The sequence below is a fragment of the Esox lucius genome, chromosome 14 (assembly GCF_011004845.1).
Source record: "Esox lucius isolate fEsoLuc1 chromosome 14, fEsoLuc1.pri, whole genome shotgun sequence".
NCBI lineage: Eukaryota > Metazoa > Chordata > Actinopteri > Esociformes > Esocidae > Esox > Esox lucius.
The window spans coordinates 32935557-33499958 of NC_047582.1; the positions used below are offsets into that span (position 1 = coordinate 32935557).

The following is a 564402-nucleotide window of genomic DNA, read 5'->3' on the forward strand; positions in this document are numbered from 1 at the left end:
AAATACTAGCCATGACCACTCAATCACGCCAGTGGAAGGACGGCACCGCACGAGACAGAATGACGTGAGCGCTGTGTGTGTACGCGCGCGTGTGCGTGTGCGTGTGTGTGTGTGTGTCACGCAGATACATCAGTTCAAAAGGGTGGAGGCTGAGGGCTTTAGGATGGATGGTCGATTCAGACTACATCAGCGCGGCTGATGGATTGTGCGGACACAGAAGTGCCTCCAAAGTTGTCTGCTCAGGGGTTTGGGAAGATGCAGATAGAAACGTGGACCTGCACACGCTGACATGTTTATGGATCGGCTGTGGTTTGAGCTATGCGCCTGTTTGTTCAGTGTGTCGGGTGTTAATATTTCAACACACAAAGCATCCAGGGGATGAGTTATAAAGGCTGCCTGGATCAACGGTCGTAGTAAAAAAGAAACAAATGAAGAAATCGGATTGTGCTCTGAGGATTTAGCAGGAGGTTCAGAAAGTGCGGCGGGCAGATCTTCATATTACCGTCTTGTTAATTAAATCCCAAGGTGTAATTGACGGAAGGCAATGTGCCGCACCTTTATTTTGCTTACGCTCAATTCCCCTCATTTCCTTGCAAATGAAGATCAGCATTAACATTAGGCGGTCCACTTTTATTTCATAGAACCTCATTGTTAAAACCCTGACTCGGCAACAGACAGCTAACAAGATACTCCAATCGGAGAATACATTCCAAACGGCACCCTATTCTCTACCTAAGTGTGAATTAGTGCACTAATACTATTCCCCACATAAGGGCAAAGTGGCCAATTGAAAAATGGAAAGGGGGAATTGGGGACACATACACACTCTCTAATCACTCAGTTTCCCAGTCAGGCTGAAGCGGGGCCTGGAATAGGCTGTACTTTTAGTAAGTGCATTTGGCGATGGCCACCGCCTCGTTTTAATCATCATCTCAGTCACACAACATGCCAAATGTGAGCGCTGTGCCTCTGGAGCTCAACTTTCTGTCGAGTCGGCACGGAGGGCAACATTTCAGAGACTCGCTGGCGCTGTTTTTATCAAATGGACAGAGGGCCCTATCTGTACAGTTGTTTGTGATAAGAGCCCAATGGATTTCCCTGGGCATTAGCAGTGACACCCAATTAAGCACCCAATTAAGCACCTGTCCCTCCAATGTCATTCAGTTGACAGCTGCAGGACACGTCTTTGTTATTTTTTATTTGTTTACATTTATGTAGTTCAGCAGATGCTAACCAGTGGCGACTTACCAATCAGGGTTAACTGTCTCGCTGAAGGACCAGAACAAGTGTTCCTCACTCGCCATCTAGGGGATTTGATCTAGCGACCTCTCGGTTTCCGGTCATACGGTGCTGGGCAATGTGCTTCCATTTAATATGTGCAACTTGATTTGTGTGTGTCTATAACTGTGTGTGTGTGTGTCTTGGTGTGCACACACACCTGTGTGCAACCTGGCAACATAACGTTTCACCGGAGACTCGGATCAGAGCAGAGGGACCTCTGAGACTGCAGTGCTTGGACATGAAGACGGGGTCACCTCCATCTACTCCGCCTCCATCTCTAATACCCGCTCCAGGATCAAGGCAGGGCAGGGCGTTATTGAGCCGGAGCTCCCATCAGGGTGACAGTCACGCTGCTGATGCCGACAGAAATGCTGACGGACCGCTTCAATTCCGCTAAGTGAAGCCATGTGCTGGAGTGCAGTAGCCCAGGAGCCTTGGGCTCTACCGCAGCACTGGTGTCGGCCAGAGATCCGAACACCGGTAGGAGCCCCTGGGGTGCGTTCCAGACAGTCGTTGAAGCAGTCGCGGCGCACAGATAAGCTAACGACTGAAGACCTCAACGTCGGCCACGCGCCGTGTTTGGACGTCTGATTGGAATGCCCCGATCAGTGCGGTCATTGTGCATTTGTCGTTCAGACAAGTAACGCTGGTGGCCTGGAACATGCATTTGACAGTGAGGCAAATGGGGTTTAGAAGCAGCCAATCTGAGTGGGGGGGGGGGGGGGGTGGAGTCACAGGTCATGGGGTCATTTGGGTAGATTGGGTCCTTGGTCCCCGAAGGTCAATGGCTACAGGTTTACGACTCCACGTTTGAATGAATTCCCTCAAATCATCATGAGTCAGCACATCAAGGACGGCTATACTGATGCATTGTGGGTCTCGTGTGTATCTTATTACCTTGATGATTTCAAACGAATCAAAAGTTTAATCAAAGCTACAGATACACACCATTTCTTCTGTTAAAGGTCACTAGTTGTTTTCTGATCTTAGATGTGTTTTCCTTTCGACACTCTCCCATGGTGAGAGCCACGGCCACGGCCATCTTTCAGAAAAAAGACATGAAAAAAAATCAAAACGTAAATTCTCACTAAAAGCTTGAGTGCCTGTGGGCACGCAATGACGATAGCACGTTTTCCCTTCAAGCAGACTAACCAAGACCCTGCTGCTGACAGGGCGATCGATCCAGCAATGTGTCTTCTAAGACACTGATCCTCTCCCGGGCCCCCCGTCTCCTCTCTCACCGCACCATAACCTCATCCATCTAGTCCCTCGCCCCTAACAGCATCCGTCACCCCAGTCTGGGGGTGCGTCTCAAATGGCAGCCTAGTCACTTCAGGGCACGCCGTTTCCTGGACTTCGCCGTGGTGCGCAGGTGAATGTTCTAGGGTGCCGTTTGGTACAAGGCCTGGGTAAGGCTGCTCATAAGGTGGTCTGACTAGCGGGGCGGTGGGGGTGCTCTGTGATGACACTTGATCCCCACTTAGCCGCAGCTGCCTTGGCAGCCACCCACCCCGTGGTGGGGAGGGCTGGGGGGTACGTCGGGAGGCACACTGGCTCCGGGGGAGGCGGGAGGGACTCGGAGGGGGACGGCTCAGGGCCGCGACACATCGTGGGTTCTCTCTCCGGTTAAACCGACACCTATCGGACGGTTTTGGGGACTGTTCACACACCTCGGGTAGAAGCTCCACCCACACAGGTAACCTTTTCAGAATGAGAAGTGCACATGAGCACAGGACGGGGAATGTGTAACTTAACGTCAGTGCGACAAAAAAAAAAAAAGAAAGGAACAAAACAACAATGGAGTCTGTAGGCCAGAGATACAGGACTACTGCAGGCGTTCCAGGGTTGAACCAGTGTAAACATCCGTCAGCTACAGTATTAAGAAAAGACTGGGTTTCCATGGCGTGGTCGAGCGGTGACGAAGAGCAGGACCAGAAGCCTCGGCGTAGTCAAAACAGTTGGCTTCAAAACAGCACAAGGGGACTCCTGTAGGGGAACGCAGGATATATAGGCAAAAGGGCACACAGACTGAGAGGAGGTACCGGCGCACTTGGCGGATTCCTCGACCGGCGTCGGAATTGGTTGATGCCGACGACAGAAACGGGAAGCGGTCGAGTCTCGGTGTTGAGCCACGAAAATGCTAATTTGTCATCTTAAGGCACCTGTCCCCTGAGCCGACCTGTAACACTAGTGGCCAGCGGCGTGGAAGAAAGGAGAGGCAGGAATCGTCGGGTTGGTAGTTAAATCCCTGGCCAACAGCCCTATATCACTCTCTCTGGGGCTGATGAAGCCGTCATGGCTGAGTTGTTCTCTCCCTCCCTCCCTCCCTCCCCCCTTGCCTTCAATCCAGCTAATTTCTGCAGCAAAGTAAAGATGTAAATTAGAGCTGGGATGGGGGGGGGTTGGGAGCGATGCGTTGGCAGTGACCGACACTTCAGACCAATGAAGCAATTCAAAGAAAAATATTAAATTGAGCGAGAGTGGCTTTCCAGGATGAGTGTGTGATGAAGACGAGAGGCCACTTTATTGTCCATCATCTCCAGACGTTCTGCCTAGGATCTCATCTCCTAAGTGCTGCTGGCTACGCCTGGCTCTGTGTGTGTGTGTGTGTGTTAGTGTGAGCTGTGAGTCCCAAACCAGCCTGTCGGTCCTCTGCATGGTCGCCGTGTCTGACCAAACTCTCAGGGTGTCTTTCCCTGAGCGCCCAAAGGGATCAATAAACACAGAAACCCCTGGACCCACTGGCAACGTCCGCGAAGTAACTAATGTTACACTTTTTATTAACTTAACAAGCATGTTATTTAAATGAAAAAAATCCCCGCTATCATTTAAGAACAAGTAAACCTCAGTAACGCTTTACCATTTAAGAGGCATTTTGTTCTGCAGGCGTCAGGTCTCAAAATCTGATATTTCAAACGAGTGCACGTGTCAGATGGTGATCCATTCTTCCGTCTCCAACTGCACACGCTCCAAGGTACACCACGATGCCTTACGGGATGGCGCTTAACTTCGGGAGGCTGCCTCGGGTCACACCTGGATGGCCGATTGGTGGGTCTAATTAGCCACTACAGCGATGATCATTTTCACTCCCTCAGCTTTGGGACACGTTTGTAAATGGCAGAGGCGCAGGTGAATGTGAGTTCAAGGGGAGGGGATTAACCCACCACCCCCCATGGGCCAAACACGCTCCCCTTGTTCTGCCAGCCATGTCGACAGACCGGAACCTCAGATAGTTTCCATTACAGCTAACTGTAGCAAAATATTTTGAAACACAAATTATTTGGTCTGGTTGTGTTTTCCATGAACAACAGTGTCCTATTCATGACATAGGAAGGGAAACCAAAGCAAAGTTCTTGGAAAAGTTGGATGATACTGAATCAGTATTTCCCTCTACTGGATGTTGAAACAAATTTTACAAGGCTTCAATGTATAAAACGACTTCAGCAAATGACATGAACCATTGTTTCAGGAACAGGAAGATTTTTAATAGACTTTTTTTTTTTTTAAACCCAACAGCAGTTGACATTATTGATTAGTTAAAGCTAGAATCCTCAATTGGAATAAAATCAATTTCCTTTTTCGCTACAAAACTCAGGCAGAATGAATGTGACTGGACTTTAATTCATAGAGCCCACAAATGTGGGGATTGGCAATCCAGGACATCCAACGTGTAGTTTTATGAAAAATGGTAGGTTTGCAAACACTAGTAAAACCAGGTCCTACTGAGGTTTATGATGGGTAATTAAAGCTGAACTACTCCCAGGGAAACATTGTTCTTCTATAGGTGTTTGAAGTAAATGGCCAAAAGAGATTAGCTTTAAAATGTTGGCAACATTCTTTTCAATGCAGCATTTTAAATATATGACTTTAAAAAACATTATACACAAGAAACATTCCATTTTAAAAGTCCCTTTGTAGTATAAATGTGCAATTGAACAGTAGAGTTTGATGACAATTCAAAATTTCTATTTCACAATAATTTTCCTTAAAAAAAGCTAAGAATTCATAAGGTGATATTTACATTTTCATTATTTAGCAGAAACTTGTATCCAAACGCAACAAGAAGCAAGAGTTAAAGGCCTTGCTCAAGGTCACAACAACAGATGTTCACATAATTGGATCTGGGATTTTTTCAGTTCCTGTTCCACATGATCGAGTATCTACAACATCCCCAATTTGAAAAAATATATAAAAGTGAACGGTAGCTTTTGATTTAATAAGGCCAAAGAGGCACCCACTAAGTAGAGCAAGTTTGTTTAAGTCTGCTTCAGTAAACTAATAATAGCCAACGATTGGCCTAAAAGTCAGAAAAAAGACCTAGAAAAACATAGATATTACAATATAGATATTCAATTAAATAAGTGATATAAAAGAACTGAAATCAGAAAAAGCAGTAGAATACAATGTATAAGTGCATTTGCTAAATATATTTCTTTTTACGAAAAGTAAACTGGCTGAGTATTTAAACTTTGGGTTGCACTGAACATGCCATAAACCAAATAGGGCACTGGAAACTAACTCCTTAGTATAACGCCTTGGTCCACTTGTTTCTTTCTACAAAAGAACACCTACCTAAACGGTTCTACGGTTGAATCCAAGCATCACTCCAGACTGTCGTTTATTCAGACCATCTCAGTTGGCTGTACTGGAGAGGCGACCATCCTGCCACAGAAACACCAGCAACCTGGACCACCACCATTCTTAATGTCATTGTCTTAAAAACCAAATCCATTTGCGGGTTATCGTTCTCCTTCGAACTCCCTCTACCTCCCGCCCCGCCTCAGTGCCAGTCCTTGTCGTTTTCATCCTCCACGTCGGAGGGCACATCGTCATCGCTGACCTCCTCCGGTTCTCCCGTCGCCCCCTCGCCCCCGTTTGCCACGGCCTTCTGCAACTCCCTGGCACGTGCCATGGCCGCCGCGGCCTCCCGCTCCTCCTCCTCCTTGAGCCGGAGCGCAGCGTCCTTCTTTTCCCGCTCGGCGTGGCTCTTCATGTGGGCGCTTCGGCTCTTCACCTTGTAGAACACCCTGGAGGTCAAAGGTCAGACATTAATATGGTCACAACATTTGTTTTTGCAGTCGGACTGCAACAGCGTATCAAAGTGGGTACCCAGAAACGTTACCCCAAATGCAAAAATACAACAGAAAAAAACGGACGCGAGATCTGACTATCCGTGTGGCACGACAGCAAACGACAGAAGCACAAAAAAAGAGGAATCAATGGAATCGTAACAACGGAAACGCCATGGTAACGGACCGACTTATTAACAACACAAAGCCGAGAACACTGGTCTCACCTAGAAATACCTGGTACAACCGTTCAGTCATCGCTCTCACCAGGTTCCCTGTCACTTGACTAAAAACTGGTGGGTAAAAGGGGTGCCGGAAAGACACCCACTCTGGACTATTGCAGTCTCAGGTTTGGGCTAACGCAAAGACCACTGGTCCGTACACACAGACACACACCTGGTACATTTCTTGCAGGGGAAAATCCCCTCTGGGTCCTGGGGGGGTTTCGGGGGGGGTCTGCTCTTCCTCCCCGCTGAATCGGGCCGAGGTTTCCGGGGGACGGTGGGAGGGTTCGGATGGGGAGGTTCGCCCCGATGTCCTGCGTCCTGGTCCGCTGCTACTGCCTGGCGGGCCAAAGGTGACATATCATGGTCTTAAGCCTTTCATACCGGGGCCGTCCACAGCCGGTGGGTGAATGAAGTATGACATTCTACGTGGACACGTACTGCGACACACGGGACGGATGTAAACCTGCCACAACGCCACTGACCTGTCTAACAATACAATTAACAGATGGGCACTTGCATTTTCGTGAGCCTGTAGTGTCTGAGTAACTCTTAAATGACCACCATCTTGACCCCGGTCACATGACCCTTCCCACTTCCTGTCGTTGTTGTCATCGTCTTCCTGAGTAGGTTTAGATCGCTGAGAGCTCTAAACAGACAAGCACACAATTAACAGAACTATTAATACATCATGTTTTTTCCCATTAATCAATAAAGTTTTACCCTAATCTCTTTAAATATTACATTTATAGTCATTCATTGTGACACTGATATAAGTTGGGAATATCAACATCAAGGGTCCATTTTGATACAGTATGATATCCATATAACTGAAGCAAATAATTTGATACTTATTTTTCTACATACTTTTAAAAATAACTCAAAACCATCTCACTTCACCCATTGGACCAGCTTTCTAGTAACTTAAACCAATTCATTTTATTCTACAATATCAGACTGTGCCACTATAAAAAAAAAATCAATGGACCACATTTTATTTATCGCTCTTCCATCTCTCCCAGAGGACTGAGGGTCTTTCACCAACCCTACCTTGAACTCCAGCAGCGCTTCATTCTGTGTCTCCACCGGGGACTCAGGAGGCCCGTAAGTGAGAGTCCCACTGCGACCGATCTTCACCTGTTTCTTATAGGTGTAATAGAACTCCACACACTGAGCCACGCTCTTTGTTTGCACCTGTACACACACACGCGCATTTATTAATTACACTTCACACATAGTTATTAAATTACAATCTTCCTCCACACACACACACACACACACACACACACACACACACACACACACACACACACACACACACACACACACACACACACACACACACACACACACACACACACACACACACACACACACACACACACACACACACACACACACACACACACTTCCTTGGGTGTTCCCATTTGGTGATCAGATGATTCACACGGCATTGGTGAAACCGTCAAGGCCTGGAGAGAAGTGGACCTACCAGTTTCTGCACCAAGAAAAAGTCCTTCCTGTAGGCAGAAATGCCTTTGTTGAAGTAGCGCTTCTCTGAGGGAGTCCAAATGTCTGATCCTGTGGGTGAAAACAAACCATTATAATGTTCAGTTCCTATTTCACCATCTTAGTGAGGACTGGACGTTAATTAACATGGACTGAAGGTCCTTAATTATAATGATAGTTCTGTGGACACAGATTAAGCCTAGACCTGAAAAAAAACTAAGCTTTTTTTTTTTGTCCAGGACAATGCTTTATCAGTGTCTGCAAAACGTGGATTAGGGGTTAGGAGTTATGGTTAGGAGTTATGGTTTGGTTAAACCATAATGGATATGTTATTGAGTTACTAAATAGCCGGTCCAGACTTTGATAGTAAAATTAACGTTTAGGTAAAGGGGCAGGTTAAGTTTAGGTAAAGGTGTAGGTTAGGTTTAGGTAAAGGGGTAGGGGAAGGTTTTGGGCTAGGAAAAATGGAACAAGGTTAGGTCTCAGATCCCCATGAGAATAGAGGGTGTGCGTGCATGCATCGGTGTGTGTGCGTGCATGCATCGGTGTGTGTGCGTGCGTGCATCGGTGTGTGTGCGTGCGTGCATCGGTGTGTGTGTGTGCGAGAGACTGTTTACACGGGTTAGGGGAGTGTGTTCCATAAAAAAAAAATATTAAGTGCACAAAGAGTAAACAAAATGGCAACCAAACCTGAGTAGTGATATTCAGCCAGGTGGTGGCCTTTAGAGAAAACGGGCTCTTTGAGCAGCAGGAACGCCAGGGCCTCCTGGACAGAGTGACACAGCTCATCAGTCCACTACGTACCAAACAGCACCCCTATTACCTTCAGAGTACACTACTTTCTATTAACAGGCCCTGTCACGCCAAATAGTGTCCCCCTGTCAAAATGAAAGGCAACCTCCACGTCACAACGGGATGTTTTTCACGTCTTACGTCCACGGTTACGGCCATAGCTACAGCCTGTCAAATTCTGACCGGCAAGTTCTGTCCGTCGCTACGCTGGTTGTTTGGTTCTGTTCGCCCAAGGAGAGATCACAGGGCTAAGCCGGCGGTGGGCTAGGTCGAGTTTACCTCATCAGTGCACATTTGTAGAAGCAAAACACAAGGAGAGTGTTATTTTCTGTTGCTAAATACCCATCGGCACTATGGAACTAGAAGCCCCTTGGTGCTTCGTAACTATGGTTAAGACCTCTCAAAAAAATAGAAGCTCATCGTGCCGCTGACATAGCAACGGACTCCAGAAGTACTTGAATTCCATCATGCCGCATACGGGGACATTTCTGAATGGGGGACATTATTTGGCGTGACCGGCCCGTTGGGCTTGATCCACATCACTGAAGGGAAATGGACAAATGAACACAGAATTGCCACAATGGGTTGCCATGGAAGCATACAGGAGACGTTGTGTTGTCGAAAAACACACGGGTGGGTCTTTTGTACTCACAAGTACGTTGCCGCCGCACTCATGCAGACTGTGAAGGGCCAGCTCCTGGTTGGTGCCTCCGCCATTCAGAGCACTGGAGCAGGCCAAGTTCATCAGGTCGTCCACTAGAGGGAGAGAGCGAGCTGGTTTAGAGAGGAAGACAGCATGGGAGAATAACCAGGAGACACCTCCAAACTGTTAACTAAACATCTGTCCCATAGAGACTAATAGGACTATGGTGACCACATCATGACGTCACCAAACATCTCCACTATACTGCATCCAAGTCTCTGCTCATCTCCCCACAGAGATTCCATGGGATATAGAAGCGCTCAAAAACATGAATTAAATCATATATGCCCGTCACCGGTTGCTATGGCAACAAACAAACCAAGCGCCATCGTGGAATAACAGTGATTCCGATTGTGACGCAGAGGCTGTCCAAACGCACTGTGCCGCTGTGCCGCTGTGACCCTTGGTTTGGCCAAAAGCATCGGACACGGAAAGACTGGTCGATTTAGATGGGGGAGATTGTCAAACGTGGGCCTTTCAAGCAGAGATTGTAAGGATGTGTTGGCTGGTTTAATGTCCTCAGTGATGGATCAGAACGCGTACAGGTTGATGGTCTGACAAGCTTCCTAGTGCTGCCAGAGGAGACTATGGGACAGTTATTGTAACTATTTACGAAACTTTTAGTGGAAACTAGGGCTGGGAACTGCCCAGAGCGTCGCAATATGATATGGTCATAATACTTTGGTGCAGGTTGAATATTTATTGCAGTTTTCACAATTTCCATTTAATGATAATTTGATACTAAAATGTTATTGCGATTCTTTGTTCCAAACATTAGTCACCACATGTCTGCCGTAGAGGAATCAGAGAGAAAGCCACGAGAAAAACAGCTGTTGCTCTAAGTGGCTCCGGATAACAGCGTCTGCTGAACAACAAAAATGGGGAAAAAAGTGTATATACACTGCAGTGTGTAACTGTATGGATAGGGTTCCACATCACTAATGAAAACCCTGCTGACGCCAAGGCACATTCTGACTTAAAGAAGTCACCTCCATGCCTCCACCCTCACAATGCAGAGCAGTGCCTGAGCTGAGCCGAGCTGCACAGACCTGGCATGACTATTAATACAAGTGTCTGAAACAGTGCAGACAATGTGAATAGAAAATAGTACAGCACGCGCTGTTTGGTTTGGGCTGACCCTTCAGCTTGAAAACAGATTTTAGATGACTAGAGAGACTCCGTGGAAGGGGGCAGGTCACCTGTTTCCTGCACCGTCGGACTCAGCTGGGACTCCTTCATGGGAAGCCAGACCAGCTCAGCCTTGTGCAGGTCTCGCTGGGCGAGCGTGCGATCTGGCAGCAGCTCCGGTACCTCCGCCTGGTACTGCTGGCCGATGTTAATACGCCTGGGGTGGGGCAAAAGGAGGGGGGGTGAGCCAGAACAGGGAGGGGTTGAGGAAGAGCCAGAACAGGGAGGGGTTGAGGAAGAGCCAGAGGAGGGAGGGGTTGAGGAAGAGCCAGAGGAGGGAGGGGGGCAGGAGCAAAGGAAATAGTGGGAATAAGAAGACATTGTGGTCCGATAAGTTTGACGCTCTGGTACCGGCTGGGGAACCTGCTTAGTGGTTGGAGTTAGTGGGGAACACAGGACAATTCAACTACATTAGACAGCATCGCTCTCCACACATCAACCCCAGACACTTTTTACATGGGATTAGTCTTCCAAAATCAGTATCAAAAACCTCTATTGAAAAGATATATAGAAAAACTCCGGAAGCTCCGGAAAAAACTAAGAGACCACTGCACCTTTTTCTTTCCTTTCCAAGGAATGTTTTGAGTGAGGAACAGAAGCGTTCAATTTGCAGTGGTCTCTTGATTTTAACCCTTCTGTTCCTCACTCAAAACCTTCCTTTTCGAAATTTTTGGAAAGGAAAGAAAAAGGTGCGGTGGTCTCTTAATTTTTTCCAGAGCTGTATATCTATCTCTCTCTCTATATAGCTATATGTTGCATGAAATGCGAATATTGAATCAGCATCTATGGGCAGATTCACTCATTCACAACCACTAAGCATTTCTGTTGATTTAGCCGGATGTTCACACAATGACGATGAAGTACTAGAATACAGTCACAATGCATTATAACAACCGAGTGTAGTGTTAAAGAGGTCTGCACTCACGGTTCAAAGCTGACAGGTGTGGCGTCGGTGACCAAAGGAGGTGCCGGGGGCGTGATGTCAGAACTGGCTGTGGAACACAAAGGATCATGGGGCCTTTTACAATCTGTGTAGCTGGAGCCAAGGACTCTTATCTCAGAACGCAAGCAGCCGTGCGGCCATTTCACCTCTGGAGGAAGTCGGGGGTGGGTCCCAAATCGTCCCCTGTCCCCTCTCCCTACATAGAGTACCAGTTCCCACCAGGCACTGGTCAAGACTAGTGCACTACATCAAGAATAGGGTGCCACCTTTTACACAAACCACAGTGAGAGGGAGGGACAGAGAGAGAAACAGAGTCAGGAAGTGAGAGTGACCCCTCAGGCATCCCTCGACCAGACTCACCGGAGTGCAGGAGGCTGCGCGGCGCAGACTTTGGTGTGACGGGTGGCGGCTGAAGTGGCTGGTTGCCGGCTGCGATGGAGGACAAGAAGGTGGAGAAGTAGAGGCCGGAGCCCTCGCGCGCGGGCGACAGGATAGGGGGCGGGGTGTAGGGGGGCAGGGTGAAGGGGTGGTCCGGAAGCCGGACGGGGGAACGCAGGTGGCTCTGGTAGGGAGTGATGGCTGAGTAGACCGAGGGGACGATGAACGTGGGCGCTTTGGGCAGCGGGATGAAAAGAGGCTCTGGACGAGGGCGCCGTCTGTGCTTGGCCGATTTCCCGTCGTCGTCCTGGCCCGCATCGCTCTCCCCGTCCTGCAGATAGTGAGAGCAGAATTCAGTGATCACGTATCGTTTTTCGTGCCCTCTTTGTCTCCCTCCCCCAATTCCACTGCATCTACAGCCCCGGTCTCTTCACAAAGGAGCAGAACGAGTTTGGGAGAGTTAAAGGTCACAGCGGGCCTTCCTCCCAGGCATCGCTCCTTCAAACACGGAGGTCAGGTGGGTCAACCCGCGTGACAGCACACTCACTCGCCTGACGACCCCAGTTAGCTTCGACGACGTAGCTTCCAGCGTGGGAAAACCACAGGGAATCCCCGCTGACAACGCCTCCATCCTACTCCGTCAACGCCGGCCAATTTGCATCGCTCGCCCGGGTTTTCAGGCGCTCTACGACTGCACTGGCAAGGCTCGCACCCCGGCTGGCGGTGGACGGACTGGCGCCACGACAGAACGCCTCAGACCGCTGCAACGCGTCTGGGGTCAATGTTGCCGTGATATCTTCAGAGAATGTGACAAGGCCAAACAGAACCAACAATCAAACTCCCAGCGTTGTGTCGGGAGGCGAGAATGAAGTCACACGATGTGCTTGTGCGTGTATGTGAAGAGTAGGATAACAGGTTCTCTGAATCACCGTATTGTGACGCCGCGCCGAAGGTTTTCGGTTTCCGTCTTAAGTCTCCACTGAATCGCAATGATCGACAGCACATGATAACAAAAGGAATCACAGGAATCTTCCTGAATGCCTCGCGCGTGTGAGCCCCGCGTGAATGTAGCTGTGCGCACGCATGTTCACCGTTTCACCGCAGCAACCTGGACAAATACCACCCGGAAGTGGATTATGAGGTCTATGGCTCGACCCAGTAACAGTCAGGGACACGTCCCACACGAAACACGGGAAAGGCAGCGGAAGGCAGCGCCCGGAGGCATACAGCTGGTGCCTGCGACAGGACCTACCTGGCTGAAGCTCTCTGAAAGGGAGGTTCTCAGAGAACGGCGGCGGGGCACGATGACGGAATGCTGGTGCTCATGCTGCGGAGGGACCAGGGTGTGCTGGCCCGCGGGGGCACGTGGCCAGACAGCCGGATGAGCGGTCTGACCCTGACGAACCGGCACAGACACTGGGATAACCAGGGGCCCCATGCCAGCCTGTCTGCCCCGAGGACCCTCTTCCTGTTGATTCACAATGGAGAAACGACAGATTATAGAGAGAGGCAGAGATAAACAGACAGGCAGAGCCACAGGCAGACAGGCACAGAAACAGGCAGGCAAGAGAATAGATGGAGAGTGAAAGAGCACAGTACATATGTACATGAGTAACCTGTTCAGGGAAAAGGCGTCTCTAACTGTAGTTCAAGCCAGGGGTCATTTGTCCAAGTCAGAACACAGACATGCATTTAGCACTGTATGGATTACTATGTTACAGTGAGCGGACGTGTCGAGAGGGCCTGTGCCATATAACGACCAAAAACAAAATAGTTTCAAGACCAATAAATGCTTTCACCTCAGCTCTGCACTTTGCTCCACTCAACTCCGCCCCACAAGGTCAAGTGGGCTTTGTGCCGGCTGGGCCTGAGAACGGCAAACCCAGCGCTCAACCTTGGAGTTGTGGAAAATGAATAGTGGGTTTGTTTTCTTAAGGCAGCTGCTGGGGAGAAAGTGCGGAGGAGGGTGGGGATGTTTGGAGGAGTGCGAGTACGGAGGCCTGTCTGCAACCAGGGCCCCTCCCTGGCTCTGCTGAATGATGAGGAAGGGAGAGCCCGGAGGAATGTGGAGGTGTACAGACATGCAGAACACTGCCTCTCTATCTGCACTCTGTATGTTTACACACACACACACACACACACACACACACACACACACACACACACACACACACACACACACACACACACACACACACACACACACACACACACACACACACACACACACACACACACACACACACACACACACACACACACACACACACACACACACACACACAGGTGTGTTCTGGGAGTAGCATGGATTCACCTCTCAAAATGAATTGTTTCACAACTGTTATATTATCATAAGTTAATGTAACAAATGCGTAATTATAATCAAAATACTACTCGTGTTACAGAGGAAGCAACAAAACTTGATATGAAGCCAATTTGTCCAATGCAGCTTTAAAAGTTGAAACATAATTGTGCAAGACTGCCATTTGAACCAGTGTAAAGGCTACCTTATACTAACTATGTCCAGAAGGGACAGTGGTTATCAAAACACTAACAAGCTAATACTTACAATATATTGGCTAGCTCAATGGTACAACCTACTGTTAGTAGGGCAAATATCATGCAAACATAAGCTACCTAGCCAATCTTTTTTTATTGTAATTTTTTTAACAATTAAAATAAAGCCCTACACGTGTGAAAAATCATGCATTCACATTTTTTAATATTGCTATTTTGGAGGCTCCACCTCCAAAGTATGAAGCAGGCTGCTTGAAATATTTGCAGATTGGGGGTGGTTGCGGTAATAGAGGTATTCCCATGTGTAGGAGAGAAATATAAACCAATTGGGCACTGCCATACACTGACAAAAATCTGAAGAAATTGTTAGCATGTTAATTCTAGCTAGCTAATGAACATTTTAAGCAGTGAGCACCATTTGAGAAAGACTATTCGCCTACCAGTTGAGAAACATGTCTCAACTGGGGCTGGGTTGCATTCAATTTGCTAATCAAAGTATTTAGTTGCAAAACAGTGGTTTTTGTCGAATTTCACAAAATCTTTTGTTTGACAAAAACAAACACACCTGTTGTAATTAAACCACTGCCAGAAGCCTCTAGGTAAACGTTTGGTGGAATATAAAATAAAAGGTCAACAAATATCAAACCCTTTAGCAACTAAATTCCTTATGCCACTGTACTATACTGAATTTAGATTATTTTTATTAACGTGACTCAAGCTCCAGAGCTCAGACTTCGGCCAGAGACTCTGGTGGGCAGGACTCAGATTGAACCATAGGCCCCTGTGACTCAACTGACTCGAGGTTTAGTGACTCAACTACATCGCTGCCCACCAGTAAAACCACAAGGGGCCATTCAAATTGATTTTCCCCAGTTCTATGTGACAAATTGTAACTTCCTATGCGGTTCTCATCAATAAACAATGTCATGCAGGTGGGTGGGAACACCTAAATAAAGCAGTCTGAAAGAAAACATAGGCTGAAAGCTATATATTGCGAAGTAGGCCATTTTACGGATTTGGTCTGATGGTGCCCTGTGATGTCCATCTCCTTTAATAACAGGCACAAAATGCAATGACATACCTGGCGGATTTGGCTTTTTGGTCGATCAGGCGATAGTTGAGAAAGAAAGGAGAGTGTAGGGTGACTAAGGAAGCCCTAGCTACTGCCAAAATGTCATAACTATGTCAACTTAACTGGATTCATTATACCTCAACATCGCTATAAGACACAAACGTCAAATACAAGTCAACAATACTTCCACCAAAGGACCTTGCTATAAATTATGAAATCCCCCCAAAATCATGCGTTTTTTCACTGGTCCTGGTTTCATGAGGAATAACTCCCACACCCACAGGCCCGAGCGCAACACTGAGACCAACACCAGCAATCATTGATTTGCAATGTGTCAGAGAAGCGAAATGTCTTCAGTAGTAACTTTTGCCTTCATAAAACAAGCTTGGGGGGAAAAAACACTTCAGCTTCTTAAGTTGACATGCCCTAGGGAAACATAAACATCCTAAATTCCACAAAGAGGGGCTAGAGATCGCCCCTTTTCTCACAGCTGAACAGCAAAACAAGGACTGGTAGACTTTTCAGTGATAGAGCTGAATTTTCTGGAAAAGCTACATTACATGTTGCACGAGTATCCTCTACATTAAAGGGATGTAGACGGGTCAATGAGACTTGCGCATGTACACTCACAGGTGAGTGTGCATTAGGCCAAAAGAGACAAATTGCTTTGTATGAACAGTGTAACAGTTTGCCAACAATGTTTCACAAAAAGGCTTTAAAAATCATGGGGAAGTTGTGCATAGAAACCGGTCGGAAGAGGAACAGAGCGCCGTACTGGTCACTGAGGCAGCGAAGCACGAGAATTACACAATCAGTCTTCCCATCATCCGAGAACCAACATAACTTCAACTGTCAGGGCCCTGGGTGTTGTTTTCAATACACTATGACTAGACCTGCTTTTAACAATTCGTAAACAAAATGTTTGTAAGATATAGCTTCAATGTTTTGTTGAGCATGTTTTGATTGAAGGAGTTAGAAAGGCTTGTGCTGTTACTCTGTTGGCAAACTTAAATTAAGGGTTTTTGTTTCCACAAATTTCACATGAATTCATTACGCAGTGTTGTACGATTTGCTTGACATTGGAGGGACTGGACCTTGTTGGAAATCTATTTTAAAGTAAGAACCCAGTCTTATTGTGACGGTTGCCAACTGCCCCTGGACAGATTCACACCCCACACGGAGCTATACAGTCCATCAGATTCACACAACAGATCAGCTTGCGAGACCACCCAGGACACTCTGAATTAATGAACTGTAACAGATGACTTTGACTGAATTCAACAAAAGAGAGTAAACTAACCTTAGTTGCCTTGGCAACCTTTGCGGGCGGGAGAGACTCCATCTCTGAGGCCTTTTGGGCCAGGGTCTCCAGATTGATCTCTTTCGACGGCCTCCGACGACGACGGGTACTCTGGATGACCCCCCCAGCGGGGCCCTGCCCCCCCTCCCCCCCGGTCACCACACCGTTCTGGGGCGTCTCCCTGGGGGTCTGGTTCCAGGGGGTCAGTGAGGGCGGGCCGATCACGGGGGACAGCCCGTCCCTGGAGAGGCGGCGGGAGCGGCGAGGGCCAGCCAGCGGCGCATCAGAGGAGGGCGACATTGGGTCCGGTGTGACCTTAGGGGGGCAGGGGTCGGAGGGCGTGCTTGCGGGGTCAGTGGATGGGGTGTCCACTTCTGGCGTCGGTCCTCGAGTCTCCTCAGAGCAAGGTCTGTCCTTCAGAGGGGGCGGGGGGCTGGCGCTTGGTGGACAGTCGTCAGGGGCCTGGTTGTAACTCAGGAAGTGTTGGTTTGGCTGCTGCTTGTGCAGAGACTGTGGCTGCAGTATTTCCTGCTGCTGCATCCTCTGCATTTGCTGCTGTTGCAGTTGCAGCTGGTGATGCTGCATCTGTTGCTGGCGTTGCTGGCGCAGCTGCTGGTGATGCTGCAGGTGCTGCTGCTGGTGGAGTTGCTGGTGCTGCTGCTGGTGGAGTTGCTGGTGCTGCTGTTGCTGCTGGAGTTGCTGCTGCATCTGAAGCTGTATCAGCTGGTACTGGGGGTGCGGGGCCTTGGGCCGCTCGTCGTAGCTCGGGTTGGACGCAGCCTCGGTCGCCCCCTGGAACACAGTGTGGTATGGAAACTGGAAAGGTTGCAACAAGGGCCCTGGTGGTGCAGAGGGGCGGGGGGGGGTGGCCCTGGCGCTGTGTGCCAGGAGTTCGACGCCCATGTGCCGCTGCTCCATGGCCTGGAGCATGGATGCGCTAAACGGCCCCCAACTCATGCCTGTGCCCTCCCTGTTCAGCTCCATGGTCCCAGGGCCCTGCTTCTCCGCCGGCCCCGCCTGCAGGGCAGCTCCTCCACCGTGGCCCCCCTTGGGGAAGGGCATCGGGGCCCTGGTGTTGTTCAAGCCGGCCCTGTACTGGCCAATGTTCTGTCCCCACTGGTTGGTAGGGGCAGGCCCGGGGGCTTCCTGAGACCAGCCAGGAGTCTGGTTGGGGTCCTGGTTCATCCAGTTCACAGGGGCTGTGTGCTGGTACTGTGTCCGACTTTGGGGCCCCTCCTCTGGATTGAAGAGCCCATGTCCTCCGGGCTCCCGGGCCCCATGAGCAGACTCCTGCGCAGGGGGCACCATACCGCCGTAAAAGACGTCCCCGCAATGCTGCAGTGTGGTCTCCTTCATGGTGGCTGCGGAACAAGGCCTGCCCCCACTCTTATCGGGGACCCCCTTCTGCTGGGGAGGAAGACTCATGCTAACAAAATACAAGCAACCACAGATCAAATCGCTTGAGCTCAAATCCGGGACGAGGCCTTGGGTGGCTTCCTAACACTGTCTCTGTCGGCCACGGGCGTAGCCCGCTTTGTTTAATTGTGTATACAGAAGGCCTCTGGAGGCAACGTATGTCCTACAGGAAAAGGTAAATTGTGGCGACTGAATACCCCATCCTCTCCAAAGTCGGATCTGAAGACGTTTTTCTGCCGTTAGGGCTCAAGCTGGCCCTGGACTTTACTGTGTGCCTCATTCACGTGTGGGAACCTGGAACATCAGAGGGTGTGAAAAAAAACAAATAGTTAAATAGATGAGAAGTACCTTTTAAAAAGTTGTGGGCAGGACAGGCCTGTGTGGTTTTCTAAAAAGGCAAGAGGCTACGGTGAATTCTACTGTAAGTGAAAGGCAGTGCTTGTGCAAGCAAATCATTCAGAATGCTCGGTATGCTGTTTCTACATCCAATTAATTTAATGACATATCATAGCAATGAAACTATCGCGGATCGGCCAATGCGCTATGAAAGTGACGCTTTCTACGTTTACTGGGAGATATGCGCGGATTTTGACTGATAAAGGCGGGCAGCGAAAGAGCGAGGCGTGGACTGTACAGAAGTGCCATTTGACACAACGAGAAATACAGGAAGCGACGGAAAACAAGCAGAGCCACTTTCCACCAACAAACAGAGCCACTTTCCACCCCCTTCGATGAGCCCCAAGTCGCCAAACATTTGCGTGCAAATTTCATGCATTCTTTTGTTCAATTAGTTTCAGTTTGTGGAATATTATCTCGCCACATGTCTGCGGTCGCAGATTGGATACAGTTACAGTAAATGCATACCAACGATTATAAACACGTCGTTGCTTCCTGACTTGCTGTTTTAGTTTTTTTTAGTAAGTTTAACAAAAAAAGACACATTGCACAGTGCATTTAGAATTTGTTTACGAATTTGAATTACCCATGTTCTGACTCGTCCGGACACGTGAATAGCCACAAATGTACGAATTAATAGACACTTACCGTTTCAATATCGCCTTGTAAGTTTGACGGTTGTGCGGAGCCAATTTGCTCTGGGCCAAAGTCGACTGCATGCAACTCGATGACGGGATTGTGCGCAACAGATGACATACTTCGACTTCGACTACTTTTCTTCAACCCAAAGAGTAAACAACTTAGAAACCATGCAGACACGTGTTCTTGGTCTCCCTGCGTTTGTCTTTTGATCCCAAATCAAAGTGACTACAGTGTCGACAATTTCGCAAACTGTTGCGGTGATTTAATAACATAATTTCAACAGAACATGTCCACAAACTTCCCCCCAGCATCGAGTGTGTACGTACATACATAGGGCACATCTCAATTCTGACTGGCGTCCTCTCTCTTCTTCTTCTCTCATTGGATGAGAAAGCCAAAGGTACCGCCCCTCTGACCTTCTCTTCCAATGGGTTTTAAGAAGGAGACCAACAGGGAGGACGCGAGGGGTACGCCCCAAAATACAAAATTGAGATCACCCCAGAAACTACTGATAACATCTATGCTCAAAATATCACTTATGTGCCTTATTTATGTGCCTTTATGTGCCTTATTTATATTCAAATGTACACCTTCCTAATGTATTCCCTGATTTTAACGGTTTGCAAAGACCGTTTACATATCTCTGAAGCTGCGCTAAAGCGCAGAAGTTTTGCTGCCACCCTTTCTCCAACAGCTCAACAACTGACGTGGGGATAATCTCAATGTATTTCTCCTAGCGTACTCTCTCGTTGTCCTCTTCTGAAATCCCATTGAATGAGAAAGCCGGAGGTCCCTCCCCATCTGGGTTCGTGGATAGAGGATCCAATGATAATTCAATTGAGATCTTCCCCTGTAATTCAATCCTATTGTCAGACCACGCCTGTCCTGTCCAGTAAATTGCAGCACACCCTGTCAGTGCCTACAGGAGCGGGTGGCACGGCGAAAACTTTAGTGATAGGTTTTGGGCAGCACACTGTTGTGTCAGTGTCATACTTGGATGTATGCATTTAAAAACAGCAATAATGTAAAGCATTTAATAGCGCCGTGTACCTTGTCAGTGCATATTCATTTTTCTGTCCTAACTGTAACGTTTTCAATGCCAATGTCAATGACCTGTGACTGTCACTATCAGTCTTGTCGCTGCTGTCTATGCAGTACTGCAGTGCATTGCAGTCTGGAGATGCCATTCTTGCGCATAAAACTTTCACAATCTGATCACAAGGGAACTGTCGTCCGTTGCATAAGTGCTGTAACAGTGACATCTACAGTATATTTAATATTCCAGTGATACACAGAGTAGCATCCTAATCTCATAGATAAAACCTAGGAATATAAAGTCTGCAAAGATTCCGAGGGATGCAGAATAATCAATCAATGGATACAAGGAGGAGTGCTGGCTTGTGACGTAACTGATGCTGCTGTTGTGTGTGTGAATAGGCAGAGGGGAAACCTTCTCCCTACCGGTCATGTCCACGGTAAAAACGTTTAAGGTAAACGTTTAAACCGAAAAGCAGTGGGTATGGAGAAATGTCAGGTTACTGTCTGGATTTTTTCATGCTTGCATATGGTGCAGTCACACAAGGTAGGTGAAGATGATACAGCGGCATGTGCGTCTACCCTCCAAGCTAAAATTAGCATGCAAGCTAGCCCAACGACATAGCAAATGTTAGCACTTGTGCTAATCAGCCAAATAAATTATTGTCTTGTACCCGAGACAAGGAAATACTTGCTTATTTAGTTATGTGTGGTCACCCATATTCATTGTTACCCCGCTACTCTCTAAATGGAAGATGGGTAGCAAGTTAACGTTAGCTAGCTATTTTGCTATACAGAAAGATACCTAGCTCTGCTAGCATTGGTTTGTTGATATTTATTAACGTTAGGTGGTTGGACCGTTGTCAGTGAATTCTGCAGAGGATGGCGTTTTGTTGCCAAGCAAGGTACGCTACGCTGTCTTGATGCAGGCTAGCTAGTTTGAGAAAAGCCCGTACCATTTCTCCCTCTACTGCAGTACCTTGGAGCTAGCCAGGTAGCCAACCATCTTGACAAAGCTATCATCAGATATTTTTGATGATGGAATGTTGGATCTGCCGGAATGGGATGGCTGTGTTGGGTTGTTTAATTGCTGTCTGCTGGCTACCTAAACAACAAAATAGATTGTGAACAAGCAGCTATATCTGTCAGTGTGTTCGTGCATTATATTTAACTATGTCAGTACAACAGTAACTCACAGTGAAGGACGTATGTGTGATTTGAAATAATGTCATGGAGTTTATAGATACTGCTTATGGAGTTTCTGATATGTTCAGTGACACAACGATCAAGTTATGACAGATTGTCTGTTGCTGCCAGGCATCCATTTGATAACCTAAGTATATTTGCAAACGAAACAAAAGGACAGCGAGCGCTTGCAAATGTCTTTGAGAGTCCAATACGTTTGCATGATTCGTCAGATGGGGGGGAGAAAACGCACTCAAGTCTCCTTCTATGCCTTTCTTTCCCACAGTGAAAAGCCAGCGAGGCTGATGCCAGGTGCCGGCCGTCGCTGGGCGCACTCCGAACAGCACTCGGGATGAGTGGGGCCGCGGAACCGGCTGCAGACATCCTGTCCGTGACAGACCTGGTCCGGGAGAGATGGAGAGTGGTAAGTGACTGCCCGCTGCGGAAATGGGCACGGCTAGCTTTGGTCAAATGTGTCTTTCGTCGCTGCATCCCTTCTCATAGCGAGACTGCTGCAGAGGTATTTCCAATTCGGCTGTCTGTGATGTGTTACCTCAAGTGCTCATTAGTTGAATGTGTGTCTGTTGAGTTAAGGGGATTTCGTATGGGTTTGTCGTGGACCCCGGTTTCGTCCCCGCCCTTATACATCGTCCCCCCGTTGCATTTTCAGTTGAAGAAAATTGGCGGTGGAGGCTTCGGGGAGATCTACGAGGTACTGGACCAGCTGAGTCAGGTCAGCGTGGCCCTGAAGGTGGAGTCAGCCCAGCAGCCTAAACAGGTGTTGAAGATGGAGGTGGCCGTGTTGAAGAAGCTCCAAGGTAAGAGCCCCTGGTTCTTAACTGTCTTATTAACACGTGTAACAAGGTAAAGGCCTGTATTTGTCCTTTTTTTTTTTTTGTTGCACTTCCTAAATCTCCCCGAGAAACCCTTGTGGAGTGGGGGGTCCCGACCTGTGTCGACCATTATTGACTGTGGTGTTCCTTTTGGAACACGCCCATAACATAGACATTCACACGTCCGCTCTTTATGGAAGCTTTTGGTTACACATTGTCATAGCTCTTTATGGAAGCTTTTGGTTACACATTGTCATAGCTCTTTAAGGAAGGGTAAATATCGGGTGTATTTTGGGACAACAAGTATGTTGCTTTGTCTTCCCCATTTCAGGTAAAGATCACGTATGTCGTTTCGTGGGCTGCGGCCGCAACGATCGCTTCAACTATGTGGTGATGGAACTTCAGGTCAGATTTCTGTGTGTGTGTGTGTGTGTGTGTGTGTGTGTGTGTGTGTGTGTGTGTGTGTGTGTGCGCGCGCGCGCGTGCGCACATGCACACGGGAGAATGATTGAGCAGCTCACCCTTTGGTGTAACCATGGCATTGTCCCGTTTTCCATCCCATCAGCAATGCTTTGTGTATAACAGGGGCGTAACCTGGCGGACCTGCGCCGAACGATGTCCCGCGGCACATTCTCCATCTCCACCACCCTCAGGCTGGGCCGCCAGATACTGGAGGCCATCGAGAGCATCCACTCAGTGGGCTTCCTGCACCGAGACATCAAACCGGTAAAGGGTCGGGGGGACGGGACGGGCTGGGGGTGACGCATCGGGTCCACGCCAGAATGGACGTGTGAAATGTTTAACTGCACTGACCCCCCCCCCCCCCATGCAGCTGTAGAACAATTGCATGCTGTGAGAAAATGTTTTCATATAATAACTTGTAAATGTTGATATAATAACTTATAAGCAGTATAAACCTTGTCGATTGAATCCAAATACTGATCAAAAGAGATTGTATACCATGGGTATAACATGGCAGAACATTTTTCTATTACCGGTTTTAAAGGCGGTTTGGGCTATATCGACAACACCGTGTGGCCAAGTGTTGTGCCCGTGAACAGCTCTTAGCCGTGGTATATTGGCCATGTGCCACAGCCCCTTGTTGCTTAGTGGTGCCAGGCTTTGCAGTAATGAGTCAAATGTTTTGCTGTGAGACAATTGACTGCATATCTGTGGGAACGATGCCGGGTAGCCCTGACGGAATGTTCCGGTGTTCTTCCCAGTCAAACTTCGCCATGGGCCGTCTGGCCAGCACCTGCCGATGCTGCTACATGCTGGACTTTGGTCTGGCCCGTCAGTTCACCAACTCCAGCCAGGAAGTGCGTCCTGTAAGTGTGCGTGCGTGCGTGCGAGGTTTTGTGCGCCTCCGTGTATGCACGTTTCTTCAATGTATTCTGTCTCAGTTAGATTCTCTGCCAGGTTCCATTCCGGTGTCCAATGAGAGCGAAGCAGCATAGTTTTCTAGTGTGAGTCTTAAAGTTTGATTTCAATTTCCCAACCGCGCCCCCTTTCCCCCCCCCCGTCTCTGCCAGCCTCGACCCGTGGCGGGGTTCAGAGGGACGGTGCGCTACGCCTCAGTCAATGCACACAAAAACAAGGTGAGTCTCTCCTGCTCCTTTACGACCAGGCTGTACGTGGCTAGACGTTGTCGCCCCGGCTAACGCGCGGTTTGTGTTTGTGCGCGTGTTCATGCCTGGGGTTTGCAGGAGATGGGTCGCCATGACGACCTCTGGTCTCTCTTCTACATGCTGGTGGAGTTCATGGTCGGGCAGCTACCTTGGAGGAAGGTCAAAGATAAAGTGAGTGTGTGCGTGTGTGCGTGCGTGCATGTTCATACGCTTTCGTGCGTGTTGACGTTCTTTTCCCCCCAACTCATAGGAACAAGTGGGGAACCTAAAGGACACCTATGACCACCGACTGATGCTCAAACATCTACCCTCGGAGTTCAGCGTCTTCCTGGATCACATCCTGATTCTGGACTACTTCACCAAACCAGACTATCAGGTAACATCTGCCCACAGGGTTCCAGGTGTGACCTTCAACAGTTAACATCCATTACATTTATTGAAAATGAAATTCCTATCTGTCAGCTCCAATTCCCATTCTACTGTAAGGCTAAATGTCATTTTTTTTATTTATTCTTTCCAGCTGCTAATATCAGTGTTTGACAACGCCATGAAGAGCCACAATGTGCTGGAGAACGATCCTTACGACTGGGAGAGATGTGACTCTGACGACCTGCTGGCCATCACCGCCTCGGCCAACACGGCTCAACAACTCACCCGCCTCACACCTGCTTACCTGGGGTAAGAACTGCAGCCACATGTCCAGGTGCTATCAGAAGTTGGATACATTTCCCAGATTCCCTAGATTTTCCAGAATTCTGGGAGCTTCCTGCAATACTAAATGTGCAATGAAGGCAAACAGGCGAGGGCAGAACATTTACAAGTGCTAAGTGTATGTATGTACAAGTGGGAAATGAATAGTTGTGCGATGTGGCAAATGCAAGTACAAATGGCAATTCTGACTGTACAGTCTTTTGGAAACCGTATTTGTGAAACTCTGAACAAAATGTATTACCGTTCACCCCTTAAGTTCCAGTAACGTGATGGGAATACAGACCTTTTCATTGTCTGACATAAGTTACGTGAGATGTGATTTTCTTGTAATCGATGTCCCATAGTAAACATTTGCTGGTTTGCCTGAATTAACTTTTGTCAGATCGACAAGGTTCTTTGTTCTCCATGAGTTATTGAAACCATCGCTCAGTGGGAAACCTCCCTTGGAAAGCAACATCCTAATTTGTGCTCGGGAAAGAAGCCGCTAAATAACCTTCCTCTTGTCTTCATCCCTCCCTCCACCCCCACCCTCTGTCTGCCCTTCTCTCCCTCAGCATGGCTAACGCCTCGGTGCTCCCTGGCGAGCTTCAGAGGGAGAACACCGAGGACGTCCTTCAGGGTGAGCGCCTCAGCGACGCCGACAACTGTCCCCCCATCCCGGCCCATCACCAACACGCCGCCCAGGGCGCTGACGTGTGGGAGGAGATGGATCGCAACCGCAAGCACGCCGCGGCCCAGCAGAAACAGCAGCCATTAATCAGGAAGGTTGGGATTTTTTTATTATATTTTAAAAAGCAGGTCTTTCCCACCTTCTAGGCCCTCTGTTTCTGTCACGTATTTTCTGACCACGCAATAAGTGAGGGGTTTGAAGTAGGAAGATATTGCAACTGTTCTCAAGGCTGCAGTTCAGCAACGAGACTAAGAACAGGTACATTTTATCTGGTCTGAGCTGTTTTTAACCCTGCTTTAAACAATATCAAGTATTACTATAAGGACCACAACACAAGACCCTTTGAAATGATATATTGGTCTTTTGAGACCCACTGAGATCCACATCTTTTGGTTGTAACACAGCTACATTACGGCCCCTTCTCCAGGTTTTGAGTGAGGACGAACACAGCCAGAACCAGGGGGGCAACCAGAGCCCCAACAATGGCTCCGTCCAGAGCTCCCCTAGACGGGTGCGTTCGGAGACCATGTTCATGGACCGGGCAGTTCCCCTGCTCCGGAGGATGAGACACAGCCAGAGTCTGGCCTTCGAGAAGAGGCTGGCCCCCGAACCCAAGCCCACCATCGAACGCTTCCTTGAGGCCTAGTCAGTTCCCTTTTGACATTTATTTACGGTAGTTTGTAGTGGTTTACAGTATATTTCTTATTTCTACAGTAGTTCATGGTGTATATTTAGTATATTTACAGTGATATATAGAAATGTAGTATACATAGTATTTTATGCTGATTTATAGTATATTCATTAGATTAGATTCAAATGTGTTATCATTGAACAGTACAAGTACAGTACAACGAAATGCAGTAAGCATCTAAACAGAAGTAATGTTTAGGTGTGCAATTAATGCAAACACATTACATGTGGCAATTCTAAATATGCAGTGGAAAATGTACAGGTAATAATTGTAATGTACACTCACCTAAAGGATTTTTAGGAACACCTGTTCAATTTCTCATTAATGCAATTATCTAATCAACCAATCACAGGGCAGTTGCTTCAATGCATTTAGGGGTGTGGTCCTGACAAGACAATCTCCTGAACTCCAAACTGAATGTCAGAATGGGAAAGAAAGGTGATTTAAGCAATTTTGAGCGTGGCATGGTTGTTGGTGCCAGACGGGCCGGTCTGAGTATTTCACAATCTGCTCAGTTACTGGGATTTTCACACACAACCATTTCTAGGGTTTACAAAGAGTGGTGTGAAAAGGGAAAAACATCCAGTATGCGGCAGTCCTGTGGGCGAAAATGCCTTGTTGATGCTAGAGGTCAGAGGAGAATGGGCCGACTGATTCAAGCTGATAGAAGAGCAACTTTGACTGAAATAACCACTCGTTACAACAGATCTCAACCCAATAGAGCATCTTTGGGATGTGGTGGAACGGGAGCTTCATGCCCTGGATGTGCATCCCACAAATCTCCATCAACTGCTATCCTATCAATATGGGCCAACATTTCTAAAGAATGCTTTCAGCACCTTGTTGAATCAATGCCACATATAATTAAGGCAGTTCTGAAGGCGAAAGGGGGTCAAACACAGCATTAGTGTGGTGTTCCTAATAATCCTTTAGGTGAGTGTATGTACAAGTGAGATAAATAGTTGTGGCAATTCTCAATGGCATTCTGAATTTGCAATCGAGGCAAATTGAAGGAGGAGGGTAGCATGTGCAACTGAAATGCAGGGAAGCCGCAATGACATGTGAACTGAAGAATCTTATCAGACTTGTAAGGCAGTGACAGAGTCCAGTAGTGCAGAGGGGGTGTATAGTTAGTGATGGGAAGTCACAGAGTTCAGCAGGGTTACAGCAGATGGAAAGAAACTGTTCCTGAGCCTGCTGGTGCGATAACGAAGAGACTTGCCTGATGCATAGATGTGAAGAGTCCCTGGCGATGCCACGCGCCCTAAGCAGACACTGCTTGCAGTGACGACAGTACAAGTGCTGGTCATAAAATTTGAATATCATCAAAATGTTGATTAATTTCAGTAATTCCATTCAAAAAGGGAAACTTGTATAATGTATACATTCATTCCACACAGACTGATATATTTCAAGTGTTTATTTCTTTTAATTTTGATGATTATAACTGACAACTAATGAAAACCCCAAATTCAGTATCTCAGAAAATTTGAATATTTTGAAAAGGTTCAATATTGAAGACACCTGGTGCCACGCTCTCATCAGCTAATTAACCCAAAACACCTACAAAGGCCTTTTAATGATCTCTCAGTCTAGTTCTGTAGGCAACACAATCATGGGGAAGTGGGGGAGATTCACAAAGAGTGGACTGCAGCTGGAGTCAGTGCTTCAAGAACCACCATGCACAGACGTATGCAAGATATGGGTTTCAGCTGTCGCATTCCTTGTGTCAAGCCACTCTTGAACAAGACACAGCGTCAGAAGCATCTCGCCTGGGCAAAAGACAAAAAGGACTGGACTGCTGCTGAGTTATGTTCTCTGATGAAAGTAAATTTTGCATTTCCTTTGGAAATCAAGGTCCCAGAGTCTGGAGGAAGAGAGGAGAGGCACAGAATCCACATTGCTTGAAGTCCAGTGTAAAGTTTCCATAGTCAGTGATGGTTTGGGGTGCCATGTCATTTGCTGGTGTTGGTCCACTGTGTTTTCTGAGGTCCAAGGTCAATGCAGTCTTCTACCAGGAAGTTTTAGAGCACTTCATGCTTCCTGCTGCTGACCCACTTTATGGAGATGCAGATTTCATTTTCCAACAGGACTTGGCACCTGCACACAGTGCCAAAGCTACCAGTACCTGGTTTAAGGACCATGGTATCCCTGTTCTTAATTGGCCAGTAAACTCGCCTGACCTTAACCCTAAAGAAAATCTATGGGGTATTGTGAAGAGGAAGATGCGATACGCCAGACCCAACAATGCAGAAGAGCTGAAGGCCACTATCAGAGCAACCTGGGCTCTCATAACACCTGAGCAGTGCCACAGACTGATCGACTCCATGCCATGCCGCATTGCTGCAGTAATTCAGGCAAAAGGAGCCCCAACTAAGTATTGAGTGCTGTACATGCTCATACTTTTCATGTTCATACTTTTCAGTTGGCCAACTTTTCAAAAAAAAAAAAGTTTTGTATTGGTCTTAAGTAATATTAAAATTTTCAGAGATACTGAATTTGGGATTTTCATTAGTTGTCAGTTGTAATCATCACAATTAAAATATATATTTTTTTAAATATATCAGTCTGTGTAATGAATTAATATAATATACAAGTTTCACTTTTTGAATGGAATTACTGAAATAAACTTTTTGATAATATTCAAATTTTATGATCAGCACCTGTATATTAATTTACAGTACATTATATTGAACTACTAAACAACCCACGCCATGCCTGATTCATTTAACCAGGGCATGATGAACAGAATAAATAGTGTTTCAAATAGACTAGCTTTCAAAAAGAGAATCTACATAGAACAGCTAGGGCTTTCTGAAGAGAAGTTGGAGAACCACTGCTCCAGGACTTGGTCTAATGGAATTAATAACGTACTCTAAGCTCACCCTCAGCTAGCTTGAAATGTAGCCAGTAGTGCTATCCAATTGGTACCTTTAGCTCAAACAGTGTGAACCTTGTCAAGGAGGGCATTCTCATGTTTTGCGAAGCAGAGAAGAGTTTGTGTGCAGTGTGGGGCCAGGTGAACTGTAGGTGAAGAAGGCTGAGGTTTTAGCAGCCGAAGTGGAATGTTTGACGCCAGTTTCACAAGTCAATAGTCATTATTCTCCCTTTCGTATGCACATTTTCATTTCACTCGGGCCCTTTTCTGTTTGACCTGTCGGTTGTGTCATTATGGATGTCTTCCGTGTATTCTGTCTGTGTTTTGTAAGATCTATCTTTTAGGATTTGTTCAAAGTGATGAAACTGTTTTCGCTACAACAACAGTGAGGAGAGATTTTAAGAAGCAGCTTAGTCCGCTGGACCCCCCCCACCACCAGGATCACCAGTTCTAATCAGATTCCCTTTATTGATGTTTAAAAGAGTCATCAAACGGTGACTCACATGTCAACTCCCGCTTTGTCCTCCGCGTTTCCAGCCTGGGGAAGCGCCCTCAGGAGTGGGAGAAAACAATCCCCGAGAGCGGCCGTGAGCTGGTTAACACCCCCGGCGACGAGGACCACGCCACAGAGACCCCGGAACCGGAGGAGGGGACGGGCGCCGGCAGCGGCGGCTTCGTGGCCCTCAACCTCAGCCCCGTGCCCCAGGAGGGAGACTCTCAGGAGTGGGTGATGCTGGAGTTGGAGCAGGGAGGCGGGGCCTCAGGCGCAGCCAGGCCTCCGGAAGACGACCGGCCAGCCGGGGATGGACCGGGGGGCCACGCCGAGGACGGGGATCCCCGGCCACCATCCGCCCCGAGCAGTCCGGTCTTGACTCACATGGGCCTGCCCTGCACCTGGCTACTGGGTGGGAGAAGGCTGCCCGGGCTGTTGGGAAACATGGGCCGGGCTCAGCTGGAGCAGGTGAGTGTGAGTGGAGGAACAGCAGCTCAGTGGTGTTTCTCGATGCCCACGGCTCCGTTCTGGGCACTGTCACATTTTTTGTTTTCAAGATGTGTGTCACCGGAGTGTTCACGTCCGAGGTTAAGGAAGTGGGTTTTGCTATTTTGCACCTCACCACCGTGACGGAAACTCTACAAACAACAGATACACACACCACTTCCTTTGTGTTTTAGCCATTCAGCTGTCCTATATGGAGTGAGTGCTTTTACTCCCCAGAGAAACACACACACACACAGTAATTGATATTTAAACTGTCTACCCATGTGTCTTCATACCCTCATAAATGGGTCTAATCCCTGGGGTCCGTCTCTGTTTCCAGTCGTCAAGCGCCCAGCCCCAGTCCCCGGTGACGGAGAAGACCGAAGCCATACCGCTGGAGGCGCCATCCACCGGACCGACCAAACCCCAGGAAGGACCTGCGGACGGGCCTGAGGCGTCGGCGGTCCAGTCAGCCCAGAGCCCTGTGCCAAACCTCATACCAGCTCACCTCGCCAACGACAAAGACCCAGAGAGTGACTCTGGCCTTCCGGACCGCTCCTCTGAACCCAACCAGCGCCCCCGGCTGGAGGAGCAGAGTGGCGGTGGCGCCGTCTCCACGTCCCCTGCTCCCGCCTCCACGGTCCTCCTGCGACGCGACTCGTGCTGCTCGTCCAAGCTGAGCCGCATCCCCGTACGAGACCCGACCGCCGGCCCGGATTCCCCCGCCGCCGACCGCCACCATCGCTGGAGCAGCCCGGTGCCGGGCTCCGCCTCCCACTCCCCCTCGCCGTCGCTTTCCTGCGACAACCTGCTGCCCTGCGGCGTCCGGGACCGCGGCTCGCGCTCCGACTGGCTGGGCGAGGACCGTGACCCGCTGTCACTGTCGCTCTCCTCCTCGGGCAGCAGGAGTAAGATTCCGCGGCCCGTCGGCAGCCCTCCGCCGGGACCGGAGAAGCAGCTGTTCTCCTCCAGCCGGTTCGTACCTCGCCCGCCTCCCGGGAAACCGCCCAGCCGGCAGGCTGTGGACCACAGGTATGAAGGAAATGACCGCCGACACGTGAAATGGGTGGCTTGGTGGGGCATAATGCTCCCAATGCCAGGGTCCCACAGTGAGTGAAAATATAGATGAGGAGATGGGCAATCAATTCACTCTGTACGTCCTCGTCCATGAGCCCAGAGATCATGTCATATCTTACTCCCTGAAACACTGACAATAAAAAGTTACATCCACAACACATGCTGATTGAATGGACTGAATCATGTCCTAGACACTGTAACTAAACCTTGCTTGCTAGGAACTAAGTATTAGCTTTGCCCAAGCAGGACTAAAGATGTGACACTGTATCTGACAACGTGTGTAGTCGTTGGAGTCTGTAAAATAGAATTACCGGGAAAGGTGCTTGTTTTCAGTCACATGGGCCAGTTTCTACAAAAAACTCCACATGTCCACATCTGAATGTATTCAGAGCAGCATAGGTTAGTCTAACTTGGTGAGAGCGCAAGATTTCAATCCAACCCACCTCTACAGTTAAAGTCGGAAGTTTACATTCACTCAGGATGAAGTCATTAAAAGTATTTTCTTTTTTTTTTTGCCACTCCACAGATTTCATGTTAACAAACTATAGTTTTGGCAAGTTAGCTAGGACATCAAGTTAAACAATTTAAAGGCAATGTTACCAAATACTAATTGAGTGTATGTAAACGTATGACCCACTGTGAATGGGATGAAAGAAATAAAAGCTGAAATAATTCTCTCTACTATTTTTCTAACATTTCACATACTTAAAATAAAGATGTGATCCTAACTGATGTGAGACAGGGAATTTTATACTAGAATTAAATGTCAGGAATTGTTAACAACTGAGTTTAAATGTGTTTGGCTAAGGTGTATGGAAACATTCGACTTCAACTGTATATCAGTGCAGTGTGTCATCAATGCAATGAATTCATACAAGCGTGAATGTGTATGTCGCTAGGCAGTTGAATAATGATCCTCATTTGTTCACCGGCAGAAATCCTAACCCATTGTGCTCTCCAAGTAGGCGCCGGCGGTTCCGAGTGCGTGCCAGCAGTACCAGTGACGCCGACTTCCTGGCCAGCCTGACCCAGCTGATGAAGGACCGCAGTGGGGCTCTGTTCAGTCCGCCGCCACGCCCCCGTAGCTCCTCCTCGCTGCAGCGCTCACTGAGCTCCTCCCCGTCGCGCCACGAGCTGCGCGAGGGGGGCGGGGTGTCCTTCGGGGGGAGCCGCTCTCCGTCCAGCTTCTCGGGGTCCCCTCCGCCACCGCGCTACCCCCAGGATCGGCTTGGCGGGCAGCAGGGGATCCCGTGGGGTGCGGGGCCCGGCGCCCGTGGGAGGGGCCCGAGCCACGAAGGCAAGGGCAGCGGAAAAGTGAGTCGCTAGGCGGACAGGAGGGGAAACGGGCTGTTATTCAGAGAGACATGCCGCGGTGAAACTTTATGCAACGGCGGTCAGAATTTAGCCTTTCTCAGCAGGTAACCTCACTGTTTCATTCTGCATTAAAGCGTTTCCATCCTTCTGAACACGACCCAGGAAGCGTGGTGACTCAGACTGTGATGACCTATGTACAGACCCTGTACAGTATCACGTCCAATCTTTAGCTTTGGCAACATGTGTAAATACCTATTGTGCAACAGGGAATGTACCGTATGTAATGTACAATAGAATGTATGATAGAATGTATCACAGACTGTAATGTATAATAGATTGTATCTATTTATTTATTCGTGTGATGTCTCTGAACCAAGTACTTGACAAATGTAGCTCAATTCTGCAAGTCGGAACAACTAGTGTTTCCTAGGAAAACCCTGAGATTGCCAACTCCTCCCCCTGGTCCTGTGCCCCCTCTATGTATGAATGCCATGAGACCAAAAAGATCTGTACTGTATCATATTTAAAGGAGGTCTTGTGTATATATGTACCATTGAAAACAAGTATATAGCGATAACTTCAGTACATCAGCAGTCACTGAAAAGGGCATTTAGACCCATTCAAACCTCATTGCTCTTTTTCCTCAGTATCTACCTATACATTTTAAAGAAAAGAATCAAGTGTATTCTAGGCTATTTTAAAGAAATAACATTCACTCTGGCATATCTATGTGTTTGTTCACGTTTTCCCCACCAGTAAAATGTCTTCTCTTTAGTCATTCGGAGGTGTCAAAATGTTGCAGTGTTTGAAAAATCCATTCAAACTGAATTAATGTACAAGGTGCATGAAAATCATTGCAAATGTTTTTTTTTTTTATCATTTGTACAGTGTCTGCTAAAGCGAGTCTGTATTTTTTAATAAACTGATCCCGATCAAGTATATTTATCATGCAAACCAGAAAAATTTATTTTTTTCTCCTCTGCAAAATAACTCCTATGGGTTAAGGTTCATGCTAATTCCAGGACTGAAGAAATGTTAACCAGTGTAAAGTAGGAGTCTACATGCACTGTATTTTATGATACAAGAAACAAATCTGTACACAGTGTGTGAAATATACACTTTTAATTCTACAACTTTTACTATTTATTTATATATAAAAGAATACTTATAACAGACATATCTGTAAACATGAAATTCAGGGCTGGTCAGTCCTGGACTGCCAAAATACATTTCGTTTTCAACCTCTCCTACTCAGGAACCTATTAAGATATTAAACACCCGTAGAGAGCAAATAACTACCAGGTACAAACAAAAGAACCTCCACAAGAGGAACTGAACAGCCCCAAAAGCATCTTCCATGTTCATCTGAAAAGTCCTGATGACTTTCCAGATGTTTATCGAGACCGTGGCAGAGTTCAGAAACAACCCCAAAACCTCCCCCAAAACTTTTACTCTACGTATTCTAGACCCGCAGTTCATTGGTAATGGCTCTTCCTCGTCTTCTGATAGGCCCAGATGAATCTCTGGTGGCAGTGAGCCTGGCCTTGGAGTTGAGTAAAACAGGCGCTACAGTCCCCTGTGTAAATAGTCATGTTCCAGAGCTTAGAACCGGCTGACACCTTACAGATCTCAAACTCATTTCAAGCATCAGCTAACCACATTGTGTCATATTATCTTTAAGTGGAATTACATAGTTGATGCCGTGGCGCAGGACTGTACGGCTGATGTGCGCAGCATCTGAGCAGGGGAACATGACCCATACATCTGGTAGCGTTCGAGGTCATCACAACTGCAGGTCACTTCTGACTGGCCAGTTCTAATCTTTAGATCGGTCAGTCACAATGATTCAGTGCGGTTTTGATCCCCTCGAACACAGCCAGAGTGCAGTTCTTTATTTGTGGTGAATTCAGTCAGTGTGTCATTGCAAAATACTTTAAATAAATTCCCTGCCCCCCACCCCCTAAAAAAATTAAAAGTGTTGGGGGTCTCCAGATTTCCTTTATATTCCCTACCCCAACAGGGATTGTTAAGGAAAACCCAGGAAATGAACAGAAAGTTTAGCCAACACTCGGTCTGGTGTTCTAGAAGAGAGGGGCGGTTTGCCTGGGGTCATCTGGCAGCACGCTGATGGAATCCTCTGCCTTCCCACACAGCATGCAGAGCATCGTGTACTCCTACAGGGGCAACAAGACCAGGACGTAACCGTCAGGAAAGAAATCACAGGCAATAGTCACTGTGGTTATTAATTACCAGTGTGAAAGCAACTCTGGACCGATTTCCATAGCTTTTGGAAGCATTTACGTTTTGTAACCACAAATCCCAGAATGTGTCTTTAAGAAGATGGATAACTGCCTTAGTTTTGGTACAGGCACTGTGAACTTGTGTGAAAAACAACATTTCGCTAATCAATTAGCTAATCCAGGCAGTTGTCATCTCATGTCGAGTCCTGCAAGTTGGTGTTGGTTTCTAAATCCTGCCACCACGCTTCTTCACACCCTCCACTTGCACCCAGTAAAAGACCAAGGTTCTTGCCTGTGGAGCAACCAAGGGAACTGATCCTTCCTCTCTCAGACTACCCACAACTACACCCAAGCCCTTTGTTCTGCCACGCTGGCCTCTTGGTCATCTCACCCCTCTGTCGGGCCAGCTCAAGACAGCCAGGGTTGATCCCCTTCTCAAGAAACACGTAACCGCTCTGACGTAAAAACTATAGACCAGTACCCCTTCTCTCTTTCCAAAACACTTGAGTGTGCTGTTGCTGAGAAACACTCTGGGTACCTCAGAACCGATTTCCTCCGCCCTAACCAGGCACACTCCATGCTGGGCCACTCGACAGAGGCTGCTGTCCTGTGTCATAGATGTGGTTCACACTGCCCAAGCTGGCTCTATCTTAATTCTCATATGCGCTGCCTTGGACCATGGGAACCATCAAAACCTCCAAACCACCTGCAAGGCCAGGAGTCTTAGGATCTGACATGTTGGACTCCATTCTAACTGGCAGTTCACATGGAGAGACACATTTGCTGTGTCAGGTACTATCCAACCCTGTGTTCTAATGCTGATTGTTGTTCCTTTTTTTTTTTTTTTTTTACCTTTGATAACCTGAAATATATTTCACTGTATCAACCCCCTCTCACATCATTGATTATTATGGCATTGATATCCATTGAGTGTTTTCCATAGAAAAAAAACGGTGTCCTTACCTGATAATCGTCCACCACAGAGAAGGTGTATTCATGCCTGGCTACAATGTGGTCACAGTTTTTACACACATCTGCCAGGTAGTTAAGAAACAAAGACCATTAAATTCCATAATAGATAAACCTCTCATGGCCATGTTAATTAGACATATAACAGAAGAAAACAGGGTGAGACAAATATGTTTGTTTTTGTTAGCTAATGCAAAACGTTTTGTTAAAGTGTGTCCTAATGAACACGACACAAGTCATCAATGGAACAAAATGTACATACGGTCATAAGTGACGAGCTCTTCCCCATCGTCATCTTCTGTTGCCTTGTTACTGATCAACACGAAGTCCCTCTGGTGACAGTTTGCACAGCCAATGTAGTTCATCAGGTAGGAGCCATTCTCCAAACACGTGTTCCCCTATCAACCGGAGATGAGAACATTATTTACATTAATATATAATGTCATTACCATACATACTGTATGTATTTTTTTCCTGCCAACAAAGCTATTTGAATTTGTATTATTTGACACAAAAAAAGTATTCAATTCCATGGGCTTTGACAGAGATAATGCTATGTAACGTCACATTGATTAACCACGATCTGAAAATATTTAATTGTGTTGCTACGCATGCACCTACTATGCAACTGTTATGATACACTGGATTCTTAGTTTTGGTCATATTTTTTAAACCATACTCACCCTGTCAGGGTACTCCTTCTGCACACAACCATTACACATTTTGCTACTCTTACAAAACGCCAACAGACAAAGTAAACACAGCTCCAATCTGCAACTTTAGACCGTGATTCGTACGTCTGGGACAGAATCGTTCAATCCCTGACAAAAGCTACTTCCGCAATGGAAGATTTGGCCAATTATGATGACGTGAAAGGTAGATGTTTGTGGACCGCAAGCATGGCAATAGAATTGGCTGTGTGAGAGTTGCTTAATTAAATAATGAACAAAAGACACCGAGGTACGTGTTGTTATTCATTTTAATGTATGTAACGTACACAATAAAATGGCGAATGTGTCCATAGTCCTTCTAGAATGTTCTTACCACTATTTTGCACACGTAGCCTGCTAACGTTAGCTAGTACATTACACTAACTACCTAAAACACTAAACAGCTAGCTGGCTAATCTCTAACAGACAGTTTGCAATGAGACAGCGTTAATTAACAACCGGCAAGATACGAATTGTATATATTTAACTTTCAGCCTACTTGTAAATTCATTTGTGAGTACAGCGTTGTGTTTAGTAGATAGCTATGATTCACGGTCATACAACAATACTGTACGAAAACGTTTTAAACGTACTGGTTACTGTACTGTAACTAAGTCGCTCTGAATAACACCTGCAAAATGACTTGGCTACAAGTTAAAATGGTAAATGCAATTAAACTAGCTAACAAGTAGATATCGCAAAACCCAATACAGCATGTTGCCTTCCCCCATGACCCAGGATATCAGCGTTTAGCGTTGCCAGCCGCATGGCGATGGGTCCTTATGAACTACAATCCCGACGCTGTTTATGAACGTCCGTAATCGTAACTTGCGAAATAGTTGTCGACATGTTTACTGTACATTTGTTTGCCAACTGTTTGTAATTGGACGAACTCATTTAGGTCTCTCCCTGTTTTGGTTTTATTTTTAAAAACAGTTTGGTGGAATGAATACAGACCATGTTATTTCTATGCCAAGCTGGGCTTCCTGCGTTTCTCATGAGGTCTAGTTAGTCCTAATGCTAATACTCAAATGAGCCTTCTCCAAAACCTACTGATTTAGAAAGCATAATGGACATAAGTCAGAGGAAGTACGTAACAAACCTCAACTCTCTCAAAAATAGTTCAAATGTGGTTAATAGGAAACCATTTAAAAACCAAAAAAGACATGGTTAGCTTGGGTGGAGTATACATTTTCTAAGTAGATTAGGTAACTAGCTATTGACAGTTTAAAACATCCTTTAAATGCAGCATATCCTTCCTACCCCCAGCAATGACACCGACTAAGAAGTCACCAACAACCGACTTAGATTTTTCTGGCTATTGCATATTATGCCGCAAGAGCTACAAGAAAAAGGTGAGATGCTTACCCTGGACAAGTTCAATTCCTACTGAAACCCTTCCAAATTGTTGCTTTGTAGTTAGCCAATATCTGAATTGTTTACATGGCGATGATATATTGTCAACACTTGGAGATTCCATGCTGAAGTGAATAAAATGCTCTTGATTTTCAAGTCTAGAGATATGCGGTTCAGCAATGCATGTTTTTATATATTTTTTTTCTATTTATCTGGCCCACAGGATGTGCACGAACATATGCAGGGTATTCTACACCACCAGGAACTTGAGAAAATAAAGGGCAGGTGAGCAACCCTTCTTGGCCGTACAGGTTGTGAAAGAAAACAGGGACCTTGTTACCATCGTAAGGACAAAGATTGAAGCAGGAGCCAGGCAGGTGGAAGACTAAACAGTGGTATAATTGTTTGCAGATTGCTAGTGTAGACAGCGTTCTGACTTTTAAAAAAGGGAGTGCGAGAGTCCAATTTAAGACAAATGTCTTTAAGGTAAATGTTTCAGACTACCATAATGGTTCCTCAAATGTTTTTACCTACAAAGCCCGTCCTCACAAATGTCTACAATATCTAACTTTATTAACGTACAGTGGAAGTGGTTTCTACCAGACACTGTCCTTGGATTTGCTACACCTAGCAGTCCCTACATTTTCCACAAATCTAGGAAAGTTTGAGCATGACTGAAATATCTTGGCAACATTTCTTATTGTCTCCTCCTTGATGAAATCTGAATTTGTTTTGTCTCCTCTGGGCAGAAGGCTGCGAGGGCGTTCTCTTCTGGCGTAATGTTAGCAGCTAACTACCAGGCCATGCAAGATGTGTGCTAAGAAAGAGCGTTTGGGCGAGTCATGTCACTGTAAACGCTATTAGTCTGTGGTGGTCGGCACCGTCTAAAAGAGCTTATTTTAAGTTTAATCCCGTTTATTATGAAGAATAGCTGCCCTGTGAAGTTTGGAGAAATATGCATTGTGAGGCCCGGAGGCTAGGGACGGATGGGTCTGTTGCGCTAACCACTTGGCTGACTGTCCCATCTCTCCGCTTTCCCAGCGACTGTCAGCACTGGTGCAGCTTGTGCAAAGTGTTCTCGAAGGGTCTGGTGGAGTACGGCGAGCACATATCCACCCAGTCGCACAGGGACCGGGTGCGGAACCCGCCGCGGAAGGCCAAGCCCTTGTGGCTGGACCGGGAACTCGGCGCCGAGCTCCTGTCTGTGGTCAAGCAGAGGAACAAAGAACTGCAGAAGACGGAGTGAGCGCTCCGTTTCCCCCGGGAGGGAGCATGCATTTTTCGTGTTTACTAGCATCCGTGGTCGAATCGAATTGTGTCGCATTCATTGGCCTTGCTTGCTGACCGTATAAGCCGGGCCTTATTTTGACCGTCACTTTGTTTATTTCCTGTTGTAGGAAAAAGATAAATTTGAAGGGGTCTAAACCAACCCAAAACAAGGCAGCACTGCTTAACCCGGAGAAGCAGATAGTTCAACAGCTGAACAATCCTGAAACTTCAAAGCAAAAGACATCGAAGCAGAAGAAACAAAAAGCTTGGAAGAAAGCCAAACAGAAAGCGAAGAAACAAAAGGCCAATGGCGAGGCAGAGAAGCGACCCCTGCTGGACGCATTTGGATCGCCATCCGTTGGTCATACGGCACAGAACAAAGAGAACAGGCGATCCGGGGGTCTCCGGTTCTGTCCCCCAGCTACACCGCAGATGCACCGCGGAGCTCCGGGCCGCCCACAGAGCCCTAAATCTGACCAGTTAAGTAACCCATTCTCACCCGGTAAGCCCACTCACGTGGAGACCCAGAATATTGACTTCACAAGTGCCCACATACCTCTAAACCGAGGCGTTTCAGTCGACCCGAGGGAGGTTCTTTCTGGCAGAACCTCCGGCTCAGATCCCTCTGGTCGGGGTGACGGAGAAACGTCGGGCCGCATAGGGAGTGTGGATGTTACCGTGATGCTTCGTCAGGTCCGTATGGCCCTGGGTATGAGGGACACCCCGGGAGCATCCCACGTCACCCAGACCACCAGCCTGCCTCCGGAGAACCCGTCCACAAAGACCCAGAGGACAAAACATGGAGAGGCGGCTACTCCTTTGCCCTGCTGCTCTGCAGACCGGCGATCCTCCAACCTTGCTTCCACGTCTCCACAGGTCAGCGCCACCAGATTCTCAGGTGAGAAGGGGTCTCCCAGAAGCCTAGCTCAACAACGATCAACCCAATTCCCCAAGGGAAGTAGTAACTCGTGGCTGACTGAGGGTGGTGAGGGATCGCCCTCCGACGGACCTGGTGGCAGGCCCATGGATCCCGGAGGAGGGTTGGCTGTGCCCAGAAACTTGACACGAGACACAAGCAAAACCGGCACCCTTGAGCCTAACCTGACTGCTGCTCGTTGGATAAGGAAAGGAGAGGCGGAGAAGGAGGCCGCGACTGGCACTAGTCTTAAACCCACAAAGGGATCACAAAGGAGTGAGCTCTATGAGGAGGCCAACCGGAAGAACCTGGAAAAGGTCAAAGGCAAGCCCAGGTAAGGAAGGACAGCATTTTGGACCGTTTTCCTAGACACAGGTTAAGCCTTGTGTATTTGGCAGGCATTGTTGGGGGCGACCAAACGTCAATAGTTGCGGACATTGATCTGGAGAGAGTGGAGAACAGGCCATTAATGTGCGAAGTTTGTCGCATGAGGGACCAGTGGAGGTGAAGTGCTGAGTGAAGGATGTGCAGATGTTAAGTTAACAATCATCTGCAGGGATGGAATCTGGTCGCCTCGCACAGCTGTCTGGTCCCGCAAGCTTACATTTAAAGTTAAACGGATGTCAGTCTGCTCGTGCTGAGTGTGCTTAAGTTTGGAGCCGGCTACCGTTCAACCGGGCCAATTGGTGCACTTTCATGAATTATGGGTGTGGTCTAGGTGATAACGAGTACTAACTGGAATAGTTTTTTTTTAATTTATTTTTTAATGTTAAACCTAATGCAATCAGTCTTTCGTTAACATTGTCTCATTGGCTGTTTTTGTTTTTCACAAGATGTCTTGGGTCTCGCTAAGGTGCCTTTGATGTGCAAATGTCTTTGACGAAGACGGCTATACTCGTTTTCAGACCTATTAATCAGCCACGCTTACTGATCTGCTTGTTTGATCTCTGACGATCGATGTACATTGCGATTCGTTGCCCTGGGCATCGTCGGTGGTGTCAGTTGGAGGGTCATCCAAATGCATTCCAGTTGACATTTTCTCAGCACTCGTTGGAAATGTCCTATGCCCAAACGATTTGAATCTCGGCCCGACCAGACTGATGAATGTAGAGGCGGGATCAGGTGGCTGCATGAGGCTAGGAATTATATTAATCTGGACTTTTTTTAAATTCTTAATTAGAGGGGTTGGGTCTTATTATTATTATTATTATTATTTTTTTTTTTTTCATTCTTATATTGTATTACTGTCTAAAACTAAATAAAAGCTATCTTCATATAAAGATACTTCCTTTTCCAGCTGTATCTATACATTCTCCACATTGAATTCCAAATGTTTAATTAACAAACAACAAAGATCCACACAAGTCAAATAAAAGCCACATAAGGAAGAGATTATATAAATCAGAAAAGAAACAGGAAGTAGATAAAGAAATCTCTCACTGTATCAGCAGATCCATGAGAGCTTGGTCTTTATACAGTTGTTTTCATGTTGCAGGTTTGGCATTGAGCTGGTGAACCCCTCCATCGACGCAGAGGGACCGGTCGAAGACGAGGACTGGCCCCTAACCGGTAGCTTCCAATGGTGCCCAGACCACGCCCCTGCAGCACCATCCACGCCCTCCGTTCCGCAAGCCACGCCTTCCCGGGAAGTTGCTAGAGGTCTACCACCAGGGGCTCAAACACTGGGATCGGAGTCACCCGGTTCTGCATCCTGGGATATCCGGTCACCCCAGGCCCCCGTGTTAGTGAAGGCTGAACGGGAGCCGGAGCAGTATGGTGAAGTAGTGGTCACTAAAGAGGGCAGGTTGAACACGAAGAAGAAAACGAAGCGGAAAATGGTGAGCGCGAGGAGCTAGTGGACAACCCGGATGCTTTGGTGGAGTCCGGTTGACTTTAACACGTGCCTCTGCTATAGCTCACACTGCCCTTCTGCTTTGTCTTGGTCTCAGGATAGCGAATTGTGTCCCAGTGGGAAAAAGCAGAAGGTTACGTCAAACAATGGTAAGTTGCTTGTTTTTTAAAACTTTTATATATGTATATGTATGGGATGCCCTCCTTCCTTTCGTTGTATGTCCATTTTAATACATACATTGTTGTCTCCAGTAGTTTTGTAGTGGCGCTGGGAGATATTAACTGAGAAATGTCCCCCTCGTTGTTTGACTATAGAGGCAAACCCTTTTCTCTGTCCGTACATCCCACGTATGTGAATAGATTTATAAATGACTATTTTATTCATATAACATGTTTGGATCCCTCCTGGTGACCCAGTTGGACTCGGGATCTTAACCTAGTTGACCGTTTATTCAAAGTGGCGACCGGCTGTGTCCATGCTAAAATGTGTTCCGTCCAGTTTGAGCCCTACTTCAATCTCTGCCCCCCCCCCCACCCATGTCTGATAGACAACGTCCAAGTGGACCAGTTGCTGGCCGTGTCTCTGAGGGAGGAGGAGCTGAGTGGCTCCTTGGAAACCCTGGACTCCTCCCTGATCCAGGCCCGGAATGCCCTGCAGGCCGCCTACGCGGAAGTGCAGCGCCTCCTGCTGCTCAAACAGCAGGTACTGCCCGGGGGCGTGTTCCGTGGGGTGTGGAGGACGTGTCTGGGGAGGGTTTTGAATGTGGCGGCAGATTGATTGATTGATTGCTGTCATCCATGTGTGTTTCAGGTCTCCGCTGAGATCAGCGTTCTGCGGGCCAAGCGTATCGAGATCCTTCAGGGGATGCAGGGCGCAGCTACGGTTACGGTGCCCATGACGACCACCCAGCAGCACCCACAGCTCCTCCTCACTCCCAGTCTCGGTGTCCCGCCCCCTCCCTCCTCCCCTTATCTCAGTCGGACCCCAATTTACCAGTCGTCCTCCTCCACCGGCCCCGCCTTGAACCCTGGCCCCGCCTTGAACCCTGGCCCCGCCTTGAACCCTGGCCCCGCCTTGAACCCTGGCCCCGCCTTGAACCCTGGCCCTGCCTTGAACCCTGGCCTCGCCTTGAATCCTGGCCCCCCTGGCCCCGTCTTGAACCCTGGCCCCGTCTTGAACCCTGGCCCCGTCTTGAACCCTGGCCCCGTCTTGAACCCTGGCCCCGTCTTGAACCCTGGCCCCGTCTTGAACCCTGGCCCCGTCTTGAGCCCTGCCCCTTATACGCCAGTCACCCTGCCCGTCAAGAACGAGCCTGTTTCCCACCCCGCCCCCTCATGCAGTCCTGTCATTCCACGCCAGCTTGTAAACCCTCCTTCCGTTTCTCCCGTACGCCTGCCCGCGCCCATCCAGCCTGCCACCGCGTCGCTCCAACCGGCACCTGCTCCACACGCCGTGGGGCCAGTCAGCCATCAGAGGGTGGCGGAGACCTCCGCCCCCTCCATGTTGACCGGTGCCAAACAGCGGGAGAGTCAGCTGAAGGGGAGGCTGACGGAGAGGCAGAAGACGCGGAGCAAGGAGGCTGCCAGGAAGACCGTGTCCACGCAGGAAGACCAAAGTTCCACCGCCAGTTCCAGCAGCAGCAGCAGCAGCAGCAGCGACTCCGAGGACAGTGAGGATGAGGATCAGCAGGGGCTCGCCCTCACCCCTTTCGAAAAGTTATGGGGGCGGGGCAATCCCTTTATGGAGGAGGATGTGAGCGAAGGCGGCAACGGACAAGACAGTGACTGCTATGTCGAGACCGTAACCGTGGAGTCCCAGACGAAATCGGAATTGGCTGTTGTCGCCATCGATGATTCGGATGTTGAGGAGAAAGCAACTGTCACTTCCTCCTCCCAGACAGCCAGGGTTCCTGAAGACAAATTCGGACAGAACTCCACCAGCCACAGGTTAGTCCCCTCCCTCTTCGGTCGCCACAGGTTAGTCCCCTCCCTCTTCGGTCGCCACAGGTTAGTCCCCTCCCTCTTCGGTCGCCACAGGTTAGTCCCCTCCCTCTTCGGTCGCCACAGGTTAGTCCCCTCCCTCTTCGGTCGCCACAGGTTAGTCCCCTCCCTCTTCGGTCACCACGAGTTAAACTACTAAAGAAATATATGACAACAGCATTGATTCCAAGGACCAAGGAACCGATAACAGTAATGGGATCAAACAAGTTTGGTAAATGCTGGGTGTGTTCACAATGTTCCAGCTTTTTCATTTTAGCCCTTCGTATTGTATGCACTCGCACCAGTTCATTTGAATCCTTGCCTCTCGACTGCATATTTTTATGTCTGGATTTCTGTTTTTTTTTTTTTCTCCAGCAAACAGAGTTCGCCCCCGGTTACCGTGAAGAAGCAGAGTACGCCCTCACGTAAGGGAACTGATTCTTTTGTTCACTTCCATTACATTTTAATTGAAATTTAAAGATTAAGCACAAGCTTTCTGTCTGTTGGCTAATCAGTGGTTGTGATGTGTATTGTGTGCCTGTTTTGACGCCCCCTCCCCCCACAGAGTCTGGAAACATGGTCAAGGAGCAGGAGCCGTCTCTGGGGAGCTTTGAGGGCCACACCGGCCCGGTCCATGACCTCCAGATCCACGGGGGCCTGCTGTATACATGTTCAGGGGACAACACGGCGCGAGCCTACTGCCTAGTGGTACGTCTTCTAACAGTTACCCATGGAGGACAGACAGAGTGGTAAAGGAAAAGTGATGAATGCTGAATTGGAATGGAACTGAGCCCTGAGTCTGGTCCGTGTTCCACCATAGGCCGCATTCTAACATGACAGGTCCTCAAACCTCTCCTTGAGGGCTGACCGGGTGATTCAGATCAGCCTACCGTTGGAAACAACTAATAGATGGAACGACAGGGGTTCACAGGAGACTTCTGGGATCCGCTGGCCTGACAGACTGAGCAGATATACCTGTGCTTTTTTTTATTAGCTAGCTTCAGTTAGCTTCATATTCCAGTTTAGGCTACATATCATATTCCCCCCCACTTATGACAAATTCAAAATGAAGAGTTATCTTGCTGAGTCATCAGGTGGTGATGTAAAATCGACAAAACTGTGTTTTATTTAAGTTTCCTTAATTTGCCTTACACCATTTTCCCTGCAGCTGGTGATTAAATAACAGTATAGTCATAAAGATGTTGTGTTCACCTTCCAATGCATCATGTCATTTAAAATGTGATGTGATGGCTGCTCTTTTTTGTATAAAAATAGTTCAGTATTGAAATATTTCAGGAGTCTTTTTAACATAAATAACCCATGCGGTCTTTGTGTGTGGGAGGAAAAGTGATTTTTGGTCCTCAGTCGGAGGGTGTAGTTGTCTGAATTACCCCGGGGCTGGATAGTTCTAGAAGAAGCCTTTCCATACAAAGGTATAAGGCTGAAAGATGAGCCGCATTCCTTTGAATCCTTTTGTTTATCCCCACTTGGCAAAAGCTGCCTGGAAAAGACCTGCCTTGTAGTACACCCGTTTGGCGTGGATGTGGTAATTCTTGGGGACTGTCGGATCAGTAGACAAACGTGTGGATGCAAGGATCCAACCCATCCATTAGGACTGTCATTCTCTAAAGGTGTGTGTGTGTGTGTGTGACTGTGTCCAGACCAAGGTGTGCCAGGCGGTGTTTGAGGGCCACATCAACAAGGTGAACTGCCTGCTGGTCTCCTCTCTGCCAGGCCTGCCGCCACGCCTCTACACCGGCTCCAGTGACCGCTCCATCCGCTGCTACAGCCTCAAGGTGCCGTGACCGCGCCTCCACCTCAGCCGAGACCGGAAAACGCAGGCCGTGTGAGCCACTTACAGATGCAGTCTGAGACTTTTGCGATTTAACAATGTTAGTGATCATTTAATAACATTATTAATCGTATTTATATAGGATAGTATAACTACCATACCTCAGTCAGCCACGTTTTGAAAGCGAGTGGTTTTGATGACACGAGGCACACTGTTTTCCAAAAATCGCAGACTGTGTCTTTAATGTTGGCATTCTGTCAATATCGTTCATTATAATGAATGAGCTGTTCTAGAGAATGTTTGTTTTTCCATGTCTGCAATTGTGTGTGTGTGATTGGGAATGGAACAGTTGATGGCTAAAACAAACTAGTACTGTAGTTCAATACATGTTTCTGTTTCTGTCTCTGTACCTGGACTGGGAAGGGTAAAGGCTGGGAACTGCTGTTCTAACAGCAAGTACCATCTCCTATCCCAGTGGTTCACAACTCTGGTCATTGAGGAACGCAACAGTACACATTTGTGTTGTAGGCCTGGACCAACATACTTGATTCAACAAACCGCTGTCTTTTTCCATTGCGTCCCTACACTATATAGTTGTGCTCATGAGTTTGCATACCCTGGCAGAAATTGACATTTTGGCATTCATTTAGAAAATGACTGATCATGCAAATAATGGCTCCTTTTTAAATCATAATGATAACAGAAATCACCCAAATGGCCTTGATCAAAAGTTTACATACTCTTGAATGTTTGGCCTTGTCACAGACACACAAGGTGACACACACAGGTGAAAATGACAATTAAAGATGAATTTCCCACACCTGTGGCTTTTTAAATTGCAATTAGTGTCTGTGTATAAATTGTCAGTGAGTTTGTTAGCTCTCACATGAGAGTACTGAGCAGGCTAGATATTGAGTCATGGGGAGCTGAATAGAACTGTCAAAAGACCTGCGTAACAAAATAACGGAACTATATTGGAAAAGGATATAAAAAGATATTGCAAATGCCAGTCAGTACTGTTCAATCAATTAAGAAGTGGAACATTCAGGGATCTCTTGATACCAAACCAAGGTCAGGTAGACCAAGAAACATTTCAGGCAAAACTGCCCAAAAAATCGTTAGGATACAACAAAACCACCGGTAACCTAAGAAGTAATACAGGCGGCTCTGGAAAAAGACAGTGTGGTTGTTTCAAGGAGTACAGTGTGACGATACTTGAACAAAAATGAGCTGCATGGTTGAGTTGCCAGAAAGAAGCCTTTACTGCGCCAATGCCACAAAAAAGCCTGGTTATACTAAGTCTGACAACGCCTTGACACGCCTCACAGCTTCTGGCAAACTGTAATTTGGAGTGACAAGACCAAAATAGAGCTTTATGGTCACAACCATAAGCGCTATGTTTGGAGAGGGGTCAACAAGGCCTATAGTGAACAGAATACCATCCCCACTGTGAAGCATGGTGGTGGCTCACTGATGTTTTGGGGGTGTGTGAGCTCTAAAGGCACAGGGAATCTTGTGAAAATTGATGGCAAGATGAATGCAGCATGTTATCAGAAAATACTGGCAGACAATTTGCATTCTTTTGCACGAAAGCTGCACATGGGATGCTATTGGACTTTACAGCAAGACAATGACCCGAAGCACAAGGCCAAGTTGACCCTCTAGTGGTTCTGGAAGGTTCTGGAGTGACCTTAATATCATCAAGCCACTCTGGGGAAATCTCAAACGTGCGGTTCATGCAAGACGACCAAAGACTTTCCATGACCTGGAGGCATTTTGCCAAGACGAATGGGCAACTATATCACCTGCAAGAATTCAGGGCCTCATTGACGACTATTACAAAAGACTGAATGCTGTCATTGATGCAAAAGTGGGCAATACACAGTATTAAGAACTAAGGGTATGCAGACATTTTTGTTCTTTGTTGCCATGTTTTGGTTTATTGTTGTGCCATTCTGTTATGACTTACAGTTGAATGTGAATCCCATAAGAAATAAGACATGTTTTGCCTCACTCATGTTTTCTTTTCAAATGGTATACATTACCAATTCTCCAAGGGTATGCAAACATTTAAACACAACTGTATATCTGTTATGCTCATGGATCTGTCCTCCGTCCTCAGTCAAAGAAGTGCCTTGAGCAGATCTCACTGCCGGACCGAGTCCTGTGTCTGCACATTCGCTGGAACATTCTGTACGTTGGCCTCGCGAACGGATCCGTGGTCAGCTTTGAGCTGAAGGTGGGTGTGTCCGGCTGCCTGAAAAAACATCCTAGAGTTGAGTGAGAGTGGGTCAGGATGCCTGTTTAACACAGTTCTTTTTCTGCCCCCTCTCTCGTGCCGCTGCAAGACCCTGAGGCAGCTGGATGTGTTCGCGTGCCATGGCCCGCGTGGGGTGAGCTGCATGGGCACCTCTAACGAGGGCGCTCGCCGCATCCTGCTGGTGGGCTCCTATGACACTACCATCAGCGTGCGTGACGCCAAGAGTGGCCTGCTGCTGCGCTCGCTTGAGGGCCACAGCAAGACTGTCCTCTGTTTGAAGGTGAGCCAGCCAATCACGTGTGGCCCAGGTCAGTTGGTGGAGCACGGCACTTCCCGGTAGTGGGTTTGATTCCCGGGACCACTCCAAAAAGATATGTATTTTTTTGCAGTTGTCAATGGAATTCCCCAGGGTTAAATTCTGGGTCCTTTACCATTCACCTTCTGTGTAAATTATATCTATAATCTGTTTGTTCCGATGATAACCTATCTTTTAAAACCTACGTAAAAAAAAATCACGATTGGATTCTTCTATAGAAATAAAACGTCTGTAATCACAGAATAGAATTTAAATTTAAATGCATGCGATTACATTTTCCAGAAGGGACAAACATTTGTTGTTTCTTTAAGTGTAACATGTACGTTATAAGTCATTCATTTGCAGATGTTTTTTTAATATCTGCCGTGACACATGGCTCGACTGAAAAAGAGACCCTGGTCTTGGTTTTATTCTCCTCGTACAAGTAAAATAAAACTTCTTTCGTTTCCCGTCGTCTGCTGTCAGGTGGTGAACGACTTGGTCTTCAGCGGCTCCAGTGACACATCGGTCCACACCCACAACATCCATGTGAGTACCACTGCCACAGTAACCCAACCAGCGGATGTTATTTGGCTCCTGTCTTTTCGTGTGTGTGTGTGTGTGTGTGTGTTTTAGGTCTTAATAAACTCATGGGGACCAAATGTCCCAATGAGTATAGTAAAACAAGAAAATATTTGACTCATTGGGACCTTTTGCCAGTCCCCATGAGGCAAAAGTCAATTTCCGGCTCAGGGTTTAGGGTCAAACTGAGAATTTATTTTATAGTTAGAATTGGGGTTTCTTTAAGATCCAGGCGTTGTTGGTTAAGGTTAGGGTTAAGGTTAGGCATTACATCTAGGTAAAGTTTAGGCATTAATGTTACTTTATTGAGGTTAGGGTTAGGTATAGGGTTAGATAAGTGTTGGATAAGGGTTAGGTTAGGGTTAGGGTTAGGTAGGTTTTAGGTTATGGTTAGGTTCAGGGTTTAGATTAAGTCAAAGGACCATGCAATTTCTATTTTCGGGTCCCCATGAGGGTAGCTGTACAAACTTTTGTGTGTGTGTGTGTGTGTGTGTGCACGCAGACAGGTCAGCTGATCCGGATCTACAAGGGTCACGGCCATGCGGTCACTGCGCTGGCCATTCTGGGGAAGGTCATGGTGACGGCCTGCCTGGACAAGCTGGTGCGCGTCTACGAGTTACAGGTGGGTTTGCAATCACTCCTTACACCATGTATACTTTTACCCATAACACACTTGTCTGTCTGTCTCTCTCTCGGTTTCTGTCTCTCTGTGTCTGTCTGTCTGTCTCTCTGTGTCTGTCTGTCTGTCTGTCTGTCTCTCTGTGTCTGTCTGTCTGTCTGTCTCTCTGTGTCTGTCTGTCTGTCTGTCTCTCTGTGTCTGTCTGTCTGTCTGTCTCTCTGTGTCTGTCTGTCTGTCTGTCTCTCTGTGTCTCTCTGTGTCTGTCTGTCTCTCTGTGTCTGTCTGTCTGTCTGTGTCTGTCTGTCTGTCTGTCTGTCTGTCTGTCTGTCTGTCTGTCTCTCTGTGTCTGTCTGTCTGTCTGTCTCTCTGTGTCTGTCTGTCTGTCTCTGTGTGTCTGTGTGTCTGTCTGTCTGTCTGTCTCTCTGTGTCTGTCTGTCTGTCTGTCTGTCTGTCTCTCTGTGTCTGTCTGTCTGTCTCTCTGTGTGTGTCTTGGTTTCTGTCTCTGTGTGGGTTTCTGTCTGTGTCTTGGTTTTCACCCTCACTCTGTCTGTATCTGTTGGTTTCTGTCTCTCGGTCAAATCAAACCTGATTTCAAGGGCAACACCCCCCCCCCGCCCTGTGTTTCTCTACAGTCCCACGACAGGCTGCAGGTGTATGGTGGCAACAATGACATGGTGATGTGCATGGTCATCCATAAGAGCGTGGTAAGGTCTCCTCAAACTGGTCGTTTAACTGTCTCACAATCAGTGACACAAAAGCTAGACGGGGAACGCCTGAAATTGAAGTAAAAACTGGATAGAAGTTTAAGAAACAATCTTCTCTTGGCCCTGTGGACCTCCATGAAGATCAAATGTGGGCGAAACAAGTGTTGCACCCCTGATTTGGAGCTGAATATGAAGTTTCTGATGTACTTGCTAACTAAGGGGGCTACATTAGAAAGGGGGCTACTGTGAAAGCATCGTACAGTTTCCTGTGAACAACAGGCAAACCCTGTTTCTGTCCTACTGTGTTGTAGATCTACACTGGCTGCTACGACGGAACTGTCAAGGCCGTGAAACTGAACTTAATGCAGAACTACCGCTGCTGGGTAAGAGACGCGCATGCGCACGCACACAAACACACACACACACACACACTTTAGGACTTTTATAGTGCGTCCTAAACTGTCTGAATATATTCTTCTCACCTTTGTCTGCAGTGGCACGGTTGCTCGCTGATCTTTGCCGTTGGGGAGCATCTCCTGCAACACCTGGTCTGTCACCACAGCCCCGCCCACGGGAGCAACTTCAAATGTCGCTGGAGGAACTGTGACACATTCTATGCAGCGTGGGACAACCGTAAGGTCAGTGCCTGATTGGTTTACCTCATACTTGTGACTTGCAGATAAAAATCAATAAATAATAATCAGAGATATGCATGGGGGCTGTAATGATAACTGTCTCAGTCAAGTCTTGTCCGTCTCCACAGGACCTGCCTGGACATATGAAGGCGCACATAGAGAAGGACGGCAAGCTGCAGACATAACAGGGTGGACTGGAGGTCTTACACTGGGGGGTGGGTTCGGCTGACGCTCGACTTGTGCTTCCTTGGTGTCGCCCTTCCAACCGCTACATTCCTTGATTTGAATTACAGCGTCTGATCTTCAGCTGGGAGTTGTAGGGTCAGTGAGAGACATAGTGAGGAGGGATGCAGAAATGTCCTGAACTGAGATGCTTCATTGTGCAGAGTCCTTGATCTACTTCCCAGCAATTTAATGAACTTGTAATTACTCTTGTCGTTGTGTCTGTTTTCAGTTTGGGGGAAGATAGTTCTGCAATTCAATGCTGACTAGTATTAACGCAGTGACTGGAAATCTGTGCGTACAGGTGTCATACAATCTGTTCCCAGATACTTTCAGTAATTGCTCAAAAGATAGTTAGTGGTTGCACAAACCAAACCTGAGGTAACCTCTACCTTTTAAACTGAAGGCAGAGATAACAATGCTATCCACAAGTTCATCTGTCCCTAGGAAAGTAAATGGAATCCCAAAGTACATCTATAGTCCCCTATTTTTCCCTATTTTAGTATTAATAATCATGTTAATGGGCGATCTGGAGTTAATAAATTTTAGCCCCAAAAAAGTAAATTTTCATGCCAAGCTTCTGAAAACAGATTTTTTTTAAGTCTGGCCATTTTGAGGCAGAATGTTTAATTTCAGCCAGTTCTACGTTTCACCAAAACTTGCGTTGTCTTAGGGAGATACTGCCCACCTTCACGTTCAGTATACTGTTGGTATTCCCAGGTATGTGTTGGTCGTACATGGCTCAAAGTTCCATAAACCAGTTCTAAATAATTTGGTTTGGACTTTATTTCATTTTTTTTAGGTAGATGTTTTTGACTGACTGGTTTTGTTGGGAAGGATCATTTCCATTTGCTTTGCAAGAAGTTTTGCTGGAGACTTTTTAACGTGTACATTTCAGTAATTTAGCTGTCATTCATGTTGACTTACTGTTCCCGTGTTAGACCAGAGCTTATTCTGGAGATGTGACCATGACAGACTGGGTTCTGGCTGACCAATGATTATCATTTCCATTTTCCAGTGAGTAGTCGAAAGAGCATCTCTCACATTTTTATCGATCACACATTTCTAAATGGTTTTCAATATGTACTTGGGCTGTGTGGCAGCTTTGAAAAAACAACTGTGTGAAGTTATGACAAATGTAAATGTTATATTCCTCGACCAAATAGACTGATTCCATACCTGTCTCGGTCTTGATCAGATACATAATGAGGAAATGGACACTGTGATACAGGCGGGCTTCACTTGTTAATGAGTTTTACAACACAGTTGTGTGGGAATCCATAGAGATGTGTTAAAGACTGGACAATCATAAAACCATGTTCCTTCTCACATACCCTGTAACTGTGTTCACCTGAACAGTCCTTAGTTACTAACCCTTTATTGGGTGCATGAAGTATTGGATCATTTGGGCCGTATATAAGCACAAGATCTGTTAATGATCTGTATGCTGTTATTCACAAGACAGAATCCTGTACTGTACATCTGTATATAAAGTACATGTTGAGAAACTTTTTTTTTTTTAATCCTCAATTGACATTTTAATTTCTTTTAGCTGGAGAAAAGGAACAAAATATATCTGTGAAATGCTTAATATACTTGGAAAAATCCATCTCTCACCTTGTTGAATGAAACAAAGTACTCAAATATGAAAATGTTTCATTGTTTTTATTGGTTACACAGGCATAGGCAAAAAAAGGACAAAACATTTAGCAAAATCAGAGTTTTAATTTGTAGTTTTTTTTAGGGGGGGGGGGGGGTTGACCAGAAGAAAAACGAGAAAAGACCCGTCTACAGGCGTTACATTTCATATTTATTTGAAGTCCACAACATCCATCACAGTTGACTCTGGGCCCACGTTCAGAAATTGAGGATCATCATTGATGACTCGATGCTTTTCCCATAACAGACCTGCTTGTCAAAGTGCCACAGGAATAAACTCCACTGCTGTCTGTGAACAGTATTATCTTATTGTGACTGTACAGGCACGAGCGCAACACAACTGACTTGGTAATGTACAGTAACCACCAATAATATAAGGACAGGAAATTACACCGTAATCTTTGCCAGCTTTACTGGGACAAGGGCTCCGCATCCTGTCAGTCACGGCTGGTTGTAAAACATTTCATATACGTTCTCTTGCTTAGCTTGAAATCCCGTCGGGAGTTTGGAAGCATGAACATCTCAGTATTTGCCCAAACCCCTAACTTCCTCTCTTCCCCTGGGTGCCGTTTGGATTTCAAGGTTTTCTTTTTCTCTGCAGCCGAGCAAAATGAGATGCAGTGGCGACATCCTCTGGTCAGGGAAGACTTGGGACACTGGCAGAGGTAGATGAGTGACACTGACCAAGGCAACGTTGCGAAAAGCCGGAGACATCTGACGGCTGGGTGAACTAAGCATACATGGTCAACTGGAGCCACTATGAGGACAGGAAAGGCGATAAGAGAGGAGCAGGGCCAGTTAATGGAGTGAACAGCCTGTGAGCGTGGATGTCACTGACATTTATGGTACAGCTGTCTACTGGTTCTTACCTCGAGGACATTGAGCTGGATTATTCCATCTCTATTTTTGTCAAAGGCATGGAAAGTCCCTGGAAGAAGGCCCAATACAGGTCAGGTGATGCCTACACATTTATACATTTATTTCACTAAAATCAATGCTTGTTTGTGAGTTCTGGTGGAATCGCAGAGGTAGAATCCAAATTATGTATTAAGGCAGGCCCCATTAATTGCTTCCACTAGAAGGGGTTGAAAAGGATTGCTCTATGTGAATTTGGAAACCGCCAGCCAATCCTTTCAGGGTCAACCAATCACAAAGATGTTTGGGTCCCCCTGCTCAGATGTTGCATATGACAACCAATGGTTTCATGCCACGTCATCGACTGTCACTGAAATTGACTGCTATAATATAGGAGCTGGTTAGTCTGTCCTTAAAAATATCTATCCAGGCTTTGTGAGATCGGTCAGCAACATCTGAGCACAGGAACACACCTGAAAATCTCCCCGTTCAAAAAGAAGACACTGTGAGGAGACGCCGGGATGACTGTGCCGTGTTCTCCGTGGCTGGAACGAATCAACACCAGGGCGTACTTACTGAACATGCCCTCGAGTCTGACGAAGCAGCAGATGAAGCTGTCGAAGTCGATGTTGAGGTGCTCGTCAGCGTAGCGCATGGTGATAATGTCATACAGCTGGTTGTTCAGACGGAACCCTGTGTGGAATTGTTGGGGGGAAAAAGGTTACACAAGATCGGTTCCGACTTGCTGATACCTTTACACAACTGACCGAGCCAAGCTGGTGTTCTTCACTGGCCTGGCAGATCCTACATTTTGACCGTGCTGAAGGGACCGCGTGAAATGAAAACATAAACGTCAGCACTTCATGTACAGGTGCTGGTCAAAAAATTTGAATATCCTCAAAAAGTTGATTTATTTCAGTTACTCCATTCAAAAAGTGAAACTTGTATAATGTTTACATTCATTCCACGTGTTTATTTCTTTTTATTTTGATGATTACAACTGACAACTAATGAAAACCCAAATTCAATATCTCAGAAAATTTAAGACACCTGGTGCCACACTCTTATCAGCTAATTAACCCAAAACACCTGCAAAGGCCTTTAAATGGTCTCTCAGTCTAGTTCTGTAGGCAACACAATCATGGGGAAGATTGCTGACTTGACAGCTGTCCAAAAGACGACCATTGACACCTTGCACAAGGAGGGCAAAACACAAAAGGTCATAGCTAAAGAGGCTGGCTGTTCATAGAGCTATGTGTCCAAGCACATTAATAGAGAGGCGAAGGGAAGGAAAAGATGTGGTAGAAAAAAAGTGTACAAGCAATAGGGATAACCGCACCCTGGAGAGGATTGTGAAACAAAACCCATTCAAAAATGTGGGGGAGATACACAAAGAGTGGACTGCAGTTGGAGTCAGTGCTTCAAGAACCACCACGCACAGACATATGCAAGACATGGGTTTCAGCTGTCGCATTCTTTGTGTCAAGCCACTCTTGAACAAGACACAGCGTCAGAAGCGTCTCACCTGGGCAAAAGACAAAAAGGACTGGACTGCTGCTGAGTTATGTTCTCTGATGAAAGTACATTTTGCATTTCCTTTGGAAATCAAGGTCCCAGAGTCTGGAGGAAGAGAGGAGAGGCACAGAATCCACGTTGCTTGAAGTCCAGTGTAAAGTTTCCACAGTCAGTGATGGTTTGGGTTGCCATGTCATCTGCTGGTGTTGGTCCACTGTGTTTTCTGAGATCCAAGGTCAACACAGCCATCTACCAGGAAGTTATAGAGCACTTCATGCTTCCTGCTGCTGACCAACTTTATGGAGATGCAGATTTCATTTTCCAACAGGATTTGGCACCTGCACACAGTGCCAAAGCTACCAGTAGCTTGTTTAAGGACAATGGTATCCCTGTTCTTAATTGGCCAGCAAACTCGCCTGACCTTTACCCTATAGAAAATCTATGGGGTATTGTGAAGAGGAAGATACGCCAGACCCAACAATGCAGAAGAGCTGAAGGCCACTATCAGAGCAACCTGGGCTCTCATAACACCTGAGCAGTGCCACAGACTGATCGACTCCATGCCACGCCGCATTGCTGCAGTAATTCAGGCAAAAGGAGCCCCAACTAAGTATTGAGTGCTGTACATGCTCATACTTATCAGTTGGCCAACATTTCTAAAAATATATTTTTTTTGTATTGGTCTTAAGTAATATTCAAATTTTCTGAGATAGTGAATTTGGGATTTTCATTTGTTGTCAGTTATAATCATCACAATTAAAATAATTAAACATTTGAAATATATCAGTCTGTGTAATGAATGAATATAATATACAAGTTTCACTTTTTGAATGGAATGACTGAAATAAACTTTTTGATGATATTCAAATTTTATGACCAGCACCTGTAAACCATTTGGGTCAGGGAGTCTTATCCTGTAATTGCAATCGCGGTCAAAGATGACTCGACGTCCATTTACCTGGGACACAACCTTTTTGAATGTTGAGGCGGTAAAGAAATATAGGTCAAACCAACCTGCCTGTCTGACGTGTAAAATAAGGACACCCGCCAGCGCTAAACCAGGGGAACATATCTGGCGACCTAACGGCCTTGCTGAGACTAAACTGGGAAACCATGGACCTCACCTGCATCATTGACAGCGTTCCTCATCTCAAAGCTGCTGATGGAGTTGGACTTGTCTTTGTCGTACTTCTTGAAGATTACCTGCATAGAGGACAGCAAAAATTCTGTTTTATTGTCTGTTGGCAGTGATGCATGCTGGTCACTATACCTCAGGTCCGTAGTGTTTGACCACACAGTCCCTAATGCTTGAGCCCCAGCTGAGTGCCAAGTCATCAGTGACCACAATAAAGAACGGTGTGTTACGGTATTTTACAAACCTAATGGCCTTAATACTTCAAGTTATAGGTTCTAGACCTCGTTTGTAACAGCTTTGACACTGTTTCAAAGAGACATTTGTACCGCTGGCAACTATGTCACTAAAGATTGAGGCGAAGTCAGTCAAGTACCGGGTCTTGAAAATCATCAGTGAAGTCGAGCCCTAGATGAGAGTACTCCAACTCAGTGTGTAGATGAGGACAATGGCGGGAATCCAAATGTCCACTTTAAGTCAGTTTGTTTTACAGTCATTGCAATATGAGACAGAAGGATATTCCTACCTGCCATGCTTTGATCTTGTTCCAAAGGTGTTTGAACTCCTGCAGGTTTAGTTTCCCTGAGCCGTCCGTCTGACGAGATGTTAGGGCACGAACACCAGGTAATATCTTTTTACCTTGCCAGGTAAGTTCACTCAGAGCACATCATTTACAGCAACAACCTAGTTGCAATTAGACTAACTTGGCTAGCTCAGGGACAGCACAACATATTTTTTCATTGTGGCAGGCCCAGACGTCTGATCTAGCAACCAATCTGTTAATCTAGCTGCCTTTCCAATTGAGGGTGTTAATGTGAGAAAAAATGTGTGTGTAATTATACAGTATAGAACCAGTACAAAGTGCTTCCAAATGTTGTTTCAACTTCTGCTTTAACTACTGTGACTAGATCTTAATCTGACTTGTGGGCTCTGTGTTTACAAATACACTGCTCCAAAAAATTCAGGTCTCGATGAACGAAATATATTAATGTTCAAGATCTTTACTGTACATTGTGTATTTTTTTTTAGAACAAAATGACAAAACGATCAGTGGAAACCAAAATCACCAACCAACTTTGGGCTGGGGGGGGGGGGGTCTCCTCCCAGACCAGGATCAGGGCATCAGTGAGCTCCTGGACAATCTGTGGCTACTTTGTGGCATTGGCTGCACTGATACATAACATCCGAGAAGATCTCAATTGGATTCAGGTCTGGGGAATGTGAGGGCCAGTCAGTGGCATCAATGCCTTCGTCATCCAGGAACAGCCTACACAGTCTGGGCACATGAGGCCCACTGCACCAGCGTAAGGTCTGACGATGGGTTGATGCCCTTCTACGGCCCTGTCCAGCTCTCCTCGTGTAACGGCCCGTCTCCTGGTATCTCCTTCATGCTCTTGAGACTGTATTAGGAGACAGCAAATCTTCTTGTCACAGCACATATGGATGTGCCATCCTGGAGGTGCTGGACTGCCTGTGCAACCTGAATGGGCTGTAGGTACTGCCTCATGCTTCCAGTAGTGAAAAGGACACAAGCAAAATGCAAAACTAGAGAAGAATCAGTCAGGAAGGATAAGGAGAGAACAATTGTCTGTGGCCACCACCTGCAAAACCATTCCCTTTTTCAGGGTTGTCTTGCTGTTGCCTCTCCAGTAAACCTGTTGCCTCTTTCATTTGCACCAAAACAGGTGACATTGATTCACAACAGCTAATGCTTCCAAACTGGACTGATCGATATCCCTGAAGTTTAATTGACTTGGTGTTATACTGTGATGATTACCTGTTCCCTTCATTTTTTTAAGCAGTGTATATGAAACCGAATTAGCAAACAGAAGTAGTCTCTGAAACATTCAAAAACAGTTTCCAGGGTTTAAACAAATGAAAGGATACGTCCATCAGAGCGATCATACTCCGACAACTCTCTAAGCTGAAGCCCTCCGTCTTCAGTTCACTATCTGCAGAGAATAATGTCATTAATCATCACCAACTGCCTCTTAGTGACCTGGGCACTGGAGGAACATGCCCCATGAACATGTAGGAATGACGACAGCACTGTGTCACTGTGCACTCACGTTTCTCCAGAACACGTTTCATAACCACCTTCAGCTCATTCGCACAGATCTCCAGATCCTGGAGAGATCGACAGGCAGATCACCTTTGAGCGGTGTGCTTGAACACCCCTTACAATTGTTTTGTCCTCATTGGCCAAAATCCCACCCGACCACAAAAGTATGACTGAGAGAATGTTTTTATTTTAAGCAATTTGGGTTAACTGCCTTTCTCAGGGAAATAACATGACATTTTTCAGCTTGGTGCTTGAAACCGTTACAGGCCCAACACTCTTGACCGCTAGACCATCTTGTCATCTCAAAATGTCTGCTACCCAACATTTCCACCTCTATTCATTCCAGCGCTTACCTCCCCAGAAATCTGTTGGAAAATGGCCCTGAACATTTTGTGTTCTTCGCTCTCCTCTGGTTCCGGGATCTTTGTCTAATAGGGAAAGAAAGACGGGAAACTTTTAGAAAGATGTGTGGGACTGAATGCCTGGTGTTAACAGGTTTTAGGCTGGTAAAAAAAAAAAAGAAGCCAATATACAGAGACCACCGCAACTTCTTTCCTTTCCAGAAAACTCAAAAAGGAAGGTTTTGAGTGAGGAACAGAAGGGTTAAAATTAAGAGACCACTGCAAATGGAACGTTTCTGTTCCCCCACTCTAAACATTCCTTTTCAACTTTTTTGGAAAGGAAAGAAAACAGAGCTGTATATCCCAGCATGCATTACGAAAAGCCATGCTCATTTTTATTGAATAGTGGACATCCATGGACCGATGGCAGGAGTCAAACAATGCCCAAGTGTCTCTAAATACTTTCCACTACAGATTGTTAGAGCATCCACAAGCAAGGACGCACAAATGGTATTGTACGTGGGTCTTCCTATAAATTTAGATAAATACAAGAACATTTATTTTTAAACATACCATACATTCCTGATGTACCCAATGTGATGCATTGGCCATTTTATATATAGACAAACCAATATCCACAGGAACCAAATAACTGGATAAAGTAAGACGGGAATTCGTAGCCCTGAGAACAGGTGCAGGCGGGCCGTCAGTGACCATGTGGAGCTGACTTTGGATCAGTCTCTGGTGTCAACCCTTGGTCAGGCTGAGGGATAGATCAGGTCTCAGCCCAGTCAATGGGTCTGTATAATGTTAGGGTCAGAGGTTATATCATGTGCGTGGTTAAATGGGTGTTGGCAAAATGGTGCAATATATCATAAGGGGAAATTGACACTTCACTTTGCTTGTATACTAACACACACACACACACACGTCTGTCTTGGCCAATTCTGACAGACACATGCTTTAGCAATAGGGTTCCCCGAAAACACCTTCTCCCCTTTGCCTTTCTTCTTGTCAACCTCAATGTCGTCTTGCTCAAGTTCCTTGTTGGCATTCGCTCTGTCTGAGACATACACAATGGGCTGGGGGGGGGGGGGGGGGGGGTTGAAGTTGACCAGGGTTAAAGGGCAGAGTTTGGTGGGAGTAGGGAAGTGTGACACAAAGAGGGGCACAGACGATTGGTGGTAATGTGAAAAACCGTTACAGATGAAGAATAGAAAAAGGAAATTACCTTAAGGTCATTGGATGAAGCCCCGACATCCCATTAGCCTGATTGCCTATCTGTTTGTATTGCATTGTCTATTTTTGTTATAGTGACAAACATATCAGGAACCAGGCTAACACCCAGATGGCTTTAAGCCAACCAATGACATGTAAAAGGACACTAGTGTCAAGTAGTAAAATAGGATGCTGTGTAAAACCAGTGTCTCCAGTGTCTCAAACTAAAGAAACTATGCATATTACCTTTGCTTTCTTTTTCTTGTTTTTGCCTTGCTGTTGGCAGGAGGCAGAAAGTGAAAAGACACATTGGAATACATGTTAACGGAAATGTAAAATGAAAGTTAATTCATTAAAACCTGTTAAAAAAATTGTGACAGAGAGAGACAGGGACAGACATAGACAGACAGGAGATGTGCACAGGTAAAGTGTGAAGAGTCCATTACTGACCTCTATTTGTTCCAACCTAATGTTGCTTTCTGTTTCCCTAAAGGAGAACAAACAGATGTTTCTCGCTATAAGATGGTATTGTCACTGCCTTGACTAGGATACATCACCACACAGACTCTCACTCACTCTCACGTACTCTCTCCCACCCTCTAAACACTCATACACACCCACTCACTCCTTAACCTCCATCATCTGGTCACTCACTCTGAGGTGTTGTTCTTCTCCGAGAACACCCTGAGGATGAACTCTCCCTCCTCGTGCGGTTCAAAGGTCGAAGGGATGATCACATATTCCCCGGGGGGCAGGCTGAAGCGCTCGCTGACCTCCCGCAGGTTGATGTAAGACTTGCATTTGACCTTGGAGGCATTGTAGAGGAAGAAGTCTTTCTGCAGGTGCTGCTCACTTCCAATCATCTGTGGAGGGATGTGGAGAATAAAGGATGTGAGGGATGTGGATGGTAGAGGATATGAGGGATGTGAAGCATGTGAGGGATGTGGAGGATAGAGGATGTGTAGCATGTGATGGATGTGGAGCATGTGATGGATGTGGAGGATAGAGGACATGTGGATGTGGAACATGAGACGTATGTGGAGCATGTGAGGGATGTGGACGATAGAGAACATGTGGATGTGGAACATGAGACGTATGCGGAGCATGTGAGGGATGTGGAGGATAGAGTATATGAGGAATGTGAAGAATAAAGGATATGTGGATGTGGAGCATGTGAGGGATGTGGAGGATAGAGCATGTGAGGGATGTGGAGGATAGAGGATGATGTTTAGGGATGAGGAGGATGTCGAGGGATACGGATGATGTCGAGGAATGTCAAGGATGTTGAGGGATGAGGATGATGTGGGGGGATGAGGAGAACGTTTAGGGATGTGGAGGGATAAGGAGGATGAAGAGGGATGTGGAGGGATAAGGAGGATGAAGAGGGATGTGGAGGGATAAGGAGGATGAGGAGGGATGAGGAGGATGTAGAGGATAGAAGATGAGGGGGACAGGAGCTGCGGAGAGGGGATGGAGGATGACGAAAACAGATTAAGGGGGATAAAGGTATGAATGTATTAAAGGTTCTGATAAAATGTGTTATCTGTCCTGTGTATTCTTGTGTTCTGTGAAGGCTGTTGCATAACTAAATTGACAAGTAACACTAAGACACACACAGCTTCAAAATTATGCCCTTTGACCCCAAGTGACTACTGGGACAACTCTGACATCAACACGCCAAGGATCTCATCTCTGGCCAGCACACGTACCTCCTTGGGCACCTGAGGACGAGAACACCAACAACCAATGAGAAATCAGGACCTGCACTGGTCGGCATGACAACTCGTATGTACAGAAAATGTAACCAATGACACTTCTGGCCAGCTTAAGACACTTTAGCCCAGCTTAACCCTTGTGCGCCCCTCAAATTTACTGCCCTCTGGACACCTTCGTGGACAAAAATGTACACGTACAATAAACTGATTTCAAATATTTATACATATTTTTTTTAAGCTTTTTGTTTCAAAATATCTCTTAAACAACTTGAAACCTGCTTAAAACAACCAAACAATCAATAATTTTCAGGATTTTAACCCTTTAAATGCCAGTGATTGTTTGAATTACCTCATTATTTATTACAACAAATCATCATAAATAGTAGGGGCATGGGGCTTTGGTGGTGATTAGAGTCTTGGATGTGTCAAAGATTAGCAACAAAATTTATTTGATTGCATTAGTATATTTTATGTAGTGCCAGATACTCCCTCTGGATACCTTGGTGGACAAAAATGTCCCATTGACTTCCATTCAAAAAAATTTTTTTTATCTCACTGCCATTAGAGTATAAAACTTAATGTAAGCATTTAATTTTGAAGAGATGTAGTGATATTTGAAATTTTGACTGTATTCCACCACACGCAAATGCACGCGCACACATGCGCGCACACACGCGCAAACACCAAATTCTTGTATTTTAAATATTTAAAGTTTTGGTGTGCACACGTGTGTGTGCGCACGCGCGCGTGCAGGTGTTTGCGCGCGCATGTGTGTGTGTGGTGGAATACAGTAAACATTTCAAATATCACTACTTTTCTTCTAAATGAAATGCTTACATTACAGAATGGATGGTTTTATACTGTAATGGCAGTGAGTTAAAAAATATTTTTTTTAATGGAAGTCAGTGGGACATTTTTGTCCACGAAGGTGTCAAAAAGGTGCAAAATTCATACAAAAATGTACTAAAAATAAGAGTTCTGCCAAAAAATCATGCCCCTAGCTGCAACACAGACAAAATGATCCCCAAATCAAAAAAAAAGAATGGAGAAAAATGTACAAAAATTCCAGAGGGGCGCACAAGGGTTAAGACACTTTAGCCCAGTTTAAAACCCTTCAGGCCAGCTTGGACAAATAGCAGGAATCAGGCACCTGACTGAGGTACCTGAAACCCACATAAAACATTCCCTAATCCAGGACAGTTCAACAAGTGACTGTCCCAAGAAAACAGGCTTCCATTTTCATGCTTACAAATTCCTATCCAAGAACGTAACCAAGCAACCACATTACACAGAATTTTTTGAGACTCAAATATGACCAATTTCTATTTCAAGTGACAGAGTAGCTCCTAAACATTATTTCCTGACCCGGGGGGTCATGTTCAGTCAGTCACACAGTAGTAACACATTTTCAAATGGTGCTGTACCAACACTGAACGGGTTGACCGGCGAGTGCAGCCCCACCTCGTAGATGGAAAAGCCAATGGTGTAGAGCTTGGCGCCCTTGATCCGGTCCCGCCTCCGCCCCTTCTGCATCAGTGCCACTACAAATGTACACGCCACATGTGCGGGGTCATGGGGGTCGTCATCCTCCTCGTAGAGACGCAGACGGTACTGTGGGTTGGTCCAGAAGGTGTCTGTAGGAAACACGCCACAGCGCTGGTCAGGCTCGTCTTTTCCAGGTTACTTCATTGACTTAATTGAAAGGGGACCTAACCCGACTCCCATGCCAGGTTTGGTTTCAGGGGGTAAAGAGGTCGAAGCCCGTATATATGATGGTCATAAATCTGCTTGTGAAGAGTACATCTACTTTGCGCACGCCAGCTCGAAACAAAGTGGGGGGGGGGTGATGTGAGCAGGTGTATTGGGCGCTACGACTTCGACATGCTAGGAATGTGACGGCATGTGTAGAGATTTCTCCCTTGATTAAACTCACAGCCAGAACAAGGAGTCACCAGAGCACAATGAGGCGAAGCAAACCAATTCCATTACAAACCCACCCCAAACGTGTTGGGTGCTGGCCAATTGCATCTTACCCCTGGGCCAAGTCGGATTCAAACCTTGTCCTCCCAATGACACAGCTAACTGAGGGGCAGTGGGTTTAGTGGGTTCATCGCAAAGTTTGTTTACCAACCACATGCCTTTGACACCTACAGTCTGCTACCTGGGAAATTCCTGCACCCCCCGGCGGAGCTGCCCCGAACCCAGCGGCCCTCGTGGACGGCCACAGTCCAGCTGTGAGGCACATCGTCCAAGAGTGTGTCCGGAGTCAGGTTACAGATCTCCAGCTTGGTGAAGTTCTTCTTGAAGTCCTCAAAGGACATCCTATCGAGAAAACGGTGTAGAATATAAACCTGTATGTCACACGTATATATATAAACATGTATATACAGCACAGGTATGACTTCACATTTTACTGTTCCATTTGCGTAGGTATACAGTTAGCAGTAAAGCAATACGAAATCTGGGGAGTTTGTGGTCTATTGGCCAAGTGCCACACTCCCTTGTGCCTTATTTGTTAAAATACTTTCACCCAACCCTTTGAGATAAAGACATGTGATATTGACAGGTTTAAGAGGGCTCCAGACACTCACCAAAACTCACTCTCCTCAATTGTCTGATTCTTCAGCCTGTTGTTGTCCGATGAAGAGATGGTAGACCAGTCCTTAGACCTGAGGGGAGGAAATGGTAAAAAGCTTTTTAGATACAGCTCCTACTCTTTGGATTGTTTAATGTGCAGCATCTGCCGCACAGCTGGTTACCACCAGGGACAAATTCATCCGATTGATTTGATCATACAGCTGATAGTTTAATGAGTCGATTCACCGAGTTGTTTGAACGGCTTCGGCTAAACTCACTTCGCACTCCACGGGCCTTTCCACAGCACTATACCCCAGGGGTTCCGCATTTGAACAAGCCGGATCTTGGTCTTCTTGGTAACCTTCACCTTGTCACACTAAGAAAGACGCCCCCCCCCCCCCGACCCCCGTTAGCTGTGCATAGCATGTCTTGCCCCTCACATGAACTTGTCCGTTATTTTGAGTGCAAAGAATGGATTAAATAGACAGTAAGATTAAATTGATTGAGGCGTTTTTGTGACAATAATCGCTGAAATTAATATATTGTAATGTTCACGTCGCGGCTCCGCGAAGAAACTTTGTACCTCCTCCAGTCCGGTGATGGAGTAGGCGTGGCCCCGGACCAGCCCGCTCGACGTTTCAGTCTCAAAGTGACTCGGCAGCAGGGCCTGCAAGACACACGACAGACAGCCTCAGAGGCCAGTGGCGGATCTGGGAGAGCCAGGGGTTCGAACCCCGGGTCAATCACAGCAGAGCACACGAGGGCCAGCCCCGGGGTTCCGAACCCTGCTCGGTCACACTGGCAAACGAAAAAGCCCATTGACTCACGTCTATGGAGCAGCCCATCAAGGAGCCTCTCTCCAGAGCTTTCTTCATGATGCTGTAGAGCTCCTTGGGAGCCTCAGACAGCTCGAAGAACTCTGTCACGCCCCCTGTGAAGTCCACCATGGCCTCCAGCGTGTTGCCGCCTTTCAGGGCCTCGTAGGAGCCGTGCAACCTGGACACAACGCAGAACACACCCAATTTGGTCTCACAATTACCATTTCAAATCTGAAACTCGTATTACAGGAGATGGTGGAAAACGCAGAATGTGTGTATTCACCTTGGCGACCTTTCACTGGCTAGGTTGTGTAGGGTTTTGTTTTTGTGGTTGTCATTATCGATGTGAATTGTTTGTGGTCCGTGCTGATGTTGTCGTTGTTACTTTGCCCCTTCCCCCTTTTCCATGGCTTTGCACGTGTGAAAACAATTTGCCTGGTGTTCGGCCACCATCCCTTACACTTACTTGGCGTAGGCCTTCTCCAGCAGGGCACTCCAGAACTCGTTCCTCCGGAAAGACTTGGTGAACACCAGCTGGTTGTTGAACGTGGGGATGCGGTCGTCCACCACCACGTCCTCCCATTCCCCGTACCTCCAGAACTGACGGCACGGCGGGTGACCAGATGGAGTGAGAGCAGGTTTGTGTTGGTTTTTGAGAAAACGATAAGGAAAACCTTTCTAACTGAATCAAACCCCCCCCCCCCCCACCCACCCCCCACACCACCACCACCACACACACATATACTTTTTTAAATAAAATAATTCGGATCCACTTAGAGGATAGAATGGATCCCATGGGATTCCGACCTTGCCCATACCTGGAAATGGAAAATACCAGCATAGTTCTCTGTAAAACTCTGGTCTTCAGGTATAACTCGGTACAGCAGCTTCTCATTCAGTGTCAGACAGGCAATAGCAGCCAGTAGCCAGCAATCACCTGCAGGAAACAACAAAATAAATGCAACCCTCAAAGCGCCACTGGGATCAATATTTACACGAAGGGGTCTCATCTTCAACCACAATCAGTCCATATGGCCGATGTACATATGTAGCAGCATGGCTAAAACGGGACCCCCATAGTCCCTTACAACATCTTAAGTAAGCCTATCCACTAGCGTGACACTTCTGTATTTATTTAGTTAACGATGGTAGCTTAATACGACTGCCCCTGTGCGTTTGCACTTTGTAGGCAGCCATTTAGCAGATGTCACGGAAGAAGTGTTTCCGTTCAACAGTTTGCGCGTGGACACAATCAACCAAGCCGATGTCAGTATGTAGTAGGCTAGTTGGGTTACCACTGTGGCGGCAGTTTGCTCCTCTGCACAGCTTTCAGTACCATGAAATATGAACGGGTATCATGATAGAGGGTTTTAGTAAAATATTAGTATGGAACCCATGCTGTTTTGATGCCAGACCACTCCGCTACTAAGTACTTTCTGATCTCGATCTAACTCTCTTCAAACATGAGAGCTTCTTGGTTGCATTCCCAGCTGTCTGAGCCTCTCAAAACGTTGTCTGCACTCTCCCCCATTCCTTACGGTGCCATGAACCCGATCTGTGCCGTCGACAATCACCTGTCTAACTGTCACTCTCTCGCGTGCCCGTGTGGTGCGACTCAGCAAACCTGACCGCAGACTTAACATCTGCACAGTAATCTAGACATTATCAGTAAGCGGCTACTAGCAGGTCTTTCCTATAGTTAAGGTACGTGGACCTACCCAGATCTCCTTGACAGATGTCTGTCCTTCGGGCTCCATCTATGATGAACTGGGGATTGTCACAGATTTCCTACCAGGTTGCAACAACAAACCAACAAAAAATAAAAACAGATGATAATATTGCAATTTGGTTTATATTGACATAGCACATTTCTGGCATAGATGTTTTGGCCCCGCTGAAATTATCTGGAAGCCTGCTTCAGTGGCACATAAAAAGGACTCAAAACTAAAGCCCGCTTCTAGTATTTTCATCCTAGGTCTTGCAGGACACATTTGAGCTATGGTGTTGTTGAACGTCAGACAGGGATGATCCGTGAGATAGGAGACACAAATATCTATAATGCATCATATTACCAACATTATGGAAACAAGTGAGCCACATGGTGGAATGGGTACAGTAATTAAGAGGTATATTCAATTGTACCAATATCCCATAGAGATAATCAGGACATCTTACCTAGCCATTAAACCCAAAATCTAAACAAAGTAATGTAGGTTTTCATTCAGGTGTTAGTTAATGCACAGTGGAGGGGGATAGGAGCGGATGCAAGAGGCCCACCACACTCACCTTTAACACAACGTACGTCATTCTGATTAGGGAAAGTATCACAGGGAAGAAACTGGTGACAGTTGACATTGAACCAAGTCACTTGCAGCTATTTTAAGGTCGAAAGCATGACGCAATGGCCGCGGTAAGAGTAACCAAACATTGAACTCGTCATGTAGAAAACATGTATAAACGCGCTACCGTTAGTCACTCTGGGTAAGAGTGTTGGCCAGTCTACTTAAAGATGTTTGCTTTTGTATTATGTTAAGTATTATGTTAAATGTTTTATTTCAAGTATCCAATGTAAAGCTCACAATTAACATGTGCTCATGTGCACAGTATGATTTTGGCTTGCTTGCTCAGTAATTTCATGCCGGGAATAACATTTGGAAAAGCCCTGCAGTTGTGTGGTCAATTATAATGGAGAATGTTCACAACAAACGAGTACATTGCACTTGCGGATGTCACGAACAAGCAATAACCGGGAAACGCTTTGTCTTTGTTTAGAAAATGGACATTCATATGGTGTAGTTTTCGATGTAGGCAGTAGGAAAGGAATATACTCTTTTGGGTTGTCAAAGTTTGGTCGGTTGCTTTTCTCTTCCTGGATTAAAGGAAATAATTTACAGCCATGAATGAGACATGCGACCTAGTGAACTATGCCATCAAAGCATGTCACATTTGTCAGTCCCGGGCTCAACCTTCTCCATTTCTGTGTCACATGAACTGTGTTGGGTCCAAACGGATGAAATACATGCATGGTCGGATCAGACATTTGTACTTTTGGGATAATTCCATTGGTTGCCTGGACACATTTGGACGTGACGTGTTTGCAGTTGGGGGTCACGTAGTCTTTCATGGAAGCAGGTGTTAAAGCGGTGCTGGAGGAGGTTGTTAAAGTGGTAGAGTTTCATGGCTCTGTCACAACTCAAAGGGGAAGAGTCAGCAAATTGACACATACTTGGATCCAATCCATGAGGATCAGTGTCATTTCTCCATACATGGATTTCCAGGAGGTTTATTGTATGCGACCGGGGCATTTGGTAGAAATATGTATTTTGTTTGGATGTAGGTTGGATATACAGTTTGAACAAACTTCCCTAAGCCATCAACTTTGTCTTAGGATCTTCATTCAACAAAACCCATTTGTAGTAAGGATAGGATAGTGGAAATAAAATATAGTTTTATAGTTTCACTTTTGTTTTATGAGTTAGATCGCAATAAAAGACAATTGTAAGGTTCAAAAATTCGACAACCTTTCCCCAAATCACGAAGTGGAAAAATCAGGAAATTAGGAATTCCTCCAACCATGATTTCTGGAAAACCAGGGCATCTGACAACAACTTAATTTAAGTTTGTGAACTAGGACTAGATGTGCATCAGGTTGGATTGTGTGTAAGATCAACCACTTCCCTTCACCACGCCTCTTTAGCTCCTCCCTCATACCATGTCATGCCCCCGGGATTTACAGGAAGGGAAACCTCACACCCCTGAATTAGACCTAGGACAAATGTTGACCCTTGGGCTTTAAAAATAACTTCACCACATTTGCGTCAGTTTTTCATGGCCAAGGTTATAAATCCACCAAAGTTCCCGCAATCTGTAATCATTTTCATTATTAACATGTGATGTCATGCTACAGATTATAGCTTATTAATTACAAGGTTCCATAGCTATATAAACATATTATACATTGTGTTTTATAGAGCTTGTTGGATGTTATGTATCACTATGCAGGACATTTTCAATTGAATGGCCGTTATTGTGGGATCATTACAAGATGACCATAAGACTGTGCAACAGGTCTTGAGCGTAACAACAGCATTGCATTAAAACACAGGTCCTGCCAGTCAGAGAGTCTTGTAACAGTACCCTGCCTCACAAGGTGACTGCGATATCCCAGACCTCCACCTGATCTCCGTGGCCGCAGGCTTGCCTGGCACTGAACTCCGGGTGTCAGACCCATGGCGTGCCTGGCAGTGTGGTTGGTGAGGCCCACCTGTTGCAGAGTCAAAGCTGCCTGCGATTCTAGAATGCAGAGATCTACAGATATGCGGCCACAGACGTGCAGCAGAATCTCTCTGGCATGTCATCAAGTCATACACTAGGAAGTGGTATGACGGCATGATTATTGAAGGTAAGAGGGAGAGATTTGAGGCATAATATCTTATGACAAATTGAGAGCTTTTTTTCATCCTTAATGTTTATTTACTTGTCTACAGCCTTCGGGCCTTTATCCTCTTAGTCTATTGCATTTCCCCTGGAGCTGGCGTGGTGAAATTGCATGGCAGGTTCCAGCCCCAGCCTAAATTGAGCTCAAATCAGATGCATTGCACAACAACATTTCTTAGAGAATGAACATTTGTGTTTTTAGCTGAATGTAACTGTCTAGTTTTTCAATTTGTTATACTGCATTTATTTATTTTTGTTAGTTTTTAGTCAGTTACTTTTAATCCACTAAACAATTTTATAACGTTTTGCCAGCTCTGAAAAGATCTTCTTTCTCAAAATACAGGTACAGTTCTAACCTTGAGCCAAGGCATGCTTTGCCCTTGCTAGTGGGAAAACAGATTGCACTCACTTTTGGGCGCTTCCATTCAAAATCAATAGGAAATTTGTTGCTGTACCAAAGAGAGGAATCGTTTGCAGGAAACAGAGGGTCTTCAAACAGGACATTCTTTGATACGTATTTGTCTCGCAATTCCAAGAAGTTCTTCAGGCGCTTGGCATCTTTGACAGCCTCATTTCTGCTCAAAATGGCTGAGTAGATATTGTTGGGTGTGTAAGGGGAGTCAGTCTCAGGTGATGCTTCAGTTTCCAAGGCCAGCTTCACGGGCGTGTCCTCAACAATGGCCATTTTGGCTGTCCCCGAATCAGTCTGGGCTGCCCCCTTTGGTAAAGCTGTTTCAGGCATTACTCAAAAGTTCAAACTGATGTAAATTAGAAATTCTTCAGACTTTCTGTGGCGGAACACGCACTTGCAAAACAGTCCTTATTAACTTCCCGTTTACTATCTTTCTCACTCTCTGTTCCTCCATGTGCTGAGGGAACGTGCAATATCAAACACTCCCAGCAACCCACACTGATAAACACACACAGACCCTTTTGCTTTTGCCTTTCTATAAATAGACCCCTTGAAGAGAGGGGAGGTGGCCCCCATAAAAAGGACTACATCTCTGATTATCGATGTAGGTCTACGATTCACTAGTTGGGAAATGGTTGCTTGGGGACTGCAGGCTGGGCTGGGACACATAATTTATTGACATATTCAATAACCATCATCCTATCGTTGGTGTTAAATATTTGGATTCAACGTTTTAACAGAGACGAGCACACACACAGTCTCCCTAAGCACAAATCCAGTCACCATCCCAAAAATATTTTTATTGGTATTCAAGTCACAACCCATTAGCTTCAATCGGCAATGCACAAAACTTGGAGGTTTTGATGCAGCAGGGAAGACTATTTTCAGCTTGCTCAAAAGGGGATGTTATAAGTGATCATTGCGATGTATTGTGTCTACCACACTGACAGCATTTACCCAGAATTAAGTGACAGACTCCCTCAACTCTTGTCCCCTATCAGCCCCTAACAGGAACCTGGGTTTGAACCAGGCCCCAACCCATTAATTCTAATTAGGGCCACCCATAAACCACACCCCTAACCTTACCCGCCCTGCATGTTTTAGATCTCTCTCTGCTCTATCACACCTGATTCAAATGATCAGCTCATTATCAAGTCCTTCATGAGCTACAACAGGTATGTTAGGGCAGGGAGAGATCTAAAACATGCAGGGCCGGGGGGGGCGTCCAGGATAAGGGTTGAGAAATACTGAACTAAAGTAGTATTTACAACCCTTCACTCGATACTCCCCAATCCTACCCATTTTGAATATCCTGTTTTGTTTTGTGTCTCGTATTTTATTTGTCAATTAATAATAGCGCTCTTGGATTGTATTTAGGAGTCAAGCATTTCGCAACCCCATCGGAAGGCAATATCTGCTAACGTGTGACCAACAAAACTATGACACTTGGAGCCTCGAACCCGCTTTAGCCGTATGGACTTCATCCACCATACTGACCTCTAGCGGCGTTGAAACATAAAGTACCAGTCTTTTTTCATCTCATGCTGTGGGGGTGGCTTGCTAGAACAACAACAGTATATCTGACCAATCAAAACTTATATTGTAACATTGTTTACAACGATTCATGCTTGGAGATGTCAATCCAGGCTCTCAACGAATAGGGAAAACTAGGTAGGCAGTCTACGCTTCACTGCGGTCTCCGGCTTTGATTACTCACTGTTGTGATCTGATTTGTCAGTCAGTGGCTGCGTAGCTGTTTTTGTGTCTGTCGCCTTTGTTTGACCAGTTTTAAATAGATCGGTATATAGTAATATGTTGCTTTATAGTTGTGCTTCTGAACACTATTTTGTGTGGATTATGCTCTCTTTTAACTTAGGACTTAATTTTGTTTTTGCGACAACTAGCCAGTGTCTTGCTAGCTAGCTATTGTAACAACAGCATTTTGTCGTTAGCCCTGCCAGCCCTAGCTAGCGAACGTTAGCGACAAAGCTCGCATTGTGTGCATTTTCTAGTTTTAGCTAGGAGTTCATGCTAATTCGGGTTGTTAACTGGTTGGTGGGTTTGACAACTAAGTATTTAGCCGTCAGTTGTCTTTGGCTTGCTGATATCATTGAGCCGGCGGCGTCCTACACTAGCTACTGTAGGATCTAACGACGTATTTACGGTATACTAACAGTTGGCTAGCTACTGTACAGTAGCAGTTATAGCTGAGAGCTACAGCGAATGTGATCTGGGAAAGTTAATCACAGTTGGTACATTGTTGTCAATTTGTATTTTCACAATAATATAACATAGGTTTAGAATTGGAGAGTACTCACACAGCTGGCAACATCACACAGGTTAGCACGGTAAGTTACTAGCTACTAGTTCTATGATAAAGCTAACTATCTAATGTGTCATTTTTAGCAATCTAGTCAAGGTGCTGAACTCAACCGTATATTGTGTCTTTCCGAATGACTGACTTTACTGTACACGGTAGTACTGGAAGAGCGTTACTGGTACAATTCAGCCTTAAATTAAAGGTACTATCAGGTTCGTGGGCCGTGTTCAGTTCAGCCATGTTGTGAAAGTTTGACTCAGTTCGAGAGTGTACCTCAGACCTTGACAAATATGTGTCCCATATTATTGCCACCTATTAACACACCCGTGTATTATTGACAACCTCTGACATGAACACTTTTGAGTGTGGCAATAATGTGTGGTTCGTGGAAGCCGTTTTGTCTTAAACCCCTTGAGACGACAGTTTGCTTGACTTTGCTGCAGGCAGCCTAGCCTGACAGGAAGATGTCAGAGGGAGAGGGGAAGCAGGCGTCGGAGAATGCCCCGGATGGGAAACCTGAATCTGTGGTCTCTGCCCCCGCTGGTCAGAGTGTGTCCTCCATCCCCTCTCCAGTGTCCAGTGTGACACAGCCCGCCGCCACAGAGGACGAGGAAGAGGAGAGCGAGGACGAGTCCGAGATTCTGGAGGAGAGCCCATGTGGACGATGGCAGAAACGCAGAGAGGAGGTGTGACAGTAGAAGGGCTGGGCTCCCTCTTTTCTTTTTGCTGTTTTTACCGTGTCTTACAGTGTCCTCGTTTTCAGGTGAACCAGCGCAATGTCCCCGGGATCGACAACGCCTACCTGGCTATGGACACGGAAGAAGGCGTGGAGGTGGTGTGGAACGAGGTCATGTTCTCAGAGCGGAAGAACTTCAAACTGCAGGAGGTGTGTTGGGTTTCTTAGGGCTCGGGTGAAACTGAGGCGTTAGGCTGTACATAATAACGATGTAAGACCCCCACATGGCACACTGGCAGCTCACAAGTGAACCACAGTAACTAATTCGGTGGAACATGACAATTTTAATACCAGGGTTGCATGTTCGAGTCCCAACAGGGACCTGTATGAAAAAGTGATTATTTAAGTCACTCTGGATGAGAGCGTCTGCTGAATGACGATTTGTGTTGACCGTTTTCTAGATCTGCATTGCAGGGAGGCTGCGACTGAGTCGTGTATAAAACGGACATTGGACGTTTTGGTGATGTCATGATGATCGGTATCATAGGTCACAGTTTGACAGCTCACAATATTGATGATGTGATGTCATAATTACAGGCTGTTATTACATCATTAGGGCGGGGTTGAGGCTGCCAATCCATGACAGCTGGCGTTCTTCCAAAAGTTTCATGTTTTATTTGTCCAAGATACACACACAGTATTGACAATTCTAGAAATCCCTCACAATGTTGAACTGCAACTGAAAAACACAATGAGAGGGGGTTACAACACTAATTAAGATTAAGTACAGATGAGTAGACTGAGTAATTACAGAGTAAAAGTCAGGGACTTCTAAATTGTGCGGAAGAAATAGTGACTGTTTGAACATTAATGAATGGTAGTTATAAACGATCAGGATCCCCCCCGAACAAAAAAACTAACAAAGCCATTGGGAGGACACAAGGAGGACACCTGGCTTGGAAATCATTCTGTGATGCCAATGTTGATCACTATTCATTTTCCTGTTGTTCTAAGCCCTTTAGGCCAAATTCATAGCTACATACGCTCTGCAAAATCTTAATAAACCTATTGACACTAGGGATTATTATGTAATCATTACTCATCCACCTGGTAGGTACTGTAACCCTTGAGCGCACAGCAGCAAACAAACGTTTTTCTCATTGGATGCGTCCCGGTGGTGGCGCCAACCAGTTTTGGTCCGTTCTCTTGTGTTTGTTGCCAAATGAACATGATTCTCTTCTTGGTTCTTTTCCACTCGGACTGTCTCTAAGCACTGGGCAGTCTGTTTGGACCGTGTGCGCTCAGTGTGGCAGTCAACCTTCTGTATAATCGTCTGTTGAGCATTGAGCAGAATGCTATTCCTTCTGTTAGAATAGTTGCCCGTAGTTTTTTTTCTCTGCTAGAGAATGCATGGCTTGCCGGGGTAACATGCTAATCTATAGTCAAGGATGTTTTTTTTTAAAGCACGACATGTATCCTAATGCTTTATCTTTTGAATGTCAGGGGCAAGGCTGGATCATATTTTGGGTGGTTGGAGCTTTGTCATCAGTTATTTAGAAAGTTCATCTATCTCTGCAAATTTCACACTCAACTCAGGTGCATATCAATGTTCAATGACAATGAATATGATCCTTACAAAATGGATTGCTTTACACAAACCAACTTTTCGTCTACCTTTTGCTTGGCAGTGGCAAGGATGGATCATACTGGAGACGTGAAGGTTTATCACCGTATGCCTGATTGATTGTAAATGTGTATTTGTGTTTCTTTATCCTTTCACTCTTGTCTGTCCATTAGGAGAAAGTGAAAGCTGTGTTTGACAACTTGATCCAGTTGGAGCACCTGAACATTGTCAAGTTTCACAAGTACTGGGCCGACGTGAAGGAAAACCGAGCCAGAGTAAGGGAGGATGTCAATGCCAAATAACCTAGAAACACCAAAACAGTTTCTGTATGACACCGTAGATCCCAGGACTCACATCTTTCCTTGTCAGTGATCTGTTAGATCTACTCGTCTAGTGCCCGATCTTAGCTGCACACACAAACTCAACTTTGCCCTTTTGTTAGAAACAAGACGTTGAACAGTCATCTTCCCACACCATAGGTCATTTTCATCACAGAATACATGTCTTCGGGGAGCCTGAAGCAGTTTCTGAAAAAGACAAAGAAAAACCACAAGACGATGAATGAAAAGGTATGGGTATGGGACGGGTATGGGACGGGTATGGGACGGGTATGGGACGGGTATGGGACGGGTATGGGTATGGGATGGATTTTTTCCCCTTTCGTAAAGAGGTAATTTGAAGTTCCTACATTCTTTTTGGTTTGTTTAAATAAATTTGTAAATGTTGTTCTTTTGATACCTTTTCTGATTTTCTGTCATGTTTTGTTATATTACGTAGAGACAGTGGTGTCCTACTGTTAATGAAGAACTCTCCTAGTGTTAATATATCAGTTAGGTTTGATTCCCATGGTAGTTATAGCTTCACTCAATCCGTGTGTTCTCTGTTGTCCTTTATGATTCTGTTAGGCCTGGAAACGCTGGTGTACTCAGATACTGTCTGCTCTCAGGTTAGAAACACACCACCCAAACACACCACCTGGGCTGTCCAATGTGATGTGCACCTCAATATTAAGGAATAAACAACGTCGTCAAATGGTTATTATTACTTCTACAGAACACATCATATGTGCTTCAAAAGAAGCCAGAATTTCTAATAGGATTTATCTCAGTCAAAATTAACAAAATGCTTTTCTGTGTGCTAATAAACCTCACCTATTTAGAGCCCTGAACACAGCATCACATATCCTGACATAATGGTGTTGAATTAAGCTCCCCTCTGAGAACCCTAGGACTCTTATTAAGAACCCAAACCTCAGAACACTGAAACTCTTCTAGGTCACCTTTCTCACCAGCGTCTTCTGACTGTTCTCTAGCTACCTGCACTCCTGTGACCCTCCTATCATCCATGGGAACCTGACCTGTGACACAATCTTCATCCAGCACAACGGCCTCATCAAGATCGGCTCAGGTGGGCCTCAGATCTGTCGATCAAAAGACCAGTTCCCCTTTTATTAGGGCTGGAGGCGTAAAGGGTCTTTCGAGTGTCTTCAGAACCAGAGCGATTTTCAGTAAAGAGTAAACTTTTTGCCCAGGGCCCCATCGCTCCCCATCCCACTGGCCCGGGCCCCATCGCTCCCCGTCCCACTGGCCCGGGCCCCATCGCTCCCTGTCCCACTGGCCCGGGCCCCATCGCCCCCTGGCCCCATCGCCCCACGTTCCCTTTGGGCTAATCTGTGTTATATCTGTTGCAGTGGCCCCTGACACCATTAACAACCATGTGAAGACCTGTCGGGAAGAACAGAAGAGCCTGCACTTCTTTGCTCCCGAGTACGGCGGTAGGTGACCTTGTGTGTATGTGTGGGTGGGTGTGTGTGTTTGTTTAGCTGACTAATTTAGACATACATTTGGTGGTTTTCTTCTGACAGCTGTTGCAGACGTCACTACTGCAGTGGACATCTATTCCTTTGGAATGTGCGCCTTAGAGGTATGTGACCCGAGATGACTTGTCTGTCCTGTGATAGTCAAACCTATAAAGGACAACTTAAACCCAGGACTCTGTGATAGTCAAACCTATAAAGGACAACTTAAACCCAGGACTCTGTGATAGTCAAACCTATAAAGGACAACTTAAACCCAGGACTCTGTGATAGTCAAACCTATAAAGGACAACTTAAACCCAGGACTCTGTGATAGTCAAACCTATAAAGGACAACTTAAACCCAGGACTCTGTGATAGTCAAACCTATAAAGGACAACTTAAACCCAGGACTCTGTGGGACCATGGGTAGATTATGACTGATCTTCAAATAATAATGAGTTGTTATTTATGATGCAAGGTGATTGGTAGATCAGTCAGTCAGCAGTTGTCCGCACTGTTGCTAGCGATGCCTTGCTACATGGCGGCTTAAGAAGCGCACACTGCTTCTGGTCCTGTTACCCACACCCCTCGGTCTCCGCAGATGGCGGTCCTGGAGATCCAGAGTAACGGAGAGTCGTCGTACGTCTCCCAAGAGGCCATCAACAGTGCTATTCAGTCCCTGGAGGACCCGCTACAGAGAGTGAGTTGAGGTCCAAGGACAAGCAGCGCACCGCACGCTGTGATTGGCCGGGGGAATAGAGAGACAACGTCATACAGAAGGCGTTTGGAGGTTTAGACAAAAGCCTTTCCACACTAAACGTTCACATATCTGGTGCCAACATCTAGTTTTTATTTGAATCATACGCAGGTGTTGTACTGTCTATTTGGGTTTTAGTCTGAAAGTCAGACTGAATACATTTTATCCGTCCTATTTTGAGTTTATTCCAACAACTTTTTTGGAGCATTTGCTATGAAACACTGCCAGATGCCCTCTGGTGATTGACGATCCAGCTGTCTAGGCCTGCCTGATCAAATGGCATTCAAGCTAATACTTTTAGGGGAAGAATAACTTGTCTAGCAGCGTGTGCTTCATTTATGAAAGTTTGACAGTGTGCTGATTTCATTTACACAAACACTAGATCTAGATGTACAATTTTGCAAATAGTGCCTCTGCAAGAACATTAAAATAATTACGTATTTCTTCATTAAATCAGAATGGTTTTTAAGAAGTGGCAGTGGACAAACCGTTGCAACGCCCAGGGTTTAATATGCGAACAACCCACATCCAATTGAAACCACACTACAAAGACCAAAATCGTGTTTGTCTTTAACGAGTAGCGCATTTGAAATCGGTGCATTCCCCCTCGTTCATGCATCGTTCTAGTCTTTTTAACACACATTTTTCTGACTGAACTCTCTTTAAAGCATGTTTTTCCAGAGAATGGACAGTCTCGAATGTGTGTTTTTTTTCTGGACTGAACAGTCTCTTTAATGCATGTTCCTCCGAGACTGGACCGTCTCTTTAATGCATGTTCCTCCGAGACTGGACCGTCTCTTTAATGCATGTTCCTCCGAGACTGGACCGTCTCTTTAATGCATGTTCCTCCGAGACTGGACCGTCTCTTTAATGCATGTTCCTCCGAGACTGGACCGTCTCTTTAATGCATGTTCCTCCGAGACTGGACCGTCTCTTTAATGCATGTTCCTCCGAGACTGGACCGTCTCTTTAATGCATGTTCCTCCAAGATTGGACCGCCTCTTTAATGCATGTTCCTCCGAGACTGGACCGTCTCTTTAATGCATGTTCCTCCGAGACTGGACCGTCTCTTTAATGCATGTTCCTCCGAGACTGGACCGTCTCTTTAATGCGTGTCATGTTCCTGTGGCAGGAGTTCATCCAGAAGTGTCTGGAGCAGGACCCCAGCCGACGTCCCACGGCCAAAGAGCTTCTGTTCCACCAGGCCCTGTTTGAGGTGCCTCTGTTGAAGCTGCTTGCAGCACACTCCATAGTCAGCCACCAACGTGAGTAACAACGCACACACACACACACACACACACACACAGAGAAATGAACGCAGTCACACACAAACTCTCACTGGGCTGCCTTTGTCACGTAGACATGATTCCAGAAAACGCCCTTGAGGAGATGACCAAAAACATGGACCTTAACTTGGTGATCGTCGAGTGCAGGAATGGAGTTCAGATGAAGTGAGTCCTGAATCAAACTGTCTATCTACCGCAATGCACAAGCTGGCCTACCGTTTAGCACAGTTGCTTGAGAGAGGGTTGTCGGTTCGATTCCCACGGGGGGGGCCTAGGACAAGGAAGTATGACATTGTAAAGCGTGCCCTGCTGTTAAGTGTTCCAGATAAGAGCCTCTGATAAATGACTTGACCTTAAATATAAATGGTTGACATTTGGTTTTAGCTGTCTCTACTAGCATTCAGCTCAGGAGGGAAGTGAGTCCCTGCCACCAATTGCCTTGTTGCCTCCTGTTGAGACATGGTTGATGTTGAAGTGACCCGACCGTGTGTGAACTGCAGACCAACTGGAATAACGGTGTTTATGTCCATAGGCTGTCCCAGTTCCCCGCTCTGGAGCTGGATAAGTTCCTGGAAGATGTCAGGTGAGTGGGTGTGTGAGTGGGTGTGTGAGTGGGTGTGTGAGTGGGTGTGTGAGTGGGTGTGTGAGTGGGTGGGTGAGTGGGTGGGTGAGTGGGTGGGTGAGTGGGTGGGTGAGTGGGTGGGTGAGTGGGTGGGTGAGTGGGTGGGTGGGTGAGTGGGTGGGTGGGTGTGTGAGTGGGTGGGTGTGTGGGTGGGTGTGTGGGTGTGTGAGTGGGTGTGTGAGTGGGTGTGTGAGTGGGTGGGTGTGTGAGTGGGTGGGTGTGTGTGTGAGTGGGTGGGTGGGTGGGTGTGTGTGTGTGTGTGTGTGTGTGTGTGTGTGTGTGTGTGTGTGTGTGTGTGTGTGTGTGTGTGGGTGGGTGGGTGGGTGGGTGGGTGGGGGTGGGTGGGGGTGGGTGGGGGTGGGTGGGGGTGGGTGGGGGTGGGTGTGTGGGGGGGTGGGGGGGTGTGTGGGTGGGTGGGTGGGTGGGTGGGTGGGTGGGGGTGGGTGGGGGTGGGTGTGTGGGGGGGTGGGGGGGTGTGTGAGTGGGTGGGTGGGTGGGTGGGTGGGTCTGATATACACCTAACTGATTGCTGCCCTCCCTCTATTGTGTCAGAAATGGGATCTACCCCCTCACAGCGTTTGGGGTGCCCGGCCCCAAGCAGCCTGAGCAGGAGGCAGTGAAGTCCCCTATCGCGCCCCCGTCAGTCAAATCCCCCACCCCGGAGCCTGCAGAGCTGGAGACCAGGAAGGTATGGGGGGGGGGTTTCCACTTAACAACCAAGTAAACATTTTGTGCATTATTAAGCTTAGATTAAGGTCCGGCATAAGGTTAGCAATGTGGTTTGCGTTAAGGTTAGTTTTTAAGTACTGCAAGGGTCTTTGAGGTCTGGATAGGTTGAAGTACAAACAGGATTAGCGGTGTGTGGTTATATAGCGGTATAGCGCCTTAGCCTTGCTAATATTGCTAACATTCGCTAGATGGCTAATGAACAACTGTATTCATGTATTCGTGAGACTACAAGCGCTCATTGTAGAAATGTATTTATGTTTTTAACATGAAGCAATATAGTGTCCGTGTCATCTCTGTCACAGCTGCGCATGACTTGTTTGGTGTTTTAAATTATTTTAACTACATTCAGATAGAAATCAGTGGTGAGTTATTTAAAACATGTATATCATCCAAGACAGTTGTCTAGTGTCTGAATTTGCTGGCTTTGGACTAAAAACCTCTCAATTCTGCCCAGGTCCTACAGATGCAGTGCAACATCGAGCCTGTTGACGAAGGTGCCAAACATCACGTAAGCCTCTTGACTCACAGGATTGCCTTGCCATACTTTCAGAAGTATGGCTGTCACGCCTTGTTTTGCTATCTGGCACCTTTGTGTTAGTCAAAGCGGTAAGAATGGTCTTGTGATTTCAGCGTTACTTTTGAAGTTACATTTCAGGAATCTGGAATGCCTTTCGAAGGATTTGGCCAGTTTGCGTCCTGGGTGGCTGTAGATTTGTTTTTAAGCCCGTTGGCGTATTCACCCATTGCTGCGTATTAAGCTTTGCAAGTCATTTGGGTGTTGCAAGGTGTCAGTGATTTGCTCCCGGTCTCCACCAACATTTAGCTACTTTTGTTCGTAGGCTTCAGCAAGGCCACTTGTCTCCGGGTTCCGCTGGCCCTTAAGAGTAGAGATACGGTTCCAGGATCAGACCAGCCATGTGTATGTTATCGCATTGTTACAACCCAACCCTGATCCAACATTCTTTTCTCCAGCTAACGCTTCTGCTGAAACTTGAGGACAAGTTGAACCGGCACCTGAGCTGCGATTTGTTACCAAGTAAGTATCCAGAAATGTGTGCTTGGTCCATGCCAGAGTTTAGTTGGTGGTGCACATACTGCTCAGGAAAAGATTAAGAGACCACTGCACCTTTTTCTTTCCTTTCCAAAAAGTCCAAAAGGAAGGTATTGAGAAGGTTTAAAAGTAACAGAAGGCTTAAAATTAAGAGACCACTGCAAATTGAACACATCTGTTCCTCACTCAAAACTTTCCAACTTTTTTGGAAAGGAAAGAGAGAGGTGCAGTGTCTCTTAATTTTCCTGAGCTATAGCTCCATGTAGCATGCTGTGGATAATGTAGACATGGAGAAGGTGGTGTTGCACCAACAGTCACGGAGGAAAGGCATAGGACTTGGGTGGAGTAGAATTGATCGCAGTGACAAAACAGCAACTTTATGTCCCAACAATATGAATGTTATTTCACTGTGAAGTTCTGATTCCATGTGAATATTAGCGGCTACTGAACACAAAGTTCACAGTAAAGCTTAGAGAAAAATATTGGAGTGTATATTTGTGATGTGTTTTCTGACAGAGCAGGAAGATAATGGAAAATGGCTGTAAGGTAAGATGGAGAGGTTTTGTCATGAGGCAGTCGGCCAGATTCAAACCGATTCCAAATTGCTAGCCTGGTACGAAGTGTTCAGCGTTATCACTTGACCAACCAGTTCACAGGGGTGTGGCTGTATAAATATTCTATTTATTCAGAAATGTATATTCCCTTCTAAATTTTGCAATGTGCCATTGACAAATACAGCCTCGCCTTGTCACAACCACTCCCTATCATACACATGCTGGAGGAGAGTGCATTCCCCGGCCAGCAACTCCCATTGAGCTCGCTGGCTGACACAACTATCACTTGAGTCGCCAGAGTGCGACAAGACAAGGCAACCCGGTCCCCAGACGCTATCGGTTTGCCGGGGCGCAGTTCCAAACTCCTGGCCGTAATGACACAGCTGTCAGGTAGTGACATAGACCTGTGCACGACTCTGTTTTCGCTGTGAATGACTGGTGTGTTCCGTCTACAGATGAGAATGTCCAGGAGCTAGCCGTGGAGCTTGTTCAGCTGGGATTCATCAGTGAGGTAAGACAAGGGGTCATGACCCCTGTGAACTCTTTAGACTTTAAATCGCAACCAGCAGGGCGATGAGGTCGAAGTAATTTTTTTGTAGACTGATGCCAGGTGTGCCCAGTTCACATGCACATTGGCCTGATAAGATGGGGTATGGATAGTGGCAGAGCATTTGGCATTCGGACAATTTCCTAATCACCGCCTTTTAAATGGGATTCTCCCTCCCAGGGAGACCAGCCACGACTCACTTCAGTTCTGGAAGAGGCCTTCTCCAAGTTCTACAACAGGAACGGCTTCCTGAATCCGGTCACTGTCTCTTCATAGCGAAGGACTCGCTTCTCCCTCAACCCAGCCTCGTCCTCATCTTCTCGTCACGGGACTCTGCTGTCGCTCACCCCAAAGGGTTGTGGGAAAGCTTTGCAGGGACAGAGAAGGGGAGCCGTGGCCTGACCCCAAACCCCCTCTTTAGACCTTATGCTGGAAATAGCTGCCACTAAATGTCTTTTGTCTTTGTAAAACGAAATATGAATACTGGGTATATTTTAGGTTATCCATCTGCTTCTGTTTTAAAAGAAGAAAAAGATGTCTGTCAGTAAAACCACAGCATTAGGTAGTATGCACGGTTCCGGCTGAGGCTCGGCTAGGACAGCCATGGCTGATCACTCCCTTTCATGTCTTACATTTATGGATATTTCATTGTTATTTTTGTATTGCCAGATTTACATCTTTTTTTTTTTATATGTCTTCCTTTAATGTCACCTTAGACCATATTTTATGACAGTTATTGCCAGCAAGATAATTTCCTATTATGGAGTAGATTTATACATATGAATGGGTGCTGTGGCCGTGGGCATATACCAGTTAAACTTAAATGTTCTGAGGGCAGAAAGAATTTGATTGGTGCAGGTGAACGCCCAATCATAATGGAGGGGAGGCGGTGCTCATGAGCATTTCAAGCTGGATTAAAAAGAGGAAGTGAGTGTTATCTAGACCAAATATTCCCTACTGAATGTTAGCGTAATCAAGTAATTTAGCACATAGTTCATTATAACATGACAGGCAAACATACTATTTCGCATACGTTAGCAGAATTGCACGCTTCTTTGTGTCATTTGAAGTGTTCATGAGCACGGCCTCCATTCCGATTGGGTGTTCGCCTGTACCAATCACGTTTCTTTCTGCCTTCAGAACCTGTTTGAGTAAGTAAGTGGGTATGTGCCCTCTGTGGGGGGGTGGGTTGTGTGGTCTTGTGGGGGGGGTGGGTTGTGTGGTCTTGTGGGGGGGCATGGTCTGTGGGGGTGTGAGAACAAGGCTTCTTACTCCACAATCGAATGAACGTGGCTCAGGCGGCAAACGATGCCTCAAGTGTTATTTTCGCTACGCTTTCTTATGTATCATCTACACAAGATGGAACTGTGAACTTTAGCTTGGTTTCTAATGACAAGAACAACACTTTATTCATCAGTATCTATTTTTTTTTTTTCTTTTCAGCGACTTCTTCGAGAATCCCCTTAGGTGTTGCATACGCTGGGGGATAATGTTCACCAATCATGTTTTGGTCCCATTTCAGACGGGCAAGCAAGGGCCTCCGGTTTGAAAATATGGATTTAGCAAAAATAATCAACGTTATTTTAGACATATGGATTAACAATATGTAGCAAATACATGTACACTGTGTAACTTAAAACTAAACGGGCTGTACATTTGACAGTTCAGTTAACTAATTGACGACAGGCCATTCCTATTCAATCGCCCGTTGTGAAGGGAAGTTAAGTCATTTTTAATTAGTAATTTATAAAGGAACTCAAAGAATGAAGGTGGTGCAGTTGAGAGGCCTTCCCTTACTGTAGATAACTTATTGTCCTAATGTAAATATCAGTGCGCTTTACTGGACTTTGTCTCATTCGTCTTCTCTGTTGTGGGCACGTTTTTAATGGTTGTGGGCATAGGGTGCCTCAGACAAAAGTTTTTTTTGATGACACTTGCTGCTAGACTGCACTAATGTCCTCTGTTTTATGTTTTAGCTTATCTTTCAAATTCTGTGGCTATTATGGCCTCGGTGAAGTTTAGCAAGGGGAAGAATTTGCATGTGTCGGCGGGGCGGGGCGGGGGTCTTGTGAGCGGTTACGGTATGTTCCAGTTGGTGAGATTCTCTGGAACGTCGATCAAAATCGGTCTTGTGCATGCTGGATATTATGCTGTATCCTGCGTCCGAGACGACTTTTTGTTTTTTGTTTCACTTGCTGAAATAAACTGCATCTTGCACTTCTCTGCTTGTCGGCCTGTTTTTTCTCTAATCTCTTTAAAAAAATATATATTATAGGACTTTTATTTTATTGCAGAAAATAAGTTTTGACAAAAGTATGACTTACACACTGGCCTGGGTTAATTACATACTGATTAATGTAATTACATTCAAAGGACTGACATTTCAGTTCTTATTGTTATTACGATTTGGTATTTTAATTGTATTTACTTCCTGAATTAGAAGTGAATTGTCCCCAACCATGATCACATATCTGTGCTGTTAACAGGAGAAGATTGTATGGGTAAATTAATTTAAACTCCACTTTGGGATCTTCTAACCAGTGTTTTGGTTTTAAAGCGCTATTCATTTCTAAGGAAAGCATATTCAGTGGTAAAACTGTTTTATTATCAACTGTTTCACCAGCATTGTAAGAAGAAAACTGGAGCCCTTGAATCAGTATATCAGTATATGCATAATCAGTATATGCACTTACAGCACAGTCTTAAGTCACAAAGGAGATTGTGCTGAGAGAAATAGTATTGTAATATTACACACACAATTCCATGCTGACAAATACATTGACTTACAAAATTCAAGCAGAAAACCTTCATGTGAAAAGTACATCAAGCCAAAAAAATATTGTTTTGATAAAAAACACCCTATAAACACAAAATGTAACAAAGAGACCTAATTTGAATTAACATTGTTAGTTCTCATCAACTAAAAAACCTTTTGTTCGTGTTTACAAACTCTTTACATTGTGTGTAAAAAAAAACTAAACAAAAAAAAACCCTGACGAAAACAACATAGCACTTGAACTCAAAACACCTCACATTGAATAGTTTTGCCTCCTACTTTGATAGTAAAATTCAGTGTATAAATCTTATTTACTTGTAATTTTGCACATCTGCCTTATTTTTGGTCCAGAATTGTCCACGTTATGCATGTGTCATTCACAAGTCTGCCCAACTTTCCAGTTACAGTCATTTATAAACAATATCAACTTTTACTCTGAAAAAAACACATTACTCAACATGACTGGTAAATGGTACTGTGGTTTCAACCAGAACTTGGCTCTAAATATTTTAGCTTTTGTTTTAGTTTTGTCTGCAATGCAAGATGCTCAGGGTTTAAACTGACCAGTTCCTTTGTGCCAGGTTGGGTTTGATCTAGTCATCCCATCTCTTGGAGAGATACTGCCCAAAAACTGATCATCATAGCCAAGGGTTTGTCCATTGGCAATACATTAAAAAAAGTTTATTAAATAAACACTGCCCGACATCATCGGGCAAATGTAATAGGTGAAATAATCCAAAAACAACCACATCAGGACAAAGCTGCAGAGTTAGCTCAGACAGCCCAATCTCAGGTCAACTGAATCTTGCTCAATCCCAAAACAAACCACCCAGTTTACCGTATCACGACTGCTTTGAAAAGCCAATGTGTTCTCAAGAAGTGATGTCATTTTAACTTTAGTCATGAGATCTCTTGTATTAAGTTAGCACATCATTGCAGGCATCGGTTACCTCACAAGCCCTTTGAACTCAAACACTTCAGAACAGAAGGACTGAGGACTCTTTTCATGTGAATCAAGCACCTGGAAAGCAGCCAAAGGTATTTCGTTTCTGATCTTGCCAATGCTTTACGCAATAGTCTCAGACAGCTCATGTCTTGTCAGAACTTCTGTACACGACTCCTCGAAGGCCGAGAATGTTGTTGAAACCTGTGACAACATCGCCACATCCAGGAAGTCTTTTGGATGCCTCCGTCCCTCTCGGAGACGGACGCTGTTACAAGTGTCCACAGAGAGCCCTGCCGAAGAAAAGGCCGAAGGCGGTGTACTGTACGTTTCTTCGACGGGCTGAGATGGAGTGTCATTTTTTAAGACACTGGTACATCAGTGCCCTTGGGTTGAGCACATAGCGCTCCGAGTTGAGGAACTTAGTGAGGTACTGAGGTACGGCGGGCCGCGGCGCCATGTACGACAGGCCGGGACTGACGGCCATGACCTCGGCGATCTTCTGTTTCATTTCGACTATCTCCTTATCCTGCTTGATCACTTTTCCTGTGGGACAGAGGTAGAAACAGAGGCGTGAGAAGTAACCAATGATTCAAGTGCTGATTTATAAATTCCCTGAATGATTGTAGCTAAACTCTTTATAGGTTTCCAATGTATGAAGCCTTAGCTTGACGTTCTAAAGATTCCCCTCGTCCAGATCCATGTAAATAAATCCACAGGACCACTCGGTGAACTTCAACTATTTACTTTGACATAAGCAGTAATTAATACAGACATATGGCCAATTTCTTAATCATTAATATTAGGGAGAATCACGAGAGAGGTCAAAAAACTGTGTGGCTCCACTCTCTTCTTGTCAGACTGCCCGCACATCACATCCCCAAAAACTCTCCTCGCGAGAGTATCAAAGAAAATTAAAGGTGAGTACTGGGACACAACAATAGCAATATCCTATTCCCAGAAGCAACAAATGTAAGATAAATGAGATTATAGGCATTCTAAATAATCCACATATTTTAGTGTGAGGAATAAAACAATTAAGTTAACCTGTAAATATTCCTTCCGATTCCGAATAAACAAATTAACAGTGTAGTTACCATCGTTTAACTTACATAATTGAATCACAATTAGTCACGTATTCACATTCTAGTTGGAGACTGCATTTAGGCCCCTACACTCTTCGTATGGCAAACAAGGTTTAAATCCTCGCGTAAGATCCGGGTGTGCAACTGGAATGCAAATCGTCTATCAACATCTATGTCAAGAGTTCAAGGTACATGCGCAAATCGCACTAAGTTGGCAATCAGCTATATCTATGCTACAAAACCCAGAATCTGAGCCTCAAGATCTGGAAGCGGCACAGGCGCATGAGGGCCTGGAAAGGAGGGGTCAGTGTGTAGAGGGGAGGCGGAACCTTGTGCCAGCTCCAGCTGCCGCCGGGCGTCCCCCAGAGCTGAGAACAGGTCCAGTTTTATGCGTGTCTCCGCGCTCAGGTTGTACTCCAGACGCTGAGCCTTGTCCTGCAGGGCAGACAGGGCAGACAGCAGCACGTCCTGCTCCTCTTGCTCCACACAGCGGTACTTTCCCAGGGCCTGGTGGGAGCAGGGAGAGAGGTCCTCAGAAAAGCCCAGTGGGAGAAGCCTGGCTCCCACCCCAACGGGTACGTTTCACTGGTGTTACGTCACACTGTGGTAAAATGTGGTGGACTGAGTTTGCATGGCAGGCTAACAGGAGCATGGAGTGACTGGGTATTGTTCAGTAGGCATGTAACAGTAGGAAACTGTTTGGAATTTACTGAAACAGGGTGGTTCCATCTGGAGTTGTCCAGTAAGAAACAAGTGTTTTCTGTTTAAAACATGCTTTTAACTGTGTGCAGTACTGAACAGGACCCCAGTGGTGCAGTCATTCTAAGGTGCTTTTAACAGAATGTGCTTTGGTTCTCTAAAATTAAAAACGGTTTCTGTTTTGTCTTAAAATTAATCTGGGTTCTAAAGAATTGGAAACCCCGCCCCCCTCCCCATTTAAACCCGAACTTCGCTAGATAGGGAACCAATGCACATAAATGGAATATTCATTTTCAACAACAATGGTGCGTAGGTGGACAGCCAGCCATTCAGAAAACAATGTGAGCTGATCATTTTTCAAAACACTAAGGAGAGGATTCTTTCTGTATTTTTTGGCAAGAGATTTGTCTTTTTGAATTCTTATGAAATGTTTCATGAGCGTGGCCACTCACGAACGAAGGGATTAACATTGGAATAGGGTTGTATTAATCATTATAATTAACTATCAACCTGTCTGGAATTAATTTGAGGATGTACAATGTTTTATGAAGGACGTGGCTTCTGCCTCTGTAATGTCCGCATGCTTCGTGGAGTATGTCACCATAAGAAAACATTATCGCAAAGAAGACAACATCAAACATTATCTATTAATACAATGACAAAAGTGCCTAAAAACTGTACACTTTTCAGGCAAACACAAATCCTCAATTCACGGGCCCAAACACCATTCCCTGCTATTGAAATCCACAAACATGAATAACCACACGTCGACAAGCTGGCATATCGCAGAGGCACAATACGACGCAGCACCACTTCAACTACAAGCACCGTACGTACACAAGCCCAAAACACGGAACCGCACAATACTCGACACTTTCATTCGTACCGAACTCACGCGAGGGAGCAGTAGTCGTTTTGTTTACCTCCAATTTGTTCTCTAGCGCTAGCACACGGCCCTCTCTCCCTTCACTCTGTAGCTGCAGCTGTCTGTACTCTGTTTCTAGGTCTTTCTCCTTTTTCCTTAACATTACCGTCTCAGAGTGTTCCTGCCTGCGTCACGATGGGAGATGGAGAGAATAGAGACATGCTGTCTTTCAGTGTTTCAGAGATGATTGTGGCGCACCTGACACCATCCACAGCTAAAGACGTCAGGACTTCTACGAGGTCTGGGATTTCACGAATCCATCTGTTTTTGTTGGGTTAAAATCATTTTACTTTTTTTTTCTAGGGTTGTTATTTACAGGCTGCAATGAAAAGCAAGTTAGTAATACTGCAAATTAAAATAAAGCAAGTGATGGTGGAATTAGGCATGATCTGGGGCAGAAATGAAATGAACAACTTTTTTATGTATATCATGTTAAGGTGCAATAAAAAACAGTGTAATATTCTTCTTCTACTCTTTACACATTGGCAACATCGTTTTAAGGGCTTATGGGGATATTGGTATCCACAGTACTTTAGAAATATATTTTTAACTCAAACTTTGCATTTCCCCACAAATTAAGAATTATAATGCACAAATGCAATGTACTCTGACTTGGGCCATTAACCTGTTCCTTTCCATGCACTCAACTGACAAGTCATATTGAAACTAGTCATGCGCTTTCCGTCTCTCCAGCTGGGTTTTCGTGTAAATAGGAAGGGAGTACTTGGCCCCAAAAATGTTGAGAACTTCAGAACTGACTCATGTAGTGCATTGCCAAGTCCTGCAGAACTGGGACCAGGAAAATAATTATATTTGCACAGCCTCAAAAAGCATTTCCTGGTAGCCAATGTTGATTAATGCACACATTTGAATATGAGCTGGCGAAAGGTGAGAAGGTGAGCGCGATACCTGTTTGGTAGACTGCTACGCGCCAAGATGGCCGCCTCCTCCAGTTTGAGAGCCTGTAGTTCTATCAGCTGTTTCTCTGCGGCGAGCCGGGCCTCGGTCTCCGCTCTGGTCTTCCTCTCCAGCATGGCGCTGGTCTGCTTGTCTTTCTGTTTGGCCTTGGCCAGACACAAGATCCTGAAACACAGTCCAACCTCGATATTTGGAGAGGGACTCCGGCCACCAAAAGCAATGGGTGCTTAAAACATCCATGCACAAGTGCAGAGCATTCAAATCTGCAGTCATCACCTTATGGTAAAATACCAACCATGTTGATTAATAAACCTGTCTTTCATGTTTCATGCATCCAATAGCCATTTCACTGGGGATGAAATGCTATCAATAACATACACTTAGGTAAGGACTTCACTTGTACGCTATTTCCTTTTTAGTACACACTACTTTATACCAGGCTCAGGGGTTAAGTACACACTACTTTAGACCAGGCTCAGGGGTTAAGTACACACTACTTTATACCAGGCTCATGGGTTAAGTACACACTACTTTAGACCAGGCTCATGGGTTAAGTACACACTACTTTAGACCAGGCTCATGCGTTGAGTACACACTACTTTATACCAGGCTCAGGGGTTAAGTACACACTACTTTATACCAGGCTCAGGGGTTAAGTACACACTACTTTATACCAGGCTCAGGGGTTAAGTCCACACTACTTTATACCAGGCTCAGGGTTTAAGTACACACTACTTTATACCAGGCTCAGGGGTTAAGTACACACTACTTTATACCAGGCTCATGGCTTAAGTACACACTACTTTATATCAGGCTCAGAGGTTAAGTACACACTACTTTATACCAGGCTCAGGGGTTAAGTACACACTACTTTATACCAGGCTCAGGGGTTAAGTACACACTACTTTATACCAGGCTCAGGGGTTAAGTACACACTACTTTATACCAGGCTCAGGGGTTAAGTACACACTACTTTATACCAGGCTCAGGGGTTAAGTCCACACTACTTTATACCCGGGTCATGGGTTAAGCTTTGACGCTGCAGGGATAAATGCAGCGTTCGAGTAACCAGCAGTGTATGCCATACAGGGTCAGTAGCGCCACTTCATGTTCGAGGCACATTTCCTCATCTCACTGACTTGCTCTGGAGCAGCTCGTTGCTCTGCCTGAGCAGGGACACCTCCGGCCTCAGCCCGCGCTCACTGTTGCCTAGGTTACAGATGTGGCTGCGCAGCTCCTGCTCACACTGCCTGCTGACCTGCAGCTCGCCCTTCAGCCTCTTCAGCTCTTGATCCAGCCTGGGGGACCGGGACGAAGCCCAGGGATGAGGGAGAGGGGGGATGAGAGAGAGAGAGGATGGAAGAGATGGAATGAGAGAGTGGATGACAGAGAAGGGGTTGGGTGCAAAGAGAGACGCTTATTAACACGCTAATCCTTTCATGCACTTGTCTTCATGGGTTTGAAAAGCCAGTGAAACCCAAGTGAGTCTCCCTACTTAGTAATCTGGTCTGCGTGGGGATTCAGATTTGTCAGGACGGGACCCTTGTCAGCACCATCCCGACTGGGGCTGACCGTCTTGGGGCCGTTCTTCTGCTTCCTGTCAGCTCTGCCCGGAGGTGGCAAAGGGACGCTGGAGGAGGCGGGGGACATCCTGCGTGCTTTCGGCGAGGAAGAGGAGGCTTTGACGGCTTGGGGGACTTTTCCACCTTGTTCCTCCTGGGGTAGGTTATCGGGGGGTGCCAAGGACTCCATCGACCCTTTACCTATAGCCAAATCGCTTGCGTTGTCTTTGAGCTTGGAGGATGAGGCCAGCTGGGTGTTTGACCTTCCCAGTGTCGTGTCCTCCTCGGTCCTCTCCACTCCTCCCTGCTCCCCGCCGCTGTGGATCTGGAGGCAGTCCACGGTGAGGCTCTCATCTGACGCCACAGCGCTGTTCTGACACCGGTACTGGCTGGATTCATGTTTGGGCTTCAACTTGGAGCCTGCAGGGGGACAAGGGCTTTACTCCAAAGACAACAGCCCTCATTTATGAAAACTTTTCAGAAATGATCTCACATTGAGGCGTGGGGAGAGACTTACGATCATTTCCAAGTGGGATTTATGAAGCTGTCGCACTTCCTCAAAATGAGCCTAGACGTATACAACTGTGGACATGAGAACACGCTGCACCTGTCCTGATTTACATGTGACACACCCGTAGTTTATGCAGGTGTGGCGATAATCAACCTTTAAATTGACAGCTTTCAGCATAAATTATAGCCTAAAACCGCTAATTAACCATTCGCCATTCTCTGTGAAAAAATCGGCGTGGTCATGGAATCGCCTACTCTTTCGTTACTCAGCCCAGAGCCAAGGACATTTACAAGAGCAAGCTCGGCCATTACTAGGGTAACCGCTCCACACAACCACTGGTTTATTTAATATTCTCACGAGTGAATTTATGACCTGTTAGCTAATCAAGATGCCAGACACCGAACCGAAATTGCATTGACCATTTATAATCACCAGGTATGTTGATAGCATAGGCATGAGTGACTTAAGCAAAGCAAGGCAAAGCAAGTACATTTGCTTATTCGTGATGATGGTCTTATTGTGAATCAGGCATGATCTTTTTGACGTCTTTTTGACGTTGATTTAGACAGTCTGCAACCAGACGTGACTTTTGTCATAAGGATACGACTAAGATGATATTGATAAATACCAGCTCTGTTTGGTGAAATGATCATATCATAATTTTAAGATCAAATTTGATCGTACGCACATTTCATAAATGAGGGCCAGTATCTAGAAATGACTGAACTCATGTCCCATGCAACTCCTTTGATAAGGGCACAGCACTTGACCGTTAGGGTTGTTGTGGGTTCGATTCCCACGATGGACCAGTACAAAAAACAGTACAAACAGTGATCCACTGGCTACGGAACAATGCCTCTGAATAAATATAAATGACTCACAGCGAGATCCAAAATGGCTGCCTCCTGCACACACACACACTGCTAGTAAAGAGGAGGATTAATCAATGATGTGATCCTCTGATGCGCTGCGTCCTAAATGGCATCCTATTCCCTAAGTGGTGCGCTACCTTGGAGACCCTTGAGGCACCTACACCTGAAGGACACATTATTAAACCAACTGCCGCTACCGTCCAGTCAATCCGACAGAGTGGTGCTGTCACCGGGAAACTCGTCTCACAGCAGTGAGGACTGCGGAGTACCCGAGTGATCGACGGATCACCCCCCCCCTCCCCCCCCACACACCCCCACCCCGTACTTACTGCCTCCGCCCTCCGTGAAGCCCCAAGGATAAAGCTGCAGACCCAGAGGCAGGGACTGTTGCAGGAGGTGCGTGTGGAAGTCGTTCTCGCTCTGCACATTCTTCTGCGCGCGCAGCTTGAAGATGCCAGTGAAGTAGCAGGTAGCGTCAAACCCCAGATAGACTACAGGGTAACCAATGCTGGGGGGTGGTGTTTGGTGGCGGGGGGGGGGGGGGGGACACAAGTCAGGTGTGAAAAGTATTAGATTGATAATAACAAAGCAAGTGCATGATTCCCAAATCCAATCGATGCGAAGTGAGTACCATAGCATCTATTTCGCAGTTTCCAGAGTAAATAAAGGCCTACATTTAGGTCTTTTCATGGTTCGCGAGTAGCGTGTCATGACAAACACAATACTCAATCACATCGCGCCACTAGTGACTCATTGAGCTTTTCAGACGTTGAGCTTAAACCCACTAAATTCAAGCCGTGTGAAAATCCGTGCAACGTGAGCAGGCATTTCAGTAGGAGGCACGGCGTACGAGGTGGCTGTGTTCGGAAGAATCTGCTTGAGGGGGGGTGTTCTGTGATAAATGCTTCGTATTCAGTCGACCTACCAGTGCGCGGCGAAGAGATGAGACAGGTTGGCGTGGGAGTTTTTCAGGTCTTTGAGCCTGAGTGAAGCTTCCGTGTACACCAATAGCACCCACAGGGAAACCGTCGACATACAGATGCCTTTCTCTGAAAGGAAGAAACATCAAGGTTTTTTATCACTATTCACCAAGAAGAAAAGTAAAATACAAAGCTCATGTGCGTTTGTGAAAAAAACCAGCAGGCCTAATGGGTAAATTAAAATGCCAACATTTCTGTTCACTCGATTTGACTAAACCAACTTCGAAGACTGGCTAAAACCTTTATTTTTTATTTTTTTGATGTATATAATATGGTGTCCTGCTGAATTTTTGACCCCTTGGTAAAGCAAAAAAGCTTATAAATAAATGTCATTGTTATTTCTTTTGCTTGATCTTCCACTCAAATTATGACAGAAATCAAATCTTGAATGAACATGAAATGGTTTAAAGAAAAACCCCTAGTAATTATTACAGATAAAATCTAAATAAAAGTATATATTCCCTTTGGTCTAGAGTATTCTTTTTAATCAAGTTAATCTCAGTCATTCAGAACTCTTAAGTGGTCATCCATGACTTCTTGTTTAACGTGGTGTAAATATGTAATAACACAAATGACAAACTAAAGTCTGGGGTCACTTAGAAATGTCCTTGTTTTCCATGAAAACATTTATGAAATTTGTTTGAATAGGAAATACAGCAAAATGAATGGGAAGTATTGTCATTGACAAGATTAGAAATAATGATGTTGAATTGAAATAATATTTGTGTCCTTCAAACCTTGCTTTCATCAAAAAATCCTCCAATTGCAGCAATTACAGCCTTGCAGACCTTTGACATTCTAGTTGTCAATTTGCTGAGGTAATCTGAAGAAATTTCACCCCATGCTTCCTGAAGCACCTCCAACAAGTTGGATTGGCTTGATGGGTACTTCTGACGTACCATACAGTCAAGCTGCTCCCACAACAACTCAAGGTTGAGATCTGGTGACAGTGCTGACCACTCCATTATAGACAGAATACCAGCTGACTGTGTCTACACTAAATAGTCTTTGGGTCATTGTCTTGTTGTTGGAAGAAACTGTCTCCAATCAAGCTGTGACAACTGCGACCTCTGCTGGTTCACCTCCCCCTGCAGTGGGCGGGCCCCAGCGGTCGACGTCACCGGCTTTCTGACACCACCGTCTCATCATACATTTCACCTGTGTCCCGTTTAGTGCACCTGTTCCTCATCATCGCTGTTTCCCCCCGGTATATATGTTCCCTCTGCTCCCCCTGTCTTTGTGTGTGATTGTCTCCGACAGTGTCAAAGAGCTGTGCGACGCTTCGTACCATATATATTGTATATCTCTCCTGGATACCATTAAATATCCTTCTACCACGCCTTCTCCTGCTCCTCCTTGTTCCCACACCCCGAAGCCGTGACAGAATCACACACCAATACTACAACAAGGATATGGAGCCTGAAGGAGCCACAGGCGAGGTCGGTGTTGCGGAGGCAGTTCAAGTACACTCAACAATGCTGGCCAGCCTAGGCGCTGCAATGGACAGCGTACTGAAAGCGGTGCAGCGCTTAGAGCTGAGCCAGCGGAACCCCGCAGCACCGGCCGTCTCTACGCCTCCCCAAGCCACGCCGCCCAACACGGGAGCGATGGCCATTCCGCTACCCAGGGCCTACGACGGGGCGGCGGACCGCTGCCAGGGTTTCCTGCTGCAACTGGACATCGCGCTCCAGGCATTGTATCCTGCGCCGACCGAAGCCCAGAAGATCTCTTCACTCGTCTCCTGCCTGTCCGGGAGAGCCCTGGAGTGGGCCACCGCCGTTTGGAACTTCGAGCAGCCCACCCAGGGCAGCTACGCTGAGTTCACCCGCCGCTTCCGAGTCGTGTTTGACCATCCGCACGAAGGGAGAGAGGCGGGTGAACGACTGTTCCACCTACGGCAGGAGACGAGATCGGCGCAGGAGTTCGCTCTGGAGTTCCGGACCCTGGCAGCGGGATCGGGGTGGAACGAGCGGGCTCTGATCGACCACTACCGGTGTAGCCTACGCGAGGACGTCCGGAGGGAGCTGGCTTGTCGAGACGTGTCCCTCTCCTTTGACCAACTGGCGGACATCTCCATCCGTCTCGACAACCTGCTAGCTGCCCGAGGACGTCCCGGTAGAGGCCCGCCCGTTCCACCCTGCCAACCCGTCACCGCCGTCCCCGTGGAATTGGGGGCGGCTGCACTGCCGGGCAGACGTCGGGGAGGGCAGGTGCGGAATGCCTCCAGGGGGCAACGAGGCCGTAATACTGCACCACGCCGCACCTCCCTCCCTGAGTCAAGAGGCGACAGGCAGGGCACTTCCGCATCACCCCAGGTAGCACATGCACATTCACCACTAACCTCTTCCCTCTCTATGTGCACTGTCCCTGTTAGGTTCCCCGGATTTCCGCTGCTTGCCCGGTGTAAGGCGCTGGTAGACTCAGGCGCAGCCGGGAATTTCATGGATAGGTCTTTTGCCCTACGGTCGCACATACCCCTCCAGGACCTCGACACCCCCCTGCCCGTGAGAGCTTTAGACAGCCGGCCACTAGGGTCCGGTCTGGTCACGAGTTGCACTGTTCCCCTCCTCCTGATTACCGACAGCCGACACAGCGAAACCATTACATTCCACATCATCGACTCTCCCACGTTCCCAGTCGTTTTAGGTTTCCCCTGGTTGTCCCTACACGACCCCTTCATCTCCTGGTCTAGTCGACGTCTGTCGGGGTGGTCGCGGAAGTGCCAGGGTAGGTGTTTGGGTGTTTCCGTTGGCTCGACCTCGGTGGAAAGTCCAGACAGTGCGCCCGCCGTGCCCATTCCCCCCGAATACAGGGACTTGGCTACGGTTTTCTCCAAAGCCAAGGCTGCTGTGTTGCCACCACACCGGCTGGGGGATTGTGCGATAGACCTCGTTGACGGAGCCGCACTCCCGAAGGGTCACGTGTATCCACTGTCCCGCACCGAAACGGAGACTATGAACGCCTACGTTGCGGAAGCGTTGGAACAGGGCTACATCAGGCCCTCCAAGTCACAGGTCTCCTCGAGTTTCTTTTTTGTGAAAAAGAAGGACGGTGGTTTGCGCCCGTGCATCGATTACCGGGCGCTGAACAAGATCACCATTCCGTTCCGCTACCCTCTCCCTTTGATCTCTGCGGAGGTGGAGAGGATGCACGGGGCCCGCTTTTTCACTAAATTAGACCTCAGGAGTGCCTATAACCTGGTGCGTATCCGGGAAGGAGACGAATGGAAAACCGCTTTTAGTACCACGTCTGGCCATTACGAGTATTTAGTGATGCCGTACGGGTTGATGAATGCTCCTTCAGTCTTCCAGTCCTTCGTCAACGACGTATTCCGAGACTTGTTGTGCGAAGGAGTGGTAGTGTATATTGATGACATCTTGATATTCACTGCCACCCGCGCCAAACATGTCTCGTTAGTGCGCAGAGTGCTGGCTCGACTGCTGGAGCATGACCTGTACGTGAAAGCCGAGAAGTGTCTGTTTTTCCAGTCGTCTGTGTCCTTCCTGGGTTATCGCTTTTCCAGCACAGGTGTGGCTATGGAGGAGCCTCACATTGACGCCGTGCGTAATTGGCCGACCCCAACCACGGTTAAGGACGTGCAACGTTTCTTAGGCTTCTCCAATTACTATAGGAGGTTTATCCGGGGCTTTAGCCAGGTAGCGGCTCCGATCACCTCCCTTCTGAAAGGGGGGGCGACCCGGTTGCGGTGGACCGTGGACGCGGAGCGGGCGTTTGTGGAACTGAAACATCGTTTCACCACCGCTCCGGTCCTGGCCCATCCCGACCCGTCGCTCCAGTTCATCGTGGAGGTGGACGCGTCCGATTGTGGGCTCGGTGCCATCCTCTCCCAACGGACGGGGTGTCGTAACACGCTCCGTCCCTGTGCCTTCTTCTCCCAGAAGCTCAGTGCGGCGGAGCGGAACTACGACATTGGTGATCGTGAGCTGCTGGCCGTGGTTCGAGCTCTGTCGGCGTGGAGGCACTGGTTAGAGGGGGCTAAACACCCTTTCCTCGTCTGGACTGACCACCGGAACCTGGAGTACATGCGGGCAGCGAGGAGGCTGACCCCTCGCCAGGCAAGGTGGGCTATGTTCTTCACCCGGTTTGTGTTTACTCTCACCTACAGGCCGGGGAGTAAGAACGTCGGGGCTGACGCGCTGTCCCGCCAGCATGACACGGAGGAGAGGCCAGTGGATGATGCTCCCGTGCTCCCGGAGTCATGCATTGTGGCACCGGTGGTATGGGAACTGGACGCGGACATCGCCGGAGCGCAGCGCGACGAGCCCTCTCCGCCCACATGCCCTGAGGGCCGTACGTATGTGCCGGCGTCTGTCCGCGACCGCCTCATCTACTGGGCGCATACATCTCCCTCCTCCGGTCATCCTGGCATCGGGCCAACAGTGCGCGCCCTGGCCGGTAAGTACTGGTGGCCCACTTTAGCTAAGGACGTCAGGGTATACGTCTCTTCCTGCTCGGTGTGTGCCCAGAGTAAGGCACCCCGGCACCTACCTGTGGGCAAGTTGCACCCCTTGCCCATTCCACAACGGCCATGGTCCCACATTTCTGTTGATTTCTTGACAGATCTCCCCCCTTCCCAGGGCCATACCACCATCCTGGTCGTTGTGGATCGGTTTTCGAAGTCCTGCCGCCTCTTGCCTCTGCCCGGCCTTCCTACTGCCCTACAGACCGCGGAGGCCCTGTTCACACACGTCTTCCGGCACTATGGGGTGCCCGAGGACATCGTGTCTGACCGGGGTCCCCAATTCACGTCTAGGGTGTGGAAGGCATTTATGCAGCACCTGGGGATCTCGGTCAGCCTGACCTCGGGCTACCATCCCCAGTCCAACGGGCAGGTGGAACGGGTCAATCAAGAAGTGGGTAGGTTCCTCCGGTCCTACTGCCAGGACCGGCCGGGGGAGTGGGCAGAGTTTCTGCCGTGGGCAGAATACGCACTGAATTCTCTGCACCACTCCTCCACGGGCGTGACGCCTTTCCAGTGTGTCCTGGGCTACCAGCCGGTCCTGGCGCCGTGGACGCCGAGCCAGACCGGTACCCCTGCGGTGGACGACTGGTTCCGGCGGGCAGCGGGCACATGGGAGGCAGTACAATCCCGCCTCCGGCTCGCTGTCCGCCGTCAAAAGACCAATGCAGACCGCCACCGCGGGGAGGCCCCGGTGTATCGGCCGGGCGACCGGGTCTGGCTCTCGTCCAGGGACCTGCCCCTCCGCCTGCCCTGCCGGAAGCTGGCCCCGCGGTTTGTGGGGCCTTTTAAAGTCCTGAGGAGAGTCAACGAGGTAACATATCGGTTACGCCTTCCCCCCGACTACCGTATTAACCCCTCGTTTCATGTGTCTCTCCTCAGGCCGGTGGTGGATGGTCCCCTCCAGGGGTGTGAGGTGCGGGAGGTGCCCCCTCCCCCTCTGGACATCGAGGGGGCCCCGGCGTACTCTGTCCGCTCCATCATTGACTCGAGGCGCCGGACGGGGGGCCTCCAGTACCTCGTGGAGTGGGAGGGGTACGGCCCGGAGGAGCGGAGCTGGGTTCCGGTGAAGGACGTCCTGGCTCCCGTCCTTGTCCGCGACTTCCATCGGCGTCGGCCGGACCGCCCTGCTCCGCGCCCCCCGGGTCGGCCCCGAGGCCGGCGTCGTCGCGCGGCTGGGGCCGCGCGTCAGGGGGGGGGTACTGTGACAACTGCGACCTCTGCTGGTTCACCTCCCCCTGCAGTGGGCGGGCCCCAGCGGTCGACGTCACCGGCTTTCTGACACCACCGTCTCATCATACATTTCACCTGTGTCCCGTTTAGTGCACCTGTTCCTCATCATCGCTGTTTCCCCCCGGTATATATGTTCCCTCTGCTCCCCCTGTCTTTGTGTGTGATTGTCTCCGACAGTGTCAAAGAGCTGTGCGACGCTTCGTACCATATATATTGTATATCTCTCCTGGATACCATTAAATATCCTTCTACCACGCCTTCTCCTGCTCCTCCTTGTTCCCACACCCCGAAGCCGTGACACAAGCACTGCCCACAGCAATTCAGAAAATAATTTAATCTCCACTGTGCAGTACGGTGGAGGCTGTGTGATGTTGTGGGGCTGTTTTGCTTCCAAAAGCCCTGGAAACCTGGTTTGAATTCATGGCACCATGGATTCAAGTCAAGTATAATTTTTTCTTAGCCTTTTTTTGCTAATCTTTATCATGGGGTCCAATAATTCTGGCGGTCACTGTAATATGATGACATATTTAACATAAGATATCACCTGTTTCAATCTGACTTATGGGAGACCTGCCTTGCTCAGGGACAGAACGACGGGTGAGGTTAAAATGAGAATGGAGTGCCAGTTTTATAACATTCCAAATTATCCTTATTTAAGGCCTTCTTGAATCCAAATGAACAAATACACAGTACTTTTTTTTTTTTTTTTACTTGTAGCACTTGATTGAAACAACCTACCTGTGTGCCAAATGTAATTAAATAAGACGTAGGTGCTGGCTGCAAAGAACAACCAGTGAAGTGGAACAAAAATCAAACAGAAAATGTCCAGGGTGAATGCCGCGCACACAAACACCAGACTAATCACCTGCCGCAGAGAGGGAAGAGAGAGACCGTGAATTAGGTTGGTATTACATTGGACCGCGACATTTCTATGTTCTGTCTTGCTTCACTGCTTTGGTTCTGTGGAAGAGCCGTGCCGTAGCTTTGGTGTATAACAGGATTATAACATTCACAACAGATTGCCAGGCCTACAACTATTTCAAGCAATCTCTCGAATTAATCCCTGACTGCTATTGTCTCCAGTCCTTTAAAGCCTTTAGGCTTGCATCGCAAATGGCACCCTATATAGCTACTATAATATGCTACTATTGACCAGAGACCTAAGGTTCAATGCTGGATGCTATTTGGGACGTGGATAGCTGATGATGTACTCACCAGCCCGTGGCAATGAAATGTGGTATAGACACTGCCCAGGAACAGCCAACAGGGCCACAGATACTCCAGTCGAAACTCCAGTATGAAATCAGCCAACAGTACCAGAGTCCACACTACCATGAACTTCAGAAAGGTGTAGGCGCTGCAAAAGCAAGGGCAAGAGGACAGAATCATGGGAAATGTGTGGATCTTATAATTGTGCTGCGACATTGGCAAACATTTCATGCTGATGATCTGTGGCTAAATGGGGGTGTCGGCAAGTGAGCCCAAAACAGTATATCTATTTGAACTAAGGCCCCCTGGTCAAAAGCATAGCCAAAAGAATCCACAACAAGGTCCTAGACACTCATTAACATCTGTCAAAAACAATTTTATATTAAAGGAGTCCCTTTGATTTGGCAGCCTGTAGTCCACGAAGTGCAGAGCAACTGGCTGGTTTCTGTGCACTCGCTGTTTGTCACCGAGACAATGTCGACCAGTGGGGTTGGGGATTTCTTCCGACGAAACTCATTAGGTGTAGCTTAATAAAAAAAATGTTGGTACTTAGTCCTCTTTTCAGCTGGGGGAAAAATAAACCACAGCAACGACCGAAAATGGCTGAACTCAATGCAGTACATTTTTAAGTCAGAATCAGGCCCTAACTTGTGAAGAAGCAATTTATTAACTTTATGATTCATAAAGGCCAGGCCTCCCCTCAGAGTCTGGCTCCTCTCTAGGTTACTTCCCAGGTTTTTACTGTACCTCATCTCTTCACAGCGCAGAACCCCCCCCCCCCCCCCAAGCAGAGTCTTCCAAACACAACCACCTTGTACGCCGTGCCTCCTAACTAAATGCTGGCTCACGTTGCACGGATTTTCACACGGCTTGAATTTAGTGGGTTTGAGTTCAACGTCTGAAAAACTCAATGAGTCACTAGTGGCTCGGTGTGATTGAGTATTGTGGAGTTTTTCCAAGCCACTGGGCATCAATATCTTCTAGTTGTGGTTTTAGTCTGGCACAAGACAACATTTTGAGTACACGCACTTTGTGCCAATTGTTGATGTAGAAAGGGCTTCATGAAATTAATGTGATTGATCAATTGAGGATTCCTTCATCAAACCCTTCGGAATGTCAGACTTCATCAGATTGGCTATGTTAAGAAGTGGCATAGAGATACAGGTAACTAACTCACTGAATGACAGGCTGTAAGTTTGGGAGCTGTCTTTAAATGAGAACTTTACTGGGCAGACTGTCAGACACACAGAGCTATCACTAATGTATTTACATATTCTGCTGTCAATAGGGTATTTATTTCACAGACTCTTTGTTATTTTGAGTAATTTGCAATTGTTCATTGTTGATTGTGTATCTGTTACTCAACGCATTATTAGCCTGAGCCAAAAGCATTTCTCTACACCAGCTATGACGTGGACTTATTGTCCGTATATAAGATAAACGTGACTTGGCTGGCGCTAAAATGTAGCACGTCGCGGAACTGCTTTCAAAAGGGAAAAACAAAAAAGATACTTTTGTGTGAATGGTGTGCAGGACTAATCAATCTTTTACTACATAAAAAGGCAGAAGGCTGATGCATTCTAAAATTCAATAATCATTATTAAATTAGTCATTCATTATCTCATATTAGAATTTTTCTCAATTAGGTAAACGTTTTAATAACTAAATAGTGACATAATTTAATATTTGGGAACGTAGCCTACTGGTCTTGGAGAAAAGACACACTTCGAAATCGATAAGATAATGGGTCCATTGTTGTGTTAATGGCTATACATGTCTTGTTTTCAATAACTCCTTTGTTCGTGCGCTCTCCAAGTCCATAGGCTGTCATTATTACGTCGCCCCCTTTTTGTTTGGTAACCATGACAACGTTTCATCCAATGTGCATCACCTCCCCAAATACAAAAGGAAAATAATTAACATTTACAGTAAATATTAGTAATTCACCAAACGCTCTTATTCAGAGCAGCATTCACTCATTAAATCTGCACCTTACACTTATTGCATTTATAAGATCAACAGGGATTGAAAGAAAACACATAGGCTACTCCGAGGATTACAAAAGGAAAAATCAGGATAAGCAACTAAATACACATTAATTTACATACTGACTGTTCATTTTTAATCATCGTTTTTGCTACAAATAAACCCTATTTGATACTAATAATGCAAAATTCCATAACACTTCTAAGCGCTTTGTCTGGCTATCACAGAGGACATCGACTATTGGTCTAGACGCCGTCTGTAACCGTACAAGTGTTTGAAATAGAAAATACGTTGGCCACATTTAAGTATATCTATTAATGAGTGCGCACATTATAATAATAGCTACACAATTGTCATTTTGATTCAGCCTCATTTAAGAAACAATATCCGTAATATAACCTCATAATAGCCTCATAATATCATATTGTTCGGCAAAACTGCAAAAATGTATAATGCCAACAATGGTAGGCTACGATAGAATTACCGATGCGATTAGCTCGATCGCTTGGACTAGCCTAACTACAAGACTGTAATGAAAAACACTATCCACATTCAAGTAACATCACACAGGTTTTTTTCCAAGTTAGTTGTAACGTTTGTAGGCCTATTTGCCTACAATAATACTGTTTACAATGTCCTAAAGTGAAAATGAACAAATTATTGTGATAAAAAAATAACAGCCGCCAGGTGAGAATGATGAAGACGTGCATTACACAAAGCCCAGAAACAACAAAAGCAACGGCATCCGGTAGATGCGTCACCTCAGTAGTGACTAACCTTTCAGATATCTTCTCCGTAATTTTGATCTTTTTCATTTTCCTTAGCCTGCTTGCGTCCACATAACGTTTCTTCATTTTATGGCTTCTATTGCTTGTGCCCTAAGTAATACACCGCATAAAGCGGCAACCGATGTGAGGAAAAACACAAATCTGGATGGCCTTAGACAACAACAAGCTGGTATTTTGACTGGGTCTTGGTGAAACTCCGCCGCGAATGGTACTGATGATACTGTGCGCATGCTCTGTACTTCAACGTCTCCAGTGCGCGACTGCACGGACACTTGCTGTGGTCACTAATCACCACCCACCGCGTCTTACCGAGGGGAATGACCATGGTGTGTCTTAGTGTATACTTGGATAAGATATGCAGAAACTTCATAAAGTATGATAGTAAAGGAAATGTATCTCAAAAATCGAGGAGCTTAGCTTGAAAACACATTTACCATAATGTCACTTTCCGGTTAGGTAGGCCTACAACCGATCTATTAGAAGCTCGCTAACATGGATCCGTCCAAACGAGACCAAGTTCAGGAAGTTCAGGAACAGAACTAACACTTCTTTAAGTGTTTTGGAAATACTAGTGTTGTAGTTTAGCAAACTAAATAGTATTAAAATACAATTAATAGTAATAATTAGGTACTATACTTCAGCGTGTTAAAATGGACCTACTCGTTTCCTACATTAGTTTACTTATATGTGATTGGAAATAACATTTTAGTAGGCTGCAGTTGAAAAATACTCCAAATCTATTTCCAACAAATGTGTATGCTCTTTACAAAATCCACAATTAAGATAAAGAATTAGAACAAGAAGGCAGAATAGTGTCTGTATGATGCTGTGTGCACGGTATATTCAAATAAACTTCAACTGGACAATTAAATAAAAAAGTATCCCGCTGAATACAAACAACTGTGAGTTTCACTGTCCTTGCAGTACGTTTGTCAGTGTTCCCAACGTTGTAATATGTTGAAATGGCGACATCTAGTGGTCAACTACCATGCACTTCACTGTAGAATTCAGAATTAAAACATTTAACTGGATCTCTCTGAATGTCTCGTAAAGTACCTTCGTGGATATCATGTTTTTTCCGATGTAAAAAAAATAAGCACACATTCAGACAATATTTGTAATTGTTTCTTTACGTCTGTTGATTCTCGTAAAACATATATAAAGACAGCTTATTGTGGCAAAATTCCCTGGAAGCAGCATGCCAGTTGCTCAAAACTGTAAGGCATCTGCAGCATTGTGCTGTGTGACAAAACTGCACAATCGTCAAGTGACCTTTTTTTGCGCCCAAGGTGTACCTGTTTAATGATCATGCCTAAATAGCTTCTTGATATGCTGCAGCTGTCAGGTGGAGGGGTTGTTTGGCACCGGGCAAATGCTGGTTCACAGGGATGTAACCACATTTTGTTCCCAGAATTAGAAATTAATTAACTTGTTATGTGTATGGAAAAGTCCTGGGATCTTTTCTTTAAGCTAAAAAACAACAACACTTAACATGAGGCATTTGAATTTTTCTTAGGTGTACTTTTGGTTTTGCCCACCAAGGGATGCTGTGGCCATGTCCAAAGATGTCACCAGGGCCAACCAAGTCTCCTCCCACCCTCTCATTCTCGACTCAAGCCCACCATCTACGGATAAAGAAGTTCTCCCCAGATCATTCTCTTCCTGGTTGTTCAGCAACTCCGGAACTCCCAATGAACACACTTCCTCTCTGAGATACAGTTGCTCCTCCCACTCTGATTGACAGTGGTAGATGTTGCCTACAGGAACAGATTTGGTTACCCTCCCCAAATGCTAACATAACATGATCTTTAGACATGTCAGCGGAAGAGAGAGTGAGCGAGAGGGAGGGAGGGAGAGAGAGAGGGAGGGAGGGAGAGAAGGTGAGAGAAGTAGAACAAAGTAGAGAGAGGGAGTGAGGGAGGGAGAACTGAGGACACGATAGATCCCGTGTCAACATCCACCTTACAAGCTTTGGCACCTGCAACCTGATTGGTTGAGTGCCCTTCCCTCCTGTAATGTAATGATTGTCCTCAGTGAGTGTCAGCGCGTGAAGATCAGCTGTGACGTTGTGGTGGTACAGAGGGGGCTCCATTTCATCCACTTCCACTGTTCTTCCTCTCCCACGTTTCTCACTCTTTTCTCTGTCTCCCAAGAGGAGTGGAAATATTCACGAAAAACTGTGATCCGTGGAGAACACGTTCATTTTGTTTCTGTGGACTGTGCCGAGTGGAACTTGTTTGAGTATGCAGGGGTCGTCTCCGTAGAGAAAGCTTTGAGAGTCGTGCACGGGAGTTCAGCTAAGAGCTCCAACCGTTTTTAGAAAAAAAGTTTGAATAAGTTGAACTTTTACTAATGGCCGACGGATATGTTAGCCAATCAGAGAAGAGGTTTTGGTCTGGCCTATATGCATGTAAAGTGTTCGGTCTATTTATTACCTATAGATCAGTTTGGCCATCATGAGACAAAGGGTAACAGAGGGTAAGAAACTGGGTATCAGTGCCAAGCTAGACCAGTGTATTGAAGGTGTGGGTTGCAGCGAAAGGGGAATGGGTTCAAAGCCCTGCCCTAATGGCAATGGACCCACTGAACCTTGTAAAGCTTCAGTAAGGCCTTCCCTGCTGAGAAACGCGCCATACTTCTGTGAGTTCAGACCGTAGTCATGGGGACAATGCAACTACAGTGGTGTGAGTCAGGATAATAATGCATTTTGTGTGTGCTTATATTTATCCTATTTCACAAATGTGAGTATGTGTATTAGATGTTGTTGTTTTTTTGGGCAAATCCTGACTCCCCTGAGTTATGAGGTATCCTCAGACTTCAAGGCTGGGGTCAGACATTATATCAGTGGTGACCCTTGAGAACTTTCATTGCTCAGGGAACAACTGACATGTTGCTCAACCTTGTTGGTTCTAGAATTCAAACTACAGTGGGGAGAACAAGTATTTGATACACTGCCGATTTTGCAGGTTTTCCTACTTACAAAGCATGTAGAGGTCTGTAATTTTTATCATAGGTACTCTTCAACAGTGAGAGACGGAATCTAAAACAAAAATCCAGAAAATCACATTGTAGGATTTCTTTATAATTAATTTGCATTTTATTGCATAACATAAGTATTTGACCAAGACCAGAGAGCTGTGTAAGGACATCAGGGATAAAATTGTAGACCTGCACCAGGCTGGGATGGGCTACAAGACAATGGGCAAGCAGCTTGGTGAGAAGGCAAAAACTGTTGGCGCAATTATTAGAAAATGGAAGAAGTTCAAGATGACGGTCAATCTCCCATGATCTGGGGCTCCATGCAAGATCTCACCTTGTGGGGCATCAGTGATCATGAGGAAGGTGAGGGATCAGCCCAGAATTATACGGCAGGACCTAGTCAATGACCTGAAGAGAGTTGGGACCACAGTCTCAAAGAAAACCATTAGTAACACACTACGTCGTCATGGATTAAAATCCTGCAGCGCACGCAAGGTCCCCCTGCATACAAATATAACTTATGGCCATTAAAATTGTTGTCACCATTCTGTTGTCACATACAGACCTTTTTTACTTTGTGTCATCCTCTGATGGTACATGTATCTAGATCTGTGGTTGAATTCTGTTTCGTTGAATTAATTAAATTAAAAACAAAGCTATTGCTACATCTTTTATGAACTGGGGTCAGATAAAATATTACTGTGCTTTGAACACCTAAGGACAAAAATGGAAATGCAACATGCAAAAATAAAATAGATTTTACGGAGTTACAATTCATGTAAAAAATCAGTCAGTTTAAATAATCTTGTGCAAATAACATGAAAGAAATAAGCTTTCTTGAGCGTTTGGAACATTTTTGGGAATTTCTATTTCTGGGACCAACACTGTGTTTATGTTTTTGTTTTCTGTATAATAACAAAATAATAACACAATATAAAAAATGTCCATACTTAATTCATAATCAGATTAACCTAATGCAGCAAAAAACAATTCCATTCCTGTCGAGCTATAAGATATAAAGAAGGAAGTTAGGTACCAAACAGATGACAAAAAAGTCAGTGTGAAAAAAGTCAGAGATTTGCTGACCTTCCCCTTTTTAGTTTCCCTCCGTGGATTACACCCCCCCCCCCCCCCCCCCCCCCTTTTATATTATAGGAAAGTAAGTTTGGTGCCAATCACATGACTAGCACAACTGCGAGAAAAAAATGGATTTGCTGACATGTCTTTTCTTTTGGCCTTTGACCAAGGCGCTGTTTCGGCAGGATGCGGCTGGTGGATTATCCCCTGAAAGTCTTGTTCAGTGTCTCCTGTCTGAACAGTCCCCATGGTAACGCTTTCAAGGCAACTCGCAAACTAGTAGAAGACATACCTGTGTTTAAACTGGCAGCCCAGATAGGATCTTTTCCCCACTCACTGGTCTTTTTGCCAGTGTGAGTTGTCTTTTTAGTAATCACATTATATATTTTTTGTAGCTGATCTCATTGATCAACAGAACAGTCAAGATGTGGGGGGGGGGGGGGGGGGGGGGGGGGGGGGTTAGTATTCAGGGGGCCTGTGCAAATGAGGTTTTGATCAGAAACCACTCACTTAACTTTTAATGAGGCTGATGGAAAATACGACAGTGCTAACATGCAATTGTACTCTCCAAGCAGCCAGATAAGATCCCCTGTAGTAAGCATGTGTAAAGCCACGGTGATTACTCCAAATGTCAGCGTTACAGAACAACAGCAAGGAAGACCTTTGTTTAAGTCATCTGCAGTTTATGATCTTTTTCTAAGAATTCAAAGACAAACAAACCCTACAGTAAGTGATCATAAGACTAGGGCATACAGCATGGGCTTGTGTTTTTCTCACTCAAATGTGTACTTTCTTGAAAAGGTATAGTTCACTTGTTTTAAAGTGAGAGTAGTGAAAAATCAAGCATATCTTAAAAACCAAGAAAACTACAGATTCGCTCTGTCAAATCTATGATATTCAAATATCTAAGGCTCAGTTTTATAATTGTGTGCTTGGCCAGCTTGCCCAAGTCAGATTTAATCAGTTTATGAGGGAGTTTCTGAGGTCCATATTGGAGCCTGTTACATGACTGAACACAGAACAACAGATGGCTGGAAATACTTAGACCCATCGTCAGACCTTACACTGGTGCAGGACGATGCCCGGCCTCATGTGGCCAGAGTGTGTAGGCAGTTCCTGGATGATGAAGGCATGGATGCCATTGACTGGCCCTCACGTTCCCCAGACATGAATCCATATGAGAACCTCTGGGACGTTATGTATCAGTGCATCCACCGCCGCCAAGTAGCGCCACACACTACCCTGGAGCTCACTGATTACCTGATCCTGGTCTGGGAGGAGATTCCCCTGGACACCATCCGCCGTCTCATCAGGAGCATGCCCAGAGGTTGTCGGGAGTGCGTATAGGCACATGAGGGCCATACACACTACAGAGTCACATTATCAGTTCATTATGGTTTCCAAATTTACAGTCACCTCCGATGTTGCTGTTATGGTGTCAGCAGTAGTATATCTAATTTAAATTTGTTCTAGGGTTAAGGCTGAGGCCCAATGATATGTTTCACTGAGCTGCGTAAGTCACATCAACTGTGTGTGCATGTGACGCACACAAGAGCAATACAGAGGGACACACACATACACTCGCACAGGCCTCTGAGCTATTTTGGTCCGTTTGGTCTTTTTGCACTCGGCCCTTTTGTTTCGCTTCCATCCCCGCGTCGTCTTACCGTCCGTGTTTTCCCTCCACAGGAGGCATGCTTCTGACCACACACATGGTGACTCAGTGCCGGGTCTCATGACCGACGATTAGCGGAAAAGTGATGCGAAATTGAGATGATAGGAAATATTTCAAATACACTGGAAATTCACTTGAATAAACTCCAGCTGCAATTATTTGGTGCTGGCCGAGAGACAAATGGAGAGAATATTAAACAAATGATTCCTGAGTTCTGAGAAATGTTTTCTGGCAAATTCGTCTTAACCTTAAGTGGTGGACATTATGTTTGTTTATTGCATCTCTTTCCTGGCCTTTCGCCTCGTCTGGCTTTCAGCTGTCGGAGTCAGATATTGACACAGGATGATGTCCCTCCCAACTGCCCACTGTTGATAAAGGAGGCTTAGTAACAACACTAGAGCTGGATTTCCGCAAATTCTCCTCCCCAGATGTTTTTATAAACAAAATTATGTTTATCCTAAACTGGCGCATCTGTAACAATTCAACTAATCATCCAACCACTGTCTGGTCGAAGTCAGTTTTGTTTTAACCCTAGGGATAAGGGTTAAAACAAAAATGTGAAACGCTACGGGGAGCAGTCAAGTCCTCTGGGAGCCTCTTTATTTAACAACAATCATAATGGTTAAGCGTATGTTAATATTTCTACATCACACAAGCTGTATTATACACGTGGGTTCTGCATATCCCCACTCCCCCTGAGAGACCCTCACCAATGAGGATCATTGCCAGGGGAATCGGCAACCAATTGGTCAACAGTAATGCCGGCAACCATGGAGCATTTCTGGTTAACCACTTTGCCAATAGGCCGAATTACAGCCTATTTCCCCACAAGGATTTAATCCAGGATATTGGGACCACGGGATATTGGGACCACAGGATGTTGGGACCATGGGTTGTTGGGACCACGGGATATTGGGACCCTGGGATGTTGGGACCCTGGGATGTTGGGACCCTGGGATGTTGGGACCACGGTAGGTTGGGACCATGGGATGTTGGGACCCTACCGTTACCCGAAAAACAGAACTTTAACCAACCCAGACATTAACACGACACGTTTCACTCTCACCGTTTGCCAGTACACATGTTTGATTAAGCATACAGTGAAGATGAATACCTTGCATGGCTGAAGTCCAGATTTAGGCTGCATCTGGCTGCAGAGCCCAGGATAGCCTTTGAGCACTGTCCTTTATGGACATTAAGATACATCCCAGAGAGCATATCCTGAAAGGGTTGTGTTCATCACAGTTTCCAGACTAATCCTCTAGACATGAGGAAACGGCATTTGGCTTCAGGTGGAACTCCATTAGAGCAGACGTAACTGTTTGATGATGTGTCTGACCTCAGTCACATTACATCCCTACTGACATTGACCCTGGGTTGACCAGTGCTGGGACCTTATATATTAGCATGTATATATATATATATATATATGCTAATATATATGCTAATAATATATATATGGCATATATATATTTATACAGTCTGATAATATTCCTCTAGTTCTTGTCTCTTTCCACAGGATCTTTACATATTTTTTTACTATTTCTGTGCTTGTAGTCCCTGAATAGTTTCATTTCCTCTTACATTTTTATTTTTTAACTCCAGGATATCCTATACGCAATGACAGCTAATCTCAGTGGACTCAAGGCAGTTGATGTTGAGATGCGTCTCCCAGAGGACAACCGATGTGGTTTCTGGTTCTCATCACACGATTTGCTCGACCTGGACTGAAACCCTCACACTCAGGACACGCTGGAGTGCGATGAGACATGAGAACCATATTAGAATAATGACCCCCCCCAAGCGTAGAGGCACCGCCCTGCACACGACCAATCGCCAAGCAGTATTTGGACACCAAGCCCACAATTATGCGACTAACTGAATGGCAACTAACCGTGAATGTTGACCAAAATGCTTATTAGAATATACAACCCCTTTTCCCAAAAAGGTTGGGACGCTGTGTAAAATGGAAATAAAAACAGAATGCAAAGATGTGCAAATCATTTAAGCCCCATATTCAATAGAAAATAGTACAAAGACTAACTAGGTTAACTAGGCAACAGGTCAGTAACATGATTGGGCATAAAACAAGCATCCCAGAGAGGATGAGTCTGTCAGAAGTAAAGATGGGGAGGGTTCACCACTCTGTGAAAGACTGCACAGGCAAATAGTGTAACAATAGTGCTAAGAATAAAGTTTCTCAATGTAAAATTGCAAAGAGTTTGGGGTTCTCATAATTTATTGTATATAATATCGTTAAAAGATTCAGAGAATCCAGAGGAATCTCTGTACACAAGGGACAAGGCCGAAAACCAATATTGGATGGCCGTGACCTTCGGGCCCTCAGACGGCACTGCATTAAAACCAGACACAATTCTGTAGTGGAAATCGCTGCATGGATTCTTCCGAAAACCATCGTCTGTGAACACAGTTTGTTGATGCATCCACAAACGCAAGTTAAAACTCTACCATGCAAAGAAGAAATCAGACATAAATGAGATCCAGAAACGCTTCTGCGTTCTATGGGCTCGAGTTTATTTAAGATGAACTGAGGTGAAGTGGATAACTGTCCTGTGGTTTTATTAATCAAAATTTGAAATCCTTTTTGGGAAACATGGAAGCTACGTTTTCTGGGCTAAAGGGACTAAAGGGACCATCCGACATCTTATCAGCGCACAGTTATCAAAGCCAGCATCCGTGATGGTATGAGGGTGCGTTAGTGTACTTGGCATGGGTTACTTTCATATCTGTGAAGGCACCATTAATTATTTCCTAACAATATATAAAGGTTTTGCTGCCATCCAATAGGACATCTTTTTCACGGAAGACCTTGCTTATTTCAGAAAGAAAATGCTAAACCACATTCTGCACCTATTATAAGAGCATGGCCCCGTAGTAAAATAGTCTGGGCGCTAAACTGGCCTGCCAGTAGTCCAAACCTTTTACCCATTGAGAACATTTGGTGCACTATGAAACAACAAATACAACAAAAGGAGACCCAGAATGTTGAGCAGCTGCAATCCTATATCAAGCAAGAATGGGAAAACATTTCACTTGAAAATATACCACAATTGGTCTCCTGAGTTCCCAAATGGTTACAGAGTATTGATAAAAGAAGAAGAGATGCAACACAGTAATAAACCTTTCTTGAATCGTGCTGATGGCATCAAATTCAAAATGGGCATGCATTGTTCCAAAAACAATAACATTTCTCTGGTTCAACATTTGTACTATTCTCAATTCACTATAGTGATTGGATGATTTGCACATAAATTGCATTCTCTGTTCATTTTTGTTTCACTGGATGGACCCAACTTTTTGGAAACGGGGTTGTAAATATGTACCAACAAGGGAAGGAAAGGAGGTGAGGAAGGGTGTGGGTGAGGAAGGGTGTGGGTGAGGAAGCGTGTGGGTTTTCGGTGCCGGAGGGCTGAGGAAGTGAAAGGACTGCTTGAGTAGCGGTATGTCACTGCACAGCAGTGTGCAAGGCTTGTGCGAGTTCACCAAGGCTTGTGCGAGTTCACCAAGGCTTGTGCGAGTTCACCAAGGCTTGTGCGAGTTCACCAAGGCTTGTGCGAGTTCACCAAGGCTTGTGCGAGTTCACGCTCTGGGTTAAAATAAAACAAAGGTTTGCCCACCTTGTGAAACTGTCAATTCTCGGTTGAAATATTTGTGTAATAAAAACATTGGTTACTGCAAATTTGTTTCTCTACAGTTGATCAATTTGCTTTCAGATGTCATATGACGCCACTGGCTCTTGGCCTCGGAAACGAATGGGCTCATCCACCTGATCGCATGTTTCTTTAACCCCTCGAGGCCTGGCTCACAGTAAACACAGCCTCCACTAGTTTCTTCACTGATCTGGCAAACTGCCTTTTGTTCAAAGACGTACATGCCTTGTCCTGGTCACGAAACGACTGTTTCACAAAGCCTTCTCACCAGCAACATTCATTTATATGGACGAAATGACAAACTTCATTTCATTTGAGAGAAATGTATGACTAGGGCACAGATTATCTGAAGCTAAATGAGTTAAACCACCAGAATGGTTGACTTTGGTTAAAAGTGCATTTAACTGTGGTAGCTTTGTTCCCTCAGCTGTTGAGCTGGGTGTGCGTTATAAATGCTTATCGGGCTATATCTCAACATTTAACGGTGGAAAATATTAGGAGAGCATTACCCAGATTAGTCACACTAGATCCTATGGCTTCAAAGCCATGAAGTTACATTTTACTGTACATTTTAATTTGTTCTCTGTCACATGAATGACTTATTTGATGCTGAGTTTCCATCGTGTTAGCTAATGGATCCCTTAGTCATAGCAGTTACATTAACTGAACAATCTGGTTACGTGTGTGTGTGTGTTGAAAATATGTACTTTGTGACTCAGTGGGAACTTTTTACAATTTTCCCAGATTTTCCTAGGAAGAGTATTTTTTGTTGTCTATGCTCCTCTCTCCTTAGTTTATCCCCTGTAACGTTCTTGTGAGTGTGTGTGTTGTGAGAGAGAGAGAGAATGTGTGCTTCTGTATCTTTAAGAGAGAGGGAGAGAGAGAGAGAGAGAGAGCGAGAGACAGAAAGTATGCATGTGCATGTGTGTGTCCGTGCATTTTTGTGTTCTGGAGTGGCTTTGACTTTGCTTTTCTCAAATAAAAGACCCTTTGAAAGTCTCCCAGAGGCTATGAGCACTAGGGAGAAGAGGACGAGAGAGTGTGATTATAAAATGCATCCCGCTAAAGGTGCATGGTTTAAAGCGTAATACAAATAACATTTTATTGTTGGTTATCATGTTTATGTTATTGTTACTGTTTATCTACTGTAGTAGTATAATGGTATAAGACCATATCAGGGGCTTTTTTCAGTTGACCTGTACCCAGGCAGGGTCTCCAGTGGGCGGGGTGTCCAGTGGGTGGAGTCTCCAGTGGGCGGGGTCGCCAGTGGGCGGGGTGTCCAGTGGGTGGAGTCTCCAGTGGGTGGCATGTCCAGTGGGCGGGGTCTCCCGTGGGTGGAATCTACAGTGGGCGGGGTCTCCAGTGGGGTCAGCGGCGATGAACCTAGCAGGCCAGTCTGCTGCTATCTCTGTTCAGCTTGGGCTTAGCAGCTCTAAAATGTGTAGAATTGCAGGAAATTATCTGTGGAACAGCAAGTATGTCACCATCATAACCACCACCTCACCTATTCCAGAAATATCTCAAACAATTGAAGAAATATTTTCTGGTGCTCCTGAAGTTTATGGTTCCTTACACCAATACCAGTGTTACCAATAAAAAACTTACATTACATGTTTATTGGTCTATTAATATTCTATGTTTTACTCATCAGTATGTATGGCTGCCAAATTAAAGGTCTACATTGATTACCCTTCAAAGCAGTGAGTTCTACGTGCAGTATTGTGTACTACAGGACCCATAATGCAATGGTATTCTGTCTGCCATAAAAGTTACCCTGTGCTTCCACGTACCTGGACAAATGAACAAGACTCTGAAAATGTAACTCCTCAAGGTCACCTCATAGCATAGCCTTCTCAGACGGAGACTGTCAATCAATCACTGTCAATCAATCACCTCTTAATGTTGTTATTTGTGCTGAATGAAACCATTTCCCTAATAAGGGTGAGATATATACATATTCTTGCATTTATTTGTTTACAACACACAAGGTTAAAGCAACATTTAGAAAATCTTGGGTTGGATGCTCTGATTAGTTAAGACATGATCCAATTGCTGATTGTTTTGTTCAAATCCCCTCAATTTCATAACTCCTTGGGACGTTTTGGACTGAAATCAGTTGTGAATGTATGGCATTGCTATATTTTCCATCACATAGTGCAGGGCAATATTTCAGTTTGCGGTGTCAGCCATGTCTCGGATATATTCCCAGACATAGCATAGCCTTCTGATCATGCTAACTGGAGGGAATTAACACACCAGAGTAAAATAACAGTACAAACAATGTGAAATACAAAGGTTTATGTTGTCAGTTCATTAAGCAGCCAGTTAGATGAAGTTGTGTGTCTTTCGCACAAGACCACTGATTGAGCCACACAATGTGGATTTTCAGATGTCCCAATCTGCATTATATCAATTGATTACACGGCAGAGAGGAAGAGTAACACGCCTGAGTCATGTTGATCTTTCATTCCCTTTCTCTTCCAGTCTGGTTGGAAGGTGGTTTATCAGTGAGGCGTTCACGTTATTGCAGGTTGACCCCACTCAACTCGACTGTGATCAAAGTCTGAGAGATTGCTGAGTGAGGCAGACAGTGATCCCCAGCAAAACATTAACCCATTCCTGTTCTTTTCCTCTGCTGTTTGGCTCTCTCTTTGTCTTCTGACTCTCCTGTCTTCCACCATCAAAATGGTGTCTGTTCTGTCTTAAAGATAATCTGGTAAGACTTTATATGACACTGTCATAACCATGTCCTGACATGATATAACCCCAAAAGATTTACATTCCAATGCAAACCATTCAATCAAACATTTTCCTTACCTTTTACATTTTAATTATTTAGCATATGCGCTTATGTAGAGGGCCTTACAGTTAGTAAAAAGCTTGCCTCAAATCAATTGTGTGGGTCTCTACACATCAGTCTGGTGAACCACTGAGTCAAAAATGGCCTTCCTTAGCAAACAGAAATGTCGGTAGAAACTCCCATAACATTTTCACTGGCCTAATGGACCTTGGAAAATCACATTTTACATTTAAGTCATTGAGCAGACATGCTTTTACAAGTCATTTACAAGCCATGCTTTACAAATGAAAACCCCCAGTGACAGAAAAGAAGAGTTGAGACGGGTGTCAACTCTGCATTGTGTTGATGTTGGCAAACCATGTGAGCCTTCATTCCAGACGAAGCATCATCATCATCGGACATGTGATACTCCCTAAGCTCCCAGTGATGGGCAGTTTTTTTCTCACGGTTGAGACCCAAGCACTGCCCTATTCCATATAGAGCCTTGCTAGGGCCTTGGTGTGAGGGAGGCAAGGGGACGGGTGCCGTTTGGGACAAAGCCTCCCCACTTATCATGTGATCTGAATTGGAGGCGGGGGCTGTGGGATGTGTGTTGGGGAGGGGTGTGGTTTACGTATAATCTGGTTTAATGACAACGTTTTCTTTCTCTAATCCTATATGAAGCAGAGATTACATTTTTGTTTTGTATTTTTTTGTAACATTTTATCGACCAATTGTTCTACTTAATTGCACAGGACAGTGGGAACAGTGGGGTGTTTTTGAGGCAGCACTGGATTCGAATCCATGCTGCCAGAGAACTGGTACACTGCAGGCAACAGCTTGGACCATGGGGCCATCCCAGGGCTAGGAAGTACAGATTCACACAGCCTTTAGATCTGTGGGCTTTTCCGCCAAAGGCAACAGTTGCAGAAAAGTGTTTCTGATACTGTTATTAGCAGATTTATGACTCACAGATAGAAGTGCCTGAACTTCTGCTTTAAGATGGTTTATGTTGAAATAATTAACTTTGAATGGGGGTCTCAGGGGACTTTTGATGTTGTTTGCGGGTCCCCAGAAGAGGTTGGTACCACCATACTAGGCCTTTAACCCTCTTTAAACAGGCTGAATCATCACTCTAAGTCTGACTGGCTGCAGACAATAATTTCTCCCAAATCCCTAACCCCTTTACCCAGGGTGAGGGGGAGCGTTCGCACAGTGGAAACGGTAATTACCAATGTAGGGAGTAATTAACCACACAGTAGCACATATAGTTCAATTTAGGTTATTTGGTCTGTTCTCGATTAAATTATGTGTTTATTCATTTATTCATTATATGCTGTTTTTCCTGTTACTTACTTGTCCTTGCTCCCCTAATGGTGATTTGATCAACCCTAAAGTTTTTTTTCCCCCCTGTTTTGTTTCTCTGTGGAGAAAATGTTTTGAAACTGGTTCTTCAGCAGTGTGAACCTAACCACAGCATTTCTGGGTAACTGAGGTACTCATACTCCAGAGCTCATCTGGTCTCTCCGGGAGTGGGGGGGTGGGGGTGGGGTTATGGCTTAGTGATGACAGCCAGCAGAAACAATAGAGGCCCGCTGCAGTGACTGACCGCTTGGGCTCCGCCTCAGAGAGCCTCACTGCAGCTCCGGGGTCATCCGCTCCAGCAGCCAGCGGCTGGAGGACGGGAGGGCTGGTCATTGTTTCCGTGGAGGCCTAGATCATCTGTCTCACTGGCTTTGTTCTCTGGATCACAGCCAGGTCCTGTGAGGGCTGGGTGGGGTGACGGGTGTTGGAAAGAGGGCTGAGGGTGTGGGGTTGGGGGTGTGCTGAATTGAATGCCTGCAAAAAAAAAAAAAAAAAAAAAAAAAAAAAGGCAGAGAAGGTGCACTGAAGTTCGCAGGGTTCAAAAGGTCAAGCTGTAGATAAATGAAATCGTCCCAGCCAGCACAACATTTGTAAGCCCAGGCTAAACTGTCAACGTATGCAACAAAAGCTAAACTACTAGATTGCTCAATGGGAAACCATCTCTATTGAACGTGTAACAGCAAACCCTCCTCTCAAAGGTGTCTGGAAGCTTAAAGCGGAGTCAGCAGTGCTAATGCTAGGTAGCGCTTTCACCTGCAACACTGCCAGCCAGAGAGAATCATAGAAACAGTCTCTAAATAACAGGCCTCCTCGGGCCTCCCGCTCAGAATTCCATCAACTGGTCGTTCTGCCATTGACAGGCTTTGTCCATTCTATTTTAAGGTATAGAATACCCCATTTTGAAAGGGTTCAGAAGGTGAAACGTGTGTGGGTGTGTGTTGGGGAGGGGGGGTGTTCAGGAGTAAAATGACCATTTAAGAACTTACAGACTCACTGTGTAAAATAATAGATATTCCCTATGAATGCAACAGCTGTAAGATCACATCAAAGAGACTTTTCGTGCCGTTTTTACAGAATTTAAATAACATTCATTTACACAGAGCCACACTTGCTATGTCTCCAATACACGCCGAGCGAGACAATGTCTTTACACGTCAGTAGCCCTAGGGAGTATATGTCAGGAGCGTCCCATGTGACCTCGGGAAGGCACGACTCCCTGTTTCCACCTGTTCACACAATAAAACAATCTCAAATGCAAATCTGGCCACAGACGCTGTTCACCTGGATAGAACGACTGCCGTCTAAATAGGCTCAACGCCGGAGTTGCTCAATCAAAGTTGCTCAACTGGTGTGAAAGGCTTTGAGATTTCCTTGGAAGTCCCCCTGACGAAAACCACTGCCAAAGGTGTTTTTACATCTGCTGACTCAGAGGGGTGAATATACATATCTAATTTTGAGTTTATATTTTACTTGACATTGGCAATTCAGCTCATGAATGTTGTTCAGGAGGCCACTCAGGGATAAATGAAGGTTTGATTGTCTGCCTTGAACTCATTTGTCAGAATTATCAACCGTAGACTGACGTCAGAGTCGCGACCTAAGATTTGGTCTCCCTATCAACTCAACAAATCACATAATTCCGTCCGTTGGAGAAGAAATTCCTCCATAACGACGGGTGAACCTGCTGCTGGAATGCCGCGTAGACGGTTGTGACTCTACAGGACGCTCGACCCCAGGGGGTCTCGGACATAAGATCTTTCAGCTCAGCGGTTGGTTCCGTGGGCTACCAAGCCAGTCCATTGGACAATAAGGCATAACGTTTGTATGGCTTTCCTCATGGGGACCAGAACATAGAAACTGCATGCTCCCTTGCCCTAATATTAACTCTAAACCTAACACTTACCCTAAACTTAACCTAACTCTAATCTAACACTAACCTCAATAAAATAACATTTATGCCTAAACTTTACCTAGATGTAATGCCTAACCCTAAACTTAACCAACACCTGGACCTCTAAAATGAAATGTAAGTTTGACCCTAAACCCTGAGCTGGAAATTGACTTTTGCCTCATGGGGACCGGCAAAAGGTCCCAATGAGTCCATTTATTTCTGGTTAAACCTAACACACACACACACACACAAGTTTATACAGCTACCCTCATGGGGACCAGAAAATATAAATTGCAAGCTCCCTTGCCCTAATCTTAACCCTAACCCTAGATGTAATGCCTAACCTTAACCAACAACACCTGGACCTTAAAGAAACCCCAATTCTAACTATAAAATAAATTCTAAGTTAAATCCTAAATCTAAACCCTGAGCCGGAAATTTACTTTTGCCTCACGGGGCCCGGCGAAAGGTCCCAATGACTCAAATTCTTTCTGGTTTTACTATACTCATGGGGACATTCGGTCTCCATGAGTTCAGTAGGACCTAACCCACACCCACACCATTGTTACTTCTGGCAATTCGTCTAGTCTCTTAGAATAACATGAATTCATATTTGCTATGATCCTTGCATTGCATTTACTACACGTGGGTAAAGCTAGATGTCAGGGACAGAACAAATTTCCACAGAAAACAAAACACACAGAACAACAGCTCAACAACTGTGTCAAACAGGTTTAATTTTCACAATGAGACATTGACAGGTACAGTATCAAAAACACATCAGAAGACATGTCATCTAAAATTCAAAAAAAACAACACGTACCTCAATTTGCACAGAGAGCTTGAGTCTAAAAAAGACAATAAAAGTAACCAGACATTTTCAAAACAAAGGTACGTGTTGAAATACATTTCCCAATATAATTGTTCTATGTTGCATACACATTTACTTTGAGTGGAAATCTGAAACGTATCCTTGAATCACCACATGGAAATGATATCTTTCTGATGTTGCTAACAATAATGAATGATGGAATGATCAGATTTCCTTTAGTTTCAAAGGCCACTAAGATTACTGAAATTCGGCACGGGAAGCCAAACAAATCCATTCACTACAAAGAAAGGAAAGGATTAAGTGAAATGTCCTTCTTTGATCTAAAACATCTTTGTTTTTGCTGTTTGAGAACACAAGTAGTCTATTGTTTTGCAGCACTATTACATGTGATTCAAATAACACACTTCAGTTTGGTCATGCAAAGTTGCAGCAGGACTCTGGAATTTGTGTAAAAAAGAAAAATAAAGTTCAGCATGGATTTCGGCTAGGTCCTTTCCCCAAAACATTGACGAGAAACACTTGTATGAATGTCAGCTCATCTGACTGCCTTCCATGCACTGCAAGGCATCCAATCCTACTGTTGAATTAACATGTTTGTCAAAGCTTTCCAAAATGAGTAATCCACAGTACTCAACTATACCTTACGTTGTTTATATAGCAGTTTTTAAGAAAGGCAGAGTGAGAGGGGTTTAAACCCACCTGCATTCAACTGACAACTGCAATTATAAATAAAGTCAAGGCCAGGAGAACAATAACAGAAAAATCATCACATTTTAAAAAGCATGGTCTGTCAAATTTTAAAGAGGCATAAAAACTCTTCTATCATCCAAACTAAATATTAGAAAAGCACCTACAAAAGAAAAAAAAATTATAATTACTAATAACTTAAATACATACATTATATTTTTAGCAATATAATATTTTTTTTCCATTGGGGGCTGACAAAAAATATATATAAAGATGTGGAAAGCCTATGCCCAAAACAACATAACCATAATGAATGACAGGTCCATGGATATTCTATGATACCTGTGGAGAAGACAGGTGTGCCCCGCCCCCACGTGGCGTGCTCTCCGTCCCCTCGGTCCTGCTTTGATTGGCTTTGGCACAGAGACACCGCAGAGGGAAGGGGCGGGACACGACACAACACCATGCGGCACAACAGACCAGGCCCCGCCCTCACCTGGGGCGAGAAGTGACAGTCAACTCCCAGAGTGTGAGGGATTGGTCAGGAGGTGGACGCGGTGAAGGATTGGTCGCTAGGGGCGTGGTCGGGGGGCTTGAAGTAGCACGGTGCCGGAACCTTTTTAGAACCGTTATCTTCAGAAATGCGGCACCCCGGACAAATTACAACACACCGTTGGTTCAGGCCCGCCTCTCTTCAAAACACCTGTCCACTTTAGCAGTGATTCTACCCCCTCGCCCGAACGTCTCCGCCCTCACAGAGAGGACTCCACCTCCCGGGCGACGGTGACCTCAGGCTCCAGCCGGGGGACCACCTGGATGACGTCAGCCACCGGCACCGAAAGACCCGCCTCGTCCTCCCGCTCGGCGGTCTCGCTGATCACCTCCATGGCCGAGGCCATCGGCGCCTTGTCGGCGCCATCCAGGCCGGCACCGCCCGCCTTGTCGGCGGCGCCGCAACACAGCTTGGGCGCACACTGCGTCCGGCAGGAGAGCTCGCAGAGGGAGGCGCTGGACTCGGAGTTGACAGTGACGAACTCCGGCTGGATGGTGGTGGCGTGGATGCCCTCGTTGTGGAACAGGTCCTTGATGCGCTTGGCCACGTCCATGTAGGACGTGGGGTCGTGGCACTTGATGTGCGCCGTGGCGATGATGCGCGAGCCGGCTAGCTGCCAGATGTGCAGCTCGTGGATGGCCAGCACGCCGTCCAGCTGCAGCAGGCGCTCGTTGAGGCGGTGCATGTCGATCTGCTTGGGCACCGTCTGCAGCAGGATGAGGGCGGACTCCTTCAGCAGCGGATAGGTGGTGTAGAGCAGGATGCCCACCATGATGACACACAGTGTGGGGTCCAGGTACAGCACCCAGCACGGCCCGAGCTCGGTGGACCTGTCGGCGCCCACCAGGGTGCGGTTGACGTGCTGGTGGTCGGTGGAGTGGCTGTCGACGCAGGGGTTGTAGCAGGTTTCGCCGGGAGGGCACGGCCGCCACACGAACGTGAAGATGAGCGCGTTCACCACCACGATCACGGAGCCGAGGGCGTCGCCCAGCACGTGCAGGAAGACGCCGCGCATGTTGAGCGAGGCGCCGTCCTGCTCCAGCTCGTCGTAGGCGGTTGTGCCGTTCATGTGCATCTCGCTGTCGTTGCCGACGATCTCTGAGGAGAGGAGACAGGAGACGAGGGGTTAACGAGGTGGGTCTTACGCTCTCTCTGCTTGTGCCAGACGTTGCCCAGCTCTCTGGATCGGGAGCCGGCCGATGGCCCCAAAGCATTTTATAAAACATCCCACTATACAACCACACTGACCTTTCATTCAATCTTGAGTTTGTACCCCCTTCCGTTTTACCATAAAGCCACGTTCGAACCCTTTTGTTAGCCACTTACTTCCCACTGGGAGCCACGTCACAGTGGAAACATTCTATTGAGTGCAGACATGTAAAATCAGTTGGTTTGGAGTGCGTTGTGGGGAAGGATGCAATATTGAACGCAATATCAATTTTCAAGTTCCAAATGTTTATGAACCTACAGGTCTTTTCTGTCCTCCAAACCCCCAGTGAGCAAAGCACCAGCTGACAGGTCTTCAGTTACAGTTACTAGACATGAACTACAGCCAGAGTAGGTTTGGATGCCAGAACCTCCAGGAGGGTAAACTAGCGTCTGCAGACATGGATGTCTCATGAAGCTAATTAAAGGTCCAAAGACCGCAGGACAGCCACGTCCAACACAGTGATGAGGGGTCCATCCCTGCCCCTCCCATTATGTACAGAGGAGTGGCAGTCAATCAAACGTTATTTATATAGCACTTTTCTTACAAAACGGGAGAGTCTGAATACATTTTAAAAGTCAGAATAAAAACAGTTAAAAAAACAAAACAAATAATGCTTTGATTAAATGTAAAAACAGTAAAGATAACAATTAAATGAAATGGAAAAAAGGATGGATAAATGACCACATAAACTATCAATTAAGAAAAGTAAAAGAAAATCTCTCAGAAAGCCAGGCTGAAGTTATGTCTTAAGACCTTTCATTTATTTATTGTAAAGAGTGACCAACCAATGAAAGGAGAAACAGGGTTCACTTATCAAAACTACCCAGGCTCCGGTTGACCCCTGGGTCAAGGGAAAACATGCAGGGTTGAACCTTTTTTGGTCCTAATGGGAAGTGAGGCAAAGAGGAGTCCTCAGTTTCAGTGGTATCCTGTTTATGTGATAAAACAAAAGAGGACAAATATCTGACCCAGACCCTCAGTGATCCATCACAATTATAAACAGAACAAAATGGCCTATGAACACATGGGTTTCATTAGAAAAGACGATTTCCTGTTTTTGGGTTTAGTCACACCAGTAATGACATTACAGCTCAAGGGGTCTCCATAAGGTAATGGTTTAAATGCATAGCAAATTAAATAACCACTGGACTGCCTGAGCCTTCATTTATTTTGCGTAGCTTAGCTAATCATCATGACTTTTCCCAACACGATGTAAGGAATAACAGACTGATCAGGGGCCAGAGTCCACAAATAATGGTGTTTTAAATGTTTCATATGTTAAAGTGACAGTCGATAGGGCATAGATTTAGAAAGAATGAAGGTTGGTCTATTACAGTTTAGCTTAAAAGGCAGGCCCTGGTCCTTTTCATCTAGAAAATAGCATTTTTTTATGAGAAGACCAACTTAAGTATCTCCTCAAGTGTTAAGAGGAATGAGTTACATGAATTACACAGCATCTGTGGTGTCTGCTCAAAGCCTCTGCTAAGGGCACTTGACAATGATGGACAGTCATTGGCCACAACGTTCTGTACCAAGTCACTGCTGATACAGAATGCTAACAACTGAATGGCAGAATGAATACAATGACCCTTCTCCTTCTGTCCAAAACAGAATTTGTCCCATCTACAATACAGACGACACAAAGCCAAGAACTAGGATTTTGATCAAAAGAGCAGCAATGTTGAAAGGTCTCTCCTTAAAGACCCCAGAATTGCTGGAATAACAAGAAAACCACAGAGACATAAGTAGTGGATCACTTCTGCCTCTGTGGTGGGGGGGGGGGGGGGGGGGGGGCTCAAAAGCCTAAGGCCGGCCCTGGGGTTGATGTTAAACATCGGATACAAAAACTGAGCGGTCTTGATATTCTTCATACTTACGCAATTAAACACGACGTGAAACAGAAGTATTCTGGAATGTCGGTGGGTCATATTCTAACCGACGGTGTAAAAACTACATTACGTTGACAGTACGTCTAACGTTGCGGTGATAGACCAATGCATCACATAATTAAGATAGCTTACCGTGTCCACATCTTTCGGTGTTCACGCCATTAGGGGGGCTGTTGTGGCTTCCTACCAGATTGTTGGTCTCCTCTCCTGACGATCCATCGGGTCTTTCTGACTTGCACAGTTTACCGCGCTTGTTTTTCTTATTTCCATGAGATTGCCCCCCTCCTCCGTGAGAGTGCCCGTGACCACCACCGGAGTGTCCATGAAACAAGCACAGCCCGAGGAGGTTGACCAGGAGACCGGCTGCCCCCACACCGATGACTACATGAGGTTTCTCGATTTCATGCGGATTGGTGAATCGCTCGACGGCCTCCAAGATGATAGTAAAACACAAGGCTGTGAGGAACACTGCGTTGACCAAAGCCCCCATCACCTCAGCACGGATCCACCCAAAGGTGTTTTTATTTGTCGCCTGTGTTTTCTCAGCGAAGCGCACCGCTACTAAAGCCACAAGCAGTGCTATGACATCCGATAGCATATGAAAAGAGTCCGAAAGCATAGCTAACGATGCCGTGATGCGACTTACGACTACTTCCACAATAAAAAAGCCAAAAGTCAATGAAAGCATACATAATAACCGCACACGATTAGGCTCACAGGCCATTTTCTCTGCTGCTCACTTGTCTAGCTATATAACTGAATTAGCGAACGTTAGCGTAGGTGGCTAGTACTATTTGCTATAGTGGTAGCTAGTAGAACTGTAGCTACAACACAATGCGAGCCAATCGACAGTCGGATGATGGGATTCCTCCCGTCTTGTGAATATTTATATACTGCCTAACAATTCGTCATTTCAATTACAATTTCACCCGACTCCAAATTCAGAGACAGTGAAACAGGTGTTGGTTCCTCAAAAGCAGTCAACCGGGAAAACTAAGAAGACCAGAGCATATTCCAGAAACATTAACCGTGGACTTCGGTTTGCAGACGGCTGAAACTTTGCACCCGAGCCGGTAAAGTTTTCACACGAAACGATCCGAATGAGACACGCCCTAGTCTTTCCCCATTGGTTGTTTGGTATATGCTATATTTTGGTTGGTCATTTTTACAGCATTTCACACGGCGGCAGTGACATTTCGACGTCGTTGTTTGGAATTAACTCATCCAAAATTCTGACTCACTTTTTAGGATGGTGTGCCCATCTCATTCTCCACACGGCTTCTTGTGTTATTTCTGTGCGGTAACAAAAACCTATGTTGATCTAAAATAGATGAGCGTAGACTACTGCTATTACATATTAGAAACCTAGGTCTTAAACGAAAATCTACTAGTTAAACATGTTGAAAATCCCAGACACACATCTGTAGAACAACTTTAAAATAGGGCAAGCTCTTCTGGGAAGTTCACTTCAAGATTTATCCAAAGTTGCTTTCCATTTATCTTCCAATCTTTCCAACATGTAGAGAAAAGATAAAAAATGAGGACATCTTGTGGGAGATACTGATAACTACGACCTTTTACATACAAAAGGACTAAATGCTCTCTAATTCCATTGTTATAAATGAAACAAGTCAATCACCAAAACAGACTAGATGCATATATCAATTAATAACAGAAACCTTGCATTTATAACAAGAGATTACACTTAGTTGTCATTCTGCAACAGTAACCAGTCGTTGATATGACACAATCAAGAGGTGATTGTGTCACCATTTAATTAAGGTAAGAAATTATTTTTCAAATACAATATACTTTTAGACTTAATTGTGGTCAAGATGCACAGTACACCATTTTAATAATTATGTTTTGGGCCTGGACAATTGGTGGCTTAAAGCTTAATGTAGTTGCCAACCCCTGCATTAATGTTTGTTAACACAATTTACATTGTGAACACAATTCTCAATGGGAATTTTGGATGCTTTACATGTAAAATTTTTTTTATATTTAATCAACTTCATCATGGAACCAAAGTAATGTAGATTACACACATTTGAGAAAATTCTAGTGTAAAGGACAATGGTCAATCCGAGCATTGTTTAAAAGAAAGTGGTCCAACTCCCCAAAACATACATTTGAACATTCCCTGGCTCAATGGCCTAAAAGTCGGCCAAATCACCACATATTTGAAAAAAGATGTTCTAAATTCTTTAAACATCTTTAATACACAGTGGTTAGAAACAACAATCATAACATCTTTGCAGTTCTGCCAAGAACAGAGGATGCATTTGAAATGCTGAGATACACAATAAAAACACCACTAAAAACAAAGCCATTTTTTCACCACAGCACAAGTCTATGATACAAATAAATTAAAGCCACTTATTTTCCCCTAAAGCGTGGGACTGCTAGCTTTCAGCAGTTCTGGAACTCTCTGATGTCAACCCAGGGGTTTTAAACTGAGGATCCGGAACGTCTGGGACATTCCTCACATAACCATCCATCCGAGGCACTGGCAGCAAGGCTCCAGTTTGCTTTCCAGGGGCTAGCGGATGCCCAGGATCTGCCTGCTCTTGACCTGATAGTTTCTCTCCACCTCGCCCAGGGCCAGGGCCAATTGACTGGCTGCCTGCAGCCTCTGCTTCAGCCTCAGCTCCTGGCCCTTCACACACTGCATCTGCCTCTGATTAGGCCTCACGTTCTCTTTGCTTTCTCCGGCAAAATGGACCTTCTTCTTCCCAGGGGAGTCATTCTCCTTTCCCTCATCTATTGGGGGCCAAGACAACAAAGAGTTAAAAATGTGTAAAATGGTTTTATTGATGGATTTCCAGTTAAAAAACACATAACTAAGATGTCGTTGTGATGTCTGGCTGTCCAAACATTTTCAAGTTTGCAATTTACCAAGAAAACATTTATAGGGGAGTCTTTCAACATCACCTACATCAAAAGTTTCCTTTTTTCATCTAAAGATATGGTCTCCACAACAATACAAGACATTTTGTTAAACTTCTATTAAAAAGAAAAGTATCCATCATTTACATCCTGATTCCCATCCGTGTGGGAGGTTTCCTATTCTCATATTTGTTTTTATTTAAAAAAAAAAAAGACATAAACATGGTTAAAATGTATAAATACATTAAAACACTAAAACAAAAATCTATTACGAAAGTAAATACTATGCAATGTTCAGTTCTTCTCTATGTTTAGAGCATCCAGAGGCCTTCGCTTAACTCCAGTACCTAGGTCATTGGAATATAACGATGGCTCGGCCTTCTGCTGTTTCAGGAGGTTGTAGCTCTTCAACAAACTTTCCGCTCTGAAAAACAAAAGAAAACATTGTTTAGAGTCTAAATGAATTACAGCCAACAATTCTGCGGTTTTAGAGCAAACAATGAGATTTTAACACCAAAGTGGGAAGCCAAAGTAGCATAAGTGTAGCTTTGAGAGGGATTACAGCCTTAGCGCTTAGTATAATGTGACATTAAACAGCAGTGTGCATGATTTCAAGGAAGTCAAGTGATCCAAGCAAGCTCTTTCCTACCTGGCCAGTTTCTCGTTTGATAGTCTCTCGCGAACACAAATCTCCTGCTCCCGTTCTGCAGCAGAAATTCAAAGACATTATCCTGAGGTAAAAATCACAAACATCCCCCAAAGAAAAGAAACAATCCACTGTGTTTATAGGCACTCTGTGTGTCTGCAGATAGTACTGCGCGGGTACCAGCAAAAAAACTAAAACATCCATTTACAGGTTCCTTATGAATGCACTGAACACTACTTTTGGATCACAATTAGAGTTTAAGCTTTTGTGAAAGTCCTGCTTAACATAAGGGTTGTATCATCAAATGAACTGCAAAAAACTTCAGCCAGCAGCATGTATCTTTGGCCAATATGTACTTTAACCCATGGCAACAACATTCTAGCCAACAACTGCGACATCCAAAAAAAGTGCTTTTTAAAGATATAATCTCAAAAGAGTTCAAACAATAAGAATTAAAACTTTGGTGGTGTAATCACAAAGATAAAATCTAAACAAAGATTGTTTCTATTCTTGAATTTCAATCTGCTTCCAGAAGTGGCAGTTAAAACAGAAACCATTTGGACACCGACTAGGGCCAAACGGGACTCACGCTCCAGCCTCTCCTCGCGCTCCTGCAGGGCCTTCTCCCTGTCATGGAGCACCTGCTCCTTCAGCCTCAGCTCTGCTGCGGTGTGGGTGCTCGAGGAGTCGGCGGGTTTGGCTTTTTCAGGATCTGCCGACCTCCTCCTGTTCCTCGCCTGTGCCCTCCTCTGCTCGTCGGCGACCACGTCCGCCAACAGGCTGCTCTGGAGAATTGACTCAACGGAGGGCCTCAGGTAGTCCTGGCAACAAGGCATGACAATAATGAAGTCAACCAAACCGACAGGTCCAGTGGAAAAAAGGGAGAGGGATTCAAAATCGCTTCCATCTGAAATCTTGCGTAATTACTGCACCGGCAGCAGTATACCATAAGCTCCTGTGACGCCTTGAACTGGGTGGGGATAAAAACATTACAAACCTTTAAATGAAGCATTCTGGACAGAAGGGAGTTAAGCTCTTCTGAATACCGGTAGGGGATCCTCCGAAACCTTCCCTCACGGATCTTTTCTGCCAGCTCTTTTTGGTTGTAAGCCATGAAGGGAGGCCTGCATGGAGAAACACCTGTGTCAGAGGCTGATCGGGTCTAATGAAGGGCCGAGGGGAAATTTTGAACCAATACAGATGACCGGTAAAGTAACTCACGATAAGGCACAGAGTTCGTACAACAAGCACCCGAGAGACCAAATATCGGATTTCTCATTGTATGACATGCGATTCATTTGTTCCTGTAAAATGGACAGATTTGATTAAACAACCGGAGTATTTCACTCAAACAACAAAAAAGACATCAATCATCATAAAACAACATCAGTAAAACCACAACCCATAGTAGGAAAATACAGTACCTACACTCCCTACTGTAAGATAAGAGTCTGCTAAATTGTATAAAGATATTGGCTCCAACACTGGACTCACCGGGGACATGTAATAAGGGGTGCCGACAAATGTTTTTGCAAAACTGGTGTCGTGGTTGAGGATCCGCGCCAGGCCAAAGTCGCCGAGCTTGACGTTCTGCTTGACGTCCAGGAAGATGTTGGCAGGCTTGAGGTCTCGGTGCAGCACCGTGGCCCCACCGTCGCTACGGCGATGGCACTCCTTCAGGGCCAGGGTGAGCTGTGCCATGACACGCATGATAAACTCCTCCTCCAGGTAACGCCTGAACATCAGGAACACAGCACAGTCCCTTTGAAAATGCCAAATGCGCACAAAACATTGCTAGATAATTCGTGTATTTTATTTTCCGTCGTGCCGTCCCTCAGTTCTCCTAAAGGCCGACAGAGACTAGTTTAAAAATCATAGGGTGTTGCACTGTTTTTGTTTGCCACCTGGCTTTCAGAACCAAACACACACCTTTCTTTGATGCATCTGGTGATTAGGCTGGATAGGTCCCCGCCTTCACAGTGCTCCATGACGATGTACAATGTGGTGTTGGTCCGGTCAATGATGCGGTCATAATATCGGACAATATTGGGATGCTTCAGTTCACGCAAAAGGTTGACCTCAGACACCAGCATCTGCTTCTCGCTCTCCGCCATGGTCCCATAGTCCAGCTCCTTCCAAACTAGAATCTATGACAAAACCCAGATGTCAACATGTGTTTACAACAGTGGTCAGGGAACTGGGGTGGCAAAAGCTTGATTTGTGACCAGTGAGCTATTTTTGTGTGGATCTGGAAGAATACTTTGGATAACTGTCCTGATGAAAGATCCAGCAATGACATTTCTAGCCCCCTGTATTATTATTATTATTTTCTTTTTACAACCTTTGCCTACCTTGACCTCCCCCATTGATAGATGACTAATGGAGTTTGGCATGCGTGTAATCTCATATTTATACCCCACTTAAACATGAGGTCAGAGTTTGAAATTAATTAGATGGAACCTTATAAATGTCAGATGGTTAGAAGTTCTAGGGGTGCCTGAAATCCAGAAGGATGTTTTTGAAGAAAATATGCAGGTATTTTATTTATTTCCGATTTTACCTTATTTTAATCATATTTTGATTGTAAGACCAAGCAGACGAAAGACAATAATAGTTGACTGCACCGTTCATACAGTAAATATAGAAGTTGTGTTTCTAGGTCTCGCAAACAAGAACAAGTTGATTATGGTCAGGCAGCTAACGATGTGAAGGCTAGGTACCCCCCCCCCGCCCCCCCAACAACCTAACAACAAACAGCAAAACACTTACCTTCCCATCAGATTTCCTCCTTATTTTTTGACATTTCCCGTAAGACCCTGACCCTATTGTATACAAAACCTCATAATCCTCAACACGAGATGGCATTTTACCGTAGCTAGCTACAGTAGTAGCTAACAAATTCTAGTCAGCGTTAACTGCAAGTCATGGGTTGCTATGCGAGGCAGCGGTTACCTTCTATAAGCTATCAATCGAAGATATTTTTAAAACAACGCGCGTTGAGTTAATACCACAAATGAGGAAACAAACAGTAATAGCAAGGACCGCCGTGTTGCAGGTTTCAAATTGGTGCGTGAATTCTTTGATGTGATTGGTCCGCCTACCAGACATGGATTATATTCTGATTGGCTGTCATGAAGATACAAGCTGTCGGTTACTAAGCAACTGAAACCCGCGAGAATTGGCGCGAGTGTTCGTGCTTGATTCTATTGTATTTATTTTTTATTATTTTTTACATTCAGTAAAATCATGGGGTGTGATCCGGTGTGCCGCAATGCCACTTTCACCCAAAACGGGTCCTCGAAAATTTGGTTTGAATGTTAGTGATAGTGATAGTGATTTTACGTGTAGATTCTGATCAATATAATCAACATATTAAGCATCCAACCCAAAATGAGAGGTTTAAAAAATAGTTTTTGCAGACAGAAATGATCTGTTATGGTCGCAAGGGAAATACATTGATACTTATTTGATAAATACATGTCATATTTACAATTTACTATCTAATGAAAAAACATAACCCATCCAAAACAAATTACAGTTCTTCATCCAAACCATGGAATCCTGACATGATCTTACCACAAGGTGGCAGTAACAACAAACACACTTTTTGTCTCCCACAAGGAACTGAAGGTGACCACTTTCTCCTTGCAAGTAATACACCACCGCTTCCAGTATTAAAGCATACAATGTCAATCTATGCCAATTATTATAGAACACAATGTAGAACTGATTAATACAAAACACAAGGGTATATTCAATCTTAATAAAAATATTTTATTGTGAACTTCATAATTCCTCCCAGCCTCGTGTACTAAATATACAGATAGCCCTAGATCTCCTTGGGTGTTATTACATATGATTCAATGGCTTGAAACATTATTTGCTGCTTGCCAAAAGAGCACTGTGCAAGCCAGGTTCAGTTCTCTTCCCGACCCCACAGTCATGAATATGACAATAACCCTGCAACCAATGCCAGAGAAGTGAACGGTGTTAGACAATGTTAGCATTTGAGCTCATTGACCAAGGACCACGTTCTGGAACAAAATGTTATAATCTGGCCACAGAAAAAGAGATACCCCACAACGAGAGACGGCTCATTGTTTTTCTGTCTGTATTGTCACGGAGGTTGTCTGCTGACTACCATGACATTGTCCTTCCCCATCAATTGACTGGGTGTAAGGTAGAGTGGGCCAGCAAGGCTAGATGGAAGGAAGATATGATATTTGATTGGAAATCTGCACAGCTTGTTACATCCGTTGAGGTTGGACACCAGATACAGAAACATCTCACTCCTTCTGGATATCGCCTCACAGTGCACACGCGGTAGCAACACATTTTGCAACATACAACCGAATGAGTGTTTCTCAATCCTGCCTGCTTCAGTTTGTTTTCCTCTGTATGATGCCAGATGAACACCACAATAGCACAACTGTGAATGTGAAATCTCCTTGTCATTACATCTCCAACCATTCGCTCAGTTGAGACTCTCTGACAGGCTACGTACAAAAGCCTAATGTGCTGCAATAATATCTAACTCCAAGTATGCCTGTGCACGTTCCAGTCCTCAAAAAGGTAATTGCCATTAGAGTTGTTTCCATGGTGCGCTGTTATCCATGCAGGCTAGCCTATCAGGATTCCAGATCCAACCGACACGTCGTTAGCCATCCGTGGTGAGGTGACGTAGCCGCTTGTGATGTCCCACTATCAATGAAGTCACGTTATTCATCAGTTAAGTCACATTATTAATTTCCTGTAAAGCAGAGGTCTCAAACCGGTTCCACGGAGGGCCGAGTGTCTGCAGGTTCTCTCTCTCACCTTGTACTTAATTGACTAATTAGGTCACTAATTGGTTCGTTTCTACCCCCACCTGGTTGTTTAGGTCTGAACTTGGAACCAACTTAAAGGAAAACCCAAAAACCTGCAGACACATGGACCTCCGTGGAACCAGTTTGAGACCCCTGCTGTAAAGTTACATTATCCATCAGTGAGGTTGCCGCTATCCATTCTCACCCACCGTCATTTAATATCCTCAACAGGGCCCTAGTCTTGTCAGCTAATCATCAAGCCCTTGATTAGTGAATCTGGTGTCACAACAGCATTGTGAAACATTCCGCGTTAACGCAGGTTTGTGTTTCACTTGCTTACGTCACTATCTGAAGGAGTCCTTGGTCTCAGAGGTCACCTGTCGACCCGAGACCTACGTGGGGGGGGGCAGACGAACGGCATTCGGCTGAAGCCAGTTGCTGAAACGTTACTACTCGGCTGTGACATTCATCTGACCGCTTCTCCTCGGGCACTTCGGGGCTATTTCTGTTCTACGCGCCGACCACCCTGGCCTTGCCGCGCCACAGCGACAAGTTTTAGTGTTTGCTGACTCGAGCGGAGCAGCCACGGAGCACACCGTTCATCAGCCGGACCAGGGTTGCCGTGCGGGGAAAGACGGTGCCAGGTGGGGCCATGCTTGTGATATAGTGTATCTGAAACTGCAGACATTCTCTGAGCAAAACTATGGAGTAGTTTACCTGCACGGGTCATGGTGCTGTCATTGCTCGGTACAGCTTTAAGGCATGAGGTGGCCCTTAGAACATGCAAATACTACAGGGGAAAGGGCTGATAATAGGCACAGCCTTACGATAATACAATATAGTTTGAGGGGGTGTGGCATATTGCCAATAAACCGAGGATAAAAGCAGTTCATATGCATGACACTGCGATTAGCCTTGGTGTATCGGCAATACAATACACCACAACCCACCAAAGTGCCTTATTACTTTCATAAACCTGTTGGGATGATGTGAAAAAAGTAATATGATGTCACATCCGTGGTTTACTGTGTCGTTTGTCAGCTGTCAGCCAATCAGCATTCTGGATTTAAAGCACCCGGTTTATTACACACAACATACATGTTTCAACCATAGATATTAAACTGTTCAATTATCTGTGGTTTCAACAAATGTTTGTTCATACCACATCCAAGATGAGAAGTCCTCTATAGGTACACATACAGAAAATAACCCTGTTTTCAGAGAATACTGTTTGGAGTTGTTAATGTTGACTATTATGATTCATTCAGCACAGCCTCTTTCCTTTCAAGGCCCTGAGAATGGATTTGTGTGTACATAAGTGTAACATTTTATTCAGAGCACAGTGGTGGAGCGCTCATTGGAATCAAACCCAAAAACCTGGTATTGCAATCGCCATGCTCTAATCAAGTGAGTTACCCAGGACCACACAGCTGACTTGTCGTGAAGGAACCAGACCCCGGGTCAGAGCCATCCTCTCATCTGGTTGGTGAGGACATAAAGCTCTGGTGTGCACATTTAATCCCATTTTCCAGCCCACTTCCCGGTGCCTCAGCTCAGATTCCTCATTGGCTGCCTGAAGCCATGGGGCTCACGCCTTGACCCCGCCCCCTAACTCCCCCTCCCCCATCACTCCAGCTGCCATGGCGATGACACGACAGGCTGCCCTCTCTCTCGTTCTTCGCTCATTATCATACATGATGTAACATTTTATTACATCTCAGCTTAACAAGTGGCCACCAGGCTTCTGAGCTGTGATCTAATCCCGACGTGGTTTAGGCGCATGAATGCCACCATCTTAGTAATTCCTTGGAAAAATGGTAAACCTGTAGTAAGGATGAAAAATAATCCTGTAGTGCAGTGTTTCTCAACCCTGCTCCTGGACGCCCCCCTGCCCCTGCATGTTTTAGATCTCTCCCTGCCCTCACATACCTGTTGTAGCTCATGAAGGAGTTGATAATGAGCTCATCATTTGAATCAGGTGTGACAGAGCAGGGAGAGATCTAAAACATGCAGGGCAGGGGCCCAGGAGCAGGTTGAGAAACACTGCTGTAGTGAGAGCAGATCTTGGAATGGTGAAAATGTTCTTCTCCTCAAATAATAATGCATTTAGTAGAAGTAGCGCCTCCTCCCCCCCTCACAGACTGATGCGCAATAGGTTGGTTTTTATTGTTATGAATGCCATTTGGTTCCTCATGTACTGCTGAGGTAAAGGCAGAATGCACAAAGGGCAATTTCTTAAATTTGGCAACGCATCAGCAGTGTAACACTTACTGTGTCCCCGTCGCTTAAAAAGGCCATGTCAGCTTAATGTTTTTATACTGCTGGGTAAGGCCGTCTGGCCAACTACGGAAACCCTGTGCAGGACCAAGTCATCACAATCAAATCACAGACGGGGAACTCAGAACACGTGTCTAGGACCCGTGAACTCCATTGGACCCCGCTACTGAAGTATTCAGAGAGACATGGATCACTTTTTAGTGAAATGACAATGAGATGGCAATCTATTTCCAACACTTTGTAAATTAAGTTGTAGTATAATTTCAAATTATAATACCATGACCGCCTCCTGGAATCTTCCTGATGTATCAGTTAAAAAAGCAAAAAAAACATGGCGGGTTGTCTTTGATCAGCCCCTGTAGAGGTCTGGATCAACCAGAGTGTTAGTCCTTTCTGAACTCACCTATAATGTAATGTACCAACAGTTTATTATGTCTTGGATTTCTTTCCATTTGTCTGCCTCATAATGGTCAGCTTGACTTGACAATTCTTTGGATTTCATGTAATCAGACATCAGCAGCAGAGACCAAATGCCAGACCTAGAATCAAGACTAGACACTGACTTCAATGCACCAGTGCCAAACAAATACACCAGCCGAATTAGAAACTGTTAAGATGCCAGTTGTCCAATAACGGTCATTTACAAAAGAACCGCTAACCTTTCTTAATGGTTCTGATATAAGAACATCCAGAAATTAAAGCCTTTATCTGCACTTTAGTCCCAATTTCATGATCTCAGATTCAATGTGCAGGAATAAAGAACGACATTTGCCAGTGTCCAAACACTTCTGAATTTCCCTGTGACACTTGCCCATTTGAAACCGTTCTACGTCCACTGAATCTGACCCTTCATTCAAAGCTAAAAGGGGATCTGTAACATAATCCACTGGCTTTCCACAGCCAACAGACGGCATGGTTAAACAAAAGGCTTTAACAAAAGCAAACAAGGGTGTTGGTTACCTGGAGACCAGCAAGTAGCAACGTGCCATTCAGTCAATATAAAATAAGTTAATATTTATCAATCACAGCACCACAAACCAGTTTATAAATAAGAGCTTATTGTGTAGGAAGTTGCTTAGCTGTAGATACTACTCCATGACATCAAAAGTTAAGGTCAAGTGTTTGTGCTCCTTTACGAAACTGTTTTCTTCTAGCCTCGTTTCATCTGAACTTACATAAGCTGCAGATTTTTCTTCTCTGCAAATCCTGACATGGGTCTTTGTTACAGCAGGTCCCACATTCTGTTATTCACCTTTATCAGTGACAAAATGTCTCCATTAAAAAAGGGGATGTACTTTATAAACAAATTTAAGACTCAAGCAGGCGTCAGTCATTTCAATGACCAACACCTGTGTTGTATACAAGGCAGAGAAGAAACGACAATCTTTCACCATCTTTATGACCATCTGTTTTATTCCAGCACAAGTTCTTTGTGTTGTAAAATGGCTGTGTAGCTAGGAGGACAGGGAGGAGTACAAAATGGAAAATTACAGACCGTTTCTAGTATTGTTTGTTAAAATTCCATAACATTTTTTCTTTCCTAAAACCATGTATAAGAAAACAATTGGTTTTACCTGCTTTCTTTGCAGTGACAGTAAAAAAAAATAAAAAAAAAATAGATTAAGCTTAATTTTTATGTCACTCTCACATTGAAGGGGAATCTCAAGGGACAGGCAGGAAGATTACAAAAATGTTTGGCCCTTCAAATGGGCCCTTTATCTTCCAAACCAACCAGCATTTCATACACAGCCGCTGCTTGCAGTATTTCCACAGCCATAAATCCGAATCAGGACAAAAACATTAATTCAGTTTGAATTTCTTAGACTGTGATTTTATATAAAGTGTTTATTATATGTATATATAAAGTCCCTCCACTTCCCAATTGTTTCGTAGCTTATTTTTTTTATTGAAGAGAAACGTTTTAAAAAGAAGAGAAGAACGTGGGTCAAAGGTCAGCGTGAGGGACTAAAACCTCAGGACTCCGGCGTGTCAGTGCCAGACCCCGCACCGCACCGCACCGCACCGCACCGCAGGGGCAGCATATGGGGATCTTTTACGTTAAAAAACACCGTAACTAAAATGAAGATAACTGCATCATTGCTGGCCCCTCCAACATTAAGAGTGAATTCTCCCTTTTTTCTTCCATATAAAGGAAACATGATGTCCTGGCTTTGGACACCTACTTGGTACCCCCTTACAATATAAATGGACAAGATCATGGTTACCTTACTCGGGCAACCTCAGACATCTCAGTTAGTCTAACACTTAGTCAACTTATCTTCAGTCCTCTGACTAACTGAATCAGTTGGTGCCAGTTTAGGGGGAAAAATGAAAAACTGGGCCAGTTTAGCGGGGGGGGGGGGGGGGATGGGGGGGGTGCATCCGCAGAGGCTCAAGCAGAAGTTTGGAGAACCCTGTACTAGACAGAGATCAGTAAAATGGCAATATCTTCTCTCGGCCCTATAATTTGCCATTGCGCGCACACCAATCAAATGGTTTTTAACTCTAAAACCGGAAAAACTGCCAGTTCCTAAATGGAGAGGTTACAAACTGGATCAAACCTGTCCAAGTGGAATATTTATATTTAAACATACTTTAATAGTTTTAATGTAAACTTGAATGCTTTATTAAGCATTTATTTTAAATACACATTTCTTTTGACCATATATTTTAGATGTACATTTTTTTTATAGTAAATTAGTATACAGTGGGGAGAACAAGTATTTGATACACTGCCGATTTTGCAGGTTTTCCCACTTACAAAGCATGTAGAAGTCTGTAATTTCTATCATAGGTACACTTCAACTGTGAGTGACGGAATCAAAAACAAAAATCCAGAAAATCACATTGTACTTGCAAACAAAAAGTTTCTGTACCAAATATTAAGTTCTGCTTTTCTGATCAAAAACGTATGTCATGCAATAAAATGCAAATTAATGACTTAAAAATCATACAGAGATCATACGTTTCCTGTGGTTCTTGACCAAGTTTGCACACACTGCAGCAGAGATTTTGGCCCACTCCTCCATACAGACCTTCTCCGTATCCTTCAGGTTTCTGTGCTGTCGCTGGGCAATATGGACTTTCAGCTCCCTCCAAAGATTTTCTATTGGGTTCAGGTCTGGAGACTGGCTAGGCCACTCCAGGACCTTATGCTTCTTACGGAGCCACTCCTTAGTTGCCCTGGCTGTGCGTTTCAGGTCGTTGTCATACTGGAAGACCCAGCCACTACCCATCTTCAATGCTCTTACAGAAGGAAGGAGGTTGTTGGCCAAGATCTCGCGATACATGGCCCCATCCATCCTCCTCTCAATACGGTGCAGTCGTCCTGTCCCAACATGCTTCACGGTTGGGATGGCGTTCTTGGGGTTGTACTCATCCTTCTTCCTCCAAACATGGCCAGTGGAGTTTAGACCAAAAGGCTCTATTTTTGTCTCATCAGACCACATGACCTTGTCCCATTCCTCCTCTGGATCATCCAGATGGTCATTGGCAAACTTCAGACGGGCCTGGACATGCGCTGGCTTGAGCAGGGGGACCTTGCGTGCGCTGCAGGATTTTAATCCATCACGGCATAGTGTGTTACTAATGGTTTTCTTTGAGACTGTGGTCCCAGCTCTCTTCAGGTCATTGACCAGGTCCTGCCATGTAGTTCTGGGCTGATCCCTCACCTACCTCATGATCATTGATGCCCCACAAGGTGAGATCTTGCATGGAGCCCCAGACCGAGGGAGATTGACCGTCATCTTGAACTTCTTCCATTTTCTAATAATTGCGCCAACAGTTGTTGCCTTCTCACCAAGCTATTGTCCTGTAGCTATTATCCTGTAGCCCATCCCAGCCTTGTGCAGGTCTACAATTTTATCCCTGATGTCGTTACACAGCTCTCTGGTTTTGGCCATTGTGGAGAGGATGGAGTCTGTTTGATTGTGTGGACAGGTGTCTTTTATACAGGTAACGAGTTCAAACAGGTGCAGTTAATACAGGTAATGAGTGGAAAACAGGAGGGCTTCTAAAAGAAAAACTGTGAGAGACAGAATTCTTACTGGTTGTTGGTGATCAAATACTTATGTCATGCAATAAAAAGCTAATTATTTAAAAATAATACAATGTGATTTTCTGGATTTTTGTTTTAGATTCCATCTCTCACAGTAGAAGTGTACCTATGATAAATATTACAGACCTCTACATGCTTTGTAAGTAGGAAAACCTGCAAAATTGGCAGTGTATCAAATACTTGTTCTCCCCACTGTACATGAAATGTATACAAAATGTGTTTAAATGTTCCCTATTTATATAGAAGTATACTTAAATATTATATCCCGCTTAAGTGGCCCTAATTGGTGATACGTGAGAAAGGCATCCTTCATTCTTGGTTTTGCGCTGGTAAGCACATATTGGGATAGGTTTAAGCCAGATAAACACCCTGTCCCATCCACCAATCCATCCACTTCAGATCAGTGATTTACACCAGCAAAGGCAAAACAGACAGGAAGCTTTTCTGAAGTGTCCCAACGGGGTCACATAGGACAGGCCGTGCAGCAAGCACACCGGGGGTACGAAGCAAACATGAATAACGACGTTGAGGTCAAAGGTCCAACCGAAAGGTGACAAGAAGAAGGTAACACTGACAAGTGACAGGTCTCGAAACCCTTTTGCTTTCTTTTTTTTTTTTTTTTTTTTTTGACATTCATGATATTTGGAAACTAAAAACAATACAGAAATAGTAGGGACCAGGAGAGCGATACCATCAGTTGCAGTCACAACAATGAACTTCCTCCTCAGCTTTGTTATGTACAAGACTAAACATACCCAATGACGTGAGGACAACAGTTCAAGTAATTAAAAAAATTAAATTCTGACCACTAACAGTGATTTGCCGCGGCAACTCCGATATCGAGGAGCAGCACGACATCAATTATATATATATATATATTTTTATATATATATATATATATATATATTAAAAAGAGGGGAAAGGGGGGACGACCACACTCAGGCAGGTTATGCTGTAAATTTACAGTAATGACACCTACGAGTTCGTCTCAGCTTCAGAATGCAGATCGTTGGGTGGCTCCATCTATAAAAATTATCTCCGTCTCATGTCATTCCTCAGCCTTGACACTAAGCATATGGCTTAAATATTTGTAAAACTATGGAGTTCAACGCGGCCGGGGGGGGTGGGGGGGGTGGGAGGGGGGGTTGGGGTCAGCTTTGTCCGCCGCCCTCCATTTGGCTTGCCGAGGCGATCCTATATGGTCAGAGATCCACTCCGCTCAGTGTAGCTGCCCCACAGCCCTGTGTGTGCGTGTGTGTGTATAAGTGAGGGCAAGAGGTGGAGAGGGCTGTTGGGAACCTGCGTCATCGCCGTCCGTGTTGAAAGAGTTCTTTGTGTTTCCCCGGGGGGGAGGGGCCAGGAGGGTGGCTGTACTGGATCAGCGGTCTCCCAATGTGCCATCAGTGTTCCGTCATCAGCGCTTGGGCACTTCTCCTTCCCCAGCCCTCCATCCCGGTCCTGGTTCCAGAACCACCGCTCTTCGCCCCAACATTATGGAAACAGTCCAAACTAAAGACAGCCCTCGTTGCCAGCGCCCCGTCAGGTGGGGGGGGGGGGGGTTGCCAGTGTAAACAAGAGTATCCTCTTCAGTCAGGTGAACCGTCCAGTAAACCGACACAGAGCAACGTTTCCAAGACAACAACATTGACAGACAGTGACCACATCGACAACAATAATGAATGGAATGGCCATTGTTGGGGGTGGGGGGCGGCGGCGAGGGGGGAGCAAATAAAAATAACAAATAAAATAAAAACAACAGCTACCATTCAGGAACATTTCCTGGAGTAGGAAGGTCGGGGGTGTTATGGATCCTTTTAGTGCAATGAAGGCCAGCGGACAGGAGACAGACCTGGTAGCCTCTGACAGGGAACACTCTGCCCAATCAGCAGGTCTTAGGGGAGGGCCAGCAGGAGGAGGGCTGAAGGAGAACACACACTCTAAAACGACTCCTGAAGACCAGGGAGAGTCAACTTGAGGACAACGCCCGTTTTAGCCCTGAGCCGCCTCCTTGTCCATGTGTGTGCGCGTGTGTGTTCAGTTTGAAGACGTGTGTAAACAAAAATGTGTGTCTGGGAGTGTACGTGAGAAATGAGACCCATCAGCAAGATTGGCATGTGTGTATCCAAGGAGTGTGTAAACGTGATTCATGTTTGTATGTATGGGTCAGTGAATTGCCTCTGTGTGCCTGCGTGTGTGTTCAGGTATCCAGGGGGGAAAGTAGCCTTCAACATAGTGTTTGTTTCCAGTCCCTCGCGCTTTTTGCAAAATGTAAATTCATCCATCGCAGGGGGGTGGGGCAGCGTCGGGGAGGACACGCCCTCGACGGATCTAGGAGCAGTGCCAATAGGGTCCGGTCCACTCGTACAGAACCACCTCAGTGCGCTCAGAACAGACAGCAGTAGAGGTACTGCAGAACACTGTACCACATGTAGGCTGAGGCAAAGGCCAGGAACTGGATGACACACAGCTGGACGTGGTTCAGGGTCATCGGCCGGGAGACGGCCTCTTTTTGACCTTTTGGTGGGGGGAAGGCTCCTGTAAGGGGGAACAGGAAGGAACACACTGAGATACAGACACACGAGACAGTCACTCCTCTGTGAAGAGGCCTGAGAGACACACAAAACATTATCCTTTGACCCCGTTTCACACAGGGTATTCAGTAATTAGCCTCTGAAGTCGGGGCTAACCCTACACCACGGTGTGGCCAGCTAGCCCCGGGCTAAGTCTAGTGCACTAAAAATGTGCAGAAGTGAACACTTACTTAGCCCTGGGCTAAGGTTCAGTGCGAAATCACCTACACAGGACGAGAGGCGGAGCATGAATGGAAGGCGGAACCAGAACAAGGGGACAAAAGGAACGGGGGGAGGGGGGGTGAATCCAGACCTGTTTGGTAGAAGTGGGCAAGTAGATCCTCCTTCTCCACAAACCTGTGGTACAGCCAATCAGTCAGTGGCTTGGTCTCCAAGGGAACTTCCTTGATGGGATAAACCCTGGGAAGAGAAGACACACATCATATCATTATTCCCTACACAACTGCTTTGGCAAAGCACAATATATGGCTATACTTTGCATGGCAATAAGCGCTTCTGAATGAGAGACAAAGTGAGAGAGACAGAGAAACAGAGGAGATGAGTATTTTCTGAAGGTTGGCAGCATCGATCGGTCTGGAAGGCAGCATCCTAAATGGAGGGTGTGTCCTGGCTTTCTACCACAGAGAACAGAAGGAAGGGAACTGACACCTATGTCGGTTAGTGTGTGTGTGTGCGTGTGTATGCATTAGCAGTACAAGGCACAGCTTTTTTGGGAGACTTCATTAGCAGGCCGGCTAATCACTGTGACAAGGAGACAGTTGTGCTGAGAAAATCAAACGTCCGCCTCCTCAGAGCTGCAGAAACAGCAGGCCCAGCCACCTCACCAAACCTGCCCAGCTCTGGTTTGTGCTGTCAGGGCAAAGCTGGTAAGTCAGCACAAACAGATCTGCGACCAGGCTATATCTCACCTGCTCCTATTAGAAGGGGGAAAAAAACGATCACTTTATCTGGGCTAAGAAACACTGGTTGCTTGTCTTAGTGCTGAGTTTATTAGATTTGTTTTTGCATCAGTCAGCTCTGTTGTCACAGGCCGGCTGCAGAATCAGCCTTAAACAAAACGGTGGCATTAGAAGGCCGACTTCAGCCCGTCGGCCAAAACAAGCTGATAGGAGAACGTTCGGTTCCATGGAACCACCAAACACAAATCTTACTGTTGAGAAATTTGAAGTAGTACATAACTAGGTGTGGTTATATTAGTGCATATTCACCCACTACTATACTGGTGGAGATATGAGCACTAACGCTTCCGCCGTGGCCAATAGGGAAGGTGGTAAGCTGTAAATACCAGTTCATGTCCTTTCAGGTAACAGCAACTGGCTAACGGCCAACCAGCTGAACCAACCATAAACTAAAATAACAGCTATCATGCTTATAAATGATTCATGATGCTTGTTTTGCCATGGTATTTAACTGCCAGAAATGCTGCTGGAAGTATTGTCCTCATAGGGGACATCAAAGGTCAGTGACGATAGACAGGTTTACGACTAGTAATTACCATTGGAAGGTTGTTCAAGTGGATCACGTTCTGGGTTACACCCTGCCTTGAACTATGACAGGGGTCAATGATACCATGTGCTGTTCCCATCTTGGCCAGCAGGTGGCCCCAGCAGGCTGCTTCACATATACACACACGCTTGTTTTATATCCTTGTGGGGACCATCCCAGACAATCTGCCTAAACCTTTTTTAAGGAACCCCCAATTTTAACACTATGCCCAATTTCAGGGTTTTAACCTAAATCCTACCTCTGAGCCAGAAATTGCAACAAAAAAAAAACCCTGCAGGGACAATTTTTCTTTTAGTTTTTTTTCCCTTTGTAGTGACATCAGGTTCACATAGCGTTGGATCACAGGACAAGCAAGGACCACCTTTGGGCTGAGTTGAGATGAGCCCGTTTCCTCCCAGGGACAATCTTATTCTGCCACACTCATAGCCATTTCCCCCCGTCTGCAGGACAGGAAGACACCGGTGCGCTGCTCAGCAGGAAGGTAAAGTTTCTCAGGTGCCACACGAATTTGTCCAATGAGAAACGAGACGCCCGCGTTCCCTATAGACACAGGCAACCCTATTAAGACGCACAACGCCAGCTTCCAAACACAGATGTTCGTTGGTCCTGTGTGAGGGAGAGCAACGCGAGGCGTGTGTGTGAGGGAGAGCAACGCGAGGCGTGTGTGTGAGGGAGAGCAACGCGAGGCGTGTGTGTGAGGGAGAGCAACGCGAGGCGTGTGTGTGTGTGTGTAGAGAAGGCTTTGAGGCTGACACAAGGCAGCAGAAACGGAGGCACGGCTGAGGGCTTCCTGACCAGCCCGGTCTGTTGGAGGGGCGGTGGTTACGGAGCTACGCCGTGGTTCCTCCCAGACGTCCAACGGTTAACGGAGCGGCAAAAAAAAGGTTTGATAGATGACCACAACGCATAGTGACATTAACGCGTCTTTTTCAGGCCCGTTCCAAGACACAAACACAGTGTGTGTGTTTCCGGCCATGTTCTGACACTGTGCGGGCAGTGACCCGGCAGGTTCTACTTCACATGACCACTAGCAACCGTGTTAGCCAGGGACCCCGTCAGTAGAGATGTCCACTCCTATCTGGGTTAATCTCCAGCGGACACTGGTGTCACTCTCGGTGACAATCTGTCATGGCTAATGTGGAATTATGTGATTACGAGCCAATGAGCTATGAATGGGAACGGAGACGGTTTCTAAAATGGCCGACGCTTGATGTGAACATAATCTGCTCACGTTAGCGTACACTGATTTGTGGTGGCAGCCGTTGGCTTTACCGAACCCCAGCGAACACCGAAGGCTGGTGTGAGCAGCGATGACGTCACATCCTTCACAAAAAGACATGAAAAATGGCCCACTGTCTGGTCTATCTGACACTCAAGACGCCACATCAGGACTAAAAGTGCCATTTCATGGCTTGCAATGTGACGTGCAGTTTCAAATAACATTCACACGCAGCCGGCATTCAGAACAAACTGCAGAGTTAAAGACTAAGAGACTAGTTGAAAGACTGACACAGCAACAGCCATTTCTGTAGCGAGCAGATCGGAATAGTTTAGAAAATACATGGTGTGTGAAAGGCATGCGTCTTGATGTTCTGATGTTCTGCATTGTGTTAGTGGCTCCATGGGCCCCAGAACGTAAAGCTGCTGCTTTTTGGTGTAGCTAAACAGGGACACAACCACTTCCATATTAATGAAAGACACCTGCTGGCTTCCAAACTTTTCAAGAAACTTTCTGATCTCCAAAAACAACCATAGGTGTAATGTCACAAACCCCCTCTACGCCCTTCTGCAAAATACTATGAGCTGAGGGAGGAACAATTAAGGGACCCCACCCACTCAGGTGTAGAACCCAGGGAAGTCTGCCGACCCAGGACACTGCCTTGGTGCATTCAGGCCTCGGTCGGCAGGGCGACGGAGTGTGTGCGCGCGGAGTGTGTGCGCGCGGAGTGTGTGCGCGCGGAGTGTGTGCGCGCGGAGTGTGTGCGCGCGGAGTGTGTGCGCGCGGAGTGTGTGCGTGCGCGCGCAGACAGGTGGGTAGGGCTCAGACTCCTCCTGTTGATGACCTCCACCGTCCTCCAGTGATCAGTGGACATGCGGGACAGAAACTCCCACAGCTGGGCTGTGTTCATACGGAAACACCGTAGCAAAGCCTCCTGCAAACATCCTGAAACCTAAAATGCATTTTGTAGACAGATTCAAGGCGTGGGCTGCCTCCCTGTGGGTCATGGGTCTGTTCATTCACATTCTGCCAACCTGTCACTTGGCTGTTCAAGCTTCAACACTCCACCATCCCCCGCGGTGGGGTAAAACACACATCCCTGGGAGAAATCATCTGTTTTGACTGTGTAAACTTTAAACACCCAAGAGCTCTGCAAAGACGAGCGCCTTATTCCGCGTGTGTTCATTCTGAGCACCGTTTCACAACATTCGACATGGCTCCGTGACTGGGATGCTCATTGGGCAGTGCAACTGCATGGGCCTGATTGGGTAGTAGGCTAGAACTAACGCGTGACACAGCAAAAAACTATTGGTGCCCCCAAATCACAGGCCGGTGCCCCCCACCGACAAACCGAGTAGCACCAGGGGAACATTTCCGTCTGGAGCCGTGGCACAGAGAATATATATTTTTTTTTTATACGTTTCTCAATCAATACACACAGAGGCACAGCCTGCTTTAAAAATCCCAAACAAGGAACAGGAAACCTGGTGAAAAAGGTCCTTAGAGGGTAACCAGAGGAGTGCAGGCCTCCAGACAGTGAGGCGGAATAGTTTCCATCAACATTTCGACATTGCAGTATCTTCAGAGATAAAAACAGCAAGTTGTACCACTATGACTCATTTCACAAAGAGCACAAATTATACTTCCTTATCAGGATGTTTACTTAGGCTGAGTCACAAATGACAGCGAATCCCATACAGCTTTACTGGACGTGGTAAAAAAGTAAGCGTACTACACAGGGAATAGGTCAGCATTGATGACACGCCAGCAGAGTCGAAGAAGAGATCACGAACCGTTCTTATCAACGTTCGTGGTCATAATGTCCTGGGAAAGACAGACGGGGCTGCGCTGGTTAATTGGTTTATTTAATCAGTCCACCTACTCTTTTGCTGGAAACAGTGCCAAGATACGATGGGAACTAAACATTTGAGGAGGACACAACCAGCCAGGATGGCATTAACAGCGGGACCACAACTGCACACACGGCGTCTCACCGCGGGCCTAAAACAAACGCAGAGGTTTTCAGGGACTGACGATAGGTTCAACACTGCATCGATGATAACTCAACCTGAGGGTTTATGTTTCTGGGAACAACACTATTAGTCTTAGGGGTTTTTTGCAGTGGAAAACAAATGGACCATGGATTTGCTTCCTGTTTGAGTCTGTATGGTGACACGCCCACTGCTCAGACATCTGGACCGGACTGGGGGAGGAAGATCCAGGTTAATGGATGGCAGAGTAATGAAGATGACAACGGGAGTGATGTCATTGCCCGAGAGGCTGTCTGACTGTGGGTGTTAAACAAAGCCAACCATAGCAAAAAGACACGGCTACAGTTGACTGTTTTTCACCCACTCTCGGCCCTAGCGGTTTCCCTCTTCGGTTTTCAATCACATTTATTTTGAAAGCCCTTTTTACATCAGCAGTGGCTTTTGCAGACAGCCAGCCTGTGCCTTGTGATCCTGTAGACACCCTACCTCTGAAGTGACCGAGGGAGCGCCATCCGCTTCACCAGTGTCCGTTTACGGTTGTGTCGCCATGGCAACGCCAGCCCTTCAAGGTAACAAGTCCTTAGGAGACGGTCACTTCCATATTCATACTCCCAGAGAGAATAATCACCCTTCAACCTTCATCCATACACATCACCTGATTATACCCCAGGCACAGAAGATGGAGAGGGGGGTCAATACAAAAGGCTTCTTAAGAAAGTGCAGAGACAACAGGAACCACCTATCTGGTGTCACGTGTAAGGCTTAGGAGTGTAGCTAGCTGACGGCGAAGCAAGCATGGATGCCATTAATCAAGTCACCACAAACACAAGAAAGAAAAGGCACAAGGAAAGAACCGAAAGAGAAAATCCTCAGAGGAAGAAATCAACCTACTTGACATCCCCTGCACCTCCACACACCCACCTAGCTCTCCCTGCTGTTCAGAGCTTATAATGGCCATGTCTGGGAGGTGGAGAGGTGGAGGAGAAGGAGTGACATTAAGGGAGAGGAAGAGGAGGCGCATAGCGCCTGCCTAATGTGGATTCTCTCAAATTCCTTTTTGCTGAATCAGTGAGAGTGGGGCACAACGTCCTTACCCTCCATCCACACATGAGCTGGTTGCTTAACGGGATATTTCATATTCTCAGGTTAAAACCCATTTCCCACGTACACCCAGCATCAAGCAGACAGCTTTTCCAGTCAAAGTCACAATTCTGAGCTTCTCGGTCGGGCTCAGTCACATGTGAGGCTCACCTGCTGACTGTGTTGCTTAGCCAATATTCACCTCACAATGTTCCTACTGGCATTACAAGCGCCAAGACAGACTCATGAAAACACACACTTTATTTGATTAAAGTATGCAAATTAACCTCACTGACACACTTGGCAGTTAGGTCGTATTTTCACCCGGCTAACACAGTGAAACGAAAGATCCTTAATTACAAAGAAAATCTCGAAAATGTCCTGATTCCTCAGGGTGAAAATAAACTGTAACTTCTTCCAAATAACACGGCTGTAAGCTATTCTAGTCCTCGTTTCTCATACTTGGCTCCTGCTAATCGGCAGGTTAATCCTCTTCTTCAGTCTGCTAAGGTCAGCAACACCCCAGCTAGCCAGTGCGTCTGTGTGTGTGTGTGTGTGTGTGTGTGTCTCTGCCATTCAAAACAACCGGGGTTGTAGGGAGCTCCAAGAGCCACGGCCTATCCAGGGGGTGCTGACAGTGGCCACTGCCCAGTGGAGTGTGACCTCGGTAGGGTGCCAGAGAGGTCACCCCCTCCCTGTGACCGCTGTCCTGTGTAGTTCAGCTGGTTAGGTGTGGTGATGATATGCCACGGGGGGGTGGGGGGGGGGAGAATTGTCTGCATGACCATTTGTCTGTCGAGCAGGTTTCCATGGATCCATTTGCACAAACAAACAAAGGGAGTTCTACACATGGAAAGAGGCTTATTCTTTCTGTTATATAGAACATTTAGGACAGCTGTTGTTCCTGTTTTATAGAACATTTAGGACAGCTGTTGTTCCTGTTATATATAACATTTAGAACCGGTAATGTACATGTGTGACGGTGGGGGGTCTGTAGGGTGTCTGCCCTTACGGGTAATGTACATGTGTGACGGTGGGGGGTCTGTAGGGTGTCTGCCCTTACGGGTAATGTACATGTGTGACGGTGGGGGGGTCTGTAGGGTGTCTGCCCTTACGGGTAATGTACATGTGTGACGGTGGGGGGTCTGTAGGGTGTCTGCCCTTACGGGTAATGTACATGTGTGACGGTGGGGGGTCTGTAGGGTGTCTGCCCTTACGGGTAATGTACATGTGTGACGGTGGGGGGTCTGTAGGGTGTCTGCCCTTACGGGTAATGTACATGTGTGACGGTGGGGGGGTCTGTAGGGTGTCTGCCCTTACGGGTAATGTACATGTGTGACGGTGGGGGGTCTGTAGGGTGTCTGCCCTTACGGGTAATGTACATGTGTGACGGTGGGGGGTCTGTAGGGTGTCTGCCCTTACGGGTAATGTACATGTGTGACGGTGGGGGGGTCTGTAGGGTGTCTGCCCTTACGGGTAATGTACATGTGTGACGGTGGGGGGGGTCTGTAGGGTGTCTGCCCTTACGGGTAATGTACATGTGTGACGGTGGGGGGGTCTGTAGGGTGTCTGCCCTTACGGGTAATGTACATGTGTGACGGTGGGGGGTCTGTAGGGTGTCTGCCCTTACGGGTAATGTACATGTGTGACGGTGGGGGGGTCTGTAGGGTGTCTGCCCTTACGGGTAATGTACATGTGTGACGGTGGGGGGGTCTGTAGGGTGTCTGCCCTTACGGGTAATGTACATGTGTGACGGTGGGGGGGTCTGTAGGGTGTCTGCCCTTACGGGTAATGTACATGTGTGACGGTGGGGGGTCTGTAGGGTGTCTGCCCTTACGGGTAATGTACATGTGTGACGGTGGGGGGTCTGTAGGGTGTCTGCCCTTACGGGTAATGTACATGTGTGACGGTGGGGGGGTCTGTAGGGTGTCTGCCCTTACGGGTAATGTACATGTGTGACGGTGGGGGGTCTGTAGGGTGTCTGCCCTTACGGGTAATGTACATGTGTGACGGTGGGGGGTCTGTAGGGTGTCTGCCCTTACGGGTAATGTACATGTGTGACGGTGGGGGGTCTGTAGGGTGTCTGCCCTTACGGGTAATGTACATGTGTGACGGTGGGGGGTCTGTAGGGTGTCTGCCCTTACGGGTAATGTACATGTGTGACGGTGGGGGGTCTGTAGGGTGTCTGCCCTTACGGGTAATGTACATGTGTGACGGTGGGGGGGTCTGTAGGGTGTCTGCCCTTACGGGTAATGTACATGTGTGACGGTGGGGGGGTCTGTAGGGTGTCTGCCCTTACGGGTAATGTACATGTGTGACGGTGGGGGGTCTGTAGGGTGTCTGCCCTTACGGGTAATGTACATGTGTGACGGTGGGGGGTCTGTAGGGTGTCTGCCCTTACCGGTAATGTACATGTGTGACGGTGGGGGGTCTGTAGGGTGTCTGCCCTTACCGGTAATGTACATGTGTGACGGTGGGGGGTCTGTAGCCAAAGATCCAGGTCTGTATGTCCATGGGTCTGGCTTTGGGGTAGGCTATGGTCACATCCACCACCCACTGGAGTCCTCTGGGTTTACTGCCTGTAGACACAGAGGAATGGGACATGAATAACAGTCTCTACACCATTGAACATTCAGTTTCTATCTGGATATTAGCCAAGGGGAAGCACATTAGGTCCACTGCTGCCCTATTTCAGAATTAAACAGTAAAATAATAGCATTATCGTCACACAAAACGGACATATAGCTGCAACCACTGAATGCACATATAGCACATAGGTAGGTCAATGAAACCACACTAAAACAAACTTTTCTACAAACATTATACTCTATCAGACTGCATTAGTGCTGAAAGACCCACCAAGTATTGTCTTATTATAATTAAATAACAGATTGAACAGATGTCAGTTAAATTACTGGGATTCCATTTCAATATTTTCTTGTGAACCCAATGCACAGTTTCTCGTTAACCAGAGAAACCCTTGAATGAACAAACTGAAAAATGGACTGTTTCATTGGGCAAATACTCAAACTAGTCAATGTGGAAAACGTGGCCATTAACTACAATAACCATAATCCATAGCGCACAACATACAATGGAGATATTTAACTCTGGTTTTGGAGGGCCGACACAGCTCAGGGGCCGTATTCACAAAACATCTTAAGGCTAAAATCAGATCCTAACTGACCGATTTAGGAGAAACCTTTAAGAAATGGGTGTGTCAGTCCTAACTTTAAGACTCCATTAAGGAGTCCAAAAGGTACTTTTTAGTCTAGAAGTATTTCACAAAGCGTTTTAGCGCTAAAACCAGCTACTAAATCTGGGAAAAGTTAGGAGTAGTCAAGAGGACTCCCGCGTCACCCAGACCAAATCACAAACTAGCCAAAGTGACCGCTGACAGATGATGAGGCAGCGTAGCTGATTGCTAGTCACTTTTGGCTAGCCCAGACAAAAAACATCTCACAAAAAGATCAACACAACACTGGCTGAGGGATGACAGACTTAAAAAGAAAAAACAAATAAGAAATACTTCATTAATGTAAATAAAGTAAATGCCAGGCAGTAATGAGCCCATTTCAGGGGTGTGTGAGGGTGTCAGACTGGGCTGTGACAGAGAAACACTGAGATGGCTAAAGCCTGAGGGGAGCAGCTGGAACGGAGAACGACTGTGTGGGGAAACCACTAGCGGTCAGCGCACAGGACCTACTCTCCAATGAGCTTGGAAAGGGACAGAAAGACACAAACAAACAAAGATGTTTACTTTACTACTAGCATAAACACAAGCAAAAAGGTTTAGTAGACAACCGCAGTTAACATTTTAGATGCCCGAAATATTCCCCATGTAACCATCTTCCCGGCCACTCTATCAGTTTGCATGGACACGTGCAGGACTGTACTTGCCACCCTAAACCCCCCAGGACTAACACTACTCCAGTCAGACTCTGTAAGGGAAGGAGGGGACAGGTCCTGTTTAAATTCAATCTTGTAAATGTTACGGGTGAGATTTTACACAGGGCCCCTTTAACGTCTAGCTATGGAAAGTCTAATCTTTTGATTTTGTGCATGTCTAGAGATCTTCGAGTTTCCTTTCTATATCTCATTGACGTATTGTTGCCGATTCTGTTTGCAGTCTACAGGGTAAATATTGTTTTTATTAAAGGAAGCAATGACCTGAGGGCTAGTAACCCTTCCTGACAGCTACAGAACCATGACTCCACCACATGGATTTCCCCATGAGTTCAGTGGCGCCCTAGAAAGGGAACGGGGCGCTGTATCAGACGTAGCTCCGGTTAAAGACGGTATCACCAGGCCGGAGGGCGCTGGTGGGAGTCGCTGGTGAGATAACACAGCCCAGGTGATTAACTGAGGATAAGCGTCGAGCCGTGGGCATCTGATCTGTGACAAGGCAGCATTACACAGATGTGGCCTGTTCGGTCTGTGTGTTTCAAAATCTAAGACACCAGATGGAGACACAATGGGGGAGGGGTAAAAACACAGACAGCTCAGAAGGCTCTTTTAGCCTCGAAATAAAAGGCGACTGATGCGTGCGGCTTCTGTTCACGGCGAACATGTTACCAGGTTCAGGACATTTATCAGTCCAAAGGTTGAGGTGGCACATGGAACAGCAACATTTGGTAAGGATGATGGTGACACTGTTTCAGCAATATACAAAATGACAAGTTACTTGTGCCAGTCCTATTATATCTAACAGAAATCCTATGTGGGTACCTTTCTTTACTTCACTTGGCAGGACAGACCCATCTAGAGATTTGCCACACACCACCATCTGAGACTGTAAGATAACGAACATTTTTATTTGCAACTAACAAAATACATATGGATGCATAAAGCGTCGTGTTGGACAGCCAGTAGGGGGCACAAATTCCCACTGGTCAAAAGATAAGAACCCAACCCCCCAGGGCAGTGACGGGGACATTGCCCTGCATAGGGGGTAATTTTGGGAGGGATATCAAACAAGAGTCCTGACTACGTGGTCATGAAAGAACACGGGTCACCAATCGTAAGACACGGGATGTTAAACCAGGGATTCTGGCCAACGGAACGACCCTCCTCCGGTTGGGTCAAGTCAGAAATGTGGACTCTGGAAAACCATGCTTCCATGGGTAGCGCCATCCGCTATGGGCAGAGAGAAAGCGGAGCCTGGAGTAGGCCTCCAAATTGGGCACAGTGCCAGGCTATCAGTACCTCGCAGTCCGCCGGTGACAAACTGTACTGTAATAACAACACAGCCAGTCATTCAACACGACATCCGAGAAGCTCGGGCCGCCCGGCATTCCAACTGGGTGCCCGTTCCCAAGGAAGTGCACTACTGAACACTAGACGCCATGGAGAAATAGGACACCATATAGGGGACAAGGCTCCAGTTTGGGATTCACAGGAGGACAATGGGCTCCCTCGCCATAAAACTAGTCAGGCCACATGCTTAACCAATCAGGATGCTCCTTGGACACCATGTGTGGTGAGTCAGTGTTTAATAGGCGGGTTATAGGAGGCAACTGAAAATATAAACCAGATCAAAACTGAATGTATCACATAGTGGGTCCAAACGGTTCACCAAAGAACTGCCCAATGACTCACCCTTGTTGGCCAATAATCACCTTTGTACTTTTTTTTTTTTTATATATAAACAAATTGCACGTTAAGTCAAGGTTTCCCCGTATCGCCTTATCAGCTGCTTAACTGCGGTCACCAGCTTGTGTGGCCAAGTTTCGGTTCAGTCACTGGAGCAGGCTAGAGAGGCCAAGTTAGCAGCAAGAAGCACAGCAGCTTCCCGGTCATGGTGGTAGTTTCACACATGCTCCGGGCCGGCGGTGTGCGGCAGTCCCGGTGTTGACATAGCAGCGGGTGGGGTGGGGGGTGCGGCGCTCACATATACATCAAAACTAATTTCCTCCAAGTGGCACATTGTCTCCTGTGTGAGTCAGCAGGCAGAGAGAGACGGAGACAAAAACAAAGAGAGAGAGAGAAAGAAAGAAAGAAAGAGAGAGCTTTGCCTAGAGCGGAGGATGTGGGGGATGGGTCCAGGGGGGTGCCCACCACTCCTTCCCAGTCCACGCTATCAAACAGGACAAGGTCCATTCACCACCCCTTTCAGAGTCAACTTAACAGAAAGAGCATTCTTCTTCTTCATTCAAAGACAGAACAGAGGATGGGGGAGTATGTTAGGAGAGGACATGCCTTTCAAGACCACTACAGAGTTAATGCAAACGGAGCCTAGCTAGCCAACAAACTAAACACTAACTAAAAATGACTGGCTTTCAGTTGCCCTGCTTGCTAACATCAGGTTAACATTTTAATGTAATTGTTAATCGAATGGGCTTGTCTGTGCTAAAATAAAGGCAGTATTATATTTAGTCCAAAGCCTGCTGATATCACGAACAGGTCTTCATGTCCTGTTTAATTAAAAGTGTTACAAAAAGATTGCCTGATGTGGACAGACTGACTGTAAACAAGGCTTTAAGGAAGCTTTTGCATTGGCATAAAATAATGCTAATCACCAACTAGCTAGCAAAACACTTTCCACATTCTAGTTTTCCAACGCTGTGGCTATCCAAACTACCCCTGTCATGCTGATGTTCCCAATGACCAAGCAACACAATCATTTCAATTTCAACAAAAGTTTTTCCATCCAAGAGGCACACACTCATGCAACGTATTTCGACATGCGTTCACGCAGGTATGCCATAGCTAAGCTGCGAGTGTCGGGTCTCTTATTGAAGGACACGTTGCGGTGTTAGAGACTGGCACGGCGACCAGACTCCTCAGGCACTCTGTCCTGCTGGCAGGGACACTACCCCACTATCACCAGGAAACCCCAGAAGAACTAATTTAAAACGGAGTTTGACCTACAGCCAGGGAACACCAATTAGCCTGCGTCTGCACGTGTGAAAGGGGCTACTTTGTGAGTACGTGCTCACGTCAGTGTCTGTGCGCACGCTTCTGCGTGCGCCCGCCTGCTTCTGGAACGTGCCCGAATGCGCCCTTTGTTTCCTGAACTCAGCCGGCCAATCAGCGATGTGTATTGATCGTCAGGGGTCTGGGTGGAAGCAGTGGTCAGGAGGATCAGAACCCAATTAACTCCAACCCTGATGGCTGATGAGTGGGGGGGGGGGGGGGGGGGGGTTAAAGCATTTTCGTAATTGCTGAGATGTCTTCCTAATCTGCTTGGTATTCAGGGCTAGTCCCCAGGCAGAGAAATGAATACCTAAAATCCCCACCGGGGCCCAGTGACAATAGCTGGTTGGTCTGGCTTCATACAGGACTTCCCTTCCATTCCATGTCGTCACTTCAAAATCCACATTTTAATGTAAAGAATAATACAGCATGAAGAAACCGCTCTAAACAAAACTCTGAGTTGATGAAAACCTGTACCAACCTAATTCTTTTAAGAAACTGCGACAAACTCCAGAACAGCATAGCCGTGTGAAAGACGACCAGTGAGCGTTTATGAGATGTCAACTGACATCTGTGGTTATATGACCATTTCATTTGATTAATATCTTGAATTGTGGCCTGACAATCAGATCATGTTTTCAAGATAGTGAACAACGGCGAACCGCATTGAACAGGAAGTGACCAATGGTGAGGGGTCATCCTGACAACTTCTCCAGGTCTCTTTTTTACATTTTAAATCACTTCCTGAATTAGAAGTGACCTCAGTTGGTTTAAAAATTGCAGACGTGATCCCTGGCGGCTGACCTGGTAGTAGAGCATTAGAACAGGTGGACAGATGGTCGGGATCTACCTGTCTGGGACTGCAGTGGGGTGGAGGCACGGGATTAAAGGGAAGGAGGTGAGGGCAGGGGGTGGAGCCGTAGGATTAAAGGAGAGGGTATGAAGATGGGGCAGGCGGTGGAGCCCCAGGATAAAAAGGGAGGATGTGACAACAGGGGGTGGAGCCAGACCATTAACAGTGGTGATGACAGGTGCAGTGGGTGGAGCCACAGGACTTCATGGGAGGAGGTGAGGACGGGTGGAGCCGTAGGATTTAAGGGGAGGGTGTGAAGATGGGGCAGGGGGCGGAGATCCAGGATGAAAGGAGAAGCAGGTGAAGACAGGGTGCCGGGGGTGGAGCCCCAGGATAAAAAGGGAGGATGTGACGACAGGGGGTGGAGCCAGACCATTAACGGTGGTGATGACAGGTGCAGCGGGTGGAGCCACAGGATTAAATGGGAGGAGGTGAGGACAAAGGGTGAAGTCAGAAGATTAAAAGGGGAGGATGAGCCTCTCCTCCACCCATTATAGAGTCTCAGACTGAGACGCTGAAATGGTATGTTTACTTCTGCCCTAACCACCTCAACAGTCTTGTTGACCGGTTGGGCCTGACTCCATCAGGGAATTCTGCCCTAACCACCTCAACAGTCTTGTTGACCGGTTGGGCCTGACTCCATCAGGGAATTCTGCCCTAACCACCTCAACAGTCTTGTTGACCGGTTGGGCGTGACTCCATCAGGGAATTCTGCCCTAACCACCTCAACAGTCTTGTTGACCGGTTGGGCGTGACTCCATCAGGGAATTCTGCCCTAACCACCTCAACAGTCTTGTTGACCGGTTGGGCCTGACTCCATCAGGGAATTCTGCCCTAACCACCTCAACAGTCTTGTTGACCGGTTGGGCGTGACTCCATCAGGGAATTCTGCCCTAACCACCTCAACAGTCTTGTTGACCGGTTGGGCGTGACTCAATCAGGGAATTCTGCCCTAACCACCTCAACCGTCCTGTCGACCGGTTGGGGCGTGACTCAATCAGGGACATTAGGAGATATCAAACGATCAAGTCCTGTCCAGGGGACTCCATTTAAAAAGAAGCTCCTCAGTGGTACAACCCACAGTAAAACGGCCTTTCATCTCCCCAACATGGGTCCTGCAAGACGCGAACCCCCCCCCCCCCCCACCCCAAAAGGCGTGTTGGTCACCCACCTGACTGGCCAGGGTACGCCATGCTGGCGTCGTTTCCCAGGATGCCGTTTTCCTGCTGCGGCCCCAGGGTCTTCAGGATCACCTGGGTGGCGCCCAGCCGGGGGAGGGTCACATGCGTGAGGTGAGGCAGTGAGTTCTTCTTGGCGAACGCCTGGCTGGTTTCCCTCCGCTTGCGCAGGAAGCCGCCCTCCGGGAAGAGCACGATCCACTTCCTGTCGCGGCTGTGGTAGTACTGGTCCAGGTGGTCCTTCAGGTAAATCAGCTGCTTGTCCCGGTAGGCTTTACCCTGCAGGTGGGACAGGGGCACATGACGTCAGCCACGTTCAACAGGGCGGGGCCCCACGCTAACATTTCAACACAAACGCCACATGAGCTCCCAAACTGAAACATACGAGAGAGCACAAACAGATTCAGGAAGACATTGGATTCTTGTTTTAATATTAAAAAAAAATGTTTAAAAAATTGCAAATTGCAAGTGGTAAACTTTCAAGATCTAGATGTAGCCTGAAGCGCTGCAGCTCATCTCGTAGAAATCATTCCGATTTATTCACCTTGAGGCAACAGTGCCACAGAATTTTAATTTAAGGCAGCAAAGCTAGACTACCACAATGTCAGACACATTTAATTGGCCTTTTAGCCAAAGATATTGCAAAAAGCATAATTCATGCAATAGCCTATATTACTACTTCAGGTTTGGCACACACAAAGAGAGGGTGTGCTTCTAGACCTCCAGGAGCTGACTGCGGGGTTCAAATCCATCCTACTGTACATGAGTCACAACCTGAGTTTACACTGTACATTATCGACGTGGTGCTAGGCTAAGCTCCGGCAGAACAAGGCAACAGGAAACGTGTCAAACCACAAGAATGATGCAACGCCCCCTCCCTTGTTATTATATAAATGCAGGAGTTCCATGAATACCGGAGATCATTCAGGATCATTCGTGTGGCGTTGGCTAGGGCGACTCAAATACCTGAGGATGTGTACCAATTTTCAAAGCTATTTCAAGAGATAATCATGTACCTGCTATGGCACCACCATGTGTTTCATATGAACGTTTTAGCAGAATATTAATAATATCTTAATCATTGCTAGAAATTGTACCAATTATTAATCCCTACCAATTTCATAATGTCCAATTTGCATTATGGCTGTTCGAGGGCTCGCTCAGCCGGGAAGGTTTCGCTCTACAGGCGCAGGACTGGAACACATTCCCTAAAAACGACCACAGTTAAGCTCACAGACGACAGACCTACCACCAGCGGTCACTACAGCGCTACGAGGCAAAGCGGCCTCTTCCACAGTCTACTCGGGCAGTGCTGGGACAGTTTCGGCAGCCCTGTGCAGGGACCACGGGCACTGTGGGTACGCAACAACCAGGATTCTGGTTAAGCTCACAACGCAACTAAACTGTTGTATTGCTAGGCAGACACCAAAGCACCAAATGTCACAAAACACAAAATACAACTTGAGACTTTCGGTTTGCGGAACTTGCAAAGTTAACATTTCTCATTGCTTAGTATTGTGCCACAAATGGGCCAACCCGCGCACTTGTAAACACCAGATATCCATAACAAGACGCATCTATTGCCAAAATGTTGTTTCACCCAAATTGGGCCAGCTGTGTTTGAGGCATCGGGCATTACTTAGGTACACATGCAGAGACGGACACACGGACCACTCCCTGGTTTTCATTTCACACTTGAGGGTGTATGGGGTTGGAGGAATTGGGTTTGACAGGGATTAGTGCATGTGGTACTTAATAGGTCATACTACGTAGCGTGGCTGGTGGAGATGTATATCTGTAACATGCATGACAGCCTCGTGTTCGCCTACATTTTAAGCCAATTTAAATACCCGAACCGATTTTGGAGAATGTTATCTTCTCTCTCTCCTTCAGGAGAGTTGGGGTAAGATATCCTTGCATTTAACACATTATACAGTAAGGTTTTTAAACTATGGTCTTGAATGTTGTGTGCTAATGGTGGAAAATCCCCAAATCACCAGCGTTCCCAGAAATGCTAGTTGTAGGCTTACAGATCTCTGGCTTATTCCCTCCTGATTCACGGGATACACCCAACCGGGTTTTCTGGAAAACGCCGGTAATTTGGGTTGAGTAATAAATCACACTGTCTAGTGTCAAGTAATACACGATGTGGAGTTAGCGTGGGTGTCAGCATTTGCGTTACTGCTTGTGTGAGAGGGCACCGCTAACAGGACAGATGCTCGGTGTGTGTGTGTGGTATTTGGGTGGAGGATGGGATGAATGCAAGCCAGGGGGCAGGAAGGCAAGAAGAGATTTGAGCTGCTGGGCCAGCAGGCAACTGGCACTGTAACTGAATCAGAGCTGCCCTCTACAGCACCAGTCCTTATGTCTGTGTTCCCATCCAACCGTCCCTCTCTCTCCCGGTCTCTTTGTCTGTGTGACTCTATCCTTGTATCTGGCTGGCTCGCCCCTGTGGGTCTGTTTGTCTGTCACCTGTATCTAAGTGTGTCAGTCTCACCTGGCGGATGAAGAAGTCCCCGTGGATGAGAGAAACCAGGCCAAAGTTTGTGTACTTGAACACGTGGTCCATCAACCACATCATCTTCCGCACCACCTGAAGGAAACAAAATCAACAGAAGGTGGTCACAAACACCCATACTTATGGGGAAAATGATTTATCATACCCTAACCTTAACCTCAAACAACAACCTAACGCTTATGCATAAACTTAACCAAACTCCAACACCTAACCCTAAACCCAATTCTAAGTGTTACCGTAAAGCAGACTGCCTATCTTGAGGAGCCAGTGGCCCATTCTAGCATTTTCCCCCAGGGGAATCGGAGGATTGGGACAGAGCCAAGGGGGGGGCAATCCTTTCAAGTAAAACTGGAGCGAGGCGGGTAATCAGATACCTGCAGGCCAGCCAGAGTACGGCGTAAGGCGGCAGCACTCCAGCAACGGAAATTACCATCACTGTCTGGTTGTTTGTGCGCGTGCGATTGAATGGGCGAATGGCTGTTTAAGTCTGTGTGTGTGAGAAAGAGACACACTTCAACTGTGCAGCCCTGGCCCAGAAACAGTCCAAATAAAGGTTGGCAATTCCTTTCAATAATGGTGTTTTTCACACAACACTTGGACTACAACCAATCACTGGAGGAGAATGAATGTCAAGTCTGCCTGTCTGCACTGATGATTTAGAACAGGTGCTGTTTGACTTGAACAGAAAATAATTGAATATTTATAAGAAAATAACATCATTCTCCTAATGAGTTTAGGCTGGCCAATCAGTGTCTGATTGGCCAGTCCAAAATACAATGCTTTTAACACCTGTGTATAAAGCATTGCATGTTATCTGTGAGCGCCTTGTTTTGTCTGTTTGTTTTTTAATCATTGAACCTAAACTGTATGCGTAAACATGTCTACGCAGGGCCCAACTGTAAAAGAGACGGGGTCTCAGTCTGTGTTCCTTACTGAAATAAAGAAATAATAATAACAATAACTTCTCTCTAACAGGAAAAAAAGCTGCGTTTTAACAGAAAATGTTCAAAGGAAATCTATACTACTCATGTTGCAGCCGGTAATAGTTCAAAGAATTTGGTCAAAACTGGGTAGTTTTAATTAGATGCCTTCAATTAGAATATTAAACATTCCAAAGCACCGGGAACAGAGCGGCTTTGGTGGTCCCCTTTCTTCATATCTTATTCATTGTTAACTTCAGACCAAGTGTGACTGCATTTTTGGGAAAACACATTGGCGATGGTGTGTTGATACTAGCTGTGTCAGCAGCACATTTTCACCGAAACCGCTTCCGCACAAACACACAAAAACCATTAGCCCACCTTGAGCAGGACATCACATTCCAGACCACGAAGCCAGAAATCTCCAGAAACCCAAAACAAAAATCTGACCATATTTCAGATAACCCAAATCAATGACTTGGTTGAGGTAATAGTGGATTCAAAAACGGCCATTATAGGGCATTTTCGACTGCCATTTCCACTCCGTTACACCCCTGCATTCACCTGAAGCGATTTCCAGTCTAGAAGGATCTATGTTGGTACAGGCGTCTGAGGCTGGTCTTACCGTGCCCTTGTCCTGGAGGCACATCATCAGGGTGCACACATCCCCCGTGGCTTGGTGGTTGACGATGACCATTGCTTCTTCTTCGGAGAGGGGTCTTACGTCGTCGCCCCATTCCATAACTGGCAAAGACAACACAGCAGGGGTTAGTGGACACTTAACGTTGGGCGCTCTGAATATTACCTCAGAAGAGACATAGTGTGGTCACTGCCTGCCTGCTTTTGCCAGGCCGACCAATGTGGTTCCGAATCCACAAGCATAAGCCTTCATTTATTGAATATCATTGGACTTGGATAATGCAGAGTTTTATTAAAAGTGTGAGGTTCTGAAACACTAATTTGTCCGGAAAAAAACAACAGTGTTTATAGCTAGAAATGAGTATTTTATATTCCTTATTTCAAAGTTGGTAAAATAAATATCAGCTGTCTGACAAAACGTTTCTTTGGCAGAATTACAACACTGACTGTTCAGATTCAACAGCTGACAAATCGGCCTCACGACATTGGAATTTGTTGAGACGCTGTCGTCGTTTTCCCCCAAATTCCTTGTCAACAAACATGTTGCTAATGTTTAACAACACAAAAAGGGCGCATTTCTACGCACCATGAAAACAAAGACATTTCATTGCCTTTCATGTAATGGAAAAAAAAAAAGTGCCATGTGTACCAAGATACATTATAAAATAAATGTTATTGGTAAACGATCAATGGAATACATTTTTTTTAAAACAATGTTAGTTAACCACTAATTAAATCTGAAATTAAGGGCTTAGATCTTAGAGGGTTAAAATAAACCATTAAGCCAAGGCCTAAAGGCACAACTCCACTTTCAAAATAGTCCAAGGGCCAAACGTCATTCAAGTCTTCTGGGTCCAGTTCTCTCCTGGCTCATTTACAGCATCCTCTAAGAGACTGCCAAACAGACTCCTTAATTAACCATGCATGTCAGTAGCACTACACAGTGGTCCCCTGTGCAAACAACAAGACCTGCCCAGAGTTAACACGGGAGGTGACAGCAAGAGGCCACAAACACCACTAATCAACAAGCTTATATTGTCACTTAATTCCCTCAGAGAAATAAACATTGCTTGTTAAAGAGGCCCGGTCAGCCTTCACACCCATAGCCCATAGAATTTCATAGTGGCTTCATTTCACCTGCCACTTCATTGTTTTTCCATAAACGGGTGAAGGGACACTGTCTATTTTTTTCAAATGCTAATTACTGCTTTAATAACAATAGAGCTAATCCAGTGGACACCTGGGGGGACATTAGCGCTTCTGTTCAACTGCATTTTTTAACTTGTTTAACCCCCATTGTACCAGGTTGTTGACCGGGAAACCTCATCTACAGCCCTGAGGAAGAGTTACGGGGGGAGGAGTTGATATAGTCCTATGATAAATCTAGGGAAATTGTTTCTGTGGAGAGGGCTGACTGTGACGAGTCATCGCTGCATAACCAAAACACCTCATTTGTGATAGGGTTCACGTTTCAATGTCAGCCAAATTCTTATGTAAATGCCCTCTGAAAGGTCCAAGTAGCCTGGCATCGGCCCCTGTGAGAGCAGGTCAGCCGGAGTCGCGGCCCGGAAAAGGCTGCCGGGCCAGAACACTGGGGGTAAAACACTGTCTGGAAACACACCAGACAGTGTTTCTTGGTTCAGAAAGACAGCGAGTGGTGTCACTGTCGGGAAGATAGTTAGATTTCTGCTAGCAGACCAGGGAAGGTCGGGGGAAGAATGCTAGTCATTTTCAGGGGATTACAGGCCAAATGATTCTCAAGAAGTGGACAACACTACTTGTAATGAAACAGAATACTGATTTGGTATGGCGTGTAAAGCAAAAAACAAAGACATAATTACCTATCTTGTAGCTGGTTTACCAGTCTAGTACAAATGTACATGCATGAAATCAAATCGCTTCACTTCGTAGACCATGTTGACTTCTGCCTGGGCCTTCAGAGGCATTAGGGAACTCACTCACGATGGCATTTTACACAACGCCTAAGACGAATGGAGATCGGATCCCTTTCTGTAGTCACACCCGCAGCAAAAATGTTTGGCTCACCGGCTGAGATCTCTTTAGGCTGTTGCTAGGAGATACGATGTTGATCTATATCCAGCTTTGAAGAAATCATTTATCGATTGTGCCATAACACCCTCCATAATGATGAATACCCACTGTAAATATTTCTAATCCTCAAATTAGCGGTCCTCAGATTACATGCTTGAATTACTCGTTAGAAAGAGTCTATTCTCTCAATGAAAGAAATTGCCAAATCAATATTGCTGGCATATTTCCAATTACAATATTAAAACATCAAGACGTGCCAGATCATGGAAAACTTTGATAGAGGTGGGGGGGCACCAAGACATCAGAATGAATCACGATGACCCACAGATCAGTACACCTACATCCAGATCAACATTCTACCAGTCAGATGCAGCAAATCAACTCCCACATTCATGACATTATACAAATGTTGCCATAGGGTGGAAAGAAATGTTTGTACTTTTTAAATATATAATTGATATTGATCCAGGGGCCACAAGGACATGGCGTGGGCCAAATGCAGTATTGGGGCCGGCAGTTGACCATCCCTGAGCTGGAAGACAGGATAGGAAATCCCAAACCACTTCTGTTAAATAAAACTACGACAAACCTACAATACTGTGAAACAATTGACAGGAGGGTTTTGAGTGATGTGCTAATGACAACAACTAAAGAACAGAGAAATCATTGTTACCATCACTACGCCACCCCGCACAAAAAAAAAGCATACTTCGAAATGCTTTGAAATGTGCTCACAAAAAGTACGTCTAGCCCCGCATCAAAACTCTTGAGAGATTCAGGCGAACATCCTTCACATATAGGTCTCAACCCTGAGCTGAATCGACTGGCTCGGACATGGAGAAGGACCTGACAGTTGACAAGCGTAGTTGAAACAGTGTGGGAGTGCACAGATGCCCATACAAAGGGAAAATTGTTTGGTTAATTGTGAGTTGCAATGACAAAATGTTCGGCAGAGACAAAGAACTCCGTTCAAAACGACTTCGGCGAAGACCTTTCACGGCTCATTGATCGTCTCAATCAAGAGGGGTTTTCTGGGGAGAATTAGCACTTGATTGCCCATGACACAGCGAGGTCAGGACCCACTGACCGAAGAGGCACTGTGGTGCATTGAGCAAAGGAGTCTCTTGGAAAAATGAACGTGAGATCAGGAGCCATTGTTATTCACCAGGGATTTAGGGAATCAAAGGTTCAAGGAGTGGTGATGACAACCGCGGTGAATGACTTGCCTTAAATTGTCCAAAAGCCGGAGAAAAAGCAAAGATTGCACAGGCTCATGTAATGTAGGCACTAAACAAAAACCACCCAACACGGCTCCTGTGAGTTGGACAGGCAACCGTTTGCCTTTCCGTTTGTACATTTTCATACTCAAATACACAGAACCAAGATTCCCCTTGCGATAAGAGTCGAGTTTATCCACCAAGTAAACCATGTAAAGTTACCATTGTAAATCAAAAAGGTCACATTGAGACCCATTATCTCGTCACAGAGCTGCGTTGTTAACTAGCCACATCAGGGTTACGGTGTCAAACCTGAATTATTTGGTCAAACAGTCAATCTGAATCAGTCCGGATGTCAATACCCTCCACTGGGGTTTCAGGCGTGTGGCTTCGTGTGAGCAACAGCCCCTCGCCTCTCTTTCCGACAGGGGAGGGAACTGTGACCACAGCCGCGTGTTGGCACATAAAACAGACGCAGCCACGGCCCCTAAAGCAACGGGAATTCTCAAAATGACGCGCCAAGAGGGACAACAACAAAGCAAACGGAGTAAGCAGGCCACAATCGTTGGGATTATCAGCACAAACTCAGCCGCAAAGATCCCATTCCAAAAGCTCAGATATGTTTTGTTTTTAATTGCACAGGCTAAAAGACAACATGCACTCTGCATCATAGTGGGCAACATGAGAAAACAGAGCAGTTTGTGTGGCCTCTAAATAGGGGCACATCTCACCTTGAATTAATGTGAGATGCAAGGACCAAAAGGTCGGGGAATACTGCAGTTTCGATGTGCAGTTTCAAGTACGCACTCACAGGTTCAATCTCATTGTTTCCAAGCTGCAACTAGACCTTGTTTTTAGTGTAATACACACACTGTTTTTCACAGGCAAATCATGTTTTCAGTTTATTCTTCAACAGCAGTGGGCCGTGAGGTGCTGTAAGGGCACGCTGAAATCTCACATGTCAGAGCAGTGTTAAATAAATATCTAAGATTATAATAGCTTAATCTAAACAAACATTTTTAATATCCTCTCTAATTGCTCCATTAGGTGTAGCTTTGGTTGGGTTCCTAAATAAACACAGACCTACATCCCCATGCTAGTAGCCTAATCAGATGTAAAGGACAGCAGTCTGAACATACAATCTAATTAAATCACTTAATATTTATGTTTAAATAAACTAATAATGCCAAATATTTCTTGCACTATAATTATTCAATAAGAAATTGTGGGTGGGTGCAACCAAATCATGTACTGGTGCCACCAACTGAAAGACTTCATGACACTGTTGCAACCAACAGAAATAGTCTGTCTGGAACCCTGCAATTGGTTTATACATGGCCACGATCAGGAGAATCAGAGTAATTATTTTAAGTGACAGGTCTCTATGAGACACAAACATGCCGTGTTTATCAGGAATAATGCTAGTGACATGTACGGCCGGAGGACAATGCCAACTCCCCTCCCGAATGTAACTGTCATATCAAAAACCCTGAAGGCGGAGACGTCCTCGCCAGCTCAATTACGGCCTCCCCTCATTCTCCCGGCAGGCAAGTCTTTCAAAATGAGAAGTGAGCAAGCAATATGACGAAACCTCCTCACCCCCATGTCACACAGGGTATCTGATGAATGTCACACAGCCTAAGCGGTCATACCTACCACCAGTGTGCTGACATGCTTTATTACCCGGAGAGGCATTACATAGAGAGCGCCTCTACAACTGGGCTGTCATACAGTATCATTCATTAGGCAAAATGTCCATGAGAAATGCCAGTTAGCGCAGGTAGCAGGACAGTTGGACCTGAGGGGGACTTTCTAATCCGGTAACGATGGTCGGCTAAAGTGTGTTGACCTTGCCCCCGGGCCGCCCTCTCTCTCTCTCAGTGAGAGTGCCGATTTGGCAAGACAATGTGCTCGACTGCTCGTTCTCTCTTAGCGAGGCTACAGCGAAGAAGAATGCAGAGGCACTGTGATGCAATTTCCTGTGAGTAACATCCCGTGGCAGGGAATTTAACAATATGCAGCCAGAAAAATTGCCCACATCGAAAAAAGATTTCAATTCACGGCCTTGTCACTTTGATTTCAATTAAAATGCTTAATCACGCAAGCATTTCAAATTAATGAACGCAACTGCCTCTTTCCATATTCCATGAAATTATTTACTGAGTAAATACAAAAGAATATCACAGAATCTACGCAAATTAGTCAGTGTTTAAAATTGTAAGGCAGGGCAACACAGCGTTGGGATTATTATATAAGACAAGAGACCAGGTCTGGACCATTGCCAAAGATCAGTTACTACCAACTGTCAACAGACCAGACAGAGCCAGTTTATGGAGAGCCAACATCCAGCAGACCAGAGTGGCGGCTCAGAGTGGCGGCCCAGAGGGTGTTTAGACGAGATCTCAGACCTGAACGGTGTCTAAACCCACTGACAACGTTGCTTACTTGGTAACTAACATGGCGATAGTCTTTAGACATCCGTAGCGGTGAATGAGTGCGACTGTTAAGTGTCCCACGTTACTTCGTACACAACAACTCTAGTTCGTCAAAATAAGGACGACATTAACGCACAACTGCCCAGGTAACAGTCAGGCCACATCCTTTGTGTTTCGAAGGCCCAATATACGCCTAGGTCCCCGGCCCAAATCTGGCACACACACGGCCCTTATCATGAGTATGAACTGGGTAACTGGATGGAATTGCATTCACCTTTAGTCTTCTAAGGCAGTGGTTCCCAACCAGGGGTACTAGGACCCCTGGGGGTACTTGGCCTCTCCACAGGGGGTACTTGAAAACACTCATGACACCATAGACTTACTAGTGAAATTAACATGAGGGGGTACTTCAGGGGCACTGAAAGCAGTGCAAAAACATTTTGGGGGTACAGTAACTGAAAAAGGTTGGGAGACACTGCTCTAAGTGAACGTGGGTCACGATCCTCTGTATTAAAATGTTTCTCACAAAAAATTTATTTCTCGTTGTGGAAGTTGCTCCAATGATTCTCCCACAATATGACTTGGGAGAGCCAGAGGTATTGTCCCATTTGCAGAGCGGGTAGAATTTAATTAACTCAAGGACCACGAGCAGGCAGAAGTCGACATTGATACTTACAAAGGAAAATCCAGAAGTTCAAAGTTTATTTATCAAATACACCGCATAACAAAGAGTCAGCCTGCACAATGAAATTCTTGTGACATGGCACACAACATCTATGTAGTAAGAATTAAGAAATACATGAACAATATACCCAAGTGCAAACTAGCAGCAATTTTAAAAAGCCAGACGAAGCAACCTGTCTTCACACAGCTTGTTGAGGTTACGCTCACCTTGATGACATCACTGCTAATGAACAGAAGCTGTGTGCGGTGGCTATAGGAAATAGTTTGCTAGTGCCAATTTGAATTCAGGCAATTTTGCTGGCTGTTTTGTCACTACTAGTCATTGCAAAAAGGCAAGTTAATCAGAAGGCTTGAAACTACAGTGTTGGACAAGCACACATTTCTATATGAAAAGTGAAAAATCTGATCTGCTTGTCCAAAAGAAAAATGGCCAAAAAGGTTCATGTCACACCCTGTGGTACAAGAAGGAAACACAACATAACGTGGTCATAAGTTTGAACTCAGCCCACCACTTGTCTAGCAACCCTTCCTTTGCCTCCTACCTCCTTAGCTTCACTTAAGCTACTTGGGAAGAATAAAAGATTGAAATAGATACGATTTGTCAAACAAATTAGCTAAGACAGGAATAAAACTGAGAAAAATGTCACAATACAGCGCAGTGAAAAAAAATAAAACATTGGCGACAACGCAAAGTGGCTGAAAACAACCAAACCACAGGATATGACGTCTCTGTATTCTAATCTAATCCAGCCAAACAAATCAAGCAACAAGAGCACACCACTGCAAGCCACTGCACCGAGGATGACACAGTCCTACATCAGCCTCAGCTAAGACAACACTTGCTCTACGGACTTACTGAGGAAACGGTCTTTAATCTTGTCCACTGCAACAGCCAGACATTCGCTGCATAGTGAATGGTAACCTAAACCCGCTTTGCCAGCCTACTACAGCACCTGTCTTGGCCAGACCACGTGTGTTAAATTCGGGGCCGAGGAGCCGACGGCAGCTGTTCCTTAGTGGAGCCGAGGTGATATGGGCGCAGAAGTAGTCAGACGTCTTGGGACATATTACCACCCCATGTTGACCTCAGGTTGAGGGAGAACATCGGGCCAAGCTCTACAGGTAAAGGGCCTAAATTTGGCTGATGTCTCCCAGGTTACGTCTTTCACCCACCCATCAACCCAATGAACCTACTCATCACCACAGTTGTGAATAATATGGCACAGGCCAGTTGCAACTAGTGTTTGTTGTATCAGCGGGAGCCTTCAGTCTGGTTTCATTCGTTTTGCTAGAGGCACTGCCGCAATACTCATTGGCCATTAGTAGTCCAACAGGTTTAGGATTTCAAGCTGAATAAGACTGCAGTAGGCTAAACTGAGATAAGAAACAGGACAGTTCCAAGGCTGCTTAATTTTGCAGCCAGCCAATTAAACGTCCCGTCAATTTCATCGATTAATGGTGGCTGGACTTTCGTTCAGATAACCACACGATATTTACGACAGAGTGCACAAAAGGAGAAAAGGCTATCCTCCAGAATTCACCGCAATGGCTAAAATGTGGTCAACAAATGCATCAGCAGAAAAGGGAAAGCAAGAGCCCTTCAAAACCACACCAAGCAGGAGGGCCAGCAGAGAATTATTGTTCCTTTTCTAAAAAGAGTAACTAAATACAAGAACAACACAGATCATCCTAACCAGTTTGTGACTGAGGGACTAACACTAAACCCCTAGTGTGAGAGTATACCATCCTACCCAGTTTGACTGAGGGACTAACACTAAACCCCTAGTGTGAGAGTATATCATCCTACCCAGTTTGACTGAGGGACTAACACTAAACCCCTAGTGTGAGAGTATATCATCCTACCCAGTTTGACTGAGGGACTAAAACTAAACCCCTAGTGTGAGAGTATATCATCCTACCCAGTTTGACTGAGGGACTAACACTAAACCCCTAGTGTGAGAGTATATCATCCTACCCAGTTTGACTGAGGGACTAACACTAAACCCCTAGTGTGAGAGTATATCATCCTACCCAGTTTGACTGAGGGACTAACACTAAACCCCTAGTGTGAGAGTATATCATCCTACCCAGTTTGACTGAGGGACTAACACTAAACCCCTAGTGTGAGAGTATATCATCCTACCCAGTGTGACTGAGGGACTAACACTAAACCCCTAGTGTGAGAGTATACCATCCTACCCAGTTTGACTGAGGGACTAACACTAAACCCCTAGTGTGAGAGTATATCATCCTACCCAGTTTGACTGAGGGACTAACACTAAACCCCTAGTGTGAGAGTATATCATCCTACCCAGTTTGACTGAGGGACTAACACTAAACCCCTAGTGTGAGAGTATATCATCCTACCCAGTTTGACTGAGGGACTAACACTAAACCCCTAGTGTGAGAGTATATCATCCTACCCAGTGTGACTGAGGGACTAACACTAAACCCCTAGTGTGAGAGTATACCATCCTACCCAGTTTGACTGAGGGACTAACACTAAACCCCTAGTGTGAGAGTATACCATCCTACCCAGTTTGACTGAGGGACTAACACTAAACCCCTAGTGTGAGAGTATATCATCCTACCCATTTTGACTGAGGGACTAACACTGAACCCCTAGTGAGAGAGTAAGTGAGAGTGCAAGGGTGTTCAACATGTGGTAAGTAATAAGCCACTGCTGTGACCTTCAGCTAAATGAGGGAACCCACAAAACCTCACGTACAGGAAAGCGCCCAGACCATCCCTTCTAACCGACGGTCGCTAAGACTGTAGTACATTTGGTTTTAATGCGAACATTGGTGCTTCAATGCAGGAAGTTCTGCAAAAAAAATGAAAGACCTTAATTTACATGCTGCTTGTTCGGGCACTTCACATTGTCAACTACATACAGTAGGGCACTGCAACAAGCATTAAGATTCTAACAGTCACAGACCCCAAAATGGGTACTTTGAGAAGATGACAAGCCAATATAACATTGGCAACAGTTATAGCACTAGCCACAAACATTGTGACGGCGGATAAAAACTGTAAAAAAAACAAACAAGAAGTATGAAAACTGAGGGTTAAAGGCGGGAAGAGTGGTGCATGGCAGCTGTGTGTCGTGCGCGTTCTAATTCTCTATGGAGATTGATGTTAACAGAGCTGGAATGAGTGAGGTTACCGTAGGAGGAGGGGGGCAAACTGTGGTTTTGGAGGGTTTTTATTTCGTTTCCTAGGAACGCCAGAACACTCATGAGGAAAGGATGCACTCTCGTTCACAGCAAGTCCAGGAGTCTAGATTCCCAAAATACAACTCCCACTCTGAACGTGAGAATACACTTTTATAGTGAGTAATAACAAGACTTTAAATTAAGCACAATAAATTGCTGAATTCTCTGATATTTAATTCTGATTGATTTAGGAAGAACTACACTATTTGCACTGTTCCATTAGTCTATAAAATCATGATGGATTTCTATTAATCATTGACGTTTCAAATGCCTCAAGCTTTTTCCAGCTGCCTTAAACAATAATTAGTCAGTATATTTGGTTTCATTACTCCATTGTTATGTTCCTTTTCCTACATAAACCAAGGACACACAGTTCAAAACATACTAACAAAATCGTATGTCATGTAGTTCCCATGACACCAAAGAGAATGTCACAAATCTTACCATAGTAGCCATTCTCACAGATCATCAATGCTTGCAATAACAGTCTATACATTTGAGAATGGCTGAATGTCACCAGCCTTCAGCTTTGTGGCCGACACTAAACTGACTGGCAATTCGTCTGCCATTCGGCGGAGAAGCATGACACATTCACTATGGTGGTTCTCAGTAGTGAATCTCTTGGAACAACACCAGAATACAGACCACAATGAAGAAAAGAGGAAGCGTTGGATGGCTGGTAAAGATGGTAAAATTACCCCCATGTCAAAGATAATGTATTCAAATTCTCTCATAGTTGAGAGTGGTAAACACCTACTGCTTTTTTCCCCACAATGACCCACTGTGGCACAACACGCCATTTCTAAATGATATGCAAATTACTATTGCGCTCAGGCACCGTTCTACCGTAACACGGTTCTCTCCCGAAAAACCTAATTTAAACAATAGCAACCAAAGCTATGTGACTGTAATGTTCACAGGGACTTCTGTGTGGCTATGTAGCAAAGAGTCACGCAAGACAGTCCGAATCAGTGGTTTCACTGACATTTACTTAATGGTCACTAAAAGTAACAGCTCTGTATGTCTACTCATCTAACGGAGAATAAGCAGGGGCTGTCAAAACGATCCAAGGTAAATCGTTCAATCATGAACACTGATTCATAGCAAATTCCTGTTAATATTAAATTACCCAACATGTCAGTTAGGAGTATCATTTTTCATGAAAAAAAGACATGGCAGGAATATCAACCTCGATTTTTTTTCAGTAGCCAAACTAGGTAAAATTACGTTTAGCCTCAACGTCAATAGTTTAACTTAAAGGGCATTTTAGGCATTAGCTCTAACATTATGCATTTTGAATATTGTATTGGATTTAAATACTTTGTAATTGATCATGACTTTAAAAGAAGAATGGGACAACACAATTTGTTTTCACCTCTTCCCAGTATACCTACAAACCTCATCTCATCGCTACAAACTTTTTTATCACGATAAGGCCATGAAATGCCCAACAACAAAGAATCCCTTTGTGATGTTGGGAGGAAACGCTCATAGGGTTTCCTGGCCCATCGTCAGCTAGAGGCACAGCAAGGGTTCAGACCTAGACAGTGGTGGTCAGCCTGGTGCCATGAAACAAGAAGTTAACTTTAGTCAGTGGATCAACCCTGACAGGCATAAAACCAACTGAATGACGTCGACAAACGATTGTAATAAGGTTACTCATGAGCTTACTCCTGTGAAGTATTCTAAACACACAGTCCATCCAACAACGGCATGGAATACCCAAGCAGTCCAGCAAGTTCATGTCTTGGCCTGTCCCAGGACCAGGGTCGCCGCTCTCTGTTCAACATGCTCATTGACGTCCCGTAACACATACACACTCAAGTGTTCCATAGGCAGGGGCCTATGCATTATTTATCAGCTGAGCTTGTTGCTCCCAGTGTTCAGCACTATGTAATTTGTAAGCATTTTGCTCTTGGCTCAGAGCAACCAAACACTGGAGCAACAGGGCTCCAAGACACCCAACCAAGCAGTTACAAATATTTTTCAAGTGATTACAGTATGTCAATACTTCCTTAATTTTTCTAACATATTCATTCTTAAGCCTATTGTTCTTGCATTGCATGTAAAAGAAAGTATCCTTAAGGGGAATCCGGAAATAATTTACAGCACTGACTCGAGGATCACGCCCCCACATTGTAAACTTTGTGGGCTAATGATACATTGTGCTTGTGTCTACATTAACCCCTGCATTCATAACTTTCAACCACACCGCTGATTCAAAGAAAAGCCCTCTGGGCTTGAGGCCTCTTACCTGTATAGCCCGCAACCCATCCCCACTGTGACACCATCGCCAACATCCATTTGAACATTATTCCTTCAATGAGCCAGAAACTGCGGCTGTCCATTATTCTCAGAGGTTGAAGAATAATACAGAAGAGGCAATAGGAGGGGATCGCTACACAGTTGTTGATGAACACAAAGACGAAGCGAAGGAAGGAGTTGACTAGTACCCAGCCCAGTTTGCGGGCGCTTTCTAGAAGCTGTGCCATACTGACGCACACTGCCTGTGAAAAGAGGGGGAGAGAACCAGTTAATAAGCCAGTAAAGATATTTCAGACTGGTTCATTTTCTAATTTATAAATGAGACTGACCAGTAAACTTTGCTAGGGAAGACAATCGTGGAGAAAGCCGAGCTAGCTAATTTGCGTGAATCGACGTTTGTTGGCTCAAATATACTGTCGTCCAATATTAAATAGCATGGGACAGCTAGCTCTGATCTAACATTAAACTACCTGAAATGGAGGGAACCTTATTAGATATCAATGTTGTACTACTCATTCATTTATAGTTATACGTTACGCTACATCGCTAAAATCATTGAGCAGGACGTCGGCTGAATACCGCCGGGTAAAGGTCTCTTCCCAATCGTGTAAGACCAACCCAACGTGGAGGTCATTGAATGAAAAGACCCACAACACCGTTGACTGTATCCAGTGCAGCGGTTCCACTAACACAGGCTGCGAAAGACATTGGCTAACGTTACAGCTAACTTTATGTTGGAATATTGACTCAGAAAAAAGGTCGCTAATGTCATAAACAATCAAATTATGCAGTTACTCTAAATGAAAAACATCCACACAACACACGCAGGATACTGTATTGCTGTAGGTATACTCGCTAAAATAACATTAACGTAAGCTAGCTTGTTGGTTGGTTAACGTTAGCACGTTAGCTCGCTAACTTAGCATTCGCTGGATAGCGGAACAGTACTTAAGCTAACGGTTTTTGAAATTCTGAAAGCCGCGGTTCTTAACGTTAGCAAGACGGCTAATTAAGACACCATCGCCGCCCACAACATATCGATTTCCATCTTGCCGGTAGATCAATATCGACACAGCTAAACGTATGAGACAGGCAAGCAGAAATTTCAAACGACCAGATGAGACGCATTTGGTAAAAACCCTTCCTTTATAATTCCGGACCAACAATGTCCTAACTAATGTAGTTAACGCGTAGGCAGTAGGTAACGTTATGTAGGTATTTAACCAGCTACCCAGGACACCTAACGTTAGCTGGCTACAGTAGCTTGCTAACCACGTTACTAGGTAGATGGCTAACTACTGTAGTTCGCCTCAACCGTAAGAAAATCCAATCACGGCCAGAGTGGTCCCAGCTATCTACCGTTACAAGGTACTGTGACGTTAGTTAATTGGCTATCTACTGACAGTAGTAACATTAACTAATAAACGTCAATTTTAAGAACATCACATCCTAGTACTGTACTGTAATGTACTCACCCAATTAACGTGCCCCCCGTCCAAATGCCGGACGATAAAACTAGCCAGCCGAGAGATAGCTGGCTTGAAATGGATGAATACCAAGTCACATGTATTTAGTTAGATATTTCAATACTGAGTAATATTCATATCGGTCTTGGTCATTCACACTCCTGTAAAGGCTAGCTAGCCACTATCCATGAACGGTACTGTACTCCTTCAGTGTTGTTAGGTGGTTCTCAATCAATGGCACTCGAATAATTCCATCGATGCAACATCAGTTAGCTAGTAGCTAACAAGCAGGATAGCCAGGCATCAACCCTGGCTACTTCCCTTGAGTCTCCTTTAATCCAAATACCATCCCTTGATGGGAGAAGAGCCATATAACACGCTTTTATTGTTTTAGTGCAATGCGGGAGCGGTTCAGTCCGTACATCCGATGATGTAAATATTCTGCTCTGGTCTCGCTAGTTTGTATTGCATGACCCGTTCGATTATATCTACCCGTGCAACCGCCGCCACCAGGAGAATCTTTTTTTTATTGAAGACGATGACGCTGACAGAAAACGTAATCTGCGCAAGCTCCGAGGCCGAAAAGCATCAGTACAGGGCATAGGCCTAGATCAGCTACAGACCATCACTGACACTGTCGTGGAATTAAACGCACTGTATTTAATCTACATTTGAAAGCATAATTATGTCAGACAGCGTAAATGACATGATACCAGGGCAGAAACACGCATACAGTGGGTTATTGCAAATATTTAAGAGGAACGTTATCCATACTTGTGGTAAAATATGATTATTTCTACAAAGTAGTCTTTCATATCATGCATTGATTTTGTTTTGGTACTGTAGCTTAGACTTGCCTTCTGCTCTAGCCCTTGACCGCACCCTGCTGGTCTCGTTTAAAACAGCGGCAAATAATTGTTAGCAAAATGTAAATAGCACACTCGATTTACTGGCGGACAGCATTCATTGTAGATTGCAACATTTCAGACACTTTCTTTTGAAATGAACTCAAGAACAGACCTCGAAAGCATATTTGCTGAGAAAGCATATTTCCTGGTTCCACTACATACGACCTTTATCCCAAGCTCATAAAGTCATAAACATCAGTTATAATTACCCTTTGTCTCACGCCAACGATGTATCATTCCAATCAATTGACACTCATGCAGATTCACATTACTTAAATGAAAAATGGTCTTTAATAACCTAAACAATGTACAGAATATTAATACACAGTAATGTGGAATTCCACAAGCAGACAATCCTGGCGTTTCGAGTGAAAAAAAGTAAAAACAGTTGAATAACTTCACATCCATTCCCTAGCAACCAGTAACCTAAAAAATATACAAGCAGTGAGAGGTAGCTAAAAGCTCACCCAAGCATTGCCTGTATTGCTCCAGGAGACAGTCTCTTCAGGTATCAGCTGACAAAGTACAGGAAACAAAGACCTTTGGGCCAAGGCTACAGGGGAGTTACCCAAGGAATGCCATCACTGGAAACGGGCATATACATTGCTCCTCTGGGGGGCCGGGGCTGGGTCGGGCCTAGCCTGCTGTGCCTGCTGCATCTGTTGGTGGCGGAGCTGCTGCGAATATGGGTCCTCCAGGGACTTCACTGATACCGTGGTCTTGGGCCCAGTCTTCCACTCGACACCGCTCTCGTCCACCACAGACGCCTCCACGTTGACCGTGTGGCTGCCCAGGACGGAGAAGTTGAGCAGGAACTGGGTGCTGAAGTAGTCGTTATGGGGTTCCACCCGCTGCTCGATGTCATTGGTCTTGCCGTCTAGTGGTACCTAAGGGGAAACGGAATGTGCTGGTCTTTACATCCTTTGGCGCCATTGTGTTATTTGGAAATGTGTAGCGTTTACGCTGGAAATGTGTAGCGTTTTCACTGAACTAAGCTAACAATGTTAAAGTGCCACAATCAAATGAAACCGTAACGGTGTAGAACTGGAGCATGAAAGATGTCTGTGAACAGCCTTTAACGTCTGCCCAGTCGGGCACAGGGCTCTGACGGCTAAGGAGTCACCTTGTATTCTGGCCCGCCAGTCTTGCTCTGAAGCGCGGAGCTGACGTTGAGGCAGACGGACTGAATCTTGCGGAACAGTCCGGGGGTGGAGCCGTGCTGGACCACGCCCTCCACCTTCAGAGTCAGCTGCTGGTTGCTCTGCACCGGGATTGGCTCAGTCGGGGTCCGAGGAGAAGGGGAGAGAGCAAGCTGGAATACCAAAAAACGTACAGTGAGTCTGGATCAATCTCAATTACTAATTTAAAAGCATAAGACCACTTTTTAGAATGGTGCTGTGTATCTAATAAGTTCTACAGTATACCAAACGCATTAAACAGCCTGTGGAGTTTTAACTGAGACAAAGTGGTGTGTTATACCTAGTACTTGAACTGTATAAAAGGTACATTTACCTTAATACTTGTTGACTGAAGCTTCTGGAAGAAGTACCTTTGGAAAGACAGTGGGACCTTGAGCAGAGCTATGACCGCATCACACAGACAGCCAGTGTGCTACAGAAACAAAAAGAAGACGAGAAGATTGTCACCCCCCTTACTGACCGAATGCACAGTGCACATTGACCACCCAGCAGACAGAGTCACGTTCATTACCTCAATCAACTGAAAATGTTTTGCCACAGAAAACTAAAATCAGTGTTTCTTATTGGACAAGCCTAGGTCAGTGTTTTGGAAGTTTTTTTTTCCATTTTCAGTGCCTGATGAACACAGCCCAGAGGGAGTGTGATGACCTCACCAGGTAGGAGACAGGAGGGTGTTTCCTGCTCAAGCCCTCCACCTCCTCCAGGACGCGGTTGAACACAGACATCATTCGCCTCTCGTACTCGCTCTCCATCTGTACCGACCCCAATGTCCCATAGTCCTGGAAACTGGAAGGTAGGAATATTTATTTGCTTTAACTTTCTCACCAAAAAAAAAAAAATCGAGCTCTTGTAGTATTCAGACTGGGTCAGCCACAATGGCCGGGAACCCAAGGCTTCTAAGACATTTCTTGTAGTTAGGGTTAGGATTCTCCGGTGGTATGAAAAATTTTTCTCCTGAGAAAAAGTTGAACAAGAAAACCACCACATCGAGTGAATAAGATTGTCAGCCGACGTGAAGGTTCATACCTGGCTGAATGTGGGTCGAGTATCAGAGCCTCAATGACATGGGAGACCAGCAAGCAGCTTTGTTGTTGCCTGTCACCGACAGTTAAAGATACACTAGACGTTATACACAACAGAAAAGACCGTTCTAAATGAAAGGTTCCACTAATGGATGTGGCGGGCTCATGGCCACGTCGTCATCCGTAAGGATACAGCTCCACGTTGCGGAGGGTGGCCGAATCTGCGTCGAAGGACGACTGGTACAGGGCAGCGTAGCGGGCTGCAAGGCTCCGGAACTCATCCATGGACACTCTCATCTGAGGTGGAAACGGTCATTTACACATTGTCCCCCTCCTACCTCACTGTACGGACTGACCAGAGTTCTGGCCACATTATCAGTGGTTCTACCCGCCGAGCATCCCGTCCACCCCAGTACCTGCATGGCGATTCGCCCGCAGCGCTGCAGCTCGTTGCCGGAGGTGAGGGCGATGGTGGTGGCGATGGCGGGAGGAGGGCTGGTCTTCAAGCTGCTGCAGGTGCAGATGAGCTGTGAAAGAGCTTGCAGCGTGTCGATGCGCATCTTCACAAAGTCGCACTGGAACGCCAGCGGGCTCAGGGGTGTGCTGGCAGCCTGGGGGGGGGGGGGTTCAGCAGACTGTGAAAGGACACTAACACCGGCTTTAAACGAAATAAAGAAATTGCACAGACGGTGCCATAACGAATGCAATGAATTAACTTTAAAATGCCCTCCTTCTAAGCAGGCGACCGGTCACTGACCGTGAGGGAGGCGATGCCCTTCTGGTACGAACGCAGGGCCTCGGCTATGGCTGTCATGGCGACACTGTAGTCTCCATCGTTCAGGCCGCTCAGGCACTGCTCCGCCTGGGAGAACTCCTTCAGACTGTTCAGCCAGAAGTAGAAGTGCTCAGAGGCCACGCGCGTCCGGAGACTCTGGTACAACTCACTGGAGAACTCGTGGCAGCCCTGTGGAGAGCAGGCCCACACCAGATGTTATGAAGGCATGCTGGCAGGCGATTTCAAGTTCCACCGCCTGCTATTTCGCCGATACTGTCATGTAATCATGTGTGATGTGCCGAATGTGATTTCATGCATTATTAATGTGTAAGCAATACAAACCAGACAAGAGGCACCTAATTAAAGGACAATTCCACCTTTTTTACAACTTGACATTAGGTGGTTCCGCACGATGAAAGTAGTATGGAGACTAGGGGAGAACTGTAATGTTTTTTCATTTTCAACAGCGCTGGAAAACTTCAGCTAACTTAAGCCAGTGCTAGACAAAAATCAATGGAACTAATGTGGCAAGCTTGTTGGTTTAATGGTCAAATCATCTTTAAGTAACAAAATCAATTTGTATTTGGGTTCTGGTGTTTCTGAGTTTTTGTAAAACATACCCACGCCACCATTACTTCCACTGCTTCTCTACTAGCGGTGGATAGAATTTGCATATTTTTGTAATCGCTGTTTAAAAGGACACGGAATCATGCATAGAATCAGGCATAGAAACCATCTAACGTTAAGTTGTAGTAGAAGTGAATTTGTCAGGGCCAGTGAGACCAGAGACTCACCATTCGCGAGGCCTGCCGGGCAATACGGTAGACAGTCCAGCCATTGGCCACGTTCTCCAACTGCTGCTTGATCACGGTCTTAACCTCCGCTGTCAGGGAAGACTGGCTGGCCACAAACACCACAGTCGCCAGGGAAACCTGCATGGGGGGGGGGGGGGGGGGGGGCAGGTCGTTCGGTAACAGATTCAAAAATACTTCCCGGATGGCAGTCATCAGACCATTGGGACATATCGCAGTCAGAATCCATTTCCACTAAGCAATTTTTCTTCACTTTGGTGTTCAAAAATATCTTGTCCCTCAAAGACCTTTTCTAAAATAAAAACACATTTCTGGTAATACAATGACAAGGTGACATGTTCTTTTCGTTGCTTCTATCCGCCCCTGCTGGTCGTGTCAGTGTTAAGACTGCACATCCCTCACCAGAAGCTCCTGCTGCTTGTCAGTTGACGAGTGGCTGGCCACCCGATAGAGGTCCACCAGGTCGCCCAACATGCCCTCTCCCAGCACGGGCAGCTGGGTGGCAATGGCCGCAAGGGCGTGGCACATCAGCACACGGGAGGGGTCACGGGCTGAACGAAGCTGGCAAAGCAGGAACTCCACAACTGATTGGCTGAGGTGGGGGCGGCTCTTCAGTAACCGGACCAGTGAGGTGAGAGCAGTCTGGGGGTGGGGGTGAAGAAGAAAAGGGAAAGATGACACACTCACACAGTTCTTACAACTGCGTTCTAACATTTCCTAGACAGCTACTGACGAGGCCAAGCAGCACTCCCCATCCCCTGTAAACGACCGTCCAGATGGACAGCACGGCCAGATCCTCACCTTGAGCGTGGCCTGAGCCCTGGGCCCGTCGTCCTGACTGCAGAGTACCAGAAGAGACTCCACCCCCATCACCGTGTCCTGCTCAAGCTGCTTCATGTCTGGGAGGGAAAGCAGGCGGTTGTTGTCTCCGAGAACCCAACGCCGTTAAGCATGTGATTATTACACTGTTACCCTGGCACGCCGTTAAGCATGTGATTATTACACTGTTACCCTGGCACGCCGCAAACCCTTTTAAAACATCATTCAGTACCCCGCTGGGCATTTATTTCCCGGGAATGTCATCTTTTGTCTGTGAAGCAAGTAGGCCTCGGGTAATCAGGTGAGACATCTCCTACCACTAAACGGTAGCGTACGCCCACCTTTCTCCGGACAGGAGATAGCAATGTTGGCAAGCACTGTGACTCCGTGGGCAGCGACGGCCAGGTTGCTGTGGTAACTGCATTCCTGAGCAAGTTTAACCAGGTCAGTGAGCCGCGGCGGGGCAGAGGGACCACCTGAGGGGGGAGGACATGGAATGTACTGGAATGTTTTTAACCCGACTCCGCCCACCACTACTTAACTCTATCGTCCCAAAATCACATGTTCAACAACAACAGTGTGCAGATATGGGATAGGAATATAGAATTGATGTTGCCTTTTGGAGCATACTGAATGACACTAACATGGACAACTAAATTATTCTCCAAAAACCCTTCTGTTGCTGAATTTGTAGCCAATATTTGTAACCAACTTTTTCTGATCAATAACAACAACATTTGGGAAAGTCTATATGTCCTGTTCACAGAAATACAGGTGTGTATTACGTTCGGCATATCTCTCTTAATGAGAGGCCACCCATTCAATGATCAATGACAACTACTGACGAGGCCAAGCGGGTGAAATGTGTGTTAAGCGCTTCGAGGGCTCTTCAACTGATATTTTTCACCTCGTTGGCTGTAGGATTCAAACAAACGACCACTCGGCTACTGTCCCAAAGCGCTAAGGCTACCTGACCAGTAGGTAACCACGCTCTCGGGGCCATTTGGCATTGCACCATACCTCCTCCAGGGCTGAAGTACTGCTTCATGGCAATGGTTCCAGAGAGGGTGGCGAGCACGGACAGCATCCCCAGTTTGAGGCCGGTGTAAGGGCTACTCAAGGCACACTCGCACATGGTCTACACACAGACACACAGACACACAGGGGTTACTTCCAGTCTCCTGATAAAAGCTGCACTTTAAGGAACAGAAACAAACACTGCGTCGGAGTAACCGATGAACGGCGATTTCCCAAGTGGACTAGCAGGTGTGTTGGACTCAAGACCCTACCTGAGTGTTCTCTCTGTTCCAGAGATGGGGGGCCTTTTTAGCCAGGAGTTTCAGGTCCTGAATGGCCAGTCTCTTGACTGCTTTCCTGGGATCATCCTTCAGGTACTGGAGAAGCAGCTGTAACTGCAGGTGAGAAGAACCGCGCCATGTTAAAAGGGGAAGAACAGTCGTCACATGAGCATCCAACTGAAATATTCCCACCTCGCAGTAAAGCCCTTGGTATAGAGGACAGAGACATCTGATTCTAGCCCATTGAAACCAACAGAGCAGTGCACCCCCCCCCCCCCCCCCCCCCCGCACGACCTAAACGAGCCACTTCACACCTGAACCCGGTATACGTTTGCCACAGGCGATGAGACGTGTGAGACCACTCTGAGAACAAGAGGAACGTGGCCGGTGTGGCCCTTTAATCAATACCCTACTGATCTCACAGAAACTTGAGCTCCAGAAAGGATTCAGATGTCATGCCAAATAGCACTGAGTTGCCAAGAATGTCCCGGGGCTATGTACCAATGGGACCTCAATGTCCATTAGCGTCCAGGGAGTGACATATTTTCTTCCCCTACTAGCCAAAACGTACTCCAACTTCATTTTAACCAATTAAACCATTTTATACAGGTTTGCGGAGCGCCTGCGTCCGCCGGCGGGGCTACCTGTTTGGGGATGTCGATGAGCGAGGAGGCGGCCAGCTGGGTGAAGGTGTGCAGGGTCACGATGACCATGGGGGTGGAAGGGTAGGAGGCCACCAGCTGCTGCAGCAGGTCTCGGCTGCTGGACGCCAGGCCGGCGTTGTGGTGCATGTGCTGCAGAATGGGGATGAGCTTCAGCTTGAGCTCCACTGGGGTGTCCAGACCTGCAACGGCAGTTCAACATTGAGGGGACACCTGGGTTGTGTTCAGTTTTGCAACAAAATGGGGGGGAAATGCTCAGGCAACAAGGAGGCACGATCTGAATTTTGTCAGTGATAAACCTTTTTTTTTTCCCTCTTAGAATTTTTTTTTTTGTAAAGTGTGACCTTAAAAACAAAATCCTCTATGCTTCGTCTAAACATAATTCCCACAGCACATCTATTCTCGTATAACAAACACTGTAGGGACATTGAGGTTTAACCGCTTTCTCGTTACATGACTCATCGCCAATTCCTCAAAATGTAACATGATTCTAGACAATATGTTGGCATGAAGGATATTATGTTACCTTGAATCATTTCGCTGATTTTGTTGCAAATCCCAGCTGCAAAGTCTCTGTGGATTGAAAGGAACAGAAAAAAAACATGTTCAATGAGTCTGACCCTCTTTACACAAAAACAATTTCTTGAATTTAGCCTTGTTCAATAGAAGACAGTTAATCCTATACAACATATGGGGCGTTACATTTGTTATTTTTGTATTCTGTAAATTTTTTTGGCCCAATTCTGTTTTATTTTCTCCCCCAAATTCCATGATATCCATTTTATCTTTTTGTGTTTCCATTTTTAACATCACACCTCCATATGAACACCACAGGCAGTCATGTTGGGTGTGTCAGCTGTTTTATTTCACCCACACAAGCCTGTAACTCAAAATAGGTCTTCAGCAACTGCCAGACTAAATGGATAAAGTAGGAAACAGAAGCCAGCACCCAAACCGAAACACACAAAATGCTGTTGTAACATACAGTTTGTGTAGCGTTGTCTTCAACAACAAAAAAAAAGCGAGTGACAAATTCCTGTTAGAGATCAACATCACTCTGCCACAAAATCAGTGAGCTATAAGGAACAACATGGTCAAATAAAGGTTTAAAAAACAAACAAAAAAAACACCTACTGCATGCAGAGCTCAATGTTCTTCCAAGACACTTTTTGAGTAAGAAGAATGCATGGTAATTATCAATATCACGGAACATTATTCAGATTATATTTCTCTATAGCTATATAACAAAATAAAAATCTATACTTTTTATTTTCTGGGTATGTCTGGATTCCGTGATGACGTCGGCCGTCTCTGCGACATGGGAATGACATGGCCCTAGCATAGCTTCCACACTGAAACATGACACGTGACTTACTTTGACTGTGCAGAGAAGCAAGCCGAAGCAAAGATGGCTGCCTCAACTTCAACGTTGTCGTGAGAGTCGAGACTTTGGTGAACACTGTGATGGGCGTTCTTCCTTTCAGGGATGATGGTGGCCAAACTCCCCAGCATCCTTAGAAAAACAAAAATGGGACCGAACACACAGACATTCAGAGATGCCCTTAAACACACAGACATTCAGAGATGCCCTTAAACACACAGACATTCAGAGATGCCCTTAAACACACAGACATTCAAAGATGCCCTTAAACACACAGACCTTCAGAGATGCCCTTAAACACACAGACCTTCAGAGATGCCCTTAAACACACAGACATTCAGAGATGCCCTTAAACACACAGACATTCAGAGATGCCCATTCCTCATCAAGTAGCAGCATGTATATTGTATTTCAGAATCAATTGTAATTCTTTGTTAAATGATCACACAAATCGCAAGCTGTTACTTTGTGCGGAAATAAAGAGCCTATTCAAGTACCTGAGAGTAATTGCTCTGGCAACAGGGTCATTACTGTGGATGACAGAAAACACTCGCTTGACAAACTCGTCCACATTGAGAATCTTCTCAAGGTGTTTCTCGCTCTGTTGAGTCACCTTCAACACGCAGAGTCGTAGAAAGTTGTTTCTGAAAGAGGGCATAGGTATATTTATTAATTGGAGTAATAGGACAATACCTACACTGATTAGTGGCCCTGAACAATGAGACAGAAGTTGATCCTGATCAGTATTGGCACATACAAAAGCACTGTATTTAGGATGTTGTACAATAACTTGAGCTGAAATGTCACAGTCATATGTACCCAAGCCTGAAGATGTCCGCCAGTTTCAGGAAGGCAGAGTTTATGAGGATGGGGAAAGGGTACTTCTGGAAGAGTTTGGGGAAGAGGACCACAGCTTCACATTGTTCTCCAAGCTTCCCAGACCGCAAACCTAAAACAAATGATAAACACTCGAGTCAAAAACCTAGTTCACGTATTGACTTACACGAAATGAAGACTAAGATTTTTTTTATGTCTTTCTTTGCAGCCATTTGAATAACCAGCAAGTGGCATTATCCAGCGGGCTAGCTGATTTGTTCATCGCCCGAGTGAATGTGGCAACGAGCTACACTTTTTGCTTGTGACTTTAACCGTAGAAGCTTACATACGTGCAAGTTATGTGGCTTTATATTTTACACATCCCGAAATAAATGACAGTGGTGTCAAGTTGTTAGCATTTAGCTAGTTGGTTGTACTATACAGACCTTTGTCTAACTCCATGAGAGCTGAATTAGCGTCCAGTTCTTGTTCCCCATAACCAGCCTCCGACAAGAATGAACGTGCAGTTGAAAGGGACATTCTTTCTTTTTCAGACTTCACGTGAAATCACTTTAAATTATCGTTAACAGTATGAAATTAGCCACTGAATTTAGAATGTTACATTCCGCACAAAGAGGACGGACGTGACGTCACACCGGAAGTATTCAATTTCCAACGAATCAGCGAGCGTGACGTAACTTTAGCGGGGGATTCGTCTTTTCTTTCTGTTGGTTCAGTTCGCGGGAAACGGGTTCCACAAATGACTACCTTTGGAAATTTCTCTAAAGAATCGCAATAGTTTGAACATCGTCTCGCTCCGCGAAGTTACAGAAATGCTTTTTCGATCAATAGTTGATAGAGGAGTCAGTAAACGGAGGTGCAATGGTAAGAATTTGAATTGAGGCATGTAGATTGAAGTCAGTATGGTTTGATTCTTGCTAACGAGATAGATTGCTAATAATTGTCTAGTTAGCATAATGTACTTTCCCTGGCTTAGCTTTCCATTTTGAGTCGACGATCGCTAAATCAGATCAATCGATTATTTAACATTTTCATGTATCCAGATAGTGTTATTTAATGTATGTTGTAGTAATATTTTTTTTCCGTGGGGAGACAATGGGTAGGACACAGGGTCGATCGCAGCATGATTCTCAGTGGCTTGTTATTCCTCCATCCCCAACAGACCCCAAAAGAAAGTATAATTTGTCCTCTCTGTTGGGCTGCTACCAATGTGCCCGGCAAGATGAACACGTTTCATATGGAAACTTGGGATTGGCTGTGCCCCCGTTCGGTTGCGCGTTCTCCACAGGTACTGTAATACAGGAAGTTCTGTACTTGATCTATTTTGAGTGGGACAATCATGAATCATTCGTTGTTTTCTCTTAACCTCATATTTTCCTGTGGTTTTTATTTAGCCCGAGGTCTACGGAACGTTCTTGCTGTTGCCAACGAGGAGGGTGTCGTGAGGCTGTACAACACTGAGACGAGACAAAGTCCTGTTCTGAAAGGTTAGTGATAACCTGAGCAGAACCACGCGCACGATGGAGATGAGTGGTTGTACGGTTAAGACTTGATGTTACCTCAGAGGCCAATTGGGAACGTTGTTTGTGTTTTTCTCAGAATGGATGGCACATGAGAACGCAGTCTTTGACCTGGCATGGGTGCCAGGGGAGGCCAGCTTGGTGAGTGTTGTCTTCTTTTCCTTTGAAGTGTGTGACATTGTTTAAAACGCTATGAATAAAAAATTGTACCTGGTTGTTTTGCATGCACACCAGTCAGGCTACTGTTTTTCTGTATACCTGTTCTGATGTGTGTTTCCACTATCAGGTGACAGCGTCAGGTGATCAGATGGCCAAGTTGTGGGATGTGACATCTGGGGAGCTCCTGGGCACGTTTAAGGGGCACCAGTGCAGCCTCAAATCTGTTGCATTCACACAGCAGGAGAAAGGTGCTTTTCAGATACATTTTAATATAAATGTAATGTTCCCAATGACGAAATGGATAGACTGTTACTTCCCGAATGTAGACACTGCATACTCCCAATGAGTGTGTGGTTTCTCTGACTTTGCTATACATAGCGATGCTGTATTTTATTTTAATTACCACAGGAAGTCCTTTTAGTTTTATCAATTAATCAAATTTATTTTGTGAAGCACTTTTGACACCAGCCGTTTTCACATCAAGCACTTTTATAAGAACAAGCAACAAAAAAAGTGATGCACAATGGGTAGGAAACACTTACTAGTGTGGTCGAAACCAGAGAGGACCCGGACTGAGGGGTGGCCTGTCCTTTTCTGGCTGTGCCTAATGCGGAGTATAGGAATACATGGACTACCTGGTGGAATAGGACAGGGACGACCAGGTGGAATAGGACAGGGACGACCTGGTGGAATAGGACTTGGGACGACCTGGTGGAATAGGACTTGGGACGACCTGGTGGAATAGGACTTGGGACGACCAGGTGGAATAGGACTGGGACGACCAGGTGGAATAGGACAGGGACGACCAGGTGGAATAGGACAGGGACGACCTGGTGGAATAGGACAGGGACGACCAGGTGGAATAGGACTTGGGACGACCAGGTGGAATAGGACAGGGACGACCAGGTGGAATAGGACAGGGACGACCAGGTGGAATAGGACTTGGGACGACCAGGTGGAATAGGACAGGGACGACCAGGTGGAATAGGACTTGGGACGACCAGGTGGAATAGGACAGGGACGACCAGGTGGAATAGGACAGGGACGACCAGGTGGAATAGGACAGGGACTACCTGGTGGAATAGGACAGGGACGACCAGGTGGAATAGGACTTGGGACGACCAGGTGGAATAGGACTTGGGACGACCAGGTGGAATAGGACAGGGACGACCTGGTGGAATAGGACTTGGGACGACCAGGTGGAATAGGACTTGGGACGACCAGGTGGAATAGGACAGGGACGACCAGGTGGAATAGGACAGGGACGACCAGGTGGAATAAGACAGGGACAATCGGGTAGGGGGTGGGCAGTGGCAGCAGAAATCATCAGGCAGCACCTCAATCTGCAAAAACCCAGAGGACTATGACAATACACACTTTGATGGTCACTTTGGTGTCCAAAAATATCTGAGTTAGTATGCTTACCTCCCTCTCTGGTTTTTTATCTTCTACAGCGGTGTTCTGTACTGGGGGCCGAGATGGGAATATTATGGTCTGGGACACAAGGTGCAGCAAAAAAGGTAAAGACAGATTTTCAAGTAATTACCCCATCTCTGGGGTTCATGTTGTTATTTTTGTTATTTTTAGAGTCACCGAACTAGAACAGATGTTAGAAGGAGGAATGAAGACACTCCCAGCACTGGCAAAATGTAACCCTGGGTCACAATCTCCCTTGTCGGGTGTCACATTCCAAACACTGTTGTCTGTCACTATGTTGTCTGTTGCCAGTGTGTCTGTCGTCAAGAGATGACCCAGTAAGTAACGTTGCTGTTTGTTTTCCACCTCAGATGGCTTCTACAGGCAGGTGAAGCAGATTAGCGGGGCCCACAATAAGACCGAGAGAAATACGCCGTCCAGCGCCAAGAAGAGGCGTCTCCCCACACGTGGCATGGCACCGTCTGTGGTGAGTGGTGATGCCACGCCCAAAGGGTATCCGCAACCCTCTCTGAGACATCTTAACTGACACACTTGGTACAAACTCGGTCACACTTTTCCCAAGAGCTTTGACGTTTTGCTTGGTAATTTAATCTGGCGTGGCATTTCAGGGGGGAGACAATGAAGAAGATGGGGTTGGGAGAACTCTGAGCTACTGCATATATATTAGTGTCAACTGTGGAGATGAGAATATACCTTTTTTATTTCAGGGATAGTGAGAGTTGATCTGAAATCTGTCTCCCCCTTCATCTCTCTTAGGACTCCCAGCAGAGTGTCACCGTGGTTCTGTTCCGGGATGAGCACACACTCATCTCCTCGGGGGCAGTGGACGGGTGAGAACAATCTAATGACACCGGGCCATGTTGCCACCGTAACCTCACGTTCCGGGATTTACATGTGAAAACTGGTCCAGGCCAAAATAAATTTGACTCAATCTTTTTCTTCGCCTACCAGGATCGTCAAGGTATGGGACCTCCGGAAGAACTACACCGCTTACCACCAGGACCCCACCCCACTCCTGGCCTATCAGTACCCAGGATCCAGCACACGCAAGCTGGGTGAGTTTTGGCAAACATGGCTATGGATTTATTCTTGTTACTTATTTTGATTGCCTCTTCTTTTCCTTATGTTGGGCTAATAACTTATCAAGCCTGCTGAGCTGAGGGGAGTAATTTAGTGTCTGGATCCTCAACTACCCGTGATTAATTCAAAGAAAGAAGGGAATGAAAGAAGCCTTTTAGAATTTGAATTAAAAAAAAACGCAAGTTTGAGTCGATTTTCAGAATGTGAGTGTTTCTGAGAAGGTAAGTCCAGGACCTGACATGTCTTCTGCCTGACAGGCTACTCAGGGCTCGTCCTGGACTCCACGCGCTCCAACCTGTTCTGTAACTGTACCGACGACAGCATCTACATGTTTGACATCAGCGGACTGCAAACCACTCCAGGTAAACAAATACTCCATATGAAGCTACATAGAAAAACAGAGCTACACGGGACTCTATCAACTTACTAAAACCACATGTTCACACTCAGCTGCTTTTGAATATTCCTGAATCCCTTTTTGCCACCAGGTGGTGCAGCTGATTACTTATGTTCTGTTTGATGTTTATGTAAAGCTGTGAGATTTATTTGGCTTAAAGGTGAGATGTGCCAGCAGCCTTGTGATGTAGTTGGCTACTGTCATTCACAGATACACTCAGCAGTGTATTACAGTTTATAGTCTTGAGGCAGTCCCAAATATGTTAGGCTTGTTGTGTCCTGACGAAGCAGGAAGTCATGTGTGAGTGCATTCACGGTGCCCTATTGGTTCAGAGTTCTGTCACTCACTGTGCACTATAAACAACTGTAATGCGGTTCTTTCAGTGCCAGTGTGTCGTGTTGTTTACACTTATAACACTGCATGTCTTCCTCTTGCAGTGTCCGTCTTCAGTGGTCACCTCAACTCATCGTTTTACGTCAAGTCCACTGTTAGCCCCGACGACCAGTTCCTGGCCAGTGGTTCCAGTGACCATCAAACGTATATCTGGAAGGTCAGTCGCCAGTTTGATTTTCCTGGTCATGTTAAAAACATTCTGAAATCCGACAGACGACATGCGTTAACTATTTGGGTATAATCATATACTTATATTCCCGTCGTCTTTGACTGTTTCCCAAATTCAGATTTCCGACCCAAAACAGCCACCCACAATGCTCCAGGGCCATAGCCAGGAAGTGACGTCCATAGCATGGTGTCCCACAGATTTCACAAAGGTGAGGTTTTGGTCCATGTTCACAGCCAGCGTGATTTCAGATTGGTGTTTAAAAAGTTAGGAACGTGGCGACACATCCTGCAGCTTTCAAGAAACACACTGTGCTGCTCAGTGTGCCTGAAAATAAAAGGAGCACAATGTACATTTTTTGAATTTGCCCTTGAAAAATAATTATTGAAGACCCGGGAGCCCTGTGTAATGTGGAGGTCTGTCTTGGCAGATTGCTTCCTGCTCTGATGACAACACTGTGCGGATCTGGCGTCTGGACCGGGGGACGGACGGAGCGAAGTCTTCTGTCGGAGAGGCCAATTTGGTGGGCTGGGCCTGTCCTAAACCCGCCACCAATGTGTCCAGTCCAGGTGAGTGGCTCTAATGCTGCTGTTTAATGTCCATTACGTTTCACACGTCCAGTCATTGAGACAGTCAGACTGGACTGCAAATGTCCCAAAGAAGTCGCAGGACGAATGTCTGCAGTTTCACTCAAATGTTTTTATTCGTTTATATAGCCTTCATTGCAAACCATAACAAAGATGACTATCTCGTATGCTTTTTTTATTTAAACAAGCTCAACTCTTTCTCTCTCTAAGGGCCTTCAAACCGGACTGAGTGTACCCCAGCCAAAAGTCCCAGGTCGGGAAGCCTTGGGGTCCTGGTGTCTCCCCAGCCTGCAGCATGCGCCCCCAATGGGGCAGACATGCCCCTGCCGTCCAGCACCACTGACGCCTCCCCTACCCAGGCCCAGGGTGCCAAAACCACCCTCAATAACCAGAGACATCCCTCCATCAGGAACTGGTTTGCCCCGTCTCCCGGGGAACGGGTAACCCCTCCTCTACGCAAAGTGCTCAGCCCCTGCCCCCAGAGCCCGGTTCATACCCCTCCCTCAGAGAGGAGAGTCAAACGCCGGCTGGAGACGGGTGACGGTGGGCCGGCAGGGGGCTGTGAAGGTGCCGGAGCGTGTGACTGCATCACCGAGCTGTACCCTGCCTCCAAGAGGAGCCGGGGACTAGGGGTTGTGTGCTGCCCGAACCGGGAGACCCTTCAGACGGGCCCCAAGGTGAGCGACACCTGCGAAGGCGCGGTTGTCCAGGGGGAGGTGTGCTTGAGACCTGCCCTGTCCACACAGACTGACAAGGAGAACCGCTCTCCGGGAAGGGCAGATTGGCTGTCAGCGATGAGCCAGAAGTTGAGGAAAGAGGTAGGGAGCCCCAGCAGGAATCCCAAAAGCCCCAGTGCCTCCAAGAAGCAAGATGGCCGATTACCGACATCCCCGGTATGCGCAAGATCTTTAACATTATGATCAGTTGAATGTCTGTTTTTATTTAGTGCACTTTTTAATTATTAGTGTGCAATTATTTTATGAATGGATCAATGTAAAAAAATATATGAAATAATCGATAAAAAAAAGTGTCCTTCCTACATCTATCCATATATATAAGGATTGCCTTTTCATAATCCCAAACTATCTTTCTCCTGTTCTGACCTTTCAGGCAATGCGCTCTCCCACCCAAGCAACGCGCTCACCTGTATCCATGAAGAAGATCTCCTCTTACTTCCAGCGAAGGACTCCTGAGTGATCAGCTTGGACTGACTGTATTCTCAACGTTGACTCAAGAACTTAGTACATGTTTCTTTACGGTGATCCTAGAGTATTTTTGTGTAAAAAGGTGTATTTCAATTGGGATCACTGCTCTACACAATATTTTTAAAGATACATTTATGGATTCAGGCCTAGCCTTCAAAATGCGCTAAATGGCTACAATATTGTGTATCCTTTATACATTTTTTTTATTGTCTTTATTTTGTACATTTACTTTATACTTGCCAATGGTTTTTCTGCCAAGTGTTTTAAGTATTCACAGTATGTTGCTTTGTAATTTCAGTGTGCATGTGTGTGTGTGCATTTTGTTTATATGTACATATTAACTTTGGTTAGTCTTTGTATAAATTGACTTTAGCTAAAGTGTTTGTCTCTTGAATTATTTATTCATAGACACAAGTACTTTGGCATACAACTTTGGAGAGTTAGCTGGGAAATAACGGAAGCTGCCCTCGAACACGTCGCCATGTAAGGAGAGGACATGGAGCAACTGAAGTCACAATTAATCATCCTGGGAAATAGCTGGGAGAATAAACCAAAGATTATCGATCTCACCAAAGTGTAGAACTCTAGAACACCTATAACCAGGTCATATTTAATCAGAATCACATTTAGGATGATGCCTCTGCATTCAATATATATGACCCATTGCCCTAAATACATATTTTAATTATGCTGGTCACAACAACAAAAATATGCAAAGATGTATATAAAAATAGGGCTGTGGAAAATAAGTTAATTGAGTGCAGAAAAAGTATTTAGGTATGAATTGGACAGTACACTGCAAATGATTACCTTTTAACAGCAACATTTTCTTGCACATGAGAATGTGCAGAGTAGCAGGATATTTTTTTTAAAAACTGAACAATATTCTCTCAGGCTTGTGTCAAAATATCAACTATAGCATGAGCTGAGCTATAAAACTGAACATTATCCTGGCCCCATGGAAAAAGTGTAGAATTGCTTGTAAATATCTGAACATTCACCCTCAGCCTCATGACAAAATCTGAAGAATAGCATAAAGCTGCACATTTTTCTGTCAACAGTATGGAAAATCTGTAGGACCTGAGGGAGAACAGGGTAGCGTAGTGATCTAGAGGGTTTGGCCAGTGAACGAAACGTTGCTGGTTGTAATGCCTGAGCCAACAAGGTAAAAGAAAACAGTCCCTGAGTAAGATAATGCTTCCTGGTTTGCTATAAAGATGAATCTGTTCTGAACATACATATAAAGTAAAATGATGGTAAAGAATAATTATTGAATATGATTTTGTATAAAAACATATTTAGATGACAACAGCTAGAGAGCATGTCTCTAGTGAATCAGTGGTGTCGTACTGGTTTCATTTCACCGCTCATGCATTACTGATTATCAGTAATAGTTTTCTAACACCGGTGTCCAACCTGTTCATCCAGTAAACTTTCCGCTTGCGTTGTTGTAAACAGACATGTCAAAACAATCAATTCTCACACCACATATAGTGTCAAATGTCATGGATGAATATAGTATGTATTTGCGATTGCAACCTGTCTTGCCTCAAAAGAAGCTCTAACTTGAAGGCCAGTGTGACCTGAAATTCCAAATACTACTGTTTCTAGTCTATTCATAAACATTTTCAGTTGCCAACTTCTCAACATTATCCCCTAAGAAAAAATATCACTCTATTTGTTTTCTTTGGGGATTATCACATGGTTTAGAACCCGGTGTCAATCGAATTTGATTGGTTAAACAAGCATGAGCTTTTACTTTACTACATTTTAGTTGGCTGTTGGAGTTGCATGTCAATGACGTTTCCTTGTGTCACGAAATGCAACCCGACAACGACGGACTAAAAAATTGTTCATGGTTGCAGAGTCTACGCGGTGAAGGCTTCTGCATGGATATGTGTTATCTAATTTATTTTAAAAAGTTATGGTTTTGGTCCGGGCATAACTAAAAAGTACCTATATATGTGTTAGTGAAACTCCGACTAATTGGACACGCGAAAGTGCTATGAACATGACTCCATTGGTGCAGTTTGTTTTCCAATACGAACGTTAACGTTAGAGTACTTCGAGGTTGCCAGTCTGCATTCGCCCAGACTGTTTTTTTTTTTCATTTCTACAAAGCCAACTGCTGCTAGAAGACACGGAATACATTATTTATTTTTCTTGTGGAAAATAGTATGAATTTCATCATGAGAGTTCGCTTTAAATTGTAAATATTCACGTTTACTGGCTAACTGCGTTTTAACAAAGTAGTTAGGAAGCTAGCGAACTTGGCTAGTTAGCCATCTAACGTTGACCGAAAAGCTAGCTGGCTAGCATTAGCATTTTTTGTCTGTCATTTAGCTAGCTAACACTGACAGCTAGTTTATGCTAACCACCTAGCTAGCATTGTTTTCGCTTAAGTTAAGTAGCTAGCAAGTTAGCTAAAATGTCAATTATAGCAACAGGTAGATATATTGCTGATATTACAAGTTAACAAATACCGATCAATTTAATTGGGCAACATTTCAGCTGACAGATCATTAGATATCGTTAACATTGATTGCCGTTGTACTTTTACCAATAAATGGCATGAGTTGTCTGGCTTGTTACGGACAACCTTAGTTTTCCAAACAGCTCGTTGGACTCATCAAACTGACCGAATGATGCAGAATTGGAAACGGATTAGTAGTTATTGAATCAAGTGGGGTTTTGGAAAGCTTGCTGTTTTTACAATAAGTTGAAGTTGGGAAAGATTCAGATGTTTCTGGACTGGGAGGCTAAACCCTGAATCTGTCATTGGCGCATTTGTCAAAAAATATTTTAACGATACAGTTAATGCATCAAAATGTCGGCTATCTCAGCTACCGAGAAAGTGGACGGGTTCACGCGAAAATCAATGAGGAAGGCCCAGAAACAGAAGAAATCTCAAGGCTCGTCCCAGTTCCGAACCCAAGCTCTTACCGAGCTTTCGCCCTTGCCGCAACTCAAAGGTAAGACAAAAATGTGGTGTTGACAGTTTCCCTTGCTTTACAATAGACAACGACCAATGTTGGACTAACCGTGGTCAGACATTGAGCATTCTACCAATCTGCAGTCAGTGACAATCTTTATACTAAGATTACAATGTTTGTGGTCAATAAAATGCGAAAGCTTTCGAGCAGGTTAATAGCATTTCCAGCTTCTGCCCCCAGGCACTCAGCTGTGACGCTTGCTCAAGGTGTGTTCAGAAGGACATAAGTACAGTACTGGCAAAACTAGCCTATACTGGAAAAATGGAAAAAAACATTGATCTACCTGCTTGATGCTGTGGCTGTATATTCTGCACTGGCAGTGTTTCCTACTGCTGATGTGTTCTAAATATCTCTATCGCTGCTCGTTTTTCTCCACTCTCGGGAATAGCAACAGTATGTTGTTATTCATGTTAAGTTATTTTGACAGCCGTACAGGTTTATCATGCCAGCTGTACATTGTTGTAGGGTAGGCTATTAGTCGCTAAGCATCTCTTGGATATTTTTCTTAAAATAACGTTATTGTCCACAATGAAACATTGGGCCAACCGTGCACGGTACGAAAACATAGTCCTGCTACAGTTTGCAGTTACTTCATATTGTTTGTATTGTTAAGGAGGAACTTGTATCCTGATGGAATGTCCCGCTTTTAAAATGCCAACTCAGCTGGATAATGTTGTATGTGGGCACAGGGCGTTGGGCCTCTAACTAAAAGTTTGTTGAAGACAAAGTAAATCAATGACTTGCCCTTGAGCAAGGCACTTATCTCTGGAAACCTGCATTTGCTAAATTACTTAAATGTAAATGTTTCTTGGTTCACCCTGGCAGCCAGGGCTATTGTGATGTAGCTTATCTAGACATGTAACAGGACACAGAGCAGTGACATTGAGAATGATCACCAACTCACCCGCCCCATGTAGTTCAACAAGGCTAGTTATCTCCAGTGGAGAGAATTTGAATGGTATTCTAACAGTCTTTTGATGCGGTTCTATCGGAGTCTATATACCCTGTCATTGGCCCACACAGGCAAATGTTGTACTGTGCCCACGCCCCTTGAGCACCTTTTTTGTAGGGTGCTCACAAAAAGTTGTAGATGCACAATGACATACTTGAGCTATTCAATTGAGATTCCAACGCTTTTCTTGCACCTCCACATGCAAGTAAACTTCTTGTACAGCAGTGCCCTGAAAGTTTCAATATTGCTTGAAATCAGACTTGGTTGCATTGCTTCCCGTGGGGAAATACTGCTGCAGCGTGCTCAGCCGATAGACTCTGTCCTCTGCGGGACCCCCTGGTATTGTCGGTATGCTGCGACCGGGATTCAAACTCCGGGCCACAATGTCCAAACTGTAAACCCTACACCTGGAACTAGTGTTGTCTCGTAAACAAAACATTTCATAGGTCAAATTCCTCAATCCAGAGCCTGAGTATGGAACCCATTCATCTGGATTAGATTAAATTATCCTAAACTGTATTGTTGGGATTGATGACAGGTTAAGAATGTCAAAATTTTTGTGCAGTAAAGAGCCTCACGCCGCAGCCAGAATGAGGTGATTAAAGTGTAAAGAGCAAGGTGGCTGCTGGGTAACGGGGGCCACTGCTAGGCGTCCCCTGGGGAGTCATTACACATTCAGCTACCATTAATTATTCCTGCTGAGAGAATTGATCTCATGATTCAAACCCAGATTTTTTTTTTTGTATAGTTCATTATAGGCAATTTATCTCCCCCTACCCAAATGTGACGCAGTGGGTTCTGTGTTGCAATGACATTTTGATCTTTAATGTTGATGCAGAGTAATTTATTCAGCCGCAATAGAGAACTCTGTGGTGCAGAACCCAGCCTGGGAGGACAATGTCAATGTATTCAGGAATGACAAATAAGTGTTTCGTACTGATGGACAATGTCTCCTTTCACCTTAAGAGGCCATAATGGAGAATCAAGATTCATTCAATCCGCACTTCTCCTCTGTGGTATTAGTGAGGAGTGTTGAAACTTGCTTTGCTGAGTAGAACTTCTCGCTGACTTCAGCCATCATGCCCAGACAAGTTAGCCTTCCAAGATGTTGGAATGGTGAGAAAGAAGTGTGGAGACACTGTGAACCTTCGGACTAAGCTTTGGAATACACACCAACTCCTGACCGTGGAGTGGTTTTCACTGGCAATACTGTTTCTAACCATCTCTGTTTTAAATACATGTCAGTATTTGTAGTGGCAACATGCAAACAAGTAATACTTCCTGTAATACTTTTGTAATTCCAGATGACTGCTGAAGCGTTTTAAAAAAAAATTTATACAGAATTTGAATCGTTCATAAGTTGGCTAATTTAATCTGTCTTTGCTAATTTAACCCCTTCTGTTCCAACTGTGTGGCCTTGCATAGTGTTTGGATGGAGAGAGGGCCTAATCTTGGCTTGATTGATGCTGGTTGGACATGGGATGTGGACCACATGTTTACCTCTAATGTGGCGATTAACACTGGGTCTGAGTTGGGGTGAAGTTCAATTGGGATAGAAACATGTTTTTGTTAGGTGGGCTGGGGGGGAGGTTCGTGTGTTTGTGTGTGTGTGTGTTTGTGTGTGTGACTTAAGGTTTATCTGCCCTAAAGCTACACACGTTTTATGACGCACTCATTTTGATTTCTGACCGTGGTTCCATCTGTGATTAAAGTCCCGGGAAATGTTCCTGAGCCCACCAGATGACTAGATGGCCTCTTCTACCACACTACCCGAAAAAAATAAATGAGCGCAACACATCTTGGCTGATTTGTGGTGTCACTCGCATTAAAATAATACCTGGGTGTAAGCATTTATAGATGCGTTTCATTCTGTTAAACTCGTGGCCCAGATTGGGAGGAAAGGGGTGGTGTATGCTAGCTCAGTTTTTTTTTTTTTATTGGCTTAGTCCTGTCTGATGGGTGAAGGAGAGCTTTGGATTAATATGAATTCCTCGTCCTTACCTCACCTATTTTGGTCTGAAATATTTAGATTTTTTTTGTTTTGTTTTATCTTTTCTGAATGTTGCTTTGGATGCAACCAGTGGGTGACTCTGTATTGTGTAAATTACCCAAATTGCTGCACTAATGATGAAGCAGTATAAATCTGAACTGGCTTATTTCTCACTACTGCTGCTTGCTTGACTGTTGTAGCCATTAGTTGTCCCATTAACAATTATGTGTGTTACCCCAGGAAGAGGTGCTGCTGCCGCCAAAGCGAAAGCCAGTAGGGCTCGAAAATAAATCAGCAACTGAACACGTTCAAGTGAAGTCATTTAATTTAAAACCTATCTTGCGGTTGCCCGCGGTAAGCAGACTGTGTTGATTTATTTTGTCGTCCAAGCTCGAAAACTACCTGGGAGAAGAAAACAAGTGAGGCTGTGGAACTGTGTGCGCTCCGCAGCTAGACGGTTTCACTGCACCACGATTCGGGGGTTCATGTATGAAACCCAGCACAGCCTGCCGGAGCAGTGCTCGGCTGGTAATGGCCCTCTTCCTTTTTTGCAGTAGCGAGGCCGAGTTGTCTGTGGCCGTGTTGCTTGATAGGCACTAGAATGATGACTCACTGGTAGGCCCTGAATGGTTTCCATGGCAGCCAGAAGCCCTGCAAGGTGTGCTGGACACATTTTGAAATGATTCCGGAGATGGCGGGCCTCGTTTGAAGTCTGCATTTTAATGTAGTTCTAAAGCTGGTTTCTGATCAAACCCCCTGCATAAATACCCAGTCCAAAGCCATTCATTTACGGTGGTGTCGAGTACTAAGTCGTTAGTTTTTGCTCTGTGGATGTCGTATATTGAGGGTCTTGAGTGTGGAACTGAATGTGTTAAATGTCTTGTGCGTTAACTGTTTTTTAGAAGGACAACAGCAAGTGCAGCCAATGGGACCGAGTTATTTATATATATATGTAATATTTATTTTCATGGTAGTTTCTAAGAATTTATTTTTCTGTTTAAGATTGCAAATTCGTTTTACCTTAATTAGGGGTAATGTTCTTTTGGGGTAAATGTACCTTAATTAGAGGTAAATGTTTTCTTCACCCAACTAGCATCTGCTGTTCTACTGCAGATGCTAGTTGACTCTTAAGTGGCTCAGTCACTATTGTTGAGGTCCTGGGTGGTCACACTGGCTCAGCCACTGGCTCAGCCACTGGCTCAGCCACTGGCTCAGCCACTGGCTCAGCCACTGGCTCAGCCACTGGCTCAGCCACTGGCTCAGCCACTGGCTCAGCCACTGGCTCAGCCACTGGCTCAGCCACTGGCTCAGCCACTGGCTCAGCCACTGGCTCAGCCACTGGCTCAGCCACTGGCTCAGCCACTGGCTCAGCCACTGGCTCAGCCACTGGCTCAGCCACTGGCTCAGCCACTGGCTCAGCCACTGGCTCAGCCACTGGCTCAGCCACTGAGGACGCTGCGCGTGTCACGCTGTGTTCTCCGGTGGTGCACGTGTGCCGCTCCAGCATGGGTTCAGTCCTGCCCCGCAACTGTTTAAGGCAGGGTCAAAAGGTTTGAGATCCACCCACTTAGCCAACATGTGATGTTAATGACTCCTGACTAGCAGGCCGTTAATCAACGGAAAACACCTTAGTGTATATAAAAGGGGCGTGGCCGGATGGTTGTCAAGTGGTGTGTGTGGCCGTGTACTTCCCAGGGCGTCGTAAAACACCTCACTGCGGTTACCCGGCAACAGGCGTGATTAACTCTTTCAGCACACTAGTTGCCAAAGCCCAAAATAAGTTAATGGGAATGATTGCCTTTCTTTCCCTCTGTTTTCTTCCCCCTTTTTTTATTTGCCTGTACTTTGCAGGACCATGTAAAAAGCTTGGTTCACAGTAGGGCTGCACAATATATCGTTTACTCTTGGGCCTTTTCTGAGAATAAATGTAGGACGCTTTTGTTTTTTTGCACCTTGGTGCTGCGTTGGCAGTGTGGCATTTTGTCCTTTACCGGAGTGACGTCTCGCTCCAAGCGATCTTCGAAAGAGACATCCTTTTCGCACCCTTTGTCTTAATGCTGTCCCCTCAGGCCTACCATCCAGCCGGTTCACAGAGCACCAATCAACATGGTGTCTCCCAACACTGGCAGTCTTCCATGTTAAAAAAAAACAACTATAATAATTGTAATGAATCATGTGAACTTTGGTTGTGCTGCCATTTTCCTGCCTCCTTGCTGTTGCCATAGGGTGCTGTCAGTCCCAATTGAATCTAGTGTTCGCTCGTAAGTGGATATTCCGGTTTCATCCGCGGCCGCAGGTGTTTTTCTTGGTCAACCAAAACTATTGGAACAGCACTTATCACATAACATATATTATGTGAACTTTCAGTAGCCTCTCCAAAGCTTCTTCAACTAATTTAGTAATACTAACAATGGACATTTGTCTTCCATGCTTTTCAGACATGGCCACATTAAAATTAGGTCTGTGGCATATTAAATAAAAGGCAGTTCACTCTTCTATCCACTGGCTTTTCTACCCCAAGGAAGGAGTAACCTATTTGATGGTGTCACTTAACTGAGGGTGGTGTTAAGATTAGCAGCGTTTCCCCTATGTTGATTTTTGGTCCTGGGTTATGCAATCCTGAGGTGCTACACGTCCTACAGACCCTTTTCAAACATTACATATGAAAGTGTGCATGTTTTGCCTGGAGGGTGCCATGCAATCAAATCTCTTATGTTGTTATTGAAATATTGCAACCGTTGAAGCTTAATAGCGTACTGACTGGAGAAAAGCACACATTGATCACTGAACGCTCTGCTGATGGAACATGGGAATGCAGGGATTTGATTTGTCCAAAACAAGATTTTTCACCGGAGTGCTGAAATACAACTAAAGTCTATAATAAGTTTGAAGATGAGAAGTTACTATAAGAAGCATTTTAGATTTTCAAAAACCACAGAGATTATTTCTGCATGCAATTCTTCTTTAACAACTCCCCTGAAAAGTTGTCAGTTTCATGTAACATCTATACCACTGCTAATTATCACCATGCAGTTCTCCAACAAGCCTTAAAAGTCCACTTTTCTCAAAGGGACGCAATGAACTCAACCATCAAAAGTGAATTATTTGTCCGTTCTGTGATACATCAAAGTTGAGATTCGTCCTTGCAAAGGTAATGTTCATAAGCTGGAATCGCAGTGACAGTGTTCTTCCAGGTAGGAAGAACACTGTCAGTGAAAGGTTTTTGTTCATCATAAATGTCTACGGATATAATGTTTTGCCCTGCTGAAAGTCACTGCACAATTAATGTCTTGGATAATCGTCTTGGATAATCTTGGGGAAATAAATATACACGTGTTACCTTCTATGTTTTCATAAGGTTTTTCTTTTGTCATAACTCTGCGATTCTCTGCTCTCATCTAGTTACGAATGACATTTGCAATTATACCCGCTTCAACCCATTCAACAGGAGGGAGTACGCTGTCACCTATTGGCCATCAGATGCTGCTAGTTGACCCTGCTGCTCTGCTAGACCAGTGACAGTGAGGATTATCCTCTTTCAGGGGTAAAAGAACAACAACCTGTTTTGTTTTTGCGTTTCCTGTTCTGTCATCAGTTGATCATTGCGTACCACTGCAGGCCAGCTGCTGTGTCGCGTGGCCGCCACAGACCGTTGAGTCAAATTCGCCCAGGGCAATCATCCATCCAGCTAGCCAGTCTAGCGAGAAATTTCACGAGCTCCTAAAATGGAAAGAACTTGTATAATCCCTCTCGTCCTCACCATGTCTCTTTGCCAGTGGTCTGAAAGTGGCATTGTCCATTACTCCCATCCACAGTGTCACATTGTGTTTCCTACAGGTCAGTCTAGAGTTGATGCAGCTGACATTACAAAACTGCAATTTCCACAGCGCGTCTTCCTCCGGGTCAGCTGTCTTGCGTGTTGTTGTAACCAGGCATTTGTTCTGCTTTGCGGAGAGCAGCATTTCACTCTCAAACACTCTGAGCCCCTCCACCGGCATGAAAAGGCTTTTAAGAGAAAGCAGACTGCGCTTTAAAGAAAGGCCCATAAAGCTTTCCGGAGGCCCTTTTTAAATAACCATTTGATAGTTTTGAGACTGGTGTTTCATATTAGAGTCTTGCGCCACGCACTCAGTGAGGCCAATACCTGGTTGCTAGGTGATGCCAATCTACAATATTTGGTGGACGTTGCAGAGCAGATTTTCTGCTGCCGCGGTCCTGTGTAGCTGTGAACTGGCGCTGTCGCCGTTTGTCAATGGGAGATGACAGCGGAAGGGCGTCGGGCCTTTTGCGTCTCTGGGGAAAGTTGCGAGTTCAGGCAATTCTGTGTTTGCTTTTCTAAAGTGACAAAATCACTCGTCACTCTGTTATATGGTACTTGTAGGCACTATGTATTGGCACACTATACATTTACATTTTGTCTAAACTTTGTAAATTTGCCTAAAGCAACGTTTTGTCATTTTTAAATACCCAGTCTAATATGGTGTGGGGGCAAGAGGAGTTTGTGTTGCTACTTCTTAGCAATTGCTTGCTAATTAGGTAACCTTACTGAAGATGCGCCCTAAATAAATTATCTTAAAAATTTCAGCTTGTCTCCGGAAACGTCAACTCTTTTGGTAGGTTTTTTTTTTTTTTTTTTTTTTTCTTTGACCATTAAATCGGATATAGCCTCATAAATTCACCCTAAAGAAATGGAGATGGAGGAGTCTTTTTGTCTGCATTTGTCCCCAGTTGGCGGGGATGGACTTGTATTGTCACAGTGAGTACAAGGCGTGTTGCCATAACTGAAAGATGCAAAAGAGCTTCTGGTTTCGTACAGCTTCAGGCCCACATCACCTCCTGTACGTGCAGTTATTTTCACTATGTTTGTTGCATTATCACACACACAGTAATCTGAGACTTGCTGTGAGAGACAGAAAAACAGGTGCGTGACTGTGCATGCTATGAAATGACAAGATTTTTCTAGTACTAGTATATGATAGAAGCACAAATGACCAGAAGACATCTGCAGTTAATGTTTTAAGTTAATGTTTCAAATATTATTATTTTATTCTGCTAGAGTGCCTGAGAGTTTGCATTGCACAATATTGGAAATAACTGACATTTTTTTATATTTTTCTGTGATATATATTGCGATATAAAAAAACACAGGATATCTTCACCAGATGACTTGAAAAGCTCTATTTGAGAGTAATTATTCTAGAATGATTGGGGAGATTTTGTAGGGAACTGCATCTTCATGGAAAATAAAAATGTAAAAATGAAACTGAAAATTACTTTTTACCTTTTGACTTATTTTGGGTGGTTTAATTTATTTTATTAATTAATACACTGTTTAATTCACCATGGTTCTACTGTATTCATGTAATACTCTCCTATCAATTCAGGCTAAAGTCAATGATCTAACATGTTATGTTCTTAATAATGCATGTTGCTTACCCTCAAATAAAGGGGCTCATTTGTGAATGAAGAGGTGTGGTGTCTATAAGGGATCCAGGAGATTACAGAAGGCTTTATCTCAGTACTCCAACCAGGTTAAAACAGAGCATTCTCTATGGAGGAAGTTTCATCATTACAATAGGGAATTAATGTGAATGACAAAATCTAAAAGTAATTTAACATTTTATTACATTACAAATAAAATTACAAACCTCCTTTTTGAAAATGGAAACATATATCTTTTAATTTAAATGTTGCCACTTGTACTGTAAAGCCTCTCTGGGGGGGGAACTTGTAGCGGGAATGGATAGATTCCCGCTACAAGGCAAGCTTGGCGAGATGTGGAAATCTTACTCTGTGTTTTCCACCATGCAAGTGGATCTTCCTCTTTGTCTATGGAAGGTGTTAGCAGGTAGTTGTTTAATTCTGCTTCCACAGCATCCTTGTGGGTCAGAGAGGAATCACCCTTTGCTGCAGCTCCGCTCTGTTAACCCTTTGGCGCGTACGATCACACCGGTGTGATCAATCTAGAGTGGTCCCTGGAGCGTACGATCACACTGGTGTGATTAGAACGTCATGTTTAGAACGCACCATTAGCATACCTAGCTACAAGTAACAATGGCTGGTAAAACCACATAATTATTTACTCACATTTAGCTCAAACAGTGTTTATAACTTTATTTCCTGATTGTAATTGTTTCAAGACCATACTATGATATTAACCAGGTAGAAAGCATTCAAATCGGGACAAGAAGCGTTACTTACGTACCAACAGACAGCCAACACTAATGCACAAAAACGAATTATATTAGCGACTACTACCGATCAAAACCATTGCAAAAACTTTCTAGAAGTTACGTTCCCCGTTGTATGCATTTTGTATAGTTTATTCATTTTCACTGCACTGAATAACTGGTCACGATTTGTTAGCTAGCGGGCAGCTGACGTTTGCTAGCGGTTAGCTGACGTTTTCTAGCTACAGTTATAAATCAACCAACTTTTGCAGCTCTTAGAATTTGAGTCAACGAGAGAAGCTTGCAATGCAATGCATGTAGTGTTCCTTACCTAGCAAGGTGACTGTTCAAATGCTGGCGTGAATTCAAATGCTGCAGAGTACTGAAGTCACGTGCAAAAAAACTCACGCTGGGGGGTCAGTAAGGAATATTTGAAACTCACGCGTGAAAAGGTTAAAGAAACCTCCCAAGGACTTCTTGTCTTTCTTTGCCTGGGACGTATCAGTAACTTCAGGCCCCACTTCAGTGCTGCTGCTTGACGTCTCCTCCTGGCATTCCATCATTTCTGATGCTACTCTGGCCTTGACTTGGGGCTTGTTTTCTTCACTGATGAAGTCCATCTTGAACCGGGGGACCAAACAAGAAGCCGCATCTAGCAGTTCCTGAGTAGCTTCATCTCTATATTTCTCGTTGATGTAATGCAACATCTCAGCTTTCAAGGTCTTGGTCAAGTCTGTCTCCCTCTTGTATTAGCAGCATTGAAGTGTTTAAGAGGTGAAGAACTGGCTTCACATGAGACACTAACATAGTCTTGTCCTGAGAGTGCATCTGTAAAGTCCAGCAATAGACCCAGTGACATACTGACAGATTCCAGGACATCCATATCTTGCCAGGTTAGAATTAGATGCTGTGTCTTCCTGTCCTCTGACAGGACCTGAGTTATAGCCTTCTGCTGCTCTAGTATCCTGCCGATCATCTTCTGTCTGGAACCCCAGCATGCTTTCTTTATGTTTTAAATACCTATAATCAAACCCATTCATTCTCATATAACATATCTATTTTACTTTAATGGTAAACTGAAATATAGGGGCATTTAATTCCGTTGTTTATTTTAAACAAATGCATTTAAACACTTAAACATAAAAATTATAGCAGAGATATATAGAAACATTAATGCCATAGGATATCAGCCCTGGCATTCAGAGCTTTGGCTATCAACCTGACTGTCTGTATCCTTCATTCTTCCCCAGCCCCGTCCTCTACAATATAAATATATGAAACTTTTGAATTTTTTTATTTCAGAACAGGTTTCTAGGTAATAATATGTAACAGTAATAGTATAGCAATAATAGTGGAATAGAATGTGCAGTTGGGCATAACTTAGTGGCCACAGCACTGCAATCTGGTCCACTTGTTCAGGTGCAGCCTTCACCATGTTCATGGCATTGTCTGTTATACAGACTAGACGACTCATCTAGGCCCCAATCAGCTAAAGCTTCTCTCATCCCTGTTGCACTTGTATGATCCTCTGGGAAAATGCAGTTTGCAAACAGCGACTTTTGAGGTGGAAGTCCTCATTAATAAAGTGTTTACGGTCAGACTTATTTAGGGCTCCATTGTCTGGCTGGACCACAAGTCCGTTGTTGCTGTATAATATTCCACTTGTGACAGCTCTTTTTCAACTTAAGTCTGGCATTTCTCGTACAACTTTGGGATGGCAACTTGAGAAAAATTGTTGCGTGATGTAACGTGCATTACATATACATAGATTTTTTCTTTGGAGGGCATTGAGACGCTTTGCACTCATCATACAAAGATTTGTGGTGCAAATGATTGAACAAATTGGTCGTGTTGCCTCGTGTTGTGGCAACAATTGCAAGGCACTCTCGACCAAGTACACGTTTTTGGTCAACATTATCCTGTCTGTAGCCGAAATATTTCCATATAATTGACGATGCATTTCTTTTTGCAACCCAATTCTCAATTTCGGTCTTTTTGTCCTGTTCCTCGCTCATAATTTCGTCACACGCAAGCGGAGCCTGCATGTCAACCACGTGCAGCAACGAACTCCGTGTTTAAAATAATAATAAACTGTGTATCCAATAACCCATAAATCGGAGAGTCAATTACGTTATATCAGACAGATATGATGTTAGTTTAACATTTAAAAATAAATATATATTGTAGACTGATATATGTTTACCTTACTAAATCGCTCATTCTGCGATGTGACTGTTGCGGATGCGAACATGTCCGTGCGATATATCGTGCAGCCCTAGTTTGCATTGACTTGAAGTCTCCTCATACTCTCCTTCGGTAAGAGGAGGAGAGGAGGAGACGTCAAGTCTTGTCACTGTTTAATGTGTGTTATTCTAAGTGTGAGAGGCAGGATTCTGAGCGGTGTATCGTTACGCCTGATGGATTTGCCGAAAGGATATCTACCTGTCGACTCTGTGTAGGGATTGTTTAAATAATAGACATTTTGCTTGTAGCGCCCACCCATCAATTACTCACAATGGGAACACTAGGTAATTGAAAGAAGCGTGTGCATCTATCATTTGCTTTTCCCTATGGGCTCGTAAACAGTATTGCATAGACATAGAGCAGAGTCCTCGGAGCAGTGTTAGTGACCGTGCCAGTGACATCATCACTCTCCGCTGAGCCAATGAGGCAATGGCAGGACTCGTTACACCTTCTGCAGAGCCGTTCACTTCTTCCAGGTGTGGCATCCTGGCCACCCTTTGGTGTTCTATGGATGACGTGCTTGTCCGTTTCCCCGTTGCGTTGCGTCCGCTGAGAGAGGACGTATTGAGTAGCCCCTTTTCTTTGCCGGCGTTGTCATCCCAATATCTTGTCTGTGATTGTGTCGTGCTGCTCCCGGGCAAAAATGCTTCCTTTCGCTCTTCTACAGCCCTCCCAGGAATTTGTGCCACAAAAAGGAGTGGGAGGTATGTCTGTATGTCGTGCCCCAGCCCACTGCTCCTGCAAGGTTATACATGCATCCCTCCCAATTGTACCCAGGAGATTTCTATTCCGAGACCATTTTGAGTCCTTCAGGTTGCTCACTTACGACATCCTGGCCCATTGTGTTGCTTGGAAACCCAAACCTGACTCAGCTTGTCATCTAATTGATGAGTTGAATCGGTTGTTGTGTCCAGGGCTACAACATCAGTGAGTTCTGTCAGGTTGAATCGGGTGTATTGTCCAGGGCTACAACATCAGTTCTCCCTGTCAGGTTTACTGAAGGAGTGGGGAATCACGGACGGATTCTACTGAGATTAGTAATCCCCACAGAACCTAGCAGCAAAATCCAAAAGTCTCTTAGCATTTCACAACTCCTTCATCCCATGATCTCGTTAACATTTTATCTTCACTTCAAATAAAGTATTTGTTTCATTCTAAATTTGCATGTATTCACTTAAAGAAAACAATGTGTCTAATTGTATCTCAAGATACTGCTATAAATCACCTTAGTCCTAGATTGATTGATACTGTTTCGGTCAATTGACGCACTAGTTATGCCTCTGTTTACCACAGGTCATGATGGAGAACTAGCTTGTAGGGATGTGCGTTGGACCATATTTTACTACCGAATATTATGTGGTGTTATTCAAATAATAGTTTCGATAAACCGGAATGCTTGTTTTAAAAAAAAATAAAAATAAACTACCGATACCACATGGACAGGGTGTTGTTCTCATGTATATCGGCTCAATGACCGTTCGTGTGACAGAAATGCGACTGCGTGCATGGAGGAAGCCGTGTGTTTGACACGCAAAACTACAGAACTAGAAGACAATATTAATCAACACACAACATTAGATTCTCTAGACTCTTACATACAATAATCTGTTAGCTAAGCTAGCCAGCTTTATGCTATTTGCTTAACTCACCGTGTTCTGCACTCTCAACCGCCTTTTGAGTCCACAGCTGAACTTTATGTAGCGTTTTGTGGACAAATATATTTGCTTTGGTTCCTGGCATTGTACATTCAGGCGCAACCGATGTGCCTGCAAAAAGGATTGTAACTGTAATAACTCAAATATCTTTCATTGCGCTGCTACCTTTCTGCGTGTATGGTTTTTCAGTGTAAATGTGCATTCTCCCTGTAAAGGCAGATCTGTTTACAGCCCTGTGCTATGTGGGTTTCGGGGTTTTCATAGCAGTGTCACGTGGTCACAAAAAACAAAACAAATTGTCCAGTCACAGGGCGTGCGCGGTGTTCACCCTGTCCAGGTGAGACACTGCTAGTCTGAGAAAGCATCTTAAGATAAACAAAGGAAAGTGCACCATCCCCTTATTTAGAGGCAGGATTACAAGGCGGAGTCTGCCCTTATTTTGGAGCTCAGGCTCAGTGGGCCTGTTTGTGATGGCTAGCTGACTGACTCCTTTTATAGGGTCCAAAGTCCTTCACGGTAAGGTCACGTGACCCGAAGCAAAGCCAGCAGGCTCCATTCTGGATGAATCAAAGGCAGAGAAGAATGGATGCAGAAACACTTTTCCTCCTAAGTCTGTCTGGAATGCTGCATGGAGGTGAGATTGTGTTCCAAACCGTGTTTCAGTGCACCTATTTCATCCTGATCGAGAGGTTCTCGGGTGCGGGAAGTATTTCCCTTGCCCATTCTTCTGGGTATATGTTGTCACCTAGCCCTTTCAGATCTAAGTCAGATGTGATTTACACGACACTGATTGAATCCACCAGGCAGTAAGCAGTTAACCCCGTCCACTTCGGAGGCCACATTCCAGAGCTCGCAGCTTTAAAGGGTCAGACCCAGAGTTTTGCTGGGAGGCACTTTCTCTACTTCTTAGAGGCAGAGTAACATGCTGTTGAAATGCATGCATGTGCCTTCAGTAAAGGAAGTTATCCAAAGGACTCAGTGTACGGGAACAGCTAGCGTGCTCTACTGCCAAATTTCCAAACTAGCAATTTATGCAAAGAAACCCCAGTCCCAAAACAGGCCTTCTCTACAGCCTGCAGCATACTCTTAGCTGTCCTCCCCTGTGAGCAACACTAAACAGTATTTGAGCGGTTTGCTGTGTGATAAGATAAGGATCCCCACTATGAAAAGAAGGGGGGGGTGGTAGGGGGCTTGGTGTTAGCCTGATGGTCCAATAAGGTCAGTCTCACCATGCCTGTTATAGAATGTCTTCAGAGGACTTCCTATAGTGTAGTCCCCTCAGGGCCGTTCCTGTTTGGAATGCATTCTGCTAACATTGGTCCTTGTGGAACCACTGAAGTCCCGCGGAAGTCGCGCTGCCATACAGCTGTTGCCGCACGCACCTATTCTGATCCTTTGGCCCTGTCGGCCCCTCTGCGTTGTGTGCAAGATTCTGCTAGGTGCGCTACCTCCGAGGTTCTGGCACTGCTGTCTACATTTCCTCCAAACCTCCGTCTCTGTTCTTGGCCACGGGGTTAGTTTGAGGGTGAGACTTACAATTGGGATTAGTGTCGGAACGTGGAACTGGTGGGGTTAGTGTCGGAACGTGGAACTGGTGGGGTTAGTGTCGGAACGTGGAACTGGGTGGGTCTAGTGTCGGAACGTGGAACTGGGGGGGTTAGTGTCGGAACGTGGAACTGGGGGGGTTAGTGTCGGAACGTGGAACTGGGTGGGTCTAGTGTCGGAACGTGGAACTGGGTGGGTCTAGTGTCGGAACGTGGAACTGGGTGGGTTAGTGTCGGAACGTGGAACTGGGTGGGTCTAGTGTCGGAACGTGGAACTGGGTGGGTCTAGTGTCGGAACGTGGAGCTGGGTGGGTCTAGTGTCGGAACGTGGAGCTGGGTGGGTCTAGTGTCGGAACGTGGAGCTGGGTGGGTCTAGTGTCGGAACGTGGAGCTGGGTGGGTCTAGTGTCGGAACGTGGAGCTGGGTGGGTCTAGTGTCGGAACGTGTAGTTAGTTTTAGGTGTAGGCATTAGGGGTTAGGTTTGGAGGTCACTGAAAATATGAAATATATTTTCACAATATTTTTTAAACTTCCTGTTTTAGGCAGGATTTATTTTGTGGTCTGTAACTTCACTTCATTCTTAATCCAGAAGTAGAAGTGCTATCTCACTTCAGTTTATCCATGACATTACAAAGTGAGGGATTTAGCATTTCTGCAAGCTGCCATTTTGCCTATGTATGCAGAAAGTGCAGTCTAATCTCCACTGTCCATTTCAGGGAAAGATGAAGAAGCCGCATCAGTGTCCTCAAAACCCACATTCAAAACGGTTTCTCATGTGGGCTTCAATACCTTCTTCTTAGTCTCCCTAGTTGCTTTGTCTTAATGTCTTACTGACTCTGGTCTGACCCAGAAGAGTGTCTGAAGTGAGAGAAACAACAAGCAGATCGTTTGGGGGAGAGGGAGCTGTTGGAAGAGACTGGTTTCAATGGAGCTGATGAAGGCTGTTGGATCGACCTGGTTGTTACCCCTGACGAGACAGTTTGTCTTCCTTTGAAGCTCAGAACGGATCTTTGTGACATTGTCAAGCAGAAGCTGAATGTCTGGCACAGGAAGGTGAGGGCGGTGAATGACTAATCACCGTGACCGCTTATATCCATGTCCTGTTCATATGGAAAACAAAGAATATACTTACCTGTGAAAACCAGAGACCAAAGTACTTAGAAACTTGACAGCTTGTGGTGTTGTCATTTGTTTTCGTCGCTAGTCGTCGGCTCACGTGAGCTTGTACCGCGTCTTCTGTTGGTGGGGCTGGTACAGCCGGAACTAAGCCCGAGCCGTCTTGGGTCACTCTCTCAGTGGTCTCCTAGTCGGCGTCTCTCGGCTAGATGTCTGTGTGCAGATCAGTAATGTAGGAACAGGCCTCGCCGCCTTTGCATGTGTACTGGCCCGTCGTTGGGACTTTCTGTTGAAGAACCTGTGTGAAATGGGTCATACAATACATGGGACAAGTAAGCTTTGCACTAGGAAAACATTAAACGTAAGAAAAAGTCACAGAGTGAGCAAGGCTCAGTATGGTAATGCATTTCTCTGGCGCAAGATACCCAGGTGGAGTACAGTGTTGCTGTTTCCTTTACTACCCATGACATCGCTTGACATTTTCATTCAGCCGTGTGTCGGCTTGTGAGTCATAGTAAATATAGTTCCAGTAACCCTCTGTTCTTGGTATGCGCCACTGGTCCAGGCTTCTGTGCTAGTGCGGCTATCTTCTAATGTTGATCCGTGCAGCTTTAGTGCTTATTAAAAGCCCCGACGAGGCTTCAGCGCTGGAACGGAGGTCAGACGGAGCCCAGGTGCCGACTCTGTTCGAAGCGGCCTCTTGTTGTCCCCTGGTTAAAATTAGTGGGGATCTGGGGATTATTGTTAGGTTTTGGATGCTGTCCATCACTTTGAGTTTTTGGCTGTCTGTAAGGTGTTGATTTCAGCCGTTTACAAACAACAGGTCTGGTCCAATTGAGAGAACGGTTAGGGTCAGTCTATATGCTGGAACGACAGGGAGGCAGAAGAGTGTGCTGAGCAGCTATGGGGATTTGCAAATTTCCACTGTAGCTGCTGGCAGATACCTGCTTGTCTGTAGGGAACTGATCTTACTACATTCCATGCATACATGTGCGTGTTCTGTAATGACCGAGATTGGCGGAAGGTTTGGTTACACCCACTCGTTTTGAGGGAATTACCATATATTTTGGAATAATAGCGAAGAGATCAAAACTATTAAATAACACACATTGAATCATGTAGCAAAAAAAGGTGCTTAACAAATCAAAATACATTATTGTTTTGTATTGTATTTTTCAAAGCGGCTTGATGACAGCTTTGCATACTCTCGCTCAAAACACTGGGCTATAGTTATAGTATAATGTCTGGCATGTTAAATGCTCTTGTACAACAAATTAGTATGAACTAGCGGTGCTATTGGAATGTCTTTTTTGTATACCAGTGTTCTATGAACCACTTTGTTATAGATGAGAACAAGTCATAAAGGAGTTTCCAGATGAGGGCCAGTTTTCATTATGACAGCCATATCCTGTTCCAAAGAGTCTATTCCTCTTCCTCTCTGGCTCGCTCCGTTCAAGCCCATCCTACACAAGAATATCCAAGTATCCAAAATCGTGAACACTCACGTAGTTCGGCCTTGTCTTTAACACAGGCTACCCGGATGAGCTAAACGACTTCTCCGTGTTATTGTCCCCTTGACTGTATAACAGTACCATTAAATGAAACGTTAGCTGTACAGTTCAGAATAATCATATTTTAGGTGCATCATGTAAATGAATAATAAAAATGTAAAAGACTCCAATTTTCAGTAAGTCTGCATTTCTTAAAATGTCATCTTCATGAATAATTTTTGTATTTGGATGCACAGTTTTACAATTTCTCAAAATTGTCTTCCTGTTAGGCTAGCCCTATGTTGTTCAGGTACACTCGCGCTGCTAGGCCATGCTAGCCCGACATTGTACAGATCTAGGCCCCCTGCTGGGTTTGTACAATGTTGTACCGATTTAGTCCTGTGAGGCTAGGGAAGGCTAGCTCTGCATCATAGAGTATTGTTGGCATTTCTGGACCGCTGCCAAAGAGCTGTTTATAGTCTGGCTGGGTCACGTTTGACAGCTCTAATAACTCTGCACACACTAACGTCTAATCCATAAATGGCTTTATGATAAAAGCCTGGAGTGACTGGGCTAGCTCTCAGCTCTGCACGACCAAAGTACATCTATTGAGTTGTTAAGAGCCCGAGTGGAACAACACTGACTTTCCTACCTCCAACTGGTGGTTTTTAATTATTTTTTTTATTTTTTATATGTATAGTTTAATCTTATCTCCGGGTCCATTATGTTCCTTGGTATGGACTACATTATGTGGAGTTTACTTTACTGGAACCTACTAAAAGGTTCCCTGATTAGGAGTTTTTTCTTTGCCTGAGTTCTGACATGCAGAGTAATGTCAGAGTGGATTTGTTCTGCGCTGTTCCCCCGGCGCTGTTCCCCCGGCGCTGTTCCCCCGGCGCTGTTCCCGTTAGCGCACTGTGGCCCTTTTGAAGCCTTGCCAGCATCTGTAGACTTGACGTCATTCAGCCGCTCTTTGGCCTTGCCTTCTATGTCAAGCCAAACCACACAGTGCCAATAGATTAATTAAAAAAAACGTATCTAACACACCTTAGGCACATTTGTGGGGGGGTTTGTACTGTGACAAGTTACGTTCGGTTTATTTTGTCCAGTGTGGCTCAGTTGTTACAGCATGTCATGGGTTCAGTTCCCCCTGGGGACCAGTACAAAAAGGATTGCACTTAACTGCTGTAAGACTCTCCAGATGAGAGAGCCTGCTAAATCAGTTATCGAGAAAGTTTTAGCCATCGGCAAAATGTTCCTCAGCCCAATATACCCAAGACATACCCTGTCATGTGCCTTGTACCAATGAGCCTATGGTGTCACGAGCCTTGGCAAATTCCCCCTTACGGTTATGCCAAATACACCCCCCCCCTATACACACACTGATTGTGTTAAATATAACTGTCAGGTAAATGTCTTGTTCTGTCTCTGTTTCAGACGCCCCCTCCACAGAGCAGCAGGAGCTGTTCAGCCAGAAGCTCCAACAGTGCTGCATGCTCTTTGACTTCATGGACTCCGTCACCGACCTGAAGAGCAAGGAGATCAAGCGGGCCACGCTCAACGAGCTGGTGGACTACGTCTCCACCAACCGTGGTGTCCTGGTGGAGACTGCCTATCCGGAGATCTCCAATATGGTGAGTGGGCTCCCCACGTGAGTGCTGTCCTGCTCGCATTCGCCGCTGTGGGGAAAAACCAGGCACTGTTCCAACGCTGGGGAGTTGAGCTGCGGAGATGAAAGGGTCATAGTTGCTGACCGGTTCAATGGCGGCATTTGGATGTGACAGAAGTTGTGGGGGGAAAATGCCAGTGTGGGAGGTTGTCGCTAATATAAAACACACAGTATTGCGCCACGTCCACTCCCGCTTTTTTAGCCACCTGGGAGAGAGAGGTACACCCTCAGCTCCAGTCAGACCCAACGATTACCCAGACGTCTTAATCTCCTCGTCCATCCCGTTGCCCTCGTCTCCACCTCCAATGCTAGAAGGCTGGCCTGCGTGGCCCTGCTCTGTCGCCAACCCTCCTTCTGACCGTCGGCTCTCGGTGTCACCTGCAGCTACAGTCTCTGGAGATGTTTTCTTCTGCTATCCAAGTGCCTTGAGGTGTTTCTCTCAAGGTTCTTTGTAAATCACGTTTGACAGGCGTGTCAGAGACTGAAGTAGTCCTTAGTGGTGTTGACTGTTTTCGTGGGTTCACTGTAAGATGTTTATCGAGTATGGACAATTCACAATGTATTTATTACTTTCCAATCATCTATTAATTTCCTGAACAGTCTAACTTCAAGTCAAATGGACCTTTTACCCTTCCAAAGATCAGTCTTGAATTGCCTGACCTCGCTTCCTTGTTAGCATTAAAATCCATGTATGCTCTTCTCCAGGCAGAATAAAACCAGCTGTGCCTCATTTGCCATCACGTGATGACAGGGGAGATAATATTCGCTCATCTATTCATTGGTCATTGTGTATCTCAACCATCTGATTCGAGCCTAAACAGGCCCTACTCGCTGTTGGCGGAGAACAAGTGGAGGATTACTTCATTGACAGGCTGGGACTGGCATATCACCAAACCCAAGAGAGATAGCCAAATGAAACATTCACGTTGGTCAGGTTTCACCCAACCCCCTCCACCCATTTTCCTCGTTAATGTGCCTGCCTATCGGCAAGCGTACCGTTAAACGGGTGGGGGTACCACTGATTGCCCACAGGGACCGCAGATCCTTGTCAGTTGGAGCCAGAGGGATGGCAGAGGACTCGTGAGGGAGTGGGTAATCGTGTTGGACTCCTTCCGTGGCGGTGGGGTGTTGTCTACGGATTTCTTGGAAGGGCTTGTCTGTCTCCGGTGTAAATGGCTCTTTACCTGCATTCTGCGTACCATCTCTTAAGTATCGGGGACGGTGGAGTGCAAGTTCGGATCTGAAATCAAATAATTGCCGTGAGGTTCAAGAATAGATTAACAGCTTTCATTTGAGGGTGTTTGCATACCGTTCAGAGATTACAACAAACAGCCCCGCTTTAGGGCACCGGTGGTTTTGGGACAGATAAGTGTCTTCTGTCTGACCTGTTAACCCAGTGCTGCGTATCTCCTGCATTGTCCTGCTGGAACCTGGGTTCTAACACCTGGCCGCAATGGCGTTGCGAGACAACTTCTAAAAGCCGGGTTCTCTCTCTCTGGTCGGGAGCACCGCCTGGACCAGAGCTTCTGGGTAGGTTGTGTCAGTCCCCAGCAGCACCCCGTCTAACAGCTGTGTGTCTCTGGAGGCCGAGGGCTCCTCTGAAGGAGGGGAGGTAGAGGAACAGAGGAGTAATGATCGTCCCTGGGATCGTCCATGCGGCCCGTTACAGTGACAGTGGGTTGTGTGTTTTCAGTGCAGTTCGTTATGCCCGTGGGACACCACTTTGATCCCTGGGGCAATGGAGAGTACAAGCTCAGGACGTATGTGTTTTGCATGGCTGTTGCTGAAATGGGCCTCCGTTTTTATATATATAATTTTCTTTCAAAGAAACAGGTGGGGTGAACCCTGGCTTGTTATAATTTGAGGATACCAGGTTTGAACTTTTACTGTAATTCTTTGGTACATGGGAAGACTAAGCTCCTCCAGTGGGTCTACCTTATTTTGGTGTGTTTCCTCTGCCAGACCAGAATTTCTTGTTTAGCTTCAACCTCTGAAGTCTGATGCAGGTTGCTAATATACCGTATACAGCTAAAATATGGGCGTGGCATGTTTTGGTGCCCCCAAGGATACAATAAACAACAGCAAAAGTAACCTGCTGAGAGATGCACATCAGATGTTAATCTTTGACACTGCATTCTCTAGATTTTCACAAAGCTAGCGAGCAATATTACTGCAGTTTGTTAATTGCACCCGCTAATCCACTGTGGAAATATCAAGTAATTCTAATTACTTCACTGTAATTTTGCAAAGTAACAATGCTAAGAACACTTATTTACACGGACCACCTGGGTCAGGTTAACGGTCTCGTCTACTGGCCCAACACTCTTGACCACTAGCTTCCAGCCCCACCCCTACACCGTGCCTAAACCCCTCCCCCCAGCCCCACCCCTACACCGTGCCTAAACCCCTCCCCCCAGCCCCACCCCTACACTGTGCCTAAACCCCCCCCCCCAGCCCCACCCCTACACCCTGCCTAACCCCCCCCCCCAGCCTCTGCTGTGTAGATCATTGTGGAATTCAGTGGACACACTGATGTGTGCCTTAAACTATTCATTATTTCTGTGACTGAGTATCAAAGCTTGCATGTCATTGACTGCAGTTAAGACTATTTTTAGACTTACACAATTATAGAATAATGAAAAGATATGCATATATTTCCTCTGCAGACTACTGATTTTACAGTAAATAAATGAGCCAGGGTTTATTCTGCAACAACAAGGCAAGAGTGACATAATATTGCCACAGCTGCACTGCAAGAAGCTAATATTGCTACAGAACTGGCCTCATGGTAAGAGGCCTGCCTGCCTGCCTGCCTGTCTGCCTGTCTGCCTGCCTGTCTGCCTGTCTGCCTGTCTGTCACCGCGGAACATGCTGTCTGCCTGTCTGTCTGCCTGTCTGTCACCGCGGAACATGCTGTCTGCCTGTCTGTCTGCCTGTCTGTCTGCCTGTCTGTCTGTCTGTCTGCCTGTCTGTCTGCCTGTCTGTCTGTCTGCCTGTCTGTCTGTCTGCCTGTCTGTCTGTCTGTCTGTCTGCCTGTCTGTCTGCCTGTCTGTCTGCCTGTCTGTCTGCCTGCCTGTCTGTCTGTCTGCCTGTCTGCCTGTCTGCGTGTCTGCCTGTCTGCGTGTCTGTGTGTCCTAAGTGTGAGGCATTTGGCGAAGCGGCTACTCCATTGGAAGGATGAGCCTCAAATTAAGCCTTAATGTCCCGCCTGGCAACTTCCCAGAAATGTGACCCATGTGATTTCAACAGCCAGTAGGCTGCCTTTTAGGCTAGAGCAATATGCCTCTGAGTAAACCCAGGCAGAACACATTTCTTTGGCTTGTTAAGGAACAGCTCGGGCATGTTCCGCGGTGGTGGTGGTTATGAGAGCATTCAGAGCCGTGATGTTAATGTGCGTGACTCTGTTCAGACGCTTGGTTTATGCCAAGTCCAAGAACGTTGAGGGCTTTTGCTTAACGCACCTCTTGATTTTAATTCACACAACCACCCTCAACACACTTTCTTTCCATTTAAGATGTTTAGCAGACACGCTTATACCGTGAGTGGGTGCATTTTAATATTTACTTTCACTGGCACCCCTGTGGTATCAAACCGACCACTGGCTTGCAAATGCCCCTTCTACAAACAATCTGCCCAGGACCACTTGTTCTTTTACTCATTATTTACAGATGAATTATTTTAGAGTTTGGTTAGATACGCTAAGATACTGGAGTTAAAACAATGCTCTCTTACAACTTGTGATTCTTGAAAACATCGGTTTAAAAAAAACAAGAAAATGTAGTTCATATTATTTTTATTTTTTTAAATAAATACATTTCAAAAAAAGTTAAGAGTCGGTCTCCGATTGGCTTCCATAGCGCATTACCAACAGAATAGAAGTTTTGGTTTTATGAACGGTCGTCGTCTTAGCTCTGTGTTTGCCTGGTCGTCGTCTTAGCTCTGTGTTTGCCTGGTCGTCGTCTTAGCTCTGTGTTTGCCTGGTCGTCGTCTTAGCTCTGTGTTTGCCTGGTCGTCGTCTTAGCTCTGTGTTTGCCTGTTCAGTTCAGTGTTCCATCTGCCTAATTGGGGTTGACAGCCAAGGTCTCTCAGTCCTCCTTGAGCACCTGAGAGAGGTTAACGGAGCGTCGTACCTGCAGATAAAAGGCTTTGTCACTGACCCTGGTGGCTGTCAGCTGTGTCATCTCGTATCCATGGCTGGAAGCCCCCACGGCTAATAAGATCAGGACTGATTAAACTGTGAGTGGAATGAGACGGGGCGGGGCTGTCCTACCAGCAGAACATAACACGGACCCAAGACCGCAGGATGGCCTTCAGGGTGGACTGGGTCACCCGAAGTGACGGTTGGGAAATTCGGTACCACTGAATATCACTGAGTGGTCGCCGCCACTCATAGAGACAACGCTTTCCTGGCGCTGCGCTATGACCGTGTTGTTAGCCTGAGGTGCTTTATTTGTCAATGTTGCCGTCATTGAAGGCTTGTTCTCACCACCTCTGGGGCCCAGTTTGGTTTCCATAATCCAAGAGGACATTGTGTATGTCTTCGGTCGAGGCTTGTCGACATTGATTGTTTTCTTAGATTTAACCCATTCTGCAAATCTATGTCTGAAGTTAACAAATAACATTTTGATCATTCTTTTCTGTAAGTTACGCAAAACCCAAGTCATATGTGAACATTTTTACACGCAACTAGGTAACTGGATGTGCCACCTTCAGCTGCTATGACTGAAATCAGTCTCTTCCTGTATGTTTTCAACTGCCTTGCCGTGGAGGGATTTTGGCCCACTCTTCAAAACAGACCTGAGATTTGTGGGGTTCTCGGATAGGTAGATGTAAAATAGCCTGTGTTTTAGATTGTGTTGGTGCGGGAAACAGGTTGTTGTGGGGTAAATACTGTGGAATACGGTGTTTGGTTACTGTCTGACAATGCAGGATTTATGTTGTTCAAAATGCCAACTCAGGTTTGCCAAAATAAACCTGTTAAGATTCTCTGTGTCCTGGAAGATTGTTCAATGGACAGATGCCTTCAAAGAGGAGATATTTGGATGATGTTCCAGGGCTGGAGTACAAAAATATATGGAATATATTAAAACAAGTAGTTTCTAGAGTGTTTTTTCTCCATGGGATTGCAAGTTGAATTGCCAAAACCGTTCACTTTCAAATCAACTCTCCCCAACCCAATGGAGTGAAGTTAGATTTATAATGGACGTTTGTTGGATATTCAGTTTCTCTCATCAAAAGCTATAAGGTCAAGTGTTACAACACTGATGAAAATGATTGTATGCATTATGTTTTTTGAATATATGAAACAAAGTCTTGGGATGTTTTTTTTGTGCCTGGAGTGCAGAGAGGAGTTTTGGCTGACTGAGCATATGGCCAGATTTGATTCAATGCTACAGCAGTACATGTGCACTGGAAGCTGTGGTTTAGACTGCTTGATCACCAAGGCCACCCAGCCGATCCAAAGTTTCTGTTTTGTTTACCAGGCAAAATATTCTTGCACCATACAAAAAATTATAAAAACAATTACAATTATTTCAAATTATACTGTATAACGTTTAAATAAGTATTCTTAGTGAACTTATCAGACTCACATTTGGTTCTTCCCCTTTAAGGACCAGAGGTTACCATGGAAACTGGACCACATTTTTGTCAGTGGGCGAATCTCTACCCTGTTCAACGCAGTCTCTTGAATCTGACAAGTCATTTGAAGTCTTTGCTAGCTATCTTTGCGGCTTACACTCAAAGCCACCAAGCATGTGAACCAAATAATGGAAATGGCGAAGAAAGACAAGGACGAATGTATTGCTATTTTTAAATAGTCGTCAAGCAGATACTCTTATCCAGAGCGACTTAGAAGCTGGAATTTTAGTAACCCTTGCCTTACTGGTGGTCCGACCACTAAGCTCTTTGCCCTGCCCAAAGCATGTCTCCAGGTTTTTAACAATGTCCATTGGAACACATGGAGAACTGAAGACATTCTTTTTTTTAACACCAGCAACCTATTCAAACATTCTCTGACCCAAATTTGAGATCCAGTACCGTAGATAATTAGATTTTCACAAGGAGCAAATGTACCGTGAAGCTTAAAGATGTATGTCCAATGAGGTAAAGTTTAGTTTTATAATGCACATTTGATGGATATTCAGTTTCTCTAATCAATAGCTATTAGGCCAAATATTACAGGACTATGGAAATTGATGAGCGATAGTGAATGTCCATTATTAAACTGCCTTTCTAGCCAAACCTGTGTTTTCCACTGCAGTGTGTTGCTTTCACTTTTAGTTCGTCAGCTTAAAATAACCTGTAAAAACATGTTAATACTTTCTTAGTCATTTCTTAGTCATGTCCATTTTCTTCTAAGAGGTTTTTTGAAGAAAATAGGTCTCCTCTAACTCTATCTATTAGAAAAGGCATCATCATATTGTAGCTTAAACCACTATGCACCAAAGCCCAATGTATTTCCCTCATTCTAATCCAGTGACCCCCAAATGGGTCTGCGACCGCTAGTTTGGGAAGTACTGCTTTGCCCTGTTCAGTCCTCGTTTTCTCGCTAGCAGAGATCTGGTGAACTTTGTAGAATTTTGCGCCCAGGGTGTTGCAGGTGTGTTTTGCCTGCCCCAGTGTGACATTGTCGATGTGCTTGAGGAGAATGTGATCACTTCTTTTGACGACGGTGGAGGAGCGGTTGCGTGCAGCTTTCCCCTTTGACGTCAGAAGCCAAAACCACACCGTCCCATGTAGTCTGCATTTTTGAGAATGGCTTTTGTATGCAGAAGAATAATTTCTGAGTGAATAAATATTGTGGCGCTTTTCACAAGGACTGTGTGCTCTAAAGGTTGACAATGTAGATACACGATGACACACATTCTGACCAATTAAAGTTATTCTCAACGCTGAGTTTTTGTAGTATCACTGGTGCTATTAAATTACAATCTGAGGTGCATGAATATGTAGGTGTATATGTGAGTACAGTTGCGTAGACTGTAGGACCCTGTTGTATTTCTATCAGCTCCCCTCATACCATCAGACTGTAGGATCCTGTCTTACTGCTCTCAGCTCCCTCATACCATCAGACATGTCTGTGTGAGCGTGGGAGGGATGTGTGGCAGGCTGCTCTTCTCGACAGCTGAGTGGGAATCTGTTTCCAGTCTTAGTGTCTTCCTTCCTCCCTCCATTCCCCGCTCCCCCCCTCCAATTTGTGTCTATCATAATTTCAAGATGGTCTTATCCATTTCCCTCGACTTATGTTTCATATTTCCAACTCATGCACACCATGCTTTCCTTCAGGAAAATGTGGTATGGGATGTTTGATTGGCAGCATTTTAATTTGTGGTATTTATCGATCATCCAAATGCGTTGTTTGCGTTGCAGAGTGTTGTCTGACCACGGTGCTCAGAATGATAATAATCCCAATTGAGGAGATGTCTTTTTCAAAATATACATTTCTCTGTGTAGTTGTAAAACAACCTCTTACCCCGACTTGTGTTCTGGCCTGATGCTTGAACTTAGTGCTCGTTTCTGTCCCTCTTGCAGTTGTATTTGGCCTGGCTGGGAGGGTTCTTTAAAAATAGATTGCAGGTTGGTACTGGTCTTGGAATGGTTTGTATGTCCAGTCTCCTGCAGCTTGAAAACCAGGTTTGCAGAGGCCAACATTTTTCTAATGTTTTGACGGACTGTGATGGAACTTTAGACATTCTCTCTGCTTTTTACCGGAGACAATTATGCGTTTCTGTCCACCTTTCATATTGCTTGAAATAAAAGGGGCAGAATCTTTACAATGAACAGCTCCTCTGTCTTGGTCTGTTTTCAGCAGCACGCTCAGGCAGGTATGAAGGGAAAGAATGCTGCCAGGGATTTTGGCCTAATTTTAGGCTCCTCCTTTTTTTATGTATTTTACCAGCCTAGAACCGCCAATTTCCGGCTAATGTAAACCTAGCACACTCTCTCACTATCACGTCCGCCCTCCTCCGTGGAGACAGTGACACGGTGTGTCCAACAGCACCTTGTTGCTTTGTAAACCCCACATCCAGAGAGTGGAGGTCACTCCTGGGCTGGGCGTTTTTCACGCCCAGCAGATCAAAAGAAACCCCAGCTGTTGTTTGCCGCCATCCAATCACGTCGGCCTGCGCCATCTTTGTAGCGTCGCGCGGTGTTTTCCCGGGAGTCTCGCGCTCTATCCAGTGGCTGCTTTCCAGTGCTGTCCAAACGAGGATTTAATTTACTGTCTGCTTGTGTGTGCTGTATCCTGACACTTCTGCCGACGGCACAACTCGGTGTCCGCATTACTCTAAGGCCGTGTTATAGTGATGCTATTCTCAGCTGAACGATGTCCATGTTTACACACTCTGAGTCGTGTGGCAGTGGCAAATGAGGGTCATCGCTCGGACCCTTACGTAGTGAAACGGTCGCCGTCTTGCCAGCCTCCTCCTCGTCACTGTGTGTCACTCTTCAATCCCCCAGGCTAAAAATAACCTGGAGTTGCAGTGATTATGGTGGCGTTGACCGACCTCCATATACCGCGTCTCCGGCACATAATTTTAATAGGAAGATGTGTGGCGCTTAATAGATTCATCCTTTTCCCCTTTCCCGTCTGTTTGGATTCAGTTTTTCTCCACCCGCGTTGTCACATGTAGATTTATACTATCGGAACACGCTTAGTCACAAGCGTGTAAAGACTGCCTAACCAATGGGCTCTGCTAGAAATGCTGAACATTCAATGCCACACCAACTACTGGTCTGTTTAAACGGCTTACAGGCCGCCGTGGACGGTCTCTCTTTAACACAGACAAGTTAAACACACAAAGCTTGCATGCGACACACTGGATTATGGGAATTGAGCTGCCTCTGTAGTTAATGGGCACTGTGCCAACGCGCCGTGCACACGGTCCGGTCCGATCGTGGCCGTGGTTTTACGTTCCCCTAAGTAATCTTGTTTATTTGCATTGTCTGCGTGGTGGAGTAAGGCCTCGATTTAATCTGATTGGACAATGAGCGTTATAAGTATGGAAATGGGTCCTAGACTACATTTCGATTAGACCTGTCTGTGGTGTAGCCTTCCACGCTAAGTAGTACACCCACGCGCGCGCACACACACACACTTCTGCTCTTCCACTGGTTTCACCTGCTAAAAATAGATGGCTAGTATCATGCAGAAACTATAGGGAACTCACAGTATTGCCCAGCGTTATGACAGCGTTGCCTACGGAGACCCAGGGTGGGAGGGAGAAGACTGATGTTTTTCGGCGGTTGTTGATTCACCTTAATTATTTGTTCGAGGAGGCGGTTGTCTTGTCCCCCTCAAGGCAATTTCCTGTAAATGGCCAATCTGCTGTGGCTCTTGAGTGTTGTGCTGTCTTCGCTGAACATCAAACAGCTGCCAGTTTCTTGGCTCATTTAGTTGAATTCACCCGGCGTTTTATAGTCAGCCTCCATTATACCACAATTCACCCAGGCCACACATTGCTGTTCCCTTGCCCTCAGAGTGGTCATACGTCTCCTCTTCGGTGTTTTGGATTGAGCTGTGTGTTGTAGCAGTGTTCTTGGGGAAAAAACATCCAGACAACAGTTGAGGTTCTACTTACCATCTTTCGTGTTGCTTTTCAGCCCTGGTTAAAAAATAAAGAATTTTCTATTCAGGGAGAGCAGGTATAGTATGTGGTCTAGGAAATATTAGCTTGACCGCTAGAGGTCGCTGTAATTTTTAAATTATACAAAAAGCAGAGGCATCTGCTCTGTATTAAGAGCTGGTTTCAAAGAAAAAGTTATGCCAAGTAAGGCACTTTGCTGTGGCAGTCCACTCATATTTCTATCCATATTTTCTCTATACATTTTCACTCTATGTTTATGTGATGTGACTAGCCATTGCGAGTTGGACGTGGCTCGCCGCCGCGAGCCTTGGTTACAGGCACAACAGCAGTGTTTCAGTGGTTACAACCAACACTCATCACCGTTACCTACCGCCCTGGCAGTCTGGTTATATGACCTCCCCCTGTAGCACCAGCGTTCCAAACAACTGAAAATACAGGTTTTCATCAGATTAAGGACACTTTTAAAATCTCCTGAACTGACTGTATTACTATAATTTTCTTTAAATAAGCACCATAAGAATATAATGAGACTTCTAAGAGAATTTGGAATGAGCTTAAAATAGGGCAAAAAAGTTTGCCCTGAGCAAATCCACATTGTTTAATTTTTTATGTAGCCTATCATTCTTCATTTGCGGAGACTTCTGTCTGACTCTTACAGCTGCCTGAACTTCATTTGCCATTAAATATCTGAAGGAAGGTCATTCTGTTTTCGGTTTCATTGTTTCTTGAATAAGTAGAAACTGAAGTAATAATGAAATGGTGTCTTGTCTTGTAAAACCTCTTGTCTTGTGAACATCTGTTTATTTCCATGTTGCGTACTCGACTTAATGTCCCAAGTTTTCCTTTTTTGCTTTTCTGTTGGCACAGTTTTAATGTGTTCAAAGACATTTCTGATCTTGTTCACAGATCTGCACCAACATTTTCCGCACTCTTCCGCCGAGTGACAACCCCGATTTTGACCCTGAGGAGGACGAGCCCACTCTCGAGGCCTCCTGGCCACACATACAAGTAAAACCTTGTCACTTCAACTTTACCTGTTCTTAGTTTGACTATTTTACATGGTATTATGCGTTACATGTATATTTAATTTGCCTCATCGACTTTTACATTTGTTTAATTTTTTTTAACTTTTCCAGCTTGTCTACGAATTCCTCCTGCGATTCTTGGAGAACCCTGACTTCCAGCCCAGCATCGCCAAACGCTACATTGACCAGAAGTTTGTGCTTCAGGTAAGCATCTATTTCTGAGTATCAGATTAACCGGCTATAACCTTCATTCCTTCAGATTTCAGGTCTCAGTTGAAAAGTGAATGAATGGTGGCTCAGTCAGCACCATTGTTTTCATTATGAGGCTAAGAGACTTTGTGTTTGTGGAAGTGAAAATGTTTTCACCGCTGAACCTTTTCTGTCGCCAAATGTTTCGCTTCAGTTCGCTCTGAAGAACACTCCCCTGGTTTGTTTTGTCGGCCCTGTTCGAAGCTGTTGTACTGATTCCCCAAACATTGCAAAGACTTTCTATTCATATTGTTCTGTGATGTCGCTGCTGGTTTTCTGTAGAACCTAAGGGTTCTCTCACAACCAAGTTCAAACCTAGTGAAGACAGACCAGGTAGCACTCCGACTGCAAAATGTCTGCTGTTCAAAGACCTGAGGACAATACATCAAACGCTATGCATGTTTGAATGGTTTTTAATGGTGCTCCAGTTTACGATTCTGCTTTGCTCTCAGGATACTCTAGGTCAACGTATGAAAGGCATGAAGGAATGACTGTGTTTGATTGATTAGCTGTCATGGCATCTATCAAAAATGGTTTAGGAGCCTGATGGAGACAGATGCCTTCTCTTGATTTGATCTTTCTGTTGTGGCAGAAATTATCCCTTCAAGCTTTAAAAATGCCTGTAAAACTTGATCTGGCCTCACATAAAATGTATCAGCCACCAGAAAATGCTTTGGTTAACATTTCCAATTTACTGTTGATGCTGAGTAATTCTCCCGCGTTGTGAAACAAATCGGGACTATGCATCTGTAGTGTTTCTGTGGAACGTCAACAGTGCAGTCTTGTTTGTCGAGCTTTATACTGGCATTTTGGGCACATCTGCCATGTCTAGGCATGGGATTTAACTGTTCATTCATTATTTACCTTTGTAATACTAGGTATGTTGACTGTGAATACACATTTTCTTTCGTTTACGGCACAGACCTGGGGAATAATTAAAGGGTAAACAGAGGGGAGCATTTCAGATGCATGGAACGTCAGCCGGAGGAGGGGGGGGGGGGCGTCCAGGGGAGAGGGTTGAGAACCCCTGTCCTAATTAATATGACCTAGTTCCACGGTGCCTCGTTCTGGTCCAACCTAGCGGGTCCCGGGCCGACCCCGGAATGTTGGCCGTACCGCTTCGTCCGAGGTGCTCGGGCTGAGTTTCCATGATGCAAGGGGTGTCGCGGGGAAGCTTTAAATAGCTCCCGTTGTTTACTCTGCAGGAAGGGAAAAGGGGACTGTGGTTGGAGGGAGGGGGGGGGAAGCTGGCAGGACGGTCGCTGTGTGTGTGGTTTTTCTTTTTTTGTGTCAGTGTTTTCCCTCGTCTTCGTGAGACAGCCCTGACTTTGGAAGGGGACTGTGTGATCCGCTTACATTGGAGCATTAATTTATTTATAGCGGAATGTCATTATATCGGCACATTATAAGTGCTCGGAACAACTGTCGGGCATAGTTATTAGTTATAGTCATGGTTATGAGTTATAGGCATGGTGTGTAGTCATAGTAATTAGTTAAAATATATCGCATAGTCTTGTAGAATCCCAATAACTCATTAAATTACCAAGTTAAGTGGATTAGATTCATGCACTTACTGTCTGATTTACCGTCTGATTTACCGTCTGAGGCGTATTATGTGGGAGGGTTTTGGTTGTGGTGGGGGTTGAGTTGGGGTAGACAGGAGTTGGGTGTGGAACGGTCAGACCAGGGCTGCTTCAAGGCATAAGCTGTCTCTTAGGGAACCCGACCACTAGGGACAGCTTGGGGAGGGGTCCCCAAATCGAAATGTTTGCTTATGCCTCCCAAAAGTCACGAGCCAGCCCGGCGTCTGACTGCAGGGTGAGGAGTAGCTGCGAGGGGCTGTTTCTACCCTGCTGTGTTATCTACTCTGTTTTGCTTTTTCTGTCTTTGTTTCATTTTTGTTAGTTTTAAATTTTTTGGGAAATACTTAATACCGTTAAGTATTAAAGTATTGAAATCATTTTGAAGCAGCAAGGTTTTCTGTGTCGAGTGTCTAGGCATTAGATTAAATGGTTGGGGATTTGCCTCACTGTGTTCTTGTCTGCTGGCGGTCGCTGACAGGTCAACGGCTGAAGCGATTCCAGGGTCCCTGTCGGCTCTGACGGAGAGGATCAGCTGGGTCAATGGTACACATCGACTGACTGGATAATAGACTGGTTCATTGACTGACTGACTGGCTGGCTGGTGGGCCGTGGTGACTTGCTGACTGATTTGATTGGCTGCCTGATGGCCATTTCATGCTTTAAATGGTTCTTGTGCTGGAACTGAACTGAGCTGCATCCTATGTATGCGTGCATGCGTGCGTGTGTGTGTGCACGTGTGCAATCAACCATATTTGAGGTTACAAGTGAACTAACGCCAGCAGTAGCTAGAGCGCCGTGTGACAAGTTGTCCCTAGCCGACATCCATCTCTGGCAGCGACAGACCAATTTTGCCCTCACCGTTAGGCCCAGAGTTTCCTTTTCTAAAACGAGGAGACGGGGAGTTCCTGTTCTTTGGGCCGACTAAATCCCAGTTGTTCCATCCGGTAGTAACTCCAGACAAACCTTAGTTCTTGTATTTTATGCCAAGATGACATGATGTTTTAATGTCTCGTCAGACGGTGTTGACCTGGCTTATTAGCGCCAATGGTGGTACGTCCCTGTACTCCGGGTGTCTCAGTGGAAATGTATTGATTGGCTGCCCCGGGGCCTGATACACAGTACCGTATCCCCTCTGGGCACTTTGTCTCAGAGACATCATGGGCTCCTCTCAGACGACCTTGCGCAGCAGAACATGTGACGAAAGCTGTCCTCTCGGGTGCCCAGGGCTCCAGTACACTCTGTAACGCACAACAGAGGTCAGGTTCAGGACGAATCCGACCGGCCTCTGGGAGGAGTCCCGCTGGTTAGGTCTCCGTGATCACTGATGTTGATTGAATATTGACCCTTGCTCCGGGCTTCCTGGATGGCAGAATCATGTCCCGTCCCGTCCCAGTTCTACCCAGCAACAACAACTTTTTTATATTGCCTGTTTCCTTGTCCTGTGATTTGAACAGACGTGATGACTGTAGGCCGAGTAGTGTGGCAGGAATTTAACAGAGTAAAAAGAAGCGTTCGGCTGGAAATTTGCTTCCTGCGTTTGGAGTGGGCATATACATTTGAAAAGTAGGCTCTACAATCAACTCAGAGATTTCCCCTAAGGCCCACATAAACAGACTGCCCATTTCAATGGCCAGAGGTGTCTCAAGGAAAAAGCATATTAAACCTGTTTTTTGGAGTTCGTAAATAAACACACAGAGCAGTTACAAACACGGCCCTCCCCTTTGTCTGTCAAACGGGAGCAGTGCTTTGGATTAGGTGCCCTTGAGCAAAGCACCTAATCTTCATTGCTCTTGTAAATTGGGCTGGAGTGTCTGCTAAAGTAACAGGCTTAAATGTCAGTGTAAATGCACTTTCATAGTGGCAACCCTGTTATGTTATTGTAGCGCTGGCCAAATATAAGAAATAAGACATCTGTGTTTCAGGTTCTGGCCCACATCGCACACAGCCATCCAGGCCAGTGCCTCTCAGCTCAGCAGTATGTTCCAAAGCCTCTCCTGTCCTTTAAAAAGGATTGTTACAGTACTAATGACTCATCACACTGAAGGCTGGAAATAGCCTTTTTTTTATGCCCAGGGTTTGTATCTATATACGAGTCCAGAGCCTCTAGGAATACGCGTGTATGTTATATAAGCAGTTGAAAGCAGCCATAAGATATGATGGGATTATGTCCACCCTTTGCTCTGATGACTAGTACACACATTGGACTATTTCTCAGGTTTCGTAATTATGAAAGATGGTACATATCAGTGAAAATTGTCCTTTAATACTCGTTTGTTTTCTTTCTGTGCCCGGTGACTGGAACCTGTGCATATTTATTTCTCTCGTGGGTCCCGTTAGCAGTTTTGGTAAGAGAGGGCCTGGGGATTGCTTTGCTATGGTCACCATGGAAATTGAGGCCGCTCAGTCAGAATTGTGGAGTCTACTTTGGGAATTATTTGGCAGCTATAGCACCTAATGTCTCCCTTTGCCGGTCTCTCTGTTTATTTCTGTCGGTTTGTCTCCTCCTTTCTTGGCAGCTCCTGGAACTGTTTGACAGTGAGGACCCCCGGGAGAGGGACTTCCTGAAGACCGTCCTACATCGGATCTATGGGAAGTTCCTGGGGTTGCGGGCCTTCATCAGGAAGCAGATCAACAATATCTTCTTGCGGTGAGTGAATAACTAGCCGCCCTCTATTCTCAGGAACCAACGGCAGGGCTTCCTTCAGAGGCACGAGGTGCCCTCCAATGTCCTATGTTGTATTCATTTGGGCCTTTGGTCAATGTCTTGTGTAAGATAGCTAGATGAATGTCTGTCTGGATCTGTTTGAAAACCCGCAGTGGGGATTCCATGAGAAGTAGTTCGGTTGATGTAATTCACAGAGGTGAAATGTGACTCTTTTGAACTGTTGGGAAACCTCCTTCATGCTCACAGGAATTATGGAAAAACATTGATGGATTTGCTGCCTGTTCCTCATGCTAAAGTGTAGAACAAATTCAGCCTACAGAGTGCTTGTCAAACTAAATAGAAACCGAGCGCTTCTCATTGGACTGCTTCAGAATTCTCTCCTCTGTTGCCTTATGAACATGACCCGTGTGGCTTGCTCCAGTTGGCCTCTCTTACAATGCCCAGCTGACCTTGTCCTCATTTGACACCTCAACTGCCCCCATTTCCCCTGGGACCCCACACCTGCCAGTTGGCTTCCGCTCTTCGTTCTGTCCTTTGGCCTGTTGAGAACGGGGCTGCTGGCCGCACGCGTTTCCTCAGCGGTCCTTCCCAGCCCAGCTGTCTCCATCCGCAGAAGCAGCCGTTTGGGGACAACGGGTGGATAAACGGCACGGAGTCGACATGAAATCTGACCCCATCTGGTCCCAACGCATCTGGGACAAGTACTGCGTAAAAGTAAATACAAGTACTGCGTAAAAGTAAATACAAGTACTGCGTAAAAGTAAATACAAGTACCGCGTAAAAGTAAATACAAGTACCGCGGAAAAGTAAATACAAGTACCGCGTAAAAGTAAATACAAGTACCGCGGAAAAGTAAATACAAGTACCGCGGAAAAGTAAATACAAGTACCGCGGAAAAGTAAATACAAGTACCGCGGAAAAGTAAATACAAGTACCGCGGAAAAGTAAATACAAGTACCGCGGAAAAGTAAATACAAGTACCGCGGAAAAGTAAATACAAGTACCGCGGAAAAGTAAATACAAGTACCGCGGAAAAGTCCTGAAAATTGCCTTTAAATCATGTATTATATCAATAACCCAATTTTTTTTATGTATATTTGAAAAATTATAACATTATTCAGTATTTTTTTATGACATGCACTACTTCACTCGTGTTTTTGTTTGTGTCATTCATTCGGTGACTTTTGTGGTGAGGTGCCCCAATCTGAAACTTACTGTGTGAACTGTAAGCTAGTGGATGACTGTTTGCCAATTCAAGGGAAGGTGGAACACATTTACAGAATTTAGTTACCAACTAAAAGGATTTGGCTGCAAAAAAAGCTACATAAATTTAGGCTGTCGTTGAATCTGAATGCATTTGAGAATATGTACAGACCACAGTAAGTTTAGTCTAGATAGATTCTCTAGTCTTCTCCACCCAGGAAAGGCAATAATATGAGTTCATGAATACAGCCTTCAAATTCTGCAAACAAGTTTGGCTTGTCTAACAGTCTTTTCACTTCCTTCTATATAAGATCCCATCAAAATGAACAAAATCATGTCCAGTGCTCATCCCTAGGTCATAGGGTCAAGAGTTGAATTGGGACTCTTACAATGTACTGCTGAAGGCTTTCCAGAAACCTTGCTGTTCTGACCATGTAGTAATACTATTAAAAACTGGAGCTGGCAGTGTTATTGAGCTATTCTCAATCCTTATTCTGAACCCCTAAGTTATTTTCTCACTGAGCTTTTACCGCCAGCAATACAGTAACGGATACACTTTATGAATTAACCATCAGTCGCCGCATTGCACAGATTCCTGTTGCCGTAGTAACATAGAAAAGCTTTGCTCCTTGTTGATTGAGGGAGGGGCCTCGCTGAACAGTGGAAAATGTCCAGTCCTGCCCTCATATCAACATGTCGGCCTATTCATCGCCGGCTTCTAATTGGCTCGTTCATCCCCTCTCCTTCACGTGTAAATGTCCCCCAGGTCGTTGCTGCCACTGATGTTTTCAGTCAACCTACCCAGGTTGACGTAAAAGGTAAAACAATAACACCATTGGGAGGTAGTCTGTGCCACGCCTTCTGTCCGACTTAGAGGGCCACACAGGTGGCTCCCAGGAAATCACCCATAGGTCACCTGAGAAAAGTAACTGTTTATGGGGAGGTGCCCTGTTGGGTCTCTAGTCTGACGATTACTTGCTGGGGGGGGCAGATTTGACTAGTTAAAGTGTTAGTAAAGGGGGCCGTTTCAGCAGTGCACAGCTCTTTCTGGCTTTCTATTTTTATCTCTTTCTCTGTGTCTCTCTCCCTCTGGCGTTCAGTCAGAGACACACACACACTGGTAGGGTGTAGTAATTTGTAGTTTGGCTTGTTGATGTTTTGGCTGTTTGACTGGTAGGTTCATCTATGAGACGGATCACTTCAACGGGGTGGCAGAGCTGCTGGAGATCCTGGGGAGGTGAGTCCAGAGGTTTTGTGGGGGGGGGGGGGGGGTCTTGAGTGTGTGTCAACGCCATGTGACAATCATGTTGCATTCATGTAAATGGAAAGCTTTGTAGAAACTCATTTATAACTAGAAAATCAAACTTTTTGCAAATGTTTTTCTTTCTTTGTTTTTTGATTATTAGTAAAAAGAGAAAATTCTGGTTCTAGGTAGAAATACTCCTTCCCTCTGAGGACTTTGAGTCCCCAGCTAATCACAATACAGTGGGTTTGTCAGCAGTGCCCATTGTACTAACATTTTAATTCACTTTATTTCAGTGGGTGTGCATGCGTGTGTTTGCTAATGCTCGCCTCGAGGCATTGATTGATTGCTGTTCGTCTGTTTCAGCATCATCAATGGTTTCGCCCTGCCGCTGAAGGCAGAACACAAGCAGTTTCTGATGAAGGTGCTCGTCCCCATGCACACCGCTAAAGGCCTGGCCCTGTTCCATGCACAGGTACGCTCGTATACCTCTCACCTGGATTAATCAGTTACACTTTAAAGGCCCTGTTCCATGCACAGGTACGCTCGTATACCTCTCACCTGGATTATTAAATAACCTTTTAAAAGGTTGATTTAACAACTCTTTCACTAGTGACTGCAGGGTGGTTTTGTGGTAAAACGCTTGGTCTAATTCCAAGCTGGGAAGCTGAATAATCTGATGTTCTTTCCCTGAGCAAGTCCCTGTCATTGCTGCAAATAATATGTTCTTAGTCATATAGTTCTTAACAGTTTTTTTGCATTTAAATCAGAGTAATATAACAGTCATACTGAGAGTTTTAAAATGCAATTCCAGGTCTAAGTTAATACAATCTGGTAATAAGCCTAGCTATATGCTTCATTAGGTTGGTCTTAGTGAACGCTGGACAACCTAGAAGCCAGAGGAAGCAAATCCCTGGAGCTACGCTCTGAAAAAAGAAAGTCTGTGGACAACAGCACCACCTAGTTGCTGTAGAGTGAACGTCACCTCGTATGAAGTACATATTACCCTGGAATGTTTTTATTAACAATATCAAGGTAAGCTAACTGGCCCAAAATGTGTTTCCCCTTTCAGCTGGCCTACTGTGTCGTCCAGTTCCTGGAGAAGGACCCGATCCTCACTGAACCGGTAATCTTAACTAGCATTCCTCTTATTCTGCTTCGGGGACACCTTGTGTTTTGCCGGCTCTCAGTGAGGCCTAGGAATGCTGATATGTGCTAGGAATGTGTCTGTGCAAGTTTTATCTAGTGGACTAGGAATATACTAGTCTTTTCAAAATGTGTTTTAGTCCAAAATCATCAATATCTCCTGGTTTTATGTAAATCACTGCAAAACTGTTAAGACGTATTGACTGAATATGGACTGTTTCCTGGAACGTGTCCTGACTGTCCTCTGGTTAATACTCAGGTGATTCGGGGCCTTTTGAAGTTTTGGCCCAAGACCTGTAGCCAGAAGGAGGTATGTCTGCCTGCCTGTCTCTCTGTCTGCCTGCCTGTCTCTCTGTCTGCCTGCCTGTCTCTCTGTCTGCCTGCCTGTCTCTCTGTCTGCCTGCCTGTCTCTCTGTCTGCCTGCCTTTCTTGTCTCTCTGTCTGCCTGCCTTTCTTGTCTCTCTGTCTGCCTGCCTTTCTTGTCTCTCTGTCTGCCTGCCTTTCTTGTCTCTCTGTCTGCCTGCCTTTCTTGTCTCTCTGTCTGCCTGCCTTTCTTGTCTCTCTGTCTGCCTGTCTTTCTTGTCTCTCTGTCTGCCTGTCTTTCTTGTCTCTCTGTCTGCCTGTCTTTCTTGTCTCTCTGTCTGCCTGTCTTTCTTGTCTCTATCGGTCTGTCTTTCTTGTCTCTATCGGTCTGTCTTTCTTGTCTCTATCGGTCTGTCTTTCTTGTCTCTATCGGTCTGTCTTTCCTGTTTCTGTTGCCACCGTTCTGCCTTGTAGAAAGGCAGAAATGTATGTTTGTTTTTCTGTCTTCACTTGTGAATCACACTGCTCACTGGAGATAACGTACCTTGTCTCCTCACGTGCCACCTTGTCTCCTCACGTGCCACCTTGTCTCCTCACGTGCCCCCTTGTCTGCTCATGGTGTCTGCTGTCGCCTGTCCTAGGTGATGTACCTTGGGGAGATTGAGGAGATCCTGGATGTCATTGAGCCCACACAGTTCAAGAAGATCCAGGAGCCCCTGTTCAAGCAGATCTCCAGATGTGTGGCCAACCCCCACTTCCAGGTACTGTGTTGACTTCCGTTACTTACTCTCAGTAAGGGCAAAGGGCTTTATTAAAAGAGCGTACCCCTGGCGAACCCTGTTCTGTACATTTTTCTAGAGTTTTCTGCTTCCTAGTACATTCCATTCACTTATCACTTATGACCTCCTTGTGAGCTAAACAGCACCTCTCTAAACGAGCGTTCTACCTGGCTGTGGAGCTTTGAAAGTGCTTGCCCAATAGAGTGGTCAATGTTTGCATCATATTGCTGTGAAATGTCATGTCTACCTTGTCATGTTATGTACCTGATGTAGTATTATTTTAATGGCTGCGTTAATGGCTGTTCCACCCATCGGATAGTGTTTTCGGCAGGTTCTAACCTGGTCTGATTGCTCTCAGTTGACAGTTTTATCAGAAATTCGAATCCGACCATTTCATTCAAATAGAGAATTTCTGTACGTGTTTCAGGCCAGGTAAACAAATAAATGTAAGTACGTCATTTCGGTGTTTCACTCCTTCGAATCTTCTTTTTGTCTGTAAAAATGTGTTCAAGTCACAGCTTGCGCTGGATTGGCTGGTTTTCCTTATGAAAGAATAAGTCAAATGCTGGAGTGTATTGGGTTAAAATGTCTCCTGTAGCTTTGGGGACGACATGAACCTTGCTTGAATAATATGAGGGAGGACGTATGCGCGTGCCACCTCTAAACGTATGCGCGTGCCACCTCTAAACGTATGCGCGTGCCACCTCTAAACTTATGCGCGTGCCACCTCTAAACGTATGCGCGTGCCACCTCTAAACAATGTTTATTTGTCTATCAATGCACTGTGTGATGTGATCTTTATTGCATTGTTACGGTTGTTTAAACAATTCTGTAGATTTTTCGGAGAATATGAGCGCTTACTTGGAGAACCAACTAACCAATCACCAGTAGCTTTTTTAGTGAGAATTCCAGGCAGAATTCTTGATTTTCTGCTAAATCGCAGGTCAATTGGAGAAAATATATTATGTCGAATTGTTCTCTGGAACTGTAATAATTAGACTATGTATGAAAAATTCTCTAGTTTTTTGGACTTAATATATGGCAATAAAACATGTTTCTGCCACACATTACACAACATCATCCCTCTGTAGGCAACCTACTGCCCTCTAGTGGCCGCGGGATGAACAATCTTAGCTGCCCCCAAACTAACCTTGTGCCATTTTGTGCAGTTCTTCTGATTTACACGTGCTTTAGGTCTGTGGTTGTCTAATAAGATTATACATTCTGAGGTTTAGATGTGAGCCGTCTATTTTTCCCTGTGTATCATGTAGTAGGTTCTAGATTTTAGTTACATGGTAATTTTCTCAAAAAACATTCTGCTTATCTGTTTTGCAAAAACACACTACCATTCTAAAGTTTGGGGTCACTTAGAAATGTCCTTGTTTTTTTACATATAGTTGATCAGAAATACAGTCCCTGACAAAAGTCTTGTCGCTTATCTATTTTGTAGAAACACCTGCTATTAACCTGACTTTTAATTAATCAATTGGTGTTAGAAATAGCTCATATGAAAAGCTAAAACCCTCCCAAATGATGTTTAATGCACTGAAATAAATTAGTTTCACTGAAAAAAGATTTATCATTTAATCAAGACAGAAAGGTCAAATTTTGGCAAGACACAAGTTTTGTCGCCTATACAGAAATTAAACAAATTTACTGCAAATACAAAAATATGTCAGCAAATTAAGTAGTGGTGCTGTGAGATCCAAATGTAATATCTTGTATGACTTCCATGAGCTTGAAGGACTGCATCCATGCGGTTTGGCAAGCATTCATAAAATGTATTGATGAAGTAATCAGGAATAGCAAAGAAAGCAGTCTTGCATGCCTCCCAGAGATCATCAATATTCTTTGGTTTCGTCTTCCATGCTTCCTCTTTCATCCTACCCCACATATGCTCAATGATGTTCATGTCTGGTGACTGGGCTGGCCAATCCTGGAGCATCTTGATCTTCTTCGCCTTGAGGAACTTTGATGTGGAGATGGAAGTATGCGATGGAGCACCATCCTGCTACAGAATTTGGCCTCTTTTATGGTTGGGAATATAAGAAGTAGCTAAGATTTCTTGGTATTTTAGACTATTGATGTTGCCTTCCACCCTGCAGATCTCTCGCACACCCCCATACTGGATGTATCCCCAGACCATGATTTTTCCGCCACCAAACTTCACTGTTTTCTGGGTGAATCTCGGATCCATGCGGGCTCCAGTAGGTCTCCTGCAATATTTGCGGCGACTGTGGTGTAATTCAACAGAAGATTCATCTGAAAAATCCACCACCTTCCACTTTTCCAGCATCCATCCTTTTAGCAGGCTGTGGGCCTTGGCAAATGCCACACGGTTTTTCAATTGTCTTTTGTTTAGTGCTGGCTTCTGGGCACTGATTCGACCATGGAGGCCATTTCGAGACAGAATCCGACAAACTGTTCTGGTTGACACAGGGACTTCAGGTGACCAAGTCTTGTGGAGCTCTGCTGCAGTGGAAAAAGGGCTGGCCTTGGATTTTCGAGCCAACAAACGGTCCTCTCGAGCAGTTGTCTTACGGGGTCTGCCTGACCTGGGCTTGTCAAAAACGTCTCCAGTGTCTTCAAATGTTTTTTTTTATCCTCTGTACTTGACGCTGAGACACATTGAAGGTGTCTGCCACATCAGCAGTGGATCTGATCTTCAGCCTCTTGATAATCAAAACTTTAGTCTCAGGGTGAATCTTAGGCATGTTTGCAGAGGTCTAGTTGCAGTTGATGTGAAGGTCTATTGTACTGGGGTTGTTTTTATACACACCTGAGACCTAATTGATCCATTATTAGTCACAGGTGAAGCTCATATGACAAGGCGACAACACTTATGTCTTTGCAAAAATTGACTCAATGGGCTTTACCAAGCTGTGAATATTAGAATACTTTTTGACAGTTTCGTTTTGCACTGAAACATTATTACAAAAGCTGTTGGGATTAAAATGAGCCATTTCTTGTAAAGACATCTTGATTAGAAATATATTTCAGCGGCCCATCAGGTCAATTTGTACACAAGCGACAAGACTTTTGTCAGGGACTGTACTGTGTAGGCACTGCTAATGTTGTAAATGACTATTGTAGCTGGACATGGCAGATACACATTTTTATAAAAAAAATCTACATTTGCATACAAATGCCCATTATCAGCAACTATCAGTCCTGGTTTCCAATGGCATGTTATGTTTTGCTAAATGTATCATTTTAAAAGGTTAATTGATCATTAGAAAACCCTTTTGCATTTATGTTAGCACAGCTGAAAACTGTTGTTGATTAAAGAAACAATAAACCAGGCCTTCTTTAGATTTGTTGAGTATCTGGAGCATCAGCAATTGTGAGTTTGATTACAGCTGGTGTCCTTGCTGGTTTCCTTGTCATTACTGGTAGCTGGCGCGGTACCTGCAGCCTATTCAGGTTGCACAGGTAGTCCAGCTCCCCCAGGACGGCACATCCATACGTGCTGTCACAAGAAGATTATGCACACTGCAACATCATCCAGCATGACCGGTTTGGCTGTGGGTATGGGGAAGCATATCCTTGGAGGGTCGCACAGACCTCCACATGCTGGCCAACGGTACCTTGCCAGCTGTTAGATACCGGGATAAAATCCTCAGACCCATCATCAGGTGTTTTATTTTCTCCAATTCTCCAAATGCCTGGCCTCATGTGGCCAGAGTGTGTAGGCAGTTCCTGGATGACGAAGGCATTGATGCCATTTACTGGCCCTCACGTTTCCCAGACCTGAATCCAATTGAGAACCTCTGGGACGTTATGTATCGGTGCATCCAACACCGCCAAGTAGCGCCACACACTACCCTGGAGCTCACTGATTCCCTGATCCTGGTCTGGGAGGACATCCCCCAGGAAATATTTTTCCTATTCATTTAGCTATATTTCCTATTTAAACTTGTTTCATATATGCTTCCATGGAAAACAAGGACATTTCTAAGCGACTGCAAACTTTTGTACGGTAGTGTAGATAAAAATATATTAAGGTCTCAATCAAAGAAACCTTACTTTGATCTGTCATCTGTCGAACTGCCAGCCCAGCTTAAATCCTTTGGTTCCCTACAGGTAGCGGAGAGAGCACTCTACTTCTGGAACAACGAGTACATCCTGAGCCTAATTGAGGAGAACATTGACAAGGTTCTGCCCATCATGTTTGGCAGCCTGTACAGGATCTCCAAAGAACACTGGAACCCGTACGTATGGCCTTCTCAAGCCGTTCTCCCCGGTATAAAACGCTAAGCATCATCTGACTCCTAATTAAGCTATTATGGTGTGTGTTTGAATCCCTCTGTAACTGACAAAATAGTTATGCTTTGAAAGGCATATTGCAAGGTTGTGTGTTAGCACTGCTGCAGAAGGCTGACTGGGACTGCTAACATCTCTCCTTCAACTGTAAATGTCTGACGCCTTCATCTCCTGTCTGTTTTCAGGACGATTGTAGCTCTGGTCTACAATGTACTGAAGACCCTGATGGAGATGAACAGCACACTGTTTGACGAGCTGACAGCCTCCTACAAATCAGACCGACAGCGGTGAGGGAGATGCTTGAAGTGATGGTTTCCAGTCCTTCCTAAGTCCCAACATGAACATTAGCAGAGTTGCACAGTAACCGGTCAGGTTTGATGTTGGCAGGCAAAATGTGTGGCCAGTCGATTTGTTTTCTCTACTTGTCACGTTTGTCTGGTGAACCAAAACTTTAACTTGAGGCTCAGTCTACAACAATCATGTGCATTGAAGACTGCAAACTCTCAAAGCGTTCAACACATGGGCGTAGATGAACTAAAAACGAATGCTCCGTAACTGTTGACAATCAATTTTTTGCACTGTTATGAAACCATGCCAACGATGACCCTCAAACCGTAATATGTACCCTACCGTGGCTTAGGCGTATCGTTGCACCCCTAATTCAGGCCTTTCATCATGACACTCTAAATTGAGCTCAGGTGCGTCCCGTGTCCTTCGCTCATCCTTACATGTATCCAGAACTTGACTGGAGTCCAGCTGTGGCAAAATTGGATATGATTTGGAATGGGATGCCCCTGTCTATACAAGGTTTCAAGCTTCACTCTTTGGACATCACTCTTGAGTAAGGTTGAAGCGTGGAGGTGGAAGCCTCATGCTATGGGGATGCTTCTCTGAGACAGGACCTGGGTAACTGGTCAGGTTTGGGGGAAGGATGAACAGAGCAAAATGCTGAGGTTGCCTGTTCTTTGCAAACTTTCTCAAGCTCTGTCTAGTTGAACGGGGGACCTTTGTTGAACAGCAATTCCACGTATTGTCAATTCGATTGATGTCCAGGCTTCGACTGGGGCCACTCCTTGACATTGGTCTTTTTATTTTGAAGACACACCAATTTGGCTTTGGCTGTATGTTTCGGGTCCTTGTACTGCTGGAGGATTATTCTTCTCCCAAGTTCGAGGTCTCTTCAGCAGGTTTTCTTCCAGGATTAATCTGTATTTAGCTACCTTTTACAAGCTTTCCAAGCCATGCTGCAGGAAAGCATCTCCCTAGCATGTAACTGCCACCACCTGGCCTCCCCGTAGGGATGATGTTCTCAGGTGATATTCAGTGTCAGACTTGCACCACACATAGCTCTTAGAGATGAGGCCAAAAACGTATATTTTGGTCTCATCAGACCATCGAATCTTCCACTTCTTCTCAGTCTTCCACATGCCTTCTGGCAAACTCTAGCTGATTTGAAGTGAGATTAGTTTTCCGACAATGGCTTTCTTTTCGCCACTCACGTGAAAGCCATTTTGTGAAGCTCCCGGCCAATTGTTGCAGAACACCCAGTGTTTTCTAGCTCAGCCCTGGAATCCTGTAACTCCTCTAGTTTTCCATAGAAAAAATTCCTAAAATCCATTTTGATGTAATGTTGTTAAACAATAAAATGTGGACAAAATGTCCAAGGGGATGAATACATTTGAGAACCACTGTAGATTTGATTATATAACCTTGGTTAGCTAACCATTTTCCAGCACTGTCAGCCCCATAGTTTCTGTTCCATATGTAAGGTCTGATTGAGGTGTCTCTGTGTGTGTGTGTGTGTGTGTGTCTCTGTGTGTGTGTGTGTGTCTCTGTGTGTGTGTGTGTGTCTCTGTGTGTGTGTGTGTGTGTCTCTGTGTGTGTGTGTGTGTCTCTGTGTGTGTGTGTGTCTCTGTGTGTGTGTGTGTCTCTGTGTGTGTGTGTGTCTCTGTGTGTGTCTCTGTGTGTGTCTCTGTGTGTGTCTCTGTGTGTGTGTGTGTGTGTGTCTCTGTGTGTGTGTGTGTGTGTGTCTCTGTGTGTGTGTGTGTGTGTGTGTCTCTGTGTGTGTGTGTGTGTGTGTCTCTGTGTGTGTGTGTGTCTCTGTGTGTGTGTGTGTCTCTGTGTGTGTGTGTGTCTCTGTGTGTGTGTGTGTCTCTGTGTGTGTGTGTGTGTGTCTCTGTGTGTGTGTGTGTGTGTCTCTGTGTGTGTGTGTGTCTCTGTGTGTGTGTGTGTGTGTGTGTGTGTGTGTGTGTGTGTGTGTGTGTGTCTCTGTGTGTGTCTCTGTGTGTGTCTCTGTGTGTGTCTCTGTGCGTGTCTCTGTGCGCGTCTCTGTGCGTGTCTCTGTGCGCGTCTCTGTGCGTGCGTGCGCGTCTCTGTGCGTGCGTGCGCGTCTCTGTGCGTGCGTGCGCGTCTCTGTGCGTGCGTGCGCGTCTCTGTGCGTGCGTGCGTGTGTGTGCCTGTGTGTCTCTGTGCGTGCGTGCGTGTGCCTGTGTGTCTCTGTGCGTGCGTGCGTGCGTGCGTGCGTGTGCCTGTGTGTCTCTGTGCGTGCGTGCGTGTGCCTGTGTGTCTCTGTGCGTGCGTGCGTGCGTGTGCCTGTGTGTCTCTGTGCGTGCGTGCGTGCGTGTGCCTGTGTGTCTCTGTGCGTGCGTGCGTGCGTGTGCCTGTGTGTCTCTGTGCGTGCGTGCGTGCGTGTGCCTGTGTGTCTCTGCGTGCGTGTGTGTGTGTGTCTCTGTGCGTGCGTGCGTGCGTGCGTGCGTGTGTGTCCAGGGAGAAGAAGAAGGAGCAGGAGCGGGAAGAGCTGTGGAAGAAGCTGGATGAGCTGAAGCTGAGCGACGCAGCGGCCCTGGTACAGAACAACAGCCATGGCCTGCAGAATGCTGCCCAGAACAACAACAACAACAACAACAACAATCACCATGACAACCAGGAGAAGAGCACTTCAGTCTCTGCTGCAGCTGACCATGAAGACCTCGTTGTCACGGTGGAAACCACTGACAGCATGGAGGATGTCACAAGTGCCAAATGACACAGGACTTCACATTGAACTCTGTAACGGTTTTGAGGCCGTCTGAGAACTGTCAGGGAGATGCCTAGGGAGGAGATGGTAACAGCAAACAAAGAAAGATAAACCTCATCAGTATGTTGATTCTATATACAGTAAAACTACTTCAGATGCCAGCAATTCTCCTTTGGCAAAAAAAAACGACGTATATTTCAACTTAAGACTATTTTTGGATGTTACAATGTGGCCACAGTATATTGGTAAACCTTTCTCTTTTTTTGTCTGATCAAAGAATTTTTCCTTTAACATTTAGTTTCTTAACTGAGAAAATATTTTTTTTTTTGTGATATTCAGTGTAAAAATATTGGGACAGGGGAGAAAATAATGACTTGAAAATAAAGTTTTTGATTGTGCTGCACTTAGAGAAGCTAAATGGCTATTTTAAGATTTGTCTATTTTGTATGTGCTTTCCTCACTACTGCCAACACGTGGGTGCAACTGTTAGGGAAGTGGGGGCGGGGTCAAGCTTTAGGGGGTGGGCTTGGGATGCAGGAGTGTGTCCGTAGTCTCTCATGAGCGAATGTCACTATCATGAGGTCTCGTGTTTTCAGGTGTGTGATATTTTTTTATCTGAGTACGTGAAGCTTAATATTATAGCGGTTATTGTAACAGATTCAAGACCTGCACCCCCAAAACCTATTTACAGTAAGTATTTGAAATGAGCTTAGTTTAGAGGAAGAAACAATGAAACCGGCACGGATGCACCATAACATATTTTTCCAGTCTAAATAGAGATTTAATTCATGAATGGGAAAAAAAAAAAGATTTAGAATAAAAAACTAAATGACCCATATATTTTTTTCCAGAGATGATTTGTTAAACCAGGTGGGAGCAGATTGAGGATGGTGATTTCTGCCAATTTAAATGTGGCTGGATGCAATGTGTGTGTGTGTGTGTGTGTGTGTCAGTGTGTGTGTATGGGGTTTGGCAGTTTGCTTCAAGGTCAGTGTCCTCTAATTGTAGGTCCAGTCTGTTCTGATGCCTTTCTGTCAGAGTGTTCCATTCCAATCTCTGTTACATACAACTGTGTGGGGATCCCTGTTTTGTAATTAAAGATCTTATCTAGGTTTTGAACACCATCAAAATAAAGTCTACCTTATGTTTCTACTCAAACTCTATGGTGGTATGACTCTTCATTTTGTCACAAGTAGCGGCTATGTTTTGTCACTTGATGGTGCCAAAGTCAAAAATACACTTTCTATGTAGGTGAAATTGTGGTATGCTTATTTGGTACCATAGTGAAAGTAAAATATAGGTCTGTATTCAATCAGATAAAGAATTAACCCAGAGACCTGGAACTGCAGGAAATGCACTTCAAAACCATGAATGTTCTCTTTGCCATCAAGAGGCGGAGCTACTCAAGTATTTTGTGACATCGGGGTGTCTGCCACACTACCCATGGCTTGCTCTAGCCTTTAGTATGGACCTGATCATCTAGGCCCATTGCTTTCCTGTACGCATTCAACCCAGCACAGGTTTCACATTCTGTTGCCTCAGCTTTTTCCTGTAAGACGTATAATTCCACAACAATTTCTTTGTCAAGTATGTTTTTGGCCATAATGTTTGATTTGATTTATTTTTATATGATTTGTCAGGCCCTGTTATATAGCAAAACTGCTAATCAAGAGATGTTTGCCTCCTGCATTTTGTGATTTTTGGTCACTGGTTGAAAGTGGTGCTGTTGAGCCAAAATTATGTGTTATGTCTGGTTTATTAAATACTTGTCAGTTCCTTTAATCGTCTATCAACATTTAAAATACAGAACACACAAATTCAACGAAAACTGTTGATCTTAAATGAGGCCAAAAATAAGGCCCTCATCACCTCTGTAAAGGCAATCATTTAGTTCAAATCATCTGAAGCTGTGATGAACTTGTCCGGAAAAGGACCCAAGTGTTTTGCCCCCATCCTCAGTGAGAAAATTTGTACTAAGGGTCAGAGATAGAATCTTAGTTGATTGAATCTTGGGTTCACCTAGCCTCCAAAACTACAATTGGACTCACTTCCATGCCAAAGGGTTATTTGGACGTCTTGTCCCGTTTTGGGCAGGATGTGTAATATAATCTATTATGAGAATCACAATCAAGCTGTGGTTATTTTTGGTTCTTGTTGAGGAAGTAGGGTTTCAGATGTTTTCTGGAAATTGGCAGGGATTCTACTGTCCGCATTAAATGAAAGATGGTCCATCTGGAGTTTCTCAGATGGACCGCTTGACAACTGGGCCGATGCAACGCAATAACCTTATTGGCCTGGGTGAGTGGGTTGCGGGCCCAGTACCACCCAGTACCACTACTTTTTTTCTTCTGAGAACACTTTCCCTTTTCTATAATATTTCTATACCAATATTAAACTCCTTTCAAGCGACTGGATTCAATGCTCAATGCGTTCATCTGTTCATCATTATGAAAAGACACAGGATAAGTAAAAGGTGACCGGTCATCCAAGATTGAGGATTGGCTCTTCCAAAGAGTGTATTTTAGGCCGCTAACATTTACGCTGACATGTTTTGGCTACCCAACTGGGTGGTCAGGTAGGATCGGGTAGGAAAGAGCATGAGGATTGTCACTTTCTATTGTCACTGTGTTAATGTCCACTATGTCCACTACTTTCAATGAACCCAACCGGCCTTCCCAGAAGGCCCCACACATTCCCCTCCCCCACCTCATGTTTTCCACCCATTACTGAGACACCCGAAGTTCAAGGTAAACATCACAAACGTTTTTTGTTTTAGTTATGGAAACCTTTGCTCTTTTAGTATTTTTCCAGTAGGCTTTCTCAATGAGAAGGCCCCCACCTTTTCAGATGTCAATAATAAATGGGATGTTCTTCTACGCCTGTAAAGTGCTACTTGGACTTGAGTTGGTGGATGCTTCATTGCTGTTTCAATCTGCTTTTTATCTTTATGTAAATGTGCTGGGTTTCGATATGGGTTGATAGTGTGCAGCCCTGTCTTGGCCCAGAGAATGGATGCAGGTTTGAAGGGGAGCCCTTCATCAGAACTTTACTGGTGTTGTGCAGATTAATGATTGAACTTCCCTCGTTTCATTCCCTGGTGACGTGCTCCCCTTGACATTGCCTGGATACCCCACAGTTCCTAAAATGTGCATATGCCCCACCAATTCCCCTCCCCCGTGTCTTAAGGTATGCCACCCATGACTGACAAACCTGAGTGGCAAGTTAAGATGATATTCTCTGTCTGTGTTTGGTTTGGATTTATTTGCTCTTTTAGTATTTGTCTAGTAGGTTTTCTCACTGAGAAAGCCCCCAACTCAATGTTAATAATAATAATAATAATAATAATAAAGGAATCTGTTATATGAAATTCTATTAGTGATGGGCTGCTGATAATGATGGGAAATGAAGGCTTTCTGAAGCATTCAGGCATTCTGTCAAATTGGGCCAAGAAACAATTAGTAGTGTCTCGTGGATTTTGAACTGCACTGATGTCACCAGATTGTCAGGAATAAATATCACGTTTCATATTTATATTATTTAACAGTTTATATGTACAGACATATAAACTGAAACAATTAATAGTCTCTCGTGGCTTTTGAACTGCAGTGATGTCACCCGATTGTCAGGAATAAATATCACGTTTCATATTTATATTATTTAACAGTTTATATGTACAGACTTCCACACTAGATAGATACACTGTAGGGTTTCAGATGTTTTCTGGAAATTGGCAGGGATTCTACTGTCAGCCTGAAATGAAAGCTGGTCCATCTGGAGTTTCTCAGATGGACCGCTTGACAATTGGGCCGATGCAACGCAATAACCTTATTGGCCTGGGTGAGTGGGTTGCGGGCCCAGTACCACCCAGTACCACTACCAGGGACGGAGCTTAGCTATCGCTCCCATGGGTGCGAACCTTAACCCCCAGTGCTAAAATCTTACTATTGCTAACAGGTAATGGTAAATAATATTAATATTTAATATAATTCTCCCAAAAATGTGGGTGAGTTTCATGTACCATGACGATCAGAAGCTTGTTATTAGGCTACAGAAATATGTACCTGCAGTTAGAAAACTTTGCTGCTAGCTGCTGTTGGACCTGGAGCATGGCAATATCCCCCCCCCAAGCTGCTCCTGTCACCAGATCCGAGGCTACCTTACTGTAGCGGATGGCCAGCCAGAAGTCAGAGAGTTAGCTTGAGCTTTGCGAATAGCTTCTGTTTGTTCTGAGAAAACAGGAGAGTTGGTTGGAGAAAGCACGTTCAAATGTCTTGGAATGGCAGTGCAGGAGGAATACCAGTCTGCAGGTTTTCACAGGGAGGTGTGGTGTTGTTGTTTCTTTGGAGGGGAGTGACACCGGCCATCTTGAAGTCGGGTTGGCGGGGAGTTGAAGAGGGAGGTAAGGGGAGGAGGTGTCTGGTAATTGTTGGGAGAAAGGTAGGGAATAACATGCTGTCTTGGGAGACTCGGCCACTAGACAGTGTAAGACTAGAGGAGTTCATCCTGGTGCCCTGGGGATATTTGCAGTACGGCCCTGATCTTGTCATTACCACCTAATTATCACCAACTCCTAACTGGCCGACTCTTCCCCTTTCCTCGCTTCTGAATGACTTATGATATATACTAGATGCACTGATAATTTATGATAATTCATATACAGCACTCTGATAAAACGAAAAGGCATACCAAGAATTAGTGTTATATAAGGGTTTTGTCTCCTGAAGCACACTTTCCCTTTTCTATAATATTTCTATACCAATATTAAACTCCTTTCAAGCGACAGGATTCAATCCTCAATGCGTTCATCTGTTCATCATTATGAAAAGACACAAGATAAGTAAAAGGTGACCGGTCATCCAAGATTGAGGATTGGCTCTTCCAAAGAGTGTATTTTAGGCCGCTAACATTTACGCTGACATGTTTTGGCTACCCAACTGGGTGGTCAGGTAGGATCGGGTAGGAAAGAGCATGAGGATTGTCACTTTCTATTGTCACTGTGTTAATGTCCACTATGTCCACTACTTTCAATGAACCCAACCGGCCTTCCCAGAAGGCCCCACACATTCCCCTCCCCCACTTCATGTTTTCCACCCATTACTGAGACACCCGAAGTTCAAGGTAAACATCACAAACGTTTTTTGTTTTAGTTGTGGAAACCTTTGCTCTTTTAGTATTTTTCCAGTAGGCTTTCTCAATGAGTAGGCCCCCACCTTTTCAGATGTCAATAATAAATGGGATGTTCTTCTACGCCTGTAAAGTGCTACTTGGACTTGAGTTGGTGGATGCTTCATTGCTGTTTTAATCTGCTTTTTATCTTTATGTAAATGTGCTGGGTTTTGATATGGGTTTCTGTTGTGTTGATAAATAGCAGGGCTGATAGTGTGCAGCCCTGTCTTGGCCCAGAGAATGGATGCAGGTTTGAAGGGGAGCCCTTCATCAGAACTTTACTGGTGTTGTGCAGATTAATGATTGAACTTCCCTCTTTTCATTCCCTGGTGACGTGCTCCCCTTGACATTGCCTGGATACCCCACAGTTCCTAAAATGTGCATATGCCCCACCAATTCCCCTCCCCCGTGTCTTAAGGTATGCCACCCATGACTGACAAACCTGAGTGGCAAGTTAAGATGATATTCTCTGTCTGTGTTTGGTTTGGATTTATTTGCTCTTTTAGTATTTGTCTAGTAGGTTTTCTCACTGAGAAAGCCCCCAACTCAATGTTAATAATAATAATAATAATAATAATAATAAAGGAATCTGTTATATGAAATTCTATTAGTGATGGGCTGCTGATAATGATGGGAAATGAAGGCTTTCTGAAGCATTCAGGCATTCTGTCAAATTGGGCCAAGAAACAATTAGTAGTGTCTCGTGGATTTTGAACTGCACTGATGTCACCAGATTGTCAGGAATAAATATCACGTTTCATATTTATATTATTTAACAGTTTATATGTACAGACATATAAACTGAAACAATTAATAGTCTCTCGTGGCTTTTGAACTGCAGTGATGTCACCCGATTGTCAGGAATAAATATCACGTTTCATATTTATATTATTTAACAGTTTATATGTACAGACTTCCACACTAGATAGATACACTGTAGGGTTTCAGATGTTTTCTGGAAATTGGCAGGGATTCTACTGTCAGCCTGAAATGAAAGCTGGTCCATCTGGAGTTTCTCAGATGGACCGCTTGACAATTGGGCCGATGCAACGCAATAACCTTATTGGCCTGGGTGAGTGGGTTGCGGGCCCAGTACCACCCAGTACCACTACCAGGTGACGGAGCTTAGCTATCGCTCCCATGGGTGCGAACCTTAACCCCCAGTGCTAAAATCTTACTATTGCTAACAGGTAATGGTAAATAATATTAATATTTAATATAATTCTCCCAAAAATGTGGGTGAGTTTCATGTACCATGACGATCAGAAGCTTGTTATTAGGCTACAGAAATATGTACCTGCAGTTAGAAAACTTTGCTGCTAGCTGCTGTTGGACCTGGAGCATGGCAATATCCCCCCCCCAAGCTGCTCCTGTCACCAGATCCGAGGCTACCTTACTGTAGCGGATGGCCAGCCAGAAGTCAGAGAGTTAGCTTGAGCTTTGCGAATAGCTTCTGTTTGTTCTGAGAAAACAGGAGAGTTGGTTGGAGAAAGCACGTTCAAATGTCTTGGAATGGCAGTGCAGGAGGAATACCAGTCTGCAGGTTTTCACAGGGAGGTGTGGTGTTGTTGTTTCTTTGGAGGGGAGTGACACCGGCCATCTTGAAGTCGGGTTGGCGGGGAGTTGAAGAGGGAGGTAAGGGGAGGAGGTGTCTGGTAATTGTTGGGAGAAAGGTAGGGAATAACATGCTGTCTTGGGAGACTCGGCCACTAGACAGTGTAAGACTAGAGGAGTTCATCCTGGTGCCCTGGGGATATTTGCAGTACGGCCCTGATCTTGTCATTACCACCTAATTATCACCAACTCCTAACTGGCCGACTCTTCCCCTTTCCTCGCTTCTGAATGACTTATGATATATACTAGATGCACTGATAATTTATGATAATTCATATACAGCACTCTGATAAAACGAAAAGGCATACCAAGAATTAGTGTTATATAAGGGTTTTGTCTCCTGAAGCACACTTTCCCTTTTCTATAATATTTCTATACCAATATTAAACTCCTTTCAAGCGACAGGATTCAATCCTCAATGCGTTCATCTGTTCATCATTATGAAAAGACACAAGATAAGTAAAAGGTGACCGGTCATCCAAGATTGAGGATTGGCTCTTCCAAAGAGTGTATTTTAGGCCGCTAACATTTACGCTGACATGTTTTGGCTACCCAACTGGGTGGTCAGGTAGGATCGGGTAGGAAAGAGCATGAGGATTGTCACTTTCTATTGTCACTGTGTTAATGTCCACTATGTCCACTACTTTCAATGAACCCAACCGGCCTTCCCAGAAGGCCCCACACATTCCCCTCCCCCACTTCATGTTTTCCACCCATTACTGAGACACCCGAAGTTCAAGGTAAACATCACAAACGTTTTTTGTTTTAGTTGTGGAAACCTTTGCTCTTTTAGTATTTTTCCAGTAGGCTTTCTCAATGAGTAGGCCCCCACCTTTTCAGATGTCAATAATAAATGGGATGTTCTTCTACGCCTGTAAAGTGCTACTTGGACTTGAGTTGGTGGATGCTTCATTGCTGTTTTAATCTGCTTTTTATCTTTATGTAAATGTGCTGGGTTTTGATATGGGTTTCTGTTGTGTTGATAAATAGCAGGGCTGATAGTGTGCAGCCCTGTCTTGGCCCAGAGAATGGATGCAGGTTTGAAGGGGAGCCCTTCATCAGAACTTTACTGGTGTTGTGCAGATTAATGATTGAACTTCCCTCTTTTCATTCCCTGGTGACGTGCTCCCCTTGACATTGCCTGGATACCCCACAGTTCCTAAAATGTGCATATGCCCCACCAATTCCCCTCCCCCGTGTCTTAAGGTATGCCACCCATGACTGACAAACCTGAGTGGCAAGTTAAGATGATATTCTCTGTCTGTGTTTGGTTTGGATTTATTTGCTCTTTTAGTATTTGTCTAGTAGGTTTTCTCACTGAGAAAGCCCCCAACTCAATGTTAATAATAATAATAATAATAATAATAATGATAATAATAATAAAGGAATGCGTTATATGACATTCTATTAGTGATGGGCTGCTGATAATGATGGGAAATGAAGGCTTTCTGAAGCATTCAGGCATTCTGTCAAATTGGGCCAAGAAACAATTAGTAGTCTCTTGTGGATTTTGAACTGCACTGATGTCACCAGATTGTCAGGAATAAATATCACGTTTCATATTTATATTATTTAACAGTTTATATGTACAGACTTCCACACTAGATAGATACACTGTAGGGTTTCAGATGTTTTTTGGAAATTGGCAGGGATTCTACTGTCAGCCTGAAATGAAAGCTGGTCCATCTGGAGTTTCTCTGGGTGAGTGGGTTGCGGGCCCAGTACCACTACGAGGGACGGATCTTAACTATTGCTCCCATGGTTGCGAACCTTAACCCCCAGTGCTAAAATCTTACTATTGCTAACAGGTAATGGTAGATAATATTAATATTTAATATAATTCTCCCAAAAATGTGCGTGAGTTTCATGTACAATGACGATCAGAAGCTTGTTATTAGGCTACAGAAATATGTACCTGCAGTTAGAAAACTTTGCTGCTAGCTGCTGTTGGACCTGGAGCATGGGAGTACCCCCCACCCAAGCTGCTCCTGTCACCAAATCCGAGGCTACCTTACTGTAGCGGATGGCCAGCCAGAAGTCAGAGAGTTAGCTTGAGCTTTGCTAATACCTTCTGTTTGTTCTGAGAAAACAGGAGAGTTGGTTGGAGACAGCACGTTCAAATGTCTTGGAATGGCAGTGCAGGAGGAATACCAGTCTGCAGGTTTTCACAGGGAGGTGTGGTGTTGTTGTTTCTTTGGAGGGGAGTGACACCGGCCATTTTGAAGTCGGGTTGGCGGGGAGTTGAAGAGGGAGGTAAGGGGAGGAGGTGTCTGGTAATTGTTGGGAGAAAGGTAGGGGATAACATGCTGTCTTGGGAGACTCGGCCACTAGACAGTGTAAGACTAGAGGAGTTCATCCTGGTGCCCTGGGGATATTTGCAGTACGGCCCTGATCTTGTCATTACCACCTAATTATCACCAACTCCTAACTGGCCGACTCTTCCCCTTTCCTCGCTTCTGAATGACTTATGATATATACTAGATGCACTGATAATTTATGATAATTCATATACAGCACTCTGATAAAACGAAAAGGCATACCAAGAATTAGTGTTATATAAGGGTTTTGTCTCCTGAAGCACACTTTCCCTTTTCTATAATATTTCTATACCAATATTAAACTCCTTTCAAGCGACAGGATTCAATCCTCAATGCGTTCATCTGTTCATCATTATGAAAAGACACAGGATAAGTAAAAGGTGACCGGTCATCCAAGATTGAGGATTGGCTCTTCCAAAGAGTGTATTTTAGGCCGCTAACATTTACGCTGACATGTTTTGGCTACCCAACTGGGTGGTCAGGTAGGATCGGGTAGGAAAGAGCATGAGGATTGTCACTTTCTATTGTCACTGTGTTAATGTCCACTATGTCCACTACTTTCAATGAACCCAACAGGCCTTCCCAGAAGGCCCCACACATTCCCCTCCCCCACCTCATGTTTTCCACCCATTACTGAGACACCCGAAGTTCAAGGTAAACATCACAAACATTTTTTGTTTTAGTTGTGGAAACCTTTGCTCTTTTAGTATTTTTCTAGTAGGCTTTCTCAATGAGAAGGCCCCCACCTTTTCAGATGTCAATAATAAATGTGATGTGCTTCATTGCTGTTTTAATCTGCTTTTTATCTTTATGTAAATGTGCTGGGTTTTGATATGGGTTTCTGTTGTGTTGATAAATAGCAGGGCTGATAGTGTGCAGCCCTGTCTTGGCCCAGAGAATGGATGCAGGTTTGAAGGGGAGCCCTTCATCAGAACTTTACTGGTGTTGTGCAGATTAATGATTGAACTTCCCTCTTTTCATTCCCTGGTGACGTGCTCCCCTTGACATTGCCTGGATACCCCACAGTTCCTAAAATGTGCATATGCCCCACCAATTCCCCTCCCCCGTGTCTTAAGGTATGCCACCCATGACTGACAAACCTGAGTGGCAAGTTAAGATGATATTCTCTGTCTGTGTTTGGTTTGGATTTATTTGCTCTTTTAGTATTTGTCTAGTAGGTTTTCTCACTGAGAAAGCCCCCAACTCAATGTTAATAATAATAATAATAATAATAATAATAATAATAATAATAATAATAAAGGAATGCATTATATGACATTCTATTAGTGATGGGCTGCTGATAATGATGGGAAATGAAGGCTTTCTGAAGCATTCAGGCCCTTTGTCAAATTGGGCCAAGAAACAATTAGTAGTGTCTCGTGGATTTTGAACTGCACTGATGTCACCAGATTGTCAGGAATAAATATCACGTTTCATATTTATATTATTTAACAGTTTATATGTACAGACTTCCACTCTAGATAGATCCACTGTAGCGAATGAAGAACAAAAATAACAGCTGTAGCCTTGGCCACTGAGGTTGGGTTGCTACAACATATATGCGTCACTCAGATTAATTTCCTCAAGCCATTCCCTAACAACTTAAATTACCCACTTTTCTACCACTGCTTTCTGCAAATAAAGGAGCACACACGTGTTAATTTGTTGCACATCATTTCATTGAATCACTATTACAATAGCTAGGTGGCGCTATATATTTTTGGACCGAGTCTTAGAAACGCGATATTTTCTTCTCCCTTAACCGCGCTGCCAAACACGTCCCATTCACTAGAGGACGTTAACTACGACAGACACTTTTAGTGAATGTAAGTGGCCATAGTTATTTGGTCCCCGTTACAAGTAAATCATAAATGGCTATTTTAGCTGACAATGGATGGATGATCTACTTAAAATTATGTTAAGCCACTTTGGTAAACTAACGTCGAAATTCGTTGGCTATCTAACTAGTGGCTAGCTAGCTATCTTTCGTTACTTATCGGCCAAGGTCGTAATAGTTAGTCGTAATGATCAACATTAGCAACCCACTTGCGTTGTATAACCTCTAACTATTTACTATATTGTTATTATAATTTACGGGAATGTAGCGTAAGTTAAAATATTGTACTCACCAGTAAATCACTCCGCCAAAGGAATAAACTGAATTTTGTCCGTTAAAATTTAAATGCTCGTGCATATCTGAAAACAGAATTCTCCCAAGGATTAGGGTACAGTACATGTATTGATATATCCGGCTATTACGACTTGTAGTGATGGTCTGTGTACGTATCGTCTACTCAGGTTGGGAAGTTGTCTGATTCCAGCTAGACTTAAATCTGATGTACTGTAACAGGTTGTGGATAAAGTGAGCAAAACTTTTATCTATTATCATTTTGGATCTTTTGCATCCCAGTTCTACATTAGACTTGACATTTCAAAGATGGTCAATGCAAAGCCACTCTGCACCTCTGGCAGATAGACTACCCTCACGACCCACATGCAGTTACATTAATATAGGGGCAACTCTGCCGTGATATAGAGTAGAAATACTGAAAACAGTAGGTGCTACTGTAGCTGTACTTGTATAATGGTAGGCTATGCTTTTGAAATGTAGCCTACGATATCGAGAAAAATGATAATCAGTGCTTATTATGTTTTATCCTTTGTTTCAATAAAGCTTCTTACTCTGAACCTTGTGTTATCTGCTTTACCTGTTATACATCTTTATCCAAAATGTTAAATAATTAAGTCAAATATCCTGCAAGTCAGTAAATAGTGTTTATTTATATTATATATAGCATATAACCCTAATAAAGCCAAGAGAACCATTTTTATAAAAAAAAAAGGTTATTTTGCTTTTGCAAGACTCCATAAAGAACCATTTTCCTTTAATAGCTCTTTGTTATACGGTAAAGAACCCTATGGTTTTATATAGAAACCGAATGAGCCTTCTTTTTTAAGAGTGTACCTTAAAAACCAACTGCAATTTCAATCAATCAAATTTATTTATAAAGCCCTTTTTACAACAGCAGTTGTCACAAAGTGCTTTTACAGAAACAGCCGGCCTTAAACCCCAAAGAGCAAACAATATTTGAAATATCTTTGCAATAATGTGCATAATCCATTAATATTTCATATCTTTTTTTTCAGAGGTGAATCATTACTAACTCTGTTTTTGAAATTATTCATAAAATCGTGTTTAGAAACAGAACATGTACTTAGGGGTAATTTCGGCAAGGCCATACCCCACCCGGAGCATTTCACCCGAGGCAGCTGTATTGGCTAGATCACGAGATCAACAAACAACAATAAACTACAATACTCTGCCTGTCCGGCGTTGACTGCCTTTTGTTTTTGTATTTTTTCCTTGATTTTGGGGGTTCTACCATAAAGTTATTTAATAGTTCTAGAATTGTAAAACATATAGGCAAGTATCAATATGTGAAAATCAGAGAGTCTAACGATTGAAAATGTACATAAATTAGGCAGAGCGTTTGTGCCATATGTAATTATCTTTTTATATAGCAAATAATATCCCTCATGTCAAGTCCTGTGTAAGGTTACTGAACATTTTAATGGGTTCTCAAGATGCATAAATACTGAATGGCTCTATACAAGTAGGCTACTTTTTAAAATCACTTTCTGTACTAGATTTAACCAAGCGCTTCTGCGGCGCGTTCCGGCTTCGACGCGGCCGCCGGTGCAGATCGCGGCCACACTAGTCAATGCTTGTGATTTCACCAGACGAGCCGCGGAGCGTTTTGGAAGCGTCCCAGAAGCGTCTCTCCGCTCTGCTTCGTTACATATAGGCGCCTTGTCTATTTTAGACGAATGCCGTGTCCAAGCCGCAGAGATCAAATAAAAAAGTTAGACTACTAAAAGTGAGTACGAATGCATTCTTGCTGCATGCATTTATATGAACAACAAATAGACATCGCGACAAAAGAAAAATCTGAAGAGAAAAAAAAGCTAGTCACAAAAATGCCTTAGTCCCCCCCAAAAATCATCTTATAGATTTTTTACGTGGTAGCTACTCTTCCGCAGAATGCATGCAATTGACAATCGATAATTTAAGTCGATAGAATAGGAGGGGTTGACTTGAACAGATGAATACAAGTTGTTTTTGTATCAGCTACAAATGCAAAACAGAAACGTAATGAAGTATAAGCACACCCACACACCAGTATAAACATTTGAGTCTGTCCAAATAATCTACTTCTCGGCACTCTTCATGGATGAAAGGAGAAAATGCACATCCTATCTGGCTGTTTGAAAAGAAGCTTGAGATGTTCATGTTATGCTAATTACAAAGCATGAGGAGACCGACATGAACATGTGATCCAATGCCAAGCGTAAGCGATTTGTTTTTGCTGCCTAATAAATGTTGAGACGGAGTCTTAAGGCTCCAAGTTTTGGTCTGGTGATGTTAACTGAAAATGCTCAACCTGAACTCGTCGTTCCGCAAAGATGTGGAGCAGAGCCCGACCGTCTCTGTTTTCTCCTCCAAACTCGCGCCGGGTGCTGACATAGGCGTGGGGTTTATTATACTCTCCGTGGGTAAGTTGGACTTTTATAATAGTCATCCCTCTCACCTCGGATCATCCAAAAATGTATCATAGTAAATAAAAAGGGTGATTTTGGTCTCTATTTGATATAGACATAGCACATGTTGATTTATAATAGTTTAGTGAATATGGTTGTTCCTACACGTAACATAATAGCCTATACGTCTTTAATACCTAAGATAAAGTACACTTTTATTTCCAAAAGGTAAGCTAATTATACTTACTGTGCTTTTTTTCATGTTTAGGAGACATTATTAGTATGTAATAATAAGCATTTAATATTGTTAAATTGGTTGTATGCAATGGTATAACAGGACGCGTTGTTTAATGAAATATCTATTAAGTGTTACATTTTGACCATGTTCATGAACATTATTACATTATGCACATTCTCTCATCAGAGAAGTTGTGGACTTTGTAGATTATTCAACATCTTGTGATATTTGGTTTGTAAATACACTCAGAAATGGTTATATGGTTCTAAAAAAAAGTCATATTTTATTTTTGTAACGGGTGGGGCACGTCTTCCTTTTTTCCTCCTATCAGACACCAGTTGTGCTGTTACACCTCTTGTCACGTGTGAATGGCTTGACAATGAGCAATGGAGTTGTTATGACATCCTATCTTGTTCAAATCTGGGAACCAGTGTAGGCTAATGTTTCTTAGTTTCATCATCCTTTTTTGTATCTCTGTCAGAGGTGTTGGTTTTTCCTCTATTTTAACATCCGACTGTCTCATTGTATAAACAGAAAACATACGCAATGCTCTTTGTCAGCGGTTAATTTGTGTTTACAGTACTACCTAATTTCTGTATTGCACACACTAATCATGGGTTATTGCTCAGAGTCTATATTTATTGACCCCAACTACTTTCTTGCCTGGTACAGCTTCTATTTCAGTAAACCCTCTCTCTGTCTCTGTTATTATTGACTTGTTACTTAGTGGTTCCCTGAGCAACAATTTATTGTATTTCCTCAGGCCCCTGCAGAGGTATGTCTCATACCTTTCCTGTGGAGTCTAACTATCGACAGAACATACAGTGACGGCTCTTGGCTTTTGGGGGCCCTAAGCATAATTTCATTTGGGGCCCCCCTATCGGGCCGGACCTCCATAGTGGTAGGAGGCCATAAGCGACCACTTATGTTGCTTAAACCTAGAACTGGCCTTTGTGCACATGTCAAACTCTGGCATTTCTCCTCAACCCATGGGATCCTTTGATGTAGCATCATCACACTACCTGAGAAGGTACTGCTGCCACAGCAGCTCAAGAGTGCGATTTATACAAGTTTACAAAATAATCGAACCGCTCAAAAGATATCGTACTGCAAATACAGCTTTTGGACACAGTTTTAAAGGAAATGACGGACCTTTGGCTCTCCAAGGATTACCTCCGTTGATTACATCCTGTCCTCCCTCGCCTCCCCCTCTCAATCTCTCCCTCTCCCCCTCTCTATCTCTCTCGACTCCAGTGCTCCTGTCCATCATTGGCAATGGCCTGGTGCTGGTCATCTCCTACCGGCGAAGGAAGAGGATCGAGGGCCTGGAGCTCCTCAGCGTCAACCTTGCCGCGGTGGACTTCCTGTCCTGTGTCTGTATGTACCCCCTGTCCATTCTCTCGTCTTTTAACCACGCCTGGATGGGGAACCACATCACATGCACGTACTACGGCCTGGGCTGCTACGTCTTTGGCCTGTGTGGCATGTTCACCATCGCCTCCATCAGCGTGATCCGCTACATCAGGACATGCTACAGCCTGGTCTACGGTGAGGACAGTGGGTTTCAGTACGAGTCTGTTCGTAAAGCTGTGGGAAACTTTTATTTTTGAGATACAAAAGACCCTGAAAAGAATTAAAAACAAAAACGAGTGCTTGGTCAATAGAATAAAAAATTTATTATGCTGAATACCAATGGTACATTCAAAAACATTGCCATATCTAGGCCTTACTTCCTATCTTAAATATAGCAGGTGCCGCTATGGGTGCCTTAATTGGATCCTGTTACCAAAGCAATAACCAAAACCATAACTAAATTACAAAAAAATAGGTCAAGTTAGATACTGGCCTAAAGAAGACAAAATTCAATTACTTGAAGCTGGAAACATAATGAAAAATCAATTTGAGATGATAACCAAGTGGTGGGTGGCTTTTCCCCTCGCAGCGGTCTGGCTGGACAGCTCCAACATCCGGCTGGTGTGCTGCGGCACATGGCTGGTCGCGGCGGCTTGGTCCTCGTTGCCGCTGTTCGGTTGGGGGGAGTACGTCCCGGAGCCGTATGGCCTCTCCTGCACCGTGGCCTGGCGCAGCTACCACAACTCCTTCAAGGATGCCTTCTACGTCATCTGCTCCTTCGCGTTGTTCACCCTGGTGCCCATCCTGCTCATCGTGCTGTCTCAGATACACATCCTCTATCGGGTGTGCCATTTCAGCCACTCCCTGTCAGCCCGGGGAGTCCAGACCAAACTGCGCCGCACTGAGAGACGCCTCTCTCTGGTGGGTAAGGTGTGCTTTCATGTCTCGTTTAAAGGGTGTTGGCTTCTGGCTCTTTTGCAGAATAATAACGGACCCAAGTCAGGGGGAGAAGCGTTCCTGGTTGTTTATTCACAAAATTCCTTTCCCAGATGTTAAGCCTTCTTCCCATTGCTCTCTTCTTGTGTATTCTCTTTTTCCATCCCCGGTAGCCTTCCGAAGGTCATATCTGGGTCTCCACAAAGCCTCCAGGTTCCCAGAGCTACAGGCGGAGGACCGTGCTCTGAGCCTAACACGGACATTACCATTTACCCAGGGCTTTGGTTGGGGCAAGTCCTGACATTGACCCTCGGGACGACATCATCGAGACACTTGGAGATACATGCTGAGACAGAGTCTATGTATTCATCAGTGTACCCATCGGCTTCATCACAGAACATCTGATAGTTTTCCATGAACTCTAGCACATAACAGTTCGCAATGTCCCGCTGAAAGTTAATCCGTGCATGTAGTTTGTCCATTTTATTGTCCAGGGATTGAACATTTGCGAGTAAAATGCTCTGTATTGGCGGATTACAGTATCTCGTTGGCACGTTTGCTTAGTATCGCGTCGGCGCTTGGTCGCTTAGGGCTCCTGAACGCTAGGGTCCTCCTACCACTGGGGAGCCCTGGTTGATAGGGGGGCCCCAAATCAAATGCTGCTTAGGGCCCCCAAAAGGCAAGAGCCAGCACTGTATGTTCTGTCAATAGTTAGACTGCACAGGAAAGGTGAGAGACATACCTCTGCAGGGCCCTGAGGAAATACAATAAATTGTTGCTCAGGGAATCACTGAGTAACAAGTCGCACGTTTGCCCCTCTTCTTTCTCTTCCATCAGCGTGTTGGTAAAACAGGCAAAACAAATTAACTGCTGCAATCGCTCCAGTGAGTGGTGTAAAGGTCCGTGTTCAATGATGAACGAATCTCCAGTGAGTGGTGTAAAGGTCCGTGTTCAATGATGAACAAATCTCCAGTGAGTGGTGTAAAGGTCCGTGTTCAATGATGAACGAATCTCCAGTGAGTGGTGTAAAGGTCCGTGTTCAATGATGAACAAATCTCCAGTGAGTGGTGTAAAGGTCCGTGTTCAATGATGAACGAATCTCCAGTGAGTGGTGTAAAGGTCCGTGTTCAATGATGAACGAATCTCCAGTGAGTGGTGTAAGGAACTCTATGAATATGAGTATGAAAATACACCTATATTATCAGAAAAAGATATGCTTTCTCACAAGGGGAACAGCTGCACTTTTGGGAAGTTATGTCCATTATGGCTGTGCGTTGAACATGATCACCTGCGTGAGATCTCCTTCCATCTGAAGCGCCCTGCACCTCACCAAACAAATCACTGGCTTCGAAGACAAAACAGGGAGTGTTAACCGTTTGTAGCTGATGAAACAGACGAGAGCATTCCAGGATTGTGATTGGTGGTGACATGTCTGAGACCGGGTGACGGGTCACTTTTAGAATAGACCAGTGGGGTCGTTAGGCCTGGGCGTCCGGGGCTATAGCCTCGGGTCTTTTATGAATATCTCAAATGGAACAAAAATTATAATAATAGAAAAATAGCCCCTGATCTATTCTTCTATAATTCCGATCGTGCATTATGACAATGTGGACGTGTAGGCCGCTAGCCTGTACATAGAAACTTTCGGCGTGTACATTCAAAACACTGTACTTTCTGTCCCGGACGGGGCGGGTGGTGGACTAAGCCCTGAATGTATTGTGATCTTAGCAACGCCTCTGGGTTAGACAACTGTGTGTTTGATATAATGATGATGAATGAATGTTTTAGTGATCATCTGTATACATGCACAACATGAATGTGCATGTATATAGTATTATTGGCACCCTAGGTAAAGCCCTGTGTCTCTGTCCAAATACTTTTGGACTGCACTGTACTTTCTAATGTTACGGGGTTAACCCTAATTGATCTCAGTTCCAGCCCTTCGCCTGCCATGGCACTTGTTCTCCCAGGATTTTTTTTTGTTGGTCAATTTGAGATCTGGGGCTATTGATAAAAGAACCGGGGCTCTAGCCACTGCTACCAACTATGATACCACTGCTACCAACTACCAAAAAACCTCTGCCAATAGGATTTTACAGCAAGACAGTTGCCCAAAGCACACTCTGAAATCCACAAAGAAATGGTTCACTGGCTACACAATCATGGCCAGGCAGTAGTGAAATATTTGGCGTAGAGGAATTTGATATGCTGTGCAAATAGTGTTAACAAGTTCACCCGGTATCTTAAAAAGCCTTTCTGTTTTCTGCCACCCCTTTCAGATGTTCTTCTGCATCAGCTTTGGCTTTGTGATGGCCTGGGCTCCCTATGCTGTGGTCTCCTTCCTCTTCATCTTTCACAAGGGGAACTGGTACATGGCACCCGAGGGCTTTGTGTTCCCCGCACTATTCGCCAAAAGCTCCCATATCTACAACCCCTTCATCTACTTCTACTTCAACAAGGCCTTCCGGCAGGAGCTGCGGCGTCTCCATCACACTCTCTGCCGCCGCTTGGGGAGGAACCGTGTTCGGATTGGCCCTGGCGTGGACCAAGGGCCAAACGCCATTCAGATCGAGCTGCGGGAGCAGAACATCCAGAGGAGGAACAATGACAGTAAGAACACAGAGGGCAACCCTCTTCACCACGACGGTGGGTTCTCCTACCTGGTGTCCAACATCAGAGTGAACCCCTCGGCTGTGGATCGTAGAACTATCACTGGTGAACACTGATTGGGTTGACGAGAAGGAGGGGCAATTGGAAACCACTCTGGGATTCGTTGGAATTTGAGCCAATTCCCAATTATATTCCCAAACCCCCCCTCCCCCCCAACCCCTCAGCTAATTCCCAAATCCCCCCCAACCTCTCAGCTAATTCCCACACCCCCCCCAACCTCTTGTCCTTCCAGATGCACGTTCACCCAAATGTTCCAGCACAAAGGGAGGAAAAAGGATTGAGGTGATAGGCACTTGAACTGAGCCAGCAAGGCTGCAGGCTCCAGAGCCTAAGAATCACCCTGAAAAAAGCGGACAGTCTGTGATATAACCCTGTCATCATGCTATCATTGCTGAGCCAAAACTACAAAACCTGTGCCACTGTCCAAATACTCATCGACTGCACTGTATTGTTAAATGTTAGGGGGCTAGTAGTTAACCCAAACAGACCTTAAAGCTCTTCGCCTGCCATGGTACTTCTTCTCCCAGTCTTTTAGCAGCCCTTGTAACACAGCGCTACGTATCGGAGCAGTCAGGACAAACTGTCATACTCATGGACAGAACAACCAGTTTCTCAACCTGCTGCTCTAGGACTCGATCTTCGGTCAGATGCTCTTATGATGGACGTGGACGGCTCTTCCTTCCTTGATAAAGTGGGAAAAGCAGGTGATGTTTGCCTCTTCGACACACAAAACCTCACATAAGAATACTTTAGTATGTGTCATCATGGGCCGTCTTGTATGTTAATGTTAATGACCACCTTTTGTGAAATATTTTTTAATGTTTCAGTTCTTTGTATGTTTTATTGATATTGTAATTTTTTTATGATCTATTCATGTAAAACATGAGTTATTTAATTTATACAATCCCGTCACTATTGCCTAACTGTTTCCTCCGGATGCCGTCTGAGTGGGGCGCATCGGAGTGCGGCGTCTGTTATGTCCAGTTGTTGCAGGAACTAGCTAGTTAGCATGCAACGTTCGGTCTGACAGTTTGAATGTTGGCAACGCTGCTGTAACAACCATTGTTCTGTTTTATGTTGTGTTTTTTCTATGTATTTTCTCGCAATTAATTTCTTTCAATGTGTTTTTTTATGATTCTTTGGTAGGAGGATGCTATGTGAGGGTGATGTATTATGGACTATTGTTGATGTTTACAAATTAAGTATTTAGCCAAAACATCTGTTATCTCCATTATTTAGTGTATATTTCAGTACAATAGGTTTATATGATTATGTGCAATTTTTCTAAACATGTACAACATGTTTAATTTGGGGGAATGGCATAGAGAATGGGGTTACGGCTTGAGAAATATATTTTGTGGATGGTCCTTGCATAGGCACATTACCCCTTTAGGCTAAATTACCCTTTTGGGGGTTTATCATTTACAGTCAGATGACTGAAAGTTGTGGTTTGTATGTTTGTGTTTTTGAAATGTTATTGAATTCTGGTTTGTGTCCTGCTGCTGTTATGCATTACCAAATATGTGACCCAGTGCACTGATTATTGTCAGTTACTCATTAAATGATTTAATAGGAACTGTGCTTGCAAACAGTTTTTGTTCGGGGGGGATATAATACCTTGGGACACCAGAGGGCGATAACCATCTAATAGCATTCATGAACATTTCGGAAGAAACAAAACAATGACATGGCGTGGCATGTAACGTATATGAAGCTAGTCACAATATTGGGCTCCTGGCTTCTCCTAGTTTTGTTTTCTAAGTAACAGTGCCTCATAAAAAGTGACTGAAGCTAAAGATGGTGCACCGTTGTGCACCATCAAAAAATTAGGGACTTTTATTTTTTAGGCCAACAAGGAGAAGCTAGCTAGGAAACTATGGTGACGGACTCCTTTAGTGGCTTGGTCGCTGTTTGTGTCTAGATGGAAGTAGCTGAAAACAAAACGACTTTAGAAGACTCAAGTGTATATTTAAAATATATGCCTAATATATTTAAAATATTTTTATGAGAATATGAAATATCATTTATATTAATGATAACAGTAAATGTATCAGAAGTTTGTTATTAATAATAATATATTCTAATATATTTAACCGACAGGACTGTTTGACTATGGACGTAGTAGCCAATTTCCATCCCAGATTATCAGAGAGCCTCACCATGTGAGGGACAGATTTGATCTGATTTGACTGGATGGAGCCCCTGAGCGCTGGGGGTTATCAGGCAGTTTTTAGTGGGTTCAGACTGCAGTTTGCCACAGCTTTTGCAAATTTCCCCACCACGATTCCTGAGGCCAAAGTTGATTTAGAGAGTGGATAATCCTACCAACTTTATATCCTCTGTAAACTTCAATGTTCTTCTGAGTCACAGGGGATTACAACGTTCGGCATCTAGTCACAACAAGAGCTCCTGACTGGCTCAGCTCCATTATGTTCTTTTAAGAGTACATCTCTGAAAATGTTAGAGAGTTACAGTAGTACGGATCTGACATAACAACATGCCTGGACTAGAAGCAGTGCTGCTTCCTGTGTGATACATAATGATGCGGTTCGGCGTGAACCTGCAGAAGTGAGCCACTGCAATGATGTTTGTGGAGAACAACTGGGTGCTGTCCAGGATCACACCGACGTTCCTTCAGTCTGGGAGGGAAATGCCATGGACCTATCAACTTTTACCGGGAGGTCTCGTAACAGCCTGGCTCCTCCAGGGAGGAAACTCTGCCTGGTCCAGGTTGAGGTTAAAGTGGAGGTCTGACATCTAAGCTGGGATACAGGCACACAGAGATGCATGCCAGCACCTGGTTGTCATTAAGGGGAAAGCAGCTTTGATCAAGCCATGACTATAGAGGCCAACACAACCATTGATATCATTTTTTCCCCCCCTGTTGTGTTTGTCTGACGGAGCGAGTTAAGACTGTGACGATGTAGAACACAAAAAACATTTACATGGTCTGAAATGTGAAATGTGTCGTTGACATATCACCCCCAGTGTTTCTTAGATTTTATGCTGCATGACCAAGGAAATTGCTTCAGGGAATAAAAAAAACATAATTAATCTTAAAGATCAAATTGCTGATATGACATTCCCATCCACAGTCACATTAGGGATATTAATTAGATTCCGGTCCACATGCTTTAAAGTGATGAGTGTTCAGATCTGAATCTCTCTTACCATCTGTATAAGGATCATCATGGTAATTATCATCATTACACTGAAGCTCGGCTCCTGTCCAAATTCTAAGTGAAGGCAGTGTGATAGGGTAGAATCTCTTTAAATCTTTTGATTGTAATTCAATACCATTCAGGAGTGTGATTTCTGTGAAAGTGGCCTCATCGGAGAGCATCATTGTTACGTAGCCTTGGCTTTGCTTTGTATGCCGTGCTGTTGATTGATGTGACTGCAGTGTCATATTTTCCATTTCATACGTTTCTTATTGACTAAAGGTTTGTGTAGTGGCAAGATTACACAGGAACATTTAAAGGTTTGTGTAGTGGCAAGATTACACAGGAACATTTAAAGGTTTGTGTAGTGGCTAGATTACACAGGAACATTTAAAGGTTTGCGTAGTGGCTAGATTACACAGGAACATTTAAAGGTTTGCGTAGTGGCTAGATTACACAGGAACATTTAAAGGTTTGCGTAGTGGCTAGATTACACAGGAACATTTAAAGGTTTGCGTAGTGGCTAGATTACACAGGAACATTTAAAGGTTTGCGTAGTGGCTAGATTACACAGGAACATTTAAAGGTTTGCCGAGTGGCTAGATTACACAGGAACATTTAAAGGTTTGCGTAGTGGCTAGATTACACAGGAACATTTAAAGGTTTGCGTAGTGGCTAGATTACACAGGAACATTTAAAGGTTTGCCGAGTGGCTAGATTACACAGGAACATTTAAAGCGGAGTCGATTCCTTGCCTGCCATAAAGGGCGGGTCTATTTCCTGCCAGGATGGCCCTAGCCAGTGGTGTCCTTATAAAATACTTTTGATTGAAAGTTTTCTCCAGCTCAGTCCCTTAGCTTTTTACATGAACAGTTGACTTGTTTTTAAGGCACTGTTTCCCTACATGTGTATCATGATGATGTTCTCTACATGTGTATCATGATGATGTTCCCTTCATGTGTATCATGTTGATGTTCCCTACATGTGTATCATATTGATGTTCCCTACATGTGTATCATGTTGATGTTCCCTTCATGTGTATCATGTTGATGTTCCCTACATGTGTATCATGTTGATGTTCCCTTCATGTGTATCATGTTGATGTTCTCTAACATGTGTATCATGATGTTCCCTACATGTGTATCATGATGATGTTCTTTACATGTGTATCATATTGATGTTCCCTACATGTGTATCATGTTGATGTTCCCTTCATGTGTATCATGATGATGTTCCCTACATGTGTATCATGATGATGTTCTCTACATGTGTATCATGTTGATGTTCCCTACATGTGTATCATGATGATGTTCTCTACATGTGTATCATGATGATGTTCCCTACATGTGTATCATGTTGATATTCCCTACATGTGTATCATGTTGATGTTCTCTACATGTGTATCATGTTGATGTTCCCTTCATGTGTATCATGATGATGTTCCCTACATGTGTATCATGTTGATGTTCCCTTCATGTGTATCATGTTGATGTTCCCTACATGTGTATCATGATGTTCCCTACATGTGTATCATGATGATGTTCTCTACATGTGTATCATGTTGATGTTCCCTACATGTGTATCATGATGATGTTCTCTACATGTGTATCATGTTGATGTTTCCTACATGTGTATCATGTTGATGTTCCCTACATGTGTATCATGTTGATGTTCTCTACATGTGTATCATGATGATGTTCCCTACATGTGTATCATGATGATGTTCCCTACATGTGTATCATGTTGATATTCCCTACATGTGTATCATGTTGATGTTCTCTACATGTGTATCATGTTGATGTTCCCTTCATGTGTATCATGATGATGTTCCCTACATGTGTATCATGTTGATGTTCCCTACATGTGTATCATATTGATGTTCCCTACATGTGTATCATGTTGATGTTCCCTTCATGTGTATCATGTTGATGTTCCCTACATGTGTATCATGTTGATGTTCCCTTCATGTGTATCATGTTGATGTTCTCTAACATGTGTATCATGATGTTCCCTACATGTGTATCATGATGATGTTCTTTACATGTGTATCATATTGATGTTCCCTACATGTGTATCATGTTGATGTTCCCTTCATGTGTATCATGTTGATGTTTCCTACATGTGTATCATGTTGATGTTCCCTACATGTGTATCATGATGATGTTCCCTACATGTGTATCATGTTGATATTCCCTACATGTGTATCATGTTGATGTTCTCTACATGTGTATCATGTTGATGTTCCCTTCATGTGTATCATGATGATGTTCCCTACATGTGTATCATGTTGATGTTCCCTTCATGTGTATCATGTTGATGTTCCCTACATGTGTATCATGATGTTCCCTACATGTGTATCATGATGATGTTCTCTACATGTGTATCATGTTGATGTTCCCTACATGTGTATCATGTTGATGTTCCCTACATGTGTATCATGTTGATGTTCCCTTCATGTGTATCATGATGATGTTCCCTACATGTGTATCATGATAATGTTCTCTACATGTGTATCATGTTGATGTTCCCTACATGTGTATCATGATGATGTTCTCTACATGTGTATCATGTTGATGTTCCCTACATGTGTATCATGTTGATGTTCTCTACATGTGTATTATGATGTTCCCTACATGTGTATCATGATGATGTTCCCTACATGTGTATCATGTTGATGTTCTCTAACATGTGTATCATGATGATGTTCCCTACATGTGTATCATGTTGATGTTCTCTACATGTGTATCATGTTGATGTTCTCTACATGTGTATCATGATGATGTTCTCTACATGTGTATCATGTTGATGTTCCCTACATGTGTATCATGTTGATGTTCTCTACATGTGTATCATGTCGATGTTCCATTCATGTGTGTTGTGTTGCTGTAACCAAATGGTTTCATTTAGTCGACCATAACAGTCCACACAACAACCACTTTCCACATTCTAACTGAGGGACATCAGAATGATCAGACTTCACAATTGAAACCAATCAATTCCAGAGTGTATGCTGTATACAATTCCCTTCAGTCTTTATGCTGGATGTTTTCCTTCCTTCTGGGCCTCACTCAGAGAGAAATGCACCAGAGAATAATGCCATGTGGGTTAAAGGTGAGGAACCCTTTGTTGGGTTTGAAGAACCTGGATATTTCCAGTTTTCAGGGCCACACTATTGTCACGGTCATGGAGGCAGGACACCAGTGCAGAGGTGAGGGAAAACATATTTTTAATGTCCCTTTCTTGTAAACTGAACAAAAACCGATAAACGGCACAGCAAATCAAGTGCAAACAGAGAGACAAAAAATTTACCACAAACAAAAGCAAAACCTGAGCAACCAATATAGGGACCCCAATCAGAGACAACAATGTGCAGCTGCCTCTGATTGGGGAGAACAGAAAACAAGTGCACAGAGATGCCTCGAGGCATCCCCACGGACCTAAAAAGTATCTTAGGCCCAGCTTCCTTTGACACTGAAAACCAAATTTGGGAACCTCATTGTTTCAGATCTGTGGTTTTCAGATGTGATGGTGCACATTTAGGTAAAACAATGTTTTCTGTAAAATCACTCTCTGAACTGGGAGATCTGATTGGTGTGTGCACACTATATACAAAATTACTTTTACTTTGAAGTGACTAAATAACAATAACAAAAACCATGGTCGGTTGATTGCCTGTTAGCAGTACATATATGCCAGCTATTAAAGAGGTCTGACTACCACTTCCATATTTGATTTTTCAAAGCAACTTGAGCTAACTGTTCCAAAGAAGTCAAATAGTCGGTGCATGAACTGCGAGGTCATCAGTCACAAAAACTGCAAAATGATTCAATGTGTGAAGGAGAACAGTATTTAAAATCACAACAGCATAGGCCTAACATGGACAAATTGCATCAGCAATGAGAAACAGTGGTTCCAAATGATGTGTGCGTTAACATATTTGTCCAAGTATGTCCCTGACTGTGTGTATGTGTCTGTGTGTGCGTGTGTGTGTGTGTGTGTGTGTGAGTGTGTGTGTAGGTGCGTGTATAAATGTGTGTGTCTATATATGTGTGTATATGTGTGTGATCCCCTTCTTTTCTGAGGTATTGTTATGCCTGGTCGTCACGTCGCTGCCACCCTCGTTAGCATAGAAACGGGATGAGGACTTTGATGGGGCGATGTAATTACAACAGGGAGCCTGTGTCAGCAGAGTGGGGTGGATAGATGGAAGGATGATGGAGGGATGATGGGGGGGGTAGATCGTAACCCCATTTCCTCTTTTGTACTGTAGGCCTCAATTGTTCTAAGCCCTCATTAGTGACCGACTGAAGAAGCCAGTCAGGAGTCCAACTTCCAGTCCTCTGCACTTCGCTCCACACAGAGCAGCTGGGAACGCGGACCGGGACACGGACAGACATGGAAGCTTCAAGAACAAGGACATTGGAAGATCTTGGGATAGCAGCGATGAGGAGGGGAAGCTATGATGAAGCTGAGGCTTTAGGACTGCGTCCTGTAAGTACCAACCAACAGTAGTAATTGTCTTTGAACTGTGTTCTGTAAGTACTAACCAACAGTAGTAATCGTCTTTGAACTGTGTTCTGTAAGTACTAACCAACAGTAGTAATTGTCTTTGAACTGTGTTCTGTAAGTACTAACCAACAGTAGTAATTGTCTTTGAACTGTGTTCTGTAAGGTCTAACCAACAGTAGTAATTGTCTTTGAACTGTGTTCTGTAAGGACTAACCAACAGTAGTAATTGTCTTTGAACTGTGTTCTGTAAGTACTAACCAACAGTAATAATTGTCTTTGAACTGTGTTCTGTAAGTTCTAACCATCTGTAGTAATAGTCTTTGAACCGTGTCCTGTGAGTACTATCCAACTGTAGTAATAGTCTTTGAACTGTGTTCTGTGAGTACTATCCAACTGTAGTAATAGTCTTTGAACTGTGTTCTGTGAGTACTATCCAACTGTAATGATCTTACTGTAATGACTGTATGTTTAGATTTCAAAAGCAGGATTGTCTTAACAGTCAATTAGAAAAGCATAAAGACGTTACAGACACTGGAGGTTTTTTGATACATTTCGTCATTATTAGTATTTTTATTTTTGATCATGTTTTTGTAACTGTGTACTCCAAATGTATTTGGACTGTGTATATTTCAGCACTTTTTTTTTTAACAACACATTGACTGAGTATTAAAGTGCAGACTGTGAATATATACGTTCCAAACCAATTTTAGGGAACCTTTTAGAAGTAACAGCTTTTTTTGTACATTGCCCCGCCCCATTTTAGGGAACGAAAACACAAAACACAACGCCCCTCCACCCATCTTATTTAACCGCCCTCCACCCATCTTATCAGAGCTAAAATGGTATTTAATCTCCTTTTGTGACACTTATCTTGCCATCACTCTGGTACATGTTTGTCCTATCTGTCCACAGTACCTTTTTTTCCAGACTTCTGCAGGCTCTTTTAGGTACTTTCTAGGGCATCCTGTTTGTACCACTGTAAGTCTAGAGTTGTGGGTGATACATTCACACCTACACCCTGTAGAGTGTTCCTGATCTGTGGGACAGTTGTTTTCTTCTTCATTATGGTGAGCATTCTTGGGTCCTCCACTGTAGAGGTCTTGGTCTACCAGGTTATTTGCCATTGCTAAGCTAACCAGGGCTTTCTTTTTTGTTGGTCTTCTTGTTCTTCTTCATCTTAATGTACCAGTTGATTTTGGCACACCCACTGTTTCTGCTGATCAATTTATTCAGATTATTTTGACTCATGGTGCCCAGCTGGACTTGCTTTGACGCATTTCTGGACTTCATTTGTAAGACACAAGCCACAGAAACCAACTGCAAATGCAATGTTGAGAATCTAGACTGAACACTGACAGATATCTTCCGGATGTACTAAGGCTGCAAACAAAGCCATGCACCCAATTAGAAACAGCTGTGAAGCCAATCGTCCAAATACTTTTGGCACCCAAAAACGGGTGATGGTCTGCCGATTAACTCCATTGTCACTGTATCATTTCAAATCCAAAGCGCTGGAACTCAGAGGCCGAAACAACAAAGAATGTGTCAGAGTCCACGTACCTATGAGTTCCCTTCGGGTCCAGTCGAGACCACAAGGCCCTGTGACAAACGAAGCATGTGGCGACCGAGGACACATTGGTCCGAATGCGTCTCTTGGCCCTCTGACGAAGGTGGGTCATGCTAGGTCCCTAATATGTGGGCCAACGTGGGCCTTTCCTGTGGGCCCGTGTGCCAGCTGGCCCGCCGGGCGGATGAGGCCTGGCTGGGAAAGAGGGCACCTCTCAGGGCCTGGGTGCTGGGGGCTGAGGGAAAGAGGGTAGGTTCACTTCCGGCCTGTAACTTCTCATGGACACTGCCCATTGAGCATTGTTTTTGTCCTTTCTGCCCGTTTAACCCAGTTTCTGTGTCATACATTGGTGGAGAGCGTGTCAAAAGATAGATGGCTGATAGAATATCACAATGACACCCTTTCAGCAAGATTTTATTTCTTGTGTGATTTTGTTTGACTTTGATCAAGATAAAACCACCCTTCTCATTCTGTTGTGAATTACAAAATGGAGGAGAAAAGCTGACTTTGGTGTATCCCTGAAGGTCAGATTGGCACAATGCTGATGACAAGGCAGCTGAACACATGTAGTGTATCTGTGCCAAATGCCCAGACACACAAACGGCCTCATTAGGTGGTCCCCACCAAAAACCTACTCCCCCATCGATCAACAATCAGTCTATCAATCAAATGTATTTATAAAGCCCTTTTTACAACAGCAGTTGTCACAAAGTGCTTTACAGAGACACCCGGCCTTAAACCCCAAGGAGCAAACAACAGTAGTGTTGGATTTCAGTGGCTAGGAAAAACTCCCTAAGAATGTTGTACTTTAGGAAGAAACCTAGAGAGGACCCAGGCTCAGAGGGGTGACCAGTCCACTTCTGGCTGTGCCGGGTGAGATTTTAAGAGTTGAATTGGAATAATAAATACATTTCTCTGGGCTAAATCCAGAGTATATTTGATTTTAGACTAGGTCAGAAGTATGACCAGGTGGACAAGGACAGGGACAGCAACGGGCCCCCCAAACCAGGTGCTCCGCAGGTGTGGACCAGGACCTCATCTCCTCCTAAAATTTAAAACTGGGGGAGACTGAGAAAAGTTCCTCATATGGACAATCCGTTCCCCGTTCCCCGTAACCCTCCAGCCCTGCCCTTGGACTTGTTTTGCGACGTGCAACGTCACTGTGATGACTGCACAGGAAACGAACAAAATGCATGTTAATCTACGCTATGACATGTTTTCAGCTTGACACATAGTTGACATTTGAAATGAGTTGTCAACTCCAAGATGTTTCACACAAAACAAGCTAATTCCATGACCCCACTCACAGGTCTACTGACTAATGCCTCTTTTCCAAGAGTAATCCTAGACCTTTCTGATTAGAAAAATCCTCCAGGAGTCATTCCATTCTGGGGACACTGCCTTTTCAACAAGGAATGGGAAAACTAATGTGGTTATTTGTCAAGGGCGGCCAGGACAGAGAAATGGGAGGAAAAAGATTACAGGCCAGCCTGACATTTTCTTGACCTCTGTATATTCAGACACAGATTTCTCCCCTTTGTGACTACTTCAAAGTCAATCTGACCGTTTTGTCACAATGCTGAAAGATGCACAAGGAATTCAAGTTGCTAGATTGCCTCTACACATTGGCCATATGAACACTGGTCCTTTCTGAAAGGGTTCTGATTACGGTTTAATCCCGGGCTGTTACATTTCTCCATGGCAGATAAAGCTGTCATTGTTCTTTCCAGAGACAGTCACGGTGGTAGACACTGGGAAAACCGTCTCCCAAATGGAATCCTACTGCCTACCCATGGGCCCTCATGAAAAAGCACAGTAGGGCATGAGGAAGGCTGCCATTTGGGAGTATGAGAGAGCCTTAATTGATTTTCGACAACCAATTTAAAATGTCAAATTTCCGGGATCTTTGAATCTGAGCGCTTTGCCACGTTATTAGGCGCACGTATCTAGACATGGGCAGGACCCCAGAAAAGCTTGAGTTCCCCATGGTATGTTGGATAAAAACCCCTGAGGGATTTTGGTCCACGCCAACTTGGCAGCGTCACACGCTCCCTGCAGATTCATGCCGGGACCTTGCCGGTCCACCTCATCCAGAAGGTGGTCTATTGGATGGAGATCCTGGGGACTGTGCAGGCCGCTAGAGTAAACTGGAGTCGCAGTTGTGTTTGTGGGACCAGCTTGAGCTTATGTGTGTTTTGTGGCCGGGCTCATTGTCCTGCTGCAACGAGTCCACTGGGCCCATGAAGGGGAACACGCGGTCAGCAACAATGCTCAGGTACACTGTGGCATACAAATGAGGCTCAATTGGTATTGTGTGCCAAGGAACCCCTGGCCACACTGTCTTGTTTGTACCATCAGCCTGAACCCCGTGACACAAGCAGGACGGATTAAGATTTGTCGGAGCAAGCAACGTTTTTCTTGATCTTCGGATTTGGTGATCATGTTCCTGCTCTAAGCTGACAGGATTGGGACCCGATGGGGTCTTCTCTTGATGCAGTCCATCTGCTATTGTCTATTGGCTTTGTTTGTAAACATTTGTTTGCGTGTAAACATTTTGCCCATGTGTGAGCTTATGTGTGAAAAAGCATGTGTAATGTGCTCTTGTGCCGGACACTTGTGCCGGACACACCCAAACAGCTCCTGTTGATCATTCTTAACAAGAGAGTCTACGATATTACTAAGATGTCAATGTGAAATGTTTCCCCTCAGCATCTACTGAGTTTGGCTCAGAGGAGGCGTTCTGCCCCGTCCCTGGCTTTTGAGAAGGCTCTTGGGAGCATGCCATGGTCTTCCATCAGGTGAGTCTCCCCTCTGTTCAGCATTCATTTTGACCGGGAGTCGTCTAGATTACAGGTGAGCCCTGAATAACACTTCAGTACACACATCAATATATACGTATGGTATGAGTCAAAGATTTGGACACACATACCTGTTCACTTGAACAGGTAGGTGTGTCCAAACTTTTGGCTGGTACCATAAAGATATACACAGGAAAATTGCATAACATTCATAGAAAACATTCTTCATTTTGAAAAGGTACACACACCTAATATGAGGCGCCCTGAGCAACCAAAAAAAAATAATGTATGCGCTGTAGTACCAGCACCTGCCTTGGGGGGCAGCAGAGATCCTATACATTCACATCCAAGTGATTGGAGGTTTTAATTATTATTATTAAATAGACATTGGAAAGTATTGCCTTCTGTTTTACATCCGCCATGTTGGTCTTTGTGGTGTGTATATTCTGTACATTTCATTTCATTCTGATTTGCTAGAAAGGGAGTTGTTTCATTGTTTATTATATACTCAGTGTATATATACACCGATCAGCTATAACATTATGACCACTGTCAGGTGAAATGAATAACACTGGTAATCTCATTATCATGGCACCTGTTGAAGGAACCGAACAACAGATGAGCTACTGTAGCTCAAATTGTTAAAAAGGTTAATGCTGGTACTGATAGAAAGGTGTCAGAACACACAGTGTATCGCAGTTTGTTGCGTATGGAGCTGCGTAGCCCCAGACCAGTCAGGGTGCCCGTGCCGACCCCAGTCCACTGCTGAAAGAGACTACAATGGGCCCATAAGCATCAGAACTGGACCACAGAGAAATAGAGGAAAGTGGCCAGGTCTGATGAATCATGTTTCCTTTACCATCAAGTGGATAGCCGGGTCAGTCCAATCCAGCATCTGTGGGATGTTCTGGACAAACAGGTCTGATCCATGGAGGCCCCACCTCGCAACATACAGGACTTAAAGCATCTGCTACTAACGTCTTGGTGCCAGATACCACAGCACACCTTCAGAGGTCTAGTGGAGTCCATGCCTTGACGGGTCAGGGATGTTTTGGCAGCAAAAGGAGGACCTACACAATATTAGGGAGGTGGTCATTATGTTATGGCTGATCGATGTACATATATATGTGTGTGTGTATATGGGTCTGTGTATGGGTGTGTGTGCATGTATATGGGTGTGTATGCATGTATATGGGTGTGTGTGTGTGTGTATATGGGTGTGTGTATGCATGTATATGGGTGTGTGTGTGTGTATATGGGTGTGTATGCATGTATATGGGTGTGTGTGTGTATATGAGTGTATATGGGTGTGTATGCATGTATATGGGTGTGTGTGTGTGGGGTTGGGGTTAGGGTTAGGGTTAGGGGTTAGGGGTTAGATCTTCTTGGCTGGCTCCGCTTATGCGGTCTAGCGAAACATAAAACCTTGGCATGATGTTAATGCATGACAACATGATCTAATATCGAGACACTATACCGACACCAGGCAAATGTAGAGCTCCGTGGTGTAGTGGTAAAAGACACAGAATCCAGTGAGGGCAACAACATTCATCACTTCTTTTTCGCGGGCCGGCTGAAATAGGCTTGCCTGGTACTTTTTCCGGTTTTTATTTAACAAAAGATTCACTTCATAACCGCAAAAGGTGCAGAGATCTAATTGTTTATGTTACCAGATTGGCAAAAGAACACGAGCCCCAGCCACACCAGACCAGTTAGGGGCTGATGACACTCTCTGGTTCATAACATTTAACACTTGTTTACAAGCACAGCCACAAATGCAACACTCGTGCATACCACACGCTGAATGTTAACAATGACTCACCATGACACCAAAACCTAAAAGGGGTGTGGGGGGGGGGCTGCAATGCCCACTCTCTAAGAGAACTGTGGCCTACAACGTCATAGCTGTGGATTTTCCAAATTCGCAGGCAACCGCAGTCAGAACCCACTTAAAACCTTCTCGCCGCCGCCAACGCTCAGGTGCTCCGTCTGGTCAACATCGTCGTTCAGAGTTACGGCGTGATTCAGTGTACATCTCTATTGCCCAAACAGCACAGGGCTTGAGACTGAACATGCACGTTAGGTCTTTCAGCACACAGCCGCCTTGCGTAAACTATCACACTGAATTTCACGCTCACACGTGCGCACTTAGAAATGTAATCCACCCAAACCCTGCTCAATGGTACACACATTCATAAAATAGTGCACTTGCATGATATCATAATGGGTTGTCATGCATGTATTCCAATACATTGGCAGGCAGCAGGATATTTTTCTTTTAAAAGACCTCTATTGAGACTCAAAACCCAAAATGGAATGCTTTCTCTAGACAGGCCCGCTGGCCAGATCCATGGATACAGTCCCCTCTGTAAGGATTTCAGTGACGAGGAAATGCCCTCTAAATGTATACATTTTTATTCAGACCCTATGAGGTAATTTGTGTAAATTTTCACTGGTTTGTCACTCGTTTAAAGCTTCCTGTTAGCCAAAACCTCATCACCAAACTGTAGCAGTTTCCTGAGATATTTAATGACACCAATGACCCTGACCTTATCCCCCACTCACAGACCTGACCCCCACTCACTGACCTGACCTGACCCCCACTCACTGACCTGACCTGATTCCCACTCACTGACCTGACCCCCACTCACTGACCTGGTGACTCTAATCAGAGGCCAGATTCTTCCTCTCTGTACCCCTGATGTCTAATGTAATTCGATGAATCCTGTGTATATTATCTCCTTCCCAATGACATCCTTGTTTGTCCCTTTTTGGGTTTAATTTTCCATCCGAAATCGAATAGCGTCTTTCACACGCCTCGCTAACAACTGGTGTAGGATAACAATGAAATGCTTGCTTAGGGGCATTTAAATTGCAGTTAGAAATAATACAAAAAACATAAAAAGAGAAATGAATATATATGAATAACGGTAACCTTACCAATCATTAGCAAGATGCCAGCCTGCCCATTCATGCCAGGCCTTTTATTTGGATCCCGTTGGCGAGGTTCACACACTGGACACGACAGACACCAGAACGCGCCACGAATCCCCTTCAGCCGGGGCGACCCAAACCCGTCTGTGGCACGATCCGTAATCGTGTCTCACGCCCACGGGTTGAACTCACAACACGTTAACCACCACCATTAGCTCAGACGAGGGGGGCGGTTGGTAAAGGTTTCACCACAGTGGGCGGGACAAATGTCTTTGACGTAGAACGTATTCAGGTCTGTTCACACTGTTAAGGGGGTGGTCGTACACTATCTTTAAGCCTACACTCCAGTGAGATGTGTGCTGTATAGTGAGGTCGTGTAGGCACTTTCTTTAAAGGTTGCGGCATGTCAGTTGGAGTGGGTAACTTGGGAGAGTACCGCTGTAATTTCAATACTGGTGTCTGTCCAAAATAAATCAGATGAGCAGGAGCACATAAATAAATAATGAAGTTCCACGTAAAATAGAATAGGAATTCTCGTAACTATCATATTGTTCATTTGAAGTTTCTAGTAACAAATTAATGTATGTTTGTTCCTGTGAAACTAGCGGCACATTGCTCTTTAAAGGCTTTCAGCATGGGGCAGTCCCTCAGTGATATCGATTTGAATATCTGTCCAAAACACCAGCTGAAAGGGGGACATAGTCAAATAATAGATATGTTACACATACTGCTTGAATTCTCATAATCAAAAAGAGTCATTATAATCTTTTAAGGTAAATGCTTAAACAATGATATGTTGTCAGAGACTTGAGAATTAAATAGTGGACTTAAAACATGTGTGTTTATACAGTGACACATGAATGAATTATGCATACAAATAAGCACAAAGATAATTTCTTGTTTTTTATCATTTCAGATGAGAAGCCTAATGATTCCCGATAATTACTAATCATTTAAAAAGTAAAAAGTAACATGATCTTTGATATTCAGAACTGTGGTTGACATGAGTGATTTCAAAGGTCAGACGGGAACTTAAAAGATGGAGATAAGCAGAAAGTTAGAAGGCAAATGAAAACAGACAGACTAATTGAGAAAAAAGAGAAAATGCAACTGAGTAAGAAAAATACAGAGAAAGTTATTATGAATTATAAACATCAAACCTTAACGAATTGAATCTGTCGTTCAACAATCTCAAACAACATGTCACACTACACAGCAGCTGGCTACGAAGGCCAAATACATACAATTCTCTTAATTCGTCTCCTGCATCTGTTTCTAACATACACTCATTTGTAGCTACTCCAAATAACAATCTGGTTGGTGAAGTTATAGCGTTGATCCCGTGTGCCAATGAAAATGAAAGCTGTCACACCCATACAAACAATGTCCAACACTAACACTGATCCTCTGGCCTGTTCAGGACTGGTCTCTGTTTGGATGAATGGATACAGGTGTTCTGGACGTGTCCTGGTTCTACCGCGGTTTCTGACCCTCCACACTCTCCTCCTTCTCTACCCAGGGAGGAGGGTACGTGCCCAGTGTCGGCGGAGCAGTGCCCCTTTGTCCTGGGTCTCAGCGGTGAGGATGCCGAGCTGGTCCTGGATGCCTGTGTTCAGGTCACGGAGGCCTGGAAGACGAGAGAGAGACGTCTCTTTCTCTTCTGCGATGTCATCGTCGTTGCCAAGCTCAAGTAAGACGCGGAACACATGGTGATCAACAGTGAAGAGACAAAGAAATGTTTAGTCTGATATCAAACATCCGCGACTTTGCATCGATATGAATGTGTGTGAGTTGGAAATCTCCCTTCTCTCTGCGATGCCCTGGGGAATTGAGACCACACCATTGGTCTACATTGGCGCCACCGGCCATGAGGGGGGGGCAGTGGGAATCCACCATGTTTAAATATAAGTATATGCACCGGACTACCAAGAGCTACCAAAACACAAAACTAGAAATAACAGAGTGCTACTTTCCAGCTAGCCCCTTTCCCCAAACACTGTTCTCTTGACCATAACTAATAAAACTATTTTGACATACATTTAAAAAATTGTGTGTCCCTTAGGGGAAGTCAAACTGTTTGAGGTCATGCAACTAAGGAAGTCAGGGGAATTCTTTTGCCTAACAGCTTCTCTATTATAGTAAACTGTCATCGTTGGTCATCTAAAATACTAAACAGAAAGCAGGGTGATTCCCAGTGATAGGCCAAACAGAAAATGGATGTGTACTTTCCTTTTTCATCTCCTATCTCGTTTTATCTATATATATATATATAAATATCTAAGAACACTTTTGAAAGTTCAACCTCTTTTGTTTTTATACCACTACAATTAAAATGTGTTTATAGGTGCAAGCTTTTTTAATGTTCTTATAAGATAGAAAGAAGCATCTTTCTGTGTTAAACAGTGAATTATGAAAGTGGATTAATCTTTTCTAAATTTAGATTCCGCTAACGTAAAACGTGATGCTCAACAACCCAGAAAAAAGATTCTGAATCTGCTCTACTTCACAGATGAAAGTGGAAGCATGCATTCTGCCGGCCTCAGGTGGGAGTCCAACCAATCACTGTGGTACAAAGAGTGTAGGCTGGTTTTTCCCCTTCGCTCTACTGTACTTTTGCTCCTCACTTTTCCAGCCGAGGTGCTACAAAGCCCTTAATGCTTATGTGACTAATGCAGTTCTCTTGTTATGACATCTGACGTGAAACACTTTAAACTAGTGAAACACTTTAAACTAGTGAAACACTTGTTGCTATGGACATCCACTGGCCAGTACAACTTCCTTACCTCCCTCCCTACAGCAGGAAAGAGAGTCAATCTGGGAAGGCAGATGAGAGGGATTCAGGGGTAAAGGTCGTGTGTCATCAACCGTGGGGACATGCAGAGATGTCCGAGACCCAGGAATGCCGAACAGTGACCACAGCAATAGTGACCAGTTCCTTGAAGATACAATGACAGAACAAGCCTGACCTAACCTAGTGGGTCTGTGAATAAAAGCTGACAGTGGCAGTCATAGCCAATCACTACATAGGTACTGAATGCCTTCCTCCTCACGAGCAACCGGACAGACAGACAGACAAGCAGACAGGCAGGCAGACAGATAGGCAGACAGACAGGCAGACAGGCAAGCAGACAGACAGGCAGACAGGAATGCAAATAGACTGACATATTGAAATCAGCTCACTTCCTGAGCCTAAGTGATAATCAAAAAGACACTGATTCAGAAATAGAATACAACAGTGAGTGATAAAATGTTTAACCACAGCAACAAATGCTGTAGAGAAGTAGATCCTGGAATAAAGCCGGTCGAAGAGACAACAATCAACCAGATATGACAGCGCCTTTGTAAATGACTATATAAACAGAGGCCTATTGGCCCTCAGATCCCAGACTGACTAGCAGGCTCTTTGGCTTACAGGTCAGAGGGCATTGACCGTATGCCCGTAATGTCCCCATGCACATGCATCATTACTTTATTAATGATTCAGGTTTTATTTTATAAATGTATTAATGTTATTAATGATCTTATTAATTGCTGACACATCATAGAGCTTGTGTTTCAAGAGCTCCAGACCGAGCCTGGCTGATAAGTGAAGCCTGATTCCTCTAGTAGGGTGCTATGAGATTCACATGGACAATGCCTGTTCCCCTCATTAACCACATAACTTTCCAGCCAGATCATCAGAGCTGTTGTTGATCCCGTACTGCTGTGTGGGCAGCAAACCAATAAGCCACGAGGTGAGCCCGTGTCAGAGCACAAAGCAGAACAGAGTACACCAATGTTCATACTCCCAGGTGGAAGAACGAGACATGACATGAGGAGAACATGGACTGGGATGTGGGCTGATGACACTGGTACTCAGTCAAAGCGTATACTACCATCACTGGTACTCAATCGAAGCGTATACTACCATCACTGTTACTCAATCGAAGCGTATACTACCATCACTGGTACTCAATCGAAGCGTATACTACCATCACTGGTACTCAATCAAAGTGTATACTACCATCACTGGTATTCAATCGAAGCGTATACTACCATCACTGGTACTCAATCGAAGCGTATACTACCATCACTGGTACTCAGTTGAAGCGTATACTACCATCACTGGTACTCAGTTGAAGCGTATACTACCATCACTGGTACTCAGTTGAAGCGTATACTACCATCACTGGTACTCAGTTGAAGCGTATACTACCATCACTGGTACTCAGTTGAAGCGTATACTACCATCACTGGTACTCAGTTGAAGCGTATACTACCATCACTGGTACTCAGTTGAAGCGTATACTACCATCACTGGTACTCAGTTGAAGCGTATACTACCATCACTGGTCACCTAATCATCCCTTTCTTTCCCTGACCATCTCTCTTAATCTCTCTTGTGTCTCTCTCTTTCCGTCTCTCTTTTGCTCTCTCCACTTCTCTCCCTCTTTCATTTAGGTCCAGTACTAGCTACCGTCTGAAGCACAGAGTGCGTCTCGAGGATCTCTGGCTTTATGGCTTTGAGGACGAGCCTGAGGAGGAGGAGGGCGGAGGAGGTGAGATCGACCTCAAGACCTCCCTGGTCTTGGCCTGGCCCCTTGGCTTCTGCCTGGTCTCCTTCTGGTGAGCAACAGCCTTCCTCTGCGTACATGGGTGCACACACACACGTTTATACACAGTGGATATACACTCACCTAAAGGATTATTAGGAACACCTGTTCAATATCTCATTAATGCAATTATCTAATCAACCAATCACATGGCAGTTGCTTCAATGCATTTAGGGGTGTGGTCCTGGTCAAGACAATCTCCTGAACTCCAAACTGAATGTCAGAATGGGAAAGAAAGGTGATTTAAGCAATTTTGAGCGTGGCATGGTTGTTGGTGCCAGACGGGCCAGTCTGAGTATTTCACAATCTGCTCAGTTAATGGGATTTTCACGCACAACCATTTCTAGGGTTTACAAAGAATGGTGTGAAAAGGGAAAAACCTCCAGTATGCGGCAGTCCTGTGGGCGAAAATGCCTTGTTGATGCTAGAGGTCAGAGGAGAATGGGCCGGCTGATTCAAGCTAATAGAAGAGCAACTTTGACTGAAATAACCACTCGTTACAAACGAGGTATGCAGCAAAGCATTTGTGAAGCCACAACATGCACAACCTTGAGGCGGATGGGCTACAACAGCAGAAGACCCCACTGGGTACCACTCATCTCCACTACAAATAGGAAAAAGAGGCTACAATTTGCACGAGCTCACCAAAATTAGACAGTTGAAGACTGGAAGAATGTTGCCTGGTCTTATGAGTCTCGATTTCTGTTGAGACATTCAGATGGTAGAGTCAGAATTTGGCGTAAACAGAATGAGAACATGGATCCATCATGCCTTGTTACCACTGTGCAGGCTGGTGGTGGTGGTGTAATGGTGTGGGGGATGTTTTCTTGGCACACTTTAGGCCCCTTAGTGCCAATTGGGCATCGTTTAAATGCCACGGCCTACCTGAGCATTGTTTCTGACCATGTCCATCCCTTTATGACCACCATGTACCCATCCTCTGATGGCAACTTCCAGCAGGATAATGCACCATGTCACAAAGCTCTAATAATTTCAAATTGGTTTGTTGAACATGACAATGAGTTCACTGTACTGAAACGGCCCCCACAGTCACCAGATCTCAACCCAAAAGAGCATCTTTGGGATGTGGTGGAACGGGAGCTTTGTGCCCTGGATGTGCATCCCACAAATCTCAATCAACTGCAAGATGCTATCCTATCAATATGGGCCAACATTTCTAAAGAATGCTTTCAGCACCTTGTTGAATCAATGCCACATAGAATTAAGGCAGATCTGAAAGGGGGTCAAACACAGTATTAGTATGGTGTTCCTAATAATCCTTTAGGTGAGTGTACAAAGTCTACACGCCCCTGTGAAATTGCCAGGTGTTTGTGATGTAAAAGAATGAAACAAAGATAAATCATGTCAGAACTTTTTCCACTCTTAATGTGACCTATAAACAAATTGAAATCTTCAAGGGGGAATACAAATAAAATAAAAACCTTACAATAACCTGGTTGCATAAGTGTGCACACCCTCTTATAACTGGGGATGTGGCTGTGTTCAAAATAAACCAATCACATTCAAACTCATGTTAAATAGAAGTCATTACACACCTGCCATCATTTAAAGTGACTCTGATTAATCACAAATAAAGTTCAGCTTTTCTAGTAGGATTTTCCTGACATTTTCTTAGTTGCATCTCAGAGCAAAAGCCATTATCCACAGAGAGCTTCCAAAGCATCAGAGGGATCTCATTGTTGAAAGATGTCAGTCAGAAGAAGGATACAAAATAATTTCCAAAGCATTAGATATACCATGGAACACAGTGAAGACCGTCATCATCAAGTGGAGAAAATATGGCACAACAGAGACATTACCAAAAACTGGACGTCCCTCCAAAATTGATGAAAAGACGAGAACTGCAGGAATTTCTGGCAAGTACTGGCTGTGTGCTACATGTGACAACAATCTCCCATATTCTTCATATGAATGGGCTATGGGGTAGGGTGGCAAGATGAAAGCCTTTTCTTACAAAGGAAAACATCCAAGCCTGGCTGAAGTTTGCAAAAACTGGATTTATTTTTTTATTTTTTCTCATAAATGTCAGTTTGTTTTTCAATTGAATGGTTCATGTTATAGGTCACATTAAAGGTGGAAAAAGGTCTGACATGATTTATCTTTGTCTCATTCTTTTACATCACTAGAACCTGGCATTATAATAGGGGTGTGTAGACTTTTTATATCCAGTGTACACACACGCACACACATTTATATACACACACAAATATATATGTATACACACAAACAGATGGAAACATGCCTTTTTTGAACAAGAAACATCTCTTACTCATCATTCTCAGCGTAGGCATAACAATTTGTCCTCTTTGTTTCTCTCTCAGTACTGACATTACAGAACAATGACTTATTCTCTGAACATTTAAATTTAAAGGTTAAGCCAGCCACCACTGAGAAGTAAGTTCAGTTTACTGGCATTTCTCGGGATAAAGGAGTTAATCTAACATGACCATCCATAATTCACCCAATGAACAGTTCCTTCAACTGAGTTTTCCTGAACACTTCTTGAGTTTATTCCAGTATATTTTCTGTTAAGTCTTTAATTAAATGAAATAGGGAAGTTAGACAAATGTGAACAGTCCCAAGGTTATGGCTGGTGAAAAAGGAAGTTCGAGAACTGACCGCCAGACCTCAGATCACATGACAGGGGCTTCACAGCAAAATACTAAAATATGGAAATTAAAAAATATATGGAAATTGTCAAACTGACATAACATTGGATTTATTTATTTGTATTGGATTAAACTATGATTTCATAACAAACAGGATGATGTTTTAATAACAAACAGTGTCTGTTTGATCAGGATGCTACATTTTCCTTGTTGTTATAAAAAAGGGTCAATTAGTCATTGTTGTTGGTTTGAGTCATAGACTCCCATAGTTTCTTGTCAAACCAACAAGTAAGTTTGGGTGTGTAACCGTTCTTGAGTCCAGTCATTATTAGAATCCCGGTGTGGGTCAGTCTGATAAACCGTTGTCTGTCTGGAACCGGGAATAAGCAGCTCTATCTGAAACTGTTTTTTTTCCCAAAAGCATCTTTTACAGTAAACCAGAATTAGACTGTAAAATGAACGCACGAGCAAGGGTGAAAGAAACAAACAGACCCATGTAGAGAGGATAAAAGGTGCTCTTCCAAAGACCTCACCCCAACACATAACATGTGATGGTATTACTGCATCGTCTACTCTTCACGGAGCATGTACTACATGGACAACTAGGCCCATCGTGGACAGCGTCACCACCCTTCAGTCCGTACAGCTTAGTGAGGGTTAGCCAAAGTTGCACTCTCCCTCGTGACTCTTTCCACACAGCGTCAACGGCCGCGGGCCTAACCCAAGGGGAAGTGGAAGGTGCCTTTGGTTGCCGTGACGCCGCTTCCTGTTACCCATGACTGAGTTCAGAGTTTCCAGCAGCGTTGTTCAAAGTTAAGAGGTTGAGCACACGCCGTGTCTCTTCAGTTCATCGTAGATTGCCCCGTGTGCCCGGTTCACTCCCCGTTCACTGTGGATTAGTAACTCAAGCCATGTTGTTATTTTGCCTGCAGCTCGCCTGAGGTCAAAGAACGCTGGTTGGATACTCTTTACAGGTGAGCACTATTAATTAAGAGTGTGTACTTTAAATGCTGCTTGATTTGGCTTCTAACGATATACTTGCGTTGTTCTGCTATGTATTGTTCTGTTTTTCAAGGAGACTGTGCTGTCAATGTCATCAAATCAATAATAAGATATATAAATAAATAAATGTACACAAGTGACTGTGGCGTCTGCTAGACAAGACGTGTTACTGTATAAATTAGCATTGGAGCTGAATGGTGGTATATTACGCCAGTTGCAGTGGAGACGGTATTTGAGTGAATATCACAATATCCACTAATAATAATAAAATAATTAGAATGAAATCCAAATTTTTTTTATGTGAGCTAATTATTTCTGTAGGTGGCTCTGGTTGAAAGAGTCTTTAAAATAAATAATGAATAAGTAATAAAAATGTAATTATAACAAGAAACTATAAACGAGTTGATTTGAGCCATGAAGGGGGATTGACTGAATGCCATTGTGTATGAACCTGTGCTACGAGACTGTACTATGAGACTGTACTATGAGACTGTACTATGAGACTGTACTATGAGACTGTACTATGAGACTGTACTATGAGACTGTACTACGATAATGTACTACGAGGCTGTACTACGAGGCTGTACTACGAGGCTGTACTACGAGAATGTACTACGACACTACTACGACGCTGTACTACGACGCTGTACTACGACGCTGTACTTTGAGACTGTACTATGAGGCTGTAATACAGGGCTGAACTATGAGAATGTACTACGAGAATGTAGTACAAGAATATACTATGAGGCTGTGCTACGAGGCTGTACTATGAGAATGTACGAGGCTGTACTATGAGAATGTGCTATGAGAATGTACTACGAGACTGTACTACAATAATGTACTACGAGGCTGTACTATGAGACTGTACTACGAGACTGTACTACGAGACTGTACTATGAGACTGTACTACGAGGCTGTAATACGGGGCTGTACTATGTGAATGTACTACGAGGATGTAGTACAAGAATATACTATGAGGCTGTGCTACGAGGCTGTACTATGAGACTGTACTACGAGAATGTACTATGATAATATGCTATGAGACTGTACTATGAGAATGTGCTACGAGACTGCCAACACACACCCACACTCGCCCCACCCCCACCCCACCACACACACCCGGTTGACACAGCCATACCCAGGGTGGTTGTGTTAAACCATCCGCACTCTTGGAGACTACTTTTACTCCAGGACTCTGCCCAGAGATGAGTCCCTCTGTGTCACGACTCTCCCCAGCGTACATTTGATGTTTTTCAACGTGCCGCCTCTTCCCGTTGCAGGAAAACAAAGGCAGCTCAACAGAGAACCGGCTCTACACCCCCGAGCGTCCTGATGAAGGTGCTGAGTGGCAGTATCACAGTAAGTTCCCCAATCGGGCCCTGTCTCAAACCGCACCCGTTCTTGAAACACACAACAGCAACAGGGCCCTTGGCATAAGAGGGCGTATGGAGTCACCCAGGACACGGGCCTAGCCTTATGCAGAGCGACCTACAGTAGTGCTGGCATACAGTTCCAACCTGGCACCCCGTGGGAATCTAACCCAGGTCCTCTGGCGCACCATGCCTCTACCCACTGAGCTAGACGGGACCACGGCTGCAGCCATGAGAACACATGACAAACAGAGAAGTGCTGTGACCTTTACCAGCGTACCACACACTGTGTATGGGTGTTAGAGACCTTTTCCCCTGTAGACAGTTCTGGTTTCACCTGTGTCCGCAAGGTGATTCCCATACACGCTGAGTAGCAACATAAAGCCAGGTCGTTGAAATCAAGACGCCATTGTGATGCCTGTTTCAGAAGCATAATTTCGCTCTCTTTCTGCCACCTTTGATCACTCTGAATAGTCGGAGAGCCTTTAGAAATGGCAGCTATTGGTGAGGACGGAGAGTTGGATGTTCTTAATAAAGGAACTTGGTTGAACTGTGGTTACTGAGGTGTTGCAGGCTTTTGTCTGACACCGTAAATATTCTACTTACATAATTTCAGTGATCATGCATTAACCTTTAATATCAGGTTTAGAAGTACTTTTCAAATGTAATTGCTTCTGGGAGGAGTTGACTTTATCTTAGATGAAGCACCTTTCTGTGTTACAGATTATAATCTCTCTCTCTCTCTCTCTCTGTGTTTCAGGTTAAAACTCTGTCAGGAGGTGGCATGGAGCCTTCTATCGAGTTTACCCTTGATGTGAGTACCATTCAGGCATTTATCTTTTGTACAGCATGCCTCAACTGTTGTGGAGAAACCGCAGTGGATGATGTAAAGTAATAAGACAGCTTGTTGAAAGAGGGTTGTGTCGTTCACTTAAGATGAAGGCTCTAATGTTGGCCTCGAGAGGATAACAGTTTGAACGCTGTGGGTGTTTTATCGATTGATCACTTGTTTGTTGTTGAGGAGATGAAGGTGGGAAGTTCAAGCACTTAGCTTCCTCAGGTGGAAAGCATGTGAAGGCTGGAGTGTAGGCTCCTCCCCTTCTTCTCCTCCCACGCCTCCGCTGTATTTCTTTATTTCTAATCGCAAAAACATAAGAGCTTACAGTCAGTGATGATTGCAATTGCAGGCAGTGTACAACTATATATATAAAATGATTTGTATATATACATGTGTATATATACAAACAAATATAATACATAAAAAATACATTCATGAAAATGCTTCAATTGCAACATACTTTTGTGTTTTTGTGTAGTTTATGGGAATCCGTTGAAACAGATTGTGTAGATCTGGCTTTTTTTGTTGTTGAAAATGTACACTAGTGTATGCAAAATAAAAAAAGACAGTAAAAACCCCAGTCAAACTTTCTTCAAGCTTGCTCATTAAAACATCTCCTGTTTTGCGTTTCCAGGGCAACGCAAAGATCCCCGCCCTTCCCAGGCAGTGCGTTACAGAAGAGCGGGTGGCGCAGTCAATTGGTGAGTTTGAACATCCTCCCTGAATCACAAGGCGTTGTCCATGTGTGTGTGCCAACTCTAAGCAGACCAAAAAATACATTAGGCGCGAAATTATTCTAACCACAGGAAGAGAGAAAGCGGAATACACAAGTGTCAACCAGAACATTCGCTAGCCATCAAATGGCGGTCTGTCGTTTTCTGACTCTCTCTTGGTCCCATTAATGGTATCAGGCGGTAAATGCAGTTGCATAACACGTGCCTTTTCAATTGTCAACACTGCACACTGTACAGGTTGTCTAACCACTTGGCTTTTTTTGTAACAGAAAACGCTGTCAACAGTAAATGGAACGTCTTGAGGAAGTGGAGGAAGAGCCACTCCCCCCATACCAGCTTGTCCTCCTGTGCTGATACAGACAGCCAGCTGTTCGGACAGCCCCTCTCCAAGATCTGCCCAGTGGATGGGACCCTACCCAAGCCCATCAAAGTACGTCAACAACCATCTTGGTTCTATGCTGGTTCTGTAACATCTTGGTTCTACACTGGTTCTGTTATATATTCCCGCTGTGAAATGTTGGTTCTGTGACATATTTGTTCCATAGTTTCTTAATTAGTTTGCTATTAATATCTTTGTGATGCACTGTCACTCCACATCAGATAGTAATAATTTGGACAAGGTTTGAGCTTTGGGCATGGAGTGAGTGTCCCCAAAAGGGGTGGCGGATCAAATCTATAGATCCTTTTAACTCCCAGCAAGGTGCAGCTCAAGTCAATAGCCGTCACCAGGGCTCATTACGTCAGTTCCATTCAAAGTAAAGGACGAGGGGTCAAGCGTAGTCCACTTAAATATACATTGATTAGGGCACTCGCTTAATCAGGTCATTCAGCTGTCACCACTGAGTGCTGTTAGCTGCCAGAGTGTGTGATAATGGCTGCCGAAAGCCTGCCTGCTCACAGGATGACCACAGATGTGATCAGTGTAATAACGCACCCTCTGCCCCCCCCCCCCCCCCGCCAACAGGAGATTCTTGTGCTGCTGCGGAAGAAGGGGCCCTCCACCGAGGGGGTGTTCAGGAAGACTGGCAACAGTAAGAACCTGAAGGTCATCCGGGAGCAGCTCAGCAGCGGGACGGACGTGGACATGGACGCGCTGCCTGTCGTCCTCCTGGTGGGACTGCTCAAGGTAGAGAGAACCCTGTCTGATGTGTCGGGGGGGGGGGGTAGTACGTGCAGTATGTGTTGCCGAACCAGGAGGAGGAACAGAGCCAAGATGCTTCTTGTGTTCTGGCTGTTGCATTGTAAGCAATCAGTATGGTTGATGTACGATGAGAGCTGATTAGGGACACCCTGTCCTTCAACCATTGGTGTTCCTGTTAGCATGTTAGCATCTCTCGCCACTTAGTCTCAGCCTTGAACTGTATTGGTTTCTCACCACAGACACATTCCCTCCTAATTGCAGAGTTTTCTGAAGGAGCTCCCAGGCAGCCTACTGGTGTCAGACCTGTATGAGACCTGGATGGAAGCCCTGGAGACTAAAGACGTCCACCAGCTCAAAAGGTAAACTACAGGCCGCTAAACAAGCTGGATCCTAGGTTAAATGTTACCTAAGCTAGCCCAACCCAGTATCCAACACTAATGCTACGCTAAATGTGGCTATAGTGTTACTGTTCCATCTGTTCAGTCACGCCCACGGTGGACCAATACATCTGTAGACAGGACTTGTGGTTTTAATCTGTTTCGAAACTGTAAATAGAAACACAGTGCTAAGACTACATTAAGAGTGATGTAGGCGTTTGGGTAAAACACCCTCCAGATGTATTTCATCCCTGCTGTAGATAGAGGGGGATTTTGATGGACTTTTAGGGGGTCAGACAAAGAGGAAGTAACGCTGTGGTCTTCATTATCAAGGCATACCTTTTTTTGGATACTTTGTGAAGATGGTTGACTTAGGTTGTTCACCACTGAAGTGGTCAGTTTTGGGCCCACTTAAGGTGTCTGCTCTCAATTTCATAACAGACGGGTCTTTTCGACTTCATTCATTGATAACCACCGAAAAATATAAAAACAGAGAGCCAGAGATCTCTCTTCCTCCGACACAAGCCTTTTCTCTTCCTGCTTTCTGCTTTCAAAAAGAGGAAACTCAAAAATGAGCTGCAAAATAAACAGCATTTCCTTCCTGTCCTTTCTCTCCTTCCTTCCTCATCCTCACTCCTCTTGTCCATTTTGTCTCTTAGGGTGGTCGAGAAACTACCCGGACCCAACACCCTTCTGCTGCGGAACATTCTGTGTGTGCTCCACCACATCATTGAGAGCCAAGACACAAACAAGATGGACACCAAGAACTTAGCTGTGTGCATCGCACCCACTCTGCTGCAGAAGGACAGCGAGGTCTTAGATGTGCATACTGTAGAAAAGGTGAGATTCCGGTTCTGACTGGATCATTTGAAGCTGCCACTGTGGTTTTTATGCATTTAAAACCACACAGTGTTAACAGGAGTTTCAGTGAAAGGAAATGCAGAATTCTCACACCTTATTTTTACTCACTGAATCCCTTTTTCTAAGTTATGCTATATTCTAAGAAGGCAAAATTTGTCATTGTCCTCCAGGTGACTGAACTGACAGAGTTCCTGATAGAGCATTGCTGCGCGATCTTTGGAGAGGACATCCTGAGCCTTTTGGGAGTTCCTGATGAGGACAACTTAGGTAAATGAACTAATCAGCTTTGGGAACCACTCTGCATTGTTTAACCCAGAGTGAGAACATCTTGTGAACACAGACTAATGGGAAAACATTTCGGGACACTGGAAATCCAAACCAAAACAATGGAAATAGGTATCACAGCGCTAACCTGTGTTACGCTTGTTTCTCCTCAGATACTGTGTCGTCGCAGCAACATGACTCTGCCTATGACAGCACCGACCCAGACGCCGAGGGGGACAGCATGGGGTCTACTCAGGGAGAGGCGGAGGAAGAGGGAGAGAAGGGCGGCTCCTTCCCATCGCTCCTCTCCGTCCCAGCGCACCTCCCCGGCACCTTCCACACCAACAAGCACTTCTCCCGCCGCCAATCAGAGCCAATCATTTTCAACTCTGCCGAGAAACTCAGCCTGATTGGCCAGGCCCGTAGCCATGATGACTTTTCAGGTGAGGGTCGGGACTTTGAGGAGCAGTCTCTGAAGAAGCAGATTTCTGACGACTCCTTCCTGCTCTCTGGGCGCAGGGGTGCCGGCAACAGACCCACTGTCACACTCTCCCTCCCCAAACTTGGTGACCCGTCATGCCTGTCCTCCTGCTCCCTGGACAGCGCCGCCTCCAACGCCTCCGAGGGCTCTGTGTTCACCAGCTCGCCCCTGGGCTCCCCGTCCTGTCTGCGCAGGGCCCAGTCCACACGCCACGCCCCCCTGTCCGTCAGGTCCCGGGCGGAGCCCCCGGTGGCGGGCACGGCTGAGGCGGTCAAGCGATGCGCCCAGTCCATGAGGGTGGTGAGGACCAAGAGCCTGGGAGCCGCCAATCCGCTCCGGGGCTCGAAGAAGTGCGACGTGCAGAAGGACAAGTCTTTCCCCTGCGGAACCCTCCAGGAGGACTTCCAGAGTGAGGCGGCGGCACCGGCGTGGCCTCTTAGGCAGAGGCGCCCCCTGTCTGCCGTGGACGTCTTCAAACAGGTGGACTGCTGGCAGCCCTCACGGCCCCCGTCCTACGAGCAGGCGCTCCAGAATGCGGCTCAGCCCGCCCCGCCCCACTACGGCTCCATGACGGTCAGCGCTGCGACTGCCACGCTCAGCCGCAAGTCCCGTCCGGCGTCGATGAACGCCAACTTCCAATACCCCTGTACCGTCGGCCAGTACAAAGACTGCCTCCCCCTGGCGACGGACATTGGCAATGTAATCTCGGGCCAACAACATTCCGTCCAGTTCCGCCAGCGGACGATGTCTGAAAGTCGGCCGAAGGCACACCACGAGAACGTGTCACGGAGGTGCAGCCAGTCTGTGTTCGAGGAGTATTCTTATGCCAAGGAGTCATATGTTTAATGGCCCATTTTTCAGACTTTGACAGAATTTTTTCACTTTGAATGTACAGAAATTATAATGTGCAACTGTTAGGTTGGACTTGCTGAGTAGTACTGTTTAGAGTACATAGAAACATTAAAGTTCACTTGAAAAGCTATTTTTAGAGATGGACTCCCCTCTAGTCTATCAACTTCAAAGCTATGTAAATAATCACCCTGAATCAGCAGTTTGAGGGAAATGCTATTTTTCTTGTCACCTACGGTATGTTTATACATATATTAATATGTACTGTAAATGTTGTACATTTTTGTAGAAATATTTTCTTTTTCTTCTGTGTGTTGTTTTGTATCTTGACTACAACTTCTTTATTTCCACTACAATAAAGCACCTTCATGTTACATTGTGTCTTTATTCTCCACTGTCTGAAAAAGTATAGGTATCATATTTGTTGAAAATGTCAAAACCAAAGTTTGACATTTTCACTATAGAATTAAAAACTGATCTACACAGAGCACAAAAACATCTGGAATTGAGGCAACATTACATTGAGGTCCCTTTTGAATTCCTCTTGCTTCAATATATGCATCAATGAAGAACTAACGTGTCAAGTCTAGCTAACTTCACTTTTCTAGGCCAAGCCAGTTATGCAGCATCAATCTAGTACAATCTAACAGACTTCATTAAGAGAACAGCATGTTCTGGCTGGTGACAGGAGGAAGAGGAAGCTTGGGGCTGATCACGTGGAGGAATTTGGTTTTTCTGTGAATTGCATGCTGTCGACGCTTCCTCGGTTTCACTGCTTCCCCTTTCTCTCGAGTGTTTGTCAGGGGTTATAAAACCTCAGCAGTGGCCTCTAATTCATTAATTTCATGTTGATCAGTTCTAGTGAAATATGAATTAAATATGGATTTAATGAAATATAGTATGAATTCACCCTGAAAAAGGCCTTACTTATTAATAGCTATACTCACCAAGAAGGATTAATTTCCTAGACTTCCTGGAATTTGTCCTAGGTTAACTTTCTAGGAGCACGAACATTTTCCTAAAAACAAATGCTTCCCTTTAGGCCACTAGCTATGGCATCAAAATAGCAGGACTAGCCAAAAGTGATGGCCATCCAGAACAATCTGCTGATTTGCTCTTGAGCAAGGCACTTCAAATGATATGTTGGAATTTTGACAATGAGGAACCTAATCTATTTCCCAGTATTCTGATGAACTTGAGGATATACTTTTTCTCTGTGTTTAATTAACTTAAGTGTTAGCACAATTACTAACTAGCATATGCCAGTGTACATACCTGCTACAACAAATTGTTATAGATAAGAGCATCTGTTCATCTTGGGGTTCCCAAACCTTCCAGTGGAGATCCATTCCATGTATTTTAACTTTTCCAGAGCTAGCACACCTGATTTATAACCTAATTATCACTATCTAGATTTGTTCAGTGCTACAACAAAACTGGAAAATATCTGCCAGTCCTTGAGGACAGGTTAGAGAATTGCTGCCATGAATGACCTCAACGTATATTGTTGTAATCATTTTTAAGATGAATAGAGTGTGCCACACTAACAAGTTCTGACCAGTTTGTTACGATGGACAGTCCATAACCCACAAGCACCGCGGATCAGTCTGCATGAAAGGCCTGGATCTTGATATCTCTCCCAGTGCATCAGCGATGACAAAAACGACAGGGATTTGGGGCTGGAATGAAAGGTTGAAAAAAACACACCCACAAAGTATTATATAATAATGTCTGGACAGCCTGACTGACTGAATGAATGGGCAGATGCCCTCTGTGGCTTTTACTAAAGTATAAGGACATGGTGGTCCCGCAGAAATGACTAATGAGCAGAAAGACACTGCATTACCAGGCTGTACCCTTTTACAATCCTTAATGACCGTCGGGCAACCGTAATCAACGGGCACTCAGAGAGAAGGAGGAGACGGAGGGAGCTCACCAAACATCAATACAGTATCTCATTGACTTTTAATGAATGAGAGACGCCATCCCTCCATCCAGCCTGTTCAAGCGCAAAGGGGATTTAAAGGGAGAGTTCACCCCTCAAGCTGTTTTTATGACAGGAAGACCGGTCAACGTGGCGTCCACATCTTAAATGGGAGTTTGGCTTTTCACTACTTCGGGTGCATACCTAGAAATAAGTCTTATTTGAAAGTAATGTATTTATTTAGCTTCAACCTAATAGATTGCACAGCACCAGCAAGCCATCAGCTTGGTTAGAAAACATGATAAAATTCTAAAACGCCGTAAGCCATTTAATGCAGCGATAGAATTAATCAGAGAGTCTTGCTTCTTCACCCTTTGTGGTACAGACTGAAGCTACCACCGGGGCCTGAATGCATTTTAATGTTTTTAAAAGGTTGACCCCTTTCAGTCACTGAGAACAGAGCACTGACTATATTTTCAAAGGGAAGATCTGGGACTATTAATTTGGCTTGACTTGCAGTATTTTTGTTGTTACATAACATTGTAGCGAACAATAGGCCACACACACACACGCACACACACGGAAAATTGCTGTGTCTTAGATGCCACACTACCAACAAACACAGAATGGATAGCCTGATTGAAAAGGTAATTCAGAGAACCATCATAACGATTGCATCACTACTTAACAAACCTGCATTGCTGCCACCGATCACTTTGCATTGGATGAAAGGCATCGAAAAGAAAAACCAATTATGCAATGTGGTTTCACCTTTGTCACTACAGAGATGTGTCACACTTGCACTTCTGGTAGCCTAGATTCCTTTTGAGGACGTTTGGAACACTGAACAGTGTTTGTTATTGACATCCGCATTTTTGTCTTGAAGTTTTCTAATGAACTGAGTTTTGTGCACATATTAAGACAAACTGTTTTGGGTCCATGTTAAGAGAAACAGTTTGGGGAAAATGTTAGGAGAAACTGTTTTGGGTACATGCTGAGAGAAACAGTTGTGTGTATATGTTGAGAGAAACAGTTTTGTGTACATGTAAACAAAATAGGTTTCAGGAGAAAAAGTGTGAAACAACAAGTTACCGTGGTTTAATGAGGCTAGTGGTTTTCTTTGTATACTCTTAGACCACAAATACTTCCTGGTCACAGGTTTTTTTTTTTGAATGCTATAAAATGTCAACAATTGTAATAAACATGTTTATTCAGGTACCTCTATTACCACTTCTGTACATTGTGTTTGGTACACTGGATGTACAAACAATTGAATATCAGCAAATGAGCAAGACAATTCTGTAGACAGCACAACAAGTTGGTATGCATCAAATTTGTGCACCTTCTTTGAAGGTCCTTTCAAAATGACGCTGTTGTTTTTCTTTATGAAACTGCTCATAACATTGAAATGACCAAGTGAAGCCCAATGGCTGCCTGAAAAAGACATTAAGACATTGTCTCTTCAGCCTCTCAACACGACACCCAACGCTTTGGAACGGTCCCCGTCTGATAGACCATTGCTTGGCCAGGGGGAAAGGTTCGTAGATAACACCACTGGGAACGTTGCATTGAATTTCTGACCTGACTGCTGATGAGCTCACCTGCTCTGACCACATCCACTGACTCAAATAAGACACACATACACACTCACGTTCAGAGGAAGCAATGCATAGTTTTGACATGAATACTGTGATTGAGATCTTCACCACCAATCTTAGCTTCAGCCAAACACGTACCTGATCGTCCCTTATCACCCACTTGGTTTTAAATTTAAGATCCAAGCAGCTGGGACAAGATGCATATATTAAAAGTACTGCATGTAACGAGTGGAAACATTCTCTTATAGTGTAGTTTTTAATAATATTATAGCTTATTAACAGATAATACAACTACTACCACATTAAATGTGGTATATACAGTATATACAGCTCTGAAAAATTAAGAGACCACTGCATCTTTTTCTTTCCTTTCCAAAAAAGTTGAAAAGGAAAGTTTTGAGTGAGGAACAGCAGGGTTCCATTTGCAGTGATCTCTTCATTTTAACCCTTCTGTTGCTCACTCAAAACCTTCATTTTCGACTTTTTTGTAAAGGAAAGAAAAAGGTGCAGTTGTCTCTTACTTTTTTCCAGAGCTGTATATGTAATATTCTATAGGCCTATAGGATAAAAGATCATATCAAAACGGAAACTTACTGTAAAAGTCACACTAGTATTTAAGTAGGCAAATATATAACTAAAATTAACTTTGCATTTTAATCTTTAGCTACAATGTAGCTACCCACTTCGTTCCTTTATGATAGCATGTGCACGTTTCCCATAATGATTTATTACTACATAACCGCACTCCCATTCTTGCGTTGGTTCTCCTGATTTCTGTAAGTTACCTTTATTTTGCACCAGTTGGTTTTATCAGTTTCTTTATTAAATTATTGAGTACGCTTAATGAAAGCTTAGATAAGCAACGAGGTTTATATTTGTATCCATGTAGAATAAAATTCGCTTTCGTTGACACCTTAAAGAACCTCAGCATGAGTGACCTTGAAGAAGACGGGAATGGGTCGGCTAAAACGCGTTTGGCTCCGCACACGTTGAGTCCGGCCCGGAACTGCACAGTGCAGTCAGAGGGTTCTCGGTTCAGAGCGTGTCGCGGAATCGATAGAAACGCTACCAGCGCCGACCGTTGTGCTAACTGCCTAGCCATTTAACACCCGTTACACACTGAGCTGCGAGACGCACATGATCGTACGCAGACTCCAGACTACAACAGTGACTCGTTTTATCGCGAAATAATTATTTTGTATGTATATATTTACAGACATAGTTAAGCAATAACCATGAGCATACAGAAGAAAACAAGTAGTTTTAGAGGTGGTTAAATGTTCCACTATAGTACAGTAATTGAATGGTCACTGTTTAGGATGCAATTTACACCTCTAAAACTACTTGTTTTTGAGTTCAAAGCTACAGCAAATTGCAAAACAACTGGGTTCACTTAGATCAGATTTTACTTCACACAAACCAGTCCTCTGGGACGGGCAGACCAACTTTGTTGTAGCCCTGAACGAGCTTGTCTGATCCACCCAATTAAGGGAGTGATGATTGATTCACATACTAAATCAGGTCTGCTAGCTCAAAAACATGAATTGACAGCCAGTTCCTGAGGAGATAGATTTCTGCTCATGACTAACTTTATAAACCAGGCTTCGAACAAGGCTTTTTCAAGTAGCTGCCTTGAATGCATATTCTAGGAGCTTGATGTGCACCAGCAAATACAAATTGCCAATCAAGCATCCCATCTGTCCTGAGCGTTAAAATCTGCCAAAAGTACTTAAATCAGACCAATTATATATTCCACTCTGTTCAGTACATTTTGAGTAGCATGGCCTGGTGATTGAAAGTTTTGGGTTGGGATAAATATGTCCTTTGTTGTTCCAATGGAGAAATACTTACTAGTGCTTCTTGCAGTGACAAAATGCTTTGCTGAATTTCAAAGTTTGAGGGCTATTCTGGTATTTGCAATGATATGACTGGGAATGGTAAATATTGTACTGTATGCAAGGCTTTTTCTATCTGCCTACTTTAAGACACTGTGGTGAGGATTTTGTTTATTTTCGGGTGAGATTAGTGAAGTGCTAAACTATGCTAAGTAAGAGGTAGTTAAGCTAGGCAGACTGCTATACACTATAACAATGTTTTTGTTTACCTGCAGACCTCTCTGGTAAAATGTTGACCTTTCCACAAGAGACAGACATGGATCATGTGAGACTTTGCTTTACAGACCAAAATAGAAGAATTCTTTGCTGTGATGGTTTGTCTCCGGTATTCACTCACATCTTGCCTGGAAAAATAACTGAACTGTTTCAACTTGGTGTTAATGCAACATATACATCAAACTATTTTAATTGTTTTCCTCTGTAATAAAGGAGAGTGTAGTTGTTCCTGTTTCATGCTTCACTAATGGACTAGAAACACAATGAAGGGGAAATGGTGATTTAAGTACGAACGAAGCGTGCTGGGATTTGAATACTGTTCCCTGAGGTGGCACTTCATGTGATTCTGCCTAACCGGTTCCTCACAGTCACGTCCTGTCTCCAGGTTCAGAAGGAGCCACATCCTGCTCTCTCTTACCACGCACAAGAAGGCTGCTTTCATCATAAAAAGGATGGCTGCAGGTGAGCTTCAAATAGTCTCCAAGGGTGGCACAGCAGTGTTTGCTGGCCAGAACTACACCCTCAACACCAGGCATTCTCTCTGTTCCACCTGGGCCCCAGAGATGGGACTTGGACAGCTGTAGCTCGATGGCAAACCTAGTGCCAGGAAATACCTAGACTCGGACAGAATCACCGGAAGAGCCAGAGTTGTCGTTGGACAGGTAAAGTTAGTTGGGGGGGGGTGACACATAATACAATAAAAGGGCATTCTACGACTGAACAACACTTCCTGCTTCAGGAGCTGGAGACGGTTTCCCGCGTTCTGACGAGGAGAGGTTTGTCAAGCGGCACCGTGACCACAGCTAAGCCAGATTCAACTTCAGGGTCAGTCTAAATGGCATCTCTGGTTTCCTGTTAAACCTTGTAAGGACCCGAGCCCTTGGCCCATGCCTAAGGAATACTTGACCCAAATGACTTGTAGCTGCCCCTGTCCAAAGTCCTCCTGGTTGCGTTGCAGATCATGCTGGCTGCCTGATTCCTGCTGCCATGGCCCACAGTCCACCTGATTGTCCTTGTCCACCTGGTCATGCAGGGGAAGTTATTCTTTTTAAATGTTTAGGACACAGCCCACCTCATTGTCCTTGTCCACCTGGTCATGCAGGGGTAGTGATTATTTTTAAAGGTTTAGGACACAGCCCACATGATTGTCCTTGTCCACCTGGTCATGCAGGGGTAGTGATTATTTTTAAAGGTTTAGGACACAGCCCACATGATTGTCCTTGTCCACCTGGTCATGCAGGGGAAGTGATTCTTTTTAAAGGTTTAGGACACAGCCCACCTGCATTTATTGACCTGCTGGTCATTAGAACATGCAAAAACATTGTCCCAAAAGTTAATATACTCTTATAACCTCCTGGCACAGACGGAACAGTACTGGCCTGCCCTCAGAATCTGGTTCCTCTCTGAATTTCTTGTTTTTCCCCACATTCAGGGTGAGTCAATGTCAATCAACAAAATGGTAATTGTTAAAATGTCTTGAAGCGTTCCATTGGCATTCAATTGTAGTTGGACAGACCTGGCATGACCCTTTCCTGTGAGTTTGTCAATTGCTTCCCATATAATCTTCCCATATAAGCTGTTATCGGTTCATCGCTCTCATTTTCCAGCGTTAAAATGGGTTAAATTGCTCATTTCCCAAGGTTCTTCATTGGGATGCGACTGATTGTGTTTCTACCCCTCTACGAATTCTGTGAATTACACTTCTTTCAAAAGGTTTTCTTGGAACCAGAGGAAGGTTGTGGTCTGATAAACCAGTGATCAGGTTGTAAAGCTGCATAATATTCCCCCCTACTGGACATTAGGAGGCATTACATCAGCAGATGTCAGTGTATCGAAGTAAAACAAATATGCACTTCTCAAAAAAGGTAGGGGAATATGTATACCACCCAGTCAATGAAACTTCAGGGATGTCAATCTGTCCAGTTTGGAAGCATTAGCTATTGTGAATCAGTGTCACCTGTTTTGGTTTACTGGAGAGGCAACAGCAAGACAACCCTGAAAAAGGGAACGGTTTTGCAGGTGGTGGCCACAGACAATTGCCCTCTCCTTATCCTTCCTGACTGATTCTTCTCTAGTTTTGCATTTTGCGAGTGTCCTTGTCTCTACTGCTAGCATGAGGTGGTACCTGCAGCCCATTCAGGTTGCACAAGCAGTCCAGCTCCTCCAGGATGACACATCCATACCTGCCGTAGCAAGAAGGTTTACTGTGTCTCCCAGTACAGTCTCAAGAGAATGGAGGAGATACCAGGAGACAGGCTGTTAGACAAGGAGGGCTGGACAGGGGCATAGAAGGGCATCAACACAACAGCAGGACCGTTATCTGCTCCTTTGTGTGAGGAGGAACAGGAGGAGCACTGCCAGAGCTCTACAAAATGACCTCCAGCAGGCTACTGGTGTTTCATGTTTCTGACCAAACTGTCAGAAACAGACTCCATGAGGGACCGACGTCCTCTAGTAGGACCTGTCCTCACAGCCCAGCACCGTGCAGCTTGATTGGCATTCGCCAGAGAACACCAGAATTGGTAGGTCCACCATTGGTGCCCATTCTCCTCACAGAGTACAGGTTCACACTGAGTACGTGACGGATGTGAAAGAGTCTGGAGACGCCATGGTGAACGTTATTCTGCTGAAACATCATCCAGCATGACCGGTTTGGCAGTGGGTCAGTGATGGTCTGGGGAGGAATATTCTTGGAGGGTTGCACAGACCTCCATGTGCTAGCCAGCGGTATCCTGACTGCTGTTGGGTACTGGGATGAAATCTTCCGACCCATCGTCAGACCTTACACTGGTGCAGTGGGCCCTGTGTTCTTCCTGGTGCAGGACAATGCCGGCCTCATGCAGCCAGAGTGTGGAGGCAGTTTCTGGATGATTAAGGCATTGATGCAATTGACTGGCCCTCACGTTCCCCAGACATGAATCCAATTGAGAACCTCTTGGACGTTATGTATCGGTGCATCTGATGCTGCCAAATAGCGCGACATACTGCCCAGGAGCTCACTGATGCCCTGAACCAGGTCTGGGAGAAGATCCCTCAGGACACCATCCGCTGTCTCATCAGGAGCATGCCCAGGCATTGTTGGGAGTGCATACAGGCACGTGGGGGTCATACATACTGCTGAGTCACATTATGGGTTGCCATGATGAAATTCATGTGGGAACAGCCTGTGATTTCAATTGTCTACTTTGATTTTAGGTGAGTTTGAATCCAGCCCTCAATGGGTTGGTGATTTTGGTTTCCACTGACCGTGGCTATGTCATTTTGTTTTCAACGAATTACACAATGTACAGTAAAGATTTTGATCTTTAATATATTTAGTTCATCAACAACCGATGTGTGATTTATGTGTTCCCCTTGATTTTTCTGAGCTGTGTAGTATGAGAACAAACGACTGGTTAACACTTGATACAGCAAGGGTAGCTTACGAACTAGGCAAACCCACCTTCAACTTTCTTGGACACCAGTGGAATTAGATGCAACATGAGGTCAAGCTTGAATGCCTTGCGCCCTTGAAGGAATTTTGAGCACTGCTGGATGTATAGAAGTAATTTTTACAATTATTACAACTTTTATTACATATTCATATTATTGTTTCATTCAGTGTACAAGACGTTAATGGAAAAGTAACTTGTTCTTAATAACTTGCCTGTTAACATATAAAGAACCTGAAAATACATTCCGTTTGTTTGCATTTCGATTGGATGTCATTTTTCTCAAAAGTCAATGCCCATTGACACAGAATAGATCTTTCTCTTCAAAAAATATCCAGGATTAGACAATGGAGTTGTAAGGGCTATAAACCAAATTCTGTACAAAATATTGAAACTCTCGCTTTCACAATGGTGAAAAAACTAAAATATTATAATGAAAACAAATTGTGTATTTTCATCAAAACGTAAAACTCTTACTGTTGCAGATTACAAACCCACAAGCATCTCTAGCATGTTGAACAAATAATCAGCCTCAATCATCCGGCTGGCAACAGAGGAAGTGATGTAATAGCAAAGTCACTATCATTTCCTGGATACTGTTGCTATGAAAAACTTCAACAAGTAATTGCTCGTCTTCACTTTCTTTTAGCAACAGTAGGAGTTTTACATTTTTTATTGAAAATACACAATTTGTTTTCATTATAATATTTGTTGCTGGTTAGACGCTAGTTGATAGCTAACAGTCCAAGAATGACATCGGTTTTGCAGCCTCAAAAAGAGGATCCGACGGGCACCTACACATTCGCGAGTCGCCCAAGACCAGTTCCAAATCGCAGCATTTACAGGGAACCCGCAGCAGAGCAGTAAGTTTGATAAACACCGTTGGTTTGAAAACTAGCTAACGCAGTTTGTTCATGACGCCCAATTGTCTTCAAGACTCACAGCAGCATCAGTCGTTTTTAATGTTTTGAATTGAAAAGCAATCCGGAACAATCCGGTGGGTCTCGATTAATTCAGTTACATACTGTTCTATGACTGTTCTATGACTTAAGCTTGCAGAGCTCTCTAATGGGATCTAGAACGGAGCTCAGGTTCCTGGAGCAGCTATCAAGGCAGTCAGCGGGCTTTCCTGCCAGTTCCGTTTAAGTTCCTGCTAGTTGTGTGATGCATTGAAAATGTCGTTAACGAGTGGTCAGATAAGAGTGCTATGCCTTCAAAAACAGGTGTAAGCTAATCCGCTGCTGTGCAGAAGTGCATGTGTATTTGTTTAATGGAGATTTTACATACACAAATAACACAATCCCCTGTTTTCGTGTAGAAGTGATGGACAGGGCAATTACGGAAACATCATGTACGACCGACGCGTTGTCAGGGGAAACACGTATGCGCATCACCTACTGCCCGTGGTGAGCTTTCAGCCAATCTCTCCAGGTCCCAGCCTCGTCTTTAAGGTTCAGTTTCCGTAACATCTCGTTTTCGATCATCTGTTGTTCAGACCGCCCAGCCTAACCCGGTTGAGATCCAGACTCAGCAGGAGGCCAGAAGGAGAGCGCGGGCACGGGAACGTGCCAGGGAACAGTTCAGACCCACGACCCCCGATGCTTTGGAGGGCAGGAAGCACATGGATGTGCAGACAGGTACAGCCTAACTGAATTCCGCGGCTGAAGCTGTACAGGCTCTCCGCTTTGTTTTGGATTGTCCTGGCAGCCCAGAGGTTGCGCTGTTTGCAGAGCTGGGATTATCCATTTGTTTCAGAGCTGTATCTCGAGGAGCTGAGTGATCGCGTGGAGGACACTAATGTTGAGTGCCAGACTGACGCCTTCCTGGACAAACCGGCCACCCCCCTCTTCATTCCTGCCAAGACCGGCAAAGATGTGGCTACGCAGATAGAGGATGGAGAGGTGAGACCCATTCGGAGAGTGTTTTAATTAATAATCTACGCAATTCAGCGTTTGGGCTTTAGCTTCTATGAAATGGACTGGCAACGGCTTGAAAATACATGAACTGTTTTAACCCCCCCACTTCCCTGCCTGTGGTTTCCCCCCTCCCTGCCTGTACGGCCCTGCAGCTGTTTGACTTTGACATGGAAGTGTGTCCGGTGCTTGAGGTGCTGGTGGGGAAGACCGTGGAGCAGTCCCTGTTGGAGGTCATGGAGGAGGAGGAGCTGGCCAGTCTGCGTGCTCAGCAGCGGGCGTTCGAGGAGCTCCGCAATGCCGAACTGGTGGAGGTGCAGCGGCTGGAGGAGCAGGAGAGGAGGCGCCGCGAGGAGAAGGTACGGGAAACGGCGCTCTGGGCATGGGCTGCTGTAACCAGTTCTCAAAGGAGACGAGAGAGGAGTTGGGAGTCAGTGCCATTTCATCCTTTAATTGACAGTGTAACGAACAAAGTTTGTCCTGAGAAAGGTACATTTGCATCCAGAGTGAATTCCCATTGTCTGACGGCACACCAACCCAAAGTGAACCACAACTTTTTGGGTCCTTTCCTCAAACAGGAGCGTCGGATTGCCCAGCAGCGGCAGGTGCTGGAGAAGGAGAGGGAGACGGTGGAGAAGATTGCGGCGCGGGCGTTTGCCCGGCAGTACTTAGCCGACCTGCTGCCCACTGTCTATAGCACCCTGAGGGACCGCGGCTATTTCTACGACCCTGTGGAGAGAGGTTGGTCCCCATCCAGGGCCCGGATGACTCTGCCTTCATTCCAACACATTCCTTTAGATTTAAACAGCCCTGTTGGCGGAGAGGTTCTAGTACATGACTTGGTTGTTGCACAGGAGCACAGCCTTGATTCCTCTGCCCTCTACAATGTGCAGATATTGAGACCGGTTTCCTGCCGTGGCTGATGTCTGAAGTCACTAACACTTTGGAGAAGAGATACGTGGCAAGAACAGTGCTGGACAGTAAGTGCCATCAGATTCCCATAGCCCTAACAAGGAAGGACTGAGGTTAGATCTGAGGTCCCTTAGTTCTTTCGCTGGTCATAGTGTTTTAGCTCCACCTAGAGGCCATAGTTTGATATTACATAGGCCATTGTGAGGCATTAGTCCAGGGATTGCCAAACTTTTTTGGCTGACGACTCCATTTCCATATCTAAAAATTCTCGCAACCCTAACCATGTGAAGAAAAATTATATAATCGTTATTTATTTTTATTTGAGGCTATAAAAGTCAATTGTGAAACATTCTCCCCGACCCCATTTTCATATCAGGTGACCCCACATGGGGTCGCGGCCCCTAGTTTGGGAACCTCTGCATTAGTGCTTGTCATTACTTGTGTTCTGAATGACTTATTCAGGACTATGATTGTAACTGCAATAATCCATATAACACGCTAGTTCTAAGATATCGGCGTCATACCCTCAAGGGCACAACACCACCCGTGGTATTAAACCCACAAGGATCCTGTGATGCAGACTAACCGATTCTAACCCTCAGTCTAACCTCCCTCGCTTCTGTTTCAGTGCTCATCCATGATGTCACACAGAAGAAGCTAGAGTTCCAGCAGGTTTAGCCCCACGACCCTGGTCCAAACAAGGCTCTGATCCAAACAAGGATCTGGTCCAATATGAGGGCCCACCAAGGTAACCTCAGCATATCCAAAAATTAACAGCAGGTTTTGATAGTGTAAAAGCATGAGCAATTCCACTGTCCGTATGCTGTTTGTCTGTGCCTGTTTGAATGAAATAAACCTCCACAATCCTATCCTACTAGACATTACCTTAGTTAATGACAGATCTGTACATCGTCCATTAAAAAATGTACATCAATAAGCCTGATCAAGAATTTATGACACAGGGCTAATGTATGACTAATGTATGGTTATCTGATGGGACTGGCTACATGCTATTGCATTTTCAGCTGACAGAACTGTAATATGGTATTTATTTACACTGTACAATAATGGTATGCAATGGTTGCTATTGTATTTAGACAACCCACACTGTCAAAGACTTCGTGGTGTGTCGAGAGATTTGTGTGTGCAAAATCCACAGGGACATTATCCGCGAACATTAGAAAGAGTTTGAAATGGGTCAGCATTTGCCACTGGGGATTTCTGAAACCTATGAATGTCAGGTTTTTTCCATTCATCTGAAAGAATAATTCAGATGAATCCTGCAAATTTTTGAAAATCGCAGGAAGAGGAGGTATTGGTTGATGGGTAACAATAATAAACCAAAACAATCAAATGTATTTTATAAAGCCCTTTTTACATCAGCAGTTGTCACAAAGTGCTTTTACAGATACCCAGTTTGAAACCCCTTAGAGCAAGCAACAGTAGAGTTGATGCACAGTGGGCAGCAAAAACTCCATAGTAGGGTCGAAACCAAGAGAGGAAACAGACTGCGGGCTGTCCAGTTCTCTTCTGGTGGTGTCAGGTGAAGATTATAAAATGACCTTTTGGGCCACGTCAGTTGTTTTGGCATTTTCAGATAACAAGCCGCTCAATAAATGCATGTGGGCTGTGTCCAGAATCTTTAAACAGACCTGAAGTCCGCTGCGGAACCAGGCGGACAAGCCCCGGGACAGGTGGGGTGTGGGCCGGGTGGCTTGAATCGTCAGGCGGCAATGTGATTCGCAAAACATCCAGGAGGACTTTGGACAGGGACAGTTCTGAGTCATCCGGGCCAAGTAGCCCTGAGGTGTGGTCCAAGGACCCACGTCTTTGTAAGGTTTGATCGGACACCAGGAATGTTGGAGGAAGCATTCCTTGGCTTCAAAGCATGCTCAGACTGACCATTGTCCCCCATCTCTTAAAGCATAGTTGTTAATAACTATGCTGTGGATGATGTATTAGAAATCCTTCTGAACTGAGGTGCAGGAGAGGAAGGTGACTACTCAGGAATGTCACTATGAGTCTGTCGGTAAATGTGTAACAGCGACAGGTCAGTTGTCTCTGTATGTTAACAAATTGTGACGACTGATCCAACAGACTTGACTAAAACCTCATTCCTGTGATTGTGTTTGCTATGGACTGCGTTCTCATCTTCAGCGGAATGTTCCAGACAGCTCCGGGACGTGTCTTGGCGGGGCATGTCCCTGTCTGACTCTCGAGCACTTAGGGAGTTGCTTAGAGAAGACGAGGTTCGGACTACTAATTGAACATCAGAAAGTTGGGATAAAAATTGGTATCATTTTTAGATAATATGTTTAAACTTTTTCTAATGCTGTCTCTGTGGGTTTTGCATATATTTACATCTACGCATTGTTCCACGGTTCTGGCTAAATGCGAAACTCTATATAGATTAGGCATTCTGCTCAGTTCAGACCATTTTCTGTTTACTTTTTCTCCGAACACAATCCAATCACGTTATTGATTCATATTCTGAAAATGCATCAATAGATCATTGAATGTTTATTTTTTAATATTCATACAACCCATTAAATCTATGTTCAGTCATGTACTGTAAATAATGTAATCCATTAAGATTGTATTCTCTACTGCCCAGTGCTGTAAGTAAACAGACGTTTTGTGTTTTTGCATGTTTTCTTTACAGGAAATGTAATTCAAATTAAAAAGCTGAGCCGATTGGACAAAAGAACATATGTATACGTGCAATACCGTCCAATAAAGGTTTATTGAAAAAAAAAGAATCTACGTTTATGTTCATGATTTCAAGATTTTTTTATTTTATTAAAAGACATTGAATAAATATTGTTCTGGATACTTCTGGAATGTTTCCGCACATTCATCCCTGGTCCTAAAATGCATCCGGCCAAACATAATGTTAAAACACTTCATAGTCCATCATTAGACCCGGGGGTATCTCTTGGTAGCGTTTGATGTTTTTTGTCTGATGATTGAGGAATCTAAACCCACTACAACAGATACGTGTCCACTCATTGTAAAACACGCGTTCACACCACAAAAAGTATTTCCTAAGATATCCATCTTAAGATCTATACTTGGGTCTCATTGTTTAAAAAATACAAGACCGTTTCTACTAGTTACCCTACATGTCCGGCGTTTCAGGATACTACGGTGTTATTTTTAGTTTATAACTGAATTGTCAAGCAATGAATTACATATTTCCTTTTTCTAGTTTCTATCGGAGACTGAGTGAGGTACGCTCCGGTAAGTACCGCGCATTTAGTAAACGCGCTTCATGTTTTGCATCCACTATATACGTTTCTATTTTAGTCCTGCTCAGCTATTGGTCGGTTGACAGCTATGATACTTCCCTAACCCGGTTCACAGAGTATCCTAGATTGGGGCGTGTGTTTCTCGCGCTGTTCCTCAACTACACAAATAGCGACCGGAGGCTGTTGATACAAATATACGTGCGTCTAATCTCTTGCTTTTACTTGGTAATTATTTTGTTAGGATCAATACAGTATGATATTAAATAGGCACATCCCATAACAACTTGTACTGTTGTTGTATAGCGACTGCAATGTTTTATACATTACTGTTTTACACATTTATTAGGCCTACCTTTTAAAAAATATATATTTATTTCCTCACACTTTTTGCAGTAGTAGGCTCACCCTATGTCTAATTAGTCATATCAATACGTTGATACCAAGGTTAGCGTTTTCTAATGTGATTGATCTCACGGGCTTCCCTTCCATGATGGACTGTGTTCTACGGGGCATAGTCCCATATTCATCTGTTGCCCTGGCAGTCTTAAAATAGCCTAATATCGGCTATATTCAAAACCGTAATTGTTTGGTTGACCTAGTCAACAATGGGCAGCTTTTATTATAAAGAAAACCAAAATAGCATATGGGATACAACCAGAATACAAGCAACAAGGCACTAGGGGGAGTGATATACTCTATGGCCAACATACTAAGGCTAAGAGCTATTCATTGATACAACGCTTTGCGGAGATACCTTATTATAAATGTGTTACCGACGCGATTAGAGTGGTTAGAAGTGTCGTGATGTCTTGCCCATGGCGTCATAAACCATGGCAATCAACCAATCAGCTTTCAGGGTTCAAACCTCCAAGTTTATAAGTACGCAATAAGGCACTGTTGATTGTGGCTATAAGAGCTGTTCTTAGGCATAACGCACTACGGGATGCCTTATTGTGCTTATAAACCGGTAACCAACGCCATTAGAGCAGTACAAATTCAGTGATGACATACGGTGGTGTAGTCTCATGTACCACGGGTAACAGCCAATCGGCATTCAGGATTCAAACCGTCCGGTTTATAATCTGTTTAGATCTATTCTGTCTTGGTTGAAATCTCGAGACCCAGATTCCGTGTAAAGCGGTGGTGCTGTAGCCTGCGCTTTCAACGGGGATGAATGGAATGCCCATTAAAGTGTTGTCACTGTACCAGTACCAATAATGTGACCATAAGTGATTGACCGCGGACTTAATATAATTACTGATCCTGCAGTGGTCAAAAGGTTGATATAATAATTTGAGCGCTGTAGGCCATATGACATATGTAGGTTTACTTTGAATTATATATATGAAATGAAGCTACTAATTTGAAATAGTGTGTCCTTTTAATAGCAATTGTATTCCAAAGTACCTTGGTATTTGGCCTAACTGAGGGCAGTGGGTGAACTTGCTTGACTTCAACAGTTAACAGTGGGTGTCAATGAGGGGAGTCGCCGTCCAACGAATGATGGAACCGGTGACAAACAGGAACAGAACGCAAGCAGGCGGCAATAGTCGGAGTGCCGAAGCGAGCGGAGGGTCAGCCATATTGCCGCGCTGCAAATTTAGCTGAGGGGAGGGGAGTATCCGCGTCTGCAGATTTGCGGTAGAACCGTCTCATCTGAAATCACACCAACTGGTAAGAGTTTCTACAAAGTGACCGCGACTAGTGTATCGAATGTGTTTTGTGAACTTGAGGCTGTCGAGCAGAACAGGGATGCTCAATACTACTTTGTTTCCGCACTTGTTGCACCACTTGCCAACAAATGGAGGAGAGAAAGAAATCTCCCAACAGGTGTCTCGGGTTTGTTGAAGTGGGTTGTGGCTTGGTAGACGGCTAACAGACGAAGGTAATGTAGCTAGGAAATGTAAAAACGTAGGTCTCCTGGTGAGGTGAAGGCTATTTTATTTTAAATGCCCAAAAAATATAGTTTATTCTAATCGGGGAATGCCCCTGTAGATAAAAACGTAATGACATCGCAACAAAAAAACAGCTACATCCAAAGATTAGCCTAGTATGCTAGCTATTTTAAGCGAACTGGAGATTTACGTTAGTATAGTCTATAGCTGTCGGATAGTGTACCTAATAGCCCAAACATACTATATTTAGGAGAGAATCAAACCGGTGGCTATCCTGTGAAGCCAACATAGGTCACACCCTGTAGAGCGATGCAGAGATGTTGTTACACTGTTACAGAGCATTACCACATTATAGCCACAATATAATGTGTCTAGCGGATAGCCTACTTTGTATCAGCCAAGATGAATACATTTTGTGGAACAATGTCTCGGCAATTGCCTACACGGTGAAGCATATGTCTTCCAGTTGTATGGAATCTCTTCCACTTTTATCCAAGCAAGAGCCAGTGTGGTGCTGAAGTAAGATGTTTGCTGAGAAGGGTGGAGACTCCTAACTTATTACTGTTTTAGCTCCACTCTCGTTTCGTGGGTGAGGCTTGTTTAATATGCACTTCCATATTCATCAATAACGATTCATTCGGTTATAAGGGCTGCGTCAACCTTTCTGCATTTCGCACCAGCTTTTAAAGTAGAAGGGTATTCCGGTCTGACTCAGTATCGCCGGGGTGACTGAAACTCGTTTCTCCTCTTACGCTCCCTCTGAAAGGAAGGCACTGTGTGAAGACGTCATCCTGTAGACTATCCGAAGTATTTGGAAACCAACTTTACAGCTGCCCGCACGATCACAAGACAAGGAGTCAACATGCCTAAAGCTGTAAGTATTGCGGTGATTTGACATATGTTCAAAACTTTTAATGTATCCATTCATTTCACCTAGTTGTCCTAAAAATACTTTAGGTATGTGGAGTGATACGTTGGCAGTCCCGAGTTGGAGACGTTTTGCCACGATGTCTGATGATGAGAGGTTTTCTCGGGAATCCAAAGGGAAAGGCGTTAGGGTGTTTGTGTTTTAATTACTACCTTACAACAAGGATGCATTGTGTTTTTTGAGGTTTCGTTTGTTCTAATTTAACTGAATAGATATCTTTAACGTCAGACTATTGAAATTGTGAATTACTGAAAATGCCATCTGGTTGCTAAGTAATCACACTCCCCATCTGAATTGATCATGTGTGGTTTCTCACAATAAGTGTGACTGATCCTTATAAGGCTTAATTTCAGCATCTCTAGTTGACCTTGTGGTATTTTTGACTGGTGTCCTACCTGGATATACAAACTGTCATGTTTAGGTGACATGTGACTTTGACAGCAAAACGTTTCATTACTTTAACCCAAGAGAAAGTGACAGATAAAGATTACTAGACAAAACAAAACAGTTGATTTGATTGTATAATATGGAATTATTATATAATATGGAATTTCGCATCAGCCTCTGAAATCTGCTAGGCTGCTGTACACCAACTGAGACAGGCCTACTTTACTGTATCACATTGCTAATTATAACCTTAATGGTGAGCAATAGAGAGTTGACAGTTGAACAGTACACTGTATTGTATTCAGTGATTTCCCTACTTGTCTTTCACCCAAAACTACCCCCCTGTGGAAGACTTCTGGAGTCTTAGTCTGTGTTGTTGGTTTGTTTAAAAATGGCCACAGGGTTGTTATGGGCGTCACTGGTAAGTGACATCATTAGAGGGATGCTGGCTGCATGACACAGAAACACACTTTGGCACCCCTTATGTTTGGCAAAACCCGAAAATCTGGATGGGGGGGGGGGCTGGGTAATGGTAGACCATTTTATTTTTCATGATATCACTGAGGGATAAGGAGTGATGTACAGCCTATTACTCCATTCTCTATTCACTGAGAGTTATTGAAAGTTAAGAAACGTCCAGTTATCACCAAGCTTTAGGTCTGTTTGACTTGCTGTTACATTGCATGTAATTTTAGGTCAATAATTGTTTGTCTATCCAATTAAATCTGGAAAGGTGGAGGCCTATTTAAAGTGTTTGGTAGGAAAAATAGGGTTTTGGATGTGGATGTAACTCTCACCGCTTCATGCGTTTTATGTGACAGATTAATGACAACACGAAATCCTAGTTTGCTGAGAACGTGTCAAACCTGGAGGAATTTCTCTGTAGTGATAGGAAAGCTAGGTTCCTGGGTTTATGTGATTTGCAAGAGAATGACTAAGACAAGAGGAAGTTGAGCTTTGAGCTGATGAGATTCATGTATTTAGGTGTCTTTTCTCTGTCTCTGGTTTGAGTCACACTGGTCAGCATAGCAAATTTACAGTAAGTGCTAATCAAGTAAATGCCCCCCTCACCGCACACGCAAAATGGGGAAAGGAATAAACTCCCTATTAGTCAAACATTTCTGACTTCACCAACGTTTCAGGACATTTTTGTCATGATAATATAGTTAGGTTAGAAACACACACACACACACACACACACACACACAGTCATTCAAGGCGTGGCCTTAGCATACTGTATGGGTGTTTCTTTATGGGGCGTCTGAAACTCATTGTTTCTCTTTTGTACTCTTTAATTATTGATAAGTCAGTACCTTGATTGAGTATGCTGTTACACCCTCTGGGCATGCCACTAAATAGTCTACGTGTTAGCACTTGTCCTGTCATTCTCATTATTCAGTCCCTATTTCTGAATAGAAGTTTAACCAGGTTGTTACTCTCAATCAGAATGCTTTCTCAGTCAACGTAGCTGGTACAACAAAGGTAAAAAAAAAAGAACAAAAAGCGACAAGAACCACTGGGTCTAACCATCAACTTGTCCAAGCTGAGGTGCTGAGCTGTAAAACTAATCCTTTTCTTATTAAAGATCTCGGCCCTCAATACCTTAATGAAAGGGGCGCAGCAGGAGTGTCTACTACCCCCCTCCAATCTACACGGGAGTTACTGGAGGGAGGTAGAGCACAGCTAGAACCCAGCTAGAACCCAGCGAGTACACCAGCTAGTACACCAGCTAGTACACCAGCTAGTACACCAGCTAGCACTGAACTAGCACCCTGTTAGCAGGTCAGCTAGCACCCAGCACACTGCTGACTTATGGCTTCATGACTCCGTCTGGCATTTTAGCCACCTTCCCATGATGACACGCATTACAGCAGAACGATTGAAATGTACAGACAGACAGACAGGCAGGCAGACACACTGGCAGACAGACAGATCCAATCGTATGTATTTGACCTGCATTCTTGGTTTGGAGTTGTGAGAAATCTTGGTTTCATGCTGGTAGTTTATTAGTTTCTAGTTCCTGTACCCTCTCGTTCTCCGCTCTTCATATGAATCATTGCCATAGTTAATCACTCTCGTTTGACTTTGAAGTGGTCGGAGGCATTGGAATCGGGAGTCGGGAGGTTTGCTGTCATAAGCGCAAAAGTGTGGTTTCACAATGATTTATTGTTATTCTCAGGAGAGGTCCGCATGGTGGAAATGCAAGTCTTGGCCAATGTATATTATTGGCATTAACGTTGTGTTTTCTGGTGAGGTTCTGACTGAATCGCTTTAGTGACTTAGGGTTGGTGAAATCCCATGAGATCAGATGTCACTCACTGGTTTAAGTCTGGCCTCGTGTGTCTGTGTGTGTGTGTGTCTGTGTGTGTGTGTGTCTATGTGGTGACAGTGTCCACTCTCGGTAGGTCTGGGGGCTTTGTCTTCGTTGCAACCGATGTAGTTACTGTATATACAGTGTATCTAACACAATGTGGCCACGTATCCTGTCCATTCCCTCGACTCATCTGATCCGCGGTCAGTAGAACTGTGTTGTCTCAGATGAGAGGCCTGTCGAGCTCTAATCTCACTGCTGATCTGGAGTCAGCCTGAGAGCGGGGGTCCATTAGAATGCATAGTATCACTGGAGAGCGACTGCAGGGGAGTCCTCATCTGAAAGGAAGGCTTTGTGTTCATGTGTAAATTTAGTAGTTTTTTTTTCCTCCTCGCTTTTTTGGATTCCGATTCCCAGAAGCAGGAAGACGGACCCTGTCCTCCAGGTTTGGACGGAATGATGCCACTCCTGGGTTATGTTTAGCCATAGGAAAGGGTTTCAGAAATGACAAATGTTTCCAGGAACAACGAAAATCCACTGCAAAACGTTTCTTTCACAGTGAACTCCCACACTCAGGCCACCACTGTCCCAGGAGTCAATTTGCACATTCTGTGTCTATTTCAACGCGAGAAACGGAAACAACATTTAATTGTTTTCTCTAGTGGTCCATTCACATTCACTTTGTTCTGAAAGGGTTGAATTGTTCCATCTATGGAGTCATTGTTAGTTTGGCCATGTCTACTGCCCTGCAGCACATAGCTTACTCAGTGCAGGCTCAGTAGCCAATGAGACAGTTAGGAGTCGTGGCTGTGAGTCAGTTGTCCAGTCATTTAGTCAATGCCCAGCCCAGGCCCGGCCCAGCAGACATCCCGTTTGGCCGTTTCCAGTGGGCGTCAATCAGTTTGCTCACTACAGGGCCTCAGTCATTCACAATAGCCGAGCGAGATGACAGATTACACACAAATACTGTGCTAGCAGCAAACTTCCTGTCCCTTATGTCTTGGTCAACACACGTCTTTATGGGGCTGTCAGTGTACACCAATAACCTGAGTAAACACTGCAGGCCTCTTTCTGAACAGAAACACAACAGAAACACGTGACCTGGGAGAGGCGTAGAGAAGGGGAGGAATGCGTGCTGACATAGTAATGAACATTCTGGAGTTTTAGCAGAACCACATACAGCGAAATGGAGATATGTAGTTGATACAGTGTCTTACATTTGCTTGACTTTTTAGTTATTTAACAGGCTCTCTTAATCAGATGGGTCTCACTGCAGTTTGTCCATTTATCGTTATCTATCCAACTGATGAAATCCACATTCTCGGTGCAGCTAAATATTTTTGTCACTAAAGTAGCTGTCAACCAAGCCAGTGCTAGCTAAGTTAGTACCAGCTGATTTACTCACGAAGTCAAATGAATGTCTCAGTAGTTTTCAGAAGATGGGCAGGGTCGGGCCTGGGAGGGTGTTCTGTTGTTGGCCCGTCAGGACAGAGAAGTTCTTTAACAAGGGTTTGAATGGGCTGAGCTATCGATGTCCTCCCATAAGGCAAAGAGGGCCAGCAGACCCGAAGAGGGATGTGGTTTGGACACAGCCTGAAGGACATCAGTCTCTCTTACTGAAATCCTACTCAGGTGACATCATGTCTCATTCATGGAAATCCATTATTATGTTTCGAGGCTGACATTTTCTAACGTTTCTCCAGCGTATTTTCAGCGTTTCAGTTGTTTTGTACATTTTGTTACCTCGGAGGCTCTCGTGAATCAGTCTAAAACTTGAGGGACTTGCTATGTTCAGGCAGCGTTGGTCAGTCTATAAATCATTAACTGAACAATGGAAAGGCATTCCTTTCCTATTAACACAGTAGTGAAAAGACATTGCCAGTGCCGGCCAACCTGCCTGCTCGCCCACGCAACCCAGATAGGCTGGTATGTTTCCAGGGGCTGTGACACAATGGCCGTCTCAGACCGGGGGATTTACTGTCAATAACTACAGCTACTGTGGTCCTGGTGGCTGATATGTGCTGTGGTCCTGGTGGCTGATATGTGTTGTGGTACTGGTGGCTGATATGTGCTGTGGTCCTGGCGGCTGATATGTGTTGTGGTACTGGTGGCTGATATGTGCTGTGGTCCTGGCGGCTGATATGTGCTGTGGTCCTGGTGGCTGATATGTGCTGTGGTCCTGGTGGCTGATATGTGTTGTGGTACTGGTGGCTGATATGTGCTGTGGTCCTGGCGGCTGATATGTGCTGTGGTCCTGGTGGCTGATATGTGCTGTGGTCCTGGTGGCTGATATGTGCTGTGGTCCTGGTGGCTGATATGTGCTGTGGTCCTGGTGGCTGATATGTGTTGTGGTACTGGTGGCTGATATGTGCTGTGGTCCTGTTGGCTGATATGGGCTGTGGTCCTGTTGGGTGATATGTGCTGTGGTCCTGGTGGCTGATATGTGCTGTGGTCCTGGTGGCTGATATTTGTTGTGGTACTGGTAACTGATATGTGCTGTGGTACTGGTGGCTGGTATGGGCTGTGGTCCTGTTGGCTGATATGTGCTGTGGTACTGGTGGCTGATATGTGCTGTGGTCCTGTTGGCTGATATGTGTTGTGGTACTGGTAACTGATATGTGCTGTGGTACTGGTGGCTGATATGAGCTGTGGTCCTGGTGGCTGATATGTGCTGTGGTCCTGTTGGCTGATATGTGTTGTGGTACTGGTAACTGATATGTGCTGTGGTACTGGTGGCTGATATGAGCTGTGGTCCTGGTGGCTGATATGTGCTGTGGTACTGGTGGCTGGTATGGGCTGTGGTCCTGTTGGCTGATATGTGCTGTGGTACTGGTGGCTGATATGTGCTGTGGTCCTGTTGGCTGATATGTGTTGTGGTACTGGTAACTGATATGTGCTGTGGTACTGGTGGCTGATATGGGCTGTGGTCCTGGTGGCTGATATGGGCTGTGGTCCTGGTGGCTGATATGTGCTGTGGTACTGGTGGCTGATATGTGCTGTGGTCCTGGTGGCTGATATCTGCTGTGGTTGAGTTGTTGACAACCTTTAGGTTTCTGCAGTTAGCAGGGAGCAAGAGGGTGTATCGAAAACATACCAAAAGAATACAGGCGCTTCATAAAACAAAATGATCTGACATTCTTTATCTATAATATGAAAGCTGATCCACCGCCAATGTTTGTTAAACTGAATGGAGACACTTACATCTCTAAGATCAAATCCAGTTGAAAGGAGACATCCTACCGGCCCCTTTCAGGCACATTTCAATGTGATGAGAAACATTAGCCTTTTCAGCAGGTAAGCTGACTGAGATCACATTGTCATTTACACCACAGAGGTGAGTATTTAGCATTGGAGAATTTAACTGCCTTGCTCAAGGGCAGGATGAGAGATGTGATTACCTGGCCAGCTCGGGTCTGTCGTGGTTTAGACATGCTAATCACTAGGCTACCTGCTGCCTTTTCATAGTTACTTCCTGAATCCCTGTCTGTCGCACCATCGGTTTCCAACGATGCATTTGTGTTGCTAATGTTAATGCTAACCCTGGCTACTGTCTCTCTCGGCAGGTCAATGTTCGCGTCACCACCATGGACGCTGAGCTGGAGTTTGCCGTTCAGCCGAGCACAACAGGCAAACAGCTCTTTGACCAGGTGAGTGTTTACTAAACACTGTCATATTTATAGCTATACGTCAGGCCTTGTTATCAGTGGTAACTAAACCAATGAATATAGCTGGCAGCGGCCAAACGTAGGCTGAAGCTTTGAGCCCACAGCTCCGCTGTCCATACAAATTGGACACATGGCCATAGGATGAGCCACTTCTGGATTCTTAACCATGTTTTCTTGACGGACGGGAGATGTTGATATTGAACGGGTTAAGGAATATGCTTTTGATGAATGTGGAAATGTATGACGTTGATTATTTCTCCAGAACCGCCTGACTGCGCCGTCATTTGCTACTAAGGTATCTGTGGACCCACTGGTTTCAAATAAATATTGTTTTTGCAGACTGGAGGTCTGCTTGAACCTGCATGTTTTTGTTCCTCCTCAACAAAGCCATAATGAGTCCAAACAGAACCACACTCTACATCGGGGTTTTCAAACAGGCGTCCCTGTTTGTAATGAGGGGTGTCCAAACTGCATGCAAATGGTTTTATTTGACTGAAGTGAGGCTGTAATCACACCCTCACCTACAGACCTGACCTGTAATCACACCCCCACCTACAGACCTGACCTGTAATCACACCCCCACCTACAGACCTGACCTGTAATCACACCCCCACCTACAGACCTGACCTGTAATCACACCCTCACCTACAGACCTGACCTGTAATCACACCCCCACCTACAGACCTGACCTGTAATCACACCCCCACCTACAGACCTGACCTGTAATCACACCCCCACCTACAGACCTGACCTGTAATCACACCCTCACCTACAGACCTGACCTGTAATCACACCCCCACCTACAGACCTGATCTGTAATCACACCCCCACCTACAGACCTGACCTGTAATCACACCCCCACCTACAGACCTGACCTGTAATCACACCCCCACCTACAGACCTGACCTGTAATCACACCCCCACCTACAGACCTGACCTGTAATCACACCCTCACCTACAGACCTGACCTGTAATCACACCCCCACCTACAGACCTGATCTGTAATCACACCCCCACCTACAGACCTGACATGTAATCACACCCCCACCTACAGACCTGACCTGTAATCACACACTCACCTACAGAGCTGACCTGTAATCACACCCTCACCTACAGACCTGAACTGTAATCACACCCTCACCTACAGACCTGACCTGTAATCACACCCTCACCTACAGAGCTGACCTGTAATCACACCCTCACCTACAGAGCTGACCTGTAATCACACCCCCACCTACAGACCTGATCTGTAATCACACCCCCACCTACAGACCTGACCTGTAATCACACCCCCACCTACAGACCTGACCTGTAATCACACCCCCACCTACAGACCTGACCTGTAATCACACCCCCACCTACAGACCTGACCTGTAATCACACCCTCACCTACAGACCTGACCTGTAATCACACCCCCACCTACAGACCTGATCTGTAATCACACCCCCACCTACAGACCTGACATGTAATCACACCCCCACCTACAGACCTGACCTGTAATCACACACTCACCTACAGAGCTGACCTGTAATCACACCCTCACCTACAGACCTGAACTGTAATCACACCCTCACCTACAGACCTGACCTGTAATCACACCCTCACCTACAGAGCTGACCTGTAATCACACCCTCACCTACAGAGCTGACCTGTAATCACACCCTCACCTACAGACCTGACCTGTAATCACACCCTCACCTACAGACCTGACCTGTAATCACACCCTCACCTACAGAGCTGACCTGTAATCACACCCTCACCTACAGACCTGACCTGTAATCACAGTCTCACCTACAGACCTGACCTGTAATCACACCCTCACCTACAGAGCTGACCTGTAATCACACCCTCACCTACAGAGCTGACCTGTAATCACACCCTCACCTACAGACCTGACCTGTAATCACACCCTCACCTACAGACCTGACCTGTAATCACACCCTCACCTACAGACCTGACCTGTAATCACAGTCTCACCTACAGACCTGACCTGTAATCACACCCTCACCTACAGACCTGACCTGTAATCACACCCTCACCTACAGACCTGACCTGTAATCACAGTCTCACCTACAGACCTGACCTGTAATCACACCCTCACCTACAGACCTGACCTGTAATCACACCCTCACCTACAGACCTGACCTGTAATCACACCCTCACCTACAGACCTGACCTGTAAACACAGTCTCACCTACAGACCTGACCTGTAATCACACCCTCACCTACAGACCTGACCTGTAATCACACCCTCACCTACAGAGCTGACCTGTAATCACACCCTCACCTACAGAGCTGACCTGTAATCACACCCTCACCTACAGACCTGACCTGTAATCACACCCTCACCTACAGACCTGACCTGTAATCACACCCTCACCTACAGACCTGACCTGTAGTCACACCCTCACCTACAGAGCTGACCTGTAATCACATCCTCACCTACAGAGCTGACCTGTAATCACACCCTCATCTACAGAGCTGACCTGTAATCACAGTCTCACCTACAGACCTGACCTGTAATCACAGTCTCACTTTCAGACCAGTCCTTTAATCACAGCCTCACCTACAGACCGGTCCTTTAATCACAGCCTCACCTACAGACCTGACCTGTTATCACAGCCTCACCTACAGACCAGTCCGGTAGAGTCAATGATATCTCTGGGAAGTCTTCTTATCAGAAGTTCCTTCTACAGAAGCTATATTGTCCATATGTAAGAGGGGCGTTGTTCTAAGAGCTAAGAGGTTTTCTGAAACTTATTACATTAGTGTGCATAGAGAGAAAGCCTGTTGGTCTTGATCAGATTACAGAGCAGTAGACAATATAGATGTCCAATTGACAGTATATGGAAGTGAATCATCCAACCGTTGTCCTTCCCAGGGAATCCAGATTGACTGTATGTCTGTTTGGGCCGCACCCTGACATCAAAGTCAATCGATTTTGAACAGTGTGTTTTTCTGTACAATGTGTTCAAGTACAAAAGTTTGTACTATAAGCTTAGAGGGACAATTGGAGAATGCTGGGTGGCAGTTCTTTTGATCAATTGATTGATTTGACCTTTTAAAACATGTATTATTCATTGAGATCTTTGAATCTGTTCAACTATAAGCCTGATGCTTGTATGATCCTTTAAAATATCACAAATGAATCCAGAGGCTATATATTTTTATTTCTGAGTATATCAATAGCTAAAGTAAACAGATACTGTGTTACGCTCCTGAATTTGGGGCTGTTACTTCTCAATTATTGCTCTATTAATGTGTGTGTAAGCTGCCATAAACTGCTGTGTCATCTCATAACACAAGATACTGTGTGCGTGTTAGACTAGGATTCTGATGCTGAAAGTCCATTGCGTTGAGCAGCTGACACCATCCAGGGATATCCTATCACTTCCCTGTCATACTAATATAGAAGGCATTGTGGTTTTCAATACACATAGCAAGAATCAGGATCTATGAAATCAAAGGCTTTAGCCCATTATTCTGATAGAGAAATGTCATCAGTAGATAAAACCGTGTGTAATATGTATTTACTTGATGTATGTTTAGCATTACTTTGGTCAGATCAAACCAGAGGAAATGACTGTTACACTTGAGTAGATATTTCTGTTCAGCATCACACTTGTCAGTGACTGAAACCACCTCTCACTTTGAGAACCACTGTCCTTGACTGGTGGAGCGTGATAGGCCGTGTGTCCGTCCAATGAAACGGGCGAGAACGAGACAGGCGTCCCGGAGGAGCGGAACGCCACTGCGACTGCTGGACTTGAACGATGTCCGACAACCCTCGGCGACCGTTTCGATTGGTTTGGGCCCCGGGCGTGGCTGCCGTGTGGCATGTGGCTGCCGGAACCTGGCGTTGATTGGCTGAGCTGCGTGTTGCGTGTGTGGCGGTCGAATCCCGTGCCACTGAGTCGCCTGTGAAGCAGAGTGAGCTGCATGACCCCAGTGGATGTAGCAGGCCATCATTCCTACATGGGAAGAGGAAAGGCATTCTCTGGGCTTGGCACAGCTACTTCCTGAATAACTTGTTTGTCAGTGTGTGTGTGTGTGTGTGTGTGTGTGTGTGGGTATGTATCTAGGGAATTTCACCTTTAGGCTCTCTGCAGAGGTATTACCATTAGATTCTGATGTTTCTCTGTAGTGTCATCAGGAATTCCTTTGCCTACATTTTGACAGGTGTCTACATGTTATGCGAGGTGTGCCTGACATCGCCGTGCTGTAAACAGTTAATCGCCACTTGAGGTTTCGGGCCAACGAATGGGTTGGTCTTGTGAACTTATCTCATAGCCACCTGTAGACAATTTTAAACTACAGTTTCCTCCAGCTAGCAACGTGTGTCTCTGAAAACTGATTTAGAAATGTGGCCTGTGGCAAGTGAAGCCGGGAATCCCCCCCGCATAGAAGGTCTCAGACACAGGCAGAAGTGCGCACACACTGGAATAACGAAAGACCCCTCCCCCCCGACACACACACACACACACTCACTACAACTGGCGGTTGGTTCAGTGGAAATGCTTAGTAAAAGCCACAGTGAGCTCATCCTTGGGTTTGGCCAAACTGTGGAAGATCAGCAGGGCTGGTTGGAGACAAATGGGGAACGGCCCGGTGGATGTCCCCCCTCTGTGGTGGACCACCTGATCCTAGCGGTGCTGCCAAGTCTCTCTCAAACCACCGGGGACGAGCAGCCCCGATGTTCCACGACTCTATCACAGACAGACAGTGATCGCAGCATGTCAGATGGCTGACGAGTCTTTCTGCTTAGCTTGAATGGGTTTTGCTCTCCACCCACTGTGCTTAGGTGCTCTTTTAGATATATACATATATTGACCATTGGACTCTCGCTGTGTCGTCAGTCTGCCTGTCTGCCTATATGCCTACCTACCTGTCTGTTTGTCTGCCAGTCTGTCTGTCTTTCATGTCTGTCTGCCTGTCGGTCTGCATGTCTGTACGATACCTGTCGACTCCCTCTGCCACTCTGGTACTTCCCATAGGTCAGCTGATGCGTGTTATGGAGCGTTGGCACCCCCCCCCCCCCTCCCCTCTTTCTCCTCGCGTCTGTCAGAAACCTTCCCTTGGATGTCTGACAGGAGCGAGTGCAAGGTGTTCCAGTCACTTCCCTGTTCTGCAGGGAACCAACAATGGTTTAGATGTGTTTTAGGCTGGTTCAATAGTTTATACAGCTTCAATTTATTTATTGTTTTATTCAGTCATTTTATCCCTGTCTTACAATGAAGTTAAGCATTGAGCAGATTATTTTCCCCGTTGTTTGGAATAGCGTGGAATAGAATGTAAATAAGCATTTCCCTATTAACGGCTACACTTGTTGCTATCAGCGTGTGATGAATAAAATGGAATTCAGGACAAAGCCAATCTTTTAGGCCACCTTCAGCAGGGTTCTTGGATCCAGTCCGAAAGCTAGCTGGTCTTGGTCTTTTGTGTTAGGTGAGAACAGCTAACATGTAATCTACCGTTTCATTCACTCAACTGTTTGTCTTCCTCTGTTTGAAAGGTTGGCTGAATGAAGTTGTTTTACAGAGTGGCACTCCCAGTTTGTAACTGTTTGGTGCAGAGTACACTCCAAATGAATGTTGATAGTTGTTAGTTCGGCCACATAGTCAGTCTTCAATAATTATTATGTTATTTGATAAAAGAGACCATTCCTAGGGGGATATTTTCATGGTTTTGCAGATAGACAAAGGCTTCTTGTTTGAGCTTATTCCTCCCTCACTGGGAAAAGGAATACTTCATTTAAATGCCTTTTCACTGAACCCCTCTCCCCTCCAACCTCTTTGGATCCGAGTCACCAAAATGCTATGAAAGAGGTTGTTTGTGCCCTGAAAACCATGGGACTTTGGTTCCAGGTGAGATGAAGCAGTCAGGAGCGATCTCTCGTTTCAGGCCCAACCACTCAGTGCTCATTGTTGTGCTAAAATCACATCAGAAGAGGAAAGGAAAAAAAACACCTCTGAATCAGCCACTCATCTCATGCGACCCTGGCTGGTTAGCGCCGACCTGTATTAGGCGCTGGCTAAGTAACTGCGGGGAGCATGATTTCATTTTAACCTCGGCCACTGGCATCAGATAGGAACAGGCTTGGCCGGAGTGCCTGCTTTGTGTGTGTGGTGTTAATTCAAACCGCTTCTCTCAAACAGCTAAGCTCTCCACCTGATTACGGCTTGGGGAATCTGGCAATGGCCCAGAAAGAACAGCACATGGTGACTAGAGGGTTTATGCCATTATTTTCAGTCCATGGTAGTCCTTGTTCCTGTTAAACCCACCCACAGGTGTAGTCCTTTTTCCTGTTAAACCCATCCCATAGGTTTAGTCTTTGTTCCTGTTAAACCCATCCCATAGGTTTAGTCTTTGTTCCTGTTAAACTTATCCCATAGGTTTAGTCTTTGGTCCTGTTAAACCCACCCATAGGTTTAGTCTTTGGTCCTGTTAAACTTATCCCATAGGTGAAGTCCTTGTTACTGTTAAACCCATCCCATAGGTTTAGTCTTTGTTCCTGTTTAATCCACCCAGAGATTTAGTCTGATACTGTCACAAGTATTGGGCCTTATAGAGAATAGAATGTCATGTTGCAGTCACATTAGTAAAATGGTTTTAAAAAACCTGTAAATCCACATTTGCTTGTTGAGGTTGAACAGGTCACCGGGAAAGAGAAGCCATCCTTACAGCGACAAGAGATTTCCCAGATCTAAAAGAGATCTACTCCTTCTCTCTCTACAGCCATCTCCTCACATTCCATTGTGCTTTAAACAAGGCCAGTCATCAATTACGCATTAGGCCATTAGGACTTCTTAGAAGTCCGACAAATGAGGCATTGTGTTCCAGATGAATCCGTCTTGATTATTGCCTTTGTCCGTAGCGGTTTTGGGGGCCTGTCAGACACTGAACGGAGAACATTCAAAGCACACGGAGGCCCTCTTGAATGACAGTACTCTATGTCTCTGTTAATAGAACGCAGTGCCTTTCGTGCCAGGATTGGGGGTTTGATTCCTGGGATGAAACATTCCTGCGAAACGGCCTATGTTGTTATCATGATCCATAGAAATGAATGAAAACACACATGCAAATATATTATACTGTATATATTTACTTATTGTTATTTTTCAACACAGGACATTGGGAATCAGGTAATTCTATAGAGACAGGTATGTAGAGACACAAAAAGAAGGGGCAAAGTAAGTCGGCCAAGGTGTTTGCCACAGCGCCATACTTAATGGCACCCTCTAGACCTAGCCTGGGAGTATAATGAAATCTATCCCTGTCTTGCCAGAAATGGGCCACAGCAAATTGTACAGTATTTCATCAGAACAACTACTGAATATACTGTATGAGGCACATTTATCTTCTTTACAGTTTCAATCAGTGTGAGTCTCTTGTAGAGGAGCTTCTCCAGGTCCCTGATTTATTTCAGTTGTCTTACCAACTCTGGCAAATTAATCTGGAACCAATTGGATTTAGCAAAACGGCACAAATGGATCCTGGACCAGTTGCAGATGGCAGTATAGCACAAATGGATCTGGAACCAATTGAAGTTGGCAAGACGGCATAAACGGATCTTGGACCAATTAGAGATGGCTGTACCACACAAACGGATCTTGGACCTTGCTAGAAGGAGCCAGTGTGCATGTAGGAGCCTGGGAAAGGTGTAATCCTATGAGGGCAGTCCAGATTAGTCTTGGTACCTGAGTATGTCATCTTAAGGACCAGCGTTCTGGGTCTCGCCAACAGGATGCCACAGGACTCAGTGCCTTGTAGATACCTGAGTGCCTTGTAGATACCGGATGCTTTGCTCTACATCATGCAGCACTGGCATATCGAAATGTGAAGGACTGATTGTTCCAGGGGATTCGGTTGATAAGACTCTGCGGGTCCAGTTTGATGACGTCTGAAGTGTTAACCGTCCAGAACCGGGTTCCTCTGGGCTCTGTCTTTATTGTTTTTAATTCTCTATATCAATCAAATGTATTTATAAAGCCCTTTTTACATCAGCAGTTGTCACAAAGTGCTTTTACAAAACACCTGGCTTTAAACCCCAAGGAGCAAACAACAGTGGTGTTGAATTTCAGTGGCTAGGAAAAACTCCCTAAGAAGGCCGAAATTTAGAAAGAAACCTAGAGAGGACCCAGGCTCAGAGGGGTGACCAGTCCTCTTCTGGCTGTGCCAGGTGAACTTATTAAGATTACAATTGTTGTAATTAATAAATGCATGTGGGCTGAGTCCAGAGTCTATTTAAACTTAGTCCAGGTCGGGAGCATGACCAGATGGACAAGGACAGGGAAACACGGGGGAGGGGGAGGTGTCAGCACCATGGCAACTGAAATTGTCAGGTATCGTCTTGATCTGCAACACAACCAGGAGGACTCTGGACAGGGACAGCCACGGGTCTTTCAAGCCAGGTACTTCGGAGGTGTGGGCCTCATGTCCTCCTAAGTTCAAAACGGGAGGAGACTGGGAAAATTCAGAAAATTCCTCATATCAACAAGAATTTATAGTGGAGAAGGAGAACTTAGTGGAGAAGGAGAACTGACCCTACTCCCCCAGCACAATAATATAGCAGCGTAAGACCTTGGGACTGAGACAGGGGGGTCCGGCGACACTGTGGCTCTATATGGGGGAGGCCCCGGACAGGGCCCAACAGGCAGGAAATCAATCCACCCACATATTAACAATGTTGAGACTAATGTTTCTTTGGCTTCTTTTTAGTTTTATGCTGACAACACAGTGATTAGCTGTCCTGAGGCGAAAGGGAAAAGGGAATTTGAAGAGCTTTGGTGTGACTTTATAGTGTGACAGCTGAAATTGTTTTTAAATGCTGATAAGACAATGAGAATAGTTTTTTTTCTAATTCTAAGATGCTCTCATGTCTACTCATCAAGCAGAACAAGCAAATGTGAAAGAATGTGGGACAGAGAACTGAATATATAATGAATATATGTACTTCTAATAAATCCACTTGCATTTAGGTCTGCAGATTTGCACATTCAACAGCTTTCACCTAAATCCTCTATTTACATCAATGCGTGATCCATGCAATTTTTGAAAGTGCTCACATCATGGGTTAGGATCAAGCCCTGACTCTTTAACCTACAGAAGCTACATCTTCATTTTATCACTCTGTTGTTGGATTGGATTAATTCTACACAGTAGAAGGGTTAGTGTTAGTTTAGCATTGTTGTTTATTCCCTGGTTTTATAAATGGCTTCCAAAGTTTGTCAGACCCCTAAAAAAATTCCATTCCATTAGTCCAAATCCATTTCCTGGTTCACAATAAAATATGGCATCTGTGTGTGTGTCTTGTAACAAAGATTTGTCTCGTCTTACTGTGTATTTCTCGCAGAGTTTATTAGCACTGCTGCCTCTGTCATTACAGGTGGTGAAAACTATTGGCTTGAGAGAGGTCTGGTACTTCGGGCTACAATATATTGATGGCAAAGGATACCCTACATGGCTTAAGCTTGACAAAAAGGTAAGGTTAATATAATCAAGATTTAAACCATGGACTGTAAATGTTTGACTCCATTCCTGAGACCAGTCACGTGTATTTCCTCGGTCTATACACACAGTTTGTTCATTTTGCACCAGACATTCTTGCACCATTTCCATTGTATGTTGTTTTTTTTAAATGGGTTGTACTTTCACACACCTTTGTTTTTGATGTCCAACCTCACAGTAAACTCACTGTGGACTAAATAAAAGGAATTATTTTTCAAGTCAGGATCAAATCCTGCCAACTTATTTAGTGCAGGCCCTGAGGAGTTAATAGGACACTAAGGAATAGAGTGCTGAAGTTCCCTTGACCTGTAACCTGTGACCTGTGACCTGTGGTGCCCACCCTCCACTGCTAACCGACTGTTGCTCCTAAGCCAACACCCAACCCAGAGTCCACATCGCTTTTCTCCGTGGAGTCGTTGTCGCGAGGCCACTGTGCCCGGAGAGCTACAGTGTGACCAAAACACACATCCTCGTCTGTCTGTTGATTGGAGTTCTGCCTGAGTTGTCGACGCCGCGGAATCTTCTGAATGTTTCCGATGTCTTTCGGATCCATAAGGTTCCGCTAACCCGTCAAACCCACCTTAGGTGTTGTGGGTGGACTTACATGGACCTGCAGTTTCATTTGTTCCAAGTATAGGAGAGCAGGTAGCAAATGAACAAATGTATATAAGAAAATACAAACAGATGAGAAATGAGCACACGCCCGTGATCAAAAAACAAGACGAACCCCAAACAAAACAACTGTCATACAAATGTCACTCAGCACATTATGGTAACTGACATAGAGGCCGATTTGCCCTGACAAAGGCCAGCGAGGCTTTTTTGGCTCTGAAGTCGCTTCCCTTTCTGCCGGCTGCCCGGGCCGGTTTGTCTGCAGTAATCTCGGTGCTGACTCGGCTCTGATGTCCTGCAGCCCTATCATCACAATGACTCCCCGGTCTGACAGGAATATTCCAGTTGTTTCGCCTCATCAAGATCATTTTCCTTCCTGTTTTGGAGCCACAGTGGGTAAACAACATTAAAGTTTTATCGGTGTCATGCATTTCACACATCCTGTTTTACAAAAGAATCTGACTCTGTGTTTTTTTTTACGGCGCGCCATGGATGATTTAACCCCTCGTCCTTTGCTACTCATTAAACTGGTAAACACAGGATATTGCACCCTATTCTCTTCATTGTAGTACTGTAAATAGCAACATGCGTGCATCCATAGAAATAGTTCAGAACCATTAAACGGTTTTAAAGTAAAACCCTGACCCGGACACCGGTGACAGAATAGTCTGCCATGAGTGCCATGTCATTTCCACCCTGAGGAAGTATTCGGAAAAGAGGAATATGAAAACCCTGTAACACCATACACACCAACTCCCACCCTGACCTCGCACACACACTCTCCTGGGGAGGGAAGGCAGTAGCGTCCCTGATACCTGGTCAGATGGACAGGTTTACTGGTGGGACTTTGACTGTTGTATTCACACAGTGTGTTTATCATGCGATCTCACAGGTATCTTCACTGTGTCCCTGTTTTCTATATAATGTGTATAAACTGTTGGGCCTTTGGAACTCAACATGATTGAACTGCATGGACAGTTAGTTGCCTTCTGGAGGATGTTGGCTCAGTAAATGCAATAATTAATGAGCGGACGATGATAAACGAGTCGTCCCTTCGTCCCAGGTGTCATCCCAGGACCTGAAGAAGGAGAACCCACTGCAGTTCAAGTTTCGCGCCAAGTTCTTCCCAGAGGATGTGTCTGAGGAGCTGATTCAAGACATCACCCAGAAGCTGTTCTTCCTGCAGGTAACAATACGCACACAGTCATACTATTCTTTGCATGGGGTGTAACAGTTTACTCAACGGTGTGTGTTGTGGATTTAAGGTCACATTCCTGTTTTGGAACACCAGGTAAATTAATTGGCAACAGTTGCTATGGTACATCATTGTAAAAAGATGCCAAAACATACCATGAGACATATAAACTAACAATGAGACGTATAAACTAACCATGAGACGTATAAACTAACCATGAGACATATAAACTAACCATGAGACGTATAAACTAACCATGAGACAGATAAACTAACCAAGAGACAGATAAACTAACCATGAGACGTATTAACTAACCATGAAACAGATAAAATAACCATGAGACATATAAACTAACCATGAGACAGATAAACTAACCATGAGACATATAAACTAACCATGAGACAGATAAACTAACCATGAGACATATAAACTAACCATGAGACATATAAACTAACCATGAGACATATTAACTAACCTTGAGAAATAATGTCTTATGACTCATGGTATACACCTACAGTAAGCTGAAACACTGCTTCCGCAGAGCTTCTGTCACGGTGTCCAGGGATTTTCCTGCATATAAAACTCAAAGGCGGCCGCCTTCCCAAAATCTCGCATCGCCTTTGTGTGTCGGCATGGTAAAACATCATTTTGCGCTCATACGCTAAATAGCTTACCAGTGTTATACTGCAGCGAGTGTGACCCTGTAAGATGAAACTTTTTTCATGTTGGCAGTGTCACCAGATGGGTAGGTTTCCCCCCCAATTGGGCTATTTTCAATGGACTTGGGCAAGTTGATTTACAGATAGGTTTGTATTGTAATATAGTGATAGCATGGATTTCACAGTTTATTGTCAATGACCTGGCAAACTTTCATACAGGACCTTATCGGTCCTGACGTCACGGAGATGAGTAACGTCGGAAAAACAAGTGGAACCCAGTTTTCTTTTACACCCAAGCATGTCAAAATATTTAAATAAAACGTAATAACGCCTAAACTACATCCAATCTGCATTACATTTGTTAACATTTCAGATGACGTCTAGTAGAATCAGAGATTTCAATAGAGTTTGTGAGACAAAGATGACTAGTGAAAAGACGATTAGATTATGTTTTCGGTGGCTCAGACATAATGAAGAGGGAATGATATGCTCTGTATGCTAGAAGCATTGTGGGGGCTTAGGAAAACAGCCAAGCAGAAACTATAGGCTGGATGCACTTAAATCCAAGTTAAGGTCTACTAGTCCTGGACTGGCAGAGAACAGAAAATCACATGACAATCCTACATATATAAAAAAACAAGATAAAATATGTAACTTGTTAATATGTAAATAATTGATTTATTGCTTGTTTTTTGTTTGCTTTTGTATTAGGGAGGACATTTTTGTGTACGATAGCTACTCACGTGGACATGGACAGCAGGGCAGATTTAACACTGTAATCATTTTCTTTTTCAAGTGGCCAGATACTATATAAAGTATATGACTGAGGGTGTCTGGTAGAGTGCGGGGTAGAGGGGGTTGGGGTACCACCTTTGAGAACTTTTCTGTCAGGAAAAACCCTAGTGTTCATTCTGCCAAACAGCTGCAAATATCAACATAAATGTCCAAATGGAGAAATTCAGCTCCCTCCCAATTTCTTGTGGTTGCTTCTGTTCAAAGAAAAGTAATGCAACAAAAATCTCTGGATTGCTGGAATGAATACAGTCCTGATGCGCTTCTGTGTGAGCCTAGCAGAGAGGGTGTGACTGTAGCCCATTAGGCCTGCCTGTCATCTCCCTCTCCTGGGTAAGTAATTGGGCCTTCACTGCTTGGCTCTGAAACCCTGGAGATGTGTCTGTAGTAAGCACAGCATTGCGTGTATTGGCCAATTCATTTATAACTGTGGCATGTGTTCGCTTATGTGGCGCGAGAAGTCTACTAGCTAGTTTGCTAATATTGGGGAAAGAGAAAACGTCGTAGCGTGGCTTGAATACCTATCTGCAACCAGCACCTAACACACCTGGAACCGTTGCAGGCTAATGTCCTGGGCCTGGTCCAAATTGGATGCTTCTGAATGCAAAGAAGAGACAGTTTTGGTGTCCGGGTTCATGTTGGCGTGAATGTGTCATCCTGACTGAGGCGTTGGGAGCTGTGCTCTCACTGACTAGTGTCGACATAGAACTCCCCATCTCTGTCCTTCACCAACGTTGTGGTAGTCTACAGCAAAGCCAAAATGTTCCCAAACCGAAAGGGGCGAATGACGACGGACAGCCTACAGTTGTTGTCTTCCCCCTTATTTTTTATCCATGAGAAATAAACCATCCAGTTCAGACACGCCTGCTGTTCTGTTTTCTAAATATATAATGTGAGTTCTCAAGTTGTCAGTGCTAATGGATCATAGTGCCCCTTACTGACTGTATTCACAAGGCGTGTGTGTGTGTGTGTGTGTTCAGGTGAAGGAGGGCATCCTCAGCGATGACATCTACTGTCCCCCGGAGACGGCCGTGCTGCTGGCCTCCTACTCGGTCCAGGCCAAATTCGGTGACTTCACACGGGACATCCACCGGCCGGGATATCTCACCTCGGACCGCCTGCTGCCCCAGCGGTGAGCGACCGTCCACTCCCACTTCAACACACACCCCGATCCAGGGCCCAGCGCGTGCGCTACGCAGGAGATAGGGTGTCATTTAGGAGGCATCTTAGTGCCCTATTTTCCACAGACACAGTGGCGTGAAGCATGCTACTGTGCTGGTCGTGTGTTCTGAGGTCCGTGCTGTGAGTTGGGACGTTGTCAGGAGTGTTGTTGATGCCTGTCCAGAGTGGAGCGATCACAGACAGGAACGCCGTCAGGACTTCCCTGTTGTCAGTCAGTCATAACATGACTATCTTCCTGTTATTAATGTACCATAACATGACTAAATCCCTGACATCGAGGTATCATAACATGACTATTTCCCTGTTATCAAGGTATCATAACATGACTAAATCCCTGACATCGAGGTATCATAACATGACTATTTCCCTGTTATCAAGGTATCATAACATGACTATTTCCCTGTTATCAGTGTATCACAACACGACTATTGGCAAATTAATTAATCACAATATGACTATCTGCCGGTTAGTTATTGATCATGACATGACGAGGCACGCATTATTGTCTGATCATAATTTGACTATCCACCTGTTATCAGTTGAACATGACAGGACTTTTCTCCTCCTCAACCACCTTTAGTGTTCTGGAGCAGCACAAGTTGTCCAGGGAGCAGTGGGAGGAGCGGATCCAGGTGTGGCATGAAGAGCACCGGGGAATGCTGAAGTGAGTGCCAGTCTCTCCATTGGTCTCTCCATTGGTCTCTCCATTGGTCTCTACATCTGTCTCTCCATTGGTCTCTCCATTGGTCTCTCCATTGGTCTCTACATCGGTCTCTCCATTGGTCTCTCCATTGGTCTCTACATCTGTCTCTCCATTGGTCTCTCCGTTGGTGTCTCCATTGGTCTCTCCATCTGTCTCTCCATTGGTTTCTACATCTGTCTCTCCATTGGTCTCCCCATTGGTCTCTCCATTGGTCTCTCCATTGGTCTCTACATCTGTCTCTCCATTGGTCTCTCCATTGGTCTCTCCATTGGTCTCTACATCTGTCTCTCCATTGGTCTTTCCATTGGCCTCTTCATTGGTCTCTCCATTGGTCTCTACATCTGTCTCTCCATTGGTCTCTCCATTGGTCCTTACCATGATGTTAAATCAAGTAAAACACACAGCAGCGGACTTCTGAGGTTATATGTGGGCGTCCCTGCCTTGAGGAAACGGGGCATTTGCATGAGATTGTCCTAGCTCAGATAGCAGTCATGATGGTTTGGTTTTATATTGATGAAGATGCCCCTTGCAGTCCATCAGGGCAAATCCAGCATTTGTCTCAATCCTGAACCTGTGTATTCTGCTCTCCACGTCTGACTCTGCAGGGAAGATGCCATGTTGGAATACCTGAAGATCGCCCAGGACCTGGAGATGTACGGGGTCAACTACTTTGACATCAAGAACAAGAAGGGAACCGAATTGTGGCTGGGGGTGGACGCTCTGGGACTCAACATCTACGAGAAGGAAGACAAGTAAGAAACAACCTCTGGTTGGTCATATTCAGGCCCAGACGCAGCTAAACATTTTGTTATTAATGATAAAATGAAAGGATTGTTATGTCCATCCACAACACCACGTAGTTCTGTGTTGATTCAAAACATTTTGTCTGTACCAGACAACAGAGAATCTGTTCCCTCACATACCAGACTTACAAAGGTGTTGTTGGATGCTTCTCGGAATGACAGTTGGGTTTGTGTTTGCACTTATGGGACTATTGCATTGCTACCATCAAGCCAGGCGAGCTAAAGCAAAACGCGGTTAAAATATTTCAAACCACCTACTGTTATCTAAACTATCCACTATTCTGGCTCCGCTGGTCAACAATACTGATTTGTTTCCCAGTTTATTTGACAGTTTTGTTTCAGATTTAACTACAGTTACTTTTCAGTTACTCTGTTACATTAAAGATAATTCTCAACAGACAATACATCAGGAATCTAGTTACCACAGCTCTCCCTCCTCTCATTGGTGTCTTGCATTTGGTTAGCTTTACTTGTGTCCTCTTGCCAGAGATCGCTCGTTGAATCAAAATAAAGATATTTTACGAGGCCGCTCGCGAGACACAAGCCCCAAATGTGCGATCTGGCGTTTACTACTCCTGGCGAGTTAAGAACACTGTAGCTGAAGTAGATTATGACGTCGTCCAGTTATCCCCTGGTTGCCTATGAAGTCAATGGGCTTGTAGTGATTGACATGCTGGCAGCACCGCAGACTGTGACATCGCTGTGTTTAAAGAGTATTCATTTACTCCCAAATGTGTCCTAATGAGTCTGCTTATTCTGCTGGGTGGGTGGAGTGGGCTGTTCTCATTTTCTGGACCATTCCATCGGTTCCGTCGTTCCTGACAGACTCCGGGGACCACAGCTAAAGGCAAAGGAGAGTAAATCACAGAGTACTATTTGAACCCGTGTGTGGCGGGCACAGAGGCCAGAGGAGGGTGTTCCGAGGGCTTTGAACTAATCCCTGGCTGGGTTTTGTTGTTAACAATGGGCAAGGCTCCCACCCTGGAGCGTCTCGTTCCGTTTGAACTCTCCCTGCCAGACGTCTACTGGAAGTAGTGTGGTCCAGGATAGCCCGGCCCAGTCAAGAAGCGAATATGGCTCCTTGGGCGGTTGGCGAGAGAGTGTAAGGACCCAGCCCCCCTGGAGCTCTCTGTCTGCCCCTGGCCACAGATGGCAGCGCTGGAGGTCTGTGACTTGACTCTGTCCTTTGGGATTTCCTATTGTCCTGTCATCGCGGCATGTGTCCAAACTGTCTGGAAGTTGTATGTTTAGTTTTAGATCCACACAAAGCACTAATTAATGACTGTCAGAGGCTTTTAAATGTTTACGGTTGCCATTGTTTCACACAGTTGATTTAAAGTGAATCTTAATTTAGCTTGGGAACACTGTTGTGTGTTCTGTAAATCTGTTGAACCGAGTAGAAAATAGGTCAAGAAAGACACAGCCTGTCCCTGTCTGTGTGTAGGCTGTTTGTGTCCTTGAGAGAGAGTGTGTGCGTATGTGTGTGTACGTGTGTGTATGTGTGTGTGTCCACTCTGGGGCTCGACAACAGAAATGCCTCTCTCCCACAGTGCCCTCTACTGTAACCATGGTGACGCTGACTGGTTTTTCAAGCTGTGCAGCTCTTAAGAATGCGGAGGCCAGCCTGAAGTGGTGGCAGACAATACCCAGCCCTGCCGTTGCCGGGCCTTCTGAGACTCAGATAGAGAGTACACAGTGGTCAATCTTTAGACCCTGCTGATACACACACACACTGGTCCTTTTGTGTCAAAATAGCCATCCTGTCAATGTTTTACTACTTCTTAGGTCCTCCTTAGGTCAAACACACACACACCCTAACTCTGTGTGCATGGGATTGACTGACTCAGACATGTACTGTTGGGTGACTTTATAGTGGGGAGGTGAGCTCCACCCTCACCGTTGATTCAGCCAATCATTATATTAACCAAACATAAACATGAATGTCTTCCTTTAAAGCGGAGCATTCAGTGTATCTAAACTCCACTACCAATAAGCCCTACATGTTGTCATATCCACTTGCCTTCAAACTTGGAATGTCATGGCTAACTGAGGTATAATCTTAAATTATGCATACATGAACAACATATTACCCTACACACCAAGGCCAAAAGGGGCTTTTTAAAAAAGAGTCCGTGAATACACCTCAGTGTACACGCATCGGTAAAAGCGTCTACTAAACAGCATAAATTGGATGGAGTAACTTAGAACAGTGTGTGCTAATTAATATATATGAGGCCCATAGGCCAGAATTACACCATCAAATCCTCTGGTAAACAGCACATTATTGGACGGTGTTGCCTCATACAATGTCTCTCGGATCAGTCGGACACACGCTACTCAGAATTATTAGCTGGTCCACATCTCTCACAAACAGGAAACCCTAGTTTCTGAAGGACGGGGAGATGTGACGCACGAGTGCTGGTTTCTCAGGTGAACCAGTTGAGGCAGTTGAAGGTTTTATCAGTGTGTCACTGTCAGGTGGATTAGTTCAGCATTCCTCATTTAGCTCTACACCCTGCAGGGCTTCCGTTAGCCAGCTCTAGAAGTAGAAGTATGGAAAAAGTATTGGCTGCTGGCCAATTTGTCCGGAAGAATTGTGAATTGTTACGTTTCCGAAACTTTAAAACTGCTCGTCAAGTCTACCCTATGCATAACTGAACGACTGCCAAATGCATCCCGATTTACAGTGTCCACAGAGGGGATTCTCCGAATAACCGAACAAAGGCCATCGCCAGACGCAGGGATGCTCCACAGATGAACTAGGCTCTCATCGTCTCGGGTACCGCGTGTTTAATAACACCAGTTGTTAGAATGTCCAGCTCGTAAAACTCTCTCGCCTAACCAAAAAACATCCCGATTCCCGAAAGCCGAGTATGGGGAAATGTTTTTCTCTCCTATAAAAACTGTTATGTTAACACAAGGTCCTACATTATTTTATTGAATGAACGTCATGGCTAAAATTGGAAAACAATCACATAGTGTTTTATTTAGTCAGTTGTGCTGTAGGTTAAATGTGCCCAGTCCAATTGTCAAATAACCGGGCAAATAAAATGCTGTCGGTAACATTGGATGGATTCGCGTTTTCCTAACGGAAGCCCAGCTGCGTCATAGTTGTGCGTGTGTGTTTGCATTCTGTTTCGCTACAAGGATACAGTCAAACTGTTAGCAAGGGAGATGGGGATGCCTTATTGTACTGTTCACACCGACCCCATACCTTCATTTGAGCGTTTTCGAGCTGCATCCGATTTTGTAATCAAAACTCGATTTTGTCATTACTAGGAATATGGTTACTTTAACATAATTAAGCTCAGGGTTGCATTCTCTGTCTGACGAATTTCATTTTGGATCAGTTTTCCCAATGTATACATTTAAACGTTTGTGCTGTTGGTTAATCATGTACACTTAATCTGTTTGGACCTCTGGTTACATATGTGTCCCGAAATGGAGAACATCTTTGAGGTCATCAACTGTAAAGAAAAAATGTCGAATAAACAAGGATAACTCTGTTTTGTCTCCTCTCCAATCCAGACTGACCCCAAAGATCGGCTTCCCCTGGAGTGAGATCAGGAACATATCTTTCAACGACAAGAAGTTCATCATCAAGCCCATTGACAAGAAAGCCCCAGTACGTTGCCCACTATTGATTTAACCCAGTTAAACCAATATTTACATATTTTAGCAGATTGACTTTCCGCAGTGCATACAGTTGTTTATACATTTGTTTTTTCTCCACCTGACCCAATTGTGGGAATCAAACCCAGAACTCTGGCCTGGAAATTTCCATGCACCACCAACTGATTTACATGGGACTCAGCCAACCCAAACCATCCACCATAGTTGTCACCATCAAACAGTGTCTTCAAAGCCCATATTTAACATCAAAATGAAACCCATCTGACAGCATTATTAAGCTATCAGCTGTAGTGGTAGTTGTAGTATTAGTAGTATTAGTAGTTGTAGTGGTAGAATTAGTAGTAATGGTAATTGTAGTAGTAGTAGTGGTAGAAATAGTGGTAGTTGTAGTAGAGGTGGTAGTAGTAGTAGTTGTAGTAGTAGTAGTGGTGGTGGTAGTATTAGTAGTATTTGTTATAGTGATGGTAGTAGTAGTAGTATTTGTAGTAGTAGTGGTAGAAATAGTAGTAGTGGTAGTTGTAGTAGCAGTAGTAGTGGTGGTGGTGGTAATAGTAGTAGTTGTAGTAGTAATAATAGTAGTGACGGAGCAATACAACACCCTATCACAGACATGGGAACAGACTACAGCACCCTGTAGATTAGATAACTGGAGCGTGTTTGAGCACTTTGGGGCTGGCGGATTAGCGGTTGGAGTGTTAAGCTGTCTACGAAAGGTCTCTGGTTCAAATTCTGAAATCGATGCGGGGAAAACTATCTTGTTGTGTTCTTGAGCAAGACACTGAACCCTAATTGAAGGGCTGTCCACTGAAGGGCTAAAATGTATTCACTGTTGGTCTGTCTGCTAGCTCAGTCTCTGCACATTAAGCCATATCTCTTACTGTCAACAACAGTCTGAATTCAGCCCAGGCCCTGTTGGCATAGATAGGCCTCATACTCACACACATGCAAAACTCACACCTACACACGCACACTCACACACAGCTTGAGGGGGTCTTTTAATGTCTTCATGTCCATCCAGCCTCTACGTTCAACAGACCTTATCTCTCCTGCTCAAGCCGGTGTGTGTGTGTGTGTGTCATCTTCTTCTGAAAGGTCATCACCCTTACTAGAACCTCTGACAGCTGCAGTCATTGTAGCGTCAGGAAATCACAGAATTGTATACTGGATACTTGAACATTTTGTCTGACCTCCATTTTGTTCCCCATCTCTCTCTCTCTCTCTCAGGACTTTGTGTTCTACGCCCCCCGCCTGCGCATCAACAAGCGCATCCTACAGCTCTGCATGGGCAATCATGAGCTGTATATGCGGCGCCGCAAGCCCGATACCATCGAGGTGCAGCAGATGAAGGCCCAGGCCCGCGAGGAGAAGCACCAGAAGCAGATGGAGAGGTGTGTACCTGTGCACGTGGCAGACAGACTCAGGAAAAGGGTTGAAAGGTCGCTGGGTGGAATGTGGGAGACGGGCACCTTGACCCCAGGTTTCTCCGAACTGCATCAGAACGGCACGTCCCGTCTGGGGTCTGGAGAAACAAACAGAGCTGATTGACTGTTTCCATTGTTCGTTGTAACTAGGGGCGACGGAGTGTGAGAACCTGCGCTCCGTTTGAGTGCTCCTGATTAGATTAGGAATATTACTCACATAAGTGGATGTATCCCACACATAAGTGGACCAGATATTTGGGTTATTCGTATCCTGGCATGTACGCCTGTCTCGTTTGAAAGCTTAGCATGTTCCTCGTTATGGCAAGACGTGCTCAGCCTCTTGGTAAGCTCCTCAGGTGGGCCGGCATTAAGTTCCACAGCACCAGGTCACTGATACAAGTGGATTAAGGCCTAGTGATTAAATGGGATGACCTCATTCCGGGATGAGCGAAGCGACAGGAAGACGGGTCTCTGGGAACGGCTCTGCTGCTATTATCTGGACAGTGTTGGCTTGGCACAGCTGTTCAAACAGCTTGGAACTCGGTCATTCATAACATGGCCAGGGTCTGTCACAGTCAAATCACCTGCAGGCCTTTCAAGCCCCAACAATCACCACATGTTGTTGTGTTGCTAGTGGAGATAAGAGCCAAGACAATGGACAGAATTATCCACTACGACCATGTCAGACAGTTACCGAGGGCATTTTTCTGATATTGTTGATTACGAGAAATTTGGCCTTTGTTAAGGGTACTGTTGATGGCTTCGACAATTATATAATTAGTCATAGTTTAATATTCTAATGTTAATGGTGGTGCAAAATATTGTTAGAAGTGTATTGTTGTGTTAAACATCATCCCATGAAGTTAAGCAGTTTAACACCATTTGTGGATTTTGGTCCATGCTTGGCAGCTCTGAAACACTGAAAACATTGAAATGCACTGCGATCCAAATAATTGTACAGGTTTGAAACTCCTTTAAAATAATTTCAAATACCAGGAGCGCCTGCGATCTGAAGGGACACCTTCTACACTGATGCCCTGAAAGTGTGTGTGTGTTTGGGAGTGTTTGGCGTTGTGGGCGTTTTTGCCCTTTTCTTTGTTTCCAACCTCTGTGTCTCTAATGAATGCGGGAGGGTCGGACTGCCCGCCGTGTTTATTGGTTCATTAGCCAGCGGCACACGTCAACCCCTCTTTGTAACCCACGATGCCCCGTTATCTACAGAGCCCAGCTGGAGAACGAGAAGAAGAAGAGGGAGGCCATGGAGCGGGAGAAGGACCAGATGGAGAGGGAGAAACAGGAGCTGATGATGAGACTCTACCAGTTTGAGGAGAAGACCAAGAAGGCAGAGAAAGGTAGGAGCTGCTGGTGTGTGTGTGTGTGTGTGCGTGCGTCTGTGCGTGAGTGTGTGTGTTAGCTTGGCGCACAAATCAGTGGGTATTTCTCTGTGTGAATATTTTGGTGTGGGTGGATGCAGCGTTTTGAGATTAGCGCTGTTATTTTCAAAGATTGCGCTCAGTTGATAACAATTTGCTTTTAATTCGTTTTTACATTCCTGGTGTACTTTCCTTGAAGCCAGCCTTATGTAGCTTGGTTCCCCAGGGAACCTCAAATTGCCTGGCGGCAGTGTTTCAACAGGTATCTATGTCAGCTATTTATCAGACATTTATTGACTGTAAAAGTTTTCTCCATGACCTTTGTTTGTGACCATTTATATGTGTCATTCATTAGGCATCAAACAGAACAAAAGCTACCTTAGCAGGGAGTGACTAACAGGGTGTGTCCAGTGAGAAGATGCTTTTTCTATCTCTTTTTTATATGTTGAGGTGTGATGAAGCACCACGTTCTATGTCCATATTCCGTCTGGCTTATAACGCACACAGAGTCTGGGATTTACTCAGCAGGTTTGCTGTTGGGTTATTATTTCCATGACTATAGCTGTGTAGAGGTTTTAGAGAGGCAAAATGGAAGTAAGACATCCCTGTATCTACACAAGCTTCAAGAACGTCTCTGCCTGGAGCGTCCATGTGTTTTGCAATTATACATTTGTAGGACTTTTTGTAGTCCTGGTTCAGAGTTCAATTAAATTCCTATTTAACTGTTCTGGCTGTTAAAACCATAACAGTTCTTAGATTGACATGTAAAAACAGATTTCTATAACCGGACGAGCAGGGGATGAATTTTCTCTTGTATTTTTTAAATAATAGTCTGATACAGGGAGCTATGGCTGTGAGAGTTGTCAGGGATTGTGTTTGTAGTTTTATTTTTGCTGTCCACACGTCTGGACAGCACTTAATCTGCAGTAATGTACTCCTTTATGTGAATCTCTGTATCTTCGAGCCTTTTCTATCAGCTTGTGCTGTTTCCAGGTCGTTGCGTGAAACACATTGCACAATCCGTGTTAAATTGACGTCTCAGAGAACTCACTGACATAATTATCAATGTTCAGGTATGTGCAGGGAATCGACTCATCTGTAAAAAACAAACTGCATATCGTCTAACATCTCTGTTTCTCTGTCTCTGTATGTGCCTCTCTGTCTTTCTCTCTTGCTGTCATGCCTCCTTGCCCCGTTTCTCTTTCTGTGTGCGTCTCTTTTACTTTCTGTCTTTATCTCTCTGTATGACTCTATCTATCTGTCTGCCTGTTTGCCTGTCTGTATCTATCTTCATCTATCTGTCTCTGTCTGTCTGTCTCCTTCCATCCGTCTGTCTGTCTCTCTCTGCCTGTCTGTCTCTATCTCAATCTTTCTGTCTGTCTCTATCTCCATCTATCTGTCTCTGTCTGTCTGTCTCTGCCTGTCTGTCTCTATCTCAATCTTTCTGTCTGTCTGTTTGTCTCTATCTCCATCTATCTGTCTCTGTCTGTCTGTCTTTGCCTGTCTGTCTCTATCTCCATCTATCTGTCTCTGTCTGTCTCTGCCTGTCTCTGCCTGTCTGTCTCTATCTCCATCTGTCTGTCTGTCTCCAGACCTGCAGGAGCAGATGAAGAGGGCCATGCAGCTGGAGATGGAGAGGAGGCTGGCAGAGGACGAGGCGGCCCGTCTTGAGGTTGAGCGTCAGGCCGCCCTGCTGGCCAAAGAAGAGCTGGCCCGCCAAGCCCAGGATCAACTGCAGAACCAGGAGCAGCTGGTGAGAACAACCACCACATAACCATGTCACAACCAAGACATCTCCATGTTACAACCAAGACATCACCATGTTACAATCAACCATGTTTACAACCAAGACATCACCATGTTACAACCAAAACATCACCATGTTACAATCAACCATGTTTACAACCAAGACATCACCATGTTACAACCAAAACATCACCATGTTACAATCAACCATGTTTACAACCAAGACATCACCATGTTTACAACCAAGACATCACCATGTTACAATCAACCATGTTTACAACCAAGACATCACCATGTTTACAACCAAGACATCACCATGTTACAACCAAGACATCACCATGTTACAATCAACCATGTTTACAACCAAGACAGGCGTCGTTGGTCCCTGTGTGGGGGTCACTGGTCCCTGTGTGGGGGTCACTGGTCCCTTTGTGGGGGTCACTGGTCCCTGTGTGGGGGTCACTGGTCCCTGTGTGGGGGTCACTGGTCCCTGTGTGGGGGTCACTGGTCCCTGCGTGGGGGTCTCTGGTGCCTGCGTGGGGGTCACTGGTCCCTGCGACGAGGTCACTGGTCCCTCTATGTTTCCTCTCCACCACCAACCCCCTGTTTCCTTCTACACTCCCACTGTATTTCCACCACGTTTGAGTCGCCTCCTCTCTCCCCTATCAGGCAGCAGAGCTGGCGGAGCACACGGCCAAGATTGCCCTGCTGGAAGAGGCCAAGAGACGCAAAGAGGAGGAGGCTGATACCTGGCAGAACAAGGTGAATCCCTGTGTCCACACACACACACTCACAAACACACACATACACACATACACATTCATACTCACTCACACACACACATACTCACACACACTCACACACACACACACACACATTCACACACACTCACACACACACTCACACACATTCACACACACTCACACACATACTCACATACACTCACACATTCACACACACTCACACACATACTCACACACACACACACACATACTCACACACACACACAAACGCACAACCGTTTTTTATCATTTTGATGTCATCAAATGATTGTCGATGGTGCATAACATTGACTAGCTGGTAAATACAGAATTCTGTCCAGCTAACGTTAGCATCACTAGCTATTCTTGATGTAATTTGCTAGCTAATGGCAATGTTGCAATCTGTCAAAGTAAATTTGAAAATATCATGATTATGGCAACCTTGTTTTCAACTAAATACTAGCCTACTTTAGCCATGCTGTATTTTCAAGCTCCTATAGTCTAATATAGACAAAACATTAATTAGCCTCTGTTTAAAGTCATTAGCCCCAGTTCAACTTCTGGTCATCAACAAAGCGTCAATATAATTTTAGTGACCATGGCAACGACCCGACCGAATGACAGAGGTGCAATCCATGAATAACCCTAACCTCAAACTAGACTTAATCCCATAAACTTAACCCTAACCCCTAAAAAACATGTTGAGAAAGTTTTCATCTATGTAGTAAAACCAGACATCACACCCTCATTTGGTTAGTCAGTCACCTGTAGTAACTCTGCCAGAGATAAGGAGCGTCTTCTTACTGTAGGTCAGCGGACAACCGGTTGGGTTGTAATGTGTGGCATTCCGCCTCCCTCTCCTCAGGCTCGGGAGGCCCAGGATGACCTGCTGAAGACCAAGGAGGAGCTCCACATGGTGATGGCAGTGCCCCCACCACCGCCTCCCAGCATGCTCCTGGAGAGCCCGATGGGCGTGGACAACCACTACATGACTGTGGAGGAGCACAATGACCATGACAGCGAGGAGAACAACAGCACCTACAGCGCCGACCTGCAGAATGAAGGCTTCAACGACCACCGCCTGGAGGAGGAGCGCATCACGGAGACCGAGAAGAACGAGCGTGTGCAGAAACAGCTCATGGTGAGAGACTCGTCACGGATTGGCTGATTTATTGATTGAACCGTTACGCACTGAAATGTATGTTACTGCTAAACTTAAGTGCATGATATCTGCTGTCCTAACCTCCCCAGCTCTCCCTGGGGTGTAACTCTGGGACATTTCCCTCTCGTCCTAACCTCCCTGACCCTGCCTGCAGGGTAACTCCTGGACATTTTGTCCTAACCTCCCTGACCCTGCCTGCAGGGTAACTCCTGGACATTTCGTCCTAACCTCCCTGACCCTGCCTGCAGGGTAACTCCTGGACATTTCGTCCTAACCTCCCTGACCCTGCCTGCAGGGTAACTCCTGGACATTTCATCCTAACCTCCCTGACCCTGCCTGCAGGGTAACTCCTGGACATTTCGTCCTAACCTCCCTGACCCTGCCTGCAGGGTAACTCCTGGACATTTTGTCCTAACCTCCCTGACCCTGCCTGCAGGGTAACTCCTGGACATTTCGTCCTAACCTCCCTGACCCTGCCTGCAGGGTAACTCCTGGACATTTCGTCCTAACCTCCCTGACCCTGCCTGCAGGGTAACTCCTGGACATTTCATCCTAACCTCCCTGACCCTGCCTGCAGGGTAACTCCTGGACATTTCGTCCTAACCTCCCTGACCCTGCCTGCAGGGTAACTCCTGGACATTTTGTCCTAACCTCCCTGACCCTGCCTGCAGGGTAACTCCTGGACATTTCGTCCTAACCTCCCTGACCCTGCCTGCAGGGTAACTCCTGGACATTTCATCCTAACCTCCCTGACCTTCCTGGGGGGGCACATTTCCCTCTCCTACCCTGTCTGAATACAGCCTGATTCGACCTGTTGTCCTCTAGTTGACCCATGTCCTGTTCCTCTTCTGTTGACGCATCTGATTTTCTGACCACTTCCTGTAGGCCCTGAGCGCAGAGTTGTCCCAGGCACGTGATGACACTAAGCACACCCAGAACGACCTGCTCCACACGGAGAACGTGCGTGCTGGCCGGGATAAGTACAAGACCCTGCGGCAGATCCGATCGGGCAACACCAAGCAGAGGATTGATGAGTTTGAGGCCTTATAAGATGTCCCCTCTCCGGAAGCCACATGGCCACAAACCCTTTCTGTATGGCCACTGAACGAATCCCTCCACTGCCTCACACACACACACACACACAAGCGGTATGAAGCAGAGGGATGTTGTTACATTATCCTGTTAAATGCTGCCAGGCAGTGCAGTGGGCTTCCGATAATCTCGTAAGGTAATGTAATAGTGCCAAAAAAAAGAACACACACAAACACCCCTTTTCTGTTCATCTTTCCTTTTAGCATAACAAATCTACTTATTGATTGTATGTAATTTGGCGCAATCAGACCACATCAATCACCATTGTTTAGAACCAGACGTAAGAAGAGAATTTAGTGGGACTAGCAAATTATAATGGGTCACAATGTGCACAGAATAGACATGAAGTACACCCGATCAGCCTTGCTTTTTAAAGTTTCTTAAACATACTATTAATGTTAAAAAGGGCAATTATTTTCTTCCCACAGAAACAACTCAGAAAAGGGCAAAATACAGTATAGCGAAATTCTTAGTTGCAGTTAAGTGTACTCTGGTCTGTTTTATTTTTTCCATTATATTGTAAACACTTACATTTATGTTTTATTTTCCTCTACAGTAGCTTGAAAATTATGACTAGTTCAATATTTATACTGTATATGGGTAATCTAAGAAGGGTTATTTCATCTTGGTTTGTATATTTGTGCTATTCTATTGATCATAACTCTCTAACATCTATAAACAGTTCTATATTGACCAAAATAATGGTAGTTTTATGTAACATGAGGTTTTATTTTAGATCACCAAATGAAAGAGATTTATTTGTAACTTATTACTTTTTATTTCATTTTTTACTTTTGAAAATATTCTGCTGTGTTGTCAAATCAGCATCAGATCAAGGACGTTGGTACTTTTTTTTGCCATGCACTACACGGTAGCTAGCAGCCTTATATACCCAACCCATATATGCATCTTCTCCAGGACTAAAGGTTTCATACAAAATCACTTGTGTCCTTTCCCCCGCATGTTCCCAATCATGTCACGGTTAAGCAAAGGATGAGAAGGGAGATGAAGTCAGAATCTAATGAAGTTATACGGTGGAGCAAACCGGTTGGACGACATTCCTTTCACCCAATTTAGCCCACTGGGAGCGTGGTACTGGCTGTGACCCCCACCAAGAGGCCGTTTTCTATTAGATGTTCCTCTTGGGCCTCCGTAGGGTGCACCGGTTATTTTGAGTAACCCATATGTAACTGCCCCAGTCTAAACAATCAGGCTCCTTTCTTGGGATATGTTCTAGACTAGTTTTTACTGACACTCTAACACTGACAACAAGATGGCCACCGGCCTGCTGTTCTTTAGTTAAAGTGAATTTTGTAATGAGGTGTTCGACATATTGACAATAAAGATCTATGATTACACCTTTGTACTGTGCTTTTGACTTCTGCTTTTTAATCGTCAGACGTGACGGAAAAGTTAACCACCAAGTCTATTTTTGCTATATAAAAAAAAACCGAATGAATAGAAAAGACGCAGGAAGAACAAAAAAAGAAGCACCTCACTGATATATGATGAATATTATACGTGGCAGGAAAGACCGGGCAGCAGAGCCTACTGTTTGACATCTCAATCGCGTTGTGGTTGTTTCGGCCAACAGAGGAACCCTAGCAATTGCAGTTTCATTCGCTGTTTTAGAGTGAACTGCTGTGGGAAACTCGGCCGGAAGCAGTCAAGTGAATCCACAATACCAACACAAACGTCTTTTCAAGCCAGCTTGCAATCGTTTGAGAGCTATAGTGATGTTATGTCACAATGTATTAAATAGATAGATGATCTGCTCGGTAAGATTTTAAATTGGTTACGCTAGCTAACGTTAGCTATGTATCCTAAGTTAGCTAGCTACTGTCATGGTAGGTATAGGTTAAAAAACATTCACATTCAGTGGACGGGCTATTTTGAAAATATGATTATATGAAATGAATGCACAATTAATTACGGGAATATTTGTATATTACAATTTTAATGGTTTGACAGAATAAGTATACTTATACACTATAGTGTGAAAATATATTGTGACATTTTCAAGACAATATTTGCATGTTTTCTGTTAGAGTGTAGAGGAACGGAGGAAGACAAGATAGGTAAATATGTGACTACAGAGCCTACGTATGAAATAAAATACAAAAATGAGGCAATGGGAATCTGTTACCCAAAGCATTTTATTGGAGAGGACAGAGAAGGGATCGAGAAGGAAAAATGAAGGGCGTAAAAGGAGTGAAGCAAGGGGAGTGTAGGTGGAAAGGTAAAGAAACAAAGGAAGATGAGTGAAGAAAAGATAAGAAAAAGTCTATTTTCTGTCTTTTCAGTTTTGCTCATGTTTTCTTCTGCTCTTAATCTACCCAGACTAAAAGGACCACTGAATGGCTGTTCAGTGTGGACAATTCTGTCTTGTCTGTAGTGTTTCAGAAATATAGTTGTTTTCTCTGTTTATCACACTGTGCCTGTTATACTAAATTCATGAAACCGGAAATGTTCCCCTTTTTTACTAATAGATAACATTGGATTTTTTAAATAATTTTAACTGGAAATGTCCCCAGTTTTCATTTCAGAAATCTGGTCAATTTACTGTATGCAGAAAATATTTTGTTTTTTTGTGGAACATCCCTTTAATATATAAGTCATGAAATCAATAAATAACAAGCAGAACTTTCACAAAGCAAGGGTGCAACAGTCAGTGTAAAACAGTAGTGCTGAATCTTTTCTCTTGATGAGATGTGGCATCCAGTCGGGTGGTTTGGAGACTGATGACCTCGTCATGTTCTCCTGCCACTGGCGTTAGCCTGCATGGGCAGTCGGCGGTCATGCCAGACGTTGGGAGTCTGCAGCAGCAGTCGCCATGACGACTCTGGGAGACGGTAACAGGTTGCCAGGTCAGTGACATCACCAGGAACGGTCTTTCCTTTCAAACATTCTATTTTGAACATTGTATTCTGTGACACCAGAGACAGGACTGAACAGAGTCTGAGAGCGAGAGGTTGAGTGAGAGAGAGTGTGTGAGAGACACTACCCATTTTCCTCAAACAGCTTTTCTCCAGATTCCACTTCCATATCTACTCTCCTGTTTATCAAAATCTCATTGACACTGGACTCAGACTGTCCGTTATCTTAGAGAATTGGACTTGGTATTAAATGAAGGAAACACTCAGACAAATATCTTAGTATCCGTCTAATCTCAGAGAACTGGAGTTCATTTTAAAAGAAGACAGGCAGACATGGAGGAAGAGAGAAAGGCATGTTACCGGTTTCCATTCTGACACAGCCCAGGAGGCGATCTGAGAAGCTAAAGGGGGTGTGGTCCCAGAGTTCCAGCTCCAGTGTGCCGAACTGAAGGTCATAGGGCGTGACACTGCTGTACAGCAGCTGGTGACACCATTCTGGACTGGGCTTCTTCTTCAGGACAGGGGTCTTCTGAATCAGCTCCCTGGATCCAGAGAGAAGCAGGTACCTGAAACATACAGTATAAAAGGTTAATACATGGTTTTACACACACACACACACACAGATTTGTTTCTCCTTGAGGGGACCCTAACGCCTTACCTTAACCTTGAAACCTAACCAGCAATGCCTAAACTGAAAAGCAACCACCTATAACTTATTTTCACAGCATTTTCCCCTAAGCCTTACCCTTAGGATGGAAATGACATTTTTCTTAGGAAGGACCAGGTCAAAAAGCTCATCGGGACCAATCTGCCAGGTTCACATTAACCCCAATCACACTCGCACACAACGGAAAAATATAAAACGGCATCACAACCCAGCAAACAAACGCACGCACCCATCCATCCACACGTCATATACTGTATCTACCCTTTCACATAGGTGTTTTGACTGATGTTTGCTTTCGTGGGCAGGTTTTTGGCACCCGTGATGAGAACAGCCAGTTGACCAGCGTGGCTTGGTCCAAAATTCACTTCTGTGTGGAGGAACAGGAGAAAACCAGGTCATTTGAAATCCCATATAAGGGAACTACTTACACCCAGTAAAAAAATAAATAAAAATAGTCTGAGAGTCAGCCTACCATCTGTGTCACAGACCCAAGAGGGCTGGGATTGGCAGGTGAATTTCATTCTGACCAGCAGTTCTCCGGCAGCAGTTGGCTCTGCTGCACCCCCTTCTGAACACTCAGGCTAAACACAGACAGACAAAACAAAGTGTGTGTGAGATACAATTCCCACTCATCTCCCACATATCATAGGCTACAGACCAACAAATCATTTTTAATTAAATTTAACACTGGTACATTTTCGTGTCTGTAAAAACAGCATTGTCTGGTGTAAACTGCAACGTCCAGTCACAGCAGCTAGAATTGTGAACTGTTGCCAAGTGAAGAATATTGTGAACGGACCCCATATTCATCTTGTAATTCATTTCTTTTGTCATGCATACTTGACCTTTTCCTGCAACGCTGTAAATAGATTTTAGTATGACATTCGAAATGTCTTTACCCTTTCGAAAACTTGCATGTAAGGTTTACTTAGAAAGTCAATCTTTTTATTTTATTTTGGTTGTCCATTTTGTTATTTAATTATTATGCATTTCTTTAAAAAAAAAAACAGCTGTTTATATTGAAATAAAAAATCAAGAGATGGAGATAAAGACAGGGACAGACAGTAGAGAGGAGCCATAACAGTAATTTGAACAAAATCTTATTCCTCGCCACCAAAATAACATTTAGAGATATAAAACAGGTATTGTGTAAACTCTGCATAATGATCAGACATTATTTTTCTTACTATTCAAAATTAATTCTTCCACTGCTCAAACCTTGAGTTAAACAGGATAAATAAGCCAATGGGACATTCATTCTTGTCGTTTGTAGTGACACTAAACTGGTGGTGGGGGGGGGGGGGGTCTTTAAATTCTACAAAACTGATGGATGTCCTCTGAACCAGAACCAGGGCAGAGAACCTAGCATGTCGATGCCTTGTAGCGTACTGCAGAAGCAAGGAGGTTGGGTAGCAGGGCCTGAAACCATTCAACCTACCTTGGGACACAGGGAGTACCAGCTGGAGCAGTGTGTTGTCCTGTCCTGAAACACCAGCCCCTCCAGTGGGACCAGGACCCCTCCCAGAAACACCTTCTTCTTCAGGGTCCCAGAGTGCCACACAGACGCCTCCAGAGCAGTTCTGGACAACATGGCTGGTTCCAGCTGGTACTGTGCACCAAGGAAAACCACACATGGCGAGGTGAGACAGAGGAAATTCTGTAGCAATGTATTTCAACCACAACCTGTAAGCCAGTTCAGGTTTTTTTTAATGATGACTAAAACAGGGAAGCTGAACTGGGAAAACAACTTTTTTCACTAATGTTTCATGTTGTCATGACAAACACAAACCGGATTGGCCTCCTTACATTTAAAACTTCATTATAAACGGGGTCCGTCGTGTTCCTCTTGACAGGCGTTTTCAGCTTGCTACAGCGGGAGGTCTCAAGCAGGAGGCAGACCTTCACATACCTGCCAGGGAGGGTCACACATAAAGAACAGCACGAGGAACGTTTAAGCAGACAAACTGGAAGGTTCCTTTCCCAATTCTGATCAAGGCTCCACAACCAGGGCCTCTGTGTGTAGAGTAACGCTGCTTACGGATGGCACTTCTTCCTCTTGACATCTCCACAGGACAGGTTTCTGCAGCGTTTCACCGTTACTTCCAGGCAGGAACTGTCGCCATCGAAGGCGACCGCGAGCTCCAGTTCTCCGGTCACATTGCTGACCTCCAGGAAGCCACTATCTCTTCCAGTACTGCGGATACTACAGCCCTGCAAGTAAATTATCTTGATCATTACAGCATTGTGGACCATGTAGGCCTATTCTGTAACTAGGCCTGCAGATCGTTTAGTTGCATTCCCTTGTTGCTTCTCTAAAAGCTGTACGGAAAAAGATAGGGCAATCAACATAACCTTTATCTGATCAAGTCGTGATAAAACGTATTGACAGGATGTGCTGAATGAGCTGCTGGTGTGCAGGCATTGGTTTCATTCGAATTCATTCGAGCTTTTAGAGATTTAGTAGAGAGATCAGGCAGTGTTTACACATTTTCATCGTTCAGTCAGTCTGGTAGTAGTTGTAGGGTTTTATACAGTTACCAAGACCAGTCTGGTAGTAGTTGTAGGGTTTTATACAGTACCAAGGCCAGTCTGGTAGTAGTTGTAGGGTTTCAAACAGTACCAAGACCAGTCTGGTAGTAGATGTAGGGTTTCAAACAGTACCAAGACCAGTCTGGTAGTAGATGTAGGGTTTCAAACAGTACCAAGACCAGTCTGGTAGTAGTTGTAGGGTTTCAAACAGTACCAAGACCAGTCTGGTAGTAGTTATAGGTTTTATACAGTACCCAAGACCAATATGTGAGTTAATGTAACCATTTCAACAAGAGCAACTGTGTAAATATACTACAACGCAGGTTTAATCATCAGGTCAACCAACTCACCCTTTTCCATTCTAAGTACTCTGAACCGAGGGAAAGCTCTTCGTCGGCACCCGACGAGGAACAGCTCTGGTCATCATTTTTGCTCTTCTTGAACAGGTTGGGAAGACTAGGCCCTTCATTTAACTGTGGGAAGAGACATGGTGTCTGTTTTAAATATAATATAGTGTTGTAACTACTGTAGCAATGTTATGGTAATCCCATCTGTATCTTTCAGTTCAACATCTCAGCCATTACGACAAGAAGCTGGAACATCTTGCAATTGCGATGTTTTATAAGTCTTTCATGTCTGAAAAATGTTCACCACCATAACATGATCAATACCTTGAATCTTTTGAACTTGTGGCACAAGTCTCTTTGATATTACCTCAAAGGCGTTTTCTGGAACATACATGGTTTGTTTTACTTCAGAGTGCAAACCTTTGACAAAGTTTCACGCCTTTTGGGATTTTCTTACATTGGGTGAAGATTTGTTGATGTCTGTGTCAGAGAGGCTTTTCGGGGAAAAACTCGGTCTCCGGTTTTTGACCACAGTTAGGAGATCCTGTTCCACTCGTACGTCCTCTTGAGATCTGGAGAACCCTGGAAGATAACCGGAAAAGTAAGTCAAATAGCTTAATGACTTTTCCCCTCCAGAACACGGCACCATTGACGTGTTGCTTACGAACGAGCCTTAACATAGATACCATATCTTATCTGGTTGCCTAGGTGCCGTTTCCTTAACTGACAGTCAAGCATAGGAGTGGCTTATTGACCAAATTAGAGTAAAGTGTATGATAATACTGTGATGTAATGTCCATATTTCTGTTTTGATGCGTCCATTCAATCCTATTTTATTCCACAGCAGTAACCTCTAATGGCCTTACATTTGGACAAAATACTATTTTTGGTTTACTTTTTTTTCTCACCGTCTGAACTGAAACCGATCAAAAGAGTCTTACTTCTCATGTGGCTGGAAATTGAAACCATCAGATCCTCCATAGACTTGGTGAAGGGTTTTTTCAAGCTCTTCAGTTCCTACAAATAACCAAACCACCAAGTCATTGACAAAAACCAGACAGACCAAATTTGAACAGTGTCTTCTGAATTACAGAATGTTGACTGATATTTCTTTATGACATAGGATATCCGTAGGATAAAACCCCCAGAAAATACTGACCCTCCCCCAAGAAAAGTACATATTCCCCTCACCCTCCCTGAGCCTTCGGGGGAAAAACCCACTGTACAAACAACTGACCCGATAAAAGTTGAAATATTAGAACGTATATAGCCTTAATTAGCTATATATTTAAATACAGAAGGTATTCTAAAAAATGTCATTGTGCCAAAAAATTTGATTATAGGGTTTTTACTTTTCCAAACATCTATAAAAATATGAATATAGTAACATAACTACAACACTAGCTAATACACATAGCCTAATATGCACAATGCTGCATGCCCTTCTTGCAGATAATGGAGCGAGCACTAGTTTCTATTATTATTTGTTGTGTTATTTAAAAAGAAAAATGTAATCACTTTCGCAACCCCGGTCCAACTACAATACCAGAATTAAAGGCCCCGTCCGGTCATGATCAGGTTCGGGCTGAGAATGAACTCCCTACCCCTGGGTCAAAATGTCTTTAGCTGCAGTTTTGCTGGCCTCAATGCAACTAGCCCGTCCTCCAGATCACTCAACCCCTTTTAGCCCGGGTAGGACTTAGGCCTAGCTCGCTGAACCTGTTCTGAGCGTGATTTGTCTGCGCAGACCAAGGCTGTGGCAACCTTCCTACAGTAGCCTACTCAATAGCAATAAAGGGAACCACCCGATGCAAGCTCAGCACGGAGCGGAGACGTCTATTCTTTGTCATCCTTTTCCACCATTTGAAGAAGTATGTTTTACATTGACGCAGTGCCGATGTTGATCATTTGCCGCAAGCCGTGAAATTAAGAAGTGCCTGAAATTAAGAAGCTTCACCCTCCCCCGTTTCCCTCTGTGTCTCATGTACAATTCTGATCTCCCTTACCGCTAATCTGTTGAAAGGCGGGGCATCGTACGAGGGCGGTGGGGTTGGCGGAACGACTGCTATGTGACTGGAAAATGAGACACATCTAATTAAATTATATATACATATATATATATATTTTATAATATATTATTAATGACTTGGTAGCCCTATGTAACTGCATCTATCTGAACTTGCATCTCCAGACTGTGTTAACTGTAAATTTACCTCAGCCGCTGGTATGACATCAGCAATTTCTCCCCAGTAGTCTCACAGTTCTCTGAAAAGATAATAATAGTGTTGTTATATCTACCAAAACTGGGGCCTCTACAGAGCTGCTACAAGTACTTGAAGCGTGATAAGGAGTTTTTCTATAGCCAAATAGAAAACGTGCACATCTGAGAGGCCCCGGGACCAGGTTTGGGTAGCCTGGTCAGAGGGGTATGGTCAATGCATTATTTAGTCAAAATAACCCACACATCAGTTGATCCAGAAGATCACTCATAAGGAAACAACCAAAAATACATGTCCTTTATGACTCGGCAAGTTATGTAACCCTATTCAAAAAGCCTTTAACAATTTCTGTCATAGTGTGAAACCAGCCAATGAGATTCCCACTGGAGTTTTCATATTGGATTTTGTCTTTATAGAAAATGTTTCATAGGAAATGTTCCTATTGGAATTCTTTAAATTGTATTTCTGTTGTATAAATTCTACTAGACTTTCAAGATGTTCATAGGAACACATCCTCCAATGAGAATACTCCAATAAAAAGTCCTATAAGATTGTTCCAAATGATGGAAAAATCCTACAAGTATTTTTAACTAGGTAAGACTCTTTGCTTCAATGTATTATTATTATTAATATTTTCTTATTAATAATGATATTCATAATATTTGGAATGAATTATGCATATGAAAAGTAAGTGAAAAGGTGCACAAGGATAATATGAAAGGAACCTGCGTCAGGAGGATATTTCTTGGCCTTCTCTTCCAAAAACCACTCTCCAGACTTGATCTTGACTTCCCTTAGAAGAGTTTAAAACTTCATTTTAGATTAATTAAACTCAGTAGAGTACAGAAGCTCATAAAAATGTAAAATGGTTACAGCAGTCAATATTACAGTCTAATCTTTGTTATAGTCCTGACAGTTTATGATACGGCACTGACATTACGGTCTTGTTACACGTTACGGTGCTGACGTGACGGTCTATACCACAGGGTCGACGTGACGGTCTATACCACAGGGTCGACGTGACGGTCTATACCACAGGGTCGACGTGACGGTCTATACCACAGGGTCGACGTGACGGTCTATGTCATGGCTTCCCAAACCTCGGTCCCGGGGTCTCCTAGGGGTACACAGTTTCTTACTCAGTCTAGGTTACGGTGCTGAAATGCCTCTTACCTGTAGGCGTGGCAGACAGTACACTTCCAGTCCAGGGTGGACACGCCCACTCGGCATTTGCTGCAGATGCGGTGGCTACAGCCTCGACACACTGCTCCCGAGTTCCAGAACTTTCCCAGCGGCCTCTGGCAGCGAGCACAAGTCCTTTCGCTGTACTGCCGGGAAAAACTCTTTGCCCCCTTTCTCCGGATCTCCTGCAGTTCCATCTTAAGCCTCCTGTAACCATGATAGGGGGCAGATGAAGCTAAAATACATGTGATTTACTAGAAGCTCTTTTTCCAGATCGACTTACAATAGTGAGGGCATATAGTCAGACCATTCCACTAATCAAACACAAGTGAGCTATACAGGTTTTATTGATGGACATTATTTATAAACTTTAAAGCAGCATCTGTGAAAACTCACTATTGTCATTTTCAGTATCACTAAAGGTTTGAGGTTATTAATACACTATTCATGAAGGAAAGCAAATTAAATTGAAGTCATGTTTATTACGCTGTTCACCTGATCCTTTCTTCCTCTGCACTGCGCAGAAGTTTGTCCCTCTGAAGAACTTCCAGAACCTTCTCTCTCTCCAGAGCTTGGAGCAAGCTCAGATCCATCATGAAAAATGTTTTTCCTTTCTTCCACTCCTTCTACTCCTTCTCCTTCCACTCCTTCTCCTACCACTCCTTCTCCTTCCACTCCGTCAATCTGTCTTTTCTTATTTTCTTCTCTCCTTTGATCTCCCTTTGTTCCACCTTCGGTCCCTTTCTATTCAGTTAGGGATGCTTCTACAAGCAAGACGTCTTTGCTTCGTTCTAAAAAAGAAATCGAGCCAGAGTGCAGATCACGTTAGTCAACGTCAGAGACATCCCATCACCCTGTCACAGAAGCTCTCTCCGCTTCACATCCCAGACCGCAATAGATCGATCTGTGATGTTTCTGCTCTGGTGGTCCATCCTATCTCACTGTCAGCTTATCCTCCCACACACAGCACCACCCTCACTGGAATCCACTTATCAAAGTTGAAGGACTGATGTCCACTCGGTCTACTAGGACAAGAAGAGGGAGGTGAGTAACGGAGGCCCTGACGGTAACAGCCCACGCACTCTCCCAGGCCTAGAGCTCATGCAACCGGCCCATCTGATAAGCCACCCAAGCTTGTGCTTCCTTTCTTGGTATTCCCTGTGACGTCAATGCCACAGAGCTTCGGTCAGAAGAGTGAGTCACATTTTGTGTGCCCCCCGCGCCCACAGCAGGATACAATGCAACTGCTGCCGCAGAGATGTGGTGATGCTCCAGTTAAGGCAGCACAAAGCACAGCAACTACACACACACACACACACAAACATAAAACAAACAAACAAACACACAAACGCACGCGCGGGCGGGCAAACACACACCATGCACATACACACGTCAAACAGATGCCAAGTCCTGAATTATTAACAGTGTTGTTAATGTGTCTCTCTACTCTCCTCTCAGTTCTCCGGGCTAGCGGTTGGGGAAAGGCCAGGTGATGTGAAGAAAACAGAGTAGGGGGGGGGGCTCATCAGTGATTGGACGCCTCGCTTTGGCTTATCTCTGGCATTATGCAGGGAAGCAAAGGGACCCTGCAAACGATCAGTATCTTTATGGCTGCTTCCCCACTGCCTAAAAGCTTCTGTCTGCAGATCCTACACAATAGGAACACTATGCTGTAATATTGTAATCAAGCACTAGGTGCCATTCATCCGGGTTTTGAGGAATATGGCCAATATTGGAATGACCGGACCCTATGAAGAATGTGCCGCTCCTGGTCAACCAATAGCGTCAAAAAGCCCCACAGAACCAAAAGCCTTTCTTTCAAATTGTTTCCGACCAGCGCGGGAGGTTGCGAAGTAGTGCTTCTAGAAAATGTATGAGGCACGTTCTTTTTGGAAGAGCTCGTTTTTTTTTTTGCCTGACCGCTGGTAACTCTCAATGTCATTGGCAAATGTCAATGTGGCCATGATGTGGTGACAAACTCATTTTGTAATTACTGGCGCTAACGAACCACCACAGCTCAGCTGCACTTTTCTGCCACAGTTCCTCTAATACGGGAAAGACTGTTTCTGTTCATCTTATGACAAGTAGGTGGGCCACATGAGCCGACCACCATGATTCAGATTGTCTGGTTAATGTGGTATTGTGACTTCCCAGAGGTGACATGAGAGCACAACAACACTATAGTGCAATTAGCAGAGTCTGATATCCACAGCGTCTTTCAGCTGGAATTGGGGTTACATGCCTTGCACAAGGGAACAAAAAAAACACTTGAGGATTCAAACCAGCCAACTCTCCAGCACTGGCACAACGCACTGACAATTATACAATCTCTGTGTGTGTGGGTTGGAGGATTGGGGGGGGTGGGGGGTTCATGTGTCCACATCAACTGTGAGAATGCACTAGACTCTCACGGTAAAGAAACAAAAGCAATTTCCTCAGTTCAAACCACAGGCTGCATTCAATTCATATAGAACTGGAGTCCCGTGTGTCTTTCTGCAGCCTCACATCTGACCACACCTAACAAGAAACACTCAACAGAGAGAAATTGCATTTCTCATAAGGGCTGGGGACAATTCCATTCAATTTTTCACCTGGGTTGAGCTTAAACTGAATCAATGTTATGTGTGCGCACGTGTCATTTAACAAAAAAACAGAATCAAATTTGTTTTCATGTCGCATGCACTTGATGTTTGGTTGACAACTGAACCAAATGTAGGCCTACATGGATAATCTACCCTGACGTCTGCATTTCTTCAAGTTATACCCAAATGTAACATTCGAAATGTAATTGACCCCGAAGCCTGGAGGAAGCCCATGAGGCGTTATCGGCTGGTCATCATCCATTACAGTATAGTCAACCAGTGACCTGCCGCTCCGCAGAAAACTGTCTGGGTCTCAATCTGTTTATTGTTAGCATAGTAAAGCATTGATCAGCCATTCAATAGGAAACTATTGTGATTCAGTCTGAAACCATAGTCTGGTGACTGATCTCACACCTACCCGTCCTGACAGTTTGACTAGCCTGGCCCGGCTGGCCTCACGCTGGTTCAGCTGAGAGGCGGTTACTGTTCAGTTCTCGCCACAGGGCCCATCTGCTCGCTTTCGACCCCCGTATTTTCCACATACCATCATAGCCACTACGACTGGATGACCAGTCCCGGTTTTGGTGGCATGTCCACGGCTGGAACTGTGCATTAAAAAAAGATTCCAAAGTGAAATAATATTATACGTGGCCAGTGGCGTTCTTTTATGTAAAACATTTTTTTTCAAAAGCCACTCCACGTTAAACCTGCGGTTACTTTTATCGGCAGTTTGAGTGATGACAATATCCCGTGGCTGATGGGCACCAAGTCGCTTTACTTCAAGTTTCTCCTCCAAATGAAGGGTTTCAAACCGATCCTCGAGTATGAAATCCACTTTATTCATTTTCTCAAGTTATCTGGTGTTTGTGAAGCTAACAAGCTAGCAAAGACAATCTACCCTCCTCGCTTTTCTTGCCGACTAATGTTGGCGGCCAGACAGACAGACAGCCAATCAGGTCTGAAATACCAAATTACGCTGTAGTGGGGCTACCGGCTGTCAGCCCCACTTGGCATCAAATTTGTGTGATCTACATTGATCACACTAACATTCTGAGCATGCGTATTAATATTTTTACACGTACATTGTACATAGCATTGTGAGAGAGGGGCTAGCCCCACATTCACGCTTAGCCTGTGGCCTACTACTGTGAAACTCGAATCGGCAGAACGCAGTCTGAGGTAGCAAGGCAGAGACCAATGAACATGAAATAAAAGCCTAACACAAATTATATGCAATTTAGGAAGATGCTATATTCGTAAATAATAAATTATAGGAAGTAATCTGCGAGAAATAAAAATAATTTTGTTGCAGTTCTTTCTGTTGACAACAGGTGGGGCGTAAAAATGTAAAAAAAGAGACAATAGTCTCTCTTTTCTTCACTCATCTTTTCTTTCGTCCTTTGTTTCTCTTTAACTTCCCATCTCACTCGCCTACACACCTCAATTCACTCTTTTTACTCCCTTAGTTTTTTTCTCACTCTCTTCTCCTTCCTCTCCAATCATTAATAATGAATTGTACACTATTCGATAAACATACTTTGGTTAACAGATTCCCATTGCTTGCCTTGTTTTTGTATTTTATCACGAAAACATTGTTTTTAATAATACATTTTCAGGCTCTGTAATCATATCTTTACCGTTCCTCATTCACTCTTCTTCCTATCCAGTCTTCCTCCTCTCTTTCCTTCCCACTCTCTAATAGAAAACATTATGCTAAAGTAGGTTGACCAGCCTCATGGTATCTTCTGCTCTTATTCTGCCCAGATAATCCTAGACCACTGAATGGCTGTTCAGATTAGACAGTTCTGTTTTGTCTGTAGTGTTTCTGTAATGTAGTCGTTTTCTATGCCGCAGTGTGCCTGTTAAACTAATTACATTAAACCGGACTCTCATTGATAACAAACATCGGATATTTTAATAATATATTGACCGTTGAACATGAAATGTCCCTGGTTTTCATTTCAGAAATCTGGTCATCTTAGATAACGTCGACTCATACTCTTTCAACGCCTCGCATTGGAATCGTGTTATATGTTATAGTCTAATAGGGTTACTGACCAGTCAAAACGTAAGCCTTTTGTTTTCCCCGTTAAAATGATTAAACCACTGGAATGCTTAAAGTGTTTTGTGGGACAGTGGCGAAGTTAAGAACATGACGGATATGCTGTATCAATAGTAGCCTATAGCTCAAAGCAATTGACAAAAATGACATGAGCCCGGAATAGAAACTGATGTATTACCATGCTGACATTCATGGTGCTTTCCCGTAGAGACAGGCAGTGGACCTCCAGCGTAAAATTGTAGCCTACTAAGTTTCCAGCAGGAGTGACACTCAGAACCAGAGCATCATTCAAGCTTTTGTCTCAATGTAAGACAAAGGTGCTGGCATGAACAGATGGAAACAGTTTGGTCAGTTTTAAGCAGTTTAGCACCATAAGATTTGTCAAAATCCTTCCCCTCTGGTTCGTCTAGTTCAGACAGGAGAACATTTTGCTTTCGGTGACACAGACTTAAAGAAACGTGACAGGAAGATAATGTAAATAATTTATTTAAGTCCATAATAATTTACGCTACTTGACAGAATAATTTTCTTTTAATACGTAATTCCCCTTAGCCCAGACAGTAAAAGAGTCTCAGACGAAGGTCCTTACCTTGAGCCGAGGTCTCACTGCAGCCCATTCAGTTATGGTCACGGAGACAGGTGGTTATATGAAGGGGCTGCAGTCAATGGGGCGAAAAACCCGCAACTTTTTGTTTCCTTCCTGGTGTCATATACTGACAATGATGAAATGAAAAAAGGTTTGCTGAAGCGATGTGCAGTTTCTTCCATTTCCTTTTATTATATTTGTTGTGAGTGGGCCAACGTGGGACAGTTTCTGTCTGACAGATCCCGGTTGTAAAGTCATTTTGAGCCTTGCTAAGCCAATGTTTTGCTGACAATAATTTTTGTGGAGAATTGTGTAACCTTTCATGACCGTAGTGAATGTAGTTGTCACTGTCAGACGGGGAGGCACTTGTATTTTTTCAGATTTTAATATTTGATGTAGGCTATTATGCGCAAACTAGACCGAACAAGTTGCGTGCGCAAAAAAAATCGTTCAATGTTATCAAATCATTTATTCGAACTACCTGCCCGTCAAAAAGTGCCCTGTAAAATGCTTTGCCAGACAATGAAATAGAACGTTTGAGTTCTTTGAGGCACTTGACAAAACGCAAGTCCCCACCTCCCAATTAAGCTAGCCTACGTCGATAATTGAGAAGAATGAAGAGATTGCTCAACATTTCACTAAGCTACATTGATTTCCTTTTCATCGAGTAGAGAAACAAGACGAGGATCTCGCACGAAAATAGATATGTACTCAATTACATATAAACGCAACAAGCTGCAATTTTTACGATGTTGCTGAATATTTACTGCGTGGTAAAGTTGAAAACAGAATTCGTCCGTGATGAGAACATTTCCAGCGTGCCAGAGGCCTTCGAAGGTAAGCATTTCCCGCCGAACACGGTTACGATGCTGAACTTGAGTTGACCAGCAATCAAAAATTGGGGGTCTTATGGTTAAAAAAAATATACTGTACTTTCTATGGCAACCGCAATCTGCATTCAGCACAATTTCACACCCACTTACAACCTGACATCTGTAGTTCTGTGTTGTGACAATGCCCATTATGGTGACCTCTTGTTACTGCTGTTAAGGTACCCTAATGCAGTGGTTCCCAACCAGGGGTACTAGGACGCTTGGCCTCTCCACAGGGTTACTTGAAAACACTCGTGACACCATAGGCTTACTAATGAAATTAACATGAGGGGGTACTTCAGGGGAACTCCAAGCAGTGCAAAATCTTTTTGGGGTACAGTAACTGAAAATCAATGCACTAATGTATTGATCGTGCTGTCGAATTTGAGAGAAGTAAGCTTTGTGAGTATAGAACATTCCTCAAATATTTTATAGATCACACAGATGAAACATGGGTCCAACACTTAAGTTTGTCTTGGGTGAATTTGGGGAAAAAAATTGTCTTTGGATGAAATCAGGGTCAATGTCCCGAAGCACTGATTTTGAGTATCTGGCCTGCCGTGTCATGTCTGGTTGGGTTTTTTTTGGATTGTCAAAGTAAGGAATAATCAGTCAAATTTGAATAGTTTCTTAGTATAGCATCAATTTAATTGGAAAATAACAGTGGTGTTGTTTTAGTTTGACCTGTGACTCAGTCCCCGATTTGTAAGAAAATCCTGTCAGGTGCCAGTGGAGTCACCTGATCAGGAGCAAATGGGGGTCAATAAACGAAAGGTCTCTGGTTCTAATTCATGAGCCTGCAAGGGGAAGATTCTGGCCTCTCGTAGAGCTTGGGTGTTAACCCTATTTGATCCCAGTTGCACATAAGTGCTCTTATTCATACTTACCAGGTAAAACGAATCCTGCCCAATTGGCATTGGCTTAGTCTACCAGTCAGTCACCTACCACAACTAATTTCCCCACGTGCCACATGGACAGATGTTCTGTATGAGCTGTCAGTGTTGCCAAGTAAGCTGCTAATGACTGTGTAGTCACTCATCAGTTGGCCAAGGACTACTCAGTTTCAAAGCGAGTGGTTTTGATGACGGTACATATTTTCCATGTATGAAGTGGCTAATGTGAAACACTATGCACAGCCTGACATCTTCCAGTGGAGGTGGGAGCTTTTGACTATGACGGTGCTGCCCCCAAATGACGGATTAGGTAACTGCATGTTCATATTTATCCTCATGTATTTTGTTTCTTTTGAGTCATCTTTGTCTCAGTAATAATTTCAGTCCCTGTCATTACCCAAAGCGCACATGTTGTATACATACTCATTAACCACCTCACAACAACAGTCATGTTATATATTTAATCCCAGTTGTCCACATCAACTATAGCCTGAAATACTATGACTCATAATACCCATAATACCTTGCGGCACATCTGGTAAAGCAGATCTTTTGGTTCTTAAACCATACATTTCTTCCATAGGGAATTTCTAGTAAGGCCTGTGTTTTGTGTAGATTTGATCCATCTCACCATTTAAATAACCATGTAAATATCTACCGGACAAGGTGACTAAACAATATTGGATAAATATAATCAAAAGCATTTTTGTAGAGTTACATTTGAAGCAAATATGTTGAAAGAAGTAATCTTGTCCTGATTTACACAGTTGTTAAAACACCTAGCTGGATTAAGACAAAGAAACACAGGCCATATTTGAAGAGTCAACTATTTCGGTCTATACAGCCTTGTGTTTACCATGACGGAGCAATACAAATAAAAATATATAAACAAAACAAGAACTAATATCAATATTTGTACAAACATGAAAATGTGGGTGAAATGTGGTTCTCCTGTTATTTGTTCTTGTAAACCAGACACTTTTTACTATAACAAAATGTGTATTTTGGGCATCTACACCACAATCGCCCCCTCCTAAAAACATGGGCATATGATTCAATCCTGCAAATAACCAGTATTTTTCCATTCAATAAAATGTCTTTGGCCACATTGTTATATAAAATCTTATGGCATTGAAATATATGTAAGACTTTGCTCTTCTCCATTCTCTTTCCTTTCCCACTATTTCTGGGATGAGCGATATACATTAACGTAATTATATATTTTTTGGTTCAGTGTTCTGGTAGATCCATCTGCCCTAGCTCATGTCCTAGCAGACAAACGCAAATTTTATTTGATTCATGACTTCTGTCTGTCACAAAGTCTTCTGCGTCTAGGGATTGAGGATCAATTGACTCTCAGGTTGTTTCTCAGTTGCTCTTTGCTCCTCTGAATTTCCTTAAATATCAGTGTAGCACTAATATTTTTTCCCCATTGAATTCAGGGCAACAAATTTGGCCCGTGAACCTTTACTTACTTTGTGAAACCATCTCAAAACAATAAAAAAATAACTGTACTAAAACCTGCCAGAGGATTCTAAATAGGCTTTTAAAATGTCTGTAAAAATGTCTTGAGCTGTAGCGTTTCTTCCACTGATACCCTGTCGTGGTAGAAGCTGAGACCAGTCAGGAGCTCAATGTCTCGGACCCGGGCAACATGGAACTGGGCCCACTCCTGAACCCACTGGAAATCCGATCCATTCTGAGGAGAGACAGGGAAGGAAAGGAAGGCTGATTCATCTATGATACTCAGAAATTATAAGCATCACTGCGAACAATAAAAAGTGCAGATGGTTTCACACGATCATCCTATCCTTGGTAACATTTTGTCAGATATGTTGAAATTAATTTTAGAATTGTATATTTAGGTCATAATGGTTATCATACTTTTCTGGATACCTTTATAAAGATGTTGGACTTGATTCAATGTGGAATTCGCACATTCAGGACAATGTAATTGTTCGCTTTAAACAGGGCAAACCAGACGAAGAGCCGCTCAGGTATGAGACATGCATTGACCATAAGTCTGTTCACAAGTTCCACAGGGTAGCAGGTGGCCCTATGAAATAGGCAGACGTGATGGGGTGACTCACAGCGCATGTCTCCATGTAGTCGGGCCTGTGGGGGAGCACAAAGGCCATGGACTCCAGGGGCCCCAGACAGTCAGTGGGGGAGAGGAGGGAGTTTCCACAACTGGTCAGTATCACATAGAAATGAGTTGGGACGGGTGCCTCGTGTCTGGGGAAGGTGGCCGGGGGTGGGGGGGATGGGGGGTGGGGGTGGGGGGGGGTACACAAACAGAGGCCAATAGTTCATCACCAATATTGTGTTATAGCATTGCACCCCTTGCTAATTGACTCTTATGTAAATCAGAAATAATTGCAGTAAATAGATCAACTGAGTGTACACAAAACAAACAAACAAACATGACAACAAGAACACTAATTCATGATTTGGACCACTTACGCTGCACTGACAGTAGGAGCAACAAAGTGGCCCTTGGCCTCTGGGTCAAAGACCGGTCCGCTCATTACGTTGACCCCATTCAGCTTCTGGGAATACTTTGCCAGGACGACATTGTGGAAGTAGGTCCAAACCTCTGCAAATGCAAGATCATACATTTGTGCGTGTACTGATTACTAGTCACGGGACAAACGTGTGCGAGTGGCAGCCCCGGATATAGAATCGGTTTAAGATTGTAATGAATGTGATTAAATACAGCTGTACGGGTCCGGATGTTGGAACCCGCCTGAACCTCAGTGTGTCACCAGAGGGCGCTGTTAGGTATGTTTGTACACAGTTCTATTCTTGTGTGGGAAGCAAAGGCACACAGCAAGACAGCGCACTCCTCTATGACTAATATGCTTACTCTGTACATATTCACTTAGCTACAGAAAACTGGATCTGAACAATGTGACTGTTGACCTCTCAGACAGTGGTTCTCCAGTGAACAGAACCTACCGCTGTACCCCTGAACACAATGCAACACGGATCCTATGAACGAAATAAACAGGACACTTTGACCGCAATCACATTACAATCCTCATTCGCTAGGAACCCATGACAAAGAGACTATTCTAACACAATTCAATAGGGCTGAAAACAGGCCTTTAAATAAAGAAATGTTGATTAACATTTTTTTTGCAGGGGGAGGACTGTAAGCTGGTTAATTAGTACCAAGTAGTCCAAAACCACTAGCTAGAGAGAAACATCTGCCACCAGTCCTATGCGCGCATCTTGCAAAGACATGTTAGACATGCAAAAACATGCAAAGACATCCCCTTCCACTGAAAAGTAATCTCCATATGAAAGCACAGAGCGTAACTGCATGGTCGAGTTTCTGAGATCTCCAGCAGTCCTGGAGACGTTCAGGTTGCTTGACCTCCTGACCTTTAAAAGCAGGATACATGGGCACCATGTTGCTGGTGAGTAGGGACTGTGTCACACTTCCACTGGAACCTAGATCTGCACAACGAAACATTAACATTAATGAAACCGTTAAACACACACACACACACACACACACACATACACAGAGCTGAGTACTCGCACTAAAATGTTATTTGGTTTGTGCTCCTGGTTTCTCAAAAGGTGCTTTGTCATGATTTTAGACCCTTGTTTTCCTCCTCTTCCCAATGTCGTGATATCCTATTCTACTTACAACTGTGTCATCATTCGTCAAAGATTGGGTCATGTCTGTCCAAGGCTGCGCCTCCAACAATTTCAGTAAAATCACTGTTTGCTAACTCCACTGATGACCGCAGCTATTTTTTTGCATGTCGAAAACCTCGCCTGAGGGGAAGCATGAGGTAAGTCAAATCCCTGCAGGAGATGCCAACCCCACCCCCGGTTTATGCTTGGCCAATGGGTATAGCTCTATTTAGCGCCCTACCACGTCACATTGTGAACTTCCTGGATCGCAATATAATCAGTACCGGCTTCTGAAACGAGCATAAGTACCAGTTTCCGTCAGTCATAAAATGTGTAATTTAATGGGGTGTGTGGTGGTATTTAAAAGGGGTGTGGGTGGTGGTGACAAGGCGGGTGGTGTAACTCACTTGGTGGATGTAGCAGGCCGTAGGTCAGGGCCGGGTTGTTCCTGTACCTGACACAGCTCTGGCTCACCTGTGACGCCACACGGAGATCGGCACGGACACACGACTCTGTTTCTGGACTCAGTGGCTGGACATTTTTCTGACAGGTGAGATGGAAAGACAGAGAGACGGAGAGAGAATGTTTATTTGCGCAATAATAGTGAATCATTTAATGAATTATGGCCATAAGCAGAGCATGATGTTAGCATATGAACCTCTTTACTGTAGTGTGTTCATACACAAAGGTAATTCCGGAAGAAATGCATGAAAGGTGAATGTCTAGGATGGATCCACATGAAGAAGCTGTTGAATATGACAGTTTAACTGTGACAGAGAGGCTACAGATGAAACCTTTTCTGGCTTGGATGTGATTTACAGTGAGGTTCTCACCACATAATGACGAACACAAAAAAAAGGCAGTGCACAAGTAATCTTGTGAAGAAGATCTACAGCCAGCTAGCAAGTCCCAGACCGCAGCTTAGCTCGTAGCACTTAAGAGCTTTGCATCCTCATTAATGTCCCGGCCAAGCAACCAACCAGAGAGCATGAACACAGCCAGTCCATCTCCAACACAACGTACTATCGTAGCTTTAGAGATTGAAGAGAGTACTGGAGGTGATTCAGAACCAGAACCAGACCATACACTAATTTGACCCAGTTCATCAAAGCTGGAAAAATGTACATATGGCATATGTAAACACAATATATTTTTTTCAACGGGATGATCAAATTATGATACGGACACGCCCAGATAAGCAACTGCCTAAACCAGTATAAACAAGACTCACCAGAGGGGTGATGGTATAGGCCACCCACAACAAGACTCACCAGAGGGGTGATGGTATAGGCCACCCACAACAAGACTCACCAGAGGGGTGATGGTATAGGCCACCCACAACAAGACTCACCAGAGGGGTGATGGTATAGGCCACCCACAACAAGACTCACCAGAGGGGTGATGGTATAGGCCACCCACAACAAGACTCACCAGAGGGGTGATGTATAGGCCACCCACAACAAGACTCACCAGAGGGGTGATGGTATAGGCCACCCACAACAAGACTCACCAGAGGGGTGATGGTATAGGCCACCCACAACAAGACTCACCAGAGGGGTGATGGTATAGGCCACCCAAAGCGGCATGAATGTGTCCTTGCTGTAGCCGTTGACGTAGTCGGCGTGGTTTAGGACGCAGTAGTCCACCTTCTCCCGCAGAACTCGGGGGATTCCATATGGCAGGTGAAGAGCCTTGGCCGTTGGATCTGAGGGATGCGAAGACATGGTGAAAGTTGAAATCTATCCAAAAACAGACCAGTGATTACACCAACTGAACTCATTTGCAGAGCGTCAATTGCTAGTCCATCACACAAGACACCTTATCCAGTAGGTACTCACAGGAATTTGACACGTTTTGCCTGTTCATACGCTCCTCCTGAAACAAACGGTTGCCACGTTAGTATCCCACTCCTGTGTAGGGTTGGAACATCCCAAGAACTTGGAATAAACACTCTGTTTTCCCCCCACTAATCCTGGTTGAAGGATTCAGCGTTCCCATACTTTCTACTCCCTTGTGATTCAAAGTATATGCAGGGAAGTTCCTGGCGTTTTGCATCCCCACTGTAGTGTTCCAATGAGCCAATTTATGTCTTAATATTGGGTGCTGCTGGCTTGGACAGGTGACTAACAGAACGAACCTCATGTGGATTAGTGTGTAAAATACAAGACTGCCACCCTCTCAATCCTACTCACTGGGAGTGGAAGTGCATTCCAGGATCCCACCAAGTGTTTTCACTTGGGTTGGGAGATGAGGATGTGGAACACATTTTGGAACAGAGCATCTTAGTGTTGGCATGTTGGTTGGCCAGATTAACAGATAAGTGGTGGGTAAAATAAGCAGAATAACCACACAAACGCACACTACATTACTAACTACCTAATTTGACTTTGATAACACCACTAGTACAAAGAAAGGTATTGTTGTAGATACCATTTTTCACTGCTTGACTGCGCCAGGCCAGCACGGCGCTCCGCACGGCTCCAGCTCAAGTCAAGCACCAATCCCGCCCCTCCCTGGCCGTGCCGTCGTGCTCGTACCTCTGCTTCAGTGCGGACGCTGCTGCAGCTACAGCCCAGCTCATCAGAGGGGGCGGTACCGCTGGCCTCACAGGGAACAGGAAACGAGCGCTCGGCCGGGTACACAGGGCGGTGTGGCGGGTTCTTCAGGAGATGGTTCAGGCTGCCGTGGGTTCCGTTATTAGGAGCAGGAGGAACTTCTAACAAATCTGAAATTTGGGGGGTGGGGGTATGTTGTAAACTCTAGTCAGTTTACTGGGCCCCCTAGATAAATGCAGACAGGATCAGACATGCTGGGGCCCCCTAGATAAATTCAGACAGGTTCCAGCATTTAGGGCTACTTGAATGCAGGGTTTAACACTGTTTGCCTAGGGGACCCAGTGAAACGTCTTGCAACAGGGCCTGTGATAATGTAGTTAAGCCACTGGCAGAAGCCGACTGGATCCAGATCATCTCTAGTTACGCTGCAGGACACCCCTATTGGCTCCTTACCACACAACAGGTTGTAGACTTCAATATTTTCAAAAGGTTCAACCTGGGTCTTGTATTTCAGCCCTGGTCCATAAGCCATGAAAACGGACTGAAAAGAAACACATTGTTTTCATGAGTAAAATTTCCACATGATATAAGCTCTGCATAAGTAGAAAGTAGTACAGTGGATATAAAGTCTACACACCCCAGTTAAAATGGCAGGTTCTTGTGATGTAAAAGAATGAGACAAAGATAAATCATGTCAGAACTTTTTCCACCTTTAATGTGACCTATAACGTGAACGTGAATTGAAAACCAAACTCAAATCTTTGAGGGGGAAAAATAAAAAACTCACATTAACCTGGTTGCATAAGTGTGCAAACCCTTAAACTAATACTTTGTTGAAGCACCTTTTGATTTTATTACACCACTCAGTCTTTTTGGGTAGGAGTCTACTAGCATGGCACATCTTGACGTAGCAATATTTGCCCACTCTTTGCAAAAGCACTCCAAATCTGTCAGATTGCGAGGACATCTCCTGTGCACAGTCCTCTTCAGATCAACCCACAAATGTTCAATTGGATTCAGGTCTGGGCTCTGGCTGGGCCAAACCAAAATGTTTATCTTCTTCAGGTGAAGCCATGCTTTTGTGGATTTGGATGTGTGCTTTGGGTCATTGTCATGCTGAAAGGTGAACTTCCTCTTAATCTTCAGCTTTCTAATGGACGCCTGAAGGTTTTGTGCCAAAATTGCCTGGTATTTGGAACTGTTCATAATTCCCTCCACCCTGACTAAGGCCCCGGTTCCAGCTGAAGAAAAACAGCCCCAAAGCATGATGCGGTCACAACCATGCTTCACTGTGGGTATGGTGTTCTTTGGGTGATGTGCAATGTTTTTTTTGTGCCAAACATTTCTTTTGGAATTATGGCCAAAAAGTTCAACCTTGGTTTCATCAGACCATAACACATTTTCCCATATTCTTTTGGGGGACATGATGTTTGTTTTTGCAAACTTCAGCCGGGCTTGGATGTTTTTCTTTGTAAGAAAAGGCTTCCGTCTTGCCACCCTACCCCATAGCCCATTCATATGAAGAATACGGGAGATTGTTGTCACATGTACCACACAGCCAATACTTGCCAGAAATTCCTGCAGTTTCTTTAATGTTGCTGTAGGCCTCTTGGAAGCCTCCCTGACCAGTTTTCTTCTCGTCTTTTCATACATTTTGGAGGGACGTCTAGTTCCTGGTAATGCCTCTGTGGTGCCATATTTTCTCCACTTGATGATGACTGTATTCACTGTGTTCCATGGTATATCTAATGCTTTTGAAATTATTTTGTACCCCTCTCCTGACTGATATCTTGCAACAATGAGATCCCTCTGATGCATTGGAAGCTCTCTGTGGACCATGGCTTTTGCTATGGAGATGCAACTAAGAAAATGTCAGGAAAATCCTACTAGAACAGCTGAACTTTACTTGTGATTAATCAGAGTCACTTTTAATGATGGCAGGTGTGTAATGACATGAGTTTGAATTTGATTTGTTAATTCTGAACACAGCCACATCCACAGTTATAAGTGGGTGTGCACACTTATGCAACCAGGTTATTGTAATTTTTTCCCCTCGAAGACTTAATTTAGTTTTTCAATTGTTTGAATTGTTCACATTATAGGTCACATTAAAAGTGGAAAAAGTTCTAACAAGATTTATCTTTGTCTCATTGTTTTACATCACAAAAACCTGTCATTTTCACAGGGGTGTATATACTTTTTATATGCACTGTATATAATTCTGAGAGAATTACAAAATAGCCATATCATTTAGTGGGAATTTCCACAAATAGACTGTGGGAACATCAGAACATCATGAATAATTCAAAGTGAACAGTGTTGGAGTATTTTAAGTACTTGAAGCACAGTCGAAAAAGGTAGGTTGAAAAGAAACCAAACCACTCAAATAATAAAGATTATCCCATGGCCAGTTAACAAATTACAGAGGTTGTGTTGCTACTTGCCAACACAGAATATTATTTTCAGCACAGATTTTCATTTACTTATTCACCTGTTTTTCCTTTTAAGAGAAGTAAGTAAAGTTGCTGGGATAATTATACCGACACACATTCCGGGCCAGACCACGAACCGAAATACACAGCCCTGTCATAAACATGAATACTTCCACAGAACGAGAAGGGAGGAATAAGGTGAAATATAGGGATACAGTAAACAGAACCCAAGAAGAACAACAGAACCCAAAAAGGAACAAAGCATAGAGTTAAAAGTGTCATTTTTGCTGGACTATTTCAGGAGTGATTTTCGAAAGGCCAGAAACCTAAGCAGACTGATCACACACAAAATAGCAGGTTAAAACTAGTAAAACCTACTTCTGGTTAACATCCAAGGGGACAGCAATGCAAAATGAATGAGCCAAGTACACCCAGAAGAGACAAAATAAACAAGGTCAATAAAAACCTTTCAGTCAACCGAGACTCTGCTTTTATATCCTGGTTATAGCCTGTTTGGGGATTTTTTTGCATGATATTCAACAGAGTGGTTGGCAAGACAGCGTAATTAGATCTTGGGCCAGGCAGGCTAGTCTGGGTGTCAGTGTCTTTAGGTCCACTCCCTGTGCTCAATTTTGTTTCCACTAAAGTGAGGAAATCAGTTCCAAAGTTGTCCCAAAATAAAATGAGACAATATGTTATTGTGATGTCGCATTTCAAACAATATTTTTCAGCATAGTTGGGGGCTGTTTTCTGTGTATGAATTACCTTTCATAATTATTATAATTAAGTCCCCCAGGAACAAACTGTCCCGAGGCTGGAGCTAACCTATTCCTTTATACGGTATATATAGCGTCATTGCCAATCGCAAGGATTAGAATGTTAGCTAAAGAATAATGCAAATAAAGGTAAGATTCATGCTTACATACATAGACACTAACCACTTCCAAAGAGTGGATTGTGTTGCTGATAAAATGTGTGAAGTGTAATGTAAAGTGTAGTGTGATATTATTGTTAGCAAATCCAGACTCCAGGACTAGCTTCCCTGTGTGTACACACAGACGCCCTGTCTTAATCTGATCCTGTTTCTCACATCAGAAAAATATTCCTGCAGGAACAGGAGTGGTTAAGTTCTATGTTGATTGCGATTAATATACATGTTGTTTTTCTTAGCAAGTCAAGTTCAGGATTTAGAATATTACAATATTAATTAACTACCTCAAAAAGCAACTGTTACTCTTCCTGGGATTCAAACAAAACATGAGTAAAATACAAAACATTAGACAAGTACAGTACGAAGACAGAAACACGTTAATGATTTTAAAGTGCATATTTCACTCTTCAGAAGCCTTTATAGGAAGACCTAATTTAAATACACCATCTGTACACGGCTATAGAGTAGGTGTTCATACGATGTCACATGTTACAACCCCCTCCCCGATTCTGACCTGCATGTTTTTGAAGACATTATCCGAACCGTGGAATCCACCAGCGCAGTACTTGATTTCTTCATTATCTCTGTGGAGGAACGAGAGATCAACCAACAATTTCCATTCCCACAAAGGACATGCCCTCATCTCCTCGTAGAGTTATACAATACTGAAACTGAGAATACATCAGTGGGACAGCTGTTTATACAATAAACCAACTGTACAAAACACAGACATGTCCATAACAACGTTTTGGTATGTTACTGCTATTATGCCTAGGCCACACCAGATCCATCAATTGTGTTGTGCATGCAGCGTTTTGTCCTTCACATATTGCTACACATTATTTTTTGATTTACGACGCATATATAGAGGAGAGGCTGATATGCGCGGTCGCCGGGTATCCTGCCCTTTTTGGATTTGTCAAGCCTCAATCAGACCTAGAGCGTCAATGCGCTGTGATACACAGGAAGTTAAGTCATTTCAAATGGAATGTTGCGATTGGCTTGCAGCATTGCAGCGCAGAAGCAGCTGCAGAACATTTGGTCTTGTGTATGCATTGGATTTATCCAGTATATGCCTCAAATTGTATGCATGGATGCAGGGTGGAAGTAATAGCAAACGATGAATGTCAAACTTTTTTTTGCACTTGTAGCAAACCTTTTCTTATAAAAAATTCACTAACTACAACATTAATAGTAAAATGTATTGTGCAAGCATAACACGTCTCAGGGGAGTGCTGATGATTGGCCAGGGGGGGACTGAATCTTTAACGGATGATGTTTGACAAGAGGAGAGCAGATATTTCACCAAGGGAGGGGTGCTGTTTGATTTGGGGAAGGGTGATGACTGAGGAGGAGGAAGAACGGAGTTTCTTTGGAGGAATGATCATTTTACTAATATGGATGCTGTATTCTGGTGCTCAAGAAGTTCAGACTTGGCTACGCTTGAATAACCAACACATCTGCATCAACACAAATAGTATGACATTTCTACATGTAGTCTTGAATGGTTTTCAGTGGTAGACTGAACCAAAACGCAGAAAAGTTCTGACTAGATACTGGCCAGCGGCATTACACTTGTTTTACCTGATGTGTTTCCTGCTAATGTCAGATCTGAACTACAACTACATTATGTTCTATATAGGAAAACAAACACCTTTTCGTGGCTTTTATCCTGAAGATCACAGTTGTAAAAATTATCATAAGAGCCTTTATATACCTGCACAGATAACCTATAGTTTCCTTTCTCTTCAGTTAGATCTAGAAACGTACAACTATAGCCTCCTATGATTAAACAGGTGAAGTTAAATATGAATCAGCCATAGATTTGAGAAAAAAACAGAGTATTTTACAACAACATACAGTGCTGCCTGCCAGCCGGGCTTCATGTAGAGATGGGCCCTCTCGATACGCACGTTGTTTGCAAAGTGAAGCCGCTTGGGGAGGTTCTCTTTCAGGTAGGGCCGCATGGGCTGGTCAGCGCTCCTGCACTTCAAACCACACAAATGAAGAGGGGACCGTCAGTAGAGGGGCAGAGGAGGCCAGGGGAGGATTTTAAATCCGAGCCGGGAAGTCAATGGGGGCCGTGTGCTTCACATACCGACAGGTTCTTCACCAAGCCTTCATAGTCGACTGGAGGGATAGAAACAAACAGATTAGTTCATCCAAGGGTCACGAAACGTCCTTTTCCAAATTGCCCTTTTAAACTTTAACATGCTGATATTGGAGTGTGTGGAGGGTCAGCGTGGCTAAAGCTTTTACACCCTACCCACTCAATGGGTGGATCCAAAGGGAACGGCCAGCTGTGACCCAGGATGGCATCGTAACATAGGGACGGGAAAACGGCAGGAGGTGACATGTTATCGTAATAAAAAACTCACAGGAGAAGAAGTCTTCCGGGAGTCTCTTGGGTCGGATTCGTGCGGAAGGACCCTGGATGACAGTGAAGTCGTCCACGTTGTCCTGGTAAGAATTCACAAATACTGCTTTTTTGCAGGACGCTTCCTCCATTCCTGCAATTAGAATGAACACACACACTTAAAAAAAGACAACCACACTGACTCAATCTCAGTCATGGCTGGACAGCTGGGGAATGTGTTAATCAATGTTAGCCAGATGCCACCAAGCAGATAAGAACCTGACTGGTCCTGGGAAATGTGCTTGGAAAAAGTGTATCTCAGTCCTCGAATGTCTCATGCAGAGATGTTTTGGCGAGCCAAAGCCATAGAGAAAAATATGAACTGGACACCACAAAATTGGAAGGGGAAAGAGAAAGAAAACAGATTTTTTTTCTGTAGTTGGTTCTGGCAAGCAGCAGTAAGATGAATCAAGAGAAATGGAGGATCAGAAATGATGGTAGAGGTCATTAAACCAGACTTCAGAATGTGAAGGAGAAAAAAAATACTGTTTTATGGTTGGTGAAGGGAGGATGCCTGGAACAGAGTAAATGGAAATGGAATGAAACATGCGCAACATGTGATGTGTTTGATGCGGTTCCAACTCAACCAGTTCCAGCCATTACTAGAAGTCTGTCCTCCCCCAAAAAACTCTACCGTGGGAAAAAAAAAACTTTTGCTGAAGTTAAAAATCAGAATATTGTAACTACAGTGGCTTTCAAAATATTCACCCCCTTGGTATTTTCCACATTTGATTGTTACAACATGAAATGAAAATGTATTTAATGAGCTTTTGCAAAGCTCAAAACAAAAAGTCCATAATGTCAAAGTGAAAAATTCTATCTACATATTGTTCTAAATTAATTACAAATACAATAAAGAAAATAGTTTAATGCATAGATAGTCACCCCCTTCAGTCAATATTTATATTTGATAAAGGCACCTTTGGCACCAATTACTGTAATAAATCTATTTGGTTAAACTGCTACACACAACGTTTGTCCATTCTTCTTATCGCAATTGGTCAAGCTCCGATAAGTTGGATAGGGACCATTGGTAAACAGCGATATTCCACTCTTTCCACATGTTTCAATGTTTGGGGTTATGTACGACTGGAAGATTAATCATCTCCCAAAAACCCATGTTATTTTCAGACTTCAGTAAGCTTTCTTCCAGGATTTGAATTTACTTGGCTACATCCATTTTGTCCTCCATCTTTACAAGCTTTCCAGGGCCTGATGCAGGAAAGCATCCCCAGTGCATGATGCTGCCGCAACCATGTTTCACAGTAGGGATGGTGTTCTCAGGATGACGTGTGGTGTTACGTTTGCACCAAATGTAGTGCTTAGCATTGAGGCCAAAAGGCTCCATTTTGGTCTCAGCAGACCATAGAATCTTCCACTTGGTCTCAGATTCTCCCACATACCTTCTAGTAATCTCTAGCCAAGATTTGATGCAAGGTGTTTTCTTCTTGCCACTACCATAAAGGCCACTTTTGAGAACCACACTGTCTATTGACCTCCTAGTGGTAAGTGTATTTAACCATTCTAGGACAATTTATGACAATTAAGATAACTGTGGATTTAGATCCTCAGTTGACTAAAAATAACCAAATACCAATGCAATGACTGGGACAGGCCAAATAATAACTCCCATATGACTGCTGTTGTTAGATGCAAAACCGGACATGATAATTACAACCCTGCAACGTGACGTTTATTACAAGGTCAGATAAGCAGCCATCTGTCCACGTCACCACAATCATTTGGTGTCGCAGATCATTTACACACATAATTACAAGGCCACATAAAGGACCCACGCTGCGCAGATGTTGACGGAAATCTCCAGGGCTCCCCCGAGCTGTTCATTTATATAGTGGCTTACTCAGCCGACACTCCCTGACCTCGACGTGAGCCAGTTATTCCGCTTTGGCCTTCAATTCCTACGCAACAGGTGCTAAGGCTGAACCCATAACAAACGGCAGCCCATTTCCTACCAAGCGCACCACTCCTGACCACAGCCTAGGCAGCCCTTTGGGAGGCTACTCGGGTCTCAGCCAAGACACACAGTCCGCACGGCCCGAACCAAAGCATATAAATGACCACACAATGGAGGACCCCGGAGTGAAGCCTGGACAATGGAAGACAATGGTCCTGTACATTGTAAACATAATAGAGGAAAGCGACTGTTGTGTTATTGTTCAGTCTGGCTGTGCCGTCAATCGTTGTTTCAGTGCCTCTGAGGTGCTACCTGTCCCGCAAAAGCCCTTTAGTAACAATGACACGTTGACTAAATTAGTTTGATAGTACAGGGGTTTGTGTGCGATGAGGACTGCACCAGTGTTGTGTTGAACACACATTTTTTCCTGCATTACTTCCCTAGGAGATGTGGTCTGTTGACAGAAGTGTTTCAGTGTCACACTTATGGTTGGATGGAAAAATCTCACATCTTTTTTTGTTCTCATTTTTTCCATTGTCCTCAGTGCACCAACTATTCTTAGTTTGAGTTGTAACAGATGCTACTAGAGGCAGTATGTGGCTAAAGAAAAACAATTCACCACATTGTTTTCTAGTGTGAATACCCAAAAAAGGAATCCTTTATATGTTCCCAGTGGCCCAGTGCTTCCCTATTAAGAGTAATTCATTACACAACTATCTGTACATAGACTGAAATGCGTCATGATCCCCATAAAGACTAGCAAAGTGTGATACTGTTTATTTTCACCACACGTCCATTCCATGATTCATTTTAGGATTTCATCAAATAAGGCCTGCGTTTCGCTCAATCTTCTGGCCAGGCATTTTGACAACCGTGTAAATCACGCCAGGACAATGTGAGGATATATGAACATATTTGCTTCAGATTAACTCTACAAATTTTTTTTGTTTACATTTATCCAATCATGATAAGTCAACTTGTCCTAGATAGATATTTACATGGTTATCAGAATGTCGAGGTTGTTCAATTCTACACGAAACCCAGACCTATTCTGAAGTGGATCTAAACATATCCTGTGAAAGAAATGAATAGTGCAAGAACTGAAAGAGCAGCTTTTCCTGTTGTGCCGCAAGGGTTTATGGGTATTATGACTAGAATACTAAAATATAATTTCAGTCTATACCAGGTTGTGTGTTTGGGTAGAGGCGGATTATATATAGCCTTTCTGACAAACAGCAGATGGGCTTTTTTCTCATTAGGCCATGAACAATCATCACCTAATGTTTTGGGTCTAAAAGGTGGAAAGAAACGTCAGATTGGTTAGAAAAAGCCCAGGGACGATTTTGGGTCAAAGTCTGCCCTGGTTGTGGAAACATTTAACTCACCGTGGTCAGACAAAAGCACCAGGTTGACACAGCGGTGAAGGTTCATGTGTTTCAGGTTATCCATTAGAAGTCCCAACACCCTATCCACGTTCATCAGGGCCCTAATCACCTGCAAATACAGCACACAGTCGTTCATAAGAGCATGCAGCCGTTCACAAGAGCACATGTAATAATGGGCCCAATAGTCCTACCTTACTACTTTATGGCTTTGCCTGTTTGGATGGGTTAATCATTTCTCACAGGGTTTAATAAGTATTGTAGGAACTGACCTCACTGCTCATTGGTCCGTATTTGTGTCCAGATTGGTCTGGCTCCTCCAAGTACAGAGTGATAAAATCAGGCCTACAACACACACAGATTATAGAGAGTTAAAACAGGGGTCTTTAAATCTCTCCTCTTGAGCCCCAAGACATTTCATGTATTGCAGACTTAGCAAACCTGATTCAACTTTGTCGACTCATCAACAAGCCCTTGGTTATGTTTGATTCAGGTGAGCTAGTTGAGGGCTACAATACAATTGTGAATAATCTGGGGGTCCAGAGAACCAATGTGGGAAAAATTAAAGAGATGTGTTTGATAAACCCTTCAAAATGATTTGAATTGCCATAAGAAGCATATACCAGACCTTTCCCCTGGAGGCAAATTCAGCCAATCAAATATGGTTGAGATTCTCTCTTCAAATGGGATGGACCTAGAACAAAGATGATCTTTTATTTCTCAGTTTAGAATGTATCCCCGGGCACAGGCTTAAACACACTAGAACTCTACACTAACATTAAGGTAGATGCTGTTCACCTGTAAATAAAACAAATATTCAACGTCTAACCCAGAAAACTCAGTTGAAAATGATCACCTACCGAATTAGCTAGGGGTGCACCGATCCGACACAGGCATTTGAAATGTGTCCGATACAGGCCAAAAATATGGGATCAGGGATTGGCGATTGTCAGTCTATGTAATGAGTCGATGCCAGAAAAACAGACTGTCCTAACAATGGGCCAACAATGCTGATGACAGGGAGACCGGAAACATGTGGGCAATGCCTTGTCAACTCCACAACAACCACAATAATGTCTGCTCTCTGGAATTGCTTAACAATGAAAACAGCCACTAGTGAAACTGGTAGCTGCAAACAGGGCTGTGAAAGGGGGGTTTGTGTGTATGTATATATATATATACACACACACACACACACACACACACACACACACATCTTTTCAGGGGGCCCAGGATTCCTGGTAACAGGCCTGGTTGCAAACTTTACAAAGCAAGTGTTTTTTTAGGGGTGACTTTAGGGAAGCTAAGGGAGCTAGCTAACACCTGCTAGATAACACAATCTAATGGATGCTAGTTAGGTTAGCTGACTAGGTAACACCAGGCTAAATGAGAATACAACAATTAACAATTAGATTTTTATTCTCCAAATCCATTCAGATTCAAATAGCAAGCCTACCTGTTCGATTGGTTTTGACTGAAGTGCCTAAAGTAAATCTAAGGCCAATTTGATCAAGGTGTGATTGGACGACAACAAGCTAAACGTGCTAATTTAATGATTTTAACCAGAAACCGATAAGAACATGCCTGTGTAAACTTCAAGGGAATTTGTCCGTTTGTCACAACCCTGTTTGTCCAATACGTATCCATTTCCCACTTCTACACTGCAACAGAATTTAGACAAATGCCTTAATTACTCTTGGAGTGTCCATGGAATGTATTTGAACAAATATGAATATGATTTTATGTTGATAAAATGGTCTAGGTTCCACTTAAAATCTTAAGGTAACATTGAGAGACTTTTTAATAAAAAGTTACATAACATACAGTTTAGTTATGCCCAAGAATTATGGCATCACAGCAAATGTCAACAAAGTGAAAATGGCAGCATTAGATCGGTACTTGTCATTAGCAGATGCTCAACGTTCAGTACTGAGAAGTGGTATCAAAAACGGAAGTGGTATTGGTGCATGTCTAGAATGAGTTACTGCTTTTAATATTGACAACACACACACACACACACACACTGAATCATAGATAATTATGCAAGGATCTCACCGGTTATACATCTTGTAAATGTCTGGGTATCTTCCATGGACTGCCACGTCAGAGCCTGGCCAGAAGAACGTTGCTGACTTCAGCTTATTATCCATGGCAGTGAGCCACACCTAGACAAAAACAGAAGATGAACTCCCTCTTCCTAATGAATAGAGCAGAAGCAGGACTTGCCATTACATCTAAGGCCATTCACTTCCTCCTTTTTCTGTTGAAGTTGTTTGTCAGAGTGAGAGAGTGCCTGCGAGGCCATTGGAAGAGTGTGTCCAGTTAGGGGCCTCAAGAGAGGTGTGGGAACTCTCATCAACTTTTGCCAAGTCTGCTACCTTGTCAGGAGATTGACATTTGAGTTATGGTTAAAGCAGAATGGGGTCAATGGGAACAGGCTGCGAGGGACAACGCTGGCTCTAACAGGAACATGAGTGTGTTTCCCCTGTTTACAGAACAAACCATTAGAACAGGGCGATGATGGTTTCTACAAGGCAGATCATACGCAATTATCGCCCGATTATCATTCTTCATGCGTTTTCACCGGTACCCATTTCAGAATAAAATATTACAAATCAGTATAAAATAGTGATTCACGGACTGTCATTATGCCCATTAACACAACAAAATATGAAGATAGTGAAGGGGTCTGAATATTTGCACTGTGTTTGTTTTCTCCTCACACTGTAAAAGCAGTTTATAAAGTTCCTGTAGCATTTGGTAACAGCAGCCAGGTGAGAAATCCCCCAAAAAAGCTACTGTCTTCCCTCATCCAGACTGCTGAAAGGTGAAGAAAACCTCACCAGTGTTATTTTGTAATTACGTTGAATCATCCATTTAACCGAAAGTTTGTGTCCCAGACTTGAATAATGATTCTGATTTTGTAGGAGCGGCCTCGCATTTCAGTGAAAACCACACCGACGCATAAACAAGCACGAGCCACGGCGCTTGCAGGGCTGTCATTTTGCGGAGGCAGATCCATCATTAGTTCCAGAGGCTTTTAACGCGGAGCTGAGAGACTTTGCCCGTCTCAGAAAGATATAAAGCAGAGAGCTGTCACTGAAAACGGCCTCGCACAATTCATAGAAAGCTAAGTAGATGGCCTTGATCACCAGGACACACTGCTGTTCACACTTAGCACTTCGTATATCATTATGCACAAGTGATCTGTAACCAGTCTCCGACCATAGAGAACGATAGAGGCCTCTGGCAGATGAAAACATGTTTTATCAGGGAACAAAAGCCTGTTTCAGAGGTGCGCTCAAGTTAAATGTTTGTATGTCCAAAGTCTTTTTCCAGCCGAAAATTCCCACCGGTACACAAGCCCAAAAATGAGGGACAAACTATTCTAGACTATTAAAACAGAGCAGTGTAACCCCCCCTCCCAAAATGGTCTTCCACAGTGCTGGCCGAGCCCACACAGGGGCCACAGAGGTAAATATTTAGTGTACACAGGTACTCTACCTCTAACTCAGTGCATTTTCCTGCTAGTCCGCTGACAGCAGTTTAGATTTTAAGATGTGATTTACAGAATAAGTAAACTTTGAACGTGGGTGCGGAACATACTCTGGCCTTCAGCTCTGGCATGTCATAACAATATCCTGTGTTTAGTTTGGTTTTAGTATACACAGGACTGAGGAACCGTACGTTACACTTGATAAACCCCCCCCCCCCCCCCCGAAATGTTACACTTGATATTCCCTTAAGACAAATGTAGGAAGTCCTACAAATTGTTCTACTGATTATAATGTGCATAGCGGTTCACACTTCCTGTTTCCACAGGACTAATGGCCCTGGCTAGCCGACGGGCTCAAGTTAAGATCCAACACTTGGTTCTACTCACTGGTTCCCCTTGGTACCATTTGGCGTTGAACTTCTCTGGGTTTTTCAGACTGAAGAATGTGTTGTCGGTCACGTCGTACATCTTGTTGTCCACGATCCCATGGGACTCAGGATAGAGGCCCTGTGGCAGTAACAGGCAGAGAGACCGGCACACCCAGAGAGAGACCGATCAGATGCAGACACATGCACCAATAGACACGCATAGACCCAGGCACACACGCATGTGTCATTACGTTATTCTTTTCAAATGTCAGTCTATCTTCACACAGAGTCACAACTGTCCACAGAATGAAGTCTACAGTGTAGCCGAAAGCTGTAGGTGAAACCAGTAGAGCTGGGGGGGAACTCTGTTGTGCCGCAGCACTCTGTAACGCCAAGCTGACCACCACAGTGCAAAGCTTTCTCAACCGGTACTCCATGGGGCCTGTGAGGTGTGAAGATGTGTCCTAAAGTAGAATTAGCGGTGTTGTAGGTGTGGTTCTGTAGTTCCCCCCACCTCTATAAAGACAAAATAAAATCACCAGCAACAGCTCCTGTTCAGCATGAGAGCGCCGTGACAGCTGCCAGGTCAACAACACTGTCAGTGACTTTGGACATCTTTCGGGCTGCGTGGTCTGTCCAAATTGCTGAGCATGCATGCATTCTGCCATTACGGCGTAGCGAGAGATTTTTTTGCAGCCAACAGAAATTGTGTCCACGACAGTTGATGTGGTCTAAATGAGTTGAAAAGGAAAGTTTTGAGTGAGGAAACAGAAGCGTTCAATCTGCAGTGGTCTCTTAATTTTAACCCTTTTGTTCCTGACTCAAAACCTTCCTTTTCGACTTTTTTGGAAAGGAGAGAAAAAGTTGCAGCGGTCTCTTCATTGTTTCTGGAGCCGGATAACGGTGACCTCGTACAAGATGACCCACGTTACTTTCCATGAAAGTGTGGAAATAAGCAGTGACAAAAAAAGGAGGAAGGAGAACAAAGAAATCTGAAATCAAGTGCCATCTCAAGAAGCAGGACATGCTTCCTTTTTAGTCATTAGTGGCTCTCGTGGATTCCAGGATTGACAAAATGGCCAAATACAGAAACTGTCCCGATTGTTTATTCCTAAATTTCGGCCTTCTTAGGGAGTTTTTCCTAGCCACTGAAATTCAACACCACTGTTGTTTGCTCCTTGGGGTTTAGGGACGGGTGTTTCTGTAAAAGCACTTTGTGACAACTGCTGACGTAAGAAAGGGCTTCATAAATAAATGTGGATTGATTGATTTGATTGGTTGTTTATAATACAGCTGAGGTACTGATTAGGTAGAATGTCATGTAAATGTAGATCAGAGCGACTAAGGCAATGTGCACACTCACAGTCACGATGGTGTAGTGGTTCGGGAAGGTTTTGGTGGGATAGACAGGTCTCATGTGCGACGTGGAGGTGCCACAGCGGCCTGAAATAGAAGGACATCAAAAACAGTTCAAAGTCGGCAGATTGTTTTGCAACATCAGCAGAGTTTAGCAAACGTCGCAGTGGAACCTTTCTGCAATTGCTTTTCATTGCCTATTCAAGCAGGACAATTTGCTCCAAATTGGAGATGGAAAAACAAAATGTTTCCAACATCGTAAAACGGTGTCTTTACAACTTCTCATGGCAGATGTTACCCGTCGGCGTTGGAGCATTTACTCACAGACTTACGTAATTTGCTGATGACTGGAAGGCGACTGATGTGGTTAAAATATCCCGCCCGGAAGCCATCCATGGAAACCAGGATCAAGGGCGGTTTGGAAAAACTGTGGTGAACAATCATAGCCAGATAATGAGACACTTTAGGGGTTAAATTCAGAAACTCCACTTGGGGGAATCTACGATCCAGATACTTTTCCAGAGAAGCATGAACATGCAACTGTCTAAGGCTTGCCTGGTGGAAATGTACCGTCTGTGGCTCTGTGTGGAAGAACACAAAGCAGCCCTTTGGTTGGGGGAAGAAGTGAACTAACTGTATGAAGAACGAGAGGCTGTGTGTGTTGAGCCCACACAGAGAGGGAAGGGCTGGCAGGAACTGTCCTGTGGTTGGAGCCATCCAAGATGAATTGGATAAATCAAAGGCCTCTTTGGATCACAGATGGTCTTGTTTCAGATACAAACTGAAACTCAGCAGTAATATTTCCCCCTCTCTTTCTGCTGTTCTCTCTCACCCATAATGAATAACAGAGCCAAATTACGTTGTTTTTGGCTCTTCAAGCCATGGGTTTGTATTAAACGAATCTACACCCCAGGACAAAGAAGGATTGCAACAGAGGAGATACATGTGTTTTCTTGTGTTTTCTTTTGTTGGTGGAGTACGAAGACACACCCAGACTGCAAATGAATACATGCATGTGCACCAGACATATCTATCCAAACAGCTGCTCCGTTATTGAAGTTCCATAAGGACCATAAACATTTTCACAACAGAAAATGGCCTCAGCTATCCAACTCATCAACATCAAGATGTGCTGACCAAGATGAGGAAACTCTAATGGTACTCTTCAGAAAGACACTACTCAATTAACACAAATCCCAAAAACTAAACAAAAACAAATACAGTGACAGTGGTAAAGGACTTACCCGGGTGGACATTGTGGGGTTTGTTGATCCTCGCAGTCCTCTTCTATCCAGGAACTCACGCCCTCTAAGTAAGATCATCATCATCATCATCATACATGCTGTTGTCACTTTGGCTAATCGTGCTAACCATCAAACACTACCCTAGAGTATACACGTCACAATTACGCCACAATCTAATGGATTCAAACAAGTGATGAAGCAAGTGTTGAGCTAGCAAGCCAGGGATGAGGTAAAGCTTCATTATGGTAGTTAGAGGGATGAGTAATGGATGCCTCTGAAAGAGCCTTGCGAGACAGATGGGAGACATTGGTCTAAGTCAGTGTTTCTCAACCAATGGTTTCCGGAACAACACCGGTCCCTGAGTTATCACAAGCCAGTCTCAGCTTTTTAACAATTCATTGTGTTCTTGACCTGTTAGATGTAAGTAGTGGGAGCTTGGCACATGAAGGAAATACCCATGTTCATTTGTCCCGGATACAGAAAAAGCTGTGAAACACTGGTTTAAACATTTATAAGAAGCTCAAGGATAGTGAAAGACTGAGAAGGCCTTATTTTGGGGTTGGGAAATTCATTCCACCACACTGGAGCTGGAAAAGAGAAACACCAAACGTGAGCAAAGATAAAACACAGACCTGTGGTATTCTGATCTCAAAGTGTAGGAGCAAGAGAAAATAAACTTTAACAATCAGAACTCACACTGGATTTAGTTGCAAATCTAGTTAGTACATCCTGAAATACCCTGACTCAAAGTCTTAGCATGTGGTATGCCTTTGTTTACTTAGGTAAACAACCATCTGTTAACAAACAGCCCAACGGCTAGCGAACTTTAAACCAAACACGATACGGAATACTATCAGTTAGACAGACTGGGTGGGAAATAAGTGAAGGTACTGAGGAGCGCTTGAACACACTAATTCTATCATAATAGGCAAAACTAAAACAAGCACAACTTAAATATAAGTATATCAGAAATAACTTAAAGTGCGCAACCTCTCCTCACCACAGCGAGACCTGGAGCAGTTCCAGAGCTGCCCTAGGAGAGACCAAAGTGAGACAGAGAAACAGAGTTCATGACAGAGAGACTGGGGCGAGAACCTGGGGGCGAGAGTGAGTCGTCACCTCTCCTCCTCATGTCTGGGACTGCCCTCCATAAGGGTGCATCAAGTTCTTTCCTCCACACCTAGCTGAGTTGCAGAAAAAAACCTACTAGAACCAACACGCCAACGGGCTCTGGCCTTCCAACACAAACACTGAACCAGGAGGTTAACAAAGCGCTGTTGTTTAGCTGTCAGACAGCTACGGGTGCTAGGAAAGTCCTACTGATAGAGGCCGTGAATCACCGGTGATTTGGAGATAATTCAGAGTGTAAGTTGGCGATGCAGGAGTAAGCAGTTTGCCGTAACCCTTTGATGACGTCTGTGCACAGTGGTGAGCATCGGTGTAGCAGAAGGAAAAAGTTCTCATTCTCCAGCACCATAATAGAGACTCTCTCTCTGTCTCTCTCTCTCTGTCTCTCTCTCTCTGTCTCTCTCTCTCTGTCTCTCTCTCTCTCTCTGTCTCTCTCGTAAGTAATGGAAACACATGTTTCAGGCCATGATTTTGGTAGATCGGTTTTGTCTCTTCATGAAAGGAGTGCAACAGGACAGGGTATGCACTCACTTACAGTCTTGGATTGGATTTACTTTACGGGATTGACACAATGGTTTTGTTTATGCATTACAATCAGCCCATTTTGTGTCGCTGTTAAGACTAAACTGAACTGGACCTACAGAGTTGGCCTGCGGTTTGTTACAACGTACCGATAACGCCACAATACTGCCTCGAGAAGAATACGACCACGATGACAGTGATCAACAAGCCCAGCAACAGTATCTGTGGACAGGAAGTGGAAAAAAACAAAAGGATCAGTTCGTGTGGCAGTCAGTCAATCAATCGATGTAAATGATTAATGTCCCATTTCTAGGAGCACTTCTTAAAAGGTGAAGTCAGACAGAAAAGCATAAGCTGGAGTAAGACACAAGACCTTGGCCCTTATCATCAGTATGAATCATTTCACAGTGGTCTGCTAACCCTACAGTGCGGTCTTGGATATCTTCTCTCTTAGTATGGCCTCTGAATATGCAACATTTTCACATTTTGATGTTTTATTATCCTGCAGCTACAGGAAATGTACATTGTCACAAACCAATCCAATCCACTTTATTTATATAGCACAATTTTAACAAACACAAGGTTTCCAAAGTGCTGCACCAAAGATAAAACAAAATAAATAGATAACACAACAAAAGCACAGAGGTACCCAATATAAAAAATGCAAAAAAATAAAAAACAATTAAAATAAGCAAATATGCACATAACATCAACACATATGGGTTAAGTGTGGTTAATACAGATTGTTTTGTAGGGGGTTAATACATTTTGGTTTAGGGCAAAACAAGTCTGACTTTTGAAATAAGCATTTACAGACCTGACTTTCTAAGCCAGTGGTTCCCAACAGTTACTGTACCACCAACAGAATTTTGCTTTGCTCTGAGTAATCCTGACGTAGCCCCCGTGGCAATTTTATTAGTAAGCCTATGGCATCATACGTCTTCTCAAATACCCCCTGTTGATAGGCAAAGTACCCCCAGGGGTCCTGGCACCCCTGGTTGAGAACCACTGTTCTATGCATTGATGAATCTTAAATGCACTGAAGGTTTGTGTTTCTTTCTGTGCAACAGCAGGAGATTCTAAATGAGATGAATGATGAAATGAATGATGAGATGTATGACGCAATGTATGACGAGATGAATGATGAGAGTGTGTCCCAATGAGCCAGTGGAACTGAACTCCTGTAGTTCTTTTCAGTCAAATTAACATGTCCATTGACGACAGCAGAAGTACAATATTCCAGGAACTTTCAACAAATAATTTCCTGGTTTTGCAGACCTCCCATTGGATCACAACCCTAATCCTTTGACCAGGTTTTTGGGGAATAACCAGGGCATTTACTAAAAAGCTTATTGTAACACCTGATACAAAGTACCCTCATGCAAAAGCATTTAGTTTGTTTCACAGACTGGTATTTTTTATTCTACAACAACATTATAATTAAGATGTATTTTGCTATAGTATTTAAGGGGCAGGTTTTGTTTGAAGTTAGAAACTGCCCCTATTGGAAAATAAAGTATAAAGTAAATAAATTCACTTTTTTGTATGTGTAATTTCATTTGAAATCACTTTCCCATGCACAGTTTGCAATGAAATCAGTGAAAAGTGAAATCTGACACAAAACAGTTGCCAGCAATTATCCACTGTTACCCTGAGAAATGCTGTTGTTGCTCTTTGGTCTTGAGTGTTTCAGAGAGAAAAACTAGCTGTTTCTGTTAATCTCAAACATATACTCTAATTCAAAACAAACGTGTCAGGTTTCCTAAAAGGATAAACAATATAAATGATAAATTAAGTGCTATATTAGATTCCCCAATTTGAATTCTTGAAAATGAGTGGGTCTTGGCTTTGTCTCAATGAGAAGTAATAGCTGGCTGTAAGACAACCACCTTGGTGGCCTGCTCTGCCTGGCTCCACTGCCCAGAGATGGATGCACATCTAGGGCACATAGTTTCTAATTAGCAGGGCGGTTCAAAGACAGTTGATCTTAGGGCTACATGTCTGAAGTCAGCTCATGTTAGAGCGGGGGTATAAACAGTGATCTTTTCACAGCTTGGAGAGTTGAGGGAACCTCAATTGCCTGAAATAGCATTATGATCCCCATAAGATGTAAACGTAAATAATCAAGGCATTATAATCCCCATAAGATGTAAACGTAAATAGTCAAGGCATTATGATCCCCATAAGATGTAAACGTAAATAGTCAAGGCATTATGATCCCCATAAGATGTAAACGTAAATAGTCAAGGCATTATGATCCCCATAAGATCCCCATAAACCCACAAAACTCTCAGCTAGACCCGATTCCAACAAAATTACTTAAGGAGCTATTTCCTGTGCTAGGTCAGTCAATGCTGAACATAATAAATTGCTCCCTTTCCTCTGGATGTGTACCAAACTCACTAAAAATAGTAAGAAGTCAAAGGTATGCTTTGGTGTTCCTCAAGGCTTGGTTCCGGGCCCATTATTGTTCTCACTATATATGCTCCCCCTGGCCGATGTAATCCGAAATCACAATGTAAACTTTCACTGTTATGCTGATGACACACAGTTATATATTTCAATGAAGCATGGAGAAGCCCCTAAATTAGCTACTTTGGAAGCATGTGTTTCAGATATTAGGAAGTGGATGACAGATCTTCTTGCTCTTAAACTCAAGGAAAACAGAAATGCTCGTTTTAGGACTTAAGAAACAGAGTGTTGTTGGCAGATCTCACTGTGAACCTCGACGGCTGCATGGTCGTATCCCAAAAAACTGTAAGAAACCTTGGCGTTACCCTTGACCCTGACCTCTCCTTTGATGAACATATAAAATATGAACACATTACTCATGTCCTAGCGTCCTTACATTGGCTACCTGTTAGGGCTGATTTTAAGGTTTTACTCTTAACCTATAAATCAATACATGGACTTGCTCCTACTTACCTTGCTGAAATGATCCAGCCATACATACCTACACGTAACCTACGATCGCAAGATGCAGGCCTTTTAATTGTACCTAGAATTTCTAAACAAACAGCCGGAGGCAGGGCCTTCTCTCATAGAGCTCCACTACTGTGGAATGATCTGCCAATTAAGGTTAGAAATGCAAACTCAGTGCAAACTTTCAAGTGTCTACTAAAAACTCATCTCTACAGCACGGTTTATAATTAGGTGTATCCTGGCCCGGGGGCGTGAAGGTGACCAGTAGGCTTGATACTGTCCACCCTTGCTGTCTTGCCAGGTGGGCTCTCGTCGCCACTGGGATGCCCTCCCTCCAATGCCTTTCGGGGGAAGAGTCACTGGCTTGTTGTTGACTCTCTGTTGCACACTTGTGAATTTGGGCGGTACGCTGCTGGCAATACTCGGCCCTCATTTAGGGGGTTGCGGTTGGTGGGTGTCCCTTTGGTTGATGCCTGGCATTGTGGGTGGATTGATTTCCTGCCTGTTGGGCCCTGTCCGGGGCCTCCCCCGGGTAGGGCCACTGCTGTTGTAAAAGGGGCTTTATAAATACATTTGATTGATAAGATGTAAACGTAAATAGTCAAGGCATTATGATCCCCATAAGACGTAAATGCAGTTGTTGCATTTTGACCATTTATTTATCCAGCTGGGGATATTTTGATCTAATTCAAACGTCTGTCTTTGGTGTAGTACCACAACACAGAGTCGAGGTAAGCCTCTATGAAGCACAGATCTCCTACGGGAGAAATTGATAGTATAAAACTGGGCAACGAACCACATTCACATTCTGCCGTTATGTTTCATGGGGATTATGACTCATTCCAGTTCCATCCATAGGGGTCAGCTAGCAGGGGCATATAGGGATGATGAATAGACTCTAATTTGGTTTGGAGTTCTAAGCAATTTCATATTAAAGGGGCATTTCACCCTGGGGCACCCTCCTGATAATGTGTCAACATCCTGCTCTGGGAAACTTCCTCTTTTTAGGACCAAGCTAAGGGCCGATGTGGTGGCGAATCTCGAAGGGCTCCTCTGGTCAAAATGCTCCCAGAAACAGAGATCTACTGTCAAATACAAAACAGTCATCTTGGATTTTACAGTAAACAGTGTTTGGTTGTGCAAGTATGTGCACTGTATGTGAGAACTGACTGCTGGTTCCAGTAAATGGAAAGTGGGCAAGTGGCAGGTGTCAGAAAGAGCCAGCAGATGAGACAGTAACTGGTGAGACAGAAAAAAACAGGAAGGATGGTAGAGATGAATAGATAAAAGATTGAGGAAGATTAACCTCCAGAAAGGAAGCAGTTAGAAGCTAAACATGACAGCAAGCCAGCTGATGAGAAGACAGAAGCAGGTGTGTCACAATTGTAACCCAGTGTAGCTAAATTATCTGTGACCGTCATGGACTTGCCTGTTATTAAGTAACCGGCTTTGAAATGGAATGAATCCACTTGAATCGCTTAATAATTCATTAACTCATAAACAACCTGAGCAAGAACACTAACTGATTGGTGGATTCACCTTCATTTGTTATATGGGACATTCGTTATCCTCTCTCCTCATCAGAGAGAGAATAAGAAAACGTTAAATGTCACCAATATCTTCCTAAGCTTTTTCTTAAATTTGTTCTTGAGATAGGTGCTAATAAAATTCTACGTCAGATTCATGAGATGTTCTTAAACACAGAATTGTTTGCTCCTAATTAGCATAGGTAAACGCCCCGCCAATCCCTATAGAAGGACATGATTCTGCAGGGCCGTGTGCACACACAGAAATCATACATAGAGGTTGAATCTCAAATTGCATACTTGTATACTACAGTCCCTGACAAAAGTCTTGTCGCTTGTGTACAAATTGACCTGAAGTGCTGCTGAAATATATTTCTAATCAAGATGTTTTTACAAGAAATGGCTCATTTTAATCCCAACAGCTTTTGTAATAATGTTTCAGTGCAAAACGAAACTGTCAAAAAGTATTCTAATATTCACAGCTTGGTAAAGCCCATTGAGTACATTTTTGCAAAGACATAAGTGTTGTCGCCTTGTCATATGAGCTTCACCTGTGACTAATAATGGATCAGTTAGGTCTCAGGTGTGTATAAAAACAACCCCAGTACAATAGACCTTCACATCAACTGCAACTAGACCTCTGCAAACATGCCTAAGATTCACCCTGAGACTAAAGTTTTGATTATCAAGAGGCTGAAGATCAGATCCACTGCTGATGTGGCAGACACCTTCAATGTGTCTCAGCGTCAAGTACAGAGGATAAAAAAAACATTTGAAGAAGTTTTTGACAAGCCCAGGTCAGGCAGACCCTGCAAGACAACTGCTCGAGAGGACCGTTTGTTGGCTCGAAAATCCAAGGCCAGCCCTTTTACCACTGCAGCAGAGCTCCACAAAACCTGGTCACCTAAAGTCCCTGTGTCAACCAGAACAGTTTGTCGGAATGCCAGATTAGTATGCGGGAAGATTAGTATGTCCCAAACCATTGTACGTGGAAAATAGTATGCCAAAAGTATTTCTGGTGAATTTTTTATGTATGCTTCCGTGCATGCTCTTTGGGGTAATATAGAGCACAACCCCTTGTGCAGTAAAAGAGGAGGGGTTTCCACGATTCTCTCGTCTTTTAATTTGACGAAAAATTCAGTGAACGTCACCTGTATTTGATAGTTATTGCATCAATGTCATTTACGTATGAAAGAAAAACAAACGTTGCTGTGCCATGAAATGAAATAGCTTTGGCAGCGTAACGTTCACCTTCAGTCTCGTACACCACAATCACAAGACGCAGGCCTTGCTGTCCATAGAATGTCTAAACAAATGGCTGGAGGTGGGGCTTTCTCCCATAGAGCTCCACTATTATGGAATGATCTACTTGATCCACCTATTATTCCTAAGTTTCTACACTACTATGAAGTGTTTCCTAGACAAGGGGCACCATCATGCATCATGTGGCTTGCCCTTTTCTGCTGATGCGAATAGGGCTTTATAAAATACATTTGATTGATTAAATAGAATTGATAGTGGTTGAAACACTTATCTATGAGTTAATTTGTCCAAACTATATTTTAATGGACATCAGCATGCCTTGTTCCGGGGTAAACCAAGCATTGCTAATAATGAGCAGGAACAGGACTTGGGTTGTCACCATGGTGATTTTGTCTAAGAAACTATGTATTATATAGATTAAGTCCCTTGTGATATTCCTGGAAAGCCGATATGAAATGAACTATAGCCCAACTGTGTTTTCCCTTTACTCAACTCTGATCCTGGCGTGTGTGTGTGTGTGTGAGAGAGAGAGAGACAGTCGAGTGTCCTGTGGAATTCCAGGGTTACAGCGGGTTTCTCACTGAGGTCCATGGAAAGCAAACAAACTCTGGGAGGACAGCATCAGGCGCCCGAGGGCACGACGAGGTGCTACAGTAAACAGAACGGATCCCTCTCAACCCCTGTCAGGGACTATATTCGTCACACGTGTGTGGTTTGTGCAATCCTTCAGGTTTACGGAGCAAGGTGCTGCCTTTATCCTCTCATAATTGTCTGCCTAAAACGTGTGCTTTGACCGTTGACCCTGTGTTCATGGCATCCCGAATGAATAGCTACTAGATTGTAAAGTGGTGCTTTTAGTCTATAAATCACTGAATGGTTCAGGCCCCAAATACGTTTCTATGTTTCTATTTCTATGTTTGAAAATTATAAACCGAGCAGGGCTCTTAGATCCATGAACACAGGTCAGCTAGTAGAGCCAAGAGTCCAAACTAAACATGGCGAAGCTGCTTTTAGCAATTTTGCTGCATACAACTGGAATAAACTACCAGAAGATCTTAGATGTGCCCCAAAAGTATACATTTTTAAATCCAGGTTAAAAACACTCCTCTTTTCATACACCTATGACTGAGCGCTTAAACTTAACCACACTATTGGTCTAAGAGCTTTCATAGATTCCTCATGGAATCTACCAGTTCTTTTTTTTATTTAAATTTTATTCCATTTCTATTTTCTTGTTCTATGTGAACTGTTTATTATCATTATTAAGGGGGTTAGAGTCTGCCCTGTTTTATTATTGTTGTGAACACACTGAATTGTCTATTTGATGTTTTTATTTCAAGTATTTGTTTTTCTTCTATTGTATTTTTCATGTGTAAAGCACACTACTATGCTTCAATGTATTTTGTGCTATATAAATACACTTGCTTGCTACTATGAAATACACTTGAAAACAACAAGCCCTAACATTTCAACGTGTTATGATAGTTCATTACTCTAAACCCCTCAAAGTCAACTCAGGACCTTGAAGATATTTTCCCTCTTAACTTCAACCCTCTAATTAGGGACCTCCTTAGATCTGAGAAACCAGCTTGGTGAATAACAAAATGAGTAACCTGAAATTTGATCAATGCTACAGTATGTACAATTACAGTATTAACTTAGAATCCCACCGGACTCCGTTAGCAAGGTGCCGGTATCCCTTCAGTGGTGTTCGTTGTGGGAACTCTGCTACAATAAAAACAATGTATCCTCCATTTTTGACAGAATGACTGGATGCTGATTGTTTGTGCTTTAGGATGTCAGCAACTTCAAAGAGTCAAAGTTCAGATTATTTTAACTGTGATCGCAGCGACTTGGCGGTCTCTTTGGGCAGTGCACTCCGCTTTGCTGGGCACCACAGTTTATGAAAGTGCAACCAGGTCCTGTATTGAAAGCAATGAATTTGTCCGGCACAATGCCCATACCACGTGACCTCCTCATAAGAGTTGAATATCCCGGCTCGAAACCTTTGTTTCTACAATTGCCGGTATGATTTTTCATCTTTTGACTCTATGCCCCAAACATATTTTGAAATGATGACACTCAACATATAGAGTTGTGCTCAAAAATGTGCATACTCTTGGAGAATTGGTAATATATGCAACATTTGTAAAGAAAACACGAGTGAGCAGGCAAAACACGTCTTTTATTTCTTATGGGATTCATATTCAGTCATAACAGAACATGGCAACAAATGTTTTTTTTTACTGACCCCTGTTCAAATGTCTGCATACCTTAGTTTTTAATACTGTGTATTGCCCCCTTTAGCATCAATGACAGCGTGCAGTCATTTCTAAAAGTGGTCTATGAGGCCCCGAATTCTTGCAGGTGGTATAGCTGCCCATTCGTCTTGGCAAAATGCCTCCAGGTCATGCAGAGTCTTTGGTTGTCTTGCATGAACCGCACGTTTGAGATCTCCCCAGAGTGGCTCGATGATATTAAGGTCACTCCAGAACCTTCACCTTTTTCTGCTGTTACCACTAGAGGGTCAACTTGGCCTTGTGCTTAGGGTCACTGTGTTGCTGTCCAAGAGCTTCCCATGTGCAGCTTTTGTGCAAAATAATGCAAATTGTCTGCCAGCTGTGAGGCATGTCAAGGTGTTGTCGGACATAGTATAACCAGGCTTTTTTGTGGCATTGGCACAGTAAAGGCTTCTTTCTGGCAACTCAACCATGCAGCTCATTTTTGTTCAAGTTTCGTCGTATTGTGCTCCTTGAAACAACCACACCCTCTTTTTCCAGAGCAGCCTGTATTTCTCCTGAGGTTGACTGTGGGTTTTTCTTTGTATGCCAAACAATTCTTCTGTCAGTTTTGGCTGAAATCTTTATTGGTCTACCTGACCTTGGCTTGGTATCAAGAGATCCCAGAATTTTCCACTTCTTAATAAGCGATTGAACAGTACTGACTGGCATTTGCAAGGCTTTGGATATCTTTTCATATCCTTTTCCATCTTTATAAAGTTCCATTACCTTGTTACGCAGGTCTTTTGAGAGTTATTTTCTGCTCCCATGGCTCAGAATCTAGCCTGCGTGAAAGCTAACAAACTCATTGACTGTTCATACACAGACACTGGTTGCAATTTAAAAAGAAACAGTCGTGGGAAATTCACCTTTAATTGCCATTTTCACCTGTGTGTGTCACCTTGTGTGTCTGTAACAAGGCCAAAAATGTATGGGTATATAAACTTTTGATCAGGGCCATTTGGGTGATTTCTGTTATTATTATGATTTCAAAAGGAGCCAAAGAAATGTGATAATAAATGGCTTTATATGATCATTATCCTTAAATATATATATATATATATATATTTAATTTTTTTTGCATGATCAGTCATATTTTCAAAATCAATGTCAACATTTTACAGTTTCGGCTCATGAGCACAACTGTAAAGTCACTTACTACAGGGCATAAAAGCACAGGGAGAACCGTAAAGTAAAATGACTTGTAATCTTGCACGATTTGATGGATCCAAGTTGTTTTTCTTGAATTTGGCGCTGAGTGCAGGTCAGCGAACGAAGTTTAGAAAATGTAAAAATATAATATTGCAGATAAAGTCGCAGTAAGGAAGTTAATACGGGTTGCCAAACTGGTCTCTTTGGAATACGTAAATTACTTTACGTAAATCTATGGGACCCGATTTTGTATGATATGTTACATTAGGTTACATTACAATGGGCCACCAAAACTCATAATACATTATGAATTGGCTGAAACGTAATAAATGTTACGAACGCTAATAAAACGTATCATATCTTATGAATGCATCACGTTACGAACGCTACAAAAACACGATACGTTATAAACACTACTAAAACGTATGATATATTACGAACGCCACTAAAACATACCATACATTCCAAATATACACAAAATATATGGGCCGTGTCTCAAACCGACAACATTCAGCTCCGCAGATGGGCTTCCTGCCTGATCCGATTTAGGGAGATGATTAATGGCCTTATTTACCAAGGTCGCTCCAAAATGTAATAAATGCATTTTAAGGTTACAGTTAAAGTTTCTAGGCATAGGCAACCTAGGCACTCACCTAGGGTAGCAGTACATAGAGTACACTGAGTACATAGAGTACACTGAGTACACTGAGTACATAGAGTACACTGAGTACACTGAGTACACTGAGTACATAGAGTACATAGAGTACACAGAGTACACAGAGTACACAGAGTACATAGAGTACATAGAGTACACAGAGTACACAGAGTACACAGAGTACATAGAGTACATAGAGTACACAGAGTAGCAGTAACTACATAGATAAGCAGTACATACATAGAGACATAGCATGCGCACAGTCAGTGGGCAAAGGGTGGAAGTAGAACCCTAAAAGCCAGTTCAGAGCAATAATTCAAGACTAAATAGTTGTAAAAATTTGCTGAGAAAATTTCAGTGGTGAACAGGGTTACATGCTATCGCACTTTTATTTATTTTGTGTTTATAAAAGTAAAATGTAAAAGTTATAAAAGTTATTTTCCCTGAAGCTGGCATTTTTCTTTTTTGGGGTGGGAGGGCGACATTTAGAGAGCTTCCCTAGGTCTCCAGATTGTCCAGAAACACACATGATCACAGCACTAGAATAAAGGTTAGTCTTAAGGTTTGGGTTAAGGTAATAAAACGAAAAATGTCAGGTTAAGGTTTGGTTAGGTATCACAGCACTGGGATTAAGGTTAGCTATCACAGCACTGGGGATAAGGTTGGGGTTATGATTTGGGTTATCATTAGAAAAAAAATCACTTGTAACACTTTGTAGCGATTTTGGTAGTGGGACTTTTCCTGTAGTGGGATGTCCTTATTTGGAGCAGTAGGTAGTGCACCCGCCTGTGGAAACACTGCTTGCCAATATTTTTTCTGGATTATTTCTCTCATTGGAGAGTCTCATAGGAATTTGTACATTATTTTACAAAAATCTACAAATTCCAATGAGACCAGGTTGCGTTTGCTAGCGCACTGTTAATCGATTAAAGGGGCAACATTTTGGTTGCAATTGCGACATGGTTCTTATAACGAGGAGTTTAACACTTCCCTCTCTAAACAGGAAGGCACTTCCCTCTGCTTTGACCTATCTGCTACTCTCTCAATTCTGACACCGATGTAACCAACCGCTAGGCTTGGAAGCACATCCAGGTTGTCGGTATTAACTCAAAAGCCACATGAACAGATGAATAGTTACAATAGATTTAACCCACTAAATTTTAACCTAATCAACTCAGTTCAAGTCAATCCTAAAAGAACACACAGAGTGAGGTTGTTTTGAGGCTGGATTGTTTTAGACTACTCAGTTGTTAACAAGGCAATTGTCTCTTTAAGTAATTAAAGAACACCGTTAATCCCAGACTGCCCATTTGAGTAATTCAATAGCCTATCAAAACAGAAAGGCCAACATGAACACAAACCCTGAATATTCAGAATTGATATTTGTTATTAGTATTTTATTAGTATTCGTATTTAAATCGCTAAGAACGTTTCAATTAAATGATATAGCCCTCGTACTCATCGAAAAGGTACTGTAGTGTCACTCACCGCAATGATGACCTTGCGTTTGTTAGACTTTTTTTTGTTACCACTATGTGACATCTGACTGTCCTGACCAGGTGAGCCTAATAAACTGGCCGCGTGCTGAGTCGAACGGTCGTCCCCTTTTTGTATTTCCATTATTCACCAGTGGTTATAACCGTAGAAACAGAACGGCTTTCCAGACTGAAAGAAGGCAAGTCCCCTTTTGCCTTTGGGTTTGATAGGTCTCAGTGAAGAGGTTCGTTTTTCAGTTGAAAGTCTCAATGTCTGCGATGGTGAATGCTGCATTTGCAACAAGCTGAGTCAGTGTGAAGTTCAGTTTCTGAGTAGGTCCGGTAGCCGTCCGCCCTCTCAGTCCCCAACCCCCTTCACCTCCCTCCACTTATACCCGAGAAAACATCGCAAATAGAAACCAGACCCAGTCGAGCCAATGTAGCACTAAATGTTGTGTGCAGTGGTCACGCTCGTAATTAGGTTGGCTACAACTGCTGAAAGTAATAATTCAATGTACTATTCGACTTGACTGGACTAAGATGTGTAAAAAATAAGTTCGTTAAGTTTGAGTTTGGTGGGTAAAGCTGAAAGGGGGTGTACAGGTTTTTAATACATTTTCATCAGTTTAAAGGAGGGACTTTTGTTTTGAAATCGATACAATAATTTAAGAATCCACTATTTTGGCAAAAGGCCATCGGGGCTCTTATATATGTGGGTAGACAATGTCACAAGCGTTAGGATTTTCAAGAAGTTCTTAACACTCAGATAAAGCAACACTGACGCCACCTTTTGGTGGCCATGAAGATTTACAACCTCCAAGTACCTCAAGTATTTTAGACACAAAATGCTCATGTTACTTGTTTCATCATTTGCAACTGGTGGGAAAACAGTAGTTACCCACAGTATATGGTCACAATCAGCAGTTAGATTTCAACCCCCTGGTTTATAAGCCACATACCACGGGTATGACATCCCATCCATTTTTAATGCTCTTTATATTGGCCATATAAAACGGCCCGTCATGTCTTATTGCTGAAACAGGGATGTTTAAATCCTGAATGCTGATTGGCTTAAAGCTGTGGTATATGTGACCATATTCCATGGGAGTCACATCACTTTTTCTTGCTCTAACCAGCTCGGTAACCAGTTAAAATCACAATAGGGCATCCTAGGGGTTTGTCATATGTTGTCTTAATACATCGCGGAGTCCAGGTACTCCGCGATGCGTTATGCCTAAAAACAGCCCTTAGCCATGCTGTATTGACCATATACCACATCCCCTGGTGCCTTATTCCTCACAGCTTTCAACCAATCAGTATTCAGGATTCTAACCAGACTGTTTACATTGTTTGTTTTAGAGGCATTTTACAGCATCAGAAAGCAAAAGAAGGTCAAACGTAGGTGCATGGTAGTAATAATTTGCTGTTGTTGAAGTTGATGTAGTCAAAGATTAATGTGGGTTAATTAGCTTGGCTATCCAGTACCAAAAATGATCCCTTCTCTAATGCGTACCGCAACCCTGTTTGCAGAAAAGTCGGGACGCTGTGTAAAATGTAAAGAAAAACAGAATGTAATGATGTGCAAATAATTTAAACCCTATATTCAAATGAGAATAGTGCAAATACCACATAATATAAGTTAAAACTGAGACATGTTATTGTTTCTTGAAAAATATATGCCCACTTTGAATTTGATGCCAGCAACATGTTTCAAGAAAGCTGGGACCGAGGCAACAAAAGACTGGAAATGTTGTGTAATGCAAAAAAAAATTATCTGATGGAACATATCATAACTAATTAGGTTAATTGGCAACACGTAAGTAACATTATTGGGCATAAAAAGAGCATCCCAGAAAGGATGAGTCTTTCAGAAGTAAAGACCGGGAGGTTTTCATCACTCTGTGAAAGACTGTGCAGGCAAAAAGTGCAGCAATTTCAGGACATTTCTCAACTTAAAATTGCAGAGTTTGGGCATCTCATCATCTACGGTACATAATATCATTAAAAGATTCAGAGAATCCGGAGAAATCTCGGTATGCAAGAGACAAGGCCAAAAACCAATATTGCATGGTTGTGATCTTCAGGCCCTCAGGTACACTTCTGTGAACACAGTACATCACTGCATCCACAAATGCAAGTTAAAACTCCACCATGCAAAGAAGAAACCAGATATAAACAAGATCCAGAAACGCTGTCGCCTTCTCTGGACCCGAGCTCATTTAAGATAGACTGAGACAAAGTGGAAAACTGTCCTGTGGTCTGACTAATCAATATTTGAAATTTGTTTTGGGAAACATTAACACCATGTTCCACGCACTAAAGAGGAGAGGGACCATCCGTCTTGTATTCGGTGCACAGTTGAAAAGCCAGCATCCGTGATGGTATGGGGGTGCATTAGTGCACATGACATGGGTGACTGTATATAGAGATACACGATTTACACATTATTGCACGATTTACACATCATTGCATGATTTACACATCATTGCATGATTTACACATCATTGCACGATTTACACATCATTGCATTTTACGCATCATTGCACGATTTACGCATCATTGCACAATTAACGCATCATTGCACGATTTACACATCATTGCACGATTTACGCATCATTGCACGATTTACGCATCATTGCACGATTAACGCATCATTGCACGATTTACACATCATTGCATTTTATGCAGCATCCCAGCTTTTTTGGAAAAAGTGTTGTACTTCAATCACATTCATTGAAAATCTTCATAAGAAGTCGCAGAAACAGAAGATGTTTCCAAATTACTCACTCACCATGTTTATCCATATGAGTAGCAATTATAGCTAATCAAGTCTTTTCTAGTTACATCTCTAATTACATCTCTAATTGCACTGCTAATTTAATGTCGGAAAATGCATCAGGGGGAAGATGATTTGCAAGCTCCACGTGCTCTCTTTCACAGTCAATGTCTCAAAACCCATTCTCCCTTCTGACCTCCAGTAACGTGTAAGTCAGAGACCGTGTGACAGGAGAGAGGCTTCCAGGAGCATTTTATTTAGAACCCTGGTCTTCAGGGGTGCATCTATAATGGGAACCATTTGCCGTTTAAGTACCGAATGCAATAAACAGACCAACCAGCAGAACACTTGTTTTGCTGCGAAACCACTTGCAACAGAATCAGTGTCGCGTGGCCTCTTCATTATGTCAGCACCAGAGATGTGGAGCCGTTCAGCGTCAACTTCTACCTGCCACCACAAGGTGGTGCCGCTGTCACTGGCATCACTAGAAACCCGCTGTACATTGACATGGGCCACCGTCATTAGCAATAGATTTTCCGACGCGTTGGCCTTAGCGTCTTCCAGTGTTGATTTCCACAGTGTGATGCAGCTTAGGGGTTCCGTGGTGTTAGGATCACACAGCCAATAGAAAGCCAGAAATTTGAGACCTCTGACCTTTCCCTTATATGACGCTGTAGGTACTGAATGCCAAGGGTTCTCTCTTTCCACTGCTGCTGTTCATCTGTCTGTCATCTGTCTGTGTGTGTGTGTGTGTGTAAACGTGTTTCTGGATTAGGGTTATTTATTGTGTGTGTTTGTGTTTGGAAATATGGGTTTCTATGCATGTATTTTATGTGTGTGTGTGTGTGTCCATGTGCATGTGTGTTTACTGACTGTGTGTCTGAGTGGTGTGCTTTGTGTTCCCTGCTCAGTGAACTGGTTGAGCCTCAGCAGTGTGTCAGTAGAGAGCCTACATCTGCCTCCAGCCCAGCTGGCCCTCACAATGAGGCCTGTTCTCATTCTTACAGTCTAGTATCACATTATGCTTCTTAAAAAGATTGTAAAGTCAATCTGATGGTGATGTAGTTGCACTGCTGGCAGGGTTTAATGCTCGCGACCCAAAATAGCACCCTTTTACCCTCGGCAGGGATGACCCGAAACGCTTTTCGGTTTTCGTTTCTGTGTGATGCTTCTTAAATAGTCTCGGATTAGTCTTTAGTCCAGAGGTGTCAAACCGGTTCCACGGAGGGCCGAGTGTCTGCAGGTTTTCTCTCTCACCTTGTACTTAATTGACTAATTAAGTTACTAATTGGTTCGTTTCTACCCCCACCTGGTTGTTGAGGTCTGAACTGGGAACCAATTTAAAGGAAAACCCAAAAACCTGCGGACACATGGCCCTCTGTGGAACCGGTTTGAGTCCTCTGCTTTAGTCCCTCCGGGGGCAGAGGGGGAACTAAGATTGGCCCAGGTCCAGAGCCTTTTCTCTGCCTTTTCCCTGCCACCTGTTGAAAAAAGTAAATTTTTGTTGCGGAGATGCGCCTGGAAGAGTAAACGCGGAAGGACAGTGTGCTTTTGTAGATCAATCAGTCAAATGTATTTCTAAAGCCCTTTTTACAACAGCAGTTGTCACAAAGGGCTTTTACAAAAACACCCGTCCTTAAACCCCAAGGAGCCAACAACAGTAGTGTAGAATTTCAGTGGCTAGGAAAAACTCCCTAAGAAGGCCGAAATTTAGGAAGAAACCTAGAAAGCATTTGTAGAAGGTCCATCTCCACTTGACACGATCAAGCAAATGACCTTCACCCAACATTTATTTTGTATTTTTTATTTATACTACAGAATGCATATTTATAGACTAAAAGATGAGTCGCACATGTAAAATGTTTGCACGCTTTTTAAGATCATCTTTGACGAGGGTTTTGTCCTGGAGAAGGTGAGGACCGTCTCAAGTTTGCCTAACAGATGTATGTTCTGTACTACCACTCCTCAGTTTCCAGGTCGTGGATTAGATGGGGACAGAGGAGGAAAATCTCCCCTTTCGCTGTGAACTCCACAGTGATTCATGTCTGTTGATGTCACTAATCATGTCAAGACTGCCCTAACTTCCTGAATCTCATTCTCGACATAACAAGGTTGGGATTTTGAATCAAACGCACCAAGGATGGGGGGGGGGGTGGTGTTATTAGCTCAGTGGCAACGCGTGTCATCACCGTGTTTGCACGATCAACCTGCCTCAACAGGACTTGAGGGGACATGGAGTGGTTCTGCACCCTAACAATGACTCATGAATAATGCACTGGAAAGTGATTGTCGAGGTGCTTCAGCTGGAAGTTGGCACTGTGCCTCATATCATCGCTTGGAAAGAACGCGGGCCACTTAGAAAACAGGTAAAAATTTCATGGTCGGCTGAATTATTCAGCAGACGTGCTCACACTTTGCAAAACTGAGCAATTTTGAAATTGCCCTTTCATCAGCAGCTCAGACTAACCAAACAGAGGAGTGGTTCTTTGACAGCCTTCCAGGTGGATTCCAGTGTTTGTGTTCAGGGTTCCTGTGTCAGCTTTAAAGGTGTGGCCAGTGTGTATTAATGAGTTCACTGTTGCTCTTGTTGCAAACGTTTTGAATGTGCATTCTGGGCCCTCTGGCCATTGTCAGTGGACACGGCACTGGAGGGATTTCTATGTTTTTAAGGGAGTCGGGTCGGTACTGGAGGGATTGGTGTGTTTTTAAGGGAGTCGGGTCGGTACTGGAGGGATTTGTGTGTTTTTAAGGGAGTCGGGTGGCACTGGAGGGATTTGTATGTTTTTTAAGGGAGTCGGGTCAGGGCTGGAGACACTGGGGCTCACTGGGTTTGGGCTTGATTTGATCATGCAGCCTGCTTCACCCATTTCCCGTTGTCCCTTTATCTCCCTCTCTCGTTCCCCTCTGTCTCGCCCAAGTTCCCCCCCTCCCTCCCCTTCTCCTACTCCATCTCTCTCCCGCTCATTCTCTGTTCCTCTGTACTCCTCATCTTTTCTGATTCATGGAGTGCAGGGCTGCGTGATGCGCCAGATCACTACATTCCCACCAGTTAATTTGTTTGGCTCATAAATCGAATGTAACAATGGAAAACATGTTCTACGTCTAATTTGAGCCAGGGGTGTCATGGTCATTTCTCCCCTGGGGGGGTGGGGGGTGGGGGAGGCTGCATTTGGTCTTCAACAAGGATGGATCACAATGAAAATAGGTTAGATTTCCTAGCTTGTAAAATGTGAAAGGAAACGGCTGTTTTCTTTACTCAAACCAACCATGGACCAGATAGAACCCCCTTGTGGGCTGGATAGAACCCCCTCATGGGCTGGATAGAACCCCCTCGTGGGCTGTATAGAACACCCTTGTGGGCTGGATAGAACCCCCTCATGGGCTGGATAGAACACCCTTGTGGGCTGTATAGAACCCCCTCATGGGCTGGATAGAACACTCTTGTGGGCTGGATAGAACCCCCTTGTGGGCTGGATAGAACACTCTTGTGGGCTGGATAGAACACCCTTGTGGGCTGGATAGAACACTCTTGTGGGCTGGATAGAACACCCTTGTGGGCTGTATAGAACCCCCTCATGGGCTAGATAGAACAATCTTGTGGGCTGGATAGAACACCCTTGTGGGCTGGATAGAACCCCCTCATGGGCTGGATAGAACACCCTTGTGGGCTGGATAGAACACCCTTGTGGGCTGGATAGAACACTTGTGGGCTGGATAGAACACCCTTGTGGGTTAGACCCAGTGAGTGGTTTCTGTTTATATGACTTACTCAGCCATTTGTAGACATGATCCTGTACATTCATGTAATTGTTTTGGACATGCTCACTGCTTTTTTTTGTTTCCATTTATGTAACTGAGTGTTGTTTGTTGCTAATGGGTTCACTGCAGTCAAATGTTATTTTGTTTGTTAAGGAAAGATAAGAATATAGAATACAAAATCAACAAAAACCTATTTAATTTTAACACAGGTTTGTTGTGGGTTTTAGGGGAGCATTAAAAGAAGTGTTCAGTACATCTACGTTGGTACATTTTAGTAATTTAGCAGACATTCATATCCAAAGGCAATCTTTGTTTGATCTAGACAGTGGTCGAAGAACTCTGCTTCAAAAGTATGTGGAGCTTATTAGTTTTGTAATAAATTCAGGTTCTTCCCAAGTTTTTCCCACAGGGACCATTAGAAGACAGGCAAAACATACTCCTCGTGGAGCATAACCTTGTTTTACTCAATGAAGGATGTTGGCCAGAAGGCACAGCCAGACGGACGGACTGACAAACCAACAGGCCAGTATTCAGACAGACAGACAGACAGAAAACCAGTCAGACGAAAGGCAGACAGACAGTTTGACTGAGCTAAAGATGTATGAGGTGGTTCATTATCACGTGTCAGACGTGTTTCAGCAGAAGATCGTAACTAACGCTGGCACAGCTGTCCTGAGCTACATTAGCAGTCTGCCACTAATAACGTCAATGTTACAATACAAATTAGCAAATCACTGTCTTGTACCATATATTACTATCACTGAAGTACATGACTGTCATGGGCAGAATATCACTATCAATAAAGTATACTGCTTAAAAGTCAATACAACTTTAGGGATATCAGTCCGTCCACTTAGGAAGCATAAGCGATTGCGAATCAATGTCACATGTTTTGGTGCAAATGAAAGTGACAACAGGTGCGCTGAAGTGGCAAGAGCAAGACAACCCCCAAAAATGGAATGATTTTGCAGGTGGTGGCCACAGACAATCGCTCTCTCCATATCCGTCCTGACTGATTCTTCTCTAGATTTTTACGTTTTGCTAGCATCCTTGTCACTACTGGTAGCATGAGGCGGTACCTGCAGCCCATTCAGGTTGCACAGGCAGTCCAGCTCCTCCAGGATGGCACATCCATATGTGCCGTCGCAAGAAGGTTTGCTGTGTTTCCCAGTACAGTCTAAAGAGCATGGAGTAGATTCCAGGAGACGGGCCATTACATGAGGAGACCTGGACATGGCCGTAGAAGGGCATCAACCCAGCAGCAGGACCGGTATTTGCTCCTTTGTGTGAGGAGGAACAGGAGGAGCACTGCCAAAGCCCTACAAAACGGCCTCAAGCAGACTGCTGGTGTGCATGTTTCTGACCAAACTGTGAGAAACATGAAGGTGGCAAGAAGGCCTGACGTCCTGTAGTGGGACCTATGCACACAGCCCAGCACCACGCTGCTCGATTGGCATTCGCCAGAGAACACCATGAATGGCAGGTCTGCCATTGACACCCTGTTCTCTTCACAGATGAGAGCAGGTTCAAACTGAGAACATGTGATAGACATGAAGGAGTCTGGAAATGCTGTGATGAAAGTTATGCTGCCTGCAAGATCATCCGGCATGACCGGTTTGGCAATGGGTCACTGATGGTCTTGGAGGTTTGCACAGACCTCCACATGCTAGCCAACAGTACCCTGACTGCTGTTAGTTACTGGGATGAAATCCTCAGACCCATCGTCAGACCTTACGTTGGTGCAGTGGGCCCTGGGTTCCTCCTGGTGCAGGACAATGCCTGGCCTCATGTGGCCAGAGTGTGTAGGCAGTTCCTGGATGACGAAGGCATTGATGCCATTGACTGGAGCTCACTGATTCCCTGATCCTGGTCTGGGAGGTGATCCCCCAGGACACCATCCGCCGCCTCATATAGGAGCATGCCCAGATGTGTCGGGAGTGCATACTGGCACGTGGGGGTCATACACACCACTGAGTCCCATTATGAGTTGCCGTGATCAAATTCATTCAAGTTGGAACAGCCTGTGATTTCGATTGTTTACTTTGATTTGAGTTTGAATTCAGCCCTCAGTCAGTTAGTGATTTTGGTTTCCACTGACTGTTGTTGCACAATGTACTGTAAAGATTTAGATCTTTAATATATTTTGTTCATCAAGACCCAATGTGTAATTTAGGTGTTCCCTTAATGTTTTTGAACAGTGCATATTACTGTCATGTACAGAAAATCACTACCCATAAAGTATATTACTGTCATGTACAGTATATCGCTATCAATAAAGTAAATCACTGTCATGTACATCAAATCACTATCAATAAAGTATATCACTGTCATGTACAGTAAACCACTATCAATAAAGTATTGCACTGTCTTGTACAGTAAATCACAATGACTAAAGTACACTCACCTAAAGGATTATTATGAACACCTGTTCAATTTCTCATTAATGCAATTATCTAATCAACCAATCACATGGCAGTTGCTTCAATGCATTTAGGGGTGTGGTCCTGGTCAAGACAATCTCCTGAACTCCAAACTGAGTGTCAGAATGGGAAAGAAAGGTGATGCAATTTTGAGCGTGGCATGGTTGTTGGTGCCAGACGGGCCAGTCTGAGTATTTCACAATCTGCTCAGTTAATGGGATTTTCACGCACAACCATTTCTAGGGTTTACAAAGAATGGTGTGAAAAGGGAAAAACATCCAGTATGCGGCAGTCCTGTGGTCGAAAATGCCTTGTTGATGCTAGAGGTCAGAGGAGAATGGGCCGACTGATTCAAGCTGATAGAAGAGCAACTTTGACTGAAATAACCACTCGTTACAACTGAGGTATGCAGCAAAGCATTTGTGAAGCCACAACACGCACAACCTTGAGGCGGATGGGCTACAACAGCGGATTCCACTCATCTCCACTACAAATAGGAAAAAGAGGCTACAATTTGCACGAGCTCAGCAAAATTGGACAGTTGAAGACTGAAAGAATGTTGCCTGGTCTGATGAGTCTCGATTTCTGTTGAGACATTCAGATGGTACAGTCAGAATTTGGCATAAACAGAATGAGAACATGGATCCATCATGCCTTGTTACCACTGTGCAGGCTGGTGGTGGTGGTGTAATGGTGTGGGGGATGTTTTCTTGGCACACTTTAGGCCCCTAAGTGCCAATTGGGCATGGTTTAAATGCCACGGCCTACCTGAGCATTGTTTCTGACCATGTCCATCCCTTTAATCCCTGTGATATCACTAATATAAATGACCATTGACCAACATGAAGCTTTGCTTAAAATAAATAGTATTTGGAATTTGTTTTCCCTCCAACTAAACATGATCAATAAGTGGTATGATATTTGCACACTGGGTTAACCATTTATAAAGAAACCACAGTATGGTATTGGAAAATGAAAAACTGGTAACAAAATAATATAAAACAGTATATACAGTATATATGTGTATGCATATATATTTTTAAAAAGACAAAATGTGCAATGCATAAAATAATTCTAAAATCAAAAAATCGATCTTAATAGAACTGTATGTGTTTCAGATCCACAAAGTTAGCCCTCTAAGCGCAATTGATGGGCGGACGCGTCAATTAAAATAATTTTTATTCACTGCTCCGTAACCATAGAAGTTAGTATGGATATTCTGCTGCAGATAACAACGTCTCGTTTGTGTACTTTCGTCAACCAGAAGCCCCACAATCGTGATCACAAAACCTGTAGTTGACACGCCGGCGCGTCCAGGTCACACATTCAACCCATTTGTAAAATAGGATAAGTGTAGCCTAAATGGTATTCTTTGATAATGTTTATTATTATTTTGCATTGTTTTAGTGGAATTACTAGGCCTATATAATAACTTGATATAATGGTAGGGTAGCCAGTGGTCATAACTGCGCCTATGCTGTGTTGTGTAGAGTGTCACCTGTGGATATAACCATCCAAAGGAAGACTGGACACATCCCTGTTCTAATCTCCACATCTTCCAGATATGGCACATGTAGGGAATTTCGAAGGAAAAAAGGCACACCCTAATCAAGACACCCCATGAATAATTAAAGAAAAATAAAAAAAAATCCTCAGAGTTCAAAAAAGAAGGGACTGCCATATGGCCATTTTCAATGATTATCAGAATTTGTGAGAAAAAATGGATGTGGATGAGAGTAAAAAAAATACCATGTTAATTTTATTGTTTTATAAATTAAAAACCATTCAACTTGTAGTTATTCTGAACCCCTGGAGTATCCAAATGTAATGTTAAACAGGCTACCTATTATATTTTACTATTTTATTATTCAATATAAAACCAAAATATGTGAATTTTATGGACTATTTCACATTATTACTCATGTAAGTGTCTCAGATTTTTTTTTTCTATTCTGTCTGCAGAATCCCAGAATATAAGGCACTTCCTTCTACAATAAAGGATGACCATTTTAGAAGCCAGAATGTCAAGATAGGGAAAGGCAGATTTTAAAACCCTAGCTGTCAGAGGGTTAAAATGTGCTGAAGTAAGATTAGAGATGACTCTGACAGTCTTAGAATGCAGAAGTAAAAACCCCTATACCAACCGTATCAACAGGAGGAAAGAGGACTTCAACTGGAAACCTTTGTGAGGATGTGCAGGTTTTTGAGAAAGTCTGCCTTCCTGGCATGACACCTTCAGATAATTGAAAGATGTAGTGGTGTAAGAGGTGCACCATCGGGAAGCGCGAGGTACATCTGAACAGTCTGACAATCCGAGCAGGGTCAGTAGATCAGGTGGGAATGTGTGGAGAGAAGAGACGACAGCTGGGAGGACCTGAGGGAACAGGAGGCAAGCAGAATCTGCTTAATTGTCACATCGACTTATGATGTGCTTTCTTCAACCAAAGACCTCAACCAGAGGCTGAGTGAAGGCCCATCATCTGTGGCAACCTTTAGACACATCTTGACAATTGCAAAGTCGCATGGAAGTCACACCTGGAGACAGCCAATAATGCCCTGTCTCCCACAACATCTGACCTGGCTCAGAACCCCCCCCCCCAGAACAGATCAGGGGAAGCTCTCAACAACAAGGCTGGACAGGTGGATGCCACTCAAGACTATATGACGCTGGTCTAATCTGGCCAATGCATCACAGTTACATCAGACCGCTGCTGTCAACCTAAGCCAAGACCTGGTATTGCTAGTCCCAAGTGAATGGGGAAGAGTCAGCCGAAGAGAAGTGTGGATCTGAGATGCCGCTGGTGAGACCTCTGGGGGAGTTAATCAATGTAACTTCTAAGATGGAAGGTGCCCTCTTGAAAAACCTACTGAAATATTTCCCTTGTCCCCTTTGAGTTAGTGCTCATTATCTGTGATTATATAATGTCCTGTGCATTCAGGACTGACGGAAAATGACCCAGTAATGTCTATATGTCTCAGCATCAAGCATGTTTTAGCTCAGTGCTGGCAATCAACTATTGGCACAATGGATTCAAATATTTCGTCATGTGTAGTCAGAATGAGAGTAAGGGCTGTGGCTTTTGTCCATTTTCGTTCAAATTGTGCAGAGCTAAATAACAAAATCTCTTTGAGGATCTGCCTTTATTCGGTTTGTCTTGTTTTGGGAGTATTTTCTGCCCCGTGCTCCAGCTTGCTCCCAGTCTATATTTAGAGCCAGGCTTTCATTATTCAGTCATATCTCTTCAAATATGCCTATGTGTCTTTTGACAGATAAATCAATCTAAGCCAACAAGGCTCTGCTGCCTGTGGCCACAGGACATATTAGCTAACCTTTTGAACCAAGCGGACTCATTAAGACCCTGCTGTCAATGCTAATTGTACTTCTTTGCATGCTTAGTGAAGTACAGGATAAATCAAGGAAAGGCGTGTGGATAAATACAGACGGGGCGGTAGATGTCCACAAGGGTAATAGGATATTTCAGTGGGACTTTAATGTAGCCATCTTGTTAATTTAGGGGACATCCACAGTTTTTCCTGTAAAGATAGATCCTTAATTTTACATTCAGCTTGACTCAACACTACATGAATGGAAAAGACATGCATTCTTTTACATCCGTGATCATTTTTACACGATTGCAATCTGGTTTCAGATGTTGTAGAGGAACCAGGAGTGTTGGTTTTTATTTCATTTATATGACAATGCATTTTTAATCATACCTACGTAGTTTGCCAACTCCTGCCCTAAAATAATGGCATATATTTCCCTGAGAATGGTTTATACTTTGACCCAAAACTCACCAGTTAGCCCCACTGACATCTGTCAACAGATCTTTGGGTCAGTAATGTCACAGAAATGTAGATCACACCTCCATTCTACAGGTCCTTTAAAAACAGGAAGCACTGTAAAATGGAATAGATTGGAAGATGGAAGAGATATAACTGCGTACAAACAGGCCGCCTACGACCATCGCAGAGCAAACGGGTAGTTTGAGGACAAACTCAATGAGTCAGGCATCAGAAGAACTTGGCGGTCAGACAATAATTAAAGGGAAAATCATTTGCTCATGCCTCACTTCTAGATGAGCAAAACAACTCCGTAGCAGTTTTGGAGAGAAACAACCCAGAGCCTAATGTCCTGCATTGCCATTGGGTGTGGTTGGCTCACGTTCTCAAAGTGGACAGCTTGCCCACACAGTTTCCTTTGTAGCGTCCTCAGAGCGCTCGCAGATAAACCAGCGAGACCGCTCAAAGTCGTGTCCAGTCTTTCCAGCCGGTTTGCCCAACCTGCTTCGAGATGGCCACCATTGTTTCACTATGCAGACATGCAGTCATCGGTTGCCTCGGGAGGCTGGTCAAGAACCACATCACTGCTCAAGCTCAACGGAGCGGTGGGCCTGATGTTCAGCGAGGATGGGGAACGGGCCGGAGGTGACAGCCCTGGTTGAGCCTCTCCCTCAACGTCCCAAAAACGAATGAGCTGATAGTGGGTTGTGAGAAATGGATGAGGGAACGCACCCCGTTCTATTTTCTGTGGGTCAGCAGTCAGCCCATCCCTACCTCTTTGCCAACGGCCCACCCTCTGAGACAGTTACTCCATAAGGTGCAGCAGAAAGATGGCTAAGATCACCATGGACCTCAGCCACCCTGAGCCATAGGCTGTCTGTGGTTCTACCACTTAGCAGGCAAAGACAGTTCAGGATCATCATAACCAGGACAAAGACAGTCCAGGATCATCATAACCAGGACTAAGACAGTCCAGGATCATCATAACCAGGACAAAGACAGTCCAGGATCCTCATAACCAGGACAAAGACAGTCCAGGATCCTCATAACCAGGACAAAGACAGTCCAGGATCCTCATAACCAGGACAAAGGCAGTCCAGGATCCTCATAACCAGGACAAAGACAGTCCAGGATCATCCTAACCAGGACAAAGACAGTCCAGGATCATCATAACCAGGACAAAGACAGTCCAGGATCATCATAACCAGGACAAAGAGACTGAAAAACTTCCTCCTGCAGGCCAACAGATTGTTAAACTAACTGCCCATCTGTCTGCTCTCTGATCTGCACCTTAAAGCCATTTGCACGTGTACACGTACACACAAACACACACACACACACACACGCACACCTGGCACGCACTGAATCAAATACACTCTCTAGGGGCACAAAATGTCTCTTTCACTCACACTCATTTTACATTCACAGACCCACGCACACACAGACACATAGACAAACAACCACCCCTCCACACACACATACACACACACACACACACAAACACACACACACACACACACACGTATACAGTCCAGGCTTCTGTACCATGTAGAGAACACTGGTGTTGGACAATGCTCTCTTTCTATTTATATCCTATAAACTCTATTTTTGTTGGTTTGCATGGTGTAACCCACTTGGGTTACAAACCTTTGGCTACAACCAGTTTTTTCAGTAGTAGCATTAGTATTACAGCCTTGAATCAGTGGGGGCCCACTGGAATAACTGAATGTGACACAGACCACGGCTAAATGTACAGAATTGGCTAAGCAATGTATCTGCCCCGTGTGACGGGGGCCAGCCGCTGGGCACTCCTCTCCAGCGGGTTGGTGTGTTTGGGCGGGGGGGGGCTGGCATCGTGGTAATGATGTTCCGATGCCAGTCTTGCCCGGTGTGTAATATGCTCTTCATTAACACTGTCATCCTTGCACCTCGGGCCTTTCCGTGGGGCCGTGTGTGTGTGTGTGTGTGGGTGTGCGTTTCGCCTGAGTGGCCACACTGTGGTCTTCCATTAATCTGGCCTGGGCACCTGTGTAGGCGGGGATTTTCACCAGGGGAAAGGTGATTGCATTACTTTTGGCACAAGGCTGCCATCTGAGTCTGAGCCAGGTGTCCTGTTTTAAAGCCCGCGGGCGAAGTCGTCTCAAGACAAATGTTACGTAATTCAGCATGACTAGCATTCTGTGTTTCCACATCCAAAAGTGATTGTGTTTTTGTTAAAAGTAACGTATTTCTCTTCAAAGTACAATTCGCATTAGTACTGAAAACCTGATTAACCACCACTGGGTCACTGCAACCGACGTTGCTGGGCGTCTTGTCAGGTGATGGACTGCCGAGCCTGTTCAGCAGACATCTTCGGCTTGTTTTTAGGTATTTTTGCCTTAAATCACATTAGCAACTGAAGGCCATGTTGAATTGGATTGACAACATCTGGACATTGCCCCGTCAAGAACGTTTCGCTGGCTGTACCTGAAAAACCAAACTACTCCCTATGATAGTATGTTATGGGGTCGTTGTCTTGTTGTATGATGAAGCTCCATCTAATCAGTTTGGAGGCATTTTCTTGTATTTCAGCGGAAGATGATTCTGTCCACATGGGAATTAATTCTGTTGTTGCCAGAAGCGGTTACATCATCACTGAATACAAATGACTTGCAACTAGCCTACTCAGTAAACAACTTATTATGAATGAAAACATGAATAATACAAAGAAACTGCTCCTTTTTTTCTAAGGGTCAGAGTAAAGACGGAGACCAAGTCAGAATGTATAGGCTAGCTGGTAACCAACATTACAGTGAGAAGAGATTGACTGAGATGAGATTGAGGTTGTGTAAGGAAGACCAGGTCCGTAACCTCATGAACAAGACTTTCTAACGGTGCAATAAATAATATACACCAGTTAGCTCTCTCTCCCTTGACAAATGGGTATTCGATAATTATTATTATCCAGCCACTATACAAAACGGTTGATTTCTAACACCTCCAAAGTGAAAATGGACCCCAGTAATCCCTTGAGAGTTAACACTCACTGACAACTAGGTTTTGTAAATTGGGATGTTGTAGTTGATGGCCAAATATTCAAATTACTCGTCCTGTGATTTTCAATGAAATCAAGTCAATGTGTTTACAATTACCTATCACATTAGGAAATGAGATTAGAAAAATATTTGGTTTCTGTCAAATGTACGAAGAAAAGCTGTCGCTGTTGAGTGGTCAGGTTGACATATCATGTTCACGACCCAAGGGGCTGGGCCATGGAGTGGCAGCAAGAGCTCAGAATTCACTGCGTTTGTTACACCAATCAGATCTCCTGTCTGAGGGCATCAGCGAGCGTGTCTCCACAAATCACATAACAAGGCCAAACATGACTGGGCTTGGTGTTTTAACGACCCACCGTATGCATGGCGGTTTAGATGGACCACACCCAATCAGAAACGGTCACAGTCGTCGCCACCGCCAGTATGGGAATCATGAGATAAAAGAGAATCATTTAACTGTTTTTTTTTTCCCCGTGAAGAAAAAAACGTTTGTGAAGAAAATAACTTTTGGTCTGACACGAACAAGGCAGGTGTGACTGCTGCAGCTGTTGTCGGTAAGGTCACGACCCTCGCAAACTCAGAAGCAGGGTGTGGCGTGCCAGACAACGCTTTGGATGGAAGAATTGACCATCCATGATATCAATATGCCAGATGTTATCTATGTTGTGAGGCTATACATTGTTTTTAGAAAATGAAAATATTTCCAGCACACTGGTAACATTCTTTTTTTTTGTAACTCTTATTTTGTTTACGAACAATGGAGTAGAAATATTGCATTGTAAAAAAGATTTGGTTGCTGGGTATTACCTCAATCAATCAATCACATTTATTTATAAAGCCCTTTTTACAACAGCAGTTGTCACAAAGTGCTTTACAGAGACACCTGGCCTTAAACCCCAAGGAGCAAACAACAGTGGTGTACCTACAGATTACTACTGAATTGGTTATTAATGTCACATTTCACAGAGATTTCAGCTAATGCTAAATGAGAACATTTCTGGGTTATACTGTGAATACCAACCGATTCCACACTGTCACCATGTCAAATCGGCTTTTTGTTATCAGACAGTTATTTTCAAATACCCATGATAATTATTCTTTAGTGTTGGTTGAGATGAGTATAAAATAGACACAAGCACAGCATCCTGGTCATGAAACTCTTTGTGCGTGGCCTACAGTGATGGTAACTGAGATCACCTCTGCTGTTGGATTTAGTGTGGATGGGTTAATTTAAACTAACACAATTAATAATGGGCCATGCACACAAGGGCGTAGATTTAGGGGGGCGGGTGCAGGGGGAGCCATAACCCCCTACCAATAACACAGACATGTTAATATGACTCCCTTAGAAAACGTTGAAAATCCTGGAAACCATTTACCCTGTCCTCCCCCAATATAAAAGACAAATCTTCACTCCTGCGTGCACATGGACCCCACCGAGAAGCCAGTGCTTTAGGTCACCCTGTTGGCACGTCATGAAACTAGACGGCTACATCAGTAGCCTAAAACACAAGCTGCAAATCCTCCATTGCTGAGTTTGTGTTGCCACGGTGGCCATATTGGTTTTCCCGATAGAATGCTGGTGTATAGTTGCCGCTGGTGATACACAACACACCGAGACGCAGAGGGAGGGGCGTGTGGGGGTGCGTCCTTGTGATCCTCAGCGGGACAGATGGTCTGCACACGGAGGGCCACGGCGCTGGGAAAGAAACCGTTCAGGTGGCAGGATTTTTTTTTGTCGTGTTTGACCTGTACTGCCAGCCTGCCCTCCATCTGCTGGAGAAGATTTCTTGGAACATTAGGTGACAAGAGGTCATAGGCCTCAGCAGTGTTGTTCCCTGCACGCTTATTTGCCCCGGAGTGTAAGGTATGACCTTGTTGGTGGGTGACTAAAAGGAGTTATTTGAAATAACCTTTTACACTTGAAGAACTTATTGGTACCTGGAATGATTCTCCAATATAGATTTTTTGTTCTTGTGGTGTGGACATTGTCTTTCCGTTTAACTGTTTCTAGGAATGTGTGGCTTTAACTTGGTATTGGCCTTGTTTGGCTTCCTGGTTTCACAGCTTTTATCTTTTCACGTTTCTTGTGTCAGCTCCTTTCAACTGATAAATTGGCCTCTTGACTGAAAATACTGAGAGCTTTGTAATATTGATCTTGAAGAAGTATAGAAAAATGCTGAGAAATAAGATAGTATATCATAAATAAATAATGCTATTTTGGATGGATTTTATCGTTTCCCATGAGCAGGTTTCTTCTGATCTCATAACTTTCCTGGTGTAATGTGTGTAGTTTCTGTAAACTCTACTGTACATGTACTGTACTACATTTTAGAAATGAATGATTTAACACACTTTATAACTCATGACACATAACAGGCTGTCTGAACAAAGTAAAACAAGAATATTTAAAAAGAAACGAACACGCCAGTTAGAAGCAGATTTCCCGCTGCCACCACTAGCTAAACAGGGAGTGGGGAAATATTTATATACCAATTCAAGGGGTTTATTACATGTTTCATTTCATCGTTTTGATGTCTTCACTATTATTCTACAATGTGCAAAATTGTAAAAATGACCCAGAATGTTCAAACTTTTGACTGATACAGTATGCGGTTGTTATTTTCCCCTGGGCACTTCCATTCGTTTTAAGATAGCACAGGTTACATTCATCTGAGCTTAGTGACATCTGTTTAAAAATCATGGATTACAGTTGATCTTGGCCAATAGCCTTATTTCATGCTGGGAAAAGTGAAATCCCCCCCTTTTACAGGGACGGAAAAAGATATGGAGAAAAAATGTCTTGATTTGATGTAACAGTACAGCTGGTATGTATTTCATAATAAAATAAACTATGGGACAAAGGGGGCTAACCACGTTGTGAGGCTTTACAGCGTTTTTTGCGCTCAGGGTCTGAGCCAGTTTCCTAACTGTTCCAGAACTGTAGAAGTTTGTTTTCTCTCTGATGCACTCCCAGAGTGACGTCCCCAGGCCCCCTGGCTCTCGTGCCGCCTCACTGCCTCTGCTTCAAGCCCCCTACCTAAATCGTAGTAACGAAGGACCCTGGATGACACCTATCCCCCCTGGGCAGGGGTCAAGGGGCATGGCAGCGGAATGGACCGCTGATCTGAACGGCCCCGTCCAAGTCAAGGGGCATGCCTGCGATTGGTTGACTCTGCCGGACGCGGAGTAATAAGTGTGGTTCCTGGTTGGGTACAAGATCCACCAGGACCGCCGTGCTCGTCGCCTGTCCTTGGCGTACATGACATCAATGTCGTGAACCGTACGCCACCCGGTCAAATAGGATGCCGGCAACTTAAAAGAGGGAATCATGATGAAGAAGGAGACAGCAAAATGGTTAGACTGGTTGATTCTTTTCTCAATATGGAAGACAATCCTCCCCCTCTTTACTCTGTGAACCGGAAGCAGATACAGTATCTCACAGAAGTGAGGACACCCCTCACATTTTTGTAAATATTTGATTATATCGTTTCATGTGACAACACTGAGGAAATGACACTTTGCTACAATGTAAAGTAGTGCGTGTAAAGCTTGTATAACAGTGTAAATTTGCTGATTTCCTTGTCTGTGTCCACGTCCATTACTGTCTGCCTGCCCCTGGCTATACTGGAAAGGCACAGAGGAGAAATGACAAGCTACTTGATTCCCAATTCTGGACTTTGTTCATTAAGGAAATCGTTTGCAAAATGGTCTATTGGTCAAATTCACGTACTTCCTTCTCCTGTTTGTTCCACTGGTTTTGGCAGAATGAACAGACATTTAGCGTTGGTTGAGGACAGAACAGGTGTTGTGATATGTGTGAGGCACCAAAAACAACCCCCAGAGACACCTGGCCTTTTAGATTTGTAAGAAAACCACAGTGAATTTACATGTTGCATCACTTGTTCGCATTGTTGCCATGGTCCCTAACAAAATTACGACCAAAGGTTTAGCTACAAATTTTCACCTTCTTTTGAGGTGGTATCACGAGGTGGTTTCATGCCTTAGTAATGCACTTTAGACCACATCTTCATCCCATTGAGGACACATCGATTGGAATTCTCAGACCCAAAGGAATGCTCAAAACAGTACTGTGATGACGCGTGGAATCGCTGTTAATCAAGGTTGAAAAATCTGTCAAATAATCTGCGCCAGAGTGAGACACTCAACCCTAATTAATCCAGGGATGAGTGTCTCAGGAGGATTTGGCAAATGCAAAAAACGCATTTCCAATTCCCAATTACACACTACAGTTCAGATACTTGTGCGAGGCGGGACAAACGTAAGTACACATAAGCACACATTTGACCTTTGAATAATTTGGAGAGTATTGACTTTTGATGTGGACATGAGTTCAAATTTATTGCATTCGCCAGCGCTATGTGGGATACTCATTTCTAAGAGGCACCTTTTTTAAATTAAATGTCATTGATTCATTGATCATATCGACCGTTTCAGAGCCCCGTCTTTGGACGATAATGGCAGGATTTAGGAAAGGGCTTAGTCTTGGTTCAATAGACTGATCTGAATATTGGAGATTAAGCTATTTTCTCCATGCCCTACAATATAAAACGAATCACTGACTATGCCAGAAACCATGTAACAAAGGCTGACACAACACCACAGAGAGCCATCGGAAATAAACTTTTAGCAAAGCAAAAATATTTTCTTGTGGATTTATACAGTATATACGGTAATGTGCAAACAGCTTAGGAACCTGAGAGTCAAACTAAAGCCATTTATTTGGGTAGTAACTGTATATATTTTACAAATAAACACTTAATACCCCAATACATGGCTTTAGTTTGACTTTCAGACGCCTAAGACCTTTGCACTCTACTGTATCTTTAACTATTTAATTGTTATGACTTTCAGGTGCCTAAGACTTTTGCACACTACTGTATCTTTAACTATTTAATTGTTATGACTTTCAGGTGCCTAAGACTTTTGCACACTACTGTATCTTTAACTATTTAATTGTTATGACTTTCAGGTGCCTAAGACTTTTGCACACTACTGTATCTTTAACTATTTAATTGTTATGACTTTCAGGTGCCTAAGACTTTTGCACACTACTGTATCTTTAACTATTTAATTGTTATGACTTTCAGGTGCCTAAGACTTTTGCACACTACTGTATCTTTAACTATTTAATTGTTGTGATTAAGTGTTTAGTACTGAGTGCCCATGTCACCAGGCGTGTGGCCTTTGACGACCTGGCCCTTAATGAGGGCCACAATGGAAAACAAAGTCCTGGACGTTATTGTGTTTACATCATCAATAGTTTGAGGTATGTGTAACTGCTGCTTCGTCTTTACTGTCAGATCAAGTCAAGTTTAAAAATATGGTTTGATATTCTCATCCATTCCAAAGATGTCCAATGTTTTCCTTTGGATTCACGATTTTCCGGCAGCTTAGGCAAGGACTCAGTGGGAGGGATGAGGAGGGGGGGGGGGGTCTGCAAGCTGTTATTCATTCCTAAGAAGTATCGGCGGACACATCAGAACTGCCAACGTCACAGGATGAGATAAATACATTGAAACAAAACGACTGGGAGTTCACGTCATTTCGGTTGTGGGGGACAACAGTAGGTCAAAATGAGGACCAACAGGAAATAATACCAGCTGATACAGATCTCCTTGAGTTCCTATCTGAGCCTTCAGCTGCCCTCCCCTGTAGACCTTCAACCTGGGTTCAAATACAGCCACAAATCATAACAAACACATTAGCCCAACTCATTTGAGCTTGGCGCAGAAGTTCACTGAAATGTACACTCATTTTCTCCTCTGGCAGTGATTGGACGTCATTGACATTGTCTATTGGTCCCCGGTTCGCGCACGTATTACAGCTACAAGGCTGATTCCATTCGATTGACGCCCTGTTTTACCCCTTCGTAGAATACATGCATGTGAACATACACTTCTTGTGCTTTTTATAGCTTGTCGTCACCCCTGTGTGAAAACGAAATGGCTCAGGGACCAGTGCTGTTGAAATAAAGCAGGCGAAACAAAGTACTGAACATTTTGTATTTTTTAAAGAATGTGAGGCCTGATTGGGGTTATCAAGAATTCAAGTCGGTTCATTTATTCATTCCGTGTTTGAGTAATGAGATCTTTTAAACAGGAATCTGTATTTGGGAAGGGAATGTGGAAAGTGTCTTCTGAATGAGAGGTCAAAGAGTGTAACGGACCTCTCACATAAATAGTGCTCAAAGGAAAATGTTACACCACTTGTCCCTGTGTGGCTGTTAGTAGTTAATTGTATAGCCTGCCATGTTTACCACAAACTCAACCCTGATAAAGGTGAAAGATGATCTCATTGATTAAAGTGAAACTCTTAAAGGAGAACAACTGTGACTCGATCATTCATCTGAAAACTAATTCCAATCTAAAAGTCCCACCTTGCAAACCAATCATTGGTTTGGAAGGTAAAAAATAGTGAAGACTGATTCTAGCTCACTGAAACAGAGAAGGATGACACCCAGACACCTCTCCAATGGTGTTGACGTTTGCAGACCAAAAGTAAAAGATAATGTTCGGGAGAGACAAAACTCCCTGTAATTTGAACTAACAAAGTTAAATTTCCCTATTCTGTGTGTTTCACCATCCATAGATACATACAGTTAGGTCTGGAAATAATTGTATTATTTTGGTTGTTTACCAAAATGTATTCAAGTTACAGTTCAATAATGAATATTATTGAATATGAATATTATCAGTCTCTCAACTGTAATTGGGTATTCACATCCAAATTCGAGGAAGGGTTTAGAAAAAACAGCTTTTTAATATGTAGCCCCCCCTTTTTCAAGGGACAAAAAGTTAATGGACAATTGACTCAAATTCTGTTTAATGGACAGGTGTGGGCTATTCCTTCATAATTTCTTCATCAATTAAGCAGGAAAAAGGTCTGGAGTTGATTCCATGTGTGGCATTCGCATTTGGAAGCTGTTGCTGTGAACCTACAACAAGGAGCTCTCAATGCAAGTGAAACAGGCCATCCTTGGGCTGTAAAAAAATAAATCCATCAGATACATAGCAGGAACATTGGAGTGGCCAAATCAACAGTTTGGTACATTCGGGGGGGGGGGGGGGGGGGATAATGCATTGGTAAGCTCTGCAACACAGAGAGCCCTGGGCGTCCATGGAAGACAACAATGGTAAATAAAAAACACAACAACCAGCCAAGTGAAAAGCACTCTCCAGGAGGTAGGCATATCATTATCCAAGTCTACTATAAGGTGAAGACCTCACAACAGCAAATACAGAGGTTTCACTACAAGGTGCAAACCATTCTTAAGCCTTAAGAATAGAAAGGTCATATTAGACTTTGCCAAAAAACATCTAAAAAAGCCAGCCCAGTTCTGGTACAGCATTCTTTGGACAGATGCAACTAAGATGAACCTGTACCAGAATGATGAGGGAAAAAAATATGGAGAAGGCTTGGAATGGCTCATGATCCGAAGCATACCACATCATCTGTAAAATACGGTGGAGGCAGTGTGATGGTATGGGCATGCATGGCTTCCAGTAGCACTGGGTCACTGGTGTTTATTGATGATGTGATGGAAGACAGAGGCAGCCAGATCAATTCTGAAGTGTATAGGGATATAGAATGGGGAGAACAAGTATTTGATACACTGCCGGTTTTGCAGGTTTTCCTACATACAAAGCATGTAATGGTCTGTCATTTTTATCATAGGTACACTTCAACTGTGAGAGATGGAATCTAAAACAAAAATCCAGAAAATCACATTGTATGATTTTTTAATTATTTATTGGCATTTTATTGCATGACATAAGTATTTGATCACCAAACTACCCTGTAAGAATTCCGGCTCTCACAGACTTGTTAGTTATTCTTTAAGAAGCCCTCCTGTTCTCCACTCATTAGCTGTATTAACTGCACCTGTTTGAACTCGTTACCTGTATAAAAGACACCTGTCCACACACTCAATCAGACTCCAACCTCTCCACAATGGCCAAGACCAGAGAGCTGTGTAAGGACATCAGGAATAAAATTGCAGACCTGCACAAGGCTGGGATGGGCTACAGGACAATAGGCAAGCAGCTTGGTGAGAAGGCAACATTGGAAGAAAATTGAAGAAGTTCAAGATGACGGTCAATCTCCCTCGGTCTGGGGCTCCATGCAAGATCTCACCTCGTGGTGCATCAGTGATCATGAGGAAGGTGAGGGATCAGCCCAGAACTATACGGCAGGACCTGGTCAATGACCTGAAGAGAGCTGGGACCACAGTCTCTAAGAAAACCATTAGTAACACACTACGCTGTCATGGATTAAAATCCTGCAGCGCACGCAAGGTCCCCCTGCTCAAGCCAGCGCATGTCCAGGCCCGTCTGAAGTTTGCCAATGACCATCTGGATGATCCAGAGGAGGAATGGGAGAAGGTCATCTGGTCTGATGAGACAAAAATAGAGCTTCTTGGTTTAAACACCACTAGCCGTGTTTGGAGAAAGAAGAAGGATGAGTACAACCCCAAGAACACCATCCCAACCGTGAAGCATGGAGGTGGAAACATAATTTTTTGGGGATGCTTTTCTGCAAAGGGGACAGGACTACTGCACCGTATTGAGAGGAGGATGGATGGGGCCATGTATTGCGAGATCTTGGCCAACAACCTCCTTCCCTCAGTAAGAGCATTGAAGATGGGTCGTGGCTGGGTCTTCCAGCATGACAACGACCTGAAACACACAGCCAGGGCAACTAAGGAGTGGCTCCGTAAGAAGCATCTCAAGGTCCTGGAGTGGTCTAGCCAGTCTCCAGACCTGAACCCAATAGAAAATCTTTGGAGGGAGGTGAAAGTCTGTATTGCCCAGCAACAGCCACGAAACCTGAAGGTTCTGGAGAAGGTCTGTATGGAAGAGTGCTTCAGTGTGTGAAAACCTGGTCAAGAACTACAGGAAATGTATGAACTCGATAATTGCAAACAAAGGTTTCTGTACCAAATATTAAGTTCTGCTTTTCTGATGTATCAAATACTTATGTCATGCAATAAAATGCAAATTCATTACTTAAAAATCATACAATGAGATTTTCGGTATTTTTGTTTTAGATTCCATCACTCACAGTTGAAGAGTACCTATGATAAAAATGTGACTTCTACATGCTTTGTAAGTGGGAAAACCTGCAAAATCGGCAGTGTATCAAATACTTGTTCTCCCCACTGTATTGTCTGCTCAGATTCAGACAAATTCAGCTAAATTGTTTACAATTTACCAATGGACAAGGACCCAAAACAAACTGCGAAAGCAACCCACAGGTTTTTTAAGACAAAGAAGTGGAATATTCTGCAATGGCTGAGTCAATCACCTGATCTCAACCCCATCGAGCATACATTTCACTTGCTGAAGACAAAACTTAAGGCAGAAAGACCCATGAACAAACAACAACCGAAAACAGCTGCTGTGAAGGTCTGGCAAAGCATAACAAATGAGGACACCCAGCGTTTGGTGATGTCCATGTGTTTGGGGATGTCCATGTGTTTGTTGATGTCCATGTGTTTGGTGATGTCCATGTGTTTGGGGATGTCCATGTGTTTGTGTTTGGTGATGTCCATGTGTTTGGTGATGTCCATGTGTTTGGGGATGTCCATGTGTTTGGTGATGTCCATGCATTCCAGACTTCAAGCAGTAATAGCCAGCAAAGGATTCTCGACAAAGTATTAAAAATGTAAATTTTATTTATGATTGTGTTAATTCGTCCGATTACATTTGAGCCCCTGAAATAAGGGGACTGCGTATGAAATTGGTTGCAATTCCTAAACGTTTCATACAATACTTTTGTTCAAACACTTGAATTAAAGCTGAAAGTCTGCACTTTAATTGCATCTTGGTTGTTTCATTTCAAATCCATTATGGTGGTGTACAGAGCCAAAATGATGAAAATTGTGTCAGGGTCCAAATATTTCCATACCTAACTGTACATTTACAATAGACTCCAGTTGTTCTAATAAGTGTATGGCATAACCAGACTTGAATTTTTCACACTGACACATACATAGATGAGTATGTAAAGGGACCTCCAGAATTAGTGGCAGTATTGCTGAATGAGCAAAGAAGAACTTGAAAACAACATTATATATTAACTTGATAAGTTATGAGATATTTTACTGAGGTAAAAATAAAAATCTACCAAAAACATTTGTATCATAATTATTGTTATCCCTAAGATATTGTATCAACCAAATCTACTGGAGGTGCCTTCACATTGATATATCTATATACATTATAATTTTTTTCAAGTTAATTTGAAACCTTAAGAACTCTTGAGGTCATTCATGACTTCCTTTTTCACTGGGTTATAAATATAAGGTGAAAAACATGCCAAACTCCCTTATCTATCTATTATCGGTGGGAAGATTGCAGAACACACCAATGAAATGAGACATTTGTTGGCCAATTATGCATATCCACTATTAAGGCAGTAATTTATGTTTAACTGGACCTATGATATACCTGCCTATAAGTCAACTCAGAGAAGTATTGTTCAATAAGTTAACTAAGTCACCAAGTTAAGGTGCTGTGTTATTGGGCTGTTTTGCTTTCAAAGTCCCAGGGAACCTGATTAGGACAAATGACAAAAAAAAATGACAATGGTACAAAGCAATCCTCCAGATCCCCACAAGAATGTCTCACTGAATATTGAAGGTAGCTTTTGCATGGGCCAGTCCAGTCCTGGAAATGCAGGAGTTCCAATGACTGACAATTTTTTTTTTATATTCCTTCTTGCTTCATATCATGTTTTAAACATAATTAAAGGTCAGATTTCTCTCACATTTTCAGTGTGAGATCAACCAACAAAACCATTTGTGCTCATAACAATGATGCCAATACTTCTGGAGGACATTGTATATTCCATCAGTACATGCAATACACGTTAACACATTGTTACACACGACCATGGCATGGGAAAGCCAGCACCGGTGTGTCTGCAAAATACAGCGCATTTCTTTCCACACTTTCTGTAAATAATACCAAAAGGCATTGATTCACACATCTGCCACTAGAACACAACAAATAGGGATAGAAAACCATCCCAGATTTACAAAACTCATAGAGTATGTATATAACCTTCTTCCCCTAGGGGTCCGGCTGGGGGATTCGGAGATGCTCAAAGTGGGAGCCAGACCAGCCTCTGTAGTTCTTTATAATTCCCAATTTTCTCCCCACCGTATTTTCAAGATGACCACTTCCGTATTATAGCCTTGGCTCATCGCAGCAACTCCATGGCAGGTGTAGGATGGTCAAAGGTTAAGACGAGCTTCCTCCAAGAACACATCGCCAAGGCCGTCCGATTCTTACACTGTTGGCTCAGACCAAAAGCCTTCAGCTAGTACACACAGGCACGGATCTCATGCATTTTCTCAGCATACGTTCACAATCAAGTTTGCCAGTGCCAAACCTTGACATAATGATTTGCCAGAGCACAACATGACACGGTCTTCCCCTATGATCACCTCCCCGTGCCACCTGGGTAGTGCCGGGCCAATTTGTGCTGTTCTATGAGTGACCACCAGGCAATGTTGACATGCCGCAACCAGGATATGAAAATATAGCCTCTATGAAGGGGCCCTTATTCTCTGTCAATTCCCAGTCTCGCCACAGTAGGAAGCCTCAGGGAATGTGGTTAATGAGACACTGAAATGAGATTGGCCCGCTAACACGTATAACTCACTTGACAGCGTGCTGCTCGCGACACCAGCACTGTGCGTTTTATTCCCACTGGGGCCATTGTGGGAAAATAATCGAAATGCATGTATATGGAACACGGTCTCCGGTTTGACAGCCTGCTGATGTAGAATCTCATGTTTGTTTGATGTAACTGTAATCTATATATCCTGTCCACCCGCTCTATGGCCTGAGCAAACTGTACGCTAATTGCTTCAAGCAGACTCAAGAACGTGTCAACATGGCATTGGGCAGACCTCAGCATATCTCTGGGGTGATTCGCATCTGGGTTTTAGCGAAAGTCTGAATTGCTTCACATTACTGTAACCTAAACACACGGGTTGGAAAAGCTCTTTTAGGCTAATTACCATATTACCATACCTATTACCATATTTGATACATTTTGACAAAAGAATATGTAGGGTGAGATAGAACAAGGACCCGAATACAGGTACAAGCCCTGGGGGCATTTTATTTTAAGAACTTAACATGGAATTAAACGAAAAAGAAACAGAAAGGCACGTTGGAAAACAGCGAAAACACAGACTCATCATATCACGGCCCTCCCAGCTGCCTCTTGAAGGTTCTGGCAACTTCTGCTGCTGCATGCTCTCCAAAATCCTGGCTGGTGCCCCTGGCTGACGGGCAGGAGTGCCACGACTACATTTCTGATACATACCAATGACACACACAGACCACCAATATGACGATGTTCTGATTCAGTTTAAAATGTTTCATTCCGCTTTCTCTGAACTGGACCGCAGGGTTCCAGTCTGGCATATCCCAGGTACATGCACAATCCACCATCCATCCCCTCCAGTCAGTATTGCGCCTCTCCGGAATGGTGGTACTGTGTGTTGTCCCCATAGCTGCTCCAAAGTGACCAAACTGAAGGAAACCTTGGTTTATGTAGATAACCTTAATTCCCCGAAAGGAGGAACCCTGGCACCACTCTTCTTGCAATAAAGAGCGGTTCTAAAATCAGTGAATGCAGGTGTACACTGGGTATTTATAGCACTGGAGGTGGAGCTCCCACCCGCTACAAATCTGTAGTGCAGTGTTATTCAACTATCACCTTACGAAAGGAGTGCCCAACCCTATTCCTAAAGATCTACTGTCCTGTAGGTTCTCTTCAACTCTGATTTTGCACACCTGATTCTAATTTAGCTGGATGAAAAGCAGTGTAATAGCCCAAAGAAACGGTTATACAAATAACAAGCGATGGAGTTACTCCCTCTTGCATTTATTAACACGAGCACGTTGTCACCAGCATACTGTTGTAACCACACGATCACCCCCGCAGCTGGAACATTCCCGGAACAAAAAAAACATACTGAAAAACCTAGCTTCCTCATCTGGTGGCTGATATGTTCAATGACTGCATATTTCAAGTTACCATATTCCTCCACCCCTGAAGATTTCACTTGGAACATCTTCCACATGCAAGTATGAGCACAACTTATTAATTTTAAAACAAAACGTACTAACTTACATAGTATCCTGATGTCAACCGTAATCGTTAACCTAACTTCCCCTGCCATTAGCATTTTCTTTTACCCTGCATAACTACTGACATTTATCCGTGTTGTTTATCCTCATTTGGAGTTGAAAGTCTCTGAAATGGCTTGGAAGCTTGGTGTTCCTCTGTGAACGTGAACATCAGGGGTAGTGTATTTTCATAACGGTGGAGAAGCAGTCTCTGTCTCAGGGACCACGGGTGCATCTGAACAGCTTGAAAACAGCCTGTCCTCTGCTAAAACCCTTTGAGACCCTCTTGTCGTTTCCATTGTCTGATCTACTTGTCTACGAACCACATGACCATCCCTCAACATTACCTTGAAGGAGACTGGACCAGTCACCAAGCCTATAAGTCCCGGAATCCATTTTGGCCCATGACTGAAATTTCTGTTAAGTACAGGATCCCTCTCTTCAAAACTCCGGCCCTTGGTACAGTACTGGTCAGGAGCCTCTTTTGTCCTCCTGACTTGTTTTTACTACAATTTCTATCTCCACATCCAGTTTTGTCCACCTTAAGTAACTCTGAGCCAATGCTTTCATTCTTGTGACCCCAGGGGGACTCTGATGTAGTTGTTGCAGGATAGCCTGATGTGCTGGTTGTGGAATAATAATCCATGCTACCCTTAACATGCAACCATCCTGTAAACTCAACTCAGTTTTCTTGACTCTATGTGGTGTGAATTCAACCCCCTCTTTCTGTAGTGGCCAACCCCTAAACACATTATCTCACTCTTGACAGCACTGGATATTAATCAGTCCAAGTTTTCACTTGTTCGGCCGTCACAAGTGCCCCCTCTGAGTTGTTTAACATCAACACTCGGCCCTCTTGAAATTTTACCAGGGGCATGTACGGTAACGTAAGACGACTCAATGCACCCATGGTGCTTCCCTGCCTTGTATAGGATAAAATACTTGTACGCCCACCTCTGAAACCTCTAAGAAACCATATGTGGAACTGCCTTCATTTCATTGAAAAGAGACAGAAGAGTTTTGTAATCTGTGCATAAGATATATCTCCTGCGATATTCAGCTCCAGAAAAAATTAAGAGACTTTTTCTTTCCTTCCAAAAAAGTCGAAAAGGAAGGTTTTGAGTGAGGAACAGAAGGGTTAAAATTAGAAGAGACCACTGCAAATTGAGTTCCTCACTCAAAACAAGGTGTAGTGATCTCTTAATTTTTTCCAGAGCTGTATGTACATTATGTATGGAACCTCTGGACCCCAAACATCACTGCTAACCCCTCTTTGTCTAACTGAAAAGTTACTTTCAGCTGCATTGAGCGTTCTTGACACAAAACCTATTGGTCTCTCTGTTCCATCTGGCATGTGATTTGACGGCCCCGGCCTCATAGGGTGATGCATCACATGAGCGTATGAGGTCCTTCCCTCCATCGTAGTGAACTAACACTTTGGATGTCTGCATCGGGCTCTCGGACTCTGCAAACGATGACTGCTGCTCTTCTCCCCACTGCCAATGTGTATCTTTGCGCAGTAGTTTGTGAAGGGGTGCAAAACACCGTTGACGAATTGGGCAAAAACCTATTATAATAGTTGAGTCCCAGATACACTTTAAACTGGCATTTGTAGGAGCTGGCACTTCCTGGATTGCTTGTACCTAGTTGTTGAGTGGATGAATGTTTGTAGCATCCACTCAGTGTCCTGGGAACACTGCCTTGTTCCCCAGGTCCACTTACTCCACTTGAGACGTAGTCCTGCACTCTCCAATCTCTGGAGAAAAAAATTACCTAGCACTTTACAGTATTCTTCCTGTGACTGCGTCCAGTGATCAAAAAGCGAGACCGATCCTACCGTTGCAGCCATTTTCCGCTAGTTGCTTAACCTCCAAAACACACGATTCTTTCAGAGTCCGTCTAACAAGTGTTTTTACCTCGTCGCCACTTGTAATAGCTCAAAGAAACGGTTATGTAAATAACAAGCGATGGAATAGCTCTTAAACTCTGCCTTGAATTTATTAACATGAGAATGTTGTCACCAGCCTACTGTAACCACACAATCACACCCACAGCTGGAACATTCCAGAGCTCAAAAACATACCGAAAGATTTTCAACACTTGGTGGCTGATATGTGTAATTACTGCATATTTCACATTACCACAATCAGTTTAGTCCCAAATGGGGTTGAGAGAAAACCTAGGAACAGGGTTGGGCAGGTCGATCACCAGGAACAGGGTTGGGTAGCCCTGATTTACAAGGTTCTGAGCCTGACAATTTTCTGTTCTCATCATTCATTGCATCCAGCTGTTCCAGGTCTAAATAAATCCCTAAATAGAGAGCTGCTATGAATTTTCTTTGTGGAAATGGCTTTGATGGCCAGAGTTGAATACCTCTGATGTAGGGCCTTAACAGTCGTGATTGTGTTTTCATGGATATGCTTGACACATGCATGTTCCCCATAGTGGCACCTCGATCCTTCCCTCAGGAAACCAAAGTTATACAGCACACACATTCCAAGGTTTTGAATTTCACTTCTAGCTCGGTTCGCTTCAGTGGCGTGGACCCTTGAAGTTCTCGATAGCATTACGTACCGGAAACTAGAAAATCAAGGTCTCTGGAGATGTAGCCTTGAGATTGTCCATACATGTCTGTAATTGTGTCTGACATCCTCAGACAACAATCAGTTTTTTTCTTTCTACGCTCCATGCTCATTGCGGTACACAATATGACACCAAACAGGAGAAGAGTTGTTGTTTTTTCTTTTGAAATGAGCTGAGTGATTTTCATATTGCATGCTCCTGCATCTAACCACAGGTGAGGTCAATTGCAAATTAAATGAGAAATACCTGACCATAATATTTTCCTTTTTCTTTGTAAAATGAGATGACTCAATTCGAAAAAAAATAGTTTTGTTCAACTGCAAACCATTGTTTCCACAGTCTTCTGGAAGAAATTGCATTATTTTAATAAAGTGTTATGGTTATTTTGGCCACGATTGTACTATCACTTGAGAACTGGTTCACGTTCCTCTGCTCAGACATGACGTTCTCAAACCGGTTGAACCGGCACAGAGTTCCATAAGCAACCGCAATTCACGAAAAGAATCACACAGACCGACTCAGCTCCTTTGTCTCTTCTAAATCGTGGCTTTTCGTCCGAGCTGTGTCGGTCTGTGTGATTCTTTTCGCGAATTGCGGTTGCTTATGGAACTCTGTGCCGGTTCAACCGGTACAGGCAATCATCGGCTATTACATATGCGGTTTGCTGACGCGTGAAATACATTTTGTATGATCTGTTAGATGTGAGAGACGTCCTATCGGAGTAAGGTGCCATTTTCAGGGCTGAACAGAAAATAATATCACTAGGCTGCGTGTGGAATCTCTACCAACGAGGCCGTTGTTGTGACATGAGAACGCACACTCAAGCACGCGGTGAGGGGGTGGTGATTGGAGGGGGTGGTGCTGAAACGAACAGCTCCGAGAGTGAATGAGCGCTTCGGTAATAAAATCATCAGAGAGCTTTTGGTACATCACTGTCCCAGTTGAAAGAGCCAGCCTAGCCATGAACCAGCCGAGCTCCCCATCCTCAAGATCCGCGTTTAAACTTTTGGAGTCCGTCTGCTCACCCTGACCATGAAGAGACAAAACCTGAGGACACTTGCGCTCATCATTTGCACGTTCGTCTACCTGTTAGTTGGTGCGGCTGTCTTCGATGTATTGGAATCTACGAATGAGACGGACCAGAAGAGTAAAGTGTTGAAACGAAAGGAAACACTTAATGATAAATACCAATTTAACAACACAGACTTTTCAGAAATCGAGGAGGTGGTGCTGCAGCTGAAGCCTCATAAAGGCGGAGTACAGTGGAAATTCGCTGGATCTTTTTACTTCGCAATCACTGTGATCACAACCATAGGTAAGATCTGTTGCACCGGTGACGTCGTTTTACCTGCAGGTCTTGCATTTAAATGTTCGCGTAAATTAAAAAAAACATCTCGACGGTTTACGCGCCATGGCCTTTGCAAGTTCGAGAAGTGATTAAAACTATTGCCTTTTACGACCTTGTTAAAGAAGACTCATGGTCTATCCCATGTTTCATGCTATTTTTAGTAGACCAACAATAACATCTGCTTCAGTCAATTGTTGTTGAAAGCACGAGCTTGTCTGAAGCAAACGGACTCACACATTAAATGTGTTTACAGAAGCATGTATTTCTAAATCGCACGCGTATGACAGTTTATATTTAGTTATGGGAATCTTTAAACGTGAGATCTAATCAGTTAGATATACAATATTCATTAATTGATTCTTAAAGATTATACTGGTGCATGCGGCATGAGCTCGCTTTAACGTTGAACCCAATCAAATCGCTAAATGTAGGCCTATGCTTGTTTCACTTCCAACCAACAATCTGCTGCACCAATTTAATACTTAATTCTTTACTTTGTGACCTTCCTCAAGCCCAATACATCAAGCTTTGTACAGAAACGTGGGCGAGGAGACTACTATGGTTTGGACGGCCGAGTCCCGCTTGAAGTTACACTTTATTATCTGTTTAAATGTGAGATACCATCGCAAACGTCGTGTTTAATATTGTTAGGACCCTGCCGCTTTTTGGAAGGACTTCTCTAAACAATGTTGGGGAGTATGTTTTACAAAGTCATCTGTCAAAACCGTAGAACAAATATTATCGTTAACAGGTTGTCATCGTAATCCTCTCTGGAGGAGCAGGAGTAACGGCTCTGTGGCATCAGGTGCAACTGTTCAGCCTAAACAGAGCGCGGTCTTATAAACATCTCTACAAATAATATTATTCATGTTAAACATAACCATCTGATACTAATATTTAACTTTGAAGGTACTAGTCAAAAACACATCTAATTCGCAGGATTATGTCAACGGCCTCCTTTTATATTTCACCTCTAATGATATTTGGATAGGACATTTTAATTGAATGGTGTTAGAGAATAGTATTTTATTCCTCTTACTTCATATGACATGAAAACATGGAGTTGATCTTTGGAAAATTACTGGACGTGTGGAACCATTAGAGAATAATTTTTATTTGATAACTATTTCTTTTTACTGGCAGAATTGAAATCTAACCAACAGAACTTAATCTGAAACACTTTGGTCCTCCTGCACAACCTACATTTCACACACTCACTTGGTTTCACTCACACAATCCTGCCTTTGGCCCTAAGCTCACGCCGGCCTGTTCCTTCTAGTGATGTGTGTCTATTGACTCTGTGACGGTAAACCTACCCTATTTAGACAACTAACTGAATGTGAACCCGATCCGGGCGTGCCTGAAAGCAGATGTTGTAATTGTGAGCTCCACCGGCTGGCAGTGAATGTTGGGCTTTTACCCCGCCATTAACTGTTAATGACAGCACCGGATATGCACTGTCAAACTGTCCGTCCTGCTCGACATATTTGAACTGGCCTCGCTTTCACTCAAATGCCGACCAATTCAATACATACAACTTACTTAACATACTGCCATGACTTCACCGACCGTAACATGCTGTCATATCATTGGACACACCAAACCACAACTGCTTTTGTTAGGCACCCCAGTAGCTACTGACAGCAGCAGCGGCTAACTCTGCCCCGGGTCCACGCAGAACATAGAGCATTATATAACACACAACACAAATGAGTACTAAGACGGAAATAAATACGTTTGGTTTTGTCCGAGCAGGCTTTCAGATGTGTAGACCCTGTGAAACTGTCCGCTTGTACAGATAACACTCTTTTCATGTGCATGTCTTTCTCTCGTTTCAACACGCAATCCCAACAGTGTCAGTACAGATAATACCATACTGACTATAATACTGACAACTGAAACATGTTTACTATTGTTTATGACATGGAGAACAGCATCCGGTGTTGTGGTTATAAAAATACATAGCTTACGGTTCTGGCATACATACAATAATGCGCAATGGTCTGAGGGGAATAAGCATCTGTTTACAGAAGATATTTCTATTTTTTTTGTGGCTCAAGACTTTGGAAAGGGGGGGAAATTGTGTCACGTGTCCTTGGTAGTTACTGGCCTGCGAGAGGATGTCAAGAAATGGTCATGGAAAATGTTTGTGATGTTCTCTGCAGAAGCCAGAAGGATTCTGTGATAAAACCATAAATGAAATAAATCTGTGAACACTAAACAGACAGTGTTTTGAACGTTTCCATTACCGCCTTAGAGACCCATTTCTAAAAACGCTTCAAATCATCCTGACATTCTGACACTGCTGACGATCTTCCGTGTGTCTTTCCAGTGTTGTTACTAATAAGTCAGTCTAATTGCCTGTCTGAAGAAAGAGTAGAGTGTGCGAGAGAGGACAGGAAGGAAGGAGGGGAGGATGTCCAAGACCGTCCGCTAGCAGTTAGCCATCTTCACTCTGCAGATACGCAGGGGGGTGGGGTGGTGTCCAGTTATTTACCATCTCCTGGGAAAGATTGTTTTGATGGAAGGAATGCCATAAGGGGAGAATAAATAAGCAGCCAATTGGAGAGCCCTCTGTGAGTCGCTGAAGGGCCAGGAGAGAGTTGCAGCCTCTTGGCACGGGGACAGTAATCAAGTCTAGGAAACTTTCACACAGTGGATCTCTGATGTCAATACCATACATATATAATGTTACTGACGTCACCTGTGTATTTTGAAGGAAAATTCAGCTTGGTTTTGGTATTTGAAACTCACTGAGGATTATGGGCAAAATAGTCTTAACTCCTGAAGGATCGTCAGTGAAGTATTCGTTTTCTCCTGTCAAAAGCTAGAAATTGCTGCTTGACGTTAGCCTCAGTACAGAACTCAGAGGATAACCTAACCTATTCCAGGCCCGTTGTTTGAAACTCTCAGTTGGATGAAGTTGGATGAATTTGCTGTGCCTTGATTCCCTTCCCTAAAATGCTAAATAATAAGGGCCGTTTTAAAACAGTTTTTTTGTGATACCTGGAATAGACCAGGTAGTCCAGGGAGGCTGATCGATCGTGCACTTTTTGCCCCTAAAGCAAAATAGGGGCATCTGATTGAACTAATTGCATTCTTAACTAAAGACCCTGATTGCTGGTTTATTGGAGTCAGATGTGAACTGTAAGTAAGGCATTGAGGCAAAGTGTCACTAATCAGGCCTTCCTGGACTGGAATTGGCCCTTCCTGGAAAAGAGGGCCTCACCTGTAACTGCTACATTATGGCTGAGCCATAGCTATTAAAAGCTAAAAGAAAACTGTGATTCCATGCCTCATGAGAGTTGTCCAGGTGCTCTTCCAAGACTGCTGTGCTTACAGGGTTTGCTGTTGGTTTTATTCAGCAGTAATTTCATTTTTATTTCACCCCAGATAATGTTTGTCGTGGTTAAAACATTTGAGTCACCTTTGTCCTGAGTCATTTTATAAGAACGGTATAATGAAAGCATTTATCAAACAGAACAATCTATTTAGCCATTTAAATACACTTTGCGTTTATTCATACACAAATGCCACCTTGTTAATTTATCTTCATAGAGCATAATGACCCTTTTCAATTCAATTTAATTTCATAGTCTAAATATACTGTAGTTTAACACGCACCAGCCAAAACAAAGGAAACATCAAAATAGTATCTTAATAGGGTTCTTGATCATGATAAGCCAGCAGAACATTTTCAATACACCTTGACATATGTGGATCTGTGTGTGTTGTCCTATTGCGATTGGATGTCTTTTGCCAGTTCAACATAAAAAATGAGAAATGGTTCTCAATTGACTAAATAATGATTAAATGAATTAAAACATACAGCATTTCTATAATTGTCTGAAACTATTGGATGGATGCCACCCTATTATTCCCTAAGAAATGAGGTAGTGTTTTGTAATGTCTTCAAGGGATTTTGATCCTATTTTGTCTAGTTTAAAGCTGACTTGATCACGCCGGCTTACAGTCCTATGAATGAACGTTTTGCATGGTAAGCATGAAGCTGTTATCCACGGAAACAACAGGGCATGACATGACGGCAGATCACCAGCACAGTCGCCAGACATACTCCAGTTTCTCACATCTCTCTCAGAGTGGTGTGTGGAACCAGCTTCCTCAGACCGAAATAGTCTGCTTTGTTTAATCATTTTTCATTCTCTGCTGCCCTGAAAGGCGACACAAAAACCCATCAAATATTTTTTCAACATATCAGACGCTGAGATGACGGGGATTAGTTCCCTTTAATCTTCCAGTGGGTGATGTGGGAGGAGTGCCTGTGTGGTGTCAATGTGTTTTACCGTGATGTTTTCCTAGGATGACGGTCGGCCAGGGTTGTGGTTGAAGTACTAGCCGTATGTAACAGGCCTATTAAAATGCCTGAAACGTTCCATCATTCCCATGGAGGCCTGGTTGAATATGTACCTGGAACAAGGTTGTGTTGGATATTTCTGTGACCCTGCAGAGGGAAACAGATGTGATTATGTGACTCAATAGAAAGGGCGGTGCTTATGTCCCAACATTTTGAAGTCACTCAACTGAAGTACAACTCGAAGCGGTTAAAAGTGATGGCTGGAGAGTTTGGGATTGGGGACAAAATGTAACCCTGGTCCAATGTCCTCCGAGAGCATTCAGCCTTTTTTAAATGTAAGCTGTGCCCTTTCATATGGGCCAAGCAGTCACATTAATTTCTGCGTTCATGGCAGATCTGCCCCGGAGACACGTTTGAGTCAGTAAATCTACCAGGTGCTCACTGAGGGTACTGATGCTATAGTGAGAGCTGTTACTGCCTGGTACTGTCTGGTTCTGGTACTGCCTGGTTCTGACCGGCAGTTATAGGGTCCGGTGCCACTCACACCCAGGTCTCCAGAGGCGATGTCACTGCGAATTTATATTTGTCTTGATCGTGAGCGAAGGGGGCTGTTTCTTGCTGGAGAGCAACGCCTGGCGTAATACAAGCTTATTATGTTGTTTGACTTGTTCATTATGTAAGGGGCAGAAAAGGGCTTGGAGATTACTATTGTCTAATCATTATAATAAGCAGCAAGAATTCATAGCTAAAAAAAAAAATCCTAAGTGTACTGCTTTATGTTTTTGAGGTTGAGTGAAAGACTTGAGTTCTTCTCAATGAGCTTTGGTGGTATCATCCAAATGGAAAACCTTAGAAAACACTTGACAAGGAGTCACTCTTGTCCAGACTGTTATGCTAACCATGCCAACAGTATTGGTTACCAATGACTCGCAAGTCTGCCTTCAGCTTAATTTGTCCTGGACACAGAATCGTACAAATGGTTTCTGAAGGGTTCATCTGAATCAAGTGAAGTAAATAAAGGTTGTCGTTGGCAAAATGTTGAACTGTACCTTTTAATATTGTATATCTCTCCACCCCACCAGTTCAGTCTGTTTAATCCAATTCAAGAGGTGGCTTTTCCATGTGGTGTTTTCTGAATGGAACGTCAGACTTAATCACATCACCCCACCAGAATATTACATTATGAGCCGCTCCTCAAGCCAGAGGTTCCATACGCACGCACAGATCAGCGCACGTCCACACATTCTTAGTGACTCCGGGACAGGTATAGTAATATGATTGATGTGCTAATCCTTCAGTTGGAAATGTGAGAGTACAAGTGCGCCACCACAGACACAAGTGACACAGTGTGTCAAGAAAACGCCAGTCAAACGGAACTCATAACGGTGCGCCGTGTTGAATTGCTGTGATGGGAATGAGCACAGCTTACTGGTACAAATGTGTTGACGTCATTTGTTTTGATAGCTTATGAATAACCGTTGGCACAGAGTTCTCTGTCAAGTGTCCTTCATGGAACGTAACCACACGTGGACACCTTAAACACCCTATGTACAGAGCTTTAAAAGTGTTAAACCCGTATCTCCAACTCTCCTGGAGAGTTGTGTTACTCAACTCGTACCCTATGAGGTCCGGAGCCTGCTGGTTTTCTGTTCCACCTCATCGTTAGTTCCACCCCACCTGGTATTCCAGGTCTGAATGAGTCAGTGATTAGAGGGTTGCAGTGAAACAATGCAGTGGACTTGGTTTTGAGGCCTGGGGTTCAATACCACTAGATTTCTGGAAAATTATGAATTACACAATTGCAGTGGACAGTTGTGTTGCTTCCTGGGTCTAAATGTCCTCCATACACATTACCTCATTAAATACCCTCTGACACAGGTCATGTAAGTGGCTTTGATATTCACTGGTATGTGCTGTATATCAAAGCCTATTGGGCATGTCAGGCCAGTAGATATTTCCTAAACACAGAAGTAATAAACTTCAGCAGGACATGAGATTTGCTTGAGCTGTTGAATCAGGTGTGCTTGTAATGCAGTGAATCAGGTGTGCTTGTAATGCAGTGAATCAGGTGTGCTTGTAATGCAGTGAATCAGGTGTGCTTGTAATGCAGTGCCAGAAATAGGATGATTTGACTGGAGGAACTGGGAGACCCCGAAGGAGGACCGGTTGAAATGAAGTGCCTCAGTTATTTGCTAGCGGGTGCAAATAACGTTACAGACAGAATTCCTCTCTATGTAACAGAAATCGGAGGCAATTGTAGTGTCACCATCAGCTGATCCGATGTCCACGAGTTCCAAGGCAACGCCTGAGCGAGGTGATACAAGTGTAATGTCATGCTGCCCTTTGCTGGTTATATTTCCAGGCACGTTGAACCGCAGTTGATCTGAAATTCTGAATAATCTAAAGCGCCTCATTTGAGAGAGAGAAACGGGGTGAGAGAGGAACCCTCCTCTGCATATTTGGACATGTGAATGTGTTCTGCGAGTGGTTTTTCTCTCCTGCAGCTGGGGATTTGTGTGTGTGTGTGTGTGTGTGTGTTTGATGTTGGGAAGAGCAATATGACATGCTATAATCCCAAGGCACAACACACGTTCGTTCTCCCTCTTTCCCTCTCTTTCTCACTTTCTCTTACTATCTCTCTTTCTCTCTCTCCCTCTGTGCCGTGCAGCAGTCATTAAAGCAAACACTTCCCATAGAGGGACAGCAGTATGATTTTCCATCAGAATGAATCATAAAAAAAAAAAAAGACACGCGCAGGCACCCCTCGCATCAATATTTGCCAAGGCGGTTTCTATCTGAATGCCCTGCATTGTGTGGAAGCTGTTTGATGTTTCCAAGACATCCCTGGTTGCATTGTGAACAATACCCTAAACCTTAAGAGACGCATTGTTTTTGACCACACTAACTCAGGTAGTAGACTGTATCTGACCAGAGGGGCTGTGCGGTTTGGAAAACCAAACCTAGTGTGTTTACAACCCACCCTGATGGATGACCCTCATTGGCTGTATTCATCATAACCATCCTGAAATGGCCATCTCCTCACTGAGGATACATCCAGGCCTTTAGTTTCACCAGGTGTTGTATATAAACACAGCCTGGTTTGATTGTTTTAGTAGCGCCTTATCTCGCATGTTTCTGGCTCCAAGACACTTTTTTTGTGAGCGTTTTGATATACCCACCATATTAGCTGCTAGATGACATGTTTCTGATACTGAACGTGGTGCTGAGTAGCTTCAGCCCTCCCCGCCCCATACTGGGCTCGAACCCAGGTCCTCCGCTTCACAACAACCGTGGACTCTCTTCTTGGCAATGTTCTAACCGGTTGAGATACACAAATCTGTTGTACAGCAGTTGGACAGTCCCTATCGGTGACATTTTAATCTAGCAGTGAGCGTGAGATTACGATACATTTTTAACTCCGTCACAAGTGAAATTTTACCTTTTCTTTTGTCAAGTTACGTTTACATTTTTGCTTTTTCCTTGCTCCTTCCCTTTCAGCAGAGCCTCGATGCGTCTTGCTCTGTAGTGCTTTTGCACTTTGTAGTTTCAGTCTGGAAACCTTCAAAACATTTAGTGACAACTGCCAATGTAAACTTTTTGTCGATAGAGCTTTGATTTTGGTTACAAAACTACTAGTGGCAAATCATACTCGAAGTAATGTAAATTTTTCATGAGTTTGAGATTAATAGACCATTTAGTTAGATCATTTCTTTACAACCGCCACTAGTTTGGCAAAAAATCTTTGAACCTTTGAAAAAGTAACCTGTGAAAGTTCCCCTCCCTATACAAGTGTGTAATCTTGGTGTTCTGATAGACTCAGACCTCACATTTAACAGTCATATCAAAGCGGTCACCAAAACAGCATTCTATCATCTAAAGAATATAGCCAGAATCTTGGTGTCCCAAAAAAACCAAGAAAAGCTCATCCATGCTGTTATTTCTAGTGGGGTTGACTACTGGTACTGGCCTCTTAACTGGACTCCCGAAAAAGACTGTAAAACAGCTGCAGCTCATTCAGAATGCTGCTGCTAGAATGTTAACCAGGACCAAGAGACCAGAGCACATCACTCCGGTTCTTAATTATTTGCATTGGCTTCCAGTCAGTTACAGAATAGATTTCAAAGTGGTGCTTTTAGTTTATAAATCTCTGAATGGTTTAGGACCCGAATACATTTCTGATATGTTTGAAGAATAATAACCGAGCAGGGCTCTTAGATCCATGAACACAGGTCAGCTAGTAGAGCCCAGAGTCCAAACTAAACATGGAGAAGCTGCTTTTAGCCCTTATGCTGAACACAACTGGAATAAACTACCAGAAGATCTTAGACGTGCCCCAAACGTATACATTTTTTAATACAGGTTAAAAACACTTCTCTTCTCACATGCCTGTGACTGAGCACTTAAACTTAACCACACTGTTTAGCCTTATAACTTTCCACTTTTAATCTTTATATGTTTTCTTATTGTATTTTTTTATTATTATGGTGTATTCATTTGCTTTGATGTTTTCATTTGAGTATTTGTTTTTGTTATTGTTTTCATATATTTTTCTTTGTAAAGCACATTGAATTGCTTCGATGCATGAATTGTGCTATATAAATAAACTTGCTTGCTTGCTTCACAATGCCGGCTGTAATTAGAGTTGCCTCACAACTCCCAGCTGTTCGGTTTGTGCATTTGATATTACCTCCGTGAGCCACTGTTGATGCGGGATACTGTCAGACGCTACCGATAAAAGCAATGAACACTGTTTACCCTGAGGCCCTCAAAGGGACCTTATGAACACATTGGTCCTGTGTGACTGATGGAGACAAAGGGTGGCAACACCTGAATCGCCTGCCTAACTGAGATGTTCCCAGGTTCCATTTGCTTTCCAGACAAATCTGGGTAGAAATGCTATTTGTTTAAAGGCGTTAATTGCGTTTGATTAAGCGCACCTGGCAAAATGTGAGACAAATGGTCCCAGGCGCAGCGGTCTATAGCACTGTTGCGCCGAGCTGTCCACCAACGGTCTAGCTTCGGGCCTTGCCTATGCCACTTGGCTGGGAACGTCGTGGGCCAGTTCATACTGGTGTGGAGGGCTGGGATCAACATCACAGGCTCACCAGTCATCACCAGTCATCACCAGTCATCACCAGTCATCACCAGTCATCACCAGTCATCACCAGTCATCACCAGTCATCACCAGATTGGGATGAATGTTGTGAAAAGAGGGAAGAGGACATGGACACCACATGCATCTGTAGTGAAATAACAATTCATTTGGTTTTCTCTTACTGTAATACATATTCTCTTTTGATTTCCAGGAGGATGATATGATTAATCAGCAGTAATCAACTGCAAAACATCGTAAAAAACTCAGATATAGGGCTATTGCAATGTAACCACTCTGAAATTCATAGCCCGGGCTATGGTTTTGAAGACTGACAATCCATGATGTAAAAGTATAGTCTTAACCAGCCTACAGTCTTGGTTAAGGTTCTTTAAGAAACACCGGAATAGAACAAGCTAATATTTAGAATTCTGATTGGGTACAACAGTTGAAGTAAGTTCATGACGAATTCATAGGCTATATTTCCTCGAATCGCTGGATTAGGATTTTACAAATCCAAAAATAACTGTAACCCAACCCCAGATTGTTCCATTTAAACAGAATGTCAGAAGGAAAATAAAAGGCCTGGCCTGGGCCGGCATTTGAGTACAGACATCGGAGGTACCATTACTGGTTCATACAACGTCTAAATAAGATCCATTAGTTGATTTAATTGTCCCTGAAGGCATTAGTCACTATGCTGGGTGCCCTCCAGTTGTCCTGTGAAATGCTATGTGATAGCTTCTCTGTTTGGCTTGGGGCCCACAAAGGGAGCAGAAAGTGTTTGACCATCCATGACTCTGGAATAGAGCCATCGCCACGCTAGCCAACTGTCATGTCGGATTGTGTGTGCTGGGGCGTGGGGTCAGGCAGATAAAGCAGTAGAAGGTCCCCTCCCCAGATATTTGCAAACCAGGCCATGCTTGCTGGCCCCCACAGATATTTACAGACAGGGTCCTGCATGCTGGGAACCACAGATATTTACAGACAGGGTCCTGCAGACAGGGACCCACAGATATTTAAGGACAGGGTCCTGCTGGCAGGGACCCAGATATTTACAGACAGGGTCCTGCTGGCAGGGACCCAGATATTTACAGACAGGGTCCTGCATGCTGGGACCCACAGATATTTATGCACAGGGACCTGCAGGCAGGGTCCCTGAGATGTTTACAGATAGGGTCATGCACTCTGCTGGTAATCCTAGACATTGTAGCTAGTCGTCCCATTGAAAATACTTGCTCAGTATGATGTACTTACGTGTGTGTGTGTGTGTTTGCACATGTGGTGTGTGCTGAACTGCCTGCTGTCGTATAAACGTTTGGGAGGAATCTCACGTGTTATGTTATGATGTGTGACCCTGTTCCTGCCCAAACTGTCACGGCTGCCCGTCTTTGGTTGGAAGAGCCGGCTCCCAGTGATCCAAAATGAGCTTGGCGAACCCCTCCACTGTTGGAGAGATCGGCTGGCCCCACTCAACCTCCCTCTTCATTCCCGTCCTCCATCTCAATGCCTGCGGTCTGCCAGGGTCTTCCCTTCAGTGCCTACCCTCACCTGGAGCTGATGTCTGTTTCCCATCGGCCCTGTGTCCTGACAGCCATGCGACTCGTGGACTTGCTGGCTAGACTGATGCCGGGCCACATCATCCCTTCTCCCGCTGTCTGTATATTCCAGCAATCCGATCGTGCAGAAGGGCTCCGCTCACAGTAAATTAGGAAGATGGCGTTTGGAGTTATTGGAGGGGTGGAGATGAGGACAAAGAGAGAGGGAGCGACAAGGGCAAAGAGAGGGAGTGATGAGGAGAGAAGGTGGGGGAGAGAGACAGAGACAAGGGCAAAGAGGGGGAGTGATGAGGAGAGAGGGTGGGGGAGAGAGAGAGAGAGACAAGGACAAAGAGAGGGAGTGATGAGGAGAGAAGGTGGGGGAGAGAGAGAGAGACAAGGACAAAGAGAGAGGGTAAGCACTGGAGAGAGGGAGAGAGTGACAGACAAAAGATATTTGTGAAAAGGGCATCGACGTAGCAAAGCATGAAGTTGCACGTGGCAAATGACTTAATCAGGGCAATAAAATGTATCAGAATATGCCATTAAAACAAATCTCAAATGAAACAATGTACCAGAATACGCCATAAAAAAAAATCTCAAATGAAACAATGTACCAGAATACACCATTAAAACAAATCTCAAATGAAACAATGTACCAGAATACGTAATTAAAACAAATCTCAAATGAAACAATGTACCAGAATACGCCATTAAAACAAATCTCAAATGAAATAATGTACCAGAATACGCCATTAAAACAAATCTCAAATGAAACAATGTACCAGAATACAAGACAAATCTCAAATGAAATAATGTACCAGAATACGCCATTAAAACAAATCTCAAATGAAACAATGTACCAGAATACGCCATTAAAACAAATCTCAAATGAAACAATGCAGAATTACCTGTGGAACTTCACTGCACGACACCTTGTCTTTCCACATACGTGCTTCCAGGACACGTGTGACCTTGTAGTGATTGCCGGTGACACGGACAGGTGCCTGCCTTAAATAACCTGCCGTTTGCGATCAGGGCTAACAGTAATGATAACTGCCTACAGTACGCGATCAGGGCTAACAGTAATGATAACAGCCTACAGTACGCGATCAGGGCTAACAATAATGATAACAGCCTACAGTACGCGATCAGGGCTAACAGTAATGATAACAGCCTACAGTACGTGATCAGGGCTAACAGTAATGATAACAGCCTACAGTACGCGATCAGGGCTAACAGTAATGATAACAGCCTACAGTACGCGATCAGGGCTAACAGTAATGATAACAGCCTACAGTACGCGATCAGAGCTAACAGTAATGATAACAGCCTACAGTACGCGATCACGGCTAACAGTAATGATAACAGCCTACAATACGCGATCACGGCTAACAGTAATGATAACAGCCTACAGTACGCGATCACGGCTAACAGTAATGATAACAGCCTACAGTACGCGATCACGGCTAACAGTAATGATAACAGCCTACAGTACGCGATCACGGCTAACAGTAATGATAACAGCCTACAGTACGCGATCACGGCTAACAGTAATGATAACAGCCTACAGTACGCGATCACGGCTAACAGTAATGATAACAGCCTACAGTACGCGATCAGGGCTAACAGTAATGATAACAGCCTACAGTACGCGATCACGTCTAACGGTAATGATAACTACATGCGCGTCACCTAGGCCACACATCATCGTCGGCAGGGTTAGGCTGGCACGGCCAGAGGGCAGGGACCATGCGTTGCCCGATGACGGGAATATAATGAAGAGGGGTGTTGTGAGATTATATTACGTTATAAGACAAGCACCTAAAACCTGTCTTAAGGACATTTGCCACTTAGGTGTTGGGCAGTTACTAATTTGTTGCATAAAACCCCAAAAGGCACACACGCATGCTAATGAAGACAAATTACACAATCTATGGAATACTAAAACATTATGTGAAATACTAAAACATTCTGTGGAATGCTAAAATGGGCTGCGCAAAAAAGCCCATCTTCACACTTGTATAATTTATAGCACTAGTCAATGTACTTTTTGGACAAACAGAAGTGACCTGTGTAGTATTTTCTAACATCTTCTCCAGAGATGGTTCGTTGGCTTGTGCAGGAAGCCCTTGGGCCGTCTATGAGATGTTAGAAAAGGTAAATTTTAAAAACCGCAACTGACATTTTATGACATACAATGTATATGGTATTTACCACAAACAAACAAGTTTTGTGTGTTTGCTCTGATGGAACATTTGTTTTTGTGTTTTCTTTGGTAGATGGTCGTTATTTCAAAGCTCTATCAAAATACTAAGTGGGGGACAGCAGTGAAACTCTCTGACACTGTGTTATCGCTACCCTGACCCTGCTCACATTGACTGAGAGAGTTGTGTCCAACATTTACTTCAGGGGATTTATGGACAGAGACAAATCTTAGATATTCATTATTCCCCTTTAACCCTTTAACCCAGCACCTAAACTGGAAATATCTATATATTTCTGCTGCTCACTTGAAAAATTGGAAACTTAAGTGGCTCTCATTCAAGTTATCCATCAAAGTATGAGAAAAAGGAAATTTTACAGTTGCTCAATAAGCAATGACAGCAAATGTTAACCTTCCTCATCTGATTGAGTTACAAAGTTACTAATACTGTTCCATGTAAGTTATTAATACTGTTCCATTCTATGTTACTAGTACTGTTCCATTCTGTTACTAGTAATTTACAGTTCCTCTTGGTTATTGATAGTTAGCCATTCTGAGTAACTACTAGCAGTTATTCTAGGTTTCTACTACCATTTCAGATGTGTGTTTTGCTGTGTAAATAGTGTAATTTGTTTGTTTTCTCCCTATATATTGTGTTGGTAATGATCAATGTGTTTTACATTATTCTTGTTCGGTGTGTAGTATTGTACACTTGCAGCCTTTTACCTTTGTCCACTACAGAAGTGACAATTTGAATTTGTTCTCGAATTAAGTAACTGCTAAATAAATCTAATTAGAGATCAGATTTTGTGTACAGGCAAAAAACACATCTTTAACAGTAAGAATGTGTCTACTTCCTTCTCTCCTTTTTCTCCACTTTCCCGCCCTCTGTGGTCTACCTGTGTACCTCAGCCATCCAATCCCCTGGCCCCTGTCGTAAACCAGTGGTGGGCCTGACAGTGTGTCCCTGTCAACTGTGTATCATGTCTATAAATCATGTGACTGATTAATCAGTTAATCCTTCCTGGATCTGCTCGGAATGCCTCACTTGCTGACCTCATGGAAAACCAATTGCTGCCAAGGTTTCCTCTCATATCCCCTAAAAAGGAACCTAGAGGGAAAGTGCATTGAAATAGCCCCTGTTTTTTCCTTTTCTTTTTTTGAAAGGGACTGCAGGAAATAATAAGCCTGATTTCCATTGGTCTGAAGCACCATAGGAATGACTGTCCATAAATGAGATGAGCTTGGTGGCCTTGATGAGGCAGTTGCATTTGGTTTTTGTTGTTGTCCTTGCATGTGGACCGTGGTGGTGGTGGAGGTTGGATGTGGATGGTGGTGATGGAGGTGGATGGTGGCGATGAAGGTGGATTGTGATTATGGAGGTGGATGGTGGTTATGGAGGTGGATGGTGGCGATGAAGGTGGATTGTGATTATGGAGGTGGATGGTGGTTATGGAGGTGGATGGTGGTTATGGAGGTGGATGGTGGTTATGGAGGTGTATTGTGGTGATGGAGGCATATGGTGGTGATGGAGGTATATGGTGGTGATGGAGGTGTATTGTGGTCATGGAGGTGTATTGTGGTGATGGAGGCATATGGTGGTGATGGAGGTATATGGTGGTGATGGAGGTATATGGTGGTGATGGAGGTGTAATGTGGTGATGGAGGTGTAATGTGGTGATGGAGGTGTATTGTGGTGATGGAGGTATATGGTGGTGATGGAGGTGTATTGTGGTTATGGAGGTGTATTGTGCTGATGGAGGCATATGGTGGTGATGAAGGTATATGGTGGTGATGGAGGTGTAATGTGGTGATGGAGGTATATTGTGGTGATGGAGGTGTCTATGGTGTTTATTTGAGTACATATCTTTGTTTTCTGTTGGTCCTTTCCCTTTGCAACACTGCCTTTTGACTGACTTACCCTGAGGAAATACGTTGCAACAAATAAATGGACCAACTTCAAAAACTGAATTCAGTGATTTCCTGCAGTGATTTCCTGTTGTGGTGATGACATTATCACAGCGTCCGGCCAGGGGCCTCAGCTGTGGGGCCTCAGAGTGACGACGATGAAGTACCTGGCGTAGGAGCTCTGATCTCACAGGAGGTTTAACCGAGTTAAACCCCAAAAAGTGCTGCGCTGCCAATGGCTTTTCAGATAAGAAATGTCCCTCATCGCTGTGTGACTGTGTTGGTCTGTTTGAACTGCTGGACCAGATCTGGCCCCTACGGTCACAGATCATGGGTTGACATAAACGTGAGAGCCTTCCGACCCCTGGCTCGCATCAGCTGAAGTCAATTCACGTTGTGCTTGTGGAAAATTACGGAGGCTTCAGTGGAATGGCTTCTGACGCTAGCATCAACAGACACATGCAAGAACTTGGTGGTGTTTCTTTAGAATCTGACACAGATCCACAATCAAACTATTTATTATTTTAGTTGGAGATAAATGATATTGTCTTACATAGTGGCTAGATAAAGTAAAAACAACAGGATGTTTGCTTTTGCGGGAATGAACAATCCATTTCATATGTTTCTTGGACATGAGCTGCGAGTCAAATTTGTCAATGGAACAAAAAAAGATGTATTGACATTTTAGTCAGGTAGCAGATTATCTTATTCATAGTCTGCCTGTTGTGGAATTGTCAGGTTGAACCCTTCGTCTCTTCCATCAGTGGCAGGCTTTTTTATGTCCTCTACAATAGCAGAGATTAAAAGAGTAGATACATTAATGTTCTTTCAAGCTCTCTGTGAAATATATTTTCTATAATAAAATAAGTGTTTGAACGTGGTGTGAGAAAACAATTTTAAAAGGTTGGTCGAGGAATCAAGGAGTTGATTGGAAAGTATCTTCCTAAGAAAATGTATACCCATTCATTCACAACCCTCAAAAAATAACCAAACTAGTTTACCAAACTAGGGACAATAATACATGATCAAACATTATACTATTTAAATAGGGCAAAAACATCTTATATTCATAATTTCCAGATTATTATGTTACAAACTTGATCCCCAAAAGTGGATCATACAAATTGCACACAAATTTTTTTTGTAACATCATACAAAATGTATGACATAGTACAGACAACAGGGTTACATTGTACATTAAATAACAGGGACAAGTTTTGGCTCTTTAATCAGACAAAAATTAACTCAATAACTGATGATGGATCCATGTAAGTAATAAATATTACTGTGAATTTTTTGTCCTGGATCATTGTTTCCCATTAGAGACTACTCTAAATAGAAATTATATCACAATTAATCACTTATATGATTCACATCCTGGCTCCTAAAAGCTTTTTCTCATCTTTCATCTAATTGAAGATTATGAAATCCACTAAAAGTTTGTAAAAAAATAATGTTTTCTAAGTATAGACTTTTACACTCAATGACCCTTGAAATTAATTATCATTCTAACATAACGGGACTCACAGCACTCATTGGTCTCTTTGCAGACATGGACAGCATTGGAGATCCCTGCGAAAACAGCTGTGCTACAGAGGTCTGTGATAGGTCAAAAGCTTGCTGGGCTAATGGAGAAACAGGGGGGTGGGAGAGAAGGGGCCGTTCTTTGTTGGAGTGCATGAATAAACAATCAGTGGACTGTTTGGAGTTCGAGGTGTTCATGATTAGAGATTGATGGCGGATCTCCTAAGGGGTCCAAGGTTTAAAGTAGAGTGGGGGAGATGGACCTTTGGTTAGGAATGCTAAACTCCACTTTTAATGGACCTGGCGGGGGAGTGGGAGAAGTCTTAAACAAACGTCTGTAGTGTGAGTTACTGAGCAGGCGAAACAGCCCAAGTCCCAACACTATAACACTCTCTGGTTATTCGAGCCCGGTCTCAGATTCATTTTCTAAAGCCCTTTTTACGTTAGCCGTTTGTCAAAAAGTGCGTGTACTGATCCCCGACTAAGAAAGCCCAATGATTAAGCAACAACAAAATGTTGACACACACCCCAAGTACAATCCCAGACTGTTGAGACTGGTTACCCTCACAGCTTGAGATCAAACGTTTATGTAATTAGCCGAAAAGCTACATTTATTTCCCGACTTCCGATTTTACGACTTTTTAACAAGTTTTGGCAGAATCCATTACCATCCCTAAGCTGGCTTGAAAATCAGTGCTCCAGTTCAAGCATCGTCTTATGAACATTCCCGACTTGTCCAAGTAGTCAAAGAAAAACCCCAAACCAGGAAATACTGCTGTTTGTAACCCAAAATGATATGTGAGCCTTGACAGAATGTCGATATTCATTCTGTCCACAGCAATCTGTCGACATTTGATTAGCCTGGAGCATCACGCTAAAACACAACATTTAGGATGTTACCATTAGGAGATCAAGAGATGCTTGAGATTTGACAAGGCATATAAAATGTGTTAAATTGGTATGCTGTGGAAGATTACATGTTCCCACTAAGTATCTCAGCTTGGTTAGAAGAAAGCATGCAGGAAAAATATGACTTGATTCAAGTGGCCATTGGTGCTGGAAAACTGGGCTAGCCAAATATGGTTGAGCAGCATCATAAAGTTACGGGACCTCCTGACAGTCTCCATTGTCATTGCAGATGTGCTTTGTTTACTGAACCAACAGGTGTCCCGTATTTTACAGCTCCTCTGATGTCTGGGGTTGAACCCGCCACCCACAGATTGTTTTAACGTCCTGCTGTTGAAGATTAAAGATATGGTTCAAGATTTGGACAATGAAGCCCTTTCATCTATTTTCCCAGGATGAAATTAACTTGTGGATATCATTGCTAGATAGCAACTTACTTCAAACTGCACTCAGAGACATAAACCTTGCATCCACAAGTTAATCAGGAAAAAAGAAAAAATTGAATTTTTGGCCATACACATGAACTATCCCTTTAAAATCTTGCATCCATCATGACATGACCCCAGGGACCTCCAGATGTCTGAAGACATCTAGTCAGAGTCGAAACCTCAAGTCCATGAACCCACCTTGGGCACTTCAGCTGTCATGAACACCTCATCTGCTGGGGGTTTTCCCACCCCTTTTCCACATGTTTTGATGGATCAGTGTTGATGGATGAGTGTCCTGATGGTGGAGTGTCCTGATGGTGGAGTGTCCTGATGGATTGTACTTTTATGTCATGTCTTCTTATATAATCTTTATACTTTGGCTGAAATAACAACGTAGCCATTTCTTGTAACTGTCTCTTACACAGGGAGGATTATTTTGGCTGCTTTTCTTAAACAGTATTGCTTCTACTGTCGTGTTGGAGGGCTTTCTTTTTCATGGCCCACTTCAAATCCTTTCACAGCATTTCAAAATAATTGAGATGCTGGGCTTTGACTTGTCCATTCCATAGCCCTCCATTTCATCTTTGGGCCATTCTGTTGTAGCTGTGCTTGTGTTTTGTGATGGCAATTTTATCGATCAGAACTCTTTAAGAAGGAAGTACAGAGACGAAATACTCTCGGCACAATTAACAGTTTATTGATTATTTATTTGCAAATAAGAGAGACGCGTCAACCGCTTACAAACATAATCGTCCGAGGAGTCTGTAACTCAATATAGCTAATTCAACAGTATATATCACATACAAAAAGGGGTGTGGTAAGTTGTTGCCCATCTGTCTTGTGTAACATTTACCCAAAGGGTGGGCTGTCCCCCCACCTCATCCTTCTCAACTCCTGAGGAGACACAATGTCTGGATAATCAACAGAGACACTAAAGGGATACAGATTTACTGATTTACGAGTAACCATCTAATCCACTGGTGCCGGTCAAGGATGCTGGTCAAGGATGCCTCCCCAGGTAAACACCAGACCCCTCTCTGCATCTTTAACTAGTAACTCATTCTTACATGCATAGGACCAAGAATACATCAGTTCAAGAATTTCCACAACATTGTCCAGTTGCAAGTTCAGTTCAACTTCAGCTTTTTGACAGATGGCCTCACATTCTCCTGATGAATTCTCTGGTACAAAATGGAATTCAGGATTTACTCAATGACGGGAAGTGGACCAGATCCTGACGCAGCAAAGTGGCCCCAAACTCTGATGCCACCACCTCGGTTGGAATAACGTAGTTCTGTTAAAAATAAGTGTTCCATTTTTGCCAAACATGGTGCCTGGCACTGCAGCCAAACATCTCCACTGTTGACGACCAATATCTGTCCAGAGCACATTAGTCCAGTAGTTTGGTTTTTAGTCAGGACACGTCTGGTAAACATCAGTCGTGTCTTGATATTCTTTTTTGACAGTGGAGGCTTCTTCCTTCCTAAACTCCCATGTAGGCATAGTTTGTGCAGTCTTTTGACAGTTGACTCATGGACTTCTTCATTGACAATGGCAAGAGAGGCCTGAATCATCCTTTGGTCAGCTCCTGGGTTGAATTTGGTGGGAAAACCTGTCCTATATAGATTGAGGAAATTCCACACAATTGGCAATTTGTAGATGATCTGTGGGACAGGGGAAAGATGTACGGTATTGTTTAGAAATGGTTGTAACCCCTCCCAGACTTATGGGTTTCAATAATCTTCCTTCTGAGGAACTTAGATAGTGCACCTGTTTCGGGGCACCTAATTCTAACTTTACCCATTTCATGTGACAGTAAATGTAAATGTACGAATGTAGTTGCTTTTTCATCAAGAGGAAACTCCATCTCTGTTCATAATTGCAGAAGTGGTTTCATGGCCATTTTCTTTTTATTGGGTTGCGTTTATCAATAAATGTTGACATTAGCGTTATTTTATTGTGTTTAAGTATTGATGTGCATGTGCACGGACGTCTTAGACCACTGGATCCCTAGGCTAGGTCTGAAGTCCCAGTGGTTTACTTTACAGTGTGACAGTCCTCCTCACCAAACGCATAATGCCTGTATTTTCAAGTTCTGCCTTGAGAGCATGTCTCCAAGGTCCTTGATTTCCTGCTCCTTGCCAGATGTGCCCCTCCCAGCCTCTCCACAAATGTCTCCTGAATTTAGCTTTGGCAGGTTCATCACCCCTTTATCCGAGGTGATCTGCAGGTTGATGAATAGGTTGTGATTCTCATCTCTTCGGAGGGAACTATGTGTTCTGTAATCAGTGGAAATTTGATAGAGTGACAGGGGACAGAGGCCCCGACCAACCGTGTTATGCCGGCCTTTGATGTGCACTCAAAGCCTCTTTTTATCCCCGCCAAATTAATCAGGATAATCAAGGTGCCTAGATGGTTCAGGTGGTTGGCTGGGAAAGGCGAAATAGTCAATACACTCAACTGTACCTGACAGTGGAACCTGTGACAACCACAGGAGGTGACCGGTTTCAACCACAGGTCACGTTAAAAACCCATCTCCGGGAATTATAGGAAAAACTCCTCAGAGATAACAGGAATTTAATTTATAAAATCTGTGTGAAGGTTAGTGTTGGCTAAATGCTGCATGAAGCCTAGAACAGATCTGTTTAAATTAATTTGGTTGGATTAAAAATAGTGAAATTTTGGGGGAGCTGTTTCGTAATGGCACAGACTCCTCTACATCTTAGCTAGGATGAGTTGGGGAGGGCAAGGGCCAAAGGTAAAGTAACTGGCTGACTTAGATTCGTAGAGCTGCCGACGCGTTTAATCAAAGAGAGAAGCCCTTAATACAGCACCACTATTTGGTCTGGTTGAAATGCTTATCCTGATGGAATAACTGAGTGTTTCTCAGCAGCTCCATGTATGATTAATGTAGAGTTGTCCTTAGAAAACCTAGCTTACACACTAAACTGTAAACTTCTCTCTGAGGCCGAGTTGACATCACAGAGCTACTTTGTCATTTTGGATATTCCAATCAGGGACAGTTTTGTTGCTGACTGCATAAAACGATTTCCTCAGGATTGTATGAGCACTTTTATTGGAGGGGGAGTGAGTGCATGTGGAATGAAGACAACGTGCTTCGTAAGGTGCACCTGTGTGCTTGTGACCTTGTTCAAAACCTCTCTTATGTTCATTGTAAACCTCTAATGAGATACCGACTTAGTTTTTCCTGGTTTTGCAATTTTCCTTTTTTTTCTCCTTTCAGATGGTAATTGAGGAAATTGTGTTAATATGAGAGTCACCTCAGGAGCCCCATCAGCGGTGCATTTCTCTGACGTGTCTTGGTTCTTTTTGTGACTGAATGTTCACAGTTGGTTGTTACTATAACGTACATTGTTAGTTCTATGTTGTTAGGATTCATTGGCTTCACGTCGCATCAAATTGCTGTTATGATGATTCTCTTGAGCACTGAGCCAAGCTAAATTATTTGCCCAATGTATTATCAGTAGTTTTATATGAACTGCATACAAAGAGAATAAATCCGTATTTATCAACTGAATGCTTTCCAAACTCGAAAGATCACAGAACATAATCATTGCGTGACTCAAAATGTATATGTTTACTTCAATATGCTTATCATTCTATTAATATTTGTGCATGAATGCATTTCCACAGCCATTTCTCGGACAAGCATTCAACCAAATGTTTTCTGTTGACATTAATATTTAGATTCTAAAGATTTGTCCTCTTAACATCACACCTGTTATACTGTTTGAGCTTGTGCAACAAATTTAGTGGTTAGTTTGATGTTGCCAGATTGACTTTTGATGCAGAATAACTTTAGCAAGCTAGCTAAGATTGAGGGGACTGCACTAGTTTTTTGATTGCTAACTTTGACATTGCTAGTTATTTTTGCCGAACTTTGCAAGCTGCAGGCAACATCACCATCTCATTTAAGTGAATTTGATGACATAATAATCATTGCAAATCTGTTTTCCTACAAATTCCTACTGTAGTTTATCCAGCCATCTATAGATTAATTTAAACTGTGGGCCTCTCCACACGCCCACCACACACCCCACCACTGGGGCCTCTCCACACGCCCACCGCAGGGGCCTCTCCACACGCCCACCACAGGGGCCTCTCCACACGCCCACCACAGGGGCCTCTCCACACGCCCACCACAGGGGCCTCTCCACAGGGGCCTCTCCACACCCCCACCACAGGGGCCTCTCCACACGCCCACCACAGGGGCCTCTCCACACGCCCACCACAGGGGCCTCTCCACAGGGGCCTCTCCACACGCCCACCACAGGGGCCTCTCCACACCCCCACCACAGGGGCCTCTCCACATGCCCACCACAGGGGCCTCTCCACATGCCCACCACAGGGGCCTCTCCACAGGGGCCTCTCCACACGCCCACCAGAGGGGCCACCACAGGGGCCTCTCCACAGGGGCCGCCGCAGGGGCCTCTCCGCAGGGGCCTCTCCACATGCCCACCACAGGGGCCTCTCCACATGCCCACCACAGGGGCCTCTCCACATGCACACCACAGGGGCCTCTCCACAGGGGCCTCTCCACACGCCGACCACAGGGGCCACCACAGGGGGCTCTCCACACGCCCGGCTCCGCTGCTTGATCGTGACAAGCAACCCAAAAGGTCACTCCTGACTCCCCCATGTCCGGAACAGTAGGCTCCCTGGCCGTGACAGCTCCTGACAGCCCCCCGGGATTCAACCAGCACCGTACATGGAACTGATTCAGGCGCACTGGAGCCCCCCAAGGCCTGGGGCTGTGGAGTACAGTAGGATGGTGTGTTTACTGTTTACCCCTATCATATGTGATATACCCAGGCTGACGAAGTGCGCGCTGTGGGTCCGACGGTGTGTTAACACAGCCCGGGGCCGCACAGTCATTCGCAGAGTCCATCCGGAGTCATCAGTAGACTTCAGTGTGCTGTCTATCCAGCGTGAAGGACTCAGCCAAGAATCCACAAGGACACTCATGCAATATAAATATTAGCATACGTAATTATGCCGGCACTACAGTGCAACGCCATTCACATTACAGACCTCCACCGTTAGACCGGGGAGTGGGATGTTGACGAGGAGGAATTCCTCAAGCTGTGCTAAACACCAAATGCAGCACCAACTGGCTGGACATTGGCCGGTCATCCAACAAAAGTATATTGTGTAGTTTGACTTCTGTAAAAAGTTACATTTCTCTTAGTATTAACATTCCATTCTAACCAAATGTGGAGGACATGTTTATCTTACTGTAGCGAGGGCCACTGTAGTCCTATTGGAGTGATAAAGTATAAATAAATAATAATCTCTATGATGGATGTCAAAGTAAAAAAGTAACTAGGCCTTTACAGTTGTTTCCCACCACGTTTCCCATCTGCAGTGAATAAAATAATTTCATTTTAAAACATTAGAACAGCTGTGATGGAAAAAGGACGTGTCGTTAAAATATAATTATTGCTGGCAACTTGTTGGTTCAACATGGTGGGATCGTGGGTCTGTCAAATTGCAGTGGAAATGTATTTTGTATAAGCAAATATTTTTGGAATAACTGTTATCAGTAGACTTGGAGTCACGCAGTGGCTGTTTCCTGTGGTCTTCTAACTTTCACTTGGAAAAGCAAGCAGTTTAATTGGCTAAAGATTAAAAATGGTGGGATTACCTTTAAATAGAGGTGAAAGTGCAAAGTAATGACATTGATGATTACAAAGGATCTGATTTGACCCTTGATCAATTAATGTAGCCTCGGGACTGGACATCTCAGTATGACAAGGGAATTTTAAAATGTACCAATAATTTAAACTAAATCTGGATCATAAATTTGTACTTGAAATATCAAAGGGATGCAAAACTACTGTACTTGTTCTGCACGTGGTGTGGAATGAAGAATGAGCACTTTCTTCTAGAGGCTGTGAAGGAGGAGTCTGTATGACCGCAGTGCTGTTCTCTTGAAATGACCTTCCCAGGTCAAGCCCCGGGTTACTGACAACAGGACCTGTAATTGTACTCCTTTTGTATTCCTTAATCGTGTTGACAACAGTAAGCCATGTGAGATGACTGGAGATCAAAAACAAGGCGGGCGCATTAATAGTCACTTTTACTGCAAAATTTGGTGATATAGCGATACGAGGGTGCTTTTTGACAAATGGTGACGTGTGACCCAAATCTTGTCTAAAGTCTACTATATAGTGGCGTCAACAAATTCCATACTTTGTTGATCTGTCTTGAATCACTGCTTGGTTGCCTCTTAACGTTAAGACGCGGGAGGCAAACTCCCCTGTTGTGGTTCCCAACCTTTCCAGAGCCACACTTTGAGATCGTGAGAAATGTCTTGCGCGTCTTTCTGACGCAACTGAACTATGAGGAAGTGACTTTCACAGTGCGCCATTCGGAAGCCTCTTATTTTGCAATCGTTCATTGAGTTAGCCTGCATTAAAAAGAGTCCCATTATTTTACAAAGATTTAGCCTATCATAAAGTGTTAGCTCATTTTATATAATCCTGTAGATACATGAAACTCTGGTCTCCCAAATTGCAAAGATTTATAGGATTATGCCTGTGTTTGAAAGGATTAAAACTTATTCATCATTGCTAAATTCTGACTGACTGACCTATGATTAATTATTTATGATGCAAGCTTATTTGTGGATCAGTCAGTGTGTGATTTCTTTCGTTTGGATCAGTTTAACCTGACCTATGACCCTGGGTTGCATCAGACATCGTTGTCCTGTGACATGGGCTGTCCAGAACGTCAGCGTGAGGATTAGGAGACAATGACTGATTTTGATTGGCTGCTTATTGACCCAATGGCCCTGACTGACTGAGCTTTCACATTAAATGCATTTATTGTAGAAAACGTATAAAAGCTAAAAACTGGTAAGTGTCGGCCTTCAAAGTTTCAGTGTTGCTCAATCTTATACTTTTTTTGGTGAGCATTTCTTTTGCATATGCGATCAACAATGTTGTCACTCTTCGTGTGTGAACACTTCATCGCTAAATAAATAATAATGTGAATCTTTCTGTTTCATTGGATCAAAAACTGCACAGGAAAAGTGAAATGGCCTCGATAAATAATGTTTTTGGTTGTAGGCAATTGATTCTCTGCAAATTTATTTCAATTATAGTTAGTTGCAAGTTCCTTAAATTAAATATTCATTCATGATGATTTAAATCGAGACAACATAATTTTTTGTTCCTTTATTGTGTTATCACAATAAGAAGACTATGTTCCTGGAATATGTTTTGGAGATTCTTTATATTGAAACTTTGGAGAAACTCTTAAAGGTCACAGACATTTTTTTTTAACATGGAGTACATTACATAACAATAATTGTTTCATTTTGACAAGGGTAACCAAAGAACCCAGGACAAGTTGCCCCTTCCAAGAGGAGGAGTGACTTGTATTGACTAATGGCTATCTTTTTTGTGGCTTTAAATCAATTTGCCTTCAGAGAAACAGATGTACAGGTTAACAATAATAGCAGACCCTGCTAAATCAAATCATGCCGCACACTGGTTACATTCAAACAATTGGATGGCCTTTTCCATTTGCGTTAGTTATCTTAGAGGAGCTTTTAACGCTCTCACAAGCAGCACTTCCACAACGCATCACGGGTGAATACATTTCCTCCGGCTACATGGTTTGGTGACACGTGTGTGTGTGTGTGTGTGTGTGTGTAGGAAAGGATTTTATTATAATTGGTTGACATTTTTCCACCTGAATTGTATTTCAATTGGAATGCCCCCGGATACATGGCAGATCAGTGGTTTGGTGGGTTTATATCAATGGTTGCCAGCTCTATTTTATCGCCCTAAGTGGTTTTTAAGTGGCTTTTTCAGTAAGTGCAAGATCACTACAAAATGGTCGATCCATAAGACATCGATGTAGCTAACTATATTTTACTATCTACATAAGATCCCCACAGTCGGTGTGTCATTTCACATCCCTTTTAATAGTTAAAAACTGTGCCAGTTGTAGAATCATATTTCATTACAGACTGTTTTTAGACAGTCTAGTCTCTTTTGTTTACTTTGACCAGTCATGTCAGAACCTGTTAAGTTGGCGTGGTAACTAACCAAACAGACCAAACTGCTGTTCTCCATTATGCCAGGTATGAACTAACAACACAAACCTCATAGGTCTACTAATAATAGGGTTAAAAACAATACCCATACCTGAACCACATTTGCTTGTTGGAAGCAACTGGCCATTGTGGTAAATACTGAAAAACACAGAGAGAGACACTCTTATGAATAATTGAAGAACATCAATGCTGAGTCTTGCCATACTGGTTGTATCCTACCATTGTGCATTGTGTGGAATAAAACACACTTTAGCTGTACTGTTTTAAGAATAGGAAATAATGTTTAATTTAAAAAAAATGTGACTAAATCAACTAACTCAACCAACTGACTAAATGTGACTAAATCAACTAACTCAACCAACTGACTAAATGTGACTAAATCAACTAACTCAACCAACTGACCTAATGTGACTATATCAACTAACTCAACCAACTGACCTAATGTGACTATATCAACTAACTCAACCAACTGACCTAATGTGACTATATCAACTAACTCAACCAACTGACCTAATGTGACTATATCAACTAACTCAACCAACTGACCTAATGTGACTATATCAACTAACTCAACCAACTGACTAAATGTGACTAAATCAACTAACTCAACCAATTGACTAACTGAACCGATTGACTGAGTAAATTGGCTAACACAACAAGATTAATCACTCAACTAACTGAACCGAGTGTGGTACATTTCCACAACACGACCTAATAACTCAACCAGCCTACTAACTCAACTGACTCCATGAGCTAGTCCGATTTAAATACCTCCACTGAGTCAACCGACTGAGCGGTAACTGCCTCTCTCCCTCTGGCCCTTAGGGTATGGCCACGCGGCTCCCAGCACCGACGGGGGGAAGGTGTTCTGCATGCTCTACGCCCTGCTGGGCATCCCGCTCACCCTGGTGATGTTCCAGAGCCTGGGTGAGCGCATCAACACGCTAGTCCGCTACCTGCTGCACCGGCTGAAGAAATGCGCCGGCCTGCGCCGCACGGAGGTCTCCATGGCCAACATGGTGGCCATTGGCTTCATCTCCTGCATGTCCACGCTGTGCGTGGGTGCGCTCTCCTTCTCATACTTCGAGGGCTGGAGCTTCTTCCATGCCTACTACTACTGCTTCATCACGCTGACCACCATCGGCTTCGGCGACTACGTGGCGCTGCAGAGCCACGAGGCGCTGCAGAATAACCCCAAGTACGTCGCCTTCAGCTTCATCTACATCCTCACCGGCCTGACGGTGATCGGCGCCTTCCTCAACCTGGTCGTCCTGCGCTTCATGACCATGAACGCGGAGGACGAGCGGCGGGACGCGGAGCAGCGTGCCCTCCTCTCCCGGAACGGCCAGGCGGGGGGGCACAGCCACATGCACTGCGTCCCCGACCTGCCCTCGTCGTCGGCCGCCTCGGGGTGCAGCGGGGGGATCGGAGCGCCGGGGGGCGGTGGAAACGGCGGCGTGGGGGGAGCGGGGCGCGGACTGCGCAACGTTTACGCAGAGGTGCTCCACTTCCAGTCCATGTGCTCCTGCTTGTGGTACAAGAGCAGGGAGAAGCTCCAGTATTCCATTCCCATGATCATCCCCCGGGACATGTCCACCTCTGACACCTACATGGAACATGGTGAGGCCTTCTCCTCCGAGCCACTTCACCCCCTACACTCCAACGGCTGTGTCTTCAGCATGCATCACCCCCACTCGGCCATCAGCTCCGTGTCCACAGGCCTGCACTGCCTCACTCCGTACAGGCTAGGACACTGCAAGCGGCGCAGCTCCATCTAGAGGCCGGGAGGACTCAATGCCTGAAAAAATACCTGTTGTCTACCATGCAGAAGAAACACTGTTGTCCTATTGTGGATGGACCAAACCAAGATCTAAATCAGGGATAACTTACAACCCTCAAGGGGATCTTGGTACTGGGGTGGGTGTTTTTTCTTTCAAATGACAGATTGTCAGTGATTTTATAACAACAGGAATAGGCCATGCAGAGCGCATCAGTTTGCCACCTATGAGCGATCTCCTTACTATAACTTGAGCATCCCTTCAGCATTTATGATATTTAAGGTTGACATTATTGATCTTAGCTACAAGTAGATTGTTCTAATGACAAGAGGACATGTCACACTGTGAGAGACAAATATTTTTATGCGAAATGAATTTTAAGAAACTGTGCAACATAAGACACTTGACTTAAACAAGCCTGATTTTAAGTTTGGCAAGTACATTTTTTTTCTCTTCACCAAGACGTACGGTATATATGAAAATGTTGCTCCAAGTAATCATCCATTAAATAAATGTAAATGTATTTGTAAATGGACACTGTATTTAAGCAGGGTACTAGGGAAGGGCCTCTTTCTTTCAGTGAATATATTTCGAACACTGACTCTCTCGTGTGTCTGTAACCGCAGATCTGGTTCGAGCCAAACACGTTTGATGTGCGCTAGTACCCATCATATTATCTCAAACCTCAACCTACCATACTTTGTACAAAGTATTGTAATTTTTCTTTGTAATTTTTTTTTTTTGTCTGTTCAATTGTTTCACTGTTTGCTGTTCGTTTGTTTGATGTTTTCAGGCTTTTTCTCAGAGCATACAGACTCACTGTGTATACTGAGCTAGTTCACTTCTGCACTTTAGAACCTTATTGTATGCTTGAGGGCACTAGATACCAATGCATTACAGTCATTTGAAGAACTTAATTTATGCTTACCTGATATTCTGGTACCGAAATACTATATTTCTATGGATGTCATGCTCTTAAATGTTGTCAAGAGATTTGTAATTAGTTTGGCTCGTAACCCAGCAAGCAAAAGCATTTCCAGTTGCATTTGAATGTCGTTCGTCTTTATATGGGTTGCTTGAAAATAGATTTTTAAATGCCTTTTTTGGAACCAAAAAACAATGTGAATATATACATACACACCCTCCTGTACCCTGGTTACTTTACCAGATAAAAACCAAAATAAAATATCTTGATGACAGCATCAAACAAGACGTCTTTACCTTCCAGTAATCTGGTAATTTACGTTCTCCTCAACCAAATCACAGGAAACGTCATAACCATCACATGACATTTCATCCACTGGAAATGCAACATTGGCGATGGATTTCGGAATCACAAATGTGATTTTCTGAAAAATCCTGCTGAAATGGTCAAATGATGCAACGTTTTTTTTAGAAAAATTGTGAGATGGTACCTAAATGTTTTAAGGGATTTTAAAAGCTTTTCACTGAGGTTTTTTGTTGGAATTATTTATTCTGCCATTGACTAATCTCATTTTGTTAATAAAGTATATAAATCGTTAACTGACTACCAGCAATTTATTTTAATTCTCCTTCTTACCAAGTGTAAACATTTCAGTTTATACCATTTCTTGTCACAGGCTCAATGAAACAAAACGATCTTTGCATTGCCACATCATAGCCAAGTCAGTGTGAACAATTAACTCTCACTGACATCTCCTTTCACACATTGAGATCAGAAGAGTCCCAACAGAAGGTGATGCTATTCTTGGATTACGGCATCTGTCATCCAACACCTTCTGTTTGCCTGCACTCACACTGCTCTCAGACAAACAGCAGTTTAGGTTTCAGCCTGAATTGTAAGTTTTGTGACTCTATACAGAGTGCGTTTGGTGTCCTGAAATGACTTTAAGAATACTACTGTTTAAACACTAAACTGAACCACATACAACAACCATTTTAAAAGCAATTGCGCTGAGGAGTTATCATTTGATCAGCAATCATGTTCCTCTACACATTTCAAAGCCAACTTCCCATGACATTGAATTTTCACAAGTAAGGCCCAAAACAGTTTTTTAGCAGCCTGTCGTGGCTCCCGTTAAAAAATAAAGTGTTGTCTGTTGAAAACATAATCGTTTATCAAGGTGGTGTAGCAAAAACAATTTATCAAAGTGGGTTAACTAGGCCAAAACATTTATGTACCCCTGCTGTAAGCAGTCAGACACTTACGAACTGCAAAGTCAAAAAACTGGAGCATAACCGCGTCAGCATGTTTCTTCGGCAAACAGTTACCTAACCTTTTTAAAGAACGATTATATAATGTTACATAAATATGGTCGGGGCAGGGCAACTAAAAGTTGTGCACAACCCCTTGACTCATAGCCATTTTACATAAGTCTGTGTCAAAGCCCTGACAAAGTCCCACCTTGATTTTTGCGATTCTCTCCGCCGCCGCCGACCTCTCTTCCGCTCTAATTCCTGAGTGACTGGCATTGACAGGAGACCATGCCCCTCTTAATGCATGTTATGCCGTTACCTTCCATCCCACACTGTCATCGCGGACTGTCACTCAGTTCCCGTTGCTGCTTGGATTCCTCTCAGAAACCAAGGCCGGTCGTTTGACCCCGTTGCCCTCAAATCACCTGTCCCTCCACTCGCTCTACTGCACATCACCCCCCCCCCCCCCCCCCTCGGGGGCCAAGTCTTTTCTGATCACAGCGTGGTCTTGGAGGAGATGCACTAAAGGCAAATCTGGGACACTGAAACTCACCTTATTTGACATTCGATGTGGTTTTGGGAGATGGAATGTTACTTAAGACATAGGAGGTGGGTGGTTATACGGTTGGCCGTGTAACGTGAACGTCTGGATACTCATGTCATGTTGCTTGTTTGGAAAATCAACTCTAGCCCTTACCAATGCTTGGTAGAAACAACAAATTGGACTTCTTCTCATAAAGTATTTCAGATAACATATCTGATCAAATGGAGGATAACCAATTAGCTTTTAGTATTTTATCCCGATTGAAGAATTAAGAAATGAATCCACTCATTCTTAATTTCATCACCTGAATATTTCAAGGATCAGAGGGAGAATGTATCTCTGGAAAAATCCAGAGCAAATAAGGTAAATACAATAATAACTTGACAGAAATGCATAACCAAGGCCAGGGTAAATTCCAACTGGAAAGGAATCATTTCAAATGACGTCTATTGGAACTGTCTTTTCACAGTTCCATCTCTCAACCACATCACCAGGACCACATATAGCCTCCAGATCCCAAGATCCTCCTGATCCCAAATACAACGAACGCAGCACAACTCCCAGCTCCCAATCACCAAATACTGAGCCCGTTCAAGAGTTTGTGATAGCTTTCTAAAATTCGGTGAGCCTAGCATGCCTTTCATGTTGAGCTTATCGTAGTCTGTACATTCGCCTGAGCCTTTCTGACATACACACTTGTATACTTGCTATATCTATAATATTCAATATTCAGTTTACACTGTTATGTATATGTAGAGGGTTAGAAAATAGTCTGTATTAAAAGGTAATTCTATTATCAGACACCCCCCTTAATTGTTTAACATTGTGTACTATTTTAACAATTAGCCTTTCGCCGAGCCCCCGCCCCCCTTAGTTATTGTTGCTACGTCCGACAAACAAATGGTCAAAAACGACCAGCGTGACAGATTGCCGGGTATACCCGAGCGTGTCAGTGACATTTTTTGGAGCAATATCTCCACGATATCCATATCGAGGCAAAAGGGCTTACAGTATGCAGTGGAGGGATATATTCAAAATAAAAAATACACAATGAAGGAGACATGACTACTATCGAGGCTAATGCTTACCGGTCTAAAGCGAAATCTGAGAAACCCCATGACCTGTACCTCAAATGCAACCAGCACAGCCTTGTGGACTAATCATGCTCTTGCACTGTCGGGTAAGTTCTCTTTCATATGTTATGGTCTATTATTGCCAATTGCGAGTAGCTATTTTGTTAAAATACAAGGGTATGTTAGCCAGCTAAACCTACATGTGCGTCAAAGCCATTCAAAGCTAACTAACATTTCTGTTGTTTTGAGAATAGCCGTTTTTAGAATCAGAATGTTTTATTTCCATTGTTGATTAACAGCATTCACAAATAGAAAATTGCTTTGGCTTAAAAGGTGCATAACAGATAATATAATAAAATTAAATAGATACAACAAAATATAAGGCATTCAGATATCCATTTTATTATATTATCTAAAGTTGCTTGTTGGGGCGCTATGACTTTGTTGTAAACTGAAGAAAAATAAAGTTGGGGAGCTCAAAGACCCAACACAACAGCAGCTAATGTAGCTAGCGTTAGCTAACATGTAAACTAATGTCGGCAAAAGCTAAAGGGCTCGTTAAACTTAACTTAGAGAGTAGGTTAACATTCTGGCAATGATATCCATGGTAATCATAACTTTGGTCCAATTTGTGTTCTTGCCTCTAGTTAGTAGATCTAGACCACAGGGTAACTAGTTAGCTGTTAGCCTTACCTTTGAGCAAACGTATTTATGCTTTGTAATGTTCGACACATTTAACTGGAGTGGGGCCGTCCACACTGTTTTATCCATTGTAGGCACCACTCACATTGTCTTTTCGGCTTTGGGAATGGAAAGAACACAGAAGTCCTGTTTGGAACAGGGTAAAAACACATCGAATGAAAAGTGAGAAGGCTTGGAATTCAACACTACTGTTGTTTGCTCCTTTGGGTTTAAGGCCGGGTGTCTCTGTAAAGCACTTTGTGACAACTGCTGTTGTAAAAAGGGCTTTATAAATACATTTGATTGATTGATTGATTGGATAGTGATGTAAAGGTATATGGCGACCAAAACCTAAGAGTAAAGCCAAAATGAAACTGCTTTTTTCAAAACATATCGAAATTGTTCACTTTAAATATAGTCTGGGGCCATTTTTGTCCTGGTATCTGGTGCAACCTTGTGACAGACGTCTCCCTTCAGCGTCTCCCTTCTGCGTCTCCGGTCTGCGTTCTTCAGCCTCTGTGTTTTGAGCAAACTCAAACATACAGTGTGACTGGGTCTTTATCACAGCATCAAAGAAACTCGTTCGACGGCCGGACAATGGCTTCTCACTATCGAGAATGACACAGGCACAAAATGGCTGCTTCAGACCATGAAATTCAACTCAATCATCCAGTAGAATGTGCCAGATTGTTGTGAAATAACTTGTTTTCAATACCCACAAATCCCATTGTCTTTCTACACTGGTCTCCTTTTTAGGTGTGTTTCATGATTTTTCATCACTGTACAAAAATAAAGCAGGTCATTTGTAAGCAGATCATTTGAATGCAAAGCAGTTTATTGTAATTCAGGATTCATATTTTTATTGGACAGAGAAGATGAAGAAACTTCAAACAATGAGACCAGATAATTCACTTACATCCTCAGATTTTTTTTTTTTTACTGATTCAATGAACACATTGTCCCCTGAGAGCAACAGCAACTGTGTTCACGCAGAGCCAGATGGGCATTATGGGAAAGGGACTCTGGGGACGAAGATATCGGCTGGGGAGAGGGACATTGAACTGCACCTGTGGAGCTCTGTACCTCTACCTCTGTCTTGTTGTCTGCCTGCCTGTCTGCGTCTCGCCTGTCTGTCTGTCTGTCTGTCTGCCCTGCCCCATCCTCTCCCTCTCTCCGCTTCCCTCTCTCTGCTCTTCAGCAGGGCTGTCCCAGAGGCACCATGTGTCTGAGCTACAGAGGTTTTTAATCCACCCTGATTTCCCACTGGTGCCTTCGCATGCTGGGGATCCATTGGGCCGGGAGCAGCGATCAATCACACCAAAAGGCCTGGAGATAATTAACACTCCCTATGTGTTAGTGCTATTTGTCTGTGTGTCTATATGCTACTGTGTCTGCGTGTGTACGTGTGCGCATGTGTTTGTGTGTGTGTGTGTGTGTGTGTTTGTCTGTGTGGGCGTGGGCGCGTTTGTGTAAACACATTTTCATGTTTGCAATGGACGCAAGAATGTCTCCGAGCTGTAGTGCAACCAGGAAACTGGGATTCGTTGGGAAACTACTCCTGCACCTAATGTCACAATCTGCATTACTGTCTTCATGAAGACATTTTTAAATGCAAAAGACAAGCAAACAATTCCTATATATTTCTACGATGTATTCTGCATAATGTGTAATCACACATGAGATGGCTATGACAAGCCCCTAGGCTGAGCCTTAGTAGTGGTCTAACTCGAGGTTCCCCTTGCAGGGACCACGTACGCCCATATAGGGTATTCTAACCACTTCACTAGTTGTTCTCATGGGTCTTCATGGTGTGTTACGACAGTTTTGGCATATAATGTTTCCTCAGGCTGAGGCTCTGGCTTCCAGCAGTTACATTCCGCAATAACACGCGTGTCTCTAAAATGGGACCAAAGCAAATCCTTTTATGTTATTTGTGCACTCTCACGTTCAGACTTCAGATAGTTTTCCCATTTTCTTTGTCCTTTTTAGTCTCCGCTATTTTTTCTTACAGAGAAGAACATGGAGTGAGATTACGCTGTATCTCTCGCTCTTCCTCTGTGACCTGCCTGCCCTCTGCAACACGTTATGTGTTCAGTGACTTGTGTTCAGTCACACACAGCACGACTGGAGTAGCACCCGCCAGACATTCATGATTACACTTACTGCTACAGTACATGAGTCTGTCTTGGTTACATTTATAGGACACAATTATCTCGAGTTATTCACTGGGCGTGTTAAGGCAATACAAGGTGTGATTTCCCTAAGAGTCAATTAAGACATTCTGCATCCATCTGAATTTTACAGTACTTTATTTCTAATGAAGTAGTCACACAAAGAAACACACTGGTTGACAACAGTAGCTACAGGATTTAAGGAATTGCATAAAGTGCTATTTTTGTCAGGAATGTGATAACAAGCTATTTAAAACACCCTGCTAGTGTTGGTTGGGAATGCTAATGCAAATATTAGCTGGTTCATAACCGAACATTTTATTGCACAACAATAACATTGTCACATATGTGGGATTGCTAACTAGGTAACTATAGTTAAAGAAAAGCAAATTATCACAGCAAACTATCAAAAAATATATCATATGGAGCAGACCAGCACGCAGCACCTTCTAGCTAGCTACAGTACAGTTGATGCAAACTAAAATGAAAGTTCCGTTGCTTTGTTTTTCAGTCTACTGTTTAAATGTTGGCCTCTGACTGTGTTTGCCATACAGTAGTTGGCTAGCAAACACAAGGGCTCAATGTATTCAGCTAGCATTGCAACAAAAACATGAGAACGCATGATTGAAATGACTGGAGTACTAAAGCATACGTAGAAATGTGTGCCAATTTATTGATAAAAAAAAGGTAAGAAATGTAATGTAATGAGTATTCAGATGTTGTTTTAGTCTATCCACATAAATGGGATTACAATTAGAATTAAGTTCATAGTTAAGGTTAGAAAACGAGTAAAAATAGATTTTAATTTTGATGTTCCCATGTATAAAGCTCAGATATGTGTGTGTATTTTATTTTACTTATCTGCACGTGCACAGGCAAATGCGAGGCTTTGAAAAAATAAATGTCACACTCAGATGAGTAGAAATATAGACGCGTTGACCCTATCCCATCTTGGCTGTTTACTTTAATTTCACATTCAGCTAAGCAGGCTGGTCTCAGTGACAGGTTGCTTAGTGGCGAAGGCTGTTTTTTAAATGAACTCTAATGGCTGATTGTTCGGATGATACCTGCAACTCGAGAGAGGAAACTGCCCACAGAGAGGTCCCGCGGAGAATTCCTGTGTCATGCGAAAGAGTCGACATTAGTCACGTTATGCAACTGTAACCTCCATCTTCACTGTCACTGCAGCCTGTCACTAGCCCCCCCCCCCCCCCGCCCCCCCCCAACACTACCCCAGCCTCCTCCTCCTCAGCACACCCCCAGCCGTGTGTGTGACAATACCCCCCCCCCCCCACACACACACACACACACACACACACACACACACACACACACGTACACATACGTGCACAGGAGGGGGATGGTTCGCAACACCATTGCCGCAATCATTTCGGAAATCGAAGGTTATATTATAAGCCTGCTCTGGGACAATAAAAGGTTCATAGAGGATGACTCGTATTTGTGACGTGCCTAATAAAAATAAAAAAATCGGGATTTACTATCGACGCTGCGGAGGCAGAATCCCCTGAAGGAACTGGGGCACTATCAACGCCGCACCCTTCAAAACCGCCGGCAACGGTCACAGCAAGGTAAACAAGCTATTGGGCACACTTAGCCGATGACACCAAGTGAGGTGTTGGATCGAGTGTATTTAAAAATCCAGCCTCATGGCTTCACCGCCCTGGGACGCCAGATAGCTCAGTGGTTCAAGCCTCTGACCGTAGACTGAAAGGTTGTTAGATTGAATCCCCCACCGAGCTGGCGAGGTATAAAATCTGTCGATCCGTCCCTGAGCAGGGCGGTCGAGCTCCAATGCTCCCAGCTTGTTGCTGGAAATAAGGATGTTTTCTTCATCAAACTCAAATATGTGTCTTAACTCAGCAGCCTGGGCAGATGAAGACAGAGAGGGAGACACTTTACACCATCGCTGACCGGAAGCGGTTCCCTAATTACAAATACAAGAGATGATTCCCAGTCCAGAGACCATCCACAACACAATAAGTGCTGTTTTGATTAAATTAAGATGTGTTTTAATTACTGTATTGCTATCTGGCAGTCGTTCAGTGCTACGCTACCTACCTATGGAAACCAAGCAATGCTGTGGAGAAACAGCACGGCAGTTAGTGTCAGTAATCTGATCTGTGTTCCCCTAACTAATAGCTGAGGCTTTGGCCAGTAGTTATTGTAGACCCAGGGAACACCATTGAACTTGTGGCTCTAGAATGGTACACCCAGGGACCAAGCCCCCTGTGAGACACTCAGTTAGCTAGTTACCCATTGGCTCAATTGTAAAGCTCACCAACATGTCTACCTCTGTGCAGGCTCCAGAATTAGCAACAAAAAACAACAACAACGAGCAACACGGGCTAAGAATAGCCCATTTTAACCCACTGGAATTGACATCATCACTTCTGGCATACATATCTCCCTCTGTATAGATAATTGAGACTTCCTGTTTTTCACGGTTACTGTCAGAACATAAAAACTGGGGGTGAAAGGCATTTCAAGGCCCCCAGGTAGGGCCACAGTGTCACTGGAGCCCTCAGTCTCAGTCCCAAGGCTTTACGCTGCTATATTATTGTGCTGGGGGAGTCGAGTCAGTTCTCCTTCTCCATTGTAAATGCTCACAAAATGTTCCCTGTCTCCTGCTCCTTTTAAACAGGAGGTCCTGGCCCAAACCTCCGGAGTACCTGGCTTGAAAGACCCGTTGCTGTCCCTGTCCAAAGTCCTCCTGGTGGTGTTGCAGATCAAGACGATACCTGACAATTTCCGCCGCCACGCTGCTTAACATCATGATGAAGTAGCGGATATGGAATGGAAATGTTAGAAGTGTTACAACTACATAGTGTATATCCAAACTTTTGTTCCTGTTAGGATGAGAGGATCTGACGTCAGAAAATGTGGAACTAGTTGAGGTATAGTTGCTCTATATGCAAAGGGTATGTGGAATATATATTATATTAGAGGAACTTCTCAGGGTGACGTAAGTATTGATTGTTTGTCTTCCAGCTTACAACTCAAAAAGAAGCTTCAAACTGTGATCAATGATTGTGGCCTGGTTCAGGTTATCAATCAGACTACCAGGGTATTTCAAAATAATACTAAATAATCTGTCTGTTTCAAGTCAACGGCTTTACGGCTGTTGAATTCAGCGAGATTCCAAAAACAATGTATATACATTCCGGTTCCTGAAAACCGTCTGCCCTTTGAAATAATTACAGCTGTCAAACCTGAATGGGAGGTTTGTTGCATTTACATCCACACCCATGCTATTGTAGACTGAATGAACTATCTTACTCTGAGGGATTTCCTTGTCGTTCCCTTTTCACCAATGACCTTCCACCTTGATTAGACCCCGTGCGGCTACGTTCACCGATGTCTCTCTTGTACACACATTGGCTACAGCAGCAACGTAAATAACAGACACCCTTAACACAGGCCTCCAGTTAGTTTAAGAAGGGGTGACTAACAACAGGCTGGTCCTACTGTAAATACCTCAAAAACAGCAAGCATTGTTTGTCAAAAGCAACAAGCATCATGTGAAATCACAAACCATACAATTTCTCCGTTTCAACATTTGATATGTTGTCTTTGTACTGTTTTCAACTAAACATAGGGATGAATGGTTTGCATATCATTGCATTCTGTTTTTATTAGCATTTTACGCAGCGTCCCAACTTATGGGCTGGCACTGTGTGTATGTATGTATTCTTTTTGCCATTTCACCTGTCAAGGTCCACTTTCCTTTTTCGGTCTCCACAGTTACATTTATCTCTCCTATTCATCTGGCCACCAATGTTGTGCCTGAATTTCACCAGGATTCTTTTGAATCAACTCCGTTACATAACCACCCAGACAGCTCTTCGTCACGAGTGGCAGCGCGGCAGGCTGAGTCGCTGAGTGGTCTTCCTCAACATCTTCAGGGAGGACAACTAATGACAACTGACACCGCTAGAACATGGCATATTTGACGCAAATAGGCGGTGAAGTCAGAAACATTTCCGAGGCCCTCAGTGCGGTTCCCTCTATACAATATTAGGAATTTTCGTGGTTCTATAATTCATTTCCATGTTCTTCTGTGAAGCGCTGACACATCTGCGGAACTAGCAAGAAAAAATGAAATCCGACAAATCAATGTACAGTACATTCAGTCTTACAACCCCCCTGCAGAGCTGCATTTAAATAAGGACCCACACAATCACATACACACACACTACCCTCAATTAAACAGCCTTGCAAAAGCTCTCCCTTAACCTCTACACAGGCTCAAGCTGTACACAGAGGCCAAGGATGACCATAAAGCCATAAAATCATCCGTTCTGACATGCCATCTGTTCTCGGTTACTATGTTAGGAGGGATAATTAATTAGTGTAAATATATCTGGATTTTCCCCCTGTTTCCATATGTCTCTCCCGTGCAGGCTAAAATCTATCTTTAGATTTGCATCTGAGCATTTAAAGGTCAAAGTTCAAATGTAAAAATACAATAAACAAATCAACAGAAAGAAAATCAATTCAAGGGCTGAATACAAGTGACAGTCATAGATTTTTTTGGGTTGTGCCAATACCTAGTGCAAATCACAGAGGACTGGGCATGAATTAGTGTTTAAGTGAGGAGCACTCTGCCTTTGCTAACACAAGATAATTAACCACTCCTCATAGGGTGTGTGGATAGCCTATAGCCTGAAGCATCTGATCAGTCACTGACAGATTGCTAGAATGAATCCCAGAGCCATCAGGATGAAAGTCTATTATTCTGTCCTTGAGCTAGACCCTAATTTAACCCTATATAAGTCCCACTGGATAATTATCTGCTATTTAGCTAAAATGATACCGGACTGAATGCCATCTGAGGTCACAAATACTGTGGAACTATTTCATAGCCTGTCACCTGAATTCTAAATAGCAATTTGAGAAAAATTGAAATAACATCTCTAAGGTTTTTTCATGACAGGAACTCCCGGAAGCTTTAGACTTAAGAGTGTGCAACCTTTCACATAAATGATGACCATTAAAGGATTGTGGATTCCCTGCCGGACCACGCGTATGATAATGGACATTTTAGACTTTCTGGAGTGCAACGAGGCCCGGCAACAACATCTGATTACTGAGCCCGAGACCCGAACAGTGCCGGCCAATTTCACCGCCCTCCGTGGGATCCCCCTCACCAATCCACAAGCAGGATTGGAATGCTAGCATGGCAACGACGCAGCAAACTTTAACGCTGCGCCATTCAGGGGCCCAGAAAACGAGGGCTTTCAAAATGTAAAACCACTGAAAGATGCTCAGGACACGTTACGTTAGGTGACACCGTTCAGAATGCAGCTCAGGCTACATGTCAGATCCTCTTCTACGTTTTGACTGTTTTTCAAAATGCCAAGAGCCATTTGTTTTAACTCTACTTTCTCTTGTTCAGCATATATTGTTCTCTTTTTTTCTTCCCATGTCAGCTCTCTGAGGGGCTGTGCTGGTGCCTGCAATGACTCTCTTCCTTTCTCTCTCTCTCTCTCTCTCTCTCTCGGACAAGTGCTCTCAACAGCCTCTGGCGAACACGAGGACTTGAGAGAGCTTCAAAAGCGGTGAGCGCATTTTGAATGACAGCCACAGCCGAACACAGAGGACCACTACAACGTGGTTGCCTTGCCAACAGACGGCCTGCGGCGTGGTAAAGAGATCCACGGTAATCAGGTTGTCTCGTGGAGCTCGTCCATTGTTACCTGACTTCCTGTGAGTGTGAGAGGTTTACACCTGTATGTGCGTGAGGGCCCTGCGACAACCGATTGCATAAGCGCTGGCATACAAGACAGCGAGTGTGTGAACGGTGAGAGATGGTCTGACAGACCACGGTGAGCAATTGCACAGAAGTGGCCCTATCGTCAAGTTGCGTCGGCAAAAAAAATGCAACTCCACATACAGCGCTGGAATCAATTGAGAGACCACTGCACCTTTTACTTTCCAGAAAAGTTGAAAAGGAAAGTTTTGAGTGAGGAACAGAAGCGTTCAATTTGCAGTGGTTTCTTAATTTTAACCCTTCTGTTTCTCACTCAAAATCATTTCGACTTTTTTGGAAAGGAAAGAAAAAAGTGCAGTGGTCTCTTAATTTGGTGAGCTCATTCTGAGACAGAAAGATATTCCAGGCTATATCTCAGTCAATCAATCAAATATATTTTATAATTCCCTTTTGGCATCAGCAGTACCTAGTCAAAAAAACTAACAAAGAGCAAACAAAAACAGGGTTGATGCATGGTGGCTAGGAAAAACTCCCAAGTAGGGTCAGCACTTAGAAAGAAACCTTGAGAGGAACCAAACTCTGAGGGGTGTCCAGTTCTCTTCTGGCTGTGCTGGGGGAAGATTATTATAAGAATACATGACATTTTGGGCCATGTCAATGTTTCTGTATGTTCAGATGACAAGCAGGTCAATAAATGCTTGTGGCTGTGTCCAGAGTCTTTAAACACAATCCAGGTCAGTTGAATAACAAGGAGGACTTTGGACAGGGACAGCTAGGAGTCATTTGGGACAAGTAGTCCATTCTCCTAAGATTAAACAGGACCCCAGGAAAGTTAGAGAGAGCATTCCTTGGATTCAAAAGGATACCTGGGCATACATTTCAGACAGAGCCTTGTGCCCCTTCCCAGAAACAAATGCAATGTGAACAACTGGGACTTATGACAGGACTGACAGGCCCTGATCCCCCGGCACATTAATATAGAAAGGTCAAACTTGGGACTGAGACCGGTATCCAGTGACACTGTGGCCCTGTCCAAAGTTAACCCGATTGGCCCCACCAGGCAGGAAGTAACTCCACCCACTTTGTCTAGCACCAGACCAAAGGGACACCAGCCAACCGGAACCATCCAGAAAGAGGGCCGAGTATCGCCCACAGAGTTCACTCCCATTGCATGAGGATGGAAAAGGGGAACCAGAGTAAGTTAGTGTCTCCGCCCCCAAATGGCATTGGAGAGAGGACATCCCAGTAGAGATGAGAGACCCGTGTCTCTTACCTTAATCGTCTCATCGTACTACTGTAGTGGAGCTCTGTGGGAGAAAGACCTGCCTCCAGCTGTTTGTTTAGAAATGCTAGGGACAGTGAGAAAGTCTGCATCTTGTGATCTTAGCGTACGTATGGATATGTATGGCTGGACAATTCAGACAGGTAAGTAGGAGCAAGTCCATGTAATGCTTTGTAGGTCAACAGTAAAACCTTAAAACCAGCACTAGCCATAACTGGCAGCCAGCTGTATCTTTATATGGACAACTGACACAGGCAAAAGCAACTGACACATTCCAACACAATTAGCTATATGGCATTTCTAAAGCAACTGACACAGGCAAAAACATTTAGCTATACAGCATTTCTAAAGCAACTGACACAACAAGCTGGCTCTCTGTCTTTAAACATTTTCATCCAATTTACTGATAAATGTTTTCATAAGCTTGAGGGTTACAAGGTGTTGCATCATGTTATATTTTATCTCTCTTTTACCCCCAAATCTCCCCGTCTCTTCATCCAGACCCTGTCCCCGTTTTCAGAGTAACTCCATTTAACTCCAACGTACACCTGAGATTTCAAACTCTGGCAACGCTGCCAGTATCCCTGGAGTGCGTTCAGTTGAGCTTGAATGCGGCTCCAATTTGAAAGTTTGATTTCCAATGAAAGGGCATCCAGGAACGTGGCCTTCCTCCGAGTTGGAAATAACAGTTATTACGAAGATTCAGACTGATTGTTGACATATTCTCAGAGGGCCGTGGACGGCTGCCAATGACATTACAGCCTGGACATTTCCAGCCAGCGGCAACAGATTTCCAGCCAATTGCGATGGATTTGTGTGGGTTCGGTTTGTGTGCACGTCAGTTTGTGCGTATGTGTGATGACATATCTCAGTGGCATGTTAAGTGGGTGTGTTTGTATGTGTTTATATGTCTGTGTGTGTGTGTGTGTGCATATGTTCAGATGTGTGTGCACTCTCACCTCATGGTGTGTAGAGTGTGTGTGCTTTGCCTGCTGGCCATCAACAAATTCGCCCAGGATTTTTCCTCCTCCTCTCCCAGGGGCTCAACAGCTGTTGAAGGACAGCAAACATGAAATATTATCACTGCCTTATTAAAATCATGTTTATCTCCATTTCCCAGACTCAACACAACGCAATCACAATTAGGGCTGACCCCCTAGTCAACTGGTTGATGGTTTGGTCGATAGGCCATTTGTCAACAGAGACTTTTGTAATCTAGCAGTTGTCGTTATATAATACTCCTTCCAAGACACCTGTCAAGTTCTCATCTGTTAACACTAGACATATTCACTGCGGAGCCTTTGGGTCTGTCACTGTCCATCAGTTGTGGCCAGGGATTCTCAATAATAATGTAAGGCAGCGTTAAATTGAATAGGCTGCCTATAACTTCAAAGTGCTAGCCAAAATTCTCGCCAATTTCCTCGTACCAAACAAAGAAGTTGCACAGAAAAACACACTGTTCAAAATCGATTGACTCTGATGTCAGGTTGCGGCCCAAAGAGACATACAGTCAATCTGGATTCCCTGGGAAGGACAACGGTTGGATGATTCACTTCCATATACTGTCAATTCGACATCAATATTGTCTACTGCTCTGTAATATGATCAAGACCTACAGGCTTTCTCTCTATACACACTAATGTAATAAGTTTCAGTAAACGCTTAGCTCTTAGAACATGCCCCTCTTACATATGGACAATATAGCTTCTGTAGCAGGAGGTTCTGATAAGAAGACTTCCCAGAGAAAACGTATCATTGACTGAAACAGACTGGTCTGTAGATGAGGTTGTGAGTACATGACTGGTCTGTAAGTGAGTACAGGACCGGTCTGTAAGTGAGGCTGTGAATAAAGGCCTGGTCTTTAAATGAGGCTGTGATTACAGGACAGGTATGTAGGTCAGGCTGTGAATATAGGTCAGGTCTATAGGTGAGGAAGGGGTTATAGGTCAGCTCTGTAGGTGAGGCTGTGATTACAGGTCAGGTCTGAATGTGAGGTCTATGTGTATTGTCCAGTAGGAAGATGTTAGGTATTTGTTTTTATTTATGTAACAAGCAAGTGGAAAAACAAAAAATAGCTTACTGGAAATACTTCAAATGCCCAATCACCAGGCTATGACTTTAACTTGGTTAAAACTGGCTCTCTGAGTTCTGCGTTGGATTACTGCATTTGTGGTTCTTTGGTCCATTAACCAACAATAAAAAAGAATAGCAATAAATATGTTGTTGAAGCACAGATTGTAGGATAAACTTCATAGAGAGCTTCGAACCTAGTCTCATATAACCTTCCTGATCTTGCAGTCTCACATTTGGTTTCACTCCATCAGTCTGGACATCCCCAATATATTTTTCTTCATCACAAGTTTTGGTGGACCAATCAGCATTCTTTGATAATCAGTGGGGGGATTTAGTTGATGACGACCACAAATGGCTCAATGCTCCTCAATTGTACCTACCACTCAAACAACTTTATTACAAATTCTAAATGAACATCCTGGAACTTTGGTTATCGGTGTGCCCATACTGCATTTACACAGACAACAATAATCATGGATAACAGACATGCTAACTAGTTAAGATAAATTAACACACCTGCTGCCAGCACTGACTTTTACACAGAATGAGATTAGGTCCTTTGAAAAACATCATATGTGTCGTTGTTCGGATTGGTTTAGAGTGATCCAATGGCCCGCTGAATAACGTTTCTCAACGCCCATTGTCAATGTCCATAGCAAACCTACGGAGTGTGTGGATGTCAAGACTGACGTGTGGAGTGAAACAGAATGTGAGCTCACGAGATCAGGATGGTTGTACAAGGCTAGCTCTACCTAGAGGTTTTTAAGAAGGTACTGTAACGCCTGTGTGTGTGTCTCCCACTCAACCCTAAAGAGTAAAATAGTAACCGTGAACACTAAATATCTATCGTTGTCCCAAATGCATCGCACACTGTTCAGCGTATCTTGCAATTGCTTGCCCATCACAAACTTCGTATACGTGTTGTCTTTAAAAAAGTCGGGTGTATATCTCATGGCGTGTTGATGTGGCTCTGCTACGCTCTTGCTGAGCGAGAGAGGAATGCACTTTGAGACACGGTCCGCCGCTGAGTCAGGGAGGTTTAGGCACACAGACAAATGTACTGCGTTTAGAGTTGTTTCACTGTAAACTGCTGTAAATGGTAACAAGGCATCTCGGCTGGAGTGGAGCCATTTTGAGCAATGAAATACATTGCGTCTCTCTCTGCGTGCTGATGAGGCCCCCGGTTCTCGATGGCCAGAAAAGCAAACAAGTAAATACATGAAAGGGAGCAATTAAATTGATTTGGGAGTCTGGGAAATGTATCAAATGAGTCTGGAAAGATGTAGCTTAGCAACAGGCTTGATTGAGTCGGGGGCACTGCATCCTAATTGCCTTGATGCGTTTGAGAGGCTCACAGGCGGATGTGTGACTTTGTTCCGCTTGTGTTGCCAACCACAGCCGTTGTTTTGTGTTCCTGTTCATCGGCATCACTCACCGCCAAACGAGCCACTTAGACTCACTACACCATTAAAACCAAAATGTTGTGTCAGAGAAGTAGTTTTTTTTTAAGCGCATTGAGTGGTAAAGATTTTGAGGTTTAGCAGGAAGGGAATGCCTTCCTGCTATTGTCAGTAAAACTTGACATAATTGAGACGTTAGTCATCATGCACAGAAACACGTACAGTAATTGGGTAAAGAGTGAAGTGGCGAGTTCTGTATTTCCAGTAAGTCTAATGGCTTGCCAATACAAGCTGTATCTGAATCAGTTGGTGTCGGATCTCATTCTCTAAAAGAGACCCCATCCATTTGACAGTAAACTGATTTATTTAACTTTATTTATAGAGAGAAATCCACTGAAACCATAGTACAATTATAAAAAACATACAAAATGGAAATAAAAAATTAATTTAGAAAAACAATAACGCTTGACAATAAAAAGATAATTTATAAGAACTATAAAATGTCATACAGGCACTAAAACGTTTCACTTAAGATTACTTTGTTTTGGGAACATGGAGGGTGTCTTCTGTTTTAAAATGAAAGGCACGTGGCTGAAGTGTGTGAATTCCTTGATAATGCTTCAGGCCTCCATCAGGCACCACTTGTCTGATGTCTGGGAGCTTGACTCCAGTGACGGCCATTTTAACTACCTGCTGAAGTCTTGATCAACCGCAGAGCAGTTCACATACAAGGTCATGATTGTTCCATTCAGGATGATCTTTAGATTAATGTTCCCTGACACGTCCTTGGCTATGTAAACACTGAGTAACTTATTTTTGGCAACTGATTGTAAACAAAGTGTGAATTATCAAGCCTATATCTGTGGTGTCACTTGTGAATTGTATGTCAGACATGATGTTCGATAGAGCCACTTAGTCTTGGGTGAACAGGGAGTAAAGCAGAGGACTGAGGACACACCCCTGAGGGACCCCAGTGTTAACAGTCAGGAAGTAAAGCAGATGACTGAGGACACACCCCTGGGGGACCCCAGTGTTAACAGTCTGGGAGTAAAACAGAGGACTGAGGACACATCCCTGGGGGACCCCAGTGTTAACAGTCTGGGAGTAAAACAGAGGACTGAGGACACATCCCTGGGGGACCCAAGTGTTAACAGTTAGAGAGGAGAAAATGTGTTGTCAAATCCTGAGGACTGACCATCAGAAAGTCCAGTGTTCCATTGAACAGGGTGCTATCCAGACCCAGTGCTCTGTAATGAGTTAAGACAGAACATTAGTGTTGAATGCAGAATTATAGTCAATGAACACCACTGTCTACCATTAAGACACTGGCGCATGGAATTAACTCCAGGCTCCACTGGCTGTCTCAACAGTATCTTCCTCTATTTTCACATTATTAAATGCCTCTGTCCAAACAGTATCTTCCTCTATTTTCACCTTATTACATGCCTCTGTCCAAACAGTATCTTCCTCTATTTTTACATCATTACATGTCTCGTTCTAAACAGTAGCTTCCTCTATTATCACGTCATTACATGCCTCGGTCCAAACAGTATCTTCCTTTATTTTTACCTCATTACATGCCTTTGTCCCAACAGTATCTTCCTCTATTTTTACCTCATTACGTCTCTTTCTAAACAGTATCTTTCTCTATTTTCACCTCATTACATACCTTTGTCCCAACAGTATCTTCCTCTATTTTCACCTCATTGCATGCCTCCACCCCAACAATATCTTCCTCTATTTTGACCTCATTACATGCCTCTGTAACAGATCTTCCTCTATTTTCACCTTATTACTTGCATCTGTGACAGAATCTGCCTCTATTTTCAGCCCATTACATGCCTCTATCAATAATGAAATACAACAGACATCTTCAGATTTAGATTCATCAGTGATTCATTTTCCCTTATTTAGTGATCAGATTAACATACCTGACAGCAGGCATAAAAGTTTTTATGTGTGGTGCACATTGCATATATTTTATTGCATGCAATGTGACATTGTGTACCATTGAAGCTTGGCAGCAAGACACATGAGCAGGGAGAACGGAGGACATTTAATAAAAAGAATTAAGACATAACAAAACTGAAACAAACACACGAAAAGAGAACCATTTTACAGTTGTCTGGGAACCAAACAAAGATCGAAAAGATACTAGGAAAGGAGGAACTTAAATAGGGACAGTGATCAGGAACACAGATGAGGGTAATGGTGACAAACAGGTGTCCATGCTCCAAATGAGGGAGAGAGGGCATTGTTGACCATACCCAACGTTTCCCATTACCTTACTTACCATACCCAATGTTCCCCATCACTGTATTTATTGTATACAATGTTTCCCATCACTGTATTTATTGTATACAATGTTTCCCATCATTGTATTTATTGTATACAATGTTTCCCATCATTGTATTTATTGTATACAATGTTTCCCATCATTGTATTTATTGTATACAATGTTTCCCATCACTGTATTTATTGTATACAATGTTTCCCATCATTGTATTTATTGTATACAATGTTTCCCATCACTGTATTTATTTTATACAATGTTTCCCATCACTGTATATATTGTATACAATGTTTCCCATCACTGTATATATTGTATACAATGTTTCCCATCATTGTATTTATTGTATACAATGTTTCCCATCATTGTATTTATTGTATACAATGTTTCCCATCACTGTATTTATTGTATACAATGTTTCCCATCACTGTATTTATTGTATACAATGTTTCCCATCACTGTATATATTGTATACAATGTTTCCCATCACTGTATTTATTGTATACAATGTTTCCCCTTTGTGAATGAAAGCCTTGGGGAAATTGTATACACTGAATACCATGAAAACATTGAAATGTTACATAAAAACACCTAGGAATTCTCAGATTGTAAACAAACAAATATTTGTTTGTTGTAGGGAGAACACTTTTTGGTTCCAATTAGAAACCTTTTGAGTTCTATGTAGAATGCACTGGGGAAAGTGGTTCCAAAATGGTTCTACCTGGAACCAAAAAAGTATCCTACAGGGACAGTGGAACAAACCTTTGCGGAATCTTTCTACCCCATGTGTGTAGCACTCTAAGAGGGTCAAGGTGAGCCTGCCAGGAGAGGCTATTGAACAGACACTGTTTGGGAGTGCGAGCCGAGAGTGAGCTGAGAGGGCTCCAGTCTGCAGTGAGGAGAGACAAGTGGATCCACAGACAGTGAGAAGGGGTCAGAACAGTGGGTTCCCAAATCGCTCAGCGGCTGTCTGGTTGTCCTTGGCATTTGCATGCCCTGAAACTGTTCTCCATCATAAGAGCTATTTCAGTAAAGGGCACACGCGGGCTGGGTGGAAATTCAACAAGCATCCCATTTCAGTTACATTCCAAAACATCAGACGTGGCATGAACATTAGAGGTCCTTCTGAACCAATGTGAACTTAAATAAATAAACCCTACATACAATACCCTACTCTTTAGTACTTTACTTTATTCATTTATTTCACCCCGTTTAATTTCATGAACATTTAATGATCGAGACGGTGGACATCGACATGTGAAACAATGCACTTCTGGGGCCTTTCAAGTTTCTGTTGCAATCTCTGCACTCACTGTAGAGGAGAATACATTCCACAGCCTACACCAGGGCTATTCAAATCCAGTCCTGGAGGGCCGAAACACTTCAGTTTTTTGGTTGAACTTGCTAGCTGATCGCCTTCACCTGGCATCTCAGGTCTGAATCAGTCCCCTATTAATAGTGGAGGATAGTCGAGGACCGGAATTGAATAGCTCTGGCCTACACTCATGATTGGCTTGCAGCTGCTCCCTCCAACCACATGGAGTCGCTGTTGCATGGCCAGACAAGTCCAACCCAACCAACATCTTCCCAGTCAACGACGGAAGCTGCTGAGTCAATTCCCACTGCACTCTGCAGGCAGAAACCCATGTTGACGGTGTGTTGCCAAAGCAGAGCAATTTTATTTTGTAATTTCTTGTAGTAACTTTAGGTTTTTCAGCCTCTAACAGTTCAGCTGCCTTTAAAATGTCTGACATTTTTGGAGGGGTTTGGGAGACAGCAACACTGTAATGATGGGGTTCATCTGGGCTTCTACTGACCTCTAAACATTTGACCTGCTCCCAAAAATAGTGATGTCTGAACAACCCTCCCCCAACCACATTTCAAATAATATACAATGTCTTTGGAAAGCATTCAGACCCTTTCAGTTTCTCCACATTTTGTTGTATTACAGCCTTAATTTCTGTAATGACAAAGCAAAAAAAGTTTTTGAAATGTCTGCCAATTTATTGAAAATTCATAACTTATATATGTCACTGTATATATGAAAGTGTGGGGAAAGGCTGGTAGCTGTCCTTTACCGAACAGTTCCCTTCACCTCCTTGACCTTTACACACTGTAAATAATAGAGCTCTGAGCTACTCAAAATAACACAAACCCCGGCCAAACATCTTTGGACTTGGCTGCCATCTGCTGTTCAATTTCTGAAACATTAAATTACTCAACAGTGTATTTTAATTCAGTGAATTTTAATGACAAAAGAGAATCCCATCACATATCAACTGGATCTTTTAAGACAGTTCACAGTCCATGTAAAACCGGGAAGAATACAAAGCCTAACTGTAATTTGTTTAATTAACCCTTTCTTTAAGGCAATCAAAAACCATGAATAGTCTTTGAACGTGAAACACATTGTGTTTCTGAACACATAGCCTGTTTTGGCCAACCTATAAAAATAATCATACACGTACATTGAGCATGTAAACAAAACATCCACTGGCTACCCGTATGACAAGCCTGTTTAATGATGCATGTTGTAAATACATTGCTGCTTTTCAGAGGTCCGTGAATTTTGTGCTGTTCCCATCCATGTGACAAGCCTCAAGGCCAGTGGTTCTCACTCTGTTCTTTTCAAGGTCGATTTTTGTTTCCCCAAAAAAATGTGCGCCTAATAATTCAGATAACGTTTTTTACACAAATAAGCAGTATGAATTGTCTATGTGTGTATAAATGTATGAACGTATGTATGCATTTATTTATAAACGCAGGCACCACTAACGCATTTGCAATTGCATCAAAATCTTTTCCTGAAGTTAATTACTAATCTGACGGTTTTCTAAAACATTTTTTTGTGAGATTCTTGCAGACTTAGCTGGATTTGGCAAAACCACAACAGGAAACTATCCTAGCTTTCTACTGCTCGTGCGCACTTAGTCAGCTGACACGCTCAAAGTCATGTGATTTGATTTCTGAATGGCAAGAAAGTGGTTGCTGGTAAACATCTTGCTTTGAGAAGAAGTATAGCACAAAGACAGTGTTCTCCATTATCACACGTCCAACATGGCTTGGACAAATTATCAACTCTTTCTTGCGGGTCTCATGCTCACAACAGGCTCTATCAACACGCTATCAGCAAAGTAAGTAAACGCTTCAGTCATGGAGTCAATTGATTTCTAGGTGTTCACAATGATGTATCAAGGTCTAACGTCAAGACCATCAAGATTCAGGCGTAATGTATCTCCTGTTGGTTGCGAGTTTTAAATTCTCTTGAACTTAGCAATTGTGCCTCAATTCATAAAATTGTTATTTTGCATCAGGCTACAGTTTGCCTATGCAACTGAACATGAATCGTTGTTTTCTAAAAACTTTGGATTTCCATAAGGTCATTTAATTTTAAGAATCAACGACGGCTGAGAATTAAACCTTTAGGTAAAAATGTCATCGAAATATAATGAATCCATTCGAAATTGCTTAGCAGACAAAAGTGCCAGACTGGGAGGGAAACCTTTCACGTGCCGGTTGCGTCAATCATCTTATCTTGTGGAGTTGCAACATGAAGCGCGAGGACACCGCTGCATCAGCAAATCACGGTTTGCTTTGTGTCACAAAACTAAAAGAAGCAGACCTTTCTGCTAACTACGGCCTAGGGTCTTGACACCTTATTTTGGCTTACACGCAAAAAAAGTGTCTGAACTCAGCCATTAATGTGTAATTCTGCCACTGTATGGTATTTTGTGTTATTTGGAACGAAACGTTCAACTTTCAATGTTTGGTTGAATGTAGTCTAATTTGATTAAAGTCCCGCTGTATGTCAAACACCACAGCTATTAATAAGTCATACCAGTGACCGGATGCACAACACAATTGATCATATACATACCACAATAGCAACGCAATACACTGTAATACATTAGCCCAAATACTGTCTGTGTCTTCACACCTGGTTACATCTGCTATGAGAAAATGTAACACACAGAGAGGTCATGTTTCATCTACTTTCTCTGGGCTTCTTACCAGAGCAACCACCTGAAACCAAACCCCTTCACGCTGCGGTTGACTGACGTGAATGATATATTTTGAGCTGAGAACAGTGGCCTCGTTAACATTTAAACGTACCTTTGTTGTTAGTACTTTTTGAATGCCCCTTTATGATGATTATAAACCGGATGGACCTTGAATGCTGATTGCATTAGAGCTTTTATATTTGAAAATAAAATTATTGTATTACCATTATCTGCAACAGAAATGCAGTTTTTACAACTTAAATCCTACAATATACAACAGTTATATCTGAAAACGCAACACAATGACGGCTACACCAACATATGTAACGCCACCACACTGACAGTTATGTAAATATTGTAACATACAATATTGTATGTAGGTATCCTCTGCTGTCTGTTTATGTGGGATAAGCGCTGTAACAATATCCCATAGTCCACACTGAATCAGCCAGGGAGCAGTCACATACCAGTCATGTCTGGTGTGATTTATATTATGGTCTGTAAATTGAAAATGACTCAGTCAGACATTAATCTCTCTGTCAATTGACATTGTAACACATGCAGGTTTGTTTTTTTGTCACAAGTTTTCCCCCCTTTCATGGCAACACAAGGGTCGCGAACACATCGGCCTCTTTGTGACATTTTTCTGACTCCTCTCTTGGTGTGACATCTTTGAGCCGACCTTATTAACTTTCTGTTCCACTTCCTCAGATGGGCTGACATGTTCTCCGCAATGGGTTGCCATGACTCCCCGGAACACTCATTCTCTCACCCGTTTGTACAGGTACAGTATTTCCCATCCCCTCAAATAACATACAGGCCGAGACATACATTAATCACTAGTCCTCATCAACATTTCGAATGGGAAGGTCCTCTGACTGCCGACTGATGTTTTTAATCTCTGCATGTTTCTGTCTCTCTCTGGGTTTCTGTCGATGTCTGTTTGATCCTTCTGACTGACTGTGTGTATTTGTGTTTGTGTGTAACTCTGTATTTGTCTGTCTGTCCGTCTGCCTTATCCCCCCCCCGTAGGCCGTAGGGATGTTCCTGGGGGAGCTCTGTTGTCTAGCTGCTTTCCACATGCTTCTTTGTCATGACAGACGGAGAGTAGAACCTAAGATGAATGCAGGCCAGAGGTTCAACCCCCTCCTGTTCCTCCCCCCTGCCCTCTGTGACATGACCGCTACCTCCATCATGTATGTCGGTATGTGACTCCAACATCCTGGGTATTGATCTAGATTCTCTTTCTGTTGGGACTGCAGAGCTTAAAGGACATATGCCGTTCACGTTCAGTTCCCTTTGCACCATATATAGTACAGTATTTTAAAGTTATTTTCCTAAATAGTATGCTTAAAAAAAACCTTTTATGGTCAGATACACAATTCCAAAACTGTAATTTTGATGTTGAGGTTCCCCTTTAAGTTCTTGTGAAGTATGTACCCCCTTTGATTAGGAAAAGGAACAGAGTAATCGGGAAGTGTAGGTTTGAATGTATGAAAGGGGAAGTTTGCGTAGACCTGCCTGTCGATCCAATTGAATAGTCCCGCAAGTACAATGCTTCAGGCTGACTCAGGGATGCATGGAAATAAAGAACAGGTCTGTGGATGACCCTCTGTGTCCCCCCCACCCCAACAGCCCTGAACATGACCAGCGCCTCCAGTTTCCAGATGCTGCGCGGGGCGGTGATCATTTTCACGGGCCTGCTGTCTGTGGCCTTTCTAGGGCGCCGCCTTGTGGTCAGTCAGTGGGCCGGCATCCTAATCACCATCCTGGGTCTGGTCGTGGTGGGCCTGGCGGACTTCATGAGCGGTCACAAGGACGACTCGCGGAAACTCAGCGAGGTCATCACCGGTAAGGCGGAGAGAGAGGTGGTGGACTGGGTAGGCACCAGGTTAGGACCGGGTAGGGACCGGGTTAGGACCGGGTAGGGACCGGGTTAGGACCGGGTAGGGACCGGGTTAGGACCGGGTAGGGACCGGTTAGGGACCGGGTTGGGACCGGTTAGGGACCGGGTTGGGACCGGGTTGGGACCGGTTAGGGACCGGGTTGGGACCGGTTAGGGACCGGGTTAGAGGAGCAATGTGTTTGACTGGAAGAAAAATTGTCAGCAAATTTCTTAATTCCTGTTTTAATTCTCTCCTGGATGGCGTTAACATTTTTATTTTCTGTTGTTCGAAATCTCCTCGTAAAACTCTGGATTCAATGTTGATGATTTATGAATCAGTCTCTTGTCTGTAAGCATCTTAGTTATTCACGTGCGACGTCTCAGACGCCGAACTTGCAGAATAACTCTTCTTGCCGTACACATATGGCAGTTACAAAATCGGCCTTGTCTGTGCCCCACCCTGGTAACTATAGTGATCCACACGTTTTCCCCTGTCATACGCAATGTTTTACTCACACTGGGCATCATTCCAGTGGAGGGGTGACGTTAGCTGTTGCCACCATGCAAAAACCTTAGCCATCGGTTCTGACCCCCAGGTGACCTCCTGATCATTATGGCCCAGGTCATCGCTGCCGTCCAGATGGTCCTGGAAGAGAAGTTTGTCTACAAGCACGACGTTCATCCTCTGCGGGCAGTGGGCACGGAAGGTACAGTCAGCATGTACATTTGCCAGTGAATGCAGTAGGTTAACTTGAGAACTGCATAAAGCAACAGTGTTTGTACAGCTTTATGGACTGTAATCATAACCGACAGATCCTGTTTTGTTCTGCCGGATTCTGCCTCAGCGGGCGCTGCACCTAAGAAACCAGTTTTTTCGGAAAGGCCGCGAGCAGAACAGATTGCAAAACATGTTTCTTAGCTGCAACATGCCCAATGAGGCCTAATCTTGTAAGACTTCTTCTCTCGGTCAACGTGTGTAATACCTTAATCCGATTTCCTTTTGTCCCTCAAGGATGGGACCTTTAAAGTGCCGGCAACCATGTTAAATTCATTGCTGGACGTGGATTCGGGCTTGACGGCCATCTTGACTTGTGCTCTTCTCCTCTTCAGGTTTCTTTGGTTTCATTATTCTATCACTGCTCCTCATCCCTTTCTTCTACATCCCGGTGGGTAGCTTCAGCAACAACCCTCGCCACGTCCTTGAGGACGCCCTGGACGCCTTTTGCCAGATTGGCAAAAATCCCATGATAATCCTGGCGTTGCTCGGCAACACTGTGTCCATCGCGTTTTTCAATTTCGCCGGCATCTCGGTGACCAAGGAGATCAGCGCCACCACGCGCATGGTTCTGGACAGCCTGCGCACCGTGGTGATCTGGGTGGCCAGTCTGGCCCTGGGCTGGGAGGAGTTCCACGGCCTTCAGGTGTTAGGCTTCATCGTGTTGCTGGTGGGAGCGGCCTTGTACAATAACCTCCACACCCACCTGCTGGCCAAGATTCCGTCCTGTGCCCACCTGGTGAGGAACGACGAAGACGCCGCGGCGGAGAGGACGGGACTACTGGACGAAGGCAGGGTAGAGGAGCACAGCTGATTGACTGGTCCAAAGACTGAGATGATACGATGACCTTACAATGTTTAAAACGTGTGTGAGAGTGTGTGAGAGTGTGTGAGAGTGTGTGAGAGTGATGTTTCTCAAGTAATTGTACATGACAGTCTTTAAAACCCATGTTGGTCTCTCCTGGTTGTCCATTTCCGGTGAATAATCTTTATGGCACCTTGAAATGGCAGCGGTGGTGGCAGTCATTTTAGGAATCAAGAGGTTAAAGTAACTGTCCACAAAAAAATGTAACTTTTTTTAATTAGTTAATACTCTGTTAACTCATAACCAGATAAAGTTGTTGACTCATCTTGTACTTGTTCTTGTGGTTGGACATTTTTCAAATGTCTCATTGTCCTTGAGGGGTTTGGTCTGGTTAATTAGCTGTGTACAAAAGGATGAGCTGGCCAATCAGCCGTTTAACTGGAATATTCCAAATATAATTCCAAAATAGAGCTGCTTTTTAATACTTATTTACCATTTTGTAAAAGGGAAACTGTTTAATTTATAAATCTATTCTCGTTCATATTTAATAGAAACTTGAAAACCCCCAGGCAGTTTCTTTAAACATTTTGTGGTTGCCGTAATGTGGTGACTGATTGTTTTTACATTTGGCCAGTATCATTGGGAATGGTGACTCTCGCAACAAATGTTCGAATTGGGAATAGCTCAGGATAACAGCCCCATTTCCCAGGTATGAAATAATGGACTTGGAGAACTTAGACAATATATTGCATGTGAAATTGTTTTCCCGGTTTCATGCTTTAAAAGTGGTTTTCCATTATTGCTCTATACATACTGCCCAAGACAACAGTCTGAATGGTTGAATACTTGTTGTAGGAAGACTGACATTGTGCAACAGTAACAGTCAGAATTACACTACTACTGATATCGATGCATTACCTCAAGAGTGCTATGAGATCAATCTGGGATACGATCATTCCTGTGTGATTGCAACTGTTCTTGCCATATTCATATATTCATTGAATAATGAAGCTACTCCTAAAATAGGTTTCTGAAGGAAAAATAGGCAAGTCTATTACTTAAGTGCTTCTTGGTACTTATTTTCCTGTCAATTGGAAGAGATGATGTTGTATTGCTGGCATTACCGGTAAGGCTAAGCGCTTAGACGAGACTGACTGTATAAGCAGCCTGGCAAGCAGTCACTATATGAAACGGATGTGTTTACATTATTATTGTTTACATTATTAAACATTATTAATGTTAAGTGTGCAGATTCGCTAGTGATTTGCAGTGCCATGTGGACAACGTTGACTAGATCTAATGACCTTGGTTCAACATGGAAATGGGCAGGGTTTGCAGTTAAATGTTTTTTTTGTAAATAAATAACTCAATAAAATGTGTAGATGCATTTTTTGAGCAGGGGATTGGAGGGGGTTTGGCGGCGACACAGAATTCTTTGTTGGGTATTCATTTTGAATAATTAACCAGGAATCATAAGTATTCAATAGTTGTTAATTACACAGTTGTGCCTCATATCTGCCAATTCTTTACTTGGCCTATCTCTTCAATGTCTGTTAAAACGTTTCTTTTTTTATGTGTCATGTCAATGTCCAGGTGTGCAGTGTCACCTGTCCCCTGTCAGACCACCAGAAGCCCCCAGCTGGTCCATCTGTTGTCCTGGCCCTGTCCGCTAACCCGGCCACTTCCTCACTAATGGTTTAGGCCCTAATTGAGGTCAGAGGTTAAACCCTGAACATATCCTCAGTGCCAACCCCTGGGATCTCTGACAGGCTAACTGCAGCTGGCCCATCTGCAACATCCAGAACTGATCAGTGATCCTGTGTTTGGTTTGAGAGTTTGTGTTGCCATTAGATTCGGTTCCCCTTACAGGAACTGAAAGGATATATTTATATCAAATGGCATGGCTTGGTTGTAATATATGTATGGTGTGGTGCTCCAGTGAAAGGGATATGTTTTAAACACAAGCCAAGATCATTTCCATCTCGAAGTTGGTAAAACCACATTGTCCCCTTGTTTCTGGCTGGGCATTCAAACTTAAAGATTTCCTCTTGGGATGGAACACTAAAGTAATCTTGCTGGGCAATTCTGAGAAGGAAATGGGTTAACTTGTGAAACTACTGCGTTCAGTGTCTCAGAATCAGAACCACACAGGCTACCAATTTAAAACCTGCAATTTAGTCTATAATGGAACACTAAAACTAAATCAAAAGTGAGTGTTTCTAAGGGCAGTTCAGTCCCTCCAGAAACTATCGAGTGGACAGCTGCAACCAGGCCTTACCACAGTGAAATGTGTGCTATGAGGAAATACAAATGGATTGTTTTATTGGGATAAGAAGGGGAAGGAATCCCACCTGTCGTAAATTATTTGGACCGTACAAGCCTGTTGTGCATTACCCTAGGCCTGCCTGTGTGTTTCGGCAGAGACGTGCTCAGTTCAAAATGTGCTCGCTCCGTCCCAGGGGATCGGTGTGTGTGCGTTTCTGGGGAGACGGGCTCACACTCGACGTGCTAGAGGCAACGTGTAGGCCATACTGAGACGTCGGGAGGCGAAGGGATGATTAAGTAAAAAAGAGCCCGTTTTTCTGCTCATTAATGGACCTGAAGTTAGCAGCTGTTATTTGCATGTCCCTCAGCATCTGACATCTTTTTTTGCTATTCACATATCAAACTCACGTTCCTTTGGCTGCATTCGCACCACTAACTGAAAAAATATCTTGGCTGCACAATAATTTTTTTGTCTAATCAAAAGTGTCTTTCCAGTGTATATGCGCCCCTTGTGGCCTAGTCAAGTTATATGGTTTTATTATTATTATTATTATAATATAAGAGATTTTCATCAAGAACGGCCACAAGATGACAGCATTTAGTTAAGGCTGACCCATGTATGTGCTAAGCATTTACCAGGCCGTAATAAGGACCAAACAAGGACCTGCGTGAGGACTTGAATCTCTGATTACATAGTTGTGTTATTCACGGCAGGCTATTTGCTTAGCAAAACAAATCAGGCTACTGTATTTGAGTGGTCATAATCCGCTGACCTTTAGGCTGACATGAGAAAATATGTTTTGAGATGCACTTTACATTTAAACTTGGTGAAATATAGGACTCTTGGGATACTGTGGAAAAACGATTATTCGTTTTAGTGCATATGGATGCCTCAGAACCGGTCCTCCCTGGAGTGTTACCCCTGACCAGTGCCCTGTCCTGGGGAAGCGCTTTAGCCAGCTGTCCGGACATCCATTGTGAAATCTGCACAAAAAGGGGAAAATAATTTATTAATTGGATGAAACATTATTTCCACTAAGAATTTGAAAATAAATTGTTCTAAACTTTAGGGTAAAGGGCCTAGACCTTACCACTGACACACAGAAAACAATAATACTGTAAACTAAGGGGCCCAACATACAGGAACCAGTCTGCAGATATCTAGGGGGCCCAACATACAGGACCCAGTCTGCAGATATCTAGGGGGCCCAACATACAGGACCCAGTCTGCAGATATCTAGGGGTCCCAACATTCAGGACCCAGTCTGCAGATAACTACGGGGTCCAACATGCAAGACCATCTCAGCAGAAATCTAGGGGGCCCAACATGCAGGACCATCTCTGCAGATATCTAGGGGGCCCAACATGCAGAACCATCTCTGCAGATATCTAGGGGGCCCAACATGCAGGACCATCTCTGCGGGATATCTAGGGGGCCAACATTCAGAACCCAGTCTGCAGATATCTAGGGGGCCCAACATACAGGACCCAGTCTGCAGATATCTAGGGGGCCCAACATGCAAGACCATCTCTGCAGAAATCTAGGGGGCCCAAAATGCAGGACCATCTCTGCAGATATCTAGGGGGCCCAACATGCAGAACCATCTCTGCAGGTATCTAGGGGGCCCAACATGCAGGACCATCTCTGCAGGATATCTAGGGGGCCCAACATGCAGGACCCTGTCGGCAGATATCTAGGGGGCCCAACATGCAGGACCAGCTTTGCAGATATCTAGGGGGCCCAACATTCAGGGCCCAGTCTCCAGATATCTAGGGGGCCCAACATGCAAGACCAGCTCTGCAGAAATCTAGGGGGCCCAACATGCAGGACCATCTCTGCAGATATCTAAGGGGCCCAACATGCAGAACCATCTCTGCAGGTATCTAGGGGGCCCAACATGCAGGATCATCTCTGTGGGATATCTAGGGGGCCCAACATGCAGGACCAGCTCTGCAGATATCTAGGGGGCCCAACATGCAGGACCATCTCTGCAGATATCTAAGGGGCCCAACATGCAGAACCATCTCTGCAGGTATCTAGGGGGCCCAACATGCAGGATCATCTCTGTGGGATATCTAGGGGGCCCAACATGCAGGACCAGCTCTGCAGATATCTAGGGGGCCCAACATGCAAGACCATCTCTGCAGACACCTAGGGGGCCCAACATGCAGGACCATCTCTGCAGATATCTAGGGGGCCCAACATGCAGGACCATCTCTGCGGGATATCTAGGGGGCCCAACATGCAGGACCCTGTCGGCAGATATCTAGGGGGCCCAACATGCAGGACCAGCTCTGCAGATATCTAGGGGGCCCAACATGCAGGACCATCTCTGCAGATATCTAGGGGGCCCAACATGCAGGCCCATCTCTGCAGATACCAAGGGGGCCCAAAATGCAGGCCCATCTCTGCAGATACCTAGGGGGCCCTAGATGTGTGTTTGTTCCACGCAAATATTGACTTTATTTATGACATGGGCTCCCCATGGACATTGTGCAGTAGCACAACTTGCACTGCGTGACCTTACCTCATATGACACAGACTATTTTTCTTGCTCACAAAGGGCCTGTGTTAATTTTTTTCTCTAGACTAAAGTAATCAAGACTATTTATAACACTGTTCAATTTGATTAAGGCCTAGGACAAATTATTTCTGACAAAGAATTGATATTGCCTTTGAATGTAAGCCCACTCTAACATCTAAGTTTCGTGACTCAATTATGTGGCTTTAAAAGTGATGACGCCTCAGAAATTAAACAGAATAATAATGATGAATGTTAAATTGATGTTATTGTTTTATTTTGGCATTGCCTCGATGTTTTGCTTTTAATGACAATTCCGATTTATTCGTAATTTTGACAGCTGCAGCCTACTTTCAGGGAGGGGCTGTAAAACAGGGTCTGTTTGGACAGCTTTGGAGGGTTGACAAAACTGGAATCCATCAAGTTCATCCTTGCGGTGTAATACGTCTTTTCGTGAGAACACGCTCGAGCATAGCCTTGGTTTAATTGTTCTGTTAGTAACCACAAATCAGGTAGCCCGTACGACCACCCGGAATCTCGCGGGCTTATGAGTTAGTCGCTCCGGTTGTTACGAGGCTACAAATCAGGTAGGGCTACGACAAGGTTTCCTAAGGTAGAAACCATTAGCCTAGCCTATGGGTATAATGTTCCAGCCCTTGTCAATATATTGTAGTTTACCTACTCCAGTAATTTGAAATAGGCACTTGCTCACGCACACACCACACACTGTTTCAATGAAACCCCTTTAAAGTAAACCTGTTCATGAAAGTCTCAACAAAGGTGTCAATAATAGTAAAACATTTAGTCCGAGGTACCAATGGGCACCTGCTCTGCAGCCTCGGATTCCGTCACTGTTTGTAATTCCCACCCGATAATTTCAGCATTTGTTTACACAGTGACATGTTATTAGAACCAATTGATGCAGCGGCGCTTGTCCGGGGACAGAGTGTGACACGGATATAGATCTTTTCAGCGCTGACAGGTTCTGCTTTACCTCAATAGTGAAGGGTTGTTGTAAACACATTTAAAATGTATCACTCTGGTGCGCAATCACAGACCGTGCTTGAAGAGAGTCTATAACTTCCAATTTTACGTGTTGCCGAGTGCGACCCTGGCCATCGGTCACATTGGCGTCATTTGAATGTGCGGCCGGGGTGCCTCGGCTCTTCTCCGCTTCGTGGGATGCATGCCAGGACAGCAGAGAGGAGCAGTAATGGTTTGTTATGATGACCTTTTGCATTTCCATTAGCCTCCTCTCCCATTTACCACTGCGACCCCGGAGTGCTCAGCAAACGTGATTTAACCCAGTGTACATTGACCCAGCTAGAAATCCAAAAGCCACTATTCACTAGAGGCACTGAGGGGGAGCAGCTTTAATCTGCACCCAGCCTGTTTTTATGTAAACACACGGGGTTGTTAATGTACAGACAGTGGGACACCATCATATTTAAAAGGTTCCATTAAAAAAGCCCTTCGATTGTTTTTACGACAGGCCAGACTCCGGCGAGCTTGGTTAGTCTGCTAATGTCCGTCTAATGACCACGTCCAAAATCTTTATCTACTGGATATCCTTGAGTTGGGGAAGGAGCAGTAATCCCATGACCACACAAAAAGAGAACATCGCCCACGCCGTAGCCTTTCAGGGACTTCTGTTTCAATGTTAGGATTGTAATAATTCGTCTTCTTGTGAATTTGTTTTATTTGAATTGAATACGGCCTATAACCACTGGAACTGTAGAGACAAGGCTAAACTCAGGTTTGGAATATAAATTTGGATGTTTTTGTTGGAATGATTAATGGGGATTTGCTGTCTTTTTTTCTCTCAAAGGGGTGAAGAAAGAAAAACATTAGACAATTATATTTAATTGGGAGAAGTGCTTGGAAATGTAATAATCCACATTCGGAATAGTCATTATATATGGATTCAATCAAATGTGTTCATGTGTTATTAATCTAAACAAGGGATTAATACATAGTGATTGCTTATTCAGAGACAATCACTCTTTTGGCCTGTGATTACATTAGTGGACTTGAACTCTCTAGATGGGGATTGCTGGCCTAAACGCTAGGGGAAAATCCATTAGGTTTCCATATTTTCCCATGATCAGTGCTGGAGGATTTAGATTTTTAAATTTTTATGTTTCCTTCGTGATGACTCCTATCTCCACTGATGGGGAGCTGAGGTTCCCACCCATCTGCTCTTGGCTAGGCCCTTAGCAGCAGAACAACATAGATAGGTCTCCAAATATCCAGCAACAAAAACAAAACTGCATGGTTCGCCTGGACGAGACCATTAAAAATACAGGAAGAAATTAAGAGCTCTCTCATATCATATTCCTGGTTGCTCACTCAACCAGGAAGTCAGCCAATGTCCTCTATTAGCTATTCCCTGACCCACCACAAGGAGTCACTAGAGTGCAACATGCCAAGGAAAAAACCAACCCTCCTATTAAGCAGGAAAGTATTTTGCCTAATTGCAACTGCCCTAGGAAAATCCCACAGGCACGTTTGAAGGAATAAACAATGGTCGCAGTGGCACTGTTGCATTGCGAGACAGTGTTTTAGACCACTGCATTACTTACAGTTACAAAACTAAAAAAGACTATGTTTTAGACCACTGCCTCACAGTTACAACACAAAAAAGATAGTGTTTTAGACCACTGCATCACTCACAGTTACAACACAAGTAATACAGTGTTTTAGACCACTGCATCACTCGCAGTTAAACAAAAATTAAACCGTGTTTTAGACCACTGCATCACTCACAGTTAAACAAAAATAATACAGTGTTTTAGACCACTGCATCACTCACAGTTATAACACAAATAATACAGTGTTTTAGACCACTGCATCACTCACAGTTATAACACAAATAACATTGTGTTTTAGACCACTGCATCACTCACAGTTACAACACAAATAACATTGTGTTTTAGACCACTGCATCACTCACAGTTACAACACAAATAACATTGTGTTTTAGACCACTGCATTAATCACAGTTACAACACAAAAAAGTGATAAACATAATAGAGTAATACCAATAGACATTCAGACAGTGGGACTCCAAGGTGGTGCAACAGTCAAAATGTTTGTAGCAACAAGCTATCTACTAAAGTCTCAATTTGAACCATTACTCTGCCACTGTTATGGCCCGAGGAGTGGGGAGGCATCGTCAGCAGGAATTTCCTTGTGTCATTGTCAGCGGTCAATTGACTCACTCAGGCCTGCAACGCTACCTGTGGTCATCAGGTGAGAGAGTGTGCCCCCACATGCCTTGATCCAAGTCATTTCCTGGTTGGGAGCAGAATGGCCTGGTGCATATACCAATGAGGAAGTCTTGCCTCCATCTTCAACTCTGCATGGCAATAGATACAATTGTATTTGACCAAAATGGGGAAGGGAGAAAACTTTACATATTACAAATAAATAAAATAGAGTTAAAAAGTGTGCACACATGCAAAGTCACATGTGGGAGGTATAAGAACTCATGTTTGATACATTTTCAGATCACAAGACATTCCTACCTATAAATGGTACAGAGGAAAACACCTAAGTGTTTCTAACAATCTTCTGAGTTTGACTGTGGAAGTTATTTGTAGCCCGAAACGTACTGTCCTGACAGTCGGTTTTATAATAACTTTGGACACGTGCCCAAATGTGTCCAATTTTTTTATTCTGATCTCAGGAAGCGGAGGAAAGTCACAGGCTCTAAACCGGTGAACACCATCTTGTTGTCTCGACAGTCTTCTTTCAGAATATTTACTTGTTTTCTGGCTTACATGTTAAGGGTTGTGTGTTTGGGTTTGTGTGGTTGGGTTGTGTTGTTGGGGTTGTTTGTTAGGGGTTGTGTTGTTGGGGTTGTTTGTTAGGGGTTGTGTGGTTGGGGTTGTATGGTTGGGGTTGTTTGATACGGGTTGCGTGGTTGGGTTAATATGTTTGGTGGTGTATGGTGGTGTTGTATGGTTGGGGTTGTTTGTTAGGGGTTGTGTGATTGGGTTAATATGTTTGGTGGTGTATGGTGGTGTTGTATGGTTGGGGTTGTTTGTTAGGGGTTATGTGATTGGGTTAATATGTTTGGTGGTGTATGGTGGTGTTGTATGGTTGGGGTTGTTTGTTAGGGGTTGTGTGATTGGGTTAATATGTTTGGTGGTGTATGGTGGTGTTGTATGGTTGGGGTTGTTTGTTAGGGGTTGTGTGATTGGGTTAATATGTTTGGTGGTGTATGGTGGTGTTGTATGGTTAGGGTACAACTCAATACAATACCAACCAGAACTACTCTGTATTTGTGTGCTTACCAGTCACAAATGTACATTGTTTAAAGAACATTTACTGAACAACAAATGATTCATAGCGGCATTCTTGGGAAAAGTGTGACATCATTGTGAACACACATTGAGACATTTGTAACAGAAATGTTACATGCTGCCCAGATAATTAACTTCATATAAACCTTCTGACTGGTACTGAATGAGCACAGCTTTGTTTAAATACTTCAATGTGTATAAAAATATATATGATCCCCTTCTTTTTGCTTTAAGTAAACAAGATGTAGTGTTTCGGCCTACGGCAATTGGAAGAGGGACATCTCACTTTGTGATAGAGCATGTAGTAATGACAGCAAATCACCTGTGATAAAATGAAGTGCATTATCATGATGTCACAATAGTCTGGGTCAGGAAGCAATGATGACTGTATGTTCTGCTTTCTGTAGAAAAGACACATTTTTTTTTTGCATTAATATTAATTCTTAAAGAATTTTAATGCATCCAAAATCCTAGAGGAATGCCTTTTGATTGAACTCATAACAGCTTACAGTAATTTTACAATGATTTTAATCAGATCAAAACATCCATTCCACATGGTTAGTGTTTTTGTTGTAGTTCTCAAGGTAAAAACATTTTAAGCAAACTATCCCAATTCTCGTAGTAGCAGCTTCTGGCCACTGGTCGCTTTTAAATTATGCGATAAATCCACCTGTTTAATTTGATCAAAAAAATCTCAGGAACTCATCACAATACAATTGTAGCTAAATCAAATGTACTGTTATTTATGTTTGTGTAGCATATAATTAATCAATCAATTAGTCAATGTATGTGTGGTAATACAGGTGTTGAAAAATCAGTAGGGCATGCTGGGAAATATTAAATGGTTTTGAGCCAACATGCATTTGCAATTTAACCAGCTTGTTCAAATTTGTTTACTTGAAGCAGTGTTTGTTTGATGTACAAATGTGTCATTACATTAACCTGTGTAATAACATTAACCTGTGTTATAACATTAGCCTGTGTTATTATAAACATGTGTTATAATATTAACCTGTGTTATAACATTAACCTGTGTTATAACATTAACCTGTGTTATTATAAACCTGTGCTACAATATTAACCTGTGTAATGATTAACCTGTGTTATAACATTAACCTGTGTTATTATAAACCTGTGTTGTAATATGAACCTGTGTTATTACATTAACCTGTATTATAATTATTTTTTACCATCATTATTGTTTACCAGCAGAATTATTAACCTGTGTTATCACATTGACCTATTACAATGGCCTGTGTTATTATGTTAACCTGTATTATTACAATAGCCTGTGTTATAAACTTTGTTATTACATTAGCCAGTATTATAATGTTAACTTGTGTTATTACATTAACCAGTGTTATTAGATTAATCAGTGATATTACATTAACCGGTGTAACCCTCTTCACTGAGTAAAGTGTCCTTACTACTGCTGAGATGTGTGGTTGTTCCGCATAGCTATATTATGCAAATGTGTGCATTATAATTCACATTAGACAAGAGCATATGCCAAAAGATTAAAACATGAAATGTTACGTGTGCTTTGAAGGCAATCGGGCTATAGTATTTCATGCGGTTGGCTGTTTCACCCCTCAATCACGGAGTTCGTGAGATTACTCATATACAGCCCAGACAAAACACAGACAATGATGTTTGTTGCACAAGTGGCCGGGCAGACACCCTGAAACAATCCTAAAAAAAACATTTAGACTTTTTCAAACGCTGGACAGGCGGTTGTTCCTCACAACATGGGGGCCTATTGAAAATAACCGATTCAAATATTATTGAATATAATAAAAGCCATATTTGGAGTCACATAAACGGGACAATCCTGTTTTCAATTGACTTTGGATCACTGCGGTAACTCTTTTTTTCGTTGCTGTGGAAATGATGGCACCGTGCCATACAGAAGGACGTGTACAATGGCCCAGGTCCCATTAAATCTGAGAAAGTTCCTTCCTGAGACTAACATTGCCAGAAATAGTTATCACGGCCTAGGTCTAAGTTTTACCAGAGGGGAGTAGGCTAATAACTCTCCGTTCAATAATGGAAATTATTTGACTGCGTCCCAACTCCTCATCCAAGAGAGTTGTTGGCTGACGCGCTCATTCAAGCTTTCCTTAAGGTCTGATAAAGCTTCCTGAAATATACACACAGAGCAATCAACCGACAACAATAGGTTTGAAGTGAATGCGGTTAGTCAGAGGTGGTCAGATATAGCTGTCAAACGTTGTTTTTTTATGCATGGTTTGACATTTTGTTTTCAACGTGTTTGTTTATACAGTAGCTGGGTCTTGGGACTTACTGATAGCCACAACAGGATAGGCCCACAATACACAGCACCGTAGCCTTTAGGCTATATGACAACTATTAGACTGTTATTGTTCTTACGCCACAATAACACGACTTGTGTTACACATTGATGTACTAATTCAGGGATGGGCAGCTAACGTCCTCCGGGTCGACGTGGTGTCACACACTTCCTGTAGTCCAAGAAAACAAAGGTGTTTCCAGTAATTTACTTCTAAACTGAAGATCGTCATTACTTGATTATTGGAGTGTGTTCACTCGTCCTGGGGCCAAATGGGACATAAATCAAGCATCCAAAGGCAGGTGTCGCATATCCCTGATAAATGAAAACTAAATGAAAAAAAAATTCATAGCTGTAGAAAATTACTGTCGATTTGTCACATGGTTAATTCTGACATTTTCAACTGAATAAACCCGACATTCACTCGCTATGCAATTAATTTCCAAGAGTATATGGAACTATTGCATCAGGTTCCATATTGTAAAATAAAGACTTTTGTATAAAAAAAAAAAAAAAAGAAGCGGTTCTGCGTGTTTTAATGGTTTTCTATATTGAAGGCTCGTCAGCCTTGGAAAGAACGAAGGCTTGCTAACCCGCTGCGCCTCGCTACATCCCGTTCCCTGGATTGTTTGGACTGCATGACCGAGGGCAAACGTTACATTTCATTACTACTTTTAACCCGGAAAAGTGCAGCTCGAAACTGTGATTCACGCGTTAATAGTTTTTGCCAGTAATGAATTGAGTTTAATGAATGCAGTAGGCTATGCAGTATGATTATGCGGTTACGTGTGTAGGCCCTTATGTGGTAAGAATTTGGGGGATAACAATTGAATAAACCTGCCTTTTAGGAAACTTGTCATGCACGCTCGCGCACACGCAAACGAAACAGGTAAACGCGCCAGTTAATCGCAGAGAAGTGTATAAGAATGAATTTGTTATAAATGGAATGTATAAGATTAAACATTTAAAAAATATATATGTAATATATGTATGTATTTTTTTGTAAAAATTGCATATTATAATCAAATACGATACAAGATTATTCCTTATTATAAATATTACTGAATTTATTTAACACAACTGTATTACTACTATATGTATTGTCATTAGTTATTATTATTAAGCCATTTATTATTACTCAAGAAAGAAACAACAACGGTGTTTCTAGCCTATAATAACATGTCAATTGAATTAGGCTAATCTGTACATATTTGCTCATTGTCGTAATAATCACCATCCTTAATGTTCGTTACCTGTTGAGAAATGGTGAAGTATCGAATACAGATTAAGTTTCGCCTCTGAAGTTAATTGTGTTTTCGTTTTAGAGGGGAATAGATTTCCCCTTCTTATTATGAGCACAAAGACGGATTTGCGTCACCATGCAACTTGCATGTCGAGATAAAGTTGCACAAATATTTTAAAAAGGAAGTTCTAACAGTCATTATAAAGTTTCCCCCTACTGCCCCGGAAGAAATAAGGATTTCTGCTGTTTCCTAAAATACTAAAATATATTCTATTTTGGGACAAATCTAACAGGCATATCCGCTCATTTAGCACGAATCGCAGCCCATCAAAAACAGGATGACCTGAATCTAATAGAAACAAGTTTCCTGCACTCAGGGCTGCCTCCACAATGTAGTTCACCGTATCTCTCCTGCATTTTGTGTCCCAACTCTATTTGACGGATTCGATTGATTGTCTGATATAATGTGCAGCGACACATTTGAGATATTTTTCATGTACGGTCTCCATCTTGTGCGTGTTCACTTTGTAGGATCCTCTCCCGGCTACCTCTTCTTATAGTCGTAGTATGCTCCATTTGGAATAGAAAAAATTAATTCTGTGCCTATAATGAAAATAGGATTACATTATTAGGCTTGATACATTCAAAAAAAAAGATATGTATATGAACAATTTTTTTACTTCAGAAACATATCGAGTATAATAAAAGTTCAGTTGAACTGAAAGCCAAGTAGGAATAAACAGTAATATTACATTACCTACAGTAGCCTATATGTAGTATAGTTTTCATTTTCTTAATACCCTTGCATTTTTAGTTGTAATTTCTTCTGTCATACATAATGATAATTAAATCAATAATGAAGACGATGAAGATGATGATGACAAAGAAGATGATTTTGTCAGTGGCTGCGGGGGGGAAATGTTTACCGAAGTATTCCTGAGGTCAACGAGCATGTCACGGTCATTAGCAACACTTAACTCAGCGCGTCTCCGTCACAAGGGCGTTTTTATGTTTGCCACCATAGACTTAGATAGACACCGCGTTATTGCAGCGATCCTCTAATTGGATATTTGGCTGCTATAGGCAACTCCATTCAAGTACTCCTTGTTCCACTATTAGGCGCACAGAAAAACAATTAACCGCAACTGCCTACTGTCAACTGAACTATTTTGTTTGGACAGGGTATGAAGTCAAGATTGGGGATGTACGGCCACCTGCTAAGATGTCATGTTTAGGCTACTCACGCGTAATTAATTGCTTTATCCCAGTTGCGACTTGAGTGGAATTATGCAATTCTCTCTTAACCTCCAAATTACCACCCAGTTGATTAGCTTACTTAAAAATTGTTAAAGGTCTCAATTCCCTGCCAAAATGACTTTTTTGGTTATTGAGTGCTCTGCCATACTCTATGTCCGAGATAAAAATGCTATTGGCTAGATAGCAACCAATCAGTGTCAGAGGAGAAACTTCACTGTGGAAGTACTTAGACCATAGACTAACATTTCACAGTTGTGTTAGAGAGATTTCTGGCACTTACACAAAGACGGCAGTCTTCTCTGACTACACTTAAACAACCGTTAGATGCCAAATTTATTGTTGGATCGTCGTTTCTGATAAACTGAGGGACAACATTGCACGTCTAGGATGTATACGGCCGGACTCAATCCGTTTTACGCATCAAATTTTAGTCTTTGGTCTGCTTATTGCGCGGGTGGTTTCGCTGTGGATACAACGAAGAAACCCTCCTTTTGCATTGCTGACATATTGCAGGTCGGGGATGCTGAGAATATTCCGGGATCCTCGGCACTAATGGCTCATATGGGACACCGCTCTCAGGTTCACTCCTCTGGATCTCCGCTGCGACCTTCCCCCCTGGGTCCAGAGCAATCCGTCTACAGTGGGAGATTGAACCCCGGGTCTCCGTATCAAAGACACGGAATACACGTAACTTCAGTTTCGAGAACAAGTCTCAACACCCAACAGGCTCCCCCACCGTCAAGCAAGGACCTCAAGTTCGGAATCGATCGGATATTGTCAAGTGACTTTGACCCCAAAACAAAAGAAATATCATCTTTAAGAGGTACGTTTTGAAGTTAACTTTTATAGGCCAAGCATGATGTTGTCATATTTGAATTGTTTATAATAGTTAAAGTATTTAAACATCGGTTTTATTTCCCTGCCTAAGAGCGTATTCAAGAAAGTAGTTATGTTGTGAATTTTTTTTATACAAGAGGGCATTGTTGACTAAATTATACGTTTAATGACCTCGAAGGCTCCAAAACCACTGTTGCATCCTCATGGTAGGCCTAACCTCTCCTTTACGCACTCATAGAAAACCCTATACATAAACATCCAAGCTGCCACAGTTGCCACATAAAACTAGGAACCTCTTTTAGTCAACATTCTGACCAGCACTAAAGGTCATTCTTAGAGTCAAAGCTGCACGGTTGGCAAATACTCATCCATAATGCGTTGCGGTAATTTCTTATTTATTTCATCTCTCGCCCTGTGACAGATCTCTCGTCCATTGTTAGCTCGAACCGTCAGTCAGGGATCCACTTGCCCGTGCAGACATCGGCGAGCCACTACTTCGCATCCATAGATCCGGGGATGAGCGACGCGTCCTCCATGATGAGCTCACTAAACAGCGCCCGGCAATCAGGGCAGCATCAGTTTCAGGACACCTTTCCAGGTAGTGTAGCCGTCCACTTAGGCACCACTTTTTTTGACGCATAGGGCATTTCAATCTTTGTTTTAACGTGGACTTCCATATTCAGTCGTAGCTTTTTAACCATGGGTCTACATCCTGTTCGTATATTTTTCTGTGAATATAATTCGTCATTTTGCTGACACCGCTTTTATAACGCCTTTATGCTGAGAGAAAATCAATCAACGCACCTAGAATTTGACCTAATACATTACATTGTTCATTGTTCAACCTTTATTTCCCGTGATTTATACAGGTCCATACGCTGTCCTCACTAAAGACACGATGCCGCAGACATACAAAAGGAAGAGGTCCTGGTCGCGGGCGGTCTTCTCTAACCTGCAAAGGAAAGGACTTGAGAAACGTTTCGAAATACAGAAATACGTCACCAAACCCGACAGAAAACAACTGGCTGCCATGCTGGGTCTGACGGACGCCCAGGTAATCTACTCGGCATTGGCCATTGATTACAGGCTATTAGCAGGCCCACTCAGTCAACTGTCTTTATACACCATTGACATCTGCATGTTTGTTTTTTTGACAAACGCAATGGAGTAGGTAATATAATCAAACTTGGCTATGCATTGTTCAGACAGGAGGAAGCGTGTACTCAAAGACGACACGCCCGGTAATATTGCCTAGTCTGCAACTGTGGATTTGCGCAATCGACGAGAATTATAAAAGGAAATGAAAGTCGATTACTACGAATTATTGCAAACGGAGAAAGGTCATAGTCACAAATGACTGCATTTGGGTTAGACAAAACAAATACAGAGAGGGCATTCATGTTAAATCATGCAAGACAGTACAACCACTTAGCTCAGTAGTAGTAAGTAGGCCTAGATGTTTTTACTCAGTCCTATTGTTTTTGTAATCTACCTGCCAGGCTTAACTCAATGTGTGCTGTCATTTAGGCACTTCATTTTTCAATTGTCAGGATGCATTCATCTAGAAGGGTTTGCTCTGTAGAGACGGGCCTTTAATTAGGCTACTCAGTTAATTCTACATCGGTTATTTTCAATGTCAGTAGGCCTCCGGCTCCAGGCCCATTTGTAGCCTAAACGTTCTGCTTTCTCCGCAGGTCAAAGTGTGGTTCCAGAACAGGCGCATGAAGTGGAGGCATTCGAAAGAGGCCCAGGCGCAGAAGGAGAAGGAGATGGAGGTGCCGAACAAGTCATTGACCGAGACCGAGCCCAAAGAGCCGGAAGAATCGGAGTGTGAGAGCGAAGCGAGTGAGTCCGAATTCGAGGATGGACCGGAGGACAAGAGTGACGTGGACATTTCTGAGCACAACAAGACTAGCGTGATTATGACCGGGGCCGCCCCTGTGAGTACCGCGGAGGAGGCGACGTCAGTCGGTGGTGCACTCACAGAAACAGTTGCATCGTCGCAAATGTTGATATGAGTGCGCGGTCAAACGTTTTTTAATATAAAATTAATAATTTAATATAAATGTTATTTTGATAAATTGATATTCAGAGCGTAGTTTGTCTGAAAGTGGAGTGCCAGTAATATTGTACAGAGTAGCCTATCGGGTTATTATTTTCACCTTCGTGTGCCTCCATCGTTTAGCTCGGACGTCAGTAGGCCTGTTTGGCAATATGTATGACTTTTTCCTCAAATGAAGTAAATATTTTGTTGTGAATTTGTATCTGAACCACTTGTCCGCGTTCTGAAATTTCAGACCATGACACCATTTTGATGTAGCCTAATTTACTTTGGAAGCTTTGAAGAAAATTGTTGTATTATATTTTTGTCAATAATTATTTGCACTGAAAATATTGTAAATAAAACGTTTCTTACTTTTACGCACTCATAGGATTATTTTGTGCATAATTGTATAATTTTATTACTATTATATTTATTATTAGGGTACTTTGTCTTTGGGGTTAAAAAGAGAAATTCACAACTGACAAGATATATAGCCTAACATTCAAGCCGATAAAAACCACTAGAAATATTTCATATATTTAGTGACTTATGGTTTCTCGTCTTCACGTAGAATATACAACTTTCCTTTCCACATTATGTCCAAAGTAAGATCACGGTGGTGATGGCGACATTCGCAATGAAAAATGAAATATATAGGCATATAGGTTTACACAGCTTGTCATACTGATACTTTTTTTTATTTTATGTCACGGACTTAACTGCCACGGTTTCATTGCTATTAGGGGTGACTGATGTTTATGACTAATATTATAATCTATGTCCATGTTTTTATATTACAGTTTCAATTAATAAATGACAATTTTTCTTTAGGGGACTTAACCTCGACTAGGGTAGTTAGTCCACATTCAAGCCGAAAGGGGCACTCTGACCTCTGGCGCCATGCTGGAGACTACTAACTTCAACAATTTGTTGTAAATATATTCAATTAATCCATACAGAATAAACAGACTCTTTCAATTCCCACAGCATTTAATGATTTCTTAGTGTTTACGGTTGTCTAAGCTAGTGTTAGGTTGCGGTAGCTTAGTCACCGTGTTAAATTGATAATGGACTAAATTCAAACTCATAACGCAGTATTAAAGTACGTGTTTTCTCAATGGCAAAATTAACTAACAGGGTGGTATAATGTTGTAAAGTTCCATGTAGAACAAAAACAAAAACTGTTCTGCCCCTTGCATTAATATAGCTATGGAACCCCCTTTTATGTGATTCTTAAATATAACCTCAGGGGTTCTTCCTCAATTGCCCAAACATGGAAGTTGGATCCATATAGAACGTTAAATTGTATCATCAATAAATTATGGATACTGGCAAATAACGTCGAGCTATGAATATCAAAATACAATAATGGGTAAAAATAATAGGCCTACCACCGAAGGTTTCAGATTTTTTTTTCACTTCGTCTCAGTGATAAATCATCTCTGGCAGACTTGTTTATGGAAGTGTGTTATTGCCTGGCTGATTCTATGAACTGGAATATAAAAGCAAATACTGAGTTAAGTAGATAGAAGAACAATTTAGAATTCGTTGTTGTCAGCAGCAGGCAGAAATAGAAGACCTCTGGATCAGAAAGTTAGGTTACATCTGGACTGAGCAGAACATATAGTGTCTTCAAAGTAATATTATGATTTCCTAAACTATTGCATCTCTAATAGTTATTCTTCATAGTTAAAAAATTTTTTTTTGCAGTCAGTCCACTGAAGTGCCGATTAAGTGCATTTAACAGAGGTCATCAGTAGTCTTCCTATGACTTGACATTAGCCGGACTCCAAACAAAAATGGTGAACTTAAAAATGCAATTACATTTTTTCAATGAGAGGCTGGGTCTGTAGGTCTATAAAACGTACTCCATAATAATAATAACAACAATAAAAAACATTAGCTAACTGGATTGTTAAGCGGAAGCTAACTGGATTGTTAAGAAGCAGATTTAAGTAGCCTAACTTTTTTCCACTGTAGCAAGACAGTTTGCAAATAGTTCTCAATTTCAAATGCAAACGTTGATTATATATCGATGACGGTGTAGCCTATAATTCAACTTTGTCTGTATATTTAAATAAATAATAAACTTTGCTTAATATTAATGTTTTCAGCAACCACTTTGTTGAATTATCATGCTGGAATTGGCTACATTTATTTTTCAGAAATATTTCCCAGCAATTTTGAGTGTCTTCTTTTTTTTTTGTAGACGAAAACATAAAGGAGATATGCTGAATCTAGGTTACACGTGCACCTGAGGCAGCGGTTTAAACCTTTGAATCACCCAAGGCCACTGTCTTTTGTAATTTGACAGTTAAAATGTGAATTGACCAAAAATTATAATAATATATTCATAACAGTCAATGGATTTATCACACATAAACACGTAATTTCGTGTGCTTAGCTAGGATTAGGTTTGCAACATTGCTGCTTACCACATGGCAGACTGCAAAATCTTGTAATATTAAAAGTTAATATGAGCTGCATGCAGAGGCGTCGCTAAGATCACAATACATTCGGGGCTTACCGTTCGGAATTATAGATGAATAGATCAGGGGCTATTTTATTATTATTATTATTATTATTTTTGGTCAATTTGAGATCAGGGGATTTTCATAAAAGACTGAAGCTATAGCCTCGGACGCCCAGGCCTAAAGACGCCATTGGCTGTATGTTATCAACTCTCAAGGTCCTTCAGGTTTGAGAATAAAGACAACCGTAAACATTGATATTAACCCTAACTCAGCCTAAGTTTATTTCTTATAATTCAGCGTTAGTTACAGCGTGTCTGAAATTTAAAGGCCATATATATTTGTTTCACCTTGTTAAACGATTAATCTGTTCTGGACTCAAATCAATCGGAAATAGGCTACCTTTATGTAACTTGAAATGCTTCAGTGGTAGGCTATAGATTGAATGGAGCCTAGAGTCATCAGTTTCATTCAAATATAGACTGAAGTGCCTAAAATTTGGTGATGGCAAAAAGTATAGCCTACACAGGTCAACAAATTGGCCTCCTAATAATTCTGCCAGTCAGCGTGTGTAGCAGACTTGTCAGCCGAATGAGATACTTTTAGATAAGATCTGGTATTAGAGTTCGTTTTATCCCACACAATAATGTCATAATGTAAAAAAAAAATGTTGTAATTTTACACGTGCCAAAAGCCTGTATTATTAATATTAGGTTATTTTCCTAAGAACTCGGCCTATTACTTATTTGTACAGCAATGAGGTAGCTTTTATGGATCAAAGAGTGTACAAATGTTACCTCACCCGTCCCAACAAAAGTGTGAAAAGAAGGCATTTGAATCTGTTCAAATATTTTGTAATGATCTCGAGGCATTTTGTTTTTCTCTTTAGTAGCCTAAGACCTTTTTCTCTATGGTGGTGGCAGTAGGTTACTCGTGAGATAGGCCACATTTACCAAGCAATGCCAGACCTTAAAATACTTCTTGTCTTTTACTCGGGAAAAAATAGAATAAACAGTTTTTAAAGGGGAGTCAAGAGCTGGCTCTGGTGATTAAAGTGAAAACATGCTTTGGCCTATAAGCACATCACTAATATGCATCATAGTGACTGGATAACGATATGCCACCCTGTCAAGACTTGACAGGTCCACTCCACAGACCGCCGTTGCATATCGGAATCATAAGCTCTTGATAAATGAGAATTTAGCCTATCTTGGCTTCTAAAGACCTTTTCCCTAAGCATGTTAATGTAATTCCGCTAAGCCCTTTCCCCTAAAGAATGTTCGTCAGAGGAAATCTGGCGCTACATAATAGAGGGCAGAGCCGGGGGGGGGGGGGATTTATAGTTTGTATACATTTGCTGGCTCCAGATATCAGCGACGAAAAGGATGAGTATATTTTATGTAGCTTGTCCAGGCGCAGATCTAAGAATCAAACACCCGCCTACTCCATTTATGGACCTCTAATGCTTGGCTCTTAAAGTTGGCGGACAGGCAATAAAGTCCATTGCTAAATACCCGGATTTGATAACAGATGGATTTAATTGATTACAGCAATAATACAATAAAATATATAAATATATAAACTTCGTAGGCCTATGTAATGTCTGTTTCTCACCACAGTCCTATAAGCCACGGGTAAATATCAGCTAAGTGTGCATAGTTGCTTCAACAGATTTTTTTACAATGAGTTACATCTAGTTTTTGTGTGTAGGCCTGTAATGTTGACCAAATAGATAGATTATACAACAGTACATATCTAATTGAATCCCTGCTGATAATGGAAATGCCATAACATAGTCAAAAGTGAGGAAATTGTGTTTTTCTTCATCATGCACAAAATTCGTAAGGGAACAATATATAAAAAATTGTAATCAGTTATTAAAAAATATGCTACTTGCATCCAATCCTAACGCTATATTGTACAGTGACGGTGGTGTAAAATTGAATTAATACGGTATAAGTGGCCAGCGAGTCTTATCTTCATGAATTGCAGCCCATTTCAGATAATTAGATCCTGAAATACACGAACACATTCCATGCACTGGATGAAATTCGGCCAAATGTCTGCCCCACTGATAGCACTTTCTAACGTTTTGTAACAACCTGATGTCATTCCTCCATTGAGCAGTCAACCCCCCATGTTATATGTCTGTTATGTCCATTAGTGTCTGTAGGAATAATTACATTTTAAAAGATACTCATAAATCTATAACATCCCATGATAGTCTCTCTTCAGTGGAACATGCAGGAAGGGGCCGGCTGTGTAGTCAACATGTTACTCCTAAATGAATAGGGTGCGCTGAACCGATCATGTCATATAAATACTTTTAATTAGCTGCATTAAAAAATTCTAAGGGTATTACAATACAGGCCTACTCTATTACAAACAATTCAATTTATTCGCGCATATAAAATTAGATCATTTTCAACTTGCCTATTTCAGTAACTCTAATGACGCTTCAATCAACAGATGCGCTAATTAATCCCTCTTCATAATCCCTCTTCATATAGGCCTGCTAACTCCGACAGATGAGTAACTTCATCAACTGTCATTTGGGAGGCGCATGAGCATGTGTACTTTCTGGATTAGCCTAATAACTTCACGTAAAGGATGTTGAGACTATTGTGGCGGGCGAAAGGTCCTTCATCTGAGGCCTGTGTCAGGGAAACCACTTCATAGACAGTGACCCTGGCAGTCCTACTCAGACCACCAGAAGCTACGCCTTGGGTCCACTTTCCTCCTCTCCGGAAAGTCGACTGACCCCTGGAGAACGACCGTTTTTCCGTTTAAGGCCGGCACCATCTTGAATTTCACTTTTTCGATTTTCCCCTCGCCTCGTCTGCTACCTGCTGCCTTTTGTTACATTCCATATAGGAGGACATTTTACACCATTTCTTCTTACTATTTTAAAGCGCTCAACTAAATAATAAAAGGGCCCAGCTCATAAAACAAGGAGCACACAGTTGTAAAGTAGCATAGGTGCAGCGCTATAATCCTAGGTCTAAATCCAAACTGTAGACAGTTGGTCTTCTGGTATTATGTTGACCATGTTTCCATGGAATACGGTCTCACTGCTCTGGGCAGTTCATCAACCGTGTATTAACTGTTAGGCACACACATATAAAACGTCAGGGTGGGTTGGTTCTCGAGTGATCCTCGAAAAGTTGTAAATTACGTGAGTATTTGCAAACATAAAATAACAATAACAATCTCGAACGCTTAACATAATATCGCATGCCTTGATTTGTGAACTGTCCTAAGAACTTTTATGAGCAGGATAGGAGAAAGTCCATCTGGCCCAAATGCAATGTCAGCCTCCTGTTTTCACTTAAAAACTGTCATATACGTCCATTCTGGCAGTCCAGAACAGGACCTGCCCATAAAACAAATCAGCCGCACAGATTCCCCAATATTCAACCTTTGAAAAAGCAAATGTTTAAAAACAAATTGACTCGAGAAAATAAGTCGAGGCTCCAAAAACATTTCCCGAGGGTTTTATTTATGTGACGACTTAGAAGCTGCGAATTCTTAAGCTCTTTGAGACGTTCTCCATACGTCCGGGCTTCGGTCGATAAACTGACGTACTGTAGTCCTAGACGTCTCCTGTAATGCTGATATCAATGCTTTTTGCATCCAGCTTCACCCTTGAAAGACAAAAGCTACATCATGACTCATCGAGTGCCTTGAAACCCTAAGACAGCGGTGACCAAAGTGACCATGACAAAAGCTACTCAAACCGGTGTTTTATTTTATGTTTTGCCCAGACATTTGACCACATCAAATTGGCTTTGTACCTGTCTGTTTTCCAAAGGCCATCAAAGTGCAGAATCGTTAAGAACTGACGCGGTATTTGCGTTTAGTATGTTATATAATAATATGATCGATATATTATATATAATGTTTAGTTTATTATTTATATGAAATATCTGGCTTTTGAGGCAAGTTGTTTCCAAATCCTGTTGTATGTTTTTCCTTGCTTTACTGAAAACAGTGGCTCAAAACATCACAAAATGATGCCAAAACTTTACCAACTGTCCCTGAAACACAACAAACCGACCCCAAAACATTACCAGCTGACCCTGAAACACTTCAAACTGACCCCAAAATACTACCAACCGACTCCAAAACATTACCAACTGTCCCTGAAACATTACAAACCGACCCCAAAACATTACCAACTGACCGCGAAACATTACAAACTGAACCCCACAGGAGAAAGTAAGCTATATTGGCTCCTGAAACAAATATTATTAATGTTATGTCTTCAAGCCAGTCTGACAGTTGCTCAGAGCTAGTATGTTTTCGGGACGATTACAAATGAGGCCTATTCCATTGGTTCATCTCAATGGTGCATTTTATTCAGTCGCTCCAATGGGAAGTGTCTATCCTCTGGCAGGGCTGGATTCTGTAGCAGAGGGATGTTTGATCCATTAAAACCTTGATTTATGTGTGTGTGTCTGTGTGTTTGTTTGCATGCATATGAGTGTTTGTGTCTGCGTGGGTGTGTGGGTGTCTGCGATTTATGACAGTAGGCTAAGATGCTCGTTACTAAATGAGCCCAAAGTCATCCGTGTGAAAGATGACTTCCACATGAGACCAGTATGATGTTATTATACTGCTAAAAGACTAACACATTTGACAGCATGCCCCCAAAAAAGATTCCAGTCATCATTTTAAACATATTCTGTGGAATAACATCTATCACATCCTTCATTTATGGGACTTTATTGCAAATCTATTTGGGAGGTTTCCGGGTTTCCTGTAGTGTCTGCAGCCTTGAACGGGTTGAAAGGAATTAAAAGATACTCTTATTGCCTTTGGAGCAGACTTGGGCTTCAACTCTGAATGTTTGGTTGGCTTGAACTTGCCTGGACAGCCATTTGTATGGGTGTGGAATTGTGGGACTGTTCCATTATTTGAACTGCTCTGGGAAACCTCAGTCAATCCGTCAAAACGCCTCAATAACCAATTGCAGCCAGGACAGGGCTAACCTTTTAACATTGATGTTCCATTTTGCCAGAACAAAGAGCTATCTGTGTAAAATTAGCTTCCATGTTTAAGAATTATTCTTTTTTTTTTACGTAGGTTTTAATATGTCCTCTCGTTTGTCCATGTACCCAGTTAAAGTTATGTCACCAACTCATTCTTTCTCTCCAATGGTAAATTACAGAATCTCAAGTCCGGAAAACTTGGAATTTTAGGTTATTCAGGAGCTGTCCAAGACTCAGTCTAAACCCAACATGTTCACCGTTGCTGGAAACCGAGCTCCTTATACAGAAGCCTGTCACCACATTAAAAAAAGCATTATTGAGTGCTTTTTTAACATGGTCGCAGTTTCCAAGCAACTTGGCCTTGCTTTAGAAACCGAGCCATTGCCAACTGTTGGGGAGAGGAAGGGGGAAAAAAACCATCTCAAGTTAAATTTAAAGATGTGTTGCTCTTGGATGGTTCTCTGCGCTGCCATAAACCAAAGGAGACATTTTCATATTCCACATTTTTCATGGTTTCTCTCTGGGTTCTCTCTCCCTCCCCACCTTGGCTGGAAGTTACCTCTGGCTTTGTACCCACCTCACATCCAGCAGGACGTCACGGAGAGATGAACACCCCGCTGTGACTGCCTCCCCACAGCCCTCCGCCACACAGGACCGCTGTGACTGCCTCCCCACAGCCCTCCGCCACACAGGACCGCTGTGACTGCCTTCCCACAGCCCTTCGCCACACAGGACCACTGTGACTGCCTTCCCACAGCCCTCCGCCACACAGGACCGCTGTGACTGCCTCCCCACAGCCCTCCGCCACACAGGACCGCTGTGACTGCCTCCCCACAGCCCTCCGCCACACAGGACCGCTGTGACTGCCTCCCCACAGCCCTCCGCCACACAGGACCGCTGTGACTGCCTCCCAACAGCCCTCCGCCCCACAGGACCGCTGTGACTGCCTCCCCACAGCCCTCCACCACACAGGAGCGCTTGGTTATCCTTGGACAGCCGACAGTAAGGACACGACTACATTCACCGCTTCCACTGAATAAAACTCCCAGCGCACTTACACCTCACACACACACACACACACACACACATACTGGGTTCCAAACATTTCACACAGGCCTGGATCACAGGCACGTACACGCACGTACACACACATACACATGTTCACACACATACAGTTGATGGCCAGCAGTCATCAGTTATAATCTACAGGTGTTCTGGCCCAATAACTAGCTGCCTTATAGAGAAAATATTTCAAATAAAGTATTAGAAGACCCGCTTGTCTGGAGCCAACATGTCCTGAGCCAACTTGGTGGAATACAATAACATTTGTAAAGCTAGTTCAGACAGGAAACCTGAGTGGTCATTGGTCAGCGATGTATCAGCTGACATCGGCGATCGCTCCAATCACAATATCAGATTTTGGACAGACTTTTTAATTGTCAGGTTACTCACTCAGTCTGATGTGTTCTGGTCTCAACATGAGTGTGCGAACACACCCACCACCCCTGCCTCCACCTGTTTGGTTCTGTGTTCTTCTCATGGGGGGTATTGTTACTGTGTTCTTTGCTCATTGCCTATTGTGATGCTATTAATGCTATTATGGTGTTGATGTGGTTATTAGTAGTATTATATACATGATGATGTGCTTTCAGTGAGTTACCCCAGAGGAGCAGAACATAACACCAAGGCATGTAAAAGTATGAATGTCTCCAATAAATGGTTAAACTAATATTTGGTGTTTTCCATCTGAACTGTGGGAAGGCATGTTGTTCATTACTCCTCAATAGGGTTTGTAGCGTCCTACAGGCCATGTTGTGTGAGGGCACTGATCCAGTGATGGAGGGCCGGGTTGGGTTATGGCTGGGTGGGTTAGGACTGGGTGGGTTATAGTTGGGTGGGTTATGGCTGGGTGGATTATAGTTGGGTGGGTTATGGCTGGGTGGATTATAGTTGGGTGGGTTATGGCTGTGTGGGTTATGGCTGGGTGGATTATGACTGGGTGGGTTATGACTGGGCGGATTATATTTGGGTGGGTTATGGCTGGGTGGGTTGCGATTGAGTGGGTTATAACTGGGTGGGTTATGACTGAGTGGGTTCTGGCTGGGTGGGTTCTGGCTGGGTGGGTTATGGCTGGGTGGATTATGACTGGGTGGGTTATGACTGGGCGGATTATAGTTGGGTGGGTTATGGCTGGGTGGGTTGCGATTGAATGGGTTATGACTGAGTGGGTTCTGGCTGGGTGGGTTCTGGCTGGGTGGGTTCTGGCTGGGTGGGTTATGAATGGGTGGGTTATGGCTGGATGGGTTATGACTGGGTGGGTTATAGTAGGGTGGGTTATGAGTGGGCACAGGGGTGACTGGTCATTAGGGGTAGGTGGGACTGTGCCCCACCTGTTGTCAACAGAAACAACTGCAACAAAATTATTTAGTTTTTATTTCTCAAAATTATTTTGTTTTTATTTCTCAAAGATTAATTCCTATAATTTATCTATGAATATAGCATCTTCCTAAATTGCATATCATTTGTGTTACGATTTAATTTCATGTTCATTGGTCCCTGCCTTGCTGCTTCAGACTGTATGCCGATTCAAGTTCACAGTAGTAGGCCATAGGGTAAGCGTGAATGTGGGGCTAGTCCCTCTCTCACAATGCAATGTACATTGTACGTGTGAAAATATTAATACGCATGCTCAGAATGTTAGTGTGATCAATGTAGATCACACAAATTTGATGCCAAGTGGGGCTGACAGCCGTTAGCCCCACTACAGTGTCATTTCATATTTCTGTCTGGCGCCAACATTAGTCGGCAAGAAGAGCTAGGAGGGTAGATTGTCTTAGCTAGCTTGTTAGCTTCACAAACGCCAGATAATTTGAGAAAATGAATAAAGTGGATTTCATAGTCAAGCACTGGTTTGAAACCCTTCATTTGGAGGAGAAACTTGAAGTAAAGCGACTTGGTGCCCATCAGCCACAGGATATTGTCATCACTCAAACTGCTGGTAAAAGTAACCGTGGGTTTAAAGTGGAGTGTTTTGAAGAAAAAGTGGCTAACGGTTAGCATACAAAAGAAGGCACTCTTCTGTTTTCCATGTCTGCTATTTGGTGGAGATGATACTTGGTCGAGGACGGGTAACAAAGATTTAAAACGTTTCTGAGAGGATTGCAAAACATGAGAGCAGTGTGAGTCATCTGGACAATGCTGGGATATTGGTTGTACTTGGAAGGGTAAATGTCGCGGCCCAAGTTGACAGTGCATACCATTGAGCAGCATAACAAACAGGTGGAGGAAAACAGGTACGTTTCGGTGGACTCCCTGAATCCTGGAATATTCAGATGCATGTGTGAGAGCGATTCAAGACTTCAGAGGCACTGTGACGCTCAGCCAAAGGGACATCCAGCACTGTACAAAACTAACTGTTAGACTGTATGTATGAAGTGTACAGGGAGGAGATAGCCAAGCAAGTGGACGAGACATCATTTGTTGCCATACAGGCAGATGAGACAACTGATGTCTCCTGTAAATCACAAATGGTGGTTGTGTTGCTTTACATGCTGCCTGACAATACAGTGACAGAGACCTTGTAGCAACTTTGTTCAGCAAGGATGAGCATCCTGAAGGTGTTTTTTGCAGATTTAACTGCTTTTGCCACCTTTTTCTCTGGTGCTCCAAAACATGTTGCGGCACTTGCTGAAGCAACGCAGGGACTCATACCAAGGCCACCTTCTGTATGATGAAACTTTAAAAGTAGAACTGTCTATGCAGTTTGGGAAAACCGTGCTGCGCTGCTCCTGTGTATGGAGGATATACACACACAACCAGGATGGGATGAGGCCAACATAATTTAGGCATACCGCCTGTCAAAACACCGGGACCGAGCCTTTCTGCAGCTGTTGGAATTTTTTCTAAATTATGCCAGAAGTTGATGTTTTATACAACACTGCAAAAACGGAGCATCGATGCATCTGGGGTTAACAGTGCGCTCACCCGTTTCAAGGAGAATGTCCAGAATATGCGGAAGCAAACTGATGAATGGGCTGCCACCGTTCACGATGGAACACACGAGCCAGGCTGACTAGTAACCAACACAGCACCGGTGATGAAGAAGAAATGCGAGCAGAGGTTTTCACAAAGTGCCCACCTAATGACTGCCAAGCTGGTTTACAGCTCGCTCTTCCCACAATTTCTTCTGTCATTCCCTACATCTGAGCTTGACTGTGCGGTGAAACTATGGCCTCTAGGACACGAGGAAAAGTTGAAGTCCAAGCTGACCACTCTGTACAGCCACACTGAGCTTCACACTAGTAAGACGGCCCTGTCTCTGTTAAGATCCATCCATGAGAACAACCTAGAGGAGGCTTTTGCTGAGACCGTCACTCTGCTGAAAATTATCATAACAACACCTATGACGACATCCAAGTCAGAGAGGAACTTTTCCACCTTGAAGAGGGTAAAAACCTTCACTCACAATATCATGGGACAGCCACGACTCAACGCATTGGCCATGTTGTCGCTCGAAAGCCAGCTGATTCAGCAGCTACATGACTTAATTCCCAAAGTCATCGAGACGTTTGCCCAGAGGAAGAACCGTCGTGCCACCTTTCTTTTCAAGTGAGCCCTAAGCCTTGGTGAGTGAAAGCATATTTTATCATCCTGCATTTGTGATGCTGGTCCATGCATTGGTCATATTTTTGTGCTGGATCGATTGATATAGATGGTGATGAGTGTCAGTGTTTCCATGCTTATCTATTAAGGTTTTTGTCATAAAATGGATCTGTACCCCTAAAAAGTTGTCTTTCCGCTTCATTGTGGCCTTCAGTGTTATTGAGCTCATTGCTGTTCGCGTATGGTCAGGTAGGCACATTTGTTCTGAGCTTGGTGGCGTTCCTTATTTAGGTTTGTAAATGTGACAGTGGTAATTTTACATGTGTGTGAGAGAGAAAGAGAGCAATTACAACAAGAAGTTCTCTCTCTCTCTCTCTCTCTCGTATGTGTACTATAACACCTGGTAGAAGTAAGCCGCTCTGTGGTTAAAAGTGTTTTGTGGAGCCACACTGTTTGTTGATGTGTTAAATAAACACATCAGTTGCAAGAGGGAGTTTTGTAGCTTTACTGGTATTTATCCTATATTTTGAAATGGTTTGTGCCCCACACATTTTTTTCATATAACAACACCACTGACTGGGTGGGTTATAGCTGGGTGGGTTATGGCTGGGTGGGTTATAGCTGGGTGGGTTATGGCTGGGTGGGTTATAGCTGGGTAGGTTATAGCTGGTTGGGTCGTGGCTGGGTGGGTTTGTAGCTTCCTATAGGCCATGTTGTGTGAGGGCACTGATCCAGTGATGGATGGGCGGGTTGGGTTATGGCTGGGTGGGTTATGACTGAGTGGGTTATGGCTGGGTGGGTTATGACTGGGTGGGTTATGACTGGGTGGGTTATGGCTGGGTGGGTTATGACTGGGTGGGTTATGACTGGGTGGGTTATGACTGGGTGGGTTATGACTGGGTGGGTTATGGCTGGGTGGGTTATGACTGGGTGGGTTATGACTGGGTGGGTTATGGCTGGGTGGGTTATGACTGGGTGGGTTATGACTGGGTGGGTTATGACTGGGTGGGTTATGGCTGGGTGGGTTATGGCTGGGTGGGTAATGACTGGGTGGGTTATGGCTGGGTGGGTTATGACTGAGTGGGTTATGGCTAAGTGGGTTATGGGTGAATGGGTTGTGGCTGTGTCATTAAGGGACTGCCTGCTGAATACTGGGACTGCCTAACCCTAAAAGGGTTTTAAAAATGTATTTGATTTCACACGTCTGTCATCCAAAGGTATAGTACCAGGACATTTCCTGTTTCTAAAAGGCAGGCCACACTAAGGCTGTGGCTTAAAGATTTATGTTAAGTTCTACAGTGCATCATAGCGCACGAATGGGAGGACCAAATATATGTGAGATGTTCTTTGATTCTGCTTCCCTTGTGCTGCAGCATTTTCACTGGCAAGTTGTCGGTTGGAAGAGTATTTGGTTTTTATGTTTCACTTGGCGATGGCTGGAGCTGAAGATAATTGTACACTGGGTAACATCGCAGAACCTTCTCAACAGAGAGACGTATCAGATACGCAAACCTTACTCATTCATCTGAAACAGTGGGCTGTGATTATAGGTCTGTAAACACATTTAAAAAATTAGCAAAAAAAGCACAAAAAATACATCCTGAAGGCGAAGTGTGTACTCTGTTAAAGGCAAGGCCACCCTCAATGCTCAGCCAATGAACAATTTTGCATGAATTCTGAGGGTAAGGAAATGCATCAGCGTCATATATGTGATATGTTGGTAACTACTATATGGTGTGGCCCTCTGGTGTGGTCTGGCACTCAGGCATTGATCCAGCTTGGGCTTAAACCTGGCATACAGCTCATTCTGGAAAAACCTTTACTCTACCCCCCAGTATTTATCAATCAAGCGTATGTACCTCATTACGAATAAATCTGTAAAAACTGCAACAGTTTCCTTTCCACTTATTTTAACGAGGCCCTGTCATCGTCGAAATATAGGGATTACTGTAATATTTGAAAACACCCCGGTCGAGTGAATCTAACAGCTCTCGCTGGTATATGGTGTCATTTAGATTACCTGGTCAGTATAAAGACATGTCTTGGCTGTTCTCAATATAGTTACTAAGAGTTACTCATTTCCTCTTTCCTGGCTTATCAAGGCTTGCAGATGCACTTTTATTTGGAGAAGGGTCGCTAAAATGAAACACCAAACCCAAAGTCGAAAACTCAACTGTAACTATATAACATACTTCTCCAATGACAACAAACACTTTATTTGTGAATTTATTTAATAGATTTTGTCTGGGACAAAAAAGATTTAAAAATAGAAGGCTTTTCCTTGTAGGTAAATGCGATCCACATTACAATATTTCCCGATTGCTAACAAGCATCAGTCAATACTGAAACCACTTCACATATTCTGCATTTCTAACATTCATCTTGGCCAAACAGTTAATCCCACCTCCAAAACTCACTAAAACCACCAAAACACTTCATACATAAGCATAAGCTTGTTCAACCAAAACACTGGCAATAATTCTCACTCAGAAACACTCATTTTCACTCATAACACACTGACCTTAAAAAACTAACAACAGGGAGCATTACAGAAATGATGAGCTTATGTATTGTATGTTTTTCAAAAGATTATACACATAAATCACTATTTGGTTATAGAATAAGAAAAACACCACACTATTGACTGTACTAAAGTATATGGAACAAGAATGAATCAGAAATGCAGCAATTTGAAGAAATATCCTTTCTTTTTTCTACATCTTTGTATATAGTATATTATACTTTTGAAGATAAAAGGTAAAAAAATAATAATATTCCCAAAATTCCAGAGCTACAATAATAACCAACAAACAGCAACATGTATAGTATAATCACTAGCCTCTCTGTATTTTAGGGGCCAATGAGTGGTTTGTGTAACAGCAAACCATCACGGGACAGTGCTGCACACATTGTGATGTTAGTTCCTCTCTGGCCTAGGACATCCATGGTGGCTCTCTGACCAATTACATTTCGTGTATTTGTGGCGTGTATTTGCCAGGTTGAATTCAGCTTCATCCACAAATATGAATTTATGTGCAGTTTGCCTGGCTTCCATCTCCATTATTCGCTAAAAAACCGTAAATCCACAGTTTTACTGTAATTTACATTATGCATAGATGTGTATAAAACCTATTTGGTCATTGAACAGACATCTTACCTGGACATATTAATACCACATTCACCGTTTCTCTCAAAGATTACAGTGTACAACACATGGGAAGATTTTCAGCTGAAACTGCAATCTGCTCTGCCTGGAAATATTAAATATTCTGCTAACATTTTCTATATACAATGGATATAAAAGGTCTACACACCCCACCCCACCTTTGAAGTGACCTATAACGTGAACAATTCAATTGAAAAACAAACTGAAATCTTTGAGGGGGAAAAAAAAGAAATAAAAAACTCACAATAACTTGGTTGCATAAGTGTGCACACCCTTAAACTAATACTTTGTTGAAGCACCTTTTGATTTTATTACAGCACTCAGTCTTTTTGGGTAGGAGTCTATTTGCATGGCAAATCTTAAAATGGCAATATTTGTCCACTCTTTTTTGCAAAAGCGCTCCAAATCTGTCAGATTACGAGGACATCTCCTGTGCACAGCCCTCTTCAGATCACCCCACAGATGTTCAATTGGATTCAGGTCTGGGCTCTGGCTGGGTGATTCCAAAACATTCTGGTGAAGCCATGCTTTTGTGGATGTGTGCTTTGGGTCGTTGTCATGCTGAAATGTGAACTTCAGCTTTCTAACAGACGCCTGAAGGTTTTGTGCCTAAATTGCCTGGTATTTGGAACTGTTCATAATTCCCTCCACCCTGACTAAGGCCCCGGTTCCAGCTGAAGAAAAACAGCCCCAAAGCATGATGCTGCCACCACCATGTTTGACTGTGGGTATGGTGTTCTTTGGGAGATGCGCAGTGTTGTTTTTGCGCCAAACATACCTTTTGGAATTATGGCCAAAAAGTTCAACCTTGGTTTCATCAAACCATAAGACATTTTTCCACGTGCTTTTGGGAGACTTGATATTTGTTTTTGCAAACTTCAGCCGGGCTTGGATGTTTTTCTTTGTAAGAAAAGGCTTCCGTCTTGCCACCCTACCCCATAGCCCATTCATATGAAGAATAAGGGAGATTGTTGTCACATGTAGCAAACAGCCAGTACTTGCCAGAAATTCCTGCAGTTCCTTTAATGTTGCTGTAGGCCTCTTGGAAGCCTCCCTGACCAGTTTTCTTCTTGTCTTTTCATCAATTTTGGAGGGACATCCAATTCTTGGTAATGTCTCTGTTGTGCCATATTTTCTCCACTTGATGATGACTGTCTTCACTGTGTTCCATGGTATATCTAATGCTTTGGAAATTATTTTGTACCCCTCCCCTGACTGATATCTTACAACAATGAGATCCGTCTGATGCTTTGGAAGCTCTCTGTGGACCATGGCTTTGATCTGAGACACAACTAAGGAAATGTCAGGGAAATCCTACTAGAACAGCTGAACTTAATTTGTGATTAATCAGAGTCACTTTAAATGATGACAGGTGTGTAATGACTTCTATTTAACATGAGTTTGAATGTGATTGGTTTATTTTGAACACAGCCACATCCCCAGTTATAAGAGGGTGTGCACACTCATGCAACCAGGTTATTGTAAGGTTTTTATTTAAAAATGTTCCCCCTCGAAGATTTCAGTTTGTTATTCAATTGAATTGTTCACATTATAGGTCACATTAGAAGTGGAAAAAGTTCTGACATGATTTATCTTTGTCTCATTCTTTTACATCACAAAAACCTGGCATTTTAACAGGGGCGTGTAGACTTTTTATACCCACTGTATTTCATTCTGGGTCCTGCAGAATGCACAACAGTTGCCATCATTCTGTTTTGAAAGTGTTTTTAACAGTTTAGGGAAGAGTGTGTAAGCATTTTAAAAAAAACATGTGCTTTGAATATATTGTTTTGCAGGTGGTGGAGTATGAAAGATAAATTAGTTTTTTAGGATTTTGGATAATGTGTCCCTGTCAAAATTATTAGACCAGAGCTGCTTGCCAAACATATAAGCAGTTTTTAGCCTGTTCTGAGTGTTGCATTCTTTCTCAATGTAAACTAAACAAGACAAGAATGACACTGTGGCATTATTTAGAAAGTGTCAGTGATTGAAAGGTGATTATAACATTATCTGAATTCAATACCAAGAATCCATGTGTGTTTCTATAGGGACAGCTAAATGAGTAAGGAATTGAATGGGACCACCCTGGGGAACCATCACAACAGCTTAAATGGACTCATTCTTCATGTCCCATTATCTGATAACAACCTCATTATCTGCCTCTTGGTTGTAGCTCCAGTCCTGGTCAAGCACCATTGACTCTGTGTCTGTGTGTGTGTGTGTCTGTGTGTGTGTGTGGGTGTGTGTGGGATATGTTTTCATATGTGTGCCTGAGTATGTGTGGCCGCTGTCATGTGTGTTTGTATTCTGTGTGTGCGTGTGTGTATATGTGTGTGTGTGTGTGTGTGTGTGTGTATATGTGTGTGTGGGTGTGTGTGGGATACGTATATATGTGTGTGGGTGTGTGTGCCTGCTGTCATGTGTGTTTGTATTCTGTGCGTGCGTACGTGCGTGCGTGTGTGGTATCAACACCCTCCTAAGAAGTTCCTGACTGATAGTGACAGATTATAGAGGAATTCTTCTTCACGGCTCCGCTTGTTAGAGAGAGGATGGAAGGAGAGAAAATAAATAAAGCATCACTTTAGTTTGTCTTGTTCTTGTTCCAAAATAAACAGAGCCCACTGAGTGAGGATGGGGGTAAGTCAACCCCCGACTGGAGCTACTATGGTTTAGTTTACACAGCCAGCCCAGTTCAGATCAGTTTTTCTCAATGCTCACGAAGATCTGATTTGAACTTGGATGCGAGTTTTGCCATTAATGCTAAAATGGAAAATGGAAATGGAACCAGGGAAATGAAATAAAAACACGCATTGCTGTCCTATTATGTGATCTTGGGATTTGGGTCACTTATCCATTTCATTTTACCATCCTTATTGTTTGCTGATATTTCGTAGCACATCAGGAAATGCACATTTGTAGTGTAGTGTTATCTTCTTGGGTTTGAACGTTTTGACTTCGAAATGTCGGTCTTGCTTTGATGAAAACGAATTACAATCCATACAAACCTTCACATTTCCCCTTCGCTGAAGCGTTATTTTCCCACTGTGAGACACTGGTTCAAATAAATACATGCCATGTGTACCTGTTGGGGTGTGTGTTACAGCATCTGCATGTCCATCAGAAACCAGACAGGAGACGCACCAACAGAGAGAGAATACAGGCGATTTATAGAAAGCACTGCTCGGTTTCACATCCTCCATTCAGGTTTCCTTCCAACCGACAAGGTTGAGAGAACCAGACACGGGTGACAGACCATTATTGCTTTTCTTATTTTCATCAGCACACAGGGTCATGGCTGCTTGTCACCTCACACCAGGCTGAGCTGCGCACACAACAATACGCTGTGATTGAGGCTATTGTGTGTGTGTGTGTGTGTGTGCACAAGCTCTGTAACCAGTTCGAGTTAGGGGTCAAAGTTGAATTCCTGCAGTGTCTGTTGGGGAATATACGACACTCCACAGCTGGCCCGATCATCTGTGCATATCTCGCTGTAAAACTTTACGGAGCATTGCCGGAGCCAGCTGCTTTTATCAGCTGAGATGGAGTCAGTCTCACCATTTTCCCGGTTATTCCCATTCATTCCAGACGGAGATGTCAGCATCAGGCCTCACGTTCCTCGGCATTCCCTCATGCGTTCTGCCTGCGTAGCTTGGGATGGATTCTTAGGTAACATTCCTATGGACTACGTACACCGACATCAGATGATATCATACATGACACGCATATGATAGTTATCACACAAACAGGGACAGGGAAGGTCCTCACCGATCCCTTCCGGCCCAAGTCACCCATCCAACGGTAGGTGGGCAATACAATTTGATCATGTGTAAATGTGCCTATTGGGAAAAGGGCATTCTTATTCAATTCAGTATAACAACAAAGCGTAGAGCCACGTAGTTGCCTTTGGAAAACTTCGTTGTGGTTTTTATGATATTTTAAAAAAGGACACATTGGATTGATAAAATCGGTGTCTCTCTCTCTCTGTCTCTCTCTCTGTCTCTCTCTTCTCTCTGTCTCTCTCTCTCTGTCTCTCTCTCTCTCTCTCTCTCTGTCTCTCTCTTCTCTCTCTTCTCTCTCTGACACATCACAAGCTCACAATCCCCATTAGATGATCATTACAAGCTCAGGTTTGTAACCTCTTGTAACCTCCACAGTCTGGTCCAACAGTGTTGGCAGCCCTGATACAAAACCAGACATTATATGGTCAACAAAATGTGGATTTATTCTCTCCCTACAGATGACAGGGGCCAAACTGAATACCAACCATTTCAGAACCTTTGATAAGTGATCCTGCTCAACACTTCCTGTGACTTTTGGGATTGGAGAACACAGACAAATCCTCCGTACACAATCTTCGTCCCAGTTCTTTACAACTGCCCTCTTCGGTTTAAAGCAGAGCTTTTCGGTGGTGTTTTCAATGTCATTGCAAAAATGTGTCATGTGGTCAATTACTTTGTGTTTCTTTCTCTCAGCCAAAAAATCGGCACTGATGTGTGGGGCCAAACACCTCCGTTTTCACCTCATTCAATAAATATAAATGCGTGAATATTCCTTTCACTGGCACTCGGGCAAACCAAGTCAGATGCCATAAAAATTTAGCTCATTCAGTTGTTTTGTGTGTGTGTTTGTATATTTCAGTATGTGCATTATTGACTGAGTTGAGTCTTTTTTGGCTCATCTCTGTCAGGGACAACTGGGACCGGGCTGTGCTTCCATTGACGGCAGGGTCGGCCACAGCTGTGTTTCTACGTGTGTGTGCCGGTCCACCACGGACTGGTTGATTGAGATATAAAGCGATCTTCTGCGACCGCAGGAAACAGTCACAGGAAAGGGAGATACCCCGCCTCGCTTCGAGAATCACCTCCGGTTATTTATTCGGACAGGAGGGGGGAAAGAATCTGTGGACCTCTCCGGTCTCCCAAAATTCCATGTGACGGCTTGGAAAGGCAAAGGAACAGGCCGTGGACCTGTCATGTATTTTGTGGAGGATCCAGGAAGGGGATTATGTTCCTGACCCCAGGCGCATGCATGCACACACACACACACACACACACACACACACCCATTCCCAAACCAAGCCCCGCTAACAAAAACCCATGTTCAGAGTCCATCTACTTTGTCTCACACCTGACACACGTCCAATTGTTTGCACTGCTGACAAGCAACTCCCTCGCAGTTCGTCCCTTAACAAGCCGTCAGCACACACGTTTGGCCGGGGGGGGCGGGGTTGAGCTGGCCTATTGATTATGAGACTTCAACAGACAGGCTGTGCAGCCATCTGGCTTTCATTAGGGGGCTCTACGACGGGACGTGCGGCCACAGCTCGCTCAGACGCATATTACACAACCTTGTAATTATAGCTTGTGAAGTGCGGAGGGGAAATGGAAGGAGCTGAGGTTAAATCACATCTGAAACATGTTTAGCGTTGCAGTGTCGCATTCGCTCAGACGCAGCCAGGTTCGGTGTTTCTGCCTGTCAACCCCTCTGGAACGTCTACTTAAAATCACGTGGTCCCAGTTGGCATCTGAGATATCTCTTATGGGTGTAATAGAAAATGTTGCCCCGCTTAATGAGAGCTCGTCCCTGCCCAGCTGATCAGAGCACAGCGCTTATAACGCTGGGTTTGAGTCCCACAACAGGCACCAGTATGAACATGTCTTCTCGCACTGCGGCGTGCGTGGGCCCGGGTGAGACAAGCTGCTGAATGACTGAAACGTAAATGAGGTGCTGCCACGAAAACAAATCTAATGTGTACTTGAGGGGCATGCAGGGATCGTATCTCAATATAACCTCACTAACGTATTGCGCTGTGACCGAGCAGGAAAGCATAGTGGTGCAGCGGTGAGGGACTTCCCTTTCCCTCCAGCTGAATGGTCTCTGAACACCGTAGATTGCTCACTGTCTAACCATAACGTTGTGTAATTGACCAGAGTGTCTTCGAATCCACTGGCCGTTTTCAGTCTTATTAGCTGGTTCCCACGGTCATTTGTTCAAATGTTAGCCGGTGTGACAACACATTTCAACAAAACAGAGAATACCCATGGAAGATTGCAAAATAAAGTGTTGTCATAAATAAATGTCATAAGAACACATGAGCTCTACTTTTTCACTCCTCATATTCTGTAAATGTATCATACAGATTGAACATATTTTCCCATATAATGTTGATTGAGCTATAATACATGACTTAATGACATTTTAACACTTAACAACATGTTTTACACTGACAACAATGACTAAAAATGTCAATAAAGCCTTTTGAATATGCAGTTCCTATCTCCCTCAGTATGATTTAATGCTGGCCTAAGGTCTTTACAATTCTTGTCAATAGTTGAGTGGTTTTTATTACCAAGCCTGATTACTTTCTGCGCTTACACACAGTCTGTTAACAAATGCAGAAGTGATGGCCAACTCTTCCTGTAATTCCACTGAGAGATATAGATTATTGATTTAACAGGTCTGCACACAGACAATAAGACGTGGTTGATCGTGAAAGGTGGACTGACCAAGCTCTGGGATTTACTAGAGAGGAGGAGATTATAGAACACAATGCAGTCTGCCCCAAACACAGTTATGCTACACGATAATTCTGCAAATGAAAGTAGCGAAAATGTGCAAAACCCCTCAACTCTCCTCGTTTGAAGAATACCTCGACCCACAACAGTGGTGCCATTTTGTCCCAAAGCACTTTTCTCTCCATTTTCACGTCATCACATTTCTACGGGGCTAGACAAAAGACTGCTTTGACTGCCTGTTCCTGTACGAGGGGGGAAACTGGGCTGTGACATTTGGTGTGAGTGATATTGCCCTAACTCACCGGCAACACTAAATCACCTTAAAACTTAAACTAATCAGAGGACAGACAGGCCACACACACATCCATAAAGTGTGACTGAGCAGTACCCAGGAGATAAGTGTCTGTGTGTGGTGTGTGTGTGTGTGTGTGTGCATGGGTGGGTGTGTGTACGTGTGTTTGGTGTGTGTGCGCAGGTGGTTTTTGTGCATGTGTGCGCTTGCCTTAGTGCGTATTTTTATGTATTCAACGCAGGCAAGCGATAAAACAAGCTGATCACATTGTAATTATAAGCCAGTGAGTGTGAGAATATGGTTTGTGGTTGACCTTAGTTGTGTGGGCTTTATTTAGGCCATGTGTTGTTTAGGGGCTTTTTTAACAACTCATTATGAACGGTAATAAAACACATTACAGCATTTATATTGTTCCATACATTATATTGCTCCAAAAAAATAAACGTTCAATTCGAGTAACTCAAGGACATTCAGGAACATCAAACACAACTCCACACAAAAGCAACAGCAACAAAGACAGACAGGAACCACTAGGGCAGGAGGAACTTCAACAGGGAGGTAGCAGTTGTTGTGCACAGCGTCAAGCATTCTCAAGGAAATTGGGATAACGCCCTGGTGACAACTCCAGTAACAGGCGTTGTTTTCAAGCACAGGCAGAAAGTGGCCTGAACAGTCATTTCAAACCAAAAATGTAAACTAGATAGTGGATATATATTTAGCTGTTAAGGCTATTTAGAGATTGTAAATACATTGTTTCTGCTGTACCCCTTGCTGTAGCTAGAGGGAGGAGCGTACCAATTTCTCCTTTAAATTGCTGGTTGTATGACAGCGTCAAGACATAGCATATTTTCTCATTCTTTCAGAAATGTATCGAATAAAAACTAAATCCGTATTTACCATCTTAATGGAGAGTTGGGAAATCTTTGGAGGTAGGATGCAAAACTAAGCATCAGAATGGTCACCTGTGATAAAACAAAGAGTGTAATTTTACTCAGAATCCACAGGTTTCAGAACAGTTAAAAAAGCGTCACCATGGTCACGAACAAGTAGGAACAGGGCCCGTTTTAGGCATAAGCGACATAAGAGGTCACTTAGGGCCCTGACCACTACAGACTGCCAGGGCAGGGGGCCCCGAATAAAAATGTGTTTAGGGCCCCCAAAAGCCTGCTTTTGAGTCTGCTATTAGCTACAAGCGGGAGAGAGTGCGCTTGTGCGTTCATGGGAATTTGTTGAAGACATGACAGACACGGCGCTTAAGCCACTAGGCCTTCGTTCGCTAATGCACCCCACCACCGCCCTCCCTAAGTCTGTCTGCCCCCCCCCGCCAACCCCCTCCTGATGGATGGTGACGACTCCAGAGATGGACTGCTGGTGATAGGGAGAGACCAGCGGTCGTCATGATTAAAAGTACCGGAGCATGGCAGAGCAGATAACCCAGGTCGGGCAGCTGTCTCATTAGCTCCACCTCGACCTAGTCAAAGTTTTTCAAATAAACGCGGTGTGAAAGAGGCTAGTCTCTGTCTGTATCTGTCAGGATTATGTTTGTTTTCCTCTCAGGATATTTCCTTGTATGGGGCCCCGTGTTTCTTTAAGAAACTCTGTCTGTCTCTGATAACTGTAGGTGTGATTCCCCCACTCAACCCAACCCAACCCCACCCAACAATCCGCCCCTAAAACCTCTGGAACGTTCAAGTGTTTATCTTACCCTGTGGTGTATCTAGTTGAATTAATGAGACTAACAGCAGCACTGGACAACTATTTGCCAGAAGCGGATGAAATAGTGGGGAAAAGTTAATAATCGTCCTGTATTCGTTACAATATAAACAGAGATGTTTAAAGAAAAAAGATAACATTAAATATTGGGCCTGAGAGGGGGAGGGAGTGAGAGAAAGATAGAGAGTAGTAGTTTACATTCTCAGTTGAGTAGTCTTGATAGCAGGCCAGCAGGAATAGGAGCTGAATTAATTGTGTGCATTAGTGTAATTTATTGAGCATCCCACTCAGCTCTGCAGCGATCCTCTGACCTTATTTTCCAAAACAAAACAGCTCCCGGCTTTGAACATAAACGGGAATGAAAAATCATTCGCAGTTGATTATCGCATAAAACAACACCATATTTGCCGACTATCCAGCGTCCTGCCGCCGCCTCCCCTCGCGTTGGGATTAGAGAAACTCTTTCAAAAGGGTCCGGCTGATTTACGCCGAGTGATTTGGAAATGCTCTCCGTCTGGAATGAGGATGGGAGAGAGGGAGTCGGAGGGAAGCAGGGACGGGGGAGAGCCTGAGATTTCATAATTCTTTGTGTATGTCTGGGAGTCCTCAATGTGTCCGGATTTTTAACCAATTTATGTCCAAATGGAATGACCCCCAGAATTAATGAGGCTCTCGCCATGAGTTCCAGCTCTGCAAGGTCAAGTAAATCATGCTTTAGGGCTCCACACTCCTCCCCGCTGCCTCTCCCTCTCTCTCTCTCTCTCTCTCGCTCCTTCTTTCACTCCCTGACACTCCACTTCCTCCGATAACGCACGGACGACAGGGCCTGAGAAATACCACCTCATCGACACTTTCTGTCTATCCGCTAGAACGTATGTTGGGTCGAGCGATTAGCCACAAGGCCCACTTGCAGCGGAGCCTGATGGCCGAGCGTGAGGCTACACCAACGCGGCCCAAGGCGTTGATGTTATGCACATTGCTCTCTTGTTTTCCATTCAGATCTGCACTTTACTGGACTACAGACATGATTTAGCGGCACCATATCACTTAGAATTAATACGCTGTGGTGTTATTGTTAAATCACACGGAACCCGTTTATTATGTGGAAAATGATGACATCATAGAACATAATACAGAGAAACCCAATAGAGTTCTACATAACGACCGCTGCAAATCAATCAAAGCATTTTTACACCGCAAAAAACGTACGTGTCATTCCACTTTATAGCAGTGAAAACACAATATACCCTATTCTTGTGTTTAGAATTTCAGGTTACGAGGAGAAAAGGTGACAACATCTCCTAACAGGCAGGTCATTATGATGCACGTCATCACTAGGTGGGACACAAAGGAAAGACTGCAGCTCCACTGTTAACTCAGAGGCCACGCTTTAAGCCAACCCAGACCAGGGCCAACCCAGAAGTTGGTATTGTACCTAAAAAGCGACAAGAGGAGCAGATGTGGTCATCTTATCATGTCACAGATGCTTGTTTTATGAGCCAGGTCCTGTACAAACATGTAAACATCCATCGCCACAATTCATTCCACTGCCTTAAAATCGGTGACATCTTGTAGCACACAGCTTGCCAGGAGGTTTCAGTCTTATTACCCACCAGCAATGAATAAGAAGCCCAGCCGCCAATTCACGTTGCATTCCATATAAAATGTTTTCTCCTCACTCTCTCGTTCTGGTAATACTTTATCTTGTTTATAAGATTATCCTCCAAGTAACAGTTAAATTGATGCATGGATTAGGCCGGGCCCACAGCTTTCCGTATAAATCTGACTTGTCTGCAATTACACCGACGTTACATACTTCAGTCCCTTTTAAAATAAACGAGGAGATGATGTCAAGCATCCACTGCCGAGAGGCGCTGAAGAGAAGCAGTCTCTGCGCTCTTGGCCAACGGCCCCGGTTGTAGCACCTTGATGGCTGTAATTACTGTCATGGACCAGGAGGGATGAGAAACACCAGAGGCCCAAATAAAACGTAAAACGGTTTTGATATGATAGATGTCCGCCAGTTTTGTTTGGACATTCCTTGCACTGTCTGCCTGGTGTTTTGAGAGAATGACTCCGACCTCCCCACTCATCCACTCCAAACTCTTTCCAGTATTTCAGGATTTCTTTAAATAGTCGAAATGATGGTTATATTTGCATTTTCTGGAGTCTTGACTGATTATTGCATGTTACTTGGCGTCGGTTCAGGGCCTGTTTCTTTATGTTTGCATTGTCAGAAATGCGTTCATATGACATCCTATATAAACACATTCGCAAAGAGAATTTCCCGGAGGGTGTGAAGGCACATTCCATGTAATCTTTATTGGTTTCATGGGCTATCTATCCAGAGAATGTAACTACAGTGTAATTATGCCTATGTTATCTAAAATGTGCTGTAAATCTACTAGGAAAGTTATAAACGGAGTTGACTTAATCCTAACATTAAGATAATAAATGGAGTTGACTTAATCCTAACATTAGTGTTGGAGTGTAACACTTGTGGCGTTAAACTCTTTAAGCCAGGGTTTCCCAGACTTTGTCCAGGGGTCTCCCAGAAGTGTTCTTTTCGTCGGCACTAAACAGATGACTGAAATAATCGCGTTGTCGTCAAGCCCCAAGAACTGGTTTGGGAAGCCTTGCCGTGTGTTAAAAGAATCACAGTGGTCAAATCATTTAGTGGAGTGTATAGTTCTGATTTTATTTCCAAGTACTATTGGACGGTATCAAGTTCCAATAAAGGCATTTCTTAGTAGGACACATTTTGCAGTTAAATGGGTTTTTCAGATAGCAGAAGTGGATTTTAAAATGTTTAGAGCGCAATAGCAACAATGCTATTTTCTAACCTTGCTTTCACAGGCGTTGTAATAGCAATTCACAACTTTAACTGTGGGTCAAATGTGCCCCAGTCCAAGTACGTTTCAATGCTTCTACCGGGACACTTTCTAGGGATCGCAAACCACCCCGTTAGTGGCTGGTACAGCTTCATGTTGCCAAAAACACTATTAAATAAAAGGCTTCAGCAATCACTTGAGGTTTCACAGACAATTTTCTCACACCGTGTTGATGGATTGAAATCACTGAGGAGATCCGAGTGATATTTATTTTGCAAATGGGATTAAAGCACGTAAAATAACAAAAAGAATGAATAGAGTTACTGTGTTAAACAAAAGATCTACCTGATAGTCCCTCAGAGAGCTGTGTTCAAAATACTTCTATAAATGGGGAATGGTTTGGCAAGTTCCAAAAAAACACGGAATCATTTAAGTCCGGGACAGGATAGGAGATTAGTCATTCTGTGGCCCGACCACTGTTTGATGTATGAAAAGTCTCTATTTTGAGACCAGAGACACGGGTTGCCCACAATGGGCACTTCCCTAAGAGGGTTGGATGCTTTGGGAGTTCTCTGATGCTTGGGGAAAGCAAATTGGACTTTGAAAAGCTGATGAGCCCAGGGTTGAGTGCTTACAACCGGGGTCGACAACCTTTTTTGCCAGTCCATCCTACCAAATCTCCATGCCGGTTATGACTTCCATATCCACATGTCTAACGGCCTTCCTGCCTGAAGCAAACGGAAGCATTGTCAGTGTATTTCCACTGAGCTCCATCACAATATATCTAGACCTACCTACCAATCAGCATCCCCCTAACCCTAATCCCTAACTCGTACCTTAACCCCAAAATCTAACCCCTAACCCTAATCCCTAACCCCTACCTTAACCCCAAAAACTAACCCCTAACCCTAATCCCTAACCCTACTTTAACCCCAAAATCTAACCCCTAACCCTAATCCCTAACCCCTACCTTAAGAAGCTCAACGATGGTTTTGTTTTATGTATAGTATTGTTTTTAACAGTTGGATTTATTGACATCTTTCAACAACTGTTAGACTAGGAATGTAATTCACACGCACACTCTCATCAATTTTCGCACTAAACACGTGCCTTTTTTAATGCTACAGTTTGTTTGAGATAATTGTTTCTTAGACAGTCCAGTCTCCAAACAACTGTGGAAAGCCTTGAAAAATTCCTCATCAGTAATAGTTTTTTTGTTCATCAATGCATTGCTCAACTCTGTAGCTCTACTCTGTTGCTTGATATATATTTTCCTGTAGGTAGATTTTTAAACACTCACCGGGCCCTGTCTGCCTCATCTGTGCAGTTTTTCTCATGTCTTGTTTCAAAATGACTCTATAACCTTGAGGTCTGACAAAACAGTTTCACAACCGATTAGCCAAACAACCAGGCCCTTTGGTAAAGACAAGTCTATATTATTTTAGCAAGTATCAATAAATTACCTGAATTTGTTTTTTCTATGATGATGCCACTTTGGTGCTACATCTAATTAAATAAAGAAAGAAGACTTGCCAGCTTTGACTAATGTGAAAGATTGTCAGCAAAGTTGAATACTGAATTTAGCATGGAAGAGAGAGTCTGGTTAAGGGGAACCAATTGCGTCAACATCATATCAACATTGACTAATCAAGGTTAACATTTCATGGGAACTGCAACTTGCAGGGAAAACCAATGCAACTTCAATCATGTTCTCCAGGTTTTACAACTGGTGAAAATAATAATAAAACAAACACATAAAAATGTTTTAAAAGTATGTGCCTCCACACAGGAGTGGATTGAACCTCCCATTATGCTTTAGGTCAACGCTTGGCCCACCCTGGTACCCACTATTTTATCCACCACAGAAGAAGACATCTCCAGTGCCTTTGAAAGAGGGGTGACTGATTAGACACGTTTGGCAGGACTTTCAGGGACAAAGAATGCTCAACTTGTAGCAGATCTCAACCCACATGAAACAAGTTTCTGGAGTGGCTCCTGAGACAGCATTTTTCACCACTGTCAACAAAACATCAAAAGGAAGAACTTGTTCCAGAAGAAGGCAATGGCATCCTTCCAGTGACATTCCAGACACTGATCTATGCCATGGTGCATTGGAACTGTTCGAATGGCTGTGGTGGCACAACGCCCTCTTATGACCCTCTATTTGTGTTTTCACATTTTTCCCCAGTACTTGTTTATAAAAAAAACAAAAAAAAACCAGAAAGTGACATTCCACCATGGTTTTTACAGTTCCAGTCAGAGTTGCGGACATTAAACACATATCACAGCAGTGGCTGGACTGTCCACAGAGTATGAGCTTCGTAAAATACGAAAACACATTATTTTCACGAGCATCTTGAGCATTAGACATAATTTCTCTCTCCTTTTCACCAGCCTGACCGCGGACCTCTGTGTGTGTGCGAGTGCAGTAGGTCCCGTTATGTGCCTGGTTTTGCTCGGGCTGTAGGGCAGAGGGCGAACCGAGTATCCCACGCTGACCACCGTTTCCTCACTGAAGTAGCTCTGACACGGCAATAATACCAATGTGCCAGAAACAGGAGTGTGCCAGAATCGAAAGTATGAAGAATTGCATCCAACATGTCCATGCTCCTATAACTTGACACCGTGAAGGGCCTCCCGGTGGCACAGCTGCGTGAGGCGCTCTATCATGGTACCAATCCGGCCACCGCAGTCTAGATTCAAGCACTGACTGCGCAGATAGCTACTGAGTAGCTACAAAGACACAGTGGGCAATGGGAATTGTCCGGCATCACCCAGGGCAGTGGTTCAGTCACGTTCTGGTCCGAGACAAAGCTGAGGTTGTTAAGGAATGGGGAGGGAATTTCCTCTCACACATTGATCTGTATGGTGTGAGGGAAATAATGTGCTTGACGCAGATGCTGATGCATCAGGCTTCACTTCATCTTCAAATCTCCCAAATAGTTCAAAAGACTCTGCAATGAGACAGGGTCATATACACAACTGCATTTGAAAAAAGAGGGTTAAAAAAATAGGGATTACAAAAATAAAATAAAATCCCTTTTCTTCAGTACCACATGCTTCAGATGCTTTTTGAGTTTAGACGTCTTATTCACTCTCTGTCTGAGGCAAAGAGAAAGAGAGAGACCCTCCAGACCATTCTAAACCACAGGCATGATTTACAGAGCATGGGCTGATCGCCTGCGTTAAATTAATAATAGGAAGTGCAAGAGTAGCCCAGTGACTTGTCCAAGATATACTTTCCCCAAAAGCCTGGGTGGCCCTCTGCCCTAACTTCCTCCAGTTTCCAATGTTAATGTCATTGCTTTAATCCACAAGACAGGGGCCGGACCACAAGTGTGGTTTGGGTTGGACAAAGGGATGATGGGATTATGATGTTTGCTTGTACAAACACAAACATCTTTCTGACCCTCTCCCCATTTCAGAAAAAACATTTAAAACAGAATGATAATTTGTCAGTGGAAGTGTTTATTGACATAAAGGAGGGGAAAGTCGTTTTCGCTTTTAAAAAAAAAAATTTTTTTTTTCCTCCGATTGTTAAGAGTATTTCAGTTTTCCAGACCTTCAAAACCACAGTGCATTACGGTCGCTGGATGTTTTGAATTACTTGAACTACTTAATGGTACTTTCTTACTCGGGCCACAGTGTTGTTTCACAGTGGTTTTAAACCTTTGCTTAAGTCACTGAATTGGATGATGAATAATCGCCACCCTTTCTATGGCGAAACCCACAAATTCAGTGAAAGCAGTGGTGAGTCGACGCAGTTCAGTTGCCGCACGCCTAATAACTTTCTTCACAGTCTCACATCGTCATTGTCTTTTCAACACACGAACGTGTAGGGATGTGCACAGTCAAAAGTCCAACTGTCAACTCACATTTATCATTGCGGCCATGAAATAACTCCCACACAATCCGCGACAGATCTTTATCCATCCCTCTACCACACTGGGGGACAGATTGGATTGATGTGTGTCAGAGATCCCGGAGGCCCGTTTCTGCAGAGGGCCAATGAGGACGCCTCCATCACAGTCTTGGGTCTCCGCTTTGCTCAAGTCGTCAACATTTGGAGTATCCCGTTTGGTGAAATAACAGCGGATCTCAGGCCCATTACTCTATATTTGGAACAATGTAGAAAGAGGTAAGCGGAGGCGTGTGGAACATTTTGTAATTCTTGTGTCACCAAAACCGCCACGGTGCTGGATGAATGTGTTTGGTTCCCCAACAGGATATCCCCTCAGACGCTGCTCGCTGCGTCCGTGATGAGGATAACAGAGGGGGCATTCTTTTTCTTCAACAGCTCGAAAAGGTGATAAAGGGCTCCCGGATTCTCTCTCAGGGTGTAGCGGTCCACACACATTCGCTCACGTCCATGCAACATCTAGCCTGGCCAAGCGGAGGGCTTTCTCTGGCTTTCTCTGGCTTTATCCCCTAGCAGCATGGCCGGAGTCTGTACTGGCTGCTGCAGCCGGAGTCGGAGTTCACTCACGGGGCTTTTCACACTGCTGAGGCAAACTGGGCCAAGCCAAACCAAACTACGCCGGTCTGGTTATGTTTCCAGCCCGTAGTGGCTGGAAACTTAATGAAAAGGGACAATGTGAACAGAAAATATCTGAGCCGGGACAGTTTGGTGTGGGTTAGCACTGTAGTGTGAATGGCCAATACTCTCCACAACCAGAGTGGCACACAGAGAATATGAAATCCCTTAGCAGCATGTTAGACTGAATCTTTCATGTCAGGACATCTGGGAACACATGGGCATGTGTGTGTTTGGGTGTATCCTCTACCTTGACTTTTCACCCTGTATAATAACGTCTACATAAAAAAACGTGTACATTTGAAGGCTGGGAGGTGTAGATAGGAAGGGGTGGAGCTTATTATTTCTGTCCAAACTAATAGAACGACAAGCCAAGGATTACATCAAAACCATTACACTTAATACCCCAAATCCCACTTTAAACCGAAGTTTATTGTCTTTTAAGTAACTGGAAAAACTGAGGGTGTTTTGTCCAACAACCTTCCAACTTCCAACTATGGATACCATACTCTGGGGTGTTAATGAGCTCATTGTGTTATTTCCAATTTCTTTCAATGTACAAATAAGTACTGTATTATATTTTTTTAAGTATCATAATTTGATGAGCTAAACATTTTCAAGCTATGGCTTTTCATAGCATTTTCATAAACTAATTACTTGTTGGATGAGAATTGCTCTTTTTCTCTGTGATGTTTTTTATTGCTCTGAAATCATTTTTAAGGAAATGGTAGCGCAGGCATCATTTTAAAAAGCTAGGGTCTGAGGTAGCACCGTTTCAAAACACTCATAAATGTTAATTATGCCAAGGGGATGTGAGCTTGTCTTCCCCTCTTGGCAGAAACTTTGAAGAAATATGCGGTTGAGAGTCTGCCCAAACTGTTCCCCGATCTTGTTTTCTTTGAAGTAGTATATAATCATCCTCAGAACTCTTTGTCAACCCCAATGTTAAGAAATCTGACACATCTGCCTCGTCACAGTGATCATGCCCATTGTGACACCATAGAAATGCTACATGGTGTTGGGCCACAAGCACAGAAAATGTGCTGAGTTGTTGATACCCCGAGTTTTAGATTTCTGAAAAGAACCCCTGGGGAGAGGGAGGTCTTTGGATCATGACAACCTGCACACCCGTTTCCATAATAACCCTGAACGGTGTGATTGTGGTGGAATGTCAGGGTAGCTGCGGTGTGAAGGGCTGGGTCCTTCAGAACAAAGGTACACTCTGCCAATGTCAGGCCAATGCTAATATGCATCAAGTAAAATGTATGGGTAGATATTTAGTTTGTCTCCACCACTTCATAGGTCTGGAAGAATAACAGTGGGCTCTACTCTCCCTTCATTGCCTGTGTGAGTAGAAATGTTTCCGATCAAAAGCTTTGAGCAGACTTCTCTGGCTACACTTCAGAGGTATGGTCTGGCTAAATGAAAAATGTCAAAATTGGCTAAAAAAAATGTATTGAGTGTTGTGTCTTTATTTATTCTCGTATTCTCTCTCTTGTCTGAGACCGTTACTGTGGCAACACAGAGTTTAGACCCTTGACCCTGTCCAGAAACACAATTTGCATTTAATCCACTCAACCTGCAGCTACAGGGTTTCTTTAATGAATTAACTGCACTTCTGAGACTGTCGCATGATGTGTGATGTTCCAGTCAGGTATTTTGTAACTCTATCTTTTTGCGCTTATCAGTAAATAAGGATGTCTTGGGATTGATTAGACTCAAGAATTGAACTGCACAACATGATAACAGGAAGTAGTGACAATGTGTCATTATCAGAAAAAGGAAGTAAAGACTCTACTGGGTTATTAATATAGTTTACATGAGAAATTATAAGTTCTAACAGTCATTGTGGTTTTGCTGACTTTTCTTTTAAGCAAATAGACAGTGTTTTTTGTTCACAAAATGTTTAAGGACACCACAACATCAACCCACATAATCTCATTATGTCAAAATAGTGTAATTTACCGTTGGAGTTAATGTCTTTAATACGGACGTGTTAATAATACCATACCACTATATTGGACTTAGAGTTAAATGACAAATCGACCAGTTGCCAAATAAAATTACACTGCAATGATTTTGGAGAGATATAAGATGTTATCTTTGGTGGCATATGCTTTTAAGTAAAACATCTTTCCACTTGAAGAAATTGGGGAAGTAGCTTTTATTGTCCTGTTACTTTAACCTCAGAACATATATTTCTATTCAGCTGCCTACCCCTGAGGTTGCACCCGAAAAAGTTTCAGTTCTCTAGAAATGCATATCTTCGTTTGAATTGCAACACCTAGTGCTACTGTAAGTGTGGTTTTGTTCAATGTCTAACTAACTCCTAACGGCATGTGTTATAACTTGCTCTCTTACCACACTATTAAAACAGTTACTGACTTTCCAAATGACTGAGATGACTGACCGACAAGATGTCATTCTTTTTTATTGTTGTTACTCTCAACACACTCACTCTGATTGTATTTAACAAGGGAAGCCACACAACCGGAGACAAGGAATCGGTGTCAATCCACACATCCATTTCACCTCTAATGAATCCTTGCGCACTTCTTGCAAGACGTTTTATTTTTTTTATATTTGCAAGATCTTTATCTGGTGTAACGAGTATGGCCCTTTGGTGTGCGAGGAGGGAGGTTGGCGGCGGGCAGGCATTGGTGGTGAACAGGGGAGGACTGGCTCTGAGAACTCTACAGGGACTTTATTAAGCAACCCGAGCAGCAAATTCGTCAACGTCACATGGAGAGGGGCTAATTCGTAGTACAGCTGTTTCCCAAATATGATGTGTTGAAACGCTCAATCAGAAACGTTGGGCCGAGCCAGACTACAGCCTTTTAATGATTGTCCACTCACGGGACTCGAACCAACCAGGCAGCCCGAGTCTGAGCTGGCCCACTGCGAAGGAGGCCGTAAAACCTCAGCTGTCCTAATTTGTAAACTAGGAGAAGTGGAGAAGGGCACAGCAGCCAGGAAGGGAGAATGTGTGTGGTACTGAGCATGGCAATGCTGGAGGGGCTGGCTGGGGACTGGCTCTGGGGGGTGGGGGGGTAGATGAATCAGGCGTGGTAGTATGCAGGACTGAATTTCAAGCTGGTGAGAAGAGTCTGTGCGCCGAAGTGTTGGACCGAGCCAGCCGGGGGTGTCTTATTCGAGCTCAAACTGGCCTGATCGATCGATTAGTGACGTCCCATTACTCTTAAGAGCCAGGAGCATGGCCTCTGCGCCTGGGAGGAAGGTGGGATGCATTTTTTCACCACCCAAACATGTTTTCAAGGTCACAAACAACTACACCGAGACAGTTATTTTTATATCAACGCCATAAAAATCCGATAGGAGGAGGTTTTGTGGCGTCTTCAAATAGTACGCTCTTTGAAATCCGGTGTGTCTCTGTATTTAAATTGTGCTCAGCACTGAGGAAGATAAATTACAAAACTTCATGCTCCATCCTTGTGACACAATGGCCTCTAGTGGAGTGCTGGCGATTGACACGGACAGCTCAATCATTTCCTTATAGGAGTGCATTGCCAGGCCCAGCTGGCTTTGACATTAACACCAGGGTCTGACTGACAGAGGGCCTGGCCTTGGGCTGAGCTCCCAGGGCCTCCACAGTACATTCAGCTCTCCTTTTAGCCTGTTGATTTACCGTCCCCAGTGGCCGCTCGTTGATCCATTTCCCCTCTCAGTTTGCTCACGGGGCACCCCGAAAACCGTCCTCCACCAATATATTTGCTTTATGATTTCCTGAGGAGCCAACGAAGAAAAACAAGCCCCTGCTCACTGCACCTGTTCCAGTTAATATGTGGCGTGCTGGTTCCAGCTCCGCCTCCTCGTGTCCTGGGCGATTGGGGAGAAGAGGGAGAGGGGCCGGCAGTGTCACAGCCTCCGGTCCCCCGCCTGGGGTTACCAAACAGCGGGGGTACGGAGCGGGGACACACGGTGGATTATGTGCGTGTCAGTTTAACAGACGCGGGTCAAATGGTCGCTCACCGCGTGTCTCCCGGCGTGCGTATTGTGAACATGTGTGCGGGTGTTTGTGTAGCGCAGCGCTCAACATGGAGCTGACATTAATGAGGGATGGGAGCTTGCTTACATCGTCCTGGACGGCGTGCAGATGTGAGCCATGGAAGCCTTGAGGCCATGGACTTCCATTTGAACGGAGGTTTCCGTCTTGGCGTGCAAGCCTGTCTTTATATGTGTCATAGACTGAATTTATTGTTGATTAAAATGTTTATTGCCATCAATCTGCATACAGTACCCCATAATGATATAGCAAAAACCAAAGTTTTTTATGAACAACAAAATATCTCACTTAAATGTAGTGGCACTCAAAATAATTCATCCCCCTGAACTTTTCCTAATATTGTTGTGTTACAACATTGATTCCATCTAAATGGATTTAATTAAGAGTTTGTGCCACTGATGATCATAAAAAAGAATACAATGTCAAAGTGAAAAATTAAATCTACAAATTGTTTTAATTGAATTACAAATACCTAGTCGATTGCATAAGTATTCACCCCCTTTAGTCAATATTTGGTTTTGGCTCCTTTGGCAGCAATCACAGCCAAGAGTCTATTTTCAACACTTTCCACATATTTCTAACACACATCAATCCAATCTGTCCCCCAATGTGGTAGAGGTATGGATAAAGATCTGTCACTGATTGTGTGGGAGTTATTTCAATCCTGACCAGTCTCTCAAGTGCCTGCTGAGAAGCATCCCCATAGCATGACGCTGCCGACTCCACGCTTCAGGGTAGTGATGGTGTTCTCAGTAAGATGTATGGTATTAGGCTTGTACCAGACATAGCACTCAGCATTGAGGCGAAATACCTCAATTAGACCATAGACCTTCTTCCCATATGCCTGGCAAAATAGCTGAGATTTGATGTTTCTTTCTTATTGCCACTCTCCTTTGAAGGCCAATTTGTGAAGAACCCCGGCTATTGTCGCAGTATGCACAATGTCTCCCAGCTCCATTATGCAAGACCAAAACTCCTTTAGAGTGGACATGCGCCTCTTGGTGGCTTCGCTAACTGGTTCACTTCTTGCACAGACACTCAGTTTTTTCAGGAGGTTCTAGAAAGACTGACAGTTGTGCCATATTCTCCCTATCTTTGAATAACTGACTTTACTATGCACCAGGGGATATTCAAAGGATTGGAAGTGTTGTTATATCTCACTCAGATTGGTGCTTTTGAAAAGCGTTACTGCAGATTTGCTTTGAATGTTTCCTCTTCTTCAGGATGTCGTCCTTGCAAGGAGTTGATTTCATGTTGTAATACAATAGAATTTATCAAAAAGTGTGACCACATTTGAGAGCCACTGTAGGTATTCAGACCCTTTTTTAGTACTTTGTAGAAGCGCTTGTGGCAGTGATCACAGCTTTCAGTCTGCGTCGTAGCTTTGAGGTATGCCACCACCAGATTTGCACACCTGGATTTAGGCAGTTTCTCCCATCCCTCTAAAGGCCTGTCAGATTGGATGGGGAACATTGGTGAACTGTGATCTTCACGTCTCCTCACAGATGTTATACAGGGTTCAAGTTAAGGCTTTGGTTGGGCCACCAGGGGTATAGCACAAAATTCTGGGCCCTGTATTTAGGCGTTCTCTGAGGGCCCCTCCCCTCTTTATTTAAGATTCAAACATTGCCGAGGGCCCCTCTACACGTTAGGGCCCTATATACTTATTACCCCTTTTCTCCCCGGTCCGATGCCACTGTGGGCCACTAAAGGACATTCACAGACTTGACCATAGACAGACCATAGCCAGTCCAGCACTCTCTTGGCAGTGTTCTTCAGTACGGAATTGGTGAATCTTTATTCCAGTCTGAGGTCCTGTGTGCTCTGGTTAAGGTTTTTTTGAAGGACGTCTGTATTTTTCTCTGTTCATCCTTCCCTCAATCTTGACAAGTCTCTTAGTCCTTGCCACTGAGTATTGCTGTTGTGCAAACTTGTAACCAGTCAATTTGATTTGGCTACCGGTGGACTCCCAATCAAGATCTATAGATATCTCAAAGATGATCAAAATACAGGATGCATCTGTGATCAATCTGGAGTGCCCTGGCAAAGGGTCTAAAAAGTACATGACATAATTTTTTTCCACATATATCAAAATGTGGGGAAAGTGAAGGGGTCTGACTGCTTTCCAAAGGCACTATACTATGCGCCAACCTGATGCCAACTTAGTCCCTGGAGACGATGAAGAGAAAATGTCAAGTAACAGTAGAAGAATACGGATGGTTCCTTTGCCTAAACCACTGGAATTCTTCCCAGAAGACTTATGGACAACAGGAAAGAGAGAATAAGGTTCCTCCACAGAGATGGGAAAAGGTCTCATTTGTGCATCCTTGTCATTGTAGCTTAAGGGCCTGCATGGGCCACACCGCAGGGCGATACCTAACGATTTCAGCTGCCACTCTGCTAACCCCCCATCCCCCCGGTGTTGTCCCTGTCCTTGTTCATCTGGTCATGCTTCCGACCTGGACTAGGTTTAAATAGACTCTGGACTCAGCCCACATGCATTTATTAATTATTACAATTTGTACTCTTAATATGTTCATATGGCACCGCCAGAAGAGGACTGGTCACCCCTCTGAGCCTGGTTCTTCTCTAGGTTTCTTCCTAAATTTCATCCTTCTTAGGGAGTTTTTCCTAGCCACTGAAATTCAACAATAATGTTGTTTGCTCCTTGGGGTTTAAGGCCGGGTGTTTTGTAAAAGCACTTTGTGACATCTGCTGATGTAAAAAGGGCTTTATAAATAAATTTGATTGATTGAATTCCACATTGGATCCCTCCCAATGACCTGGTTGGACATGGCTCCAAAGGTTATTAGGAGGGATCCACCAATGACATTGGGAGTCCCATCCTGTTTTTGACTGTGTCAAAATGGTAATGACAATTCCAGAATGGGTTATTTCTCTTTCCATCTCTATGGGTTTCCCTGCGTGTCGCTCAGGCAGGTGAAGTTAACTCACTCTCTGCGCCATGTCAATTTTACGGGGGATATACTTTCTTATTTGACAACAAGTTCCTGTTATTTCAGCCATTTCTGTTTCCTCAAGTGTTAATGGACAACAGATCTCTTTTACGACCCCTGTTCAACCTATGTCCTTTTCCTGAGTCGGAGTAAAAAAGTCAGTATGTCAGTAATGCGAAGAAAATATGTAGTGTGCATCTTACACTGCCTGAGTTCTCTAATCATTATATCAACCCCTAAAATGGAAGAACAGACAATCTCTAAAGCTTTCCTCTACTCTGAAATGTGACCCTTTTATTTCATGGGACCGTTGGTTAGTTGCTTATTTCCTTTTACAGCAGACAGTGATTGCTTTTTCTTAACTTTATTTCTTAAATAATTTCTAAATTTTGCAGAAAAAACAGTCACTTCTTTTATTCCCTTGGTTGGACAACGATTGTCATTGTCCCAGATTCCCGGGCCGCCATTTACCTTGCAATCACTGTATATTATTCAGAATATTTGCTGACAACAAAAACTCCAGGATGGCCATTATGGGCTTAATATCTGGAGGGGCATCAGTTTGCTAATGCTGAGCTGGAGCAGGTCCAAGTATCTGTCTGTGATGAAGTGAAGAGGGACATTTCGGACAAGGTAAGGATCTCCGATAGTCCACCTGCAAACTGTCCAGCCACCGCTCTCAGGTCAGAGGTGAGATTCGTGCAGTTCCTTGGACATAGCCCAGTGGATAATGAAAGCTTTCAGGTCGCAAAAAGAGGCCAAACTTCAAAACCATGAGAGGAAGCATGTATGCGGCGAGTCTGTTTTTTCAGTCATGTATTTTTAAGCAGCAACCTGACAGAGTAAATGTATTTAAGGGGCTCTTTTTTCCAGCTTATCGCAAATTGTCTTCCCCGATGGTCAATGCATTGAGACTTATTCACGCGTGTCATTGGTAAGAGAGTGTGTGAGTCTTTTTCCTCATGTTTTTTTCCTCCATACTTTTTATGTCTTTCCCTGGGCTTCAACGGTGTGTTAACCACCAAAGCCCATTGCTATCAATCTTAATGGTTGTAGGTCAAAGTAGAATTCACACACATGTGTGTGTGTGTTAAAGGCCTCCTCTGCTTAAGAAGAGAGGGAAACCAGGTTCGGGGCCCATTAACCAAATACTGTAGGTGCTCAAGAACCACCCCAGCCGGGCCACAGTGATTGCTAGGCTACTTCCTCAGCATTTCCACTTGATGGTTATGTGAGTTAGAACAACGGGCTTAATGGAGACTCCGGGCTCTCCTGGGACTAATCACTGCCACGTGACTTCCTCCGGGGCTTCCATGAAAATAACTCCATCACAATGGCTTGTGATATTAATATCGGCTTTGGGAAAGTTGGGCCTGAGCTCCGCGGGGAGGGTCCTATGTGAGCAAACGGAGAGGAATTCCTGGTATGCAATGGAGAGAGAGAGGGAAGGCAGTGCACATGCATAAATGCTACACACCCCTATAATCTGCAAGCAGCGGAGAAATTGCAAAACCAGACGGGTGCATCTTGGAAAGGCAGAATTAGAGTACAGAAATATTTGAACGTATTATTTTTTATTGCCTGTTTGCAGTAAACGTTGCATATTTAGTTTGCTGTTGATCCTTTATACAGGGCTGTCGTATGTTGATCCTTTATACGGTGCTGTCGTATGTTAAATGAAGAGAATTTTACGCTTGGTCTGTGCACTGTAATAACGACACGGGGCAGGTGGCAGGTCACTCAGCTCTGGGCATGTGCTTTTCATCCAACTGGAGCATCTGCAGTTGCCTAATCATTTTTACCAGCAACAGGGCTGCTTGTAGATTTGACAACGCAAATGCATTTCAACCTCTGACACCACTAAATGGAAAATACGCATGGTATATTTGTGCCGTAACAAACCCTAAAATGTACATTAAGGTTTATGACAGAGCAGGGGTTGGGGTGCTTATCTGGTCAGGCACAAGATACAGTACAGCATGACATCCTTATCTTTTTTTTTTTTATTTGTAAAATACAAAAGTCACATCTCCAGATCCATTTGCGCATAAATACATTAACTATTCTGAAAGTTCAAAATCTACAAAACACACGTATTCGTTTTTGGCTGAGCATTAGAGAAATAAAGCTAGATCTTAATTGTTTTACCTTATGATGCACACACTCTTTGGTAACCAGCATAAGGTAAGTTATGGATTGTTGTCTTGTATAGTCAAATCGAGTCTATACAAGACCACTCACACCAGAAAAAAACAACTCCTAAATATTCCTATATCTGGTTATGGAAATGCATTTTAACTTTTCTGATAACTTTTTTGTTCTCTGTCTGATAAGCCATGATACTGAAATGCTTTAAAATGCATTTATAACCACCACAGCAATGGTTTTAAACTACATATGTGTAACAGCCAATATAATGGCATAACCATCTGAATATGGAATGTGTCTCCTTGAAAGAGCCTTAGTTATGGCATATCTGTATATCTGTAAGTGTACATGCCATATATAAAGTCAAGAAAATTCTCTTAAAGCTGCAAGCTCCCAGCTAAACAACAACCAGCAAACCACCCTCTCCTAAAACGTACTTAACCCTCTATAAAAAACACAGCTTATTTAAGTAGACAGATAATGTATCTTACTACTATTTAAGTAGACAGATAATGTATCTTACTTCATGACAAAATCGGAATAAAACAACCCCGGTCTGCCTCCCCAATTTCATGATATCCAATTTGTGACCCTGTTACATCCCAATCAACTTCCAGTGGACTTGGGGCAGTTGATGTTGAGATACGTGTCCTTTCAAGCACATCCAGTGCTGTTCTGATTTTATCACGCTGCTCCCTCAACCAGAAAGTCTGAACAGAAAATGCCAGGAAGGAACGCACTTTCTGACCTTTTAACTTTTATTAAGTTCTTAATTCTGACGTGATTTAGGTGATGAACTGGTTCACAGCGCACTATGCAGTTTTTACAGAGCAGCGGAATTACACCGCACACACATTAGGCCACGTCTGCTTTAACGAGGCAGTTCAGCCTAATGAAGTACACTGTAAATTATTGAAGAAGCTGAATAGGAAAGACATGCAGTGAGGTCAAATTGCTTGGTTTGGTCATAATATAAAAATTCTCTATAACATGCTGAAATCAACATTTATTTACTGTCTGGGGGGTTAATTAAAAGTTGGTCTTCAACAACTTTATTTGTGAATAAGAGTTGAAACAAGCATTATTTTGCCTTAATTAAATGTCAACAGAATTGTTGGGATAACCACTTCCAGGCAAATCATTTCACTGTAATAATATTTCATTTGTCCATTTATTTCCTTCATTTTCAATGTAATCATGTAGGATATTATTTGTTTGGGCAGAACTGTGAAAGCTGAACATGACCTTTTCCTGTGTTTTCCTCTGTCTAGAAAGAAGTTGCCGTGATACAAACACAGCATCAGACCAGCTGGTCAATACTTTGTATTTAGGTGTTGTTTCCGTTTCGCCACCCAGGCTATTTTAGACATTTTCTTTGCAAACCCCTCACAATTTTGGGGTTATTGCTCCTAGAACAAGATGAAGAGAAAGTCTTCACTTTTTAAAACCCATTGGTATAATTAACTGTTATCAATTTAATATACCATTGAAACATAAATAATAAACACATAAAAAAATAATAAAAAGTATTATTATTTAAATAAACCACTAGCTGAAGGCAATTGACAGCAGGTTTGGGGTTTTGAACCACAGGACACCAGGATATGCCGCAAAATAAACCTGACGGTTTCCAGAGTAATTTCACCACACTCTGTGCTGATAATCTTTCAGCCAGGATTCCATTAAACCACCCTTCATCTTTCTCCTTATGAAACCTTCAGACTGTCAGTCTTCTGTGCACACAAGGCTGTGACTCAACAGCTGCGTTCATTATAACCATAAGTCGCTCACCTCAGTGTTCAAAACTCAGTTGAACGTTAACCGATGCTCTTCGCCGGGACGGACAGTCATGTGTGGTACCTCAGCCAACCAAGAGGACAGCTCACCGAGCAGCTGAACTCTCGTATGAGTGGTCACTTGTAAAAATACCTGAGTTCACTGCATTGTAAGCGAGGCAAGTTCTTTTCTTTCCCCACTTGTCAGAGGTTTATTGGATTGGACATCTCCAACCAGAACCGTTAGCTTTATTTTTTTTCATGAAAGAATATGTATTGCTTTAACAGTGCCATAGGATTCCTCATACATTCCCCTGGAGGTCACAGGCTGGATTCTTTGAGGTTTCATTGTGTTTTTATACGTTTTAAAAGTTTTTAACACGCCGTTTCTCCTGGGTTGAACGTGACATTTTAAGCAGAAGTATCTTTTATAAAGTTAATGCCAGAGTGTTTTCAGTGGAGCAGCGTGGCCAAGGGGAAATCAGAGACATGTTTTTGACAAAGCAGTGTACGTAACGTTCATTAACAGCCCTTTAGATATAATATACAGTACTTTGGTTGGAACTGTTGTCCGACGGAACAGATGCAAAACGTCTGTGCAGCGTTTAAATGTATTAATCCCCCACTGCTCATTTGAAGAACATCAGTACACAACTCTTTTTTTTTTAAAACTGAAACTCAGTTTTCGCAAATGGAATTTCAGATGGTTAGATTTGGGCCCTGTGTTGAGACTCTGAGCAGAGTAAAGGTCGCCTGGGGTTCAAGAGTGCCAGAACGTTATTTTGACCTTGAGGCTAAGGAACTGCCCGTGACAGTTTGGTTGAGCCCAAGAACAGTTAGACAACCAGTTAGATAAAGGTTGTGGCAGGTTTTTAACTTTTTATTTTGTGGTGTCTGTGCTTTCATTTTGATGCCTTTGTCCTAAGCCAATCTTCTTATTCTGTTTTCATATTTAAACAACTTATTTAAATATGTCTATTTTAGTATGTACCAATTTAGTATGTACAAATAAAAAGTTAAACTATAAAAATATTTAAAAAGCATTGCTATCACGTCAATAATGTAAGCAAATGTACCTTTTCACTTTCCAGTCAAATTTTCTAATGTAGAATAAAATAATGTGAGCGGTTTCCTCCAGTACAATGTTAGTGATTAATTAAAGAAGCCTAGTAATCCACATCTGGTAAAACTTTTTCTTCATTGTCTCTAGTTTCAATATCAGGTCAATTTAACACTGCGACACTGTGACACAATGACATATTTTGGGTCTTACGCAAATCCAACCAAACATGAACATACAACACATAGTTTTCTGTTAACTCATAATTATCATCTTTTCCATAATTGATTTACACAAATTCTAATCACTCGTGTCAAGGTATTGAAATAGTGTTACTTTCTCTTTGTCAGTGAGACACTTGCTGATATATAACAAAAGTTCAAGATATAGCCTTATAATAAGTTGTTTTTAGTTTAATAGCTAGTTTACTGAGCATATATTAATATCTAATATATTAGGCCTATCAATTGGCATTGAATTAATTGCTCAATATTATTGATTAAATGTTTTTATCCTAATACTTTTGCATGGTTAACAAAACATATTTAAAAATAGTCATCAAGAGTTATTTGAAATTGTAATAAATGTTATACAAAGCTTTTAGCGTTTTGTTAACTCACTTAAATATCAAGATTAAATTATTTTCAGTGGTATAGATTACATTGATTTTGACACCTAAATGTGGAAGACATTTTTAATGGGTCATTTTACAATATAAGGAGGGGCATTTTGACCCAATAGTGGAGTGAAACACCCCATTTACATAGTTTGGAATTTGATTAAGTTGCAATAAAATAGAATACAATCTGTCCAATACTCTTTTCTAAATGTATTTGACAAAGTCAATATGTTCCTATACAAATCTGACAGACAATACATGTTTCCCTTAAGTGGGGCTTTTTCCCCCAAGTCACCCTACTGAATATATTATTTAGTAACCTCAATTATTTGGCACTTGCTGCACAGATTCAGAACGAACATATTTTTCATAAAATGCTGAAGCAAATTGCTAACACATTAATTTAATTTGATGACCTGAAACCGATCGAAAAAGTGTCTGAAAGCAGTTTATAAAATTGCTGAGTAAAGATGTTATATTTCTGTCAGGTGCTGTTGACAAATCCATCAGTCCTCCTGACACCTGTCTGTCAGTTGTCCCTGCCCTGGTCATAAATAACTTCAAATTCACTGGGGATATGACAGATGCACACTTCAATGCTAATCTGTGATCTAACACATCCGCCCCATGAACTATTCAATGGTCACTAGCTACGCTAGCATTGTTGCGACTGATTTGTGATAGTGACAGGCTTGTTGCCTTTTCAGTTTCCTTTTTAAAGAAAGCTTAACCCTTAGAAGATGACCCTAAGTTTTCAGAAAGGGGATATGCTTGTTGGCATACACCTGAATTACATTTCTGTGACGCAATCTGTGCATAGCTAAATCAACATGTTTGTTCATTTCTGTATGTGTGTGGGTGAGCGCGAAGCTCACGTCATACAACCATAACCTACTTTATTTTGCTTTGCTAACATCCAGAGGTTGGTGGTATAGATTTCCTGTTTTATAATTGTTTTTATTTTTTGCCCCTGCCAAATCCACCAGCATAACAAATGGCATGACTCGTCTTTGCTTAGAGTTGATCGGGCTGTTGATTGTGAACTCTGGAATGTTGATCCTGTCCTTGTTAGCAGATGTGCGTAGGTGTTGATCCGGTCCTTGTTAGCAGATGTGCGTAAGTGTTGATCCGGTCCTTGTTAGCAGATGTGCGTAAGTGTTGATCCAGTCCTTGTTAGCAGATGTGCGTACGTGTTGATCTTTGTTAGCAGATGTGCGTAAGTGTTGATCCAGTCCTTGTTAGCAGATGTGTGTAGGTGTGGATCCTTGTTAGCAGATGTGCGTACGTGTTGATCTTTGTTAGCAGATGTGCGTAGGTGTTGATCCAGTCCTTGTTAGCAGATGTGCATACGTGTTGATCTTTGTTAGCAGATGTGCGTAGGTGTTGATCCAGTCCTTGTTAGCAGATGTGCGTTGGTGTTGATCGGGTCCTTGTTAGCAGATGTGCGTTGGTGTTGACTCGGTCCATGTTAGGAGATGTGTGAAGGTGTTGATCCAGTCCTTGTTAGCAGATGTGTGTAGGTGTGGATCCTTGTTAGCAGATGTGCGTAGGTGTTGATCTTTGTTAGCAGATGTGCATAGGTGTTGATCCAGTCCTTGTTAGCAGATGTGCGTAGGTGTTGATCCAGCTCTGTTAGAAGATGTGTGTAGGTGTTGATCCAGTCCTTGTTAGCAGATGTGAGTAAGTGTTGATCCAGCTCTGTTAGAAGATGTGTGTAGGTGTTGATCCAGTCCTTGTTAGCAGATGTGTGTAAGTGTTGATCCAGTCCTTGTTAGCAGTTGTGCGTAGGTGTTGATCCAGTCCTTGTTAGCAGATGTGCGTAGGTGTTGATCCTTGTTAATAGATGTGCGTAGATGTTGATCCAGTCCTTATTAGCAGATGTGCGTAGATGTTGATCCAGTCCTTGGCAACAGCTCTGCAGGATATTTCTGCAGCCCCATCAAAAATGGAGACATCACTGGTAATGGGTTGTATGACAAAACTGCACAGTAGACCAGCCTTTTATTGTCCTCAGCACATTTTACTGCACAGTAGAACAGACTTTTATTGTCCTCAGCATGTCTTACTGCAAAGTAGAGCAGCCTTTTATTGTCCTGAGCACGCATGCAATGTTGTCTTGAGTTTTATGTGGACTCAAGGAAGTGGATCAGCTAGTGATTCAGTTGAAATCTTTAAATGTGTATATATATGTATATATATATATATATTTTTTTTTTTTTAATAAAAAGGTTTTATGTTTTTACAGATCTAAGTTTTATAACATGGCTGCTGCTATCTGCTCAAACAAAGGTATGAAACCTATGCAATTGAGATTTTGTATTGAAAGTTCATATGACTGTACAACACAGCATAAACTCTACAGTTTTACAATACAACTCTATGACCACTTCACCAAACAGAGAAAGGAATATTCTGTTTTCTCACAGGATCTCCATAATAACAGATAACAACTCGAATGGAGCATGAGTGACTCACTTTCTCCTGCAACCGAGGAAGTGCTTTATTCATGGGCAAAGTTCACATGAAAATCAGAACCCAATTTATAACATTTCTCCAGTAATTATATTAAAGAAAGCTTGCGAATTGATTGATGGCCCGCATGAAACTTCAATTGCAGAACGTTGTCCGCTTGTATTTCTTCCAACTTGTTTTCCAGAGGATCCTGTTTTTCTGCCATATTGGTTTTTCTCCCTGACCGTGCAGTCACCACTAGGCATCATGGGAATCATACCACGGGGAGCCGTAACAGCCGCCAAAGCCCTCGAAATCCTACGTCTGATGGCTTGAGGGTTCGGCGGGAGGATTTTAAATGGATGAGGAGGAGAAAATTGCACATCCTAAAGAAAACACGGAGCATTTCCTTCCCTGTGTCAAGGATGCGGGGAAACAGCGGAAAAAGAAGAAAAGGTTCTGATTCATCACTGGTCTTTTACAGCTCCTCTATGGGCTATATGTCACCAGGGCCGTGATATCTTTCTCCCCTCCGTGATTCTCCACTCCCATCTGTACTGTCGGATTCAGGATCCACTGGGCTGCATTTTAATCGCCTTATTGCAGGCAATTCTACTCAGTCCAATAAAAGGGTCATCCCTTCAACTATGTTCCGTCGTGTATCATGTTTAATAATATAGTCATGAGACCTAAGGCAATGGAACTGCGGAAATAGGAGCTTGGAGCACAAAACGAGGAGTTTTGCTGCTATAGAGAACAGAAAGAGAAGGGAACACAGAACAGGACAGACAAAAAAATCCCCATCTTTGGTTCTCAAATGAACTACAACACTACCGAAAACTACAACAACCATCACTACAGGTACTATAACACAATCCCTTGTATGTGTTTCCAGTCCACGTGCATTGGGTTAAAGGTTACTCTCTGAAATGGAGCAGATGTAGATGACACGTGACATGTTTAGCCGGTCTCCAGGCGTTGGCTGAGCAGCGGTGACATATGGCAACTCAATATTGGAAGTGCTGCTTCGGTGGATTCCTCAAAGACGTCTGCTACTGTCGTTGCCTGTCCTGGCGAATGCTGTGCGGATCCGGCGTTCAGATACTCCCATTCCACCCATTCCTTTCAGGGGAAAATGATTTGTCGTGTCATTGGTTCGAGAAGTTTTTGCCGAGGGAGATCCATTTGAGCGTGGTCCCTGCAGACCCTTGAAAGTGGGGCATTTTCTTTCGGGGGAGTTGATCCAGAAGTCCTCCTTCTTTGGCACCTGGACATTCAAGTTTTTCAAAAAGTGGTCACCTATTAAAAATCAGCAGCATGGTAAATTCCCAAAACCTGGGTGCCCAGTTTGACGATAACTCATAATAGGAAAACAATGGTAGCATTTACTGCAGTTTTTGCAGTGATGAACTTCATTGGCAGTATCCTTTGGAAACCGGTGCCATAAATTGTATTAATATTAAATGTTTCTGATGGGAGTTGACAAATAGTTGGACAGGGTTGCTTTTCCCCTCCTGCTCTTGGCATGGTAGAGCTGAGGAAAATTCCCTCCCACCAAATCAGACTCACAAGATTACTGCCGATCCATTCATCTCAGGGCTTTGTGAGTGCAACTTAAACCTTTTAAAAATTACTGGGCAGTTGCAAACATTTTATAAGCACAATAAAATTGTCGTTACATATGGATTAGACGGTTGACAGTATATATGGGTATGCACTGCATCACAGTAGTGTGTGTGTGTGTGTGTGTGTGTGCACGTGTCAACATTTAGGTCCACGCAAAGCAGTCTTCACAAAAGGGGACAGATGTTCACTGACATTTTCATGGACATTGAAATGAGCATTGCCAAAAAAAAAAAGATTCTGGTGAACTTCACGCGACCCGGACACTTCAGTGTCAGAAATCTTGGGAGAGAAGGAAAAAAAGCTGAATGGATCAGGGTTAGTTCAGGTCAAAGCGTGAGTGGTCCCTTCATATAGAGTGTTTGCTTCTCGCCACTGAGACTGTGTGGCACATCGCCCAGTTCCCAGCATCCCTGCTCAGCGTCAGACCAGCGGGACATCTGAAGGCGCCTGGATTCCTTGTTTGGGCACCGTCGTTCACGGAGAGACTCCCATAACTCACCCGCGCCGGGACTCTTCAAACCTGGGAACCGCCCCCACAATGCCACGTGGTCGGCGCTGTGGCTGTCCTCACCGCAAGACCGGATCCAGAAGATCGTTTCCTCTCTGTCTTCTTGTCCCAGTGTGCTCGGCGAGATCGGCGTCAACCGTTCGTGTTTTGAGTCGGTGTCCTCTCTCCAGTGCCTGTCGGGTCAGCGTCTGACAAATTGAGGGGCCGCCCAAGATTCTCCGGGCTATATTTATTGAGATTACACATCGCAGTGGGCCTCGCTGTTGGTTTCTCAATGTGCTTGTGGGGGGAGGAACAGATGGTGCATGGTCATGGCGCGTTAAGAGATTGCAACATTTCGGTTTCATGGTGCTTTCTATGCATTTCTCCACATCCAAGAAACATCTTATTCTGTAGAAATTGGCATGGCAGGCTTTCTTCGTCTTTGTGTCTTGCCCATGAAAAGACAGACGAAACTGGTGCCAGCTTGCCAGTTGAAGAATGGTTCTTAGTCATCCAGGGGTGAGTGGGAGGCTGCTGATTTAGATGAGCAACGCAAAGGCTCTGGCCAGGGTCTACTTACACAGTAACAATTTGTTTCCAATTAAACTAATGAAATTAGTTCCTCCATCCAGTTAAACCAACTCATAGTGTTTTGTTTAATGTCCCTGCACACTGAGGATTGTCTTCCTGTTGATCTGATTCATTATTTATTGTTTTATGAACTAGCAAGTTCACGATTCTCCATTTTCCCAGTCTTTGGTAGAGTAATTACACGTCACTGGTCTGAAGCATTGTCCTCGGCTGTAGCTTCGTTTCCCGGATCCGCGCAGATGTTGCAGTCAATCCTGCTCCCCGCCAATGATGTTTGTTTTGAAACGCCTCTTGAACACCACGCACCATGGCAACTAACTGTTGCCATATCAATTGTATGCTTGCTATTTTTTTTTATTCATCTCCTATTAAGCAGCTGGTAATACTTTCATCAGTTTATTTCAATAGCCTTCAAAATAAATGAAGCGCGATGATTAAAGCAGATATGTAAATATTGTCCTGTAATGTGGGGCCCAGAGAAGAACGTTGATTAACTTTAAGTCAGGAATAACGAGCTCATGGATTAACAAATCATCGTAAGGTAACAATGAAACTATTCTGTCAACGCCTCTTCACCGCGGCAGCATTGAAGCGAAGCCAGATCTTCACGTGCACAGATCCTGAGATGTGCACACGTCTCTGTGTGGTTGACAGTGACAGGGGCCGGGCTGAGAGGAACGTAACATTGAGGTCATCAGCCCCGATAGGTTATTATTTCATCTGAGTGACCCAAATCATTAACATGCATTGCTGACACTTCCTCCAGCTATATGTGAGTGAGCTAAATTGGTTAATACGCATTTTTTTTTTCTTCAGCGAAACTGAGCTGGAAATACATCAAATTTGGACATTCTGAAAATATCAATAATGCCCTTTAGTATAAAGCTGTTTCAGGGGAAAGAAATCTCAGGAATCTCTGCCAGTTTGCGTGGCAAGAAACCTTTGGTCCATTTCCTCACTATACCATGTGACCTGATTATAATAGATCAATGACCATTCATCTGGACAGGGGATTGGCTCTACACCATCCAATCAGGGCTATGTATGTAAATATCTTCAAATAGTAACACCAACTAAGACAGAATATTTCTAAGCCCGAAGGAGGCTAAAGGAAATATAATATTGATAAAAGGTTTGTTTCCATTAGATAAACACAATACTACAAAAGGTGATAATAAATAATATTATGACAAAGACCAGTGTTTTAAAATGTCACAGTTTTAAGGTTAACGCCCTGATTTCTGGCCAATAATTATTGCTGGAATAAACTGGGATTTCTTTTTGTGACCATCCGGGGATATTTGTTTCCTGTGTTTAATCTATTTATTGTACTGTTAGATGAGTCTGATGAGCCCATAAAGCATGAAGTGGTGTTTGGGATACCATTGACAAGCCAGTACACTTCTATTTATCTTAAAATGAAAAGCACTTACGATCAGCAGATGTGGCTGTCTTCACTTTCCTGCCACAAGACACGCTCCTGGTTCACATAACCCTCTAAAAGCTATACGTTTATGAAATATGCACGAACAGATATCGGAGCAAATGGGGACAGGACAAGAAGAGGACCAAGCAAACCGAAGGGGGTTTCAACGAGAAGGCGCTCCTAAAATGGCAACAGCTCAGTTTTGTTTAAAATCACGAAAACATATGGAAGATCCCCTGAAGCACGTTGGGATCAGTTGAGGCGGCTGCAAAACCTCTCATTGTTTATTTTTCAACCCCCGACCTCCTCCCTCCAATAAAAAAGGGAAAATCTTAAACCTTACAACAGCAAAGCACATCGGCTCACTCCGTTACAGCGAGCTAAGTGAAGACTTCCTAATTCAGACCCCTCCAGAGCATCTCCTGTGTGGATTCCAATGCTCCCACTTCCAGCAAGGAGATCCCCCCAGTGGGAACTGGTCCACTCCAACAGTTAAACGCTGCGTTTGGGGCCCGAAAAACCAAAACCAGACACCGCCTCACGTGAAGTCGTATGTATAGAAAAAAATAACAATGGCCACCTGCAATGTGTAACAGTAATGTTTTTTAATGAAATGAATTACTGTTTCAAAGGTGAGTCCATATTATTTTATCATTATAACTTCCTCTAAGGCTAAATTTAAACCTAAGACTCGAGCCATTACGTTGACTGTGCAGAGCATAATTATCCTCTAGGGAGCGGAAAGCTCTAGGGTCGGAGGGGTTGGGTATATTTTTCTTTTTGTTCCTCACCTGTCTTCAGATAGCGTTTCCTTTTAAACTGGAGCAGTAGGGATTTACTGGGCTGCTTCCTTCCGAGACCCAGTGGAATAGAGCATTAAACTATGGGGAGGAGAGAAAACCTGTAGCGCACTAAAATAAAGTTATGTCAAAACCATTCTGCTCTTCCTGCAGTCTTTCCTCAGCCTCGCCAGTGTACTCCAGGGACTGGAAACATTACAGGCCTTTCAGTTTATATGAATGGGCACTAACAGACCTTTTCGCCATTTTTGATATGTCTAAATGTGCAGGCATATCCTGTGGTCCGTCAGACACAGCCTTAGTTTCAATTTAGTGTCTCCCCGAAGACCCTGCCTTCCTATTTCAAGTGGAAATTGTATAAGGCTTTTGTACCCCCCATTCACATATAACTGCTTCAAAAGCTGGGGATCACTCTTTTACTTGGGGAGATGAATGAGCTGACATTTTGATGTCTCGAGCAGGCTGGCAAATCATCTCTAATCGTTAAAAAATACTTACTGTGAAGAATAAAGCCGACGGGAGGAGATATCCTGCTCAGGTTTGTTTTGTTCAACTTGTAGCATTGTCTCCTCCTAAGACAAAGCAAGGGAAAAAGAAGACAATGCCTTATTTTCACTACATTGATTTAACAGAGGTCTATAAAATTTTGTAAAAAACATTTATGTTTTTATTGGGGCAGGCTTGCGTTAAACTGCCCTCAAAAGGTCTTGTTGAGCCTCCTGCCAGGGGAATAATTTCGAATGATCTTTCGAACAGCAGCGCTGCGCTCTTCTGGCCATTTATACAGAAACAGATGTGCTGAGAATGGCGTCATGCTGCAGGACATGATCATGGTATTGAGTGGAAATGTTTCATTTAAACGTGTGGTCATTGCCTACAGTGTAGCCTTCCTTGACGATGTATCAGGTTGCCGTGACGGGTTCAGAACTACATCCTCATCTTCATCACCATCAGTGATTTCAAAGTGTATGGAGCCGGAGTTCATATCCAGGCAACCTACTATCTTTAGAACAAGTTCCCACACGCACAGCCTTCCTGATAATTGCGGTGATACACGGTGATGTTTGGAAAACAATCCAACCCCATCGAAGATGTGAGTCAATGCAGCTGTTTGAATTCCATTGACTCTGTGCCCTCTAATTGCTGAGGTAGGGCCAATGGGGCAGAAGTTTGGAGGATGGCGAAGAATGTGCTTGCTTCATCAGCGGTGCTGATGGAATGTCTCCTGTTTAACGGTTGCATTCTGATTTATCGATTACATCTAATATATATTCTGTTCCTTTTTGTTTTACACAGCAGAGGTATCCCAGATCTCAAATGACTGCCTGTTCAAATAGAGGTCCTGACACCCTGAGTTTGTGTGTTTGGAAAACACCATCAAGCCCCATTGAAGATACATTAACTGTACCAATGTGATAATTCATTGATTCAGTTAACTCAGGGTACTGTGAAGAATAGGATGTATGTTTTGTTATTATGTTCACAGTTCTAACCCCACTGGCAGGTATGTTTGGGCTGGGAATAACTCAAGCTTGCCATAATGTTTACGCAGTGTCTTTATTTAAAATATTTCTCACAAGCGAAAACATCGACAAGTTTCTTTGACCACGGGTAAAAGATATAGCTACTGCTTGATTTTCTGCCAAGCACGTTTGATTGAATTGAGCTCCACATTGAGGACTGAAGAAAAATACAGACCAAAGGTTGCTAGCTCAAATGTGTCTGTAATTGGTTGGATAAATACTAAGCAATGCAGTTAATCCTAACTACTACCAAGTTGTGCCTGTTAATGACACTGTGTTCTCAGTCACCTCTCCTGGTATAATTAGGGTAAGAATATGAAATAATTAATGTGCCTTGTAATATTGACAACCATTATCATGATTTGGAACCGTCAAGCAGAATTCATACTTCTTACGAAAAGGAGGTTTAGCAGAAATATTATATGGAATCAGTTCCTATATATGAATAAAGAATCCTGTAGGAAGGTTCCAAATCATGAGAGTAAAGTGAAAAGGATTTTTGACTAGGGACAGCATCGGTAAGAATATGAACTGAAGCGATGATGTCACTGACTAACATATTTACACCCTTTAGCAGTATGTGAACATTTGGCAGACAACTTCCTGTCATGGCAGCCCTTTCACATGATGACTGTTTGGCTATTTTGATACAAAGAATAAACATCGCAGGAGATATTTAGGCTTGTACATGAGCCTCCTCATTAAAACGGCCTCAGCTCATGGACATGTAGACCTTCGTTATGAACCCAGACTCAATATAATTCAAGATGTTCAAAATTAGCCTGGAGTATTTAGAAATGGCCTCATATCCCATTTGTGAGTTATTACGCGACCCCCCCCCCCCCCCCCCCCACCCGCCCCCCCAGCCCCGTTGCCTCTCAGTGTCAGATTCCTTTTTAGCAATTAGCCTTGAACTGAGGAAGACGATCAGCTCAGGTTTCCCAGCGCGGTGGCCCCCCTCATCTTGGAGCACTTTCAGTCTTTCCCCCTGCGTCCTAATTAAAACCCTAATGCCCCACCCCGGGGAAAGATGCCCCGTAATCCACCCCCCCCCAACCCCACACCACCCCCCGGCTCCACTGCACCTCTCCCCCACCAAACAGCGGGTTGAGGGAGGTGTGTGCGAGCGGGTCAGTGGTTGACAAGCGTAAGGTCTCTCTGAGACATAAATGGTAGGGTCCACTTCAGCACATGCGAGAGATACGCCACAAACCAGGACACTTAGACGGTCCCCGATTCATTGGCGTGGTACCCGGCTCTGTTGGGCTCTGGCTTCAAACCGAAAAGTATTTTCCGCAGTTAATTCTATTAAAGCTGTTGTGGCTTTACGGTTCATTAAAAGGTCTTGAGTTTAGCACAGGTGCAAATTATTCACATTTCGTGGACGTCGGTTCCCCATTGATCACCGCCGAGGCAGGTCATCGGTGTCCGTTTTATTCCCCCCCCCCCCCCCGTCCCCCCGTCCCCCCGTCCAAAGAATGTCCACGCAGATGGCCAATTAACTGAGACATCAGTCACATTCAAAGTAGAACTAGACTCCCTCAAGGAATGCCGACGCTACCACGTAGCTAACCGCTGACGATTGTATACGAATCGTATCGGTGTCACAAGACTCAGCATGTGCAGTATTCTCCCCTCACCTGCACTGTGTCCAGCATCCCAGAGAGCCACCGCGTGTTTGGATCCAGGCATCGCTGCCACGGGACAAACTCACATCTTTTCCAAACAGCACGGCCCTTTCGTTTATTTGGGCCCACGGACGTGGTTATATTCCAGAAATCCTCTCCTTGACCCTACTACCCTGGAGCCGAGCCCACAGTCCATCTGTAAGCTAGCCCGGGCAATTATACAGCTGGGGGATTGAAAGAGAGCTGTCATTAGGATGTGCTCAGACTGCTTATAGATACCAGCCTGCCGGGTTGGTCTGGTGCCAAGTTGGCAAATGGCCTGGATCAGTGAGAAAAGAGCTGAGGGGGTCTGGTGGGGCCTGGGAGGCCATGGCATTGGGGATAATTAGACAGTTTTGTCCTGGGTTTGTTGATGTAAATGTGGCCGGCTTAGCCCCCTCTTTAGTCCAACAGCTCCTTGGTAATGATCATGTCAAACAGGTGGCAGGGGAATGGCAGGGGAATGAAATGGATAGGGTGTTTCCTGTTTCCAGTGCGTCCTCTTTCTGTTTTGTTTCCTTTCCTCGTCCAGGCCACCGTCGTATCGGTCCCAGACCCCCATCTAGGGCCAAGAGGTAGAGTATTTGTCACCGTCTCAGCACAAACTAGCTAATCTAGCCTTCCCCAGGGACCAGCACTTGGGGTCAGAAGGTTGAGCTTCTAGGTAGAAGGAGGGGGGAAAGCCTGGAGTTTCATACAGTTACATTGAGTGTAATGCCTGAGAAAAATAGAACAATAAAATGTTTTTCACTCTGAGAAAAAACACGGTAGACCTAAATTTAAATGGATCATCACCGCCTTTTTTTTGCATTTAAAGACTATATTTTTGTCACAGGACCATTTACAATGTCAATTTGAATTCCCTCCACCACGCTCTTTAAAATAAATCACGAGGACAATTTCTGAGGAAGTGTGAAGAAACACATCTTTGGGGAAGTTAAAAGACCTTTCAATCTCTCCTTTCTTACTCTCCATTCGGGATCTCCAGGCTGTGCTTTAGGCTCGCTGTTGCTTCCTGGATTAAGTCATCTCAGACATCAGGGCATGAGTAGAGCTCTGCTAGTCCAAATCTCTTGTATCCTGTCGAAAGGGGGGGGGGGGGACACTGCGGAGGCGTTCTTCTGAAGAGTCATCCTAGACCACTCAACTCCAGGGCCCTGACTGGCTGTCATATAATGGATCACTGGGGAAATAGAGAGACAGAAGAGAAAAATGCACATACAGTAATTTACAACCTTCCCAGAAATCTCTGGAATAGTGAAACAGACCTGTGGCCATTCCTTGGACAATACTTTTATCCTTCTCTTTCCCTTTTTTTTCATCCCACAAATCCCTTTTTAATTTGGATGGCCGGTTGACCAGCATGTGTGATTATCTTGTTTTATGTCAGGAGTCTGGGCAGCGGATTTGTTGATGATTTGTCCTCTGGGCACTGAGAGTGTACAATAAAAAAAAGGTCCACATGGCTGTAAGAAAGTAACAACCTATATCTGATGTCGTTAGTGGTTGTTTTGGCCGGTTGTGTACAGCTTACGCGCAGGCGAGGCTACATATTTAAAGTCTTTGGAGAGGGTTTGGGAGTCAGCCCGGCTTCTGCCGGGACTTGTCCGACATGAAGACCTCAGACCATGGGGTCAGACTGCTCCCACCCTGGTGCTCGGTGGTTTTGTTTGGTATTTTTGCGAGAAGTAGGACATTCATCCGCTGAAGTTGCGTTGCACGACAGGCTGGAAGGAGGCCTGAAAACCTCAGGGTGGAGTGATTTATTAGGAGGCTGGAAAGGCAAGGCTGTGTGCAAGCGACCACTACCCGAGGAGGGGGAGGCTGGTGAGGGGAGGATGGCCAGGAACAGTGCCAACGACACACCGCCAAACTGATCACTGGACGGGTATAGAAAAGTTCTCCTCTCAGAAAGTCAAAATCGCAAATCAGAACAATCCCGTAAAAGAATAAATGAAAGCAGTGTATACACTGTAATTTAATTTGATCATATCTACATTGGCCTCACCTGACAAATTTGATGCCTTTCTCACAAACGATAATATAATGATCAAAAGTTTTCATCGTTAGGCCATAAAGATGCCCCCCCCCCCCCCCCCCCCAACGAACAGGGGTTAATGGAAGTCAATGTTTTAACATACTCTGCTTTTCCACTTTTTTTCCGGAGTTTGAACTTTTTTAAACTGAAGAACATGGTAACCTACTCTGAGCAGTGACTAGGGCAGGTTCACAGTGACTGAAACCTAGCCAGGATGAGGCCTCATTGAAAACCAATGGTGAGTGTTCACTGTTACAGTTGTGTTTGGAAGCATTGAGCTCAAGTGATGCAAACAGAGCCTCGGTTTCCATCCAGGGCCTCGGTTTCCCATCCAGGGCCTCGGTTTCCCATCCAGGGCCTCGGTTTCCCATCCAGGGCCTCGGTTGCCCATCCAGGGCCTCGGTTGCCCATCCAGGGCCTTTGTTGTATGAAACTCGCTCATCGGACCAGGGCTCAAATAACATTTCAAATATTTTAAATACTTTTAGCTTTTGATGGAGTCTGCAGGCAATGATTGTACATTTGGGATATTTGAAAAGCTTTATCAGGAACAGCTTAATAAGATTTTAATATTATTTTGAGGTAGCATTTCAACCCAGAATAAATGAGAGGGCCGATCAAAGAAGATGACTGAAGCCGTGTCGTCATTTACTGAGACCAACCAGGGCCAAGTCCTGACTCCACTCAGTACTGGTGAACCCCATATGGGGCCAGCATGAAACAGTGGACAAAACAAAGCACAAACGTGCTGCTTTAAGACATAAACCTAAGTGCTGGATGGGCGTCTTACCATTCTCACCAACGGCTGTAGACACTCAAACCTGGAATCTAAATTTGGCGCCATGTTTGTCTTTTTCTCTGACGTCTTAAACATCCAGAGATTATTGCCTCGTCTATTGACCGTTTAAGTATATTTAGAAGACCTCCAACCCAGACACTGCAACGCACACACACACACACACACACGTACACTTCCTCATGCCGGGGGGAGGGGGGGGGGGGTGGGGGGGGTGGGGGGGTGCAGATAAGATGTCAAGGTTCCTACCAGGCAACTGCTAAGAAGTTCCGTGCTTTCCTCTACAGTCTCTGTGTGTATCAACAGATAAAGTGCTGAGGAACAAGCTGACTTACATGTGCTTAAAATGTGTCCTGTGTAGGCGGGCGGGGAGGGGGGGGGAGCTATTAATATAGCCATTATTATACTTAATGAATCTACCATCTCCAATCTGGGGGGGGGGGTGACGCTGCCCCTCGACCACACCTCCGATAGGCCTCAACGACGTTAACAAAGACAGGAAGATCTAATAATGCATCCATCACATTGTGAAGGGCCGGGGGCCAAGTTCGTGTCAAATCCATAACAAGGAATGCATCCCTCGGCCCAGGCTGGCTTCCCTGCACGCACGTCACACTCCACTGGAATTGTACGCAGAGGATGTATTGATCTTCCTGGTGCTTCCTTTCTCACAATGCTCCAAACAGAGCCCAGCTACATCACAGACCACCGCGCAAAACAACAGCCCCCCCCCACACTCCATTAAAGACAATAAGAAACTAGCAAGCTGCCAAAAACATGGAGTCAGTGGACAGTGTGTGTATTCATGCCGAACGAACAAATAGTTTTCCTTTACATTTCAAAACAAAGAATTAGAAAATAGATTTATGATGGGCAAACATCATTGATGTTTGAACATATTCAAACATTAATTGAATATCAGTTGAACATATTCAATTAGCTGAAATTAATTTCAATTATGTTTTTTATAATCTCATCCTTTTTTCCACCCTTTTTTTTACAGATTATTATATTATAGTAAAACTATAACTAAACACTACATTACTGGTCTTGGTACTGTATAAAACCTACAACTACTACCAGACTGGTCTTGGTACTGTATAAAACCTACAACTACTACCAGACTGGTCTTGGTACTGTATAAAACCTACACCTACTACCAGACTGGTCTTGGTACTGTATAAAACCTACAACTACTACCAGACTGGTCTTGGTCCTGTATAAAACCTACAACTACTACCAGACTGGTCTTGGTACTGTATAAAACCTACATCTACTACCAGACTGGTCTTGGTACTGTATAAAACCTACAACTACTACCAGACTGGTCTTGGTCCTGTATAAAACTTACACCTACTACCAGACTGGTCTTGGTACTGTATAAAACCTACAACTACTACCAGACTGGTCTTGGTACTCTATAAAACCTACACCTACTACCAGACTGGTCTTGGTACTGTATAAAACCTACACCTACTACCAGACTGGTCTTGGTACTGTATAAAACCTACACCTACTACCAGACTGGTCTTGGTCCTGTATAAAACCTACAACTACTACCAGACTGGTCTTGGTACTGTATAAAACCTACACCTACTACCAGACTGGTCTTGGTACTATATAAAACCTACACCTACTACCAGACTGGTCTTGGTCCTGTATAAAACCTACAACTACTACCAGACTGGTCTTGGTACTCTATAAAACCTACACCTACTACCAGACTGGTCTTGGTACTGTATAAAACCTACACCTACTACCAGACTGGTCTTGGTACTGTATAAAACCTACACCTACTACCAGACTGGTCTTGGTCCTGTATAAAACCTACAACTACTACCAGACTGGTCTTGGTACTGTATAAAACCTACAACTACTACCAGACTGGTCTTGGTACTGTATAAAACCTACAACTACTACCAGACTGGTCTTGATACTGTATAAAACCTATAACTACTACCAGACTGGTCTTGGTACTGTATAAAACCTACAGCTACTACCAGACTGGCCTTGGTACTGTATAAAACCTACAACTACTACCAGACTGGTCTTGGTTCTGTATAAAATTAACAAAAAAAAAAGATGAGCAGAGGTTCACGTCACTGAATATCAGACAGATGATCTACCAGAGGGCCCCTGCACTAAATGAACACTACGAAGTTTTTACTTCCTCATTCGACGGCCACGTCATACCTCAAGAGGTAGAGGAATATTGCCAGCTGTTTACCAGCCCTGATTATACACATGCTGGTCCTCCCACCAAGGGCCACATTTAAGCCCTGATGGGAAGACAATGCAGAGAGGAACTATGACTTATAAGACTCATCGAACAATAAGAAATGATAGACAATTAGCCTGGAGATGAGTCAACAGGACGTCCAAAGTCACAGCGTTCCTGACAAAACGGAGCTAGTTGCATTCTGGGTGCAACCTCTTCAAGACAAGTGATGACTAATGACACTTGTGGGAAAGCATTGCATTAACTGTCGGTTGTTGTTGAAATGAACAGGAATCCGTTTTTTTTGTGTGATTTGTTATCAGACAGAACAGATTATGAAATGACATGGCAACCTAGTGACTAAGCCAAAAAATGGATGTCATTATCCCTGTTAAATGAATTGTTTGTCACTGCACTGTCACTGCTGTGTTGCGAGGCCAGTTCATTAATGAAAAGAGAGCGATGTAGAAAGCTGCCCCCTAGTGGACATGGGGACATTTCAACGGTCATTGAGGCACATTCTACACTGGACTGAGTGTGAGGTCTCACTAATTGCATGGTGTGGAAAGGTTAATTGGTTAATTGGATTTAGACCCTTGGGAGCCCCAGAGACTTGACAACTACAGTATTTGTCTTGGAGCCTCTTATTGCACATATTTAAGTGTTCTTATAAACAACTGCTTTCAAACATTGGACTGTAAGTTTCAGACTGTAACGAAAGTTCAAAGGTCATCTGGGTCATAATTTACTTGGTGGGAGGTGATGGCCCATTGTAAGGACTGGGTGGCAGGAATGAGGAGGTTCACTTCGCATCCAAGAAAGGGGAGCAACAGGTGCGGGACCTCAGTTTGATCGCCCTGTTACCGAACAACTCTATTTCGATGCAAAAAAAGATAAAACTGTGTGAACAACACTTCTGAGGTCCGTTGGTTCCACAGTGATATTTCAGCCTTGAATTTCCCTCCCAAACTGGCTCAAATGTAGCTAGTCTGTGCATGCTTGGAACAGATTGTATTGGGCCAACAAGCGCTTGGGTGATGTTATCAGCATTCTGTGGAAACACAGAAAATCACCCTAATGGCAATCACAGTTTTCCCCCTGAAACGAGATACCGAGACAGAGAGCGGGTGATTGAGAGCGAGAGAGAGATTTAGGGAGTGTGAAGAGTGCGAGTTGAGTGAGCAGACGTATCTGGGCCCCCCCAGCCCCCCCCCCAGCCCCCCCCCCCCAGTGTTTTAGGCCACCTGACCATTCTGCCGTTGATGCCTTTAGCATTTGAGCATTTAACAGCAGTGGGTTCAGCTGCTCTGACTCACCCGTTCCTCTTTTCATTCCCAGAGTCGGGAGAGGGAAACGGAGCCGAGAGAGGAGGCCGGCTCGGCGGCGGAGGTCGTCGGCGGCGGCGGCGGAATGTGCGCGTGTGTGGCCCCCTCAGTCCTCGCAGATGAGCTGACGATGATTCCGACGGCCTAATTAGCGTGCCTCGGCGGTGGGGGCGGGTGAGGACTGAGTGGCGGGGGTGGGGGCAGTTGAGCTACTAATGATTCCAGAGTACTGAGTAATCCGGTCACCTAACAAGGTCTAATAAAAAGCTAACACCCCCCCGCCCCCCACAGCCCCCCGTCCGTCACCCCCCCCCCCCCCCCCCCACTTCATTGCATCTGCTGGGCCGGATCCTGTCCCATTTGGCTATTGGGTTACAGCCAGACAGAGCCGAGTAGCGATCTACATTGGCCTCTTATGGAGACCTGTGAAAGCGGAGAATCGTACGCAGTGATATGGAAATTCCTCTGTAATGCAGAGGGCCGCGGTATTATGTGATTGCTTAATTCGTTTAACCGGGTAATGTTGCTAGTTTGCCGGGACCCAAAGCCGCCTGGGGGGGGGGGGGGGTAACATTGGTCGACAAAGGCCAGGACCAGAGCACAGCTTTGTTCAGGGTCCAAACCCGGGGGGGGGGGGGGGGCACGTCTTGCTCTGGGTCCCCCCCCCTCGCTCACTTAGTCCGCCACTGTGATTTGTGACTCCCGACACTTTCATTCATTGGGAAACACATGTCCAGACCCGAGAGCTTAAGTAAGTCCATTAACACTATGCGGGAGTAGAACTTCGTAACACGCTACAAGGACAGCCACCCGGCCGGATCAAGAGAGAGCTAGGAGTAATTTTGATCTCGGGAATTACCCGTGGAGGTCAGGAGGTACAGAGAGCACCCTCCCCATGAATCACACAGAGATTATTTTATTTTCTGTTCGATTACCGTCAGTGTGCAAATCATTGTTCTGCTCACTAATGTATCTATTTGAAGTTAAGCTATGACAAGGATCATTAATACAGTCCACTTCTCCAGCCTGATGCTTGCTGTTATCTCCTTTGCGATGTTACAGTAGATTTAGAAAAACATGCTAGACTCTTTTAAGCTGGGATATGTTTCGCCATCTTTTGTATTTTTCTTATAACCTCTCTGGACAGTATCGATAGAGATTTGTCCTCCCATCATTTTCATTTCCACCCGACAGAGTCTCCACTGGAACTAATGCACATTAACCAGAATGCAGCTGCAGAGCTTTTTAATGCGGGGAGCCGAATTCAACACGTTCAAAATGTCGAAAAAAATGACATTGGGAGGGAAAGCTGCTAAACCCATCGCTCTGATTTGATACGCCAGGCCGTGCAGGACAGAATTATTAATTTGAGAAGTGGGCCTGCTAAATCTATCATTCTGTTATTCTAAAAGGAATTGTAAGAACATTTGCAGCCTGCAATTCGGGAGTGAGACTGACCTGTTGTTTTAAGAGCTGAATGTCAGTTTATTATCCATTTCCAGAAGGGGAAGTGTTACTGTGTGTAATAGTGTATCCAATTGGAAACTTCACACTGCCACCCGATGGACACTCAGATAACAGCAGGCCCAGTGAGGTGAGCCAGAAATTATCATGACTGATTTCCTACATTTCCACAGATCAAAAAGAAACACTATCTAACTGTCCTGTGAGGAATTTGTTAAATCTTCATTTTAGATTGGAATTTATTCCGCAACCGTTCTACAATTTTGGCATGATGGGAATCCTATTTATTTAAATATTTTTTAGTGGCTGTTGTCAAGCCAGTTTAATGTAGATGCTACAGTATGAGGATTGTAATACCCAGGTCCACACATCAGGGTGGTGGGTAACTCCAGTCGTGTCTCTTTGACCTCCACCATAACTCCACACAGCGCGTGGAAGATACTTAAGAAAATTACTTTGCAGTGGGCAGAATACTGCAGTTAGATACAGTAGATGGTGAAAGATACTGCAGTTAGATGCAGTAGATGGTGAAAGATACTGCAGTTAGATACAGTAGACCATACAAGATACTGCAGATGACGACAGTGGGAGATACTGCAGATGAAGACGTCTGGGATACTGCAGATGATGACGGTCGTAGATACTGTAGATGGATGAAGACGGTCGTAGATACTGTAGATAGATGAAGACGATCGTAGATACTGTAGATGGATGAAGACGGTCGTAGATACTGTAGATGGATGAAGACGGTCGTAGATACTGTAGATAGATGAAGACGGTCGTAGATACTGTAGATGGATGAAGACGGTCGTAGATACTGTAGATGGATGAAGACGGTTGTAGATACTGTAGATGGATGAAGAAGGTGAGACAGGCCTCTCTGGGATGGAGGTTATGTGTCCTTTAGCCATGGATCTATCAACTGTATTTTGGGGGCAATACGCTTGCCGTTTTCCCATCAAGGTCTATTTCACAACGTTCTCATCAGAGGTCCACCGTTCTCATCAGAGGTATGCCGTACCGCCATGGACACTGTCCAAGCGAGGTTTTGGTGCCGACTCGCTCCGGATTGTGGATCTGACTTGTGGGGTCTGGTTTTGGGCGGTGCCAGCGGGGAGACAGTCACGGGAGGCCCAGAAGCCTTGGAGGTCCTGTGTTTTACAACCTAGCAGTGCAGCGTGGGCCTTTTGGGCCCGTAGCAGGGCGCCGGCTGGCTACAACTGGAGTTTGTCACTCACAGATTTATATTTCTTTCTATTAAATCTCCTTTACAAGCCTGCTAGGAACGCTGAAAGAGAAGGCGAGGAGAGGACCAATGCTAGACAGAAAGAAAGGAGTGAGAGAAAAGGTCTGTACTTTGTGATGTCGGGTGTCAGAGGGTCGAAGTGCGCCCGGTGCCCAAGCCAAACCACACAAAGCCTGCTGGGTCTCTGGGGTCTGAGGAGTCAGTACCGTAACAGTCGGAGGAGGTTATAGGATAAGAACCTGCGGTGACGCACAAACTGTACAACATGCCTGACATCTGGCGAGCCAGCTACTTACGGCACGCCTCATACGAATCACACTGGATCCCATTCAGAAGGTAATGTTCACTAAAAAGGAAGCATTATCGAAGTATTAAAGCTGCCCACATAACATTATCTAATGCACATTTGCGTTGTTTCTTGCCTTTCACTAGCAGTGCCTAGGCCTTGCGAGTCGTGCTTTCAGAATACAACAGTATCTGTTGAGTAGCTACCTTGTTTTGCTGAACTTGTTTCTCAAACTTTGTAGCGAGTCAAACTGTTCTGGAAAGAAGCCGGTGTCTTAACCTCGGGTGCTGTTGGCAGTCTCCGTCCTCATGGAAATGTTGCAGAGTTTGAAACGTTCGGCCTCCACTGAAATCAATCAAATGCTGCACAATGTGCCAGAATGCTGAAGCATGACGTGCAGGAGACATTACCCAGGTAGCAGTTGCTTCCTACTGTCAGGTGACTGGCTGCTGTCAAACACACACGGATCGGGAAAGACCACTTCACTCAATAGCATGCAGGGAATGATGTTACATATCAAGTGTTATGTTACATACAGTGCACTCAGCTAATATTGGCGCCCTCTGTAGAAAAGAGGAAAACGGGCTGTGGGAAACATTTCTTTGCTGTTCATCCTCTTAGTCTTTCATTCAAAATATTCACAAAAATCTAACATTTAATTAAAGTGAAACAATTTAAGGAAAAAATCTATTCTTATCATGAACCAGTTTCAAAGGTCTTGGTATCCTGAAACTGACCCTGGGATGTACTGTGGCTTTCAGCCACTAGAGGGCATCCTGCATCCTAGGCTGAGTTGAGTGGACCTGATGGTTCTAGGACCACCTCGCTTCCCTCACTCCCTGCCTCTCTCTCTCTCTCTCTCTTTCTCTCTCCTTTCTCTCTCTCTCCTTTCTCTCTCTCTCCCTCCATCTCTTTCTCTCTTGCTCTCTGCTTGTGATTAATGAGCGCTGTATTGATTCAGGACGCGTTGCCATTGTCCGTTCCTCCACACCACCTCTCTGACAGGGACTGGCAGCAACGGTGCAGGAATGAGAGACAGGCATGTGGACGAGAGACGGAGGTCAGGTGTTGGTCTGTGCATTCCTCCTCCTGTATGTCTGTCTCTGTAGCCTCCTTCTCCATCTCTCTCTCTCGCCTCCCTCCCCCTTCTAGTTCTCCTCCTTATCTGTTTACTTCTTATCTGTTTACTCTCTTCCTCATTCTCCTCTTGGCCACCAGCATAATTACAAAGAAATCTCCCTTGTACTTTCTTAAAATAATTTACATTGTCTTAAAGAATAAGTTTAAATCGATTGAAGTATTCAGCCCCCAGATGTCTGTATTTCACTGTTAACATAACCAAATGTTCATTTTAGAAACTAATATATCCTTTGTCAACTTAAAATAAACAGAATATGAACCGACAGTACTGACACCTGATACTCAATATTTGGTAGCACAGCCTTTCTCCAAAGAACTGCAATCAAGCCCTTCCAATAGAGTTCCGGCACCTCTGTACCGGACGTTTGGCCACATTAGCATAAATGACCAGACTGTATTTAACCCTCTGAGTACTAGGCTTTACATTTTTGGGTGTCACTACTTTTATATGGGGCTGTCTTGGTTGACACGCCTGTGCAACATCGCGTGGCGGTCGGGGACAGTGCCTCTGGGATGGCAGACCGGGGTGGTGGTCCCTCTTTTTAAGAAGGGGGACCGGAGGGTGTGTTCCAACTATAGGGGGATCACACTTCTCAGCCTCCCCGGGAAAGTCTATGCCAGGGTACTGGAGAGGAGAATACGGCCGATAGTAGAACCTCGGATTCAGGAGGTACAGTGTGGTTTTTGTCCGGGCCGTGGAACGCTGGACCAGCTCTATACCTTCTACGGGGTGCTGGAGGGTTCATGGGAGTTTGCCCAACCAATCCACATGTGTTTTGTGGATTTGGAGAAGGCATTCGACTGTGTCCCTCGCGGCATCTTGTGGAGGGTGCTTGGGGAATATGGGGTCCTGGGTCCTTTGCTAAGGGCTGTCAGGTCCCTGTACAACCGAAGCAGGAGCTTGGTCCGCATTGCCGGCAGTAAGTCAGACTTGTTCCCAGTGCATGTTGGACTCCGGCAGGGCTGCCCTTTGTCACCGGTTCTGTTCGTAATTTTTATGGACAGAATTTCTAGGCGCAGCCAGGGGCCGGAGGGTGTCAGGTTTGGGGACCACACAATTTCGTCTCTGCTTTTTGCAGATGATGTTGTCGTGTTGGCCCCTTCTAACCAGGACCTTCAGCATGCGCTGGGACGGTTTGCAGCCGAGTGTGAAGCGGTGGGGATGAAAATCAGTACCTCCAAATCCGAGGCCATGGTCCTCAGTCGGAAAAGGGTGGCTTGCCCGCTTCAGGTTGGTGGAGAGTGCCTGCCTCAAGTGGAGGAGTTTAAGTATCTAGGGGTCTTGTTCACGAGTGAGGGAAGGATGGAACGGGAGATTGACAGACGGATCGGTGCAGCTTCTGCAGTAATGCAGTCGATGTATCGGTCTGTCGTGGTGAAGAAAGAGCTGAGCCGCAAGGCGAAGCTCTCGATTTACCAGTCAATCTACGTTCCTACTCTCACCTATGGTCATGAGCTTTGGGTCATGACCGAAAGGACAAGATCCCGGATACAGGCGGCCGAAATGAGCTTTCTCCGCAGGGTGGCCGGGCGATCCCTTAGAGATAGGGTGAGAAGCTCGGTCACCCGGGAGGAGCTCAGAGTAGAGCCCCTGCTCCTCCACATCGAGAGGGGTCAGCTGAGGTGGCTTGGGCATCTTTTTCGGATGCCTCCGGAACGCCTTCCTGGGAAGGTGTTCCGGTCCCGTCCCACCGGGAGGAGACCCCGGGGAAGACCTAGGACTCGCTGGAGGGACTATGTCTCCCGGCTGGCCTGGGAACGCCTCGGTGTCCCCCCGGAAGAGCTAGAGGAAGTGTCTGGGGAGAGGGAAGTCTGGGCATCCCTGCTTAGACTGCTGCCCCCGCGACCCGGCCCCGGATAAGCGGAAGAAGATGGTATGGTATGGTACTTTTATATTTGGGCTTATAAACAATATGTAATGTAAATTGATCATTGTGTATTTGGCATCAAATTATTCCAAATGACCTCAGCTAATATGAGCATGCATGTTAATGTTCTTATAAGGTAGTGTTTTAGGTGAAAATGCACAATAAAGTAAATAATTTCATAAGCAAAATCAGATTTTTTCTATATATTTGTGTAAGAAAAGGCTTCACAATGAATTTGAACAGAAAAATGAAATAATTTGCTTTTTGTCCAACATGTTTTTGACAACATTTTTCATTGAAATCAGCCCAAAAACCCTTGTGGAACTGTTCTTCCATTCCAAAAACAATTTTCAAACCATTTTCTTGCACGAAAATGCATTGTATTACAATAAATGTGAACAGAACAATGAAATTAGTCGCCTTTTGTGCAAGCAGTCCAATATGTTTATGACAGCCATGATTTCCTGCCTGTTGGGCCCTGTCCGGGGCCTCCCCCGGGTAGGGCCACAGTGTAGCCGGACCCCCCCGTTTTAGTTCCAAGGTGTTACGCTGCTATATTATTGTGCTGGGGGATATGAGGAATGCACTTTTAACTTTTCTCGGTCTCCTCCAGTTTTACATTTTAGGAGGAGATGAGGTCCTGGTACACACCTGCGGAGTACCTGGTTTGTGGGGCCCGTTGCTGTCCCTGTCCTTGTCCATCTGGTCATACATTTGACCTAGTCTAGAATCAAATAGACTCTGGATTTAGCCCAGACAAATGTATTTATTATTCCAATTTGACTCTTAATATCTCACCCGACACAGCCAGAAGAGGACTGGTCACCCCTCTGAGCCTGGGTCCTCTCTAGGTTTCTTCCTAAAATTCGGCCTTCTTAGGGAGTTTTTCCTAGCCACTGAAATCCAACACTACTGTTGTTTGCTCCTTGGGGTTTAAGGCCGGGTGTCTCTGTAAAGCACTTTGTGACAACTGCTGTTGTAAAAAGGGCTTATAAATACATTTGATTGATAATTATGTCACTATTTATCCTTGAAATCAGACCACAAACAGCCTTGTGGAACTGTTCTGCCATTCCAAAAACACTTTTCAAACCCTTTTTCTTACAAAAATATTCATTGTATCACAATAAAAGTGAACAGAACAATTAAATAATTCACCTTATGTGCATACAGAACAACATGATTATGACACCCATAATTATTTTTCTATTTATGATTGAATTCAGACCTCACACAGCCATGTGGAATAGTTCTCCCATTCCAAATACGCAAAGCAGACAATATCTATAATGATCACATTTTTATTACATTATTTCATGATAAATAGGTTATTAGATGTTACTTACCAGACTGTTGTTGGGTTAGCATTAGCCTGTTGTTAGCATTCGTTCTTTGTTGTCCGGTAACTCAGTTAGCGTTAGCGTTACGCAAGGACACAATGCTAAAACGTTCGCTAATGCTAAGTTAGCATGCTAGCTAAGCTAACATACTGCTACAACCTCTTCTACAGTCAGAATGAGCAAATGAAGGAAACAAAACTTATGTCCCACCCAGCAACCTTATGATTGGATCAAATACGCAACAGATACCTTCCCCTGATTGGGTAAAATAAACTATTCTGCATAGCAACAGCCTTCCATTGGATGCTGTCACCCAAAAGCCCATCCATTGGTCAGGTGCACAAGGGTTTGGTTTCATTCCGACAGTATGATGACAACAAGGAAATGTGCCAAGTAAACACAAAGCGCATCTGCGTTTTCATCTGACTCTCGTTAAAACAGCAAAGAAAACAGAATTTCTCTATTACAAACCGTTTTGAAAATATGTAATACTATGTAATTGTTATGCATATATGCCCCAGGTGCCTTGGAAACATTACAGGCAGGATTCTACACAGCGCCCCTTTAAGGATGCCTTGGAAACATTACAGGCAGGATTCTACACAGCGCCCCTTTAAGGATGTCTTGTAAACATTACAGGCAGGATTCTACACAGCGCCCCTTTAAGGATGCCTTGGAAACATTACAGGCAGGATTCTACACAGCGCCCCTTTAAGGATGTCTGGTAAACATTAGAGACAGTATTCTATACAATGTCCCTTTAAGGATGTCTCGTAAACATTAGAGACAGTATTCTACACAGCACCCCTTTAAATAGAGTGCGAGGATGACAGTACTTGTGGCCATGACTTTAGGTTTAGGGCTAAAGTTCGGGTCTTGGGGTTAAGTTTAGGATTAGGTTAAGGGTTCGGTCTTTGAGGTAAAGGGTCAGGGTTAAGGGCAAAAAGGTTATTCTCTCCTCTCTTTCTCTGGCTCTTTCTGTCCCCAAAGAGATATTAAAGCAAACACGCGTGTGTGCCAACTACGAGTCACCTCTGTTAATCCACAGGACCGGGAGAGAGGCTTTGGCTTTTACCAGCCCGTAAAACAACATCACAAATGGCTGCACTGTATTGGTGAGCCCCTACCACCGTAATCCTGTCATCTGAATCAGACACCTCACACAGGACTCCCGCGGCCGGCGTCTCCAGGTCCCCGCGGTGAACTGGCTGGCCGCTTCATGAGTCATCCAACGGTGTGATGAATATTAATTTCGAGTGACAGCGGGTGCATCGACACGAAACCAAAGTCCAGTAAAGGAGATTCAAAAGTCACCAGGAGGACAAGTGATAAAGCTCACACCTTCACTTTCCATTGGCCGTTTTTAGCGCACAGAGTTGCTAGGGGGGCGGGGGGGGCGGGGGGTAATAGCATCATCGGGGCACATGGTTGTGTTGTCTCTGTTCTTGTCTCCGCCCTTGATAAATGCTGTTGTGCACTGCGATAAAGCTGCCCGTTAGCTCTTGGGATATTCACAGTCGGATATTCGGGATACAACACAGTTGCCATGAAACCAGACCCACAACAGATTCGTGACACCATTCTGGTAGAATGACAATCCTGATTGGTCTGAAAAAATTTAACAACACTCCCAATTGGCCAGGAAACTGAAATAGGGCCGTGTCAACATTACAATGTGTTTAGGACCCGGTTGAAAAGTGACACTTTAATTGCCCTTGTAACTCTCCGTCATCCCCTAACAACGTCTTGCCCAGTCTTCAAGAGAAAGCCAAAAATGAATTGGGAGAGAAAGAGGGCGAAGAAACGGGAGAGAGAGGAGAGACACGAGATAGGCAGAGAAAAGAAGACAGGAGAGCGATGGAGAGAGAAAGAGGGAAGGGAGGACAGAGAGAATGAGACAGCGAAAGAGGAGAAAATATGTTAACGAGGGTATTTGGGGTCGGGGGAGTGGCTTAATCCTGACAGTTTAAATGCAGCGGGCAGCTGTGTCTGCTAAACACTCATTAATCATTTGCGGAGGGGAGGGGGGTCTGCCATTACAGTGACAATCAAGAGGGAGTAAGGGGGGGAGTGCAGAAGGAGTTCAAGGAAAATATTCCTAAATCTGCGTATTTACAGTAAAAGAGATCCTAGAGCAGAACAGCTGTCATAATTACAGAAGCCCTGTTTTAAACCTGCTTCCATCATCTGGCCTTTAGCCCTGTTTAAACCTGCTTCCATCATCTGGCATTTAGGCCTGTTTAAACCTGCTTCCACATCATCTGGCCTTTAGCCCTGTTTAAACCTGCTTCCATCATCTGGCCTTTAGCCCTTTTCAAACCTGGTTACATCATCCAGCTTTTAACCCTGTTTAAACCTGGTTAAATCATCTGGTCTTTAAACCTGTTTAAACCTGCTTCCATCATCTGGTCTTTAAACCTGTTTAAAGTTCCTTCCATCATCTGGCCTTTAAGCCTGTTTAAACCTGCTTCCTTCATCTGGCCATAAATCCTGATTAAACTTGGTTACATCATCTGGCCTTTAAACATGTTTAAACCTGGTTACATCATCCCACTTTTAACACTATTTAAACCTGGTTGCTGTCAAGCACCCTTTAAACATGTTTCCATGAAAAAAGCAT

General features: G+C 44.1%; 22 protein-coding genes, 1 long non-coding RNA gene, 8 other non-coding genes and 1 pseudogene across 55 annotated transcripts; 21 read left to right on the top strand and 11 right to left on the bottom strand.

The window, feature by feature from the left end:
• Nucleotides 1–4750: 4750 nt before the first annotated feature.
• mideasa (mitotic deacetylase associated SANT domain protein a) lies at nt 4751–19765 on the bottom strand. Its single transcript, XM_010878440.4, has 13 exons — nt 19437–19765; nt 16977–18686; nt 13340–13555; nt 12070–12418; nt 11692–11758; nt 10778–10923; nt 9528–9631; nt 8774–8849; nt 8067–8155; nt 7625–7768; nt 7095–7223; nt 6747–6913; nt 4751–6308 (listed from the first exon to the last, which is right to left on the bottom strand). The coding sequence occupies exons 2-13, from the start codon at nt 18399–18401 to the stop codon at nt 6062–6064; spliced, it is 3159 nt and encodes a 1052-aa protein (XP_010876742.2). The 5' UTR covers nt 18402–18686; nt 19437–19765; the 3' UTR covers nt 4751–6061.
• An 889-nt stretch (nt 19766–20654) lies between these two features.
• Nucleotides 20655–33372, top strand: ttbk2b (tau tubulin kinase 2b). Of its 3 annotated transcripts, none has more exons than XM_010878438.5 (15): nt 20655–20920; nt 21937–22074; nt 22321–22468; nt 22815–22888; nt 23069–23209; nt 23707–23811; nt 24016–24081; nt 24190–24282; nt 24362–24487; nt 24632–24789; nt 25377–25587; nt 25920–26137; nt 29599–30022; nt 30381–31072; nt 32080–33372. In XM_010878438.5, the coding sequence occupies exons 2-15, from the start codon at nt 22003–22005 to the stop codon at nt 32441–32443; spliced, it is 2892 nt and encodes a 963-aa protein (XP_010876740.1). In that variant the 5' UTR covers nt 20655–20920; nt 21937–22002; the 3' UTR covers nt 32444–33372. The 3 variants fall into 3 exon arrangements, with proteins under 3 accessions (XP_010876740.1, XP_012992727.1, XP_010876741.1); XM_013137273.4 differs by having other exon boundaries at nt 20656–21012; XM_010878439.5 differs by having other exon boundaries at nt 20656–21012; nt 32083–33372.
• Nucleotides 33373–33538: 166 nt separating this feature from the next.
• churc1 (churchill domain containing 1) lies at nt 33539–36480 on the bottom strand. The gene is made up of 4 exons (XM_010878437.5): nt 36324–36480; nt 35903–36038; nt 35635–35705; nt 33539–34605 (listed from the first exon to the last, which is right to left on the bottom strand). Exons 1-4 carry the CDS (start codon nt 36360–36362, stop codon nt 34513–34515), a joined length of 339 nt encoding a protein of 112 aa, XP_010876739.1. The 5' UTR covers nt 36363–36480; the 3' UTR covers nt 33539–34512.
• A 9-nt stretch (nt 36481–36489) lies between these two features.
• znf106b (zinc finger protein 106b) lies at nt 36490–51962 on the top strand. 2 transcript variants are annotated; one of them, XM_034297071.1, is made up of 20 exons: nt 36490–36600; nt 37620–37705; nt 37930–37991; nt 38748–38948; nt 39104–40225; nt 41387–41729; nt 41841–41892; nt 42291–42445; nt 42554–43689; nt 44098–44147; nt 44288–44430; nt 45384–45518; nt 47637–47753; nt 47863–48054; nt 48556–48618; nt 49154–49273; nt 49903–49974; nt 50286–50357; nt 50469–50612; nt 50738–51962. In XM_034297071.1, exons 1-20 carry the CDS (start codon nt 36582–36584, stop codon nt 50792–50794), a joined length of 4341 nt encoding a protein of 1446 aa, XP_034152962.1. In that variant the 5' UTR covers nt 36490–36581; the 3' UTR covers nt 50795–51962. The 2 variants fall into 2 exon arrangements, with proteins under 2 accessions (XP_034152962.1, XP_034152963.1); XM_034297072.1 differs by lacking the exons at nt 38748–38948; nt 39104–40225.
• A 617-nt stretch (nt 51963–52579) lies between these two features.
• Nucleotides 52580–70069, bottom strand: capn3b (calpain 3b). 3 transcript variants are annotated; one of them, XM_010878433.3, is made up of 23 exons: nt 69570–70069; nt 66442–66511; nt 65542–65660; nt 65190–65323; nt 64733–64901; nt 64489–64572; nt 64184–64281; nt 63920–63997; nt 63490–63650; nt 62790–62962; nt 61323–61334; nt 60268–60476; nt 60064–60100; nt 59860–59889; nt 59385–59477; nt 58408–58482; nt 58062–58119; nt 57880–57944; nt 56519–56587; nt 55985–56063; nt 53922–54038; nt 53360–53418; nt 52580–53247 (listed from the first exon to the last, which is right to left on the bottom strand). In XM_010878433.3, the coding sequence occupies exons 1-23, from the start codon at nt 69900–69902 to the stop codon at nt 53221–53223; spliced, it is 2349 nt and encodes a 782-aa protein (XP_010876735.2). In that variant the 5' UTR covers nt 69903–70069; the 3' UTR covers nt 52580–53220. The 3 variants fall into 3 exon arrangements, with proteins under 3 accessions (XP_010876735.2, XP_010876737.2, XP_010876738.2); XM_010878435.3 differs by lacking the exon at nt 59385–59477; XM_010878436.3 differs by lacking the exons at nt 59385–59477; nt 59860–59889.
• Nucleotides 70070–70780: 711 nt separating this feature from the next.
• nrbp1 (nuclear receptor binding protein 1) lies at nt 70781–83760 on the top strand. Of its 3 annotated transcripts, XM_020053683.2 has the most exons (19): nt 71125–71243; nt 71868–71920; nt 72336–72578; nt 72656–72778; nt 74366–74467; nt 74672–74761; nt 75098–75138; nt 75505–75599; nt 75883–75966; nt 76057–76115; nt 76591–76689; nt 77879–78011; nt 78107–78197; nt 78565–78615; nt 79207–79342; nt 79838–79891; nt 80356–80419; nt 81444–81499; nt 81716–83760. In XM_020053683.2, the coding sequence occupies exons 3-19, from the start codon at nt 72357–72359 to the stop codon at nt 81809–81811; spliced, it is 1596 nt and encodes a 531-aa protein (XP_019909242.1). In that variant the 5' UTR covers nt 71125–71243; nt 71868–71920; nt 72336–72356; the 3' UTR covers nt 81812–83760. The 3 variants fall into 3 exon arrangements, with proteins under 3 accessions (XP_019909243.1, XP_019909242.1, XP_010876734.1); XM_020053684.3 differs by lacking the exons at nt 71125–71243; nt 71868–71920 and adding an exon at nt 70781–71092; XM_010878432.5 differs by lacking the exon at nt 71868–71920.
• A 358-nt stretch (nt 83761–84118) lies between these two features.
• On the bottom strand, nt 84119–102723 carry si:dkey-12h9.6 (macoilin-1). 2 transcript variants are annotated; one of them, XM_020053718.3, is made up of 11 exons: nt 102492–102723; nt 99735–99876; nt 99258–99384; nt 92752–92875; nt 92156–92334; nt 90377–90863; nt 90021–90179; nt 88873–89046; nt 88070–88088; nt 86669–86846; nt 84119–85800 (listed from the first exon to the last, which is right to left on the bottom strand). In XM_020053718.3, the coding sequence occupies exons 1-11, from the start codon at nt 102566–102568 to the stop codon at nt 85610–85612; spliced, it is 1857 nt and encodes a 618-aa protein (XP_019909277.2). In that variant the 5' UTR covers nt 102569–102723; the 3' UTR covers nt 84119–85609. The 2 variants fall into 2 exon arrangements, with proteins under 2 accessions (XP_019909277.2, XP_010876730.2); XM_010878428.4 differs by having other exon boundaries at nt 87962–88088.
• A 15930-nt stretch (nt 102724–118653) lies between these two features.
• On the bottom strand, nt 118654–124173 carry slc30a1a (solute carrier family 30 member 1a). Its single transcript, XM_010878427.5, has 2 exons — nt 123243–124173; nt 118654–121109 (listed from the first exon to the last, which is right to left on the bottom strand). Exons 1-2 carry the CDS (start codon nt 123832–123834, stop codon nt 120211–120213), a joined length of 1491 nt encoding a protein of 496 aa, XP_010876729.1. The 5' UTR covers nt 123835–124173; the 3' UTR covers nt 118654–120210.
• Nucleotides 124174–124948: 775 nt separating this feature from the next.
• On the bottom strand, nt 124949–129713 carry nek2 (NIMA-related kinase 2). Its single transcript, XM_010878426.5, has 9 exons — nt 129415–129713; nt 128575–128792; nt 128140–128380; nt 127867–127949; nt 127643–127769; nt 127235–127466; nt 126649–126703; nt 126347–126423; nt 124949–125873 (listed from the first exon to the last, which is right to left on the bottom strand). The coding sequence occupies exons 1-9, from the start codon at nt 129508–129510 to the stop codon at nt 125653–125655; spliced, it is 1350 nt and encodes a 449-aa protein (XP_010876728.1). The 5' UTR covers nt 129511–129713; the 3' UTR covers nt 124949–125652.
• Nucleotides 129714–138914: 9201 nt separating this feature from the next.
• Nucleotides 138915–173073, bottom strand: lpgat1 (lysophosphatidylglycerol acyltransferase 1). 3 transcript variants are annotated; one of them, XM_020053755.3, is made up of 8 exons: nt 172538–173073; nt 171052–171300; nt 159181–159299; nt 157615–157710; nt 155111–155396; nt 148624–148750; nt 140668–140774; nt 138915–140319 (listed from the first exon to the last, which is right to left on the bottom strand). In XM_020053755.3, the coding sequence occupies exons 2-8, from the start codon at nt 171287–171289 to the stop codon at nt 140168–140170; spliced, it is 1125 nt and encodes a 374-aa protein (XP_019909314.1). In that variant the 5' UTR covers nt 171290–171300; nt 172538–173073; the 3' UTR covers nt 138915–140167. The 3 variants fall into 3 exon arrangements, with proteins under 3 accessions (XP_019909314.1, XP_010876726.1, XP_010876727.1); XM_010878424.5 differs by having other exon boundaries at nt 171052–171304; nt 172538–173072; XM_010878425.4 differs by lacking the exon at nt 172538–173073 and adding an exon at nt 171392–171647 and having other exon boundaries at nt 171052–171304.
• A 625-nt stretch (nt 173074–173698) lies between these two features.
• ints7 (integrator complex subunit 7) lies at nt 173699–182861 on the bottom strand. Its single transcript, XM_010878423.5, has 20 exons — nt 182667–182861; nt 182224–182353; nt 181902–182048; nt 181399–181536; nt 180550–180596; nt 180006–180205; nt 179353–179475; nt 179084–179201; nt 178405–178539; nt 178046–178143; nt 177647–177886; nt 177227–177364; nt 176415–176621; nt 176074–176268; nt 175851–175954; nt 175662–175730; nt 175289–175421; nt 174949–175047; nt 174560–174748; nt 173699–174323 (listed from the first exon to the last, which is right to left on the bottom strand). The coding sequence occupies exons 1-20, from the start codon at nt 182758–182760 to the stop codon at nt 174018–174020; spliced, it is 2910 nt and encodes a 969-aa protein (XP_010876725.2). The 5' UTR covers nt 182761–182861; the 3' UTR covers nt 173699–174017.
• Nucleotides 182862–182962: 101 nt separating this feature from the next.
• Nucleotides 182963–189462, top strand: dtl (denticleless E3 ubiquitin protein ligase homolog (Drosophila)). Its single transcript, XM_010878422.5, has 15 exons — nt 182963–183105; nt 183404–183529; nt 183636–183728; nt 183841–183902; nt 184048–184168; nt 185375–185440; nt 185708–185823; nt 186114–186187; nt 186309–186412; nt 186695–186799; nt 187272–187384; nt 187515–187604; nt 187824–187962; nt 188191–188873; nt 189091–189462. The coding sequence occupies exons 1-15, from the start codon at nt 183054–183056 to the stop codon at nt 189175–189177; spliced, it is 2031 nt and encodes a 676-aa protein (XP_010876724.1). The 5' UTR covers nt 182963–183053; the 3' UTR covers nt 189178–189462.
• A 1532-nt stretch (nt 189463–190994) lies between these two features.
• Nucleotides 190995–239231, top strand: ppp2r5a (protein phosphatase 2, regulatory subunit B', alpha isoform). Its single transcript, XM_010878421.5, has 13 exons — nt 190995–192157; nt 210777–210973; nt 221502–221603; nt 221732–221824; nt 225969–226099; nt 228498–228557; nt 228930–229038; nt 229636–229689; nt 229969–230019; nt 230654–230773; nt 234875–235002; nt 235240–235341; nt 237821–239231. Exons 1-13 carry the CDS (start codon nt 192013–192015, stop codon nt 238077–238079), a joined length of 1551 nt encoding a protein of 516 aa, XP_010876723.5. The 5' UTR covers nt 190995–192012; the 3' UTR covers nt 238080–239231.
• A 1621-nt stretch (nt 239232–240852) lies between these two features.
• LOC114840893 lies at nt 240853–240907 on the top strand. The gene has a single exon (XR_003782886.1). It is a non-coding gene; the product is annotated as a U7 small nuclear RNA (small nuclear RNA).
• A 417-nt stretch (nt 240908–241324) lies between these two features.
• Nucleotides 241325–241381, top strand: LOC114840890. The gene has a single exon (XR_003782883.1). It is a non-coding gene; the product is annotated as a U7 small nuclear RNA (small nuclear RNA).
• A 1842-nt stretch (nt 241382–243223) lies between these two features.
• On the top strand, nt 243224–243278 carry LOC114840891. Its single transcript, XR_003782884.2, has one exon. It is a non-coding gene; the product is annotated as a U7 small nuclear RNA (small nuclear RNA).
• A 444-nt stretch (nt 243279–243722) lies between these two features.
• Nucleotides 243723–243779, top strand: LOC114840888. Its single transcript, XR_003782881.1, has one exon. It is a non-coding gene; the product is annotated as a U7 small nuclear RNA (small nuclear RNA).
• Nucleotides 243780–245625: 1846 nt separating this feature from the next.
• Nucleotides 245626–245680, top strand: LOC117595582. The gene has a single exon (XR_004576832.1). It is a non-coding gene; the product is annotated as a U7 small nuclear RNA (small nuclear RNA).
• Nucleotides 245681–246124: 444 nt separating this feature from the next.
• Nucleotides 246125–246181, top strand: LOC117595581. The gene has a single exon (XR_004576831.1). It is a non-coding gene; the product is annotated as a U7 small nuclear RNA (small nuclear RNA).
• Nucleotides 246182–247857: 1676 nt separating this feature from the next.
• On the top strand, nt 247858–247912 carry LOC114840892. The gene has a single exon (XR_003782885.2). It is a non-coding gene; the product is annotated as a U7 small nuclear RNA (small nuclear RNA).
• A 400-nt stretch (nt 247913–248312) lies between these two features.
• Nucleotides 248313–248369, top strand: LOC114840889. The gene has a single exon (XR_003782882.1). It is a non-coding gene; the product is annotated as a U7 small nuclear RNA (small nuclear RNA).
• Nucleotides 248370–250859: 2490 nt separating this feature from the next.
• On the top strand, nt 250860–258446 carry opn8c (opsin 8, group member c). Of its 3 annotated transcripts, none has more exons than XM_010878420.5 (4): nt 250860–251046; nt 253200–253493; nt 253888–254219; nt 256514–258446. In XM_010878420.5, coding segments are annotated over exons 1-4 (1074 nt in total). In that variant the 5' UTR covers nt 250860–251045; the 3' UTR covers nt 256961–258446. The 3 variants fall into 3 exon arrangements, with proteins under 3 accessions (XP_010876722.2, XP_010876720.2, XP_010876718.2); XM_010878418.5 differs by lacking the exon at nt 250860–251046 and adding an exon at nt 251329–251722 and having other exon boundaries at nt 253888–254223; nt 256514–256939; XM_010878416.5 differs by lacking the exon at nt 250860–251046 and adding an exon at nt 251330–251722.
• Nucleotides 258447–264392: 5946 nt separating this feature from the next.
• On the top strand, nt 264393–287386 carry tagapb (T cell activation RhoGTPase activating protein b). The gene is made up of 14 exons (XM_029125306.2): nt 264393–264556; nt 268851–268939; nt 273393–273563; nt 276314–276478; nt 280028–280069; nt 281378–281456; nt 282228–282281; nt 282940–283006; nt 283309–283469; nt 284004–284165; nt 284442–284539; nt 285217–285397; nt 285589–285685; nt 285856–287386. Exons 1-14 carry the CDS (start codon nt 264461–264463, stop codon nt 287007–287009), a joined length of 2616 nt encoding a protein of 871 aa, XP_028981139.2. The 5' UTR covers nt 264393–264460; the 3' UTR covers nt 287010–287386.
• Nucleotides 287387–292351: 4965 nt separating this feature from the next.
• On the top strand, nt 292352–295292 carry LOC109616573 (annotated as a pseudogene).
• A 1385-nt stretch (nt 295293–296677) lies between these two features.
• Nucleotides 296678–301640, top strand: rsph3 (radial spoke head 3). 3 transcript variants are annotated; one of them, XR_002197761.2, is made up of 9 exons: nt 296678–296939; nt 297395–297482; nt 297572–297713; nt 297832–297977; nt 298145–298348; nt 298568–298730; nt 298883–298969; nt 299530–299649; nt 301564–301640. XR_002197761.2 is itself a non-coding variant. In XM_020053168.2 (8 exons), the coding sequence occupies exons 1-8, from the start codon at nt 296827–296829 to the stop codon at nt 299577–299579; spliced, it is 993 nt and encodes a 330-aa protein (XP_019908727.2). In that variant the 5' UTR covers nt 296678–296826; the 3' UTR covers nt 299580–301554. The 3 variants fall into 3 exon arrangements, 1 of the variants encoding a protein (XP_019908727.2); XR_002197762.2 differs by lacking the exon at nt 301564–301640 and adding an exon at nt 300539–301554; XM_020053168.2 differs by lacking the exon at nt 301564–301640 and having other exon boundaries at nt 299530–301554.
• A 2031-nt stretch (nt 301641–303671) lies between these two features.
• Nucleotides 303672–339335, top strand: ezrb (ezrin b). 4 transcript variants are annotated; one of them, XM_010878408.5, is made up of 15 exons: nt 303672–303823; nt 304811–304918; nt 311234–311317; nt 320722–320817; nt 322519–322641; nt 325082–325233; nt 325864–325947; nt 326592–326738; nt 330318–330414; nt 331647–331810; nt 333065–333195; nt 334809–334969; nt 335632–335724; nt 336589–336864; nt 337771–339335. In XM_010878408.5, exons 2-15 carry the CDS (start codon nt 304907–304909, stop codon nt 337933–337935), a joined length of 1785 nt encoding a protein of 594 aa, XP_010876710.1. In that variant the 5' UTR covers nt 303672–303823; nt 304811–304906; the 3' UTR covers nt 337936–339335. The 4 variants fall into 4 exon arrangements, with proteins under 4 accessions (XP_010876710.1, XP_010876712.1, XP_010876711.1 ...); XM_010878410.5 differs by having other exon boundaries at nt 304815–304918; XM_010878409.5 differs by lacking the exon at nt 303672–303823 and adding an exon at nt 303889–304034.
• Nucleotides 339336–339945: 610 nt separating this feature from the next.
• Nucleotides 339946–353881, bottom strand: sytl3 (synaptotagmin-like 3). Of its 6 annotated transcripts, XM_020053127.3 has the most exons (18): nt 353031–353875; nt 352620–352761; nt 350798–350984; nt 348293–348588; nt 347789–348004; nt 347341–347408; nt 346610–346661; nt 346403–346469; nt 345338–345413; nt 344854–344978; nt 344400–344522; nt 343559–343731; nt 343327–343429; nt 342959–343129; nt 341993–342101; nt 341782–341887; nt 341214–341419; nt 339946–340819 (listed from the first exon to the last, which is right to left on the bottom strand). In XM_020053127.3, exons 4-18 carry the CDS (start codon nt 348391–348393, stop codon nt 340728–340730), a joined length of 1788 nt encoding a protein of 595 aa, XP_019908686.2. In that variant the 5' UTR covers nt 348394–348588; nt 350798–350984; nt 352620–352761; nt 353031–353875; the 3' UTR covers nt 339946–340727. The 6 variants fall into 6 exon arrangements, with proteins under 6 accessions (XP_019908686.2, XP_010876706.2, XP_010876705.2 ...); XM_010878404.4 differs by lacking the exon at nt 350798–350984; XM_010878403.4 differs by lacking the exons at nt 350798–350984; nt 352620–352761.
• A 1353-nt stretch (nt 353882–355234) lies between these two features.
• Nucleotides 355235–389843, bottom strand: enpp1 (ectonucleotide pyrophosphatase/phosphodiesterase 1). Its single transcript, XM_029125172.2, has 23 exons — nt 389471–389843; nt 378335–378407; nt 376536–376599; nt 375624–375718; nt 375299–375378; nt 373955–374074; nt 372127–372236; nt 370700–370765; nt 370344–370416; nt 370075–370183; nt 366737–366868; nt 366457–366488; nt 366219–366346; nt 364873–364942; nt 361449–361536; nt 360978–361165; nt 360279–360315; nt 359991–360145; nt 358848–358983; nt 358180–358254; nt 357256–357388; nt 356883–357027; nt 355235–356491 (listed from the first exon to the last, which is right to left on the bottom strand). The coding sequence occupies exons 1-23, from the start codon at nt 389600–389602 to the stop codon at nt 356339–356341; spliced, it is 2394 nt and encodes a 797-aa protein (XP_028981005.2). The 5' UTR covers nt 389603–389843; the 3' UTR covers nt 355235–356338.
• Nucleotides 389844–420928: 31085 nt separating this feature from the next.
• On the top strand, nt 420929–451638 carry kcnk3a (potassium channel, subfamily K, member 3a). 2 transcript variants are annotated; one of them, XM_010878401.2, is made up of 2 exons: nt 420929–421199; nt 449162–451638. In XM_010878401.2, exons 1-2 carry the CDS (start codon nt 421178–421180, stop codon nt 450112–450114), a joined length of 975 nt encoding a protein of 324 aa, XP_010876703.1. In that variant the 5' UTR covers nt 420929–421177; the 3' UTR covers nt 450115–451638. The 2 variants fall into 2 exon arrangements, with proteins under 2 accessions (XP_010876703.1, XP_010876702.1); XM_010878400.3 differs by lacking the exon at nt 420929–421199 and adding an exon at nt 421525–422300.
• A 20842-nt stretch (nt 451639–472480) lies between these two features.
• Nucleotides 472481–478359, top strand: slc35f6 (solute carrier family 35 member F6). The gene is made up of 6 exons (XM_010878399.5): nt 472481–472671; nt 474250–474322; nt 474571–474742; nt 475174–475389; nt 476020–476130; nt 476534–478359. The coding sequence occupies exons 1-6, from the start codon at nt 472595–472597 to the stop codon at nt 477010–477012; spliced, it is 1128 nt and encodes a 375-aa protein (XP_010876701.2). The 5' UTR covers nt 472481–472594; the 3' UTR covers nt 477013–478359.
• A 6681-nt stretch (nt 478360–485040) lies between these two features.
• LOC105015323 lies at nt 485041–489799 on the bottom strand. Its single transcript, XR_828364.4, has 3 exons — nt 489662–489799; nt 486420–486498; nt 485041–485148 (listed from the first exon to the last, which is right to left on the bottom strand). It is a non-coding gene; the product is annotated as an uncharacterized LOC105015323 (long non-coding RNA).
• A 1316-nt stretch (nt 489800–491115) lies between these two features.
• On the top strand, nt 491116–494159 carry hlx1 (H2.0-like homeo box 1 (Drosophila)). Of its 2 annotated transcripts, XM_010878396.4 has the most exons (4): nt 491116–491731; nt 492167–492343; nt 492615–492799; nt 493440–494159. In XM_010878396.4, the coding sequence occupies exons 1-4, from the start codon at nt 491296–491298 to the stop codon at nt 493761–493763; spliced, it is 1122 nt and encodes a 373-aa protein (XP_010876698.2). In that variant the 5' UTR covers nt 491116–491295; the 3' UTR covers nt 493764–494159. The 2 variants fall into 2 exon arrangements, with proteins under 2 accessions (XP_010876698.2, XP_010876699.2); XM_010878397.4 differs by lacking the exon at nt 492167–492343 and having other exon boundaries at nt 493440–494158.
• Nucleotides 494160–564402: the final 70243 nt, after the last annotated feature.

Coding starts and splice junctions, on each gene's coding strand:
- tagapb (XM_029125306.2), top strand. CDS start 264,461: ATGGAAGCTTCAAGAACAAGGACATTGGAAGATCTTGGGATAGCAGCG. Junction 283,007..283,308: donor GCGGGTGGCGCAGTCAATTG/GTGAGTTTGAAC, acceptor TTTTTGTAACAG/AAAACGCTGTCAACAGTAAA. Junction 283,470..284,003: donor CCCTACCCAAGCCCATCAAA/GTACGTCAACAA, acceptor CCCCGCCAACAG/GAGATTCTTGTGCTGCTGCG.
- znf106b (XM_034297071.1), top strand. Junction 48,055..48,555: donor AGACTGTCCTCTGTTTGAAG/GTGAGCCAGCCA, acceptor GTCTGCTGTCAG/GTGGTGAACGACTTGGTCTT. Junction 50,613..50,737: donor CAGCGTGGGACAACCGTAAG/GTCAGTGCCTGA, acceptor CCGTCTCCACAG/GACCTGCCTGGACATATGAA.
- nek2 (XM_010878426.5), bottom strand. CDS start 129,510: ATGCCATCTCGTGTTGAGGATTATGAGGTTTTGTATACAATAGGGTCA. Junction 126,704..127,234: donor GCGCGAGGAGAGGCTGGAGC/GTGAGTCCCGTT, acceptor TTTCTGCTGCAG/AACGGGAGCAGGAGATTTGT. Junction 126,424..126,648: donor TCAAACGAGAAACTGGCCAG/GTAGGAAAGAGC, acceptor TTTGTTTTTCAG/AGCGGAAAGTTTGTTGAAGA.
- slc30a1a (XM_010878427.5), bottom strand. CDS start 123,834: ATGGCCTGTGAGCCTAATCGTGTGCGGTTATTATGTATGCTTTCATTG. Junction 121,110..123,242: donor CACCGAAAGATGTGGACACG/GTAAGCTATCTT, acceptor TCCTCTCCTCAG/AGATCGTCGGCAACGACAGC.
- ttbk2b (XM_010878438.5), top strand. CDS start 22,003: ATGAGTGGGGCCGCGGAACCGGCTGCAGACATCCTGTCCGTGACAGAC. Junction 22,469..22,814: donor CGTGTTGAAGAAGCTCCAAG/GTAAGAGCCCCT, acceptor TCCCCATTTCAG/GTAAAGATCACGTATGTCGT. Junction 23,210..23,706: donor TGCACCGAGACATCAAACCG/GTAAAGGGTCGG, acceptor TGTTCTTCCCAG/TCAAACTTCGCCATGGGCCG.
- nrbp1 (XM_020053684.3), top strand. CDS start 72,357: ATGTCAGAGGGAGAGGGGAAGCAGGCGTCGGAGAATGCCCCGGATGGG. Junction 72,779..74,365: donor AGAACTTCAAACTGCAGGAG/GTGTGTTGGGTT, acceptor TCTGTCCATTAG/GAGAAAGTGAAAGCTGTGTT. Junction 75,139..75,504: donor CAGATACTGTCTGCTCTCAG/GTTAGAAACACA, acceptor ACTGTTCTCTAG/CTACCTGCACTCCTGTGACC.
- ezrb (XM_010878408.5), top strand. Junction 320,818..322,518: donor GGCTTAAGCTTGACAAAAAG/GTAAGGTTAATA, acceptor CCTTCGTCCCAG/GTGTCATCCCAGGACCTGAA. Junction 335,725..336,588: donor CTGATACCTGGCAGAACAAG/GTGAATCCCTGT, acceptor CCCTCTCCTCAG/GCTCGGGAGGCCCAGGATGA.
- si:dkey-12h9.6 (XM_010878428.4), bottom strand. CDS start 102,568: ATGAAGAAACGTTATGTGGACGCAAGCAGGCTAAGGAAAATGAAAAAG. Junction 92,876..99,257: donor TAATTACATTTGGCACACAG/GTAGGTTGTTTC, acceptor TCTTCCTTTCAG/AGAAAGGCATCTGTATGTCG. Junction 86,847..87,961: donor CGCTAGAGAACAAATTGGAG/GTAAACAAAACG, acceptor TGCTCCCACCAG/GCCCTGGGAAAGTACCGCTG.
- kcnk3a (XM_010878400.3), top strand. CDS start 422,018: ATGAAGAGACAAAACCTGAGGACACTTGCGCTCATCATTTGCACGTTC. Junction 422,301..449,161: donor CACTGTGATCACAACCATAG/GTAAGATCTGTT, acceptor TCTGGCCCTTAG/GGTATGGCCACGCGGCTCCC.
- opn8c (XM_010878416.5), top strand. CDS start 251,602: ATGCTCAACCTGAACTCGTCGTTCCGCAAAGATGTGGAGCAGAGCCCG. Junction 251,723..253,199: donor GTTTATTATACTCTCCGTGG/GTAAGTTGGACT, acceptor TCTCGACTCCAG/TGCTCCTGTCCATCATTGGC. Junction 253,494..253,887: donor ATGCTACAGCCTGGTCTACG/GTGAGGACAGTG, acceptor TTCCCCTCGCAG/CGGTCTGGCTGGACAGCTCC.
- ppp2r5a (XM_010878421.5), top strand. CDS start 192,013: ATGTCGGCTATCTCAGCTACCGAGAAAGTGGACGGGTTCACGCGAAAA. Junction 229,039..229,635: donor TGGCCCTGTTCCATGCACAG/GTACGCTCGTAT, acceptor TTCCCCTTTCAG/CTGGCCTACTGTGTCGTCCA. Junction 230,774..234,874: donor TGGCCAACCCCCACTTCCAG/GTACTGTGTTGA, acceptor GGTTCCCTACAG/GTAGCGGAGAGAGCACTCTA.
- ints7 (XM_010878423.5), bottom strand. CDS start 182,760: ATGTCCCTTTCAACTGCACGTTCATTCTTGTCGGAGGCTGGTTATGGG. Junction 180,597..181,398: donor TGCTTCTCTGCACAGTCAAA/GTAAGTCACGTG, acceptor TTCAATCCACAG/AGACTTTGCAGCTGGGATTT. Junction 174,324..174,559: donor CTGGCGGGCCAGAATACAAG/GTGACTCCTTAG, acceptor GTTTCCCCTTAG/GTACCACTAGACGGCAAGAC.
- rsph3 (XM_020053168.2), top strand. CDS start 296,827: ATGACATCGGTTTTGCAGCCTCAAAAAGAGGATCCGACGGGCACCTAC. Junction 297,714..297,831: donor GCACATGGATGTGCAGACAG/GTACAGCCTAAC, acceptor CATTTGTTTCAG/AGCTGTATCTCGAGGAGCTG. Junction 298,970..299,529: donor GGCAAGAACAGTGCTGGACA/GTAAGTGCCATC, acceptor CTTCTGTTTCAG/TGCTCATCCATGATGTCACA.
- capn3b (XM_010878433.3), bottom strand. CDS start 69,902: ATGCCTGAAACAGCTTTACCAAAGGGGGCAGCCCAGACTGATTCGGGG. Junction 66,512..69,569: donor TTGAATGGAAGCGCCCAAAA/GTGAGTGCAATC, acceptor GCAACCTGGTAG/GAAATCTGTGACAATCCCCA. Junction 53,248..53,359: donor TCCAGCTCAATGTCCTCGAG/GTAAGAACCAGT, acceptor CTGTCCTCATAG/TGGCTCCAGTTGACCATGTA.
- sytl3 (XM_010878403.4), bottom strand. CDS start 348,393: ATGATGGATCTGAGCTTGCTCCAAGCTCTGGAGAGAGAGAAGGTTCTG. Junction 347,409..347,788: donor ACTGTCTGCCACGCCTACAG/GTAAGAGGCATT, acceptor AACTCTTCTAAG/GGAAGTCAAGATCAAGTCTG. Junction 345,414..346,402: donor CGCCTTTCAACAGATTAGCG/GTAAGGGAGATC, acceptor GGTTATTTGTAG/GAACTGAAGAGCTTGAAAAA.
- hlx1 (XM_010878396.4), top strand. CDS start 491,296: ATGTATACGGCCGGACTCAATCCGTTTTACGCATCAAATTTTAGTCTT. Junction 492,344..492,614: donor GTTTCAGGACACCTTTCCAG/GTAGTGTAGCCG, acceptor TGATTTATACAG/GTCCATACGCTGTCCTCACT. Junction 492,800..493,439: donor TGGGTCTGACGGACGCCCAG/GTAATCTACTCG, acceptor CTTTCTCCGCAG/GTCAAAGTGTGGTTCCAGAA.
- mideasa (XM_010878440.4), bottom strand. CDS start 18,401: ATGAGTCTTCCTCCCCAGCAGAAGGGGGTCCCCGATAAGAGTGGGGGC. Junction 10,924..11,691: donor ACACCTGTCAGCTTTGAACC/GTGAGTGCAGAC, acceptor GCCCCACCCCAG/GCGTATTAACATCGGCCAGC. Junction 6,914..7,094: donor CACTACAGGCTCACGAAAAT/GCAAGTGCCCAT, acceptor TTGGCCCGCCAG/GCAGTAGCAGCGGACCAGGA.
- slc35f6 (XM_010878399.5), top strand. CDS start 472,595: ATGGCTTGGACAAATTATCAACTCTTTCTTGCGGGTCTCATGCTCACA. Junction 474,323..474,570: donor TCTCTCACCCGTTTGTACAG/GTACAGTATTTC, acceptor CCCCCCCCGTAG/GCCGTAGGGATGTTCCTGGG. Junction 475,390..476,019: donor ACTCAGCGAGGTCATCACCG/GTAAGGCGGAGA, acceptor TCTGACCCCCAG/GTGACCTCCTGATCATTATG.
- lpgat1 (XM_020053755.3), bottom strand. CDS start 171,289: ATGGCACAGCTTCTAGAAAGCGCCCGCAAACTGGGCTGGGTACTAGTC. Junction 148,751..155,110: donor GGCGTACCCTGGCCAGTCAG/GTGGGTGACCAA, acceptor CTGTGTCTACAG/GCAGTAAACCCAGAGGACTC. Junction 140,775..148,623: donor GTCACACATGTACATTACCG/GTAAGGGCAGAC, acceptor TTCTCTTCCCAG/GGTTTATCCCATCAAGGAAG.
- dtl (XM_010878422.5), top strand. CDS start 183,054: ATGCTTTTTCGATCAATAGTTGATAGAGGAGTCAGTAAACGGAGGTGC. Junction 185,441..185,707: donor CACAAGGTGCAGCAAAAAAG/GTAAAGACAGAT, acceptor TTTCCACCTCAG/ATGGCTTCTACAGGCAGGTG. Junction 187,605..187,823: donor GTCCCACAGATTTCACAAAG/GTGAGGTTTTGG, acceptor CTGTCTTGGCAG/ATTGCTTCCTGCTCTGATGA.
- churc1 (XM_010878437.5), bottom strand. CDS start 36,362: ATGTGTAATGGTTGTGTGCAGAAGGAGTACCCTGACAGG. Junction 36,039..36,323: donor AGAAGGAGTACCCTGACAGG/GTGAGTATGGTT, acceptor TCCGGTTGATAG/GGGAACACGTGTTTGGAGAA. Junction 35,706..35,902: donor AGAGCTCGTCACTTATGACC/GTATGTACATTT, acceptor ACTACCTGGCAG/ATGTGTGTAAAAACTGTGAC.
- enpp1 (XM_029125172.2), bottom strand. CDS start 389,602: ATGGAAATACAAAAAGGGGACGACCGTTCGACTCAGCACGCGGCCAGT. Junction 372,237..373,954: donor AATGGTACCAAGGGGAACCA/GTGAGTAGAACC, acceptor GTTTTTGTCTAG/GTGTGGCTCACTGCCATGGA. Junction 361,537..364,872: donor ATGTCTTCAAAAACATGCAG/GTCAGAATCGGG, acceptor GTTTCTTTTCAG/TCCGTTTTCATGGCTTATGG.